The 562,059-nt window shown below is 48.6% G+C and overlaps 22 protein-coding genes across 57 annotated transcripts; 11 read left to right on the forward strand and 11 right to left on the reverse strand.

Moving 5' to 3' along the window:
- The first annotated feature begins 7,405 nt into the window (after positions 1-7,405).
- Positions 7,406-23,534, forward strand: TCTN1 (tectonic family member 1). Its single transcript, XM_068412381.1, has 15 exons — positions 7,406-7,596; positions 9,316-9,436; positions 11,498-11,628; positions 12,318-12,484; positions 12,891-12,978; positions 13,841-13,950; positions 17,421-17,441; positions 17,872-17,997; positions 19,009-19,134; positions 19,521-19,603; positions 19,948-20,088; positions 20,383-20,539; positions 21,530-21,655; positions 21,997-22,141; positions 22,727-23,534. The coding sequence occupies exons 1-14, from the start codon at positions 7,437-7,439 to the stop codon at positions 22,138-22,140; spliced, it is 1,701 nt and encodes a 566-aa protein (XP_068268482.1). The 5' UTR covers positions 7,406-7,436; the 3' UTR covers position 22,141; positions 22,727-23,534.
- On the reverse strand, positions 23,431-29,479 carry HVCN1 (hydrogen voltage gated channel 1). Its single transcript, XM_068412383.1, has 6 exons — positions 29,422-29,479; positions 27,614-27,861; positions 26,971-27,075; positions 26,287-26,518; positions 24,154-24,266; positions 23,431-23,824 (listed from the first exon to the last, which is right to left on the reverse strand). The coding sequence occupies exons 2-6, from the start codon at positions 27,824-27,826 to the stop codon at positions 23,759-23,761; spliced, it is 729 nt and encodes a 242-aa protein (XP_068268484.1). The 5' UTR covers positions 27,827-27,861; positions 29,422-29,479; the 3' UTR covers positions 23,431-23,758.
- Positions 29,480-32,434: 2,955 nt separating this feature from the next.
- Positions 32,435-48,059, reverse strand: PPP1CC (protein phosphatase 1 catalytic subunit gamma). The gene is made up of 7 exons (XM_068412261.1): positions 47,884-48,059; positions 38,603-38,734; positions 37,128-37,358; positions 35,826-35,930; positions 34,627-34,850; positions 34,003-34,137; positions 32,435-33,608 (listed from the first exon to the last, which is right to left on the reverse strand). The coding sequence occupies exons 1-7, from the start codon at positions 47,936-47,938 to the stop codon at positions 33,519-33,521; spliced, it is 972 nt and encodes a 323-aa protein (XP_068268362.1). The 5' UTR covers positions 47,939-48,059; the 3' UTR covers positions 32,435-33,518.
- Positions 48,060-66,188: 18,129 nt separating this feature from the next.
- On the forward strand, positions 66,189-72,627 carry CCDC63 (coiled-coil domain containing 63). Its single transcript, XM_068412943.1, has 11 exons — positions 66,189-66,293; positions 66,918-67,078; positions 67,231-67,420; positions 68,530-68,649; positions 69,136-69,317; positions 69,869-70,050; positions 70,509-70,714; positions 71,188-71,262; positions 71,527-71,719; positions 72,096-72,293; positions 72,485-72,627. Exons 1-11 carry the CDS (start codon positions 66,189-66,191, stop codon positions 72,625-72,627), a joined length of 1,755 nt encoding a protein of 584 aa, XP_068269044.1.
- Positions 72,628-73,282: 655 nt separating this feature from the next.
- Positions 73,283-77,427, reverse strand: MYL2 (myosin light chain 2). Its single transcript, XM_068412630.1, has 7 exons — positions 77,314-77,427; positions 76,344-76,433; positions 75,293-75,368; positions 74,385-74,489; positions 73,786-73,861; positions 73,655-73,703; positions 73,283-73,533 (listed from the first exon to the last, which is right to left on the reverse strand). The coding sequence occupies exons 1-7, from the start codon at positions 77,425-77,427 to the stop codon at positions 73,435-73,437; spliced, it is 609 nt and encodes a 202-aa protein (XP_068268731.1). The 3' UTR covers positions 73,283-73,434.
- Positions 77,428-84,016: 6,589 nt separating this feature from the next.
- On the forward strand, positions 84,017-154,431 carry CUX2 (cut like homeobox 2). The gene is given in 21 exon segments (XM_068412944.1): positions 84,017-84,095; positions 85,058-85,146; positions 85,149-85,274; positions 136,901-136,979; positions 141,183-141,320; positions 141,534-141,660; positions 142,455-142,531; positions 142,619-142,685; positions 142,921-142,969; positions 143,646-143,750; positions 144,506-144,697; positions 145,333-145,391; positions 145,526-145,782; positions 146,028-146,639; positions 147,932-148,033; positions 149,157-149,932; positions 150,368-150,527; positions 151,027-151,296; positions 151,538-151,726; positions 151,835-152,108; positions 153,789-154,431. Coding segments are annotated over 21 exon segments (4,470 nt in total).
- Positions 154,432-158,809: 4,378 nt separating this feature from the next.
- On the reverse strand, positions 158,810-159,589 carry PHETA1 (PH domain containing endocytic trafficking adaptor 1). The gene has a single exon (XM_068412954.1). The coding sequence runs from the start codon at positions 159,587-159,589 to the stop codon at positions 158,810-158,812; it is 780 nt and encodes a 259-aa protein (XP_068269055.1).
- A 6,818-nt stretch (positions 159,590-166,407) lies between these two features.
- SH2B3 (SH2B adaptor protein 3) lies at positions 166,408-192,570 on the forward strand. Of its 4 annotated transcripts, none has more exons than XM_068412774.1 (8): positions 166,408-166,527; positions 173,272-174,060; positions 185,987-186,088; positions 186,348-186,439; positions 186,557-186,642; positions 186,844-187,058; positions 187,388-187,559; positions 187,841-192,570. In XM_068412774.1, exons 2-8 carry the CDS (start codon positions 173,299-173,301, stop codon positions 188,122-188,124), a joined length of 1,713 nt encoding a protein of 570 aa, XP_068268875.1. In that variant the 5' UTR covers positions 166,408-166,527; positions 173,272-173,298; the 3' UTR covers positions 188,125-192,570. The 4 variants fall into 4 exon arrangements, with proteins under 4 accessions (XP_068268875.1, XP_068268873.1, XP_068268874.1 ...); XM_068412772.1 differs by having other exon boundaries at positions 166,443-166,527; positions 186,325-186,439; positions 186,942-187,058; XM_068412771.1 differs by lacking the exon at positions 166,408-166,527 and adding an exon at positions 172,926-172,986.
- A 1,201-nt stretch (positions 192,571-193,771) lies between these two features.
- On the reverse strand, positions 193,772-245,153 carry ATXN2 (ataxin 2). Of its 16 annotated transcripts, XM_068412219.1 has the most exons (26): positions 244,957-245,152; positions 238,104-238,140; positions 236,386-236,445; positions 235,586-235,657; positions 235,200-235,350; positions 229,340-229,354; positions 227,153-227,277; positions 225,795-225,886; positions 222,895-223,092; positions 222,201-222,379; positions 220,468-220,677; positions 218,198-218,380; positions 216,581-216,769; positions 215,745-215,852; positions 215,004-215,074; positions 213,990-214,297; positions 213,456-213,519; positions 213,188-213,340; positions 212,483-212,549; positions 210,304-210,488; positions 209,580-209,712; positions 205,221-205,274; positions 199,874-200,019; positions 198,761-198,988; positions 195,214-195,382; positions 193,772-194,360 (listed from the first exon to the last, which is right to left on the reverse strand). In XM_068412219.1, the coding sequence occupies exons 1-26, from the start codon at positions 245,076-245,078 to the stop codon at positions 194,332-194,334; spliced, it is 3,348 nt and encodes a 1,115-aa protein (XP_068268320.1). In that variant the 5' UTR covers positions 245,079-245,152; the 3' UTR covers positions 193,772-194,331. The 16 variants fall into 16 exon arrangements, with proteins under 16 accessions (XP_068268320.1, XP_068268326.1, XP_068268331.1 ...); XM_068412225.1 differs by having other exon boundaries at positions 193,772-195,382; positions 218,228-218,380; positions 244,957-245,153; XM_068412230.1 differs by having other exon boundaries at positions 193,772-195,382; positions 216,581-216,640; positions 244,957-245,153.
- A 10,599-nt stretch (positions 245,154-255,752) lies between these two features.
- Positions 255,753-270,396, reverse strand: BRAP (BRCA1 associated protein). The gene is made up of 12 exons (XM_068412642.1): positions 270,163-270,396; positions 269,846-270,004; positions 269,065-269,266; positions 268,063-268,252; positions 266,450-266,563; positions 265,821-265,969; positions 263,631-263,706; positions 262,877-263,015; positions 262,274-262,383; positions 260,699-260,788; positions 258,723-258,826; positions 255,753-257,518 (listed from the first exon to the last, which is right to left on the reverse strand). Exons 1-12 carry the CDS (start codon positions 270,242-270,244, stop codon positions 257,158-257,160), a joined length of 1,776 nt encoding a protein of 591 aa, XP_068268743.1. The 5' UTR covers positions 270,245-270,396; the 3' UTR covers positions 255,753-257,157.
- On the forward strand, positions 270,310-284,995 carry ACAD10 (acyl-CoA dehydrogenase family member 10). Of its 5 annotated transcripts, none has more exons than XM_068412638.1 (15): positions 270,311-270,453; positions 271,328-271,494; positions 272,003-272,151; positions 272,981-273,175; positions 274,554-274,712; positions 275,493-275,652; positions 276,098-276,239; positions 277,017-277,085; positions 277,899-278,080; positions 278,658-278,808; positions 279,373-279,518; positions 280,361-280,534; positions 281,412-281,767; positions 283,871-283,939; positions 284,227-284,995. In XM_068412638.1, the coding sequence occupies exons 1-15, from the start codon at positions 270,395-270,397 to the stop codon at positions 284,302-284,304; spliced, it is 2,256 nt and encodes a 751-aa protein (XP_068268739.1). In that variant the 5' UTR covers positions 270,311-270,394; the 3' UTR covers positions 284,305-284,995. The 5 variants fall into 5 exon arrangements, with proteins under 5 accessions (XP_068268738.1, XP_068268739.1, XP_068268741.1 ...); XM_068412640.1 differs by having other exon boundaries at positions 283,875-283,939; positions 284,227-284,312; XM_068412637.1 differs by having other exon boundaries at positions 270,310-270,453; positions 283,871-284,320.
- Positions 284,996-287,137: 2,142 nt separating this feature from the next.
- ALDH2 (aldehyde dehydrogenase 2 family member) lies at positions 287,138-295,431 on the forward strand. Its single transcript, XM_068412585.1, has 13 exons — positions 287,138-287,287; positions 288,640-288,744; positions 289,659-289,799; positions 290,083-290,162; positions 290,653-290,764; positions 291,138-291,266; positions 291,734-291,847; positions 292,225-292,327; positions 293,043-293,227; positions 293,586-293,750; positions 294,055-294,212; positions 294,432-294,546; positions 294,864-295,431. The coding sequence occupies exons 1-13, from the start codon at positions 287,168-287,170 to the stop codon at positions 294,894-294,896; spliced, it is 1,560 nt and encodes a 519-aa protein (XP_068268686.1). The 5' UTR covers positions 287,138-287,167; the 3' UTR covers positions 294,897-295,431.
- A 951-nt stretch (positions 295,432-296,382) lies between these two features.
- On the forward strand, positions 296,383-320,717 carry MAPKAPK5 (MAPK activated protein kinase 5). Of its 2 annotated transcripts, none has more exons than XM_068412605.1 (14): positions 296,383-296,648; positions 301,347-301,420; positions 302,665-302,740; positions 303,925-304,022; positions 305,493-305,601; positions 307,754-307,843; positions 308,451-308,546; positions 309,782-309,862; positions 312,687-312,874; positions 315,161-315,281; positions 315,934-316,064; positions 316,440-316,561; positions 316,920-317,024; positions 317,773-320,717. In XM_068412605.1, exons 1-14 carry the CDS (start codon positions 296,613-296,615, stop codon positions 317,865-317,867), a joined length of 1,422 nt encoding a protein of 473 aa, XP_068268706.1. In that variant the 5' UTR covers positions 296,383-296,612; the 3' UTR covers positions 317,868-320,717. The 2 variants fall into 2 exon arrangements, with proteins under 2 accessions (XP_068268706.1, XP_068268707.1); XM_068412606.1 differs by having other exon boundaries at positions 316,440-316,555.
- Positions 320,718-324,110: 3,393 nt separating this feature from the next.
- Positions 324,111-326,338, forward strand: LOC137670178 (disintegrin and metalloproteinase domain-containing protein 20-like). Its single transcript, XM_068412865.1, has one exon. It carries the CDS (start codon positions 324,128-324,130, stop codon positions 326,324-326,326), a length of 2,199 nt encoding a protein of 732 aa, XP_068268966.1. The 5' UTR covers positions 324,111-324,127; the 3' UTR covers positions 326,327-326,338.
- A 425-nt stretch (positions 326,339-326,763) lies between these two features.
- TMEM116 (transmembrane protein 116) lies at positions 326,764-339,291 on the reverse strand. 2 transcript variants are annotated; one of them, XM_068412826.1, is made up of 11 exons: positions 339,254-339,291; positions 338,594-338,640; positions 338,384-338,447; positions 335,215-335,346; positions 331,169-331,273; positions 329,923-329,972; positions 329,420-329,503; positions 329,198-329,336; positions 328,573-328,717; positions 328,385-328,458; positions 326,764-327,513 (listed from the first exon to the last, which is right to left on the reverse strand). In XM_068412826.1, exons 2-11 carry the CDS (start codon positions 338,605-338,607, stop codon positions 327,313-327,315), a joined length of 1,008 nt encoding a protein of 335 aa, XP_068268927.1. In that variant the 5' UTR covers positions 338,608-338,640; positions 339,254-339,291; the 3' UTR covers positions 326,764-327,312. The 2 variants fall into 2 exon arrangements, with proteins under 2 accessions (XP_068268927.1, XP_068268926.1); XM_068412825.1 differs by lacking the exon at positions 339,254-339,291 and adding an exon at positions 338,895-338,976.
- A 551-nt stretch (positions 339,292-339,842) lies between these two features.
- ERP29 (endoplasmic reticulum protein 29) lies at positions 339,843-345,119 on the reverse strand. Its single transcript, XM_068412700.1, has 3 exons — positions 344,969-345,119; positions 342,879-343,017; positions 339,843-341,738 (listed from the first exon to the last, which is right to left on the reverse strand). Exons 1-3 carry the CDS (start codon positions 345,086-345,088, stop codon positions 341,236-341,238), a joined length of 762 nt encoding a protein of 253 aa, XP_068268801.1. The 5' UTR covers positions 345,089-345,119; the 3' UTR covers positions 339,843-341,235.
- An 833-nt stretch (positions 345,120-345,952) lies between these two features.
- NAA25 (N-alpha-acetyltransferase 25, NatB auxiliary subunit) lies at positions 345,953-376,764 on the reverse strand. 2 transcript variants are annotated; one of them, XM_068412588.1, is made up of 24 exons: positions 376,699-376,764; positions 373,256-373,341; positions 372,168-372,306; positions 370,386-370,504; positions 368,371-368,445; positions 368,041-368,148; positions 367,512-367,590; positions 366,883-366,994; positions 365,646-365,735; positions 365,117-365,286; positions 364,255-364,367; positions 361,357-361,564; positions 360,638-360,724; positions 359,381-359,561; positions 358,654-358,753; positions 354,081-354,232; positions 353,653-353,778; positions 353,113-353,356; positions 352,767-352,890; positions 352,356-352,421; positions 351,763-351,860; positions 351,435-351,545; positions 350,842-350,988; positions 345,953-349,212 (listed from the first exon to the last, which is right to left on the reverse strand). In XM_068412588.1, exons 1-24 carry the CDS (start codon positions 376,754-376,756, stop codon positions 349,090-349,092), a joined length of 2,916 nt encoding a protein of 971 aa, XP_068268689.1. In that variant the 5' UTR covers positions 376,757-376,764; the 3' UTR covers positions 345,953-349,089. The 2 variants fall into 2 exon arrangements, with proteins under 2 accessions (XP_068268689.1, XP_068268690.1); XM_068412589.1 differs by lacking the exons at positions 372,168-372,306; positions 376,699-376,764 and having other exon boundaries at positions 373,256-373,333.
- A 209-nt stretch (positions 376,765-376,973) lies between these two features.
- TRAFD1 (TRAF-type zinc finger domain containing 1) lies at positions 376,974-386,409 on the forward strand. 4 transcript variants are annotated; one of them, XM_068412892.1, is made up of 12 exons: positions 377,052-377,094; positions 377,601-377,653; positions 378,465-378,600; positions 378,674-378,727; positions 379,871-380,144; positions 380,660-380,926; positions 381,668-381,741; positions 381,935-382,150; positions 383,696-383,822; positions 384,131-384,437; positions 385,526-385,592; positions 385,789-386,409. In XM_068412892.1, exons 3-12 carry the CDS (start codon positions 378,568-378,570, stop codon positions 385,840-385,842), a joined length of 1,473 nt encoding a protein of 490 aa, XP_068268993.1. In that variant the 5' UTR covers positions 377,052-377,094; positions 377,601-377,653; positions 378,465-378,567; the 3' UTR covers positions 385,843-386,409. The 4 variants fall into 4 exon arrangements, with proteins under 4 accessions (XP_068268991.1, XP_068268994.1, XP_068268993.1 ...); XM_068412890.1 differs by lacking the exon at positions 377,601-377,653 and having other exon boundaries at positions 376,974-377,094; XM_068412891.1 differs by lacking the exons at positions 377,052-377,094; positions 377,601-377,653 and adding an exon at positions 377,963-377,999.
- Positions 386,410-386,812: 403 nt separating this feature from the next.
- On the reverse strand, positions 386,813-455,331 carry HECTD4 (HECT domain E3 ubiquitin protein ligase 4). 7 transcript variants are annotated; one of them, XM_068412887.1, is made up of 76 exons: positions 454,908-455,331; positions 445,168-445,685; positions 442,654-442,743; positions 442,177-442,307; positions 441,390-441,498; positions 440,611-440,749; positions 439,535-439,705; positions 438,344-438,536; positions 436,828-436,989; positions 436,619-436,732; positions 435,791-435,931; positions 435,224-435,408; positions 434,572-434,717; positions 432,974-433,044; positions 432,186-432,291; positions 431,439-431,559; positions 430,387-430,515; positions 429,060-429,184; positions 427,848-428,001; positions 427,440-427,540; positions 426,588-426,786; positions 425,029-425,175; positions 423,744-423,848; positions 422,768-422,931; positions 422,166-422,399; positions 421,726-421,918; positions 421,459-421,563; positions 421,287-421,375; positions 420,519-420,694; positions 419,915-420,050; positions 419,632-419,773; positions 419,355-419,521; positions 418,630-418,776; positions 417,974-418,158; positions 417,241-417,394; positions 416,647-416,927; positions 416,157-416,346; positions 415,427-415,508; positions 414,586-414,788; positions 414,259-414,394; positions 413,395-413,577; positions 412,980-413,150; positions 412,404-412,573; positions 411,867-411,982; positions 410,834-410,937; positions 410,400-410,561; positions 410,122-410,270; positions 409,778-409,857; positions 409,488-409,651; positions 408,684-408,921; positions 408,103-408,239; positions 407,804-407,930; positions 407,043-407,180; positions 406,774-406,910; positions 406,444-406,604; positions 405,687-405,868; positions 404,090-404,295; positions 403,642-403,772; positions 403,211-403,416; positions 402,849-403,028; positions 401,232-402,535; positions 399,348-399,555; positions 398,280-398,503; positions 398,047-398,198; positions 397,733-397,839; positions 396,724-396,847; positions 395,753-395,943; positions 394,982-395,128; positions 394,337-394,456; positions 394,040-394,195; positions 393,664-393,767; positions 392,248-392,469; positions 391,660-391,826; positions 390,991-391,186; positions 390,576-390,798; positions 386,813-389,601 (listed from the first exon to the last, which is right to left on the reverse strand). In XM_068412887.1, exons 1-76 carry the CDS (start codon positions 455,076-455,078, stop codon positions 389,465-389,467), a joined length of 13,236 nt encoding a protein of 4,411 aa, XP_068268988.1. In that variant the 5' UTR covers positions 455,079-455,331; the 3' UTR covers positions 386,813-389,464. The 7 variants fall into 7 exon arrangements, with proteins under 7 accessions (XP_068268988.1, XP_068268987.1, XP_068268985.1 ...); XM_068412886.1 differs by having other exon boundaries at positions 425,029-425,148; positions 430,393-430,515; positions 435,176-435,408; XM_068412884.1 differs by having other exon boundaries at positions 430,393-430,515; positions 435,176-435,408.
- A 16,316-nt stretch (positions 455,332-471,647) lies between these two features.
- On the reverse strand, positions 471,648-475,446 carry RPL6 (ribosomal protein L6). The gene is made up of 7 exons (XM_068412180.1): positions 475,269-475,446; positions 474,295-474,561; positions 474,109-474,207; positions 473,530-473,673; positions 472,726-472,774; positions 472,331-472,515; positions 471,648-471,843 (listed from the first exon to the last, which is right to left on the reverse strand). The coding sequence occupies exons 2-7, from the start codon at positions 474,559-474,561 to the stop codon at positions 471,691-471,693; spliced, it is 897 nt and encodes a 298-aa protein (XP_068268281.1). The 5' UTR covers positions 475,269-475,446; the 3' UTR covers positions 471,648-471,690.
- A 332-nt stretch (positions 475,447-475,778) lies between these two features.
- Positions 475,779-500,862, forward strand: PTPN11 (protein tyrosine phosphatase non-receptor type 11). Of its 2 annotated transcripts, XM_068412178.1 has the most exons (16): positions 475,779-475,946; positions 480,610-480,732; positions 481,902-482,096; positions 483,260-483,452; positions 484,766-484,882; positions 485,412-485,525; positions 490,662-490,758; positions 491,375-491,454; positions 491,581-491,739; positions 492,925-493,056; positions 493,931-494,085; positions 494,756-494,823; positions 495,466-495,617; positions 499,162-499,274; positions 499,498-499,599; positions 500,650-500,862. In XM_068412178.1, the coding sequence occupies exons 1-15, from the start codon at positions 475,933-475,935 to the stop codon at positions 499,565-499,567; spliced, it is 1,782 nt and encodes a 593-aa protein (XP_068268279.1). In that variant the 5' UTR covers positions 475,779-475,932; the 3' UTR covers positions 499,568-499,599; positions 500,650-500,862. The 2 variants fall into 2 exon arrangements, with proteins under 2 accessions (XP_068268279.1, XP_068268280.1); XM_068412179.1 differs by lacking the exon at positions 499,498-499,599.
- A 31,047-nt stretch (positions 500,863-531,909) lies between these two features.
- Positions 531,910-553,787, forward strand: RPH3A (rabphilin 3A). The gene is made up of 20 exons (XM_068412744.1): positions 531,910-531,986; positions 532,529-532,543; positions 533,296-533,439; positions 541,477-541,606; positions 541,808-541,894; positions 542,406-542,571; positions 543,014-543,055; positions 545,339-545,446; positions 546,161-546,253; positions 546,422-546,481; positions 546,553-546,774; positions 548,179-548,258; positions 548,655-548,729; positions 549,323-549,432; positions 550,175-550,301; positions 550,822-550,878; positions 551,069-551,220; positions 552,575-552,656; positions 553,183-553,279; positions 553,657-553,787. Exons 1-20 carry the CDS (start codon positions 531,910-531,912, stop codon positions 553,785-553,787), a joined length of 2,055 nt encoding a protein of 684 aa, XP_068268845.1.
- Positions 553,788-562,059: the final 8,272 nt, after the last annotated feature.

The following is a 562,059-nucleotide window of genomic DNA, read 5'->3' on the forward strand; positions in this document are numbered from 1 at the left end:
CAGAGTGTCCCGGTCAGAGCCGGCGGTGCCCGCTGCGCCGCCCCCGCACCCCGCCAGCCGCAGCCGCCATCTTCCCCGCGCGTGCTGAGGCACCGGCGCTCGAGCGAGCGGGGCGGGCGGCGAGGTCAACCCCGCCCCGCCCCAGCGCGCTTGCGCACGCAGCCGGCAGCCGCCCCCATTGGCTCCCCGCCGCGCCTCATTTGCATGTTGCGGGACAATAACAGCGGGCGGCTCCCGGCAGCCCCCGCGGCGGCGGCTGCGGCACGGCGGGGCCGAGCGGGACCTCCCCCCGCAGCGCCTCGGTGAGCGGCCTCGGAGCCCCGCGGCCCCCAGACAGAACGGGGGTGTCGGCGGGGGACGACGGTTCCGGGTCTTGCTGCGGTTTTACCCCGTAATTATTCCAATTACGTTTCCAACGCCGGGGCGAGCGAGGCTGCGCCTAACCCAGATACTTGCCCTCCACGCCCATATCAGGCCGCATGTCTCGCGTGCTCCAAATAACTTGAAAGGACTCGGTGGCCGTTTGTACTTTCTGGCTATTAAGGACGGTTATGTGAGTCATAGCACGCAAAAATTTCTTTTTAAAGGACAACTCCTGTTTTCCCCAGCGGGGTGCAGTGAGGGATGGAGCCAGCTCACTGCTGCGTGTGATGTTTGTGTGGTTTCTGTGGAAATCCATGAAAGTGCGGAGCATTAACGCGTTTGGGGTAAGGGAGACGAGATGCCAAACAAAACCCTCATGAGAAGGCTGTAGTATGCAGTCACCACACAAAAACCACTAAAATTATTAATTGCAGGTGAGCGTGATGCAAAGGCAGCGGGCTGCCCTTCAGGTGTCCCCCTGGACAACTTCAAAGCCATCAACAACTTCAAGGCATCAACACCTTAAATCAAAAAGACCCAATTCCTTATTTTTTGCAGCTCAGTTTTTCACGCTGCTTGTGAGTGTGCAAAATAGCTTGTCCCTTTGGAAGCTCCTAGCAGGCAGCTCTGCACAACCTGCACCAATTCATTTAATGCCTCTGCATACGGATGCGTGAAGAGGCTGCTGCTGCATTATATAACCTGAGATATGTAAATAATAAAATAACAGACGGGTGTAAATAAAGCAGAGGTACGTGTGAAACCTGAACCCCAAGCTGGCTCCGGTGAAAGGAAAAGCTGTGCGGCGTACTCCACGGACCCAGCCCACGGGGAACATTATTGAAGCACGTCATTATAATAGCATTAAGAGACGGTTGGCATTTCACTTGCTGTGTATCTTGATGGAGACAATATTCCTCCCCTTTAAACTGCTATGGGCTTAAGCAATGCATGAAAATTTTCTGCCTAAAGCTGAAATTGTATCCAAACTTATTAAAAAATTAATCTGCCCGTTAGAATGAGGAGAAGGAAAGTGCTGGGAACACAAAAGGCAGCCCAGGCCCAGCCTTGGTCAATTAGGAAAGTGCCGCATAGCCAAACTTGCCAATGTGCTGGAGATAAGGGTGTGCTGCTGCCACGGCCCATCGGGGTGTGTGAGATGAAAAACAGTACTTGCAAGGTGTCTTTCCACAGCACCAAACGCTGCCTCAGCCCCTCCTGTATCTCTAGCAGGAAAGGGAAGCACATATTTTCAGAGTTTCCCCCATAGAGTCACTCTTTCACTCCCCTCATTCTTCCTCCTTCTCGTCCAGGTGCCTTCTAGGATCAGTCCAACCTGGCCTAACCCCATTTTCTTTAACGCCGCAGATTTCAGTACCACCTATAGTGCCAGGGTGCCCTGAGCAGCTCTGGTTAGTGCGAGGTGATCTGTCCTGCGCTGGCTGAGAGTCCATTGCTTCTCAACCTGTGATCCCCCACCGCACTTCCCACTAAAGCCGACTTCTCCATGCCTCATCACAGCCTGCTTCCCAGGGCTGGACGGGACGCTCTCCATGCTGCTCTGCCAATCAGCCATGGCTCACGGGTTGAGAAACTCAGTATGAGCACAAGGCTGTCAAATACACTTGGCAGAGCATGACTCCGTGTTTTGGTAAGGGCTCCCAAGCCAGGGCGTACCATGAGCAGTTCACACTCCCTCCATCCCTGGTCACTCACCCAGGTTTGCCCAGACAGCCGAGGAAGACTACATCATTTAGGTGATAATTAGTAACCTTTGCTGAACTCTCTCACTCCTGTGCAATGACGCTGTACCCAGATGAAAAGCTGCTATTGGTTTTCATTCAGAGGATCACTCGGTTCCTGTGAGACAAAGAACAACCATTTTAAATGAAATAGGACAGAATCAATTTTCCCCACTGTTCAGTATCAGTACTGGTAGATCTCCCTGTAAATCCCTCCCAGTACATGCCCTGATACTCAGTATTATTCTTGCACCCTGAAGGTCGATATCCCGCCAAGTGATATTTGTTTAAAATTCTCAAATGCACAAATTTGGCACAAAAAGTGGGGCAAAGGGCATCCCCCTGGTTACTGCAGCTGGGTGGTATCTTCCCACCTCAAAGTCCAAGATCCATTTCCATCAGTTCATTTAAGCTGCAAACCAAAATCAACTCTTCCTGCTATGCTTGTTCAGACAAATAAATGCAATGGGGAAAGCTGAGCAGAAGTGCTGTACAATGTAATCAAGTGCTGAAGGCACAAGCAGTTTTTCAGCTTGTATTAAGACTGATTCACTTGTAGCTGACGTCAATCCTCCCTCCCTACTATCTTAGCCTTGGGATTGGAGTATGATAAATATTACCTGTAATGCCATCTGCCGTGCAGAGACAGCCCAGGCTTCTCACTATTTAAGGGCTAATGTTGTGCTAGACCAGAATGCAGTTTATTTCAGCCTTATTTGACTTTGTTTTGACTCTAATTAAAAAAGCCTGTCCACTTGAATTTTTAAAGTGATCTGTCAGAGAGCAAAACCAATGTTTGCCTTGAAAAGACAAAGAAGTTCAGGCAGCATAGCTAGTATCAAACAGAAAACTAATGTGAAAAGCATGATGATACCAGACTTCTCCCCATGGAAGAGTCAAGAGAAGATGCAGAGTCAGAAGATCACCATCTCAGGACGGGGAACTAGGACCTGCCAAATCCTAGCTGTCTGAACTCCTGGAGAGCTGATTTATTTTGTGTATCAGTTTCTCTCTCAGTTCCTTTAGAACTTCACCCAAGTCATCCAGATTCTCCATAAAATACAAACTATTTTGTAGTTTAATGGGGACTGTGACTTTTGGGCAGCGGTAAAATTGTTTTGAATGGAATCAAGCTGAAAATACATATTTAGATCAAGTAATGCACATACAAAACTGTTTCCTTTTAGGATTTTCTCCTCTTTTTAAAAGCTTGAAGTAACAGGAATTATACCACTTCCTAGAGAAGCTAATTCACTATATTAGTTCTCTTGAGCATTTTTTGTTACTAAAAACTTCCTACCACCAAACCCTGAGTCAGTTAAAAGCCTTGTATATGGTGTGTTCAGAAAGAACAGCACATGTTCAGCCAACAAATAATCTGAACACCTTGTTCATCATAATTTATGAAGACCATGGTTATTACACAGATTCTCCTCTGAGTTAGTTTAAATGTCCAAAAATAAAATTAAACTGTTTAATCAAAAGGATATGTGTCCATGGGCAGAATTTCTCTCATTGTCCTGCTGCAGAGAAACATGTTGACGTTGCCAGTTTACTCACTTAGATTTGCGTATTTGTAGGTAGGTTCAGGACAGACATTGATGCACTACTTTGAAAACTCTAGTGTCTCTTGTTCTGAGGTTTAAATTTGACTGAATTATTAAAATAAGCTTGGAGGAGAGAAACTGAAATATAAGCAGTGCTTTTTGCTTAGTCTTAGCATTTCATAAAAGGCATCTGTGTTAGTTTTATTTGTGTTTATAATCAGTTACTTCCCCTGGTTTTACTGTACTTGATGGGACTTAATCCTGCAACGTTTGGATTGCAAATGCCACACCATAATGCTTAAATGCACATCAAAAATCTTACTGCTTAAAATATAATTAAAACAGTAATACAGTGAATCCCTTAACATGTTTTTTAATAGGGAGCAATCTACTGCATCTTAAACTGCTTGAATTTTCATTTTATCGGACCTCCCACATGAGGATCACAGTGCCCTTTTTAATTATTAATTAAATCATGTTGGTAGGATAAATTAAAATCTCTGTGATGGAGAACATGCATTATTTATTAATGTCCTCATCTTGTCCTACACACTGGAATTTGCCTTTTGGAACCTGCTTCAGAAGTCTAACACAAGGGTGTTTTTTGTGGTGGTGGAATTTCTCAAATGTTTTTTCTTATACTTGGCTTTTGTCTTGCCTTTCTTCTCTGTATGACAAAGGTGGGGATTTTTTCCAATTTTCTTTATGTTTCTTTCTGCAGGGACTTTACTTTCTGCATTCTGTTTGTGCGTACATATTTCTGGAGAGGCTTCATGACTTTATTGAACTATCCCACCCTCCAGTTAAGGAATTCAGAGTTAGTCACTTAAACATCAATAAAGAGGAAACTGAAGTGGCACAACAGCCATGTTTGTCCTGTTGTTCTTTTACAGCAAGTACTGGGGATGAGGTTAGGTGAACAGTTGGTCTGAATAAAGCCCTAACTTCTGAAAAAATAAAAGGTCATGAGAAAAACAGATTCATTACATTATACTTTGCTATTGAACAGGTGCCCAGTTCTATTCTATTTCAATGGTAGATGCAGTAAGAAATAATACCTCCTTATTCATCCAGCTCCTGCCCACATGCATTCAGGGTGCAATCTGTGCTTGGGAAGAGCTCACAGATTTCAGCTTTTCATCGAGGAGTCTGGTCCCCTGTGTGCCATCAGCTTTGCAAAGTAATTCTGGATGCAAAAAGAATGTATTAAATTATATTTTCCCTTGTGCATTGTCAACAGCCCTTTTTGCTCATTTTAAATCCATCAGAAATGTGTAAAGTAACAAGTAGCAGTGCTTCAGTATTAATTATCTCATCTGATAACACTGCAGTTGAACAAGTGATACAGAAGACAATATGACCAATGATAATAAACACTAAACTAAGCACCACTCTCCCTCCAAGCCCACAAACTAAATTCCAAGTTTCAGAATTCGCAGGACTTCTAGGTAGGAGAAACGTCTTCATCCCTGTTAACTGACCAGATGTGGTATATGGGAACAGATTAGTCAAGGAAGTTCAAGGGACTAAGTCAGCTTCACCCGGAGAGATGTCTGATCTGACACATGTCAGCGAAGGAGAGAGCAGCCACATGCTCAAACTGTTCCTCCCTGCAGGCTTGCCTCTCCCAGCCAGGACAAGCACCCGTTTTACTTTCCCTCAAGCAAGAGGATGCGGAAACTTCACTCATTTAATAGTGACAAAAGTAAAGAGCTTTACTCGCCTTTTAACAGGCAGGAAAACAAGCCTCCTTCACTTAGAGACTGTTCCCTGCCTAAGGCCTCTCTTTCTTCTTGAAGGTGCAAGACTTCTAACTCCGCTAGATGCGAACAGGTCCTCGGCTGACTTCTACAACCTGTGCCTACCTGCTTTATTAAGCAGGGCCAAAGACACTAGAGTTTTCAGAATAGTGCACCAATATCTGACCTGAACATAGCTACACATATGCAAATCTAAGTCAGTAAACTGGCAAAGTCAACATTTTTCTCTGCTGCGGGACAATAAATATACTGCTTTTTAAAGATCCCATAACTTCCTCCCAATGAAGGCACATATTCTCCTCTATGGCTGCAGCCAGTCCTGGCACAGCCTTAATGAGAAGCAAAAATGAGGAGTCCTATGATACCACTTTTACAGCCACTTTTCAAAATGGAAGTGTACTTGAAGTTACTGTTATCCTTCAAGCCTGAAGAATACCCCCAACACTAGTAACATCATTTAGGAGACTACTGAAAGGAAATGCACAATGTTTCCAGCTGAATCAAACTAATCTCAGAAACAGCAAAGAAACAGAGACTAAAATACAGTCGCTTTGGGTTATACTTGTTTCAACAGAAGGAATGCAGAATGGAGACCCAGGTAAGACTATTATCACCTGTAAGACACACAGAGGTCTGAGGTACAATAGAGTACACTGGATTCTCACCTTCACATCACCATGTCCTTAGAAGAATGAGGTCTTTCCAAGGGGAAGGATGACTCCAGGATTTTGCCACACAATTTCAAGCTATTTCAAATCCATCCTAAGTTATCAGCTCTTTGATAACATCAAATGACCTTGGTAGCCTTGTACTGCGTGAGGCAGACAATAGCCTGTCTTGCGTAACTCACCAACGCCTTTGTCAATAATTGGCTGTTGTGCAACAGAGGATAGTGTGAAGAAGTGACAAAAATGCTGTATGCACTGTGGAATTATTTCAGTTTTCAATAGAAGAAGCTGGAACATCTCCAACGTAATAAATTTGCATGCCGGCGTGAAATTGTGCTGTTCAGATGTTGTGACTGGCATGGACAGCAGTCAAGTGCATTAAATGTAAAAGAGAACATGCCCTCTTGTGGTCTTAAAGCTTTCGTCGGCTTCCCTTCAAGGCGATAGGAGTCAACCTGGTCACAAAAAGAAACACTGTGTAATGATGTAATTGCCAGTCTGATGCAGGGAAAGTTGCTTTTGATCAGGTAATGCAGAAGACAAACTTCAGCAAATTTAATTGTAAAGAGTCGTTTGTTGGTTGGAACTGAAGCCTGGATGTTAATGTTTATAAGATAACCTTAAGGAACCTTGTTTAGTCACTCTGTAGCTCAGGTTTTCCAAATTAGTATGAAAATACCCATATATATTGCAAGATTACTAACAAGATTAATTAATTAATATGTATACTAAGTATTAAGGCCCCACGGCATTTTCAAAAGGAGAAACAAATTGGTAAGACTTTAAAAATTAGTTTAAGAAAAGCACATTGCAAAAACCAGTTGCAAAAATATGCTAAAAAGAGGATTTTATAGCTCACAAGGGGCCATTCCCCACATTTTTTTGCTTATGGCCTTCTAGTAGCATTTTTGCTCAAACCATGTATGTGGCTTACGGTTAGGTCGCTAAACCTTAACCCTTTTCCTCTTGCCCTCGCCTTGGTACTGCGGGGCCACTGACACCCGGGCTACCGCCGCGCTGGGCTGCTTCTGAAGGGGCGGGGTGGCCTGAGTGGACACCTGAGACCACCGCGATGGCAGCGGTGAGGCGAGCGGGGCGGCCCCACAGGAGGCCATGTCCTGCCGAAGGCCCAGGGTGTAGCCTCGCCCCGAGCCTCCCTGCGCTGAGGGAGGCGGCGGGAGGTGGCGGTGCCTCACCGGGGCCGGGGCGCTGCCTCCCCTCGCCGCCCGCCATGGTGCCCGCACTGCACCACCCCCTTCCCGGCGTGCCCCGCGGCCGCAGACCTCCTGCTTCCCGTGATGCTCCGCGCTGCCTGGTAACCGCGCCGTTGCTAGGGCCGGCCCGGGAGCGGCCGCTATGGCGGCGGCGCTGAAGCTTGTGGCTCTCCTTCTCCTCCTCCTCCTGCTGCCGCTCCGGGCAGCGGAGCCGAGCGCGGAGCCCACGGCCAGCGCGGCGGGCCCCGAGGCGCCACCAGAGACCCGCGCTGCTGCCCAGGCGCCGCCCCCGGTCACGGACGGTGGGTGCCCGGTGGGGCGCTGCGGGGCGGGGTCTGCGGGGCACCGGCGGCTCTTCCCGGGTTACGGGAAGCCCCGCTTAAGGCCTCTCTCGGGCCTCCTGTCGTCGCTGGGCCCTTGGCCCCCTTCCGGCTGCCATTGCTTGTCCCCCAGGCTGGGACAAGCCTCCGCGGCAGCTGCGCTGCTTCTCCCTGGAGCCCCCCGGGGATGTACCGGGGCTGTGCTGCAGCGCGGCTCTGAGCCCCCCTCTCTAGCAGCAGCCCGCTCCAGCCAAGGCTCGGCGTCTCCTCAGAAAGGCTCAGCAAGCCCTACACAGCCCTCGGGTGCCGGGCACGCAGATCCAGCACACACAGTCCCATGAGTCGGCGCTGACCGAAGGCAGGCTCCCTGCCCACCCAGCGCCCTGCTCTGAGCCCCCAGGACAGAGCCCGGCCTCGCAAAGGGGACCCAGGCTCACCCTGGGTGTGCTTGGAGATCTCCACTTGCACACCGAGCTAGATGAGCACACAGTTTGCCCCAAGAGCCATAATTCATCCCCGGTTCTGGGGATATAGAGTGGTGCTGCAGCAATATAGATCACAAATTTTTGTTACTGTGCTATCAGAAGATGTTTCCCCCTGTCTTTTAATTGGCAGGTTATTTTATTTAACTTTTGATTTCTCAGTGTTGTTGCCATCAGTTCAGCTTCCCTGGATTACTTGCCAAATTAAACATGTCCCAGTGCATACCTCTTTAGGGAAAAGAGACTTAAATCCCTGGTCTCAGAGATATAACTGCACAATCTAATCATCTGTGTTTAAACTTCTCTTGTTTACAAGGTGAGCTAAGGATTCCAGTGCTAAACTCAGCTAACAGAACAGTCAGAACTTCAGAGATTCCAGGAAATGCTTGGATACTGTTCAGATGGTCAGAGAGCATCCAGGAGGCCATAGAGAAATGGGCAACAGTCAAGTTGAAATAAAAGAAACAATAGTTATGAAAATGAGTGTTCTTTGAATGCCTTGCCTACAGAGCGCTGATCTTCATTTTCTACATTCTGTGCTATCCTTTTTAGATTTATTATAGAACAGCAACTCTCCTAAACAATTCACTAATGTCTGTTCTTTGATTTTATAAGCTTGAAATCCTAAGAATGTTTTAAGAAGTTGCCAAATGTATTTTATTGAGACAGTTTACAGTACTGCTAGCAATTACTTTATTATTACAATATTTCACAGTATCTAAAGACAAAGAGAAAAAACAATTTCAAAGAAGTCAACTATGGTTATGTTGGCACATCAGGAAAATATATTACTGGACCCTGGGACATGCTCAGTACTTGCAAACATCGCTCTATCAAAATGTTTCTCTCTTTTTTCGCCAATAAGCTGAAACAAGCATATAAGCATACCTTGTTTGTATCTTTTTTTTCCCCTCTGCAGGGCTGAGTGTATTTTCATACCTTCAAAATTCCTGTTAACTCAAGTTGCTTTTTAGGTTTCACAGGGAACACACCAGCAGATTTTAGTACGCCCTTGGTTTTGTTATTCTGTTCCAAATAGATTTGCTAAGTAGCAGAAAAGATGGCTTTAAAAAACGACTTAAAAAAAAAACCACTTGAATTTGGATATAGACTTTTGACCCTTGTCAAAAATAAGGCGAGGTGAAAAATGAAAGTGTTAGAGAACATGCTGTAATATGTAAAGTTCCAGTTCTAATTCTGACTTAAATCTCTCCTCCAGTTGCCAAGCTGTGTGTTTGTGACCTGTTGGTGGCACAGTGTGATGTCAATTGCTGCTGCGACCCTGATTGCAGTGCAGCTGATTTCAGTCTCTTTACTACATGTTCTGTTCCTATTGTCACGTAAGTGGATAAATAGAACAAGCTATTTCATATAGCTATTTGCTGCACGAATTTGTAAGGGCTCTGTCCTCTCCTCTTACCAATTCCTAACCCGTCTCCCCCCTAACTCCTTCCTGCCCTCCTTTCACCAGTCAGTTCTGCACTAGGCCTGTAAACTTTTGGCCCCAACCAGACAGAACAGCACATTGACATCCCACCCCAGTTTCTCATTCACTTATTCCCTCTTTTCCAAACTTATGCTCTTTGCTTTTCTCCTGTTTCATTGTGCTCCTGTCTTTGGGCGCTTAGGTGGTGATGCCTTCTGTTGGGGGAAGAATAATGCAACTTTAGACTTGCATCAGCATAATGCAGTGTCTGGAAGTTAAGAAAGCTGATACCATGGGACCATCTGGCCACCTCCGTAGGTCATCAGCAATTTATCAATAACCTCTTTCATTATGGTTTATCAGCTAGAAACTTGATCAATTCCGAGCCTAACGAAGTAGTGTGAGCATCGTTTTGATGCTAGTTTCACAAGTCAGTGTCCCAGCCTGCTGCCTCACTGCCAGTCTGTCACTTTACAAACAGTAAAATGTAACCTTATATCAATATATTAATGCCAATAGTTGTTTCTTTGCTATTTACAGTTTATCTGAAAACACCCTCACCCAATTTCATCTTCTCAAGAAGGGGTTAAGAAAGCTCACTTCAAAATCATAATGTAATAAATCTCTTGGTGACTTCTCAGAACACTAAGTACAGCTCTTCAGCCCACCTTCTGCATAAATTATACCAATCTGAACACTGGGGTTTATTCTTGGTGCTTTGAAATTTGAATTAGCAGTCATCCCAGACTGTGCTTTCTTATTGTTCTTGCACACAATGACTACTGCTACCCATTTATAGATATTTATATATATCAGAAAGGTCTAATCAACGCCTTCCTGAGTGACAGTTTAATTGTCTCAGGTGACTATTCTGTCTTTGTCAACTAGAAATGCATAAAATGAAGTTGTGTTTCTTTCCCCAAATTCTTTTGTGTAAAATTCTTCATTTTGCATGGAAATCCATGGGAATTTCAATGACTGCAAGCATTGTGGATCTCCTTATTTACATCTAGATTTATATACATTTGCATAATTGTGTTAGTTACTGGAAGGGTTTGATAACAAGAGGCTGTGGGGTCTCTGAAACAGCAGAAAAAGGGTGTTTGATTTATGATGTGATCCTACTAACAAATGGTTCACCTCAGGGAAAAGTTTTAACTCCATGCTTAAAAAGTAATTTCTAAAAGTCATTTCACTTCTTCAGTATTTGTCCTTGACTGGTTTAACTCCACCTAAGTACCAGTTTCACAGGGATCATCATCCTGTATTTCTAGCATGTAGGACACACCAGTACTCTTCAGGGTATGAACTGGCACATTTGCCCTGCAGCCTACTGCAGTTCTGGGCTGTTGCAGATGAACCCGTGGCACATCTACAAACACTCTTCCTAGATTGGATGGGTTATTTCACCTCCCCGTTTCTCACTCTGCTGTTTCTTTCCTGTGCATCTCAAGTAGGACTTTTTCCTCCTCCCCCTCTGCCAAAGTGAATATTATTCCAATATTCATGAAACTGACCTTTTTTCTGGCCTACATGCCATCACATCACCCTAAAGGTCGCACTTCCCATTTATGCTGTAGAAATAAAAGTGCTTCTGAGCTGTGCATAGCCTGTGCTGCACCCTGCATTTGTGATGTCTCACACCATCTGGATCCCATCCAACTTGTCATTTTAGCATTAATATTATTACTGTCAGGCTCTTCCCTCTGGTCTGTCTCTTACCTTCATGTTGCTGCTCACACTGTTTCCTCTGCTAGATAAAACATGTTGGAGAATTCTCTATTATTTATTACTAAGCACACAGTATAAAACAATAAAAGCCTTCTAAGGAAGCACAATTGCTACACAAATTGTGTTAGAGAGAGTAATCTCCTTCATGCTTTTTTTCATGCTGCCTCAATACATGAGAAGAACTTTTAAATATGGTCAATACTAACTTCTAGTAGATCACTTATTTTATTATTATTGTTTGCAGCGGTGACAGCCGTCTGTGTAGTCAGAAAGCTGCTATATATTCACTTGATGTTGAAGCAAATCCACCAGAAAGGATATTTAAATTAATTGACCAAGTCAATCCCAGTGTTTTCTGCATTCATGCTACAAACTGTAAGTAGAGTTGTTGCCAATACTAAGCACTGTGGTGTTATTTTTGTAAGCTCTTTAGGTACCAGAAACAGACTAGAATTAAAAGTAACTAAACCTGTCAGAGAACTGGTTATTCTGTATGCTCACAGTACTTATGTTGTAATCCTTTCACTTGTGAAACTATGGAGTTAAAACATCTCATATTCTAACTCTTAGTCTGCTCTGTTGAAATAAAAAGTAGCTTTTTGTCTTTTTTTTTTTTTTGTGAAGAGTTTATCATCCCCAATAAATCACATTTAAAGTTGTCTCACGGGAAACTGACTCCTTCCTGATCTATCACTGTAACTATGTAATAGCCACTGGTGGCACAAATCCTTTATGGCCAGCTTTGAAGTGACTGGCAGGGAAGTAAGAAGTGATCAGTACTGTGTTCTCTTAATTTAATTAAGACTGTGCAGTAGTTGTCTGAATACTTAGCATGGAAACTGTAGACACTAATTGACATGTCTTTGTTTTGGAACATATGCTGTGAGATACTTTCATGGATATGGGTGAAATGGTGAATTAAGACACTGCCTAGGTTTTCTCTTAAAGAAAAGAGAAAGCAGTCACTGAGTCTTTAACAACTCCAGAAGGAAAAATCATTACTAAATACCATTTCTGTATATTTTATCCTAAAAGTTATCTAATTCTTTAAAATGTTTTGACAGATAAACAAGCGCTCTCCTTCAGTCCTGCTGAAATGCCTACGTCTGAAAACTTTGATCAATTGCTTAAACGGTTTGGAAGTGCTACTTTCAGTGCTGAGCCTGACAGCTGGAATATGAACACAGATGCTCAAAACCCTTCTGATGCAAATGACACTTATAGATATGAGGTAAATAATTATCCAATTCAATTAGTGTTAGATTGCTCCATAAAAGAACAAGTGAGCATTGTTTGCATCTGCTTTTAAAAAAATTGCTGTTCTTCTGGAATAGACAAAGTATTTTGGGCTTTAAATATAGAAATGTAAGAATAAGAAGCGTAGCATTTTGGGTTAGCTTACTTTAAAAATTAACTAGATTTTTTTAAGATCTGTGAAAAATAAGCAGCTGTTTTGCTATTGTAAATATAAAGCCGTTAGCAGTGGCTTAAGGATTGATGCACATAGTATACAGTATTGAAAGATATAGTGGAAATAAGTACTTCTTTTATTCAGATTTATTGTTAATACAAATCTCTCAAAGTTTCCATGGACTGAAACACACCTGTGTACTTGAATATGTTGTTTTGTTTGGCAGTATGGTGTTCCTATACAGACAGTGGATGCATTCCTAAGACTGCCTAGTCCTGTTGTCTCCTCTTGGTGCTCTGATGCTAATCCTGCAGGTTGGAAAATGCATTTGAATTCCAGTTTATTTGCTTTAGAGTGTTCTGCTCTGACTCGGGCTTAGTCAGTCAGTGAATTGGCACACACACAAATGTAAATTCAGATAAAGATTCATGAATAAATATTTGTCAAGTAAATTCTGTTTCTCTGAGGGTTTTTTAACATAGATTGGAAGTTGCGTTGCATCTATATTAAACGTTCAAAGTTAGATATGTAAATCCTTGAGAGTCTTGTTGATCACACAATAAAACATCCTATTTGACATAACTGATTTAATAAAATAGTATGAGGGAGACACAATGAGGGAAGAGGGTATTACACAAAGCAAGACCCAACTGGGCAACCTTTGTAAGATGTCCCTTTCACAGCCTGAAGGCAACTCAAGTCAGACCCGCAGGCTTGAGCTCTATATTTTAACCGTTCACACAGTTCCCTGAAAATCTGTGGGGCAGGGTGAGGGGGGGGGGAAAGGCCACCACCACAGCCAAAACCACACACCTGCATTTTCCAAACCCCACTGTTATTAACTATGGTATCATACCAATCATGATGCTGACCATAGGAAAACTGAAGTCTCTTGTGAAAAAAAAAAAAACCCAAACATTATGAGATTTCAAAAATAAAGTCATAAATCTTCTAGCTTTTATTAAACTTCTACTGTTAAGAAAAAATATTTTGTCTCATAGCATTTCTGGAGAATCCAAGAAAGTATTATTCTTTATAGTTCACATAAAGCCTTATCTGCAACAGAAATTATGTTTACTTTCACTTTTGCTTATGCTTGAGGTTCTTACATTGTTTTTTATTTGTGCTTTTCATAATTACTCTTTAATTGAGCAATACTTTGTGAATTTTTTCCAGGATTTTTAGTAAACCAGGCTACAAAATGCACTAGATCAGTAAGTGTGGAAGAATGTGGCAACATTCAAGCAGTTAGCATGCTGTTCTATATCAACTCCAGCATTTTAGCAGTAAGTATGATTTGAAGCAGTCATATAGCTGACTGTTGATATTATATATCTTTTTACATCTCCAGAATTAAGTAACTTCTATTTACTAAGGGATATGGTGTTTTATTTGGATTTTTTAAATTGTGGGTTAGGAAAAAAATCTCCCTGTGCAACAGGCTTTTATACAGAAAGCCTTTGGAAATGTTTTTACTTCAACAGTAACAAAAAGCATTGACTGTTCTCTGCTTAGCCAACAAAAATAACGGTCTTGAAGAGACAAGCTTGTGTCACTGAGCTGGTGCTTGCTGCAATGGCAGCAGTTTTATGCTTTTGTGCATGTTCAAGCTTTTCCAAGCAGCCTATTACCAGAGTGCATAATTGTAAGAAGTCTGGGTTTTAAAGAGTTGGTAAACCTTTGTACTTAAAGAACCTGTAAGGTTTAATCCTTTGCATATATAACTTTCTTACAAGCCTCAGTTTTTAATAGCGAGGTATTGCACATGCATGCTAAGCCTTCCTCATGCTCCTCAAAGAACATGACCTTTTACCCCACTGAGAGCAAATTTGCTCATATCCAGCCTCATACCAAATCCAGTCTGTGGTTGTTTTTCAAAGCTAAGCTAAGCTTACTTTTTCATTCCTTTTTGAAGTGGAGGATTGTGTCTTATGTATAAATAAATGCCCTTTACAGATATTCAGAAAGACAAAGAAATCATGCATGCAAAAATGAAATTGAAATACATACCTTAACCTGATAGCTCCTTCCAGAAGCTGAAGGTCATCAAGAAACAGCATACTCTCCACCACTAAAACTTTTTTAGTTTATGTAATTATTTAAATTGATTTAATTAGTATTCCATAGTGAGTCACTGCTTAAAGACCCCTTCCAGTCTCCTCACAGATTCCAAAGCTATCAACAGTAAAGGAAAGCCCACTAAGTAGTTCACATTCTCACAGGTGGGATCATTCTCCTGATCATTGAGGACCTCCTTGAAATCAGCAAAGGGTTGCTCACAAATGTTAGCTTTTGATTGTCCAGAGATAGAAAAAACTCTGCCTCAGAAGGGCTTTGAGTGTGTCTGGGTGCAGCCAAAATTAAAGTTCTTGGTGGCTGCAGAACCAGAAAAGAAAAAGCATGCCTCAGGACACACTCCAAGCAGCTGGATGTTTTTGAATTCAAAGATGAATTCCCCTTCCTCACTAGAGCAGTACGTAGCACATTACCCACTTGCTGCTTGCCCATTACAATGCCCTAGCTTAGGAGAGGTCAGATGTCTGTCCAAAGTACATTGGACGTTGAGGAAGGATCAGATGCAAGAACTAGAGAAGGCTGAATAGATGCTAGAGATGGTCTGTAGGAAGTTCCCCTTCCCCAAGGGAGCTAAAGATGGGATGTGACAATAAAAAAAGTGACTGTATTGGGGACAGGGTGGTCACAGGGCAGAGGAGGGAGCTCTGTCAGTGCCAGCAGGTGGAGCTGCTGGCAAAAGAAATGTCAAACCCATCAACCCAGGAAGGCTTGCTGGGAGCCCCCGGGGAGAGGACCAGCACAGCAGCTCCATAAACCCCAGCGTTCTGAGCCCATGCTCACTGCCAGGCTGGGCCACTTGGGTGATATGAAGGTCTTGGTAATTGTTGCAGTTCATCTCTGCTCTCTACCCCAGCCTCTGCAGCAGATCCAAGGAGCACCAGGGATGCTTGTAACTCTCCACCAAGATACTCATAACATGGTGCTTCACACCATGGTTAGCGTGTACTGGGCAGCTGCCCAAGCAACACGCTGCTGCCTGCCCCTGCTTGCCTTCCTGGCTGGTGGGAAGAGGAGGCAGTGGGAGGCAGCAGTGCTGTCTGCCAGTGACCTGCAGAAACATAACCCATCACCCCAGTCACAGATAAATAGAATTTTAGAAGTGGTGTTCAGTCCCTCTACTCCAGTCAGAAGCAGCATGCTTCCCTGAAGGAAGAGTCTAGTCTTTACAAGCACTTTCATTCATACAGCTGATCCTGATGGCTGAGCTCAGGATGTTTATATGAATGTGACAGACTGTCTACCTTTAGCCTGTACCCAGGGCTAAACAATAACCAGTTGTTCTATCACCCAAGATCACTCCCCAGCTGAGAAAGGGAACTGGGAAAAGGAGGGAGACTTATTAAATCTGTTTAAATTTCAACCCATAACGTAAGAGAACTAATATAAATATTAATACAAAAGACACAAAATTATACTTAGCTCATAAAGTTGTGGCAAGGCCCTCCAGGGATAGCAACCATCAAGAAGAAAAGAGAGGAGAGCAGAGCAAAACAACCTCCTCCCATCCCCATAAGCTTTCCCATTTATAGTGAATGTGAGGTTAATGTTACAGGATACACCTGTGGGCCAGCCTGGGGCAGCTGCCACTGCTAATGGCCTTAATCACCATCCCCCAGCTGGCCACAGACTGAAACAAAACATAACAGAAAATGGATCTATAATTTTTATCCCCACAAAACCAGGACACGGACTTTACCTGCATCACCTTCAGGTCTCCAGCTCATAGGAATGTGTTCTCTGCCGTGACATTAGATGAGCAGACTGGTCTCTGTATCCTGTCGTAATTCTTGCTTCATGGCCAGATCCAATTTTTGGTCCCTTCCCAAAGATGTGACTCAAACACTCACTGGGAAGTCACAAAAATAAGACTTTTGACAAAGTGGTGCTCTGTGTGAGTATTTTGCAGGCCTGATTGATGACCTTGGTCTGACACTTCTGCCTTTCCATGAAAATTTGGTGGAAATTTTTCCAGTGGGGCAACTGTGCGTGCCCACATGCTGTATAACAAGAGAGATATTTGCTTCTCATTTCTTTGTTTAGAGACCATGGACTCATTACCATCAGAATGGGACAACAAAAGCTCTTCATTTCTTTGGGTACAAACAGCCTGGCAAGCTTCTGATCTGGGAGTCTGTGAACAGTTACACGTGTTTTTGCACAGATCTGCAACAGGAACGATGTTCTCTGACTCCCTCAATAGGTCAAACCATATGATGCACAATAAGAGTCATGCCCAACTGAGGTGCCTTTCTCGGGTCATCTTTCTGATGCAAGTAAATTATTTCAGTGTTTCTTAGCTCTGAGTTGCAAATAGGGTGTCCAAGGGAAACACTAGATCCATCTACTACTTATGAATGCACTGTATATTTATTGGGAATGTAGTCAGTGCTGGGCCTGATGGAAAAGTGATGGAAGTCACTAAGACATTTTCCAGTTACTGTCAGGGGAAGAAGAGGCTTTGACTATAAGATTTTGCCTACCAGCCACAACAAATAGCAGTTATTTCACACTGCCTGGATACTGTAGTGTATATCCAATCACTTCCACGATGTAAAAGTTATTGTAATGATAGAAAGTTAAATAGGCCAAGCAGTTAAACCTTAACTGCTTCACTTAACTGCTACTTATAGTAGGTCATACCTTTGCTATTGTTTGAATTTGTTCTTTAATTCTCTTCCAGGTGCCCAGATCAAGTCAGATGGTGAGTATCCTTCTCACTTAGCTGGAACAGCTGGGGGCAGAATTCTTACTCAATTACAATCAGTGAGAGTTTTTCACCAGCTTCATCAGAACAAGGACTTTATTCTTAATCTTAAAATTAAAAAAATCTGTCATTTCCTATCAGTAATGACACTTAGCAACTCCAAGATAATATGCTAACTGCAAACATCTAATCCTGATACATCCCTCTCACATAAGCCCCTCTCTTTTTAAGTAACTCTCTCTAGTTGCTTGAAAACAGAACCTTTTGTTGAACTTCAGCAATACATGTAACATAGCAGCTGTTCAGAGGATTATTGAGTGCTGTCTCTGTGGAACCCAACCCGGAAGGGTCACAAATATAATAATACAGAAAAAGCCAAAAAATAATTATATACAATATTCAGAAATGACATGAATTTGTTTTTCAGGTTAATATTCAGGTCCAGTCCATAGTTGTCCAGTCTCTGAATGGAATGCGGACTTTACTTAATGGTAGTGATGTCGTCAGGCTCCCTATGATTTTGGATGAACTGTGCATAAATATAGTTCTTGGGGTACGTATGACAGTTCTTTTCCTCCTCACGTTTGATGGAAAGCATTTATGCATTAAATACTTCCTGATTCACAAATTACAAGATGTGAGAAGGGCTTTGCGCAGTTTCCATATATTGTGACATCTCCAGAGAAAATGTGACAGGAGAAAGATGGACTTTGGGATAAGAATGAGTATTTTGCAACAAAATAATTACTATAGGCAACGTAACAGGGAGACAGGATGAAATCCTTTTCTGTTATTACTGTGTGTATGTAACATAATAGACAATAACATGAGTTTAGGATCTACATTATGCTTGGGAGATGACTTCAGGCACAGTGGTGGCAGAGACAGAGGAATACACAGTGCAAATCATCTCATCTTTTCATCTTAAATAGATGAACATTGGGCTTATGCTTAGAGGAGGTTTATGAAGTCAGTTTTTAAGAGGCTCCAGCCCTAGATCCATTTCCAACCATTGCTAATCAGTGGCTTGATTTGGTAACAGTTATGTCCTTTATATGTAAATCTGCTGACATGGCTACTTTGGGACTGTCATGGGTTTCTCTGTCAGATCAGACCACAGCTTTTTCCGTGCTCTTCTTTACACTCTCTCCCTTTGCAGACAGGAAATGAGTGAAAAACTAGAATAAATAGGCAGTATTTCCAACCCCTGTATCTTAATTTGTAGGAGAAAGCTAGATCAGCATCTGGAGGGAAAGTGTCTCATCAGTCCCTAAGCATCAGTGCTTATAAAAGCACGTGCTACCTTGGATAGAGAGGCAGGTCTTCGTGTTTTTAATGCACAGTCATTGTAAAATGACCAGCCACCTACTGAGCAGTACTTCAGTTCCTCCTGGTTTCGGGGCCCATCCTTACTATAACTGAGGATATAGTATCTCTCTACCATGTAGCTGAGTGTTTCTTAAGCAAAGAAGAAAGAAAACAATACTTAGATAATTTTAAATTCTTTTTTCTAGTTTCATACTCCCATGTATTCTAATTAATATCTAAAATGTTTAATTTTCAGGTGAGTTATCACATTACATACACAGACGCAGGAGAAATAATAGAAGCAGCTGCTGCTTTTGTCTTGGGGGCAATTAACAAAGAAGCACTTTCAATCCAGCAGAGCTTTGAAATCAGCTTTACTCAGGTAACTGCCAGAGGTGTTACGGATGACTTGTTGAAAGACATTTAATTACAAAACTTATTAAACTTGAATCAGAACAATTGTTAGCAGCAAGGTAAAATGTAACTTGCCCTGGATACACAAATAAGGCAGCGTTTCAGAACCGGGTGATAAAGGTCTCCAAAGTTGGTTTTTCACATTTAGAAGAGTCATCTTGAGACTCTTTACAACCATATCCCATGAGAGCAAAGCCTGCCCTGATGTTAGAGAACTGTTAGAATCTCACAGTGCAAGTCTTACTGCTATCATTGTTCAAGGCAGTTAATAATCCTAAAATAAATGAAATATTTCTGTGTTTTCCAACCATTTCAGCACAGGATAAGAACGAATACTGTACGTTTGCATTGCAGGTAAATACAACGCCAGTTCCTCTCAGTGGTAATCCTGGTTATGTTGTTGGACTGCCTCTCAGAGCGGGCTTCTGGCCACAAGGATATCCTTTCCCTGTTGAAATTTTTTTTGCAGCACTTGTTCTGGTCCATCTTCACAAACACTTTCTAGCAGGGATGTCTATAAAATGTCTGTTCTTTAACAAAAGCAAAAGTGTGGGGTTTTTTTTGGCTGTTTTAGAAGTAGCGAATGACTCAGTCCTGACTGCAATCCCCTGGGACATTTTAGTGAGGTAGATGTAGACCTTCATTGTACACTCCAGTGCTTCTTCACAGAGGAGTCTTGAGCTATTATAGCATTTGCAGATATATTTTAAAGATATGATTAAGGATTCTTTTTCTTCATGATATACAACAAGTATTGAATTTCCCTTTAACTGTGTGTTACATCTGGCATCATTCAGAATACTAACAGATACAGTCAACTTACCATTCTGCAAAGTACATCCAACCAGGACTGTCTGGCAGCCCAGGGAGCCAGAACCCCAGTGTTATTTGGTTATAACATGGTATCGGGCTGTAAGTTACGGTAAGAGGACATTGCCCTTTTTTTATTATTATTTAGTGCTTTTAACCTTCTAATAACCCTTTCCCTTATGATCTGTTCAGATCCTGGGACATTCATACAGCTGTAGGAGTATTGGGAATGGAGTATTTAACTATAAGAAATGTCATTTAATTAACAGTGGTCTTTGTCTTGAAAAGATTGTGTACATTAGCAACTGTAGCAAGAAGGCTTGAACAGCACGTGAGAGCAAGGAGAAATTATTACTGTGCCAAACCAAGGGATTTTGCTTTAACTCATCTTTTCTTTTTCTGGAAGAATTACAGCAGCTATGAAATGCCAGCCCTTGACTCAGATCCTCCTAGATTTACTGAAGGGACAAAGCTTTCCTGAATACGTGGCCTCATTTGGAAATTCTCAAGCCCAGGATGTGCTTGACTGGGTGCCGATAACTCACCTCCGCACCTCAGAACAGGTGAAAGTTACACCACTGCCACCACCTCCTTCACTCTTATTGTACCTGTCCTGCAGCATCAGCTTCTCAGACCTCTGGGGAAAAAATTGCAGAAACAAACTGGAGGAAAGTCCTCCTGGAATATTAAAGACCGAGGGGTTTCACTCTTGCTGTAAGGACAGAGTTTACTTTTAATCAAGCTGGTATCCAGGCACCTCAGTTATGGATCAGGGCAACACGTGGGGTACAAACCAACCCAGTTCTAGCCACAATTCAGTCTCTTGCTGTTTAGATGGGATAAAGCATGGAACTGGTGAGGTTGAAAGAGTGAAGTAACAGAATCAGTGTTGCTACTTGGTGCTCTTATACCAGTTAGAGCAAGATAGCAAAAATCCTTTAAAACACAGAAACAATATACTTGAGGGAGCTGAACAACATTTTCTTAACATCTGCTGTCGTAGCCCTTTTCCTCCCAATGTGAGTCCCTGCCAGTGGTGGCAGGCAGTGCTGCTTGGCACGTGCTGGATGACAGCACCCCCTCGATGACAGCTTGTATAGAGGTTTCTTGCACTGCAACTAAGCAGTGAATGATTTCTGCAACCAGAAACTTGACAGTTCAAGAAGAAATACCTAAAAATATTTCAGATTGTAGGCTGCAAAATTCTGCCCTGGCAGAGTTAAGGATTTTCTACTGTCCTGGCAGTACTACTGAAATAAGTGTTCCCACTAAAAGGAGCCAGCTCAGCACTATCAAAGAGCCAAAGTCCTGCCTGAAGTGCAGTGACAGAGCCAGTTTGTCACCTGTGGAGAAGCTGTGGGGACACCACTGTGGCTGCGAGCTCCTCTGCTGCCTGCACAACCAGCAGTCCAGGGCACAGGCACGGTGCAGTTGTGCTGCTAATCTCCCAGAGTGAGCTTTCTGGGGGCATTCTGCCAGTTTAATAAGATGAATAATTAATGTGGTTGCTTCTGTACAAGTCAGACAATGACAGAATTTATAACACATTTCAGAGCTCATGCCAAATACCAGTAGCCCTTGAAATAGAAGTGAAGTGGACTAAATATGGATCCCTAGTCAATCCACAAGCCAAAATAGTGAACGTTACAGCAACAATCACTACCACCACATTGAAGCAGGTATGTAATTATGTTACAGGATTTAAGATAAAAAGAATGGCTTGTTTTGCTTAGGTATCAGCTGTGCGACAGTGACCCAGTTAATCTCTTTATCTAAAGGTAGCACTTCATATTAGAATGTATTACACCCAAGAGTTTCTGTTCCAGCTCAAACACAACTGTGGGCTGCTTGCCAAAACACACTTCAATAAAAATCTATACATCATTCATTAAAAGAAACATGGAACTGTACAGGAAAAAAAGCTTTTTACAAATAACAGCTGAAAATATAACCCAGTCCAAACAAAGCAGTCGTGCAAAGTAAAGACTGAAGCTAATGACCATTTGTGTTTTCATTGCAGCTTCCCTCAGGAAGGGAAAGGACTATTCCTATAACAAGTTCTGTTGTTTTCACTGATATTTCTTCACCTGCAGAGCCAGGCTATAAAGCTTGGCCCACCATTAATGTCAAGTTACCCTTTGATTTTTTCTTTCCATTTGTCTAAGGTAAGTGTGCACCAAAAAAACCCCAAACAAACCATATTTCTGCTTTTTATGATTTTTAGTCCTAAAGAAGCGAGGTTTATCTAGTCACTGTGATGGGCCATCAGTTTCTTCTAAATTGTAGACACACTGGCTTAAAATTGGCCAAGAAAGAAAGGGTGAGCCCTTGTGAGGGTTCTCAGAAGCCTTAGGGCAGAATAAAACCCACATTAATTGGAAAGTTCCCAATTATACCTCTGCTGAGGGGAAAAAAGGTTGCAGTATGAACGTCACGGTGGCTCTCGCTGGCCAGTCAGCACATGTCCAGCCACCAGCCTTCCAGCACGTCGGGTGCTCTGCCAGTCTGAGCCACCTGCCTGGCAGTGTGGAGGCAGGAGGGGAAGGGAGCAGCACAGGGAGACAGTGCAGCTCCCAAGGAAAGTAGGCTTCGTTATTCTGTGAACAGCAGAGCTGAACTGTTAATTAAAGTAATCATGTGCTTTAGATAAGGCCTCTGCTTTATCTGTTTTCATAGATGAATAAGCCACATATTTCGAGCTATTTTTCCCAAGCCACTAATTAATTACCTTTCTTCAAAAATGCCAACAGTTAAGTGATGCTTTCCAAAAAGCCCAACGACCCTTCCAGCTGACTCTGGCTGAAATCAAGTGGAGCCGCCTGCTACAGTCACCACCTTCAAAATTCCCACTTAAATGATTTTTACTCTTCAACTATAAAATACTCTCACCACAGGGACCTTCTAGTACCTGAAAAAGTTCACGTTGTGTTCAACCACCAGCCTGGTCCTTTACAATGTGCTTCCTGATGGCTTTTCTGGAGTCTAACTGTTCCCAGCAGTCCGCTCGCCTACATCTGTTCTTACATATTCTAATTCTTTTAATGCGTTGATTTATGAGCTGTGGAAGCAGAAAGAACTTTGTAGCCCAGCGGGCTGGGAACGAATGCTTAAAATGGGAGAGAATGCAGTATCAGAACTCAGATCTGCTGCTGAGAACAAGGCATTGTTTGACGTAAGAGGGCATGTTTGCCTCTATTTTGGTGCTGATTTGATTGTCAACTAAAGGAGTGGTGTGTTGGTATTTTTGAAACAAATGTTATATAAATAACAAAGCAGCACAAGCAGCAACAGAAGTGAGGAAACTACCAACAACATGAAAAGAATGGCTGGCAAAGAAGTAATGTACTAATTACAGAAGAAATTACCTGAAATTACCTTTTCAGCCTGGACTCTTATCTTTTCTACTACGAGTTTCTACAAGATGTTGCAAACAAAGGACATTATCACAGAAAAAAATCAATTATTTTCAATAAGTGGTGCTTTCATGGATGTATAACTCATAAAGATGTGTCTTTATTAAATTATTTTGCAGTTGGGACTGTACAACTGTACAAGAAAGGTCATATGAAATCACTGTTTACAGGGAGTATGCGCCATTAATTGTCCAGCAAAATGATTTTTGTAATCCCAAGTTCTAATCAAAGTGTGGTCAAATAGAAAATGTTTATAGACAACACTATACAAGAGAAAGCAAAGAGAGGGGAAAACCTTTCAGGTCAAACTGGTAGGTTTCAGCACTGCACTCTCCTGGGCAGACTTCCCCACCTGGGAAAACTGGCCTCCTATTTTTGCTCGCTGATGAGTCCGTGCTGTTTTAATATCTTGTTAAGCCTCTCAATTTCTTGCTCCTGTAGGAGGCAAAAGTAAAATCATTAATACAGCTCTTACCTTAAAAGTTTCCCACGTTCCCACAGATCTGCTGAAATGTGTCTTACGCTGCAGTAAAACAGGACAACCTGGCTAAAGTCAGCAGGACAGAGGCAGCCGTTAGCCCTCTGCAGCTGCGGGAGCGCAGGCAGGACAGGCAGGGCTGTGGCTCTCGGGCCCATCTTACCCCACAACTTTCTGATGAGGAAACCAAGCCGACGGCGGCCACCTTGCACAAGGATCCCAGGCCAGCTTGGCCTGCGGAGCAGCCCGCAGGGAAACCTTGTTCAAATTAAAAGTGTTTTCTTACCTTCTCCGCACAGCTGTGCTCCAGTTGTTCCACCTTTGTTGCAAGTTTCAGGTTCGCTTGCTTTAGCTTGGACACTTGTTGTTCGGAGCGGGTCTTCACCGATAAAATTATTCCTGTGGAACAATTCACAGTGGATTTGTTTTACAGCGTAAACCAGCCAGGAGCAGGTGGTTAATGGTACCCAGGGCCTGTACTCAAGGAGTTAAACGTGTTCTTCTCCAGCTCTAGTTCTGTCATCTTCAAACCACCCTTCCCAAGTGCTTTTCTTAATGAGGAGGGTTTTAAATTAGCCACCTCAGGGATTCAGATACCAACACTCTGCTGGGAAGAGGCAGTCTGGCCTCTGAGCTGAATTAATCACTCGGACTGTCATTCACATCCTGAATTTGAATTCGCTCCCTCGGCAGAGCCTGGGGGGGATGTAACTGGCAGCTTTGTCCTCACGAGGGGCTGCATTTTAGCTGGTTTCACGTAGGTGGGAGCCTTGCTCTAACAGCAGTGCACAGCACAGCTGGGGACAGAGGCTCGTGTCCCTGCCCAGGGCCGATCGCTCCTGCCTGGTGTAATGGGACACAGCACATCATCAGGTCAGGTTATTAGACGTGAACTCAACCCCACAGTAAAGGCGTTTTCTTCCCACCCTTTCCCAAGGGGGAAAACCCCCATATTTTAATAAAAGCAGCAAGAACATCACGTTCTTCCCATCCAGCTTCTGACAGAACCGCGCGCGAAGGCAGGCACTGATGTGTGCCTGTTTCTAGCGCTCCAGGCAGCGGGTTTGGGGGTTCATTCCGCTGAAGACAAAGCAGCGATGCTGCTTATTTGCATTGATAACATCAAACAGTCCCCACCTGCCTGTAACCCGGGTCCCCATCAATCAACAGTGACGGAGGGCAGTGAACCGTGCACAGACACACAACACCCGGAGCTTGGGGCAGGTTTTCTTTGTCCCCTCTGTTGCTCCAAGCGGGCTGGTGTGGCAAGAAGCTTGGGGGTGGGGGGAAAAGCAGAAGCACCCAAGGTTAAGGGGATTTACTGGTAAATGCAATAGTGTTTTTCTGCTGTAAAATGGCGTGTGAAGAGACACCGGGGTTCCTGCGGCTCACGCAGCTGCACACGAAGCTGGTTTCTCTCTGACTTTCACTCCAAACTAAAAACAGCTGCGAGCTGCCCTCACATCCTCCCTCTTCCCAGCCACTGCCGCCCATGGGACACGTTCTCCCCATCAGAAGGGCACCGGGGGCTGCAGGTGACGGCCTCGGCCCCTGCCATCCTTTTACTCCAACTAACAAGACTTAGAGCTGTATCAAGTACAGGGCACTGACCAAAAGTGCACAGGACAGCCCCTGGGCTGAGGGTTCATGCAGGAATTCAGGATAATCTCATTGCCACATTTTTTTAACCCCAAAATCCTTTCCCAGAGAAGGAAGAAAATGTTTCCAGCTGTAGTTGTTTCAGAAGTGTCTGAATTCACATCTATTTGTAACAATTTAGAATAACAATGGCAGTCAGTAAAGTCTGACCTGGGGACATTTTATATTCCTCTTTTTATGGTAAACCCTTGGAATCCAAGTGAGAAAGATCCAGATCGAGATCAGGACGTTCCCTGCAGCATCCCTGGAGGGGATGACGGAGTTGAAGCAGAACATCAGGGCAGTAAAACCTACTCTGCTGCAGAAGTAGATTCAGGAGGTCAGGGTTCTACCCGGCTCCCCTGTTAAAGCATTGCCAAAAGGATCCTACGATGCGAATTTAAGACATGAGCCAACCAGGAGGGAGGGATACCAGAGCAGATTATGGGTTGTTTTTAGGGGAACGTGCCCAATGCTGCCGTGCTAGAGCCAGGCATCTCTGCTAGCCCGGGCCAGCTGCCGTGCCCCCATCACCGAGGCATCGCACCAACACAAGCAGCAGATTATTGCTGCTCCAAAGAAATTACAGCCTAATTAAGGCCACCCTCCAGTGGTGAAAACCATACAGGTGAAACTCTGAGCTCGCTGGGAGAGCAAGACCCCAGGGTCTCGCAGATGGCTTGGAGAAGGGAACAAAGACGCGAGCCCAGATAATTCAGGGAAGGTCGCCCAACCCAGCCCACGCACAAGGGAAAGCTCCCGACCGGGCACGTGCACCCACCGTTGATAATCCTGGCCACCCGCCACAGCCGTAGGAGGATCAGGAGCCCAACAGCTTCAAACTCGTGCTCCCGGAAGATGAGGACGACATCAAGGATGAACGACACGATGACGACGATCCCGTCCAGCACTTCAAACTTGTGGTGGAAAAACTCCCAGCGGTAGACAAAGACTTTAAACCCCACCTCAACCAGGAAGATGGTTAAAATGGAAAGGGAGAGATAGTGGAAAACCTGGGAAAAAAAAGACAGCACAAGTTTAGGACCAGGAGCGCCCCCCCACCATGCATGTGAGTGGGGCTGGTTGGAAAACCTCCACTGCTCAAGGGCACGTCTGATCTGGGAGGAGGAGGGCTGGGGACTCTTCTTCTGCTCGAAAGGACAACCAGAGCGAGCACAGCTGGGCAGTGAAGACGACCAGGAGAAGGGTGGTGAGAGCGATTCAGCTCTACCTCAGCCCGAGGAAACAAAGCTGCTGCACGGACTGGCGTGAGCTGAGCCAGGTCGGCCCCACACGCCGCTGGGCTGTCACACGAGGCTCTGCAAGACCTTCATCCTTGTGCCTGCAGCTGCCGGCTCAGCAAGGCTGAAGGTCCAGGTCCTGCCTGCCCAGTTCTCCTATCTAGCGGGCTTTGAACATCAGAGAGGGAAATCGTGGCTCACATTGACATTTCCTTGCATTTTACCTTTGGGGTTATGTTATATTTGTCCGGATGGATGATTTTCAAGTCCATAAGCAACTCCCCGAGGACCAACAAGGCATCCAGGATGACCAAGCAGACAACCACGATCTGTCGGAGGAGAATCACCAATGTGAACCCTTTCCCGAGGAGCCGACACAGCCTTCAGCTAAACGTGCCCCAGCGCCCTGCATCCCCCATTCAGCTGGTTGCATTTCACGGAGCTTTCTATTGCTCCCACCCAGGACTCCCACTCCTGCAGCCCCAGGGAACCACCTGGATCCCCACCAAACCTGGCCACTTCCCACTGCTCGGCGTGGGGGGTCTCGGGGAGCTTGAGCCGGGGGAGAGCACGTGCCTCCACGCTGCTCAGGAAACATCTGCGCCCGCTGCGGAGTGGCTTGTTTCCGACAGGACGGCCCAGCTCGGAGGCAGCAGCCGCTCTCACAGGCACCGTGAGTGCTCACGAGCTCAGCACAGCTCCCAGCCCGCCCTGAGCTCTATCCCACATCAGCTCAAGCTGGCACAGGTGCCTTTGGCCACATCTCACAGAATCACAGAATCAATCAGGTTGGAAGAGACCTCTGGGATCATCGAGTCCAACCATCTCGCTCTCATCTCCCTTTGGCCTGCGTTTGTTCTGTCTCACCTGAAACCTGTGGGAGCTGAAGAGCTTTTTCATCATGTCCTGGAAGGAGACGCGGCTCCTGGTGGGCTCCAGCTTGATCTCCGAATCTGGCTGCTTCTCCCCATTCTCTCCAGCCACCACCTCCTCCTCCTCCTCCTCCCATTTCTGATAGCTGTTACTCCACTGCACGGGGTCGTCGCCCACCACCGTGAAGTGCTTCAGGTACCTCGACATGGCTCTGGATCAAGCTGGCATCACCCTGCCAGTGTCTGAGGGAGAAGAGCAGAGCGTCACCTCCCCGCTCGGCGCTGACCAAGGATGCCAAACCTCCCTCGTTTCACCACAGCGAGCGTGACAAGAGCGTGATGCTTTGTTCAGACATGACCGGCCAGCCGGGCGGTCTGGACAGGCCCCGCTGATGGGAAGTTGCTTAACGGTGGTGCTGCTTGTTTTGCATCACCTCCCACGGCGCACCGCAGAGCCCCTGCCGCCCTCCCCGGCGCTGTTTGCACCCCATTGTGCTGCTCTACAACAAGGAACTTGCTCGTGAGCTATTTCCAAACATCTCAAACATCGATTACAGGAGAAGAAAACGCCAGCCCTTATCTCGCATCTCGTGATGCCAGAGGAGGCAGCTGCCGATTGCCCGTTGGAAAGAGCCATTGTGTTTCTATTAGACACTGATCGATGGAGGTTTTTGGTCAGAAGCTGGAAGCAGGCGATTTCCTCTCCTTCATTCGCTCTCTCATCCCCTACACGTCGGGGCAGGCTGCTGGTAGCATTGGGCCTGAGATAAACCCTCGGCTGCGCTCCCAGAGCTGCCTTCATCCCTTTGGGTGGCCGTGGTTGCAGCCCAGCTGCCCCTGGGCTAAGTGGAGCCTCCTCACCCTCCAGCCACACCACCAAGCTGAAGAACAGCCGTAATTTCCCTTCACTAACATGAGGGGCCACGTTATTTCAGCCTTTGCAGGCAAAACAAGCAGGTGGTCCCCACATTTCAGCCTGGCCGGCGGGCGATGCTGTCCTCTGCCATCTCCTCTCCCCAACATCCCCCAGAGCCGAGCTCACCCTCGGGCATCCCGGCTTCAGCCCGGCCCTGTGGGCAACCAGCACGGGGCAGGACCAGCCCCAAACCTGCAGACGATCCTGGTTGGAGCTCAGCACCAAAACCAGCTGCAGGAAAGGCTCCATCTGCGTCTGCTCTCGTGTTCCCCTCTCGCAGCCCCACCAGCTCGCCCTTCCTCTTTGGGCAACCCAGCGAGACTGCCTGGCTCACGAGCCCCGCCGAGAACTGCTCCTGCCACCGGCAGACGACCACGTCCCCATCCCCAATGGGGTCTTCGGGCAACCGTCCTCGGCCAGAGCTGGCCGGGAGCTCAGCATGAGCCGCTCTTGGCCCGCCGGGGGTCTGCCCGTGCCCCCCCGGGCTGCTCTCCCTCCCCTCACTCCCTGCCGAGGTCCCCGGGCCGCGGTGGGACCCGCTCAGCGGAGCCCCCCGGACCCCCCCAGCGCCGAGCCCCGGCCCCGTGCGGGACGGCCCCTGGGCTCGCTCGGGCCGCGGGGCCTGGAGCCGTCACCGGCGGATGGAGCGACCGGGGCTGTGCCTGGGGATCCCCAACTTCCCCACGGCCGCGACGCCGGCCCAGAGCCACCATGGCGGCTCCCGGAGCGGGACGGAGCCCCGGGCCCCCGCGGGACCCCCGAGGGGAAGGACGTGGCGGCCCCGCTACAAACCTCCCCCCCGCCCCGGGCCGGCACCCACCGGGCCAAGCCCCGGGAGTGCCGCTCCCCCCGCACCGGCCGTTCCCGCACCCCCCGGGCCCCGGTACCGTGCGCGTCCCGGCTGCGCCCGCCACTGCCCTACACCTCCTCCGCCGCTGCGGGGCCGCCCCCGGCCCTGCCCCGCCTCTCCCGGCCCGGCCCCGCCGCCTCCCTCCCCAGCTCACCCGAAAAGGCTCCCGAAGCCCCCGGGTCCCCATCCGCGGCGGCCGCGCTCCAGCATTTTCCCTTTTCGCAGCTTTTTTCCCCCCCACGGTCGCTGCGACACGTCCCTGGGCGGGAGCTGCCGCAGCCGGACACGCCGGGTGGAGTTTCAACTTTGTTTTGTTTTTAAACTTTTTTTTAAATCAGCCCCCGACAAAGCGAGGGGACCCCCACGATAGGGGTGGAATTAAATCGTGAGCCTCTGCTGAGACCAGAGCTCAGCTGCTGAGCGGGGACACAGATTAGTGCCCCAAAGTAGGTGGAGGTCCAGGGATCGGAAGGATTACAAAACGGTAAAACCTAGAAATTAGGCCTGGATTAACCTGCCTCCATTTTACAGGCTCATGTTTTATCAGGCAGCCCGTTCTTATTGAGGGTTCCCCTCCATTTTTCAAACACAAGCTGGTTTTGGAAGCGCCCTAAGCAATCTCAGCTGCAAAAAGCATCAGAGACCCACCTCTGTTGAACCTCTGCTGGGACAAACCTGAAATATTTCTATTTCTCCTCTAATGAAGAAACATCTCTCCGCTTTTGCACTTCTAAAACCTAAAGGCATTTGCTTCTTGGAAAGGGTTTTCTTCTGGAGAGCGCCTAGAACTTTGCCTAGAAGATGAAAATTTTCTAGCACCTCATCCCAAAGTGCACAGGCCCATCCCCATCCTCCTCCCCGGGGTGATGGGGAATCAGCACAGGCAATGCCCTCCCGGAGCTCCAAAGCTCCCATCCCTCGACCACCTACTTGTGGAGATCAGCTGAGCACCTCGGAGCAGGACAGCAAAGGCACAACCCTGGGGCAGCTGCAGGGAGGAGTTTTATCCGGGGAGTTTCCAGCTAATTGAGGCATTTTGGTCTCAGCTGACTCCAGTAAACACCAACACAATCAGCTGAAGGCACCAGCTCAGGATGGGAACTGCAGGTGGCAGATCTGAGAGCTCAACAGACCACGACCCCCTTTTCGGTAAGGAGTGCGGGTTTTAAGGAGAAAACACAGCTTCTGCTCCCCCACAGGCTGAGTCCTCTCCATACCACGGAGCAGGAGCACAGCTGAGAGCGGAGCTACCCGGCTGGTCACCAACGTGAAGCCTTTGTCAGAACTTAGATAAAATCCCACTAATCAGTATGTGTACGCGGAGCTCCGAGGGGCCGCACGTGAGCCACATCTGCGAGGCGCCTCGGCACTCTGGCAGGAGGAGATGCCACCAGCAGAGCTGCAAAGCTCTGGGTGAGGACCATGCTGGTGCCCGGGGCACGATTTAAAGGTGAATCCAGCGTGACAGGACTGGAGCAGGGGATGCTCAGCTGCCCCAGGGCCTCACCTCAAACCTCTTCCCAGCCTGCCAGCGAGTTAAACTCCCTGTTTCCACACCTCTTTTCATGGTGACAGCGCATTTTTTCACAAGCCAAGTCTGTTAATCTCAGTCTGAGCTCTCTGCTGTGGGATGACGGGGGTCAGGACCCCCTCTGAACTGCAGAGGGTGAAGGCCATGGACTCCCCCAGGCCCTGGGGCAGAGCCCAGCACCCAGTGCCACCCTCAGCACCGCCAGCGGCTGCTGTTCCCCCAGGGCAGGACATCGGTACCAGCCTCAGGGCAGAGCCGGTCCTGATGCTGCTGCGCGCCCAAACGCTATTTTCTAGACCCAGTTTTCACTCAACAATTGATACTGTTCAGAGGTTAAGCTTGGGTCTAAAGTACATCGAACACATCAGGGACTCGTGTGCCTGGAACTCCAGAGATGGTGACTCCACCACCTCCCTGGGCAGCCCCTTCCAATGGCTAACGACCCTTGCTGAGAAGAAATTCTTCCTAATGCCCAACCTGAACCTGATCAGGTCTTCTGTCCTTCCTGCCTCTGCGGCAGAGCAGGAACCTTCCACCTCTGCCACGGTGCCGTGGGACTTCCTTCACGCCGAGCAGCTGGGGAGCCCAGGGTGGGTGAGCCACCCCAGGGGAATGCAGCCGAGCAGAAAGCACAGCCCAGAATAGGCACGTGTCACCAAAACCCCATTTGAGGAGAGAAAAAAAACAAGTCACAGAGGAAGAAGGTGTGACAGGGTGACACGTGGAATGGTTGGCGAGCTAATGGTTGCAGAGCTGGGTTAGTGCAATCCTTTAGATACAAATCAAATAAAAACGGGTTCCATCCGTGCTCTGTTATTCACTAGATCGATAAAAGCCACACAGGTGACTATTTCACAAGGAAGTAGAAAAATTATAGAGCTATAAAGAAAACCACAAACGTGATTTAAAGCGTGAAAGTGAGTTTGCAAGAAAGCCTTTCACAGGCAATCTGTGACACCTCATCTAATGAGCTCATCAGAAGTTACCAGGAGGTGGCTTCATTAATTAGCTTTAGAGGGAGGGGTGGGAAAAGAGTCTTCAGAATAGGGAAAAGGCTGTTTGATTTGGCAGAGGAATACATTAAAAACCAAAATTCATGGCTGGGGACTGGCCAGAGGATGTGTTCTTGTCAAAAAAGCTCAGCTCACTCCAGGAGTGAAGGGGCTCATCTACGCAGGACAGCGGAACAGAGCTGGTGGTTTGTCGTGACAGAAACTCCTTCTTGGTGACCAGGCTCCACCAAGCACCAGCAGCTCCTGGCTGCAGCCCTTCAGACCAGGCTGAGCCTCCTGCCTGCACCCCCCTGCTCCAGAGGGAAGGTGCCAAAGGGGAATATGTCCATTAAAGCTCCAGAGCCACATCTGAATCCAATTCCTCTGTTCAAAACCGTACCTCTAGTGCTTGTAGCTGAGATAAATCCAAACCAAGAACTGGTGGGTTTCCAGAACAATTTATTTATCTAAGGAAGGTCCTCTGATAGCAGTAGTGGCTACGTTGTGATAAAGTGACACCGAGAAGATTTAACAATTTCTTCATTTAATAAGTGATTTTCACTACATGGTATTGTACACTGTTATCTGTTCAAAAAAGAGTAACAGTTTTTAAAAAACAAGATTCTGTGAGAGATTTATATAAACCGGTGACCAAGACCAACGCCTCAGGTTGGCTTATCTATTTTCTAGGCTGTTTGTAGAACAAAGTCTTTAGGCTAAAATGCACAAAACCAGTCAGGCAGATCCAGACCCATTTCCATAACTTCCAGCCGCCGCCGCCTGCCCCAGGCCCGACGCCACAGCCCAGCAGCCCCCTCGGTCGGACGTACGGAAATGGTACAAAAACGTGTTTACAGAATACACAGCACGGCATTTCTACTTGCTATTTCAAGTCAGGACTTCCTTTTATCTCCAAAAGGAAGGGGTGAAGGGAAAGCCCTGCCGACTCAGCGTGGTGGGTCGTGTACCAACAGTGTTCTAAGTGAACTTTGGCTTCAGGAAGGAGACACACACACGTAAAATAATGGCTTTAATCGTCGTTTGAAGGATACGGAGAGGGATGTGTGTCTGAATTAAATATACATCATACCAGTGACGCTGGCAAGGTTCAAGGTTGTTTTCTAATGTTGACAGCAATAAAACTAACGTGTCCATGACGAGACATTAAAAGAAAAGCAATCCCTTTAAAACAAATTTTAACATAAAAAAAGTTCACAGTGGTTTGTAAAAACAGTATGTGATTTCCGACAGTAACAAATCTCTACTCGCACAGCACACTAGTGCCCTCTTTAGATCCTAAAGAAGAAAACAAGCATTTACACTACTCATTGTACAGATTCAGAGTCGGTTGTACAATTACCCATGACGACAGGATCAGAGCTGTGGAGTGTACAGCATAACACCAACGAAAGGAAAGTTTAAAACTCTTTTTCCTGGGAGGGAGAAAAGTCTTTCATTCGCTGTTACAACCAGCAAATGCCATTCATCAAATTAAAAGGAAAACCACGAACACATCATCTATTTTGAGCAAGCTGAACAGTACACGTTACAGTTTTAAAAATGGAGGTTATATACTATGATACAAGTCCCAACAAGGCAGTGCCAAAGTGACTATTTCTTTGCTTGTTTTGTGATCATACCCCGGGGAGGTGTTACGGGTCTGCTGGAATTGGGCTTCTTTTTCTCTGCAGGTTTCAAAATCTGAAAAGACAGTTCAGTCATTTAGCAAAAAAATGTTTTAGCTTTCGTACAATTAATTAATTCACTAGTAAGGGCATTATACAAGTCATACATGTGCCAAGAAATAAATGTGTTTCCTACTCAGAGCAGCTGATCTGAGAGGCCGTGCCAACAGCTATAGCTTTGCTGGGATGATTTAATTCCAGGGTAAAAAAGTTCATCTACTCACACCAGCAAGGGCTTATTGCATTTTTGAAGACATGAGTGCAAACACAGCCCTGTCTACATGTGACATCTGTACAGATCTGTTTGAAACAAGCACTGTAGTTTGTAACAGTAAAGTTATCAATTCAAAATAGAGCAGATTTGAAGTGTGACCACACTAACCAGGAGGTAAAATCCTCAGATACCATACCTGAAAAGAGCACATTAGAGTTTCGTCCACACTCATCATGGCACCTGCATTATCAAATTCTCCACAGTAGTTTGGGGCAGAAAAGAGAGTTACCAATTGCCTCTTCGCAAAAAACTCATATCCATCTTCAACAACCTGCAGAGAGAAAAGCAGAAATATCAGACTGGGTAACTTCTTCCTGCCAAGGTGCAAAGCAGCTTTAACAGAGACAGTGGCTGAAAAACTGGCTACATCTGAGGAGCAGGAGTTCCAAACTTTTAGACCAAAATGGGAAGACTATTGCAGGATCCAGTTCAGCAACAGAGCCCATTAGCAATGAGAAAAAGCAGGATTCTGCTAGGTTCAAGACAATCTTGTTCAGGAATCAGGGCCACGGTTTATATGTATTAAGAAAAAAAAACATTAATTGCAAGGGTTGTTAAACACTGGGACAAGTTGTTCAGAGAGAGCAGAATCTCGATCCTTGCAGATAGTTAAAACTTGGCTGGACGAGATCCTCAGCACCTCAGGCTTACACTGGTTTGGCCTGTGTTGAGTACATGTGTGTAGGGTTGAATCAGATCACCACCTCAGGTCCCTCTGAACCTAAATTAGTCTATGGTTTAATGTACAAAATTAAAATACCTGATGAGCTCTACATATGAGATCCAAATCATGTTTATGGAGAAACTTAGCAACCACTTCAGCACCAAATGTGAAGGACACTCCTCTGTCATTTTCACCCCATCCTAAGACGTCCTTGTCAGGGTCAGACCACAAGAGATCACACAGCAGACCTTGATCCGGCACATCAGTGGGGCGCATAATTCGTCTTATCTGTTCCATTGACTGAAGGTCTGGTGACAAACCTGTTCAGAGTCAAGACACGTGTGGTTCACATTTTAGTCCAACTTTGCTCTGCAGGACTCGAGGTATTAATTCAAGACAAAAGTAACTTGTATTCAAACTGATTCACCATTGCAATTTCACATAGTTCAATGGCAACGTTAACTGACTTTTTTTAAATCCAGCACTTGTTTTAAAGCTTTTGTAACAGAAGAGAAGTCACGTCCTAAAAGACTTACTGGAGGCAAGATAAGCAAAACCATTTCCACATTTTACAGGATTACAATAATCTCACTGTAATATTTTGCAAGTGTCTGTTAAAAGAGCTTTTAAGTAAAAGAGACATTAATACTAGAAATGGCAGGGTATGGTTATTCGAAGGATCAGGCCTAGTAAGATAAAATACAGTATCAAACAGACCTCATACCATTTTTCACTGATCTGTCTCCCTGGGCAACTGTAATTACTTGCAAGAGATAAAACATTTAAGGTGCAATATGTATTTTATTACTTTGGAAAGCTGCATGAAGCAGCTATCACATAGCATACCAGAGCCAATTTCTACAAATGAAACTCCAAACCCGTCAGGTCGGACATGGCTTTGAGCAACCTGATCTAGTGAAAGATGTCCCTGCTCATGGCAGGGGGGATTCTACTAAACAATCTTTAACAGTGTCTTCCAAGCCAAACCATTCTGTGATTCTATGAAAACACGTTTTCAGAATGTACATAAAACTCCTAGTCATGTAAGTCTAAAAAAACCTACAAGGATCCTTTACTCAAAAGGAGAGGCTATTAAATATGCCTTTTGGTATAAAAGGAAAAGCAGATCATTGTGTCTGAAGTTACACTAATCAAGTTCAACCCTACCTCATACATGAGCCAAGGCAGAGAAAAATCCCTCAAGTTTTGAAGCCTCAGCAACATAAACATGAAATTGCCACGATTGATACTAGAGTATTAGTTTCTCAAATACCAGCTAAGGAACCGTAACTTACCCCCGTGACAGCAGAATATTTTCTCATCCACAATAGCTGCAATTGGTAAACAGTTAAAACAGTCTGTGAAGGTTTTCCACAGCTTAATATTGTATCTTCTCTTACCTAGAGGAGATTTTGGGGAAAAAACAGTCAATATGCTTTTCTAACACAACTACACCCAACCTAACATGGCTGCCTTAAGTTTACTAAGACTTGCAAAAAGTTAGCATTAAAGCCAATACACAATTTATCTTCTCTGATACCCACTGACATACTTTATTGCTTATAAGAAAGCTGCAAAGGTCTCTTCCAGGGTGGCAGAGCGCCCTGACGACAGCGCAAGTCTGTTCAACAGAACAACATTCAGTGTTGGCAGCCTGACTCTCCAGTCCCAACCTTGCTCTGGAAGATTATCCCTCGGAGAACTTGTTCAGTTCCAGTTGCCATTTGCTGTTTTCCTCAGGGGAAGACAGCAATTCTTGGAAAGCAGATTTTCTGTAAACTTCTGCTAGTGCTTTACCACATAAAGTCTCTCTAGGCAAGGAAACAGGACCGAAAAGTGAAACTGCTACGGTTTTACTTTCAAAGGGACTCTCGCAACAGATATGAACCCTGAACATATTTGTGATATATGACTAAGCCTGTGATTAATCTCTGAGGCGTCAACTCTGAAATACCATACATCTCTTTCCTCATGGAAGGAGAACAAGACGTGGAGAGTAATCTCGTAAGCTACAAGCCAAGTATGTCCCACAACACAAGTTGTGAGAACGTTTCAGCGCACAGTTGAACAGTTTTATCTGCATTTATTAAGTCATATCCTTTGAAACATGAGCACACACTTCTGCTTCACAGCAAAATTTCTTGTTATGCTAGGGTAAGGTCTACGTATAGTCTCCATCACAACAGACCTTAATGCACTCTGCAGTAACAGAGCTGGTACATCAACTGCACACAGCAACGTTGTGTTTGTTCAAAACATCCCTCAGATGAAAGAAACAGAGGTGAACTTCTGTAAAGCACATCAGTTCCCCCATCTCTCAGTAGATGACCTTATCTTCAGAACTTTAACAGTAAGTACCAGTGAGAACTGTGAGTTAACATAGTGGCCAATAAATAAAATTACCCACTTGCATGCTGCTTTGTACTGTGAGGATCAGATCAGGGAAAGGACACATTTCCCTTCCTAAACCAGGCCAAGGGCCCCCGGGAAGTGTGCAAAGAGAACTGCAAGTTAGGCAAGAATCATCTCACACTCCCACACCAGCACCTCCCACCCTGCTTTCCCAGGCCAAAGACGCACACAGCTGTATGACTTACATTCATCATAAAACCCATAAATTCTATTGATGCTGGCACATTCATGGTTCCCTCTGAGGAGGAAAAAATTCTCTGGGTATTTAATTTTGTAGGCCAATAGAAGACAAATTGTTTCTAAAGATTGTTTTCCTCTGTCAACATAATCACCAAGGAACAGGTAGTTGCTTTCTGGTGGAAAACCTCCATATTCAAAGAGTCGAAGCAAGTCATAGTACTGTCCATGGATGTCACCTGTAAGGAGGATTCAGAAACAACAGCTAAGTGACCCTTTGCTACAGTCTTTGATTCTAGAGAAAGAACAAATGAATGACACTTCAGAAAGTAAAAGCTTGAAGTTAGATACTGCTACAACGTACCTAAAAATTACAGTTTATCTTAACGTATATAAAATGATCACATTCTGAAGTCTGACATCTGTGTAACACAACAGTTAACTGCACTAAGACGAAGTATGTAGCTACTTAAAAATACTCACACACGTGTAAAACAAAAATTAGGATTCCAAGAAACCAACTGTTTGTTCACATGAAAATCTGACATCCAGTTAAATCCTTTACTTGACTAGTGGCTGTGAGATCAGGAACCTTTACCTCATTCTTGGTATTTCCACGCAGCATTAGTAATATTGATGGAAAACTGACCACCTGGGGCATTTGCTTTCCTTTGTACCATCCCTGGTGTTTTCTTGAAACACTCAGTATTTCAAATTCTAGCAGTGAAGTTGTATCAAAAATGAAATTGGTATTTCTGCCTTTGGTTTAAAACATGGTTTTGTTTCTGACAAGCAGAACACTAAATCATAGTTTTAGACTACCAATGTTATAAATATTGAACAAGCTACTTCAATTTGAAGTAAATCCTCAGTGTTAAGAGTAGGATAAAACACTGTTTGCTGGAAGCTGTTTAAAGTGCATTTATTGAGGCCTTTCTTTTGACATTCTTCATTCTTTTAGCATAACTAGACACGTACGTGTGTGCAAAATGAGCACCACTGTGTACAAGTATGGTGAAATCAAGCTAGAAAGTAATTCCAAGAAACAGTAAAGAAATTTAAGTTTCCAGCAGGATTTTACAATTTTGTCAAACCACTGTTCAACTCTGAACAGCAGCTACAATAAACTACGGCACTTCTCCTTCGTTTAGTCATGACTGGGCCAAACATTATTTCATTGATACAAAAACTCCTTTCCAAAACTTCATGTGAATCCTTTCCCCAAGAGACCTGGTAAACTGGACCAGTTACTTTTTGGGTTTGGATTATTTTGGTCCCCACTCCAATTCCCATGTTTGTTACCTCCTCCCCACTCCCCTGCCCTAAGCATCCAGCAGGGTTTTATCTTCCCTTTTGCTACAATCATTTATTAGTTCCACTGTTAATAAGTGAAACTAGCATCTGCCATTTGTCCTCTGCTTAAGGTCTGCATTTACCTGACAGCCCTCCTGCCCCAGCATCAAATCAAAATCACAGTACTCACCACATATTTTCAGTGGAGCTTCAAGTTCTAGTAGAATAGGCTGACTCAGGAAGATTTCTCTGGATTTCAAGCACAGTCCTCTAATTTCATTCTCTTGAAGCTGGACATTTTTGCCCGGTTTTGATCCTCGCACTGTCAGAAGGAGTCACAAGTCAGTTATCAAAATCAGCAACATCCCTGGTGTTATTTTAAGAGCCTGACTAAATGCCACTGTAATACAGAATGAGAAGAAAACAGGGTAATATCAGCCTGCTGAGGCGAAACTGCACTGCTGTGTTACCAGAGAAAGGGCAGTGTGTTCTGCTTCAGTTGTATGTGACTTTCATTTAACAGAATTCATGGCTCAAAACTTCCCCCGTTAAATGTCACATTTTAAATAGCATCACTTTAGTTCAATTTAGTTATAAAACCCATCTTGGACAATGTGACTATATATATATTTGGTCTGCACTTGAGAAAAGGAAGTCTCCCATTTAATCATCAACATCACAGCTCAAATGTGCAAGTTTCCCTAAACTACCATATGACCTTGCCCAAGCCAGTATCTAAACAAACAAGACCACAGCACCAATAAATACTGTACTGCCCCAATTTACACAGCAGGTAGCAAACAGGGAAGACAAAATAAGCACATGACTGGAAGGTCAGACCTATAAGAAAGGAAACATTTTTGGATCACAATACCAAAACAGCTCTCCTTATCGTTGCCTCTGAGCACAGGAAAAGACAAGCTAGCAGGAGATCTATCTCCCAGCCTCAGACCACTTCCCCCTCCGCCCCAATCCTTCCCCCCCGCCTCCATTACTGCTTCAGTCTGCCCCACTGCAACAATTCAGAATAGTTGGTTCCCTTTAACATCCATCAAAGCTGTCTTCCACCAGAACAGCTTTCCTTCCATTTATCTATCTCACCCGACACTTTCTGTTGCCCAGAAATACAAAGGATATTTCCATGGCAGCAATTCCGTGCAACAGCATTTATCAGGGTTAGGATAACACTAAATAAAAAAATGTGATCGTGCCATTACTGGTGAAGCTTATTGTGTTTTTATTTGGTGTCAAAACCAGTGACAACACGGAGCACTGACAAGGCTGAAGCAAAAAAGAAACCTGTAGCAAATTCCAGTAACATTATGGAATAAGAGCAGTCATGTTCTACAACAAAACCCACTGGTTTAGCTGCATCAAAGCCAAATGACCTCACAACTTCAGCCTCAGATGCCTGGAAACACTCTGACAACACCTCGAGACAGAATCACTACACTGGTCATGCTGCCTAGTGAGGTGACTTACTGTGCACAACTCATGGCACTGAGACTGAAGAGTCTATGCTCTTATCCAAAAAGTCTTTAGCTGCCAAAAAGCAATCAACAAGGCACAAACCCTTTCAAATACAAGAATCTAGGCAATATTATCTGCCTGAATTCCTTAATAACCTTTTAGATACCTTTTCAGTCTAATTCCCTTGACATCGTTTAACCTCAGAAGGAGAAATCTGGAAGCTACAGATGACTCCAATCTCTGTACTGTCACTGGGGGCCTTGCACTGTATGTAACCAAGAAGTGAGCACTGCAATAGGAAAGGCCACGGCGGGGCGGGGGGGGGGGGCATGTTTTAGGAAGAGTAAGAACAAGAACGGTTGTATTCCCAAGGGATTACAATTCCTCATTAGCACAGAAGTTTCCTCCTTTTGTGCAAGCCTCTGATCAAGAGTAGAAAACATTGTTCAGTCAGCATGCATCTTACCTAGACCACAAATAAAATAATGATTGTGTATTATCCACCCATAAAACCAAGTGTCACGGGGCGCAATCTCTACCAGCGCTTACAGCGATACCACCAAAACAATTCCACCCTGCACCTGACTCCCAGAGACCCTGGTCATGGTGGCACAGGCTGCCCTACAGAATCATTGACAACACCCTAAAACACAACCTTTCCTCAAACAAGCTTCCAAATTAAACTTTAGTTCAAATTACAATGTCTACAGACAGTGACATTAAGTTAATTGTAGGTCGAAAGTCATGGCTGTAACAATGTTATCTTTCAAGCAATACATGCTCCTCTATTACTCACTGCCTATGTATTATCACTCAACAGGGACATGACATGGCAACACTGGAATTACCACTAAACTTCATGTCTTCCATTAAAACATTCAAAGTAATGAAGCATATAAATGAAAGTTAAATCTTTGTCACAGCCTGTTATCATGCATGAGGCTTTTCATCTGCACAGTAATTTTTTCATCCATACAGTAATTTTGCAAACACTCCTGAGCAATGAGCAAGTTATTCAAAACTCCAGATTTCCAGAAGCAACAAAGAACAGAAATTTATAGAATAAAGTGATCAGCTGGCTGAATTATAAATGTTACATTTCCCCCTACTCTTAGATTTCACAATTCACCTTTGTTTTTCTGATAACACAGTATACTTGTATTTAGTTTTCTGAGAAGCCAAAAATCTAACTTTCCATGATTTGGTCTTGTTAGAAACTGCTAAAACAAAACCCTGTACCCTCACATCCATAAATTAGAAAGTATAAATTATTATACAGTCTATGTAATGCTCTGAGTCACTAAAGCTCATGAATAAAGCATATGCATTCACTTTTGCTGAAGATTAAATGAAAATCTGAAAGCTGACTGTTTCAGACACAAGTTTCCTATGTTTCTCCAATATATTTTCATTGAACCAGTATAATCCTCATGCAGTTTTCGGTGCCTGCTTGTAGAAAACCTTGACAAGATAAAGCAATGCTTTGTTGCAGTTCACAAACTCACTAGCACAGATACCAGAAGGATGAAAGAAGAACAGGACAATTTGATTCAGTTCTGTAGCACGCTGCCTGCCAACAATGTTTTGACCACTTTCGTCCAACGTGGGATCAGCACAGAAGAAACGAGTGTTCAATTTCTTCTAACATTGACCTATATATCCTGAAAAGCTGGAAAAAATATTTTTGGCTTCAGAAGAATCAAATATGCAGAAATGCATGTTGGTTTGAGAAATCTGTTTTTTTTTTTTAGTGCAAGGATTTTCTCATCCACAAGTAAAGAGCTGGCAAGGAAACGCAGGATGTTCAGTCTGAATGACTTCTTAAAAGGTTTCTCTGATTGAGGCTTCGAGTTACTTAGTCCCACTAAGAAATGCAAAAATAATACACTATGAAAAATACATGGTGTTTACAGTTTCTTTTCTCTGCTTTGGACCAAAACAAGGCAGCTTGCAGAGATCAGACAGCATGATACTAATTGGCAGCTTGGTCATAAAGTCAAAAGAGCAGCTCAATAGTACTGTACATGCACATTTGTTCTTTCAGGGCATAAAAATTAACCTCTCTCAGAAATGACAGTCTGGAACTGACAGCAGAACAAGCTAAAGATTAACCAGTTGAGGAAAAAAGACAGCCTATTTCAAATATTTTATTTATGTCTTGTCTCAACATACTGCTGCACTATTTCCAGACAGTTATATATTCCCACCCTCTTTTAGGCAGAGATGCTCCTGTTCTTAAAAATAATTTTTTGAGAGCTTGAATTTCAATGTCCAGTCTGGGCAGTCTTCTAACAAGGAAAATCTCCACTGTACAAGTACGAGACGTTTTGGAAAAATAAGCTCCCCACTGGATAGAAAAGACAACAGGAAAGAGCCCTCCCTGGAGCCTGGATCATCTCCTCAGAGGTACTGACTTGAGCATAGGTCCCAACTATTAAAATTAATGTTGCTTTCCAAGACAAGGAGGAAAACTGCTGGAAAGCAACAACACATACCAACTCTAAACTGAAGGCTCTAAGCAGAGGTGAGTGCAGTATGACAGCTGCCTGGCAGACAGCGAAAAGGAAGGAAAAGGAAAAGGAAGAGCAAGAACTTAACCGCACCCCTGACATCTTGGTGCAAGCAAACAGAGCTAGCACAAAGCATGGCTGCAGCTGCAGGAGTTAAACCACCACCTGACATCCAGGATAACTTTTATATATTCCTTTTTGAAGGATAAATGGGTCAAGAACTGTGGGATCTAGAACGTACAACAGTCAGAAGACCACATGCACGTAGAGTACAACAGACTTCTACACCACATCTCATCACTAGCATTTTCCAATGTTCAGTTTGCTGCCACACAATCCTTTAATGAAGGCAAATGCTATTTTAAAACTGAGTATATTACCTCATTCAAGGTTAGTATGAAAGGGACAGATACTTACAAAAGTATTAAAAAACAGCAGATTATTCAAAAATATTAGAAATTTCAGTGATCCAAACATCTCATTTTCCTTCAGTATTACATTAAAAGAAGCAGCTGAAATGCTGTCAACTGAAGTGCTAGAATCAAGTTCTCAGACAGAAAATGTCCTTAAGAAAACAGTCTATCAGCAGGTCAGTTCATTTTTTGGCTTATTAAACGAGTCTCCCAGTTTTACCGTATTTCACATTAAAATGTCTGCAATGCTAGAGACACTTCCAAAAATACTGCAGGTTGGTTTTAATCTTGCGTTCAGCAGTTCCTGATGACAGTTTCACATTCAGTTTCGCACCACAGGCACAAAGGGAATAAATAACTTGAAAGTGGTTGATGTAAAAAAGGTTTTACTTTACTGCAGGCTCTACCAACTTTGATCAGATCATTTCAAATTCATAATTGAAACTGAAAAGCAACTCCTCAGTGCCCAAGCCCCTAAAAAGAAAAAGTTCTAGTCTACTTTTTAGGATGATGAAAGTTCACAGCAGCGTTATCAAACAAGAGTCTGCCTGACTGCAAAATTTTCATCGTGTAACACGCTTCCACACCGGAGAGAGCTTCGTAGCAACAGGTACTCACACCGATCACGCATACTCATGGGATGACAAATTCCTCCACTTCACTGACTGAGCAACGAACACAGAGTTTAACTGACTTATCTGAATCCACAGCAGTGATAGGAACCTAATCCTTGTCCTCCAAATGCAGAGCTCCTATTTCCCATTATTAGCAACTGCTGCCACACAGCAGGAAACAATTAACATTAAGCTACACAAAGTATGGAAAAATATATGGTTTGAGGTCAACAAGTGCTGCTCGTCTATTAGAAACTTTATCACAGTATCCCAACTCATCAACAAGTGAAATCAGATTAACATTGTGCAAATCAGACAGACACTTCTCTCAGTACATGAAGTTAAACAGCAAGAAGCTTCAGATCCAATCAATGCTGTATTTAGCAGAAAGGCGAAAAAAAAAATCTGAGAACTGCATTTGCAAGAACCAGTCTTCTCTGTTGTCAGCAAAAGTTTATCCATACTCTTTGGCTCAACTATTTTTAATAACTGGATGATCCTCTTTTCCCCATTTAAAGCACATTAGAAAGAATATCTCCTTGACAGCTATACAACAGGCTTTACTGGGAATAGAAATCTGTGGGTGTATAAACAGGAAAGTTTGAGGATTTAGTCTTTTTGCTGATTTTGGTGCACAAACCAGGATTTCAGCTTTCAGAACGGCTACCGCCATTCTAGCCCCGCATGGCTTTATCCAAAGTAGCCTCCATTCATTACTTAGTTTTCCCTTAATAGCGTTTGCCGAGGCTGCAGCACACAAAAAGATCTTCAGAAACATATTTCAACTTGGGTTCCACTCACATATGTTGAAACTGTGTTATTTTACCCCGTTATTTATCGTTACCATGGTAAGACCAGTATGTTTCAATCTTGTTTTCTAGATACGTTACTATAGCTCCATTTTCAAACCAGACCCTCCTGATCTGTGAAAAGCTGCCAATGCATTAGATGAAGGAAACCCATAAGGGGCTCGAGCAATAGGAACATCATCTGACACGGCATGGAAAGGAAGCCATGCTCACGCTCAGGGAACCTCGGGATTTGTTACTCATTCTTTGCCTGGAGCTGAGCAGGAATTCTGCCATTTCCTGGAACCCCTTCCATGACCATACAGATGCCACTGATTTTTCACCTTACAGGGAGCTTATTCCTCCGTAAAGTGAGTTAGTTCCATAACTATTCGAGCCTTTATCCACTATCAAGGACACTTAGGAAACTTTTCAATACTCAGTGCAGGACACTGTCATTTACTGTACTTTAGAAGCCTTATTCAGTTACTAAAAGTGACAAAATTAGACAACCTGTACTCATAAAATGTCCCTATCAGAACACAACCCTCATAAGTAAAGAGGTGACAAATATAAATTCAATTACAGTAAGAACAGATCAGTATGTTCAATGTTTCCAAGGTTGAGAACAATGTTATTGAAAAATGGTTTTTGTGACATTTCAATGCCAAATGGCTCTGTACTATAAACATTCAGAGCAAGAAAGACTCTTCAAATATTTACCTTAGAATGAGAAGCTAAATACACACTTTCAGGCCTTTTAAAGAACATACTAATATTTCAGCTAACTGGCCTCATGTGTGTGGGAAAATATCAACTGTTTGGGGAAAAAGTAAGAATAATGTCATTTGATCAGAGAAGTCAGGATAGAAAGCAAATAAACTGCCTCACAAATACATTATTAATACCTTATATTAAGAACAGAAGTGAGTACTTTATTATTCACCGTTTAACCACTTCCCTTTACCTCGACCATCAGACTAGATTCACGACTGGGGTAGCTCTTTGGTCTCTTCCAACAGTGCAGTGCTAAGGCATATTATAAAACATGAATACCTGCTCAGCTATATTTTCTCACTGATTTGAAATATTTCCTCAAGTATGTCCTTAATACTTGGGTTTGTTACTTTCAAAAAGGAAGGGATAATGCCCCCGTCCATTTTGCATTTTGCAAATCCTTTGCATTTATTAGCAAAATCATCTAAAGTTAACTGTTATAAAAATATGTAAGTATATAGTTTAAAGGCAGCTGTAATAAACCAAATTGCTCTAAAATTTAAAGCTTGCACAAGGATCTGGGCAACTCAGTTTGTAAGTTGATTATTGAAACAGATTTTGCAGTGTTTTCATGCTTGAGTGTGATTTTAAACTGTGCACAACCTTGTCTGAAAAGGGCATCACTTGAAACAGAGTTCTGGTACAGGCACACCAGGCTTTGTACAACTAACATTAGGTGGTTGTTCTACCAGAACCACACTGAAAAATAATTTCTCCTTTGCTCCAAATCTAAATAGGATGGGAATCCTTACACATACTTTAGATATTTTTTCCCCTCCATTTAATATCCTGCAGACCTCCACTTTAGAAGTTCAGTCCTCTCATCTACCTAGCTGGACCTTAACAATTTCAGGGAAAGGCTGAGCCAAGAAAATTTTAAACAACCGAAGAGAATGGCATTTGCACAGTAATTCACACAATTTAGCACTCTCTAAAAAACGCAGCGTTTGCTAAAATGCAGTATCATTTTGCCCTTTCTGGAAAAAAAGGTATACAAATGACAGACTGCCACAAAGGTTCATCACTACTCTGTGTGGAAAACATGTTTATAATAGATATTTAATAAGCAACAAAAAAACCCACTAGCATAGGTTAGGAATTGGCAATTGTTTTAAATATTGAAAGACAATCGTTGCCTCAAGGAATCCAAAATCCCAGCTGAAACGTCAAGACAGGAAAAAAAATTTAATCTCAGTTCTGGTAGCTGATGCAACCTCAGGTAACATCTTTAGCTGCATGAACCATCTCTTAAAAGATCTTGTCAGTAAACCTTCTGAAGCCTGATTTACAAACTGTCATCTTCTCCCAAGGTGTAACACTGATATAAGCTGGGTGAGACCACAACATACTGATGTAGTACATCTGACTACTTTTTGAAACTTTAAACCAGAGAAATCCTTCAAATATCTTTCTAGGATTATCTTACTCCATGGTTTTGATATTAAGAACTTAACACTTTGACAAAATTGCACTAGTTACGCTAAGGGTAATCAAGTAAGAACTGTAACTAATAGCTGCAGTAAAATTGAGCATGTATTAGTATGTCACCAAACATATAACATACAGGACCTGACATCTACAAATCGTACTACTAAAGTTTCAGGAAAACCCTGCTCTAAATTTATGAAGGGAAGCCTTTAAGTAATTTAAACCAGGGCAGTTTAAATTGGTAACAGGCAAAACCCAAAACAGATCACAGGAAAAGCCCTACTTACTTTTACTTATTCTAGTTCAATAATCCCATAATACATTTATAGGATTTTTAACTCCAAATAATTTCTAGAGTAGCACTATTGTTCCTCTGCCTGACCTTTTGCTATCCAAGCCATTACACAAGCAAAATCTTGTAAGAGTGTAATACAGCTGAAAGACATTTCTTCACCATTTGCCTCAGATGACACCGTGCCAAATGGAAAAAAGTTAAACCCCTGACCAAGCTCTTCAAGCTAAGCCGGGGTGAGATGCCTGCCCTGACATATGTGAAATGAGACTGGATCAGGCTATCCTCCTTCCCTGAATAATTATGATTTTCCTTGATGCCTGGAAGAAAATCACTGGCTACTTCTCAGCTTTTTGCCCTAGGAAAGATCATCCAACAATTCTAGTCCGGTGTCGACTCCTGCAACCCAAGGTATGCTGCTGAAGACACCTCCTGCAACTGCCACCTTTTCCTTTGATTTAGAAACTCTCACACAACTCTTTCCAACCCAAAGCACTAATGACACGAGACAATAAGCCCTTCCACACTCTGCCTGAAACACCAACACCCAACCCTCTATTCACACCCAAAAAAGCCACCATATGTTACGAATTAAGAGCCGAAGTCCTATGGCAGCATTAACGCGAGCAGCTACCCAAAGCTAAAACACCCTGAACCCACACAAACCTCCTCCCGACTTTCTCAAAAGCTGCCTCAACACTCTCCAACCACGCTAAGTCTCACTTCCAGAGCCCCACGACTACCCAGCCAAGCACAGACCTCATGTGCGCGTGTAGAAGGCGGGAGGAAAAAAAAAAAAACAGGTTTTTTAAAACACTTTCCTACGAAAATACCACTAAATTAAGCATCTCCGTAGAGCTGCGGGGGAGGAGAAGGGGGGCAGCCGGCTGCTCCCAACGCTGCACCGGGAGCACGGAGGGGACCAGAGGGCAGGAACAGCTCGGGAACACACGGGCTGAGGGGAAAGTCGGGGCTGACGGGCAGAGGCGATTCCCGGGCAGACAAAGCGTCCTCCCGCCCCTCCATTTTGCCGCCTCCCCCCCGAGCCCCCACGGGCGGGCGGGACGCGGTGCAGCACCCGCGGCGCCGGCTGAAGCGGGACCGCGGAGGCGCCGCGCGGTCGAGCCCGGCCGCCACTCGCCCCGCGGCCACCCGCCCCGCGCCTTCCCCGACCCTCACCCTCCAGCAGCCGTTGGATGATGCTGTCGATGTTCAGTTTGTCTATATCCGCCATCGCCTCTCAGCGGCCGGGCGGACCCCTGCCCGCGGCTCCCCTCCCTCCGCTCGCTGCTTGGCCGGCCCAACTCCTCTCCTCGTTCTGTCGCGTTTTTCCCCTTCCCCCTCTCGCCTTCTTCCCTCTCTCTCTTCCCCCCCCGCCCCCCCCTCAGCCGCCGGGCTCAGCTGAGACCCAGCACTGAACAAAATGGCCGCCGTCCCCTCAGCGAGCTCAGCCAGCGCACGGATACTACGAGCGTGACGCGCCTCACCGGAACCCTCTTATAGGCCGGGCGGGAAGAGCGGGGCGGGTGAAGGCAGCGCCGCGTCCCGCGCTTGCGGAATCCTTCCGCTCACGGGAGGTGAAATAGTGCGGTGCTGCCGCCTCCCGGTGCTGGTGCTGCTGCTGCTGCAGGGTCCGGCCTCGGTCCGTCGGAACCTGACCGTGAGCTGGACCGACAGGCCGTTTGGCGTCTGCTGATGGCGGGACGCAGTGGCTGGGGTCGGCTTCTATCAGTGCTGGCTCCTCACGGCACCTGCTCGGAGGCCGCGTTGTCTCCACCCGTGAAGGGGTGTGGGTTGGTGTGGAGCGTGAGGGGTGCGGAATGGCCGCCCCCCTGCCTTAAAACAGGGCGAACACCACCACAGTCACGCCTGCAGCTGCCACCTTCCTCGCGGGGTGCTGCGGCCTGCGGGGAGGAGGCCTGTGGGGTGCGCAGGGCTGTGCCACTGGTGGGGTGACCAGGTGAAGGCGGCGGTGGCCCCTTCCCACTCCCTGCACACCCCGGCCTGGACCCGCAGGGTGCCCATGGCTGACTCTGGGTGCCCATGGCTGGCTCTGGGTGCCCATGGCCGGCTCTCAGTGCCTGCTCACTGCTGGGCTGGAAGCTCCTGTCTCACTTGTTCACAGGAGTTTCTGCAGCCTGAGCAAACCCTTCAGCTCCTGAGCAACCTCAGATACGTGGCTCTCCCCCTGCAAATACTTTCAGTAATAAATGTACACTGCTTTGAAATCCTTACAGGTGGAGAAATTAGCCTACTCTTTCAAGAGCATCTTACTATTTTATCTCACACTTCTGCTCTTATTTTATTCTATATTTAGCTACGGCTTGGCTACAAGCAATTAAACAAGGTTCTGCTTGTAAATTGGATTGTGTTTGCAAGGGAGAGGGGCTGTGCGGGCCTTTCCCACTGTTCAGTTTGCATCTCTGACCGAATATTGTTTAATTGCTTTATTTTCTCCTACTTTAATTTGCAGGGATGGCTGTGTCAACCTCTTTCCTCCTCCCCTCCTCGCGTGAATTGCTCCCACTATGCATGCTGGATTCCTACTGCTGACAGTTACACAATGTTCATAACAGCTTATTACCGTGGTGGGGCCAGAGCAGAGTTCGGGTTCGTGAGGGCGATAAAGCGAAGGACTTGCAGTCTCAGCACACCTTAGATCTGGCGGGAGGAAGGAGATAAGAGGACGCAGACAGAGTCTGCCCCAAACGCAGGTGCCTGCCCATTGCAAAACGTAGCTTCAACACTCGACTTCCCCGAGCAAACGCTTATCGTAACGAGCACGCCCAAGCCAATATGCTAATCTTAGTCACGCTGGTGTAAGCCCAAAGTAACCCTGTTGAAGACAATAGAGGTACTTCAGATTTACGTCAACGTGACAGCATTTGCAGATTTACATCTGTTTTTGCACTGCACCTTCCCGGGAGCTGTCCCCCTGGCTCTTTGGCACCAAATGCTTGCTTTCTTTTTCAAATCCTTTCTAAATCTGTGCGTCAAGTTATTCTCTTGGGCTTAGCTGAATTATTTAAAAAGGGAAATTGGTCCTACGTGTCCAGAGGAACCTTGTTTTCCTTGCTGGAAATCTCTTTATCTTATCTCATCCTTCAGCTGTTACCCCCTCTCCAGGGACAAGTCCTGTGAGGATCTGAGCACCTTTGGTGGGGTGCAGAGTCCCTTTCACTCCTGTTAATTCTCTGGGAAATGGGGTGGAGGGGGAGAGCTCAGCACCTTCCAGGGTGTGACCTGGGAGATGTGCTTGGGAATTCACTGGGAGCACTGTACTTCTGGAAGGAAGGATCCAGCCCTTCAAAAGAGCCCGGTGAGGGCAAAGAATGTCTCTCACTTGCTGAACCACACCAGGCAAGGTCCAAAGCACTGTCAGTTCTTGTTAAAAGAGGCGTAGCCAAAGCGAAGGGAAAGCAGTGACAGATAAAGGTGAATCTGTCGAGGCCCTGTCATCACTTTAATACCCAACACGCCTGGCTACAGCTCTGCATCTCGGCAGCAGCCGCCAACGCTTGGTGTCCTGTTCGGAGGGGGCTGTGTTTTTGCACAGGGTCTTCTTCATTTACATAAAAAATCAGGACCCCGACTTAACAGCAGGAAACTCTGTGATGAGCCAGAGATATTAAAATGCCACTGCAAAATTATCTTTTTAACAAACTAACTTTTCTCTGCTGGAAATAACAAGCCTTGCCCCACACCAGCTTCTCTGATTAGAAAAGGGACCCAGCCAAGGTGTTATAAATAACCTGAAACTATTTTGTTCTCTGGTCTTGTTGACTACAACAACGATTTATTTCTAGAGGGGGAACAATCAGGGAAATCCCTTTGTCCTCAAACTGTGCACACAGGCTTGAAGCATTCCATAATTTTGAAGCTTATGGTTCATATATTCCCCCCTTCTTACTATTTGCCTACAATTTGCATTCTAGTTTGCTAAATACATGATGATATACAGTTTGTTTCACTTGCAGCTCTGAGAGCTTTGTGTCTTTTCCTCCTTCCCCCCCTCCATGAAATTCCACAAATAAATCACTGCTTTGGTAACATTCCTTGGAAGCTTCTGTGTAAAATATCTTTCCCCACTGATTTGTCCTCCCTCTCTCATGCACATGCATCTTCTGTTTATCGTACGGTTGCTCATTGTCTGGCTGTGTTTAAAAATATATATATATTATATATATAATACCCACCCTCATAAAATAAGGAGCATTTCATTATTGTTCTGTACATATATACACATAATATATGCACACACATACATATACTGTGTGTATGATATGTATATACACTATATATATGCACACATAGACGTGTATATATACGCAGATAATAATTAAACGCTCCTTATTTTATCCCTGTACGTAGGTGGATCCTAAGAAATGCGAGTCACCCACACTCCCCCTTGCCTTAGATTACATATTTGCTAAGTCCGTGAAATTCAATGTGTTTGTGTACATTTCAAACAAAGATCTACACGGGCTGTTCAAACACGGTGAAAACAAGAACGGGTGACTTGGGGGTCAAATGTTATTTTTCCTAACACGATACACAGCCACGACTTAAATGTTTTCATAACTCCTACTGTTTGCATCCAGATTTCCTTGTGTTACAATCCAGATAAAGCTTTTATGCACGCTTCTTGCGTCTGATGTCTAAAATATTTTGCTGACCCCCGAATTTCGGATGCTGCAGAGTTTTGGGGGTAGACGGTGCCAATTTGTCAGGCAAAAGAAGAGCAGCTGGAACATGCCGTGAGACTGATCTGAAGATGCAGGGGTCTGTGTCCTGTTTGGAAGGGAGTTGCTGACGCACAGGCAGGTGTTTTCTTAGTGTCATATTTTATTTACAAATCATACAGTGCAATGATCTCCTTCCAGCAGCAAAACCTGCAAACTGCAGCATGCGGGACCTGGCGAGGAGCTCGGGGCTGGCTGCTGCTCCGGAGCCTCTGGCTTCGCCTTGGGGCTCACCAAGGACTCAAACCTCATGCAGAAGCCGAATGAAGCCCCGTTCCCAGACACCCAGCAGCAGGATGTTTGCTGGAGACTTCATTACACTCTCTCTTTTCACTGGGGTACCCTGCACACCGGAGCCAGGCCTTGATTTCTGCTGAGCCAAATGTTTCTCAGTCTCAACAGCTGGTTTCTGTCTGAAATCTCCCACCAACGGAAGCTGTCACTGACGATGGCAAGTCTGCCTCAAGTTCGCTAAAATCACATTTTTGATAAAAAATGTTACAAGATTCTGCTTGAAAAATCTCGAGACAGGCTATTTTGACGTGGGAGAAATGTGATTTGCCACCCCTCCCCTCCTATTTATTTTTTCTTTTTTGTAAAGGCTGAGGTACTTTATGGGTTTCTGATGGGTGTTTTCAGATGGAAAAGTGTTCTGTTGGTGAGTTTTGGAAGGTTCATATTGGCAAAACCACTACCAATAAAATCCTTCTCATATAAAACTGTCCTAAGTCACTTTTTTTTCCTAATATAGCAGTGACCACAATAGGATTTTTCCTGTTATGGCTATTTGCATTAAGAAAGCACAGCATGTTCCACCTTCTCAGTGAGTTTCTTATATGAATCTGAGTTTTAAGGCTAGAGCAGGCACAGGAGCCATTTCTAGTCGATCGATGTGTCCTACCCCTGTCGAGCATCCCTGGGCAAGCGGGGCAGAGGTCTGCTCCATCGCTTAGAAAAAGAGGAGAATGTGCTAAAGGAGGCTTTGTCCTGCTTTAGGTGGAGAACAGCCGTGGCGGATCAGTTGACAGTGCTTTGGCAAAGAGCAGAGCCCAAGTCTTCCCCTCTTTGGTCAGGAATCTCTACGTTCTGCCAAAGCCTGAGTTTCACAACCAGCTAGAAAGCTCTTGCGGGTCTCCACGGGGCTCAGCTGAGCCGTTCATGGAGGGGGAAAGGGAAAAAAGTACGTGGCAACCGGTGCTATACATCCAGCAAAGGGCTTTTCAGCCCTTCTCTTGCTGGTTTATGGTGGCACGAGCATAATTTGCCTTTTCTCTTTGCTGGGCGAGAGGAAAGGCGGTGGGGAGCAGAGTGGCTCCCTGCGTGGCTCACCTCGGTCTGCCTGGGTGTGGTTACAGAGGGATGTGGATTGTCCCACGGTGCGGAGCAGCCCTTGCAAGATGGGGAGAGGCAACTGCTTCTCAGAAAGATTAACGTTTTGTGTAGCTTCAGCTTCACTTGGCTTGAAGGAAGCACTTGGTCGATGTTCCTCATTGCATTGGCCAGCAATGCACGTTAGCAGCCTGGGACACAGCTGGCTTCTTTGCTTCCTCTGATTTTACCCCAGCATAACTCTGCTTCATGGATGAGCTGCTTCTCTAATTAAAACCAAAGAAAAAGGAGGACCAGGAGGGCTGCCAGGGGAGTGGGAAAGTGGAAATAAGATGTTGATTTGCTGTTGGTCAAACAGCTGCTGTGCCTCTGCAGACCCCGGTGGGAGGCACATTGCTGAACACGAGATGCAGAAGCGAGAAAGAGATTTTCCATGCACCCTGGGGATCCCTGACCCCACTGGGGGTTTTGAAATGCAGATGAAATACATGGGAAATCCCACCTGCAAGTACCTGCAGGCTTCCCGAAGGCTGGTGCACCAAAGCCTTCCCAGGCCTGGGACAGGTTACTAGCGTTCAGAGGGCAGTGGCTTTGCTGGTCCGGGTTTTATCTTCCCCTACACTCCTGAAAGTCCAGAACAATCCCACTGATGGCTCTCGGACACCTGGAGTTTCTGCTTACGTGGTCACTGTGGAGGTAGCTGCCACGTGTGCTTATTTATTTGTTTCTGTTCTCACCTCCTCCTTGCTGCTCATGAGCCTGGCAGATTTTCAGGAGCCGCGCTGCTCTTGCGTAATGTTGAGCCAAAATCGGTACGAAAGGATTCGGAGGAATCCATGGCTGGAGTCACCTTTGATCCCTGGATTCCCTTCTGGTTTGTCTGCACAGCTCGGGCACGCCGTTGTGAGCTGCTGCTTTGCCCTGGGGCATCCTCTGCCCCTTGGGATCCTCTGGCATCCCTCGGGACCGGGTGAGGACGAGGTCTCCAGCCTTTGCCGCAGCCGCCTTCGGCTGCCGCGTGACGGCAGGTGGGTCCCGCGCTGGCTTTCCTGGGCACGCAGCCGCTGACAAAAGCAGCGTGTCCCAGGTCCCCGAGAGAGCATGGCCAGAGTTCAAGCCTGTATAATTAATGGTAATTATCCGGTTGACGGAGTGGGTATAAAACTGATTTAACTCATCTGCAATCTTCAGCCTGAGTCACCCTGAGCTGTGTTCTTGGCTCCACAGACCTGCACCTGCATCCAGAGGATGCCTTAAGCCACTCAAGGAAACCACCTTTCTCCTGGGACGGTCTCTCCTCCGTCTTGTGGGCAGCCTCAGCCGGGCAGAGCCCCTGGCACCCCTTGGAGAGGACGCGGGGGGCTCAGCCCAGCAGCGGAGAGAGAGACCGTGTAGGTGCTGCGGGGTGCACCCGATGGAAAGGTGGGCAGGGCTCACTGCAGCACCCATGGGGCTTTGGGTGCTGGTGTGGGCTGGTTTAAAGCAACTGTGCCCCAGGGAGCTGCAATCCCACCGCTGGGTCACAGCGCAGGCAGACCCAAGGCGATGGAGCCGGGCTGTCTCCTCCACCGGCCTCCAGCCGGGTGCCTTTGGTGATAACACGGGAGCGTTTCGGTTCAGGTGTGGTGATAAACCTGAGGGCTGCGAGTGGTGCGTACACAGGAGTGGGTTTTAGCCAATGAATTGGGCTCTTACGTAAATGCTTCCACACACACGTACCCTGTCAGGTGGCAGGTGAGGCAGGACAGCAATCTGCGGAGAAAGGGAGCCTTGGACACTTGCCACTTTTGTTCCAGTCTCTGCGTTCTGGGAACTCGATTTTCTGCTTCTTTCCCTCCGTGTTTTACTTCATGTGATTTTTTTTTGCTTTTTAAAAATAGATGCCTTGTTTGCAGTAGGAACACCCCGAGTGTGTTTGCGCAGCGGGTGAGATTCGGTCCGATGCAAGACTGGGATCACGTGGGACTCCAGCGTTGCATCGGCTCCGGGTCAGCCAGGACTGATGTTGAACTTCTGCCTTGGAGTGAGTGGCTGTGGGCACGGGTGGTCTGTTCCTTCCATTTGCAAAGAAAAAAAAAAGATATTAGATCCCATCCCACCCTCCCATTCTCTTCCAGGCGATGCTCAGTGGGTTTGGGTTTGTTATGAAGGGGGGTTGCAGAAATTACTGTGGTTTGTGGGGAAGGGAGAGGAGTACAAAGGCAAACTGTGGGCAGAGAGTGAAACCAGCCCATCACCGCTGAGCTGGCACGAGCCAGGATGTACCTGGTGACAGTGGCCGTCAGGTCACAGCTGGAGCAGGGAGGAGACACCCCAAGCGAGGCTCTATGGACCTGGCGAGTGAAGTGTGAGTCGGCCTCTTCTCCCGGGCACCTAGCGCTAGGACAAGAGGACACAGCCTCAAGCTTTGCCAGGGGAGGTTCAGGTTGGACATTAGGAAGAATTTCTTTTCATCAAGGGTCATTAGCCATTGGAAGGGTCTGCCCAGGGAGGTGGTGGAGTCACCATCTCTGGAGGGGTTTAAGAAAAGCCTGGCCATGGCACTTAGTGCCCTGGTCTAGTTGCCATGGTGGTGTGAGGGCAACGGTTGGACTCGATGATCCCAGAGGGCTCTTCCAGCCTGGTTGATTCTGTGATTCAGTGATTCTGCGGCGAGGATCAGACCGACCCTTCTCATGGCACCTCCCGACACTCTCATTGATTCAGCACATGCAACTTGCCCAAACCTGCTGCGGGGACAGGTCCCCTCCTATTGTGCACGAGGAGGAAAAGCAGATTTTGAGGCCAAGAGCAGTATTTTAGCAGGAAAGCAGTTTGTGAAAGTTTATGTGTGCCTGAAGGTTTTATCTGATCATAACTTGAACCATCAGAGCTTCTCCTTTGTACCTACCTCCTTATGGGACACTCTTCCCAACACGACTGCCTCTTTCCACGTAGTTCAGCCTGAAACATGAGTGTCTGGAGACAAAGCAGGCCAGGAACATCCCCAGAGATGGAGAAACCCCGTTGGGGGTGGGAGAAGCCCTGTGCACCCGCACAGCCTGCTTCTCTGCAGCCTCCATCCAAGGCGAAAGCCTTGGTGGCCTCCAGCCCTTGGGCTCAACTTCATCACCTTTTCTGATACCGTTTGACTTCTCTGCAAAGGCTTCCCTCCGTGCTAAGCTTGCTGCAAATTTAACTTTTCCAACACAGGGTGAGGAAGGGACCAGCGAGAGCTGCTCCTGGGTAACTCCATGCACCAATGGATTTACACCTCAAGCCCCCCAGGAGAGGGGGTTCGCTCCGGGCAGTGCCTTCATGAGGGAGGCTTCACCCCAGCTCCTGCCTCGGTGACCCCCTTCTGCCAAGCCATCCTACCTTCACCACTTCTCCCAACGCAACCTCAAACAAGTGTTGGGTGTTTTTTTTTCTCAGTAGCAGGTAGGTCACCGCGGAGCCGTAGGGACCTGACAGCTGACGTTCAACCTTGATTTTGAGTCCGTGTGTCAAGCTCGCTGGAGGCGATAGAAGTGCAGTTGCTGGTGAGAGCGACTGCCTTTTGTGTGCCTTCAATTAAATGTCTTTCTTGGCATGGGATAGTTGCCAGAGCTCTTTTTTTTTTAAAATAAAATAAATGATTTTATTTAGATATATATAGAAGAAGTTCCACCTGGCTTTTTGGAAGGGTTTCAGCTGGAATGTAACAGATCCCCTCCTCTTCTATAAAAAGGTGAGCCGTATTTTTCAGCTGAACTTTTCTCCCTTTTATAGCTGTGATTTGGCACACACGAGGCATGAGCAGCGTCAAGGTCACTGCCCTTCCCCAGCCGAGGAAGGAAAGCCGTGGCAAGTGCTGGGACTGGTGATACGGGGGCAGTTGCTGAGGACAAGCCCGGGGTGGGGACGCGAGCTGTGGGCTGGCCCCCAAGACCTGCTTGCTGTTGGGGTTTGTGCAGGAGCCCTGGGGTGGCTCAGAGACCCTGGGAAATGCGAGTCCTGCCAGCACGGTGCCTTCACAGCCATGACCTCCGGAGAGGACCCATGGGGACGGTCATGGTGGAGCACGTGCTGCTTCTCCCAGCTTTGTTTGCTTTGCCTTCACTGCTCTTCAGCCCAGGCTAACACCAGCTCACGCTCTATTGTAACCACAGTGTAAGCATGGGCACCGGGTTAAAACAAGGCAAGCAGCCACCATTGCCTCTGTTTCCTTTCTCCCTGCACCCTTTTAAATTTTTGTTGCTCAGATGACCTTTCCCAGGCCTGGGTGTCCTCCTCCCTTGTGAGCCATGCTTCCTGGTGTCCCCTGCGCTGTGGCCGGGGGCTTTGGTCCCCGCTGCCGTCTGCGTAGGAGAAGGTGGTACAAGCCTGCAGCTTGTGTTATGTTGCTTGACCCCAGACACATTTTAATTAATTTATTTAATTATTTTTTTTATCAAGATCGCACTTATTTTTATCATGCATTTACTTATTATCAAGGGTGCATATTGCAGTCTCTTCCCAGCCCCAGCCAGTGAAGCGACCTGCCCTGTCTCATCCAGACTTGCTCCTTGCAGCAGCGTGGGGCGATGCCAGAGCCGCTCCAGGAGCCGCAGCGCCTCAGCCCAGCCTAACATCTGTGTGAGAAAGCGAGGAGCGGCGAGGAAGTGAAGTTCAAAGGTGTGAGTCACTCAGTGAAACTGCGGTCCCACTGCTGAATTCCCCGGGGCTTAAAATCGGGGCGCAAGGAAGGATTGGAAATCCCAGGGGTGCAAGCAGCCAGGATGATGAGAATACACTCGATCCACGTGTGCCGGGAGCTCAGCCTCGTCCATGGGCTCCTTTCTCTTTGGTGCTTTTTATTGTGCTCTGATTAATATGGGAATTGTCATATATGCCCGTGCTGGGTGACCACACATCCCTGGGCTTTTACTGCTCCTTGCTCTGGAAATGCCTTTTGAGCTGCGGGGTGTCCCTGGCTCCCCTGGGTTGCAGCGGGAGCACGAAGCGATGCTTTAAATCCTCCCCTCGCTCCTCCCAGGTTCTCCCAAGCACAGGCTTTAAGTGCCACCAACTGCTTATTAATTAATGCTCTTCTGTTTCACTTGTTTGATGATATTCAGTGATGTGACTGAAACTCACCTCCCAGGGCCAAGACAGTCTCATGCACTGAAAGGGGCTGGGCGTGTGTTTTTAGTAAAACAGTATTTTCAGCTCAGGATTTGAAGTTTCTGGTTATTTCCTTGTCCCTCTTCCAGTTGCACGCCAAGTCCTTTCTGTTGTTTGTTGCAGATGGTGAAGGTTACAATAATCGAGGAGTTAAGTGCTCAGCTTTTGGAGGGAGAAGGAAATGACAGAAATAATGCATTGGACAAGGCACACGGCAGGATTTAAGGCCACTCCATGTGATTGCTGGGCTCAGCCGAAAGAGGCGAGGGATCAGCCTGGTTGTTCTGGCCTGGAGATGAGCCCAGCAGGGCTATTTGTCCGTCTGTCCATCCGTCTGTCTGCCCCAGGCCCCAGAAGCAGCAGGCTCGTGGCACTTGAGGGTGGGCGAGCCAGGATGCCCTCCTCCACTGAGCCAGGGTGCCCTCCTCCACTGAGCCAGGGTGCCCTCCTCCACCGAGCCAGGGTGCCCTCCTCCACTGAGCCAGGGTGCCCTCCTCCACCCAGCCAGGGTGCCCTCCTTCACCGAGCCAGGGTGCCCTCCTCCACTGCCACTTCAGCAAATATTCCTCAACGTGGCTTCTTGCCTCTGCCTGCAGGCGGGGATTTAAGCCAGAAACGCTGTCGGTCGGGTTTGTCCTGCCAGCCCCAGCTCACCTTGGAGGTGTGAGCCCTGCGACGGTACTTAACCCGCGATGCATCTCCGCAGCCTCCCCAGCTGGATGCTGGCACCAGTCAGGGCTGCATCCTAAAAGCTGGTGCCCTGGCATTTCCCTCCTCACCCCTACACCCCAGATTTCCAAACTCTTCAGCCCTCAATAGACGTTCAGAGCACTGAGAAGCTTCAACACAGGGATGAGACAGGACTCTGCAGGGTGCTGGGCTCGTGCTGCAGTGCCAGAAGGGAGCGATGCGGTTGTGGTCTGGTAGTTGCCGGCTCTGCTCTGTGCTGGGGCAGAGTGGGGTCCCCTGGCAGGACCTGCTGTGTCCGCGGAGGATGCTCGCTGCCCGAGCAGAGCAGCTCCTGGAAAAATCTCACTCCCAAGCCCAGGAGCAGCAGTTTGCTGCGGGTGGAGGGAGCAGGCTGAGCTCTCGCAACGTGCTCTTCCCACTCCCGTGGGTCCGTGCTTAACTCACCATCGGTCAGAGAACAAGGACACATGCAGGGACATGTGGCAACATGGGGCCTTCCTAAAGCATCAGGCTCTCGCGTTGGGCCGGGGCGGCAGAGCCGGAGAGGACCAGGCAGCCTCCTGGGAGCACCGAGCATTAAAGATGCTGTGCAGCCCCTGGAGCTTTAGGGTTGGGTTTCTTCTCTGTGGAGGTGCATCCCAGGGTGTAAAAGCCCCCATTTCTGATGCACGAGGGTCCGCAGCCCTCCTGGCTGCCCGGGGGGTGGGAGCAGCAGAGATACAGGGACCGTACGGCAGCAGGGCCATCCCTGCACGGTGCTGACTGCTGGCTGCATCGTCCCCAGCTTTGGGGACACCAACTTTTGTCAGAGGGATGGGTGGGACTCCCTGCAGAGCCCGGCTGGGCAGGGGTGCCTGGGTGCCCTCCCTCCCCATCTTCCCCTGGGGATTTCAGAGCCTGTTGGACCATTTTGCAACCTGAAAGAGTATTTCCCACTGGCAAGGGCTGTACCTGCCCTCTGAGAGCAGCACGTCCAGCTGCCTCCTTTCCTCCTCTTGCAGGAGCAAAAAATTCAACAACGAAAATGGAGCTGACGACAGCGCTGATTGCTCACGAGATGGCATGGCCGGGGGGATGGCACGCCGCGGGGTTTTAAAACCCAGAGGAGTGCCCAGGGGGATATTTTGCCAGCTCAGAAGGAGATGGGAGAGGGCTCTGCGCTGAGTCGGGGAATACGCTGCGCAGGCGGGTTTCTAGAAGCAGCACAAGTTGAGCTGGTAAATTATAAAATGCCACACTTGAGGTCTGTTATATAACGTCCCTTTACAGAACCCGGGAGCTAAATATAAAAGAGAGTTACATTTTGGGCTGGCGTAAAATGATGCTCCAGAACGGGTTTGTGTGGGAAGGAGCGTTCTGCAATGCTGCGAGAAACGGAAAGGCTTTCAGGACCCTGGGTTCACTCCCAGCCTCCATCACTTGTTTTCTCTGCAACCTTGTGAAAAGCACTTACTCCCTGGGTCTCAGTTTCCCTCTCTTTAAATCAGGAACAATAAAACCTTCATTTCCTTGCAGCTGCACTGTCAAGATTAATTCCTGTTTGCAAAGTGACCTGAGAATCTATAGGAACCCGAACAGTATATCATTATCCTGATCTAAACTTGGCGTATAATATCAGCGGGCCAAATTCCCCTCCCACGCTGGAGGAGAAGGGGTTGTGTCAGTGTAGCCGAGGGGAAAATTCCAGCCAGCATTCCTAACCAAAAAAATCCCGAAGAGAAAAGCCTTTTGGGGCTGAGACCGTTGTTTTCCTTGAGGAAATTCCCCCCTTCATTAGCTCTGAGCAGAAGGACCAGCTCCCACGAAGTGTGGAGGGGGTTAATGGGACTTTTGAATGGCTCATCCTTCCCCTCCCGGGATGGTATTGGTGAAGGTGATGCTGGGCTCCTGCAGGACCTGCTGCCACCCTCACCAGCTCCTGCCCCTCACAGGTGACAAAGCCAGGAGCATCTCCCGTGGGAAATGCAAGCAGCAGAGGAGCAAAGTAGCAATGCAGAGAGATGCTGTGTGTGCTGCGATATGTATGTGACGTGACCCAGCCTGCTTGGCAATGATGTGGGGCCATTTTGCACTCCCTCAGCCCCTGCCCTTTTTCTCTTCAGCTGTATTTCCACCACCAGCGTAGCCCCCAGCGTCCTGCTCTGCTCTGAGGACGCTCCCTCCCGTCTCTGTTCTCCATGAAACGCTGGGAACAGCCTGGCCCGTCTTCCTTCTCCCTCTCCGCAGGCAGGGTGCAGACAGCAGGTGGTGGGTGGTCACAGAAGGGCTAGGGCGATTTTCAGGTCAGCTTTGACCGCTCAATTTTGGGGCTTCAGGAAGGCAGGTACAGACTGAAGGACAGCTGAAGCATGGGATGTCCGAGGAAAGCCTGGCTGGGGCGAGCAGGGGATGGTGCTGCCGCAGCCTTGCTCCCGCAGCGATGGAGGGATGCAAGGATTGAGCTGGGATCAGCCTGGTTCAGCTTCTCTCTCAGCCTAGAGAGAGCAAGGGGCAGCTAACGGAGGGCTCCCCGGCCAGCGGGACCAGGGAGCAGCTCTCCTGGGCTCATGTCGGCAGCTCATTTCCCCCTCGGAGGCAGCTCATGCCCGTTCAGGGGTTGCCTGCAGATGGCAGAGGGGGAGCCCATTGCATCCCCTGTCTTTGCTAGGGTGCGGATGATGCACAGCATCGTGGTCCCTGAGCAGAAGCTGAGATGGGGATGTAGGAGCCCCAGGAAGCCCGGTCACCCCCCTTGCAGCCCTCCCTGCTGTGCAGAGCCCATCAGGAGCCGTGTTTCACAGCCCATGTCTGGCTGCCTGGCTGGGTCCTGGCTGAAGTGGACGCGCAGCCCCTCCAGGTATGGTGCGTGGCTTCTTAAAACCACCTGGTCAGCCAGGCCTGATCCTGCGCCTGCGAAACTCATCCGAATCGCTGGGAAAAACGTTTTCTGACAGGATGGAAATTTGCAGGGGAGTTGCCAAGCAACTGGCGCAGCTCTGCTGCCTCCTGCTCCTCTCCTCCCTCTGAGCAGTGAGCAGGGAGGGGATGGCTGCGTCCCTGCATCCCTCTGCCCCGGCCAGCCCAGAGCTCCCTGGCCCCGGCCGTGGCACCCTGCCTCTGCCTGCCCCTGGTGGGGTACCACTGCGAAAGGCAGGGACCAGTCACGGCTGGTGGGACAGGGTGCTCCTGGGCAGTGGGGATGACCACTCCTGCATGCCCAACCCATGGCAAATCGCCGTCAGCAGCAGGGTTAGATGTGGGCTCTCTCTTCTAACCCATCTCCGAGCTGTGCAGGTTCCTTCTGAACTAGTCCCAGAAAGGCCTGCTGACACACCAAGCGAACCACCCAGGAAAGCTCGTTATAACCCGACTTTGCTTAGCGTCACCTCTGCGTTTCCTTGGGAGTCGATTCAGATTTACACTAAGAGAAATATGCAGCCTAAACCCTTGGGATTTTCTTTTTTAAAGCTTTAATTTAAATCAGCTCTTGAGTAACAACCTCCTGTTACAAAAATCAGCTGCTGTCCCTTGTAAAGCCTTGGACCAGCAGCAAGGGGCATGAAGCAACGGCCGACGGGAGGGGAGGCAACTGATAGCTGCGATCTTGCAAAAGATCAGTTGCTGCGTGAGTGGCAATAAACAGCAAATCCAGCCAGCTCGTAGAAATGGCAAGTGGACCAGACTGTTCAGAACAATCTGTTCCTTCGCTGGAGAAGGGCTGTGGTGCCGGCAGTGGGCTGGGAAAGCGGCTGTTCTCGGCGTGAACTGGTCTGAAATTCTGCTTCAGAAAAATGGCAGGGCCAAGACAGGGTAATTACCAGGAGACGTGTCCTAAATCAAATAAAAAGGCTGCAAGTGGCTTTGCTGGGCTGACTGTGTTCCAGGGAGGTTTGTGCTGAAGGAGCTTTGCCTTGTCAAGGCACTTCAAGAAAGATGTTGAGGTGTTGGAGCGAGTCCAGAGGAGGGCGACCAAGCTGGTGAAGGGTCTGGAGGGTCTGACCTACGAGGAACGGCTGAGGGAGCTGGGGGTGTTTAGCCTGGAGAAGAGGAGGCTCAGAGGTGACCTTAGTGCAGTCTACAACTACCTGAAGGGAGGTTGTAGCGGAGTGGGAGTCGGCCTCTTCTCCCAGGCAACCAGCAATAGGACAAGAGGACACAGCCTCAAGCTTGGCCAGGGGAGGTTCAGGTTGGACGTTAGGAAGCATTTGCTGCAGTCAAAGGCATCTGCAAGCTAACACAGAGGGGTGAACAAATCCATGTTATTAGGCTCCGCTGGAGGGGCTGAGCCTGCAGTGGAAAAGAGTTTTGCTGTCCCAAAGTCAAGGCCTGGGGAACTTGCTCCTAAAATGATCCTTTAAAAAAATACCAAATAATGCTGTGAAGGAGTCAGTTTGCTGCTGGAAATCACTTTTCACTCCGTGTCAGCGATTCAGAAGAAAACCACCTGCAGGGAATTATGGTGACAATTTCCTCTTTGAGTGAAGAGGAATTACAGCTGTAATCGAGGAGGCAGCAACCAGCCTCCTCTCCCCTTACTTAATACCAATTACTCTTAACACTTGGAGCCGTGTGCCCATGCAGGGACACCTCTGCTCCATCCTGCTACTTAAGGCCGTTGCTGCTGCACTCGCAGGCTGGCAGGAAAACATACCCAGAGGTGGAAACCGGCTACTTCTGTGCTATTTTGTCATCTCTGATGACGGATATGCACTTGTTATTTTTACACTGTAAACTTTCAGCGTGAGGAGGGTGTTCTGCTGCACGCTTGTAGAGTATCCGGCATATTTGTCTCTGATTTTGTTGAGATTTTAAGTGTTAAATCAGGAAAATTGCAGATGTTTGCAGTGTTGTTTCAGATGCTGGGCGTGAGAGCCTCCTCTCCCAGAAGGGTTTGTGCCAAGGAAGGGCAGGCAAGAAGAAGTGGTGTGGTGCAGGGAGAGAATGGCTCAGCATTTGAGGACTAGGCCGCGTGTATTTTGAAAGAAACCTTTTCTGTAAGAAACACATGGAGCAAAACTCAGGCCAGTTGCAAAAGGCTGCAGGTCTACAGCTCTCGATGTGTTTGCAATGCTTCTAGGACCAAAACTGGTCTTGTCCATCAAAGGCATGGTTCATGCACATATGAAGGTAACCATTCATCAGAGGAAAGAAAGAAGAACCTGGGTAGAAAATGGGCTCGTGGGAGGCCGTTCACAAGCCAAGTCTTGGTAAGGTGATGCCATGAGGCCAAGGTACTGCTCCAGGTCCACAGGATGACGTTTCAGTGAAGATGGACTCAGCGTGTGTCTGAATTCAGGACCTCTTCTGCAAGGTTTTGCCGTTGGACTGCTGGCTGAGAAGACCTTTCCCCACCACCAGCTGCCTTAGCAGTTGTCAGCATCTTCCCGCTCCTCCCAGCACCGCTGCTGGAGCTGATGGGAGTTTGATTATGATTTAATCCAGGTTTTTATATGAGGGGGAAAAAGAAAGTTTTGACAGGTCCATATATAGTCCCTCTGACTCACAGATTTCATGTGTCAAACACCGAAGACGGGTTAAGTAGAATTAAGTTCTGGATTTGTTATAAATAGGCATTAAGTAACATGAATGTATTACATTTGCATGAAAATATGGGCCTGATTCTCTAGCTTACCCCAGAGATTTTCTTTGACATCGGTGGGACGCTCCCAGGTAGGTGAGCTCAGACCAGAGCCAGCCCAGCTCTGACCATCCCCTGCAGCCACCATTTAACTGGACCTGGTAAAACGGGGAAATCATTGCTGAGATCAGGAAGGATTTACGCTGCTTGCACACATCAGAATTTGGCCCTTAAAATAGTACAAGTAGTTTTAATTAGACCCCAAATCTGCAGCTGAAGGAATAATTTCTCCATGTCAATCAGTGCTAAATGTACCTATTAAATCCGGGAAGATAGGTTAAGAGGAAAATGGCACAGAAAGTCCCTTTTCTTCTGTTTCTCCCAGAAGATGGAGATCCATTGGATTCAGATGTTACAGACGATCTCATCCTGCTCCGATTCCTGTCCTGCTCAGCCACAGCTTAAAGGTCCATCCAGACACTGGAGTCATCCTCACTCAGAGCAAGTCTGACAGTTGAGCATTGTTTGGGTGAAAACAGTCCCCTTTAGTAAAATAAATGCTTCTGCAATGAGTGTGACAGACACAGACTCTACCAAATCAGATCCCTCTTCAGTAGTTTAATTTACTGACTTGTTTGTTGCTAAACAATTGAGAATTGGTCCATGGAGGAGGAGTACAAAAAGCACAGACAATATGGGCTGTATTTTGAGGCTGGACTAGTCCAAGCCAAGGGAAACCAGGCTTTTGAGCCACCCATTGGCATTGTTTCTGGAAAAATAACGTCCCCTCCTGTAGCTCTACCTTTATTCTGAACTGGGGGTTTGGCCCTATTTCTGCTGAGGGTGAAGAGAAGCAAACCAGAGGGAAGGGATCTGCAGTATGACACAGCCAGGGCCACCGAGACAGAGTGACAACCTCATCCCCAGAGAGGTTGTTGTTATTATCCCACGGAGCTGTCGATCATGCAGGAGCAGCATGAAAAGCTCTGGGAGCTTCTCCTGGCCCCGGCGGGACCCTCAGGCTCCGGTGCCTTCCCAGCATCGCTCTGCCCTTGGTTGTGATTTTTCTTATCTAATGCCACATTCTGCTTTCTGCCGTGAAAAGAATTCCCAATTAAATGCGTCCTCAGAGCCTGTCTGGCTGTGAATTAGCCTGGAACTTGACAGCTGCCTTGTTAGCTCATCAAAGTCTCCGGGATAACGGGGAGGTGCAGCCCCAGGAGCGATGCGCTCGTTGGGGATTTTGCTCATCGCCTTGAAGTCGCCGCAGCCCTGCAAACTGGGATGCAGATGTCCTTTGCTCACCTTCAGCACTTCTCTGTTCCCCTTCATCCCAGAGCTGAGTAAGCAACACGAGGGCTACAAAACGCAGCCCTGCGGCAGCCTCCAGCGCTGCCTCGTGCTCCTGCCCTCAGGGATCTCAGGGCTCGCCGGGTGCCTGGGAAGGAGCCGGCCACACGCTCCAGCTAATGGAGCAGGAATGATCGTGGCTCTTGTGACTCAGTCCACTGCTCCTGTGTGCTTGGAAGAGAGAGAAGCAGGTGCCAATCCTCAATTTGTCCCCTATATTGGCTGCCTAAACAGGCTCTGTCCCTGGGGACATCCCCCAGGTTGGCAGTGCCAACTGTTGCTTCTCTGCCGACGGCGGCACCTCGAGGGTGTCTGGATGCCGAGGGCAGTGGCAGCGGTGTGGTCATTGCTGCCTCTCCATGAGCAAAACTGATAGAAACCAGGCAGGAAGGGCATGGAGCCGGCTGGGGGCCGGTGAGGAAGGGGAGGGAAGGGCAGCTCCATGGCCCCGAAGCGCTGCTGGGAATGGCAGAGCCCTGAGTGCTGCTCTCCGGTCAAAGTCCCCGGTTATGGGACGATACAAACATGGCAAAGAGAAGTGGGAGTGGGTAAAATGAGGGTGTCTGCCTGCTGTGGGCATGTGGCCAGGGAGAGAGCGGAGCACATGCTTCAGGGCTGGTTTTGGGGCATGGAAACCCCTTTGGTCCATGTTGTGTGGGCTCCCAGCACTCGAGCACAAGGTGACAGTCCCCATGGAGAACCCGCCCACACTCCACTGTGATGTCACTGTGGTGGCAAACAGGCCAGTGGCTGTTGCGCAGAGCGCGGGGCAGTGCGGGGCACAGGATGGGGTCACTGTGGGGCTCTCACATCTCCTGCGCTTCCCAGTGGAAATAGGGGACGTTCCTTGGGAACACCCGACTGCCACCAGGGTCTTGTCCCTGCCTGAAGAGGAACCGCAGCACCCTGGGGTGGGGTGAGCAGCATCAGGGGGGACAGGGGAGCCCAGGGGCTGCAGCGGGGCTGGGGACAACTGGGATTTTGGGTGAGGGCTGTGGGGTCAGCCCTGGTGCCCTCCCTGGCTGCACTGGGACGGGGGCTGGATCCAGGTGATGTCCCCTGCTCGTGCTCCCCGGGGGTTCTGCCCACCAGCACGGGGGGGTCTGGCCTCGCTGGGATTTCTATGGAAACCCAGGTACCGAACGGGGTGGAATAGCTCAAACCATGTTTTTCCCCTACTTATAAACTGGGTAAGAGGACCGTGTTTCACAATGACATCACTACAAATGCTCTCCTTTTATTCATCGTGCAGCCATCTGTGATGGCTTCCTCATGTGCCAAACACGCAAGGGGGTGCTGAGGGACGGGCAGCCACCCCCTTGCCCGGCTTTCCTTTCTCCCCTTGGAGAGATTCCAGCTCTGCTGCCTACCACTGCTGGTTGTGTTTGCTCAAGTGACCAAACCGTCCCTCTCTGTGGCAGGGGGAAGGGTCCTCTTTGAAGCAGAATGTTTCGGACGTGCCTGTGAAGGACAAAAAGAAGATGGCTGGAGAGATGAGGAGACTGCAGAACAAGCTTCGGGTAGCAGCGGAGAAGAGGAAAACTCACGTTGCCAACGTGAGGCGGCAAATCCAGACTCAGGAGTGAGTGCAGCTTCACTCGGCTGCGTTGTGCTTGGAAAGCTCCTCCACGCCGAGATGTGGGGACCTCGGTGCTGAGATGGAGAGGGGTAAGGACCAGCTGCGGCCTTGCAGGTGGGATGTGCTAACTGTCGCTTGACGTTCCGATTTTACAGAAAAGAAAGAGCGTCGCTGCCTCAGAAGCACAAAGTGGTGTCATCAACGCCGAGCCAGGTCACGCGCACGAGAAACGCGGTGCTGGATGAGAGAGATCGTGTGGAGCTCCAGCGCCTTTTGCAGACCAAACATAAGTGTGATGATCTGCTTAGAGACAGAAAAGCTCCATTAGCTGAGCTGGACAAGCAGGTAGGAGCATCTGGACCGTTCCCTGGCTGAGCATGGTAGAGCAGAGCAGAGTGGCAGAGTGAGCCCTATGGCTGAAACTCCTCGATGTAAGATGCATTTAACTCGGGCCTTGGAATATAATGCTGCCTCCTGGGAAAAGACACATGACAATGACAAACGGAGAGAGCCAGGCTCCCGTTCAGGTCAGCAGCACTGGCTAGAAAAGTAAGGTGTGACTCTCAGCCTTGTTGTGCCCCTGGTCTCTGCAGCTCCTCTTGGATGGCACACGCCTGCCTGGGGTCACGCAGCATCCCTCTGCTTTTCCCTTGGCTTTTCTTTGTCTTGAAAAAGAGGCAAAAATGGAACATTTAGTTGTGCTGCCTGAGGCATGGCAAATAGAGGAGCAGCAACATCTGAGGGATGTCCCATCACTTCTCCGGAGGACAGCCTGGTTGGATTTGGTCAATGGTGGGATGGGAGGCCAAGGGAAACCCAGTGCTACAGAAGTGACAGGTCCCTGCAGCTTTCTGCTCTAAACAAGCCGCCTGTGACAGGGGTCAGGGAACATGCTCGGGTAGTTTCCAGTTGCTAAAGGTGCTGCAGAGCTTTCCATAACAGGGTTAGCTTTCAGCTGGGGGTCTCTTGGCTGTGTCATGCCTCTCCCACCTGCCCCCCACTTCGTTGTTCTCCAACTACTTCATTCTTCTCGTGGATTTATTTCCTCTGGCAGCTCCCCACTTCTGGCAAAAGTTTTCCTCCACACATTCCCAAGGGAGGGCTGCACAGATCCCTGTCTGGCCAGCACAGTACCACTGCCAACACCCATCCTCATGGCCTCTTCCACTCTGCACAGGGTGCTGCTGAGCCTTGCTCAACACCTGCTGAATTTCCCTCCAGAGGCAGCTGCGTTTCCCACATGACATGAAAATAAACCCATTCCTAGTTCCAGTTTATGTTTCTGCGTGTGCAGGATGGGATCGTTTGGGATTAAAGCTGCTGCTATAACTGTGAGCTCATTAATGACACGGCTGCTGTAGTTCAGGTCAACAGAGGGTATTTTCTTTGGCTAAGTGTCCAGAACGTAGGGGTGGAGATAATGCTTTCCTTTTTTTTTTTTTCTCTGTGTGCAGATACTAGAGCTGGAAAAACAGATTCTGAGGCAAAAGCAAAGAACAGCGAAGGTGAAACAAGCAAACTGCAGCAAACGGCTGAAAAAACAGTTGGAGACAGCGGAGATGCGTCTAAACCACGTAAGCACCCATTTTGCAGACCTTTGGAGACCATGTGCGGGGCCACACTGGGGCCTGGGTGCGAAACACTTTTTTGGTGAGGACAATGGATGATGGTGCAAATGCATTTGGTTGACACAAGCTGGACAAAGGACCTGGTTTGTTCCCCTGGCCTGATTGCTCCCAGAATATCTCAAAGGCTCCTTCAAGCTTGGTGACCCAAATGCAGCACTTGTGCCATGCCAAGAATGCTGAAGGTCTGCACCTGCTTAGTGATAAAACCGAGCTGCCTGAAGGCACCTTGCCTTGGACAACGCCAGCTTGAGGTCTCTTCTGTCATCAGCCTGGCCTACTGTTGCCTCCCCTGTCTTGGGGAGGAGGATAGTGCAGGACCAACTGAAAATCTCTTGGGCTGTGTTTGTCCCAGCCCAGGTCAAGGTCTTTCAGCAGAGACCTGAGCCCCTCAGTCCCGCACTGGCTTCAAAGCTTTTGCTTCCCTCTCCCCAGGCCACTGTCTGTTTCGATACCATCATGACCATAAACAACAAGCTGCGAGAAGAGGTTGAGCACATCCGAATGGAGAAGGCCGTTTTGGACAACTTGCACTTCAAGCTCGTTAAGAAGGTGGATCGGCAGCGGAGGAGGATAAACACTGCCGCTGAGCAATTGGAACAAGCCCACGAGCAGCGGTATGTGGCCTTGTGAGCCCTCTGTGGCAAACTCGGCACCGACGGGCGATGCCAGTGACGAGAATCGGTGCAAAGAGAGACCGAAGGCAACTTCAGAGAGAGGATTCACCACTCTTGTCTAGAGCTGGGTGCTAACGGTTAGGTGCCTGGTCAGGGCAGGGGGACTGGTACCTCCAGGGTGATTTACTCCACCTATGCCAGACGTTTCTCAAGATGGAGTGACTTGCCCCATGGAGCAGTCTCTTTGCTCTGAGTCCCACCTGGGCCCACAGAGGGGGATGCAGCAGACCTGGAGCAGAGGCCAGCCAGCTCCGGTCAAAGTGAGCCTGGCTGCCACGGTTGGGTGCTGTGTCCGAGTAGAAAACCCCAGCAAGAGCTGTGTTAGCTTGGTGCTGGCCTTGGGCTAACACAGCTGCATGCGGATGAGAGCTGGGCAACGTGCACAGCATCACGGGGGCTTTACTGGGTCAGGCACAGAAATGCATGGGAATGGCCAGGAATACAAAACCTCATCCCTACGCAGGGTGTAACTTTCTGCTCTCTGTGCGCAGGTCGGAGGCTCTGGCAAGGATTTCAAGAATGAAGGAAAGGCACAACGAAGAGACTGAAAAGTACAATATCGAGATGAAGACTAGAGGGCGTATCCTCGACCAGGAGAACAGCCTGAAAACCTTCATGTTCACCAAACTGGCATCCCGCTCTGAATGGGAGGAACAAGCCAAACTGAGAAAAGGTATCAGATGAGAGAAACCACGTGCAAGTGGGACCGCAAGGCAGGAGCCTGCAGGGTTGGCAAGGGGGCTGCCTATAGTACTGCACCCCAAAGGCAGGACCTCTCCCCTGCCCGCAGGCTCCTTCACCCCCCCTCTGCCCTGCAGAAGAAAAGTGACAACCAAGTGGGGCTACCCAAAACCATGTGTCTTGGGGTGCCCTTGGGGAAGTGGGAGGGATGGGGAGGCAGGGAGCTGCCTCCATGTGCAACCATGGCTCCTTTTATCCTCCCGGGGAGGGACCCCACTGTGTTTGCCCCATTTCCAAGCAGACTGTGAGCTCCTTGCTTAATTTATGAGTGAAATAAAGACACCTTCTGCCCCGAGCACCCCGCCAAACCCACAGCAGCCGCAGGGGAAGGCTCTGCAAAGGGCAGCCCGTGGGGCCATGCACAGCCCAGGCTCTCTGTCTCTCCCTCAGCCTTGAAGGCACAGGCCAAGCGGGGCCAAGGAGAGAGCCAGGAGGTGGCTTACATGCTCCTGCTGGAGCTGGCAGAAGATGGGGACATTGACCGGCTGCTGAACGGCTTCACCGAAAAGGAGAGGAGGAACATGGCCTATGCCACCTACTCCATGGAGCTGAAAGAGAAGGTGCACAAGATGGAGAGGAGGATCAAAGACATCCAGGTCTGTTCCAGGGTCTTCATGTCTCCCGTTTCTTAGCTGGTGCTTTTGGGCTGGGGTGGGTTTTTCCTCTCCCATGTGTCCCAGCATGACTGCCCACAGCAGCTCACAGCCTGCCACATGGGTGGGATTAGGGGAATGCAAAGGGGAAGCCAAAAATATAACTGGGATGATAGATAGAGCGCTGCGTTCTCTGAGCTAAAAGCGTCTCAATGCTGCCACCGTGTACCCAGCAAAAATACTGCAGTGTCCAGGGGGTCCTAGAGCTGCCTTGGCTGTGTGCAGGGCTGGCTGGAGCGAGGAGTGGTGCCTGTGGTGGGGTCATCGCCTGCCCTCCTGGCCTGGGGACAGAGGTCCCCAGAGGGGCCAAGTGGGCTGTCCCTGCTCCCAGGGCGGAGGGGTGGTCCCCAGTCTCTGTGAGGCCCGTCTGGTGGGCATTCAGCCAGCACCCCCTGCGTGTGCTTGTGTTTACACAGAACAAAATTACGGGCCTCGAGATGGAGCGGGAGCAAGGAGAGAGAAGCAGCACTGGTGTCCTGCAGGAGCTGGAGGTATGGCGGCCAGGATTTCCCTCTGCGGGGGCAGCAGAGCCCTCTCTGTCCCAGCATGTGTCCTAGGGATTCCAGTCCTGTCAACGCTGGGGCCTCGTCTGGGGCATGGGAAGCTTGGGATCCCCTTCATAGAGCCTTTCCTCTACAGGGATGGGAGCATCCCACAGCCTCTCCTTGGATGTGTCCAGACTGGAACTGGGCAGCACTGGGGTGGTGGGGAGAGCAGGGGGCTGTTCTGACACCTACCAAATCCTTTGCTGACAGGAAGAACTGTTGGAGAAGACTAAGGAAGCCGACTGCTACCAGGATAGATGCAAAGAGACCAGCACAGTCCTAAACCAGCTCAAATCTGGCCTGGACTCCCTCCTCAAAGACGTCGGCTGCGACGTTATGCAGATAGTGAAGCAGCTCGGAGACGACGGGCAGATCACGAATTCAAACGTGATGCAGGTTTTCGGTGGGTCAGAGCTACCCCTCTTCCCCCGCCACATGGCCCGGACCTTGTACGTCCACCACCTGCTTGCACTGTGTTTTAATTGAGCTGGTTTTTCTCCCCTGCCCCGTCATGCCTGGCTGTCCCTAACGTGAATTTGAGGGTGCCAAATTGCCAGCAAATTCTGGCTGTATAAACATGAGAGTGGAGCCCAAAGGCCTCATCTTGGCTCTGGGTGCAGGACCCAGCCTTGGGCCCTGGCCCCTGGGGAGACAGGCTGCCTGCTGGCACTGCCTCGGGGAGATCCATGGATCCCCTGCTCAGCAAAGAGCCAGGGGTGGGTTTGGGCAGGGGTGCGGTGCGGGGCCCTGCGGGACGGCGTTCCCTCTCTCCCTCCCAGATCTCCTGGGGAAGATAATCGACAAGCTGCTGCTGCAAGAGTCCGTCCAGCGCTACACGGTGGCTGATAAGTGGAATCTGGCAGAGTCCTTCGCCAGCCCGTTCCTTCCCGGCATCCAGCTCCCCCAGGAGAAGGACGGGGCCCAGGTCTGCCTGCTGCAGCCCATCGAGGACGGCACCGCCGACGCCATCTATGGCTGTGAGTGTGGGAGGTGGGAGGGAGGGTCTGGGGCCACGCCGCCAGCCAATCCACGCTTCCCCTCTGTCTGCCTGGCCAATCCCCTGCTGCCACCTGTCCTCCCCAGCCAATCCCAACGCGCCTGTCGCGCCCCACCGGCTGTATGAGGCCCGTGGCTGTGTGCGTGACAGGGCGGCCATTTTCTTGGGCAGCGGAGGCACCGCTGGACCACGACCAGCTGTACCAGATGATTCTTCAGAGACTGGAGAAGGAGCAGGGCACCACCTCCTGCGTGGACGAGGAGGGGGAGGAACAGCATCAAGATTCAGGAGCTCAGCTGGAAGAACTTAAATAAATAGTTTCACTCTTGATAGTCCCCCTGTGCTTTTTCACCCCTGCTGTCGTTCCAGCTCCCTTCCCCTCTGGAAGGAGCCCAACACCTTCTGCACGCTTCGAAAGCTCCCCAGATGATATTTTGGTGTGGCTTTGCCCGGTGCTGACAGCAGCCACGGCCGGGGGTGGGAGTAGCTGCTCTGCGGGGGGTGCCGTCCCCGTTGCACAGCCCAACGTGCTGCCCGCAGCAGGGCATCGCGCGGCTCCTGGGGAGGTGATGGGGACCACGGTCCCAGTCCTGCACCACGCCTGCTCCGGGGGGCCTGGGGAGGGTACGGGGGGATGCAGGGGGGATAAGCGCGCTTGCTGGGTGTTCCCTGCTAAGCTGGGAGAAGCAGGCAACTCTCTGCTGCCTAAAGCAAAGCCGAGCTCAGTGTTGGTCCTGGGCTTGTGGGACCAGGTGGCTGCTAGCCACAGCCTGGCGCGAAACAGGCTGTTTGGGGCTGGGAGCTGGGTCAGGCTGGGAAACAGCGGGACGGAGGGACCCACGAGCACGTGAGGGTGATGTGCAGCGGGGCCGGGAGGCTGGGGGCAGTGGGGTTGGGGAGGGATCCGGGGGTCCCGCTGGGCACAGATGCACCACGCCAGCCCAAGCACCACTCACACCAGCGGCTGGATTTCCTCTCACCAGTTTAATGTGGCTGCCATTCATGTGTTCCCCGTGACAAGCGGGTCTGCAGCACGGAGGGGGTTGTGGGGGGAGGCAAAGGGACCCCCCCCGGTGTGACCTACACAGAGGTGATCTCATGGCGCCAGCGCCGAGCATGGGCTAGTCCTTCTCTTCGCCGTGCGTAATGACGTGGACAAGGTTCTTGTAATCCAGGTTGCCAGACATGTCTGGAGGGAAGGCGGCGAACATCTGATCGACCTGCCGGGAAAGAGTCGGGGTGAAAAGGCGTCATAGAAGGGGTTTGTGGCTGGGGCTGGGAGGGGGGTCTGTCGGGATGGAGGGCACGGGAGGCTGGCAGAGGGTGGGAGGGAGCTTGTACCTCCTCCTTGGAGAACCTCTCGCCCTGCGTCATCAGCATTTCTTTGATGCTGCAAAGAAGAGAGCGTGGTGAGCACCAGGGAGGCTTCGGTGGGGATGCCCGCTCTCCCCCCTGGGCACCCCTGCACTCACTAGGCAGATTTCAGGCCTTTCCCCTCTGGATCGAACACCTTGAACGCGTTCAGGATCGTCTCCTCCGGGTCGGCACCTGAGGGTGACACGGTCACGGCCATTGGAGGCGGCGGGGGAGGAAGCCAGCAGCGGCCTCCTGCTTCCCCAGCCTTCGGGGGGAAGATGAGGGGCAGGCTGGGAAGTGGGGGGCCCTGCAGGAATGCCGACCCCGCAGCTGGGACCTTGAGCGTGGGTGGTGGCATGGAGAGGAGCAGACGTAGGGTCGTGGTGTGCCCACAAAGCAGGCTGTGTGTCACCACCGGCATCTATCTAATCTTTTGGGTGTATTTATAGAGCTCCAGGCACAGGGGGGCCATGTAGCCTCCCGGGGAGGCTGCATGCCTCCGCTTGTGTAAGTGATACAGGGTGCAGCCAGACGGTGCCATCGCCTTTCCTTTAGCAGCTCCCATCTGAGGCCTCCAAGGAGCCTCTGATGGGTCCCACCTGGAAGGGTGACGGAGGACCCTGGAGTTTGGTGGCTTCCCCAGGTGGGACAGGGTATTGGTGGTGGTGTGGGTGCCCACCAACCCACCCCCCCAGCTCCCCGGGTTCTCTCTCACCCTTGAGTTTCTCCCCAAACATGGTGAGGAACACAGTGAAGTTGATGGGGCCGGGTGCCTCCTTTATCATCTCATCGATCTCCTCGTTTTTCACGTTCAGGCGCCCTAGGGGAGAGCAGCGTTGGGTGAATCGTGTGTCCCAAATGTGTGCGGACCTCCGGGCTCTGCTCTATGTGCCAGGGGCTGAAGGACACACCATGGGAGCCTTGCCCAGGAGGATTTTCCCCCACCCGAGGGAGGTGGCACAGCCCTGGGGAGCCACCTCTGACAAGGAACAGCAGTAACAGAAGTGACGAAGGGAGAATCATGTGCTGGCAGAGAAGGGGTGGGCTGGACATCTCCAGCTCTGGTTTCTCAGGCTCCAGGATCACAGAAGAGAGGGCTGCAAAGGACTGAGCTGTGCTGCTTCCTTCCCTTGCCACACTGCCCCATGGATCAGCCCACTTCAGCCCTCCTCGGAAGATGTTTTGGGTCAAAACCACCAGCGCTGTGGTTCCCCCTAGCCCCCGGTGTCAGCAGGGAACAGGACTGAATGCCTACATCCTTTTACCTGAGGTTGGGTTGTCTTTGGGACTCCCCGGCCCCATTGCTGGTTCTTGTTGGCCTCCGTGATGAGAGAGCCAAGCTCACAACTTCACAGCTTCCCACAAACCCCGTAAATCCCCCCTGATGCCCATAAACCCAGGGATGCCGTGGGATGGGCACAGGCGGGTGCTTCTTAGCACGCGAGAAGGCTCACGTGGGATCTCATGGGCTTACAGAAGCGGTTTGGGATCAGGAGGTTTTCAGGAAAACAGGAGACCCAGGTAACTGCTGGGGCTTGGTTAAATGGGGGCTCACAGCTGGTTTCTCACTTAATAGGTCTAACATTGTCAAAGCTGTTGGGGAGGGTCCTAAAAGGGGCTCACCGAGCGCAGCAAACGTGTCTCTCAGATCTGCCTTGTCGATGAAGCCGTCCCGGTTCTGATCCATGATGGTGAACGCCTAGAAGTGCAGGAGAAATGCAGGGAGCACAGGGAGAGCTGTTGGCCTTTGCAAAGGCCTTAGTACCCTCCTCCTCCTCCTCCTCCTCCCTTTGACTTGGATGGGGACAAGGGCACTTTGAGACCTGTCCAAGATGGGGCTTCGGGGGGTCCTCACCCAGTGAGGGAGCAACAGCTTAATCCCGCAGCAATCCTGGCTCCTGTGCCCTTGGGCAGTGTGGGGTGATGGCTTCCTACAGCAGCCCAAACCCTAATGCCCTACAGACCCTCTGTCTTGGACAAAGCCCTCTCGCCCCAGGATGAGACCATCTGGGGAGGACAGCCTAAGCCATCAGCTCCCCCAACTGGGACCAGTTATCCCTTTAACTGGGATCTATACAGGACAGTGTGCCAGCTGTGAAGGGGGTAAGGCAAGTCGTGAAGAGCTCCTGGCAGAGCAGGTAAGAGCTAGCTGGGAGGTGTTGCTCCTGCTCTCCTGCATGCTGCTGGCTCCTCTGCAGGCTGTGGGGTCCTAGGAAGCTTTGAGGTGATGCCATACTTGACGACGTCACCGAGTTGTTATCTGCACTTTTAAAATAAAGCACTCAAAGCCAGGCATGCTGCCTCCTGTTGCAAACCAGCTGTCACCGATCTGAAAGTGCTGAGGAAAGAGCTGAAGGTCACATCGCATCAAGGACCCTCGGTCATTTCTACCGAACCACAGAATCACACAGAATCACAGAATCAATCAGGTTGGAAGAGACCTCTGGGATCACCAAGTCCAACCTTTGCCCTGACAAAAGGACACAGCCTCAAGCTTCGCCAGGGGAGGTTCAGGTTGGACATTAGGAAGCATTTCTTCTCAGCAAGGGTCATTAGCCATTGGAAGGGGCTGCCCAGGGAGGTGGTGGAGTCACCATCTCTGGAGGGGTTTAAGAAAAGCCTGGCCATGGCACTTAGTGCCATGGTCTAGTTGACATGGTGGTATCCCACCTACCTCTTTGAATTCCTGGATCTGGGCCTGCTCGAACATGGAGAAGACGTTGGAATTAGCACCTTCAGTCCTCTTCTTGGCTTTCTTGGGTGCCTGCAGGGGTTCAGGTATGTATCACTAACTCACTGGCTTTTTATGGTGTGGAACAAAAGCATGAAACTACCCTATTCTTAGTCATGAGTCCTTCACAGTAGCTCTGGGCTGGGGCTGCCGCTGCACTTGGGTGCTTGGTGGTTTCCCGTGCACTGCTCAGGAGCTCTGGGCACTTGCGACCCTCCAAGATACTGAGGGACGTTAAGATTCCTGCTTAAATTACAGCTCCACCTTTGCTTTCCTAATGAATTTAGGCAAATAGGTCTGAGGAAAGAGGAGTCGGGAAATAACTTCTTCCCCCAAGGCTACGGCAGGTGAAAGGATCGGCACTGGGGTGAGATCTTCCCCGGTGGAAACCCGGCTTTGGGAGCACTGCTGAGGTTGCACACAAGGGCTGTAGGTGTTAGGTGTTTCCTCACCTTCCCGTGCCTCTCGCTAAGATCACAGCACTTATTAAAATATTTGCATATTAAAAAAATCTGCCTCCTCCTGTACTGAGGCTTGAAACAACCAGAAGTGGCTTGATGCATCTTTTGGGCAGGAGCGGAGGACAGAGTCGCCCACCCTGCCCGTCGTCCCTCGGTCCAGCCACGCTCCGGCAGCCCTTCCCTCTAACCAGGGGGGTCTGGCAGGAGGAGGCAGAGTGGGAGGGTTTTGGGGGACACGACGGGGAAGGGGAAGCAGAAAGATGGCGTTTGGACCCCAGAGTGGTCTGCCCCAGTTAGAAACCTCTGCTAGCGTGGGAGACACCTCCCTGCTCCCCGTGGGATGCTCCCCGGCTTGCTACCCCCTTTCTGGGGCAGGAGGGATCCTCAGCTCATATGTCCCCGTCGCCCCCGTCGCTCCCTGCCCATTAAAGCTTCGGGCTCTCAGTACTCACCATGGCTTCGCGTCGCTGCCGATGGCGCTGGGAGGGGTGTCGTGGAGGCAGTCCCTCACTTCCCCCGGGCTGAAACAATAAATACAGCCCGCCCTGGGTTAAAAATAACTCCATGCCCGCTTTTGGCTGTAATAGGTAAATTCGCCGCCCCCCAGCCCTCTTGTCTCTGACTTTCTCCGTCCCTCTCTCTCTAATCTGGGATAGCAGCTCGTTGTTGTCACCGGCTGATGTGACATGTGAGCCAGAGAGGGTTTCAAGGTTAATGAAGTGCCAGGCGGCCCCGCAGCTCCCACACCGGAGATGCTGACCCGTGGTGGGGACTGCACAGGAGCAAATTCCACCTGCGATTGTCACTTGGGCTGCGGCCAGGCTTTTCCCCTCCACTGGGATGTGCAGGGAGGATTTGGCCTGGGGGAACCCCTGGCTACACCCCCCTAAGCCTTGGGACATGGATGGTTTGCCATGGTCCTACCAGACGTCTTTGAGAGCTGTCGTGCCCCACCGCAGCGTTGGCGTGGCACAGCCGGGTGCTGCTTGGCTGCTGGAGGCGGAGGAGCCCCGCTGTCCTGGGTGCAGCGGGGCCCCATCGCTGGTAACGCTCGAAGATCCCTGGATGAAGGGGACCATCCTGCCGCAGCGCCGGCTCAGGTGCATCACCCCGTCCGAGAGCCCTGGGATGGGGCTGGAGGGGGATGCTGAGCTCCCGCAGACACGCAGGGCTCCTCTCTCGTGTGTCACCCCCCACCGAGGCACCTGTCACCCAGCTCAGCCAAACACTTGCTCGCCCTGGTCCCGGCGAGACACACGCGATTAACTCTCCCCATCCCCGGAGCTAATGGGTGAGCGGGGAGGGCTGGGACAGGGCTGGGAACAAAGGCAGCGTGAAATGGGATCCCCAGAGGTGTGGGCTCTACCCAGACGCTGCCCTCGTTCCCCCAGAGGACACAAACACCGTGTTCAATCCCTGGCACCCACTGCCTGGTTGCACCTCGACGCCCGGCTGCCGCGGCCAAGCCAGCGAGGATGGCATTGCATGTAGGGAAGAGTGCCTGGAGAGGAGAAAACTTCTGATCCAGGAGTGACCACCTCGTCTGGATGGAGCTGCAGCTGCGGGAAGGGATTTCAGGGTGGGCTTTAGGGTCTGTCTGAGCAAAAGAGCAGGTGAGATGCCAAGGGGCAGAGCTGGGGTGAGGACCAGCCCAGGGCATGCGGGCACAGCCGGGGATGAGGGGGATCAGTCTTGGTGTGGATGCTCCCTCCTGCTGCCAAGTTCATCTGGATTCGTCAGCCAGCCGAGCCCAATTACCTTAATTTGTGGCATTAAGGAAAAATCCATAAGCCTCAGGGAAGTGATGTGTAGTGGTTTAATGGGACCGGTCGGCCGTGGAGCTGCTGGCACCGCCCGGGCACTGCCCGTCCCCGGCTCCGTGTCCATGCCGGGGCATGGCTGGTGGCACGGGAGGCAGCCCTGGAGCCACGGAGATGACCCAGAATATATTTTTGGGGAGGGGAAGCACCTTTTCTGCCTGCCCAGCCTGGAAGAAGTCAGATGTCAGTCTCTCCCCGGGGTCACCCATGTTGCAATTGGGGGTGAGATGGTGGCTGGGGGCTTCGAGGGGCTGGTTGGGCACACAGGGGCCAAGCCCGGCACGGAAATCCTGGCCGAGGATGGGGTGTAGATGGCTGCCTGTGTTCCTGCTGTAATTTGTAAGACGGTGCATCTGCTCCGCTGCTCACTTCTCGCTGTCAGACATAATCCTGCGTGCTGCAGGGCCAGATCCTGCCCGCCCCGCTGAGGACCCTGGGGATGCTCCAGCTCCAGCCACATCTTTTCCTTCCCCTGCTGGGGATATTGGGGGACTTACTGGCATCGGGGAAAAAAATGAGTGCTTTAAATATATATGTATGTACATACATGCATATAGGGCTTTGTAGGGAACAAAAGAGCTGCTGGGAAGCGGCTGCAGCCTGTGAATGGACGTCAGGGAACAACACACCTATCTGTGCCGTGGCAAAACCAAGCGCAGTCCCTTCTTATCTGCCAGAGAGCCTGTGTTTTACATGAAAAAGCCTTTCCAGTTAATAGGACAGCCCCTCTTGAGCTCGATAAAAAATGGAGTCAAAAGGATTTGATTAACCCCGGTGTGCTCTGCCGGAGCGAGCCGCGTGCCCGCGCCCCAGCCGGGTCCTGCCCGCGCCCCATAACCGGCTCCCTTCGTCCCAGGGAGCCTGGCAGCACCGTGCCCACAGGTAGCCCCAAGCCTGGACATCGACGGAGCCGATTTGGGGTGTCCTGACCCCAGGGCTGGCCGAGCGTGGCTGCATCGGCGCGCCGGGATGCTCCAGAGCCAGCCTGTGCAGCCGCTCGCTCCACGCTCCTGTGGTTTCCTTACCAATATCTTCTGCTCCAACAGATATTTTTTCTCTGCAATCAGATACATTTGCCTCAACTAATACATATGTATCCACGCCGGTACATTCCCATTCAAACCGATGTAAATTACCTCTGACCAATACATTTTCCTGGGAAATCAATGCATTTTAACACTGGATAATATTTATGAAATTGAATTTTTTATTGAAGCTAATGCAATTCTCTTCTATTTTATGCATTTTTATTAAACTAATGCATTTTAAATTAAACTGTTCTATATTAACTACAATGGCTGTTGGTACTTACAGTAAAATAATATATGTTTGCTGAAATCAATACATATTCCAAACGTAGGAATTCCCAGTTAACAAGGCTATATCAAATATAACAAATGCATGTAGCTACTTAATTTGGTGCTTATATGCACTGGTTGTATATTTGTTTATTGGTAATGATTATTTTTAAAGGGAGAAACCTTATTAAAGGTAGAAAGATGGATTCCTGTGCAGCTCAGAGCTGCAGTTTGAAGGCGGCAGCGGCGGTGGCCACCCCGTCCCTGGTGCTCACACCGAGGGGGGCCATGGGGGTGGCCCGCGTGTCCCGGTGTTGGCTGGTGGCTGAAGCCCATCTCCTCTGCCACGGACGGCCCCTGTGCCCTCGGCCACTGTTCCCGTTGCGTGGGGGTTTGGGGCACCCTTCCCCTTCCTTGGGCTTGCCCTTGCTCATCGCAGCCCCTTTCTGCTGGTGGCATCTTCAGGAGCTTTCAGAGGGTTTTATCCGTCTCCCCTTGGTGTTCAGAAGGTTTCAATGTTTAACAGATCGTTCCAGACACACTGAATTTAGCAGCTTTGCCTGATTCAGCTCCATTTTCACTCGGAAGGAGATATCACCGCAGTGATGTTCAGGAGATTTTGCCCTGCTCAGGGGTCTGGGGAAGAGCTGCCGCCCGCAAAACCGAGCCGGGAGCCAGCTGGCCTGGGGACAGGGCAGGTGATGGGGACGAGGACGGACGATACCCCCGTCCCCAAGCTGCTGGCCTGCCCCGGGGATGTGCCCTGCGCTGTGCACAGGATGCGGCCCCAGGAGGAGGTGGCCATCCTGGCCTCCAGAGCCGCAGCGTTGATGGGGAAAAGCCATAAATAGCAGCGTTATCTGCTGTGCGCGCGCCGAACGGCGCCGCGGTCGAGATAATTTGGGCGAAGCAATAAAAGAGGAAAATTAATTAAAGAGCGTGTGCTAATTTTAGGGGGAATGTGCCTGGAAATAAGTAGCCTTGGCAGAAATGTGGCCAGTGGAGGGGCCCGGACACCCTCCCTGCGCATCCTGGGGTACCCAGGGGGCAGCGAGGGCTGAGGCCGGGCACAGCTCAGCGCACGGTCTGCGGGAGCCGCGTTGGGCACCGAGGGGAGGTGGGGGGGTGCTGTGCCCCCCCCGTGTCTCACTCCTGTGTCCCCCATGTCCCTCCCTGTGTCCTTTAGTGTCCTCCCCGGGGGGTGTCCCCCCGCGATGCCCAGCCGTGCCCCCCCCCCCCCCCAGCTCCTCGGTGTCGCCCCCCGTGTCCCGCCGTGCGCCCCCGGCCCGGCACGCGCTGCAACCGCAGCGGCGGCCGCCAGGTGGCGCCGTTGTAGCGGGCGCGGTGCGGGAGCTGCGCGGTCCCCGGCGGGGGGGGGGGTGTGGGGGGTGCGGGGCGGGGGGAGAGGGGCAGGGGGAGAGGGGAGAGAGGGGCAGGAGGGAGAGGGGCAGAGAAGAGAGGGGCAGGGGGAGAGGAGGGAGAGGGGCAGGGGGAGAGGGGCAGAGAAGAGAGGGGCAGGGGGAGAGGAGAGAGAGGGGCAGGGGGAGAGGGACGCGGGGAGAGGGCAGGCTGCAGAGAGAGGGGAGCTGGCCACGAATGGTAACGGGCTTCCACGCTCTCAAACACTTTAAATCATTTGTGAGAATATGGGGAAGGGCTGGGCACGGCTCCGTGCCCCGCTGCGGGGGTGGCTCCGCTGCCCGGGGCTGGCAGAGCCGGGTGCGGGGCTGGCACGGCCGGGCATTGCTGGCCATCCCTGGCCCCTCCCGCTGGAGGAGGCAGCGACCCTGCAGCGGAGGGACGGGGGAGGCGGTGGGACCCCTGCCAAGGTGTCCCGGACTCCAGGTCCCAGCTCCGCTCGCTGACAGCTGACAGGAGCCACGCCGCCTTCCCCTGCGCCATGGGGACAGAGCTCCGGGAGCGACCGTGGGGGTCTCCACGAGGGTCTTTCTGCCCTGTGCCCAGGGCTAAAGGTGACCCCGAGCTCCTGGCCAGTGCCAGGGCCTGACTCCTCCCTGCTCACCCCGATGGCACTGCTGTCCCTCGGTGTGGCTACTCGTGTCCCCATGCCCATCCTCGGGCCAAGGTGGCCAAGCAAGCCCACCATCACCCATCACCATCGCATCGCCCCTCGGCTGCCCAGTGGGGCCGGGCCACCGCACAAAGGACTTATCCTGTGGATCACAAACGGCAGGAAGGCGAGAATAAATTAACGCCTGGAATGGCAGTGTGCTGAAATCTGACTATTTTTTTTTTTTAAGTACCCAGAAAAGCCCCTTCCCTGTTTTAATTAAAAGCCTTTCAGAAGAGGAGGCGAGGGGCTGCCATTTACAACAGGCTATTGTCAGGCGCACAAAGCAAACCCTTCTGGAGACAAACTGATTTATTAACCTGCGCCTCACAGCGCTCCCCGGGGTGGGTGAGCCCGGGGTGGAGGGGCGGGTGGTGGGACTGGGCTCCCCCTGCTCTCCCCGGGGTGCCCTGGGGCCAGCGGGGCAGAGCCCAAGGGGACGCAGGGGGTCCGCAGCTCTCCATCCCTCTGTGCCGCACGGGGTGCAGCCCCTCTCCTCTTCCTTACGGCTCCCATTGATTTATTAATGATTTGGCCAAACAGAAACATTCCTCCCAAGCCCACAATTTAATTTGCTCACCAAAGACGCCAAGTTAGTTTTATTTCTGATTCATGAGCAGGCCCTTCTGTTCCCTCGGCGGCAGAGCGGGGCAGTGATTTATGGGCGTGAGATCAGCTTTGTGGGCGCAGGGAGAAGGTCCCCTTGCTGGGACCCGTCTCTGATGGTCTCCAGCAGCAAATGCCTGGAGCATCTTGGTCACGAACAGACTGAGCCGTCCCCACCACTGGCACGGAGACGACACCTTGGCATCAAACAGCAGAAACCAACTCTCACCCCAGCAAAGACCATCCATCCCAACTGGGTTTATTTGACCCATCTTATAACCAAACCTCCCCCTGTGCATGGCCCTGAGAGAGGGATGGAAATGAATTCCCATGGAGGGATCCCCCCTTGCACAGCTTGTGCTCTCATCCCTGGCTAATTACAGCCTCATTAAGCCCAAGGTGAAGCACCTGCCTGGCACCACCAGCAGACCCAATCTCATTACAAGTCTCAATCCCTCCCAGGGGGTTGGGCTCTCTGATTTTTGTGGTTGTGGGATTAAAAGAGGAGCTATTTATAGCGCTTGGGTTCCTAGAGCAAAGTTTGGTGTTTGACTTGGGTGTACCCAAGCAGAAGCACCCAATGGTTGGGGTCTCAGAGCATCCATGGAGTTTGCCGTTGATGCCAACGGGGTTGAGGTTTCAGCTCAGCATTTGCATCTGGGGTTCACCAGTTTCAGGCGGATGCTTTTGTTGCAGCACCACGAGGACGATCTGCGGTGGGACCCCCCTTCTCCAGCCGGCTCTGGAGGTTGGGAAGAGGCTGGAGCAGGGCTCGCAGGAGCACCCAGGCTCTCTCTAACACAAACTGCCTTGGCTCTTGCAAATCCTTTCTTTGAACTTTGATTTTCTGTTCACTCGTTCTTCTGCCTGAGGCGTTCTGCAATTGTGGGATTGCGAGCAGCTCTGAGTTTCTCAGAGTGGAAGAGATGAGAAGGATGAAATCATTTCCTAGCTGTTTGTGCTACAGCGTGGTGCCAAGGTCACTTTGGGTGTCTGCCTTATCCTTTTGGACAGTTTTGCTGGCCCAGGTGAACTTCAGACAGCAAGAAGGGAAGGAGCAGACTTGCCCCCGTGACAGTCGGATGCGCCTGTGGAGCAAGGCACAGTTTGAAGGATATTCCTTTTCTCTGGTGTCTTGTGAACTCAAATTGTGCTTTTGAGTGGAATCCTGAGAGTCCTGCAGAATGCAGGTAACGGCAGCAGGATGCCACCTGGGCTGCCAGGTGGGGCCAAGCCCTGGCACAGCTGAGGGGCCGCTTCCTCCTCAGCCACGTGCAGAGAGAGGCTCCAGTGCCGCAAGGTCTGCTGCAGCGAGAGGAGCTGAGAGCTTTGGGGCTGGGACAGTGAAGGACTGCGAGTGATGGCTGCAGGAGCACTTGTCCTGGCTTTGCTGGTGTCCATCCAAGCACGGGGTTCTCCGCAGCGGCAACTGGTGACAGGTAAGACCGGGGGACCAGCGTGCTGATGGAGGAGGGGGCTGCAGTGTGCTGCCCTCGCCCTCTCTGCAGTTTCAGAGGCAAAGCAGTGCCCATGGCTTGTGAGCCAGGGCAACACTTCAAGACTGCGTCCCCCTCGCTGGGGGGGTGGTGGGGGGCCCCCCACGCTGGGTCTTGGGGAGGAGAGCTGGGATGCGGGTTTGTGTCACAGCCTGGCAGGAGCCCTGTGGGCTTTTCCGTGCGCAGAGACACGCACGTGGCTGCACGACAGCTTGGGGTGTTACCTGCGCCTTAACAGGAATATTAAACTGCTGCACTTGCTTGGTCTGCAAATACCTGCTTGCAAAACGTACCCGAAGGGGCAGCTCAGCCTTTCTGCGCTCAAAAGCGAGTCGCAGCCAGCAGCACTGGGGTCCCTCCGGTGCGAAGGCGGCACAGCTCTGCTGGGAGGTTGTTGCTTTCCCGTGGGGAAAGGAAATTAATGCTGGAAGCCCTTTGGATGTTGGTGTGGTCGGTACAGCAGGATATGGGGCAACTTGGGTTGGAAACCATAAAGCTCTTTATTTTTTTTGGTAGGAAAGCAAAGGGGGTATTTCTGGGCAGGTTTTGTTACTGCCCCAGTGCTACTGGCTGTGCCCCGTTCTGGTGTGGAAGTTGTTGGAATTCTACCGCATTAAGTCATTTAAAAATATCAGTCCTAAACCAGTCTGAATTTGGGGATTTTTCTGGCCGTGGTGTGCTGTGAGCCTGTTTGCTGTGGTGGTTCCCACCAGGGTCAAAGGTGCTGGATGTGTCAGGAAAAAATAAACCTGAAAAAGTTTAACCGTCGGCCTCGGGATGGCGATTTTCCACCTTCCCACGGTGGCCGGGGGTCCGTGAAACACCGATTTGCCTTAAAAAAAAAATCAAGGGCACCGAGGCTCAGGGGCGCGGGGGGGTCCCACGCCCCGCGGGTGGACGCGGAGGGGGGGGGGGGGGGGGGGGGCGCCCCTCCCCGTGGAGCGCGGGCGGGGCGAGGCGGCGGCGGCGGGGCCGGCCCCGGCGGTGGAGGCGGCAGCGGGCTCCTGCGCTCCCCTCCGCGCCGCTCCGCGCTCCTCCGCGCCGCCGGTCTCCCGCAAGATGGCCGCCGACGTGGGATCGATGTTTCGATACCGGACGCGGTTTGATGTCCGCCGGCTCCAGGTTGGTGGCGGCGGCGGCGGCCGCGGGGCTGGCGGCGGAGGTGGGGGGGGGGGGGGGATCCGGGCGGCCGCCCCCATCCCTCCCTCTCCCCCCCTCCTCGCTCCCTCCCTCCCTCCGCCCGCCCTTCCCCATCGATAGGTATCAGAAATTGATCCCCGCCGCCGCCGCTCTTTGTTCGGCGCCGCCCGGGAGCATGGAGCAGCGCTAACGGCGATGGAGCCGCGCCGCCCCGGCCCCCGCCCCGCCGCCCCCGAGGTGACAGCGGGGCCGGGGGGCGGCCGCCGCTCCGCCCCGGCGGGAGGGGACGGAGGGGAGGGAGGGAAGTTGCGCGGGATGAAGTTGCGGGGAGCGCGGCCCCCTCCCCGCGCCGCTCCGCCAAGTTTCTGGCGGTCCCCCCCCCCCCCCCGCAGGTGCCCGCGGGCTGCGGAGTGTCCCCGGTGTGTCCCGCGTCCCCCCTCCCGGTAGCGGGGGCGGCTCTGGGATCGCATCCCCTGCTCTCGGCTGAAGCCGGGCAGCGGCTCTGGATTGCGGTGATGGATGCGCGGTAGCGCGGGGGGTGGCGGAGCGGGGCTGCCCGGAGCCCCCGCCGCGCTCCCTTTGTCACTCAGGGCTTTGCGGTGCCGGTGCGGGGGCTCGCTCAGCCCTGGATGTCAGCGCAGGCGATCGGCATCAGCCGGCTGCCGGTGGGTGCTGGGGCCGGCCGGGGTGCGGGACCCGGGACGGCTGCGGTGGGAGAGGGATCCTTTGTGGCTCTGGGCAGGTCACGGACGCCGTATCCCGCCGTGGTGCCCGCGGGCTGGGAAATTAACGGTGAGTCCTTTGTTACCGGGTGCGGGGGAAGGTTTGTCAGGGGCTGCGGACAGTTTGTGACCTTAAACTGGCACCTCTGTAGCGGGGAGGCGGATAATTAACACAATAGCTCTCCCGACATAATGGGATGAAACCCAACCTGGATCTACGACAAAAGCCGAAACGCTCATTTACATGGATATTAAATGGGTTTATCCCGGTAGGATATTGTGGAGTTTAAAATGCAGCATGCTTCATGGAGGGAGTAAACAAACTGAAATGCGATTTACGGGGCTCCGGTACTGTGTCAACAGCTCCAGCGTTTAATACATTTTGGCTTTTAAGCAGATTACGTGCTACATCTGTGCTACGCGACCCTAAAAGTAACGCAGGTACCGCGGCCGGTCGGTTTGCCACGACTGCTCGGTTGTGGCATTGTGGTCGGGAAGGGATTACGGGTCTAAGCGCCTCCGATACAAAAGCATTCCTCGCTACATCGCGCTGGTGACTTTTCCCGGGAGCGTGCAGACCTTTATTTCAAGACAAATATTGGCAGCGACTTTTCTGCGGGTTGGTTGGAGGGCAGGGGGTGGCTTTGGCGGGGGGCGAGGTGGGCTGGGAGGTGGGCAGCTCTGCTTGGCCGGGTGGCTGTGGTTGGGTGCGGAGCTGGAGGGGGAGCGGTGGGGATTGACTTCTGTCCAGGCAGCAGTTCTGCCGCCTCGCCGGGATCACGGTGGGAAAGGTGACCTTGTGCCAGCTTGGCCTGATGCCCTCTATTTAAAGAATAAAAAAAAAAAGGGAAACAATCCATTTATTATTCTTCCAAGAGCTTTTTCCTTTTTTTTTTTTTTCTTCCTTTTCAATGCATGTGTCGGAGCAGCTCTGCTGGCCTGGGGCTGACCGGGAGTTTGAGCAGCCCTGATGGATGGTGGGCATATGTAAAACATGTAGATAACGTGCTACTCGGCAGCGCTTTGATCGAAGCGGCATCGAGCCTTTTTACAGCAAATAGTCTCGGAAATGAGCAGAGATAAAATTCTATCAAAGATAATACCAGACATATTTCACTGGGTTATGAGATTGTTTTATTGTGTACATTACTAATGCAGTATTTTTTTACAGCTTTCTTGTGTATAATAGTCATAGCGGGATTCGTACCTTTATGGGTTTTTTGTGTTTTAATTTGCTGTAGGTTTATTACGTTCTGGTTGGTGTATGGATTACACGCTCCACGTGCCCGACGCCGTTTTCATCTACCCCGTTCCGTGTTAAAACGGCAAAAAATGGGAAGAGTTGTGAGCTGCTGATCTGGGATAATAAATACAACCGCGAGTGAGGGGAGAGAGACTGATTATAGCCATCTTTTATAAACGTCTTCACATCTCATTATGCAGATGAGCTCTGGCTATACGGCTCCAGGGTTTGGTTCGTCAAATAAAATGCTCTTTGGTTTATTTCCTGTGATTCAAATGCTCTCCGTGTGCCAGAGCGGAGTTGGGCAGAAACTTTGGTGGTGGCTCTGCCGGGAGGTGTGTGCCGGGAGCCTCGGAGCGTGGTGAGGTTGATGGAGTGTTTGTGCTGCTCAAAGTTTAGGGGAGGGGAAAAAAAAAAAAAATGTGGATGTGATTAAAATATTATAACCTTATGATATTCTGAAGTGCATAAATTTTACATATCAGCTACAGAGGGAGTTTAGACATCCATTAAATGATATGACAGCTTGACTTATCTAAATGTGCTATCATTTAACAATGTGTCAAAATTCTTCTTTATATAGACGACAGCAGTAAATAAGCTATCAGTCCTCTCGGCTGAAGCTTAATTCCTGGAGCTTGGACTAACAAACGTAACTGCGCTGCTGTGGAGCAGCCTGGGGGGAGGCCAGGGTGCTTTTGGGGCTGTGAACGGGGGAACTTCGCCTCTGCAAATTCCCCGGGTCCCATGTGGTTTTTAGGGCTCTTATGAAGAGACCAGTGGGACCTTCCAGTTTCTTCCAGCACCCCGCACTATCCCTTCCCACCCCTGCTTTGCAGAGGTGGGATCATGTGTGGTTGCTGTGTCCAAGGGGAAGGGGGAAGCCTGAGGGGGCTCTGGGTGCCCCATCTCAGGGGGGTTTCATCTTTCCAAGCTGAAATCTCAGGGTTTATGCAAGTGCAGCCCGTGCCCAGGGCTGGCTGAGGAGCGTTGTGGGGTTGTGACCGTGGTTTGTGCTTTCCAGTGGCTCCAGCTGCTCCCCGTGCGTAGGGACACGGGGGAGCACGGGCTGCAGAATCGTCCTGTTGAAACAATTAATATGAATTTAGGAGCGGTGGCACTAATGAAGCCTGGTTCCCTGCAGATGTCTGTCTCATGGTTGGGTTGTCTGTTGTCTGATAGCTCTGTGTTCCTCTTGAGAGGTTCCCAGTGACCGGGGCATTCATGATGCTGCTCTTCATGTGGATTCTCTGCTGTCTCCTATTGCGGCTGTGCTCTGCAGGCAGGGACACTGGGGACGTTTCTTCCCTTCACCCAGGAGCCCTGTTTCCTTAGAGATCTAGGGCTATGGCAGCTAGAAATCCTCGTCCCTTCCATGTGCCACCAAGGAGGTTCAGCTGAACTGACCACCAAAGCGTAACTGATGCTTCAGCATGACCTGTTAAAAGCTCAGTGACTGGGGGACTCCCGTGTCTCTGGATGTCACCATCATTGACCACTTTGTGGTGTCCCCTCCCTCTGCCGCAGCTCCCTCCTGGGGACAGGCTGAGGTGCAGCATTCATCCCTCATCCCACTATTCCACCCAAATCCTTCATTAGAAGCAAATAGTTGATATTTCTGATAGCTCCAATTTTATATGTGAAGGGGAGAATGAGATGGGCCACGTTCCTGGTCCCACCTACGGTTGAGTCTGTGTTGTGCATCGGCAGAAAGTTGGACCATGAAGCTCCTGAAGTGAAATGTGTTGGGTTTTTTTTTCCTGTGGCTGAATAATTGAGACGCTGCCAGACAAGAAAAGAGCTGCAGAAAATGAGAGTTTATCTTTAGCTCCGCAGCTCTCACTTTAGAAACTGGTGACCCCAATTCCAGCCCAAAGAGTGACTTCTTCCCTAATTAATAAATCCATTAATTAATTGTGCGCGTGCTGTAGCCCATTAGAGACGTACGCGCTGGCCTCCTGATCCAGTTTAGTGGATTGTCTCTGTGGCCTTGGAGGTGGGGGGGGAGGAAAGGGATTGTGACCAAGAGGCGAGTAGGGGACAGGGATGGAAATATAATTTGGTTTTGTGGGACCGAAGGGTATCGGCCCTGCCACCTCCGGGTGGGTTGTCCAGCTTGGGGACAGCGAGCAGAGCACTCGGGGTTGCTGTGCCCACCGAAATGGGGGAGAGCATGGGGGGGGTTCCTGGGTTCTCCAGCTCAGACCAGCCTGGGCGGTGGAGGAGCCTCTTACATCGATGCCCTGCGTGGCTCGAGGGCGAGGGGGGAGCCATTTCCTTGGGGTCCCTGGGCTGCGCCGTCCTCTCCCGCTGCCTCGCGGCCGTGAGCGTGGCAGGGCTCAGCAGGGCTTTTGTGCTGCGGGTGGAGCTGAATGTTAAAGCGTTTGGTGAACCGAATTATTATTTATGACCAGATTAAGCAAACAGTACACTCCCAGCCTGCGAGTCCTTTAGGAGGTACTTGCTTAACTAGATAACCTCAGCGGAGCGTGCAGAACTCGCTATTCATCTCCCTCCATATGCTGGCACAGGAGCTGCTCCCTTCAGTTAATTTTTCTTGCCGTCTGCAGAGACTTCAAATAAAAATGCAGGCATAATTGTTGTGTGCTCCGGTCCCACAGCTCCTGTTTTCTCTGCTGAACAGAAAGTTAACTGTTGGCAAAAGCAGCACCAGCTTTAGATGCAGAAGGCTTTGCCTGCCTGTGGATTTGGGGGTGGAGCAGCGCGTCTGCTCCCCCATTTTCCCCTCCTGTTTTGGCTGGTTGGAGAAGAGCAGTGATTTTGAGTTCCCAGGGGTGGCCGTGTGTCCTGTGGGATGGCGGCGATGCTGCTGCCCTCCTCCCTTGGGTGCTGGTGCGATCACACTGTTGTACATCCCCAGCTGCGGGAATTCCCACGTCTTGAATTTCAGGGGATTATCCCGGGAGCTGCCAACACAACATGGCAAATTGAAAACGCAGGGCTATTGTTTGCGGGGAGGGAGGGCGATGGCAAGCTGCAGCATCCTGCTCCTCAACAGCCTGCTGGGAAATAAAATTAATTTAGGGTTCAAAAACGACAGTGTGTGCCCCCTCCCTTGCCAGACCTCAAGATAGAACCCACACCGCAGCTCGCTATGTTAATGGTGTAGCAGGTTCCCTCTCGGGTTGGAAAAGGCACATTAAAGGCATCCATTCCCCCCCAAAAAGGCTGGGTGAAGTTTCTCAGAACATTTTGTACCATCTTGCTCCTATTACCGAAAGATGTAATTCCCCAACTTGGGAGATAATAAGCAGGTATTGACTTCTACTGGGGTCATTATCAAGATTTATTCAGTCAATATGGCTGCTTGGGTCAATAAATCTCGAGGTTGATAAAGGAGGAATATATACTTGCAGACTTTATTAAAAAGTTTTCCACTTTCGTAACACTTTCTGGTGTGTGTTGCGTTAGGATCTATGACTGAGTTTCCTTTAATTACGTTGTTTGTGGTGCACACTTTCCTGCAGCTTGTGGCGTGTCGTGTGAGGCAGCAAAACCCAGGAAGGAGGATTCAGCCCCGTGGTGGGCCCAGCTCGCTCGGGATCGCTGCCTTGCTGAGATCCCCCTCTCCTGGCTTGGCTTTGGTGATGGGCTGAGGGGCGTGGGGTCTGTGGGTGCTTCACCCCATCATCTCTTATTAGCCATTGGAAGGGGCTGCCCAGGGAGGTGGTGGAGTCACCATCTCTGGAGGGGTTTAAGAAAAGCCTGGCCATGGCACTTAGTGCCCTGGTCTAGTTGCCATGGTGGTGTGAGGGCAATGGTTGGACTCGATGATCCCAGAGGGCTCTTCCAACCTGGTTGATTCTGTGATCTCGGGGCTTGGTGGGTGGGGTGGATGGGGCTGAGCATGGGGTGCTGGGTTTTTCTGTGAGAGGGTTAAACTCAGGATTCCTGTTCCCACCATAAAATAAAGGTATCGCGTCCCCTTCCCCATGGCAGGCTGAGATCTCTGCGGTTTGGGATGGAGTGGAACAGCTATGACACTCTGCACTGGGCTGGGCTCTGTCTCAGCACCCTCTTGCTGCCTTGTGCAGTGGCTTTGTGCCTCAGTTTCCCCACTCCTGGGCCACAAGGGATGGTGTATTCTTGCAAGATGCAATAGCATCCTGGGGCAAATCGCCCCGAAAAGGAGCCTGGCAGCATCGTGGCGCTTGTGCCTGTGCCCTGGGTACGCGGCTGTGCCCTTGTCTGTTGCGAAGGGCCCTCGGAAGGGTTGCGGGTGCCGTTTCGGTGAGGGTCTCGGGGGGGGCACCTCTGTCAAGAGGTCTGGGCTGTACCAGCACAATGGGAACTGGCTCTTGAAGCCAGCAAGACACCAGCCATGGGGCGTCATCAGCAACAGCTCCCCGTAGACTCGGTAGCCTGGAAAGCTGAAGTGCTCGTTACTTCCCGATTTCATGCAGCCCAACACCTCCCTCCAACGTGGTTTCAGTGCTTTTTTTTATCCAGCCTTGCTGTGTAATTATTTTTTTTGACTACTTTGGTGCAGCACTTAATGATTTCCCCAAAGCTGCACCAGGACCCCCGAGCATTGATCTAGCCGCGGTTTAAGCGACTACGCGTGGCTGTTTTAATATTAATTGCTCGGCGTGTGCGTGCTAGCTCGTTCTTTCTGAAAAAAGTAAATAACCAATTTGAACCCCGTGTAAATATTCCTCTGGTGGGAGCCGCGCCGTGCGTCAGCCGCTCCGAGCACGCTGCCGTTGCCTTTGGTAACGCTCCTGCAGTTTTACACCGAAGTCAGGACCTCGGGCATCCTTTGTTTTCTTCCGTCGGGATAACATAATAAAGTATTACCTGGTGCTGGCAGCGGGTCTTGTAATGTGCGGTGGAAGCACAGCCGGCGCCGGGGCCCTGTGTTATTGCTCAGCCTGGCTGCAGAGGACATTTATTCTTTATTAATCACGCTGATGGGGAGAGCTGCCTTCGTCTGCGGCGCTTGGACAGGTTTGCAAACATTGCTTCATCCCTGGGAGCTGGGTAATTATTACCCCTCTCATCCCCCTGGTTTGTTGGCCGAGGGGGGAGCGGTGGGGTCCGGCAGTGCACCCAGGGAGCCGTGAGCTCTCCCGCTGTGGGGACGCCAGTTTTAGCCTGGAGAAGAGGAGGCTCAGAGGTGACCTTAGTGCAGTCTACAACTACCTGGAGGGAGGTTGTAGCGCAGTGGGAGTCGGCCTCTTCTCCCAGGCAACCAGCGCTAGGACAAGAGGACACAGCCTCAAGCTTGGCCAGGGGAGGTTCAGGTTGGACATCAGGAAGAATTTCTTTACAGAAAGGGTCATTAGCCATTGGAAGGGGCTGCCCGGGGAGGTGGTGGAGTCACCATCTCTGGAGGGGTTTAAGAAAAGCCTGGCCATGGCACTTAGTGCCCTGGTCTAGTTGCCATGGTGGTGTGAGGGCAATGGTTGGACTCGATGATCCCAGAGGGCTCTTCCAACCTTATTGGTTCTGTGATACGGTTTTGGGGGGCTAAAAGCCCCCCGTGATGCCCACATGCCATGCAGCAGCGTGTGGCAGCTGGGAGGGGGTGATGGGGAGGACGGTGCCCTCCAGGAGGAAGGCTCTTGGGGACCCCCATGCTGCAGCTGCCCATATCCCCAGGACAGCAGCTCACCACCCTCCCTGTCGGGGCAGAGCATCGCGCTGGGTCCCGTGAGGTCCCCTCAGCAGCACCTTTGGGCCCCGAATTCAGCACCTGAGTCGCTGGTGGAGGCTCCTGCACAGGGTCTCTCCCCCCATGAGCGTTTGCTGATGCCACGTTCATCGCACCGGAGCGGGATGCCCTGGCCATGCCGCTCCGGTTCCCTTCCTCCGGCACCGGAGATGGGCTGCGCTCTGTTGGTCCCGGCCACCTCCGAACTCCCCCCGACCCCAGCCCTGGCAGAGCTGAGGGCTAGCGGGGCTGGCGGGTGCCTGGGGCCATCCAGGACATTGGTGGCCATCCAGGGCAGCAGCTTTGCCCGCTCCACTCTCCGCTCGGCGCACGCCGCAGAGGTAGCGGCGTCTCTTGCCGCTGCACTTTTCTTTCAAATAAAAGCAGCTAATTAACATTATTCTTTAATTATTGCCTTTATCAACAAGGGGTCTGGTTTATACCAGCAGGATAGTCACTTTCCTTTCCACTACCCAAGTGAATGCTTCAATTCCTGTTGCTTTTGAAATGAATTTGATGTCATCTGCCCATTGTCACTTAATGGGGACACTTGGGTAATGATTGCACGCTCCAGCCCTGTTAGCAGCACTGCGAGCGTGTAATTTAGCCCCTTAGGCAATGGTACTTTTGAAATCTCTGGATAGTTTTGAACTCTCTGTTCTTAATTAAATATGCAATTTTTCACGGTAACCAGGTTAATTCTTTTGTGTTGTGTTGTAATACTGTTAGGAATTTTCATAGTTCTTATTAAACATTATTCAGGCATTGTGAATTCCATAATTAAAAAAAATGAAAAGAACAAAGCTTGATTCACTTCTTTCTTTTCCCTGGTTAATTTATCAAATGAATTTTGCAAATTTTTCTTTTTCTCCCCAGACGGCGTGCCAAGTGTTTTAAAGGGGAAGGATTTAATTGCTCTGTAGGGATTGGTTGGTTATGAAGGATTTGGCTGTTTGATTAGTAAACCCTATTGGGAATGGTTTAATGCTCCATGATCTTAAAAATTGTCTGATTGTTAGGCTCTCCAAGGATGTTTTCTCTCTTCCTTCTGTATGGCAACAGCTTTGCACAAGTGTGATTATTAGATAGTGAGGAGGGAGCGGAGGGGTCGATGGCTGGTGCTGGGTGAGCCTGGCAGCACTGAGGGAGGCACTGCAGCCCCCAGAGCTGCGATGATGATGATGGTGAGACAAACCAGCGACCCCGGGACGGGGCTGCTCCTGGGCTGGAGCTGGTGCTCAGTTTCTCTTCCAAGACTCTTTTCCCCCAATATCTACCTTGGAATGTAATGAAATTATACAGAATATCTGATTAACCAAGAGGCAAAACCCTGCTGCCTTCTCTGTGTCTGAATCACTCTGGTATCCCTCTGGGCAGCATCCCTGTAGGATGCTGAAGGGCAGGGGGGGTCTGGTGGGGGCGTCTGGGCGGCCCTGGAGCTGGGTGGGCAGGACTGTGCATGAGGAGGGATGTGGGGTGCAGCCTCCTGGGGTTTGATCCAGGGACCCCATAGTGGGGGTGCTCATAGAGCCCCAGCCCAGGAGTTACGTGGGCGATGAGCCTGCTCCCAGTGGGGAGCCTGGGGATGTCCAGCCAGAAGCCTTTAACCAGGAAGGCTTTAAAAAAGGGGAAAATAACACAAAAATGCTCTGATTGTGTTTTTCTCTGGAGGGGACAGTACCCACTGCCTGATTGCTGGTGCTCCGGGCTGTTTTTAAGGTCAATACCTGGTGGGTTTGACCATCCCATGCCCTCTGGGGTCCCCCAGCTCCCCATCAGGTTGTGGGGTGAAGGACGGTGATGGGCTTGCTATTAAATAGCCAAAAAGCTCTGGTGTGGCCCTGGTACCCAGTGGGTTTTTTGGGGGGACAGGAGGGGTTTCTCCTCCCACCTGACACAGGGAGCATCCCCAGGGTGCTGCACAGCCCAGCCAGGATTGATTGCGGCCGGTCTGGGGGGGTCCCCAGGGGTTGTTCGGGCTTTAAGGAGAGGTCAGAGAGTCATTAAGCTTATAAATATATTATGATTTAAGAGAAGGGCTGACATTATATTCGAGCTGGTTTATGTGGTGCCGATTTTCCCCATTCTGGTTCAAGCCCCTTACGCTGGGTGGATCCACTGGCAGGTGACCAGCCCGGCTGGTGCTGCCTGCGGCCGGGGCAGCGCGGGGTAGGAAATAAAACGTTCAGCAGTGTTGAGCAGGGGGTCTTTGCCAACAGAGAAATGTCACCAGCCCATGATGCAAGATGCAACACGCAGGGTAACATCCAGTGGCGGCATCAACCCGTTGCAACGTCTCCATTGTTGTGTTGAGCAGCGTGGGCAAGGAATGCAAGTGGGGCTTAAAAATAATGATTAAAATAAAAAATAAATCCCAATTGCTCCCACGGTTTTCCTCTGTGGCTGATCCAGCAGGGCTATGGTTAAAGCAGGGATGCAAACGGTTTGCTCTATGAATCCTGCTCAACGGTGGTGACCTGGGCTTGGGCAGAGACCCGCTGTGCCCACGGGGCTGCCTGGGCTCTGCCGGCGTGTGGCTGCTCCCTGCGGTGCCACGCTGAATCCAGAAAGTCATTTAAAAAAACAAAAAAAAATGGGGAAAAAAAAAAAAGGACTAGACATTTGCAAGGCGAAGGCGAGCAGCCGCCGGTAATGTATTCCCAGGCATGACACAGAGTGGCAGCGTGTCGTGAACCGCGTCCCCGGGGACCCCCGGGTCTGTGATATTGGCTTTAACCCCCACCGGCTCCGGTCGGGGCGTAAATTCATCAGGCTTACGGGTATTGCTCTTGGACTACGGAATAATTTACAGTTGCAGAGCCTAGCCAGGTTCAGGTCATCGGGGTTCATGGGTTAATAACAGGTTTGGTTTTTGTTGTCAGCAGCTGCCTTGATAACATATGAAAGAATCCTATTCCGTTGATTAGATTTTGAAATGGATCAATTTTTAATCAGCAGAACATCTGACTCACTCAATAAGAGTAGCGCGGCGGAGACAGGACGAGGGGCTCGTTATTTACAGGAGTGTTTGTTTTCACTAATACGCGAATCCTCGCCGGGGTGGGAGCGTGCCCCCCGCCTTCCCCAGCCCCGGCTCCCCCAAAATACGGCGTCAGGATTATCCGCAGCCTCGTGCCGGCGATTTGATTTGTCTGCTGATTCGGTAGGAAATCCGTGATGGTGTTTAAGAGATCCGAGGGCACGCTGGGGCTTGGATTTAGCTATCTGTTGTTATCGATGGAAAAACATTTCCTTACCGATCACCAAATATTCTATATAAAAGCACCGCGGGGCTGCTTGGCTCACCCCTCCCTGAGGGCCACCAAGAAGCACCTTCAAGATGGGCTTGTGGGTGCTGGGAGAGCGGGGGACAAACCCCAGTGGGGTGCAGAGAGGTCACAGAATCCCAGAATCAACCAGGTTGGAAGAGCCCTCTGGGATCATCGAGTCCAACCATTGCCCTGACACCACCATGGCAACTAGACCAGGGCACTAAGTGCCATGTCCAGGCTTTTCTTAAACCCCTCCAGAGATGGTGACTCCACCACCTCCCTGGGCAGCCCCTTCCAATGGCTAATGACCCTTGCTGAGAAGAAATGCTTCCTGATGTCCAACCTGACCCTCCCCTGGCCAAGCTTGAGGCTATGTCCTCTTGTCCTATCGCTAGTTGCCTGAGAGAAGAGGCCGACTCCCACTCTGCTACAACCTCCTTTCAGGTAGTTGTAGACTGCACTAAGGTCACCTCTGAGCCTCCTCTTCTCCAGGCTAAACACCCCCAAGGTCCTGTGTGCAAGCAGAGTTCCAGAGGGAGTAACTTTGATTTCACCATTAATACTAGAAGAGCTGGATTCCCATTGACAGTTAAATACTGCGTGGGGACCTGGGCAGGTGCTGCTGCTTTTTTTTATTATTATTTTTATTTTCTTTGAGTATTTAGGGTGCAAAAAGCATCCCAAACTTGCCATATTGCATTGCATCTTGCTAACCGCGTGCATTTCTTCTTGTAAAAACACACATAAAATACCTTATTTTTTTTTTCCTAAATGGAATCTGCTGGGTCAAAATTTGCTTTGAAGCAAGTGTTAACAGCCTCTATAACAGGACTCTGGAAATGAAACTCTGTTTTTTAATAACAGCAAAGGTAAAAGTCTCATAAATATAACTTTGGGAAGCGTGTCACTAGCGTACCGATGGCTCTGCGGTGGCTGGCTGGGGACGGTCTGTTGCTGGCAGATATTGGTATAGATAAGGGCTGGGTTGCGACAGTAATTTGCATAGTTTTGCCCTGGGTGCTTTGGGATTTTACTTTTAAAATTTGTGCCTTCTGGCAGCCTCCTTAACCTAAATAAATATTTTTCCCTATTGCTACGGATCAATTAAGCTCATGGCTGTGTGGGGGCTTGCTCCTGGCAGGGTTTTTCCCCTCCATTTTTTTTCTTGGAAGGGTTGCTTCTTATTTAAAATTGGATGTATTTATGAATTTATTTGTATAGTTTTTTAATTGATTTGGTGAGGTAGTGATTTAAGCACCAGGAAAAGCGTGGGGATGCCGGCGGTGGGATGTACGAGCTCCCTGGTCCTGCTGGGTGCTGTAGCCTGTTCCAGCCCCACGTGGGCACCCACGTCCCCCGTGTTTGCTGACCTTTGGCCACAACCAGCCACACGCTGAGGTCTCCTTCGGGAAATTGCAGTGCCCGGTGTTATTACAGTGCCGTAAGCCCAAGGGCTCATTTCTATAACCTGGAAATAACGGCGCAGGTGATGGGAGTTTGCTGATAGCCATGGCAGGAGCTTTGGGGCACGGGCGGTACATCAGTTTCTGCTAAAAACATTAGCAACATCAGAAGGTTAAATCTGCATATTATATCATCCCTGGCGGTTTTATTTTCAGGAGAGCAATGGGTGTCACAAGTTCACGACTTAAAAATTAAGTTTATTTTAGTGATGGAAAATGTGCTCCTCCGTTGAGCATCTGCCGGTTATTTTCTGAGATGAGTTGAAAGAAGAACATTTTTGCAAAGAGTAGAGGGGCAGCTGACCTGGTTTTTATCTAATAACGGGCGCTTAGAAAGCGCCGATGGAGGTGATCGGTCTTCAGTGTCCGCTGTCAGGCAATGGGGAGCTGCCCAGCTCTTCTGCTCGAGAAAGGCAGTGGCTCCTCTGGTAACTTATTAACTCTCCAAACTGCCCTCGTGTTCAGCAACTGAGTAAATGAATCGCTGATGGTCTCTGGGTTTTAGTGTCATTGCTCCGGACAGGATTGACCCAAAATTGCGCCGGGGCTGGTCCTGCCACCACTGTGGGTCCTGGAGACGGTGCTTTGCTGCTTCATTTGTGATTTAAGGGCACGTGAGGGGGTTGTTCCTTTGCAGCTGGGGGTCTGGTTTTGGGTCTGTGAGGTTGTACTCACGGCAGTCCCAAGGCTGGTGGGTACAAGCCCTTGAGTTGCTCGAAGGCTGCGCTGAACAAGTCTGGAGTTACCAAGACCAGCACATAGTCCTGTCCTTTTTCCTCCTTGATTTTTTAAGGTGTTTAGGTAGGTAGGAAGCTCCAACAATTTGGGTGTTTGGGTTTGTTGGGGGTAGCCATAGGGGACATGCGGATTGCCTTTGGCAGCGGTCCTCTCCTTACCCACCCCGTGCTCTCTTGTTGGAGAACCCCCCTCCCTACCAGGATGCCTGACCTGAGCCTGGAAGGGTTTCTGCGTTTCAGGTCTTTTTTTAGGCTAATAATTAAACAAGAACAGAGCCCAGCATCTCTTTATTTGAAGAGCAGATGGAGCATCTTGAAATATTAGCATGGTCCTGGCTCCGACAGCGCTAGCGAGTCCTGGAGCTCGGGGTTGGGATGTGCCCTGCAAGGACCCTGTTATTGGGCAGGCGGCAGCCCCATGGGATACCAGCTCTGCCACCCAAAATAGCAAGGGCATCGTTGGGGGGAGGTGAACCGAGAGGCTTTTCCTGCCCTCCTGTCCCATCCCTGGTGAGCTGCTTCGAAAAGCACTTTTGGGCTCCGATGGGTCGTAACTCCTTCTCACAGAATCAACCAGGTTGGAAGAGCCCTCTGGGATCATTGAGTCCAACCATTGCCCTGACACCACCATGTCAACTACACCAGGGCACTAAGTGCCACGTCCAGTCTTTTCTTAAACCCCTCCAGAGATGGTGACTCCACCACCTCCCTGGGCAGCCCCTTCCAATGGCTAATGACCCTTGCTGAGAAGAAATGCTTCCTAAAAGCATTAGGTTATTAGCCGTGGCTGCCGCGGGCTCGCTGGATGCCGGGCAGCTCACGAGTGACCCGGCTTTTGCTGTTATAGCAGGCGAGGGGGGTTTTTTTTGGTGACAAATAAATACTTTTACAATGGCTGATCCCAGTCTGCTACTTGCAAAAGCTATAAAAGAAAATAGCGCAGGCGCTGGCTGCTGAGCTCGCCCGGAGCTGCTCGCTCCCTCCTCGCCGTGGCTGGCGCAGAGCCGCAGCGATGCGTTCGGGGCCGCAAACGCTGGCGCAGAGGGTCCGGATCAATCACCAGCACAATCCCTGTCTCTCCCCATTTTGTCCCTAACCTTCATCACCATCTAGCAGCCGTGGTGTTTGCCTCTCACGCTGGTTTCTCATTGGAATGCCTTATTTTTATTTTTTTTCTTAAGCAGCTACAATTGATAATTTAGCTCGGGATAAAGCAACCTCAGAGCTTTTTTATTTCTCAGAGGCCAAACATTGACGTTGTGTGAAATGGGAGCTTTGAGGAGGCTTTGTATGGAACTTAGCTTGCTGAAAAATTTATTTCCTGCGACTGTGATCCGCGGGAGCGAATTGATGTTTATCTATAGTAGTTCTTGCCAGGAAAAAAAAAAAGCGTAACTGCACTTTCCTGGGAAGCCTTGAAAGGCCTTTTAAATAAGTGTCTAATAGTAGGCTCTCAATAGCAAACAGCCAGCTTGATAGACAGTATATAGTGTGTTATTAACTATAAGGAGGCTTAATATTTTTCTCATGTTTTAGAGAATGCTTTATAATCTTGTGGCCAAAGAACTCACCATCGCCAGGTATTTGAAGCTAAGCAAAATTATACCGGCTCTTACTGCTGGGAGATCGATACTGCCGGGAAGCGCGCGGGGCCGCGAGCTCCTGCTCACAGCCCGTGTCCTGGCGTCGGGCGGTCCTGGCTGCGGAGCTCGGATTTAGGCGACACATCCGTGATGGGGGGGTTTCCCTGGAGAGGGGTGCTTGGTGGGGGTTATATTTTATTCTCTTTTGCAGCTGTCAGGTGGGAACTGGGGGTCCTGGCATCATGCTGGAGTCGTGCATCGGTCCCAGCACAGCGATGCAACCACATTGGAGGGCAGGATTTGGCCCCGGTGGGATGGAGCCAGCTCACCTGCATCTTTTCTTTGCTGGATGTGGCAAAATGACCCCTTTTGCCCCAGAAAGGGTCATAAGCCATTGGAAGGGGCTGCCCAGGGAGGTGGTGGAGTCACCATCTCTGGAGGTGTTTAAGACAAGACTGGACGTGGCACTTAGTGCCCTGGTCTAGTTGCCATGGTGGTGTGAGGGCAATGGTTCGACTCGATGATCCCAGAGGGCTCTTCCAACCTTGATTGATTCTGATTCTGAAAAAAAACCATAGCAGAACTTTTCTGGCCGTCAGCATTTGCCCCAAGACGAGGGCGCTGGAGTCCCCGGTGAGCCTCTGGCCACCACCGTCGCTTGCGGTCGGGGCGATCTCAGCCGCGCGCTTTATTGCCCTCATTTGCAGTCGTGTTTTTCTGCTTTTCCTGCCCGCGCTCTGTTGGATCCTGGGAGCTCTGGCCAGGAGTCAGGGAATCGATAGATGGTTAAGGTGATAAGTGGCTTTGCTAAAAACCAATTTTGCAAGAGGAGTTTGCAAAGAGGTTAGCGGAGAGGATCTGCATCTGTGTCCCAAACGGCTCGCTCCGGCCGGGAGCTCGCCTCCGACCTGGATTAACCCGAGAAGCATCCTCGGTGCGGGTCGCGGCCGCTCTTCTCCTGCTTCTATAAATCCACGTGGATCCTGTGGGAGGGTGAGCCCAGGGAATGAGTCTCCCTCCTCCAGAGAGAGCATTTGGGCAAAATGGGAGAGATGAATGTGCCTGAAGGCAATATAAAATTAAACAAGCAGAATTAGCTCAGCTGATAACTTCTAGCCAGTCTCGGAGCTGGCAGCTCTGCCAGCATTACAGTGATGGTATTCCCAGGCAACCAGCGCTAGGACAAGAGGACACAACCTCAAGCTTCGCCAGGGGAGGTTCAGGTTGGACATTAGGAAGCATTTCTTCTCAGCAAGGATCCTTAGCCATTGGAAGGGGCTGCCCAGGGAGGTGGTGGAGCCACCATCTCTGGAGGGGTTTAAGCAAAGCCTGGACATGGCACTTAGTGCCCTGGTCTAGTTGCCGTGGTGGTGTGAGGGCAATGGTTGGACTCGATGATCCCAGAGGGCTCTTCCAACCTGATTGATTCTGTGATTCTGTGATTATTTCGAATTTCTGTCCATTCCAAACACAAAAGCACTCTGTGCATGTGATGAGTCCCTTAAGACATGATCCAACTTGCTGCCATCCCCTTTGCTATTATCTAAGGCATCCCAGCTCCCTCCTGTAACTTTGCTGACCTGGTCCTGGTTTCGTAGGTTGTTCCTTGTCCTTGTGGAAGTCCCCGAGCCCTGCCTGCGCCTCGGGGCTGCCCGGTTGGGGTATTTTTGGCGGCACCCCACAGAAGAAGTCGGCTTGGGCTGCAGTTTGTTAGGCTGGTGATTTATTCGAGGGCATTTTAACGTTCCTCTGGTTCATCCCACCCCTTGTGCATCCTCATCTCTGCCGTGCCTGGGCTGTGAGGTGGCAAAGGCGAGGGCTTTCCCACCTACGTGTTTTATTTTCCGTGGGCAGAGAGATGGGTTGTTTTTAGGCTTTCTGGCATGTCTCAGGCTTGACTCATCTTCTCCCACCTGCAAGGCCAGGGATGTCCCCAAAACTCCTGCCTTGAACCTGGGGCACTGGCGCTGACAGCAGGATGAGCCGGCAGCAGTATCCCCCTCCCCTCGGGCAGCGGGTCTTTATTTTCCCTGTTTATCAAGTGGGATTTCCACTTGGCTGGTGACCCCCAGAAGGAGCATCGTGGGATGCTCGTGCATTGCTGTTGGGCTTTGCTTTCGTGCCATTATTTATTACTACGTCGCCTCGTTATGCAACCACAGTTCGAATGCTGTGGCTGAAGCCACCTTATTATTTTATTTTTTTAATCATAGTGGGGATGCTCTTTCTGGACGCTGATTGATGGAAGCATCTTATCTCCTCTAGTCAAAGTGTCTCTGCTTTGCGTGGTAATGAAATAGCTTGACACTTTGACATGAGTGTCAGACACTTTTCTGACGATGCGAACAGCAGAGACTTTGATCTAGGTGCAAACTGGTTTCATTACAACAAACAGACCCCCCTTTCATCTGGAAAAGGAGATAAGGGGTTTCAGTCGGTGCTAACTAGCAGCTGCTCTTAATGATTTTAAAATAAAAATAAGAAAAAATATGATAATAGAATATTTAAGCTATTATGTCATGTTATAAACTAGCCCCAGTGCTGTGGAGTGAAATAAGGTAGGTGTAATACCAACAGGATGAACGATAAACAGGAGAGAATCCTCCTAAAATAAAACCACAGAAATCTTCTCTTTTGGGAGATGTTCAGATTTGTTTTTCTCAGTATTTCAAGCGAGAACATCTTCAGAAATGCCTTTTCTGCAGAAAATGCGGCTTGGTTTTTCATAAAAGTGGCATTTTCAGTGAAAAAGAACCTCTTCTACTATTAACTTTCTTTATAATCTGATTTTCTCCTGGCCAAGTCCTGGTGGGAGGGCTGGAGGGAGGAATCCCCAGCGTACCCTCAAGCTGACAAAATTCTGCTTGATCGTGAGCTTTTCTTGTTGATAGACAATTTTGTGTAGAAATGGGTAAAATCCCTTGCCATTGTAATGCTGTTGGCGTCAGGCTGTCCTGTGCCCCGATTTGGCCTGAGTATGTCCCACTAAACACAGCAGCACCTTTCTCCTCCTTTGAATCACAGAACCACAGAATCAATCAGGTTGGAAGAGCCCTCTGGGATCATCGAGTCCAACCATTGCCCTGACACCACCATGGCAACTAGACCATGGCACTAAGAGCCATGTCCAGTCTTTTCTTAGACCACTCCAGAGATGGTGACTCCACCACCTCCCTGGGCAGCCCCTTCCAATGGCTAATGACCCTTGCTGAGAAGAAATGCTTCCTAATGTCCAACCTGAACCTCCCCTGGCAAAGCTTGAGGCTGTGTCCTCTTGTCCTATCGCTGGTTGCCTGGGAGAAGAGGCCGACCCCCACTCTGCTACAACCTCCCTTCAGGTAGTTGTAGACTGCACTAAGGTCACCTCTGAGCCTCCTCTTCTCCAGGCTAAACACCCCCAGCTCCCTCAGCCGTTCCTCGTAGGTCAGACCCTCCAGACCCTTCACCAGCTTGGTCACCCTCCTCTGGACTCACTCCAAAACCTCAACATCTTTCTTGAAGTTTCTTGAATGTCGGGTTTGTGCACAAATGCCTTGTGAGCAGCTGAAGAGAATTTACGTGGCGTATGGAAATCGTGAGGTTACAGCAAATCCTGAGGTTTACGTGAAGGTTTTCTCTTCCCTCTCCGCTGCACGGTCATGAGCGGTGTCAGCCCCAGCTCTGCCTTCAGGCTTCGCGCTTTGGGAGTTTTGCTTTTAATTGTCGTCTTAAAAAATTGTTTCCCTTTGAATATCTTGGACTAGATGATCATTGCAGGTCCCATCCCATGCCCAGTGTTGGGTTTGTCCCACTGCCCTGCCCTTGGACATTGTTCCCCCTGAGATGTCTCTGCCCAGAGCCATGGGGTGAGGAAGCACGGAGGTGGTCATGCATGGGCAGAACGTTTAATTTAGTGCCTCCTTAATTAGCGCAGCAATTCCTGCCCCTTGCCCTCATCCCTGCCCGCTCCATGCTGGGGGCTGGAGAGCAGCGAAATCCTCCCTGGGAGATGCTGCATTTGGAAATGACAGGGGATTTGGGGCTTAATTTTAGCCAGAACATGTGGCTCGTTTTTAGATGCTTCTCAAGTCAAGTTGCGGTGGCTTTGATACAGTCAAGGAAAGGAAAAAAATCCCCAAAAACTAGAAAGGCGACACGGTTTAGATGGTATCTCTTCACAGATGGAGACAGGGAATTTAATACAAGGAAGCTTTTGCGAGTTGCCTGCTCTGTGTGGGAGCGCGGAGAGGCTGCATTTGAGATTAAAACTCACATTTCATTTTTATACACTGTGCTTAATCCAATAATGATTCCGTGTTACAAACGGCAATAATATCTTTCAGCATAGTTAATCAGAAGAGACTTAATGCTGTCACTGTTTATTAACCTTTGTTGAAAAGCAAGAAGTTTTCTTACTAATCTGTGATTGTTGCTCTTGTCAGGCTCTGTCAAGTGCAAACCAGAGCTGGCAGTCGTTCCAGTGGGAAGGATGCTGCTGCGTCCCTGCCGTCTGCTGCATCCCACCCCTGGGCAGGGATGTGGTCCCATGCGGTGCAGAGCGGGGTGCTTTGGGTGCTGGGGGGGGCCAGGCTGGCTGGTCCCCTGTCTCCCAGCCCCATTCCTGCAGCTCCCAGTTGGGTTCCAGCCTCATCTGCTCCTCCAGCCGCACAGACCCTGGTGCTGGGGTGAAGAGGCAGCTTTACCCCTCTTGGGGTTGGTTTTTGGCTGCCTGACCCGTGGTCCTGCACCCAGGTCCCATCTTCCCCCGGGGGCTGTTTGAGCCAGCGGGCTCCCAGCGTGGGGAGATGCTCTCCTGGCTGGGGAGGTTCAGGTTGGACATTAGGAAGCATTTCTTCTCAGCAAGAGTCATTAGCCATTGGAAGGGGCTGCCCAGGGAGGTGGTGGAGTCACCATCTCTGGAGATGTTTAAGAGAAGACTGGAGATGGCACTTAGTGCCATGGTCTAGTTGCCATGGTGGTGTGAGGGCAATGGTTGGACTAGATGATCCCAGAGAGCTCTTCCAATCTGATTCTGTGATGGTGTCTCGCGTGGCTTCGTGACACCGGCGGCTGAAATGTGGGATCTGGGGAGGGCAGCGGCTGAGGGTGCACGGGTTTGAAGCTCCGTGGTGCTAAAAGGTCAGTGCATGAAGGAATTTCAGCCTTCGATAGTCTGCTGTTGCAGGGAGGCCGTGCTGGAATTGGCTTGTAGGAGCACCTGGAATTAATGAGCCAGCTTGGTGCTGTGCAGAAATCGATGCTTCCTGCATTAATTGCGCTGTGTTCGAGCTTCAGCTTTTTATTCTGAGTTATGTAGTTACAGGGAGAGATGTCTCTCTTCTGCACAGCCCTCAGTCGCGTGGGAAAGGGTCCTTCTCCCTGCGCCCGTCCTGCTAGGGTGCTGGTGGCACGTCCCGCGTTGCTGCTGGCTGTGGGACAGGGATGCCCAGTGCTGGCTGGAGTGGGAACACCAAAAACCACAATAAAAATAAACCCCAAACCTCTGCTCCCTTCCCCTGTAACAAGCCAAACGCAGAGACCACCGTTGATGGGTGGGTTGGGTGTATACCTCAAGGTGGAAAAGCCACTGGTGCCCAGTTCTGGTTTGCAGTGGGAGATGGACAGGCAGGAGCGGGGAGGTCTCTGCAGAAGGTGGGCATCTCCTTGCAAGTGAGTTTGCAGCAGCTTTTGAACTTATTTTCAAATTATTTTGCATTTATTTGCAAATTATTTGTTATTTCCGTAATCAAACATCCACGTGGATGGAAAACAAGGTCCCCCAGCCCCTCAGGGCTCCAGGAGCTATTTTGGAAGAGCAGGCGTTGCCGTTATTCCTTATTTTTAGGGTGGACTAGCATGGAGCACTATTCTGATCTCAGCTTGGGCGCTCGAACAGGTGCAGTTATTTTACGTACAGCCACGAAGACTCCCCCATTGCTAATATTGTTAAAGCCTAAACATGGTATTTATTATTTTTAGCAAATTGTTCTTTATGGTATTGATTTACATGTAATATAGTCCTTGCATGAATAACTACCATAAATCTGGAAGCATTTATCATCCGAAATAGCTGCGAACTCAGTCAAATCCTTTATTTGTTAGACACGATGGAAGAGCTTAAACTGGAAGGTAGAGGGTAAAATGGAAACTGTGGTTTTTTGTGACCAGCTTGGGGTTTCTGCCAGCCAGCCCGCTGATCTGTGGTAAGAGATAAGGGTTAAGATAATTGGGCAAAATGAAAGAGTAGGGTATAAATTACGATAAATGGGATCTTTGATCTGGCCTGTCGATATCGGGGATGGTGTCTGCCTCTGCCTTCCCTGCCTAGCCGGAGAAATTAACTTTTGAACTCAGTGGCTCCAATCTTTTCCTCCTGACTTTCATCCTTCGTGCTGATGGGCAGCGGGGACGGGCGCTTATTTGTTATCCTATTGACACCAAGTCCAGGAGAGCTGGGTGTTATGGACTCAGGGCTTACAAAAATAGTTCAAATCTTGTTGGGTGTTTGTGAAACAGGGATCATATAAAAAACCCCACCAGCTCCCGAGCCCTCGCTGATGCCGTGTGCCAGATGCGGGGGTCTGGCGTTTGGAGGGCTGGAGGGTTCCTTGTTCTAAATGTAGCCATTTAAAAGAAGATTAGGGACTATCCACTTGGGACTTTTAAAAAGGCTTTCACAATAACTCTTGAAAGCCTGATGCCTTTAATCCTGAACTTTAATTTAAAACAAATCTTTTCAACTTGCCCCTTTCCCCTCCTCCATCCCACTGTTCCAGACTGAGGGTCCTTCCAACTTGCTTACAGAGCAAAGATGTGCTAAGCTCTTCTAATTTCTTATGAAGATATTTATTTTTTAATAGAAAGAAACTCAAGTCAACACTCGAGAATATACACAGCAGTTTACTGCGATAGGAGGAATTAATCAGTCTATAAAGTTCAAAATGTACGAAGAGGGAAGAAAAAAACCCCCGACTGATCAAACACGAGGCTCTTCTCTGAGATGCGAAGATAAAAGCCTTTTCCTCCGTGAGCTTCTCCACTATTGGCAGCCAGTGGGGTCAAGATTTTTCTTTTTTTTTTTTTTGTTATGGAAAGCTTGAGATAATGAATGTTGTTGAAAGAGGAGCGTTGGGTTGGCGTCTAGCAGGCTAGCCCCCGAGTCTGGCATCTTGTGAAGCAGCAGCGAGTCGGAGGAGAAGCGGGGGGGGAAGTTCCTCACTGAGGGAACTGCCGATTTAACGGAGCAATAAATAATATTGGGAGATAAAAAGAGCATTTAAGAAGGGACGCGGTGCTGCTGTTGCTGGTTGAGCCTCTGTGCCTCGGCTCAAGCACCCGCACACGATGCTATGAGGATGGTGCCGGTTTGGGAACTCGCAGCATCCACCCGGTGTTCCTCCTCCGGATGCTTTTCCAGGGCCAAATCCTTGCAGACTCCTCCTGAATACTGGGAATTATCAGATGAGGCTGTGTAGACCCACTTGCTGCATGCTTGATCTCTCTCGTCTCCTAAAGCTCGTTTGGAAGCGTCCTATTACCGCGTCCGTGTTCAATCTGCCTGCGCTGATAATCAATAGGCGTGTGGTCACCCAGGCTGGTTTTGTATCTCTTCTATCAAAGCCCTGACAACACGAGATCGAGACGCGAGCAGGCAGGCTCATACATCGAACGCTATTTAAAAAGCGGGATGAATTAATTACCGCCATTAATGACTGGGGAGAGACTTTAGGAAGGTTCAGCTTGATGGTTTGGAGCCTCGAGCGTGAGATAAAGCGAGTAGGTGGTATCTTATGGTGCTTCGGCGCTGATGTTGCAGCTCACGTCCAGGATGCTGTGGTCCATGGTCCCCATCCGTGGGGTGGGATGAGTCCCTGCAGACCTGGCAGGGAAGGGACCTGGGGAAAAGACATATCTAAATGAATGAGGGCATTTAGATATGTCTTTTCCCCAATCCCTTGAGTCCTGTGTCAGCAAACCTCCCTCCAACACCCTGGCCAAGCATCCTCGTGGGATGATGCATGATCGATGGGCTGTGACGGTCCCCAAGTGTCCCACCAGCACACCAGGGCTGCGTCGGCATCGTTATGGTAGAGCTGGATTTGCCTCATCCGGCTGTTTGTTCAAGCTTGTGTTAATTATGGTTATTTTTTTAATTGCTTTGGGGGTCTTGCTGTCCTTTCCTAGCCCCCTGTGAAGGAGCGAGATGGCACAGCTGATTGTCCCATCCTTCACCGCCTTTTCTATTCCAGTTATTTATTATGCAGCATAACCAGAATTGCTCTCAGACAGGACTTGTCAGCTATAAAAGACAGCAGCAAATTTTATTAGTTGACAGAAGGGGTTGGTTATTTTTTTTTCCTCCTGAAAATATTAAAAAGTCATTTTAGTTTAGAAACCTAATTTTAATTTAGTTAGGTTTTAATTTAATTTAGTTTTTAAATTCATTTTCCGGCAGAACTCAATTTTTCAAGTGTAATTTGATGCCGTCAGTGGCTATAATGTTTAATGTCCTACCTATAAATTGTGAGGATGGCTTTGAGATGATTTACAGGATTTGGGGGCATAAAGCCATCGCCTGGCCCCACACGTGGGAGAGGCTGGAGACAAAACTGTTTTATTGTGACAGCTGCAGCGGCCGGTGCTGTTACCTATGGAAAGATGGGAAAAACCTTAATTTTCCTGCTGGCTGGGGATGGATGGGAAGAGAGATGGGATCTGTGCTGGGTGGGGATGAGCCAGCACACGCCCAGGTGGCCAAGAAGGCCGATGGCTTCCTGGCCTCTATTAGGAATAGTGTAGCCAGCCGGTCTGGGGGAGTGATCGTCCCTCTGCTCGGCACTGGTGAGGCCGCACCTTGAATCCTGTGTCCAGTTCTGGGCCCCGCACTTCAAGAAAGATGTTGAGGTGTTGGAGCGAGTCCAGAGGAGGGCGACCAAGGTGGTGAAGGGTCTGGAGGGTCTGACCTGCGAGGAATGGCTGAGGGAGCTGGGGGTGTTTAGCCTGGAGAAGAGGAGGCTCAGAGGTGACCTTAGTGCAGTCTACAACTACCTGAAGGGAGGTTGTAGTGGAGTGGGAGTCGGCCTCTTCTCCCAGGCAACCAGCGCTAGGACAAGAGGACACAGCCTCAAGCTTTGCCAGGGGAGGTTCAGGTTGGACATTAGGAAGCATTTCTTCTCAGCAAGGGTCATTAGCCATTGGAAGGGGCTGCCCAGGGAGGTGGTGGAGTCACCATCTCTGGAGGTGTTTAAGCAAAGCCTGGCCATGGCACTTAGTGCCCTGGTCTAGTTGCCATGGTGGTGTGAGGGCAATGGTTGGACTCGATGATCCCAGAGGGCTCTTCCAACCTGAGTGATTCTGTGATTCTGTGGGATGTGCCAGGGATGTTCCTGGGTATTTGTGCTCTGTCTGTGCTGGGATGAGAGGGGACCCCAACAGAGGCAAAGAGGGTTTGGGATGGTGGCATTACCCCACAAACCCATCTGCTTTCGAAAAAGCGAGCCAAGCCCTTTCTGGGTGAGGGATTCAGGCAAGAGCCAACTGCTCAAGGGGTTAAAAATAGGGGCAGACCCTTAGAAAACGCAGCGCAGTTGTGTAAAACACCCTCCTGATTTCATCCATCTGAGTGTTGCATCTAATTACTGGATTAGAGAAGTCTTCAGACCATGTATCGAACATTATAAATGGGGATAAGATGATTCTGGTAATGGCTTAATAAAACAGGGGAGGTAGTCGCGGCTGTCTGCGTACATCCTTGGGTCGGGGCCAAATTGATTTGGCAGAGGAGGAGAAAACCCTTGGTGCTTTGGAGAGCGTGGCCAGGGGGAGGGTTTGATTTTCCTCTTGGTTTGGACTTCTGAGTAGCAGCGGTTGGGTCCTTCCCTTATCTGGGGGTTGCGCCAGCCCCTGGCAATTCTGGCCTGGTGGAATACGTCGAATTTTTGGGAAAGAAACGGCCAAGTTGTGTGATCACGGGTGGGGAGGGAGCATCTGGGGGCATCTCCCAGTGTGGAGTCTGGGGAGCCCAGCAGTGGGCTGTGCCTGCCCAGGTGTCACCAGGTGATTTTGGCCATGGGTCAGTGCAGCTGTATCTCATCTCATAGCAAACTTCGATGCAGTTGGGGCTTTGCCCTGGTGGGACCTGAGACCTGTGGTCGCTCAGGGAGCAGATGTGATCCTGGCTCACGCTGCAGATGCTGTGCGTGGCTTCAAACCCACCACGGGCTGTGGAAACTCATGGAAGTTGCAGTGTGCTCCCGGAGATGGTCTGTGGGAAGCAGAGGAGGGGTCTGTGTGGGCTGTTCAGACCCCAAATCCATCAGCTCATGCCAAGTGTGCATTTCTCTAAACATACGAGTCCTTGCCCTGAAGACTTGTGCTCCCAGGTCACAGAATCGCAGAATCAATGAGGTTGGAAGAGCCCTCTGGGATCATTGAGTCCAACCATTGCCCTCACACCACCATGGCAACTAGACCAGGGCACTAAGTGCCATGTCCAGGCTTTTCTTAAACCCCTCCAGAGATGGTGACTCCACCACCTCCCTGGGCAGCCCCTTCCAATGGCTAATGACCCTTGCTGAGAAGAAATGCTTCCTAATGTCCAACCTGAACCTTCCCTGGTGAAGCTTGAGGCTGTGTCCTCTTGTCATATCGCTAGCCACAGGTCACTGTGCTGGGCAAGGGTCATCGTCCTGGAGGGTGCGGGTGGAAGGAAAAAGCTCATCCACATGAAGAGGTGCAACCTTGGACCAGAGAGATGTGGGACCTCCATCCTTGGAGGTCTTCAGAGCTCGTTGGGCTGGAGCGCTCCAGCCATCCCTCCTGGCCAGCGGTTGTGTGGAGCGGGATGTCAGAGCACTGCTGGCCTGTTGTGCGTCCAACCGGTGAGCTCCGTGGCCTTCAACCCCACCGGCCCGTGCCACGTGCCATCGGGCAGGGAGCCCCGTCCCCCTGTGCCTGGCTACGTTCAGGGCTGAGGCTTGTCCTCAGTGTCCATCCCCCTCAGTAACATTGGATTCCTTTGGTTGATTTTACCCCAATTACTGGAGATGTAAGTGTTTTAAGAGATACTCTGAAAACTTTCATGGAAATGGACCATCAGGCTGCCAGAGAAAAACAACTTAAACGATTTTCCTCTGTGGAGAAGAGGGGATGTGAGCACAGGTGTTGTATTAGACACTGGAGAATCCCCACGGGAGCTGTCAGCTGTAGCCTGGGCGGTGCCACCATCCTCCAGTGCCACCATCCTCCAGTGCCACCATCCTCCAGTGCCACCATCCTCCAGTGCCACCATCCTCTATGGCTTCTCCTGGTGTCCCCGCACTGCCTTTGGGCTCCTGCATGGTCCAGATGCTGCACGGAGGGCTCTCACCACTCAGGCTCCCCCCATGTTCAATCCCAAGGCTGACGTGCCGGCGCCAGAGGTGAAATCCCCGTGCCCCCGCGGGGTGCCCGTCTCTCCCGGCGAGATGCCATCGCGTCCCCTGGGTTGTCATGGTTACTGACGCATGGGACCCCAGAGACCCGGCTGGGAATTAATGGCAGCCCGGGATAAAGGATTCCTGTCTGGGCCGAGTTGATGGATTACATTGATGTGCCATTTGTCATACCGTAATTGTTCTGGCAAATGTAATACCCACTAGTATAAACATTGTGCTGCTTTGCTAATAAAACTGAAAATAGGAAGAGAAAGGATGATGCAGTGTTATGGTCAGTTAAAGAGACACCGCCTCCGCGCCGGCGCCGGGGGCTTCTGCCTGCAAACCCGCCCCGTCCTGCCCTCCGCAGCCCTGAGAAGCGACCGGCGAGGTCCTCGTGGATGTGCGTGCAGCTGGGCTGGCGTTGGGCATCGCTCTGCCCATCGCTGCGGTGCTGGATCTGCCTTTGGGGGGGGCTGGATGCCTTCCTGGCCCCCCAGAGGGGCAGGCAGGGACCTGGGGGCACCAAGGGTGTCCGTGCCAGGGGCTGAGCAGGTTGTAGCGCAGTGGGAGTCGGCCTCTTCTCCCAGGCAACCAGCGATAGGACAAGAGGACACAGCCTCAAGCTTGGCCAGGGGAGGTTCAGGTTGGACATTAGGAAGAGTTTCTTCTCAGCAAGGGTCATTAGCCATTGGAAGGGGCTGCCCAGGGAGGTGGTGGAGTCACCATCCCTAGAGGTGTTCAAAAAATGTCTAGATGTGGCGCCTCAGGACATGGTTTAGCAGGCATGGTGGCATTGGGTCGATGGTTGGACTTGATGATCTTTTAGGTCTTTTCCAACCTTAACAATTCTATGATTCTATGATCTCCTCCAACCGCCACTGGTCCTCACTGATGGGACCCTCTGTGACCATGGGGTGATCCGAGGCATCATCCCACAACCACAGCTCGGCTGGACGTTGGGTCACAACGCTGTGCCTGTGTTTTAAAGGAGGTGGCTGGAGCAGGACGTCAATGGGACCATCTCATCCCTGTCTTCTCCCATCTTGCTGGCACAAAAAGCTACGGGGATGAGGAGGAGGAGGAAGAACAACCCCCCTCAGTGCAGCCTCTGTAACCACCTCCTAAATGTTGGGGTAGTTCCGAGGCATCGTGGTTTATACAGTGATATCTCCAAATGTTTTTAAAGTTTCTGGTTGACCTGATTCATAGGAAAAAAAAAAAGATAAACACCCTTTCTGTGTTTGCAGTCATATGTAATTTTTATCTCTTGACCTTTAAACGTAAGCAGCAGTAAAATGAAGAACTATGGCAGTCATTTAACACCCTGCCTGTACTAACTGGTTTCTGCCTGTGAGCCGTGGTTTTAAATTGGCTAATGCAGAATACTTGCAGAGCTAATAATAATTCAGATTACTCCTGTCAGCTATTCCGGTTTCATGGGTAATTTAGTAGTTGAATAAATTTTTAAAAAAATTCATTCGTTCCCGTGCGCTGTTATGAATCAGTAGATGGTTTACCATTGGCAGCAGTAACTGTAAGAAGATTTAAATTGCTACTGAAAAGGATTTGAGTGAAGGTAATGTTTTATAATGTTCTAAGCCATATGCACTACTTTCAGGCCTCATCAGTTTTACATTGATTCCTAGTGAAGTGTTTAATTGCATCATGAATGCAATATAATTCAGTTCTTTTTGCTAATATGGTTTATATCTCAAAGTGATATACAGCACTGACAGTGAAGGCTCAGGATTTTCGTAGGGTTTGAAAATATGTGTGTGTTTGCACGCGTGTGCACGCAGCTGCGTGTGGCCGGGAGCTCTTCTCTTGGGGTAACTTCAAGAAAGATGTTGAGGTGTTGGAGCGAGTGCAGAGGAGGGCGACCAAGGTGGGGAAGGGTCTGGAGGGTCTGACCTGTGAGGAACGGCTGAGGGAGCTGGGGGTGTTTAGCCTGGAGAAGAGGAGGCTCAGAGGTGACCTTAGTGCAGTCTACAACTACCTGAAGGGAGGGTGTAGTGGGGTGGGAGTCGGCCTCTTCTCCCAGGCAACCAGCGCTAGGACAAGAGGACACAGCCTCAAGCTTGGCCAGGGGAGGTTCAGGTTGGACATTAGGAAGCATTTCTTCTCAGCAAGGGACATTAGCCATTGGAAGGGGCTGCCCAGGGAGGTGGTGGAGTCCCCATCTCTGGAGGGGTTTAAGAAAAGCCTGGCCATGGCACTTAGTGCCCTGGTCTAGTTGCCATGGTGGTGTCAGGGCAATGGTTGGAGTCGATGATCCCAGAGGGCTCTTCCAACCTCATTGATTCTGTGATTCTGTAACCTCTGGGCTCCAGGTTGGGTGATTGGTGCTGAGAGCTGCCGGCTCTCCTGGGATGGCTGCGTGGGCATCAGCAGGTACGGGATTTTTATATATAAATATATAAATATATAAATATATAAATATATAAATATATAAATATATAAATATATAAATATATAAATATATAAATATATATATATAAAAAAAAGTATATAAAATGTGCTGATCTTACACCATGACTGCTCTGCTCTTGACCGATGCTCCCTGGGCAGCTCTGCTCCAGCCCTGGTGCTGTTGGTGATCAGAGGACTGGAGCATCTCTCCGTTTCGGTCCATCCCAGCGCTGCTCACACGCGCGATGGGCGATGGCATCTGGGTGGGAGGCGCAGGGGTGATGCTGCCAGGGCCTCGTGGGCAGTGGATTAAAAGAAACACGCTTTTATGTTAGCACGAAGACAATTTATTTGAGTCCATAAAAGAGCTAATTAGGGATGCAGCAGCTCGCTACCCGTTACCCGCTCGCTCCACCCCAGCAGCGGGGAGATGTGCGCTGGCAAGGCAGCTTGGGAGCCGCCCGCCCTGACGTAAAGGACATTCCAGCCCCGCTGCCAATATGCTGAGCCATGTGGGATTGGCTCCAGAGCCGCTCCAGCGACAGCCCTGTGCTGGCCCTGGGCCCCTTCCCTCCCTCCCCGATCCCTCCGTGCCCTGCGGGGCAGGGACCTTCTCTCTCCCCGTCCCTATCTCACTGTTTGTGCTTGTTGCAGCTTCATCAGCTAATTAAGGACCGGGGCCACGTGCCCGTACTGGGGCCTGTGGGTGCCCTGCAGAGCCTTCTGTCATCCTGATGGGGAAACTGAGGCAGGCTCAGTGCTGGCTGGGGTTTTCCCATGGGAGGATGCCGGCTCTTGGCTGCATCAGAGCGAGCATCCCCCATCCCTGCTGTAACCCCGATCTGTTCACCTGCATCCCGCTCTCTGCTCAGCTTTTGAATTCCCAAATTGCCGTGGCTTTGCGAAGAGAGGAGCGCCCAGTGCCACGGGGACACGTCCCTGGGGGGTGGGTGCCGTTAGGCTGCTGCTGTGCGGCTGCAGCTTTTGCCTTTGGAAATCTTTAATTTTAGATTAATTAGTTACTCGTTCAGGACGCAGCACCCTTTATTTTGGTTCGCATCTTGCCATCGTGAGCGGAGAAATCCTGCACTGGCCGTGCCCTCAGCAGGCACCTCGGCTCGGGGAGGTTGGTGAGAGCGGGATCCAGCCCCATGTTTGGGGTATTCCTGGTGCAGGCTCCTCCTCGGCCGTGGTGCTGCCCGCCGGGCGCTGCCGGGGCCAGGACACGTGCCAGCGGTAGAGCCTAACGCGATATCAAAGTCACTAACGTGATTATGCTTCTATATCATATTAGGGAAAACGAATACTAATTCAATACAGACTCCTAATTCAGTAGAACAGAAAATTGCCAAGAGAACAGAAAGTTGCTGAGCGTTGCTCGAAGGAGGTGCGCTGGCTGCCGGGGGTCCAGACTTCCTCCTCAGCTTAAGATCTGGATTTCCTCCTCCTCCTCCTCCTCCTCATGGCATTTCTGCCTGGGGACATCCCCTCCTTGGCATTTGGATGTGCTCCCAACACGGGTTGCTGCTGTGAACTGGCTGTGGAGTCTCGTGCTCCTTGAAATAGTTCCTGGCACCACGGCTGCTCCCCCCAGCACCGCCACCGGTTTGTGTTGGGGGCTTGGTGAGAGGCAGCTGCTAACGCCGAAACTACATGACAGGCTCTGTGTTTTAATTTGATTTCTTTTTCAAATGATTATTGCTTGTACAAGTTTTCAGGCCACGGTGTTTCCCAGAGCCGTGGGGGAAGTGGGTGGCTTGGCTCTCCATCCTCAGCTGGGGAAGCCTGTCCCGGTGCAGGGGACCCAAAGTTCACTAATTTACTTCTGAATAAGAAATTTTCATTGCAATTTAATGCATCTACTGTGGGTCATCGGCAGAACAGGGTCCTCGGTGCCTGACTCTGCATGTCCCTACGTGCACCTTTGGTCACGATGAACTGTCTGGTTTTGGCAATGCCGGGTATTCACCCAGTTCAACGAGAGCCCTAACTGGGACACACGATGTTTCTGTACTAATACGGTAGGAGAGTCTTATTGTATTAGCAATTTCCCATCAGATCATGTCATATTAGTATTGTATTGTATTAGTATTTGTTTTCACTAATGTGATGTGAAAGTTGCTAATATGATAAGACTCCTGCATTGTATTAGCGAAAACAAATATTAATATGATAGGATGGAAAATAGCTAATAAGAAACGAAGTTGCTAATCTGACTTGATGGATCTCCTAAAGGAATTGGTTGTAGCTTTCCTGTACTTTTCCAGAACCACCTTCAACCTCCTCGGGGGGAGACGGGAAGGCAGCAGCACTGACGTGCGGCGCTGGTGGGTGTTAAAGGGAAAGTAAGAACATCTCTTCTGGGCTTAAATCCAGAGTTTCGCTGGGTAGGGGGGGAAAAAAAAATCCAATGCTCGTGGGAAAGCCTGTGATGCTGGTGCTTGTGTGCCAGGAGCCCTTCCTGAGCATCCTGGGGAAGCTGGTACCTGGAAATCTAGAGTAAATCTGAATTTAGGGGGAGTGGAGCCGTTATTCCAGCGGGCTGGAGGCTGCCCCGAGCTGTGGTTATGGCATGGTCTAATGCTGATGAGATGTAACCAACAGTTTCCTAATTTTTTTTCCCAGCCACCGGAGCAAAATATCAATTTCTGATACGGAGAGCCAGGGTAGGTGAACCAGAGCTAAATAAAACTAAACATTAAACAATTATTGGAATTTAGGTTTATTTAAAAAATCAGCAGGGTTGAGGGAACGAGCTGCCTATTAGCGGGGAAAAAAAAAAAAGCTACTGGGCTTTTTAACAACATGCTGTTTCTTGGCGGAGGCTGGGATTTGGGCTGCGTGCGCGGTGGCAGCCCTGGATGTTATTGATTAAAGATGATGTAGCAGCAGCGCAATTATATCACAGTTTGCGCTCGCCGCGGTGGTACCGCCGGCCTCTCGTTTGTCTGTCGGAGGTGGGTCTGTTTGCCTTGCCCTTCCCGGGTGTCACCCGCCAGCTCCGGTGGGTCGGGTCCCCTGGCGCCGGCGGAGGATGCTCGGGGCGGACGAGGGCTTGGCGTGGGCTTGGTAGTGAAAATATTTTTAATTGCTTCTTTTTGCGTTTCGTGGTGATTCCAGATTCTGTGCTATGAACTGTATCGATGTGAATAATGAGGGAATATTGTGGTTTGGGAGGAATCGAGCTGCCCGGGGCGGAGGGTCTGGTGTTTCCCCAAGGCTGGGCTGGATCCAGACGATGCTCGGGATGCCATAGCGGGTAAAACCACGGGGAAGGGGGTGATTTTAAAGCGTTTCCAGAAAATTCTGTGCAGGTATTAAGAGGCGATGGGAGCGGGCCGCTCATGAGCGAGCGGATAGCTTGCGGGGAGCGTGCATCTTCGAATCAGTCTATAATGCAATCAATTCTGTATATCCCTAGTGAAAGAGCAACATTTATTTAACGTCTTTTATAGAGCAGCTGAGTTTTATCACAAATCACATTCCATTTCTATTCATCGGGGACCCCTTGAAGGCTAAAACGCACTTACTTTCCTCCGAGGAAGTTTACCAATTCTTCAATGAAGCCCCATTTGCTTCCGTATGTAAAATTGACACATTTATTGAATATTAAACATTTGCTGGTTGCTTGTGTGCTTCTTTCGACTTTATCCGCTGCCCTTAAAAGTCGTTAAGGGAAGGATATATTGAAGTCGCAATAAAGGCGTGTTTATGGACGGAAAGGGGATGCTCGAATCCGCCAGAGGGGCTGGTTCATCCCGTTCAGCGGCTCCATCCTCGGAGCTGTCTCTTGGCAATAACCATTTGGCAGCGGGTTTTCTCTGATTATTATAAAGGATTTTCTGTGTGTAAAAGCTGTTCCGTGTCGGGTGCCAGTCGGGGTTGGGGTGGGTTGCAAGGGATACACTTTTCTGACCTGGAGTCCGTCGAGCTAATTAGCAGAAGGTCCAATAAAACAAGTTTTTCTTTTATCGCTGTTACTAAGTGCTGTTGTAAATCAATTAAAATGTATTCTAGTAATTCTATTTTTCCTTGGCCGCTCGGTTTAAAGAAATACCGAGGCATTAACAGTATTTCGTGTATGTTTGTGTGTGCGTTTATGGGAGAATATTGAGCTATTGCTGTTGAGTTCAGTGCTCGGCGATGAGCGCGGGAGCGTGCCATGCCCCGCTTCCTTCCCGCAAGCCACGCGAGTCTCTGCCCATTCGTTTGGAGAAAGGTGCAGGTTTTTTGAAGGTAATAAGGAGGGAATTTTCTTTTCCTTGAAACGTGGATATTCGTGGCAATGGTTGTCCCAAATAATAATTGCTGAAGATGTAGCTGTGTCCTTTGAGTGCGTTCCCAGAGGTGGGTTTTGGGGAATATTAACTCAGGAGGGTGCGAGAGCGATGTGTGACAGTCCAATCAATCAATCAGGTTGGAAGAGCCCTCTGGGCTCATCGAGTCCAACCATTGCCCTGACACCACCATGGCAACTAGACCAGGGCACTAAGTGCCATGTCCAGGCTTTTCTTAAACCCCTCCAGAGATGGTGACTCCACCACCTCCCTGGGCAGCCCCTTCCAATGGCTAATGACCCTTGCTGAGAAGAAATGCTTCCTGATGTCCAACCTGACCCTCCCCTGGCCAAGCTTGAGGCTGTGTCCTCTTGTCCTATTGCTAGTTGCCTGGGAGAAGAGGCCGACTCCCACTCCACTACAACCTCCCTCCAGGTAGTTGTAGACTGCACTAAGGTCACCTCTGAGCCTCCTCCAGGCTAAACACCTCCAGCTCCCTCAGCCGTTCCTTGTAGGTCAGACCCTCCAGACCCTTCACCAGCTTGGTCGCCCTCCTCTGGACTTGCTCCAACACCTCAACATCTTTCTTGAAGCGTGGGGCCCAGAACTGGTCCAGCACTAAATGGACCTTTAGGTCCAATCCCTAAAGACATCATGGCCTCTGTGTGGTGTGAAAAACCTCAGTGGCCGGAGGAGAAAATGTGCCAGAAGCAAAAAAACTGGAGCTTCACACCCTTTCACATTATTTTAAGGAGAAATTAGAAACTCGGGCCAGCTTGCCCTGCTTTATGGATAATTTATCCCAGCCCACTGGCTAATTGAGGACGCATCGTTAGACAGGGAGGTGGCTGCCTGGTGGCATCACTGGCTCTTGAACATCAGCAGAGCACGAATAGCCATTAAATGATGCCTCACGTCTCAAGTACAGACCTACCCGGAGAGATGGATGGGCTGCTAAATCTCATGTGGAGACACACATCCATCCTGCCGTGGGTTAACTCTTCAGCACCACGTGGGATTTATTTTGGCAGCAGGGTGACCCATGCGAGTGACTTTGTGGGGGGGAAATGTCCCCAACCCGCCCTCGCCCTTGACCGTTCTTACGAAGAACGAACGCGTTAAATTAATACTTCGCTGAGCACCAGGATGGGATCAAACTATCAGGGTGGGGTTTTTTTTTTTTGTCTAATGTGGGAAGTTGCCAGCAGGAATAAGGAGCATTAAATTAGAGATTTAGGGGTTGGTTGGTTGTTTTTAAGGATTTAATTTTGTCCCTCCCTCGGAGCAAGGCGCCCCTCGCACGCCGCAGGGATGCAGTTGGCTGCAGGATGGGGCTGGCTCCCGCTTCGCCGTGCTTGCGGCTCCATCTCTGGCTGCTGAATTATAACGCCAGGTTGGAAAATTAAGCTCTCAAGGCTGAGACCCCCCAGATTGTCCCAAAGGGGTGTGCAGAGGAGCCAGCCCATCTTTGCAGCAGAGGCAGATTTTTGGGGTACTTGTCTGTATTAATTTATAAAAGAAGCTGGCATAATAAATGCCACCTAAACAGAGCTCCAGCTGACGTAGCTCATCTTGAGAGTATAATAAAAATAATACACGGCTGCCTCTCGGCAGCTCCTGTCTCGCTGCCGGCCGGGAGGAGAAGCCCCTTTGCTGGGGAGGTGGTGGAGTCACCATCTTTTTTTCTTCTCAGCAAGGGTCATTAGGCATTGGAAGGGGCTGCCCAGGGAGGTGGTGGAGTCACCATCTCTGGAGGGGTTTAAGAAAAGCCTGGCCATGGCACTTAGTGCCCTGGTCTAGTTGCCATGGTGGTGTGAGGGCAATGGTTGGACTCGATGATCCCAGAGGGCTCTTCCAACCTCATTGATTGATTGATTGATTGGATCCCGCTGCCAGCACGACCCTCGTCCCAAGCAAGAAACGCCCAAAAGCGGCTCTGGGCACAAATAACCTTCCCAGTGCACCGAGAGGCTCTTCTTTATGGGTGAGGGAAAGTGCTTAAAATGCTTAGAGGGAATAAACAGCTTTTAATGAAGTTACATTGCCACATAATGGGTATCATAAAATTGCCTTCATAGTACCGGGTCCCAGGATGGCTTTTATTATCGACTGAGCAGGAATCCTGTCTGTAAAGCTCCGGCAGCTGCAGAGAGGAGAATGCAAAGTCTTCTTAAATTACCTGATTGAAATAACGGGCAAAATATTCTGCTTTGCTGCTTTGTTGAAGGCAAAGCTGCCTTTGGGGTGGTCTGTCAGACCTGGTTTGCAGCTTCTGAAGAACACAGGAGTTTCATTGCAGCAAAACAGATGTTCATCTTGTTTCTCTATCGGCTGTTTGATGAGAAATTTATTGCTCTTCTGCTGGGCTGGAGCTCCTCTGCTGCGGAGTCTATTAGGCAGCCCCGGAGCTGGCGGGGAGCCAGGGAAGCAGCGTTTTGATGAAACCCATGAAAAAGCCTCAGCTTGGAAGGCGCCAGTAATAATGCATCGGCTAGACTCTTCGGATCGGGCGATTGATTGCCCGTGATTTGATTTATTGATCAATACCCTCAAATTTGGCGTCTGAGAAGCTGAACTAATCTTTAACTGCTGTGAACATCTCTGCCTGGTGGAGAATTAGAGCTGATAAGGAATGTATGAAAGGAATCTGAGCTTATCTTAATCACCCAGTGCCCCGGCGCTGCCTGCGCCGGGCGGGAGTGGATGTGTGCAGAACACAATCACCAGGCAGAACAGAGCAGATCTATAAATTGATGGAATTCAAAGCCTCCAGCATCGATTACCATTATAACAAACAGTGGCGCGCTGAATGTCTGATTATTTTTAGACAAAGATTCTGTGCTCTCAGCAGCAATTTTGCTGATGCTGTCACTGTGTCAGATGTCTGTTGTTGATTGCAATTAGATGCGATACAAAAAAAAAAAATAAAAAAAATTTAAAACTATCTCTGCCTGTAGTTTTATTTCCACTTATTAAATCTCCTCCTTTGTTTGCCTCCTCCTAATGTCTGCAGCTGGATGAAATATTGCATTACCAGAAGAGATCTCTTATATGCAGTTGGGTATAATCACTTTACAGATCATTGGATTATATCTGATATGGTTCAGATAATCCTGGGGAAATGTGGGACATTTACTCTGCCTTGCTTAAACGCGCCCTGCTTTAGGGTTTTCAATGCGAATCCACGTAACATTTGGGTTTCTGAAGCAGGTCTGGACCCTCTCGATGATCTAATGCTATTAAAACACTAATCAATTCCCCGTGACGTCAGCCCGCTTCCCTGCCGGTGCCGAGCCTTAGGTCCAACGCGGCTTTATCCTGTCCTTTTTAAACGGCTTTTGGGGCTGCCACGGCATCAGCTTTCGTGGTTGAAGGAGCGACTATCGCGGGGCGCGGTTGGGACCGGTCGGTGCCGCGGGAATGGCTCTGCCATGGGGATGCGGCTGGCAAAGGACAGTTTTGGAGATGGCTTTTACCGATGGGGAAAGCGCTTTGGGAACACTCCCCAAAGCCTAAATCCATGCTGGGGACTGCGGGTCCATGCAGGGATGCAAAGGGTGGGGGTCCCTGGGGAGCCCCATTGCACGGTGCTGGGCTGTCTCTCTGCACCCCACGGTGATGCTGGTGTAAGATATTTGGGGAATTTCACGTTTTTATTTCAACCCGAGGGGGAAGGCGTGTGCTTGGCCACGTGGCGAAGCAATGGCCGTGGCCCTGGCCCTGACCTGGCCACCGGGGGAGCGGGAGGGCACCTCTTGAACGTGACCTCATCTTGCGCAGACACGCGCGGCTCCGGGGCTTGATGGAAAAATGCACCGCGGCGGAGGAGTTATGTGCTGCTGGCAGCTGGTGTTTTCTTTCTTTGGGAAATCTAATATATTGATTAGCTTTCTTCAGAACAGCATCAATAAAGCGGATAATGGCATGGCTGGTGCCTGCGGCGTCTCCTCCCCTGGTCTGAGCCCCCCTGGAGCCGGGAAGGACCTCGGCCCCTCCATGTCCCCCCCGGCTGCTCCTCCGTTTCCTGGCAGCCCTGGGCCCTGCTCTGCAGGGGGGTTGTCCTGAGCAGCCTTTCTCCTCCTCCTCCTCCCATCCCGTGCCTCCACGGTACAGCTGCCACCAACGGCTTTGGCTCAACTGGCTCCAGCATGGAGGCACTTGGCCAAACCCTGGCAAATATCTCCAGTGCCCAGCTATGCCGTGGGGCACGTCCACGATGTGCCACTGTCCTGGTCATCCCTGTCCCCGGGCAGCAAATGTCACCAGCAGAGCCACCATCGCCCGAGGTGGTGGCACCGGTGGTGGCAGACTGGCACCATGCTGGCGGGGGCTCATTGCCCCCCGCGTGGAGCCGAGGGCCCTTCCAGGAGCATGTGGATGCTCTGCCCATGCCGTCGCAGTCCCCGTCGCGGCACAGCCCCTCCTGGCTGCAGCCTGACCCGTGGTCACCGCTGGGGCAGGTGGCAGGAGATATGTTTTCCATCAAAGTGTCTAAGAGATTTTAGTGGGTGGTTTATTGTTGGTTTTGTGGTTGTTTTTTTTTGTAAGCTGATTGATTGCAATAATGAATGGAGCCCAGAAATCGGCTCGAGGCCACCACTGGGTTTAAAGTCCTGCTTGGCTTCGAACCCTCTCAACTATCGCAGCTTTAATGTATAAAACATGCAAAAAGCAAGCGGAATCTTACTTAGGGCTCTCCCAAACGCAGCTCTGCCCTCGGATGCGGTGTCTGCAGGAGCGGGTGCCTCGTGCTTGTCAAGAGCTGTGTTATTTACTGATGGATTATGTATTTGTGGTTCGCTGGAGAGCGAATCCATCCGGGGGGATGGCCCGTTCCATGGGTGAAGGCAGCACCATCCAGGACTGATCCAACTCACGGATGCTTTTATTTTCCTTTCAAGTCCAGTCCATGATAAAAGGGCTGGAGGAGCATCCTGATCCCCTCGCCACCCCAGGATGGGGGTGACTGGGCTGCATCCCACCAGCCACGAGCCAGGAAGGGTTTTCTCTGCTTCCCAAGCATCTTGCTATGAGCTCATTTCAGAGAGAGAGAGATTTTCAGGGCAAATTGACAGCTGATGACTATGGGAAGATGTTTTCAAAAGGAGAAACAATTTACAATAATTAGAAATTTATAAAATGTCTTTAAACATGGTGGTAATAGGGATAAGAAAACAGTTGCTGCAATGTAATCAGTTATTAGCAGCTGATCATTTATCTCGATGGATAGTTGCTGCTGGTACATGAGACGCGTAATAAAAGGACTCTTGATTAACTAATTTGAATATCTTTTGAGAACAAATTCTGAGTTCTCTTTTTTCTCCATTGTAACGGATCCGTACATCTGCGAGATAAACACTGAATGAATATGGTAATGAACGTGATGCTGGAAGCGCAGCCCTCGAACGCTGCTGCCGCCGTCCCAGCCCTGGCCTTGGGAAGCCGCTGGAATGGATGGGATGAAGAAGGGGCTGGGAGGAGAGGAGGCTGCGGGATGCAGGACAAACGTGGCGGGGGGCATGGATGAGGTTCAACAAGAACAAGTGCTGGGTCTTAGACTTGGGCCACAACAGCCCCATGCAGCGCTACAGGCTGGGGGAAGAGTGGTTAGAAAGAGCCCTGGGGGTGCTGATCGACAGCCGGCTGAACATGAGCCAGCAGTGTGCCCAGGTGGCCAAGAAGGCTAATGGCATCCTGGCCTCTATTAGGAATAGTGTAGCCAGCCGGTCTGGGGAAGGGATCGTCCCTCTGTACTGGGCACTGGTGAGGCTGCACCTTGAATCCTGTGTCCAGTTGTGGGCCCCGCACTTCAAGAAAGATGTTGAGGTGTTGGAGTGAGTCCAGAGGAGGGCGACCAAGCTGGGGAAGGGTCTGGAGGGTCTGACCTCCGAGGAACGGCTGAGGGAGCTGGGGGTGTTTAGCCTGGAGAAGAGGAGGCTCAGAGGTGACCTTAGTGCAGTCTACAACTACCTGAAGGGAGGTTGTAGTGGAGTGGGAGTCGGCCTCTTCTCCCGGGCAACCAGCAATAGGACAAGAGGACACAGGCTCAAGCTTGGCCAGGGGAGGGTCAGGTTGGACATTAGGAAGCATTTCTTCTCAGCAAGGGTCATTAGCCATTGGAAGGGGCTGCCCAGGGAGGTGGTGGAGTCCCCATCTCTGGAGGGGTTTAAGACAAGACTGGCCATGGCACTTAGTGCCCTGGTCTAGTTGCCATGGTGGTGTCAGGGCAATGGCTGGGACTCGATGATCCCAGAGGGCTCTTCCAACCTGGTTGATTGATTAAATCCTCAAAGATTTAAATGCGGGGAGCAGGGCCAGGCTCCCCCCCCCTTAGCCCCTCGTTGGCCTCCGCTAAGGAGCAGAATGGCAAAACCCCGGGGCGGTGGAGCTGCCTGCGAGCAGCCAATGCTACTCATGAGATGGCATCCCGTGATAGATGGGTTCTTTAAACCTTTTCCTGTCTCTCCGGGAACAGAAATCTGATGCGTGCCTCAAATCTCTGCCCTCTGCGCGATCCCATTACGGCTCTTTTGATAACGTGCTATAAACCCCGATTCCATTTTAGATGCCAAGACCTCACGGCTCAGCATCTGTGCTGCGGGACTACGGGCCACTGGTGGCCCTGGGACAGGCCCTGGGGTGACTGGTGGCAGCAGCAGGACTGAGCCCCGCTCCCTCTTGGCCCCCATGCCCGCTGGCTTTGTACCCACGTGTGCTGGTGGGGCCGGAGCAGCCGCGAAAGCATCACAAACTTGTATTCCTCCTCCAGGCAAAGGGAGGAGGCGGCTGCTGGGTGGGATCAGCGAGGTCTGGTCCCAGCCCCGGCTGGTTTCCCCGGCAGCTCCCTGCCAGTCGTGCCGGCCATGCGTGACCTCACCAGCGGCTCGGGAGCGGTTCCTGCTGCCTGCGGGTTATTCATCGTCCTCAGCCGCTAATGGACTCCATTCAAACCCTTCTCCCTCGTTGCCCCCCTCCCAAAGGTTGTGATTCACGTCGTGGCTGAAAGCAGATTCTTTTTGGCAGCAAGAGCCCCAGATATTTTGTATTTATGCATCATTTTCTTCCTGGGATCCGAATTTTCCCCTTCTCTCCTCTCCCCCTTCTTCTTTCGGCTCCATACCTGGTCAGATCACCCGCCGTGGCTCCGTCTCCATCACCCACCATCCCCTCCCCGCGTGCCCAGTGATGCTGCTGAGGGACGGGGGGCTTCCGCGGGGACAGGGAGGTGATGCTCAGAGGTGTTGGTGCTGCCTCTCCTCGGTTGTATTCACTGCGGCGAGGAGCAAAGTCCACGTGGCTGTGGGTGCAGTTTACAGGTGATTAAACTCAGCTTGGTGAGGATTTAAACGTTAATATTGATGCTAAAGTTTTTAATAAAATATAGGTAGTGAGAGAGGTATCGATTCCTACAGGCTTTTTATTTTTCCTTTTTTCCCTTTTTTTGTTGTCAAGGGGAAGGGTTGATGTATTGGTGAGCGTGAAATCAGGGTGCCCTGTGCTGGCACGGGGGTCTGCAGATGAGGACAGATACGATCCCAGAAGGACAAGGTGGGGAAAACTGTATTTGGGATTGATCCGTGTGACGAGGCCGTCCCTGACACCCGCTCCTGGGCACCCTCTGCTTAGGGCAGCAGCTGCCTCTTGGGAATGGTGCCGAGCCTCCGAGGTTTCCGTGTCCGCTTCTACGTCCCACGTGTCGCTCTCCATCGCGGTGGGGTCAAGGCACAGCCCCTCGGACCACGCCGTCGTCCCTGTGTCTGGGCTGCGCCGACGGCACCGCTCCCGTTCCCCACGTAGCCCCGGTGGGTCCGGGCTGGGGGTGCCCAGGACCCCCCCTCTCACCGTGCCACTGCGGGCACCAAACCCCCTTTGGTCCCATACGGCGCCAAGGCCGTTACAAAGATGCTGACAGCCGTTTTTCACTCCCTGCTTCTCTGTATACACACAGGACTCGGGTTTATCTGCTTTCTCGCCAATATTTTTTTTATATAACAGTGAAATATTTATATTGTCCAATAAAAGGCAGTAAGCTTTGCAATCTCGCCCAAATTCATTTGAGACCGGCAGCTTCGTTGTATGAATTTTACACCCCGTGGTGACCCCTGGTGATTGGCTCCATAGGTCTGCAGTGGCGCGGGTTTACATGGTAGGGGGTGATGGATGACCGGGGTCACCCCGTCGAGCAGGGGACGGCGGTGGCCGCCCTGCGATGTGGCTGCTCCTGTCCCACCGCAGTGTTTGGGTGATGCCGGTGGGAAGGGGAGGAAGGACCCGGTCCCCCCAAGATTTGGGCTTGAATCCCCCCAGCGCCAGGGTGCAAGGCTGGCTCCATGGTCCTGGTCCTGAGGCTTTGGTGGAACGTGAGGATGGAGCAAAGCGCAGGTCCTGCTGTTGGGATGAGCTGCCAAGCCCGGCAGTGGCAGCTCCTTCCCTTGCAAACCCAGTTTGCCCCAAAAAGTGCCCGTTTTGGGCACCCATCAGCTGGGCAGGGATTCTGGGGGCTGGGATGTGCATCACCAGCTGCTTGGCTGCAGCCGAGCCCCACGCAGGCACCTCCCGACCTCGGCCCCCAATTTATCAAAAAGCAATTAATAACCTCCCCCCTCGCTCAGGCTTTGTGGTTTCCATCTCCTCCCGCCGACGGCAGGGTGGTAATTAGGGTCTGTCTAATGAGGTTTTCACGGTCTCTCGCCATACCTCCCCATCAGACAAAGGCTTTGCCATGCTTTATGGTGCCAGCGTAGATTTTTTCCAGCTGTTTTCACTGGGATACAAACCGGACAGGGACCGGGACATCCCCCGGTGGGATTTACCGGGAGCACCCGAGAGGTCGCTTCGCATCACGTCAACCCCATCTTTTTTTTTTTTTTGATTTTCTTTCCTCACATTCCACTAAAATTAAAAAGCCATCTATATCTTAAAAACCTTATTTATGAACACTTAAGCGTAAGTAAGTCATCGTTGGCCGGCTTCCCTCCCCGCTGATGGATGGAAGCTGGCACCGGGGTGGACCGGGAGGGAAATCTGGCGATACAATATGCTGCGCTTGACTATTTTGACACGCGGAGTGCGATGTTTTTTTTACAGTTACTGATGAGCTTATGGCACTGCTCCTTTTGGAGGAGCGAGGAGGCGGCTGGGGCTGCGAATATTGATTAGCGAGCTCCTGATTATCTCGACAACCCTCTCGCCTCGCCTTTTCTTTTGCGGGGAACACAGAATTTCTTCAATTATTCATACAAACCCCCTCGTCGATATCGCCATCGCGCCGTGGCTGCGCAAAACCAGGCCGGGGGAATTATATTCCTGCAAGCTTAAAAACTCAACGCTCCTAAACCACCTTTATTTTATTTTTTCTTTTTTTTTTTCCCCTCCTTTTGTTTTTGTTTTGTTCCAGAAGGAGCTTAATTCTGTTGCTTCGGCGCTGGCAAAGCGCCTGGTCTCTTTTAATTGGACTCAGTTGGGAATTTTAAGGAATTTAAGGAAAATGTACCTGAGGTGCAGGAGATTTGCTGTTGGAGAATTAACTCAGTGGGATGGAGGGTTTCCCTCCCCGGCAACTAGATTTTTAAGAACTGTAGATGTAAGTGACTAACAAGAAGGGCAGCTAATTAGCCATAAAGACAAATTGTTGCCCCAGACCTTGGGGTATGGGGATCTCTCTGGTAGCTCCTTTGGATGGGCAGAGATGGGTCCCTGTGGGGGGACAGGGGCTTTGCGGGGGGATGCAGTATTCTCCTGGACGCTCCATCCTCCTGGACGCTTCATCCTCCTGGACGCTCCATCCTCCTGGATGCGTCCCGGCAGCGTGGGAGGAAACTTTGCGTTTCGAGGCGTTTATAAAAAGCAAACATCGAGCGTTGGGTGCCGAGATGCTGGCACCCAGCTCGCAGCCCAGATGGGGCGGGGAGATGTGTTGGTTTTCAAAAAAAAAAAATGAAAATAAGATGAGAAGGGAAAAAAAAAGAGCAACTCTAAGATAGGTTTGCTCGGGGCTGTGTGGGGAGGAGTGTCTTCCGCCTGCCTGCGTGGGTGGGAGGAAGAAGTGGCAGCGTTATAGGGGAATGCTCGGAGGAGAGGTGGGCAGGGGAGCGGGCAGGACGTGCCCTCGCCCCTCATGGTCCCGGCTGTGATCCTGGCCCCTTCCCACCCCATCGGCTCTTGGGTGGCTGAAATGGGAAGGGGAGAGCCCTGGGAGGGACAGACTAGACCCGGCTTGGTATATCCAAGGCGCAGGGTCACTGTCCCCAACCCCTGAAGGGTTTCTGTAGCTGATCAAATCCATCTGCTTTGCCTCCCTGGCCGGTGCTGGGTGGTCCTTGTGCCTCGCGTGGGCAGGGGTACAGGCAGGGCGGGCAGGGCTCTGCTGCAGGACACCAGGGATGGTGGCCCTGCCTGGAGAGCTTCCAGGCAGGGGAAGGAGCTGTCACTGCCGGGAGGTGCCGTGGAGTGGCCAGGAGGTACCGTGGAGTGGCCAGGAGATGCCACGATGTGACCAGGAGGTGCCACGATGTGACCAGGAGGTGCCGTGGTGTGGCCAGGAGATGCCACAATGTGACCAGGAGGTGCTGTGGAGTGGCCAGGAAATGCCACGATGTGACCAGGAGGTGCCACGATGTGACCAGGAGGTGCCGTAGTGTGGCCAGGAGGTGCCACGTAGTGACCAGGAAGTGCCGTGGTGTGGCCAGGAGATGCCACGATATGACCAGGAGGTGCTGTGGTGTGGCTGGGAAATGTCCCAACGTGGCCAGGATGCACCAGAGAAAGTTGCAATGGGCGATCTGAGGAGGAGCTGAGCACCAGGGTGGGACGACGTGGTCCCAGCCCACCACATTGCTGCAGAAGGCACCTCACGTCACCCTCCACCCTGACCCCAGTGCCCCCCAGCCCCATGCCCCTACCACATCCCTGGGGGCTCCGCAGATCACAGAATCACAGAATCAATCAGGTTGGAAGAGCCCTCTGGGATCATCGAGTCCAGCCATTGCCCTGACACCACCATGGCAACTAGACCAGGGCACTAAGTGCCATGGCCAGTCTTGTCTTAAACCCCTCCAGAGATGGTGACTCCACCATCTCCCTGGGCAGCCCCTTCCAATGGCTAATGACCCTTGCTGAGAAGAAATGCTTCCTGATGTCCAACCTGACCCTCCCCTGGCAAAGCCTGAGGCTGTGTCCTCTTGTCCTATCGCTAGCTGCCTGGGACAAGAGGCCTTGGCTTTGGTCTCCAATGCCGGTGAGATGCGTTGCACTTCAGGACACCTCTTTCTCCCCGGCTTTTTAATGCTCTCTCTTCGGGAGCTGCTTTCTCTGCTCCTCTAATGTGCTTCGATGGAAACCCCTGGAGAGCTGCCGGCACTCGGAGCTTGCCAGCAGCGACACATTAGGATCTGTCATCTGCTGAGCATTACCTGATTTTTAAATCTGTCTCTTTGGAGCTACGGAACTGCATAAGAAAATATGAAAGTAAACAATAAGTGGATTTACACAAATGCGACTGATTTCCATATTTTTCATCACTTCATTTTATTACTGGGTTTACTGATGCGCTCGTTTATTTATAGGGCAATCCAGTATTGATTCATTCCGATGCACTATGCATAAACACATAAAAGAGAGTGATAACAATAGGAATACATTTTCAGTCTTTTAAATACTGCATTTTTTCCGATAGTCTTCATTAGATCCGCTACGAGAATATGAGCGATGTCCTTCGGGAAGCCCCAGCCCGTCCCTCCGCCCGAGTGGCTCTGGATTTATGGGGGTGGAAGGGAGACCAGGATGCGATTCCCAGCTCGGTGGCAGCTGCCCCTTTCCCTCCCAACAGGGTGTGTTTTTTTTCCCACGGGAGGTTTTGGGGGATTTTATCCCAAAAGGTGGATTCTGCTCCCTTGAGGTCGCGTTTCTGGGCTGCTTCGGTGCCGGGCAGCACAGGAGGGACACCGGAGTGCTGCTGCCTCTCTTGGGGCGAGGCTCGTGGGAGCCCTGGGCACTCTTTTTTCCCCTCTTTTTTCCCCTCTTTTTTCCCCTCTTTTTTCCCCTCTTTTTTCCCCTCTTTTTTCCCCTCTTTTTTCCCCTCTTTTTTCCCCTCTTTTTTCCCCTCTTTTTTCCCCTCTTTTTTCCCCTCTTTTTTCCCCTCTTTTTTCGCCTCTTTTTTCGCCTCTTTTTTCCCCTCTTTTTTCGCCTCTTCTTTCCCCTCTTCTTTCCCCTCTTCTTTCCCCTCTTCTTTCCCCTCTTCTTTCCCCTCTTCTTTCCCCTCTTCTTTCCCCTCTTCTTTCCCCTCTTCTTTCCCCTCTTCTTTCCCCTCTTCTTTCCCCTCTTCTTTCCCCTCTTCTTTCCCCTCTTCTTTCCCCTCTTCTTTGCTTCTTTCTTCGCCTCTTCTTCGCCTCTTCTTCGCCTCTTCTTCGCCTCTTCTTCGCCCTCTTCTTTCCCCTCTTCTCCCCTCTTCTCCCCTCTTCTCCCCTCTTCTCCCCTCTTCTCCCCTCTTCTCCCCTCTTCTCCCCTCTTCTCCCCTCTTCTCCCCTCTTCTCCCCTCTTCTCCCCTCTGTTCCCCTCTTTTTCCTCTTCCCCCCTCTTTTTTCCCCTTTTCCTCTCTCTTTTCCTCTTTTCCCCTCTTTTTCAATTTTAACATACCCTTCTTTACCACCTTTTCCCCCCCCAAATCACACTTCTCAGCACTCTCCATGAATATTAACCGGGGAGAGCAGAGTGCTCCATCACCGGTGTCGTGGGAAGGGGCCCGTGGAGGCGCGGTGACGAGGGGTGAGCGTTCCCCCTCTGCTCCTCCTTGTAAATGGGAAGGGAAAAAAACCCCAATATTTTTCAATATTACCCTGGGTGGGGGCGGACGGGCCTTTGGGGCCGTTTCTCTCTGCCATTCCCAAATCCATCCCATACACATTCAGGCTCCTATATCCTTCCTATATAATTTTTCCCTCCAGGAAGGACGAGCGGGGCCAGGAGGATAAATTGTACCCCCAGAAAATAAACCTGGCTTTTATTTCCCCCCCTCAATTAGCTAAAGGGCAGTTTTTTCTCTCTTCATGATGGCAGTTGAATGGCAACAGCTTGAGACGGGCAAAGTTTGAATATCCTTGCGACGGAGAAAAGAGCAAAGCGAAAGCCCTGCTAATTACAAAAGTTGCTTTATGAAAGATAATTCAAAGCAATAATTTAGCAAACATAATCAAGTAGCGCAGATGGGGATTTTGATGAATAGTTTGCAACATGCAATTAGCAGCTCTTGCAGTTACATATCATTAACCCTCAGAGCACAAAAATTATTTTCTCATTATTAGATGAAAAGGTAAAATTAAGCTGACTAGACAGTAAAGGAACAAACTACAATTAATTACCTTCATTTATTACAGTCATTATTTTAAACTTATATTTTTTTTACTCTGATAGATAGATGAAAACATCTAAATTAAAAGTTTTGTTCTGCTAAATGGGAGGTGAAACTTGGTGATGCTGGGGGTGTGCTCGCGTGCGGGGACCAGCGTGGCTCCATCCCGGACCCGGGGACCCGTGGGAACCCCCTTGTCACCCCGTGGGAACCCCCTTGTCACCCCGCTGCGTCTGTGCCAGGGGTGCAGAGCCCCGCGCATCCCTGCCCAGCTCCTCCGCCGACCTGGACCGCTGCCGCCAGCCACCCAGGGGATTTTAAATAATTTTGGAGGAAAATAATTTTATGGGAAAATAATTTTGCAGGAAAATAATTACGCAGAAAAATAATTTTACAGGAAAATAATTTTGCAGGAAAATTTACAGGAAAATAATTTTTCAGGAAAATAATTTTACAGGGGAATAATTTTGTGGGCTTGCAAGAAATCCAGCCCCGCTGGGCATTAACCCACCTGAGTGGCATCTTCTGATGCCGACGGCTGGGAATCAACCTGCTCCTTTGAGCCGCGCTGGGTTTGATGCTGAAGCCTTTTTTCCGGTGTGTGTGTGCGCCGGTAGCAGATGGTTTGGAGTTGCCAACTGTCAGCAAATGCACTAAAAAAATAAATTAAGGAGAAAAAAAAAAAGGAAAAAAAAAAAGGGAAAAAAACCAACTAAACCAGCCAGTGGGGGGGAAAAAAAATGTATTAAATTATGTTGGTGAGGATGGTAAAATAACTTGAAATATTTTGTGAGTGGAGGCTGTGGCTCAGCTGGGGATGGGCTGGCAGGGGCTGAGCCCCAAAATCCTGCGGTGCGGAGAAAGGGAAGAGCGTGGGCACCTTCTCCCAGAGCCCGTGGGAAAAGAGGGGGATAAAAAAAAAACAACCTACTGAGCTGAATGTTGTGTGACTCTGCTCTGAGGAACTTCGCCAGAGCGTCATTGAACTTGTCAGGAAGTATTACAACAAAATTAAGAACCAGCAGCGATTTTCTTGCGTTTGGGATCCTGTGCTTTATAAAGTAAATTATTAATACGTTTTTTTTCTCCGTTAAGCAGTTATTTGCAGCAGTCTTGGTATATTTCTCATTAGAAATAACATCATCTGAAGAACTTATATCGATTCGTGTTTTTTTTTTTTTAATCTCCGAATCACGAACGTGAACAACATATTTCTATGACGTTCCCTTTAACTAGAATTCTCAGGCTTTATTTTTATGTTATTGATCTTTTTTGACGTGAATTGCTTTTTGGGCTTGTGAAAACAGCGTGAGCTGCTCCTGCCTTCGGAGGAGCGGGCTGGGGGCTGCGGCGGCGGAGGGGGTGGGGAGGGGGTGGGTGTGGGGTTTTGGGTGGGTGTGGGGTTTTGGGTGTGTGATGGGTTTTTGGGTGTGTGATGGGTTTTTGGGTGTGAGATGGGTGTGTGGGTGTGTGATGGGTGCGCGATGGGTCCGTGGGTGTGCGATGGGTGCGCGATGGGTCCGTGGGTGTGCGATGGGTCCGTGGGTGTGTGATGGGTGTGCGATGGGTCCGTGGGTGTGTGATGGGTGTGCAATGGGTTTGTGTGGGTGTGCGATGGGTGTGTGGGTGTGTGATGGGTGTGGGTGTGTGATGGATGTGTGGGGGCGTGATGGGTGTGATGGGGGTGTGGGGGTGTGATGGGTGTGCGATGGGTCTGTGGGTGCGCGATGGGTCCGTGGGTGCGTGATGGGTGTGTGATGGGTGTGTGATGGGTGTGTGATGGGTGTGCGATGGGTGTGCGATGGGTTTGTGTGGGTGTGCGATGGGTGTGGGTATGCGATGGGTGTGGGTGTGCGATGGGTGTGTGGGTGTGTGATGGTCCATGGGTGTGCGATGGGTGTGTGATGGGTGTGCGATGGGTGTGTGTGGGTGTGCACCATGGGTTTGTGTGGGTGTACAGTGGGTTTGTGGGTGTGCAATGGGGGTGTAGGTGTGAGATGATGGGTGTGTAGGTGTGTGATGGGTATGCAATGGGTGTGTGAGTGTGCGATGGGTTTGTGGGTGTGCGATGGGTGTGTGGGTGTGCGATGGGTGTGGGTGTGCGATGGGTTTTTGGGTGTGTGATGGGTCTGTGGGTGCATGATGGGTGTGTGGGTGTCTGCGGTGGGTTTGTGTGGGGGTGTGATGGATCTGTGCGTGTGTGCGATGGGGCTGTGGGTGCGCAACGGATCTGTGCACGTGTGTGATGGGTTTAAGGAGCCAGCGGGACGTGGGGCACTGGGAAGGCAGCGAAGGACCCCAGCACAAGGCGCGTGGCCGGTGCCACGCGGAGGGTCCAGCACCCATCACCCAGAGCCCTCCCAGGGGACAGCGGCTCCCTCCCAGCCTCTCCCCCCTCGCCCCTCCGCAGCCCTCCCGCTCTCCCCGACTTCTTTACACATCAGCAAAAAAAAAAAGCGAGGAAAATAGCGAAGGCTTGCATGAATTTTTTCATAATTTTCTTCAACATTTGGGGTCTCTGCTGCCGCTTTCTCCCCTGACAGCTGTTCCTCTCCGCTGAAAAAAGAGCTCATTTGTGGTTTACTGCCACCAGTATTTAGATGGAAATAACCCACTACTTATCCTGCACTTGATCTCGTGGATATAAGAATAAACCGAGCGCCGGTGCGATGCAAATCCCGCGCCTTCGGAGGGGAGATGCTCAGACGGTCGGTCCTCGCCGCCGTGCCGGGAGGAGGGCTGGCTGCGCCGGGGAGGGAGGTTTACCCTTTTGTCAGTCAATTATAATAATATTTCTGCTTCCAAATGTTTAAAAAGTTGGCTTCGGAAGGTATAATCATGGCACAGAGGCCAGCCTGACAATAGTAATTAATTAGGCTATTACGCATTCTACAGTGATAATTGCTTTGCTGGAAAGTCACCAGCCATGAAAAGGACCCGGCGCGTAAATGTAATTCATCACGCGGCGGCAAGGCCGGGCCTCACCTTGGGCCCGTGCGCGCGGAGGGGGAGGGAGGGAGGGAAATTAATAGGACGTCGATATGTAACACGGAGACGGAGCTCGCCGAGGGCTCTGCGGGCGGCGGCGGGTTTGCTGTGGCCGATGGGCGTCGCGGGGATGGGGGGAGCGGGGATGCCGCCGTCCCGACGCTGTTGAGCTGGGCCTGCTTGCGGGGACGTTCAGCTCCCCCATTTTTAACCATTTTCTCCTCTTTTTATCATAGAATCACAGACTGGTTTGGGTTGGAAGGGACCTTAAAGATCATCCAGTTCCACCCCCCTGCCACAGGCAGGGACACCTTCCACCAGACCTGGTTGCTCCCAGCCCCATCCAACCTGGCCTTGAACACTGCCAGGGAGGGGGCAGCCACAGCTTCTCTGGGCAGCCTGGGCCAGGGTCTCACCACCCTCACACCAAAGAATTTCTTCCTAATATCTCATCTAAATCTCCCCTCTTTCAGTTCAAAACCATTCCCCCTCATCCTGTCACTCCATGCCCTTGTAAAAAGTCCTTCTCCAGCTTTCCTGTAGCCCCTTCAAGTACTGGAAGGTGCTAGAAGGTCTCCCCGGAGTCTTTTCTTCTCCAGGCTGACCAGCCCCAGCTCTCTCAGCCTGTCTCCAGAGCAGAGGGGCTCCAGCCCCCTGAGCATCTTCGTGGCCTCCTCTGGACTCGCTCCAACAGCTCCGTGTCCTTCTGATGTTGGGGCCCCCAGAGCTGGACGCAGCACTGCAGGGGGGTCTCACGAGAGCGGAGCAGAGGGGCAGAATCCCCTCCCTCGACCTGCTGGCCACGCTGCTGGGGATGCAGCCCAGGACACGGTTGGCCTTCAGCTGAAACAGCCCGATTCAGAGGTCTGGGCCAGCTCCTCCCCGCTGGCACAGGTTGGGGGGCAGGCCCGGGTGATGGAGAGGAGATGGAGAACACATTAGGGCCAGCTCTTTGCTCTGCACACTTTGGTTGACACCGTCTCAGGGCAGATGAGGCTCTTTAGAGCAGCTTCAGGTCCAGGCGTCCCCGTCACCCTGGGAGTGCTGCTCGCCGCCTGCTTGCTTCCTCCCCCATCTCTTCCCCACTTTATTATTATTATTTTAAAGCACCCTGAAGCCAAGCTTTTTTGCAGAGCGCTGAAGAAAAGCCCCCAAATTCCTCCTCGGCTGGAAGCACGGCGCCGAGAAAGTAGGTTTGTGTACGAGACGCTATAAAAAGCCCAGCTTATACAATTTTAACAATAGAAAAATGATCTTTGTGCTCCAGTGCCTGCGAGCTTGGAAGGAGAGGGCGGTTTGCTCAGGTGGCTGCTGGATTACAAATGAGCGGTTTGCTTTGGGGTTGAATGCCAAGCGACCGCAGTCCGGGCTGGCGGGACGACCTGGGAGCTCTGCCAGCGCGGAGGAGGGAGAAGATGCTCCGGCACGGGAGATGCCGCCGGGCTGGGGTGTGAAGTTTGGGCTTTGGTTGGTAATTAGTCCGTCGGTGCCTTCAGAGTGGTTTAACCGAGTGGTCTGCTGTGTCCAGTTGTGGGCCCCGCACTTCAAGAAAGATGTTGAGGTGTTGGAGCGAGTCCAGAGGAAGGCGACCAAGCTGGGGAAGGGTTTGGAGGGTCTGACCTACGAGGAACGTCTGAGGGAGCTGGGGGTGTTTAGCCTGGAGAAGAGGAGGCTCAGAGGTGACCTTAGTGCAGTCTACAACTACCTGGAGGGAGGTTGTAGCAGAGTGGGAGTCGGCCTCTTCTCCCAGGCAACCAGCGATAGGACAAGAGGACACAGCCTCAAGCTTTGCCAGGGGAGGGTCAGGTTGGACATTAGGAAGCATTTCTTCTCAGCAAGGGTCATTAGCCATTGGAAGGGGCTGCCCAGGGAGGTGGTGGAGTCACCATCTCTGGAGGGGTTTAAGAAAAGCCTGGACATGGCACTTAGTGCCCTGGTGTAGTTGCCATGGTGGTGTGAGGGCAATGGTTGGACTCGATGATCCCAGAGGGCTCTTCCAGCCTGAGTGATTCTGTGATTCTGTGACATGTTTGGTTATTAGCGACGCAGCGCGCCGTCTCCCCGCCACCCAGCCAGCGTGTCACCGGCACCGCAGCACCCCAGGGGGACGGGGCGTGATGTCCTGGGCCTGGAGCATCGCTCCTGCCCCAGGCATCGCCCCGGCCGTGCCGTACTGGGGAGGGGGTGGCCAGGGAGGGCTGTGTGCCGGCTCCAGCCCAACACCGGGCAGGCTGCTTTATTTCTTATTTAAGCGCCAACATTAAATTATAATTTTCATTTACTCAGAGCGCATCAATGATTTAGGGCGACGTGACGCGGCAGCGGCACGAGGGGTTTAGCCAAAGGCAACGAGCGGCTGCGCGGGGTGCGGAGCGGGCACAGAGCCGTGCTGGGGGGACCCGTGTGCCGGGCACGGGTGGCACCGGTCCCGGGTGGGCCAGCAGAGCTGGTTCCCTCCCCCGAGCCCATCTCTCACCCCCTTTTTCCATCTCCCTGCAGGTGATTGCACTTAGTAAGAGGAGCAAGGAGGCTGAGACGGCGTTCCTCAGCGTTTACAAGCAGTTAATCGAAGCTCCAGGTAAGCAACGCGGTGGCAACCCAGCTGCCTAACGCGTCACGTGCCAGTGCCAACAAGGGGCATCGCCCATGCACGGTGCCCTGGGAGCACCAGCCGGAGAGAGGAGCGGGAGCAGCTTTGGCCATCGCTGCGTTGCAGCCCCTGAGCCAAATGCGTCCCGGCGTTAGGAAAGGGGAAACTGAGGCACGGGGCAGCCCTGAGGCTTGTGGTGGCAAAGTCGGTGCTAGGGCTGGGTGAGGGGCTGGGACCCCCTCCCCGATGCTCCCCACCGTGGGCTCTGCCGTGCTCTGAGCCAGGGGTCGGCTGTGCCGGGCATGGCAGCACGGAGCATCCCGCAGCACGGCGAGGATGGAGAGCTGAAGATGCGCAGAAGGGCTCCTGCAGGGCCACTAATTCATTTTCCAGACGTTTAGGAATAACAAAATGTTTTAATGATTTCTTAGGGGAATTAGGGAGACATATTTTTGTCCTCATTAAATTTTCCTCCTGTGCTACAAGAACCAAATGTCAGCTCCGTTTCCAGAACCCGGTTATCTTCCCTCCCCACCTCACCGCGCCCACCCGCCGTGCTTCTCCTGCTTGCACATGCATGCACATGGATGCACATACATGTACACACGTGCACACCCCAAAACTGCTCCTCTCTGATCTCTGCACCACCCACCTCCTCCTCCCCTCTCTCTGCTCTCCCACAGCATCCATCTCCTGCTCCCCTCTCCCCTCCTGCTCCCCAAATCCCCCCACCCGCCCTTTTGTCCCCGTCTGTCCCCCGTCCGTGTGTCTCTCGACAGACAAACTCTTTGTGCAACACTTTACCCGCGCCACATAAGTCCTGATTCGACGTTTTTTTGCGTTGAATGGCTGCTGTCAACACAAATCTCTGGCAGAGACTGTAACGGAGCCTGATTGCTCAGCAAGTATTTTGATAAGTGAGCTGGCTGCGTGTCTGTAATTACGGGAGAAAACCGTAAATCTTTTGGATATTGTTCACACAGATGTGGCGTGAAGGGAAGGGGGGAAGCAGTAAAATGTGTTAAAAGCATAATTAATGTCATTGTTGTTGGGGATGATTTGATTTAAGGCTGGCTTTGGCTCGTGGAGGGATTCGTAGGGTGCTGGGGGATGTGTTTGAGCAGGTTGGGATGGGGTGGAGGAGGAGGTGCTGCCCCGGTGGGAGAGGTGACGGCACCGTGGATGTGCTGTGGAGGTACCATGGGTGTACCATGGGTGCACCGTGGGTGTAGCGTGGGCATGCCGTGGGTGTAGCGTGGGTGTAGCAAGTGTGTACCATGGGTGCAGCATGGGTGTAGGATGGGTGTACCATGGGTGCACCATAGGTGTACCATGGGTGCACCATGGGTGTAGCATGGTTGTACTGTGGGTGCACCGTGGGTGCCCTGTGCTCCTCTTGGAGCCGGGAAGCAGCATGGAGCAGCCGTCACCCTTCAGCCCCTGGCACAGGGATGAGCTGCTTCTCCCCAGGGACACGGCTGCTCCCTGGAGCTGTGCACGTTCAGGAGAAGGTGACAAGCACCCAGGACACCTCCTGCCCCATCCCACCACCACTGGGCTGCCTTGAGCTGCTCCAGCAGCTGCGTGGTGCTGCGGTGGGGTGTCCAGGAGCGGGTCTGCTGGCGGCCCAGACCCCCTCCAGCATGGGGAAAGGCCCCCGGCCCCTCTGCCCTGTGCTGGGGACACCAGGAGGGACCCCTGCCCACTGCCCAGGCTGCTGCAGCACTGCCGGTGCCACTAAAGGACAGCCAATAACGCCAGCTAGTGGCAGCACTTATTATAGATATAAAATATATATATAAAAAATAAATATCCATGTGTATATTATAGTAGATAAGTCAGCGCCGTCTCCTCTAACCTGTCCCGACATGTTGAGGTGTTGGAGCGAGTCCAGAGGAGGGCGACCAAGCTGGTGAAGGGTCTGGAGGGTCTGACCTACGAGGGACAGCTGAGGGAGCTGGGGGTGTTTAGCCTGGAGAAGAGGAGGCTCAGAGGTGACCTTAGTGCAGTCTACAACTACCTGGAGGGAGGTTGTAGTGAAGTGGGAGTCGGCCTCTTCTCCCAGGCAACCAGCGATAGGACAAGAGGACACAGCCTCAAGCTTGGCCAGGGGAGGGTCAGGTTAGACATCAGGAAGCATTTCTTCTCAGCAAGGGTCATTAGCCATTGGAAGGGGCTGCCCAGGGAGGTGGTGGAGTCACCATCTCTGGAGGGGTTTAAGAAAAGCCTGGCCATGGCACTTAGTGCCCTGGTGTAGTTGCCATGGTGGTGTCAGGGCAATGGTTGGACTCGATGATCCCAAAGGGCTCTTCCAACCTCATTGATTGATTGATTGGTTGCTCCTTTCCCTTCTAAAAGCTCCTCTCCCGACCGGTTCATCCCAGGCTGTCAGCTCCACACGGGGAGCAGCGCACTGGGGCATCGCCCTGGCTGCGTTTCAGCAGGGAAATGCTGACCCAAGGAAAATCCCCGGAGCTTCATCGCTCGGGCCAGTTCCTCCCATATTATTTCCCATCACGGAGGTGAGAGGAGTTGCCGGTGCAGATCGGCCGGGGCCTGCCCCGGCGTTTATCCCTGCGGAGGCGGCTGGCGGGCTGGCACGGAGCCTCCTGCCAACGCCCCTGGGGCTGGGGCAGCGTGGGGGGACACCCAGCCCCCACAACCTGCGAGCTGGGGCGTGGGGTTTAATTAGCCGTGTCGTTATCTCACGTACTTAGGGGTGTTATTAATGGCTGTGGGAGCACCCAGGCCGGTTCGGGGCTGTGACGCCCTTCGCTGGCGTGCGCCTGCATCCGTGGATGGGGAACCAGCCCAAGGGGTGCTGAGCCCCGGCGTGCCGGGAGCCGAGGGGTGCTGAGCCACGGGATGCCGGGAGCAGCCCGGGAGGGTCCCAGCCAGAGCTGAGCCACCGATTCGGTGCCAAAGCCGGCAGCGTGTGGCAGGGCTCAGCGCCCGCCCTGGCTGGGTGCCCACCCGCAGCTCTGGGCACAAACCCCCCATCCTGGCCCCCACGGGCTCTCTGTGAGGTCCCGCGGAAATGAGGGGGGTCGTTCCCCTCCGCTCCGGGGCTTTTGGGGTCTGGCCATCACTGGTCCTGCGGGGAAGCCACGTGGCGGGTGCTGCGGTGGGGCCCTGCTCCCCCCGGCAGCGATGCGGTGAGGTGGGAGGGCAGCGGCGGGACCCCCAAAGCCTGTCTTGGGGGGGGGCGCATGTCTTGGCTTCACTCACGTGCAAGGAGCATCTCTGCTGAGCGTCCCAGGCCAAATCCTGCGTCCTTGGGGCAGGTTCACTCCAAAGACGCCCGGTGCTGCGGTCGGGCCGTGCCGGCGCAGCCCCAGACCACCCCGAGTCCCGCGGCATGGCCACGGCGGTGCTGGGCCCCCCCCATCCTGCACTGCTGCTGTCCCCACTCTGTGTCCCTTTCGGAGCGGACACAGCCGGTTAGTTGATTTTTTTTCCCCATCGTCGTTATTTTTTACCCTCGGATTCACGCCACGCGTCCGTGCCGTACAGTAGCGCGCCTGGCTCCGTCCCACTTCCCTGTCTGCCTAACTTTTTGACCCTGGAGAATTCAAATCTATTTTCTTTCCTCTTCTTTTCTAAAAAAAAAAAAAAACCCCAAACCTATATTAACCTGGCTCAATAGGAGGCATTTTCTTGAACTTATTAAAAAATCCAGACTTGTAAATTAATTTGTTCGTGTTGTACAATGGCAGCGCAGATGGACTCATTAGCATGCACACAACAAATAATTATAGATGAATTTTTAGCTGGCCTGCTTAATGGGCTTGCTGGGTTAATTATGTCAATGTATAATTACATCAGCCCTGGGAGACATAATGGCACACCCCGCTGAGCAGACACTGGCTAATGATGGTGTAATGCTGACAGAGGGAAGACGGACGGCGCTGAAGGCACCTGCTTACCTCGGCACAAACCGCCATTGTCCGCGCCCCACCGGGCCCCGCGGCAACCAGCGCTGCAGGGACGTGATGCCCTGTGGACCCCGTGGTGGTGGAGAGCGTGGGACCGAGGGGGTGGCACCTGGCACCCCACAGCAAAACCCGCTCTGGGTTTCAGCGCAGGGCGGCTGCCCTGGGGTGGGTGGTGAGGAGGGTGGGCAGCGGGTCCCCGGGGGGGTAGGAGAGGGTGGTGGTGGGCATCCCTGCCGCTCACCGCCGTGTCCCGCAGACCCCGCTCCTGTGCTGGAGGCTGCCCGGAGCCTGGAGGACCGGCTGCAGCAGCTCCAGCGCCTCGAGCCCGAACCTGCCCCGCTGAAGGACCTCAGCCGCCCCTGGAAGAAGCACCCGGAGCTTGTCAGCACCAAAGGTACCCCCTGGCGCTGGCCACCCCATGCCACCCCATGCCACTGCCACCGGACAAGGGTGGCAGCAGCGGTCCCCAGCCCAGTCCCACCCCGTGCCTCCGAGCATCCCCGGGATGCAGGGGGTGTCGGGGCCAGGACCTGTCCCCTGGTCCGTGGTCCCCGGCGGCCACCACTGCTGGCCCCAGCGTGGCTGTGTGAAACGTGTCCCCCCGCAGAGCATAGAGAGGGGACGTCACCGGCGGCCGAGCTCGTGGCAGCGGCCGAGGCCCCGCTCTCCGGCATCGACGGCAAAGCACAATGTGCAGAACCCTCGCTGCAGCGGGACGAGGCGGACAGGCAGAAGTACGTGAGTGCCGGGGAGGGGGGGTCATTTCGGGGCTCTGCGGGAACACGTGGCTCTGTCCCCGCTTCTGCACGGGGGTGTCTGTCTGTCCTTCCCTCCCCTCCTTCCCTTTGTGCCTCCTTTGGTGGCCGGGTTGAGAGCGGGTACATCCAGTCCAGAAGCCTGATACACAGTCTGAGGCGCTCCAGGCATCCGTCTGTCCGTCCGTCCCCAATCCCAGGTGGTTTTAGGGCAGCGGTGGGTGCAGGCAGAGCCGGGACAGGTCCCTCGTGCCGGCCTCTCATGCCATCTCCCTGGCACGTGGTGGCTTTGCTCGGGTGGGAGGATGAACCCCGTTACATGCCCTTTTAACAGGGACGCTCCGGCTTTCCCGGTGCCGTTGTTGTTATTCCTTAACACGCTGCGCTGGGAAACAAACGAGGCATCTTCAAACCCTAAATTGCAGATCTCTGCTAGTAAGTTCCTGGCAAGTGCAGGCTATAAATAATGCAGAACAACTTTTCCCTGATTGCTTCCCCTGCTCCCGTTAATTACAGGCGGGGCTGGGCTGCCATCCCCCCCGTCGGAGGGGTTTCAGCCACAGGGACCATTTTCAGCCCAAAGTGAATTTTTTCACATCTGGGGCAATAAACCCGTTAACATCAGGGGGTGACACGGCTTGAACACATCCCGGCGCCCACCGGTCTTGCCCCAGCATCCCAGAGGAGGGGACACAGCGAGGGGGTCTCGGGGGGCTGCGGGGTCGGCACGGCCGTGGTGCTGCCGGCGCGTCGCCGATGCCCGTCTCTCGCAGGGGGCTGCAGGAGGCACAGGTCACTTTGGCTGCTCGGCTCGGGGAGGCAGAGGAGAAGATCAAAGTGCTCCATGCAGGTAGGGGGGGCTGGGGCAAGGGGCTGCTGGCCACGGCGGGGGCCAAGCCCCACACTTCACAACTCACCCTCCTCTTCCTCCTCCCAGCGCTGAAGGCCACCCAGACGGAGCTGCTGGAGCTGCGGTGTAAATACGACGAGGAAGCTGCGTCCAAGTAAGTCACCGGCGATGCCCGGTCGTGCCCGGAGGCCGTTGGCGTGTCCGAGGCTGAGCCAGGCAGTGCCAGGGTGTCCCCGCGGTGCTGCTGGGGGAGCTGAGATGCTTTAAGTGCCCACAGCAGCCCCCCAAGTCAGGGGGGTCCCCAACCCTAAGGCAGGGGCCCTCGCCGCCGTGGGGGGCTGTGTCCCTTGCCTCCGCACCGGCTGACGCCTCTTCCTTTCTTATCGCAGGGCGGACGAAGTAGCCATGATCATGACGAACCTCGAAAAAGCCAACCAGGTGAGCCGGGAGGGGACTTCCCAGCCAGCGCAGGGCACGTACCCCAGGGCTGATGGGGTTCTCCCCGCCGAGCCCAGGCATTGTGCTCACCACAGCACCCCGAGCATCCCCGTGGCCTGGGTGTCTGTCCCTGAAAATGGGACGGGGTGACCAAGCTCCAGGACTGGGCAGCCCTATAAAGGGGGGCTCTGCTTTCCTTTGCCAAGTGGCTCCTCCGAACCAGCCCAGTGGGACCCCCTGACCTGTGTTTTGGGGGTCACTGGTGTGTTGGGGCTTCTGCCAGTCTCCATTCTGGCTGCTGGAGCCGGCGTTTGTCACCTTCAGCCTCTCCCGGGCATGTTGGACATTAGGAAGCATTTCTTCTCAGCAAGGGTCATTAGCCATTGGAAGGGGCTGCCCAGGGAGGTGGTGGAGTCCCCATCTCTGGAGGGGTTTAAGAAAAGCCTGGCCATGGCACTTAGTGCCCTGGTCTAGTTGCCATGGTGGTGTCAGGGCAATGGTTGGACTCGATGATCCCAGAGGGCTCTTCCAACCTGATTGATTCTGTAATATGGGGGGGGGCTTATGGTGGCGGTGGTGGGAGTGGGAGGCGTGGGTCGGTGCAGACCCTGGAGCACCGCGTGGGGTGGGATGCCCTGCGGGTGCCCGGCCTGACGCGCTTTCTGCTCTCTTGCAGCGAGCGGAGGCGGCGCAGAGGGAGGTGGAGAGCCTGCGGGAGCAGCTGGCGGCCGTGAACAGCTCCCTGCGCCTGGCCTGCTGCTCCCCGCCGGGCGCTGCCAGGGTGAGGGCACCCCTCGGGGACGGTGGCACCCGTCACGCCTGGCAGCACCCTGTCATGACCGGGAGCATTGGTTGCAGCCAGGAGCATCCCACTGCACTTGGGAGCACCCCATCATAGCTGGGAGCACCCCATAGCAGCCAGGAGCACCCTGGCATGTTGAGGAGCATCCCATTGCACTTGGGAGCACCCCATCATAGCTAGGAGCACCTCAAAGCACCCACAGCACCCCATAGCAGCCAGGAGCACCCTGTCATGTTGAGGAGCATCCCGTTGCACTTGGGAGCACCCCATCATAGCTAGGAGCACCTCATAGTGCCCACAGCACCCCATAGCAGCCAGGAGCACCCTGGCATGTTCAGGAGCATCCCATTGCACTTGGGAACACCCCGTTGCATTCAGGAGCACCCTTTTGCGTTTGGGAACACCCATCATGTTTGGGAACAAGCCCGAAATGCCCGTGACTGAGGCATTTTTCCACCATGGGGGTGGTAGCGTTGGCCATACCCTACCTGCAGCCCCAGCCTTCTGTGGGGTGGAGGACGTGCACCCCCATAGCACGGAGCAGACGTACCTGGGAGACCTGTAAGGGCAGAGGAAAGGTCTGTCCCTGCCCACGGCTGCGTCACCCGCATCCCCATCCCGTGGGGCTGAGTCCTGGGCTCTCCTGCTCCCTGCGGGGACGCATCTGATGGGGAGGGTGGCCTGTGTCCCCGCGTTAGGTGGCCGGGAGCTGACGGTGTCCCCTCTCCCGGCAGGACAAAGTGAACTATTCCATGTGCTCAGGGTCGAGGCTGGAGGCGGCTCTGGCTGCCAAGGACCGGGAGATCCTGCGGCTCCTGAAGGACGTCCAGCACCTCCAGAGCTCGCTGCAGGAGCTGGAGGAGTCCTCTGCCAACCAGATCGCGGAGCTGGAGGGGCAGCTGGCTGCCAAGAACGAAGCCATCGAGGTGCGTCCACGGGGGCTGGGGACTACACTAGGAATAGTGCAGCCAGCCTGTCTGGGGAAGTGATTGTCCCTCTGTGCTGGGCACTGGTGAGGCCGCACCTTGAATCCTGTGTCCAGTTCTGGGCCCCGCACTTCAAGAGAGATGTTGAGGTGTTGGAGCGAGTCCAGAGGAGGGCGACCAAGCTGGTGAAGGGTCTGGAGGGTCTGACCTACAAGGAATGGCTGAGGGAGCTGGGGTTGTTTAGCCTGGAGAAGAGGAGGCTCAGAGGTGACCTTAGTGCAGTCTACAACTACCTGGAGGGAGGTTGTAGTGGAGTGGGAGTCGGCCTCTTCTCCCAGGCAACCAGCGATAGGACAAGAGGACACAGCCTCAAGCTTGGCCAGGGGAGGTTCAGGTTGGACATGAGGAAGCATTTCTTCTCAGCAAGGGTCATTAGCCATTGCAAGGGGCTGCCAGGGAGGTGGTGGAGTCCCCATCTCTGGATGTGTTTAAGAAAAGCCTGGACATGGCACTTAGTGCCCTGGTCTAGTTGCCATGGTGGTGTCAGGGCAATGGTTGGACTCGATGATCCCAAAGGGCTCTTCCAACCTGATTGATCCTGTGATTCTGTGTGACTCCCCTCCTCTGCTCCACAGAAGCTGGAGGAGAAGCTGCAGGCGCAGGCGGACTACGAGGAGATCAAAACGGAGCTGAGGTACGGCTCGACGGGCGTCCGCACCTGCTGCCCGCCTCTGCCCCGGCCGGCCGGGCGCCGCCTCGGCAGCCGTAACGCTCGGCAGCTGGATGGCAGCGGGATGCCTGAGAGTCACCCCCTTGTCTCCCTCCCAGCATCCTGAAGGCGATGAAGGTGGCCTCGGCCAGCTGCAGCCTTCCCCAGGCAAGTGCCGCGGCGCGCTCCAGCACGCTCGCCGGGCTGGGGTCTGCGTGACTGCCCTGCGGCCGGGGGCTCCGCTGCCCCCTCCCACCTCGGCTTGGCTCCTTGCAGAGCGTGTCGAAGGCGGAGGAGGCCCTGCTGCTGGGGAAGGAGGCTTTCTACCCCTCGCAGAAGTACCTGCTGGAGAAGCCCACTTTGCTGGCCAGCACTGGTAGGGTCCCCGGGTCCTGTGGCGTCCGCGGTCCCACCGGGAGCATCCCCGGGAACGTGAGCGGCGGGGCCGGATCCTGCCCCGGCTGTGGGAGGGAGCCCGGAGCCCAGAGCTGGGCAGGGGGATGGACAAGGGGTGGGATGGCACCTGGGGAAACTGAGGCAGGAGGTGATTTGCTGTGAGGCCGTGCTGGGGCCGCTGGCTGGGGGGACTCCAGTGCGTCTTCCTCTCTCCTCCATCTCTAGAAGAGGATCACTCCGAAGACGAGGCGGGGAAGGATGCGCTGGGCATGGAGCAGCCGTACCCGTCCCCCCAGCACGCCCCGGCAGACGAGCCCGCCTCCCCCACTCCCCTCCCGCCTCTGCCTGGCCCCACCCTGGCTCCTGATGGCCCCCAGACTTTCTCGCTGTCCCCCTTCCCGGGGGGCGAACAGCTTTCGGGGGACCCCAAGACCCCCCACCTCCAGCCGCCCGCCTACAAGAGCGAGAGCGCAGGCGGGGGGCTGCCCTTCCCCTCCGCTTTCTTCGGGGCCAAAAGCGTCACGGTGGCGGCCACTAGCCCACCCGGCGAGCCGGCCGAGGGCAGCGCCGGCGGCTCTGCCGACGAGGAGCAGCTGGACACGGCCGAAATCGCCTTCCAGGTGAAGGAGCAGCTGCTGAAGCACAACATCGGGCAGCGGGTCTTCGGGCATTACGTGCTGGGGCTGTCGCAGGGCTCCGTCAGCGAGATCCTGGCCCGGCCCAAGCCCTGGCGCAAGCTGACGGTGAAGGGCAAGGAGCCGTTCATCAAGATGAAGCAGTTCCTCTCCGACGAGCAGAACGTGCTGGCCCTGAGGACTATCCAGGTGCGCCAGAGAGGTGAGTGGTTGGGGTGGCCCCGGCCGACGGGTCCTGCCCTGGGGTGCTGCGAGCGGTGCCGTGGGATCCCCCTCCCGACGCAGCACCCCAGGGTGCCCCGTGCCGCAGCGGGGATGCCCGCCGGCCTGTGGTGTGTGGGCGAGATGGGTGGTGAAGTGACCTTATTGCAGTCTACAACTACCTGAAGGGAGGTTGTAGCGCAGTGGGAGTCGGCCTCTTCTCCCAGGCAACCAGCGATAGGACAAGAGGACACAGCCTCAAGCTTGGCCAGGGAGGTTCAGGTTGGCCATTAGGAAGCATTTCTTCTCAGCAAGGGTCATTAGCCATTGGAAGGGGCTGCCCAGGGAGGTGGTGGAGTCACCATCTCTGGAGGGGTTTAAGACAAGACTGGACATGGCACTTAGTGCCCTGGTCTAGTTGACGGGGTGGTGTCAGGGCAATTGTTGGACTCGATGATCCCAGAGGGCTCTTCCAACCTGGTTGACTCTGTGATTCTGTGGTGCCACGCGGAGTCACTGGTAGCACCTGGGGATTGTCCCTCATGGTCCCCCTGCTCATCACCGGGTGGGATGGAGCTGGGTGCCGGGATGGAGCCCCGGCAAATGGTAGCAATTAACAACAACCCCTCGTGGAAGCTGCATCCCTGGGTGTGCTTCACTCATTCCTTCTGACAAGTGCCGTTTAATTATTCGTCGGGCTGGTGCGTGGCGTATGGATCAATGTGCTCGGGAATGTTTTGCTACAATAATGAAGTCTCGGTGCTGTGGGACTGTGGCGTGGTGACAGCAACACCTGGCTCTGGGGACAGTGGCTCCTGGCCCCGTCTCAGCAGTGGCAGCTGGTCACTGGGGTCCCCGCGGTGGCACGGGGGACAAAGCGATGCCGGTCCATGCATCTGCTGGTGTTTCAACGCAGAGGGCTCCGATTTACCCCCCTGGATCTGATCCAGCATTAACCCTTTGCCTGCACAGCCAGGAGGGCACAGTGCCAGGGATGGGGGACGTGGTCCCCGTGTCTCTGCTCAGCAACCTGTACCCCGGTGCAGAGTGGGTGCCCTTGGACGGGGCGAGCAACGTGGCTGGGAGACACCGTGCTGGAGGCGAGAGCTGGCAGCAGGGGCTACCGGGGCTCCCTGAGCTCTGGCTAGCGACTAATCGGGAGTGACATTTGTCTTAAAACCAGCATCCCTAAAAATAACCAAACACGAGGAGTGGTAAATGCTTCCTGACGTACAAGCGGAGCTTGTAAACCGCGCGCGGGTGACAGAGCTGTTCTCCTGCCTCTTTGATCAGGGAGCATCACGCCGCGGATCAGGACGCCGGAGACCGGCTCCGACGACGCCATCAAAAGCATCCTGGAGCAGGCAAAGAAGGAGATCGAGTCGCAGAAGGGAGGTGGGTGCTGGCGTGTGGGTGGCCCAGCCCTGGCAGGGCCGAAATGGGCTTTATTCAGCATTTCCCCCGCTGACATCCATAGAGATTTGGGGCACGGTGGGAAGAAATGCTGCTAAATACCGTTAGGGACGGAAGAGTCTCCATGCAGCGGCGTTTGTACCTGGGCTTTTGGAAGCTTTGGATGTACTTTTCCTTCCCCTTGCCCCAAACCAGATGATACCTGGGCCCCACACTTCAAGAAAGATGTTGAGGTGTTGGAGCGAGTCCAGAGGAGGGCGACCAAGCTGGTGAAGGGTCTGGAGGGTCTGACCTGCGAGGAACAGCTGAGGGAGCTGGGGGTGTTTAGCCTGGAGAAGAGGAGGCTCAGAGGTGACCTTAGTGCAGCCTACAACTACCTGGAGGGAGGTTGTAGCGGACAGTCAGCCTCTTCTCCCAGGCAACCAGCGCTAGGACAAGAGGACACAGCCTCAAGCTTTGCCAGGGGAGGGTCAGGTTGGACATTAGGAAGCATTTCTTCTCAGCAAGGGTCATTAGCCGTTGGAAGGGGCTGCCCAGGGAGGTGGTGGAGTCCCCATCTCTGGAGGGGTTTAAGAAAAGCCTGGCCATGGCACTTAGTGCCCTGGTCTAGTTGCCATGGTGGTGTGAGGGCAATGGCTGGCCTCAATGATCCCAGAGGGCTCGTCCAACCTGACTGATTCTGTGATTACATGTGGATGCAGGATCCATCTGGCACGAGGAATCATCCAAGCAGCTGCGCTCGCAGTCAATTACAAGCAATGCAATGCATTAGAACAGGTAGTGTGCTGAGAAAGCAGAATCCCAGAGAATTAAATTAGATGGGAACGGTGGAAAAACAGACAGGGAAAACAAACATGTTTGTCTATTGCCGGTGTTGGTAGTGGCATTTATTTTGCAATCGTCAAAAAAGCAGCTCGCTTTGAGCTGGGGGTGTCACAGCTTTTGCTTTGTGGGCGCTGCTGGTCCCGACCCGCGCCCGCTCCATGCAGAGCACGCCAAACCCCATCGGGATAAAATCCCTTTTCTCCTGCTTTTCGAATTCTGGCTGCGTGGTGAAGCGATGCATGCCGCTCCTCAGGGCTCCCCTCACCCCTTTCCTTCGCAGGGGAACCCAAACCGCCATCGGCGTCGCAGGCGGTGGCCAACGGGGCGGGCGGCGGCGGCTCGGAGGACGCCATCAAGAGCATCCTGGAGCAGGCGCGGCGGGAGATGCAGGCGCAGCAGCGGGCGCTGCTGGAGATGGAGTCGGGGGGCCCCGGGCGCCCCGGGGACACGCCACCCGCCGAGCGCTCCACGCTGGCCGCCGTCAGCCAGAATGTCGTCCCGACCTACGTCAAGCAGGAGGAGGGGAGCGGGGCCAGCCCCGGCACCCCGCAGCCGCCCCTGGCCGTCCTCTCGCCCGCCGCCTTCGTCCAGAGCATCATCCGGAAGGTGAAGTCGGAGATCGGCGATGCCGGCTCCTACTTCGACCAGCACTGGGCGTCGGAGCGGAGCCTGCTCAGCCGACCCTACACCTCCGTCTCGCCTTCGCTCTCCTCCTCCTCCTCGAGCTACTCCAGCATGGCCAACGGCCGGGGCTGGCCGCGGGGCGAGCCCGGCGAGGGCTGCGCTAATGAGGACGAGCTGCCGCCGGCGGACGACGAGCCGCAGCGGCTGACGGAGGTGAAGGCGGAGGGAGGTGGCGCAGAGCCGGCGGCCGGCGGTCGCCTCTCCTACTACCCCGCCTACGTGCCGCGGACCCTGAAGCCCACCGTGCCGCCGCTGACGCCGGAGCAGTACGAGATGTACATGTACAGGGAGGTGGACACGCTGGAGCTGACCCGGCAGGTCAAGGAGAAGTTGGCCAAGAACGGCATCTGCCAGAGGATCTTCGGAGAGAAGGTACCAGCCTGGAGAAGGGGGGTCTGGTGTCCCCTCTGCTCCACGACCCAGAGCCTGGGGCTCATCCGTGGCCTCCGCCAGCTCCTTCCAGGGTCCCTGCTGGATTTCCCCTTGGAGGATGCTGAGTCCTCAGGGTCTGACCCAACCCCGAGCAGTCTCCTGGTGGCCACCACCAACTAGTTGGTGGCACTTCCCACCAGGAACGCCCTGTCCCCTGGGCAGAGCCCTGCGGGGACCATCCTCCCAGCTCACTGGGTATCCCAGGGGGACCCACCATGGTCCCCACACCGGTGGCTGGGGCCAAGGGGGTCTGGATGTGCCGTGGGGCTGTGAGCATGGCAGCACATAGCAACCTGCTTCCCCTCCCTCGACGCGGGGACGGAGGGCAGGCAGCAGCCCCCCGGCCCCAGCGGGTGACGCCTGCGTGGTGCCTAGGTGCTGGGGCTGTCCCAGGGCAGCGTGAGTGACATGCTGTCGCGGCCCAAGCCGTGGAGCAAGCTGACGCAGAAGGGGCGGGAGCCCTTCATCCGCATGCAGCTCTGGCTGACCGACCAGCTGGGCCAAGGCATCAGCCAGCAGCCGACCCCCTCCCAGGGTAAGTGCCACCTCTGCCGTCCCCGCGTGCCATCGGTGTCCCCAGCACATCTGTATCTGCCCTACGCATCCTACCCCCGTCCCAGAGCTGCCCCAGCACCCCTACCTGCACCCTGGTCCTGGGAAGCCCCTTTCACCCCCCACTCCTCTGATGCATCCAGCTCATTTGAACCCCCTTAATGAGTCGCTTGGGCACTTTGGGGCTGTTACACAGATCCTCAAATGTTGTTTTGTCAGAAATGGTTTTTAAAACTCATTGAGTTTTTAAAAAAAAAAGGAAAACCACGACAAAAACCCTTGGCTTTGTGCCTGCCGTGAAGAAGTAACGGGTTTTTTAGACCAGTGGTGTTTTCTCTCCAGTTATCCCACCGGCTCCTCCCGCTTTGCCGTGGCCGCTGGAAAAACTGGGCTGGCATCCCCCCGCTCCAGAGGGCAGAGCCGCGGGCACCCCCAAAATAACCCGCCCTCCCCGCTGACCCCTCTCCCCCGGTGTCGCGCAGCCAGCCCCGCCGAGCCCCAGCCGTCCCCCTCGCCGCCCCCCAGCCCCGCCGAGCACGAGAAGGGCTGCCAGGAGCCCCTCACCCTGGCCTTGGAGAGCAGCAAAGAAAACCAGCAGCCTGAGAGCCGTTCGGTGCCTGCGCTGGGGGGGAAGGCGTACCCCAACAGCCAGGGACCCGTGGGCATCCAGGAGATGGTCGCCATGTCCCCCGAGCTGGACACCTACTCCATCACCAAGAAGGTCAAGGAGGTCTTGACGGACAACAATTTAGGTGCGGACCTTCTCCCCGCCCGGGTTTTCGGGAGCTGCTGGTGAGGCTGCGTGGATGCATCACCCCAATTCCCGTAGCCGCAGACCCCCCCCCCCGGTTTGCTGCAGGTCCTCGGGGGGGATCCCAGCATGCTGGGGAGGGTTCTGGCCGGGAAATGGGGTGCACCCGCTCTGCGGGGGGACTGGAGCGCCCGCCCCGCTCCTCCGCCCGGCTCTAACCACCTCTGCTTCTCCTCCGCCAGGCCAGCGGCTGTTCGGGGAGAGCATCCTGGGCCTGACGCAGGGCTCGGTGTCCGATCTCCTCTCCAGGCCCAAGCCGTGGCACAAGCTGAGCCTGAAGGGGAGGGAGCCCTTCGTCCGCATGCAGCTCTGGCTCAACGACCCCCACAACGTGGAGAAGCTGCGCGACATGAAGAAGCTGGAGAAGAAAGGTGAGGGTCAGGGCGATGCAGCCCCATGGGGTCCAGGGTGCCGGCTGAGTGGGGGGCTCCCTGGGCTGGGGGGGCGAGCGGCGCGCAGCTGGGTCTCCTCTCCTGCAGCCTACCTGAAACGTCGGTACGGGCTGATGAGCGCCGGCTCGGACAGCGAGTCCCCCGGCGCCCGCTCCGAGTGCGCCAGCCCCAGCCTGCAGCCGCAGGACCTCAGCCTCCTCCAGATCAAGAAGCCACGGGTAGTGCTGGCCCCGGAGGAGAAGGAAGCCCTGAAGAAAGCCTATCAGTTGGAGCCCTACCCCTCCCAGCAGACCATCGAGCTGCTCTCCTTCCAGCTCAACCTCAAGACCAACACTGTCATCAACTGGTTCCACAACTACAGGTACGGGCGCTCCCGAGCTACGGACATCTCATGGTGTTGTGCCACCAAGGTGGTGTCACTGTTCCTCTTCCAGCCCTCCCAGTCCCTCTTGCCTAGACGAGGAGGTGCAGACCCACATGTGGTCACTGGAGGTCCCCAAGTGCAGGATTGCAGCTGAAACGAAAACTACCTGAAGGGAGGTTGTAGCACAGTGGGAGTCGGCCTCTTCTCCCAGGCAACTAGCGATAGGACAAGAGGACACAGCCTCAAGCTTGGCCAGGGGAGGTTCAGGTTGGACATTAGGAAGCCTTTCTTCTCAGCAAGGGTCATTAGCCATTGGAAGGGGCTGCCCAGGGAGGTGGTGGAGTCACCATCTCTGGATGTGTTTAAGAAAAGCCTGGACATGGCACTTAGTGCCCTGGTCTAGTTGCCATGGTGGTGTCAGGGCAATGGTTGGACTCGATGATCCCAGAGGGCTCTTCCAACCTCATTGATTCTGTGATTCTGTGTGCCCTGGCTGGCAGGTCAAGTGGCATCAACCACCTTGACCAGGTCATGTTGAGCATCTAAAAAGGTTGCCATGCTCATGTCCACCTGCTCGCTGGTGCGGTACATCACCTGCCACTGAGCAGGAGCTCCATGATGGGTGGGGGAGAGCCTTATGGAGGCTCCTGGAGCACAGGATCCATCCCCACAGCAGCCCGGCCCGGGGAGCAGCACGGGCTTCATCTTCAGGCATTATCTCAGGTGGAGACGTGGCTCCTGAATCCTCCTCAGACCCACATCAAGAGCCGCCCACTCTCAACAATATTTATGGAGCCGGCTGAGGTTTCTCACATGAAGCCATCACGTGGGGAGTGTGGGGGAGAGCTTGAAAAATCAGGCATTTTGGTGAAACATTGACTAACGGGGTTTTTAAACCCACGACCTTTCCCTTCGCGTGGTTCCAGGAAAGCCACTCCTGCTCTCAGCAAACACACCCGCCCTAAGGTAAACCTTTGAGAAGTGTGATGTATTAAACAACAACAACAAAAGGTAGTGGAAAACACTCGCAAAACTGGGTCAGTTTGGCTGGAAACAGCCCGAAGTGTTGCAAAATCCGGTCCATGTGTTCAAGCAGCAGTGATTTTCCCCCCAAAATGTTTTAAAGGTGGGGTTTTACACCTCGGTGTTGTTGCATTTTCTTGGTTGGAGATGCTTTTTCAAGAGCGAGTCCAGAGGAGGCCACACAGAGGCTGGAGCCCCTCTGCTCTGGAGACAGGCTAAGAGAGCTGGGGCTGGTCAGCCTGGAGAAGAGAAGGCTCCAGGGAGACCTTCTAGCACCTTCCAGTACCTGAAGGGGCTACATGAAAGCTGGAGAGGGGCTTTTTACAAGGGCATGGAGTGACACGACAAGGGGGAACGGTTTTAAACTGAAAGAGGGGAGATTGAGATGAGATATTAGAAAGAAATTCTTTGCTGTGAGGGTGGTGAGACCCTGGCCCAGGTTGCCCAGAGAAGCTGTGGCTGCCCCCTCCCTGGCAGTGTTCAAGGCCAGGTTGGATGGGGCTGGGAGCAACCTGGTCTGGTGGAAGGTGTCCCTGCCCGTGGCAGGGGGTTGGAACTGGATGGGCTTTAAGGTCCCTTCCAACCTAAACCAGTCTGTGATTCTAAGACGTGGTGGGTGGCAGACGCCGACCCTCGGCCGTTGTGTCCCGGCAGGTCGCGGATGCGCCGGGAGATGCTGGTGGAGGGCTCGCAGGACAACGACACAGACCCGGAGCAGAGCAGCGGGGCGGCCGTCCCGGGGCGCCGGGCCCCGCACAGCCCTGATTCGGATGCCGAGGACCGTAAACCCGTGTTTGGGGGGGACGAGCACCCCTGCGCCGTGAAGGTGAAGGAAGAGCAGGGGGAGGCGGGCGCCTGGGGCCGCCGGCGGGACTCGCACAGCCCGGCCGAGGGGACCGGCCCTCCCCAGGAGGAGCGGGGGGCAGCCCCCCATGCCGCAGCCCCCAGCGCCGGCAGCCTCCCGCGGCGAGGGGGCCGTGCCGGTGCCGCCACCACCGCGGGACCCCCACCGCTGCCGCACCCTGACAGCTCCCAGTCCTCCGCGGGGTCGTCCCGTTGCAGCTTGGAGGTCTCCCCGACATCGCCCTCGGCAGCCTCCTCGCCCGGCCTCACCGGTTCGGCCTCACCGGGACCGTCCTCTGCCGGGCCGGTTTCACCGGCGCTGCCGCCGGCTCCCGGCCCCCGGCTCAGCACCAGCATCCAGCGGCGCCATGAGAAGATGGCCAACCTCAACAACATCATCCACCGCCTGGAGCGGGCCGCCAACCGCGAGGAGGCCCTCGAGTGGGAGTTCTGAGCACCCTGAATATATATACACACCCCCCATATATATATATATATATATATATTTTGTTAAAAGCAGTGCGCACCGAGAGGCCACAGGCTGCCGGCGCCACGGAGGGGAGCGCCCATGGAAAGGGCCTCCCCCCCACCCAATGAAGCCACCCCTCTCTTTTGTTTTAAATGTGAAAAAAACTGGGAACAATTTTAGAAAAGAAAAGGCAAAAAAAAAAAAGAAAACAAAAAATATTTATAGACCTCTTTTAGATATTTTAATAAAAGGATACTTTGGAATTTATTAACAGCTTAAGCTGCTTTGATATTAAAGATAGCTATAAAAAATCAAGATGATGTAGCAGTCGTGTCATTAAATGTACACTGAAGTCTTGTAGTTTGCCACTGGATGAGATTAAAAATGAACAAACAAACAAAAAACCAACCCTCAGAAGAGACTGCCTGAGCAAAGCCATCGAGAAGCACTATGAGACTGACCAAACCCAAGCAACTTTGGCCGAGCCGTTCCCACCCCCGTCTGTAAGACGCCGCGTCGCTTCTGCCCCCGCCACAGACTGTGCCACAGTCCCCGAAGACTCTAAAGCCAAAACCTTGCTGCCATCGAGGATGTATTTCATTCTGGTGGTTTATGGTTTTTTTTTGGAACCTTTGTAACGCAGAGTGTCCCGTGCGGTTGTGTAGGTTGTAGGAATGTCTCCAATAGCTTCCTGGAACAAGATGTAGCGTGGTCCCAACGCCGGCCCTCGCACTGTCTCCAGCCGGCGGCCGTTGGCAGCCCCGACGTCCCGAAGGAAGAGAAAAAATAATGCAAAAGCAAAAGGAACCAACCCATGTCTGGTGTTTGGGGAGAGGGACCCGGGTGTGATGCTCGGGGACAGCTCCAGCTCGCTGGGGATGGGCATCCGTGGGCTCCCGGTGCCCCACGATGGGCATCCGTGGGCTCCCGGTGCCCCACGATGGGCATCCCATGGGCTCCTGGTGCCCCACGATGGGCATCCGTGGGCTCCTGGTGCCCCACGCTCTGCCCTCGTCTGGTTGGGAAAGAAAAAAGATGGAGCCTCTGAGCTTTGCAGCTGGGCACCAGTCCATGGGGACCAGCACCCAGGGGGGCCGAGCCCTGCTCGGGGCTGCTCCCAGCATCACAGCCAGCTCTTGTGGCTGAAGCACTTTTTTAGGGAGAGCACCCGGGCAGGAGCGTCCCCTCGCCGCGGCCGTGTCCCCAGGCGTGGGTCAGGGAGCCGCGATTGCTGCCGGTGAAGCCAGGATGAGCCCCGGGCCGTCACGCTGGGCTTGGGCAAGCTCAGGCCTGAATTGGGCAAAGCGCCATCCGGCTTTGGCTTGGCCTCGTGCAAAGGCGCAGGAGCTCGGTGGTGGCACCATCCCCGCCACCTCCCTGTCCCCGCTGTTAACAAAATGCCTTTAAACGCCATGGGGTGGGGACCGCGCTGGGCTGCTCTGTGCCCTGCCCGCGTGGCATCAGCCATCGCCCAGCAGGACGGGCAGCGGGAGGGCTCCCTGCCAGGCTCCGGGGCTGTGCATTGACTGATTTTCCACTGTTTTTATCCGAAGAGAAGGTATTTTTATATTTGGGTGGTAGTCGGGGAGCGATGCTCAAAGCGGCTCCGCGAAGGCACGGCTCTCCTCAGCTTGCCAGCCCCAGCCCCAGCTTGCCCCCGGCCGCTCTTTCCCCCCGCCGCCGCGCCACAGAAGGTTGAGGAGCAACCATTGACTGCTCTTCTCCCGCTCTAGTGGAACGGGATTCGAGGAAGCACTTAGGATGGTCTTGAGCACGGCACCCCTATTGTGTTGAAGTTAGCAGGACATCCCCGTCACGGTTTTGTTGGGCTCGTGTACTGTACTTCAAAAGTTTCTATGAGATCGATGAACTTTGTTTTAACAATTTTTGGAAGGAACAAGTTCTGTAAAAGAGCCACTAAATACACAAGTTGGATACGACTCTGGCCTTGGGGTGTGTTTTGTCCGGAGGCAGCTGGGACGGGCACCTGGGTTGATCTTGGCTCCTTCCAAGGAGCACAGGCTCGCTCTGGGTTTATGGCGAGAGCTCTCACTGCTGTAAACACCTCCCAAAAAGAGGGTGTTGAATGGGGTTAGTCCAGCACAGGGTGCGATCCTGCCCCGTGAAATCCCCGGGCTCATCCCTGGTACAGGTTTGCTCCTGCCCCCGGGGTAGCTGAGCATCCTTGGGCGGGAGGTTCAGCCTGGCATGGCTCTGCTCTGGAGCCAGCCATCGCCAGACGAACTCGCAGCTTCCCACGCGAGGTGGGGGTGTTTGTGTCTGATGAATTAATAAATCCATATGTTGCGTATCTGTTTAAGCCTGTTTGTCGGCTAACATGTTGGAAGGATTTATTTCTAATGAATATGTGAACGTCTGGAGAAGCTGGGCCAGCTGCCATGGAACCCGGAGTCTTCCTCTGCAGCCGACTGACGGGCCGGGTTGACCATCTGGGTGCTGTGGGTGTAACTGCACCCAGTGGCACCGCTCCAGACGCCGAAACACATAGCGGGGTCCATGCCCGGCCAGGAGCTGGGCTCCGCGCTCTGCGGCGGCTCCGGGCGAGCGTTCCACCAAGGGTGCAGGGCCACCCAAGCAGGGGGACCCAAACCTGGGTGGGCATCACGTGGTGCTGCCTGTAACCCAGGTTTGGAGGGATGGTTGTAACACCCCACCCAGCCTGTAACGTGCCAGCATCTCACGCCACGGCACCCGGTGCCATTTCCACTGGTGAGACGGTGAGAGGGCCGTGCTCCCGGCTCTTCCTCAGGGTGGCTTTTCCAGTGCCCAAAGCCCTGTGTTGGTCACCTGTGCCCGGTGGTTTGAGCTGTCATGGAGGGCAGGACTGTGCTGTCCCTGCTGTGGGACCACCCTGGCGCTCTGTGTCCCAATGTCCCCCGAGTGGCACCATCCCATCCCATCAATGCCATCCCATCCATTCCATCCCATCCCATCTCTCCCATCCCACCCATCCCGTCTCTCCCATCCCATCCATCCCATCTCATCCATCCCATCCCTCCCATCCCATCCCATCAGGCAGATGTAGGGCTCCAGAGTGCTGCAAGACCCTGGCATCAGCCGTGTCCCACTCAGGTGACACAGTCCCTGCCCAGCCCCACGGACATGGTGGGGACAGGAGGAGCATTAAAACAGAGGAGTAATTCCCACCTGGGCCCTCCTGCCCAGGGCCTTAAAGGCACAAACGAGAACCAGGACCAGGAGGGAATTTCTGAAACAACTTTTGTTGTAGCAAAACCTTGTCCCTGTCCCAAGGGGGCAAAAGGAGCTGGAACCACTGGCCCAAACCCAGGGCACCCCGGCTGCTCGCCCCAGACGTGGGGTAGGTCACCCCACCTCCAGACCAGCAGCTTTAGTGTCAATATAAACCCTTGGGGAAATAAAAGAGAAACGCTGGCATGAGACACCAGCTTCGCTCTGGTTGGGCACATGAATCATTCGACACCCTCCGCCGCTGACACATACGTTCCCATTTGCTGCCACGAGCGATGCTTCCCCTTAGCTGGGGGATGATGCCCTGCCCCGAAATATCTGCCTGGCAAGGTGGTGCCCGCAGCCGCCGCGGTGCCCTCGGGGTCTGCCCGCTGCGGGCTCACCGGCTGGGCTGTGAGCAGCGAGCCCCCTGCGCAAACTGCCCGGTGCCGGGTGTCCCCAGCTCCCCAGGCAGCCGGTGCTGCTCCGTTAAGGAAGGGCTGTGCTCGCTGATATTTTCATTTTCAAACCACATCCTGCTGGAGCAGAGGGATCCGGCGGAGCTCGGCCGCCCTCAGCCAGGCGCTTGGGCCGGGCAGGGAGGGGAAGGTGGTTGCCAGCTCCCCAGCTGTGAAACACCCACGCAAGGACTCAGGCGGGCGAGACCCCATCAAAATCCTCCTCCAAAAGCATTGTCGTTGCGTGACCCCGCTGCAAGAGCATCAAGAGGCCCCAGCAGACCCCGTGCAGTGGTCGATTCCCAGGAGGCATCAGCCAGCAAGCGGTTCGTAGGTCGCTTGCGCTGGGTGGACCACCCTGCACCCACGCCTGGGCATGGCTGGGGGTACACCCCTGCGGGGAGCACCCACTGCCTGGCATGAGATGCCCAAGAGCCCGGAGGTTTCGCACCTGGCTGGCAGCACGCTGAGCCCAGCTGCCATCGGTGCCAGGCTGGCGTTTCACCACCACAGAGCAGCACTAGTGTCCCTCGGCGCTGGGCCCTTGGTGGCACCATCAGCAGGTGTCCATCACTGCCACGGACAGGGCTGCACATCCTGGGGTGAGGAGGGGACCGAGGTGGCACCAAGGACAATCTCTGCACCACGGGTCCTGACGGGACAGGCTGGCTCGGTCCCCAGGGCTTGGCCAGCTCTCAGAGCCGGGGGCCACGCCGCCTCTCCAGCCAGTCCTGCCGCAGCTGGGCCACCTCCCGGCCATACCGCTCGTGGAGCTGGCAGAAGGTGGACGGGCTCTCCGCCATGGCCACCCCGGCACTGCCCGCCTCGCTGCTCGATGCCCGCCTGCGCGGTGGCAGTGGCGGCGGCCGCGGGGTCCCCTCACCGTCGTGCCCGCCGCAGCTGGAGGTTTCAGGCAGCCGATCTGCTCCTGGCACATTATTCCACACCGCGCAGCCGTTCTCCTTCGGCAGGATGGCGGGCAGAGCTGGCAGCCGCTCCGGGGACCGCTCTGGCCCCGAGGGTTTCAGCTTCCAGGAGCCGGGTGGCCCCCGGCAGCCCCCACATCCACCGGCCAGCCCCCAGCGCATCTCCTCCAGCTGCTTCTCCAGCTCCCGCACCACCAGGCGCATGTAGTCGAAGCTGGCCCGCGAGAGCGACTTCACCCACGCCTCCATGGCAGCCTGGCTCTCGGCCGCCAGCACGTAGGTGCGCGACTTGGCACCGCCGAAGCGGATGGCGAAGGTGAATTCCTCAGCCGAATCGCAGAGCTCCACGGTGCAACCCTCCAGCACGATGACGCCCACCGGCTCCCGGCTCTCCCGCTCCTCGAAGTAGAAGAGCATGTTGCCCTTGAGCACGAACCAGCGGCGGTGATACGCCGTGTGCCGCTCGCCGCGCTTGTAGAGGAAGCCGGCGTTGTCGGCCGGCGAGTCGCAGGTGGCATAAAACGCCAGGCTCCGCTCGTTCAGCTTCATGGCTCCGCGCCCTGCGGGGACAGAGGGTGCTCAGCTGCCCGCCGGCACACGGAGGGTGGCATTAATTGCACGGTAATAAGCCGCCAGCATTTTGTTCCCAGTGGCACCGGCCCTGGCACCCAGGAAATGGAGCCGGTGAATAAACAACCGCGTGATCGCAGCTGGGATAACCCTGCTCCCAGCCAAGGTGCCGGGTGGGTTGGGGTGCCCTGGGGCTCCCTGGGGTGGGGTTCCCCCCCCAGCTGAGTGTTTTCCCACAGAGGAGCCCCAGGCAGGGCTCGTCGTGGTGCCCCACGTCACCTGGCGCAGGTGACCTTACCGCCGGCGCCGTGTTTGCCCTGTGTCGCGGCGCTCCTCCCCGCCGCACGCAGGGAGGGTTTATGGCCTGCGCCGCAGATCCGGCTGCCGCTCCGGAGAGCCGTGGCCACGAAACCTGTCACCTGGGCAAGGCCACCTCTCCCCTTGTCCCCTGATCACCGGTGGCCTCGCCGTGCCAGGCTTTCCACCTACCTGGACTGTGCCTCTAGCTCCGGTCTCCAACAGCCGCCAGCATCAGCGATGCGCAGGTGGCCGTGGGGGCCGTGGGAGCGCTGGATCTGGGTTGGACGGTGCGAGGGGGCTGTGGGGACCAGCACCCCGGTGTCCCCACTCCGGCTGCTGGCTCCGGCACCGGGACGGCTGTGGGTTTAGCACGTCGGGACGGCTGTGGGTTTAGCACGTCAGCCCAGCCCGCGGAGCACAAGGCAGACGCGTGCCAGGAATATTATATTCCTATTGAAAGGGTTCGAGGAGATGAGACGGGGGCTCCCGGGGCACCCAGCGGACCCCTTTCCCCCACGCAGCTCGGGGACCTCTTTGGGGTCCCCAAACTCTTGGGGACGTTGGGGAGCGGGACAGCCGCCCTCCCCCGGCCCCGGGCGGCCCCGCTCCGGCTCGGTCCCTGCCCGCTCCGCCCCGCTCCGCTGCGGCCCCCCCGGCCCCGCTCCCCCTCCCGGCCCCGCTCCCGGCCCCGCTCCCGGTCCCGCACGGCCACCTTTGTCCCCGGCTCCTGCCGCCCCGCTGGCCCGGCCCGGCCCCGGCGGGCGGAGCGCGGCTCCCGCCTGGCTCCTCCTCCGCCACCGCCCCTCACCGCGGCCCGGGGCGGCCCGGGGGGGGCCCCTTCGCCCGGCTGAGGAACCGCTCCGGGGTTCGGCCCCGGTGCTGGCAGGTCCCGTCTCGGCCCGAACCCCCGGCGGGACAAACCTCCGGGCACCGGGGCCGAGCTCCGGGCAGCGCCGGGAGGGACGGGAGCACGGACCCGGGGAGTGCAGGGGGGTGCGGACGTCCGGGGGGGTACGCATGGGTGGACGTATGGATGTACACATGGATGGATGTATACATGTGTGGATGTGTGTGTATATATATGCATGGATGTACACATTATACATGGATGTACGCACACATGGATATAAGTGTGGATGTACATGTGGATGTACACATGGATGTATGCATGGATGTACGTGTGGATGTACATGTGGATGTACACATGGATGTATGCACAGATGTACATGTGGTTGTACACATGGATGGATGTACACGTGGATGTACACATGGATGTACGTGTGGATGTACATGTGGATGTACACATGGATGTATGGATGGATGTACACATGAATGTACATGTGGTTGTACACATGGATGTATGGATGGATGTACTCATGGATGTACACATGAATGTACATGTGGATGGATGGATGTACGCATGAATGTACACATGGATGTATGGATGGATATACTCATGGGTGGGCAATCTGGGAGCTTGGTGCTGACAGTGACTGCACAGCCCTGAGTCAGGTTTTTGGGGCAGAGAGTGGCTGCCCAGGAGCGTCTGGTGGGGACCGGGAGAGGTCGATGGATGGGGTGGACACAAAAACAAGCTGAGGCAGGAGCTGAGTGGCCTGGTGTCCTGGTTTTGTGGGGATAAAATTTATAGGATCCATTTTCTGTTACTTTTTGTTTCAGTCTGTGGCCAGCTGTGGGATGGTGATCAAGGCCATTAGCAATTAAATCCAGGGCAGCTGCCCCAGGCTGGCCCACAGGTGTATCCTGTAACATTAACCTCACATCCACTATAAATGGGGGGTTGGATGGGGCTTTTGTTCCCCCTCCTTCCCCCTCCCTTTTCAACAGTTGCTGTCCCTGGAGGAACTTGCCACCACTCTATGGGCTGAGTATAACTTTATGCCTTTTGTATCAGTATTGATATTGGTTTTCTTATTAAATCTGTTTAAATTTCAACCCACGACTCTCCCTCCTTTTCCCAGTTCCCTTTTTCAGCTGGGGAGGGGTCTTGGGTGATAGAACAGCTGGTTGGTTTTTAGCCCTCGGTGTGGGCTAAATGGAGACACCTGGATGGATGCCCGGGGGAAGGTGAGGACTGGCACAAGGAGCTCGAAAGCAGGGGGTGACGAGCTGTTAGCTGGGCATTGTGCAACTGCGTGGGCAGAGATCACGGCCCCCTCGCCCCTTCCTGACCACGGAAGCTGCGTGGCTCTCGAGCTGCTGATGCGCTCTTGGCCGGGTGGCCAGCACTTGCCCCATCTGGGCCAGGGGTGAGTGGGTCCAGCGGTGCCAAGCGCTGGGGCTGGGGCTGGATTTCCCACTGCCAGTACCCACATCCCAGAGCAACCATAAAACCTTTTGGCAGGGAGAAGCCTCCAGGCTGACTTCTGCTCCTGGTTGGCCTTCCGCACTGCAAGGCTCACCAGCCCCAGGACCACCTCGGCAGCACTGCCATCGTCACCGTGTCCCAGTAAATACCAGCATCAAGGATTTCCTCTCCTTATCACAGTCCCTTTCCTCCAGTTTCTCCATTCCCTGTGTATGTTTTAGCAAACACAGTGTTGACGCTCATTTTACAGGCCCTCAACTGGGAAATCCTGCTGTCGGTGACCCACACAGCTGCCCACAGGTCGTGGTCCTCACTGTGCCCCTCTGCCACCGATGCCCCCACCACCCTACACAGCTGCTCTGGGCTTTGCAATCTTCTGCTCATGGCAGTGATTTTCAGTTCATCGAGGGTTTTCCTTATCACCTGCAAGACTTTCTTTTGCAGACTATAAAAAGGGATTTAAACCAGCACTAAAAAAACATCTGGGCTTTATCTTCCCTCCTGAGCAGAGCGGCTCTGTCCAAGGCCACTGGTGGGAAGCGGCGGGTCCCTCGGCACCGCTTATCTCCCTGCCTTGCTGAGAGGTGCCCTTTCACACGGCGAGATGAGGAGAGGGAAGGACTGTGGGAAGAAGCAATATCTCTATTAGACTGGCTGGGGTAAGTGAAAAAAGGTGCCCCACTCCTGGCTCTGCCTTCCTTCTCTGGGGCTCCAAAATCCTGGCCCCTTTAGCAGGGGTTGTTTCCTCCCCAGCAGCCTCTTCCTGGGGAGCCCTTTGGAAGCTGCTTTGGAGAATCGCCACAATTCCTCAAAAACCACCAGCAAAATTCCCCTGCGGGTTTTTGCTTCCTGTTGGGTCTCCCTTGGGACGGTCGCGTGTCGCCGCACGGGCTCCAGCACTTCCCCTTCGGAGCGGCCCCATGATGTTTTCCCTGTTGCACCCCCCGGTGTCCCCTCAGCAAGGAGCCCAGAGCCTGTGCCTCAGTTTCCCTTGCCAGGTCTTGCTGGGAAAGATGGGAAAAGGAATTCCCGTGCTGAGCTTGCCCACCAGCAGTGAAGAGGGAGAAGAAAAGGAGGCGAGGGGCTGCTGGGTGCCTTTTTGGACGTGGGCCGCCCTCGGCCTCCGCTTCCTGCTGCTCCCATGACTGGTGACTTGGTGTGCGGTTACGCAGCGGCGGGTGCTCGGCGGCTCAGCGCGGTGAGCCGGGGAGCTCTGAGTCACTGCGGGTGCTGGCTCGGGGAGGGGGGGGCTGCTTCTGGAAATCAGGGGGGGTACCAAGGGGCTGCTCGATGCCCGGTGCTGTGCACGTCCCCAGGCGGCACACGGCAGAGAAGGGGGGCGGGTCTCCATCATGGCTGGTCCCCAGGGTTCCCAAATGGCCCCAGAAGCTGCGCCCTGGGGTTCAAGGTGAACAAGCTGTGACCATCACAGCATCACCAGTGTGGGGCTAGCACAACCCTCCCCGCTGCATTTTGGGGTGCGGGCACCCCTGTCCCACTCTGGGCCCACGCGGGATTCACCGTCCCACGCAGGTCTCCAGCCTGGCAGCCCGGGGGTCAGGCACCGGCCGGGGCTGCACCGCCCCCGGGCCCCCCCACCACCGCCAGAGCTGGGATGGGAAGGGCTAGGGGCAGCGGTGGGCAGTGCAGCAGGGCTGCGGGGGGCAGCTGGCCTGTGGGGCACCCCCTCCACCCCTACCCTGCCCATCACCATCACCATTCCCTCCACCCCCACCCTGCCCATCACCACCCCCTCCATCCCCACCCTGCCCTCTGAAGGGCACAAAAGCCAGGCTGAGATTTTGGGGGGGGCATCACCAGCTCAGCGCAGACCCCTCCTAGCCAAGCATTTCCAGATGTCACCCTCAGACCCCCGCTCTGGGCAGAGAAGGGGGACCCTCATCTCCCTGCGGGATGGCAGAGGTGACCCGCAGCCCATGACATCCCACCCCGGGAAATGCTGATGTGCCACTTCCAAACCGCCCCACGCATCCCGCAAACCAAGCGGGCCAGAGGGTGGGAATTGAAGAGAGGAGTGGGAAGGAGGGTTGGAAGCTGGTGAAGGCTTTTAGGGGAGAGGAAAGCAGCAATGGTTAAAAGCTGAGCCCGGCGCAGAGCGGAAGGGAAGCAGCGGCATGTGTGTGTGTGTGTGTGCGTGCACAAGGGCATCCGCGCAGCTCTGCACAAACAAACAGAAAAAGCAGAAGTCAGTGGTAGTGAATTAGCAGTGAGGGACTGTAGAAAATCCATACAGGAAGCAAAACAAAAGAGAAATCTCAGGCCACGGGCGCAGAGAAGGCGCTTTGGAAATAGATGAAGCTCGTGAAGAAAAGCGTGCGATAGGTGCGAGCTGGGACAGCCGCCGTGGGAACAGGCACCGGGCTCTGCCATCGCTCCTCCGTGCTCAGAGAAAAGCCAGAAGGTGCAATTATGCATGAAGCAACGGCGGGAGGAATTAAAAAGCAGCTTTTAAGGTAAGATTTTATCACATCAGTCACTCCTGGCCACTTCCCTGAGGGGTTTGGGGAGTGCTGGTTGGTTGCGGTTGCACAGACCCCTGGAGCAGGCGATGCCCACGGGGAGCGTGGGGTTGTAGCTCAGATCGGGTGTGGGGGTGTGGGGGGGCTGGAGGGGGGCAGCAGGGCTGTGCCCACACTGGCGGCAGCCCAGGGCTGTGCTCTGGGGGTGGCCAGCCATGGGGTTCCCATTTCAGCCTTTTCCTTATCGGAAGGGGATGGACTGGGAATGGATGGGGCGAGCGACTCGGGTGTGTTTTAAAGCCTCACCGAGGATGGAGCCCGCTGGCGGTGGCACACAGATGCCTGTTCCCGAAGAGCTCAGCGTGCCTCGGCCCCGCTCTCCAAGGGCAAAACCCCGCAGCTTCCACCTTCCCAACACCCACAGATCGATCACACAGTGTCTGTAAAATCCCACTGCCGCTTCCCTGGGTTTTCCTGGCTTGGTGTGCGGGGCGAGCGCCAGGGCTGCTCTGCCATGGCTCTTGCGTGCCCGGCGTGAGCAGCACAGTGTGGGGGTCTGCAGGGCAAGGAGAGCCCCTCCATCCCCAGCACTGCTGCTGCCTGGGGAGGATGAGGCCCCGGAGGAGCTCTCGGGACAGCTGGTGACGTGCGTGGGAGATGTCCACGGGCCAGATGTGACAGTACAGACCGCAAACCAGCCCTTTCCTGGAACAAGGTGCAGAGAAAGTTCATTTTCCTCCCGTTTCCCGTGCCCCGCAGCTGCTCTATGCCACCCCTGTTCCCCGGGGATGGGATGGCATCAGTACAGCACCGGGATGGCCGTGCCTGGCGCGTGTGCTCCCACACCAGCCCCCAGCCCTGCTCGGCACTGGAGGGACACTGTGACCACTCTGTTGGTCACAGCTGAAGCCCTCACCCACGGTGTGGGGCAACCACGGGCCCTGTGGCCTCATCTGTTCCCGCCGGGTGCGGGCAGTGCCCTGAGGTGCCTTTCACAGCAAGACAATTTCCTCGACCGAAAGGCGGAGGAAAATGATGAGAAATGGGGTTTGAGACGGCGTCTCGCCCACTGCCACCACCGCAGAGGTCCCTCGGGTCCCAGCCTGCAGAGCGTGGGAGGATGCGGCTGGGCAGGGACAGGAAAGCGGGGTGTTTTCCTGCACACACCCCTCCTGAGCCCCCAAACGACCCCGCGCTTGGGCTCCCTCCCGACCCCCGAGGGGCAGGGACCAGGCTGGGGCCGGGGGGGGGCTGCGGTGCCCGGACACCCCCAAAGCCACCGAGAAAACATTGTAAAAGTTATAAAAGCTAAAAAAAAATAAAAAAAATAAATAACACCAACCGCACGAGTGCAGCCGGGCTGTTTATGCCGCTGCCTCCGCGGGCGCGGATGCGATAAGATAAAGGCACCGGCGGGGAGGGGCGGCGCGGAGCGGCGCGCACCCGCGGAGCTGCTGTTGGGGCCGGGCGGACCGACGGACAGTCAGACAGACAGTCAGAGAGACAGTCAGAGAGAGAGACAGTCAGACAGACAGACAGACAGCCGGCACCGCTCCGCTCCGCCCCCGCGCAGCCTCCGCCCTCGGCCGCGCCGCTCCGCTTTACATAACCCGCCCGGGGCCGGGGTCCGCGCCCCGCGGCTCCGCTCGGCGGAAATGCGGAGCCGCCAGCCCCGGTTTCCTGCCTGAGCCGAGCCGTTCCGAGCCGTGCTGAGCCGTACCGAGCCGTGCGCCCCGTCCCGTCCCGTCCCCGGGCGCTCCGCCGCGCTCCACCATGGGCGAGCGGCAGCCGGACGCCTTCTCCTGCAGGTAACCGCGGGCGCGCAGCGGGACCGGGACGGGCTGAGCCGGGCTGTGCCGGACCGGGACGGGCTGAGCCGGGCTGTGCCGAACCGGGACGGGCTGTGCGGATCCGGGCTGGACTGAGCTGGGACGGGCTGTGCCGGGCCGGACTGAGCCGGGCCGGGCTGAGCCGAGCAGGGCGGCCCCGGGCGCTTTGCCAGACCGGGACGGGCCGTGCCGTGCCGTGCCGGACTGTGCCGGGCCGGGCGTCCCCGGGAAGCGGCCGCTGCAAAGCGAAAGTGGCGGCGGCGGCGGGAGGCAGCGCAGCGGCCGCTCCTCCTGCTGCAGCCCCCGGAGCGTTCCCGGGAGCCCCGGGCGCGGAGCCCCTCGCCCCGCGGAGCCCCAGCGCCCCCCGCTCCGGGAGCAGGACCCCCCTCCTCTGCCAGCCCTGAGCCCGCGGACTTCTGCGCACCCCCCCGCACCCCTGTTCTGCGGGGGGACACCCTTATCCCGGGCCCCTTCCCCTGGCTCCCTCTTGCCAGGGGCTGCGGTCACCCTCGGGGACCCCCGTCCTCCCAGCACCCCTATCCCCCGTGGGCACTCCCGGTGCCCTGTTCCCCTGTGGGTCCCCCCAATCCTGAGGACCCCCATCTTTCTAGCACCCCTTTACCCTGGAGCACCCCCTCTTCTGGCATCCCTGTCCCCCTCAGGGTCCCCCATTTCCCAGCACCTCTATCCTGGGGACCCCTGATCCAGGGATGGAGCTAGCCCTGCCCCTCTCCTCCGCCTGCCCCCAGACCCCTGCAGCCCCCACCACGGGAGTGGCCCCTCTTGGAGGGCACAGGACCCTGTGGGGTGATGCCCACCTGCCCCAGCCACCGTTGTGGGGTGCTGTGCTGCCCATGGGGGCTGTGCCCTGCCTGCCCGCCCCACGGCCCCCTTCTCCTCTGCCCCCGTGCCCTCTGCGAGCCCCAGGGGAGGTGCCAGCTGGAGCCTGCCAAGCGGCTCCTCTGGCTTTCTGCTCCCTGCAGACTCCGTTGGCTCCAGGCACTGCCTGGCTTGGCAGGCGCGGGTGCTCGGGGCACGAGGCCGATGCGCCGGCGGGCAGCACCCCAGTGACCTCCCCGTGCCCTGCCAGCGTGCCCAGTCCTGCTCGTGCCAAACCCCAGCGGGGTCACCCGCAGAGAGCCCGGACCCGCTGGCTCCAGCAGCGGCAATAACACAGTCATCGCTTCCCTGGGCTGGGATTTACTGTCAAGGAAACCGGGACGAGTTGTCAAGTTGCGATTTCGATATCGTTGTTGCAAATGGATTCAAGATGTGCTGGAGCAGTGGGCTGGTGTCCCGGGGACTTTTCGGGTTGCTGCGCTTAGGTAGGGGAAGCAGCCGGGGGAAGAGGTGGCTGGCGCGGGGACCTGGCGCTGCCTGCGCTCGCGTGTCCCCGTCTGCCATCGGGCTTCGCTGGTAGGTTACGGGATTGGAGTTTAAAGGCCCGTGAAATTACTGGCAGGTTTCGCTTTGACTTGTTTGGGACTAGATCAACGCCTCGGATTTCTTTTTAACTGGCTTTTGGTGCAGGAGAGCCTTGTCCCTGTGCATTCCTCCCACCTCCGATACTACTTTTATTTTCTTCTTTGCCTTTATGTGTTTATTGCCTCAAAGATCCCTTTTGGTTTCACCAGAGCCCGCGGGGCAGCGGCTCTGCCAGCGCCGTGTACGCACCGGAGAGGTTTGGGTGCGAGCGCTGGTGGCCTTTGAGGGGTCTTACCCCCCCCTCACGCAGAGCGAGCCCTCCCCACGCTGACGCTGGCACCACGAAGACGTGGGGACAAATCCGAGCGGGTGAGATGAAGCGAAAGTGCAAGAGCTCGGCGCTGGCGGGGTTTGTGGTGCCGCCGGCGAGGAGGAAGGGCCAAATCCAACCCTGGGACAGGGGACCGCTGCGGTGGGGAGGGAGAACCAGGTCGGTGCGGGGCTGAGCTGCTGGCTGCTCCCCGCTGTCCCCGTGGGTGAAGCTGGGGACACCCAGCCAGCTGCTCCCCCAGGAGAGCTGCCTGCGCCCAGCTTCTCCCACGCCTACACCACAGCGATTCATTTCATGCAACAAAACAAACCCCGTCGAAAGAGGCCACCCCGCTGCCGGGCTTTTCCCCACAGGCCGTGGGTGTAGGAGAGTGTGATAGGTGCCAAATGCCATGGTGATGGGCGCTCAGGTGAACAGGAAGCCTGTGGGGAGCTGGGCTGGTGGCAGCAGCTCGTCCCGGTGAGCTCTGGCAAGCCAAGCGAGCCTGGAGCTTTTATTTGACCCAAGATGGGTTTGGGATGGGCTGTCTCCGTCCTGACTGTCCTGGTGGAGTGATCAGGGGAAGCCAAACGGGTGGATTTCCCCTGGATTTAAAGTGCTGTGACATCAGCTGCATCCCCGGAGCTCTGCAGCGCTGCTCAGCCCACGCGGAGCCGTAGCTTAAGGCCAGGGCTGGCCTTTCATACAGCAAGCTGTGTAGGGCCGGGTGGGCACATCAGGGGGGTGTGTGACCTGCGAGAAGGTGGGGAGAGGAGAGCAAAATCAGCCCCCCAAACCTCCCGCCTTGTAATGCATTTTCCTAAGAAAACAGCCTCTGTCGGCATGTGGTGGGATCTCTCCGACCTGCTCCTCTGTTGCTTTTGAGTTTGTTGGTTCAGTTCAGCTGAAGGGGAGGGAGGGAAGGTCCTGAGATCCCCCTGGGGTCCTCCAGCTTTCATGGAAACAGCTGGCAGGTCGCAGGGAGCGATGGTGCTGTGCCGTCACCCTCTATGAGACCCCGAGAGTCCACACCGCCACGGGGCTGCTCCCAGAGAGGGGAGCAGGATGGTGCTGGGCAGTTCCTGCTGTGGGTTGTGCTGGCCTGGTGCACAAATGGTCTCAGCTGTTCTGTAGTGATGCTCTAAATATGTGGGTGCTGTTTTGGGGGGGCCCTATAGCCCTCCTTGCCTCCCGTGGAGTCCCCGTGCTGCCCTGGGTGCGTGGGCTGGGGCTTTCTCTTCTGCTCGGGGGTAAATCAGCAATATTTACCCCAGCAGTGGGAGCAGGCTGCTGGAGGGGAGGGCAGGCACGGCCGAAGGGTAGCGGTAAAACTCCATGGGGCTTTCTGTGAGTGGAGCTGGGGCTGCTTTGGGTGGCTGTGCTCGCCCTGCAGCGAGCGTGCCCAGGGCAGGGGACGTGCCATGAACGTGTGTTGTGACCCAGCCTGGAGGAGGGTGAAATCAGGGTGATCTCCTCTGTTCCTTCCCCCTTATCCCGCATTGGGAGCTGCAGCCAGACCCTTTCCCACCTCTTCCCCTGCACCTCCTGCCTCGCTGAGCATCTGCATCTGTGAGGGGGGTGAGACCCTGGCCCAGGTTGCCCAGAGAAGCTGTGGCTGCCCCCTCCCTGGCAGTGTTCAAGGCCAGGTTGGATGGGGCTTGGAGCAACCTGGTCTGGTGGAAGGTGTCCCTGCCCATGGCAGGGGGTTGGAACTGGATGGGCTTTAAGGTCCCTCCCAACCCAAACCATGATTCTATCTCCGTGCCCGTCCCCACATGGCCCCACCGCCCCGCTTGTCCCCCTCTGCGCTCTCATCCCGGGGTCACATCCATCTGGTCCCCGGGGGATCGGGATGCAGAGAGGGGCTGCGGGGCTGCACCGGCACCATCCCAGCGGGATGCTCCCCACCACCCAACCCTTGTGAGCCCACCCCCTGTGGGCTGGCCCCCCTGGGGACCCGCATCCCTCCAGACCCCCCCCGGGGACCCCCGTCCCCCTGAACCCCCCCCACCGGATGCTCTCCCATTGAAAAGTGCCGTTCATTGTAACGGGGCCTTGTCCAGCCGCCTCGCGGGGCCGTGCCAAGGAAGGCTGCTGCGGCTCAGAATAGCTCTTTTCATGGGGGACATCCTGGGAAGGAACAATGTCCCGCTCTTGGGATTGTGGGAACTTTGTATTTCTGCCACTCGGGAAGCCGGGAGCTGCGGGGCCGGCGAGGGCGTCTCCCTCCTGAAAATAGTCCTGGCGGGGGGGTGAATTTTGAACAGTTTGCACTTATAAAAGGGACCCAAAAATGCCACCAGCCGCTTTTCCTCCGGTTGGGGAACGGTTTTTTCTAGGAGAGCTGGGACATAAATCAGATTTCCTATTCAGGCTGCTGGCGTGGAGAGTCGCGGCGAGGAGTCGGGGCCGGTTTCATTTTCGGATCGCGGCACATGCTCCGGGGCTGCCCCTGCACGGGCTCGCTCAGCCCCGGGCACGGCCACACGGTCTCTGCTCCGTAACGTTTCCCTTCGAGGCCAGATTTGCAGCGCTGGGTGCTGGTGGGTGCCCTCCCTGCGCGGCCGCAGCCCCCCGCCACGTGGCTGTTTTGTGGTGGGAAGGCGGCGGGCCGCATCCCGCACCCCTCCGTGGCAAGGGTGGCCAGCTGGCTCCGAGCCGCTCGTCCTCCAGGACGTTGCCCCCGGTGCTGCCGGCTCCTCTGGGTGCAATTAAACAACAAATGCGTTTACTGGGATCTTTGCCACTGCGAAGGCACAAATAAGCCGTTGCCAGATCCAAGCTGCGGCCTCAGGTTGCCGTCCCGGCCAGTGCTGGCACCCGCTGCCACAGCGGCACTTGCCACGTTGGGCAAGAAACCTGCTGGGGGCGGCTCGGCGGCGGGGCCAGATCCTGCACAAGCCAGGGCTCGCCGCCCCAGCCCGCATCAAAGCCAGCCCGTCCCATCCCGCTGTTCCTCAAGCTGCTGGCCCAGCACCCCAAAACAACCCCGGCACCCCAAAACAGCCCTGAGGCAGGCGGGCGGGGTGGCGTACAGCCCTTCCAGCAGGCCGGGGGGATGTTAGCCCCCCATCCCAGCCAGCCCGTGCTGTGTCCCAGGGTGGGCTGGATCCTCCAGGCAGCGTGAATTAAAGCAATTAGTCGTCGTGACAAGTCCTGTGGCTCTGCGGTGACCCGTAGGATGGCTGGGACCCCCTTGTAGGAACCTGTGGGGTATAAGGGATGTGGATATAAACTCTGCCCTGAAGCTGCTGAATTCCGGCACCGTGGAGTGCGATGGGCTGGAGCGGGGAGGAGCCCACCCGGCGCTGGGCACGCGTGTCCCTGCCGAGACCCGGGGCCGGGCGGAGGAGTGGGTGCTGCTGTGGTAGCTCAGGCGTGGATCCAGCCGTGTCCAGGAGCAGGGAGGACGGCATCGCGGGGGTGCATTTCCCATCGTCGCGCCGGTTGCTGCCCGAGGTGGCCGTCGGCTGCTCCACGCCGCATGGCACAGGCGAAGCCCGGCTTTTCCCACGCCGCAAACCTCTCCCGAAGCCGGCGCGGAGGGAGCTGGAAAACTTGGCAAGCAAATTCCCCGTCCTGGGAACATCCCACCCGCCTGAGCAGCCGTCCACGGGGGTGCCTCGCTCCCCTCTGCGTTTTGGGGGAGCGTCCCATCCTGCCGAGCGTGCCGGCGGTGCCGGTGGCCGCGGCGACAATTCCCGGGTGCCGGGAGGAAGCGGGAGCGCAGGCGGAGGATGCTGAGTCACGGGCGGGCTGGCGGCGCTGATAGACGGGGGGCCCCGCCGCGGGGTTCAGCCAAGGGCGCCGGCGGGCGCATGCCCGGCACCGCCGCCACGCCGGCCGGCCCCGAGCCTCTTCTGAGAAGCCGGGCCCCCGGCGAGGCTGGCGGGGGGCAGATAACATCTCCCCTCGCCTCGAAACTTCACGGGACGTGCTAGGAAGGGTGGCGGGTGGGCAGAGATAGAGCTCCGCTTCCCGGCGTTATCACCTCTCCACGCTCCGTATCGCCCCGCTCGCTTCCTCCCGGCCCCTCGAGGGGTTTTTTTTTTTCTTTTTTTTTAATATTTTTCCTCCCCCCGCAACAAATGCAATCACTTTTCCTCCCCTCCCAGCAGCCGGGGCGCCGGCCGGAGTTTCAGGGAGGCGGCGGTGCCCGTGCCGGCATGGCAGGATCCGGGCGGGTTGGCCGATGTTTCCTGCCCCAGCGGAGTGCGCGGCCCCGATAAGTGCCGCGGGCGAGCACGAGGTGTGGGGTAAGCAGCGTGGGGTAGCTGGGCTGGCCGTGGGGATCGCCGCTGCCAGGCCCAGCCGGGGCGGCTGCGTGCCGGCCGTGGGTGCCCTCAGATTGGCCTCGCAGCAAAATCTGCTCGGGGCAGAGATACGGCGTGGTTTGCCGGAGCGCGACGGCCCCTCGGAGCATCCCCCGGGGATGTGCTCATCCCTGGCCATGTCCCCAGGCAGGAGAGGCAGCTCCAGCCCCACGTTTCTGCAGCTTTTCGTGTTGTTTCCTCCTCTCCCGCCCCCACTTCGGTTTTATCAGCTCTGTTGAAATAGGTCCCTGGAGGGAAACCCATCGGCGCTGCGAAGCCTTGGCAGGAGGAGAGCGGATGCGGCTCGGCCGGGCGGCCCCGTGGGGCGGTGGGCGGCTGTGCTGGGGGGAAGCCGTGCAGCCACCCCACTGCCTGTGCCCCACTGCGCAGGTGGGGAAACTGAGGCACGGCCCTGCCAGGTGGGGATGGGGATGCCAGGCGCTGCGGCGGGGCTGGGCGCTCGGTGTTGTGCATGGTCACAAACCGGAGCGGTTGCTTGCGTGTCCGTGCCACTCACCAGCGAGCCGGGTGTCCCCAGGACGGCTGCAGCGCCCTGGCCAGACTAACCACGGCGCGCCCTGGGCCACTTGCCCCATGGGGACACATCCAGAGCAGCATGCGGCCACCCCGGGGTGGGAGGACTGCCCTGACGCCCCGGTGTGCTCTGTCTTGCAGCGCGGCCGCCTCCCTGGAGCCTCGGCAATGAACGGGCACGCTCTGCCGGCCGGCACGCCAGCGCATCCCCGGGGCTGGCATGAGTTCTGCGAGCTGCACGCCATCAGCACCGCCAAGGAGCTGGCGCGGCACTACCTGCGCTTCGCCACCGAGCACCCGCACCATGACCTCCTGGCCGCCGAGAACTTCTCGGTGCGGTTCACCGACCTCTTCCAGCAGTACTTCTGCCACGAGGTGAAGGAGGGCTTCGCCATGAACCAGCTCTGCATCCTGCCCGCCAGCCCGGCGCGGGATTACCGCGAGACGCACCGGCGGCACACGGATGCCACGTTGGGCACGGTGGCCACCAAAGCCGAGCTGGAGCCAAGCGCCCGCCCCGAGCAGCCCAGCCGAGCCCCTGAGGCCACCACGTCGGGGCTGCGCAAGTCCTGGAGCTCGGAGGAGCTGGCGGGGCCGGCACGGCGGCCCTTCTCGCTCAGCCAGCTGCGCAGGAGCTGGCGCAGCCTCTTCCGACGCCGTTCCTCGGATACCCTCCCTGGGGACGGGGATGGGGAGGCGACGCCGGAGGTGGCAGCTCTCAAGCCGGGACTGGGCAAGCGGGTGCTGCCGTGGGGGCTGTCGCGGGAGCAGCCCCCCGAGGTGCGCAAGGAGGGGCTCCTCAAGTACGGGCTGCTGGACGAGACCTTCCTGGACGGCGGGACGCGGTGGCAGCGGTGCCGCCTGGTGCTGCGGCGAGTGGGGATGCCCGACGGCGAGGAGCACGTGCTGGAGCTCTTCGACCCACCCAAGGTAAGGACCTGATGGCTCTTGCCTGTTTCGGCCAGGCGATGCTGCGGGTGCCTCGGCGGTGGGTTGGGGATGGTGCCAGGGTGCCGGCGTGTCCCCTGGGGAGGAGCAGGGCTGTGGTGCACCCCAAGGATCTGTCGCTGTGAGCAACGTCTGGACCCAGACGGGTTTGCTCTGCCACTGCTTTCCCTCTGCTGCAGCATGTTTATTTAAGACCTCTGAGGAGGAGAGCAGAGCCACCGCTGCGGGCTCATGTTTTGGGGGTGAAAGATGCCATAACCATGTGCTGAGGGCGATATGAGCGCTAATTATTGCGATCTGCTGAGGTGCAATTGCATGTCCCCTTGCTGGGACCCCAAACCTGGCTTTTCTGGGACCCCAAACCTGGCTTTTCTGGCTAGAAGCAGAGCGTCTGCCTTGCCCTCGGTGCAGAGCTGAGGTTAGGGGCTGGTGGCCTCCATCCTGCTCATCCCCAGCCCCATGGACCTGTCCCAGCCAGGCGAGGGGGGTCAGTGGGTCTGGTGAATCCCAAGTTCCCCCTGTCCCCGCCGTGCTGTGGCTTCAGCAGCCAGGGCATCTGCTCGCCTTGGCAAGCTGGGAATGGAAAGGGAAGAGAGAAATGAGGCTCCGGGCCTTCCTCTGTTCCCAGTGGGACCCGTAAGGGAGTTTAATTTTATTTTTGATGAGTACTTTTGTGGCTAGAAATTCAGATCCCGGCTACCCGGAGCGGAGATGCTGCAGGATGGGAGTGAGCGGGGAGCGGGGCGGGGGGAGCCGCGGGGTTTAATCTTTAAAAAGCCAGTTCCTCCGCGGGGCCGGGCTCACACAGGCGCGCAGAGCTGGGGGTTTGCTGTCTTTTTCCTTTTTTTTTGTGCTGACTTTGATGACTAACTTGTGCTTTGGAAGGAGGAAGTCTCGGGCTCTGCCTTGTCCGTGCCTTCGGGCTGTGTTTGCCGCTCACCGTGGCACCGGGCCAGGGAGCAGCCGGCTAAATGCCTCCTGTTTCTGGCAAACCACCCCAAGATTCGATATTGGGCACTCGCACCCCGGAGCAGCACCCTTGTCCCGCGGGATGAGCTGCGTCCCGCCTGCCCCCAGGACCTGGCGCTTGCAAACACTGCTTTTGCCCTTTTTTTTCCTTTTTTCTTCATATTTTTTCCTTTTTTTCTTCATATTTTTTCCTTTTTTTCTTCATATTTTTTCCTTTTTTCTTCATATTTTTTCCTTTTTTTCTTCATAGTCTTTCCTTTTTTCTTCATATTTTTTCATTTTTTCTTCATATTTTTTCCTTTTTTCTTCATATTTTTTCCTTTTTTCTTCATATTTTTTCCTTTTTTTCTTCATAGTCTTTCCCTTTTTCTTTATTTTTTCCTTTTTTCTTTATTTTTTCCTTTTTTCTTTATTTTTTCCTTTTTTCTTTATTTTTTTCCTTTTTTCTTATTTTTTCCCTTTTTCTTCATATTTTTCCTTTTTTCATTTTTTCTTCATTTCTTTTTTCTTCTTCATTTCTTTTTTCTTCATTTCTTTCTTTTTTCTTCTTCATTTCTTTCTTTTTTCTTCTTCATTTCTTTCTTTTTTCTTCTTCATTTCTTTCTTTTTTCTTCTTCATTTCTTTCTTTTTTCTTCATTATTTTTTCCTTTCTTCTTCATTATTTTTTCCTTTCCTTTCTTCTTCATTATTTTTCCTTTCTTCTTCATTTTTCTCCCCTCCCACCCCTTGGGGAGCCAGCCCAGCACATTCTTCCTCTCCCCGCAGCCCCTGAGCACCTCTGACCCACGGGCGGGCGGCATTTAAACCCAGCCGTGTAGCAAGTTCGCCCCGTGCTCTGCAGCTTTATTCCTTGCAACAAATCTCCGTCCCACGGAGGTTCCCCGGTGCATCCCCGCAGGGTGGGGGGACCCTGTGGTCCCCCAGGGTTCCCGAGCAGGGGGTTTCTCAGCCAGGTCTGCAGAAGGGGGGATGTTTCTCGCTGGATTTCACGACTCTCCGCAGTAAATTGCTTCCTGTGCAAATATTCTCAGGGCGGGTCCTTCCTTTCTAATGAACTGGGCCGGGGCCAGATCCTGGCTCCTTCCCAGCAGAATCCATCCAGCCCCTTTCCCAGTAACCGCGGTTGAATTCTGGGGGGGGTGGAAAGCCCTGCGCCGTGCTGGCACGTCCCCTTCCCCAAACCCAGCACGGGAACAAACCCCGGCGCGGTGGGAACACAACAGCTTGGTGGTGTTTTATTTTTTTCCTTTAAAATAACTAAATAATAACCAATAACTCCCCGAGGAAGGCTGCAGGGAGCCCCCTCCCCTCCATCCTCCAGCCCTGGGGTGCTCACAGGGCTTTGCCGCTGCCTTTCACCCGTGTCATGGATCTGCTCCTCATTTGAAGATGCTGTTGATGATCATGAAAGATTAATGGTTTTAAATAAGCAACTGTAAAACCAGCCCTTGGGGGCTTGCACCCCCAGCTGGTCTCTGGCCCAGTAGGCTCGGTCGCCCTCGAGCTCTCCCCAGAAGCCCCCTCCTCTTCTCCCTTCCTACCCTTTAAACAATCCGATGTAAATGGTGATCCAGCTCAGCCCCTCGGCTGTAAAGCTTTTGGCACCTTTTATCTCATTTTTCCCCACTATTTCCCCCCCTGGTGTGCTCCAACGGGGCCTCCCAGCCTAATCCCGTAACGTGCCCGGCATCAAAGGGAGCGGGGAGCTTTGAAGAGCCCTAATCCCCATTTACTGCTTGGGTGCGTGTGGGAGCTGCCCAGCGTGGGCATCCCACCCCGCAGGGATGTGCTGGTCCCACAGGAGCTCCAGCTGGATGAGATGGGGTTTCCCATGCTTGCAGCCGCTGTAGGTTGGTTTGGGCATCGCTCCTTTCTCCCTCGAGCGCTGGAAAAGCGATGTTGGGAGGGATCTGGCGATGGTTGGATCCGGAGCTCTCCTGGGAGGGGCAGGAGGCACCTGGACCCCCATCTTGGGGACATGCCGGAGGGTGCTGGTGTACTGGGGAGAGGAGGGGTGAAAGGATGCTGTGCTGCTGAGCGGTGCCAGGGTGAGGGGATGGTGCTGGGTGGCATGAGGCCACCATTTCTTCTCAGCAAGGGTCATTAGCCATTGGAAGGGGCTGCCCAGGGAGGTGGTGGAGTCCCCATCTCTGGAGGGGTTTAAGAAAAGCCTGGCCATGGCACTTAGTGCCCTGGTCTAGTTGCCATGGTGGTGTGAGGGCAATGGTTGGACTCGATGAGCCCAGAGGGCTCTTCCAACCTCATTGATTCTGCCCTGTCCATCAGCTGAGCCCCAGCCCCAAGTCCTAAACGCCGTGAAAACTGTGACTGGCGACGGAAACGTCCCGAGCCGTTTCTGTCGACCAGATGTTTTTACAGGAAGGAGAAGGGAAATGGGATTTGCATTTGCGCCGCTTGCTTTATGGCTTTTTAATGAAATCCAGCGCGTCCCCTGAACCGATGGGCTGGGAAGGCTCGTCCCGGCGAGAACCCGCGGTGCCTGTGTCACGGCTCGTACGTCTGCAGCCGGGGCTGCGGGAGGAGCAGTATTTTTATCTCTGCTCAGCGTGAGACTGCTTTGACTTCCTTTTTTTTTTTTTCTTTGTTTTTTTCCTTTTTCCCCTTCCTTTCACCTGAAGCGGGTTTCTGAGAACTGCCACCTCCTGAGCAAGCAGGTCCCGCGCCGCTGCGCTCCGATTTTCAGCGCCTGGGGCTCTGCCATCCCCAGCCAGGCATGGGGTGGGGGACGTCCCGGCGTTGTGGTCCCCATCCCGGCTCCTTCTGGAGCTGCTTTGTTACCTCCAGGAGCAATTGGGGCGGCTCAACCGTGGCCTTAAGTGACCCAACTGAGGATATAGGGAGAGGCGGTGGCGGAGGGGGAGCTGCTGCTGGCCACTGTAAGCAGAGCACCGGTTGCCCACAGAAGGGTTTTGCCTGTGATGGGAAGTATCTCAACATCCCATCATCGCCCTGGCCCAGGGAAAAGCACATTTGTGTCAATCTGGATCCCGTTTGGTGTCCTCCATCCTGCGAGCTGCAGCGGGCTGGACCACGTGTGCTCCTGCCCTCCCCTCCGTGGTTCGCCCAGGGGTGAGCTGGCTCACGCCACGTTTTTTTTGTTTCCTCTCTTTCATGCAATAATAATGTTAAACAGTCCCAGGCTGGCAGAGGTTGTTGTCTTGATCCTCCAGCCAAGAGTGACCTTGTTGCATCGTCCCTTGGTGGCTGGACAGCATGTGGCCGGAGAGCTGCATCCCTCTCCTGGCATCCTTTGGGGCTGCATCTCTATCCCTGCATCCTCAGGGACCGCATCGCTCTCCTGGCATCCTTCTCCTGGCAACCCCAGGGGCCACATCCTTCTCATGGCATCCTCAGGGACCGCATGCCTCTCCTGGCATCCTTCTCCTGGCATCCCTCTTCCTGCATCCCCAGGGACCTGACCCTTCTCCCAGCATCCCCAGGGACCGTGTTCCTCTTCTGGCATCTCCAGGGGCTGCATCCCTCTCCTGGCATCCTTCTCCTGGCAACCCCAGGGACCACATCCCTCTCATGGCATCTCCAGGAGCTGCATCCCTCTCATGGCATCTGCAGGGACCACATCCCTCTCATGGCATCCTTCTGCTGGCATCCCCAGGGACCGCATCCCTCTCCTGCATCCCTCTCCCACCATCCCCAGGGACCGCATCCTTCTCATGGCATCCTTCTCATGGCATCTTTCTCATGGCATCCTTCTCCTGGCATCTGCAGGGACCGTATCCCTCTCCTGCATTCTTCTCCCAGCATCCCCAGGGACCACATTCCTCTCCTGGCATCTCCAGGGACCATATCCCTCTCTTGGCATCCCGCTCCCAGCATCTCCAGGGACCACATTCCTCTCCTGGCATCTCCAGGGACCATATCCCTCTCCTGGCATCCCTCTCCCAGCATCTCCAGGGACCACATTCCTCTCCTGGCATCCCCAGGGCAGGAGCTGGGAAACCTCCCATGGGGTAAGAGCTGGCGGGGGGTTTGGGTGTGCTGCGATTCCCTTGGGAGAGGCGAAACCCCACCCGAAGGCGCCCAGAGCTGCACCGAAACCCGCCCGCAGACTTTCACCGCCGCCCTCTCGGCGCCGTGCCGCTCTGTTCTTCGAAGGCGCGCGGGGCTGGGCGTCCTTTCGGCTTTTTGAGATTTCGGTGGTGACTTTTTCTATTTTTTTTTCCCCCCCTCTTTTTTTTTTTTTGGTATCGCAGGGTGAGGGCACACGGGGGGAGGGCGATGAGACAAAAGGTTATTTGTCATTTATTAACCACAACTTTTTCCATCCTTGGTCATGCACGGAAAAAAAAAAAAACCAACCACTTTTAGCAGCGTAACCGCAGCCCCGCTGTTAATTGCTGAAGAGCAAAGTTTCTTATTTTGGAAACTGTGTTGCTGGGATGGGCTTCGCTGGGGCTTGATGGGGTTGAGAGGGGAAGGGTGCTGGACGGAGCCCCAGCCTGCCGCTTCCCCGGTGTTGTTGGGGTTTGATGGGGGTTTTTTTTAACCCCATCCTTTAAAATCCACCCGGCTGTGGCTGGGGTGAGGGGGGGTTACCCCACTGCTGTGACCCCCCAGCTCATGGCAGCGATGCGAGGGAGATGGCCCCGAAGCAGGGATGCTGAGGAGCTGCTCGCGTAGGAAAGCACCGTGTGCGAGCCGAGGAGTGAGAAATAAATGGAGATATTAAGAGAATCGCAGGAAAAGGGATTGGGAAAGCACTCGAGGATGGCACCACTTCCCCCTGAGCCTCCCGCAGCTGGGGGTGCGAGGGGCTGGGGGGTGCTGGGTCCCGCTCAGCCCGTGTGAGGTGCCCGGCGGTGGTTTTTGGGTGGTTGTCTTTCATTTTTTTTTGCTTTTTCCTTTTTCTTTTCTTTTTTTTTTCCGGCCCAGGATGTGGTTGTTTCGAGGCTGAGCGCTGCTTCTTTCAACAGTAAATATTTATGAAAGGCTGCACAGGCAGCGCGGGGTCTCGGGGGATTCATCCTGACCCCGCTCCTCCCCGCGGGGCAGCCGGTCCCAGCTCCAACCAGTATCCGTGATGGGCATCATGATGTTTGTCGTTGTCTTGAGATTTAATTAAAACCAAAGAGTTTTGGGCAAATCTGCTTCCTTCAGCTGGGTGAGGGGCAGGTCCTGCTTTGGGACCGAAACACCCACCCAGGGGGGATCGCATGCCCCGGCGTGGGCTCCTGAAGGTCTTGCGTGGTCCTGGGTGATGCAAAGCCCCAGGGTGATGCACAATCCCGGGACGTGCTGGGGACCCCCTGGGGTCCGTGCTGGGCACCCCACATCCCCAGGCTTTGGGGAGCCCCAGTCCCTGGCTGCAGCTGGCTCACGCAGACACCTTGTTTACTTTCCGCCCGCGCTCGTTGTTTATTCCAGGAAATTATTAAAGCTGGAAGCGAGCTTGGCTTAAAATAAAAATAAGGGGGGGGAGGTTGGCGCCCGCTGCCTGTTTGCAGATCCTGTTTATAGCCCCCGTCTTCCCACAGCCCGCTGGGAGCGTGAGCCGCGGGGCTCGCTGCTTTTGGGGTGATTTGGGGTGATTTTGGGGGGGGGTGTTGACTCGTTCGTGCAGATCTGGCGGCGGCTGAGGTTTGTCGGTGCACAAGGAGGGGCAGCCAGCCCTGAGGGCAGGGGGGGTTTCTAGCCAGACCCCCCAAATCCTTCCCCACGGGTACCCCAGCGGCTCTCGGGGTTGTGTTTTTGTGGCACCTTGGGTTTAATTTAATAAGAAATAGGGGTTCGGTGGGTTGTTTTCTCTCCTCGTCGCTCGGCAGCCGCTCGGGATGGGAACAGAAGGAGCTTTGTGCCCCAGCCGCCCCCGAGCCAGCGCTTCAGGCCGGCACAACGGTGCCTCTTGTCACCGCTGAGCCCGGTCCCCTCGGGGACAGCTCTGTCCCCTGCCACGGGCTTTGGGGGTGCTTGGAGACAGGGTGTCTTGGAAACTCTTTTGTCCCTCCAGCGTTGCTGGGGTTTGGGGTGGGCAGAGAGGGGTTTTGGGGGCGGTGATGGTGGGGTCTGGGGGAGGCTCTTGTGTTTCTCTGCTTAACAGAGGCAGGAAACCTCCTACACCCAGTGCCCCAAACCAGAACAGAGAACCCCATGATGGCACTCACTGCTGCTGTCAGTAGGTTTCAGAGTGAACAGCCTCTGCATGCAGGCGGAGAGGCCGGATTGTGCCACCCTGGGGTCCTCTCCAGTGAGCTTTGAGGCAGTGAGCTGGGCTGCAGGGGCCCTGCAGGGGATGTGGGATGCAGGAGGCACGTGAGAGGCCGGGGGTGTGCAGGGAAAGGGCCCGAATCGGTGGGATCCCAGCCCCTGTCCCCACCACCGGCGCTGGCACGGGGCTGCCCAGGGTGGACCTGTCCCCTTGGCATCACCTGTGGCACAAGCACCCGAGGAGGAGTGTTGGGATTAATTGTGCCACCAACGCCCTGGAGCTCTGGGATTACCCGTGGTGCAAATCCCTGAGGGTGAACTCCGGGATTAGCCGCAAGGACATGTGCTGGGATTATCTATGGTGCAAAGTCCTTGGGGCCGAGCACTGGGTTTAACCACGGTGTAAACTCCCGAGGACAAACCCTGGGATTATCTGTGATGTGAAGTCCCCGAGGTCGAACTCTGGCATTCCCCGTGGCACAAACCCTCGGGGGTGATCGCCGGGGCAGCAGACACCTTGCACCCTCCCGTGTGCTCCTCGCCAGCCCCACAGGACCCCCGTTGCCACCCCGCTGCCCTGCGCCGGGGCAATGGGATGTGTTTCCCCTCCGGTTCGCCCGGCATCCCTCGGGACGGGGCTGCGTGTCCCCGTGCTCCTGGGAAACTTCACAAAACTCCCCGGGGCTGTGGGTGCGGGATGTGGTTTCACGCTGGCACAACCCAGCGCTCGCCCCGCTGCCGATCGCAGTGGCCGTCTGTCTGTCCGTCCGTCGGCAGCCTGGTGGGGTGAGCCGTGCCCGGGCGCGCTGCAGCTTGGGCTGGGGTTTGTCCCTTGCGTAAGGGGCACACGGCGGGCTCTGTGATTTACAAGAAGCAACAAATCTCGCCCGTATCCGTCGGGCACCTTGCACAAGCGCGCGGTGTGACTCAGGGTGGAAGCGAAAGAGCCGGCGCAGGGAAAGCCCCGGCGCGTGGAGGGGCCGGCGCCAGCGCCCGCCGCTCTCGAAGGATTTGCTCTCTGCTCCGCACAGTCTCGGACTGTTGGTCCTGCCACCATCGCTGTGCCACTGCCACCATCGCCGTGCCACTGCCACCATCGCCATGCCACTGCCGTCATCGCTGTGCCACCACCATCATTGCCCTGCCACTGCCATCGTGACCATGCCACCACCATCATTACTGTGCCACCACTGTCATCCCCATGCCACCGCCGCCTTTGCCAGCAGGGACTGGGCACTGGCCAAATGCCCTGGGAAGCAAGCTGGCTGCCTGCCTCTTTCCCCCAGCCAAAAAAGCCCCCCCAGCATCTGCAGTGGCCCCGGGGGCATCCGTGCCAGTCGTGCTCCTTACGGCAGCGACTCAGAGCATCACGGCCAGAGCTTGCTCGGCATGTGTAGCCACGCTGGGAGGAGTTTTGCTTCCAAAAATAGAATATAAATGTGAAATATTCTTGTTAGAGAGGTGCAGAGGGACCCGCCGTGCTGAGCCAGCCCTCCTGGGTGGTGGTTTCCCACACGTGAGAGAGTGAAAGGCAGGAGGAAAGGTGAGCTGTGAGGGCTGAGGAGGGAGGATCGCCGCGACAGGAGCTGGTGTCTCATTGGCACGGGCAGCCCCCCGGCCTCGGGACCCCCCTAGGCATCGGGGATGTGGGGACACAGGACGGGGGTGCAGGGGGGGGTGTCCCCTCTGCATTGAGCCTTGGGCTCCAGTGGGATGCTCTGGGCAGGGAGCTGCATCCTGGGGGCATTTTCCTCCATCTTCCAGTTTGTGCCATTTTCCCTGGCGCTGGGGACAGCTCTGGCCTGGCTGAAGGTTCATATTTTTAAACAACTCTAGAAAAATCCCCTGCAAAGCACAAAAATATGAATCCTGGGGTTCAGTTGAGATCTGGTGTGGCTCCTCTGTCCCCAGCCAACAGGACCGTCCCCATCGGTGGCCTGATGTCCCCAGCAGTGTTCAGCCACTGGCAGCCCCTGTGGGAAGAGGATGTTTGGGGGAGCTGGGCTGGATCCTGCTGCTGCTGTGAGCTGGAGTTTACCCATGTTACATCCCAGGACAGCTGGTTTTGTGTGCCAGGAGTCAGGAGCAGGGACGCTGTGGTGATGGCACGGTGGCAGCTGTGTTCTGGGCACTTGGGAGTGCGGCTTTATGGGGCGCCGTGTCCCCGGGTGATTCTGAGGGGTGCTCAGCCTTGTGCTGGGGTTTCCCCATGTGCACAGGATCCTTTGGGGAGTGGGGGGGTGAAGCCTCTGGGGTGGGAGCTGATGCCAGTTGGGCTGGGGGCTGAGCTGGTGCAACATGCTGAGCATCCGGAGTATTGTGTCCTATCCTGAGCACCCCTGAGCACCCCATCCTGAGCATCCTGAGCATCCCATCCCATACTGAGCATCCCATCCCACCCTGAGCACCCTGAGCATCCCGTCCCATCCTGAGCATCCCATCCTGAGCACCCTGAGCATCCCACCCCATCCTGAGCATCCCATCCCACCCTGAGCACCCTGAGCATCCCGTCCCATCCTGAGCATCCCATCCTGAGCACCCTGAGCATCCCGTCCCATCCTGAGCATCCCATCCCACCTTGAGCACCCTGAGCATCCCATCCCATCCTGAGCATCCCGTCCCACCCCGAGCATCCCGAGCCCAGCCGGCGGCAGGGGGTTCCCAGCCCCACCATGCTGCCGTGGCACCTCTCTTGCCGAGAAGGAGCCCGTGGGCGCTGGGCGAACACGCGGCGTGTTGAGTGTGCAGTTTTGGTTACCGAGAACTCCCTTTCCCGGTACGGGCCGCCACCGAAGGGCATCTTGTGGTGAGGTGCGGCGGCTCGGGGGCGGGGGCACCGTGCCTGCGGTAGGCACTTCTCCGAAGCCCGACTGGTTTTTCGGGCGCCGTATCTCTCTGCTGCATCATTTCCTTCTCCCTTCATGCTCTCGACGCAGGGGGCTTCGCCGAACTCCCTTTTCCTGGAATTTCCCTCTTCCTAAGAAAGCGGGAGGCCGATAAAACCTGTCGCGCTGGCAAGCTCGGGGATGTGCCAAGTGGCACAACCCACGCGCAGGAAAACAGCCAGGACGGGCAACCCCTTCGCTTGCTCCTGCAGGACTTTGCACAGGGCATGGTCGTCTTCCAAGGGTGGCAAAAAGAAAAACACTCCTTTGGGATAAAGCACCGGCGCCGCGGCGGGTCGTGGCACCCCCGGCGCCAGTGATTGCAGCACCAGCCCCGGTGCACGATGCCGAGCGACTTCTAAGAACTTTCTTTTCGGCGCAGCCCGGCGCTGATAAGGGCTGATCCCTCTCACGCTGCGTTTCCGGCCCCAGAGTACACCAAGTGCTCAGGCGAGAGGGAGGAAGGAGGGGGGGGATGGAGGGAAAAAAGCACCCAAGCACGGTTTGGTTGGGTGACCGTGGAGAGTGTTGAGTTGCCCTGTGGGGACTACCTGAAGGGTAGGCTACAACTACCTGGAGGGAGGTTGTAGCGCAGTGGGAGTCGGCCTCTTCTCCCAGGCAACCAGTGATAGCACAAGAGGACACAGCCTCAAGCTTGGCCAGGGGAGGTTCAGGTTGGACATCAGGAAGCATTTCTTCTCAGCAAGGGTCATTAGCCATTGGAAGGGGCTGCCCAGGGAGGTGGTGGAGTCACCATCTCTGGAGGGGTTTAAGAAAAGCCTGGCCATGGCACTTAGTGCCCTGGTGTAGTTGCCATGGTGGTGTCAGGGCAATGGTTGGACTCGATGATCCCAGAGGGCTCTTCCAACCTCATTGATTCTGTGATTCTGTGATTGACCTCCTTGGGGTCATGCAGCTGGCTGGGGACATGGCAGGGGTGACTTTGCTGCGAGCATCGCAAGCTCGGAGCAAAATTAATGTGTGTTGGTTGGCAAACACAGCCCAGCATCCTTGCGGGGACGGTGGCCGCGGGTCGGAGGTGACGGCTGGAGCCGGCGCGACTCAGCCCAGGGGACGCTGAAGCCGGTGCATGAATCACGGCCAGGAAAAGTTTTGTCACACCACGCTGACAGGAGCCCAGCGCGGGGGGACGAGCGTGCCCGGCATGTACCAGCACCGGCTGGGCTTTGGGGCTGGCTCCGGCCGTGGGGATGAGTGCGGAGGGGCTGGCTCCATCGCCCAGCACCGGTGCAGGGGTCCCCTGGGGACACCCCTGGGTACAGCCCGGGCTTGTGGCAGTCGGTGGCTTACTTGCGGGTGCGCTGGGCAGCGGAGGAACCGAAAGCTGCTGGGAGGGGTGTCCTTGGCCTTTCTGGAAGTGTTTGCTCAGCGCTTTGTCACGTGCCTGTGTCAGCGCCAAACCGGCCACGGGGAGCTGTGGGCTCCCCGTAACCGGGGTGCTCCCTGCCTGCACCCCCATTTCCCCATCGGTGCGCACACTGCCATGCTGGGAACCCCCTTCTCCACGCTGGAAACCCCATTCTCCCTCCTCTCCTCCACCCATCCCTCTGCTGCCAGGTCCTTGGGGGGCCACCAAGATGGGTCCCCTCTCCTGGCACTGCTCATCCCCCCCAGGGTGCCCCGACAGCAGCCAGGCAGTGCCATGCAGGGTATTTCCTTGCCACAGCGGGTATTTCCTTGCCAGTGGGGTATTTCCGTGCAGAGGTGGGTATTTTCTTGCCAGCTGCCGTGCCTCGGGTGGCTCCTGGCAGGCTCGGCCCCGTCCTGGCAGAGCAGCGGGACGTGGGGCAGCGTTTGGGGGTGTCGGGGGTGTCGGGGCTCCGCTCAGCCGCCGCGCTCCCCTCTGCAGAGCTCCAAGCCGAAGCTGCACGCCGCCTGCTCCGCCGTGCAGGAGGTGCGGAGGTGCACCCGCCTCGAGATGCCCGACAACCTCCACACCTTCGTCCTCAAGGTAGGGCCTGGCCGAGGGGGGGGCCCGCAGCCCACCCCGAGCCCCTTCCCACCCTCCGGGGTGCATGTGGCTGCCAAAAGCTCCCACGTGCCAAATTTCGGTTCCTCTTCCCCGCCGGGGAGGGGGTGCCCGGGGGGATGCGGCGTGCGGGGTGGGGGGATGCTCTGCCCTGGCTGGGGTCACCCCGAGTGCGGGTGGGTGGGAGGGGGAATGCACGTCTCTCTCTCTCTCTGAAGCCCCCTTGTCCGATGTCCCCCAGGTCACCAACGCCACCGATGTCCTGTTCGAGGCGGGGGACGAGCAGCAGCTCAGCTCCTGGATGGCCGAGATCCGGGAGTGCGCGCGCAGGGGGTAAGAGCCCGGTGGGTGTCCCCAGGCCTGGGGATGGCGGCAGCTGCTCCGCGTCCCCCAGCACCGGTCCCGTCCCCCGCCACCGGTGCTCAGCCTGGCTTCTCCCGTCCCCGACAGGTCTGACGTGGGTGACGCCGAGCTCCTGGCGTGCCGGCACCCCGACCCCGCAGCCACCAGCCCCACCACCAGCACCGTCAGCCAAGGTGAGCAGCGGGGACGCCCAGGGGACCCTGGGGACAGGGCAGGGGTGCGGGGGCATCCCTCGCTGCGGGGGGGTCCCTGCCATGGCTGGCCAGGCTGATGGGACATCCCCAAATTGGGGGGCAGAGCCAGAGGGGAGGGGAACAGGGGTGACGGGCAGGGGTCCCCGCGTCCCCGGGGCGTTCATCCCTGTGCCCTGGCAGGGGCGGCAGCGGGGGGCCCGGGGGAGGCGGCGGGGCCGAAGATGGAGCAGTTCCTCTCCTCCTGCCCCTGGTTCCACGGGCCCATCTCCCGCGTGAAGGCGGCTCAGCTGGTGCAGCTCGGGGGGCTGGAGGGCCACGGCGTCTTCCTGGTGCGGCAGAGTGAGACGCGCCGCGGCGAGTACGTGCTCACCTTCAACTTCCAGGGCAGAGCAAAGGTACGGGTGGGAGAGGGGCTGGGGCGGAGGGGGATCTCGCAGGAGACCCTTCCTCGGGCAGCCATGCCACCATGCTGTGGTCCCCATCCCATCCCACCCCATGAAGATGCCCTCCTTGCTGGGTCCCTGCCCCAATGCTCACAGGGGGCTGGTGGCCCCATGCCCAAGGCCCCTGCACCGAGCAGGGTACCACGGGCTGGGGATGCAGGACATCACGCTGGGGCCATTTGTCCCCCCCCCACCCCAAATATCCCCATGTCCCCCATCATCTCCTCCAGCGAGGGAGCTGGTGGAAGGGTAACGGGTCCGTGCTCCCCACCCCTCCCCAGCACCTGCGGCTGGCGCTGACGGAGCGGGGCCAGTGCCGCGTCCAGCACCTCCGCTTCTCCTCCATCGTGGAGATGCTGCACCACTTCCACCGCTACCCCATCCCGCTGGAGTGCGGGGCGGCCTGCGACGTCCGCCTGTCCCGCTACGTCGTCGTCCTGCCCCAGCCGCAAGGTACGCGGGCACGGAGGGACGGGAATGGGGGGGGCAGGGATGGGGGGTCCCAGCAGGAGAGTCCCCAGGGTGGCTGCGGGTGCTCCGGGGCTGGGCAGAGCGGGGGCACACATGGCTGGGGAGGGAAGTGGAAGCATCCGGGCACAAAAGGTGACTCCCAAGCTCCCGGCTTCCTCTTTTGAGAAAGCAGAAGCTGCCCCAAACCGCCGGCCGCGGGATGCACCCGCACCCCAACCCCGCGGGGCAGGAGCATCCCGCCGACCGGCCGTCTCTGCCCGCAGCTCCCGGCTCCGCCAGCACCGTCCCTCTCCCCCTGCCCGCTCCCAGCTGGAGCCCTGAATCCAGCCTCGGCCCCGTCGGCTCCTCCTGCCCCCACGGCCCCGACGAGACCCCCCCAGAGCAGATCTTCCACCTGGTGCCACCGCCAGCCGAGCTGGCCCAGAGCCTGCGCCCCGGCGGGGTGCCCGCAACCCCTGGCCACTGGCACCGCGAGTCGGACTACGAGGTGGAGGCACCGGGCCGGGGCCACGTCCGTGCCATCGACAACCAGTACACGCCGCTGTGACGGGCGCCGTGCCGGCACCGGGACGCACTTTCGGGTGGAGAAATCCCAGAGACTTTCCGGGTATCCCATCGAGAGAAAGAATGTACCTAGTTTCTTCCTTCTGGTTAGGGATGATTATTCTATTTTTGCAAGGAAGGGGGTAATTGTTCACTCCAGTACGGGTGTGCTCCCTCTCTTCGGCCTGTTAAAGGGCCTGATATTTTTTATTTTTTTTGTTGTTATTATCAAAGCTTTCTCGTTACTGTTTACACCCCCCGCTCCTGCCTGCATCTCTGCGTGCCGAGCATCCCTGACACAACCAGAGAAGGAACTGGGGTCTTGCGTTACACCCATATAATTGGAGAAGGGAAAAAAAAAAAGGGGGGAAAAAAAAAGAAAAAAAAGAAAAAAGTGGACTATAAATTCATCAACCAGTTGCTGCTCCGGGATGAGCCCCGTCCTCCCGCCCCGGCACGTGCTGCCGCTGCCAAACCCTCCGGCAAACCCCGACCGGCCGGAGCTGAGCTCCACGATGTCGATCGTGGTCGGAGTTTGGGCTTTATTTTCAGATAAGGAAAAAAAACCTGGCTTTTCTTGCTCTTCTTTTTAACCCAGCGCAGCTGCAGTCCTTCCCTGCACCAGCCATGAATGCTTGCGCCATCAGCCTTGCTAATTAAGAAGTGAACACTAACTACCTGCTCCATCGTTAATAACGTCACTAGCTGAGAACTAACGCTGAGACTGACAGCAGGTAACTCCTGGGATGGAGGAGTTTTATCCTGGTGATTGAGGTGTTTTTATCCCGGTGATGGAGGCGTTTTATCCCGGTAAGTGAGGTATTTCATCCCAGTGATGGAGGTGTTTTTATCCCAGTGATGGAGGCGTTTTACCCCAGTGATGGAGGCTTTTTAGGCACAAATCTAAAGTGAGTTTTCCCCCCCCAAACATTTTTTTTACCTCCCTGCCCACCCCACTCTCGCTTGCCTCTTCCCACCCCCCCAAAACACTGTGTAACCAGGAGTTTGGCGGTATTTGAAGCAACGCAATGGCCTCTGTATCACTGTACCTGCCCGTGCCTGGGGCGGCCAGTGCGGCTGCACCCGGAGAGGAACCACTTCTTAGAAGCTGCCGTTATTTTAAGAATAAGGAAGGGGCTGGAGCTGTTGCGACACGCCGGAGGGGATGTTCACAGCACCCAACTTCCAGATTTCTCAGCGTGGCGCTCCCCGGGATTTCGGATGCAAAACTTGCCTTGGAACAGGAAAGCCTTTTTTTTTTTTTTTTTCCATTTTTTTTTTTTTTTCCCCTTGAGGTGGGAGCATTTAGGAATTAATTGGAAAGCAAGTAAACAAAAAGCCTCATGGGAGTTTTGCAAACACCCAGCCTCGAGGCAGGGCTTTGCTGTTAAGCCAGCGCAGGGTGAGCCTGGTTGGCAGCCCAAGCCTGAGGAACCAAGCTCTGCTCAAGGTCAGGGATGGAAGGGGATGAGCACGGCGCTGGGCTGGGCCAGAAAGGGCAGATGCAGCGTGGGCAGGACTGAAACAGCCGGGGCCAAAGGCAGGCCAGGGAGTGGCCGTGGGAGCAGATCTGGTTTTGTAAGGAGTGGTCAAAGGCTGAGGGCTGGGAGAAGCTGGATACCATCAATTTGAGAAACCACTGAGGATTTGCATCTTGTGCCTCCCCATCTCTTGCCCCAGCCCTCTCCCGGGCTGGCTGTGCTTCCAGAGCAGGCACGGTCTTTTTTGTCCCCATTCCTCTTGTTTAAAATGACTTGAAAATTGACACATCCTGTATTTCAGCGGGGATCAGCATTTCCCAGCACATACTGTCGCATGCTCGGTCTTGAAATCGGAGCAGCAAGAGCAAATTGCACTGGCCGGTCGCACCTCCAGCACTGCCAAACCCAGGGAGGCTGCTGGAGAGCCAAAGCCAGCCCTGACCTCAGCCAGAGCATCCCATTTTCCTCCCCGGACCAGCACGAAGGCTGCACTGAATGATGACAGGACAAGAGCACACAGCCTCAAGCTTGGCCAGGGGAGGGTCAGGTTGGACATTAGGAAGCATTTCTTCTCAGCAAGGGTCATTAGCCATTGGAAGGGGCTGCCCAGGGAGGTGGTGGAGTCACCATCTCTGGAGGGGTTTAAGAAAAGCCTGGACATGGCACTTAGTGCCCTGGTCTAGTTGCCATGGTGGTGTCAGGGCAATGGTTGGACTCGATGATCCCAGAGGGCTCTTCCAACCTGATGATTCTGTGATTCTGTGAACGGCAGGAGCGTACAGCTGGGGCTGTGCCAGGCAAGTCAGGTCCCTTCATTGCTAATAAAAAAACTCCCCCAGTCTTGCATTTGTAGGGATGAAGGAGGGAGATGTTGGCTTCTTTGCATGCTCAGTGCGTGGTTTCACCTTGGAAAACACTTGCACATGCTGCACCTTGCTAAGGCTCAAAGTTTTTAGCCCTGCTGAGCTGCCAGCAGCCACATTTCAAGGGGTCTTTCCCCAAAAGACAAGGTGGTCTCGTGCCAATCACCCTATGGTCAGAGCATCTGCGAGAAAGGGATTCACAGCCCTGGCCAGCTCAGTCAGATGCTGCTGGGACGGGTTGTTTTGGCGTGTCAGGGCTTATTGTTCAAGCGCCAACAACTAGCCGTGCACACACACGTGGTATTTTTAACTTGCAGTTTAATTGCAAGGGGTTTCTCTGTAGTTTAAATGGAAATTGCTGAGCTTGATTAGCAAAATATACATCGTTATCGCCCCCTCAGCCACTTCCCCTGTGCAAACAAACTCCGGGGGATGTGAGTTCCTGTTCGCCCCACTACTGAGCACTGGGAAAGTCGCTGTGATTATTTAATAGAGTTATTTCCTTCTCAGACCTCACCACCAAGGGCTGTTCTGCCACCTCGCCTCTCCTTGCCCAGGGGCTTGTTGGGTTGAAGAGCCTCTAGCCAAGCCCAGAGCTGCTGCTCTCCCTCTCCAGCCACCCCGCTCCACCATCTCCCCGTCTCGGTCCTCCCCACCCAACCTCAGCCGCACAAGGACCCAGTTTGGGGGGGATTTTGGGGCTATTTCCTCAGCTCCTGAAGGGCTGCATTTGAAATCCCGTTTCTCTGAGAAAGCATCTGGCTTGTGCCGCAGGTCAGAACTGGACACGCAGCCCTACCTACACGTTACTCCAGCCGTAAGGTACTCCTCTGGGTTACACCAGTGAGCAAAGAGCATTGAGCCCTTCCACGGAACATAGGATGGAGCATATGGAACATAAGCAACCTGAAGGAATTTTTTTTATATTCTTCTAAACTTAGGAAAAGAGCCTCAGTCTTAGCAGGTTTAGTTCCCCAGCCCACGTGGGCTTTTATCGGCCTTTATGAAGTACCAGTGTTGAGTTTTGGGAGGAGGGGAAGCCATGGGCAGGTCCAGCTGCCTCCCATGGAGGAGAAAAAGTGTTTCCTAGAGCTGGAATAATCAGGTGTGACCGCCGAGGTCTCAGCTTGTGCCTTAGTCTGGAGATGGACATGTGCAACATGAGTTTGGATCCAGTGTAGCAAAGCCCTGACCCAGCCGGCAGCAGCTCTCGGTGCCCCATGGCCACTCACACAGCTTCCCTGAGGAGGGACCCTTAGGGAGGGCAGCCCCATTTCAGCCACCTACTCAGGACAGTTGTTCTTGGCAATAAAGATACAAAACGGGCAGTGCCTTCGCTCTCTGTGACAGCAGGGACCCGCCTTCTAGTGCATAACCTCACGCTTGGGTCCAGCCAGCACTTCTCCCCTCATCTCCATCTTACGCTTCGGAAACCACTTGCTGTTTGCTGACAGACCCTCCCTCACGGGGGGGTTTTGCGTGTCCTGATGGGTGACAGGTTCTGGAGAAGTTCATGTCACGAAGCGTTATTTAATCTCTCCCTCCCTCCCTCCTTGCTCCATCCCCACCCTGAGGACCAGCACCAGCAACCCGGAGTAGGTCCCACACACTGACACCACCGTTGCCTCACCGATGGTTTTTGCATCGCAACTATTTTGGGGCAAAGCTTCGAGGAAGAGCTCCAGGTCCACGGTGAGGCCGAAGCTTCTTGTTTCTGGCAGTCTCCGGCCCCCAGAACACTGCTGTCACCCAACCAACGCAGTTTTACTCTAACAAGCATATAAAGCCTTGAAATCTTGACAAACACGTCTGACTACAGCATCCCAAATGTTAATTTAAGCTTGTTCGACCTGAACAGACCCCAACCTTCACCAGCAACTCCCAGACGGGGGGAGGCGACTGCGCGTTCTCTAACTCCAGCCTTTAACAGGATGATGATTCCAGCCAACATTTTGTTGGATGAAAAGCGTTATCCATTTGAAAGTTCTACTTTTCACCTGCACAGAAGAGTTCTTCTTGGATAGTAGGTTTTTCTATATGTTGTTTCTGTATGTACTGTACAAGTAACTTATTCTTAAATAATGCAATTTTACCATAATATAAAAAAAAAAAATCTGCTCTTAATAAACTGTTTTTAGAACTTGTTTCTCACTTTTAGTCTTTAGTGTGATTCTCTCTAGGTGCCTGGATACTATTTTCAGAGATCCTGGATGCTCAGAAACCTTCCCTTACACGGAAAGAAAACCCACAGCCTGTGGGAGCGAGCTGTTCCTTCTCAGATGACTAGTTCCAGGAGTCCTGCCCCCAGTCCCCATCGCTGTCCGTGTCCACCTCATGCCCCTGCTGCCCACCCCAACAGGAGCTCATGGTTTCACTGCACCTCTCACCTGGAAGGACTCACAGAAGCTGCCGTGGTGTTTGTATCCCCCTGCACGTTTTTCACCAAGCCCCAAGGGGCTGTTGGTAACTGCTGTCCATGAAGGGTTGGATGCACGGCCCCTGACTTGTCCTGCCTCTATAGCACGACAGTAGAATCCAGTTTAACCAGCATCACCTTCTGGTCAGCCAGAAAGGGTCATTAGCCATTGGAAGGGGCTGCCCAGGGAGGTGGTGGAGTCACCATCTCTGGAGGGGTTTAAGAAAAGTCTGGACATGGCACTTAGTGCCCTGGTCTAGTTGCCATGGTGGTGTCAGGGCAATGGTTGGACTCGATGATCCCAGAGGGCTCTTCCAACCTGGTTGATTCTGTGATTCTGCACCGTGCAGAACGGGTAGGAAGACCACAGCCCTGTGCCTTACAGAAGGAGGTGGCAGTCAATCGCTCTCTCCTGTCCTTTCCCCCCTCTTTTCCCAGTCATGGTGCTAAGGAACGCTTACCCCATCTCTTCCGTTCCTCCTCCAGCAGCTCCACTCACTTGCAGTGTTTTATCACCTTCCGCCTCAAGGCCCACTTGTGACACCTCCTGACGCCAGCCACAACAGCGTGAGGCTGAGGCATTAGGGAATCTGAACACAAGAAACCGTTCAAAACCTGAACAGAACTTCTCACCTTGAAACCTTCGACTTATTTTCGCGGTGGCCCCGCACGTCAGATACAACCACACACGACACGGCAGCAGGACACGACAGAAACACACGGCAAAGCTTACCTGACACCAGATAAAACACTCTGATTTGGATCAAAAGCTGGAGGACACATTAGAGAAAGATACTGGTGAAATAAGACACAAACACCAAGTAGGGTCAGTTTTTAAAACTTTTTTTATTTTTTAATTTTTTTTTAAGTTTTTATTTTATATTATCTACAAAGTAAAAGTTTTCTTAACTTAAAAGTTACATCACTGTCTCACGATAGTGATTATCTCATCAAACGTGATTTATAAATAATAATTCATCAGTTTGACGATTAGAATTTTTTTTTTTTTTTTACTGAACCTGTTTCAAGTTTAGTTAGAAGTAAAAGGGATCTCCAAGTCTTGATTTTTAGTGATAATAGCAGCAAGAATCACTCTTGTTACTTCTTTTGCTAGCTGATGAGTTCATAACTTTGAAGGGTCATTAAAAAATAAATAACTTCCAGTTTTCAGCAAGCAGAGTTGGGGCACTTGCAGGACTCAGATACAGTGCATGGAATTATGGAATAGCCCACAAGTTCCTAAATGCCTCTACTCAGTCCGAATCTCTCCCACTGCAAGATGAACTGTTAGCATTCCTAGTGGATGTTACAAGAAATCAATTTTTCTTTTTTTTTTTTAAACAAAATAAAATGAAATTCTAGTTTTCTGTGCTTCCAGTTGGCAGAAGCAGTAGAAGGAGGGTATTTGGCCTACAAAAGGTATCCAGCCTTTCAGTTATTCCAGATGAGCCTTACAACTGCTGTTGGTGGTGGGCTTGTACTGTAAAAAAAAAGTTCAAATGTAAATAATAAATTGGCAAGCCACACAACAGTTTGCTAGTAAAGTGGTCACAGGACAACTACTGAGCTGAACTTTTTTTTTCTTTTATTTTTCCTTTTTTTTTCCTTTTTTTTTTTTTTAATGAACAAAACAAAACCCTGCATATCAAGATGTCCTTTGGATGTTTTTTTTACCCTACCTAAACCCTCAGAAAGCAGCCTTGTTCTGCTCACACATCCCCCAAGAAACAAAATCACGTTATCTAGTTCACTACCAAAGTTTAGAGGCTGTTTGGAAACGAGTAACAATAAAGAAACCTGGGTAAGGTTAAATTTAAAGCAGAAAGAAGTCATACAGCACCTACTTTTCCCACAAAGCTGCAGAATGTTACTCTGAATTAAGGATTAGACTTCAGCTGTCACTTTACTTCAGTCATTAGAAGTCTAACAGCCCTACCCCCAAGCAACATTTTCACTCCTCTCCTCCAGACCGATCACTTTAAATTTAATAAACCCCCACATCATTATAAACAGGCTACACAGTCCATCCCCCACGGCAAAACCACGGCAGAACCCGGACGAACGCAGTCCCACAGTGCCAGTGTCTGCACAGTTATCCAGTTCTCTACTCCAGCGAGAGAGAAGCAAAGTCTTTGCTAAATTAGCTACACCTCGTACGCTTATCTAGGCTCACATTTGGGCTGGCAAAGCAGAAATGCAGCCTGCCACTCTACAAGGACATCTTAATGTTGGTTTTTTTTGTTGTTTTTTTCCCCAAATCTGGTTCATAACAGTTCTCCCTACCACGACCTGGCTCAGTTAAGGTGCAGGTCTCCCGGGCACACACTCCTCACCTGAAGGGTGCGTCATATAGGGGAAATGTGTTGTTGTCGAGACTGGAATGGGCTGTAGTGCACTTTGAGCGATGGCGGCTTGGGGACCACCAGGTGGCTGTGTCGTCATTAGCATCATTGGAGCATGGGCAGTTGGGTGAGAAGGAACCATTCCTGACTGTACATGAGCCTGAAACAAAGAGCTCTTTAGTATAATGGTCACAAGGAGGCATCACTCCTGGCCACATGACTGTCAAGTTTTTCTCCAGCTGTACCAGTAAATCCGGAGATTTACTCCATTTTAACTAGATTAGCTATAGGGATTAAGTCAGAGATCTTAACACAAAAATAATAACTAAAAAAAAATAAAAAGAAAAGGGCTCAAATCCTTACTGCTGGCTCCGAGTCACATTCTCAATTTTAGCCATTTGGACAGAGAGCGCTGGAGAAACTGCCAGCATTAAGGTGGGACACTTAAAAAAAAAAAACCAAACACCTCAGCAACAAATCTTCAAAACATGACTGTTAGTAGCCTAGATCAAAGCATTTCCTATGCAGAGAATGCATCGGGTACAGACAGGAGCTGAGGGTCTGGCATCCCTCCCTCAGCTGCGCGTTACACAACTCCACATTCCTCCATGGCTCCCTGCCCTAGAAACCACCCTCTCCAGTGACCTGTGCCCACACCAGCGTTCATCTAAGCAGTCATCCTAAGATGAGTGATTTCATGCCTTTATACTGTTAGGTCAGCTTGGTTCTGTTTCCAGTGAAGCTCATCACAGTTAAGGTCCTTGTGTAATCTTAGCAATCATAGTTAAGTCTCAGCGGAAAAAGGAGATTAATCTTTGCGATGGCTGATCACCTTCTGGCAAACAAGTCCAGTAACTTGTCAGTTGGCTTCTTGAGCTCCAAGCAGTTCATGACTCTAGAGGTCATCAATTTGTTGGTTTAAAAAGCTAGTAAACACTAGTTTCTTAAAAGCACAAAACATTAAGGAACTCTTAGAGCTCTCAGTGGGCCTCTCTTGGGGGAAAAAAAGGCATTTGGATCAAAGGTTTGCTTTGTCCTCCTACCATATCCCATTAACAGAGCATCACGGTGCAGGAATTGCAGCCTCACGAGTTTCCCATGCCAGTAAAGACACATAGCAGGCAGTGGCTACAATTTTATTTCTTAAAGACAAAAGGGTTACTTGACTCATCACAGACATTCCTCAACCTCTTTATCAGACTTGCACTGTATTAGTAGCACTCGAGAAGCCTTTAAAGGCAGGAACTGCAATTGAAATCTCACTCTTGCTCTAAAAAAAGGAGTAGAAGATAAGGCTGTGAAACAGAAATACCTTTCAGGATCGGGATCATTTTTACTTTGACAAACATGGTATTACAGGAGCCATCCTTATAAAGCAGCTATTCATACAGCAGCTGGATTCAACACACACACCGGAGAAAAACCTTCTGCTGTGGCTCCAGCGCTTTGCAAATTGGCAGCTGACAGTACTCTGTAATGAATTTTAAAGTACTGTTTCTCAAGTGAGATATCTAACAGCTCAAGATCCATCTGATAACCTAAAGGGAAATTCAACTGATCCCCCGTGTCAGCCTAACTGAAATTCCTACTACACGCTATTCCAGAATTGTGTTCAGAAGGTGGAAATGAGGCTGCTAAGAAACTATTAAATCCAGTGATTAGTTTCCCCACCATGGAATAATTACATGCATTTAACATTTCTTACAGAACTGTAGTTATTCCTTCATTAAGAGATTTTTGAGGGAACTACTTCATTTTGAAAAGTTAGTTTGGTATAAATACCAGGGATTACAGATGGTAGTTTTCATCCTAAAAAAATTCCAGCAGAAGAGAGTGCGTAAGTCAAAAATCAAGGGTAAGGCAGGCTTTGCCTGTGCCTGCTAAAAGTCCTGACTAGAAGCTGCATCTGATTTGCTTTAGCGAGGTTTGGTTGTCAGGTGCTTGGCACACAGAAAGGAAGGCAACGGTCGCATCCTACGGCGCAGGCACGGGCCTGGCCGTGACGTGTACAGCACAACTCATGTACAGCTTCACCTCCAAGCTGACCTTGAAACAATCATGTTTCAAAGCACGGCACTGAACGTGCCACTAACCCAGGAGCCTCCCGCAGGACCCTTCTGAAGGGCTGCATGCAAGGCACCCCCACAAGCTCTACAACCTCGGCATTCACACCAGGGCCACCACACCAGAGCGGAGCAAGCAGCTTGGTTTCTGGCAGAAACCAGAGCCTGGGAGGACACGGCAAGATGCCACAGCAGTAGTCAAGTTTGGACATCCTCTCCTTATCCTCCCACAGTATAAAAGCAGAGAAATTAAAAGCCTAATGGAATTAAAAAAGCTAAAAAACTCAACATCAGTAAAACAATTCCTAACTAACTATTAATTAATTGGCTTAACTGACTGTCCCAGGGACCAAAGCAAAGATTTTATGAGAATTCTGCAAGGGACTGGACACCTATTAGTCAGACTAACCTCCCTAATTACGGTTAGTCATGATATGCCAAACTATTGTTAACCTGTATGAGAAGGCATAAGCCAGACACCAAGTACTTGGTCTGCAGAGGAAATTGTGCCAGTAAATTACCGATTAATTGTCCGTTCCTTGACAAAGCACGCTAAATCCATGAGATTTAGTAAACATCAGAAAATCTTTGTAACGCTGCTTTACACAGAGCTCTTGATTAATCAATCATGTGCTTCCCTTCCCAAAATCCATTTTTCAGTGAGTTGACCACAACAGAGCAGTTAAGAGAAGTGGGTTTCTGATCCTGTAGCAAGGACTGTCGTTAAGTTGCCCAACAATCATCAGGGAGCTCCTGCACAGCAGTTCATTTAGAACCACACACAGACACACACACACACACACACACGTTTTTCTTTCAGCAAGGATTGTCTTGCAGTCATCTGAACTGAATCTCACGCAGTATCTCCCATTGCAGTGCCTTGCTACACCCTGGTAATCCTGTGTAGTATCTTTTATTGGATGTACTTGTATAAATTTGACTACAATGCAGAGTCTAAAACTGCCACCAAAAGCAGCAATTCAGCCTTCCTCCACTCAGCTCTCACCTCCAACCTTTCTGTATGCCAGCTCTTCCTGTGATCATGCAGTGAACCTGAGTAGTGAACTGATGTGACTGAGAAATAGCCTAAAATGGGGGTAGGGGAGGCCCACTTCAGCTGAATCATGTCCCCAGTCTGGTTTGCTGCATGGCCAAACAGTTCTGTGAGCAGAATGGTGGGGCAGGACAAGGATGGGAGCTGGGAACGGGGAAGAGAGCTCAATTTCTTTCAGTAGCAGTGCCACCTTAAGATGTCTTCATTAAACTACAGTTGCGGATGCACTGGGTGTTGGAAGCTGAGGTCCAAATATCTTGTAAAATTCTAAATAAAGGCAATGTACAGACAGAAACCTAAATAAAACAACAGGGAGTCTGTGCTGAGAGGTGACAGAATGGCAATCACTTCAGCAGGCCCGACTGTCCTAACTTTGTGGCATTAAGACATTTAGTCTTGAAGGTTGTTAAACTGTGTTTACCTGGGGGACATGGGCCATGTGTGGCGGATTGGTATATGCAGGTTGAACATGGGAGGGATGAATGGTGAAGACTGTTTGTTGTGCTGTAGGAAAACTATTTTGTGGAGACTGCGTATTGGAGCCTGGCGTCATGGAAGGTGGGGTTGGAGCTAGACCTGCGTGGTAAATTGCCGACTGCTGCTGTGGGTTTGCCAGGTGGAGTGCCTGAGCAGCCTGGTGCTGATGATGCTGAAAAATAAAAAAAAAAAGATAAAAGATCATTTAGGTGATGGTCTAGAAGTGAGACATGTTTATTCTGTAAACTAGCATAAGAAAGGTTTGCAAAACTACTCTAAATAGTGATTCTTTTAAGTGGCAAATCTAAGGATCAACACTCTTATGGTCATGAGGAAACTCATTTTCCACCAGGTTCATTTTCTCCTTGCACTAGAAAGTCATGTGAGCAGGAGCCCGCTGGAACCTGGACAGACAGGTAAAAACAAGGAGACCCCACAACCGTGGGGCTGGATATACTTCCCAGTTGCACTTAGCAGCCCACAGTTACTACCAGTAGGTAACTAAGGCATGCAGCACTATCACAAGACCTGTTTTGTTTTCAGCTGCTTGTCTTTAATGAAATACAATCAAATACTTCTCAGCATTTATCTGCTATTTCCAGTGTTAACTCCACTCAAAGCTCTGACAAAATTATGATCCTTCCTTATTCATAACACAGACACAAGCTATACCTCATCCCCCGTGATGAGGGAGAAATAAATGGTTGGAGTCTGATATTGGTCCTTACTAAGGAAAAGGTATTGCCACAAGTTTCTTTGCTAGCTTATCTAACAAACTGTCATGAGCCTACCACCTCTGAGTCCTAGCCACTGCAAGCAGAGAAAAATTAAGTTATACTTAAGTTCTACTTCCTCCCTTCCAGAAAACAGAGGGGAATCTAGACAACTGCTGTATGAGATCTGCCACACACAGTTTGCTGGGGCAACTGCTCCATCTTACCGTTCTTCCTCTCAAAGAAATCAAAATATCAATGACAAGCATCAGACTGATGCAATACCTTCCAGTAGATTGTGTTAAACACAATATAAAGACATTCACTCCCTTGAGTTCTCTTACCTGCACGGGGCTAGGAGCAGGGTGGCTTCCAGCATGTTGGCTTTGCTGCTGGCCAGTTGGTGTGGCAGAAGGCTGAGGGTGCGGAGGATGAGGATGCAGGGTAGCATTAGGGTGGGCATACTGCTGAGCAAGTGAGCCAGTGGAAACTAGGATGAAAAAGAAGAATATTTAACAATAGATACAGAACATGCATCTCATCAAGTCACCATCTGTACTTGAAGACTTCGCTATATCTCAAACATACTGTAAATATATTCCCTCCCCCTTCTAAAAAAAAATATATTTATCTTGCAAATAGCTGAGTATCTTACCTTGCATTTGTGTAGTTTGGTTTTGCAGGAAAGTCTATAAATAACCATAATTAGACAGTTCATCTTCCCTAGTTTGACAATGTAACAGATACTACATAGAAAAAAGCAGTATTTCATCTTTTGTTTTGTCAAACAGACCAGTTTAAAATATCAAATTTATCATTTTCATACAATTTAGTTTTTTCCTGAAATATACTTTTCAAAGGTGTTGTTACAAGCCATTTTTATTTCCACCATCCAAAAAATTCTTTGGCCTTATACCTGGCTAACCTCACCATGCTACTCTTCTGGAACTTGCTCACAGTACAGTCAGTGTAAGTATACACACTGCATGTATGCTTAACAGCTACAGAGACACACAGTATATATGTAACAGCTGAGAAAACTTGAGCATCAAATTTTTGCTGAAGTCAAAAGAAAAAGTTTTTTTTAAGAAAAAACTTAACAACATAAAACTTTCACACCAGTGAAACCACATCTGTTGCTACAGCCATACCAGTCTCCACCAACAAACTAGTATCAACAAGTCCCTCCTTGAGGAGTCCTGCCCTGTTCTGCTTCAAAACAGAGTAAATTGGGGGTTTTTTTTTGACTTCTGAGGGAATCAAAATATGAAAAGCCACGATGACAGCAAATCCTCCTTTAAACACAAAGCATGCAACCAGAAAGCCATTCCCTAAGAAAATGAAGATGCTTTTCCTATTCCCCTATTGCTTTTAGAACTTGGGCAACAACCAGTCCACAGTTTGCAACTAGGCTTCTGCACATGACAATACGCACTACTCTCACCACTACTACAGCTTGCCAAGACTGAGGATAGTTTTGCTGACAATAGCACTAAAAGACAGTCAAAGCAAACTATTAACCTGCTCCTGAATCTGTTCCTTAGGCGATCTGGTACCTTTCTGACAAGTTAATTACTGCTAACTATCTATGGGGTTACAGCTTTTTTTAATGGGGTTTGTACGACATGAGAACCTGATGGCCAGCGAGGTGCCTGTCTGCAGCATGCCTTTAGAAGCGATGGGTTTTCTGGTGGTGTTTTCTTGCCCTAGTAAACAACCATGAAAAGCAGGGCACAGGGAGAACCCTGGAGAGCAACTGCTACGCTGCAACCACCTGCCCCGTGTATTCACGGCTCGTGAGGTGGGTTGCAAGTTAGTTTGCTGCAGCTTCTGAAGAGTTTCCCTGGGCTGGGCTCTAATTTCATGAATACACAGAACTGCTTGAGTGTACATAAGGGATGAAACACAAGATGAGTGGAGAAAATGGACAAAAATGTAGCTGCATCTGAAAGCACACCACCATTCAGCAAAAGCAAGCCTCAAAAGGACAGCAACCCCGCTGTGCTCTGTTAACCAGCCCTGACACGCTACAACCCCGTGCAAGTGCTTGTTTTCCTCCAGTTTGGTTTGCTATAAACCTTACAAATACTAGGTTCTAAAGATTCAAACTCACTAGAATACATACAGACAGTATTTTTTTTGCCTAATTGAGATTTCTCTCCCCTGTACAGGCTACTATGAAGGTCTCTCCTTTATAAAATAACTGCCTACCACATTTAACTTAATCCCACCCTGCTGTCTGGAAAGCTCTACTAAGCAAATGGTCTAACAGTGACGTGCACTACAGTTTCAGGCTATTAATGCAGCTGAACTTCATATACATTTGTAACCCTAAATTCTTGCAGTTTGAGTTGATCCTAACATACTTCAGTGAACTTAAGCACGAGTGTACAAGCATACTCATGCACTATGAGCATTTCTGATTGAGAGGGGTTTTAAAGAGAACCTCGATATTTCCTATGCACACTGGCAAAACTACCAGTATCCTTTCAAATGCAAGTCTTTTTTTTTTTCATATCACTACTAAAATTGATTTTGCAGCAGCATCTCAACCTTGTGTCTGTTTGACTTTCAACCGCCGCTCCTTCTTACAAGGGCTACATGAAAATTATCACTGGAAACACCAATCATTTTTACAGTACCAAGTTTATGGTTTCCTACAGTAGGAAAATTTCTGAACCTCATTATTATCCAACACTCTGAAGAAGGCCAGAAGTTATTATCTCTGTCAAAGTAACAGAAATAAACGCATAGAGGGATTGACTTGTTTGCCAGAGGGCACGCTACCAGAAACCTTCCTCGGCTCTCATCCTCAGCCACAGAGCTGGCAAGCCTGACTACAAATTAACTTCAACTCCACTCAAGAGGTTTTAAAATGTATATGAAAATTAATTCCAAGTGGTAAGGTATTCAAGGCTTCCCACATCCTGCCACATTACTTGTTAAGAGCCCCCAAAATAATGTGGTACTCCCTCAAAGCATTTGTGCAATTCATCTTTCATTTCTTTATAGCCGAGGGAATAATAAACTAAGTTATTCTGAAGCAGACACATTATACAATAAAACTGCACAATGAAGAATTTCTCTCTCAAGAAACCAGTTAAACCGAGGAATAGTACCCTGAAGAACACAGACACAAGCAGGGGGAGGATCAAGTTTTTGTCATAGTAGCAGCTTTTCCATAACCTTCTAATATCTTTTATCCATAGCTTTGCATTTAAAGTACCAGATTTTTTTTATATTGAAGAATTTTTATTTGCCTAGCTTCTCCTCTCCTTCTCCCCACTTTGTCTTTAACAAATTACTCTAATAAGCTCTACAAGTTGGGTTAAAACTAGTTCAGATGCTGCTGCAAATTATGTTTTAGTAGTAATATTAAAAGTGTCTTTCAAAAAATGTTATGTGGACACTTATCTAAATCCTGTACAGATATGCATGCAAAGCAAGAACTGTTCAGGACGAGCGGCAGCAAGCCTGGAATACGTGTATAGATCTTTGTTAGTTCAAACCCAGAGTTCAAACTTCAGCTCCAGAAAGGTAAAAGGTTTCCACGTTTAGCTAATGCAATTAGTAGTTCCTGACAAACCAATGAAATCTATGAGACCAGCAAGCCTGTGAAAGAAATCTTGCAAAACAGTCATGAGAAATTCACCTGCTTAGCCATGCCTAAAGCACTTCCACTGGGACTTTTTGAAAGAATTTTTCCCTGTTCATCAAAACAACTCAAGATAAGACTGGGGGGGTGGGGGGGGGATACCACCAATTATCAAAAACATTTTCCCCCATTGTCAGTATGCAAGAAAGTGCTGAGAAAGCTCCAGGAAGGACAAAACAGCTCTGCCTATCTCCTTGCTGCAAGTAACCTCAGCTCATTCCAGCAGAAATACACTGGTTTTCTCACCCTTGATGCCTTCTGTTCCTCTCTCCAATACACACTCCCTGGGCTGACCTGCTTCACTTCAGCATCTTTTTCATCAAGTTGTTTCCTAACACGACTATTTAACTGCACTAACCTTGCAGAGATTCACAGTGGAGTGAAGCGATTCAGTAATGAAGTGAGCAAAAAATATCAGAGGGAATAAATGACTGAATTCAACTCTACAAAAGTACAACCCGTTTTTCTGAGGGGTGAACAAGCAGTAGTCAGCCACCAAGCCCACAGAAGGAGCTGAAATCAAAAGGTCAGAGCAGCAGAAATTAAGCAGAACTCCCAGCTACAAGGGTACATGCAAAAACCATATATTGCCATTTCCTATTTTCCCTGGTAGGCATTTCAATGCTGCCAATGGTGGTCATCGTCCAGAGATGCACTGAAGAGCCTATTTTCAAGAACTGACCAGTGAACAAACTTCAAAACTATTGCCAGACCCAGTAAGATGGTGAGGATAACTACATTTAAAAGACCTGAATGGTAGGAAGCAAAGAAATAGCAAATGTTTCTTTCATAATACATACATTTAAAGAAGTCATTTTACACAGGTAGAGTGGACTTCACTTAAAAGATTATCCATGAAAGGAACGAGCTTATTAAAGTTATTTCAGTGCACCAAACCAAGACGCATGAAAACAGGACAGGTCAGCACCCTACAACGCTAGTTCACGCAGAACCATTTCTGTACAAGAAACACAGGAAGTCTGCTCCAGAAGTGGTTTTTGGAGAACAAGGGGTATTTCTCACATCCCTCTTGCACGAGCTAACTCAAAAAGCCCCAGAAGAGCGCCCAGTATAGGCTGCGTGGACTTGCAGACAGACACAGCAACAAGTCTCACTGCAGGATAGGAGCATGTTTGAAAATACCCTGAAACTAAATCCTCCTTTCCTATGCCTTGGGCGACAACTACAGTTCATCCTGCCACCACCCCACTTCCCCCCAAAACCAGCTTCCCCCAAGTGCTACGAACACCAACATACAGGGCGGTATTTTTTAGTTATCCACCTTTCCCTGTACACACACACAACTAAAGTCTGTATTAGCTGCTGTGTACTGAGAGTATGGACAACATCAGCCCCTCTCCCATCGCCTACACTGATGGAGGACACCAGCTCGGGCAACACCATGCTGGAGCCAGGTAACACAACTGATAACGTTGACCTGCCAAGGAGGAAGCAGCTGATGCTCTACACCAGCAAGGAGCCCTCAGCTAGTCACTCTCTATATAACACTGACAACTGCACTGAACCAGCTCCAGAGAGAGCTTCCTCCACCTCAGCTACATCTCGAGTTATTTCCTCCCAGGGGCTCAGAACTTGAGTCACAGCTTTTTAAAGAGATGTGGCACAAGATACTTCTCCTTTTAGGAAGCGGATTAACTTGCCAAGTTTTAAAATCCCATTTGGGCCACGAAAAAAAGGGAGTGAGGCAGTTCACCTAGGTTTTAAGCAGAGGCAATCCACGTGCAGCGCTCACTTCTGGTTGCAGATGAAATGACTGGGTAGTAAAGTTAGAGATCATTCAGCATGCAAAACACATTTTAAAAGACTGATCAGCTGACAGATCAGCTTCCTGTGCTCACAGAAATCTCTCCAATAGCTTCATTCCCCTGTCCATGGGAAGGAACCTTCCTGCGTTTTCCACATACTGGTTTGGTGCAAGGAAACTTGTTCCCTCAACACGTCCCATTCCTTTAACATCTGTTCTTTAGAAAGTGCTTTTCTGTACAATCAAAATTAGTACAAAAAACCCAACTCACTGGCAAAGTAGAAAGAAGGGCCTGTCTCCTTGCTGTATGGTATTTTGGGACATGCTGAATTTGGGAAATAGAAAGGTAAATTAGCCTCTTGCCACGTGCATACTTCCCGTCTTCTGGAAAGGTCAGCATCATTTTTTTTTAAATTATTATTTTTTTTTTTTTTTAAGATTGTAGAACCATGCAGATATTTTTATTCACTTAGGTGCTATTAGAGCTGGATATTTAGTTTTACAAATGAGTGGAGATGAAACAACACAAGTGTCAGGTAAGCCTTCCTTCTAAACTGTGACACTGAGGCCTCCAGTTCTTAATCAACACAAAAATAAACTTCATGTCAATTAATGGTCTCTTACAGTGCACTGTAATAAGAAGGTTAAAATGTAATTACATTAAACCAGAAATTGGCCCCTTGCTTTTTCAGCTATATCACTGTCATTCTTAACAGTTCCAAGACACCTTTGGTGACTGGTTCACTCTTAGTCCCTGGAGAATCCTCTGCAGTTTATATTATATCCACCATTGTACTATCAGGGTAATAGAATTTACTCTACTGCTGAGACAGAAACCAGATAAAGTTAGAGACAACACCAGACCAGTAAAACATATGCAGAAGGGAAAAGGGAAGGGAGAACGGGGAGAGGAATGAGAGCACAAAAAACAGGAAATGCATCTGTATAAAACCAAGGTCTGGTTTTACACAAGTTTGGTTTTAAACACAAAAGTAAAGTTTTTCAGAGGACTCCAGTTATCTGAAAACAGGCAATTCAGCTACACGGTAAAACTAACACAAGTTCATTGTCACAGGAATGAATATATCCACCCTCTACTTAACCAGATTTTCTACTAACAGCACAAGACAAGTTTAGCTCTTTGTGCGACACAGACCAAGCAAACTGCAAACCATGGCCAGCAAACTCTGCCAGCCCACCGATATTGGTGTCAGGGGGATCACACAGAACCAACACTTCCAAGACAGATGGCGTGTTCTGAAACCAACGTGTGGTTCAGCGGGGTAAGAGCGACAACTCCGTGTTCAGGGATGTGCGTGCGGCAGTGAAAGGTGCGTTTCAAACTCCCCTCGAGAAGGACATCTAAGTGGCTCACGTCTCCAGGAGTTACGAGCTGAAGTGTGTAACAGACGTTTTTATCGTCTGGCTGGTAGACGGGAAGATAGAGAGTTGCTTGAACACTGTCCTTCCCAATTGTGTTTTGAGGGGAAAACCCCAATGATTTAAACACTCCTCCGTCATATGGTCTAGGTGGGTTTGCTGGTGACCACGCAGCTCAGCTGCTCTGCTTCTCTTGAGCTCTTGCCAACAGCAGGTTGTGACACAGAAGCAGGACACTGTAACGACTGGCAAGGAGATCCCAGAAGCGCAGAAATATCCCATTAAACAGCATTACACAAAAATACTTTTCTTTAAAATGGAAGAGTGCTTATCAACAAGTGTAGGTCACTGTATGTATGTGGGATTCCGCTATCTCTTCACGAGACAGGAAGGAAAACAAAACCCAAACTTTTGGCAGTGGGGGCAGTTCACTTAATGGATCAACTGGCATTTCTCTTCGCTGGCAGGCAGTTACTACTTGCCACAGACTTTTAACTTGTCCCAAACCATTAGTGAAGATGGAGTTTCAGATCTCGCCAGAAAACACTTCACACCTTAAGAATACTTGATAAGCAGTGCCCCCCAACCCCCACATCTCAGTGCGGTTGTCCTTGCAGACATCTTCTCTCTACCACATACGCAGGAAAAAAATTGAGTGAATTTTGCAAGAATTATCTCAAAGAAAGCACCAGTACCTTGAAGGATAAAAGGGCAGTATAGCCCACTGAATCCTGATATCAATGGGGGGGAATTAAAAATAAAGAATAATGTATTTTTTTAAAAAATCAGATAGCAATTTAAAGAGCCAAAAGGACATCTGAGGACTTGTTTGAGCAAGTGCTCCAGAAATCATAAGCAGCAGTGGTTGTTGTTTCTCAGGAAGTTGTTATTTTGTACTTTCAAATTAGTTTTAAGAGAGGACCAGAATCAAAGAGCATTGGTATATTTAGTTCAAAGATACTGTGGGTAAGCTTAAGACTCCCAAAACACAGAACGTAAGTTACAGATACTTTCTTATAGTCACTCAATCAGGCGTGAATGATTCCAGCACGTTGTTCTTTAGCCATGTACTCCATCAGCAGCTTATATTTATCACCTTAAGCATTCCTACATCTTTCCCAAGTGCTCACATATCGATAAAGGGAAGCTGAAGTGAGTATGTTACAGATGGACAGGTTTTGAGGAAACATAGTTTGTCCAGGCACGGTCTTCAAGTACTCAGCACATGGAAGACTTGCAAAAATCTGAGTTGAGACAGTGCTGCACTACATGAGAAGTCATTTCATGTGTAGCTAACTGTAAACTTTGCAGGTTAAGGGTGCATTTGAGCCAAGTCACGTTCACTCAGCAATAAACATGCCTGCACATGGCAAGAACATACTCGTAAAAAAAGTGTCTCTTATGGAGTCCACGATCCAGATGGGTTGAATGGTTTCAGTAACAAGAATTTCAAGCACTTGACCATTTACTGGGAAGGCAGGAGAATATTTAGAAGAGTCACCAAGTAGCTACTTGAAAGAACACATGAGGACATGTAATTTCTGTTAAATTAGGTGCTCTTGGAAAAGTAATATTTAATTACACGGTAGGAAATACCAAAGAATTCTCAAGTTTGACCCAACTTAGTCGTTTGCATTGGTAGGTAGTCGCTTACCTACAACAGACAAGCTGCAAAACCAACACAAAATGAGATCTAACAGTTGTAAGTTAGGATACCAGTGAAAAAGCTATACAGACATCTGATCAAAGCCAACCAAGGGAATAGGCTTCTGCTTCAACGCTGTAGAGCCCACTGGTTACAGAAGATAAGGATGGTGCACAATGGGAAATTGCCAGGAAGTCACATGCAACCATTCTGAATCAAATCTCCGATGATCTCATGTTTGGTTTTATTTTAATTAGGATTTGAGAGGAGAGTTTTCACCAATAAAGCTCTGAAAGCCTTTGATCATTCACTTTATCGGAATTCTATTTAATCTAATGAAAAAGCAAACAGAAGATCTGTTTACATGGACACCTCAAGCACAAGAGTTGAAAAGATCAAAGTAATACAATTAGCAAGGACCTGTGAGAGAAAGACTTAATCTCTACAAGTAACTTCCATTTCAGCTTCAGCACAAATGACCTGAAATGTTCTTCCTCCAAGTGTCGAAAAAGGTTTCCCTCTTGTTATTTTTGTTTCTTAGCTATGTTACCATACCACTGCAGAGATCTGACTGGATGTTTTCAGATGGGTGAGACACAGACTTTGAAAAATCAGAATTAATTTCACACTAAACTTCAGATCCTTAGCCTTGTAAGTTGTCATTACACATCATGGACTTCCATTAAGTAGCAGCGTAAAACTAAGCACCGGAAAACATACAAAGATGTCTAAAGGTACAGAAAATCTTTTATTAGAATCTAAGTCAATAATATACGTGACCCAATAAAAGTCTTCCTCAGATGCTATAACAAGTATTGAAATGCCATGTTTTCAAGAGACCATCTGCTGTTTTGACATTTTATGACAATTTCCAAGCCTTCCAGCAACCTTGATTCTACCGCTTTCAACAGCATATTTTTGCAGTGAGGTTTTTTTTCCTCTGAGCTGGGCAATGATTTATCATACATTTGTAACGCTTTAGAAGTTCGTTCACATTTTACTTTGTAACAAGGTAACCCACATTTTCAGCACTTCACTGTAAGTGAAATATGCCCATCTGATAATGCTGGAGACTAACTGTCAAAGTCAGAGCAATACACGAGCTGTTTCATATACTTATTCTTGACTTACCAAAAAAGAAAGGTAAGCAACACATGTTTTATTTTGCTTAAACAGCAGTGTTCATACTGTTAATAATGCTAGTAGTATCATAAAGACAGCATTTCACTAGTTGTCAGAACTAAAGTCAAGTTTTGAAACTGAGGTCACAGCCTTGTAATAAAACAAGTCCTAATTATAATCAAGAAACAATCAAGGGATGTTGTGTCAAGAGCATCAAGAGAACTTGAACAAACTTCTTTCAGCAGATATTCTTTAGCAGCTCCCAGGTTGAAATCTCATCTTGGTCACTGGCATCCTACCGAAATCAGCATACTTGAGTTTTCATTTTAACCAGGTGGCTCAGTTTTCAATGCTCTGCTCATCATCTTATGAAATATAAACCACATCTACTGAATGATACCCACGTTTGAAGCTTGAGATTAAATACATCCCTGCACAACACAAGAACTTAAAAAGTTACATATAACACAAAACGTTTCCTACCATACATAGCATGCGTCTGTTCATGCGCACCATACTGTGTTGCAGAAGAAGATACTAAACCAGGCTGTGCGTGTGTTGGTGGTGCCATCATTCTGGCGTTGCCCTGTATTACAGGGCTATAAACATGAGGATGCTGCATTCAACAGAAAGAAGAAAACAGACAGTTAATTGGAAGACCATTATACAGAAACTGTCATCTAAACAATAATTATGTACTCAGAAATAGTAATAGCTTGGCCTTACTTGCAGAGCAAACATGATTTCATACTATCACTATTATCCCAACTGTTTCTAAAAATTTAAGGACATTTTCTGCAGTGGGGTGGGCTAGAAACTGACAAAAACCATTGGCATATCTAATTTTTGCCACTCTAATAATGCATTATATATTTATCCAATTACATGCATATACTTAAAAGCCTTTGAAGTAAGAGGAGTACACCAAATAGTTTATTTTTAGGACACATAACTAGGAGATGTCCTGGCCATGACCTGAAAGGAATTCTCCAAAGAGCTAAAAAGGTAGTATCAATAATAAATAACTTCTAAACTGACCTTAAAATCTGTTACAGGCTTTGAAGCACGTAACACCACCACCAAATATGCTCCAGAACACAGAAACTGTTCAGAGGGATTTCTTATGACTGGAGACAATAGGTATTTAGGACTGAGCCACTTAATTATTTCTGGTTTGACTTATCATGTACACTAAAAGGTCTCTTACCTGAGACTGGTAGTGTGGCACATGCTGCACAAGAGGCTGATTAGGAAACTGTTGGGGACTATACGCAACATATTGTGTTGAGTAAGCAGGTGGCGTAGCTACAATTGGAGGGCCTGCTGCCGAGGCAGGATGCATCATGGTGCTCTGATGGTGTTGGTCTTGCCGTTGCTGTGGCATATTTGGTACTACAAAGCAAAGAGTGCCTCACATTAGAAACACAGGACAAGGAACGATGATCTTCCTGAAAGGTTTTACATTACAATGTCACTGTGACCAAGTGAAATATCCTCACCCCGCACCTTTAACCACATATTAGAGCTCTGTCAAAAAGGAACAGCATGAAAAGGAGTTCCTCCAAGAAACATTTGATTTTCAGCACTGCCTTTGAGCCATGTATACGGCCACAAACCCAGGCCTGCTTTTTTGTGAAAAGAAGGAAGAAAGGTGGAGGGAGAGAGACTGAGAAGAATCAGTAATGGAAGAGAAAGGTTATATCAGGACACCTACATTAATCAAATTTGATCCTGTCCCCTTCAAAAGGCTTAATTCACCCTCTATGGGAACTACTCAGCAACTGTTTCATCAACTGCAAAGCTGAGTCTGTTAAAATTACTCGTGCTTATGGCTGAGGAGAGCAGAATAAAGGTCTCTGCGCAGCTGCAATTTGAAGTATTCACATCTTTTAAGCTCTGCACTACCCCTCAGGATAGCAGAAAGCAACTTTTAGGTCACAGTCAACACTGAAGGGGACAAGTCAACCTATAAGAAGAAGAGGAGTAGGAATAATTAGAAGGAAGAAAGATTCAGAGCACGGTAGTGTGGGACTACCTGAGCTATCCTGGTAAGACAACCAACTGAACCACATCAGCAAGGCACTCAGAACAAACTAATTCAGCCTACTAAGCAACAGGGCGTGAGAGTTCAAGGCGAGCTCCAGCTTGCTGCAGTGAGACTGCAACTAATAACTACGCTAACTCAAGCACCTGTAAACTCCACTGCAGTGTGCAATGTAGACAGACCCCTTAGAGAGAGGGAAGGAGGGAAATGTTGGAAGTTGTCAGTAAATTCACTCAATGATGATTGTATTTACACTGCAAATTAACAACAGAAAAAAAGTAAATGCAGGATGCAACCCGAACAGCGTAAAGGCACTGAGCTTTAACCCATGCAGCTCCTTCAGGACTATGCTGCACACAGAAAACAATGAAACTTAAAAAACGACTTCAGAATAGGAGAGCAGCCTCACACAGCAAGTGAGTACACAGCAACATATTACTGATTCAAACAATCAAGTGTTAGAACAACTACAAGATTTCATGGGTCAGGCCACAGTAAAGTTAGTGTGTTTTAAAACAGAAATACATTGCAGGTTTTTGTCTTCTGTACATTCATAAAGGCTACTTGTTTATTTCTAAACAGCAGAACTGCTCTTTTAAACAATTTCCTCCTCCAGTGACTGGAGCTGCAGCACTGGAAGCTATCAGCACGACCCACTGGATAAAACTGCAAGAAAGCATGCACTGTGTAGAATTAAAGCATTATCTAAAACATGACTATAAAAACAAGACTGTCATTTTTCTGCTCCTTCGCTGCACTGCACAGAAGAGTGCATCTCACCACACATGTTCTCGTCTCCACAGTCACAGGTGTCACTTGTTAAAACCATGGTATTGTTAGTCCAGCTGCTCAGTTACTGTTGCAGAAGGAACAAACTGGAACCAGCAGTAAGTTCTTTCCAGAAGAGCAGCATAGCATACTCTTTCTGAAGAAATTGTGATCTTGCTTGTTGACAAAAAAAAACTCTCTATTAAGGCACCATTCAGGGCTCTGCTGTAAACCAGTACAGAAAACCAGTACAGAAAGTTCCCTTTCAACAAACCCACAACATTTACGGAATATAGGAGATGATCAGCGTACCCTAATGTTCCAAGTAACAGAGACATTTTCCTGGTTGTCAAATTAGATTCCAAACCAAGCAACTCCCCATTACTCAAATTTATCATGTTTTGGCTGAATTAGTTTATCTAGAAACGCGTTAGTATTTCCACTTACTTCATTAAAAATAGCATTTACAGTATCAATCGAAAACAAATTAACACAGGTTAGAAAATACACAAACATTGGTAATTTATTCATGCTGCATGCAGACTAAGAACCAAACAGGCAGTATTATTCTCACCTTTACCTGCTCTATATGTCTTGGCTTGGTTCACTGGCATGGGCGTCATGGGAATAGGATACAAAGGCTGAAACAGAAGGAGGAGTTGAAGCTATGATATTCCTTTAAAAAGTGAGTGTGCATCTGGATGTGGGCCCTACTCAGCTTTGATGTGTTTTACTCTGTTACACAGTTTAGTGAACTCTGCCTAACCTATGACATTTTCTTGGACCACCATGTACAAACAACTAAGACCATATGGTTTGCAACAACCAGTCAAGTAACGCTACTACTGCTACTTCAAGCAATGTACTAAATCAGACAGTTTTGTAACAGTTAGATTTGAAATTCTAGTAACCCCTACAACTACTACAAACTAGTAGGACACAGCTGGAAGCTAAGGATGAAGAAACAGTTGCTAAAAACTTGACAGAGTAAGACTGTGCTTGGAGGACAGGGGAGGACGTCTGCACAGATTAACAATAAATGTAACAGCTGCTGGAATTTACAAGTGTTTGAGACTATTAGAACATCTAGGTTGAGGGACCACTGGGAAGAGAGAGTATTTACATAGCTAAACCTTAACAATAATGTAATTGTGCCCATATTTACAAGAGTAACACAAGCTGTACCATTTCACTGCTTCAACTCACATCTCCTAAGTCTCCTCAACTGGTGGACAATCATCTGAAGCATTAACAAGTTTGCAGCATACGCTGCACTTACCTGCACGCCTGGACTCACTGGAACCGGGTACATCATATTTGGTGCAAAACAAACAGGCTGAGTGTACACGGGGGTTGGCTGCTGATGACCCACCATGGAGGGGCTAGGTTGAGCTTGCGGACGAGGGGAGGTTGGTGTAGTAGAAGGTTTCGGCTACAAACAGAGTTCAGCAATGCATATGCAAGGTTAGCTTGATTATCCTCCAAGTAAAAGGTTTGCTTATAAACATCTACTCAAAGGCAATGTTAAACAGTATCAAATAACTTACTTGAGCAAAAGATCGAGGGTTGAACTCTTTAGCATTAGGATTAAGTGTTGATTTTCTGACTTGCCTAAACATAAAGAACAAAAAATCACGTTCAGCATTATTTTTTTACAAGCATAACAGCAGAACTCCCTAACAAAAAAATAAAGAGATAAAATACCTCATTTCCATCTGTGAGTCAGATTTTTGAGAACTCAAACAACACATGGCATGCAAAAAGCCACTCTTACTGTCCATACTCTTATTATACTTATCCATAAAAAAGTTATCCTGCTGTTGATACTACAGCTCACATGAGCCAGGAAAACATTTAAATAAGCATTTAGATATGGATTAGGCATCAACAGGACCAGAGTTCTACAGGCAGCTCTGCCTCTGACTCATTAGATGACTTTCATCTGCTGTTTCCTCTGTGTAACACAGAGAACTTGTTTTGCCATGTAAACAGTAAGATATTACACATTCACAACAGCTTTTTCTACAAATGGCTAAATGCTAATAACAGATGTGCTTATTCTAAAAGGCATAATTACTCACTCTGAAGTATCTTTCTTCTCCTCTTTATCCTCTTTATCTTGTTTACTTCCAGGCCCAGATGTCTGTACACCTTGTGAAGTTACCTCAGGCCCTCGCTTTTGCTCAGAACTATTACTTATTGAAGGAGAAATACTTGGACTATTAGGTTTGCTACTGCCACCGTTAGAGTTAGTATTACTGCCAGTTTCTATGATAGATTCTTTAGAGGTTGATTCTGTCTTTTCTTTAACTACATCTCTTGATTTTTCACCTTCTCGGGTTTTGTTTAGCAGCTGATCCACTGCATCTGAAGAGGAACTCGACTGTAACTGAAAAAAAACCCAAGGAATATATTCAGTAAATTGATACACAGAACTAGGGAGAGACAATCTAATGCTATCACGTACAGAGAGTAAAATACAGTCCCATAGGCCTCAGCCATCTGGAAAGGACCTTTTAAAACATGCATTTTTATTTCTACTAGGAAAGAAATCTATGAACATTGACAATGTTTTAAGCCTACACTGTGGAAGAAGCTATTCAGAGACTCAACTGACATACACGTTGATTAGGAAGTGACAGGAAAGCTTAAGACAACCCTCTGGACTCACTCCTCTGTGTGATTTAACAGTCACACTCGAAAAGCTAACCTGATTTAATAAACATTATAACCAGGAAATAAGTAATATGAATTCATCTTCCATTTTCCTCAGCAAAACCCTTTCATTTTGAAACAGCTCTTCCATATGGAGCGTAAATGTGATAATTATTTGTACCTAACGATCAAAGAGGTTTCAAGTACTATTTTCAGTGTACAGTCAATAGGCACATTTACATGTATTAGGCAATTGTACTAGCAAGAGTCAGCATTGATTTTATAATATCTAGCATGAATTCTTATAGATATTTCCATAAATTAAGCAGGAGTAGTAAGGACGTGTTCTCCTGTTAACACATGCAGAGTATTCAATTCATCAAAATAACCTGGATGCACATGAGAACTATACCTTTAAGTTAACATATAGAGAAACTTACCCTAAAGTCATTCTTAAATTTCTTTAAATCATCAATCTGTTTTCTGTGTTCTGAAACAATGGGAGATACACCTGCCAAATACAATACCAACATTGTCCAAGAATTTCTAATACACAAGTTTTATACACAACCCCTACACTACTAAGTTTGCAAAAAGGTAATGCTTGCATATCTAAAAATGAAATACAGTGATATCACTTCATCTGTAGGGTCTTTCCCAACCTGAATGGTTCTACGATTCTAAGTTCAACAACACGAAAAGATTTTTTTTTGAGAACTGAATGAAAAAGCAATGAAAAAGTCAAATTTAAGGCATAATACGAAGAAGTACAGTTACAAAAAACTACGCTGACCACAATGCTCAGAACTATTGTGAGCACAGCTCTAAGTAGAAACACTCGTTCAGTCCAAAGAGAGCTAAAAAATAGCTTTGTGAGCAGAGAAAAAAAGAAGGGGGTGGGGAAGGGAAGAGAGATGAAAAAAAGAAAAAAAACAAGTGTAAAGAAATCCCACCATCCACACGAGCATCTCTACACGTTCTGCTGACGAAATGAGTCAAGAACATTTAAAATTGTAGGCCTGCCACTTCACAACTGCATGACCAAATTTTTGCTGTAGAACACCCAAGCCAGAGTGCCTCCAAGTCCTCCTTAAAAGGCTAACTAAAGCAGTCAGTACAGCAAGGTTTAGTGCTGGAATTCCTACATTGCTCAGGTATATACGAAGGCTTTTGATACAAACCTTTGTTTTCAGGTTTAGGAAAACTAGGAGAAGTCTCACTTGGCTTTATATTCTCCTTGTTTCCAGTTGCAGAAGTTTGCCTCTGGTCCTGAAGCCTAGTATCTTTAGCTAGAAGAGAAATTGCCAGTTATTCTCTCATACACAACTCAAACTGACCAAAGAGAGGTGGCAAGATAGAAACAGGAGAGAGATTTAATCATGTTTAGCTTACAAAAGAAAAACCCTAAGTTACACATTTTCTGCCACCTAGTTAGGGCCTGGAGGGTTATCCTCCCCCCTTCCCCACCCAACTGTCTGTAAGCCAAATGAGAAAGTCCCAGTCAAACACATCCCTCTCATCATACACAGAACCTTAACTACACTGAAAAAACTGTAAACTAAGAGCAAATTATTTTCAATAGTCCAAGCTCTTCATACAGAATGCTACAAAGACCTGAGAGTTCTTAGACATTTGTCTGTGCTCTTGAACGTTCTGGGTTTTTTTCCCTCTTCCTTTCAAACCAGTGGCCTATTTTTCTTTGAATTTGAAAACATTCAGGAACTCAAGTTTGAAAAAAATCTTCAATTAAGTCAAACACTTATAAAGCCCACTTATAAACACTATAAGCCCATACTCCTTAAAGGGCAGAAGAAATTAAGCATATAGATTTATCAAAAAAGCCTCTCTCCAACCTTAGTTTAAAGCTAGCATCATGAGAAAAGGCAAACTCACTACACAGTAAAAGTAAATGCATCAGAAGTTTTCCCATCATTTAGAAATGAGGCTCTTCTATAGGCATATTCATTGTCAGAGATTAGTGAAAGGGAGCATCTGCAAGCTGGCAAGGGCAACTTACCTTCGCTGGAAGGGGTAACTGCTCTGTTGGATGCAGGGCTGGCAGGTGTAGGAGAGGCAGCTGGAACAGGCATGGCAACAGATTCAGTGGGAATAGTACCAGGCTGAGGAGAAGGCAGAGCTGGTCCCGTGGGAGTGCTGCTCTGCCTTGGAGACCTAGGCCTGTGTGTTTTAGGAGATAATCTCGGAACTAGAAACAAAGAGGAAAAACTAGTTATAGGCTAAGTTTCCTCATCTGCTCAGCAGTTTGCTTATTTTAAAAATGACTAAAAAACATGCTTTAAAATACTTAGTGGAACATTAGATAGTAATTGAAAACCTGTTTACCTTTCAGGTACATCTCCTAGTTCTTAACAACGCAGCATTTCAGATAAGCAGTGTGATTTTTCTGCAGATTGTCCCCTACTATATATCAACTGCCCTGTAGTCCCACCATGAAACTGCAATATGCTCCCCAGCCCCCCAGCAGTACAACTACAACAGCTCACATTAACACAGTTTCAGGCAGAACAGAAAAGGTGGTCAGGTCTCCACACAAACAGCTGTAAAACATTTTTTAAAAGGGCTGAAAAAACACATCCATTTTACAGCGTCCTCTTTTGGAGGTTTGCCAGCTGGAAAAAAAACAACACATCCTATTGAAAGAAGATCATTTGATGTATATTTTTGTTCTGTGTTAAAGCAGCCAGGAAAGCTGTATATTCTTTAAACGGTGTTGTACCTCCTGCTTCCTGCTCATCCCACTGTGGCTTGTTAGAGGGGTGGGAAGATGAATCAGAGATAGTGCCAGAACAGAAGAGTTTAAATCTTTTCCACAAGGCAACAGGTCTATGGGGGTCTAATGTATACCTTCTTTCTGAAAAATGCATTCCCACTGCACTCCTCTAGAATTCTACACTGCCAAAAATATCAGACTCCAAACTCTCGCTCACTTGCCCTTCGATTCAAGAAAGTGCCCAGCTCCTGACAACTCACTAGAACAAGGTCCCAACTACAAAAACTCAAGACTAGGGCCTGTGTCACAAGACTGAGCTTTAAATTTGAAGTCAAATATTAAAAAAAGATGTTAACTGATTCAGAAAAGACGAGACACTGACTATATCTGCTACTACAGTACTTAGAATGACCACTTAAACCTGCATCATTTTTAAAGGAAAAATACATCCAACTTAACTTGAACATCAATTCATCTTCTAACACCAACCTTCCTCTATCCAAACATCTCCTTAATTTGTAAACAACAACCCAGTTATGCTGCCATTAACCAGATTCAGTGATGCAATGGAACATATATAACTCTTCTTGTCTCCTTCAATAACTTTCCTGAAAATTACTTCTTTCCACAAATAATTCCCACATTTTTCCTTCCTTCCTCTTCATACAGCACCTGACTTAACCTCTCTGCAGCTAAGACAATACTGCACTTCAAGGACCGACTCACCAACTATTTTACTAAGCTATCTGGGAACATCCTTCTCCCACCTCACCTAAGCAAGCTAAGTTAGCAGACCAGTGTTTATTCAGAGCCTGAATTGTCTAGAAATGCAGTATTCTGCTTAGCATTCACACTCTAAAGTACCCCTGGCAAGCCATCTGCAATAAGCCAAGCTTTACCTACCCCCACTGACAACTGATGACCACGTCCCACCTGAAGGGCTGCCTCGTGCCACTGCAGTAGTAGATGCTTCCCCTGGTGCATTATGAGATACAAATTCTAAGCCACTTGAAATTGTACCCCTACCAGTAGAGACTCTGTGACCTCGAGGGTGCCGTTGTGCCTTAGGAGACATCCGTGGAGGCCCTGAGAAAAAGAAGACAACCCCACACAATAAGTACTTAATGTCCATCACTATGAGTACCCAAATATACTATCTGTTTTTCAATCCAGATTTAATCTAATCACTCTCGATAATGCAGTAATACAGTCAAGCAATTAACACTGACATCGACTAGAACCGGAGATCCACGAGACTAAGAAGGCCAAGCCATTGGTCCAGCCAGGCTACCAACACACTCATCACTTTGCTAATACAGCTCACGTTCATTGATATTTAGAAGCTTTATCAGAATTGAAACAGGTATGCAAGTCCTGGATGTAAAATATTTGAATTCAAGTATCCAATATTGCTTACCGCAAGGCAAGCCAAAAAGGTTAGTGGCCCAGCTCCCTCTGGATAAGCACAGTTCCAGGCTATCAAACATTTTCCAGAAAAGAAAAGAAATTTCCATTGCTTTTGTCAGGTGGTCAGTGATACCAAACATTTATTTACAGAGTAGTCACCACTGGCTGACCAATGCTCTTGGGGAATTTCAGCAGAGCGTTCTGCACAGAGGCTAAATGGCCTGCAGCAGGTCACAATTCATTTACAAGTCAGCAAAATTGCAACTAAACAAGTTATTGTTATCCCAAGGTTCAAGTCATGCATGTTTAATGCCAGAAGCTAAAGTCATACGTGAATACAGTAATTCTGCACAGCTTATACAGCTGCCCCAGAACAGCTACGCTCAAGCCTAAGCAGCAATACACTTTCTACATCCTAACAAACATTTTCTTCACAAGATCAGACCCAAATGTTGATACTTTGAAAAGAAAAACTGTGCATGAATGGAAGACAATCTGGCTGATTAGAGTTCATTTTTAATTTAGGTCAATAATAGAGAAAAGTTCAGGTAATGGCTTTCTGGTTTCAGGTAAGGTTCTAAAATATCAAGTACCTCTTCTGGTTACATGAATCTTAAATGTCAGCCTCTAACCATGAATCTAAAGTACGCTTCAATCCAAATTATACACAGGCAAGTATTTTAAAGAATATACATTTTCCAGCAATTCTCTTCTAGCAATAGAAATTAAATGTTGCAGTAAGCAGCAGTTCACTGCGTGCCTGACAAATCAATCGCGAGTGATAAAAAAATAACTGAATTTCCATGTGGATTCTCAGTATCTGACCACATAAAAAAGCTCACGTTGATAAACTGACAGCAGCACGCTGCACAGACATGCCCACTGCCATCCACCTTCTGCTTACGGACCATCCTGAGCATTTATCAGGCAAGCTGCAAACAGTGTTACTGGCTCAACTGGTGGGACAACTGCTCTCTCTCCCGTGGCTCCAGTGGAGCCAGCTACAGCAGAGACTGCAGGTTTCCAGTGAGTTTAGTATAACCAGTTTGCATTTTTCCAGGCTTGCTAGACTGTGCTGTGCAGGCTAGTTTTTAAGTGCACTTAAATAAAATAAAATAAACATTTAAAATGTGTTCCTCACCATACCCTCAGAGGACAAATAAATTTAGTTCGGATACTTCTGCATACAGTTACCAAAGACTCGTGGCTAACCCTTCTCTGCATATTATCGACTGCCAGGGAGCTGACTTACTGTTCTGCCTCAGTGCAAACAGATTTAAGGTTTTCTACAGATTTGCCTTTGAAGCAGCTTATCCTATCCCATTCCACAGTGCACTTCTCTAAATATACCATTTTAATTATTATTATTATTGTTGTTTTTTTTACAGAAGGTAATTCGATTATTTAGTTAAATTTAAAACTGCTTTTTGTGAAACAACTGTGTTAAAATAGTTGATATTTTATATAAATTTATATTCCTAAAAATGCTCTCTAAAGTTATCAGGTCCTGCATGTTGCTGTTGGTTAAGACACTGAGCAGCGTTTACAAAGCTGAGTTTATTTCATACCAACTTGGGAAATTTCACAGCTTTATTTTGTTTTTGTAAAGTTCTTCAAATAAAAAGGTTAATAGAAATAGTCTGATAAACTAAAGTTAAACACAAATTATAGGTTAAGTAATGAAGAGGAAAAACAATTTTGTAATTAAACTCACAAAGGAGTTAAACAAAGACAAACAAAAACATGAACAAATCGTGGTATTGTACCTTCTGAAGACATGCGTTTAGGCATAGTAGAGACAGGAGCTGGAGAACCATGAGCAGAGGGGTGAGACGGGGGCCTGGAGGGCCGCGAGGGGGGCCTGGAGGGCGGCCGTGTAGGGGTGGCTGCCCGAGGTGGAAGAGAGTTGGGACCTGACTGGTAGCGAGAAGGTGGGCGAGAGGAAGGAGATGGGCAAGGCGATGGCCAGGGAACACCTGACAGAACAAATGATATGAAGGAAAGTATAAAAACTAAAGAAAAATTATGGGGAAAAAGGTCAACAGAAAAAAAAAAGTAAAATATGACAAAATGATTTCTCATGTTTAACCCTTTGGGGACAGGTTAGTTTATTTCTGCAACTAAGAAAATAGTCTCTGCAAGGTTATTTCCTCCACTTTGGGTCAAATTTAACAGCTGAATGTCACAAACTCCCCAAAGGGTTAATTAGGATCTACAAATACTACTAAGGAATAGACAGTAAAGTTTGATCTGTTAGCCTATCATATATATGTTCTACAGCACGCATCACTCTTGACAAGGTCCTTAAATAGCTACCAGAGGTTCTCAAACAGCGGTTCACATGTACTATTGACTATACAAACTGCTACTTTCAAACCAAATGATGAGTAATATAAATTCTAGGAACTGTATCTTTACAAAAAACAGCGGTGTTCAGTGTCTGAATCCTGACTTTTATGCCTTTATCAGTTATCTGAAGTATTAAGGTAGTATTTTAACCTAGGATATAGGGTTGTTTCCAAAACAAAGGAACTGAATTCACAAGCCATTCTGAATATTTTAGGTATATGATGTTCATTCAGCAGAGTAACAGGATGACAGAAACCACAAATACTATGAACAAATTTCAAGGTTAGCACTGTTTGGGCAAGACTCAGTCATACATCCTTCCCACAGCTAGCTCTGTCTCTGAAAAGGAAGTCTCACTTACCTTTAGATGCTTCTCAGACCTCCTCTCCAGATAGAGGCACTTGAGTATTATACATTTTTCATTTATTCACAGCAATCTCTCATAATAGCTTTTTTAACTTATGAAAATAATGCCTCAAGGACAGGCTACTGCTGAAATCCATCTCAAAAAATGGTGTTTGGTTTAGGAAACACCGATTCCTGCTATACAGTGCCTAGTGATCTCTGGTTATGAATATTACCCATGTGTATAGCAGAAAATACTCAAATAGCTATCTGGAGAGAAGGCTTTTGATTCCTTTTCCCCTAACACTTCTCTTACTTTCCCAACATTGATTTTTTTCCCCCACATCATTATAAAGTTAGTGTGTTGCTTTATTCTTTTTTAATGGGAAACAGAATTGATCCATGCACCAGAAAGGAAGAGTGATGCTTCCTCAGCTGCTACATCCCTTTCACTAGGTGTCAGCATTGCTATTCCTCCACACAGAGCCTAGCAGTAGGAACACATAAAGCAATTTTTAATCTTTAAAACCACAGACTGCACCATTATCTAAGACAAAGGTGTCTGAGAAGGAAAAGAAGTGACATTTCTGCTCCGCAAAGGTACATACGGTGCAGTCAAATGCGTGTTCCATTCTGAGTAAGTTAAACCCAAAGCAAAATCACCACCTCTGTGTTAAGTGATGAATTTCTAACTAACCCAGCTTAGAAATACATACCCTAAGATGACATCATACACAGTTTCAACATAATTAGATAATTGACTTCGATTTTATAAGACACATTAGTTTTGACTTCAGATACTTGCCTCCGTTAACTACTCTTTGATCGGCTCCAGAGTTAGGACTGAATTCTGAAGTATGGGATCCAGACCTTGAAATTGGTGGGCCTGATCCAGACTGGCCCATCCTTGGTGAGTTTTGTCTTCCACTTCCCCAGGACAGGACATCTCTATTCCTCTGTCCAGGTGGAATGTATTTATTTTCTCTGAAACACAGGAAATTTCTATCAGTGTTCAGACAGAACTGAAAGACAATGAAAAGTATCTGATCAAGTGCTGCTGATATGTTCTTTCTCAAATAAAGTTAAAGGAAAATTCAAAATATTATCAGATGTTGACCTAACGTTCACCTCATGAATTGGCTTTTGACACTGACCACACAGTCCACCTTCTATGAGCCCACAGACACTAAATGATTTAGTACTAATGCCTGAAATTCTCCACGACATACCAAAACCACTGCCTTGTCCTGTAATTTGGTATAAATTCACCATAGTGACACATCAGAAGGGGGAAGTCTTTTTCACTACAGAGATGATACAGGACCAGGCAGAGGTGCACAAGTTAGCAGGAGTGCCAAAAACAGCACATGATTGTTTACACAAGGTTCCTAACCCAATCAGCCCTGCTGAAAAAGCACAGTTTCAATGAGTAAATTGCTACTATACCAAAATACCTACATTATTTAAATAAAAATACTGTTCATAGTGTATGCAAGTACCTAGTGTTCACACCATGTCCTTCTCGTTCATTAGCATTTCTCTGAACAGCAGTATATTTTTCTTCTTCTGTTCTTTCATCATTTTCCAAGGCAACCCGAGCTTTGTATTGGGCACTTGATTCAATTTCCTCTGCTAATTGAGTTGCTCTGGCTTCCCGTTTTAAAAACTCTTCTGAATTATCTCTTTCTAATGGCACCCTAAAAGAACAATGGAAAGGAAAAGAATCTCTGAAAGGCATTCAAAAGCACAAAGGAGCTACAAAAATTACATAGCGTTAATTCTAACCAAGTCAGAGTTAAAAACCCTTGCTGTTAAACCAGTAACTTGCTGTCTTTTCTAGTATGTCAATATTCCTGGACTGGTTTGATATTATGTGCAAATTCAGTGTCATTCACCTGCCCAGAGAGCTGAGGTCAGGGTGCAGAGTTTTTCCATATGACTTGCAAAATCCCCAGTCCCTAAAGCTGTGCAAATGCTCCAACTTTTAACACGGTTGAGTACATTAGTAATAAAAAGCCTTAGTCTGTTGTTTAGATAGGAAGCTACCGTAAAAGACCAAATTTGAATTTCTTTAGCTATTTACACATTCACAACAGACACAAGAGTCCCCAATCCTACTGAAATTAGACAGCTACGTGCTTAATCCTTTGATAATTCCAGCCATAGAATTCCAGCTCTCCCTGTTATGAATAACTGCAGAAAAGATGAATACAATACATTAGAGCACGGGACCAGAAACCCATGACTCATTTGCCATGTCCTAGGACCTCAAAACCATTCATCCCGTGTATCTGCACTAGATAATACCATATTGCAAAAAGCATATATAGCTCCCTTCGGGGAGCCACCAAGTATGAATTCAATACCTGGGCAATGAAATACTGAAAGAGCAAACTAGAGATCGTCATCATTCCTGGCACTTCCTTCTGTCCACTCATGGTCTTGGTTTTTACCTTACTTTTGTTCAAGTATCATGTTTTATAAAACAACTTTGCGCTTTGTCTTTGATTCTAATTTGATTTTCCATAAGTTGTTTCATCTCACCTTACTTTAGAGTAAACTACATAAAAACACCGACCACAGTTGAGGCTTGGACCATGCTATGCTGGGCATTATATAATCACTAATTCATATTTGGAATACCATAAAAAAGAAGAACAAAGAAAGTAGATGGAGATACAAGCCAAGTATGAAATAATATATGCAAGATTACTCAAGTGTTGGTGGCAGAACTAGGAAAACAAGTGGCTTTGCCAAATTCCAAGCCAGTGCTTGGCTACTGCATCACAAGTTTTTTCCCCACACACACATTTTTTGGCCAGCCAGGACATCTACTGGCCTTATCAACGGTAACTGCAAGAATATTAAATAAAAACCTTACCCTTCAGCACAGAGCTTTGGCTCAAATAAGATATGCACAAACACAATGCATACAAATCTGAAGTCATGGGCCTCGCTTACCCTATATTCAGTATACAGACAAGAAAGAAGAACACCCAATACATCCTCATTTATTTAAAGTGACTGAAAAAAATAAAGGGATGTATGCAGTAGTACATTTTCTAATGGGGAAAAGGCCACTAAAAATGAAACAAAGGGGATGGGCAAGATGATGTTGTTTAGAACCCCAGTGATCAGAGAAGCTGATCAACATACTAACACAGTACGCTTGCTAGAACACAAAGTTACACCTTTGTGCAGTTCGACAAACTATACCTGCTAACGCTTAGCTCTAGGAAGAGAAAACAAACAATAAATCCTTTACAATCCTTCAGTTGCACATACAAGCATTTAGCTACGCTGCTGCTCATCACATGGAGAATCTGGAGAAGAGTTTCCCAGTTTAGCAGACTGATCTGCAAAGCAAGCTGCTTGACTAGGAAACAGTGGAATCTGTCTCTGGCAATTTAGAGCCACCTTCATGTTTTTAATCTGTTTCCATTAATATCCATAAAGCAGAAAGATGGAAGACTAAAGTTCAAAAGTACAAAAAGTACTTAGGGCAGTGAAGTATACGAAAGAACAGCTTCCCCAGGATTCAAACGTAAGCCGATTAAGACACTTTGATTATCACCATGTTACAGGTCTATCTTAACAAAATAGGAAAAATAAAATTGTTGAACCACAGATCTCTAGACAAGTGTTCCAATTCTACATAAAAAGCAAAATATTCCCTGCAATTCCTGGACATTCAAAAAAAAAAAGTTTATACTTTGGGGGTTAAAAGAGTGGGAAAACATTAAAGCCATTTCACAATGGCTGTTGAACATCTGCAACTGATTTGTTTCGCAGTTGCAGTTAACATTATAGCTGCACACTAGTGGGAATAGGTCCATACTGCCAAAATAGCCAGAGCAGGCTTTATACTACTTCTATATTCAAGTTACTATTATATTGTAACTGAAACTTGAGATCTGGACAAGTCTGCTAAAGAAGTCATCCGCAGCACACAAGCTCCCCTTAAATATCAGCAACATTCCAGTATCAACCAGATCAACTGTTGCAATAAAATTAGGGTTTAGTCAAACTGTTCTGCTAGGTTAAACACAAACTACAGGTATAGCAGCCACATAAAGATGGATTATAGTTTCACAATTTGGTATTTTCCACCCTATTCATAACAGTTTTTGCAAGAAATAAGCATTATTGCATGCCTAAATTCAGAAAATGTTGCAATGGGCATCAACAGTGCCCATTTAAGGGAATATATAATGATTACTACATCTAACTATTCACAGAACACTGGCAAGGTTTCTCAAGCACTATTCATTCATTGCTTTTTCAGTTATTCAATTCCACAACTTTAGAAAGTATGCAAAATGATCTTCAGAACATAGAGTTTGTCAAACCAGGGAGAACATTAAACACAAATCGAATAACAAAATATTTTGGAACTTACGTATAAGAAGATAAACTGCTGTCATAAGTTGATACTACACCATAATTTTCTTCATTGTAACGAAACATGTCATTGGGATCCCATCCATTAGACTGGAAGAAAATGATGCTTGTTTTTCAAAATGACACTGGAAACACATTCCCTTAAAATGAAGGGCTGATAGCAGAAGTTAAACTTTTTGCCCTTTTTCACAGGGCCTTTGAATTCACTGGCCTGATAACAAAGTTACTAAAGCCACAATTTATTTCAGAGAACTTTGTTCATCAGATGCACAGGTTTTACCTTCAAAAGCCAGTTTTTAATTTGTTGTGTATTTGTGTTGTTTTTATGAGGTTTTTTTTAAGTTCCATGCCCACCCTGTACTAGAAGATCACTGGCTAGCAAGAAATACACACATTAATGCCTTTCCCAAAAAGTGCAAATTGACACTTCTGAACATTCGAAGTGTCCCTCGCTGTGGCAAGCGCTGGACGTTTTCAAAAGCACTACTAATGCAATTATCTGAGCCACACACACCACAGGCAGAAGACCCCTGTTGATCTGCACAACTTCCCTGCTTCAGTGAAATTGCTATTACAGTACTCAAGCACAACGATAAATGTTTTGAATGTTTCATAAAAGCACTGACAGTATTAAGCATTTTAATAAGTCTCAGCTGTACAATATGTACACTAAAATTGACAGGATAACTGTTCTACTCAGACAAAGTTAATATGCTCCACAGTAACATGACTAGATTCTCCTCTAATCAGTAATATTATCTTCTTTAACATATTGCAGTTTGAATACCCTACTAAAAAGAACGCATGGTTGAGTAAAAGCTGACTGCTACGATATATAAAGAAACGTCATTTGAGACCATACTCTTCATCTAATGATTCATCATTACTGAGATTGTATCTGTGCTTATTAAGTCATGGGTCAGACTTCCATCAATTTCCTTCATCTGAGCTCAGAGACGGTTAGCTAAGCACAATTTCGCCATCATTTCCAAACGCAATGATAGTCAGACAGGAATGCTCTGATTAAACATAAATCACTTCAGTGTATTGCTGAATTTGGAGTCCTTAATCAAAGGTCCTCTTTCAGCCAGTCCGTGAGTCAAACACGTCCCTCACCACAGCAGCTGTCATTTGTCAATATTTGCCAAAAGTGGCATTTGAAATCCAGCTATTCTTATTCAAATTGTAAAAAAGTACTGTGGCAGCTGCTAGCAAAGACTGAACATACACCCATACAATGCAGGAGAGCAATTTTCATCAAAAGTTCATTACCAGATTAAAATTAAGGAATTGTTGCAAGGCATGTCCAGAGAAATATCTTATTTTCTACAGAGATGATAAAAAAGCATTACTTACAACATCTGTCTCTAATGCCTCAAGCTCCTCGGTAGCGGTGGTCTCTCCTCCATCCCACGGTTCAAGATCCTTTTCCTTGTGTTCACCGTTCACTTTAGCACTGATGGCTGAATCAGTAAAAGCATCTACAACGCAGTGGGGATGGATGGGGGTGAAATCAATTTGATTAAGCACAGGAAAACATTGTACACACTAGTTTACCTGAGGAACAGCCAAATACAGCTGAATTGCAGGCACATTAAACATCATTCACCTCCTCTTGTAGTTGCTGTGCTCAACAGGACTACATTAGAAAGGAGCCTACTTCATACTTAGAATAACTACAAAAGTACAGACTAAATTCTAAAATATTGAAGAATAGCAGTACTTTCAGATACTTCAAAATATTTCACACAAACTACATGTATGTTTTTGTAAAAAAAAAGGACTACCTGAGGATCCCCATTCCTCTAGAAAACCCCAAACTTGTACAATATGCTTTTCCAAACAGCCCACACAACTGCACTCTACCATATTATGCAAATATCAAAAAAGCATGAATGCAACCTAATCCCATTCCCTAAATAAACGGGCAAAATACAAGTTTCCCTTCAAATACCTGAGTTTCTTCTATTTCCACAACTCCTCAACACACCAGCATGCACGCACACACTTCTACTCCCTTTGCAGTGTAACTCAACTATCCGTTAGCTCGGTGCACCCGTTCACTGTGCCAGGAACGGAGGCGTCCTCTTCCCTGCAAGGGCTTGTTCAAGAAGCAGCTCACCCAAATCACACAGCAAGATTCAGAAACTCTCTACCTCTTGTTCTCAACAACGTATGAAAATAAATATACCATTAGATGCACTAAGCAGTAAGGGTCTGCTGTTGTTTACATAAATTATAAAAACACATATTAAAAAAATAAAGATCACGAGCTTTTATTTTCACCTGTTCATGTTTCATTCAAGTCAGACTTAAGAAGGAATAATACTACAATATTAAAGCGCTGTAAAAAAATGTACAAAGCCATTCATCAAGGAAGCCAAGCTTTTATATTTGTAAGCAACTAAATCTCAGAGCTGCCTGCAAATTCTTAAATTACTTAAACAGAAGGAAGTTTAAAAAATAAAATAAGCTTGTTACAAGATTATAAATAAATAATAAGCCTTCAATCTAGAATTTCCTATTATCATTCTACTGATAAAATAAGGGGCAAACATTTCAGACCTTTAGAAAACATGAGATCAAACCACCAGGCAGTGCCACATATAGAAGAATGGGGCTTAAATTAACTTTTGGCAAGATCTGAAATCTTACTAAGAAAAATGAACTTTAAAGCCATCAGGAAAAGAGTTCACAACATATGAAGCTGGCCACTGATGTTACAGCTTTTAAACAATCACTGAGAGAGGCTGCTGACATAGCTTATTATTCCTGTTTTACCCAATTTCACAGTGAAGTTCTGCACATGTACTGGTATGATTTGCCATAAAAGTGAACTGGGCTCAGTCTGTCTAATAACATCCAGCACTATCTCATGAAATGCTAGCTCAACTCACACACAAAGGCCAAAGGAACTCTGGGTAAGCAATTAAGCATTGTTAATAAGCTTATACAAACAAAATGTTATAGAAAATGTATGAATAATAAGAGCTTATTAGCTAAACATCCATTTAAAATACAAAAGAATTAGTAAAACAAGAAAAGAAAGCCAAATGAAAGACACCTAACAAGGCACACCACTGTTAGGGCTCACGTGAAATTGCAAAAACCTGCACCCATCCCCTTGTGAGGTGTCACAGCCTGCCACCCAGAGCTGTGATGGCACCTACGCAGCTGGAGGTTAACACATTTAATTGAGATTATATTTTAGCTCCTCACTGAACGCAATTCCTTTAGCAGGCCCGTTCTGGGATCGCTTGTAAACTGTTCTGAAACTGAGCCATTGTGCCACTGTACTGCCTATGTGCTGATGCAAAACTCCAAGCGTTGCATTTTCAACTGTTCAGGATAGGTAAAAATCAAGGGTGAGAACAGAAGTCATCAGCTAACCGCGAGATACTCTAAATGATTCCGTGAGGTTACGCATGCATGTTTTACAGCGCCGTAAATGTGCGAGCAAAGATATTAAGTTTCCGTTACATATTATGAAAGCATTATGGAAGGCAAGATGCAGAGACATAGAGTGACTGCCAAAAGAGTTACCTGTTTCTGAAGGAACTACAACAGATATGGAGAGAGAAAAAATTGGAAGACATCAGATATAAATACAGGTGGATTTTTTGCACATTATATCGCTGAATTCAGGCAAAGCTCAACTCTTTCAGTCCCTCTCACAGACATATGCAAACTGATTATACATCTCCCACCTTGCAAAGATCATTTCCATAGTAAAACTTCAGGAATGTTCCCACCTGTTAACGGCCCCAAATATTTCCCCATTTTGCTTCACAAAAATCCCCCTCCAAATAGCCTACAGATTTCTAAGGTATACCAACTTGAAAGAAAACATATCTCAGTTTCCCTTCACACAAACAGCTTTTAAAATATACTATAAAAAACAGAAGGTATGTTTAAATGTCATCTGAAACTACATAGTAACACAGTGCGACCTCAATCCACAGTTAAGTAGTAACAAAAGAGCACATTTAAGAGGAGGTACAAGTAAGGCACTTGTATTTGGAACCTCTACATCTGCCTTATCAATACCTGGTAGCCAACACTGCCCTAACCCCGACAGACCAGTGCTGCTTCTGTGCTGAACTTCATTAATTCAATGTTTCATATTTGATCCTCTCAGATTGGACATTTTACACCAAATGCAAGTTGGAGGCTGCTTATGTCAATCAGGAAACTCTGAAATTTGCTTCTACACTACTTCACTGGGGGAAGAGGGAACTCTTCTCCAATGAGATTAGATAAATACGAGTTAGGAGGACTGGTGACAGCACCTGATGGAGGTAATCTGTATTTTAGATGGGTGTTTCCTTAATTTCTATTAAATTACTTCAGACAAACTCCATACACAACTGTGCCATTTTAGATACTATGAATAAAATACTTGCTTAACAAGACTCATCTACTCAACCCACTAATTTTCTTATTTAAAAAGCCACATAAACATTCAGCAGATTGCTGTTAAAAATTATAATGATACAGATAAACTGGGGGGAAAAAAACCCCAAACATGTCAAAACAAAAACTCCACTAACAAATGCTACAGATCTAAGATGTGAACAGTTTCCCAGTAGAATCCAGTACATCATGGGGCACAGGAAGCTTCACTGCTCTTCATTCTCTCTTACTTTAGAATTAAAGTCACAAGTGAGACTGCAACGTCAATTTAACCTCTACAATTCAAAGACAATCCAGTAAGGAGAAATTCAAGCTACAAAGGCAGACTTCTAGACAGACACTATGGTCTCATGAGCATCCAGGCAAAGTTTAAATGTAGCAGAGCAGCACCTCAAGGCACAGATCACTATTTTCCTGGAACAAATAGCTAGGCAGACACACGGGACACCAGAGATTAAAACTGCAGCAAGTCAAACAAGACTTTAGCAAAATTAATGAGCAACAAAATTGAGAACACATGTAAAAAATAAAATTTGACAAATAATTGTTTCCAAAACAAAAATACTGCCCTTAAGATTATTAGTAAAGTAGAAGCTAGAACATGAACTGCTGCTACAAGTGCTGACCGGCAGAGTAGTAACAGACAAGACACTGACTGCACAGGCTCAGCCTCCCCCTGATCTGGTGCCTCCTATCTCTGAGCTGTTGAATGAGCAATTCACATGACACCTCGCCAGGGTCACATTTTTAATCAATTCCTTTTCTACATGCTAAACCCCAAGTTAAAGATCAAATGAAAACTGGTCAAACAAAGAGCCCGAGCTGTAACACTCAATTAGCCCCCACTGCCTCTGTACCTGCTTAATGGGACATCTCCTAAGCAAAGAGGTTTGATATCAAAGACCTCGTGCTTCTTGTTTTAAAGCCTGCTAACCGGAAAAAAATCCCAAGGACAATTCTGTGTAACAGAAATTCACATTAAGCAACAGCAAATTAAATATACACATTCTGAGAAAAACTCAGCTTGGGCAAATTCTTCAAGGATGTGCTATTAAATGAGCTAAAGAAAAAACTGCCAGAATAGAGCAATTAAGAGTCCGGGTTTAATTAATTTCAGTGTTTAACATGCTTGTTTTTGCAAACATATTTTGAGCTACTAATGGTGAAGAGCACAAATGTGCAATTAAGTGCAACTCTGCAGTTCAAATGCTATTAAACCAGTCGGCACTATTCATGCTGGACACTGCAAGATTTGATCAAGTTTAGCATGGCCAAAGTAAACTGAGGCTTCATCTTAAAGGTTTCAACAGTAAACTCTCATTTGTTTTGTAACCACTTACTACTGATTTGAAACATTAAAACCAGTTACCACCAGCTCTGCAGAGCCAACATTTCCTTCCTTTGTTCCTAATATGCCTACTGCTATTCCCCTTGCAACACTGTCTCTGGAAGGATGCCACTTTCAGTGCTAATTCAAGGCAAAACTTAAATAACTGATTCTCTTTTGCCTTTTTTCATTGGATTTGTAATGTTTTTCTCAGAGTGCAGTAACAGTGCCAAAAAACCAATAAAAACATTGCACCAGCCTTTTACTTTAACAGTAGTTATGATCTTGAATTGTCTTGTCTTTAAAGAGAAGCCAAAAAGGCAACTCTGACGCCTTACTCAAATTTGAATCATATGCAAACCAGCACTGTTGAATGATTGGTGTTGAGGACTGCAGGAAACACTGCGAGGAGCTTGTTTGTAGAACACAGGAGAAATATTCCCTCCTACTTCAGTCATGCAGCCCATAATCGAGCAACTACAAGATCCAGGCACTTCACCTTTGCCTCGGAAGGTGAAGCAGAAAGACATTACACACTAATGTACAGCCAAGGATTTCAGCTTGCACATCAGAGTGGATTTTTAGCCGTTGATTTCCACTGCCCCATGCAGAAGACAGTGCCTGTGCCTCTTCAAATGCAGACAGAAGAGTCTGAAAGGGGGATGATGGATATAACCCAGTTTCACCTTGAGTCTTCCAATGCATGTTTCATTCATCAGCCTGCCTGTACTGCAGAAAGCCCTAATTCCACAGTGAGAGACCCTCAGGTGACTCCTCTTCATTCCTTCTGAAGCCTAATGGGAATCTACACGAGCACAAAGGTCTATGCAGACTGACAGAGTTGCAAGTAAGAGCCCAGGAAGCAGGAACAGATTTATTTTTTAAACAAACTAAGAACATCCCTATCCACACAGACCTACTGTTTTTTCTCCCAACCCTTCCAACTTCCACAGTCTGGGCAGGCATCACGCCTTCTCCACTGGTGTGTCTAAAGGTGCAATGCCATGCTTGGCACAAGCAAACCTAAGACTGCTGCTTCCAAACGGGCTGGTTTCACCCACCCCAAGCCTATACTGTCGTCACCTCCCCTGCACTCGCACTACTGAGGTAGCTGCAGGATGAATTATCAGCTCACTGCTCCAAAGCTGCACCAGTACGATGAGCAATGAAAGGTGCTTGGGCAGACTATTTCAGATGGTTCTTTCAGAGACAACTGTATTTTCTGCTCCTCTGAAAGGAGAATCCATCCCATTCCCTTTCTCCCCACTTGCTGCTCTTTTCCAGTACTCTTCCAGTCTCTTCCATCTGACTTGGTCAGACAGGCAGAGAATGCAGCTCAGATCTCTGCTACTCAAGCCTGAGGGTAAGGCAGAAGATCGAGACCCATGGAGTCAGAAGCACCCTTTGCCCACACTCCTTCAGCTCAGCAGAGAAACAAATGCCAGAATAAACATCCACAGAACTGCAGATACCTATACTGAACCAAGAAACCAGAATGCACTAAAATTTCCAAAACAGTATCTTTCGCAGAAATTAAGTTTATTTCAAGGCCTCCTCAGAAGTCTAGTAGTCTCCCAAAGGGTAGGAGAAACTATACACACAGACCCCAACAAACCCTACTCCAGGTAAGCCTCTCCCACGGCTTGTGAAGTGCCCTTTTGTTTGACTACGTTTTTAAAGAAGTGAGAGCAAGCTGCCTTTCCAACCAAATATATCCAAATTGTCTACTAACTTGTCTGTGAAAGCCAAAAAACATTTGAGGGCCAGGCAATTTAAAAATATTTGCTCCTGGATAAGTGCAACACTGTCAAACTTCTCTGGGCACCAGACAGGAACCGTTCCCAACACAAACGCAGCAAGGAGCACCAGCTCCTCACTCAGGCTCAGTTTTTACTGACAGTCACGCAGGCTTATCTGACTCAGTACCATGAAGATTTGGGATTATTTATAAGAACAGAAAGCCAGCGGTTCCTGCATGCATGTTCAGACACTTCCATTCTTTTGAATCCTTGCTTATTTAATTTCCCAAGAAGCAAAAAGCCCTTCATTGCTTTAATTTGCAGGTGTGATCAGAGACTGACTTACACTTCCAAGAGTCATTTCAAGATAAAACATTTTTGAGACAAAATGGAAAGCAGATTAATTTACCCACTACGAGTTACTGAGTTTTGCAGCCTTCCAGTTTATCTTGCTCCAAGTCTCTACAGCTTTATTTCAGCTCTCCTCTCCAGCTACTTAAGAGATTTAGATTCAAAGACTTTCCACCTAATAAAGCGAACTGAGCTACTGTTCAACCTGAAGCAGTCATTTTCTTCTAGAAAACTTCCATTGAGTAATTATTCCTAGAAGTAGTAGTATAGTCTTCATTCCATCTGCTCAAAATGTGTAAAGATTGGGTAATGGAGAGCCCAGTTTGCATTTACATTAAAGTGATGTTCATAGTAGACCCATTATAAAACAGCTCTCCTGTAATTTAAATTCAAAGTCCCATCCAGAACCTGGAACTTATCTGCATTTCAATGCTACGTTTGCTCTAACATTATGCATCTTCTTCTGGGAAAAGCAAATTCCTTGAAACAACAAGCCTCTCATTCTTCAGCTTTAAATCAGGCAAGAACATATGCACGTACAAACACACGATGAAAAGAGAAAGATCTCATTAATGTCCACCAGTCCCTACGCATCTCTAAGTCACTGCTACGTGGGGATAAAGCACATGTGTTACAATAACCACTTGGCTCCCAGTGGCAGTTGTTGATCAACCTGGAAATGTACACAGATGCAACTTCACTCCATGGCACAGAAAGCTATGTCTTTGCCCAGCAAACAAGGAACGTTAAGCATAAAAACTCTTTGAGATTTGCTGCCCCCCCAAAAAATCTGCAAAGGATCTAGAGCTGTCTGACTTACGAACCTCTTAAGTTCCAGAAAAATAACTAGGGTCTTGGAGGTCAGACATCAAAAGAAGTAGTATGAAGACTGCCTGACTGCCTGTAAAATCATTTAATTCTGACAGATTCAAGCCATGTCTTCAAGATTTTAAGACCACTTGCCTGCCACCTCTCTAGGTTCTTCTGTATTTTGGAGAGCCTTGCCTACAGATCTACAAGTAGTAAAGCAGAAATTAAAAACACAAATAGTGGATTTTCTAAGAATTTTTAGCGCCATTTGTAGCAGTATTTTTAGAATATTTATATGAATGCATGTTTAGAGACAAAAGTTACTTAACTAAATATAGACTTTATATATACACCAACTCTGAACAATAATCTTTTAATACAGAATTTGTCTATTCATGGCTTCGTATATAACATTTTATAGACTAATTCAGAAAGACATTTAAAAAAAAAAAAAGTCTCCCATAAAATGTGTAAAATGTTTTGTAACACCACTAAGGATTTGCTTTCCAGACACCTAAAACAGCTGCTCAAAGCAGTGCGCTCTCACAAAGGTTTTGCAATCTTTTTTTTCAAATTTTTATAAATTTCTGGTTTTGGGGAGTGTTGAGCATCTGCTCTTCCCTCTAATGGGATATTTGGATGTTCCCCACTCATTAAGAATTAAGAGTCTAAAGGTGAACTTTAGTTTTTGGATCCTAAAGCACCTTCTCTGAAAAACTTGACTTATGATCTAAGATATAGACAACTTTAAAAACAAGTGTACCTCTTCTCGCATAATTGGTATCCATATCCTTAAAATGCACCATAACAAAATCTGAAGACTTGAACAAAATACTCTCTAGTATGTCTTCACGTTTTGGCCCCAAACTGGATTCTGCAGTTTTCCGATGAGCAGCATCAAGCACTAAATCACACTATTAGAGAGATAAAAAGAATACACTAACTTAATGCACAATAAGCTACTGGGTAACTTCACATACTTGCAAAAAACAGACATTTACAATAGTTTGCAAAAATGAACCTGCTTGTGCAAACCTAAACATGAATATTCAAAATAATTCATAATAAATATCCAAATTTTAATCAAACGTTGATTATTCAGTATTAGGATCGTTTAAAATAGGGAAGAGTCAAAATGAAAAAAATTACCTTAGGACTGTAGGTTTTAAAAACTCCTTCATATATACCACCATTTTTCACCTGTACTTCACATTTGGATCCCTAGAATGCAAGAAAAATGAAAAGAAAGCTTTCTACCAGGCTGATAAATGACATCTGAGTGATCTTCTCCAAGATGTATTTTTTTTACCTAAGTACAATGTGTAAAAATACAGCTCAGTTTTTAGTCAAATCTCCTCATTCAACATTTGCCCACTTACAAATACGCCTCTGTGTTCTGCAGATGCAAACAGCTGGGTGTGGACCAAAACTCGTTCTGAAGGGATTGAAAGATACTCCCAGAAGCATATTTGGTACTCACAAGACTCTTGACCAGCTAATGCACACAAACAAGTTTCTGTGCAATAACAAAATCTGTGCATATGTGTGGGTACAAATAAGGATGAAGGCTTATCCTAGACTCAAGCAGATGTGGGGCAGTCCACCCTACTTAATTTTGGCATGTCAGGACTTCCCTTAAAATGTGGGGAGAAAGGCTTCCATTCTCTGCACAAAGCCTCATTTTATTTATCCATAACCCCTCTAAAGACAGAAAATTCAAAATATGACCAATGCACCTAAGGAATTTGCTGTACCTCTGCAAACTGTATTTGAACCTTTCCAAGCCAAAAATACAGAAAATACTGTGATTCTTTAAAGTTCAATCTTGGCAAAACATGCCTACTGTTGAAGTTTAATATTCACTCCATTGTATTACAATTAGTGGACTAGTTAACAACTCTATGTCACTACAGAAACTGTTTACCCCCCTTTCAAATATGAAAACTTACAACAACTGATGTCAGTATGTGAACCATTCTCATGTTTGCATAGATGCCATCGAAAGAAATCTGAAAAATGAAAAAAAAAGTTGTCATGAATATGGGAAAAACACTTGTAACAATTCAGAAAGCCAGTGTGCCAATGCAGGCTTCCATCAGTACATACTAGTTCCTAGAAACACTGGTCCAACACCTTAATCAGTCAATATACACAGAACTTAGGTCACACGAGATTTCCAGAGGACCCTTACCCCTTTCTCTGATCAAACAAAGAACTGAACACCCTTTCAAACAAGATAAACATTACAGAGTGCCCCTAATGTCACTCAGTAAGGAAATTCTCTTGCTGGTTGGGTGAAGCTTGTATGCCCAGACTCCTACCTGAAAAAGCCCTGTTAACATCCCTCTCTGGTTTAAGAACCATCAACAGGATAAGGTACTTAACTACTGTAGAAGTAAAAAGGTGCTTTCAGGGCCTGCTGAACTACATCTTTTCATCTAACAGACCTGATTATGTGTATTAACAGAAGCTAAAGTAATCAAATCATGGAGTGCCAAAGAGCTACAAAACTCATCATAAAATTAGTCAAAAGTAATTCACTTCAGTATCAGAATGTGAGATCCTACACCAGGAGAGCTGCCCAAGTGTCACCCAGGTTGCTAGATGACACGCTCACACAAGCATCCATGAAGTGGGGAGGATGTCTGTGTTTTGTTGCAACATCTGGTATCTCTCCCTGTCAACTTCATGCTTGTGAAACATGCAAGGACCTCATCAGATTTTGAGCTTTTTAACTGACAACGTATCTTTTAAACTGTCAGCTACTTAATCCCCTCACTCCTGTATGTTAGCCACGCTCCCTGGGCTGAAAAAGACATGTTTAAGGACACTCCTATGCTCAATACTCAGTAGGGAGGACGTAAAGACTAACACTTTTATGATGTTTAGTGTTTGCATATGACCTTTTTCACCACTATTTCTCAAAGCTTCTTTATTTTTACTGAAGAGACTTGTTATCTTCAATAAACATTTATGTAAGCAAACTGTAGTCCTTTTAAACCTTCCTACTTCTGCCTCATTCCCCAAAATCAGTCATTCTTGAAAACCAGGTCAATAACAAATTAGCAAATATTTGATTAGTGCAGATCAAAGATCCGCTCTTTAAATCGAGATACACATCTTTAGCTTTGATAAAATCATGTTCTACAAGTCAAGCCACATCTATACTTCAACAATATACAGCCTCGACAATAACTAAAGCTACACATTCAGGTTACTGATAATACTGGGTTAGCTATTTTATAGTAAAGCTAAACAAAACTGTTATTTTTATTTAACTAATTGCTGTCTTATTGTCATCTGTTTAAGGGAGAGGCCAATGTCAGAGTCTTCAGAGAGGAATTAATTCAAAAGCGTTGCCTTAAGTTAAATGTTATCCATATCTACAACTATTAATTGCAAGAAAATGCAGGAGATTTATATTAGCATAGTCAAAAGTTTAAGTGATCCTTCCCCCCTTCACCCTCCCAGGAGACTTAAATGAATGCAAGATGCTACATCTTTAGAAAAACACATCTCAGTCTAAAATATTCATGAAGGTATCCAAAGGAAAAACTGGAGAGAATATTCCAGTATCTGCTATTCTTACATGGATACTTGGGTTCATTGTATGTAACTTGTTTCATCACATCTAGGAAGTGGTACAATGAGGAAAAAACATACTTACTGTAGGTTGAGGCGGTCCTTTGCCACTGCTGCGACCTCTGAAATTAAATACATACATGGGATACGATTAAAAGAACTGCCAAAACTGGTTAATTTCTTAACAAGTAAGAATTCAAAAACCTATTTTAATGTAATGTTGAGAAAAACAGCACCCCCCTAGAGCAGAACATGACAACGACTGGGCCCACAGCATTTATCCTCCAAACTACTGACCTACAAGCAAGTAACATTGGTTAGCAGGCAAGAGGGTTACCTACAATAAAACTGAGGACAAAATGAAGAAAACACTAAGCCTATGTCATTATAAAAATCCAAAAATATTCTCTCTTAAGTAGAATCCTGTCACTCAAGCAAATTCCAAAACTTACTGGCACACAAAACCAAAAACCACTTTCAGGCCCAATCCCTACTGAGCAGAGAGACCCTTCTTTAAGGACAGAGGCTCATCACATCATCCCTGTCCGAGTCAGGGCCACCCAGGTAACGGACCCATGCTGCAGGCTACCGAGGAGCCCCGACTGCAAGGCCCTACCTACAGACATTGCTCATCACAACCCAGGAAGCGAAACTAATTCTGCCCATCCCCTCAGAAACACTAACTACTTTAATGCCAATCTGTCAATGTGTAGCACTCGGGACACTTCAAAAAGCTTTTAATTAATCTGTCTGCTCTTACTACCCGGCAAACGGAGATGTAACAGTCTGTGCCCTCCACCTCAGACGTTTGGGTCCCAACAGCATCCCTGAAGCTACAATTCTTCAACTTCACTGTGTGCCTTATTTCAAAGTTACTTCCTTGTAGCAATAAGTCCTAGTTTCAAACATTTCTCATAGTGATTTAGATCTGTATTACAAGGCCTTCAGGAGTGCCCACCATAACGTGAGGCAAAATGAAGTCTTCTATTAAAAAAAACTATTTTTTTAAATAGACCCACCTTATAGATGCACAACCATTTAATTAAAGAGACCCAAAGATCATGTCTATGTTTCAAATTATCCAAACAACACTGAAATCTAAATCCAACTGGATGTCAACTGCATTCAATCGCTTTTGCAAACACTATGCTGTGGTTGAATACCTTGCTCTCAAAACAACATGCCCTTATAAACAGGGCTCATGAGTTAGTCAAGAAATCAAAGGAACTTCTCCCACTGAACATAAATATCCCTCCAATAAATTCTGCAGAAATAAGCAAGTCCATCAGAGAACCATGAAAGGCCTTAATGAGGGAAAAATGAAAAACCACTGAACTATCACCTGACTCGTTTAAGAAAACACTTCTGAAACAGAAATGTAGTCTCACACGGCATCACGCACACCAATGACGTTTGCTGATTGGCAGCACTGCAGATTTCGGATGTCTAGCTGACATTTCCAGAATACTTGCAGAGTACTAATCTCATGGAAAAAAAAACCCTAATGCAAACAACCTTTATTTCATTACCTATCAGCCTTAACTTCCCATCAGGCTTGCTCTGGAGACAAGCAAGTCTCACCATTTCTAAGTCTGCCATTTGCCAAATGGACACCTATAGCACGGTGCTGAACCTGGAACATAGTTTTTGCCTAATATTCAGATGAATTATCCTCTTCTTTCTGAAAGTCATTCCACCAGATGTGAAACACCCAAATAAAAGGGAGGTACAGTCCAGTTCTGATTTTTCATTTTACTACAACCAGAAGTGTCAACAACATGGATTTCAAAGAATGTGGTCAAAGTCAAACAATTTCACCAGTTCCCTTTGCTGGTCCCCAAGATTTTAGAAGATACTCCTTCCTACAACAGCTATAGAAATGGTCAAAAGTGAAAGAGTTTGGTGTCTTCGAAGCAGAAAGCTCTCCCCTTTTTAGTGACATGTATTCTTAGAACTTAAATAACTGGGTTGCTAGACTGGTCAGAAAGTTGGAGTATTCCCTTCAAGCACCAACCTAAGTGTTCTAGGTTGATTCTAGATTTTCCATCTCTTACCACACTTCCAAAATTACTGTTCCTACCCACATTTCTTTAAGGAACAATCTGACTGTGCGCATCCACGTTGGCAAGAGGTCCTAGCTTCCACATCAGACCACGAGTTATGCTAATTGCAGAAATTCTACATGTTATTCTGATCTAACAGATGTCTTTACACACCTGACCTCTTGTTTTCCAGCTACAACTGTTAAACCCAAATCATTAAAAAAAAAAAAGGAAAGACATTCACTAAGATCAAAAAAGACATTCACCAATTCTGCCAATGCTACAATTCAATCCAAACTGTGTGTATCTTCCGCTAAAACCAAGGCCATCAACTTGAGGTTTATATTCCAACAGGTGAAGACTCAAGTTCAAACCACCCTCTGACACATCTTCGATGCATCATATGAAAAAAAACCAGGACCTTTACAAAAGCAGAAAGTAGATAGTCTCTGCCAGAAGTTTACCACGATTTAAAACAGGACAGTAACACTAAGAAACATGGGTGGGGGAAACTAGAAGGGTCAGTAGCAATTTGGCACTGCTACCTAAAACCACATCTTGGCTACAGTAAGGATGGTAAACAAAAAAATACATTTTGTATTGCAGAAACGTGGTTAAAGGTAAGCCTGGGACAAGGCACAGCTTGTAAGCCTTTTCCTTTGGGGTAGCAAAGTCACAAAGTCAGAAAAATGCTACACCAGACAGAGTAAGGACCAAGCAATTAAACTTAGTAGCCAACTCACTGCAGGCGAGCAGTTACACCTTAAGAGTGAAAGTCTCCATAAGGGCTCAAGCCCAAATGCTGCACAATAAACATTTTTCCCCAGCAGCAACTTGCAAATTTTTTTCTATTTTTATGAGCATTTACTATCCTATTCCTCAGCATCCCTCACCTCCCACCCTAATGTTTACATGCCAAGTAGAGCGTTTGTATCAGCAAAACAAGGTCACGCATTTATATTTTCCCAGTTAAGTGAAAACTAATGCAAGGGACACGGGTCTTTCCAGGATGTGAAAGAAAGTCTCGGGTTTTCTCTCCAGCAGCATCTTCGAGACAAAGAAACAAATACAACCATACTGCAATTAATGTCTAGAGCCGAGGTGCAACTACAAAGACTGTTGAATTTAACAGAGTGCATAGATGTTTCTGGAGCACTGGCTGACATTACCACAGCTCTGAAAACAAATTTACAGCATACTCTAAAGAACCTCCATTACAAGTGCAGAAAGCTGGTAAAGCTTTCTTCTAAGGGAGAAATCAGAAGTACAAAGTTTTATTTAAGTGCAGTATTTGTCTATATAAGTCAAATGAACCAATGCTGTCAAAATAAGATTATACAAGAAGTCCTGCAGCACTGATTTCTGTAGTTTCCCCAATACTGACATTAATAACATCAACTCCTGTCTTCTTAGAAGACGACAACTTCTGTAGCGTCTGAATACATAAGTAACCTGACTCAAGTCTGACCCAGTGCACATCTGTAACCTGTTGATGGACTTAGTCATCGAAGAACCTTCTTCATATACATTGCCATGAGTCAGTTGTTAAATTAAAACTTACCCAAAAGCAGGTAAATAATATCATACTAAAGTGCATTAACAGCGATAAGGAAAGAGACCTGCAGGTTATCCATTCATTTTGCTCAGCAGTTTAGCACGGTTGCATTAAAACCGACACACACAAAGATGTTAGAACAAACTAGAATGGCACGTGTGATCAGACCTCCAGAACAGTCACTTCCAGCCTCAGCACTCGGTATCCCCGAGTACTTCTGTCTGAACAGAAGGGACACCTCTCTTCTGCCCTTCACTTAAGCCTTTAGTCAGGCTAATAAAAAAGGATGTCAAGGAAAATAAGAGTAGGCAAGAAGCGTTAAGTCTCAAAAGCAAGCTACGCAACATGGGGTCATTTAAGTTTTACTTTCTAATGGTCAAAGCCATGTGTAAAAGATAGTAACTTACAGTATTCTTAAAGAAGTCCCAAGTCCAGATAGGCAAGAAAGTTACCAAAGAAAAAGAAAAAAGACCTTCTGCCACAATTGTAACTAGACACGTAACCATCCAAAACCTGAGTCTGAGGTGTTTTGCCTTCAGACAAAATAACAATGGGGAAAAATTGGTAAGAAAAAAGGATGCAGTGCTGGAAGGACTGCTGGGACAGAGGCAACTTTCAATCACAGGACATCTAACCTTCCTGTGCTTGTATAAGGGCAAAACTGAACTAAACACCAAAAAGCAGATATTAAATAATGTTTTGACTAGCACAGTGGAGCACGCTTGTGGATGAGGTCTCCGTTTTCTTCAATTACAGTTCAACATGCTATCGGCATCCCCCTACAGCCCGATTTCCCATCTGCCATATTGCGCGTGCAGTTGCTATTAAACAAACAAACACAGCATCTCACTCAGCACTTCTTTAAAATAAAAGGTATTAATCCTTCCTGTTTTTCTTGAACACCTTTAAAGATACCTTCGTTTGTGATTTTTCCCCTTATGTAAAAGAAATTAGTAATATCATGAAAACAAATACTGGAATGTCTTATTTGTTCACATGAGATTTTACCTTTTCTAATATGAAATACATATATCCATCATTATGAAACCATGGAAACAAAGGTAGTGAGCAAAGCTGACCCTCCACTCACTACCAGAAACAGAAGGACCAGGTGCTCAGCCCAATTAAGTCTGACAGTAATAAACACCCAGCAGAAAATTAGGTCCAGGACAGTTAACGATCAACGAGCTTTCTACCCAAATCTAAGCCTTTAAGAGCAATTTAGCCATGAAAAGTAACATTCTTTTGCATCTCAAGAAGATAAGAAAGAGAATGCAGGGAAACGAGCTGCAAAACTGCTACTGAGAAAGCTTGGCATAAACTGGTTAAGTTTGTGTTAAATAATATAATGCTTTAAATTGAAATCAAGATGCAGGCCAGCTAAAAAACAATTTCATTTTTTGAACAGAAAAGCACCTTAGCTTTTCATTTACATGAACAGATTCGCAGCATGAACCATCTTTGAATTTGCACTCCCAAAACGACAAGACTTTTCCTTAGGACAGCAATAGGAGAAGCTCTCTGGAGGTGTTCCACGGGGCTCCATTAGCCTGGGAACTGTGATTTTACAGACCCTTCATTCAGAAATAACTTGAAAATTTGATCAACAAAAAAGAGAGTACAAACACCTCTGAGGGAACACATCGGTTGTTCAGCAGCCCCGCTAGAACTTCCTAAGGACTTCTGAAGTGGAATTTATCCAACAAAACTAGAAAGGCAACACTAGTGGGAGAAACCTAGTGGCTTTAATGTTAAAACTTGGGAGAGAAATTGAAGCTTGCATCCCCTAATCTACAGGGACAAGTGCTCACCAGCATACTGATATTTTTTTTTTAAAAAAAAAGCTATAGGTTTTGTTGCCCTTCACGTTAACCTCTACAGTGCCACTGTGTGCTGGCAGGGATAATTGTTTAGCAGAGCACAGTAAACATCATGTTCAATCTAGACAGCCATATGTAAAAACTATTAAATCATTTCAATGAAGTGTTGAGGTATTATTGTTGTTATTTTTTTTTGTCCTTTTCAACCCTACCAAAGCTTTTCCGCTTCCAGTTCCACACACTGGGAACAAAGTAAAACCCTATTTCCAGTGATGTCCAACAATGGGCCCACTGTAAATTCTGTTTTATTGCCAATGCACAAAACTGAGTGAGAATAAAACTCAAGCTGAAGAGCAAGATGAATAAAACTTGAAATGAAACTGCTCTGAGTGACTATGACCTTCAAAACTGTTACTGTCCCACTTTGTTTGTTTCTTATGACCCCCACAGCACTGGAAAAATTCACAACACTAGAAAGTGTATTTTTTTTCCCCTCCTCTCCCTCAAATACGTGTGAATTTGTACAGCTAATGCTCTCCGCTACGGAGCAGGATCAATCTTCCAGAGGCAGTATGAGACAGCAGGGCCTCCGCAGCGTGCGCGGGGAGGGGGGGATGCGAGGAGGGGAATCGGAGCCAAATCGGAGCGATACCCCCACTCCTCGCTCCCCAAATCTCTGAGAAAGTGAAGCCGTGCTTGGAACCACCATCCACCGCCGAGGCCAACGAGCGCTCCCGCGGCCTCCCTTCCCGCGAGAATTTTATTGCGATTTAAATTTTTAAAAAATAATATATAGGTGTGTATATATTAAAATAAATAACAATAAACGCCAGGAAGGTGACGGTGCCCCACCGCAGGCGGGCCTCCGCCGGCTCCCGCAAGGCCGGCACGCTGCCCCCCCCCCCCCCCCCGCCTGGGCCCTCCCCGCCGCCCCCCGGCCCCGAGGCCGCCGCCATCGCGGCCGGCACCTTCCCGCCGCCGTCCCCTCGCGCACGTGCGGCCACCGGCTACGGCGCCTCGCCCCCGCCGCCCCCCGCCGCCTCCTCCTCAGCAGGCGGGTCACGTTGGCCCGGGGGGAAGCGGCGCCCCTCGCCCCCGCCGCAGGCCCCGCCAGGCCGCGGGGGGCTTCGCCCGCCGCCCCGCGTCACCCCGCCGCGGAAAATGGAGGTCCCGCCGTGCCCTCCGCCGTCCCCGGCCGCCTGAAGGGCACCGGCCGCGGCCTGGCCTCGCGGCCTCGCCCCGGCGGCACTGCGGAACCGGCGGGCCCCTCGGCGGGCCTGCGTGCGCCCCGCCCGCCGCCATGCCGGCTCCCGCCCCGCCGGGCGGAGCCCCCCGCGCCGGGCCGCGCCGCGTCCCCCGCCATGCAGCAGGCCCCGCTCCCCCTCCCGGCCGCGCCGCCGCCGCCCATGGAGGCCGGTGCAGGGGGGGCGGGGGGGTGGCGGCGGGGGAGGGGGAGCGGCGCCCGCGCCGGGCTTCTCCGCGGCGGGGCCGGGACCGGGCCCGTCGCCGCCGCGCACCCACCTGCCCATGTTCTGCCTCCCGCCGCCCGCGGCTGACGGGAGGCCGGGGCCGCCGCCGCCGCCGGGGGGCTTGCGGTTGTTGCCGGCGGCCTGCGCCGCCGCTGCCGCTTGCTTGAGGGACATGACGAGATGGGGAGAGGGCCGGGGGTGCGCGCCGGGGCTGGGCGAGCGCCGGTCCGCGGGGCCTCGCTGCGCTGGCGGGGCCGGGGCGCCGCTGGCTCGGCCGGTTGCTCCCAAACAGTGCGAGCGGGGCGGAGGGAGCGGAGCGCGGCGCGGAGGGATCCGCGGAGGGGGGGTGGGGGGGAGGCCGGGCCGGGGAGTGAGGGGAAGAGCGAGGCGGAGGGGCGCGGCGGTGGCTGCCGCCGCCTCTCGGGCACCCCCGCGGCGGCGGCGGGGGGATAGTGGGGCGGGGGGCGGCGAGGCGGTGGCGCGGGAGCGGGCGGCGGGTGCGGACTCTTTACGGGAAGTCGGAGGGCGCCGCGGCGGTGCTTCGGCGGGTGAAGGGGCGGAGGCGGGAGGCGGGGAGGGGAGGGGGACACGTGAGGCGGCGGCGCGGGACGGCGGCAGCTCCCGCCGCAGCCCCGGCCCCACCGAGGGGAGGGGACGGGCCCCGCCGTGCCGTGAGGCTCCGGCGGTGCCGTGAGGCCCCCAAGGGCGCAGCCCCCCGCCCTCACAGCCCGCCCCGCGCCTTCACCCCCCCTCGCCCGCGGTAGCCGCAAGGGCAAACCCGAGCCGGTGCCCGCCGGGCGGACACCCCCGGCGCGGCCGGTGAGGGAGGGCGGCCCGCAGGCCCCGGCCCCTGAGGGGAGCGTTGCCCCTCGCCCGGCGGCGCAGGGCCCTGCGTTGCGGCCTTCGCTGCAGGCCGAGGCCTGGCCGGGGCAGAGGCTGGTGGGACCGGCCCCGCCCGGGCCCGGTGCTGCCCGCCCGGCCCCGTTGAGGGCCCGCTCGCCCCCCCCGCCGAGGCCGCCAGCGAGCAGGAGCGGGAGGGCGGGCTCGGCCCAGCAGCGCATCCTTCAAAAGAAACCAGACGGCGAGAGACACCAAAATTGAGAAAAAATGGCCGAGCCGCCGAGTGGCTGTGAAAGGCGAAATGGAGAACCCCAGCCCCTGCGCCGAGCTGCAGCCCGGCTCCTGCCTGTAACCACAGAGATACCGAACTGTATCCCCAGTAAACACATCCCAGCGCCCTCCTCCTCCTCCTGGAGCCAGCTCCAGGAAAGCAAGATGGGGCCGAACGCATTGCCACGTTCCATGCTGACACCCCCTCAGTATTACAGATATCCGTTTGGTTTTTTTTGTTCACCCTAAATTGCTGCAGTCCAAAGTAATTAAAATTTGCATTGCCCTGACAGAAACACAATATTTGAGCCAGAGATGTCAGTTCACCCATCGCTCCTTGCTGTTACCTATCTGCCATCACCAAGCTTCCTGCAGAAATCTAAGGTGCAGTGGCTGGCTCTGCCATGTTCGTGGTACCTGCTTTACACCGAGCAGTGGTTTCACCAACTCATACCAATACATAAAAATAAAGCCTGGTCTGTCCTGTTAAAAAGAAAAAAAAAAAAAAAAATCTATGTACATACAGGATTAGTAAGAGCAGATGTAACTTGAAAACCAAGAGCTAAATTGATTTATAGCCATGGTTACTCAAAATGCTCAGAGTTTAATCTATTCATAGAAATGCTCTAGAAATCCCACAGGATCCCAATGTAATAAAAAGGAGCGGTGCTCTTAGGCAGGCATTATTTATACACCTTGCTTGTAAAGCAACAGCTTTCCCATGCGGTTGGGAGAGTTGTGGGTGGCAGCACACAATGGTAAAAAGATAACAAATATTTAACAGCTTTCTTAAATTAGCATTTTTCCCCTACACTTTTGACTGTTCAGCTGCTTGTTTTGGTTTACTTTACAGGCCCAAATAACCCTGTGGCTAAGTCATTGTTAGCTCGTGCTACCACCAGCACAAGTTGAGGACCATTTACTGTAGAAGCAGAAATCTGTTTCACTGCACGTGATGGGATAACTAACATTACCAAAGAGAAGCTAAGAAAAGACCTTTTTTAATATATATATACACACACACACACACATATTTATATATATAAAATCCTCTAGCATACAAACCCCTGCATTTAACCAAACTCTTTAGGGTACTGTTTATAAAGTCTTTCATCTTTTGGTTGGTCCTACTGGACCTCAAGTGGAGGGCCTCCAAGTGCTGCCCCAACAGGGGAAATGCAGCAGGAAAGGAACCAAAACATGCCTTGAAACTAACTCGAGTAAGCTGCGGCTAGCAGGGATTACTTACTCAACACTGCGTTTCATCAGTGTGCTTTGCATTTTAAAAGGAAGTCACCAAGAAAAAGCACAAGGAAGTCTGATAAGAGACTGAGTATAACGTATCCAGGTCACTTAATAATTGGGTTTTTTTAAAGGACATTACTTCAGTGCTTTTTCAGCTAGGAATGTTTACAGTGCACAGCAATTAGTCACTATTTATGTGGCTAAAGGTTAAGAACTGTTAAAAGAGCCTGCAGGGTTTTGAAGTGGCAGCCACGCTGTGGGGTCCCGCTGCCGAAGATGGAGCCCTTGATGTTCAAGGATGTCAAAAATACAGAAATAAGTTCCACGGGCAGAGGTGGTTTCTAAGACATGATATGAACAAACTAAACTATATTTTGGGGTAACATTCCGTGCTTGGAAAGCAGCGTGTGAATAAGACTCGTGTTCACATCTGTGGTAGGGACTCAAGAGCGGTTGCAGTTTGACTTGTTTTCTCCTTCAATGTACTCTTTGTTTTGTTAAGCTCTGTTTGGCTTTCATTGTGCCCTCCCTTTTGTGTTTGTCGAGCATCTTTGTAAAAAAAACACATTAAAAGTAAATACAGAAGTGACCAAATGAAAGTATGTCTTCCCGAATCCAGTGGCAGCCAGCTTCTTCAGCGACACTGCTCCTCACCTTCCTGTTGTGAGTGCCCCTCTACCACGGACTACCCAAACTTCCAGCGTAATGGGATTATCCTGCTGTTACAGCACATCAGTCCCTTTACTTCCACCTGCATACAGCTCTTCTTGATAGCCCACTAATCCTAATATTCAGTATTTATTACTTCAGGGTTTGGCTCTATCGGTTTCTGCCTTTTTTGGCTATTCCCTACCATTATACAGAATCACAGAATCAATGAGGTTGGAAGAGCCCTCTTGGATCATCGAGTCCAACCATTGCCCTCACACCACCATGGCAACTAGACCAGGGCACTAAGTGCCATGGCCAGGCTTTTCTTAAACACATCCAGAAATGGTGACTCCACCACCTCCCTGGGCAGCCCCTTCCAATGGCTAATGACACTTGCTGAGAAGAAATGCTTCCTCATGTCCAACCTGAACCTCCCCTGGCGAAGCTTGAGGCTGTGTCCTCTTGTCCTGGGAGAAGAGGCCGACTCCCACTCCACTACAACCTCCCTTCAGGTAGTTGTAGACTGCACTAAGGTCACCTCTGAGCCTCTTCTCCTCCAGGCTAAACACCCCCAGCTCCCTCAGCCGTTCCTCATAGGTCAGACCCTCCAGACCCTTCACCAGCTTGGTCGCCCTCCTCTGCACTCGCTCCAACACCTCAACATCTTTCTTGAAGTGTGGGGAAACTATATATATTATAATATATAATACATATAACTATATAATACTATATAGTATATAGTTACATAGAAACTATATAATATATATAACTATATTATAGCTACTAGTTGGGTTGCAAATGAGGTTGTGACAGAGGACAGCCAACAGTGGATGCAGTAGTCTGGCTAAAGAGATGTTCAGAATTCAAAGAAATCTGTGGTCAAGAGCGAACAACAATTTCTAATGGAGAATCACGTCCCAGTTGGCCCTTTCTGTCCACATTCCAGGTTAGAGCTCCTCTTTTTCAAGAATACTATTTTCATTCAGAGTTGTGACTACATGTGCAGGCTGTATTTGCATACAAAGATGAATGAGGCTGATAATATCATTACTTACCAGGAAGTGCTACGTGATGTAACATTTCCTTGATCTAACCTGCTGTTAGGTGTCGGGCTCTCGTCCTCGAGCTACCCAGGGTGATCCTCAACAGCATTCAACAAGATGAGACACGCGTGCCTGCAGAGGGACGGCTGACACGGACACTCGGCATTTATTTTAAGCCAAATCAGCTGCTAGAGAAGCTCACAGAACTGAGCATTTCTACACACGCATTTTCTCCTCCCTGAAGACTTCTGTTATTTCCTCCCATTATCCCTAACCCTGTTCTTGGAGGCTAAAGCTTTGTGAACAGCGCTATGGGCACAGGGACCTCCAAACACTTGGAAAGACATTAGGCAAACAAATCAGGTCCTCTGACACACAAGAATCACTTCCCAGAGAGATACAACATTAGCTCGTCAGCAAAGCTGCCGCCAGCTTGAACTGACGAACACACTGCTGGCCGAACCAGAGAGAGGTAAGTGCACGACAACGGGCAAAACCAAAGCCCAAGCTCCAACCCGACCAGGCAGGACAACTGCTGCCCCCACCCCAGTCACTGCATAGTGTCTTCTCATTGCCTGCAGCCCCTCGAATTCCCAGCTCGACTCCAAGCAGAGACCAGCTCCCACCAGGTACAGTTTTTGATCCGCACTTGCACTTTTATAGCTATTTCTTCCCAGTTTCTCCCAGCCCACCAGCATCCCCCTCCAGCTCAGCTCAGACAGGGTGCTGATGAGACGTGCCCGCTGAGCCATGCGTGCCAGCTGCTTCTCCTGCAACGAACAGGAGACGAAGGGAAATGCTCATGGCCACAAAGCTCAGGAGAGAGATACAGAAATGCCAGAGCTCATTTTACCGATAACCAACATTTTAATGAGCCTCGCTCTCCGTTTCCATTGGCCACAGACACTAAACAAGGACATTTCCTTCCTCAAGAGGCAAAGCTCCAGGACCAGCACAGCGATGCTGTAGCTCTGTAGCAATTGTTTGGGGAAAGAGCTGCAAATGGAGACACCAACTCTGCACACCAAACTGCCAGTCGATCTTCAACCAAGCACTTCACGCTTTTAGATTTCACATTTTTACAAAAGGGAGAGGGGGAACCCAGCCCAGCTCCCGCTAAGCAGCAGCAGCACACAAAGCAATCGTTATGCCAAGATTTAGCTCTTAAATCCCTCAAGATCTGGTGCTCACAGAGCATAAACAACCTTTGCCTCCCAGCCTCGTTGAGCTGTACCTCCATGTTTCCCAAGCGCAGCTACACAGACTCACCAATACCCATCCTCTCCCAGTCCCTTCGCTGAGGCAGGCACGCCAACAAGAAAGCCAGTTGCCATGGCATTTTTCCCCCTACAGACAGATGTCCATTAAAAACCAAGTCAGCCTCAGGTTTGCTTCACAGAGCAGCTTTCAGTTATTATTACCAGCCCACTGTGCCCCTTCACCTCAGATGTTTCACTGCACTTCGGTATTAATCCCTGGGCATTAGAAGGAAACTCCTACGGAACAGGCACAGGTACATTCAAAGGACAAATTTAGGATTATGATCTTGTTGGATGTTTTTGACAGATGACTGCCATGTGACCACATCGGGAAAGGGTTGGATTTGTGACCTCTGTGCTAAAATCATCAGGCAAATTGGAAGTAAGATGCAGAACTTTTCCCCTCCTCTGACACATTACACCTGGGGCTCAGATCTGGGACTTTGGCTTCAGGAGGAACCTGTCTCCCTCAGCCAGGAGCATCATCTGAGGCTCCATCCGTGGAGAAAGGACCGCCACCCCTCTGCACGGGAACGTCAGGCAGCCTCTGCTAGCAGGGCCGAGCGCTTCCAGCAAACGCACGCATGTCAAGGAGTGATGTCTTCTTCCTTGGCTACACGGCCACGTTTTTGTTTAAGATTGGAAAAACAGCTTAATGGGTTCCATACTCCTCCTCAGCCCATCCTGCCTGCGGTCAGGGCCAAGGGCTCATCGGAGGTGTCCCTTGGGCAGAGAAGAAGAGCTTCGTACTCCAGTGCTGGCAGCACATCACCAGCATCTCTGCAGGGCTGAGCTTCACAGGGAGCAGTCAGGTATTTTTAGCTGGACAGTAACAGCGCTAAATGCGTGAGAACTAGATGCTGAAACTTAACCACACAGTGAAATTAGTTTTCCTTGCTAAAGCACCGCAGGGCTAAGACAACTGTTAAAGAAATCCTCTTAGTGATGTTCAGGGAGGGATCTTCCCTCTCACATCTGGGTCTAAACCTGGCAGGGCTTCTAACGTGTTCTTGGTTTAGGCTTTGGCACTTGGGAGACGCAGACCTTCTGCGTAGGAGCTGACATTTTGGAGACATTATTGCAACTCAGAGCCCTGCCTCCGGGCTGGCTCGCAGGGGGTTTTCCACAGGAGCCTGGGTCTTCGAGGGAGCCAAGCGCCACCACTTCAGCTGTAGGAACAACAGCTCCTCGTGGCTCCGTACAACAGCCGGGGCCGAGCACGTACCCAGATGCGGGGTCCTGAGGGAACCCTCCCTTCCAGGCTCAGAATCACTTCCCAAGACGAAGCATTTGGATTTCTCCTCTCGGTTACAGCTAGTGCAGCTGCAAATATGATCAAAAATATCTAATCCTCTTAACTGCTCCTGCAGTTTGACTCCGATGGCCGCAGAGGAAAATGCCGTGATTTCAGTGTTCCCGCCCAGCTGCCTATAAACCTCGGCTCTTACACAGTTGTTCATTCCTCCCCGTTGTTTTCCTGGAAGGAGGAGTAGGTGTTTGGCTCCTTGCGATGAAGCTGCAGGGCTATGTTAGCGAGGGGTGGAGGCCAGGAGGTCCCGCGTCCCGGGGCTGCGCTCAGCTCGGTGCTCCTTCACGGAGCAGGCAGGATCCAGTTGGGATTTCTTTTTCACTCCAGTGAAGCCAGAGCATGTTTGAAAGCTGCCAAGGAGAAGTGCTTGGAAAAAGTCCTCTTTGCTCCTCGTGCAACCCCTGCACTCGCAGAAGGAAACTCTTGGCATGGCTGTGCTCGGACAAGACTGGCCAGCTCCCCCCCATCGGCGTGGGGCCGCTGGCTGCGGCAGCATCCCTGGCTCTGTGGACATCACCAGCTCACCCATCTCGCTCAGCTGCATCTCCTGCTCGGCTCCTCCAGCCCTCACAGAAGGTTTTTCCAACTGGGACTCCACACAGGCCATGGAGTCAAGCCAACAGCACTAGGAGTTTCTCCAGCCTATGTTAATTCTGCTTGGACTAAGATTACCAGTAGCGTAGAGGAATTGTTCTAGGAGATCTAGTCACGTTTTACATGCTAAACAGATTTACTGTGGTTTTATTTTATGTTTACAGAGCTCAGAAAGTTGAAGTTGCCTTGGAACCTCACTCACACCTGCAGTGGGGGTCTCCCCCACCCCAGAGAGAAGGGCCCACCAAGGTGGGTTTCCTTCACCTGCTCAAAGCCCTCTCTTTTGCAGGGCAAGAGCATACATTTCTTCACCTAACAAACAGCATCGCACATCAGTAGACTAATAAATACCACAAAGTCACATATAAATAGAGACGTGAGGGAAGAGGGAGCCTGGGAGGCAGAGGCAGGTTAATGGGTGTCAAGAACACCAGCTTTGCAGCCAGAAAACACTCGGGTACATCCTCCAAGACCACTGCCACCACATAGGGACACTGATAATAGGCAAGAAAACCAGTTAAGTTGCAACTTGCCTCCAGGAAAAGCCCTCCTTAAAAGCAGGAGGGCAGCCTGGCTGCTTGAGCTGGGGCAGCCAGGTGGGTTTCGTGAATGTTTCACAACCTCCACCAGCATTAGGTGGAGCACCCATAGCTCCCCATCCAGCGCGGCCTCCCAACACCCCACGCGCAGAGACAGGGACTTCACAGCTCAACTTAAGCGCTTTTGAGAGCACAACCCCTTCAGCAGCACACAGGAAAGTGTTGCCACTGAAGTGCTGCCTTCAGATGACAAGAAACATGCAGGGCCCAGCACCAGAGACCAGCACAGCCCCAGGGATCTCAGGTTGGGAGGAAGACACACACTTAACACAGCACAAGCAAGCCAATAGCTCCTCCTCACACCCCCACCCTCAAGCCCACAAACCCAGACAACCTCTACAACCACAAAATCATCATGTTACTAAACCTGCACGCAAAAGCCCAAGTTCTCAGTCTCCTGGTGAGCTCAGGCATGTCCACTCAGAGCACAGCTCCCACCAGCCAGCAGCAAAGCTTCCCACTGCTTCCCAGCATGGTTCAGGAAACCCTCCTCCCAGAGCCCCCACCTACCCCAGCTCCAGCAAGGCAGCAAACCCCCCAGGTGCAGCAGCTTTATAGGAGCTGGTGGCCCTGAAGAAGGTTCAAGAGAGACCAGTTTCCTGGTGGGGAAGCAAACCTTGCTCTCTCCGAGGTGTTTGATGCTTTTAACCAGCTTGGGATGGAAGGAGTTTGACTCTCCAGCTCCCTGCGAGAAGGTGGAAGGAAACCATACGAGTATCTTGGGGTTTGTTGTCTAACTTAATTAACCAATTACTTCCAGGTCGAGAAGGGGCAAAGCTATAACTGCTGCTCGCTGCTATAAATAATGTTTGCTTAAGGGTGGTGCAGCAGCAGGAAGCGTTAGGTGTGGGGTTGTAACTGGGGCTTGAAATGAAAGCAAATAGCACAAATTGCTTCCTGCTTCAAGCAAACCTGTCGCTCTTTTGCTGTTACCCCTGGAAGGCTGAGGTGAACCAGTGCACGGAGCTGGATCTCGCCTTGGGAAACGCGTGCAGGAATTCGGGCTGGAGAATGAATACACAAATGTCCCTCCTGTGCTGCGAAACTCCCCTCCAAATGCTGCTGGTGTAGGACCTGCTGTGGGGAGCTGGACCAGCCGCACGTGTCCGCCTTTCAAATACAGTCACTAAACCAAAATGTCCATTTATGTAAAAAGATGGGGGTGAAAAAAAAAGCCTCGGAGAAACTTATGGGAATTTCTTGGAGCTCAAACGAGAACAGACAAGTCGGTTGGTGCAGATCAAGGCAGGAATTTTCCACGGGGCCTTAAGGGAATCGGGCGCCGGTGGAAAGGTAAAGGGAGAGGAGAGCGGGTGGTGGGACGGCAGCGTGGCCCTGCCGAGGGGCCTGGGCTGGCCACAGGGAGCACGGCGTGGCCCTGGGGTGCTCCAGCTGCTCGGAGGGACGGACAGACACCCACGGAGCTTTGCCTGCGGGGTGACTCCCTCTCCGCTCTGCCAGCGGCACCACACAAGGTTTTTCTAGGGCATAAACCAGACACGTCAGCTCAGCTGGGACCCCAGGTCCTAAAAGAGCAGAACCAGCATCACGGAGGGGATTAATTGGCGTTAAGGGACAGGTTCTTCCCAAGGGGCAAATTAGCTCACCAAAAAATTAATGAGTCCCTGGAACCGTGTGAAACAGAGCGATGTCAGCCAGACGTCGCCCCAGCCAGGCTGCCTGGGGAGGGGCTGCTGCTGGGCTGGCCCCGAAAGGGCTCGTGGAAACCCATCAGCAGGGAGCTGGGTGCTGGAGCTTGGGTGGCCGCAGGTCTCATGGGCGCTGCATTCCCCTCCCACCCCGGAAGATCCTGCTGGGAGCTCACGCATGGACCCTGTGGGTGCTGGCGGGGGCGGGTGGGACGCCCACCTCGCCGTTGAGCCGAGCAGCTCAACCCTACACGTCCCTTCCAAGCAGGGTGACACGGCCCTTTCTGTCCCTGCCGTCCCCCCGGGCTGTGGGTGCTGCTTCTCCCAGCTGAGGAGAAGCCGTGCCAACCCCGCACCCCGTCTAACCGCCTCTCCCCTCCGCTCGCTCAGCAACAGCTGCTGGAGTGAATCATTTCAGCATCCTCGAAGCGCGGAGAGCTCTGCCAAGCTTCACACGACTTCTGGCTGTCGCTCCGCTCCATCTGCGTTTCTCCCCGGCCACGTTAAATCCCGCAGCCTTTCCTGCGGTGCCCAACAGCTGGGTGCTCTCCCCACAGAGGTGCGGGGCTGACCTCGGAGGCTCTCGGGTGGTCACACCGAGCTGCCTCGGGTGTTTTCGCCGTTACTCTCCTGCTCACGTACGCAGAACCACAAGTCGTTTTGCTGCCCTGTTCCCTCTCTGCCAGCCTGTGTCTCGGGGACCTTTTGCAGAGGGGGGACAGCAGGATCCCGTGAAGTTCACGGAAGGTGCTGGCCACCAGCAGCCCTTTGGGGGACAGCAGGGCCCCGGTTCTTGCTCCTGCTGGAACATCTCTCCCTTGCTGCCACGTAGCCTGCACGGCCCGTGCCAAGGCAGGCTTTGCCCTAGAGCTCTCTGATACCACTCCAGCCACCAGCAGAGACAGTAAAACCCCTTTGCTGTTCATCAGGGGGGAAGGGGTGTTTCTTTCATGATTTAAAAAAAAAATAAAATGTCTGTTTTAAGGTTTTTAATCATAGCAGGAGCTTGGCCAATCTCAGCTGTCCAGGGGGAAGTTTTACACTGCTGCAACCTTCTGCTGCGGCTATACTGAGTCATCAGCCACAAAGCTGACCTGTTGTGCGAGTTGCAGATGTCAGTTGACCGCAGGCTGGAGTGGTCCGAGCGCCGCCGCTTTTTCCAGGCACTCGGGTGTCCAGATGATGGGTAAGGAAGAGCCACGGCCCGGCCTTCACTGGGACTTTCCCCTTCACCACGAGCCCCAGCTCGTCTGGACAGTTTTGCCTTTGAGTTAACAAGTAGAAGACTTCGAAAAGAGTTAAGTCACATTCTCCCTGCCCTCTCCTCCCTCCCCTCCCAGGGGAATACACACACACACAACTACTGCACACTTTTAATTTTCAATCGCATTTTTTGAAATTGAATTCCAAGATATACAGCATCGTAGTGTTCTACACAAAGCGAGCTTTCAGCAAAAGGTCAGGGGCATCTTAGATGGTGTAAAAATATATCTTAAATAAAATAGTTTCTATAGGAGAGCAAGCTGTGTTGTACATCTGTCGGTCCTTAGAATAATTTACAGAAGGCAGAGGCCCCGTTGTACAGTTCACACGCTAGAAAAGAGTTAGTGTACTTTCACGCTACAAAGTTAGAAAAGGTGGGAACAGGTGATGGGGGCAGATCTCCAAACCCAAGCAGGGGCTGCAGGAGTGCACAGACACGTGCCCTGGCTTTCAAAGCGAGGGAGTTCAACACCTCCAGTCCGTAAAGTCGGGAAGCAGATTGTAACAACTCACCTGCCCAGAGTCAGCCTATTTACTTCAGCTCGTTCCTTTCAATTGCCCAAAAAGCACAACTTCAGGCAACAAAGGAGGAGCTGCTTTATTTGTTCCAGTTTGGAGCTGGTCGGTCAGAGCTGCGTTTTCAGCGTTACAGACTAAGATCAAGGCTGTTCCTGCAGTTTCAACAGTGGAAAAGGGTCATACTGGGGTCTCAAAGACAAACGGCCGGACTCCCCCAGCCCTTTTTAATAAAGGATTAGCCTTTAAACGCTCGGGACAGTCGCTTCTCCAGCCAGGGTAAAACTCTTCCCACCCCAGAGCATCGAGTCTAAGAGAAAACCAACAAAAACCACCCTGCTTTGTCCACAAATCTCCCTCACGGCATCTGCATACCTCTGGGGCAAAGTTATTTCTGAAGAAACAGATAGTACCAAAGTCCCTCAACACGTTTAACATCCCCAATTACAACCCTTTAGGACTCGTTCCTTTTCTTACACCACTAAGATGGTTCCTTTTCCACACCCCGCTCCTTTTTATTTCCAGACCACAGTGCTACTCCTGCGCTAGCTGTTCTGCAGTGTCAGGACTGCACCTACTGAAAGGAGATGTATATAATCTAATTTACACTGTTTCTTAAATAAAATCATTTAATTGAGAATACTTTTAATGGAGGAGAACTGGAGAAGCCTTACGCACTGGGCCTAGCCTACTCTAGGGCATCCCCTTAGGGAACGTGGTATTTAACGCCCACCTGCCCCAAACCAGGACACTCTCCGAGAAGAAAGTCAAACGCATGACAGGAAGGCAAAATGGTCATTAAGATCTGCCTAAAAATAGCTAAATAGTGCAGTGAAATGCTTTTAAATACCACAGACACCTCCAGTGACTGGCAGCCAGTTTTATGAGCAGCTCTGAAGACAATTTCTAGCTGAGCTTTAGTGGACTGGGTGCTTCCAGCCGGAGTCCCGAGAGGCAAAGCCTGGCCGACCACCAGCACGGCCAGCTTCGGGACAGGAGCAGGGCACTCCGAGTTTCATTTGCCCCTCTTGCCACGGCCTCTCCTGGAAGAAGGTTTGCCCGTGCCCCCCGCAGAGGAGCTGGCAGACGATGCCACTGCAATGTTGATCTGTCCTTCCTGAATCTCCTGTCGGGTCTCAGCTGGGAGGTGATTGATTTTCTGTTGTGTCTCTAAGTAGAACATGACATCCCGCAACTGCTCCTGGACCTCAGAGATCTGCAGGTCCTTCTGTTCGCAGGTTTCCTTTAACACTCTCTCCTCCTCCTTCAGTTTGTTCTGAAGCAAGGCTTGATTCGCTCGCAAACACTTGTTCAGCTCCTGCTCCTCCTTCAGCTCGTTGGAAAGTTTAGCCACTTTGTTATTCAGCTGAGAACACCTTGCAAAGAGAAGCACAGATCAAACACTGCTGCAGCCTTTTTGTTTCCAGTCCTTAGGGTAGCTGAGCCCCAGCTCTCCCCAGCCCCACCAAGACCACCTGGAACCTGGTTTTCTGGCAAAAGATGGGCAAGGGGAGGCAACACACGAGGACTCCGAAACCCCCCCCAGGATTTTTTTACCCCGCTTAAGTCTTGCTAGCACCTGCCTGTCCGGATGGTGTTACCTGCATATGGAATAGGATGTTGTGAAGCAGAATCCCTCCCTTTGTCCCTCCAACTGCATAACCCAGGAGAATCCCTTCCCTTGCAAGTGAGGCAATTCCACCTTGTACCAAATGCCAACAGGCAGGGTGGGGTTGGGAGCAGGGGACTGTAACCTCGAACACGCATCTGCAACTTATGGAATAGGCACTGAAAAGGGCACAGAGATCACACAGGGTCCTTAGAGAGCTCAGGGCAGTCAGGGGCTCCCAGGTGCTGGCTCTGCCACACTCCGAGCACAAGATCCTGAAGATACCACTTCACTCGGAAGCAAGATGCTCCCACAAGGCTCTCAGTAGCCTCATGATTCACAGACAGCGCTTCGCTGCTCCTAACAACTCAGTGCTTTTGCCCTGCAAGTTTGCTGGCATCATACACAGCCTCCTTTCCACGCAGCAAGGTGAGCTGCATGAACCACAGCTCGCTAGCCCAAGCTCCCTGCTCCAACCAGGACAGCGCTGGGGGCCTGGTGGGCTGGGAAGAACAGAGCCCACAGTCCCACCCAGGGAGCTGGAACACACCGATCTGCACAGTCCCCACGCTTGACACCTTTCATCTAGGCACTTCCTAAGATCTACATTTTCCTCCGTGCTGGGTGAGATGCCTCTGTTGAGCTGCCTCTTTGGATGGATCGCCAGTTGGGAAACACACTGGCAGCTCCTTCCGAGCAGGCAGAGGAAGGATTACTGACTGCTAAATATGCAGTCCATGGAAAAGGAGCCGAGAGCCCAAAAGCTGCGCTCCACTCAACAGGCACTTTCAATTTGTGAACACCTACAGAAACGAGAGGTTGGTTTGTTTTTTTTTTTAAAGAAGCTGTGTTCTCAGTCTACCAGTTTAAATAGCTCAAAATTGCCCAGGAATAGCAAGATTCATTCTTTTGGATGTCAGTGCGCAGAGTTTTAATGGCTGCATGGAACTAAACCTGGCAGCGGTACCCACTTCCTTTCCACAGACTGCTTTTCTTTGAGCAAGTCATTCAGCCTCTGTTCCAGACTGTCACACTTCTCAATGGTCTCTTTAAATTTGGTCTTCATGTTGTTAATCTGTAAAAACAAACACACGGGCATTTCAAAGAGATCAAAGTCCTCTGCGCTTTCGTTATGACATTCATTTTTCTGGAGTGGTTTCTAGGCTTTGAGCAATTACTACATCCAGGTAAGCAAAAGCTTTGAGTTAAGAAAAGGCTTAATTTTGACAAAGACCCTCTGCATTGACAGTTCACAGTACCCCAACGAGGGACCACGTTGCCGTGGAAGCTGCTCACACAGGGCAGCAACTCAGGCTGCAGATCTGTGCCAGGCACCCCATTCACACAGGAGCTGCACCAGAGCCTTAACTTCTCATTGACTGCAGTTAAGCATTCGTTTCGCTGTTCTCTCAGACTTTTTCTATCTGTCAGCAGACTTAAATTTCCATCTTAAGGCTTTACAATGTCAGGCTTTTGCTCATTTGAAATGAAACCTCAAATAAGTACGGTCAAAGCCTGAAAATTAACGCGCTCCTTTGCTCAGCACTGACTCAGCAGCCTGCTGTCATAAGGCGGTGACCCACTGACACGAATATCTTACTCAGGCAAAACGCAAACAGAAACACACGTAGATTGGCTTCCTCTTCCCCTCCGCCTCACAACTCCAGGCTGCTACTGCTGGAGAAACCCAAGCTCTCCTTCCCTAGGCACTGCACGTGTCAAAACCTCCAACATGGGACTTACAGGAGATTTAGAAATACTGGTTTCCCCTATATTAGGGTCAAAAGCATGCTGGCATGTAGTGGAGAGAGGAATTCAAAGGAAAAATGCTTTCCTGAAGGAGCAATCTGATAAATGTCAGCGTCAGCACACATGGTGCCTCCACTGATGCCAGAGTCAATGCAGAGCAGGTTTGAAGCCTTCCAGCCTTAATCACTGACTGTTTGTGCAGCTGATGGTTAACTTGGGGCAGTAGCCTGAGCCCTGATAGTGGAATACGCTGCACAGTGGCACTGATCCAGGCAAGGCTTACATGGGGCGAGTGCCATGAAGACAATTGTAAGGACTTTAAACATGAAACCACGTTTAGGGCACACATCGTAGTCGTGTCAGTTTGAAGTTGCTTTGTGGATCATGTTTCCTGGTCGCATGCAAGACCATATTTGCTGTAGCTTTTCCTTTTATAGGGCCCTCCAAAAGGTTTCTGGGATGGTTCTATAGACCAAGGTCAGCGACCACTATTTCAATGGTCATAATTTCTACATTGACAATGCTACTTAACTGCATTAAATGGTTAATTAGAAGTCATGCAGAAAGTTCAGTTAAGGACTCAACCCTAAATCCCGACTCACTTTAAACCTAGCTGAGAGGAGCTATGTAGAGTGAAAAGCATTAAAATATTCTCGCTGGATTTTTGCCCGTGACCTTTTGAAGCAGTCCTGCCTACAGGATGCTTTATAGGAGGAGACTCTGAATTTTTCCCAAAGGGCGATGAGGAGAGATAGGGGATCAAAAAGAAAGGGCAGATCAATATGCATTTGGAGCAGAAAGACTGCTCCCACTTTCTGCAGCCGAGCAAATTAAAGTCATATTGTCTCTGCTACACTAACCTTCCCTAGAGATACACGTCAGCGTGAGACGGATGGCATCGGCAAGCAGGGCTCCTGCAGCAGCACGGACTTGTTTCCACCACTGCTGCAGTTTCCTGAGCAGCACATTTAAATCAACCTTCAATCTAGGTGGCAATCTACCTCCTTCTGCACCACTGAGCAGCAAATTGCTAGATCTGAGCAGCGAGATAAGGGATACGTCTCAGAGCCAATTTTCTCAGCTGGCAGTGAAACGGGCTGTGTGAGGCCACATCACCAACAGCTCCAGCTCCCACTTCACTTCACAGTGTCCAGGGGCCTGTTTCAGCAGTTTCACACATGCCCAGAGCAGAGCTCACCTCTTCAGCCGTATCCTTTTCTATCCGGACAATCTTGTTTTCCCAATAGATCCGCTGCGATTCCAGCTGGCTCGTTAGCAAATATGAGTACTATAAACACAGGAGACACACACACACAACAGTCAGCTTTTCCACCAGGGTGGCTAGTCTGATTAAGAAGCCCAAAGGGCTCCAATATACAAATCAATTTAATCAGATGAAATTGAGCATATAGGACATCCTGAACATACGTGCAAACTGCTGAGCCAGCAGATGTGTTTGAGCAATTTGATTTCAAAATCAAATCACTTGATTTTTTAAAGTCAAGGAAAGCCTTTAGGGCACAACAAGGAGGATCAAGTAAAAGTCCCACCAAACCATATCCAGTATCATGCCAAGAACTTTTCAAAGAGGAGACAGATTTTTTCATTGTAGTAGCAATAAATCTCTACAAGCTTTACACTCGACAGAAAAATGAAGCATCAACCATCCCTGTCACGAGAGTCTGAGATCCCCAGGGCTGAGCTGCTGAGCTCCCCATCCACAGCCCAAAACCCAAGGCAGAAGGGTAGGTGCACATATCCAGCTTCACTGTAAGAACAGCTCTGGGAAAGCACCCTCAGCTGTGTACAACTATTCACAATCATTATTTTCCAACAAGCACGGCCCATTCCAATGTTATTTTGGCATCTGAACAAGGATATATGCGTTACATCCCATCTTTTCCCTCTTGGTTCTGCAAATGAGTTACGAGAAGGTTGGAAAACGTGATTATTTCTTATCATCAGGCTAATAAGCCCCAAATTAGGCATTCACTACAGAACTAAACATGTGCAAAAGGCCTTGAACGCTCTCAGCAATATCTGAGCGCCAAAATACACTGCCAAATTCCTTCTCTCTAGAAGAAACATTTAGATCTCCTAAGACAGAGAGGTCTTACATACTTTAAGCACCAACCTCCTGGAAAAAAAGGGTTAAAAATAGCTGGTTTAGCATCTAAGCATTACTCAGAAAATTTATGGAAAAGCAACCAAACATTTATTTGAGCAGTAACCTTATGAAGTCTGGTCTCTGTGGGCTGTTCCTCCTCAGATACCCTTGTGTCTAATGCGGCTGAAATCATGCTGCAGTATCTGCTCAGTGGAGCAGTAATTTTCTCTCCTTTACCCTTTTAGTTAGGAGAGGAGAAGCTGGCCAACAGGTACAAAATAATCAGTATCTGTTCAAGAGAAGGGAGCGGAACAGGGCTGGTATCAGACAAGCCTGTCAGCTTTCTTTGACAGCCAAGGTTAGCACACAGCTACAGATTCCCACATACGTGCTCAGTTTACCAGCTGAACTCCTCGAACTGACAGTTCCATACACACCCTGGCTCCAAAGCCAAGTCACAGCTCCCCTAGGAAGGGTCTGGTGAGCGAGTCTGGGCATTCAGACCTATTTCTCTCTCCAGTCACCTGAGTGTTTGTAGCAGCATCACCAGCTGATCTGGGAGCAGGTCTGCTGCATAAGCTGTTGTACTTTTCTGTAGTCATATCTGGATTTGAAACACTTCCACACAGCAGCACAACGCAGAGTCCAACAAGCCAAAATATTTACCTCTAATTGTAAGGCATCGATTTTCTCTTCCTGACACATATCTCCCTCGCACTCATACTGAACTATCTTCCCATCGGTTTTACTTGCAACCAGTCGATGGACGTAGTTATCTGGAGAGAGAAAATTCAGCCACAGGGAGTTTTAGCTGAAGAACACCCAGGTTGACACCAGGGGAAACACTTTATGCGGCACAATTAACCATGCAGACTGCTGCGACAGCGTATTAGCAAGGCAGAAAGCCAACACCAGATGTATTTGTTATTTAGCAGACTTCGCACAGACACCTTACAGGATATTTATTACAACAGCCCATTCCCATACCTCAGGGCAAATTGATGGAAAGGGAGTAACAAACACATTCCACAGAGACTACAGGACTGCCCCAGTTCATTACAGAATCATGTTCTCCCTCCTCCATCTGCTACAGACCCAGGAAAACTGCTATTAGAGAGGAGATGGATGTTCCCAAAAGACAAGGGATTAGTACAGATGCAACCCCCTTAATCTCCAAGCAAACTCTATCACAAGCACTCTTACTAAGGGGTCCCAAAAGCCATTTTACAAACAAGGTCACCCTACATGAGGGGAAGACAGAGAGCTCACCTCCAGCATAGTCCCAGACTCTGTGGTTGGTCAACTGCATGGCGTAGGTGTGCTGGGTCTCCTCGAAGTGTTTGTAGGCGTGGCGGCTCACGTACCGGCCGCAGCCGATGTGCCCACATATTAAGCAGATCCAAAGGTTCTGTCGACAGAATGAGAAAGCTCTGTACATACAACACTGGTGCTTTGAGAAATGGGATCTGACACCCGTGGCCTGCTGATGGCGTGTACATCCAGTCACTTCCTTAGAAAGCAAACAGTGTTTGCTTTTCCCCCTCCTTCTTTGAAGCCTTGCTCAGCTGGAAGGCTAAAGAGGAGGAGGTACCTGCTCATTCGAGCCAATGACAAGCCTGCAGGTGCCGAGTTGATAGATTACCACAAGCATGGGTGGAAGAATGGCCTTGACTAATGAACAAGGCACCTCAGCAGGACCACAGAAGCAAGCTCTGAAGAGCACAGGCCAGAAGAGGCCACCAAGTTCAGTGTCAGTTTAGCTGCCTGCTGTCATACTCCTCACACACACTCTGATCAGCTTATGTGCTAATACTTCTAAGAACCAGAAACATCTGTCAGAACAGGAAACCTGGGAGGCAAGATCCTTTCCCAGTACTGATTCCAACTCAAAAGGAAAGCAGATACACCACTGAGTGGTAAAATCAGCCCGAAAGCAGCCACAGAGTTAACCCCAAAAGCAACCAGAGCAGCTGTGCAGTCAGATCTAGTCCAGATCTCATTCACCATCCACCCACCTACTTACTTCTTGAACTCCGCACTCAAAGCACTTGTTCTCTTCCACTGGCTCCGGCGTTTGGCAGTATCTGCAGACAGGACACCTAGAGGGCAATAAGCATCGTGATTAGGCATGAGGAGCTCCAGCTGAATATTAGGGTAATTAAAAAGAGAGCTCAAAGTAAATGCCTTATGCAGTGGGACGCTCCTTATGCGCACGCATCCCTCAGCTCACGTTCACCCCGTTCAGATTTGCCTCTGTTCCACACAAGGCTACTCCTTCTAAGCCAGTAAGTGACAGAAGAACAAAGAACAGCTCTTCCGGAGCCATTTCACAGCCTCAGCTCGATCTGGTTTTGCTGCAGTCCAGGTGTAGAGAACATCTGCAACCAAAAGCCTCAGTGGGGCTGCCAGCAACCTCAGCCTCTGCCAGTAAGCAAAAAAAAAAAAAAAGCCACGACCGAGCTCAAGAAACACGTCCCTGCCTCAGCCATAAACACTGCAAGAAGCGCTTGTACAGATGCGTTACACGTCTCTAAACACTGCTCCTCCTGACTGCTGCCAGCTGACATCTCCAGCTCCCCGTCACCTGCAGGGCTGCACACAGCAGCTACACGCTGTTGTGGAAGGATGCTGTAACTACACACTGCTGAGGACAGGCGAGTCACAGAAGCAGGCACCTACACTTGGCAAATGTACCTTAGTACTTAAAACAACCCTGAGCAGATGAGGAGATGCTTCAATCTCACCCCAACACAACAGATTCAGTCTCAGCCCTTCCAGAAGGCCCAAGACTGGAAGGAACCTTTGTCCAGACTGTAAGCGCTGGAAGCTCACCCAGGCAGCGGGGTAACTGAGGCTGTGTATCCAGTTGCCACGACTGTTTATGTATTTTTCATTAGCTGCTGGATAAGCTACAGAAATATTCAAGGGAGGAGACAACTGGATTGCAGTCAGCTTTCTAGACAGTCAGACACTCACAGCCTCCCTGGCGCCTACGCAAAGTGGACAGGGGTTTTCTTTTATCGTTGTTCTAGATCGGGAGCATAAGTTCTGCTTAAATTGTAGATTAGATATTTAAGTGCTGTGTTGGATCTTGCTCCTACACTGGCTAAGCTCCACTGCCTCAAATTTAAACTGGTTTTGATTGATGGGGCAAAGCAGCCCATAAACCTGAAGAGCTACAAATCTGATTGATCTTACCGAGGTTCTGTTACTTTGGCTTACAAACGATACAGAGAGGGCTAAAATTTTCCTCACACTCCACCAGAGAATCAGGCAATCAGTGGGACCAGTGACAGAGAAGAAAACACAGTGAAGATCGGCAGCCTCCTGCTGCAGTATTTATGGCTGCCTGATGTGCAGTACATCAGCAGTGTCCAGAAGAATGCAAAACACACACAACTGATAGCAGCCGCCGGGTGCCAGGCAGGGGCTCTGCAGTGAGGAGCTCAGACACACCGAAATCCCCATCTACAGGGATATGAAGGATGGTAAGAGCAAGGACAGGAAAGGGTCAGCAGTAGCAAAAAGAAGAGCTGCTTTAAGGACAGGCACAGGTCTGGTCCCCAGCACTGCCCAGTGCCACGGAGGGTCTCCCTGAGCCAGTGTCAGCCTCCCATTGCTCAGCCCATGCCCGCCTGTCTAGAGCAGCTGCCTCCCCTTCCCGATTTACTGAGTGATCTTGTCATCGTCCCTTCCCGCCCTGCCTCCCTTCTGTCTCACTTTCCAGTGCTGTTTCCCTGCACACCCACTCTTGCCCAGCTCTTCTTCCTCCTCTCCCAGCACCCAAGCAAGACAGCAAGGCTGCAGGGCTCCCAAGAGGACTCCCAAGCCCCAGCCAGATGTGCAGATCTGCCTACAGCACAGCCTCAGCCGAGGAAACCAGTGACCAAACACACACACAACTGAGTGAAACAGGGCTGTGTGTGCATCCCACGCTGTTTGCCCCAGTATTTTTATCCTACAATGTTTTAAAATAATCAGCATTACTCTACAACTCCCTTCCTGCCTTGGCAGCGAGGCCCACGGGAAACATTGTTCAATTACTTTTGGTGGGGAGATTTCTCTCTGGGAGTCCCTTAATGGGAAAAGGGAGCACTAGAACTTGCAGCAGTTCCTGCCCCCACGCTCCGATGAGCAGAACCAGTCTTGTCAGCACGTAACCACCACGCTCACACCAGAGTTTCAGATGTGGAAATAAAGAAAAGCCTCTTACGTGGTGTCCTCCCACCGCTGCAGACACTGGCTGTGAAAGCTGTGGTTGCACAGCGTGGTGAGGATCCCGTTCACGGACTCATCCATCCTCTCCAGGCACACCGTGCACTTCGGGAGCTCTGTCAGATCCATCACAGGCAGGCTGGCCCCCTTCAAAAGGACAAGCAGAGACAAATTGCTCGGCACCTTCCAATCACCATAAATTAAGCACCTACATAAGAAAAAGTCTAATTTCTCTCTCATTATTGCTGGCGCTAGGGTACAAACACTACAAAGTAATGCTGTGAGTCTACACAGGGGTTAGAAATTTATTTTAAAAAGCAATAAATCCACAACATTCAATAGGCCACAGCCAGGATCCTCATCACAGCACGGGCTCAGGGCGGCTGCAACCAGCCCCAGTCTGTTTTCTCGATTCACTAGACCCACTGCCCAGGGCAGGTGTCGGCCAGAGGCGCTGTGGTGGTGAGGGAGGAAGCCCCTGAAGTCACCAAACTGTCCCAAGTAGCAACACTGGAATGGGGAAGGGGGTTTGGGTTGAGGCACTTCAGCAGTTCTTGCAGCGTTCTGCCCAGTCCAAATAATCCGGTAAAATTCTCTGCAGCGCAGGGAAAACCAAACCAAACTTACATCTTCTGATTTGAAGACTTCAGCCCTTTCCACGTACACCAGCTGGCAAACATCCTCCTCGATGGAGTTGAACTGCCGGCCGTTGCACGCCATGTAAAAGCTGTCTGCATCAGCCTGTGCACAAAGCGAAGGAAGCCAGTTAAAAAGAGGGAACTCGCAGCTGATACAACCGAGGAAGAGGAGGAGAAACCTGCTGTATTGTCTCTTCTCCTCTCCACCAAGCTCTGTAATACCAGCAGAGGTAGCTCCTGCCAGCAGGCATTGCACCTTGGCACGGGGTTCAGTGTTAGCGAAGTTCAGAGCAGTGACAGCTCCTCTGGTGTCTGAGCATTCAGCAGCAATAACGGATTTCCCTTCAGCTTTGCCCCTTGTCAGCATTTTCAGTGCATTTGCAAAGCAAATTTGGTCTCTGCAAAAATTTAAGAGGGCCACGTTGCAGGATGCTGATACTTGTGTCAGGGAAAGGAGCAAAAAGTTATCTGTGGGAAAGGATCTATTTCACAGGTCACAACTCAGGCACGCTCCGAACCAGGCCTGAGAGTCACCGGCAAAGAGGCAGAACCAAAACATGCCAAATAAGTAATCCATTTTCACTCAGTAACCTCCCCAAAGCCTTCCTCTCACAAACAATCACACCAGATTGAGGTAAATTAGCTGAATGCCACGTTCCCATACTCCTGGGCACTCCAGCCAGAAGCATAAAGGCCCGTGAGATTTGCTTTTGCTGCCTGCAGACACAGCCACGGGGGTCACTGGGGAACCAGGCTTCAGGGAATTCCCTAAGAATCAGGAATTTCAGGGTGAATTGAGTATCTGTTTACAGATTTGCAGCAAGGCTGTTCAGCACTAGGTGTCTGCCCAGGTAATTAGACACAGTGATATACAAAATGCATCTTTGTGACTACTGCAAATAGCACAACACGCACCCAAACACAGCATCTGTGCCACAGGCAGGGGAAATACCTCACGCAGCATTCACGGCTGGGGGAAACCTCTCCCCCAGCCCCAAAACAGGTCATTTGTGGTTGGGAGAAAAGAAGGTACAAGTGAGAGGGTCCACATGGGAACTGGCAGGGGGAAAGCTTAAAGCTACATAGTTCAGGAAGAGCTGTGAGCAGCAAACTTGTCTGGTTATCAATTCATCCCTACCTAGGCTCTCGGCTTTGGGGGCGACTGTCCTTTTCACACTGTACTGGCAGCAGCTGGGAGACCACCCAGCTCCTCAGAAAAGCAGAGCAAGTCTTTCCCAAAACACAAACAAAGCCCCACTGGCTGGGCCCTTTCTGTTCAGCACAGTGCAATGCCCCACTCTCTTTTGGATATGCTCTGAGCCAGCAGAGAACTCTGCATCCTCACTATTTTTTATTAAATATCCTGCCAGCACGAAATAGGATAGCTAGAACACGGCAGACACTTGCCTCCAGGTCAGGGTGTGGGACTAATCTTAGTCAGCAGCCCCAGGAAAGCCCTGGGCAATAGGACAGGACTGTTTCTCTAAGGGTGAAGCACAATCTTGGCTACCAGCTGGCTGGTGAAGCCAGACAGCACTCCCCAACCACAGCTCTGTGTGACAGCGCAGTCCCTTCTACAGCAAAGGGACCTCCAGCTCTTACCTGCGAGCTGAACTTTATCAGCACCATGTACTGGTTGGGAGTGGAATCCCGGATGATTTTCATGTGCTCGATGACTTCGTAGAAGGAAGCCACAAACTTCATCAGGTCGTGGCTGGTCATCGTAGCGGGGACCGTGAGGATACACAGCATGGCGCTGCGCCTCACGTCTTCCTTCAGAGAGGTCATCTTGCTGGTAAGGCAACAGCGACACAACCTCACGTCATTTCAAAGGCAGGGCTGGATACACCACGCTTCCAACAGCCACAGTTCCTACAACAGCTTTGTTGTCAGTCTTAACCCTCTTTTACACATTTGTAGGTATTAATAAAGAGAAGTAAGGGGTTGGGGTAAGTGTCCAGGGTACCCACGTGAAACTATTACTCTTTGGCAAAGGGTGAAACTGGGCGGCTCCAATTAACAATGGTTTTGTCAGGAATAATTTGACATCTGTTTTTCTATAAAAAACAGTTGAAGCTGGCAAGCCACCATGTTCAGAACTATTCCTACAACAAGTGAGCAACGTTTGTTACTATTTCAAATGCCCATTTTGTGTCTCCTGAGAGCTTTCAGCAAGACCTGAAATGGAAGTTCTCAAGCAATTGTAGGGGAACAGCATGGAGTTGTAATCCCTGAGATACAGGATGAAACCTCCCGCTTCAGACAGCTCCTCAGGCCTCCCACCAGGACCCCAGAGATCGCAATTTACTTGTGGGATCCCTTGAGAAGCTGCTTTCAAACACCATTTCTTAGGAACCTGCATTTGTTTTATGCTCTTATAGCCCCTGGCACAAGCCCTGTCCACCTGGAGCAGCATCACCCACAGTTGGGGGACCCGGGCCAGCCTCTGGCTCCACCCATCTGCCCTCCCAGGTGCCAGCCACCCTTCCTGTTTGTCCCAGCTCAGGAGCCACAGCCCCGGGGTGACCGCCTCGCCCTTCCGGGTGGTGGCATTACTCAGGAGCACTGTTCCCACTAGAGCTGCAATGAGTCAGGCATTCTTACTTTGTTTTGTACAGATGCATAATGCCGTGAACAATTTCAACTGAGGGATTCCCGCTGAAGAAGGAAATCTGGTCAGGGAGCTGTTTCGAAGGTGAGTCTGGAGCAGCCTCACGCTCTTTACTTTGATCGTCGTGTTTATTTTTGTCCTCAGCAGATGCAGCCTCTGAAGATTTTCTTCCTTCCATGCCAGCTTTTGTTTCATCTTTTACAAATCAAAAGTTTCCACGTTACTAATGGTACATCAGAAACGTCTGCTGTTCCCTAAGCACAGCCTGCACGTACCAACAGTGCCCCGAGAAGTCAAGTTACAACCTGGAAAGCAGAGTGAGACACCGCTCACCTTTGCTGTTCCAGGGGAAACTCAGTCTTGAAACTTCCCCTCTATCAGGGAATTTAAATGTCCACAGAGCTGAACGGGTCCCGTTCCCACAGACCAGCCCCGCTGGTGAGCAAAACACCAACCAGCTCACGACGTAGCCCACAACTAATTAAACCTTTGCGGAGTGGGAAATGTTTGTCAGCAATAACCAGCTCTCCCACACAGACCCCAACACACATTCCTCAGCTTCTCCACTTGTTTTCCAAACTGTGTGACCGACCCAAGACCCGCAAACCCCGCAGCACCTCCCCCAGCCCCACAGTGCCCAACAGTTGTCACCGGTGTGTCCAGTGCCTGGGAATCGCCATGCTCCCCGCCCCCAGCAAGGGGCCACCACACAAGTGGGGTGGGTGACAACCACAGACCCCCAAAACCAGCATGACCCACCCCCGGGGCTGGTACCTGGCCGCGGCTGGATGGTCTCAATGATCACGTCGGTCATCTCCCTGCGGCCGAGGTGCTGGTGCAGGATGGCCGCCCGCTCCCCGGGGCCTTTCCCCTCCAAACAGGACGGCACAACAGCCAGGGCCGCCCCGGTGCTCTCCGCAGCCATCTCCGGAGCTGCGCACGGAAAAAAAAAAAAAAAAGGAGGTGTTGGGAGCAGAGCTCCGGTACCGGGACCCACCGGCAGCACCGACTTCAGGCGCTTTGAGGGCCGCGGACAGGGCACAGCTCCTTCCCCCTCCGCGGCGGGAGGAAACCGGAGCGTAGAGACTCACCAGCCGCGTTGTAAGCGAAGGCCGCGGGCAGCGACGAGTGCTCGGCCAGCTCCAGCCGGATCACCACCAGGGACACGCTCATGGGCCCGGGCACCGCGGAGCCGCCGCGCTCCGAGGAGGCCGCCGGAGACCTGACACCGCTTCCGCCCCCCTCACCTCTCCCCTTTGACCCCGCCGAGGGTCACGTCGGCGACGCGATGACGTAGAGGCGGCGGCGACGACGCGGCGGCGGATGGTGCTGGGCGGGGGGCTGCGAGGGGCGGCCCGGCTGCTCCCTCGCGAGATTTCCAGGTGTGTTCTCGCGAGACTTGGGGGGGGGGCGGTCAAATGGCACAGTGAAGCCTGCCCTCTTCCTGGCAAGGGCTGGCCTGGACTAGGCCTAGTTGGGGCCGGGGGATGGAGAGCGGGACCCCCCTCTCCGTCCCCGCACCCCACAAAGAGTGACTTGACTGCTGAGACACTGGGGGGGAAGCAAGGGGGGTGACAGTCCCGCCTGGGCAGGCCTGCACCAGAGCCACAGGCCCCGTTACCATGGCAACACAGACCAGGCCTCATCCCCTTAGGCCAAAGCACCCCCCCAAAAAAAGAAGATTAAAATAAAAATAAGTAAAACCTCCTTTCTTTCCCCTCACACCCACCACGCTGGTATCGTGCAGCTCAGGGCTCTCTGCCAGGTGTTGGTATGGTTCATGCGTGGCCAGCAGGTCGAGGGAGGTGATTCCCCCCCCTCTACTCTGCCCTCCAATACTACCTCAGTTAACATTTACAAAGGTTTAGCCTCCGGGAATTATTTAGCACATTATTTAGCATAGAATATTTTTGTTATCACTGTTCAAATTAATACGCTGCATTTTCGAACATTCAGGCCCTAATTCACCATTTGTTTATTGTCAAACATTGGTTGATGAAAACTCACCATGAGCCGGCAATGTGCGCTCGCAGCCCAGAAAGCCACCCGTGTCCTGGGCTGCATCCCCAGCAGCGTGGCCAGCAGGGCGAGGGAGGGGATTCTGCCCCTCTGCTCCGCTCTCGTGAGACCCCCCCTGCAGTGCTGCGTCCACCTCACACACATGAATAAATATTTACTCTTGTAACTCCACACCTTGCATCCTAGCCTCTCTCCTTGGTAGCTGCGAGTTTTCCTAACACGCTCCATGGTTCACAGCATGTACCTGAGGAGCGCTGCCCGTGCCCCTTACCTGCTCCGTGCCGGGATGCGGTGGCACCCGCAGGGGTTATTCTGGCGGAGGCTGTCTGGATGGTGCCGTTATAAAGCTGTGATCTTTGAGGCGAGCGGAGTGCTCCTCCCGTCCCCGTACAAGACAGCTACGGGTGGGTATTCTCATTTCTCGTTTGCTCCTCTTGTTTCTATGCATGGAGGGAAAATAAATTTCAGGTGTCGCTGTCAGCCACCTCTGGTTCTGGTAAGATATTCAAGAACTTGTGATAACAATGATGGTACCCCGTTGTGCCAGCAGAAGTACTAGAACTGACAGCAATCAGGAACTGCATGAACAGCTCCAGGTCAGGGCCTGAACCCATCTGGTAATGAAACTCCTGTAGTGACACTGGCTGATACCACCCAACGTCAGTGCTGTCCTTCAGGACACTTTAAGAACTCAGTGTTTTCACCCCACGGGTACCACACCAGAAGCAGAGGTGAGGTACTTCAGCTGGGGGAATGCCAAAACTTCTGCTCTCCGTGTCTGGGTAAATCTGGGACCCCAGTCCAGCATGTCGGTTCTGATGTGTCAGACCTCAGAGGGATTTCAGGCTAGTTTCTCAGTTCTGATGATGCCATGCGTGCTCTCTCCTGGCTTTCTTACTTTTCTCTCCATAGACTGGGAGGCCCGGAATTGTATTCCAGCTGGCACCATCCAGCAAGCCATACTCTCTGGGGGGGAAAACAGTCCCACTCTGAAGTACACAAGAGGAGAGCTGACAACTGTGGAGTTTTTGCAGGAGCTGGGACAGCAGTGCTTTGAGATTGTAAGCTAACTCCCCACTCCTCTCTTTGTGCTTCCTGACTGCAGGGAGATGGGATCCTGCAATGTGGTGGTTCAGAGAGGAAGGAGGAGCTTTTAATAGAAATCCTTTGATGGAAGGGTCTGGATTTACCATCTAGGAAGCATTGCTGTCTGATCAGGGCAGGCTTCTCACTGCCATCATCATTCTGGTACCCAGGCAGGATGGTCAGCTGAATTTGCCTTTGCTTCCATCAGCCTCTTCCTGCATATTTCATCACTTTTTTTATTTCAAGACACCTCTAGGATTGGCTGAGATGAGAAATCAGAGAGTCAGAGACCAGCTGAAAGGCTTCTGCTGCTAGTTCGTACGTGGGCATGCTCAATGGAAGGAGGCCATGGTCTCCAGGGAGAGTTCTTAAGATCAGTAGAAGCCCCTCCACCACAGCTCCAGGAACACAGTGCAAGAATCCTCTTTTGAATAAAGTCTTCTTGAAACAGCTCAATCTAAAACACAAATTCCTTTCCTGCCTGCTGAATGGTGAAGCAGTATTTATCTCTAACCTGCCTTGACTCCATGGCAGGCACGGTCCTAGTGCGTTTCTCTTTCCCAAATTCAGCCCTTTATCTCTGCTGCTGCTTCTGTAGAATTAGTAATGTGAGAACGTGGGTTTATTTGGTCTGAGCAGTTTAGCTGGGAGATTCACTGACTGCCTTCTGCTGCCAAAGGAAGTAGGACAGCAAGATAAGATGATCAGGCAACCTACCTACCTACCCAACCACACTGATTTCCTCCCTGCTTAAAACCCATTTATGGCTAATTATCATTCTTGGGGGTTTCTCTGGTTTCTTAGGCAAATGTCTGTGTTCCAGTGGACTCTTTTCTCTCGGACTTAATCAGGAATGAGATGATAAAACAGCTCCCCGTAATGGCAGAAGCAGTACAGTGTATCCGTGCCGAAGGTCTTAAGACAGCTCTTCTAAGCGACGACTTCTGTCTGCAGAATGGAGAGAGCTTTCTGCCCCTAGACCGAAAGCACTTTGATGTGGTAAGCCTGGATGGATTCCAAAATGCAGTTCTGTAGCTAGGTCTACAGAAAGCAGCAACTAAAATTCTTTACATGTGTAATTCGTTGTCGTGACTGGGCCTCGAAGAGGGTCTGAGTGAGTGGCAGGTACTTGCGCATTTGAGAATTCATTGCGAAATGCCCACGCGACCACAACTGTACGTGTAGTTAGTGATGTTGTAAAAGGACTTAGAGGCTGGAACACTACACAAGAAATAAATGTTATTACCCAGTGCCCCTGCTTGCTTTATCTTTAGTCCTTCCTCTTTTAAAGCTTGTTTCATCCCTCGAGACTGGTTCGAGTGGCTTCACTTTAACAGGCAGCGATGAGGACTCGCCTCAGCATGACAGAGTATTTGCTTTTTTGTGCGTCCCAACTCACATCGTTGAATTTCAGGAGTTTATTCATGATTTAAATTTGTTTTATAGGCTTGATTGAGAGAAGAAAATATGCAAAGAGTCATCATATTGATACATTTAAACCCTGGGACTCTTTAAAGTAATCTTATCAACATTATGTCATTATCGACTCAGCTTTCTGTGCATTATACTAGTGACACCAGTGCCTATGAAGTTCTCTTAGTGGAGTGATGCTCTGTGGTACCTTTCATCCCAGACTGTTTCAAAGCACTTTAATAACCATGGCCTATCCGGTGTCATCAGTCATGCGATGTGGCTCTTCTGTAACAGCAGGCAACAGCACTGCACAGTAATTAGTGGGAAAAAAAATTGAATTGAATGTGAATTTCCATTAGGATTGGCTTTTATGTCTATCTAATAGATTCATTTCTATTCCTGGAGTGTTTATCAGTGCAGGGGTGAAATACTGCTCGCATTTTTTATGGTTGTGAGGACAATGTGAGCATTCAGAGACTGACTCGAGACTTTTTTGATGCAAATTTGGGCAGATGATTATGGTCAACATCTCTGCTGCTGTGAAGATTGCTCTGGCATGGTTGATAGGTGTAAGGGTCAGGACACCACTTTTCCAGATCCTTTGGAAGGTGGTGCAATCCAAGGCTTTCTTGGACACCATTGAGCAGTTGGTTCAGCATGGTCTGGGACATCCAGTGAGTCTCCCACATCGTGAAATCTCGTTGGATATCTTCCATCCAAGGACTGGCTGATCCTGTCTAGTTTATTTGAGCTGACAGAGCCACAGCCAAGCAATTGGCACCCACGCAGTCACTTGAATCACATCCTAGCCAGCTCTGTCAGCCCTCCGTTCCCCGTGTCCTTTATTTCACATGTTACTTACACTGTCAGTCTCTTTCCCTCCCTCCCATCCTCCATTTCCAACACTGCACAGATGTTTGTGGTCACAGTAGGCTCATGCATAATCCATTTGTTGTTGCCGTAGATGATTGAATCTTGTCGGGAAGGAATGCACAAGCCAGATCATCGTATTTACAAGCTGTGCTTGGAGCGCTTGGGCGTTCAGCCCCAGGAATCCATCTTCCTCGACAACAGCAGCCAGAACCTAAAAGCAGCAGCCCAGCTTGGCATTAAAACGGTGAAGGTACAGAGCAATGCAGCCAGGGCAGGCTTTGGGTACCGTTTCTAAGTCCAGAAGCTGTGTTTGACTTGAATGGCTCAGGATTTTCAATCTCAGTGGCAGGCTCGTGTTGCCAAGCCTTTTGTTGCAGCCTGTCCTTATTGCTACAGGATGTGGCGGGGTTAAAGGGGAGGATTACTGGCAAAGTCTGCACTGGCCTGTTTCATTCACAGCTCTAAACCCTACAGCGAGTGTAACCTCGGAGAAGTCGCTTCTCCTTTATGGACTTCAGTTCTCTATTAGAGAAACAGCCCTAACCATATGGTTGAGACAACCACATCCATCTGATGTGAGAAAATAAGGCATTTTTAATAAATTCCTAGAAGCTCTGAGGCTTCATGGACCTGTCAGCTGGGGACTGGTTAAACCCCAGGCTTCGGAGATAGTGAGCACAGGGGTTTTACTTTGGTGAGAGGGAAGGACAAGCATGGGACTGGTGGGAGGAGTGAACTCTGCTCCCCTGGACTGCACACAGGGAGTTCCAGCTCGTACCCCAGCCCAAGCTCGCAGCGCCAGTGCCACAGTAACAGGCACATCTCTGGGACAGAGACCAAGGCGGGAGGCTCAGCGAGTACTGGTGACGGCACTCTGTGCTGGCAGGGACTGGCCAGCCAATTCCTGTGTGTCTTAGTGCATCAGTGCTGTTGGACTCAGATAAATGCATCACAAGTGTGCAGAGCTTTTTCTTTCCGAGACAATTTTATCTTTGATCATCCAGTGTTTCTCCCTCCCTCCTGCTTTCAGGTCGATGATCCAGAAGTAGCACTTAAGGAGCTGGAAACCTGTCTGGGTTTTCCTTTGCAAGGGTTTGTCCCGTATACTCGTTCAGTGAGACGGAGCATGGAAATCCCAAAAGATCATCTCCAAAAGTACCTTGAAAATGTTCTCTGTGACCACGCAACAGGTATTGCAGCACTTTTTGCTCTTCAGCCTGAAAGCTTGCACATTCTGGAGCCATTGGCTCTTTCCATCATACAACAGATGGATTGAAAACTAATATTAACTAAAAGCTTCTAATATCCAAGCGAACGGTGCAGCCGCTCAGGTTTCAGTGATCCATCACTGTTTCCCAGAAATGGGAAACAACATTTTAGGACTTCCTCAGTTGGGAGGGGTTGAGCACAAGTTGCCAAAGAGATGCCAGGAATATTCCCGGCCTGTGAGCCACCTATGAGCTACTGCCGTGGTCCCCAGGGACGTGGGACACAGGAGCGAAGTGTAGGTTCCTGATTGCGGCAAGTGAGATCTCAGACCCGGGCGCAGGAAGGGGAAGTAAAACCTGGAGAAGTGGTGAGAAACAATCCCAGCTCACGCTTGTGTCTGCTGCCCCTCTGCTCTCGACTCCACAGGCCCACTAGTGTTACGGCAGTTTGGCTACGGACAGTCTACCCGGACCTATTATGTCAAGTTTGGAGAGCGCTCGCTGGTGCTGAAGAAGGAGCCCTCTGACAGCCCTCATCCCTCAGGCCCTGCTGTCAGAAGGGAATACAGGTGAGGAGGAGCTGTGCTCCTCGTGGCAGCTGACCAGGGAAGACTTGTGGGAGATCCCAAACAACCCCATCCTAGGGACAATGCTCTATTCCAGCCTTGGCTTTTCTGTTCCACATCACACACGCGGTTCACCCACCTGCCTCCCCCGTTGTCCTCCCCTGCATTTTCCACAGCTCCAGTCTGTGATCTTTCCATTTGGTACAGCTGGCGTGAGCAGTCCTGGATTGAGAGACAAGGCTGCGCTACTGCCCTGCAGCTGCTGCAATCAGGACCACGTCGCTGTGAAAAACACCCTCCCCATTCCTGCGCTGCGATCGCTCCCATCCACAGAGCTCACCACAGCTCTCCCAGCACGTGTCGGGGGACGCAGGATCTCCCTGCGGCGTCTGGCACCTTGGGTGGGAGAGAAGGTGCAGCACAACACTGCAACTGAGCAGAGAGGAGCCTGGCTAAGGGCAAGCGCCTCTCTAGTGGGGTCCCGCTGCAAACCAGTTTGCTGTGCCAGAAATCCCTGCCTCCACAGCAGCAGAGCAGCAGGACGCTCGTGGGGGGGCTGCTGTGATCTCCCCTTGGTTTTTCAGAGCGTGTTAGTCTCAGGGCCATACAAAGGTTTTGGTGTGCTGCTTTCCCCTACCCCCAGCCATGTTATTTTAGTGTGTTTAAAACAGCACGTGACTCTTTTTTTACACTGTGTGTCTGCCTAGCAACAATGCAGCTCTAGTATCGATTCCCTAATGCCTTTCTGTGCTGACATGGCTCTCGGACTCTCCCTGGCAGGGTACTGAAAGCACTCTCTGAGGCTGGTGTTCCTGTTCCCGCTGTACTTGCTCTCTGCGAGGACAGAAGGTAATCCTGTCCCTCAGCTTTCACTCCGTGCTTGACAACTTCAGCTAGATTCTCCCAAAGATGAGGAGAGGAGAGAAGGAGCCAGACCTCACAAAGTGCACTGGTCTCATTAGTGTTTGCCCAGTCTTGGGCTAGAGGAGCCTCTAGGAGCTCAAAGGACAGTGACACTTTTATTTGGCCTGTTTTAGGTGTGTCCTTATTTTAGCAATTAATCAAAATGCTGTCTTCCTTTGAGAAGCCGCTATAAAACAATGTTGTAGGGCTTCCTGCTGACTCCATCTTCTCAGGTTTGCAGTAAGGAGGTGATTTTTTCTAACTGCCAGTCCTCAGACTTGCCACAAGGTCTACAGCTGCAATAGCTGCTGTGACCAGGACACCCTGTCTAGCCTGCAGTCAGCACAGCTACGCTCAGATCTCTGCTGGCTGCAGTAATAAAGTCTCTGCACTGCAGTTAAATGTGTGTCCACCGTTCGTGGTGTTTGTGTGCAGCCTGACAGCCCGGCTGCAGAGCCCACTGCAGAGGAGGCAGGCAGACAGTTGATGCTGTAGCCCAGCCCCAAGCTCAGCTCCCTGGGGCTGGAGGGACCGGGACGGATCGTGCCACAGCCATGTGCCACCACCTGGCAGCCCGAGTTGGGCTTGAGCCCAGGCCACAGCTGGGTGTGAGCGTTCACGGAGCAGGGATGTTGAGGCTGCTCCTCACCTTGCCATGCAGGTGAGGCCTGGGGGCACGTTCAAAATGCAGTGGAGATCTGAGGGGTGGTAGGCAGCAGGATTAACCTCAGACCCGCTGGTTCCACCTTGCTTCCCCAGCACCCTTGGCACACCTTTCTACCTGATGGAGCACTGTGCTGGCCGTGTCTACAGCGACGTCTCCCTCCCCGCGCTGCAGCCTAGCCAACGGAGGGCTGTTTATGCTGCCATGAGTGACGTCCTCTCCAAGATCCACAGTGTAGACCTCGGAGCAGCCAAGCTGGAGGACCTCGGGGAGCATGGTGAGAGAAGTCTATGTATCCTCTATCACTGTTTCTTTCTCCTGTGTATCAGCATTTCAAGAGATAGGCTCGGGTACAGGGCTTGGGCCGAACTTGAGGGCAGTTGGGAAAGTGAAGACGGGCAGTGGGGTGTCTGAATCCCCAGGCACGGTGGGAGGGTGTGGAGGGCTGCTTCAGACCCTCCAGGGCTGTGTTTACTGTTAGCAGTCCCCAGAGCTCCCTGCCACGAGCGAGAGCTGCACTGTGGGTGCAGGAGGAACTTGTTCACTGCCATCTCTGGCCAATCATCCTCAGCTCCTCCGGTCTCTCTGCAGGGCCACCTCAGCTTCTTGGAGTTGGTGGAGAAGTTATGTTTTTGTCCAGGATCTGATTATTTCCAGCAGAATATCAAATCCAGTGCCAGTTAAGAATGTATGAGACCCCTGGAAATCACAGAGACCCCTGGAGCTTATCTCAGGGTGCTGGACTGAGATCTGCTTGGCTGTTTTATTTTTTCTGCATGCACCTTTTCTGCATCTCTTTTGAAGCCTCTTTGTGCCTGTCCCTTTCCCTGAGAGCCTTCGTTCCCTTTTTACAGGTAATTACATTCAGCAGCAAGTTGAGACCTGGACAAAGCAGTATCGAGCTATGGAAACCCATGTCATCCCAGCCATGGAGAGACTCATCACGTGGCTGCCTCTGCATTTTCCTGAATCTCAGAAGATGACGCTCGTGCACGGGGATTTCAGGTATTGCTTGGCTGACAGCACTGCCCTGGGCCAAGGCTCCTTCCCACGAGGTTTAGCGCACACAGTTCCTGCGTGACTGGAAGCTGGTGAGCTCTCTGCACCCTGGCAGGATGGCTGCCCTCTCTGTTTCCTCCTCAGTAGGCTACTGCCCTCTCCTGGGGCTCAAACTGGGCAAGGCTGTACTGCACATCATCTACAGCACGTGGCAGTGCAGGACCTGGAGTTATTGTGTGCCTTTGAAATGACCAGCAGATCCCCCTGGACAGTGACTTGCCTGCTAGCCTCTCCTGTAACATCTGTTAATGATCTGAGGCCCTGAATAGCTTGGTTTCATTCTTCAAAGCACAGTTCAGTTTGTCATTAACTGTGGAGTTCACTATTGACTAATCTCTGTCCTCCCTGACCTATGATTGCAGAAATGAATGTTTCACTTGTGCAGCCTCCCAAAGGACTTGGCAAATTTTGTACAGAGTGAAGAGCACTGGAAAGCACCTACTGCTGCAGAGCACGGGGATTTTTTCCCCCTCTTGAGTCTTTTCTGATCTCTTTTTCCCTCTGATACAGGATGGACAACCTGGTCTTTCATCCAGACAGGCCAGAAGTCCTTGCTGTCCTTGGCTGGAAGCTTTCAACTCTAGGAGATCCCATCTCTGATTTGGCGAATAACTGCATGGCCTTCTTCCTGCCACCTCACTTCAGTGCACTGAGAGGTACAGAGAGGGGCAAAGTCACGTTTGACACACACAGAGAGGAACCAGAGTTCAGAAACAGATTAGCTTCTGCCCAGAGAGCTCAGCTGGCAGTTGGGCTCATTGCAATTGGAAAGCACTCTGGGTCTCCTATCATACTCCCTGCTCTGCCCTTTCTCCCCTCCCTGAAGAATCCTCCATCCCTGCAGGGCAGAAACACCTTTCTGCATGTACAGTGATCGCTGTGCCATGGTCACCCCATCCCCAGTCTGTCTCGTATCTGCCATCCATTTGGCAGATACCCTGCCATGTTCTCCCTGTCCTGGCTGGTACTGTCACCCTGTTTATGCATGTGGACCTTTGTCAGCAGTCATGTCAGGGATGGCCCCAGAGAGGAGAGCCCTGCTTCACAGCTTGCAAAACTGCATTTAAAAATGAGTTTGGATTACTTTCCCTCTCCCTTCAGCTGTAAAGCTGGGGAGCTGTTTTGGGTGGGAAAGCTGTGAGCCAGGCCAGCCCAGAAGGGGTTTGTCCATGAAGTTATACATTTGTTAAAAAGAATATAGGGGTAAACCAAGAGGGAAATCACTCCATCATTTAGGAGGAAGATCCATCAGTCCCTGCTTTCACAGACTCCCACAATGAAGAAAACTGCCCATGATGCATTTCACCTACATGGGTTGGTGCCAAAACCCCATTGGTATGTATGGGAACAGCATAGCAGCAGTGCAGGTGTTGGGTGGGTGCAGGCATCTCCACTGCTCCCCAGCTGCATGGCTCTGCCACAAGCCTCATGGCATCCCTAGAAAGCTCTGAGCTCCTCACTCTCTGCTGCTTCACTGTTGCCTCTTCACGTCTTCCAGGCCTGAGGAAGTATGATTTGGGGCACCTGGGAGTCCCCACGGCAGAGGAGTATTCCCAGATGTACTGTGAGCACATGGGAGTGGAGCATCCCAAGAACTGGAATTTCTACATGGCCTTTGCCTTTTTCCGACTGGCTGCGATGCTGCAGGGACTCTACAAACGCTCTCTGGCAGGTGAGGAACCCGATGCCACTGGCTGTATTCTGCAGCCAGAGCGCAGACACATGAGCACCGGAGTGGGGAGAGCTCTCACACTGTACTGGGGGAGGTCAGATCACCAGCGGGTGCCAACGCTCCTGGCTGTGAATCCTGAGAGCTCCGAAATCCCAGGTGCTACAGCGAAGCGTGGCTGGCAGTTGTGTGCTTTCAGCAGAGTTCCTGCGGGCTCAAAATGAGAGATCTTGTTTCACCTTCGTGTTTGGAGATGAGTGACCTGGGAGTAATTGTGCAGCGAGTTATTGCTGCATGTAGACAAGAGGGATGGGAATGGAGTATCCTGTAAAGCACAGAGCTCCCTCCCTGCTCCAGCGCAGGCTCTGGAGGGTGCGAGGCTGCTGTAACCTTTTGGTGTGTAGTCAGGATGAGTCCTGCAAACAAAACAAAGGGCCAGAGGGGAGCACACACATGGAGCATTTCCCCAGCAGCTGCTTTTTGCTGGGTGCAATGTCTGGTCTGTTCCTGTTTGTGCTGATAGGAGGTTGCTACGTGGTCACTTTTCTTTCATGGGAGAGCTGAGCAGAGGCCAGAGTTCAGAGCTCAGAGCCGTGTCCTACAGGTGGAGCTCTCAGACCTTCAAACTAAGCACCACCTTCGAAGAGAGGGAGGAAAGCAGGGGGGTGGTGTGAACTCTCAGTGCTGTTTATCTGCATATATCAGGTCTGGCCTGGGAGTCTTTATCAGAGAAACAAGATGTTATTTTTGTATGCCTTAGAGAGGAGTCTCCCGAAGTCCTGCTGGGCGGGCCCAGACAAGGGCACATGGCGCCGTTTGGGATGTGAGTACATAACAAGGGCTCTTTTCAAACAAAGGTGTGCTATTCTCTTGTCCCCAGAGAGGCCAGCCCCGGGTGAAAGCAGCCCAGAGGATGCAGAGTTCGTGGCCGACCTGGCTTGGGAGTTCGCCATAAAAGAAGGATTCCGTGTGTTTGACAGCCTCCCCACCACAAAGCCTCTTGCACGACGTTACAGCACCTGGGCCAGGCAAGGCCCATTCCTCAGCAGGAGCTACGGTACCTGGCCACGTCCTGGGGCAGCTCCTGAGCCCAAAGTCCCCCTGGTCGCTCCCCCCACCAGCCCGTTGGGGATGGCCCAGAGTCTTTGCTGCAAGCTGGAAAAGATCATGGGTGTCTGGTGGAGTTTTCTGGTTTCCCAGCCCAGATGGACTCCATGTCCTCTTCTAGAGCTGAAGGTGAGACATCTTCCTCCCTAAAGCAGCTTTGCTTTGCTGCACCTATACCAGGGTGGGGGACTGGGGACTCTGAGTGTTCTTGCTTAATGATCACATCAGACACTTGGCACTCATAGAGTCCAATGTCTTGGAGAAAGGGGCCAGGTTCCTGTTGCTGGCTGCATTTGGGTAACAGAGTTCATATTCTGGGAAACAGCAGTTTCAGAAGCTGGCACTCCCTTTCAGGATGAGCAGATTAATGCCAGCCCAGCTGTGATCGCTGGTGCCACTCCACCAAGGTCCTGCCACCAATGCTGATGGAGTCCCCAGAGCTTGGCTGGGCTTGGGCTTTTCAACACCTTCCAGTTCAGTGCTTGCTCATTCCCTTCCTCTGGCAGGGGGAAGCCTCGCTGCTGCCTCTGTGTGGGAAAGGCTAAGTTAATTCTCTTTGTTAGAATCGCTCCCGATGCCTCTTTGGGAGGTCCCTCAGGTAGGACAGGGAGCTGCTTGCAAGCTCCACAGCTTCATTTCTTCCTTTGTGCTCTCTTATCGTGCTCTCCTTGGCAGGGGCTGTCCCTGCAGATGTCCCCATCAGCAAACAGTTGCCTGCCCAGTGATAAGCCAAGTGTGATCAGCAGGGCAGGCTCTGGTTGCCACTTGGACTTTGGCCCTGCCACCGTCCTGGCCTCTCCTGCACGGGGCACGTGCTGCTGCAGCCCTGAGCCCTCAGAATGGAGGGATGTTGGTCATTCCTGGTATGGTGGTGAGGAAGCAGAAACCAGCTACCAAAGTGACTTGCCCATGGTCATGTGGTGGGTCAGTGGCAGAGGTGGGGGCAGCGTCAGGTCTCAAACTGTAGAGTTTTAATTACACATCTCTTCCTTCTGCCAGGGCGGGGCAGGGCAGGTCAGTATGCAGGTATCAGGACCCCTGGGTCCCCTGCCCGGGCTCTGCAAACTGGTTTCTCTGTGCTTCCACTTCCCGGTGCTGCTGCTGGCCACGGTGCGGCTCAGTGGCTCTGGGCTGGCTGCTGTTGCAAACAGATTTGCTGGGAGTGGTGTCACAAGTAATCATTCACAGAGCGTGTCAGGAAAGCAAACATCCCTATCCTTGGCTTGCTACCCAGGTTATGGTCTTAATGTATTCTAGGGGTATTATCAGCTCCTCCTGGGTTACTTAACTGCCTTTTAGCTGCCAAAAAAAAAAAATCCCATCTGTTGTTCAGCCCTTCAGAAGCATTTCTTTGTGCTCTGGCAGCAACTGGCAAACCCAGCGTTTCAGGGCGCGTAGCAGCTGATCCACTGAGAAGGTGGAAAAGGAGGGGAAGCAGCAGCTCTGGGGTGTTTGGAAGCGCTGAGATGAGCAGGTCTCCTCGCCCTTCTCCCAAACACTCATCCTCAGAGCTGGGAGAGAGTCGCCAAGTCTCCAAACACCAGCACTGCCACTCTCTCTCTACTCCATGCCTTGGGCTTATGGTAGGGACACTGCTCCTTGGCTGGGGGAGCAGAGAGCCCCTTCACCCTGCCACCTCCCTGTCCATCCCACTGCTCTCTCCCTCAGCACTGTCTCTGCACTGTGAAGCTTTGCTGTGGAAGTGTGTTGTGAAAGCCAGGGGAGGAGTCTTGCTGCCTGCAGCAGAAAGATAATGCAGTGGAGCGTTAAACAGCCAAATAGTCCTGGCCTGGGACTGTCACTGTGTTCATAAGCTGGGCAAGGGCCAAGGGAAAGGGCAAGCCTGCCCCGTGCCAGCTGGCACTGCAGGGGTGGAGGTTCGTCCCAGCGAGCTTGGCAGTGAGATGCCCTTGGCCGAGGGGCTCTCGGACGAACAGGGCAGCGTCTCAGCTGCTCCTGCCACGTCCCGCACGGGGAGCCGGCAGACTTTGCACCCTGGTCCTGAAGGCTGCCCGTCCCCGCGGGTCTCCGGGGGGATCCTCTCCAAAGGAGTGGAGCAACGCTCGGTTTCTCTTTCCAAGCGAGCATGAGCGCGTCTGGCCAAAGCACTGGGCACACAGCTGTGCTCCCAGCGTCCTGCCTGGGAGGGAGCCAGGACTGGCTATCAGAGGGGGCCAGCACTAGGGTGGGGGGATGCAGGAGGATATAATGTGTCTTGTCGTCTTCCATCAGGCAGAGAGTGCCAGGACCAAAGCAGTGGCTCTGACAACGGCTCTCCAGGCCGTGGATCAGGATAGCCAGGTGAACACACCCGTGCACCTAACATCTGACCCTTCTCTGGCCCAAATAAAGCAACACAGGGACACCTCCCTCCGGGGGCCTCCTCCACACCAGGAACATCGCAGTCTGGGGCCCGTGAGCATCAGGGGTGATTTGTCCTGTCTGTTGTGGGATCCCCAGTGAGGACGTTTCCCCAGCACTGCATTCTCCAGGGTGTTTGGAAGGGTCTGGGGCATTTGCTGCCGTCCTTCCCTGGTCCTGCAGCCCCTTACTTGCCCTGCGTGTGCTTTGATCTCACTCTCACACAGGTCTCTGGATCAGAGCATCTCAGCAGTGCAGACCCCAGCCTGGTGCTTCACTTGGACCTGAGCTCTGTGTCTGGCTGAAGGTCCTGCGTGGTTCACAGGACAGCGCTCTCCAAACTGGAGCGGAGCCACTAGCTGCAGTGCTGGGGAGCCTTGGACATGAGACTAAACCAGCCACTCTGTCATGGGAGAGGTCGTGCTGACGGCAGCCTGGGAGCTGCTGAGTTTCAGTGGTGGTTGCTGTTATCTCGTGTCTGGGCTCAGTGCCTTTATTGCCCGGCTCAATAGGTGTGGGGCAAAATCCACCCCTGGATCATGAGGCTGCAGGCAGTCAATACCAGCCTTGGAGGGGGAAGTTGGTCAGGAATGACTGGGTGGGGGTGCAAGACTTGGTTTTGGGAATAAAGAGGGTGGAGCAGGGTGTCTGTTCCTCCTTCACAACACCTCCAGCTACCTTCAGACTCTACAAGGATCTGGCAGTGTTGGGGGAACTGAATCAGGTCCTTGAGGACTCCTGGCCTCAGGGGAAGCTTCAGAGCTGAGGCAGTGCCTGGTCCATGGAACTGGGAGGAACTGGGACGACTCCATTGTCCCATGACTGCTGTGTATCTCTCTGGGTTTCTTTGGGGACCACGGAGGGTGCAGACTGGAGCAATGGGGGCTTTCAGTGCTTCTCAGAGACCAGCAGCAAGGAGAGAACTGTGGGAACAATCATGGTAATTCCTGAGCTCTTTATGTGTAGTATTAATTCAATATTAAAGTGATGGACACACTTCTTTGAATTCTTCTCCAGCTTCTCCAGCGTGGGCGCAGCCTCAGAGCCCACTTTCACAAGGCCACATCCACCTGCCCAGGGTCACCACCACACGCCTGCTCTCAGAGGCACAAGGGGTGCTGCCGAGGAGCCCTGGGGTGGCCATGCTGGCTGCTCAGCACCAGCACCTGTAAGGAATGACCTGAGCTTTGGTTTCTCCCAGGCTCCAGGGTGAAATTCTACCTCTCCCCCAGGCACTTGGCTCTGCTGTGAAGGGGGAAGGAGCCTGTATCTAAGCCTGTATCTGAGCCTGTCTGGCCAGCTGCACCTCCCACCATCTCATCTTTCAGGCAGGCTCAATCCCAGGCAGCTATTGCAGGGCTGAGAGTTTGAAGCTGAGAGCTGGGTCTGCCATGAAGGTGTTTCCTCCATTTGCATGTGGTTTTAGTGCTGCTGGGGTTTGTCTGCTAAGCCCCAGGGAAGGGAAGGGTCCTGCTCAAGAGGAGCAAAAGCATTAACATGGGGTTAATGCTCCGTGTCATCGGTTGTCCATCCAGGTGTCAGCAGAAGACACACACACAGAGGACAGCGTAGCAGGTCTTGGCTGGAGCTTGGCTCTGAGATGTGCCTTGTGGATACACAGCCCAACCTGGTCCCCCGGGGAGATGCAGGGCACACAGGCACATCTCCATGGGTAAAACAGGTCTTGCTGGTACCTCCCAAAAGTGGTTTAACCCATGCAGGTCTGCAACAGGAGGGAGAACATGTTGGACCAAGCGGTCCTCGTGAGTGCCACCTCCTAAAGGGCTGCCCAGGACCCCCTGTCTGGGGCACAGAGGGGAATCAGTCACCCTTCAGCGGATATGGATGAGAGAGGCTGAGATCCAGCACAAGAGGATTTCTTTTCAGCTGATCTAGGAAATACGCAGCCTAATCTGAGTCCCGCTGGATAACCTTGGGCAGTCGCTTTCCCTCTCTGGGCTTCGTGGTTCCTCCCTGCAAAAGAGGGCTGATACTCCCCTCCCGAGGGAAACGCCTGGAGACCTGCAGAGGCACCAACTACCACCGTGCTACCACCAAGACTTTCAGCGACCTGGGTCTTCCAGGACAGTGGGTTAAACTATTTTTGAATTGACTTATTCTACAATTTTTCTGGCCCCTTCAATAAACCAGAGCCACCCCCCCAGTTACCCTTCACAGACCCCTCGCTACGGGAGCTAAAGAGGTGCTGTCAGATGCAGGGTCATTACCCACAGGTTTATTTCGGAGGTTAAAAACTCTTCGTATTTTTGGTCTGTGGCTTCTTTAGTGATGGTGATGATAACTTGAGAACATCTCTGTTCCCTGCACGGAGTTGCACAAGCAGAAAAGGCCTTTAGCCATTGTCGGGACCAGTTTTACGAAGCCTCTCATTGGCATGCACGGAGTAGTGTCCCTGTGGCGAGAGGACTTTGCTGGCTTTGTTCCACTCCCCCTACACACAGGAGTTTCTTTTTTTCATTCCTGTGAGCGTGCTGATGACGGCGTGTCCAGATAACCAGGGGTCCCTCATCACCTCCCCTGCCCCACAAAACTACCCAGGAAAACAGAGGTGCTGCTGGTTTTCTGCTGCCTTTCTCCTTGCTGCCTGCACAAAGGTCCCTGGGCACAGACAGGGACAGGGACAGGAACAGGGACAGGGACAGGGACAGGGACAGGGACAGGGACAGGGACAGGCGGTGCTGGACACCCACGAGGCATCCCTGGTGCACCAGACCAAGCCTTGCCAATGCGATCTGAACTGAGCTGGGCTGAACTGAGCTGTGCCAGGCCAAGCTGATCCAAACGGGGCCTAGTTGAGCCGAGCTGAGCCAAACTGCACTGCCCGAACCCAGCTGAACCGAGCCAATTCGATCCGAACCGAGCCGTGCCAAGCCGGTTCAACTCAGGCTATGCTGATGCGGACAGAACCAAGCCGAGCCGTGCCGGACCGAGCCCAGCTGGGCTCCCATGAGCCGAACCGTGCCGGACCGAGCCTAGTGGGGCTCACCTAAGCCAAGCAGTGCCGGACCGAGCCCAGCTGCCCCCCCCCGCCCCGAGCCGTGCCGAGCCGTGCCGAGGCGGGCGGAGCGGCTCGGGGGCGGAGCGGGGCCGCCCCGGAGCAGCGAGGGGGCAGTGCCCGTCGCCCGGCCCGGCCCGGCGCAGCGCAGCATGTTGCGGGCGGCGGTGCTCGCCTCCCGGCTCTGCCGCGGCCCGGCCCGGCCCTTCTCGGCCGCCGCCGCCTCCCCCCTCCCGGCGCCCAACCCGCGCCCCGACATCGCCTGCAACAAGGTAGGACCGCGGCGGGGCCGGGGCCGGGGCCGGGGCCGGGGCCGGGGAGGCGCGTCCCGGCCGCTGCCTGCGGGCAGCCCCGGCTGGCGGCAGCGGTGGCTGCCCCGGGAGCCAGCGGGAGCGGGGCGGCGGCTCTGGGGCTCCCCGGCTCGGCCGCGGTCCGCCGGGGTGGGGGGTGCGAGCGCGGTGCGGGGCTGGGGACACCCCGGTGTGACGCTGGGCAGGGGCCGGGGCAGGCGGACCCCGGGGCCCGCAGCCTCGCGGTGCGGTGACCCTCGGGAACGGGCAACCCGGGGAGCAGCGGCGGGGCTGGGTGTCCCGCTGCCACCGGGCTTCACCGCGATCCCCGCGGCTGTTCCAGCAAAACCGCTGCCGTCGGGGCGAATAACCGGAGGAGCAAAGTATGGGAGCGGGCGGGGCAGGCGCCTGGCTCGGTGCTGGGTACGGGCATAGGTTAGAGCCTGTGGAGGTTAGAAGAACCCGCACTTCAAGAAAGATGTTGAGGTGTTGGAGCGAGTGCAGAGGAGGGCGACCAAGCTGGGGAAGGGTCTGGAGGGTCTGACCTCCGAGGAACGGCTGAGGGAGCTGGGGGTGTTTAGCCTGGAGAAGAGGAGGCTCAGAGGTGACCTTAGTGCAGTCTACAACTACCTGGAGAGAGGTTGTAGTGGAGTGGGAGTTGGCCTCTTCTCCCAGGCTACCAGCGATAGGACAAGAGGACACAGCCTCAAGCTTGGCCAGGGGAGGGTCAGGTTGGACATTAGGAAGCATTTCTTCTCAGCAAGGGTCATTAGCCATTGGAAGGGGCTGCCCAGGGAGGTGGTGGAGTCACCATCTCTGGAGGGGTTTAAGAAAAGCCTGGACATGGCACTTAGTGCCCTGGTCTAGTTGCCATGGTGGTGTCAGGGCAATGGTTGGACTCGATGATCCCAGAGGGCTCTTCCAGCCTGGTTGATTCTGTGATTCTGTAATCAAGGAAATGCTGCGAAAGCTCTAGTGCCACATACGAAATAAACTGTATCGTCCGTGCCTGGAGCATTTTCCCACTGTTCAGTCTCCTGAGGCTCCCGGTGTCCCTGCAGCCAGCCTTGCAGGGACCTCCTGAGACGGGAACCACTTCCAATTCACATGCTGTTTGCTGAGATGTGAATTCTTTTTGTTAACTTGAGGCTGTTGTCTTTTGTTGTGTCCTTTGAGGCTAAAGTATCTCCTTCATATTGGTGCAGTTTTGGAGCCCGCACAAGTTCCTTTAATTAAACAGCCTGTTAAGATGCTTCCAAACAGCTAAAGCTCTCACTGATTTCACCTAGGTCTGGCTCTGAGGCTTAACACTGCTTTGCTCTTTTTCACTACAGATTTTCATAAATAATGAATGGCATGATGCAGTCAGCAAGAAAACCTTCCCTTCTATCAATCCAGCAACAGGAGAAGTTATCTGCCAGGTTGCTGAGGGCGATAAGGTAAGCGTTCTCCTGACGAGATCGGTTTGTTTTCCACGTGAGCAGGTACACAGGGGTTACAGAGGAAGACACTAACTCATCTCTGGCCAAGGCAGCTCCGCCGAGTGCCGGGTTTGCAGTAGTGAGTGTCTGACCTGCACAAATACCATGTCGAGTGCTGCTCGTGTTCTTCCTTGACTACTGCTTTCAACAAAAACCCTAGGAAGTTAAAAAAAAGAGCGTGATGGTGGGGAATGGAGTCATATAATCATCCCGTGCCTTACGCAAGGCCCTCCTGGGAGTGTGTGGCAGAGCTGAGGTGGTGTTTCCCAGCAATTTTGGGTTCTTCCTACAGTCTGGAAACTTGTTTGGTTTCCCCAAGGGAGGGGTGAGTGAGGGAAACCCTTTGTTGTTTGCTTGTCCGTGGTAGACTGGCTTGTCCTAGCAAGACCATGACAGCAAGCCAGAACAGAGAACCAACTAGAAACCAGGTAATGCCCTGACAGGAGAAAGTGATGGATTAGAGCTATTTGATCAAAGAAAAACCTGGTTTAGACTGTGCTGGCGAAATCAAATCCTGAAAGAGGGTCAAAAGCACACTTCTGGAGCTTTTTCCATGCCTTATTCTAGGATGCAGCTAACCCAGCAGTTGACATTGTGGGTCTGCAGCGCTACTCAGGTCAATGCTCGTGGGGCAAGTGGCCTGGGGGCCGCAGCCCGTGCGCTGCTCTGCCCTGAGACCAAGGAGTGTCTTGAAGTGAGGCCGCTGTCAAGGCTGCAAGTTCTCGCCCCCAAAAGGCAGCACTAGCAGCCACTTGTGCCGTCTGGCTGGAGGCTGTTTTCTCCTGGAGACCAGGGAGGGCTTCAGCTGTATTTTGAGAGCGACTGGGGGCTGGTTACTCCTGTCTCACCCTCTTGCCTGGGCTCCTCTGCAGGCAGATGTGGACAAGGCCGTTAAGGCAGCCAAGGCAGCTTTCCAGCTGGGCTCGCCTTGGAGGAGGATGGATGCTTCTCATCGGGGGAAGCTGCTGAATCGTCTTGCTGACCTGATCGAGAGGGACCGGGCTTACCTGGCGGTGCGTATCGTGCTCTGTGGCTGAGCTCTCTGCTGCGATCCCTAACCTGGGGGAGAGGGAGGCAGAAACGGGTGGTTTGTGCCCGCTGGGTGTGATGGGGACTTCAGCCACAGGTAAAACTGTGAGAGAGCACTACAAAGGATGAGGACGTAGTTTTGGGAAGCTGAAAGCCAAAAGGCCAACGTGCAGAGCTGATCCGAGTCACAAACTGAGAATCGAAGCTAAATCGATCCGCGTGACATTCGCCACCCATCCCTTCAGGCAATCTCGTTGTCTTTCGTAGGCGCTGGAGACTCTGGATAATGGCAAACCGTACTCTGTCTCCTACCTGGTGGATTTGGACATGGTAGTCAAATGTCTCAGGTAGGCACAGGGCTATGGGGACAGCGCAGTAACTCTTCATGCTCCACGCTTGTGCTCAGCTGGCCCGGGGCAGCTGAACCTCTGCTCATGTGGAGACCAGATGCCTCTGATTGAAGCGTTGTGGGTGACAGGGCTGGATCGGACCTGTTGGTCTCGTTCAGCCCATAGCAGGGCATCAGACACCCTGTTTTCCTCTCTTTTTATTTTTTGTTAAGAACGAGGCTGTAATTCCTGTGCCTTTCCAAAGTGATCTGTGTTACAGCACAGGAGTGACACAATGTGGGTTATGCAAAGCGCTGGCAAAGGCAGGAGAGACAAATGTTTGGGTTTACTGCCCATTCTTAAAATCACCTGTTTGGGAAATATCTGTTGGTATGTGTTTTATTGACTAAAGAAGGGAGGAAAGCAAATAGCTGGAGGAAGTCCTTCTTATTTTCTGTTGACAGGAAACTTATTATAAATTCAGTGACCAAAACTTTATTGTTGCTAGATACTTTGCAGGTTGGTCGGATAAATTCCACGGCAAAACCATCCCGTTAGATGGAGACTTCTTCTGTTACACAAGACATGAGCCGGTGGGAGTTTGTGGACAGATAATCCCGGTGAGTAAAATGTATCAGTAGTTCCTGCAGCATTTCAAGAATTCAGTGTTAGCATGAAGAGTTGTCTTAAAATGCAACTTACTTCTTTCAAAACGCCTCAACAGAGCATTTAACGGTTAAACTGACAGTAAAGATCAATTCCAAAAAGGTCAGGGGTTTGCAGTGGTACTGAGAGACCTCACGCTTCAGAGCAGAGTTTTCCTGGACAAGCAGAAGGCAGTGCTTGAAAAGGAGCCAAACGTTGAAGAGCAGCTAGGGAAGGATCAAAGACTGCTTCCATGGGTGCTGCTGATTTGAATGAAACTCACTGCTTACTTACTGATTCATAGGAAACTTTCAAGCTCAGACCAGCAAACACCTCCCTGTTTTTCAGTGGAACTTCCCGCTGTTGATGCAAGCGTGGAAACTGGGGCCTGCCCTGGCTACTGGGAACGTGGTTGTGATGAAAGTGGCGGAGCAAACCCCGCTCAGTGCTCTCTACGTGGCTAATCTAATCAAAGAGGTGAGCAAGAGGCTGGGTTTCCATCTGTGTGATACAGCCAGACTGGGGAGCTGCAGCCAGCATGTGACAGGAACAGAGAAGGGCCCTCTGATCCAGAGAAAGGCTGGATTGTCTTGGGTATCTTAGCGTTTGATTTAGCAAAGAAACCCCTTGTCCTTATAAATGCGTATGCAGAGGATGTAAATCTTGATTAGGGAAGGACTCTTTGAGGTTCAATTAAACAACAAACTTCAGGGTGACTGGAAAGCTAACACATATAGCTCCAAACTATGCTTAGGATATGGGGGACAGGGAGCTGTCCTGGTTCTTGCAAACTGAACATTAAAACTAAAGATGTGGGAAATGGAAGTGGAAAAGGCTCTGTTCTCCGTGGGAGGCCTACAGAAGCATTACTAACAGATGAGGGGAGGTGAAGTCCTTGATTTGTAAAAGGAATAACGTTGCTCTCTCCTGCTGTGAACTGGCAGGCTGGATTCCCACCAGGCGTGGTGAACATCATCCCTGGCTACGGGCCCACTGCGGGGGCTGCCATCTCTTCCCACATGGACGTAGATAAAGTGGCCTTCACCGGCTCCACGGAGGTGAGGGAGTGCCTTAACCTTTAAGCCCTTGGGATACAGGGAATATCTCATTGCTGATATACCTTTTCTGTACAAAACACTGGAGGTGCTTTGAGTGCTACGCTTCTTTTTTGAAAAATACAGCTGACTTCAGGGTGTGACATTTAATTTTACTTTATATAAGACCCTTTTTAGGTGCTGCCTTTAGAATACTTTCTATTGGTTCCCTTGGGCTGCTTCTTACTAGAGGCAAAACTCTGGGCAGACTTCAGTTGTTCCCTTACTGACAATGAAGGGATTGTTATTAAACTGCTGACTGAGATCTGCAACCAGCCGCCCTGCCAGGTGTTGCTGTATGTAGGAGTGAATTCTTAATACTTGTTATTCTCTGGATGCAGGTTGGGCACCTGATCCAGAAGGCTGCAGCAGAGAGTAACCTGAAGAGGGTGACACTGGAGCTTGGAGGAAAGAGTCCAAACATAATCATGTCTGATGCAGACAGTAAGCACCTGCTAGTGTAATACTTGATCTGTACCTTTCACGTTGGCTTGCTGTGAGCAGAGCTGGAGAGGAAAGGAAATGTCTCCTGTGTCATGTGAGTCTCCAGCTCCGACACCGCCTGGCTGTTCTCACCCAGGGAAGTCTCCGTGCCTCCTGCTGTAGCTGCTGTGTTTGTGTACCAGCACTTCTCCACTCCCGCTCCTTTCCCAGTGCTGTGAAGAAGTTCAGTTATCAACAAATGAGAATTGTTTCAGTATCTTCCTTCAGTCTTAGTTCCATTTTTGGTTTCATTTCTTTCTCTTTCTCTCTGTGTGTACCGGTCTTTTCTAGTCTTACGAAGTTCTGCTTCCCTCATCTCTTGCATATAGACTCATTTTTGGTCTTGATGAGCCAACACACATGCTTTTATATGGTAGTAAGGAAGGAAATGCTTCTAGATCTAAAATAACTTGTCCTTAATACCTGATAATTTCAAATGAGAGCTGTAGTCTGCCTCAGATTAGATTTTTTTCACTAGTATGGGGCGCTTTAACAGACTGTCATACTAATTAAATGTGTATGTAACTTCCAAAGCATGGAGAATGCCTGTCAACTGAAAGGGCTTTGTATCACCGATACTGCAGTGGTCTGCATGAGAGTCGTTCACAAGAAGTCACTTCCCGACTCTGGTTGGGTTTGTTTGCTTATTTGTTTTCTCTCCTCTCCCCAATCTTAGTGGACTGGGCTGTGGATCAAGCCCATTTTGCCCTCTTCTTCAACCAAGGGCAGTGCTGCTGTGCTGGATCCCGAACGTATGTCCAGGAAGATATATATCATGAGTTTGTGGAGAGGAGTGTTGAGAAGGCCAAGTCCAGGGTGGTTGGAAACCCATTTGACTTTAAAACTGAACAGGGGCCTCAGGTAAGAGCAGGAAATGTCCTGAACTGTTATCTCATGAGATAGCCCCAATCTTGAGTCACTGTGGATCAGTAGATAAGAAGGAAAGGTGTCCTTCGGCCTCTTGATTCATCTCCTTTGAACTGTGCCCATTATCTCCTTGCTTGTGCAGGAGGGAGACGTTAATTAACCATTCTGATTATTCCAAAGCCTCCACTTGACGCTGGCATTTAAAAATTACCATCTCCCTTTGAAGCTGGCTTGGCAGTCTGTTGAAATGCGGAATTGCTAGAGCACAGTCGCACACACAGCGGGTTGTAGTCGAATCCTTTTTTACCCCTAGTAAAGGTGAAGCTGATCTGTCTGTGCTCGTGGCTCTTAGGTTGATGAAGAGCAGTTTAAGAAGATCCTCGGTTACATTAGTACTGGGAAGCGTGAAGGAGCCAAACTGCTGTGTGGTGGCAACCCCGCTGCGGACAGAGGGTACTTCATCCAGCCCACCGTCTTTGGAGATGTGCAGGACAACATGACGATTGCCAGAGAGGAGGTGAGACCTGCAGCGCCTTTGTCAGCTTCTCACTGCTTCATCATTTTGCCCCCTCTGATGCAAAAAACCACGGGTCTGCAAGAACTGGATGTTCACAAACTGTGAAACTCGATGCTTCTTAGAAAGTTGCCACATTAAACTTCCCTCCAGCTTACATCCTGGGCACTATGTAACATGGGAAGTGATACTTTGAATTTTATGTCCTGTGTGAGTTCTAGCATATATACATAACTGCAGCATCAAGCACAGCCTCCCACGCAGTCAATTTACACAGGTTTTCACATGCTCTGTTTGGATCTTGCAGATATTTGGGCCGGTCATGCAGATTCTGAAATTCAAAACGATTGAGGAAGTCATAGAGAGAGCAAACGACTCCAAGTACGGCCTAGCAGCAGCGGTCTTTACAAAGGATCTTGACAAAGCAAACTATGTGTCACAGAGCCTGCGAGCTGGAACAGTTTGGTGAGCCTCGACACTTCCTTCTCTCTAAGCTGCTGGAAGCTTCTTTGTGTGCTGCTATTTTGCATTAAGCTTGCTCTTTGATAGCCTGTCTCTGCTTTGGATCCAATTTTACGTGTACTTCGCTGACTGTAACGTCAGCTGAGAGGTGTTGCTGCGAAAGGGCTCTTCCATTAAGCAGTTCTGAAACTACACGTGCGTGACTCTTGGTTTCCATTTCAGGATAAACTGCTATGACGTGTTTGGTGCACAAGCCCCGTTTGGTGGCTACAAAGCTTCTGGGAACGGGCGAGAGCTGGGAGAATATGGGCTGGAGCCATATGTAGAGGTGAAGAACGTGAGTATCCCTGTGTCCAAGGACTTCCCAGCCCTCTGCCGTAGCTCCACGTTGTTTGTGCCTGTTACTATAGGCTGGCCTGAGAGGTGCATTTGTCCTTCTAATGCTTGAAGCAAACTCAGACCCAGCCTTCGAGCTTCCCCTTCTCTTCGAGCCTTCCAGACAGGTCTCCAGACCAAGGTGATCCCAGACTGCTGACTGGAATATACTGTCCTCTGGTTCTCTTCTGCAGGATGCTGCAGCCTCTCGGCCTTCAAGTGAATATAACCGAACATTGTCTCCAGGAAAATAACTTGTGACTTTTCTTTTTTTTCTAGGTGACAATCAAAATTCCACAGAAAAACTCCTAAAGTACAGCCGCCTCTCCACACATTTGGAAACACCTATGCAGCTTCATGAGGTACAAAGCAAGGAAACCTCTTCTTAACACAGGCAAAACTTAGGTGGAAAATACATAACTCTGCATTAAGAAATGTTTATTTAGAAGGTGTCTGAAGGAGCTTTTGTTAAAAAACATTATTTGGCTTTATCTTTTTAAAATACCAAATACAGCCAATTGAGTACTAATGCATTCTATGGGTGTACTCTTCTTGCATCTGTATCTGATGAATACGCTTTTTTCCACGAAATCATTTAAATCCTTCTCTAGTCTGCAGTAGGTTTTATAATAATGCTTTGTTGGCTTACGCAGCTAGTGCTCTACTCCTTGTCCTGTACCCCTGACACACACGTCTCTCTTCTGTAAGCAAAGTGAACTGAGACTTGGTTGTGTAACTGGGCAGGGGGGCAACCTCTCGGTGTGAATCTGTGAGGTAAAAGTTTGTTCTGGGTTGCTCCCCTGCTCTCATTGTATCTCCTCTCAATAAACATTCTTGTCTTACTGAAGTTAAGCCTTCTTTGAGGAGCTCGAGTGCATTTTCGTCCACACATCAATTACACCCTGCCTCAAGCAATCCCTAAGGTTCTCACTGACTTTCTCCACTGCCCACTTTCCCCTATTGTCTTAGAGGAAGCCCCTACACCTGAGACCTGTCCCCAGCAAAGCAGGAAGAGCTGGCGGTGCCAGAGCATCGGGAGGGGGGATGAGGGTGGTCTGTGCCTCAGCGAGCGTGTGGGGGCTGCGCTGGGAGACACCTTTATCGTGTAGAAGTACCGAGAGTAAGGCCTGCGCGGGAGGGCGGGTGTGCTGAGGGGGAGACGCTCCCCTTCACGACCGGGGGGGACAAGGCGCAGGCCCCGGGCGGCCCGTTCCCGCCGCCACCAGCCCCCGACCGCCCCCGGCCCCTCACGTTCCCCCTCAGGGCGGCCGCTCCCGCCCCGAGATCTCGCGAGGCTTCGTCCCGCCCCGCCCCCTCTCGCGGCGCTCCCGGCAGGGGGCGGGGCCGGACCGCACCGCTTCGCTCCGCCCCTCCGGGGGTCATCGCCCCCTCCCTGTCATTACGTCATTAGAAGGCAGCCGGCGGCTAGAAGGCCCCGAGGGGACCTTGATGGCGATGTCGCGCTTTTAGGGGTGGCGGCGGCCGCCTGTAAACCGCGCCACCGCAGTGGCGGAGGCTCCTAAAATTCCCCGGTGGGAGCGGGGAGGAGGCGGGGGGCGCGGGCTGGCCTCTCGCGCGGGGCGCGGAGGGGGCGGTGGCGCCGCGGCGGGGCGCGCCGCCCGGCGGGTGTGCCCGGCGCAGGGTACCGGCAATGCCTGGCTCCCGGGCGGCGCGGGCGGCGGCGGCGCCTCGGCGGCGGCGTCTCCCGGGCTGAGCGGCGGCTCCGGGCCCGCCCGCGCCCTCCCCGCGGCGCTCCCCCGCCTCCTCGCGGGGTCCCGGCCCCCCCCCCCGGCCTGCCCGGCCGGGGATGCGGCGGTGCGGCGGTGGCACAAAGGCTCCTCCGGGGCTGCGCGTTGCCTAGCGCGGCCCAGCGCCCCCGGGCCGGCCGCGCCGCCGCCCTCGCCGCCTGCCTCCCTCCCTCCCTGCCTTCTGCCTCGCCGGCCCTCGCCCCCCGCAGCCCCGCTGTCCCTCGCTGGGGACGCCCCGGCGGCTCCCGCCCCCCCCGGCCGCCCGTAGCCCCGCGGGAGGATGTCGGAGGATCACGAGATGGACAAGACGATCAAGGTAGGCAGGAGGCAGCGGCGCTCGGGGTCTCCCCGCCACCGGCCCCCGTTCGTCCCCTGCCCTGCGAGGGGAGGTGGGCAGCCCGGGCAGGGCCCTGCGACCCGACGGGTCCCGGTACCCCCTTCTCTTATGGCTGCGGCTCTGTGCCTCACTGCCCCTCCGCCGGGGCCCGGCTGCCCTCGGGCTCGTCACCTGCAGTGCTCCGGTGTGGAGCGCCAGGCACCGGGCAGGGAAATAGGAGCTGCAGGCAGACGGCTTCCACGGGACCCGGCCTTGGAGGATCGGTGTTGAGACGTTGAGACTGCCGGGAGCAGAACCGGGCTGCTCGGGGTGGCCGGGAGCGGGGTCTGTGCCTCGCAGCAGTCCCCGGCTGTCGAGGCAATGCTGTCGCCTCCGTCCATCTCCGAGTTCCTGTGCGGATGCTGTCGTGAAAACAAATCTGGCGTGTGGGATGTTTGTGTTTCAAGTGGTGGTGGATTCAGGATTTCTTTTTTTACAGCGAGAATCGGTGTGTGAGCTTAGTGCTTCCCGGCGAATCCTTCTGTGACCTGTGTGAGCGGATTTCCTGAAGAAGCTGGGGAAACCCTTTTGAGATGAAGTGACAATAAAACAATGTTTTAAAGACGCTCTGCAGGCTCGTTATCTTGTGCAAAGCATTTGCTGTCACAGGTTCTGGATGCTTTCATAAATGCTTATTTTAATAAGATGAATGAATGCCGTAAGGATGTAGGTAAAAAGACCCCGTGTATCGGCATTTGCCATCTTTCCTTAGCCCTGTTGTCTGCCACGGTGGGGTCTGACTTTACAAAGCTCATTGGGGGCAAAAATCAATGCAAGAGATGTAGCAACAGTGTCTTGTGTTGTTGAAATCTAGATTGATTGATTGATATGTGAGTCTTGCCTTTTGAACTAAAAAAGCCTAAAGCAGAAGGAAATCTAAGCACTGTGTTCAGACAACCCAGGTTGTAATTAAACTACAGGATCAAGTACCAAAATTGTGCACTGTCTCTTCCTGCTTCATTATCAGTCTTGGCATGGTGCAGGTGAAGTAGCTGTCTGGAAGGCTTTCAAAAAGAAGGTTCTTCAAGTATTCCTGTGGTACTTGATGTGAAGTAAAGATCCACATCAGAGCTCTTGGGGGTTAAAAACAAAACAAAAAGAGACGAAGCGGTTGTGTAGGTGTAGGGACAGTTCTGTATCTGCCTCCTGCCCCCCTCGGTTTGGAGGGGTTCTGACCGAGGACAAACAGATTCTGGGCAAATCTTTCGGGTTATAGGCATTGTCTGAATCTAAAATGTAATTTAGTACTTTTATATATTATGCTGATTTCTCTGCTTCTCAAATACTTGGTTATTGTTCAAGCTTGGTTGGTTTTCACCTGCGTCTGCAGGTTTAAGGTCTGTGATTCCAGATAGTGATCGCTGTTTAGGGCAAACTAGCTGAAGTTGGAAGGCTGCGTGTTGGAGCAGCGGAGGTGGAGTTGCACTGGTTGTTGGCATTTCACTTGTTGAATACGTGGAGTTTGTCCAAGCAGCAGTCTGTGGACTTTTAATTGACTGTAGTGAGCGTGCATGATTCTTCAAGTACCTTATTTCAAACCTTTTCCCATTGGTATTCAGTGGAAACCGAGAAGCACGTGAGCTTTCCCCCAAGCAGTCCCAGTGCATGCCTGACCCTGTCTGAGAGCAGCTTGCTGGAGATGGAGCTGGGAGAAATCTCAGTCCTGCCTTTCCAGGCTGTTCGCATCCCAGACTGCTGACTCTGCGTGGGAGGATGCTCACACCGTTGTTTTAGGCACTCGGAGCTTGCTGAAAGGGAGTTGTGCTGTTGAAGAGAGCTCTTAAAGTTTGTGTGAATTTTTTTTGTAACTGAATAAATTTCAGACTAGTTTATTCCCTCTGCCCACTGGAAATTAAGGAGTGATTGGAAGTTTAAAGTTCCTTTAATAGTAGGAGCAAAAAGGTTTACAGGAAGAAATTGCACCACTGCAGATTTTTGTTGAAAGCGCTGTCTCGGGCACTCTCCTGCCTCTGTTCCCAGCCCGGCAGATTAGTTCCAGCTGACCTGTCAGCCCAGTCTACAAGTTCAGTGCTGTGCAGCAGTGCTACCGTAAGGCATTTTAGTCTCCAGATGTGGAGCTAAGTACAGGATACCGTACCCTCTGCTGCCTGCATCCACAGGACATTACTCTAAATGAAGAGGCAAGGCATTGAGGCTTCCCAGTTGAAATAGATTTTGATATTTTCAGAGAGCAGTTTTATATCTGTACATTTTAAATATTTCATGCAATGTTATGAACCCGTGTTGATTTGCAGCTATATAGTCTTGGCACTAGCTGTGGAGCTCCTGTTTCTGAACTAGAAGGAGGTAGAAGTAATTCTGTACGTTGATGGAGATCAAAGTTCTCAAATACTGTATTTCATGTCATTAGGAAATTTTGAATAGTATTTCTTGATCACTAGATTATTCATTTTTATTTCTAAGTTGTAAAGCTGCTTTTCAAGGAAGATTCGAATCCAAATTAAAATGCAGAAAACAAAAATATCAGCTTTTTTTAGTAAAACACTGGAAAAAATAACGAAGAATTGTCACTAAATCACGATGTTGCTCCAGACTTTGGCGTTTGCTTCTCCATTTCAGTGGTTTGACTTCACAAGTTAAACACTTAAGCGTGATCTTGAAAGCATGTGCCGAGGAGGTACTCCCCAGCTCAGAGAAACCCTTTCTCTGCTCATTAATGCTCTTCTAAAATTGTGTTTTCATTCCACCTGTGACACCTTCAATTCTCTGTACCTGAATATCAGGAAAATTAAATCAGCTTTTCCCTAATATGCTTCTTACGAGTGAAATCTATGTTAGTTAAATTGATAAGAAAGTTTATTTGTGCTTCTGTTTGAAAACAAGCAGCCGTGTGTGATCCACTGTGCTCTTCTTCCACTGTCTCTTAAAACCCTTCATAAAATCTCCAGTTAAAAGTTAAAATTAACTTCTTCCTTTACACCTTTCACGCCAGTCATTTATGATTCGTGTGATACCCACTCCAGACTGTGTTAAAAGGCAATTTTTCCTTTCATATCTATCTTTTTCACTCTCTAATCCCTGCAGATCTTGCCTTAAATATCAGCTTTCCTCTCTTGCTTTGTTTTTAATCCGTGTGGCTTGAGGTCTGGCTCCAGCCTGGCAGCAGTGTTCATCCAGGACCGTTGCAGCAGAGCCCACCCATCCCAGGCTGGGCACTGCCATTTTCCATACCTTAGCTGAGAGCACGAGTGTTCTCAGTCTTCTCGTAGTTTGTAGCATGAGCGAATCCTGAAACGCTGCATGTTCTGAATGGAAGTTCACAGAAGGGGAAAATGTGATCGGAATAAAGTTGCTTTGCAAGCAGTGGACTCTTCCTTTTGTTTTCAGTGCATTTGGGAAGTATTTTACCTGCTTGCTTAAGCTTCTCCACTGCTAGCTTTTTTTTTTTTTTACAAACTCCAAGAAAAGCATGGCTTTTTGACAGCTGTTCCTGAACGTAGGTAGCAATGTTCATAAAAAAAACAAAGGCAGGATTTTATGGTGTGTATTACTTAGTAGGTGTGGGCTGGTGATCAGAGGAGGCTCAGAGGTGACCTTAGTGCAGTCTACAACTACCTGAAGGGAGGTTGTAGCGCAGTGGGAGTCGGCCTCTTCTCCCAGGCAACCAGCGCTAGGACAAGAGGACACAGCCTCAAGCTTGGCCAGGGGAGGGTCAGGTTGGACATTAGGAAGCATTTCTTCTCAGCAAGGGTCATTAGCCATTGGAAGGGGCTGCCCAGGGAGGTGGTGGAGTCACCATCTCTGGAGGGGTTTAAGAAAAGCCTGGCCATGGCACTTAGTGCCCTGGTCTAGTTGACATGGTGGTGTCAGGGCAATGGTTGGACTCGATGATCCCAGAGGGCTCTTCCAACCTCATTGATTCTGTGATTCTGTGACTTGAGCTTGCTCCAGCATTCCCACCGCTCAGCCCTGCTCTGTTCGGTCACCGTCTGGGTAACACGGCAGCGGCGTTAATCAAACGCTGTGCACTAAAGCTGCGTTTACGTCCCGCCTTGTGACATGTTTAAGCATGATAGCACCCAAGCTGTGTCATAGCAAAGCCAAACCCTGTTTATATGGATTTGGACAAAAGGATTATAAACATGAGCCTGGTTCATTATCAGACAAGCTAAAACTAGTCATGCACGGTTTGATTTACTGTATAATGATTCCAAAGGTTTGGAAACCCAAAGAAAGCAGGAAAATCATTTTCCATTGTACCATATGACCAAAAAATGCATAATAATGCTGAAATTGGGCCTTTGTGTTCAGTTGTGATTGATCATTTATAGGTAGGAAGCTGGATTCAAGAGTCAGGGGGTGAAGTGCCCTTGGTACGCTTTCTGTTTGAAAGGTGCAAGATCCCATTTACTGTTCTCAATAATCCTGTTTCAAAATGCCAGGGTGAGCGGTCTCAGCTGCACAGAAATAATTTTGAACTGAGATATATTATTATGTGAGCATTTGTATTTATGTTTCATTTTCCTAGGTGAAGCAAAACCCCAAAGCAGGCTCTTTCTCTGCTCAGGTATCTTGCAAAGCAGGTTTGCTGAGCTGGTTTTTTTGGAAGGAATGTAGTAATTTATTATTTTTTTTTTCTTTACTCTCTTTCCCCTCCCCCTGCTCCTTCTTGAATAGGAAACCTCCATTTTAGAGGAGTACAACATTAACTGGACTCAGAAGCTGGGAGCTGGGATCAGTGGTCCTGTTAGGTAAGACAATACCCCTGCGGGTTTGTGTGTAACCTCAGCCTGTTTTATTAGCTGTGGAGAAGTGAGCGGGTATTTTAATTGTGAGGTGATATGTGGAGGACTCTATAAACAAATAAATGTCGCTGTACTCCATGTGGGTCGCAGCTGAGGTATTGTCTTTTATGGGATACATTTGAAGCAAAAACTCTCCTCACCCCTCTGCCTTGTCCCGTCTCACTGCCGTATTCCCGAGGCAAAGCAGGAGTCGGTTGTGAAACGGTGGCAGCAGAAAATCCTGCTCAAACACCTTTGTCCTTTTGACACGAGTGTCAGCGCGGTGCAAAGGTCTCTGCTCCCGTCTACACTATCAGCACTTGGGGCATCAGCTCTGTGCACCCATTAGCTATTTTTACCAGCTATTTTTTCACACCATCATGTGAGGCCAAAGCAGATAGTGCCACGAGCTCTACATCTCATACCAGACTGGCCCCTCGTGAATTCCTAACCCCTGCAGGAACTGGAGGCTTTCTGTAAAGCAAAATATATGTCCCCTTTTCAACAAGAACTCTCCCCTTTGGGAGGGGGGATTTGAACAAGCGCTGGAAAACAAATGTCTGCACCATTCTGTTTCTGGGCGCTTGACAGGGCGATTGTCTTTTGCCACCATTTATCTTCCTGCCCAGGCAATTGGTTTCTCCTCCTTCATTTTCTGTTGCTGCGTTGCCTCTGATCTTTATTAAAATATCCCTTTGTTTTTTATTCTTTTAGCTGCCTGTTAATATGTGGGCCCTTCCCTCTGACGCAGTTCAATTGTTAATGTTAAATGGGGGAAAGAGAGGAAAAAAACCGTGTGTGGCTCACTTGGTTTCCATTCAGAAACACTTTATTTATTGCAGGCTCCTCCCTCCACTGGAGATATTCAGGCTGCCACAGCGTGGTTTGGGTTTTTTCATCAAAAGTATCTCTTCAGGCTGAATGTCTAGAGCGCGTTCTGCTTGCCTGCAGTTACTCGTTGCTCCAAAGTGCTTTTTCTGCATTGCTGAAAATATAACTTTGTGTTAGGTGTTTCTGCATAATGTATGAGATTGTTGTGGAAGGCTGAAAACTGAGGCTTTCAAGCTGGGACGTGGTGACGGGTGCCCTGTATATTCCAGATCGTGGGCACTCCTGTTAATCCCCACGTAGAGAGCAAACTACAGATCAATTGCTTGAAGTGTCTCTTTAACCTTCTTGCTGACTGAATAATTTTATTGCTGTAATACCAGAGTCTGCGTGAAAAAATCCTCTCAAGAGCGCTTTGCACTGAAAATTCTTCTTGATCGTCCAAAAGCTAGAAATGAGGTATAGTTCCTGTTTATACTGTCTGCCTTCTGACACACCACGAAGTCTCACCCTTTTGGTGAATTGTTGCAATGGTTTTAAAAAAAAAAAGTGTTCTGCAGATCTTGCTGTGCAAGATTCCTTGGGTTTGGTCCTCTAGCCTGGCTGTGCTCGGTTCCTAGGGGTGAGGTGGTGGGTGAAACAGGGTCTTTCTAACTCAGTTTGCTGTAGGTGGTAGCTGTGTGTGTGCAAGTGTAATTTATAGAGCTGCATTTTAAAGCTAGCGTTCTCCCTGCGTCCCGTGTCGTGTAACATGAATAGCTTAGAGCTCATTTTGTTTCCATACATCTCACTCTTGGATGTCACTACTCTGAGAACTGCCAAGAATGCTTCAAGTTGCACTCGAACTGGTGTGGGTTTATCTGTGTACGAGAAACCAAATAAGCTCACTGATACTATTTGTGACTTGCTGTGGCTGGCGAGATGTGCCAAGGTGCCAAACAGTCTGTTGAAAATGATGGGCAGTTGTTCAAGGTGTCATGGAAGTGAAAGAAGCGTTAATTGTCCTCAAGGTTTGGGCAACTTACACTTCTTGTTACTGAGCAAATTCTCATTTAAAATTGCCAGGGAAAAATAATCTATGTACAAAGAGCATCAAGCCTTGACTTAATTTAGCAGTCCAGGTAGCTTTAAACTGGAGAAAATTCCTTAGGTGCCTGTTTCAGCAATTTGGAACAGGAGATGAGGTTTCACATGTTGTGAGTGCCAGCTCATCAGGCCATAAAGAAGCCAGATGATGGAATTTCAGATTTTATTCATAAATTTTCGGTTTCAATGGTATCTCTGTTGCTACTTTAAAGCTAGTTCTAGCTTTAGATTTATTTAAAAAACGCAAATAAATAAAATATTGGGCTTTTTCTGGAACTCTGCTGGGTTTGTTTCCATGGTCTGTAACAAATAGTTTGGCAACGTGTGATCTTTTTGTCTTACTTGGTCCAAGTAGTGTAATGGCTGTTGGTCCCTCGTATGAATGCTTGTAGGCACTTCTTATTTTCTGAATAATTTTAACTGAGGTGTGACTGGTGCTGAGCACAGCTGGCAGCGCACGGGCTCGTGTGTGCCATGGTCTTGGGGGCAGAGGGAGGAGCAGAACTGGTCAAGTCCATGTCACCGCGTACAGTAACGTTTCTTCCCTTCTCTTCAAGGTACGTCTGCACATGATGTGTGCAACACATCCAAATATTGTTCAAATTATTGAAGTTTATGCTAACAGTGTGCAGTTCCCACATGAATCCAGCCCAAGGTAAGATTACATAGGGTGATTCATTCCCACAGCTTGCTTGCCATGTTTAGGCCAAGGTATAGTGGAGTTTGCCTTTTTTTTTTTAATCACAATGTGCCCAAAATGAATATTTATAGGGTGTTCCAGATATGATGTTTATACTTCAGACTAAGCAATGCTTGCTTTTTCCCCATCAATGCCCAGACCCTCGCATATTTAAATTAATTGGTGTCCTTCACTACTGGTTTTGAATATATCTTCATTTCTTAGGTTTTTCATTGATTCAGTCTGTGATACTTGCATTGTCTGAGAGAGTAGGTTAACTTCTAGCTTCTGTCCTGCTTTGATGTTGCTTTAGGAGCTTGAATTTAATTGTAACCCTTGAGCTTCCTTCTGCTTTCAAAGCACTGTTAAAGCAGGATTGGAGCTGTGACTCTTGTTGCTACCTAGAATCCTAAGTGAGATCCTTTGACATGATGGTGATGCCTGTGAGCCACTGGGGAACTCAGAGTGCCATTCTTCATGAAAAAAACACAGGGAGAGAGAATTGTTTCTAAAAATACTAGGTTCTGCCCTGTAAACTCTCATTAAAATACATTGTCCTGCTTAAAATGAACACAGCAAAACATGAAGCAGACATTATTTTTCATTGCTTGGGATAAAACATCGTCTTCTAATTGGATATTAGCTGAGGAAAAAAAAATCAGAGCTGGGAGAATTAAAGAGCTGAGACCTGTCGTAGTCTCTGATGTATCTGGTTTTGCTGTGTGGCGAGAAGACCTAGAAGTTAAGTTTCTTGAGGATCTAGCAGTCCTGATCTCCACGCTTCCTCTTCGTTATCCTTCATAATTATGGCAATAAAACTGTGAATTACAGTAATGAGGTACAGTGGAGTATCCAGACTCAAAAGCATCAAAGAGAATTCCTCAACCTTCTGCTTCGAAGTTGCCGTGAACACCTCTAGCGCCTGGGCAGGTCGGCACGTCAGCAAGGATGGGCGCAGGCAGGTGTACGCTGAGCTCTAAGCCAGCTCCAGCCTGGAAGCTGTTTAACCTGTTTAATGCAAGACTTTACACGCTGTAGTAGTCTTTGAGGGCAGAGTTATACGTTGATGAGTCTAAACGGCTTCCAGGTCCAAGCTGGCTTGCTGGTGGAAAGCGTGGGTGGAGCTTGCGTGTATCTGAATGCATCCATGTAGACATGTCCATGGTGTTTGTTCCAGCTGGGTGTGGGAGCCCAACGTGAAGAGCAAACTGTAGATTCCTGGCTGACAATCAGGGAGTCAGATTGTGCTGGGAGCCAGAAAATCCTGCAGTTTACCTGCTTAAAGGCAAAATTAGGAACCCAAATGGCTAGAACAACTGTAGAAGAAGCAAGTATATGTCTCTCTTTTGGCCTGCGTCACTAGATATGAAGTATGCGTTATTAGCTTAGCAATTCTGTTATTTTTTGATTATTTTTAATATAACAAAATGAAATGCTTTTGAACAGGGCTCGGCTCCTAATTGTAATGGAGATGATGGAAGGGGGAGAGCTATTTCACAGAATCAGCCAGCACCGGCACTTTACTGAGAAGCAAGCAAGCCAAGTAACAAAGCAGGCAAGTTAACATCCATGTATAAGCAAATCCATGAATGATGATGGCTAAAGTATTTAACAATTTCTTGGGGTGGGGGGGTGGGAAAAAAGGAAGCTAAAATAATCCTCAGTTATGATCCGATGATCATTGCCTGCTTTGTTATAACCTGACAATGCCGAAGTTTTAATAGAAGCAAAGAGTTTAAAGGTGTGGGCTAGTTCTTCTGGGTTGGGACCCTGCTGTCTCTGCTGTCCTTAGCAATGGTTTTCCTAACCTGGTCTACAGAACACTTCACCAGAGAGAGCTCTCTTCTTGCACCATCGTCCTGCTGCATCCCTCACTGTTGTTCCAAAAGTGTTACATCCAGCAGTCCACAGGCTCTCACCAAACCCCGCGTGGCTCCTGAGCTCCAGTTTGAGAAAGCTTGGGTTAATGGGAGGGTTGTGGGAAAGATGGTATGGCTGTATGTCGTGGTAGCCTTCCTAGGGAGCCACAGCAGAGGACTAGCAGAAGGATCTTGCTGCCGAAATGGCTGAATTCTGCATGGGAATTGGCGCCACGGCATGAAGCCGAGGGCCTGAGTTGCCTTCGTTTGCTCCTTGCAGAGGGTGTATTTGCATTCCAAACAAAAGATGTATGAACCGTAGGTGAGAGGCTGTACTGGAGATACTGAGCAGTAAATGTCCAGCTCCCACACCAGTGATCACTGCAGTGAATAAAGAAAACGTGAGACAAGATGTTACAGCATTTGATGTAAATTAGCATGACTTTATTAATGTATCCATGTCCCAATCACTTGCTTCCCTTTAAGCTGGGGAGAGAGTGTTTGGTACTGAGGCAAAAAAGAGGGTCAAATCGTTTCATCTTACTTTTCTGTCTTGTGCTTTGACTTGTTTCTAAGGAAATGGTGATTGTGCTGTTACCTTTTTGGCTTCATCCAACAAAGAAATTAGGTGGAAGTACAGAATTATTCTTGACAGTTTGTTTTCATGTCTTTTGGTCCGTTTGATTTTGACAATGCAAGGCAGCCTCCAGGATTAACACGTTGGGAAAGTATTTTTAAACTATACCAAAAGACAAGACTTGGAATTGAATTGTGACTGTGTGTACACTTGGGTTACTCATCTCCCACGTAACTCTTCACTTTGATGTTTATACAAATGAAGTTTGAAAGCAACGCTGAAGTCTTACTGTTTCATCTAGTGGTTCTTCATCAGTCTTGAACTACAGGTTCCTTGTACCCAGTAACAGTTAAAACCTTGTCACAAAGCTACCTCGTTTTATTTGGGGATGTGTTTGTGTTTGTTCCTGAGCTAAGTTAACACTCGAGTTCTCTTGTCCCAGTGATTTGCAGTACTCGAAGGACTCAGCGCTTCACCCAGGGTCCTGTGTTTGGGTTTCCTGCAGAAGCCAATAGGGATATTTCCAAAAAGGGTCGTGTGGCTTTGCCTTACTTTTGTTTCAGTGATGCTGTTTAAGTGTTTATGCTTTGTTTTTCTTTAAATGAATTACACTTTCAATTGTGCAGTCTGTAGAGCTTTTGTGACTGGGTTACAGGCTTCTAAACCACAGCAGTGTAAGAAGCTGTCTCTGAAAGAATCAAGTGATGTGTTTCTGTGTAATATCAGATGAAATGAGGAAATTGCAGACAGTACTGCCAAAAGTTAAAAGATGAAACTGCCTGAATGTTGACTCTTAAGTCAGTAACAAATGGAATAAAATATGCATTGAAATATTGAAGCAAGAATTGTTGTTGACTGTTACACAGAATGTAATTGCTGGAGAGCGTGCAAGCAAGTGTAGTGACCTTGTAGGCCTAGCACAGCATATAAAAGGACACTGCCATGATCTGTTTTGCTTCTGGGGGGGGGTAATAATGCCTCAAGTTAAATTGAAATGGTTGGGAAGCCCAGTCCAACTTAGCTTTTATTTTCTGTTTGCTTTGAGTGAATGCAAACTGAAGAGCTTGGTGGGCTTCATCTCCTGAGCATCACGCTGTACTGCACTACTGTGCAGTGTGGCCAGGCTTGTCTTAAGTCAGAATTGTACCCAAGTGGAGTGACAATTCGGGGGTCTAAGCTGTGTTGGCATTGTCCTTTTTAAAGCTGAAATAACTGTCTGGGCTAAAGGAGGAGTTCTGTAATTGTAGTTGATTTATTGTGCCCTTTTTCAGATAGCTTTGGCTTTGCAGCATTGCCACTCACTAAACATTGCACATAGAGACCTCAAGCCTGAGAATCTCCTCTTCAAGGATAACTCTCTGGTAAGATGAAGACTTGGTGTTCTTTGTTTACTGCTGAATTCTGTGAAATGCCTCAGTGGTGATTTTCAGAATAGTTGAAAAATGTAAAGTGACATTAATGCAGTGTTTTGCTGACAAAAATGACCTTTTTTTTGGCTTCCTGCTTTCCCACACACTGATCTGCTCAGAGTACAGCCTGTCCCTGGTGCTGTTGTTAACTATGGGTCGGGTTCTCCACCTCAACATAGAATCCTGCTTTCCTGAGGAGAAGATCCTCTCTGCCCCATTTCCTCCCCATGTTTTAACATGCCGTACAGGTTCTTTGACTGACAAATCCATAGCACTTGCCTGTTTCTTTCTTCTCCTGTTCATAACCACCCTACAATGTGCTTAGTGCTTTCCAAAGCTGAGAGGGGGACTGCTTTTGACCCAGTGCAGCCAGGAAAACAAAAAGGATTGTGTCAAAGATGAACTTGTGACCCCTTTAGGTGCTTTGTGGAATGGTAAGGGTATAAATACAAGAGAGGAGTACGTGTGGCAGAGGTAAGATGAGTACAAGGCAAGAAGGATGTATTAGAAAAGCTGATACAATGAGATTTTGTAACGAAACTTCTTCTCCTTGTTTTAGGATGCACCTGTTAAGTTGTGTGACTTTGGATTTGCCAAAGTAGACCAAGGTGACTTGATGACACCACAGTTCACTCCGTATTACGTAGCACCTCAGGTAACAAATTATTACAGTTCGAGGCTAAAGGGGAATAATGATCTTTACTGCCTGTGCCTCCATAACCATGTCATTTTAAAAGCTTTTGCTGCCCTATTAAGGGCTTCTGGGCGCAGGGATCTTGAGCTGCCTTTCAAGATGGAGTGCCACAGTGATCTGTTGATTACAGCAGGAGATCGTGAGGCAAATTTCCCAGACTGTGTTCTTAGCCCTGACTTATTGCTGATGCCTCCTGACCCTCCCAGGCCTGGCTCCCACCAGGGAGACTGCTCCAGCATTTTGACAATTGGCCTCTATTGTATTAAAGTGGTTGGTTTAGAAAAGTCCCCGCTTTGCAGTCCTACTTTCAGCTGGGGCTCGTACAAGATTACATAAAAAAGGACTGTGCTGACACAAAAAGGTTCTGTAAAGGCAGTTGCTCAAAAAGGGGCAGTGCCAGAGGGTTACCCGTCCACCGTGGCTTGGCCTCCTTGTCAGTGAGCATTAAGACATAATCTATAATTACAGACAGGATGGTTTTTGTAGTGCTGCTTTCCCTGCTCTCTTTTGTGCTTTGTCTTGGAGTCCTGAAGAAAATTAAAAGAAATCTGCAGATGGATGTTTAATTGCAGTACTGGGCATGTCGGCAGCCTTCAATGACTAGGAGGAGCAGCTGCAGAGATCATACCATTCGGTCACAGTCCAGTGCCCTGAAAATACCTCCTCCACTGGAGCCTGCTGGTGAAGGGCCATGTGTACTACAGACAGGGCTTTTTAAAACAAATTAACTACCAAGCCCGTAAAAAACTTTTCCTGAGCATATTTAAACTGAGATTTTGTTTTTTAGAAACTCAGATTTCATCAGTGAGGGACAAATTTGATTTGATTTGTTTACGGAAGAGACAAAAAGGGACATCTCTGGAGCTAGGGTTACCCCCCAAACACATTTTAAGTTCTAGTTCCAAAGCATAGTGATGTCTGTTAGAGTTTTTGAACAAGAGATGTGAGCAATTGCTTTAATTCATGCAAAACTGGAATTTTTATCCAAAGCAGCAAAATATTTTAGCTGAAATTTTCCCATGTAGAAAGTTCCAGTCTTAGGAAGAACGGTTTGAGTTTGGCAGAGTCTTCAGTAGCTGGAATAAGTCCACCTAAAGGAAAAGCATCAGGCATCTTTGGCATAGGCATTACTGTTTGTGGTGCTTGTAAGTGGGATGGATTTTGCATTATTTTTTTTTTTCCTTTCATGGTGACAGGTATTGGAGGCACAAAGACGACATCAGAAAGAAAAATCTGGTATTATCCCCACCTCTCCAACACCTTACACTTACAACAAGGTAAACTATGAAATAGTCCACAAGTCAACATCTCTAAAGCACAGTGTCTTCCCCCCTGCACCCCCTCGATGTATCTGCTGTAGAAGTAGTCTATAGACACAGTTTATCACCTAAGGCAATAAATTTGATTGCCCTGAAATTACACACTTATGGCCAGGAGCAATCAAGTGTTCTGATCTCTGTGACAGGAGTACATCTAACGAGCCAAATATCTCACGCTGACTAGGAAACAGTAGGGAAATGTCCCATTACTTGCTGTTTTGTGTATTTCCAGCTGTAAGGAAGTGGTATCTTTGGGGCTGTATTTCCCAAAAGTGTGGTTTGTTTGACTTTTCTAAGAGGAGTGACCAGGTACACAGTGGTATTTCTCCCCTAAAATGTATTGGGTTCAGACCAGGTTTCATTCAGTTGAACTGGCAGGTTAGAAGATAACGATCTGTGCAGGGAGCTGTTTATCTCAGTTTAGAAATGATATGCTAAAAGGTGCTGCTGGCTCCGTGTTCTTCCTGATGGAGTGAATAATAAAATACACGCTTGGTCCAAACCTAATTAATGATCTTCTAATTAAAGGAAAAATATACAAACGCTGTTAAAGGAGCACTAAATATTCACAAGATTTTGGAGAGAGTGGAATGATTCTGCTGGAGCGTGACCATATGGGAAGTTCTTTCACCTCCACAAGAGGCTGGTTCAAAGGGACCCTCTCTTCTGCTGTCAGAAGTTTCTGGATGTGCAAAGCACTTTTTAGGCCATCTCGTTCAGGCAGCTGTGGTGGTACCTTGTCTGTAGGAAGAATCTTCTGCAAAATGACCAGTAGTGTGTTGTGGTGTCTGTAGCAGTAGCCATGGGCAATAACAACTGCTGCTAGAGTCTTGGCAAAGTCATGACAGAAAGCATCCTGAAAGGTTGTACTCCCTTTTGGTCATTCCAAAACGTTTTCCTCCATATTATCATCACTTGTTCCTGCTGGCTTAGCAGTGCTTGAACCACTGAGTGTTTTTCTTTGAGTGTCAACTTTAAAGTTAGCTGGTTTCTGACTGCAGTGCTGAGTATCGATGGTGATTCCAGCTGGGATTTACAGTATGATACAGTGATTCTGTTTTCATCTTTCATTTAAAGAACTGATCGGTCACTCTGAACTGCTTTCAGTCATGGTGGCACTAACTGGAAGGGCTGCTGAAAGCAGCAGCCTCATCCTTACCTTGTCAAGTGTGACTCTGCAAAAGCAGCATCTGGCATACGCCTGGTTCCCCAGAATAGAGTGTGAGAAACTCCCAGGTCCACTGTCCTTCCACAGCAATTCAGAGCCTGAGTGGAAATGCCTGTGATCCACCCTTGTGATCAGCAGCTCTGTCCCACAGATTTAAATTGGAGGAAAAACCACATCTTTGATTCCCCAAGTATTTTTATTAAGCTGTGTGTGTATGTCATGGCTGGAAGGGGTTGACTCTTGAGAAACAGAATCTTGGAACCATGTCCACAAAGAATTTAGACACCTGTTTCCTACTGACATGCCTAAAGTCCCACTGATTTCATTAGAAATTATTTCCGGTCACTAGAAAAATTATGAGAATTTAGGTACCTAAACAGAAATTTAGACTTCTGGAACCATCTGAGATTGGCTTAAACAACTTGAAGAGGATACATACATGGGGTAAATCCTTGGAGTTTCTTTTGTTATCAGCATCCACGTGTGTTGTAGAAGCCAAAAGCTCAGGGTATGATTCAATGATCAGTATGAGCTGATCTGCTTCCTCCAGAAGAAAACAGTCTCACCTTTGAGGGGCCCTTCCTGGGTTGGTGTTGATCCAGTCAGAAAACAGTTATTGGGGTCAGGGATTCTCTCTTTGCTGAGTTTATCTGTGCAGCTTCATGAATGCTGATGCTGTCCTAGAGTAGGCGGTGGAATATACAGCCTGGGGCAGACAGAGTGGTGCTGAGGTTACTTCAGTTGGCAGCTGCGCTACGATCAGTTTACACAGGGTCAGAGCAGGTCCTACCAGCCCTGGCCTGCACCATGCCATAACCAAGTGATGACAGAGCTGTATCCTTAAGGATATGGTCCAACAGAAGCTTGAATTGAAGTCTAGGCTGTTATGGTCCTCTTCCCTTCTTCTGAGTAGTGTCTATGTTGCCTGAATACACAGAGATCCAGATGGGGAATAGGTCTGGCTCTCAGCTGCTCTGCTGAGCTGGTTTTTGGCTGGATGAGCTCGTTGTGTATCACACAAGCAGTAACACTAGTGCAAGGGCAGGGGAGGGAGCTCTGGGCTGGGGTGGGAGGGCAGGAGGGAGCGCAGCGTGAGCAGCCGTGAAATACCACTCCTGGCTTTCTGAAGCTTCTTCATCTCCGTGGCTTTCAGGACGTGTGTTTTTCATTGCAGACCTCTCTGATTAAGTATCTCTGCCAGCTCGTTTGTTTGGTGTTTCCTTTTTTAGTCTCACCTTCTAAAAAATGACTGTATTCTGGTTTATGTTCTGATATAGAGAGACTAGGATTCAAGTATCCTCAGCGATGTAATAAATGTGCAGCTCACCCCACCCTCTGACACACTGGCTGCTTCCATACCATTTACCATTGCCCAGCACAGGGCTACAGGAGCTCTTCCAGTAAACAAGCTACTTTCGGGTACTGGAAGTAGCTTAGCTCGGCAGCGTGGAGTTATCTTGTGCTTATATTTATCCAGGAAGGTCCTCAGATGCTCCTTCAGGAGGAGCTGAGCTGTGTTTCTGTTTTCTTAGAGACTCACGTAGAACTTTTAACGTAGCTACACCACTGCTTGCTGCAAATTGTGCCCCAAAGTGATCGTTTCCTTGCTTTCAGAGCTGTGACTTGTGGTCCCTGGGTGTCATTATTTACGTGATGCTGTGTGGATACCCTCCGTTTTACTCCAAACACCACAGTCGGACAATTCCAAAGGACATGCGGAAAAAGATCATGACAGGAAGTTTTGAATTTCCCGAGGAAGAGTGGAGCCAGATCTCAGAAATGGCGAAAGACATTGTGCGAAAGTGAGTCAGTTGAGGAAAATGTTGTATTGCTCTTTGCTTATATTAAGAAATTGGAAAATCACTTCAAAGGGCTCATTTTTCCGAAGGCGGGGGGGATTGTCTGCAGCACATACAGCTGAACAATTTTCTATCATATTCAGCACCAATGAAGTCTGGTAAATATTTTTCTTTCCCTCTCTTTTTTTCCTCCACAACTGTTGTGTTCAATTTTGGATGTCTCCTGTCTCTGAAGTTACTAGAGTGCATTGTGCATGTAGTTTGTAAGGGGAGCGAGTACACTACCTTGCTGCAGAACAATCTAGACAACTGGCTGCCACATCTCTAGGCACATACCTCCTGTGGTCATGTCTAAACTCCTGTTTAAAATCAGGGGACGTTTAGATGGAGTAATAGGAACTGGCCAACATCAGTAGATCTGAGCATATAATATGCAGTCTAAAAGGAGTCAAGTGAGGCGTGGAAAAAGAGGTTAAGATCTGTCACAAGGTGTCAGACTATGAGATAAGGTTTTGCATTGGTGTTTTATTCTAAATGCTAATGGAAACTGCTTTTCATGCAAGGCACATCTCTCAATTGCAAATGTTTCAAAGAGTGTGATCCCATGGTCCTGTTTGAAAGCAAGAATGTGGCACTGATTAGGTCTTGACCTCACTTGCTTTTCAAAAATGTGAGAGGGACTTACTGCCTTTGCTTGTATCACCAGAGGAACTGGAAGGATAAAAGCAATGTAAATAGAAAAAAAAAATCAATCCATTAAACAATTTCAAAGTGTCACTGTCTCCTCTGACGTACTGTAAAATCTCCAGGGGCTTCACATTGTTTGGAAAGGGTGCCAGGACCCGTTTATAGCAGTGCGGGAGAGTCCACAGCCTTTCACCAAATAAATTGTAGATTATGTTGCAATGAAACTTCCACTTACACCAAGGTCAACTCTTTATTCTCACTCAGAAGCTCCACAGTCAAAAGGTTTCATTGTCTTTTAAAATGGCCATGAAACTCGGCTCACAGACTGTTGTTACTTGGATTCACTTCACTTAATTTTCTCACTGATGTTATCAGGGACTCCCTTTCCTGCTTGTCTTTTCCAGCCAGTGAGTCTGAATCTGTGTTTATGGTGCAGGAATACATTTAGACTTTACAGAACTCTGCATAAGTTTACATTTTATTTATGTAGACTGTTATTCATATGGGGTCTTGCTTCTGGAGGTCATATTTTGCATTCAAGCAGCTGCTTCCTTTCAAGCATGTCGAGCTCATTTCTGACCTCAAGCTTTATGAGCTGGAGTGCTTGATAATAGGTTAGGACTTTGAAAACCTATGGAAAAGGAATGCATGTGTCTTGGGTCTTGGTATCAAAACTGAACTGATGACCTGTTTGGCAGCATGGCCTTGCAAGTGAAATTTATGAGCTAGCCTGTGGTCCTGCTGGCATTTTGTAAAAGCTATTTCCACTTTCTTGGTACATTAAATAATTCTGCTTTGCAGCCAGGAAGCTGATTTAGAGTATTGTCTAAGAAAGTGTGACAAACTCCTCAAGTCCTTCCGTTTCTCATTGAGACTCTTGGGATAACTTGTCAGCACTCTGTGTGAAACTTTACTTTTTTATTAAACAGTTGTGGTTATCATGAGAACATGAGTTTATCTGCAAAATCTCTTTCCAGGGTTTCATTCTAGTAAAATTTAATTCCATGGAGTTTTCAGAGATCTCAGAATAAAGTTCCTTCTTATTTTGAGGTGCTGTAGCCTGCCAAAGCGTCCATTACTTGAGGCTTTTGCAGGGGGAGAAAAGCTAGGGAATTGCATGGTGAGAGCAGTTAATTCAGCAGACAAGTTTCCAGCTTTGAAACTCTGCCTTACTTCACCATGCCCAGAGCCCTTGGTACGAGTGGAGACTGTTACATGGCTGAGCTCTAGATGTGCATTTCCAGAGAGTGTCGACCTGGATCATTTCCAGTTTATCTGGAAGATAATTTCCCATCTGGGAGGCTGTGAATGTAGAGTTCAGCAGTACACAGGTAGTACTAAAATGGCCTTCAGCACCTTTCTTTTACACTGAGTTGCTGAATAGAACTGAATGAGCTGTTAAATATCAGGGCATTAAGGGTCAGTGAAGCTGGTAGAAAGTCACACTGCTTTTGGGTCAGCTTGGTGTTTTAGTTGCTAGGGAGAGTTTCTTTTTTTGGCCCCTCTGATGTTTAGAGATTGCTGAGTGCTCTGATCCCAGACAGAGCAGCACGTTGTGAATCGACAAAGACCTCTTTATGGACTGATTGATTCCTCTCCCAGGCTGCTGAAGGTCAAACCTGAGGAGCGGCTGACCATTGAAGGTGTGCTGGACCATCCCTGGCTCAACTCCACTGAGGCACTTGATAACATCCTACCCTCTGCCCAGCTGATGATGGACAAGGTCTAACCAACATTTTATTTTATCAAGAATGTTGCATAGTGGAGCTGAGTAGCTCTTTGGTGGTTTGGGTTGTTTCTTTCACGTGGTGTTATGCAAAGAGCTCCCCTTCTGCCTTAACGAGAGCCTGAGAGCTTTGTAAGAAAATGGAAACGGTTCTATTTGAAATCTGGGCTAGGTGAAGGTGCCCCAAGATTGGCAGTAAAGAGCAGCCATGTGCTAACAAGTAGAGAACAGAGTATGGCAGTAAATGTGCCTGAGGACTCTTCTGTAGGTCTTTTCTCCTTTTTCCCATGTTTTATACCTGACTACAGCTCTGACCTCGTTAATTAGCAGCAGATGAATAGCCCTTCGTGCTTCCTTTAAACTCTGCTCAAATAGGAGGTCAGTCAGCACGCTGAAGCTTGTGAACGTGAGATGTAGAGATGATCCTTTGTCTTACTCAGCCCCTGGGAGGTTGGGATATGTTGCCCCACAGTCACTGAGTGTAGTTCTAAGCATAATGCAAACTTGATTTTTGTTATGCATCTCTGAAATAAATAGGATTTTGGTGTATCTTTTTTTTTTTTTGTTCATGGCTAACATTGTCCATCTATTGTTCTTTTAATTAGCTTCTTTGTGAATTAAACATCAAGTGCAACTCTTTTCCTTCCAGGCAATGGTTGCAGGGATACAACAGGCTCACGCGGAACAGCTTGCGAACATGAGAATCCAAGACCTCAAAGTCAGCCTCAAACCCCTTCACTCCGTCAACAACCCAATCCTGCGCAAGAGGAAATTACTGGGGTAACTCTCTAAAGCTGTTCTTGAAAGATCAAAGCGCAGGCAGCCGTGATGCATGGAGAAAGACTTTAATTTCATTCGATTATAACCATGCTCCTGAGTTAATCTCCCTCTCTTTGTTCAAGTTACCTATCTGAAAAATAGCATCATGCATATTAGGATTACCCTTACTTTAATTAATTTAAAGGAATATTTATTTTCCTTCATATTTAAAGTAGTCTCATAATGCAGGACATTGTTGTAATTAATGGTAAATCTAGCTCCCAGCCCCAACTTTCCAGACAGTGAAAGAGAGCATCATACTGGTGCAGTTATGCAACGAGTAACGAACTTGAGTTGCATTCAAATTGTAATTGTTTCCTCCTTGTTCTTCTGCAGCACGAAGCCAAAGGATGGTGTTTATATCCACGACCCTGAGAATGGAAGTAACGATTCCAACGTGGCTCTGGAAAAGCTGAGAGATGTGATTGCTCAGTGCATTCTACCACAGGCTGGTAAAGGTTGCCACTTTTAAGAAAGTTCCATTCCTAAACATGCAAGACACTGAGTTTTGCTGTGCCTCAAGATCAGTCTGTGTCAGTAGTGAGGAAGGATAAACAAAACTCCCGTCATCCTGCTCAGTCTCAAGAGGAAAGCATTGTCTGTGGACTGTAATTTTGGTGCATGCATAATATTAGTGTCAATAGTGACATGCAGAGCTGTTAAAATAACTTCCAAACGGGAGCATCAGCTTTCAAACCGATTTCCTAGGTTGCGTGAGGCGAGGAGGCATAACTGCACACACTGTTTACTGAAGCTCTGGGTGTTGCTGCGAGGCAGAATGACAAACTTCCCGTTTATCTTTGTTCTCCTAAATAGGAGAGAATGAAGATGAGAAGCTGAATGAAGTGATGCAGGAGGCATGGAAGTATAATCGAGAGTGTAAGTTGCTGCGAGACACTCTTCAGAGCTTCAGCTGGAATGGTGAGGAACTCCTTCTCTTCCACGGAGAATGGTGCTAGTGCTGGGTGAAGGAGGGGAGGCAGTGACCTTATATGGAAATAAAACAAATTTCTTGAGTTTGTGTCAGGCTGATTTAGGTTTTGACACTGTTTCTGGTATGGATGTTCTGGAAATGAGGTTGAAAGTTCTTTAAAATTTCTGTTTGAGATTCAGAGTAGAGTTTTCAAAGGCACCAAGTCATGTAGGAACACAACAGCACAGATGGATCATCACTTTAGAAACCGCTTTAGCTGTTTGGAGCTGGTTTCCTTCCAGCTGTTTATTACCCTCTTTCTGCTGAAGGTTGCTGCCCTCATCTATGTCAGCTCAACATCTCTTCTGCTTGGTTTGTGGAGGAAAGAGAATTAAACTAGGCCAGCAGCCTTGGGAGTGTTCAGATGGCTCCGTGACAAAACAGGGTGGCAGAGGTGTCAGCCCCCAGGAGCAGATGCTGACGAATATAAGGGGACCAGGGGCATCAGCCAGGTTCACAAGGGCTTGGTTGTGTCTCTTCTCTCATTCTGTTTTTTCTTGGGTTTTAATTTAGGTGTTTAAGTCCTCAATTTTTTTCAGTGGAACTAGAGATCATAACTCTTTGTTTCCCTTGCCAATGCTGTCCTCAGTTGCTGCGTGAAGGGTTGTTTTGTGTTCGGTCAGTGTGTAGTTCCAGCCGTGATTGCTGTCCTCCTTGTGCCCAGCACCAGCTGACTGCCTGTTCTTTTCCTTTCAGGCAGAGGATTCACAGATAAAGTGGATCGACTAAAACTGGCAGAAATAGTAAAACAAGTTATCGAAGAGCAGACAAACTCCCATGACTCTCAATAGCTGGAGCTTCTTAATCTTATTTTTTTTACCATTTAAGATTTATTCTTTAACTGTAAAAAGTATTTTTATGTAAATTAATAAATCATAATTATTTCATTAAATTTCCATACTGCTTGAAAATGCTGTATAGTTGTAGATACAAAAAAAATCATTGGTACTGTAATATTTTTTTAAAACTCAGTTCCTTGAGGTATATATGATCACTTATGTACTGTTAATCATGAGTCCCCCAGACGGGGCGAATTATATTGTTAAAGACCATTTTTTTTTCTTAATAACCAGTTGCAGAAGCTGCCTTCCATCTGCTATACATACAGCCAGCTGCAATGACTATGTATGTGAACAAGACAGCCACAGTTTCTCAACACCCTGCTCAGTAAGTACTTGAAGCAAGTGCTGTGGAGCACAAACTTCATAGCTACCCTTTGCGCCTAAATTCTGAGCCTTTCTGTAAAGGCAACTAAACAGCCTTCCGTTGTGCTAGATGACCCGAGAGCCACGCTTGGCCCTGCCAAGGGTGCCTGAGTCCATGTGCTTGCTGTAGTTTTCAGTTCTGATCAATAGCTCTTTTTTTTTCTTCTTCCCCATCTTCCTCAGACCTTCTTTAAGGCTGAATTGGCCGTTCAGCATAAGACTCCTCTTTTTACCATATTGTTCAACAGCAGAGTAGAAGAATGTTCTCGTTACTTGTGTACAAGTTATGTTTATTTTCATGGTGGGATCTTCTACGGACAACAGTAAGTGTGGGGTTCATCTGCTTCGTCCCCAGATCAGCAGTGGTGTGTGTTCAGCCATGTACTCCATTCTTCCCTTTCTAGAAGATCCAACACTTGGTTTCAAACTTGTCCTCTTGTTTGAAAGAGATCATCCTGGCAAGGGTCATAGTGCTGCTGTGGGCATCCACCGGTGATCCTTCCTTGTGTCACCTCTGGAGTTCAAGCTCCCCGTCTCTTTGATGCCTTTGAGCTCCTCCCACGGGAGCAACAGATGCAGGGCTGCTCCTTGCCACACGTCCTTGTGCTGCCTGCACCATGAGGCTGCCCAGGGCAGATCTTACACTAGTCTGGAACATTGGCTCCAAAAGCTGCTTTTTTTTTTTAATTTTAAGTAAACAAACAAATGAATCTGTACATATTTCTAGTTTTCTACCTTCTGACGCTTTTCTTTCTTTTGAGACTGGTCGAAGGCTTTTTATAGAGATATTTTGGTACTAAACCCGTGCAGACGTTGAATGAGTTTGGTCTGCAGACTGAAGTGCCAATTCAGGGCTATTAGTAATGACTCTTGAACATTATTGTTATATTTCATAGCTCGTTCATTTTGGGTTTACATTGACAAACCTGAGCCATGAGTCTCCTAATTTACTCTTATGGCAGTCCAGCCTTGTTCTTTTATGTCTTTTTTCTATACCAGGCTTCCTTGCAACCTTTAGCTTGGATGGCAAACCAGTGTCTGACTCTTTCTATAAAATTTTGTAAGCAGTGACTTAGTTTTTCTACATGAAGGAGATATTTCATTTCCCATCCTTCGTCAGCACCTCGTCAGCTTTCTTTCAATCCTGCTGACCGTTTTCCAATGCCTGATTTATTGCAGAGTAAGAACCACAGTCCCTACTTGACCATCACTTTCACTGATGGAAACAGGGAGTTTTTGTGTAAGCCAGAATTGTACCTCTGACACTACGTGGAATATTTGTGCACTGACATGTATCGATGACAACTGTAGAGATTTAGCAAGAGACAAGAGTATTTGTCATTTCTTGGTAGTATCAGCAAGTTTGGAGGCCCTATAGGGATTTCTGTCCTTGCCCTAAATTCTAGGTCATGTCAACATCCACACAATCTCTAAACGTAATAGATAATTTCCTTTTTAACTTGAAATCCATGTGTGTTTCTGGGATATCTCATTGTTTTGGAACTTTTAAGAGTGGCAAATAGAGAAATAAACAAGGAAATCACTTTTGTTCGAATGGGAGTGCAAAAAATTCCCCACAAAGTCAGATTTCTAAGGGCTTTTGTGAATAAGGAACTGCTTTTTATGGATTTACTGTTGATTTTATTGTCTGTGATAAATAAGAATGGCCCGATCTAAAACGGAGGTAGGGAGGGACAGATTAAGAAAACATAATTTGAAGATTCAAGGTCAAATGGTTTTATTTCTATGAGAAAGTTGATTATTTTACTCTTTAAAAAGTTATGGTTTAGATTTCAAAATTAAATACACTTTAATGGATCCATTTACATATTTTAAAGTAGTATTTTACTTTCTCCTTCCTGTGTTTTTTATTTTTCAGTTGACATAAATGCAAGATACCTTGTCTTGATTATGTAAGGTTTTACTTGGTAATAAATCTACTGATCCTTTATAGCAGACTGTGAATATTGTAAATATCTTGAGATGGAAGGGTCGTGTGGGATCAAAGAAGACATTCTTTGTACAAACACTAAAAGGATATGGGAAAGCTCTGTAGGGGATTTTTTTTTAGAATTTTATTTAAGAGAAAAATCTGAAATCATTTGACCTTTCCAAAATTTTATGTATATCTGACTTCTCCTGTGACTTGATTATTTTAAGCTATATATATATATAAAAGTTAGAAGAACTTGACTAGGCAAAAGAGGTTTCGATTGGAAATAGCAACGTGTCAAAATTTTGCTGTCATTTCTTCAGGTTTTTCTTTTGCAAATCTGAGTCTGTCCTCACATGCCACGTTTAACTTCTGTGTATTAAAATGTTCTCATTTCTCCTTTCCAGTGTTACCTGTAACATGTTAGTTTATTTTGGATCAGTATTATATTGTAAATATTACGCATCGGTGTATATAAATGATTTTACTAAACTTAAAAGTTACTGCCTGCTTTTGTTTTTTTCCCAAGTCCATGGAGTACAGAAGGGAGGGCACAGCACCGCGCTTCTCCTGCCAGCCCCAGCCCTGCCCTGCCCTGCTCAGCCCTCCTCTTTACACCTATGAGTAAGCACTTTGCTTTGTATTTTGCAGGAGTGCCTTGAGGCTTTGAGATGAGCGAGTGGCTGACAGGCTGGGCTGGATAAAGCCCTAGAAAATCCTGTGCTCTGCCTGGCAACTTGAAATCGCCTCTTTTAAACGCTGCTTTCCATGAGATGGCAGCAGTACGTGGCCAGTGCTACCAGTTAACCCCCGCCAAGGTCTGTAGGGTTTGGGCAGTCGGGGAAGGGAGGGATGAGTGGTTCTGTGTTCAGTGGCATTTCCCCTGTCAGGTATAACAGCTCCTCCGTTCTGCCAAGCGTGTTCTTTGGGGCAGGAACTAGGAACCAGTTTCTTTAGGACGATGATCTTTGCAGGGTGCCGTCAAGCATGGCACTTGTACACTTACTTCCTGGCTCTTGAAATATTTTTATTATCCTCGAGCATGGTTTGACAGGCTTGCTGACAGCAACCAGACAAACCCTTGTCACATGAGCATTTCAGAACAAAAGTGGCACTGAAAAGAGGCAGTGGGACAGCTGTGAGTGCCCGTGTGCTCCAGGCCACCTGCTTTGTGAGAGTTAACATCCATCTGCTTGGTAAATTTGGGGAGTTAATAGTGTGCTGTCTGTCCGAGCATCCATAGCATCGGGAAGAGGTGTGAGGAAGAGTTCCCAGGCATCCTGGGAGTATTTAAGGCAGCCAAACCAGCTGCAAGTGCTCTATAGGAGTGGAATAAGAAAAGACTCTCCCCTTCCAGCAAGAAAACTTCCCTCAAACAGTTAAAACATTCAGAGATGTGCTCAGCTGAGTGATGAGCCCTGCCAGGGTATCTGTCAACAGCCAGGGAAGGCTCTCAGCGGGGCAGCTGAAGGCCCCATTACCAACCAGTTCATGGTTTCCCTGGTAATCGCTTATTGCTTTCCACTTACGAACGCTTAATCCCCTTTTAAACAAATTGCTGTAGCAGCACTGGCTCATCACGCTCTCGGCAAACGGGGTCAGCCCAAGTAGGGTGCAGCAGGCTCTTAGGGATGAGATATAGGGTGTATTTAATGGGCTGCTTGCTCCTGCCGGTGCCCGGGGCGTGGGCCCCGTCCTCCCCATGGAGTGTTTGCGTTTGAAGCGAGGCCGGACAAACAGTTGCCCCTCGGGCCCTTCTGTTCCAGCCCCAACAGCAGCTCTCCCGTGTCCCACCTCCCCGGGGAACAGGTAGCTGAGGAAGAGCTCACAAAAGGTATGTTGGCTGAGAGGAGCAGGAGGCTCGTGCCTGGCTGCAGGCTGAGTGCGGCAAAGAGCACAGACCCTGAGGGACACTGTCCTGATGGGGAGAAGGGGTCGTTGCTTCTGAGTTAAAGGCAGCTTTTCCAATGTCTCATTATCCACCTTTTCCTCTCTTTCCTCCAGCCTGGGAGGCAGCGACCATGGCTCCAAGCCCGACACAGCCAAGGTGTGCCCCTCCTTGGCCTGGGCCTCTCCTCCTGCTCCGGGGGCTCCTGCTGCCTTGTGCAGACTGCAGCCCCCAGCCCTCTTGGGGCTACACAGCCTACGAGATAGTCATTCCAAGGAAACTTGGCCCCAAGGTAGGCAAAGGCAGCCAGGATGAAGTGTCCTATATCATCAGCATTCAGGGGGTAAATTACACCATCCACCTCAGGCAGAAAGACTTTGTAATAAAAAACTTCCCCGTATTCGCTCGTGACTCCTGAGGGGAAATCGTGGACAGTGGGCCCGCACCCGTCACTAAAAAGGGGCTTTTTAGGTTCACCGTCGGGATTACTGTAACAACCACTGCTGTTCTGGCGCTCACAGCACTTGTCATTGTGCACGTGAGAAAGCTCAGAGTAACCCAAGCATTGAACAGACTTGTCAGATGCTTTTGGGCTGGAGAACAGGGTCCTGAGGAGGATGCGAAGGACCAGGCAGAAGAAGGTGACTCAAAACCAGCTGAGAGTCAAAACTCCCCTGTGTAGGACTTCATGTGGCAGCAGTGGAAAGCTGGCCTTAGTCACTAGATCCAGACTGCAGCTGTAGTTGACTCATTTAAGATTGATCTAGATGCAAATGTAGCATTAGGGGACCAAGTTTCTATTCTATAGAACAGCAAAATGAAATTGTTTCGCTTGACCTCACTCAATAGGAGAAAAAAAAAGTCCTTGACAAAAATGATGGGGTGCTCAGGGTAATTTAAAAATCTGCTGGTTTACACTGACAGACCCGGGCTGAGCAAGGAGGGTGCCGGGGGGCTGAGGCTGAGCTCCAAGGCCTCAGCCCAGGGCATGGGGGTCTGCAGCAGTGGCTGCTGGAAACATCAGGAGGTGTTAAACAGGAGACAGGAGGAGGGAATAAAGGGCTCTGAGGCTTGATTGCAGGAGAAAAAGATATGGAGTATATCTAAAAGGAAATAAGGAAAAAAAAGAGGGGAAAAAAATATTCCTTACTGCTTGTGTCAGTGTCCTCTGTGAAAAGTACAAAGCTGGCGGGATCATTTGGACAGGAGCTCCTAGGAAGGCTGTGAGCAGGTAAAGAAACTGCCAGGCTGAGGTGACACAAAGCCAGGCTGCTGCGGAGGCGGCCGTGCGAGCTGAAAAAAAAAATATATATAAATTATTTCAGCACTTCCCAAAGCAGCAGCTGAACGCTGGGGAGTGGGAGTGCTTCGTGCTGGGAGAGGGGATTTACCCCGCTGGGATGGGCTATGGCTCACCGCCGGGGAGGCCCAAGGAATGAAAAATTCAGAGCTGCAGAGGTTGCTGCCTGCCGGTGCTCGCGTGTGTTCGTGTGAAATGTGGTTTGCTGTGTGTAACAAGCTGTGCCTGGCGTCCAGCAGGATCTGTGCATCATCAAGAAAAACGTCCAGAACCCACCGGTTACAGACGGCAAAGGAGGTGAGGTGGTGGCCAAGGCCATTTGTCGAATTAATTTTCTGGGAGAAGCGTTATTGTGGTTAATTCTCAAATTCACGAGTCACAGGCGATGTTTGGGCCAGGACCACACCTTGGGGAGGAGGAGGAGGGGGCGGTGAGGCTGCGTGGCTCCCCAGATCTCACTGAGGGGCAGGGGAGCAGCTCTGAACATCAACCACAGCTCCCTGGCAACGATGGCCACCATACAGCGCCCTGGTGAGGGAACCATGGCGGGGAGGGGTGCTCTTCATCCCTGTGACCTCACAGGAGCACCCATGGTCCCTGTGCCACGGCCTTGCCTTGTGTCACAGAACGTTCTGAAGGGGCACTGAGGGGCACAGCACCTGAGTGCATCAAGGAAGAGAGGGTCCTCCCCGAGCCGTCCTACTGCCATTTTGAAGGCACTGGCAATGAAGTGGCTGCAGGCACATCATGGCGGCCGGGGGCAAGCGCTGCTCCTCAGGCTGGGGGTGTGGGCAGTGCTGGTGGCATCTCTCCTCCCCAGGGCTGGCAGCTATCATCCACCGCCAGGCTATGCTGTCCACGAGATAGTCCGGCCAAGGAAACTGGCCCCCAGGGAGGGAAAAGCTGCGAGGGGAGAAGTGTCCTACGTCCTCAGGGTGGAGGGGGAGAACCGCATCATCCACCTCACACCGAAGAGAGGGCTTGTGGTGAAAAACCTGCCGGTCGTCACGTACAGACCCAGGGGGACAAGGGTGGTGAAGCAGCCCCACGTCCCCGAGGACTGCTTCTACCTAGGCTACGTGGAGGGCAGCCCCGGCTCCCTCGCCACGCTGAGCACCTGCTCGGGTCTGAGGGGGCTGCTGGAAATGGGGAACCTGAGCTACGGCATCGAACCTGTACCGGGGTCCCTCACCTTCCAGCACCTTCTCTATCGGCACGAGGAGACCCAGAACACGCCCTTGACGAGCGGATTGACGGACGAGGTGATCCAAAACCAACCAGGTGGGATGAGAGCTAAAAAACCCTTAAGAAAGCATAAGTTGTCTCAGAGACTGAAGCGCACCACGTACGTTGAGATATTTGTCGTGGTGGACCACTACCTGTTTTCCTTCCAAGGGAGCAACGAGACCTCCGTGATGCTCCTGGTTATAGATACGATCAATTTATCTGAAACATACTACTATCCTCTGAAGATTCGCATCTGCCTGATCGGGCTGGAGATCTGGACGCACAGCAACTTCATCAGGTACAGCCAGGATATAGAAGAAGTGCTTAGAAATTTTAACGACTGGGGAAATTGGGATCTTTCTCAGAGGATGAAATACGACATTGCATATTTATTTACTTACATGGACTTCGGACTAATGGTTGGGCTGGCGTACGTAGGTAGCATCTGCCAGCCTGGTTATCAGTCAGGTCTTGTCTCACACGTACGGAGCGATTTCATAACCTTTTCAATAGTTTTTACTCATGAGTTGGGTCACAACCTGGGGATGGAGCATGACAAAAAGGAGTGTGTGTGTGGAGAAGGCACCAAGTGCTTCATGACAGGAGACTCGCTCGACGGTGCCAAGGCTTTCAGCAACTGCAGCAGGCAGCGCTACTTAGAGCTGCTCAGCAGAGGGGATGGCGACTGCTTGCGCAACATCCCAGAGCCCCACAGACCAAAACTGCCCTATTTTAAGCATTGTGGCAACAAGGTGATGGATGAGGGAGAGCAGTGTGACTGCGGGGGGCCGCAGGAGTGCCGAGGCAATCCCTGCTGTCACCGAAGCCACAGGCTGAAGCTGGGGGCCGTCCGCTCCGTTGGGCAATGCTGTCAGAACTGCCACTTTGGGGCTGCAGGACACAAGTGCAGGTCGGAGGCGGATGAGTGCGACTTGCCTGAACATTGCAATGGGATTTCCAAGTGGTGCCCAGAGGATCTGCACGTGCACGACGGGACACCGTGCAGCGGTGACGGCTACTGCTACTGCGGGAAATGCACGACCTGTGACAACCTGTGCCGAAAAGTCTTCGGGAAGGAAGCTCGGGGTGCTCCAGAAAGTTGCTTCAAAAAGCAGAACGTGAAAGGGGATCGATTTGGCAACTGTGGCCGCGATGGGAGTGAAGTTGCTTTTGTGGGATGCAAACCCCAAAACGCTCTGTGTGGAAGGCTGCAGTGCGTCAGTGTGAAGAGGATACCCTACCACGCCAGCATCGATACACCTGATATCAGAGAAGGGCTTGATGGCACCAGATGTGGGCCAGAAAAGATCTGTATTAGCAAGACACGCACGGATGCCACGGTGGGGACAAAGTGCGATGGGAAGGTTTTGTGTGGGGGGAAAGGGGTTTGCAACAACCTCGAATGCTGCCACCGCGAAGCTGGCTGGGCTCCTCCGGACTGCCGGTTCCACGGCCTGGGAGGGAGCGTGGACAGCGGCCCTCCACCGCCTCTCACGATGTCCAGGGTGGAGGTTGTCCAAAGCAAGGTGTTTGGGATGGTGATGGGGATCACAGTTCCCATTGCCCTTGTTCTGACCGCTCTCGTTGCTGTAACCACGTACAGAAGGGCCATAGCTGCGTTTTTCAGGACAAGTTTAGCCACAGAGAGAAGCGAGACTCCTGCAGATGAGGAGCAGAGTATGGATGAAGATGTTTAAAAGACCATGAAAGCAGTGGGAAACGCACCAGCTGAGGTTTGGAAAGGACTGCGGGCCCTGCGGGTATGACCCCGAAGCTGGATTTTGCACAAAGTGATTTACACAACTGTGTAAACTGTATGAAAGTTAATTACACAAAACTTGAGTATTTCCTCTTCTTGTATTACCTACTATGTAAGTAAATTTGGGTTGGACCCAGCAAGTGAAGCTGTTAGAAAATAAAGAGTGTAAAAGTTAGAGAGTTGTTTTCAATGCAGCTGAAGATCTGTTTTGTTTTCTATAGAGCAGGGGCACCTTAGTAAATAATTCACTTGAGCATCTAGAAGAGCATAGACAGGTTCATGTGAAGTCCTGCTCACCTGGTTCAGCAGAGATGCTCCACTGGGTCAAAGCAGATTATTTTTGTGAGTGTTGTAGCTGAGCAGGAGTTGGCACAAAGAACAGAAGGGGAAAGTGCAGTCAAGGCATGGAAGTTGTCGCTGTTTTTTTAATGCTACTTTGTAATTTTTCACTCCTTGCAGCTGGCTGTTAGTAAGGCACATGTTCTGATTTTTATAGTGAATTAAAAGTCAGAGATTGAAAAATATTCACCTTTGCTTTACTGTTAATTTGTAATGGCAAATACTTAGAGAAGTAAAACATCCTTTGACCACCTGCCCTCAAAGGAGCTGTACCAGATCTCTGAGCTGTTACATACACTTTGCTGCATTTCTAGAGATATTTCCACGAGGAGGAAGTCTGTACTAAAGATTTACCAAGTTTGAAGATCCATTTACAATCCGTACACATCTGCAAAATAAATAACTATCTTCACTGAAGTGTCTGTGTCCGACAGCTCTGCTCGGGCTGCTCCAGCACTACAGCTAACTTCGCTGCTGGCAAGACAGTTCCCACCAGCCAGCCTGACAGCGGGTCTGGCTGACGTGGCTAAAATGCGCCGAGGTCTCGTTAGGACGCTGCCTGCTCCCCTTCCACGCAGGGCTTCATCAGAGCAGGGTGGACGTGGAGCCCTCCGCGTCGGGCGGGCTGGCGGGGAGCGTGCTGGCGTAGAACTTCTTCTGGGAGCGCAGGAGAGGAGTCTGAGTGTCAACGTCCCGGCAGGCGTTGCGTTTGAGGGAGAGGAAGACGTGCTGCGTCCAGCCGTACACGATGCAGTTCAGAAGCCCCTGGGAAGCTGCTGTCAGAGCCTGGGAGAGACCACAGGGGAGCTCAGGGCTGCCTTGTCAGCCAGCACGGCACAGCGCTCCGCGGCTCCCTGCCAGGCTGTGAGACCTGGCATGTCAGGCCAAGCCTCCCACTTCCAGCCTGATTTTATCTATCTGCATCCTAACGTGACCTTAGTGCAGTCTACAACTACCTGAAGGGAGGTTGTAGTGAAGTGGGAGTCAGCCTCTGCTCCCAGGCAACCAGAGACAGGATAAGAGGACACAGCCTCAAGCTTGGCCAGGGGAGGGTCAGGTTGGCCATTAGGAAGCATTTCTTCTCAGCAAGGGTCATTAGCCATTGGAAGGGGCTGCCCAGGGAGGTGGTGGAGTCACCATCTCTGGATGTGTTTAAGAAAAGCCTGGCCATGGCACTTAGTGCCCTGGTCTAGTTGCCATGGTGGTGTCAGGGCAATGGTTGGACTCGATGATCCCAGAGGGCTCTTCCAACCTCATTGATTCTGTGACAGAGGAATCTCACGGTTATTTTAACAACCTTTGCTAAATGCTGCCTCAGACACATCAAGCAGCTGGACAAGTGTCATGGAGGAATTGTATTTGGAGACTTTCATAGAAATGCAATAAACTAACTGATTTCTGGGGATTCTAGTCCTATTTCCTACCCTTTCCATGGTGCTGTGATTTTGGCTACTGAGGCCTTTTCAAGCCTGTGAAAAAACATAAAGCAACTAACAAAGACCTTTGCCAACCAAAGGCATAAATCAATCAATCAGACTCATGATCTCTGTGGCCACGAACACGCTTTGTCTCGCAGAGATCAGAAACAGGCAAACACTCATTTTCGTGTTCAGGGAGAGAAGGCAAAACAGAGGAGGTTGCATGGGAAGACCTTTACCTGCAGGATCAGAAGAGCCATGTAGATTTTGCTGTTTGTTGACACTGTCAGCTTCAGCACTCCAAGGAGGACAGCTGTGAAAAGAGAAGGACAAGAGGGTATTGCTTTAACCGCGTCTCTTTGGCATTTCATTGCCAGGCACTATGTCTTAGGAGAATGTTGTGAAAATAACGCAGCTCTCTGCTAACCTGGGGCCCAGCAGCAGAAGAATGCGATGGGGTAAAAAACCACTCGTTGTTCCACCATCTTAATCATGGCCCACTGCTGATCCCCCAGGAATCCCGTGGAGTTGACGAACCTTTTGTACAAACCTCGGGCTTGACTGAGTATAACCTAAAAAAGAACGAGCAGACATCGTTTGTACTTCGTGCATGTGCTCTGGTCTGGCTTGTTCATCTAGGACGGAGTATCCCATGGCTTTTTTAGCCAAAACCTCATTTCAATCTATCAAACCTTTTCAGGCAAGGGAGCACAGCTGCTTTGTACGTGATCTTTTCTGAACTCAAGACTCTGAATTGATCTGGGGTCTTGCTGACCCATGCAGTGTGTGATCTCTGCTGCCTTGCTCTGAGCCTTCTCTACCTGCTAAATCCTTTTTGGGATGCGCTGACAGAACATGGGATTCCAGATGGATTTATACGGCAGCACAATGATATTTTCTCTTCCCTATCACCCTTTTGAAAAGGGAAGCAGCACCACACAGCTCTTCCCCCAACATTGCCTGGCCCCTGCTAACACCCAAGCAAAAGATGACAAAGGGCAAATTTTCTCACATTGATCATCTGGCTAGTGTGCAAGGACCGTGTTTCTTACCAGAATGGCTGTGAAGCTGATCAGAAAGGAAATGAGGAAGACCCCAATGCCATAGAAATGCATCGCACGGCAAACAGAGCCGCTGAGGGTTTGCGGCTCGTTGGCGGGCACGGCTATTTCCATGTGCATCAACAGACACCTGTGGGGAGAAAGGGCATGGCCTGAGCTCCTGCCGCCGCTCAGACGCTGCGGGGCTGTTTCAGGGAGATGTGTGAAGCTTACCCGTGCTTCTGGCTGAAGTTCTGGTAGCAATTACTGCTGTTGCCCAGGCAAAACACAGGCACCATGAGAAGGAAAGGGATCAGGCTAAGAGAAGAAAGGACAATGGCACAGTTAGTTGCTGCACTGCAGCGCTCCCAGCCCCAGCCAAACACTACTTGGTTTTTCTCCTGTCACTACAGAGGACTTAAAAATTGTTTTTATTGACACTGCTCTGGAAGAGTATTTTATCAGCTTTACTAACTCTTGCACTTCCATTCATGCCAGCAATACATTGGTAAAGGGAGCACTTTCTGAAAAACTATATAGTTAATATAGTTGTAACTAACTTGGTTAGAGAAAGGCCCTTCCATCCAAAACCTCTTACTCTGAGTTTGTAACTCTGCTGTTACTGATGAGCTTTACAGGTTGTAGTAAAACTTGCTTCAAAATAAGCAGGAAGCAGAGATCAGCACACTACAGTTCACCAAAACCACATCATTCTGCCAGAGAGAATGAAATCTTACCTCGACGAGATCGTTGCTATTCGGCCAATGCAACTGGCGTAACCTACAACCTGCAAAATCCAAAGAGCTTAATTTAATGATCGTTTCTGTACAGCCACTGGTTCACGGGAACTTCATGTTCTGGTGAAGAAATGCAGGCAATTTGGAGTGTCCTGGTCCCTGCTCACCAGGAAATGTACTTTGGCAGCTTGCATCCACACACCAGCTACGACAATACAACGTGGGCACAGCTGTAGTGGTGGGGAATTATGGTAGGTGTTGGGTTTTGAATGGGAGTCCAGCAAGAAGGAACCTGGTCCTACAAGTGGAGCCAAACCCTATGGACGAGAGCCCTTGAAACAGACTGATCTGCCCAGCGTGCTGCTACCGAAGAGACAGATGGAACAGCTGGGACACAAAGATTGCTCCGGGGAAGAGAAAGGCTATATAGGGGCACGGGGCTGATGGGTTCCGTGGGAAGAGCTGCATAAAGAGTCTGTTATCTTGCAGCAACACATCAGGAGCCACACACTGGTCACGGCGACGGTGGTGCCTCGCTGTTTAGCCAGGTGTGAGGAATGAAACAACTGCAAGGAGAGATTTTGGTCACACGGCATGTGAAGTGTTTGTTCAGCCTGCAATGCAGAGAGTATTTTTCTGAGTACTATGTCCTTGTTCCTCGGTTCCCAGCGATTATACAGGCTCCCCAAAGGGCTTTTGTAAAGAGTCAAGTGGTCCTTTTATCACCAGCTCACTTCCGTCACACCTCCCATCTCAAACTCTTACAATACTTACTGACGCTCTCGAACACTACGACACCTGGGAGGGACAGAAATCGTCCGTTCTCAGTCCCAGGCTGTCCAGGCACCCCTTGCTTTCCTGTCCCCTCTGCCGTGCACTGGCAGAAGGGCAGTGACAGCAGCCAACCAGTCACTCAGCTGGTGCAAACTGCTGTTCTTCTAACTGCAGAAGAACCACAGCAATGCCTAGTCCTGAGCTGTATCTGCTCCGAGGTGCACACTGCCATTGGCCTTCGCCTGCTTTGGTCTTGCAAGCCTAATGTCTCACTGAGATCCTACAGCAGACCCAGCTGTAACTCCGCTGACCTCAGTGGGCAAGATATGTCAATTCATACAGCCATGGGGCAGAAGGGCCTTCAGAGTCCCTGTGGTGAGATACACTGTTATGTACTCACCTCCTAAATCCCACCACAATCCCCCAGTTAGACCTTGGTACCCAACGGCTGTTGCATGTCAGTGCTGCTCACCTGGGGGGGCATCCTGTGAAGGTTCTGATTGTATTTCATCTTTAGGTCCACGTACAGATGCCAGGTGTAGTTGACAGTGTATAGAAAAGAGGCCACATAGAATATCTGAGAAATACAAACAGACAGTATTTCAGTCCTACAATAATAGTTCATAACACACTTAATTCATCGCTGATGAACCTGAAGCCCGTGGGCCAGAGGCAGGATGCCAAGCAGCATAGTGGACTGCCAAAGGTGAGGGTCCCTGCACAGCCCCTGTGCTCATCTGGGTTGCAGGGGGGCACCGACTGGGAAGAGCCAGGTAGGGGAGGGGTTCCCACCTTAGATCACACAAAGGCAGCTTCACTTTGGCCCCAAACCAGGGACAGGAGAACTAATGGCAGCAAACTGTCTTAAAAATACAAATCTTTGTGACTTGGCTCATATTTTGGCCCAAATCCTGGCAATAAAAGGTTCAAAAGCACTTTGACCCCTCTCTATGCCACATCCATTAGGAAACACAACACAGATGCAGCACTTTGATTTGCTTCTCACATCATGAGCTAACTACACAGTGAATTCACGGAAACAGAAAACAATAGTATATTTAAAGAGGAAAGTGAGGGCAGAGAATATCTGCACTAAGCCTGAGTTAACATCCCCAGAGCCCTTTTCTCTCCATGAGAAAAAAGGAGGAAAGAAAAGATGCAGAACAGTTTCCCACTGAGAGTTTCACAGCCCTTGATTCCAGCTTGAGATGAGACCAAAATATCTAAAATTTCCTTTAAAAAAACCCCAAATCTTTCTTGCATTTGTTTCTGAAACCATGGTTGGTCCAGGCAGTCCAGTATAAACAGCGTTGCCTAATTGCACTATATATATGTGTGGGCTGTGTTTGTTACAGGAAACACATGCTTCAGCGGCAGAGGCAAAGAGGAAGGGCTGGACAAGTGAATTTTTTTGTGGATTTGTTATCCTCTGCCAAAGAGGCAAGGAGCACAGATTCACCACTCTGGTATCATCTAAGACTGGGCAAGTAGTCACTAAAGAAAGCTGGTGTCCTTCACTGAGGCTGCAAATCCTTTTGGCTGCCTCAAGAGGCTGAGTCCAAGGGGCTGCTGCTTTGCAGCAGGAACATTGCCCTGACTTTCCAGCTCATTAGACAAGGTTTAATGAGAGTTTGTTGCCCTTCAGTTACTTCCAGGGAAGGTCATCAAAACAGTTCACAAAGGTTATTCTCTTGCTCTTCAGAATGCCTTAGAGAGGCTCCCAAAATGTCAGCACTGCCTTGTTTTTTGGAAGAGGGAACCCAAAGCCACTCGTGAAGCTGCCAGCAGAAAGTGAAGGGAGATCTGCTCTCCCGAGCCCCAGCGTCGGGGCTGTGGACAGTCCTGCCATGCTCACCGCGAGGAGATAAAGCAGGAGCTGGGAGACATGAGAGTCCCTCATTATAACGCTTCTGCGGCTCCCCTTTGTGCTCATCAGCGTGAGCGGAGCCTGCCAGGACATTATTAGGCCAATGGAACTGAACTGGAAGAATGTGGGGGGATTGTGCAATTATAACCACAATCTTTATTCTGTGACTTTATTATTGTAATGCAAAGGCAAGGTGAGGAGGAGGAGAGAACAAAGTCAAGGGACAGCAGAAGGGAGCAGTATTTACATTTAATATCAACCAAGGGTCTGGGGCTGAACCAGGGGAAGTCCAAGAAACAAAGCAATCTCCTCCTTTACGACACAGTATGGATGCTGGGGGAGTTCCATCGGCTGCGATGTCAGCCCGTGGTGATAAAGTGATGGCAAACAGGCTGAAAAAGGCAAAATATTGTCCGGCTCCTAAGGCAATCCCTTGAGACAACCACAACCTTGTGAGTCTCTCCAAGGGCTGCCATGTCCAAACACTACTGCTGAGCAGTCCCGAGCCTGTCCTCACCCTTCTCCTTCAGTGCATTTTTTTCTAGGTGTTTGTGTGCAAAGAAGCCATGTGTATTTATGAGACACCCAGGAATGCAACCCTTGCGAGACTTCTCCGCTCAGGACGGGCAGAATGAGGCCAGGAGACATTTACTCACTGCCTTTGGTTACAGATCACTTCTGCTCTGCAGAAGCTGCTGGTTAAACCTGTTACTGGCTCCTGCTTACGCACAAGGTGTTCCCACCACACAAGGGCATTGCTGGGGTGTTTAGTAAGGAGGTGTCCTGCGCTGGGTCACGTGCACCATGCAGGCACGGTTGCTATGGCAAGTGCTCTGCTTGTTTTAATTTCTCCCAGAGCAAACAGCAGCGACAGCTCTTGCCAGACACAAGCTGGCTCTGCCAACCGCGGCAGCCCTCCTGCCAGGGGTGGTCTGCTGGTGGCACGCAGGAGAGAAGCCCGGTGCCCCTGTGGTTGAGTTCGGGATGTGGCAGGCACCCTGCCCACCCCAGCACAGCACCCTGGCTGTCCCCCGTGGGGCTGAGGCAAAGATAAGTCCTGCAAGGACTTGCCCAAGGCCCCGCGCTGCCTTTCCCAGTGTGAAAGTAAAGCTCCCGCCTCGCCCCCATCCCTTGCTGGTGTCCCTGACAAGCACGGCCACGGGCTGGAAAAGCAAGGGCAGGAAGGGGCCAGAAATGCGTGGGAGCACGGCATGCTCTCAGGGTCTCCGCTGAGAGATGATGGTGCATTGTCTGTATCCATCCTACTTCTCCTCTAGCAGTGCAACCTGTCTTCTCCAGGCCAGAAAAAGGTCACACCAGCACGAGGAACTGTCCCCCTGGGCAAAGCTGCAAGGGAAACAGCTCAGGAACACCCTCAGTCCCGCATGCTCCTTCCACCTTCTGGCTCTGAAAAGCCTCTCTCACGCTCTTCTCATTTTCCCCTGTACCATCATCTAAAAACCATCTTTGATACTGTCCTGCATCATTCCCAAGCAGCCGAGTTACCCACACCCCATGAACACATTGCGGTGCTTCCACAGCAGCACAGGGGAGCTCGAGGAACCAGAGATAAGCCAGGAGCGGCACCGCTGCTCTCGCCATCGTGCCTAACACGGTTTTACCCACGAGAACAGCTGCTGAAGCAACCCTGGGCAGCAGGAGCCCATCCCCAGACCCACGCCAGCATGAACACTTCCACACTGCACACACAGCTGCTCCCCTGCCCTCTCTGAGGTGCCCGGGGGGCCTCTCCAGCTCCACACGCTGCCGCTCAGCAACGACCTTTCAGTTCCCATCCACGGGTACCATCACGCGCCCAGGGAGCTGCTCGAGCCCACACGCCACACATCAAGGCTCCCGAAAGCCACTTGCTCTTCCCCAGCCACATTTTTGTGGGCGCTTGAAAAGGAAACTAAGCGCAGAGATCATCGCTCTGGCCCAAGCTTGGCCGTACCCTGCAGAGTTTTTCGAGAGCGGTGATTTGCAAAGCCTAATGCTGAAATGGGAACTCGGTGAGACAAAAGCAAACTGTCAGGAACACGGTATTGCACTCACTCCCCTCCAATTAGTCTCCAGCACACGAAATCAGCTGGAAAGCAGCCGAATCGCTGGGATGTGGGGCTGAGCTTGCGCTGACGGAGCAGCCCCTGAGCATCCTTGGGATTGTTTGAGAGAGGATAGGGCCAGGTCAGCAAGAGCAGGGCTGTTTGTGTGAGTCATGTTGTAAGTCTGAGCTCAAGCGAATCGCAGAATGTGCCTGTTCCTGCCCAGGAGGGAGGAAGCACAAAGAGGAATAGAAAAGCTGCCGTGTGAGAGGCACAGAGATCATCGTCGGCACGGGTCCAACGGGAAATAGATTAAGACCCACCTACTCACTTTACACAAGCAACCCAAACGTGGCAACCACAAATCCCATGCTCTCTCTGCCTTCCTCATTGCCTCTTGCCGCCCAGATGAACCTAAAACCACGCATTGTTATCTCTGTTATACACACAAGGTGAGGAGATCTGATAAATCAAGTTCACACGGGGAGTCTCTGCCAAAGCCTGTCTAGAAACAGCCCCCCCCAGCCACGCTCTGATCACCAGCGAGGCTAATTAAGGCAATGGGTGTAAAGTAACAGCGCGAACGGTGATGCCAAGGCTACTCACCTGTCCTGTCGCTTGCAGGTTGTAGCAGATGAGATCCTGCTTGGAGGTTGGCGTGCTATAGAGAAGGGTCCCAGCGAGCCAGCACATGCCCAGAAATAGGTCGGAGAGGCTCAGGTAGAAGAGAGGACGAACCTGGGAAAAGTTAAAGCGGTCAGCAGGTCTGGGCGGTGGTCACGACGCTCCCACGACCACCTGCAGCAGCAGTTTTACCCCGTCATCTAATCACTCTTTGGTCCCCCAGCTCTGCTGGCAGGGCAGCTCTCCTTTGCTGACTCTTGCTCTCTCGAGCTGTTTGAACGCAGACACCCCGCTCTAACCGCCCTGTCTGACACAAGCAACTCCCCACGACCCAAGAGCAGCATCAACTCTTACAGAAAATATCTCAAAGGTCCAGAATGTCACAACTTTGCAGACTGGGACAGGTTGGCAGGGAGGAGTGATGGTATTTGTTAAATCAACTGATAGAAACATCAAACTTTCGGTGAACACAAACACTACTTCAGTTCTGAAATAACTTGAAACAGACTTTTTTTCCTATGTGTTTCATGTTTTGTGACTAAGGCTGAGTCTATTTTACATGCCAGATTGATTTTCACTACGACTCTCCCTGCTGCACACCGCATCTTGCTGGAACAGAGTCGCGTCTCCTCTAAGGGCACTTTCCAGCCCATTTCCAGTTTGCATGCACTGGCCAAAAGGACCGTAAATCCTGCAGGAAAACATTTGTGCAAAATTCTGGCCAACATTTTCGTTGTTAGTGGGAGAGCAGACACTCTGGAAAAGCAGCCTAATTATCTAGATTCTTAATTGTAGTCTTTGGTACCTAATTTTCAGCATCCTGGAGAGAAAATGATGGCATTTTTTTTTTCCCTACAGGAAATTATAATGCTAAACACAGCATGGAAACATTTCAGGAGACCTTGATATTAAGAAGGTTTTTTTTTCATGGAACTGAGCTTTTGGTGAGATTTGCTTCAGTATTGTCCTTCAAGTAAATGTTCGCCACCCATCACGTTGTGTGATAGTTATTCCTGTGAGCAGCAAGAAAGAGCTTAGTCAGGCTGATGAGGGGTAAGGTAGATCTGATTGAACCAGCTCTGCCCTGATGGCACAGCTTGAGGGAGATCTACCTGGTGTCTTCCTGGCCCCCCCTCCCAGGCTCTTCTCTAGCAACAAGTGTCCTTGGACCAAGGCACTGCTGGTTGGTTGAGGAGCTATTTTGGCACAGACCTAAATAAAGAAGTAGGTGACACAGTGGTAAGTGAAAGGCAGCATGGCTCTTCTTTGTAAAAGGGAAAAGAAAAAAACCCAAATGGTATTTATAAAATAGAGGAAGGGAATGTAAAGATGTAATGATTCAGATGAGCTGCCAGGCTGGAGCACACATGTTGATTTAGCTCTGTCTGGCCATTGCCCAGGGACATCTGCCTGCACAGAACCTGTTGACGTGACAGAGGAAATTCTTTCTTCGCTGCTTGCCATCATCTCTTCTGAATGATTTAGCTCAGGCTGAAGAGTTTTATTGACCCCGTAGAGACAGAAAACAAGCCTCAAGAATGCAGTATGTGATTTCCTAGGCTGGGGGCTGGAGGGGAAGTGTTTATAACATTGTTCTCCTCCCAGCCTCCAGAGCTGTTTATTTTTAAACATTTTATTCTGGAGCCTCATGACTCAGGGAATAAGCTGTTTGTGGCAGCTTTGATATGGATCTCTTCCAGCCCCTTTGTTTACAAATTTCCACTTAAGACCAGAAACATGGGGACAAGGCGATGGGGAAGTTCCTGAAGATTTTGCCGCTTTTGAAACACCAGCGACGGATCTCCCCTGGCAGCAGAACAAGAGTCTGGAAGCCTGATGCAGGCGAGTCACTCCAGCTAGTATCCATCCCTCCTATCTGCATTTGCAGAAATAATCTGAGCAGAAACATCTGGACTCCCTCGAGCAGGAAGGATCCATCTGGGACCTGGAGCCATGTGTGGCTCACAGCTAGAGTGCAGCTCCCAAGCCACAGCCACATCATGTGACTAATAGCACAAGGGCTCCTGAGTAACACAGACTACTAGCCATGGAATTAAACAGGCCGAGGCTGCTGAGTCACGCTGGGACACCTGCCAAACCCAGCTCCATATCATACCAGAGTGGAGAACCCCAGGAGAGAACCACATCTGGAGCTCTCCAGGTGCAGAAGATGTGGTAGATGGAGCCTTTGATATGCACCTTGTGCAGCACAAGCTCAGGCAGGTTTTCCATCCCAGCACTAAGGTGAAGTCCCAGCCTTCCTTCCTTCCTCTTCCTCCCCGGGAACGCATGGAGATCTCCACAGCTCATTCTTGATGTGCTGGGCAGAGCATTTCCAGGAGGCTGCCTGCCTGGGAGCAAGACTGCCCTGCATGTTGTAAGAGGTGCAAATTTGCCCTGCAAACCTGGACACCCATTCTCCTCTCCACTCTGCTTCATCCAACGAGGTGTCAGTTGTTAGCTTGGTTGCATGCCTCCCTTCCCTGGGGATAACTCACTGCATTCCCTGGAAGTCCTGTTCTCTGGGCTGCAGATCAAACCCATGATGTACTTCAGTTGGTGGCTCCTGTGTGTGGCCAGGGTGGATCTTCCAAAACCCCACTGCAGAGTCCAGCACAACAAACGGCTTTTCAGCCTGGTCTCTTTTCGTCTGAACTTTGCAGCATCTTTGAGTTGTATCAGTTTTAGTAGCGCACCTGCCTGGAAAAACCACTCAGACATACCCGAAGACGGACACCTGTAAATACATTTCCTACAGGGGCTTCTCCAATTTGCACTTCAGCAGCTTTGTACACAGCTCCTCAGCCCTCCAGGCGTTTTGCCCCATGGAAGAGGATACACTAATAAATACTCATTCCCAGGAATGACTGGAGGACTTTCCCAGAGCAGCAGAAAGCGCAGGGCTAAGGCACCTGCTTCTCCCTGCGTGAGTGCAGCTCAAGGTTAGTCCCTTCAACTATCACAAAGGGCCAAACTCTTGGCAAGCCCTTTGCCTCCCAGCTGTTAAACGAGGTTTAACCACATAAACCTGAGACCTCCAGCTGCTCCTAGCAGAGTGCCTGACCCACCTGGGTCTTTGCTACACGCACGACCCATCTGCAAGGTACCGACACCTCGACTTAGGGAGGGGAAAAGGAGGCGCAGACCTTACCTCGGGGGACCGCACTGCATTTTGAAAGATGGCGTAGGCAATAATTGAGCTGGAACCTATAACACTGAGAAAAACAAAGCAGAGGTTGGAACAGGAGCACATCTGCCTCGCTGGGAGAAGCGATTTCTCTTTTTTCCCGGAGAAAATCGTCGTTGCAATAGTAACTCCAGCCCGGCATCGCGGGGCCGCGGGTTTAGCAGCGCGCTGTACCTGAGCACGGCCATGGTGAACTGGATCCACTGGAGCGCCGAGAAGACCTGGGGAGAAGGACGGGGACGAGCTCAGCACCCCGCGCTGCGGGCGGGCACGCACCGGGGGGCCGCGGGCCGGGGGCACGTCCCAGCCCCGGAAGGGGGCGGGCAGGGCTGCCGGTGCCGCGGGGTACGGAGCGGGGCGCAGGGCTAGGGAGGGCATGGGGGCGACGGGGCGCGCACGGAGGGGACGGGCAGGGTCCCGGGAGAGGGGACGGGCAGGGTCCCCCGGGGTCCCGGTGCCGGCGGGGCTCGCTCACCTCCTGCCAGCCCCCGTCCAGCCGGGCCGCCTCCGCCGGGAGGGCCATGGGCACCCACCGCCGCCGCCGCACCGCTCCCGGGGCTGCGGGCACCGCCCGCGCTCCGCCCCGGGGCCACCCCGCGCCCGGCCCGCCCCGCGCCCGGCCCCCGCCGTCGGGGCCGGCTGAGGACAGCGCCCGGTCGTAGAGAGGGGCTGATGGGGACCGGAGCCCCGGGGGAACAGCGGGGCCGGTGTCCCGGGGACCCGCGCGTCCGCCGCCGTGCATCCCCGCCGGGCTGCAGAGCCCGACCCAGCCCCGGCTGGAGGGCTCGCGGGGGACCCCCGCACCGAACACCCCGTGGTGGTGTGCCCAGTCACCTTTCCAGGGGCCGGCCCGAAGCGACCCTGCTCGGCTTCCCCCGTTAAGTTGGCACCGGGCTCCACATCTCGTCTTCATAGCACCGCCTCTCGGTGACGTCACGAGCGGCGGGGAGCTGCTTTAAGGCGCGCGCGGGCGGCGGCACCTGTGAGGGGGCGCGCGCGGGCGGCGGCACCTGTGAGGGGGCGCGCGCGGGCGGCGGCACCTGTGAGGGGGCGCGCGCGGGCGGCGGCACCTGTGAGGGGGCGCGCGCGGGCGGCGGCACCTGTGAGGGGGCGCGCGCGGGCGGCGGCACCTGTGAGGGGGCGCGCGCGGGCGGCGGCACCTGTGAGGGGGCGCGCGCGAGGCGGGGGCGCCCAGCGCCGGGGGCTCCCTGAGGCGCCTCCTCTCTCCTCAGGAGCCAAGCGGGAAGCGTCTTCACAGCGGCCTCGTCGAGGCTGCGCCCCAAAAACCATCGTGCTTGGGGTCCTTCCTCCTTCCACACAACCTGCGCCCCTCTCGCATCATCTGGCTGATCAGCCTTTGCCTTCCCTTCCAACCACAAAATCAGCAGCACGTCCTCGAGAAAGCAGTTTTAAGAAGCAGCTATTAACTGGAAGGTTTTTTTTTTATTATAGCATTATTAATACATTTTATCTTGTAGCAATATCTGCTCTTTGTACCCAGCCCAGGATTCAAAAGGCAGCAAAGCTCCCACAGAAATCAGTTTTGCCTGGCTTAAAGCGTAGTCTGAAGGTAAAATGCTCAGGTGTTTCTTTTTTCAACTCTGTAACCCTGATCAGGAGTACAGCATCTTCCAGGGGCCATCTGAATTCATACACCAACACATGCAGTATCAAGTTTTTAGGACCGACCTGATCCCTGGGTCAGGCATCTCCATTAAAATAGCACAGATGGGGCTTCTACAGGCACAAATACTTCTGCTTCCTGTTTCAAGACCTTGTTTTCAAATATTTAAAACTACCAAATGCTGATGAAGCTTTAGTTTGACACTGTCAATTGCTTCTGAAGACAAGGCTGGAGAAAATAGTTTGTTCATGTTAACTATGGCTTGAGACTTTCGGATGTCCTTATTGGTCTCACCCCCCTTATTCTGAACCTGGGAAATGAAGCTTGGATGCGAAGGACAGGCAAAACGCACAGACATGGCATGTGCTCTTCAGCCCTAAGAAAACTCACCCGAATTTGCCTAATCAGCTTCTGAAAAACCATGTTTTTGCAGAAACTGGCGAGTCCGAGTAATAGCACCTCAAGGAGCCTCTGCCCTTGCTCAGAGCTCAAATCTCCGCTCGGTCAGGGTACCACAAAGGATTTCAGTAGAATGTTTGCTGTAACGGCTGCTCCAGCCAGAAGATGAGGGGCAAGTTCTGATACGTGGAGGACTTGTCTTGACTACACCTGCCAGCATTGGCCAACACCCAAGCCAAAGACAGGAGTCACTGAAAGAGAAGGCAGAAAAAGGAAACTCCGGGTCTCTTAGTCAACAACAGGTAAGGAGAACAAGACTCAGAGAAGGAGCCCTATTGGGAAAACAAAAGGTAGGAGGGGTAGACTAAAGAGCGTAAAACCCAAGGACAGTAAGAACAGGGAAAGGTGGGGATGTGAGGGGCACCCGATCTGTACCTTTCACAACACGTAAGATGGAATGTGAGACTGAATTTTGCTATTTGTTTGCCAGGGAACAGCTGTAAAAACCACCAGGAATGTGCTTCAGGCCAATCTAGTGCTTTTTTTTTTTTTGGTCTACTTTAACACTGTTATTGAATATTAATACACAATACTGGTGTCTTGCTTTAAGGTGATTTTTCCAACATTTAGAATACTGTGTTTTTAAGGAATGTCTTCCTCTTGATCTTCTAAACTGAGAATACCCGAAGGAAATCTGCTGCTCTCTTGAAGTCAGGGGAAGTTTGCTTGCATAAGGAGAACTGGTTAGGACTCTTGACAGTGTTTCACAGCTTGTACAAAGTTCTCCAACATATTAGAGCTCATCTTTTTCATTATTCTTCTTCAGGAAAGAAGCAAGGATATTGAGGGTTTTCTGAAGCTCTTCCTTTTTTCCATCACTCATTTTGTTCTTCTCAATCAGTTTTGTGATTCGGACAACTTCATTTGCAGCAAACTCTTCTCCCTGCTCCAGCATCTTGGTCATAATTTTCAAGTATTGCTCAGCTGACTTCTTCTCGGTTTCTTTTGTTTTTTCTAAACCTTCTTGCCCCTTTTTCAGGAGGGACTGGCGTTCTGATTTCTCAGTGGTGCTCACAAACTTGCTGGCCAGCATGTCGTACTCTTTCAGGCAGCCTGGCATCCCCAGGTAGATGCCATTACTCTTCAGCCAGCGCTGAATAGCCCCGGCCTTGATTTGGCCGCTGTAAGGTAAGGGATTGTCAAAGTCACCATTCTGGAACAAGTAAAAAATAGGGAACTTTTCCTTATCCAGCTTGTACTTTTCTCCCAGCTCAGTGTTCAGTTTATCACCATAATCTGTCAACAGAAAATGAAACACAGTATGTTAATCAAAAGAAAAAATGAGTTTAGGATTCTCTCCTACTCAAACTGATAAATATTTGTCTCCAGAGTTTCAACGCTTCCTAATAACCTCTTTGCCAGGAAATGCCATACACTGAAACAAAAACATCCCAGAAAATCATTTGTGTGAGGCAAACCATCATTAGGTTTTCCAAAGAATACAAGATTCTCATGGTGCTTTGCTGTGACCGTGACAGCATAAGACATCAGCAGGACCTCTACATACAAACCCCACCCTCCTTGTGGGAAATTAATAGCCTTTTTTTTCCTTGTTTTGCTCTATCCATTGATTTTATTTTGATTTTACAGTTAAATTGATTTTTTTCCTGATCTATGTGCAGAGAAGGTACACTTACACATTTGAGTTCTGACAGCATGCCAAGCTGCAAGATGTTTTCTCATCTTACATAAATCGCATTTATTCTTGAGGACAGAAAACACAACTTAAAGAGATTTCAATTCTGCTACTTAGCTAAATCCATGTGTGTTTAGAGATGTCAGTGTGGGTTTGACAATTCCTGTAAGCTTAAATTCATAATTCTACCTACAAAGCAAGAGCGAGTAAGGTGACAGTGATCCATTCCTCACTGCTTTTCTCCTAAAGCCAATTACAAGAACATCCAGTTACAGCAGCCACAGGGCAACGACCGCTTTCTGTGCGTTACCAGCAATAAACGGAGGGCTTGCTACAATTAATTAATTATACATTATGTGCTTTGTTTGACCAGGCTTGTGGCTAAAGCATGATTCTTGTAAGGCTTGTGCCCTAGAAACGGATGAAAACGTTTCTCTCAGCAAGGAAAAAAACCAAAAAAGACAAAAAGTGCTCCGAATGAGGAGGGTGGCATCCAGTTTAGCAGCGTGGGCTGACTTGCTTCATTACCCAGCCGCGAGGAGATAAGCAGCACTCCCATGCTGCCGGCGGGAGGCAGAGCTCAGCGCCCAGCCGCAGCAGGTGCTGTGCTCTGCCAGGGCCGGCCCGTCTCATTTCTCACTATCCAAATCACCTCAGAGCCTGTTTTAATCAGAAATTGCAGTGGGGGTTATTGCCTCCACACCAACCCGCGCTGCAGGGATCCGTCCAGAGTTCCTCACCTGATATCCCCACTTCAGCCACCAGAAGATCCTCACTGGAGCCTGAGCTCTCTGCCAGCTTTTTAAACTCATCTTGTTTCTCGCCATAGGGATATTGTGTATCGAATTTCACAAGGACAAACTTATGCTTAGGAACAACCTAAAACAAGAAGAAGGGGGAAAAAAAAAAGACAAAATGTTAGCATTTCGGGTTTGGGTAATCTGTAAGTCACCTAAGGTTGCTCTAGCTTGTTCTTCTTTTCCTGTGACACGAGGAGATGCAGAGGGAGAATGGAAATGTTATAATTATGGCCTTCAAAAGTGACTCACCGCAGTGTGGAGGAAAGACTGAGCTTTGGGTGGGCGTAGTCCTACCCTAGATGATAAAGATGGTACATGGTAGGTTTGGGGGATCTGATAATGCCTTTAATTATACATGATTTGCTTATTGTAAATCTGATTAGCATCTTGGAAGGAAGCCAGCTAAACAATTTCTAATGGGACATTAAGAGGATAGAGGCCAAATCTAATGTCATTCTGAAGTGTCCCAGCATGAGGAGCGCAGCTCTTAGCTGAGAGAGGAGGCGCGGGGAGCACGCGGAGATGCTGGAGGAGCTGTACTGGTTCAGTAAACAGAGAATTTGTGGTTTAATTTATTCCTCTTCGCCTGCACCATTACTTTTGAATTTTGCTCCGCTCGGATGATGCCCTTTCAAGTCTTAAAGGTCCTTTCCAACCAAAACGATTCTATGATTCTATGAAAGAAGCTTGGAAATGGAATCGGTCACCTGGCGTGGGATTTTTGTCTCCCTCCAGGACAAGACCTTACAAAATCTTTTTTTCTAGAGAACAGGGTCAGGTTGCAACACAGGTCCCCACCTACAAAGTGCACTGCAAGCACTGCTCAGGCACTGACATCACAGCTGGCTGCAACAGCTAACAAAAGTCTTCAGTCCTGGGCCTGCTGATCGCTTTATTTACTGTCCCAGTAAGAAGGGAACATGGCAGGTGTCACAGTTTTGATATTTCTGCTGGTCTTTTAAAGTCCCTCTTGCAGCATTCTGCCAATTACTTCAAATTCTTCTCATAGCGGAAGAGCTGGAAGCTCCTACGGGTTGTAGAGTGCTGTAGTGTTTAAACACCAAAAATGGTTTGTCACAGCAGAAATATCAAGTGGGGGGCTGGCATGTGGCAGGAGGCATTTGCTCATGCCTGAGCAGATTGTTTAGGGCAGATACTTTTCAAACAGCTCAGCTGAGCGTTGTCTCTCCAGCTCGTACTGCTGCAGCACACGCTTTAATCCTGCCATACGACGACTCCCTTTCCATGGGCGTCTCGCCATCTGCCCGAAGCTGGGCCTGCGACGCCTGTCGCTGCACCAGGCGCTACTGAAATAAAAATCCTGCCACGCTCTAGGAAGATACCTTCATTTCAAAGTGATTTCGCCCAGAAAAAAACCTGCAACACCTCAGTCTGACAGAAGCCTGTTGCCTTCTCTTTCACGAACACAAAAAGAGGTGAAACCGGCCCAAGCAGAGCGCGCTCACGGCCCCGACTCGCTCCCCTGCACGGTCCTGCCCTGGGTCACGGGCCGAGCAGGAGCCAGCCGACAGCGGCTCCTCTGCTCCCAGCCCGGGGTGGCGGGGAGCCGGCCCGGCGCTGGGCCGAGGAGCCGCGGCGGCAGCCGGACCTCGCCGCGCCGGTGCCGCTGGCCGAGCCGGGCCGGGCCGGGCCCCCCGCGCCCCCGGCCGCAGCGCTGCCCCCGCGGCGCGGCTCCACTTGGACCGCGCCCATTGGCTGGCCGCCGCGGCTGCCGCTCCCCCATTGGCTGCGGCGCGGCGGGCCCGCCGCCTCGGCCATTCCGCGGGCCGCGAGCGCTGCCCCGCGCCGGCGGCGGGTGTAGTGGGGGGGGGCGGCCCCGCGCCCGCGGCCCGCTCCATTGCCCCGGCTCCCCCCCGCTGCCCAGGGCCCCTGCCGCCTCCACGGCGCTCCGAGCCTGCCCGCCTGTTGCTATGGCCGCCGCCACGGTGCACATGGCCGCCGCGCTCCCGGCGCGCCTCCCCCCGCGAGCGTTCCGCCAGAGCCGGCAGCGCCCGCCGGGCGGGCCGTACCTTGTAGAAGGTGATGGCGTCGAGGGGCACGGAGCCCTTGGTGTGCAGCGCGCTGCCGCCGGGCAGCGCCAGGCCGAGCAGGCAGAGGAGCAGGGAGCCGGCGGCGGCCGCCGCAGCCATGGCGGAGCGTGGAGGGAGCGAGGCTGCCGCGGCCACGTGACCGCGCGGAGCGCCGGCCGCCGCCGGGGGCCCGCCCCGCCCCGCCCCGCCCGTCCCGGGGCCGCGCGGGGTCCTCGCCCCGGGCCCTCGGACCACGAGCGCTGATCTCAGGCCGCGCTGCTTCCACGGCGGCCGTGGAACGGGCGGGGCGCCCAGGCAGCCCCTTCCCTCGGCGGGCAGCGCGCGGTGCTGCTGCTGCTGCCAGAAAAATGAGTACAAGCGGGCAGCTTCCAGCAGCGAATGCACAGATAAAGTGGGGCGACAAGGGTAGATCGCAGGATCTGCTCTCGCAGGAGAGCCTGCAGCGCTACGGCTGTGCAGAGATTAACAGGGACAGCTGGAGAGGAGAGAGCAGCTGGTGGTGTGTAATATATTTATACACAACAGCAGGCCAGGCATGATGGCCACTGCCATTGCATTGCCCACAGCCCTCTCAAGCACTTCAGATTCTCTTGTGCTACTAGAGGAGATACAGCTCATGCACTGCAGCACTTCCCTCATCCCTGAAAGCCAGGATGAAGTACAGGCAAGCAATGAAGAAAGCCTCAACAGCAGACTGACAGATGATCATGTCAAAGGACAGACACATCCAAGCTCCCTCCTCCCAGCAGACATCATTCTGAACCCAGGCTGCAGGTGGAAAGCAATGAGCATTTTCCCCCTCTGTTTCCATCCTCCCTCTTTGCAGGTAACTTGATTTTCCGCTTGCCCTACACCAGGATAATCTGCTCCACCAAGGGGCTGACAGAGCTAGACAGTGTAGGAGAGCACTTTGGTTACTTCCAGACCATCTAGAGAGAAAAATGAAAGAGGCAGCAATACTGATTTGTAACGAAACTGACTTTTATATAAATTATAAACCCATCCAGTTTAAAGCAGTTCATTTGCAGTTGTGTCACTTAAGTCCGTAGAAGGCTGAGGCATACATATCTTCTACAGTCATAAATTAACAATGAATAATCAAGGAAGAGAAAGTTCAGATAAGGCTGCAGATACAACAAAAAAACCCTCCTCTAAGATTACTAGCGGTTAAAATAAAGTCATGATTATCAATGACTGCAAAATATAAATGCAATTTTTGAACAGTTAAAAAGTACAAAAATGATGGGCAACACAAACAGGCATTGTACATTTTGTCCTGGATGTAGACAAAGCAGGGTAGGACTGCTGACCTTTATCTACATCAGACACTGATTTTAAGCAAAGAGAAGAGCTGAGGAAATCTGTAAAAGGATCGTGGCTTGTGATCCCAGTAGTATAAAAGCAGTATTTTTTCAGTCTGTAAACAGTAGTCTTGGTAGCTTCTTCTAGGTCTGTTTTTCAATTCACCACCAGAAAAAAAAAAATCCAAAACAAACAAACAAAAAACAAATCCCAGGAGTGGAAAAGGGGGAACAGCAGCAATGGATTATAGCTTGAATTTCTTATCAGGTCCCTGTGGGACATATTCTGGAGGGGAAATGCTCTTTTGTAAGAAATATAGAATATATTTAACTGTACACAATTTATAGGGGGAAGAGAAATTCTCCCTCTCCCTCAACCAAGCCCCCTGTCAGTACATAGTCATTTTTGTACACAGTCTCCTCCTACAGAGAAATTACAGCTTGTGAAGAGATGGCAGCTGGTTTTATAACACTGAGTAATCCAAAAATCGTAGTTGTTTGACAAGCTTATCGTTCACCAGTGGCTGGAACTGGCATGGGACAGCAGCTGACACTGAGCAGCAGTCAGTATTCCCCTGGGCTGGCACGGGGATGGTTTGAGTGACCAGCCAACGCTGTGTGCCAAATGCTGTGACGGGAAGTGAGAGCGAGCCATGGTTTCATCTCTTCTCAGACTTTGCTTCTGATGACACACGTCATCCCCCCAGCAGTTTCAATTCTGCTTTTAAGAGAGCGGACGCAGAAAACCTTTAAAGCAAGTTCTGCTTTGAGGCACATGGGAGGATTTTAAAAGCTTGGTTACATTAACCTTCTACTTCACTTACACTTTCACCATTGCTTATTGATATGACTGGTTGAGTTCAACCTGTTGTAGCAGCAGTGGAAGGAAGCTCCAGCGTAACTCAGCCCCTCGGGCTGAGGGTGCTGTGTCAACTTTGCATTCAGTGCTGGTGTTTGTGCCAAGCCCGCACTGCCCCGGGGGAGGGAGGGGACAGGAACACCAGCAAGGAAAAGGGGCAGCGCAGGTTTCTGGCTCAGTGCTTCTCTGTGAATTGCAGCATCTCAGCAATGGGACTGTTTTCACTTACCCTACCCATTTCAAAGCATCAGTTTCAGTCATCAGTCTTGCTTTAATTTAAGGAGCACACTCTTCTTTCCAAAAAGGTATTTCTATACAACATATAAGAGTTCTTTTTTTTTTTTTTTTTCCAGGAAAAGTATTATTGTAAAACAGACTTAACACATTTTGGTATTCCTCCAGCCCAGAGCATTTACCAGGCATTGCAATTAAACCATCAGGACATCCATTACAATTCAGACAACCTGCAGACATTCTTTCCCTTTTAGGATGGGGCAAAGCAAAACTAAATCCAGCAAGAGCAGCAATGTGATTTTTTTTTTTCTTTTACACAGGGCATTTATTTTAAAAAAATACTCTCATCAACATTCTAGCATTGCTAACAAAACATACTCAGAAGAGATGACAAAGGTAGGATTGTCAGCTCTCTTAAAACTTTAAATAGAGACTTCAGATACTAGCTGCTTTAAATCAGAAGATGAGGAATCTGTAAACTCTGACCTGTCCCTTGTATTGCAGGTAACACGTAATTTTTTTTGCCTACCAATTTTAGGCTGCATTACTCCTTTAAAATGAAAAAACAAACAAACAACCCAGCAGAAATGCAGATTCAGTGGGAGCAGATGATGTGATTGCACTTTCTAAGAGAATGCCTAATGAGCTAGTACTTGAATAATCAAAGATCAACTGCAAAAAGCAAGCACACAGTTACAAAAAGTATTCTCAGCCTCATACTACAGCGGAAGCAAAAGTTACCTCTGCCAACTTAAAACCAAAGCCAATAGGATTTAATTTTAATTTCTATTAAAATATTTAAGTCTTAAAGTTTCAGTAACCTAAATACACTTTTTAAAAGTCGTGATGATTGCTGTTTTACATTAAACTGACATGAAATCAGACCACAGTGTCAGACTTCACTGCAGCTATTATATACAAGGTCTCTGGTTGTGTCTTTTTTGCTGAAACACCGATTCCCATCTCTAAAGCTTAACGGCCAAGTTTGCTCCTCATCAGGTTTGCGACTGTGAAAACAACCTGTGTGTGTACACTGACAGCACCTCTTCCCTCCAGCAGTTCTCCCCTTAGAGGTGCCTGCCTCACCGCCAGGCACAGCTTACTCCCACCCTGCGACCCAGGGCCGGGCTCTGCGGAGGGCTGTACGCAGAGGGTGCTCCTCCACTGCGGCCTCACCTCTCCCTGCTGGACCCCCACACTGAATTCCTTCGGCAGGACCAGGTGGCTTGTGGACAAAACAGCTCCCAAACGGGCTCATTTCATTGGAGGCGGCTGAACGTGGGCATCTACAATTTCTGCATTTCTAAGGCAAAGACCATACAAAAATTACAAACGCTGTATGGTGATGAAAATACAACTCCTTTGAGATATATGCTTTACACTGGATTTCTATTGCTGCTTCTAAAGACCATCTCCAGTTGTTTCTAGAGATCAAAAGGGAAGAAAGTTAATTTTCTCCTGTTGCAATATGCTTATGAACATGTATAAAAAGTGGTCAAACCCCGATAAGGGTCCCTGCTTCTCAGTTATGTACAATAATTTAAATCAGCTCAATACATCTGTAATACCTAAAAAAATTGTTTTATGATTTTAAGTCCTTCATGCATTATGAGGAAGTTCTGGATTAAAGTGATGGTATATTGGATGTTGCTTCTGTCTGGAACTCTGGTGTCACTCCTCTGTGGAGTCTGTCAAGGATGCATTTCTCAAATCTTTAGTTTTTTAATGGTATCAAGTCTCTTTTTCAGCAGCTCTCCAATTTCCTGAACTGAGTGATGGTAACTGCTCTGGACCTTCCCTTGCACAGTCTTTGTAAACTTTTTTTCTTCCTGCAAAATGCAAAAGAAAAACCATTCACTACACAGCAACTGTTTAAATCTTCCCATTGAACTTCCCCCACCTGTTAAGAAACAAACACCTATAAGAAATTAATGAGGAGCACAGTGTAAGTTTACAAAGGGAATGTCATCAGCACAGAATAAGCAGCAGTATCACTCCATTCACACCAGAATTTTCACTAATACCTGAACACAAGGACTTTTCAAAAGCACCTTTTAGCTCTAAACACACAGAGCTGCAAACGTAGCTCCAGGTCTGAGCAGAGCTATACAGACTGTGTTTATCAGGATTTACTGCAACAATGTCAAACAACAAACAGAGCAGCACACATGGAGAACGAACACAGGAAAAGCTGCAGACTCCCACAGACGCTTCTGCTCAAATCCGCGTGAATCTAACGCTTGGGTGTTGCAGATCTGCCTTGGGTAGTAATTTGATGTCTTGCATCAAAGGCAAGATGGGGGGATTTGCTGACTCGGTGAGGAACCAGAAAAGTTACAAAGATCAACAATTATCTGGAGGTTCTTTGATGAAATTAAGAAAATGTTCTTTTTTGGTTTTATTCAAGTTTGCATTAAATACAGTGTAAGGGATTTCCTTGCTTTCTATCAGCTTTTGCAGTTTCTTTTTTTAATATATGTATTTACATCAGCCTCAAGCAGCAACAAGAGAAATTTTAAGTAACATGCTATGCAATAAACAGGACAATTTAATTGAAAAAAATACAAGCTGGCTAACAGCAGCTTAAGTGGACAGAAGTGCAATTCTGAAATACATGGGTGCAGTTTTTCAATCCTCCCCAATTCAAAAGCCTTCAGATCTCCTGCCTAGACAAACATAAATGCCAGTGTCCTGTAGGCCAAATTTCCCTTTTTAGATAAATATATCAGAGACCTGGTTTTGTCTGTAATGCTGATTCCTAACTGACTTTGTGGGGGTCCTGGCTAACACAGCCAAACTTCCTCATCAGGCCCATGCTTCACATGTCTAAATTCGGCACGAGGTTTGGCACGTGTACTGCCTATTACTCCTGCCTTTGCTTTTACCTATATAGCTGGGGGGCGGGGAGGGTGTTGCCACTTGTTTTTCTTTAAGCATCAAGTCATTGTTTCCAGGGAAGTGACTAATCAGCAGTAGGTGAATCTCAAATGTTTCCTGGAATAAGTATTTTGCATCCATTATGGCATGCCAAAATGCAGATAATAGAGTAAGTCATATCACAAACAAAATAATGTTAAAACCTTAAGTTTTTCTTCACTAACATACCACAAAAATGAAAGTACTTTCAAATTCCTGTGTTTAGATCTCATTTTTTTGAGATTTTGTGCAGTGAGCTAGAGCTGATCAGATGAGGCAAAGTCACTGTCACTATTAGAAAACCTAACTCACCACCCTCAAACTCAGCTTTCTAGCAGTCTGGTCCCTACCCTCTGGTTAAGAGCAATCAAGTCAATCATAACAGGTTTTTTTTTGTTTGTTTTCCTTTTTTTTTTTTCCTTTTTGGGGAAAAGAAGCTTTCAACAAAGTTATCACACAGGCACGTACATACAGGTTGTTATCAGTCATGCACAATAGTATAGAGCACATAAATAACGTTGCAAAACGTTGCAGGTTCTTACCTGTAAAAGCAGAGTGTCCTTGAGCGACAGCTCTTCAAGTTTTAGTGCAGTCAGAATTATTTCAAGCCCTTTGATGTGATCTATTACGTTGGAAGTTAATGTCTGTAGTTCAGTTACATAATCCAGAAAATGTGTAAATACAGGTGGCTATAAAAACAAACACATATTTTTAATTTAGAAACACATATTAATGCCTATTCAAATGACTATTCTATATGACAACTCACTTTGTAATGTCTACCATTTTATTCCTCCCTCCAATGCTAAGCTATAATCTACCAAACCAGCTGAACACCACCAGGTCACCATTTACTGCAGTACATTCAAGGCAGGAAGGCCTGTGATACTCTAAACTGTGTTTCCTATTAAAAAGCCTCACGTGATATCAGAGATGTGGCACATCACCACTTGATTTTAAATAGAAAAGGAGTTTTAAAAATTAGTCCTGAGTAATCTCTAACTTATGGCAGCCTCTACAAGGCAAAGTTTATGAAAAACAGTTTATTATCATGTCATCTACCCTGATTTTTCTTTCAGTATAAATATGCTGTTGGATTTGGGGTGGGGGAAGAAAAAAAAGGAATATTTTCTACCATAGCTACACTGCTTTCTTTTTTTTTCTTCTTCTTTTTTTGCAGGTTGGATTTAAAAGGTCGGAGGACACTGTCACAGTAACTTGATACCCACAGGGTAATGGAGATCGTCTGGAAAAAAGGTACAAGTATGTCACAAGTTGCATTTACAGGAGGTTTCTAAACTCATTTTAGTGTTGCTACTGATAAGACTCAGAGTAGTTAGAATATGCAACAAAAACCTCTGCTTTCATGAGTGACTGAGATCAAAGAACTTTCACTGTGTTTTAGTCCCAACAGTTCTACCCTAAAGTACTCCAAAATTTCTAGTTTCCAAAGAAAAATATACCTCAACAAAGAAGACTAGGTTTTCTAAGAGGTTTGGATGAGTTTTCAAGGTGCCATCTCTGACTTCAATCAAATCACCTTTACATTTATTGAACAAGTCTGAAAAGAAAAAAAGAAAAGCCTTATTCAGGACATGCAGATCAACTTAAACAGGTATTTTCTGTACTGTATGTATCTCAGTGCAGTGGGCAAAGCTGACAGAGGACTGACCACTAAGCAGCTAATGATAAATTTGGCCAAAGCCTCTCCAGAAGGCCCAGCTCTGAAGTTTCCTCTGAACTGTATTTCGTTACTAACAGTATCTGCGCACCATTTATTGGCACACCTGGCCCAAGCACCAGGGAGACAACAGTTGCTAAGATTAGGCTGCAAGGTAGTGAAATGACAGGACATAACGACATTCTGTGGCGCGCAACAGCTTCACGATCAGACAAGCCAAGGGGAGTCTCAGCCTTGTTCTCAAGGATCTTTCACAGGGGTCTGCAGATGCATTAACACACTCCCCCACAATTGCAGCACGCTCAGCAGCACATCCTCAGATCACCACGAAGCACTACCTTAGCTACCAGGGTGTATTCTTGAGTTATCATTTACCTGTTAGTCGTTCTACTAAAGACTTGAAACTATTCCCTATCCTCTCCTGGATTTCTGCTGAATCTTCTGAAAGAAAAAGAAGTATTTATAAAACTACAAGTTTGTGTATTTTCTGCTTCCAGAAAACTAAGAGGCATTTAAATGTAATTTAGTGTTAGCAGTCAAAAGCGAATGCAACTGCTTTCAAAGAGGATCCAGTACTACATCAACATACACTGTACAAAAATGAAGACTTGCATAAAACATTAAATTAAGGTGTAGTCTCCCAGATAACTTAGTGTCATTCAAAAAATTAACACGCAAGTAACAGGTTGGGTCCACATCAGCCAACGCCTGGTAGTTCTCAAACTACATGCAGACACATCTTGCTCCCTCCCACCACACACCATGACAATCTGGTTAAACACTTACCTAAGCCATTGGTATCTAGTTCATAAATATCACTAACAAGATAAAACAAGCTAGTCTGGCATTCACAGCTGCCATTACTGAAGAAGCCAGCCATTCGGGTAGGAGGAGGGCCAAGGACAGGATACTAGGCAAGAAGCAAAGAAAAAGATAAAGGTGTTGCAGCTTTTCCTTATCCAGAACACAGTGTTTGTCTCTGGCACATCTCTCAGTCAGATCCATACACTACAAACTCAGGGTCAGTTAAGTGCATTCTGCAGCCTGCTGGACGTTACAAGATGCATTCAGTTTCTCTGCTTGCATTCACATTCATTTAATATTTGGGGATAGTTTTTTCCTTAACGGGTACCTGAATTTTTTGTTCTAGAAACTTCTTCCCTGAATCCACTGCCGCTTCCAGCTGCTGAAGCAGGGATCGAATTGCATCAATCTTGGATGAGACGCCGTTCTCTGCAGTCTTTTCAGAGTTCTTTGGTTGAATAGTGTGACTAAGAGTTGGGAGTCCGCTTACTAGCCTTAAAGTTAAAGACCGGATTCGCAACCACATGGTTTCTTCCTCCAGTGAGAGCTTCCTATGTTCTTCAGAAATGTCCCTAGAGAAAGGCACCAAATGCTTTCAGGCCAACGCTTCAATTTGGCAAAGCAGCAAGCTTCACTCAGGTACAAAAGTTATCGAATAGTGTATGAAGGAGGAGCGGTCAGAAATTCAGAAAGTTGTATTAATATGTAAAAAGGCAGCACTGCTAGAAGCGAGGGGTGATTCTTGCTAAGTTTGCAGTTGCCAGCCTAGAGAACATTTAGATATGGCAGCTGCCCTGAAAGGATTTTCTTTGCCATGTGTGCTGTGAGGAAAAGGTGTGACTCTATAGTGGAGGATATTTCCACTCACCTGTCTTTTGGATCCCAGTTAAACAAGACTGTCAGGTCTCTGTTGTCACGCAGATCTTTCCACGGAATGTCATCCTCCTCCGGGCTCAGACTCATGGACTTTATACTTTCTTCTAAACTGGTTGATCTGTACGTAACAATAAGCACCATTAAATCAAACATATCACTGAAAACAGAAAACACAGCTCACTAACAGACCACATCCCTCCACTGTTCACCTCTTCTGATGTCAGACATGTTACACACGCACGATACTGACAAGGATGCTGAAGGGGAGAGCAAATTAGAAGCAGAGAGAAGCAGCTCATGGGTTTTTGCCGAAGAGCTGCAAGTGCAACTCACTAAGGTCTCACTTGGCCAGTGTTTTCTATGCACACATCTCCAATTTTTTCACGTGCGAGGTGCTGCACTTATTGCTGCTGTACTTACATATTTGCTTCAAGTAAGAGGTCCAACAACATCCGCTCTGTGCGAACTTGCGCAAAGTGAAGGGAAGAGTTCAGCCTATTTCTAAAGGCAATGAATTCTGGGATCTTCTCAAATGCACCGTACTTGTAGGCTTGAATGATATATTCTGAGGTCTGGAAGAAAACACACACCGCCTCTGTATTAGTTACTTCCATAAATTCAGAATAACTGGAGTTTAACAAGGTCACTGCCAAGAAACTGCATTTCTGTGGTTTTCAGGAACCCACAGGTACAGAATCCGGCAGGTGCTCAGTCCCTAGGAGAAGCTTGCACTTTTGCTTGTCCAAGTCACCCCAGCCATTTTGCTACTTGAATTTGAGAATGCCCAGATGCTCCTCCGGGCAGTGAGATTTAATAACCAAACCAACACTAAGAAACATCGTGTTGCTGTCGCCACCGAGACTGAAAAATACTTAGAGGGGAGAGATGATTTTGGAAGGCTGCTTTTCTTTTTTTGAGATGCATTATTCAAATTATTGTTTCATAGTGAGAACTACTTTCAGGCAAAATAAATATATCCCAGATTTTCTGGAACTGACTTGGATGTGCATCACATACTACCGCAACATTGATTAAAAAAAAATTACTCACGCATTTTTTTTATTTCTTTTTTTTTTTATTAGGTTTTTGAATACAGTATCACAAGATATCACGCAGTGTATACACATTACAATACAATCTAAACACCAAAGGGAACTGTGAGGGTCCGTGGGATAGTTTGCTTCCCCTCTGATGAAGTACAGCAATACAAGGCACACAACTAACATTTCACATCAATCCCAGTAATCTCCAGAAGGAGACTCATATGACAAAGGAGCCCCGAACAAGCACTGTATTTTAATGAAAATTTCTAACTGTAGAGACAGAATGAACAATTCATGCTCCCAGTCAAGACAGATGGCTGTATTTTTTACATCAGAATTACTCCACAAGCGAGAAACTCTGGCAAATCAAATATTTTCTTCTGAACAAGATTATGAAATGCACTGAAGATGAGGAGCACCAAAAATGGCCTCTGGTTAACTGAACTTCCTACGGTCCTAACAGACTCCACCTGTCTGGAAGGCTCTGAGAGACTAGAAGCTAGCACTCACAGATGACAGCCACCTTTTTTTCTTTTCCCCTCTAAAATCAGAAGTGTCCTCTAGGTAACTCTGTCTTTTTTCATAAGAAATTTGGTTATTTGCACCGATTGAAAGAAAATATGCCAAATATTGAACAACATACCCTCTGATAAACAGCCTTGCAGGGTTCATTGTCAGGCTGCGGGACTGCGCTATGGGCGCTAATTCAACTGCATCGGCGTGGTTTTTAAATCCCCAAAGGACACGTTGGTGTTCTGTTTGCCTGCAGTATCTGGAGAAATTAAAGACGGACGGACACAAGAAAATTAGAGAGATTACTTGTGATTCTGCATATTTAAAGGAGGATTATCTTGAGAAGGATAAAGTTGCCTTTTTAGTTTTGGCCCAATATAGCAATACTGCCTTCTCTCTCCTCCCTGTCCTTGGAATCCTCTCCTAAAGCAGAAATATTACGTCAGGACTGCACAGCATCCTAGGTGGCTGTTACTCATGGGACACTCTTAAACAGGATTCACTTCAGGCTGTTAAATTCAGCATGTCAGAAAGAAAACTTATTTATCCAAAGCAATCAGTTTGAATCAGTAGCTGTTATTTTTATGCCAGACCATTTATATCCCACGCTTCCTGTTCTAGGCAGAGTCCCACACAGCGTGCCACAGGACACGTCCTCTGTGCTGCAGCAGACATTCCAGCTATCTTTAACATCAACCTAGAGAGCAGCAGGCAGTATCTGACATCAGGTAAAAAGGTAACTTTTAAAGGATAGTCCTCCTTTAACATTGCAGTTAGATGCTGTTATGGGACTTGAATGTGAAGCTGGTATCAGGACCCTGAATATGAAGGGGCAACCCGAGCAGAACCACAGCAGCAGAGAAACTGGTAGCAGATTCTGACCTTGTGATACTTGGGGCATGTCTTATGGTAAGAAACATCTTATTTCCTCTCCATTCTTGACATGCCATCATCTTAGATGAACAGTACCCTGAACTGAGCCTGCACCTCCTGCAATTTGCACCTTACGGTCAGTTTAAAGGACACTTGCTATTTTGCAAATTAGTACAGCTTCTGATGCATTCCCAACTAAAGGGATCTTAAGGTGATAACCACTGGAAGTGTCCAGAACACACGAGAGATTTGGCTAGCCAAGATCAACAATGGTCCTTTGGTGGCAATACTCTGTCTCCAAGACAAGACATGATGCGAGTGGGTTCCAGAGTCACATCCTTCTCTTGTAGCATGAAGAATTATATAATGTTGATTGCATCACTTTCGCCCCTCTTACAATTCCAACCTTTTAAGGTGTGATAGTGAGGCAGGTTGAACCATCCAGGCACTGGTTTCAGGATTTCTGCAACATGAGTTGAGTAGCATTTTCCTGGCAACAGCACTTGGAGCGTGGCCGTCCTCCTCTGCGTACAGATGTTGAGCTACTGGAGAGAATCAGCTCTTCTCTGCTGCAAGCACCTTTATCATTTATGCCAAAGAGAATAATCTTCTTCCAAGACAACCACACCTGAAGTTACTTCAGATTGTTTTCCAGGGAAAGATGATTTCTTCATGGTTTACAAGCAGTGTTCCGAAGCAGACAAATGACATCCGACAGTTTTTTCAGTTCACTTTTTTCCCCTGGCACCCAGCAGTCAAACGTTTTATTCAGACCGTTGGTTCCAGGTCTGCTTTTCATTAACATCCACCAAGTGACTTTTAAACAAGACTGAACAAGTTACCCCTTATCAAAAAAAAAAAAAAATAGCCACCACTACCAACAACAGGCATGTAGGAGAAAGCTGTCTGGATCTAGGGCTTCACCCCAGCACAAAAACACTGCACCCAGGAACCCAAAGACTCTTAGCAAGTAGAATCAGTGCTTAAACAATGAGCAAATGAGGGAAGCAGACAAGAGCGAGCTCCCATCATACGATCCACATGCTTCTCTGTGCACCCCACTCCCTACAGCGAAGTTTCTGTGTCAGACACAGGTCACAGTAACTCAGCATCTACCTTCCAGGCACAGGTAAATGGCAACTGGTATCTTGTACACAGGAATAACCTGGGCTGCCAACAGAGCAAGGGTACTCTTCTGAGGGACTGCTGTGTGAGCATCTTTACTATTCAGTACAGACATGTCTTGTGTTTTTATCCTGTCCTGGGATGGTGGGAAAGCAAGTTGTATGACTGCAGAGCCTTTGGAGCCAACTTAGCCAGCGGCTGACCGGAAGAGTTACAACTGGATCACACCTTTGTTTCTTATGAAGTAAAGCAAAAAGAATTTTCTTCACCTATCTCTCAACAGTGATCAAACTGTAAAATATAAATAAACAGGATATATTCCCACTCCTCACAATGGGACTGCCTTGCAAGTTCTAGGGAGATGGGACTGACATACATATACTTCCCTGCCGCAATTCTGGACTATTTCTGTTTCTATTTGCCCAGTATATTTCCACCAAGACTTCAAAAATGTGGTGTTCCACTGTTCTCCTATCTAACCCATTTTTTATGACTCCATGGGAATTCTGAAACAGAATTAACATTTTCCCTATGAATGCACGAGAATGTACATCAGAGTGTATTTTCCAAGTAAGATTATTGACAAGTACACTTACTAACCAGCAAACCACGCTAGATGCCTAAGATATGGCATGCAGTTTAGGAAGCACCTCATCTCTTTGGAGAAATTCAGCTACTCTCCCCTCACTATCTCCTCCATTCCAGTCCCAAGACTCTCATTCAAGACAAACTTCTCATTCACACCACTTACTGGGGTGAATTGAACAAAACAGGTAGTGCCTGTTAGCACAAGACCAGGTATTGCAATTTGATCCTATCACTTCAAAATAATGCAGTTAGTCATTGGCTCTGCTCTGCCTTCAGTGGAGCTGACACTTCAAGACTCAGTTTTTCCCCTCTGAAATCCTCCCACCTTGTTCCTTGCACTTTCCCTACCTTTTAAAGGGACGTGCATTCCTCACTGTCCCTGTGTGCCCAGGGCAGCCATCGCTAAAACGTGCTGCTTCAATATAAAGGATCCTTAAGTATGGCAGCACCATCTTGACCCACCATCCCTGGCTGCTGTGTGACTTTCCAAAATGCTAGAAGTTACATGACACTAGGACTTACTTGCCACATGACACTTCACTTAAATTCTTGCATAAAATCACAATCCATTCATTTAAAAGTAATCACACCTTTTTTTTGAGGAGCATTAAAACTGGCTTTTATAAATAGAAAACTAAAGCAAAACCCCACGTAACAGTAAGTTACAAACTCTTGTAACGAAAAACACATGTGAGGAAACCTTTACTATAAACACAAAGTTGCACATATTATTCCTTTGTGTTATCAACCACTACCTTTCTGTAAGCCCTTACACAGCGCACAGACACTCCTGTAAGGCACCTTGACATAACTGCTCTGTTACAAGGACACAGAGGTTTCTTTCAACTTACATCTTTCTGGTTGGAGTGGAAAAACCTGAGTGCAAAATTGCAGGATTGGGATGCAGCAGCGTAATGGCCCAGTGCCTCTGCATAGCGCGTCAGAAGATAGCTGCAACACAACAGAGCACAAGTCAAACATCAGCACACAGCTCTGGGGAATCCTGAATTTCAACCACAGCTCTGAACAGAACTGCAGCACAGTTCAGCTTTAATGAAAAGTCTGGAGATTTAACAGGTGGCAATCACAACATTAAAATTTAACCTTCTAACAGTAATGGAAGGAATTCTTCATTTTTTTAAAGAAAGTATGTTGGGGCTTGGAGTTCCTCCATCCACCTTGTTAAGTGTGCAAGAGCTTTATGTAGTTAGATACCCACAAACACACTAACCAAGGTAAGGCCATTTGGTATGTTTGTTTACCTCGCGCTCCTAAGCTTTGCTGAGCAATGACACAAGCCAGAACACCAAGCTATAACTGGAATCAAGACACACATTTCACAGAGTTGTTTCAGATTCCATTTAGTTAATACTCCAGAAATCCAAAACTGATCAAAACCACACAAGAAGTGGAGCTTACTACAGTAGATGTTATCTCACATAATTCCAAAACACTTTTACACACCACCATATAAAAATCCAATAATTGCTAACTTTCAGCAGCAAAGACAACTGAAGATCTCAGGACTAATTACTGGAGGGTCATCATCACCAATTATTCTCAGTATATACTACCCACCCGATGGTGTCGTGCTGTATGTGCTTCGCATCAAGGCTGGAATAGAGCTCTGCGACGGGTTCGAATGCACCAAGCCTGCAGTAGATTCGAATGAGCAGCAATTTAAACTGAGCATTAGAAGGACTACGAGATAACCCTTCTTCTAAGAGAGTGAGGCACTGCCACACAGCCATCTCTTCACCTGGGGACAAAGACAAAACACAGAGGCGTGATCAGAGAGGCACTGAACACTGACAGCACAATTCACTCTGGCATTGAAGCTTCCGTCCTCAAGTTACACACCTCTCAAAATGGTCCCAGGTATTTAAACACACAGATGGCATTCACGAGCCACGTTGCTGCCCTTAAAACATAACACCCACCCCAGCATTACAGCTGCTCTCTGAGGGAGAGGTGGAGGAATAATTCTTCACAGGGAATATGTAGCTCACATTTGTCCAGAGCACAGACTCACACGTGGGCCCACTGCAAAAGAAGGGAGCTTCCCTGACGAGTCCTGGAGCGTTCAGGATTTCTAGCTTACACGTACAGAGCACTCCCAAGCATTATGCAAGAGAGCAGCTCAGAGTCAGGAATTCAAGAGCCCACACTCCACCAGTGACCTGCCAGGAACCTGACAACGGATTTACTCAGGTCAAAGACTAAATCTTCCTTGGGAAAGACAAAGGCGTAACTGACAGCTACCCTTCCTGAAGGAGAGGAATATAAACAGTGCCCACAAACAGCCACCACGGGAGACTGACTCTGTGGGATTAGGAGACTAAGAGACAGAGCAGATGTGGAGTAGAGCAATACTCAAGACAGCACAACCAGTCTCAGCAGAAGGTCTAGAAGCAGGGGATCCAAAAGTCAAAGTATGTCAGGGAGGGAAAGAAATAATCTCAAAACACTTCTGATATCAGAAGGGAATTGTCAGCAGGCCTTGTGCAAAGGGAGAGAAAACATTACCTACATGGGAAACTCAGAACAAGCTTCTGAAGACAGCCAGCACTGAGCTGCAAGTTATCAGCAAAGCTCTGCCAGGACTTACAGGAATTAATCAGAAAAATTACATCCCTTTAGAGGTCAGTGAGGTTCATATCAAACACCAACTGAATAGAGGGACTCCTGAAATGCCTCATACTGAGGAAAAAAGAAACAAACAGAAAGCTATGGGCCTAACAAGCCAGGACAGGTCCACATCGGCCACAGAGACACAGCCTCCCTACCACAACCATCCAGGGCGGTATTAAGCAAGACAAAATTTTAGGAACATACCTTCTAGCCACAGATCGAGCAGCAGGTGAACCGCAAGCAGGCAGTAATAATCTGAAAACTGCAATTCAGTTTTCAAACAAGACTTCCCTAAAATGAAAAAAAAAAAATTACCCTTGAATTACTACAGTGCTGCCAGCTGTTTCTCACATCGCCAGCATTATCAAGTGGCACAGCTATCTGGCAGATGATAACCACAGCTTAATTTATAAAATCCAGAGTTGTCTTAAAACCTGAAACAACTGTATATATGCTGCATTTGTTCATCACACAAGTGGGACTTTTGGCTACTTCATATGCCAACATCTGCTGGAAGAAGAAAGACTCCCCTACGACTGCAAGAGTTACAAATTAATATTATTGCCCATGCATTTGTCCTATGTAAACCAGAGATAAAGCTTGGCTCTGCTTAAAGGCACAGGCAAGTGTGCACAGATACAAATGTACCATCGAAACTACCCAGGAATGTCTCATTTATCTTGAAGATACACAACTGAAAAGAAAAAAAAATTAAAAGGAAATGGATAATTCAGGTCTGCCCACGGATATCATCATAAAGGAGGAAGGAAAGGTATTATCTAGCGGCACGATGGATGCTGTGCACGAACAGTGATATTTGCCATCGGAGTTTGTGTTGTTCTGCCCCCCCCGAAGAAGCTCTGAACTTTTGCTCATAAAAAGCTGCAAGTGAACTGCAACACTAGTTTCTAGATTTTTCTCACCAAACTCCAATCCATGGCGGTATCTTAACATCAACTCCCGGATCACGGTCAGCTTTTGCTTCTTATCCATGGCGTGATAGATACCGAGCAATCTTGAGAGCTGCACCACACACAAGTGTTGTTGCAGGGCTTTGATATCGGCTGGCAGCGCGATTTCACTCTCTGCTGTTGCCGACAGAGGGATTACTTCCAGCAATTGGCTGATGAACTGAAAGAGAAACACTGGTGTTAAATTCTGCAGGGCATTTGGGGCTGCACGAACGGAAAGCATCATTTCCTCCCTCAAATCAAGCAAAAAAGGCAAGGTGGAAATGTCAGTATCAACCCTGATGTCACACTGCAGTCAGTGGTTAAAGAGCTACCTTCAATATATATATTTATTTTTTCTTTGAAAGGTGCTGAGCAGACAGCTCTGCTTGCACTCAATAGCTTTTAGTAAGTTTCAAACAGATGGAGGAAGAAAATAAATCACAGGCAAGTTTCCAGTACATTGACACACAAGGGAGTTCAAGCACCTGTTAACACTCACTGTAATAACATATGCAACTAAAATAATTAGTTACTGAAAGGCTTCACAGCACACTTCCAGGAAACAGTGGTTTTGTACTAGTTATTACATTTTCTCTCAACTCTGAAGTAATGCGCTGTACTCAGTGAGGTCATCATCTTTGATTAATGACTTATTTTTTGAATTAAGTTGTAAGAAAAGCAGCCTCTCATTGTTTACAATTTTAATAGGAGACAGCAGACTCCTCACAACATGCAGTCATGCTGGACAGTGGTTCTTTTGTTGCTCTAAAATCCAACAGTGTTTACAAACTTAAAACTGAGTTAAAGCCAATGAATTCAGCTTTAGTACATTTGGTCTTGAAACACAAGAACTACATCAAATGCATGCCCAAGGAAAAAGGCATGACAGCTCGACAGGAGGAACCCACAGCACCACGCACACAAATTCCAGTTTTCCCACAGACTCTGACAAAGACTGTGCTGACAAATCTTTTCAGTTTGAGATTTTGCCAAGCTGGGCAAGGTCAACCGAATTGCTAGGCTGCATACTCCAATCTGCACCTCTAGGAAGTCAAGATTGGTGTTGTGATGATTATTTCTGGAATATCTTGTGTGTCTAGTGGCCCAGCAAGATCGCCACATTCTCAGCTACTGAACTGTGACACTATCCAGAACTCATTAAAAAAAAAAAGTCCCCCTAGCTGTGTATAGCCTCAGTGTGACCCTGCTGCTTCACCTAGGATACAGCAACCTTCAGCATCTTTTGCTATGAAACAAGAATACATCTAAGAATACATCCAAAATATCTATAAATATTTTCTGTAAGTAACTTAAACTTTCAGATTTCAAAACTGCATCAGCACTTCAGCATCACTAACCCTCCGCAGCTACACGACTCCTTGACTGAGTTAAACTGCTGCAGATGCGTGCTTTGGAGGCGACAGCCAGCAGCCAGCCATACACTGGGAAGACCTTTGAATATGTCAGTATGACACAATGATACATGCACTAAATCAGCAGCAGTTTTAAGATTAATCAGAAAATTTTAAAGAATTTATTCAAAGTCATGGTTTTACAAGCAGCCTACACTATTATTTTTAAACACCATTCCCCCCAGCTCTGGGTTTAGAATTCGTTTCCTGGTAGGTTAGGATTAAACCTGTTCAGTGCTCCAGGACTTCAGGGTTACCTTACAATGGTATCACCATTTCCAGAACTATGAGTTAAATATCCTACTAACCGTACCTCTTGCCAGTGGAGAAAAACACACATTTTAACATAAAACATCAGCAGCAACCCATACATGCCAGAGCCACTGGTCTCCTTATTAGTGAGGCTGTGGGAAGAGCTTGCATTAGAAGTCAAAAAATATTTGAATAAACTAAGAAAACACCACCACTATCTACACTTTGTTTACAAACACTTTATCAACAGCCTCTGGCTGATCCAGGATTCTCCGTCTAGCCCTTCCCGGCTCTGATAATTTTACACAATGGCTTAGAAAAACAACGGGGTGAGTGACAGGATTCCCAGCTGCTGAAGTCATTCAACGAGCTGCTCATGACTCTGCACAAACAGTCTTTTCAGTGAAAGAGAGCTTGTTTCAGAAAGAGATTCTGGAAAAGCTGCCATAGGTCTCTCTGTCACCCCTTGATCAGTATCAACGTGTCCATTCTCCAGTACTGCAGCAGAGCCAAGCAAAACATCTATGGGACACCCTGCCTGCATCGGATGAGGGAGCAGATTTTCCCCATTAAACATGTAACTTTAATGGGAAAAAACAAGTGATGAGTGGGAAGGGAAAGAGGAGGATGTCTCTGTAAAAGAAAAGTTACAGTACACAGCAATAAGAACTGCAAATGAAGGAACAGGGTGGTGTTTCTCTTTACTGTTGTCGCATTACTCCATTGTGTAAGCTGGGATCTATAAACAAAAGTGATGAGAGGTTACTCACTGGGTAGTTTATGAATTGAACTACAACTCCTAGGGAGCTTTTCATTACAAGATATGAGCTTGTATCTTGTAATTTTCATCAGCATTATGAGCTTTCATTTTCGATACAAGAATTTAACCAAGACCATCTCAAAGCACCCCGACACCTTGAAATGGTAATAAAAAAAACAAATGAATACTATATCTAGGCCTGAGACCCTGCAGGATCAAGCTTAGTTTTTATTCTCCAGTAAAAATTCTCTGAATTAAATTGCTCAGTGTATTCAAATGCTCATTATATTTTCTGCAGAACAAAGAGTTTTCTGAATTTCAAACAGAAGGTAAAAATTTGATATTTCCAGTCTTTTAATATGATCCACGGGTATTTTAAGATAAAGGGACCAGAGTGCAAACAAGCGCTGCAGTTCCTGCCACCACTTCTTTATCTTTCCTTACCTTTGTGTATTGGCTGGATGGGAGGAGATCCACAAATACTTTGAGATCAGTAAAACAACAGGGTTTGTCCCCAAATTTTTTGAAGTATTGGAACATTAGTTCTTCTGGATCACCTAGGAAAAAGGCCAGTTCATCTCTGTAACACGCTCTATTTGAAGTTGAATCTGTGAAATCACTATGAGAAATCTTTGTTAATGCTTCCCTCCCTCCCCTCTTCAAGACTACGTAGTAATTTAGAAAACAGATACCTGTACTACTGCAGATTTTAACAGAGGCTCAATGTCTTTGGTAACCAAGGACACATAAAAAAAACTCCAAGAGCTTCATTGAAGCACTTTGGCAGATAAGAGCTCAGCATAACAGGCATGCATACCCAGCCTCTGCTTATCTAACTTATTTTTGGATGGAAATACAAAAGGAACTAGTAAGTAGCACAGATGTTGCTCTAATCACGTTCTTTCCTTCACTGATTCCCTAAATACAATTTTTAAATGCAAGTTTTTAACCAGCAAAACCTGGTACTACTGCCAAAAAACTTAATGGAAAAACCACCCAGAGATTACAGCGTAACAGCAGGACTTTCTACAAAAGCAGTGCATCAGAAACGCACTTCTCATTACCATGCCAGTGACTGTATGCTCCTAGATCCCACAGGTCCTTTGGAGAGTTTTTACAAGCCCTGGAGCAGTCTGGAACTACCTGCCTTTCTTCAAGGCTCATCTTCTAATGCTTCCAAAATGCTTTACATACAGACAACAGCATGTATATTTTCATAACAGACATTGTATTTTACTCAGTGATTTAGCAAATAGCTTGTTCCAAGTTTGTGTTCTCTCTAAATCACCCCGTTAGTGGCTCTTACCTAGTTTATATTCATCGTTACAACCTCTGCATCGCAAACGCCTGATCAGCTCCAGTTTAGCTAAATATGGTCCCCGAAGTGGCCGAGAGCTCTTAGATTCTTCCGTTATCCTCTCTTCTATAAATTTCACAGCTTGCTCTACAGAACAGTGTACCTCTCCTTCCGAAGAGCTGTGCAATTAAAGAGACAAAAGGTTCTTTGATTTTTCCCACTGCTAGGGCATCGATAACACATGCTCAGCACACTCCTGGGATACCCTTAAGGAAATCTGGCACGATGCATTCTCTAACTCAATGACCATTAAAAATACGAACTGGAAGAGTTCTGCAGTGCACAAACCACTACTTATACAGCTGTTTCCAATAAACTATTGCCAGCCTCCAAAACAAAGCAGGGAGAACATGTCACTTGGGGTCTGATGTCAAGAAGCCACCCAAAGACACAGACAGTACTGTACTGAACATACGAATGCAAATAATTTGCTGTAGCACAAAGGAAAAACAAATCCATGGACAAACTGTTAACTTACTGCTCATCTTCTGCTGGAGGTGTCCAGGATTCATCAATGAGTTGAAACAATGAATCAAAGTAAGTTATATAAAACTGCCAATCATCTGAGCTGAAACAAAAATCAGACACAGAACAAAGTTTAGGGAATTGCCAAAACAGTAACTCGCTTCTAAAACTGCACTCCTTGCAAAAGCTGAATTTAAGGAATCACAAATATTCATATTATGGAAAAAAAAAACTGTAATAAGAATCATTTTTCCTTGAAAAGGTCTCACATCTCAAGAATACTATCATCCTGAACTTCTTGAAACGTATTAAAGAAAACAATTTCAATAAAGAATTGAAGCAAGCTACAAATTCTCCTCTTCACATTTACATTCCAGTCAGAGCTCATGAATATCCTCACAAAATGCTAAGGCAAAAGTTTCTCCTGCCCACCTTCAGAATAATTTAAGAGTATAGAACAGGAGACACCAAATACAAAGAGGTAAAGCTCAAAATGTCCTTATATTAGTTCTACATGTTGTCAGTGTTGTGTTCAAGTGTCCTGTAAAGCTGATGCTTATTTTCTCCAGTTTTTCCCTCTGCAAATATATTTAACAAATATTAAACACCAGGAACAACTTCTCTAGAGAAGAAACATTTTGCTGTCCCTTGGACAGTGGATGTAGACAGAACCTTCTCATCTTCAAACCTCTGTATTTAACTTATACTTAAGATTAGGGTACAGCTAAATACAAAAAGCAAACAACAAATCCCTCTTGACAGTTCCAAGAGACAGATTTGATCACACTAGTGTGCTCTCTCCTGATGCATCTGTTCAAAGCATTACGTGCATTTCCCAGTATGAAGTCTGGCCAAGTGAGAGAAATGAGGTTCCAGAAAATTAAATGTAAATGCAGTTCTCCTCCTCTCCCATCATGAAAGTTAGAGCTGGACAACCAGCACAGCCTTTAGAAATAAGGAGGTAAACAAAATTTTATTGCATTAATGTGTCGCTAAACTCAGCCTTCAAAAAGAAGGGACTATAGTCCTGACGCTGACTCTCCCTGTGACCTTCACCACGTCCCTTTAATGTTCCATTCTGCTGCCCTTTTCCTCAGGCTTTGGAGTGTAAACGTTTGGAAATGCTTTGAGGTCCTCTGAGGTTCTTCTATTTTAACCACCATTTACAAAAGCCACTAAACAAGGCAATTCACAACCAGCCCAGAATTTTTCTTCAGTTTTTCAGCAGGACTGCAGAAATACCATCTCACTTTTTCAGCAGCAGCCTTCTCGACAGCGCGTTGCACTCTGGCCACCTACACAGCTTCTTGTACATTGCCATACACTTGTTCTCGCGGCTTTGGAGCTCACTTGTCAGCTTCTCTACATTAAAAACAGAAGGGCAAGTTTATTTAATCAATGCATTTCCTTCTCTGCTTTCTGCACAAAGCTTCTTATTATAGCCAAGGACAGCAAGTGTAAGAGACCAGAAGAGAGGCCCTTGAAGGACAGATCTGCTATGGAAACCTTCATATCCCAATTCCTTAAAACTGCAAGTGCATTTTAACCACCAGAAAGAGTCCACAAACATGTAAGATATTAGGAATGTTTATTTTTTTTTTCAAGATGGCAGCTACAACAAACCAACATACTATCAATTTACTACTGCTAAGCATACTGCTGTGAAGTTCATCACTGAATATCACTTAAAGACCACAAACAGTTGGGTAAAACCAACTTGCACCAGAGCACCTCCAGAGTTTGCATCAATGTTTGAAACTGGTGCTAAGAGTCAGGCTTCCGACAGCCTTTTGTTTGGTAACCACTAGGTAAGTCTGAAGCAAAGAACAACTGCTGTTCCTCCACACAGCTGTGATTACTAATTGAGAGAGTAAGTTACCTCCTAGTTTTCCTCTCACGACATCCAAGGCTTCTTTATACTTCTCCAGACGTTCCAGAATCATGTAGTACAGTTCGACCTTAAAAGAAAGATCAGACTGCAATGAAATTTGCTAGTAAAAGAATATACAGGTGTGCCAAGAAATAAAACGACTTGTGTTACTGTCATTAGAAATCGGACATAGCCAGGACTGCAAAGCTATCTTTAGCATCCCAGAGGGTGGAACATTCAGGAATTTAGGTCTTTTTCCATTCTCAGTCCTGAAGTTTCTCTTGGGGCCTCCCAGGGAGCAAACCCAAGTACTTCATCAGTCAAATCAAATGCCAAAAAGTTTCCTTGGCCACACTCTGCCAAATCCCTCTCAACCCTCTGCTCCTGGTTTTCCTTCTGTCCTGCTACATTCACATTTACTTCCAGAACACTACTGATTGTTATCTTTGAAAACTGTTAAAATAACCAACTTCCTTTAACAGTGCATTCCTTATCTCAATGACGTTCAAATCAAGCTGAAAGTATCTCCAAGCCTTACTTCAGCCTCAGCTTCAATCTTATCTTCTTTCACCATTTTTTCCACCATTCTCTCAGCTAGTGGCAAAAACATCGTCTTTGAGAGGTTTTCATCCTGTGCTGAAATGGACTAAGGAAGAGAAGAATTATTGTAACACCTCAAACTTCTGTGTTGTCCCACCCACCACTTTTTTCCACATTAGAAGAGGAAAAAAAACCCAGGTGCTTGAATCTCCCCAAACCCACACAGTCAGAGCTGCCATCTGTCAAGTGCAGAGAGCAACTTGGAACATTTCTATGTTTGCACTGTACCTGCAGCGAAAGTCAAACTCATTTGCAACACTGTACACACCTGCATAATCAGGCTCATCACAGACCAAAAATAGTAAGGATTTTTGGGTACAATCTTATAAAGTGCCATTCCAGCCTGAAAAATATAAGACACAGTTTCATCATTCCTGAAACATCTCTGTTTATGAGCTCTCATGACAGACAACGCAAGCCAAGCAGCAATGATGGCAGCAGACAACACAGAATTAGCAACTAGATGGGAGGATTTTTATCAACCATGAGCTCTTCCATCCTAACACACATTCTGAAGAAGAAAACAGAGGGTGAAAATGTCTCAAAGATCAAGTATTTTGTGTAGGTCTGACCAGGAACAGCAATGAGCAGGTGCATGTATGATTGCCTAAACAGACGACAGCTTTAATTACAAGTGGTAACTACATCAGGAAGCAGAAAAGTTATTCTTTAGGAGTGAGGGGGATATTTCCAGTGCTGATTTTCACTCGTGTGCTCAGTGCCAAAAGGCACACCAAACCACAAGCCTCCCTCATGTAAGTAACTGCCCTTCAACACTCACTTCATACACACACAGACCCAGATATCCGAAACATGAGGTCACCTACACGTGCAAAGTAGTGGTTAAGCAAAGGCCGAGCTGAAAGCTTGGCTGTACCAAAGCAGAGCCAAAGTATTCAAGATTCTCCAGCCTAACACAGAAATAGTTATTCACATATTTCTCTCACAGATTTTCAGTGTCTGTATATAATGAAGGACAACACTTTCACTCATACAAAATCTGTAATTAATTTTAAGAAACTACATATAATATGGTCTACTACCACAGATGGACTTTTGGGCCCATTTCCTGACTGCAGTCTCAGTTTGTATTTTCTAGTACTTTCAGCTGAAATACCCCAGAACACGGGACGCTGAGGTTTGTTCTCCCTCTCTAATCAGTTACCATCCATGCACTCTTTGCATCTCTCAGTCCTTAGGTCAAATGCACAGCCCAATTTGGAACACCCTCCTCTCTGACAATGTCTGGATAACTTAACTAGATACATGTTTGTATGACACTTTAAACATACAAAAGGTCAGATAAATGTTAAATATCATTATCTGTGCAAGACTGGCATTTTTTCCACTTATGGTTGTAGACAGGAGGACAATTAACATCCAATCACGTCTCTGCAGTTTAGATTGTCTTATGAGGCTTGTAATTTCATGTACATTAATAACTTAGCCCCTGTCTGCAGCTTGAACTCAAACAGCATACACGTTGGGCTACAAAGGAGAATAACACTTCTGCTCAACATATTCTTTTAGTGATTTAAACCAAACTTGTACAAAAATTCAAGTCACCTTAACACAGTGGGAACGAGAGGGAGTTTAGGACTCATTTACTTGGCTCTCTGTGCTTTTTTATACAGAAGGGTGAACACGCATGCTTTGAAAGGAATCTTCCATTTATAGGCATTCTCCAGGCACCTAATTTGGAAGGGATGAAAACAAAACTAACCAGCATGACACTGTTCTGCCAACTGAGAAGCAAGATATACTTAAAGAAAGTGCTTTTTAGCTTTTCTTCACTGAATTACAACCACTACAAGCCTAGTTATATGTTAGACTCCAGAGGTAAGAGCACGGGCAAGACTATTTTTCCCAAAGATAACAAACTAAGGAGTAAATCAAGTCTGAAAACATGGATCAGAAGATCTTGCTAGATCTTCTTGTATCTATTCCAGAATTCCTTTATACATCTTATGTAACCACCGTACTGTTCAAGACAGACTGATAAAAACCTCCCAAAATAACCAACATATTCTATCAGACCAGATACACACAGAAAAGGCACAGTTGTCCTATCCCATGTAAGGAAAAGAAAGCATCTGTCTTCAGATAACTCACCCCCTAAATAACGATCTTCTAAGCCTTTCTGTAAGAACTAACATACAGTTTAACTTCTGCATTAACCCAGCTTAGCTTTCTGGGAGAGTACTATAATATGAGAAGGCATTAACAGTTATACATATAGAAAAAGACACCTTAAATGACCAGAACACAAATAGCTGATTGTACCTGTTGCATCTTCTTGTATTCTCCAACCCTGGCATAGGCCATGAAGAGATGAGAGTGATACTCTTCACTGTTGGGAACCTTCTTTACAGCTGCCTCATAAAGTTTAGTTACCAGTTCCGCTAAACCAAAACCAGATACTGGAGTTAATATAAATTTGGGAATAATTTTAAAGCACAGCTACCTAAAGATAGTGTCAGTGATACTCTGAACAGTAATCTAGTTACACCCATCAACCACAGAAATGGTACTCTCTCCCCCAGGACCCCCAGCAGTACAAACAGTAGCCAAAGGAGGAAAGTGCTTAAAAACCAAACCAACCAACCTCAAAACAGAGTTAACAGCAACAACTGAACTGCTCAGTAGCACTTAAGTCTTTTTCTTAAGAAAGTTTATCCATTTTGGAGCATTAAACTGAATGAAGATTTCTACTCCTGGCAAAATGACTGCTCCACATGAACGATGTATCAAAACACAACATTTTCAAAGCCAAATATCAAATTAGTTACTCTTATTGCAGGTTTACTTATGTTAGTCACATCCTGTTGTTTCCCAATTGCTTATTTTAGTATTCTTAACAAGTAAAATATTTCACGCTATACTTTTTAATAGGTCATGACTAAATACTTATTATAATATGCAAAACTTTCTTACATTTTCATCCTTCCAGATTTTTTTCCTTATACTTACAATCACATCTCAGTGTAGTATTAGAAAACTAAATACAATTTGTCTTTCACATAGTTTACATATCCTCAACACACATACATAAAACATCTAATTACAATTTTCTTGCAGGACCAAAAGTGGAAGTGCCTAACACTTACTATTTCCTCTCTGAGTTACAAACCTAGAAGTTAGAAACCTGAGCTTAGCGCTCATACAAGTTGTTCAGAATCACAGAAAGGCTTTTGACATTTTCAGGGGTTTGTTTATGTTGAAGTCACATATACACACAAAAACTTAAAGAAACAATGTTTTAACTCCACCTAGACATACACACATGCATATAGAAAGAAATTAACTAGGAGAGCACAAGCAATTGCTACATTGCAGACTGATACCAAATACTTATTTCTACAGAAGCTGTTTCACCGCATTGTCATTGCTCCAGCAGTTCAACAGTAAACGCTGGTACCACCACCAAGAACCACGACAAGCTGCCAGAAACAACAACTGTTTAGAGCTGTAGATAAGCTGTATATAAGGTCTGGCTTCCTTCAGAAAAGCACATGTGGTTCTACTCTGTCACTCAAACATTCACGATTTAGTATTTTTAAGATACTGTATCACCACAAGGAATCGCACTGACAAAGCTAACGTGGTCAAATTGAGGGGCCAGGATTTCCCTTCTGTCACACAGCTTCTGGAGGCCTGAACCCCTCAACAACAGTCTCACAGCACTAAGCACACTCCAAACCACAGCCCATGCGATCTGTCATCTCTACCACATACACTGACAACAAATTCCAGAAGCTTTCATTAAAAAAAAAGCGAACCCAGGCTGATTGTGATGGATGATTATTAGCATGCCATTCATTTAGCAACTGTGTACAAAATAATGTTAATGAGAGAAGCCTAAACAAGGTTCTTTGCTTTATGGTGATCACCAGAGCCTTAAAGGCATTTACAACAGGCGTCATTTACATTCTTTGAGTCTCTCAATAACACGCCTATACGTGAACCCTGGACTTTGCACATTTCCCATGAAACTGTGGGTCCCGTATACTCCTGGAAGAACCAAAATAATTATGATTTTTAAGAGAGGCAAAGGAAAAAGCTTACGTCTATGCATTTCCCGGTAAAGAATTGTTAGTGCTTGCAAGGAATTATCATCTGTAGGTTCAAGTGCTGCTACTTCTTGTGCCAGAGCATACGCTTCATCTTGCTTGCCAGTTCTCTGCAAGCCAATTGCCTTTAGAACCTATTGACACAACACAGAGGCAGCTGTTAGAAACACAGTTGGCAGTTAGCAGGGAAAATCGTCTCATTCCTGGTGAGGAGAGGCTTTGCTCAACCACCTCGTTACTTCTACAGAACTTCACATTTTATTAAGCTTCTAATTCATAGGGCTGTAGAGGAAAACTTCCAAATGCAAGCTGCATCAAACAGTGTGGCTTTGCATTTCTCAACAAACACGCAGGCCACTCTAAGGCATCAGCTGCCACTCAGTTTTCTCCACCTGCAGACTGAAAACTGAGCACTCCTGCCAATTTTAATTTTTTTCTTTCAATAACTGGCCAGAGAGAAGTGACATAAATGAGATTCAGGTCAATGACATGCGCTTCAGCTTGGGAAGCTTTCAAAATGTAGAAGCAGTATGAACTGTAGAGGAAAACCCACAGGGAAAACAGAAAAGTAGAAAGACAATCACATGTTCAGAAAACCGAGGAACAGAACTCCTTTCCCTTCAACAGGGGCACAGCAAGGAGGGAGCAAACAAGAGGCAGAAGAGCAAATGCCTCCAAAATCACCTTGTTATGCTTTACACTAAGGACTACACCGCCCAAGTAAAGGCTTCTGTCCAAACTACTACAGATTGGCATCTCAACCTGAGGTCTAAAATAGAGGCATTTTAGGCACAGCCCATGTGCCAAGGTTGCTTGCAGTGGCTCTGACAGGGAGCCAGGCAATTAGCTCAGGCGTAACCAATCACACTCTAGTCATTAGAGGCACCTCACCAAGAGGATCTGATCACGTTTGCCTGAAAACTTGTAACTGTGTGAATTAGAACAGTCCGAGATGTTCCAGAGGGTTCAGAAACCACCGTGGTCTCTGGAAGATGATGGACGCTGCTCGGAAGCACAGCACAACTCCCCAAGTCTCAGAGCTTCACTCACCAAACAAGGTCAGTGCTCTGCAATCACACTTACCTTTGCACAATGAAGATCCTTGTGTTTTTTGAGCAGTTTATCCGCTTGCTGGATTGCCATTTTATTATTGCCATTATCGAGATAATCTGCATAGGAACAACATATATAGAATTATACCAGAAGACCATTCTGGAAAGCTATCTCTAATTTTACCATGCTGTATGTGCTTAGGCCAGTAGTGCAAACTGCATTTTCCTTGTACAATTACTACTAAGCCAAACGTTCAGGCAACATGTCATTTTGTAGATGAAGTATTCATCTCGCTGTACTAGTTTTAGTCATTCAAACAAACAAGCTTTTGTAATTACTCCGCATAGATCATTACAGCAACAAAAGAGGTGTATAATAGAGCGGGTTCTGCAGCAACAGCTCTTTGCTGGCAACGGAGCTCAGGCTCTTTGCTTCGGTAAAAGTAGAAATTAGTTTGGTGTGCCTCTGGAAGGCTTTCAATGACTTCTAACAGGCAGCAGGTTAGAAACTAAGCACTCACAATCTACCAAAGTATTAAGTGAGAAGAGCTACTTGTCCACACGATCCATACTTCAGGCAGAGCAAACCTGTCCCCTAGCAGAGTATCACTATGCTTTCACCAGAGTGGTTTTAAAGACAAAAAGCAAAGCTCACAGGGGGAGCTTCACTACCTCCTAGGGCGATATCCCACTATCTAGTAAAACTCCAGCTGTACAAAACCCCTGTCTCAAGACCATTTTCTCCCTTTTTCAGCTTGGTATTGCAATTTTCAGCTTCACTTACAGTGCATCGTCATGTTATTAGACAATTACAAACAAGCAATTTAGGTCAGAACATGACCCCTATTCGCCTCCCCTTCCTCAAAAATTAATACTTACTGACCCAAGCCCAGCAGAAAAGCTCAGCTGCACCTGACGTGCTAACAGGGAAGGGGCTCCTCACACTGTTCAGGCCTCTCCCCTACCAAACTCCAACAGTTAATGCCACTTAATCGAAATTACAGCACACATTTTTTTCTCGTCAAGACCGTAGTTATGAGAACTCTTTTACCAAGCAGAGAGGTGACCTTTAATAATTCCTTGGTATATGGTACAAAGTGTGCATCTATACTAATGAGATTTATATTCAGCAGCTTTAACATTTGCTTCCATGGCCAAGTGCGTGCTGCAGATTTAAAGTAGAGCTAATTGGGCTCCTGAGACCACACAGACAAAACCTCAAACGAGGCAGCCTGCCCACACTAACCAAAACAAAATATTGCTGCATAAAATATAGTTTGAAACTGTAACACATTGTCTTTACGTGGGTCAGATGGTGATTTTAACTTACAAAAAGCTGGGCAGCACCTTTAACATTAAAACTTAAGCAGGGATTTCTCAGTGGTTTCAAAACTATGGAACAGAACATCCTGGTGATCTCTTCATACACCAGCAGAGACTTCTTGATTTAAGGATCTGCTCTGCTCAGTTCACTTACACACAAATTATCTGCCACGCTGCACTGCCTGTCTTGGATTGTTTAACAGCTGTGCCGATAACATCTCCACTTTAGGTCTCCTAAAGTAAATCAAATAAACCACAAACCTCTCTAAACTGCAGCAGAATAAAAAGATTGTATTTTGCTAACAACAAGTAAGCCTGTTGGAAGCCAAAGGAGCTGGCAGCTTCCAAAGGAATTCAAGCTAAAGGAAAATAAACTTAAGCCTCTATTAGTTGCAAGTCTGTAGGTGGAGATGTTCAGTGGCTGGAAATGCAACACGTGAACCTTGAGGTGAAAGGAGAACAAACTGAGATGAAAGATAAGCAGAGCTGTCAAGGAACCTCCAGTAACCCAGGCACACGGTGCAAACTGAAAAGCACCGTTTTATGTGAAGAATCAGACCCCCGACCTCACGCTGAACGTCTCCAGTTTATGACTTTTGTGAAGTTGTGTATTTACCTCTTCAAGGACATACCCTTTATTTCGGGTTCTGCAGCACCAAAGCCTGAATTCAAACCTTACACTGCAGATAATCCTTCCTAGAACTAGCAGAAAGCAATTTTAAATCTCTCTCCCTAATACCTATGCTCTCTGAAATGAATACAGTGCAATACAACTCAACATCATCTGCTTTAATATCAGTTCCATTTACCAAGCTCTTTAAGAACATTTAAGACATTACACAGGTTATAACACAAATAATTGCACGCTAATAAAAATGGCAATCACAGCATGTAAAGAGAACTAAGGAAAAAACATTGTTATATAAAGAGAAACAGCACAGCTACACTCATAATTATGCAATGAACTTTAAGACACGTGTGTTTGCACTTTTAATCAAACCAAACTGCCTCCCTCCATTTCACAGGAGCCCATCATGGATGCAAGCCTATATCACACCGTCCTTCATTCCTGGAGCAGTAAAGGACATTCCCAAAGCACGCTCATCCCCACAGGAGGGCAGCTCTCCGTGTGTTGGTAGGGAGAGATTTTTTTTTCTGGTGTTGAAAAAAGTTGAGAACATGTTCTGAAACCTCTATCCAATCTTCAGTTTCAGGGACAAAACGATACAGTAGCCTGGGGAAGTGTTTTTCCTTTCTCTTTCTCTATATTTGCATAAACAGAGACAAGCTTGTCTACAATTGCTTAAGCAAGCCCAACTGCATGTAACAGCCTTGGAAATATCTGGGGACAGCTTAATACAAGAGGTTTCTTCACAAGATCGTCTCCTCCTAACTACTTCACTCTTGTCTCCCAATTAATTTCCTTAACACCGTAATTAGTCTGTGCCACAACACCTCAACGCCCAACTTCAAGGTTTCCGTGGCTGCTCTTGTTCCTTTTACGAATGAATCCGTTTTTAACTTCTCTGCAGCACAAAACAAACGCCGACCAGTTACCTTGACCGAGAGGAAGCGTCACAGAAACCGCCACCGCCCGCCAGAGAGCGGTACCGCCCGGGAGGAGCGGCTGGATCGCCCTCCGCTCCCGACCGCGGGTGGGGGGCTCCCACCGGGGGGAGCGCAGGGGAAAGCGCCGCTGCCCACGGGAAGAGGCGCGGAGGGGATGGAGCCCGGGTCCCCCCCGGCCCGGACGAACTCCCGCTTCCAGCCCCGGGCGGGCGGCCCGGGGGGGAGCCGGGTCCGAGCTTCGCCGGCCGCCGCGGCAGCTCCCCGCATACACACACACACACACCCCGCGGCAACGGCGCCCGGCGGGAGGAAGGACGGGGCGGCGGGAGGCGAGAGCCTCCCCCGAGGGGGCGGCAGGGCCGGGGCCGCGCTCCCGGAGGGGGCTGCCCCGGCGGCTGCCCGCCGAGCGCAGCGCGGGGCTCCCCCGGCGCCGGGGCGGGAGCGGCGGGCGGAGGGCCCCGCCGGAGGAACAAGCCGCCCGGTGGGCCCCTCGGAGCGGGCCGGGGCAACCCCGCGAGGCCGCAGCGGCGGGGCGGTCCGCCGGGCCGGGGGAGCGGGGCCGGGGGGCCGCGGGGTTCGTACCGTAGATGGGCCGCAGGCGCCGGTCGTTGGGGTCCTGCACATGGCCCCGCGCCGCCATGATGAGAGCGCAGAACCGCAGTGCGCAGCCGCCGGCCGGGCCGGCCCGGGGGCGGGGGTGAAGGGGCCGGTCGGCAGCGCGGGGCGGAGCTGGGCCCGGTACTGGTGCTTCCCTCGCGGGGCTGGAACGGTCGCCCGGCCCGCGAGGCGCGGGTGCCCCAGCCCTCCGCCCTCCGCGCCGGCTGAGGGGAGGCAGCGGCCGCCGCCGGCGCTGCCCCAGGCCCCGCGCTGCGGGAGCGGGGGTGGCTCTCCGCCGCTGGCGGGCCGCGCTCAGCCCCCGGCCGAAGCCATGGCCATCGCGGCGGTGAGCGGGGCGGAAACCCGGCTGTGCGGCAACTGGTGAGAAACGAAACCGAGCGCTGGGCGGGGGCCTGGGGCCGGGCCGGGGGGCAGAGGGATCCGCGAGCCGGCTGTGTTCCCTTAAATGCTGTGAAATACCAGAAGGTGCAAGCTAATAACGAACGGGCTGTCTTTTTAGAAACATTTAGGGTTTGTTTGTGCCTTGTCCAGCATTAACGTCTTACAAGGCAATTTTCCCAACCGTTACTCAAGTTTCTGACTTAACAGGCAACTAGACAAAAACTAAAGTACTAAAATAGAAGCAAAGACTTGATTTTCTATGAGGTAGACATGAAGTACACGATTCCCAGTTTAACGGTTACGGGGCTCGGAAGCAGAGATGTAAAACAGGATCAATAGACACATACTGTTGTGGTTGTTTCTCTTTGATAACAGTTCTCTTTCTTTAGAAGCTCTGTAATACATTTACTGACTCTGATGTAATCTCAGAAGCTGCATCTTAAATACAAGGAACTAAAGAAATGAACTTTTTTTTTTCCTCAAAGAGACACTGAAATTCAAAGTTTCTTGCAACATCAGTCTGGTTTGTTTGCAAGCAGTGAGTATGGGCAGTTTAGACACCGCTGTTGGACTTTGTTGCTTTGCCAGGCTCTTGGCTGCTTGGCATCTGGCAAGGGAGAAAGCTGAACAGCTGTCGTGTTTCTCCCTGGTGGCATGGAAGGCACTAAGCAATCGGTTATAAAGTGAATTGTGGTGTTTTGAAGGCTGATTTCTTGTGTGCAAGGGGGAATGATACATCCATCTGATAGAAATGATGCTACCTGCTCGAGGCAGGAATAAGGGCTGAGCTCCTCGTGCCTCAGATCTTTTTGCACCTTTTGTGTTTGTAAGCCTTGCGTCCTCCTCAAGAGAATGAGAAGGAAAATGAGGATCGTAGAACTGAGGTGAGTCGGGGAATTTTGGCTACAGAGTACTCTGGTTACTGCTGTCATGCCCCGAACAGATCTGCCCTAACAGGATCTGGTATTTATTTTTTCCAAGCAGAGCACTGTTTGACCTCTCATAGCGAAGTTTTTTACAGGAGGAAACTTTTATCTTCTCAGATTAGTTTATTAACTTGAACCTGGTGATAACTTGTTTATGCTGCAAAATTTGTCTTTCACATAAGGAAATAAATCCACCTTGATTTTATCTTAATGCAGTGTGAAAACTGACTTTTGCATGCTATATACATTAATATCCCAACTATAAAGGAGCATGGAGTTTGGTTGGGCTTGCCTTTTTCTGTAGTTACTCAGTTCTCTAAGATATGAATTAATAGAAAGCTTTCTTAGAATTTTTTTTTATGAAAAACTGCTTGAAATTGTCCGTGTATTTTCTGAAAAGTAACCTCTGTGACTTTCTCATAGCAAAAAGGATATTCCTGTTGCTAATTTCATCACGCACGAAATCCACTGCAGCAGAAATATTGAAGTATGTTGCTACTGCAGTGAATCAATCCCAAAGTCAGAAATGAAGAACCATATCGAGTCGGAACACGTGGAGGTGAGAAACAAATTTCTCCTCTAAAACTGCTGACTTCTATGGCAATTAATCTAACGAGGTCTGTTTATTGTAGGTTACCTGCAAGTGTCAAGTGAAGATAGAAAAAAGTCTCTTGAAGGATCATGAGGTGGGTGGACTTTATATTATTAGACACTGATTCTAGAGCCTTTCTGTCAGCCAAGACCTGGATCCCAGCCTGTGATTTATGCTTCCTTTTTATTGAACCATGCTTTCTAAATTCACACCCTCTGAGAGAAGGTGGTTGGAAACTGCCTTAAAGTGGTGGAGCCTACTCAAATCTTCATATCAAAGGGATATCTGTGATAATCAGTGATTTTGTCCTCATTAGTGATGAAGATGAAAAATGGTACACTTTGTCAAAAGTACAGAGTATGATTAACTTGACTTTTTTCATTCCATTAACGTTACGCATTTCTGACTCTGCTGCAGTTATTATGTGAATTTTAATAACTCATTGTGTCCAAACAGACTTTAAAAATAGCTTGTAAAATCAGCTAAAATAGGACACAGTGGGATTTTCTGAGTTTCTGAATCCACTTGGCTGCTGTCACAGGCAATCTTGTTATAAATGTCAGTACCTTCCCTTCCTATGGGCTCATATAAAGGCAGCTCGAAGTGCCACACAAGTCTGTGAGGGAAAAAGGATTTTCTTTGAAGGTATGTCCAGTTCAAAACACTGGCAGTAGTTTATCCTGCACGTTTGTTTAGAGTGCTTTTATTTTTGTTTATAAAGCAAACAATGTATTATTGCAGCACCTGCAATTATATCATGTAATTCATCTATGTTTAACCCCTTTGAAGGGCAACTTACCTGTCATTCAGTGTGGGGGAAAGAACATACGCAAGCAATTCTTGTTGAGTAGTAAATGTGCTGTAAATCTGTTCCCTAATATAACACACAGTAACGTGTTTTTTAGCGGTACTTAATGAAATGTGATTAGTACTGGGTGTCAAGACTGTATCTAAAAGCCAACTTCGAAAAGCTCTGCGTGAATCTGCTGTCCAAGTGTTACAGATTTAAAAAGAATGTTCTGAGTATTCGGAGTGCTTCAGCTGGTGTGTTTATGACTACCCAGGTTATACAACATGCTGTGCTTATATTTCTCCCATAGTATCTTATTTCAGGCTATTCTTTAGTGTTGGATCTGGCTAAAGAAACAATAGACTGCTCTTAAGCAAACCAAGAACCTCCCTCCTCCTTTGCCTCAGTCTTCCATATGTGAAGAATAACCCCTCTTGCTTTTGCCAGGCGTCAGCGTGCCCTCTGCGCCCCGCCGTCTGCCAGTACTGTGACATACAGCTCGCTTCCAACAAGCTCCAGGACCATGAAATCTACTGCGGAGCTAGGACTGAGAGCTGTGGTGGCTGCGGTCGTAACGTCCTGGTGAAAGATCTCAAAGAGCATCCTCGAGTCTGTGGGCAAGAGGAGAAACAAGGAAGAGGAAGCAGAACAGTGCCTTGCTTTGAGCATGAGGATGCAGATTTGTACGCCCTTCGAGGCATCAGGAACCGACTAAGATCAGGTAACTGTGCTGGGCCTTTGTGGAGAGGTGCCAGGGTGCTAGAAAAGCAGATTTATAGCAGCTGTGTAGGAGAAAAAACACTTTGGGACATTAGCAGAAGAAATGTTTCAGCAGTACAAAGAAATCAAAGGTGACTTAAGGTGTAGAGAAGAGTAATAAGTGGCTTCTAATTTGGCATTTGGCAGCTGATCCAAATATAAGGTGGTGTGGTTGCTTTCTGTGAAAATACTGAATAATGGGAGCTCCAGAGGCACTGTGAGTGGGACTGTTTCACCGTGGAATGGAACTTTTGGAGTAAGAGGAATGACTTTCTCCTTTTTTACTTCTTAAAAAATAGGATGACTGTTTTACTTCTTCCTCCTGAAGCTGATAGAGGTGTCCTTCTAGGCTTTGAAATGCTGACCTCCATGAGTGTCCACATGTGCACGTGTGAGACCCTCATGGCTGAGCCAGTGTGAAGTGACCTGCTTGTTGCAGATCTAATGTTCTCTCAAATTTATATTTATCTTTTGAAGAGGATGAACTGGAGCAGTCGGAGAGAAATGGAAACCCTCGTTCTTCACTTCATGAGGAGTGGAACGCCGATTTAGACTACGTGTTGGCTCTTAGCCTACAGAATGAGAATAATCCTCACAACAATGCTGCGGCTGAAATTCCCAGTGGCTTCTGGGAAAAATACTACACCAAAGAGTCGGGGCCATCGGCCTGTCCTCGTGAACCAGACAAGTCAAATATCTTCTGCGACTCTGCAGGGTTTTTGAGCATGTCAAACCACATAAAAAGTAAGTATAAATGCTGTTTCGGTGTTTTTCTTTTCCTTGAAGTTTGAGAGAATGGAGAAGGAAAGAGAGGATTCTTGGGCTGGGAATGTCAAAGATTATAAAGGTATTTTAAAATGTCAAAATGAATCTCTTTGAGACTCCCTCTAAATTATCTTTAGATAATTAATACACAGGAGATTAGACTCTCTGTGAGTACCATTTTGCCTTCCTTTCTTAAATTTTATCTTCTGCTTCCTCAAAACTTAGCAATATTAGTGTTTAAAATAGTTTCTATCAAAGAGGTATTACTAAAGCAAGACAGCGAGGGAGGGAGAAATAAAAGCTATAGTGAATCTCTGACCTTGATATGTGGCGAGAGTTTCATAACAACTGAGTAGGTGACAGCTTTGCTGTTGAAGAAAATATGATGGGAAGGGGAGGATCAGGGGGAGACCTGAAGCACCAGCTTATTTTGGAAGGAGAAATGGTACTAAAGGATTTATTGAAGGCAGTAATAGGCATTTTTACCAGACCATTCAATGTATCTTTGACCCCAAAACATCGTTCTCACTCTGGCTGATGTGAATTTGCTTATTGAAATTCAGCAAGTGGGCCTAGAGTAACTATTGCCTTAGTATTTGCTCTGGGTGCCGTCCCACGGCACAGAACAGGAGCCTGTTGCTTAGGAATTTTGAAGATAAGTCGATCCAACTGCATCAGACTCCTCTATGGTAGAGTACATAACTGTTACTTGCTTTGCAGACGACAAGATCATCATGTTGCCTTGTGAATTTTGTGAGGAGCTCTACCCTGCCGAAGATCTGATTCTTCACCAGGTTTAGTACTTTCTTGTATCTAGGGGTTTGCAGTAAAGACTTTATTTGGTTACCGTGACTGAACAGGGGTGCAGTCTTCACTCAGTGATACTGTGAGAGCTCTAGCAATTTGGTCTTTGCAAAGACCTTTGATTTTTAGAGTCCATCTGTGCTCAACAGGAGAGCTAACTTTTCCATGTTGCTTGCATAACAGACAGGTTGTAACCCAGCAAGTGCCTTTGCTTCGTTCAGTAAAAGAAGTTCTTCTTTAAAGCTACGAGAATATGATGGTCTGCGTGATACTGGGTCCAAAAGCTGGACGTCTCTGTTATTATCCCAGCCCCAAGCTGTCCAGGCAGAAGAAAACATTATGATTCCATGTGAATTTTGTGGCATCCAACTCGAAGAGGAGACAGTCTTTCATCATCAGGTACTAAATAGAGCTTGATCTGTTGTACCACATCCCGTTGTTCAAGAGCTATGCCAAGTCTTGCAGCCTCTTGTTGTGGCACATCTCAGGAATCCAAGTAACTGTCCCCTGTGGCAGATCCTCCTCACAAAGCCTCTTGGGTCCCGTCTAAAGTGTTGTGGTATGCTGAGCCTCTCACTGAAAAATGACGGTTATTTTTGAAAGCCCTTATAAGGAAAGCTAAACAGAAGGCCCTGAAATTGCACAATATACGTTTGACTTGACTTATACATCATAGTTATGTTGAAAGCAGGATGTATGAATCAGAGCTGAGGCGGGAGAGGAGCAGGAGCGTATGGCCTGTGGAGGTGAGAGAAGAAGTAGGCAACACAGATTACAAATCTAGGCAATGGAGGAGCGTCTCAGAGGGTAGGGACAGTCCTTGGGAACTTCCTGCTGTTACAGACAAGTTATGGAAGTGCTGAACTTGCTGCTTTTCTGTTTCATGGCTGAAAGAATTGGGAAGTTAACGGCTCTGACAGTCCTAACTAACAAACTAGTGAAGCTGTATTTTGTTTGTTTATCTGGGCCTTTCCTTTCCTCGTGCCAGTAAATTTGGTATTAAAGAAGTGAGATGTGATAAAATTTCATAGCTTATCCTTTGCTAAATAGTTGTACTTGACGTTAAGTCCCATCCCGTTCCTATCACAGTTGGCTGTTGGAAGAGTTTGGGTTTTTTCCCTCCCCCTACCTACCTATTTTGGAAATGCAGAACGCAAAGGCTGCTTTATCTGCCAGCTTCTAATATTTCTGGTGACGTTTGTGTATGATAATCAGGACTTGTTAAGAGTTAGTGACAGAAGCTGAGTTGCAACAGTATAGTTTGTTTCCAACCCCGAAACGGACACCCTGTATTTAAAGTTTTGTGTTCCATGTCATGTTCCTGATATCTAACAGAGGTAACAAATGTTTTCCTTTCCAGTTCATATCTTTGTTTTGTGGCCAATGGGTTTCTGTCTTCTTGTTTTGTTGTTCCTTGCTGTAATTAACCTGGAGACAAACACAACTTTACAACAAGGATAGCCAACAGGGGCACTTCTGTGGGCAGCAGGACTTGGAAATCACTTTTAACTTGATTTTTGTCCTTGGATTTGGGTTTTATGATGCCCCCGATACCAGGCTGATATCGGGAACTTGATCAGAATTATGACAGTGCTTCAGGGCTGCTTTCCCCGTGCTTGGGCCTGGCTTTGCAGGGTCGCGTTTAGGTGTGAGAGGCTGAAGGCTGAATAAGAGAGTGTGTGGTTGTTGGCTGGCTGGCTGGTTCTGTTCTGCAGGACTGGCTCAGGCTGCCAGCCCCACTTTTGCTTCAGTCCTGCGAGAGCCAGTGATTATTCCTAAGCTCTGGGTAAGAACACGTGGGTGTCGACGAGCAATATCTGCCTCTTCTTAAAAACAGCTCCCTGCTAACCCGAATCTCTCAGGGGGGTGATGCTCTGCAGTGTTTTTACAGGAATAAGTCGGAATGAGCCGTCATTTAAACACTCACGTGTGTGTTTCCTTTAGCGCCACTGTGCCCTGCGCCCAGCCAGCCCCGCAGCCAGCGTCCCAGCTCAGCAGCTCCTGGCACTGCGAGACAACAGAGAGAGAAGCAAAGCACCGGAGCTGGCTCGGAGACAACTCAGGCATCAAGGTGTGGGCAAAGCACAGACTGAGGCACACTCTTTTCCTTTACTTTTGCAGGAACACTGTGCATGTTCCAGGCTGAATAGATGTTGTTACCCTGTTCTCTCTCCAAAATTTGTCTTCAATCCCCTACTATTGGTCTAGTTTTACGCAAGAAAGATTAAGTCACTGAAACTTGGTGTCCTCAAAGATCTTGGCTATGAAGCCCTGTGCTGCTGGAAGGGAAATTAGGTCTGGTTTTGTCATCTGAATGGTCTCTGGTGTCTCATGCTGCATTTACTATTCCTATTAAGTGCTGTATTCTTGTCCTCTCAGGAGCCGTTTCTCCTCGGTGCACAGAAGGCTTTGGGCAGCAGAGGCTCAACTGTCCTGCACGAGGGACCAAGTCACTGAGTAACGTGGCAAACGCCAGGAATGCACCACTGTCCTCTTCAGCCAGAGCTAGCGCTGCTCCTGCCTCGGGGGGGAAGCCCGGGAAGGTGGCTGGCAGCGAGGGAAGGCCAAAGAACCGAGGGGCCAGTGAATCTGCGGGTGGGACAACGCCATGTGTGAGACCCATTTGGAACTTCCAGTCAGCAGCTTTCACCTCCAGCATCTCGAGAACTTCTTCAACCCAACCAAGGTAACGCCTTTCTCTTCCATTTCAAGCAGCCCCCCGGGGCCTGCCCCAGAGGGTGAGGGATCAGTGGCACTGTAGGAGCAAGTTTTGCTCTGCTGAAAGCGGGGACACGGCCTTAGGCCTGGTGCGTTCTGATCTTGAGATGGCAGCAGCCCAACAGCAGCAGCGACAAATCCATTCCAGGGCTCTGTCTCGTTTCCTCGTGGTGCAAAGCTGGATTCCCCCGTGGCTGAAGGGGTGTCACTCCGCTTAATTTGGCTGCTGCTTATCTGAGTTTCAACCAGCAAACTTAGGCTTTTATATCAGGATGGACAAAATGGTCACTGGGAGACAAAGCAGGATCATGCCTTGTTACCTGTCCCTTGTAGCGCTCTCAGCTTTGCTCTTTGAATAGGACCTGGTTCTTCTGCTGCAAAATGGCTCAGGAGAATGAAGGTCTAGGAAGACCTTCTGTCCTGGTTTCAGCTGGGATAGAGCTTTGTTCTTAATAACTAGAATAGCGCTGGGGTTTGGATTTAGTGTGGGATTTGGTATGAGAAGAATGCTGACAATACAGGGATGTGTTTGGGGTTGCTAAGAAAGCAAGGACTTTTCACCTCCCCGTGCTGTGCTAGTGTGCAGGTACACAGGGAGCTGGGAGGGAGCAGAGCCCAAGCCACTGATCCAGACTGGCCAGTGGGATATTCCATCTCCTGCACCGCCACGCTCAGGGTGGAGGGGGGTGCCGGGAAGTTGCTCTCTCCTGCCAGGATTGTAGTTTGAGGGTTTCTCTCCTCCTGGGACGGGCTGGGCCGTGGGCAGAGGGTGGCAAGCAGTTGCACTGTGCATTGCTTGTTTGAAATAAAATAAGAATAAATAGAATATACAATTATTAAGTTGTTTTTATCTCAACCCTTGAGTTTTACTTACCCACCCTCCCCAGTTCTCTCTCCCATCCCACTGTGGAGGGGGTTGGTGCTTAATTGCCAGCTGGGTTAAGCCACACCACCATCCAGAGCGTCCTGAGTGTGAAGGACCCGTGTCTGTCCAGCAGTGCGAGCAGGGGAAGGGGTGGGCTTGTCTCCTCTGAAAGTGTCCCTGTTCTTCTGCAGCACCAGCAACAAGGGAGGAAGGAACCCGGGGACATCGCAGGGTGCTGTCAGGCGCAGGAGCACAGAGGTGAGGCAGCCAGCGCGCAGCGGGACACGGCCCTTTGCTGTCAGCCCGGGTCGGTGCCGCGGTCACAGGTGTCCTTTACCAGGACACTGACCTGCTTTTACAGCCCTTCCTGCTTCAGGGAGGTTTTTAGCAATTGCTTGTTACTAAGTACTCTTTGAAAACAGCATTTTTACTTTGTTTTTCCCCTTCCCTTTAGGCAAAAGCCCAGACCCGAGCACCTGATCATCCAGAGAAGGGATCCACCACTTAGAAAACACAGTTAGCGCTCCACACCCCGTTATCACACGCTCTAGTGTTTATCTGAGCGCACGTTATTGAAGATTTCCTATGAGTTTAAATTTTTATAGGCAATAATTTTATATATATATATATATAAGTATTTTTAATTTGTGAGAATATACTACAGGTTTTTACTTCTGTGATCTTTACTAGCAGCATCCCAAGGCAGCAGACAAACACACTTCTGCCTTGGGCCCCATGGGGGTTGTTTCTGTTCTTTGTGGCACCCAGCAAAGGAGGATTTTTGACGTGCTGCTCTTCAAGCACGTGCCCTGCTGCTCTCACGCTCGTTAGCCTGAAAACACCACCAGCACCAGCAGCAAGGTGCCAGCCAGGCCCATGCTGGGGGAGAGGGGGCCTGGGAGCACTCCCGGCAGCTGGGGGAAGCCCCGTGTGCTGCCAGGGTTGGAGGGGTCTGTGCCTCCAGCCGCAGGAGAAGCTCCGAGCCCAGGGCTGGCTTGTAAAACGCCTTTTAATGCTGTATTAGTCCACGCTCGTTAAATTCCTTCTAATAAACTTTATCTAATGATATCCCAAACCCTCGTGCAGTAAAAATCTACTACATGAAGTGACGTGGGATCATAAATGCTATTTGAGGGTGAGTTTATCATCACCCCACAGCGGTGATGGCCGGTGCCACCTCACGGGCTGCTCCGTGTTGTGCTGCTCTGACCTGCACGAGGCCGCTGTGAATGTGCTTTGGGAGCCCTGTCAGGGGCCCTTGGGCATCAGGTCTTGGGTAATGACTGTGGGCATCAGCCTAATTAGCTGGGCACAGCAGCTGGCATTAGCGGGGCTAATTAGCCACCATTCTAGGGCAGGGCTGGGGGCCTGCACACTTACATCCCTGATCCAAGTGACTACAAATTACAGCATATTAACCCAGGATTTTTTTTTTTTAATTATTTCCAGCCCCAAATAAGGACACGATACATCTAAGGGGATGTTAAGAATCTCCTTTATGCAAGTGTACACTGTACGGGCAAGAGCACTGGACAGGTTAATGCCGTGTACGGTACCGAGATGGACACACACCGCGCTAGAACTAATACCCAGCTCCAGAGTTTTTCCATTGTTTAGTGTAATTTTACATTCTGAATGAATATAGATTAAAAAAAAAAAAAAAATCACAAACCAATCTCTGCTTTGACAAACAAGCCTATTACAGACAATGTCAAGTTCATTTAAAGCACAAGGAAGGAATGATGATTAGAAAAGCTTTAATTAAAAGGCCATTTGAGCTACAGCCAAACCGCTGCAGCGCTTCCTTCCTAGAAATGTGTGAAATAAAAAAAAAAGCCAACCTCCCCCGCAGAGCTCAGGCCCTTGCAGGGCTCGTTCCCTTCCTCGGGACAACCCAAAGGCGACGGAGGTTATTTCTCGGTGTGACATTGTTCCTGTCTAAGCAGCTTCATTTACACAGCGAGGTGTAAACAGCATCGACTAAAAGTTCGTTATTTGTCATCATAAATAATTAATTGTAATAAATACGTCTCAAGTCGCTTTACAGCACACTTCCCAGGGCCAAGGCGCAGACACGTTCCACTCAGACGCGCTCTCTGGAAGGAGCAGACACGAGCAGCAGCTCCTTACTCCCAGCTGTAACCACAGCCTTGGAAAAGGGGGTGTGCCGAGCTCCGGACCCCCGCCCGGGGGGGACGTGACTGCGCCGTGAGCCCCCCCAGGGCACTGAGGTCTCAAAACAGCGATTTGAACCCAATACATGGAACAAACCCCACCCCTCTCGCTGGCAGCACCACCAGCTCTGCCGTGAAACGCAGCTGATGATCTTCATGCCACCTCATGGGGCCCGTTGGGGAACAACCCCGCTCCCAGCGTCCCTTCTGCTGAGTTTCCCCTGGGTCCTTGCCAACTCCACGCACGTTTGCGCTCCCTCCCAGTGACTCTCAGCTACAGCCTCAGCCTCTACCAGGAAACGGACAAGATTCAAGAGCAAACGTCGTGCCTGCGCGTCTCTGTTCCTCGGAACACCCTTCCCTAAGCGCAGGACGCGGCAGCTCGGGGCGCCAACGACTACACCTGCTGCACACACGCTTCTCCACTCGCTCACAAAACAACAAGAATATACACACGGGTTCAGGCTTTTCTCTCTTACTCACATTTTTATCTCCCAGGTACCACACACTCGTCATTCCCCAATATTCACAATAATATACAATAAATACAGCGTTTTCAATTCCCATTACCACTGACAAGCCAAATTAGCATATGCCATCTTCTAAAGAGACATAAATACCAACCCTAAAGTACAGTTACACGCACCCTTTGTGGGGCAGACGGGCGCTGAGCGCAGTGGAAGGACGATAACGAGTTGTAGCTCAGTGCTGGCACTTCACTTACTGCAGCGATCTCCGCGCGGGCGCTTCGCTCCTTCAGCACGCGGGGAATTCTGCTCGTGCCAAGGGATTCACGCGCCGTTAAACGCACCCGGCGCGGGGCAGCTGCTTTTGGAGGAGTAAAGGAAGATTCGTGTGGTGACGTGTTGTTCTGAAACCACCCAGAACGTGTTTCACAACGTACAGAAGTCAAGCTCCGAGAGCTGTTCTCCTCCGGAGCCTGTTCTCTTCCTATCGAAAATAGAAGCTTTAGCTTCAACGGCGGCACTTTGTGCCTCCCCCCCACCTTTTGGGTGTCACATTTCTCGGGTAATTTGCTCTTAAAGATCCTTTTTTGAGTACAAAGAGGAATTACAGGTGTTTAACCACACGGAAACAGGGTAAAGTCCCAGATTATAAACTTGCCCTGTGGTATCTTACACCATCCAGAAAGAAGCCACTTTGTTTCTGCTAATATTTTAATTACAATAAACTATTTCGTTACTAAGCGAAGCAGACATTCAAGAACATCTAGGGCAAGAACCCGACCAAATTATGGCCCCTTCACTGTTCTTTCAATCCTAAATCTTCCTAGAGTGTCTGGCTGAAAGCCCCAATGAATGGTGGCGGCTCCCCCTGTGCTTGCTGATAGTGTAAATAAAGTGACAAGAAAATGGTGGAAACGTAAACATGCAGCTTGGCAGCAATTTCCTGCTCTAAAACTCAAGCAAGTGCTACAAGTTCTGCCCAATCTCTGCCTGCGACGAGGCACCGTGCAGGGCCCAGCAGTGATTCCCTCCCCGCACCTGATTCTTTCCATTTTTGTACTCAAAAATCTCTCAGGAGAGAGCGATCTCCGAGCCTTCACCTCCGAGCGCTCCCGAGCTCAGCACGCCCTCCCCGGTGTCGTGTCTCCATGGGTAACATCGTTCTAAATTACAAAATTAGAAATGTACATGTTTCAAGGTTTTTTTTTCAAAATTAAATTATACACAAACTGGTCTTTACTGAACTATCCTACAAATATTCCACAAACAAGGCAGCAAAATAACCAGTCCACCACAAAGTCTACAAATACAAAATGTTAAAGTCTTCCAGTAATTATTGTAACGGGAACCAAAGTTCAGAAAATAAATTAACCTCCAGCTCGTCACACAGTGGTACAGGAGGTATTTGTGTGTGGATTGAAGGGTTTCCCACGTCAGCAGAGTCACGAAACAACCCAGAGAGTCACCTGGCGGCGGCCGCTCCTCCCGCTCAGCCGCTGAGCGGATCCTCCCGGTAGTGGATGGCGTAGCGGAGCTTCTCCAGCATGACGTCCAGCGAGGAGTACTGCGGGAGCTTGATCATGAACATGCACGTCTCGACGCGGATGTACCGAGAGTCCGGGGAACCTGCGGGGAGGAAGCACCAGAAGGGGCTGAACACACCCGCCACCGCTCACCTCAGCTCCAACAGCATCACAGAATCAATGAGGTTGGAAGAGCCCTCTGGGATCATCGAGTCCAACCATTGCCCTCACACCACCATGGCAACTAGACCAGGGCACTAAGTGCCATGGCCAGTCTTTTCTTAAACCCCTCCAGAGATGGTGACTCCCTGGGCAGCCCCTTCCAATGGCTAATGACCCTTGCTGAGAAGAAATGCTTCCTAATGTCCAACCTGACCCTCCCCTGGCCAAGCTTGAGGCTGTGTCCTCTTGTCCTATCGCTGGTTGCCTGGGAGAAGAGGCCGACTCCCATCCCGCTACAGCCTCCCTTCAGGTAGTTGTAGACTGCACTAAGGTCACCTCTGAGCCTCCTCTTCTCCAGGCTAAACACCCCCAGCTCCCTCAGCCGTTCCTCGGAGGTCAGACCCTCCAGACCCTTCACCAGCTTGGTCGCCCTCCTCTGGACTCGCTCCAACACCTCAACTTCTTTCTTGAAGTGCGAGGCCCAGAACTGGACACAGGATTCAAGGTGTGTTGGGTCCTTCCCCCACGCCCCTTACTAACGAGTATCAAAATAGTAAAACTCCTGCCCGTAATGTCCCTTGAACCTTAAACACCGCTGTCCTTCCCACTCAGTCCTCAGGCTGATGTTTTCTGATAGTCCAATCATTTTAAAAGCATACGAGAGAACTATTACACAAAGTCTCTCCTTATCTCTAGAGGGCAACGTTTTAAGTAGTTAATTTTAAATTTTATTTTTACATGGTTTAAAACCAAGTTCTCTCTCTTCTGATTTACAGCCATAACTCCCTGCCTCTCTTTTGTCTTTCTTTGCGCTTTAAGCACACGTGTAAATTAAACCAAGGGGAACCAGAAGCCCGGAGCACGGTGTGAGCAGAACCGCTTTTCTTTGCCTGGGGAGAGCGAGTGCAAACGCACCTGCGGCGCCGTCGGGGGGGGCGATTTTCATGGGGTACGGCGGGACGTGGGCGGTGTCGGGGCCTCCGTCTTTGCAAGGACAGGTGAAGGGGATCCGCTCCTGGTTACAGGCGAACTTGATGAACTTGCAGAGCTCCTCCTGAGTGAACATCTCCAACGCGCTCCAGAAGAACTCGATGTGCTGATCGGTTTCCATCAAGCCCACCTGGTACATGGTGTGTGCCTGGGAGGACAGAAAGCGACATGTCCACTGCTGCCTCCTTCTCCCTGGTAACATTCTTATGATAACTAAATAGAAACATTTAGGACCAGACGTTGTCTGCTACAGGTTTATTTTAGGTTCTCAGAAACTATTTGCAATTCAAAATAGGGGCAATGGGTGAAGTTTTCCCAAAGCAGCTGCAGTTCTTCACACCTTGAGGAACTCCAGGTTAATGTACGGCAGCCCACACGTCCTCAGCTCCATCTCCAGCGGGGTCAGCGTGGTCAGAAGCTGCAGGGGGATGATGGACCCAAGCCCAGCACGCACCGCGGTCATGCACTCGGGGGTCTGCAGCTCGCGCATCCTCAAGCTCCGGATCGCTGTCGCATACACGTCCTTGTTCTCCCACCTGCAGGGAGAGAGATTCAGGACAAGGAACACGTACAAGAACCCCCTGCCCTACCCCAGACCGTGACATACAGGAGGGTTTCATGGGGAGATTCCCCTTTTGAATACCCAAGAGTAAGCATTAAGCTATTTGCATTCTGATGCTTCCCAATTTAACTCCACTTTCCTCAGCTCCCTCCTCTCCTCTCATGCTTGCCCATTTCTCACAAGCCTCCTACCTGTGGGTGTTTGAAGCCAGCAAACAGCTGATGAGCACTGCTCCTCACCTCTCTGTTTCTCACCAAGCAAAAGGCAGTGACTAGCACCAGGGATCCCAAGTACCTGCCAGCACATGTAAAGCTTTCCCAGATCGTTCCATCCTTCAGCTTGTTACCAAAGCATCTCTGGAGAGCCTGGCGCTTGGAAAATGATTCCAGAGATGCTTCTTCCTCACGTAACCCAGTGCAACACCCTGCCAAGCAAGCTGTTACTCACGCCACCGGGATGTGCCTGCCTCTGGGGCACAGCTCCACCTCCTCCCCCGTCATGGTCAGGTAGGTGAATTTGCAGCACGGCTTGTTAGGACAGTCAGGGCTCTCTGTTGCTAGATGCTGAGAGGCAATTTCTGCACACAGAGCTTCCAGTTCTGTCTCATCATTTATCTGTCACAAAACACAACACCAGTTGATGCCCAGCAGGTCGTAGTATGTTATTCTTGGGACTCATTGAAGGTATCACCACAATGTACAACGCGCACTCATTGTGTCACCTGGACACACCACGGACAGTGAAAGGCAGGAACTGCTTCAGTGGGTTATTTTCTTTAGCACTGCCAAGTTCCAGCAAACATTTCAGAAGCCTTAATTCCCCTGTGCCTGGCAGCAGAGGAGACTGAGCAGCTTTTCCAAGCCATTGAGATGTAAAATCCTGCACCCGAGATGAGTCAAAACCCTTCAGGACCCTGCTCACACGAAAAACCTGCCCACCACTACCCCTCAGAGCAGGCAGTCAGCTGCTATAGAATGTGTTTGGGGGGCAAACCCTGAAAAAAAGGAGGGAAGAGGAAAAAAAAAAGTTCCTTACATTTTCAAATTTTTTGACGTAGTTGTAGGTGAGGATGTCAGCTTCCTGGAGATCAACGTCAGGATCCAGCGGCTCTCCCACCAGGGCCTTCCAGAAGGAGGGCAGGAGGTCAAGTGGCAGAGGAACGTCTGCTCGAATTGCAATACCCAAGAGCTGCCCGAAGAAATGGAACAGCTGCTCCTCGGCGTAGGTGATGGGGCTGGGTGTCAGGATGTACTTCCCCTTTGGGAAAAAACCCAGAACAGAGCACACAAACCAGCATGTAACAACTGATGCTGACCCTGCAGGTCCACAAGTTAACAGGCTTGTGAAAACACTGATTTGAGCATGATGGATACTGTTTAGTTGGCTACAAAAGGACCAAAAGCAAAACCATCAAGAGTTTCCTTTTCCAGGCTCTGTTAATCACAAGACTTTTCTGTATTTGTGCTGTCAGTTCTATAAGTCTTTCAGTTGTGGGATGTTTCTGAGATACAGTCTGGATACACAAAGCCAGGCTGGCTACATAGTTGGTCTTCTGCAAAATGAGCTGTCTTCCTGCCTTGTGACTACGCCTAGGAAGGAACTACACCTCACCTACTGTAAATTCTTTGGGCCATGAGCTTTATCTTGTTTCTATAATATATCTACTGCACAAGATAGGAGGACACTAAATATGCATTAAATAGCATGGATGAAGCGTCTTATAGCACTAGCAATGTGACTGACCTTCCTGGTGACATCCCTGGAGTAACACCAGCAGAACACGACTTCACTAGTTTGGGATGGACAATCTCTAAATCAGACAACCAAATGTTGACGAGGAGTCTTAATTCTGCTACATTTTGCAGTTTGACTACTTGGCTACTCCTTTAAGTGCCTGCAGTACACATGAAGTGCAACAGGGGATTCATCAACAGTCATCTGCAGCTCTATCAGGCACGTGAGACCTATCTGGGTAGGTGTGACTGGTAATCAGAGGTGGCTCAGAGGTGACCTTAGTGCAGTCTACAACTACCTGAAGGGAGGTTGTAGCGCAGTGGGAGTCGGCCTCTTCTCCCAGGCAACCAGCGATAGGACAAGAGGACACAGCCTCAAGCTTGGCCAGGGGAGGTTCAGGTTGGACATTAGGAAGCATTTCTTCTCAGCAAGGGTCATTAGCCATTGGAAGGGGCTGCCCAGGGAGGTGGTGGAGTCACCATCCCTGGAGGGGTTTAAGAAAAGCCTGGACATGGCACTTAGTGCCCTGGTCTAGTTGACAGGGTGGTGTCAGGGCAATGGTTGGACTCGATGATCCCAAAGGGCTCTTCCAACCTGAGTGATTCTGTGATTCTGTGATTCTCTCTGTATTGCTAACTGAACATGTTCTGCTCCTGTTCAAACACATGCATTGAAAAATAGAAAAGCAACTCCATGTCTTGCATTGAGATATCACACCTTATTCTTATTGACTGCAGAGCTCGGGCACAGCAGGAGAAGGGAGAGCGAGGAGCTCTGTAGCTCTTTACAAACTTGCCAAAGGAAGTGACGGAAAGATCCACCTGAAAAAGAGAGGGGCAAAGCAATGAAATGCCCTCGAGGCTTGTTACTGCTGCTCTATTAGCTAAAATATGACAATTAACCATCTGGCTTGTTTAATTCCTGGAAGCTTCATTCCTTCCCATCTGCAGGACTACAAACACCACAGAGGTAACGCTGCTCCTTAAAGTTAACATATGCCACGTGCTGGTGAGAACTTGGGTTCCACCTGGAGTAAGTTCTCACGACTGTACCCGATGCCACCCGTGCTGGTACCTCTGTAATCCCGACTTACTTGTTCCATGAACCTCCTCCCCTGTGAAGCGGATGTTGAAAGCGTACGTGGGGTCCCCACCACTGGCCAGTTTAACGCAGAGCTGCGAGGATGGCACGCAGGCGAGCTGTCTGGCTGCCTGACAGAAGTAGGAATTCTCTGAAGAACGGATCTCCCCTAGTTAAAAACAACAGAAAAAAATGAAATCCCCACACTCGGAGTATTTTGTATTAATGAGCATCTGAGCTTGGTTAAAACAGATCTGACTTGTTGCAATGGATTAAAAGGCATGTTGAAAAGCAGAAGTGTTTCCCATACCTCCAACGATTTCCAAGGGATCCAGGGTGATTTCTGGGGCTGCATGATCAGCAGTTCTTTGGACAGTGGCATTCAGCACTCTGTTCATTACAGTTACTTTTGTGTCATAAAAGATTAAACCTAAACAAAGAAACACATTTCAGTATAGTTAATCTATCCTCCTACAATCTTATTTTCTGAAATTCTCTATTGGACAATGGCAGAGTAATTATTTCACCTTCATTAGGTAAGATATGGCTAATCCACATCTCTTCTTTTTTAAAAAAAAAGTATTTGTTACTAATGCCTGCTGGAAGAAGTGCACTGGGTTAGAACACTGATGAACACAATTCCAACGTTATATAAATAGATCCTAGCAACCCCACCACAATCTCGGTAAATCAGAAACACTTTGCCAAAGAGCTTTCAGAAATCTGAGATGTTTTGACAGCAATGCTAGAGGCAAGGAAACACGATAAAAAATAGGGCTGTCACACGGCACCATAAATATGGGCTCTATAAAGACCAATCTCTGAACGTTCCTCACTTCCCATATTGGGTTTATGAGTTTTTGGGGTCTGTGGTTGTCGCCCCTTGCTGTCTGATGAAGGCTATACAACCTTAAAATCTTCTTCAAACCACACGTGCCTTCCCCGAGCAGCTGACCTTTGGCCTCCTGCAGCAGCGCAGCAATGCTGTTTGCGTACATCTCCGTCGGCCGAAGCTCCACCAGAGGCAAGAAGAACGTCTCCAACGTTGTATTGAGAGACTGGAGCAGTGCAAATCGTAGGCGTAGACTTTCAACGGGAACATCTGAGGTGGGAAACATCCAGTCAGAGAGACAAAGAGATCCCTTACCTACTGCAAAGTCCATCTTCCCAGCAGGTTCAGTCCAGGAGCCACACAAGCTTCCTTCTAAAGCAGCCCCCTCCTGATCCCTGCACATCAACAAGAGGAGTGAAGATGCAAGAACAGCCCTGATCTGTGATACTCCTTCTGGATCTCGAGTCTCTGGGTGTCCAATCCAGTATCTTTCATCTTCACTGAATCTGCATTATCTGGAGACCCTCTTAAAGGAACTTAGTGCTTAGAACAGGATTTAGGTGACTAAAGCCTGCCTAGGTCCAGAACTGAAATCCAACCTTCCTTCCCCCTGCAAGCTGAACTCACCAGAGACCTTCCTGCTCCAGCCTGATCTAGGAGGTACCCTCAGGGAGCAGAGAACAGTTGCAGTGCATTTCCAACAATGCTGCCAAAGGCACCGTGGTGCCCAAGGAGAGAGAAGACTTAGACTCAGTGCTCCCCTTGGCCCACAGAGGCTCCAATCTGCAGCCTCCAAAGGCATGTCCCAATGACCTGGGTGACAGCCAGGTCATTCAGGAGCACTACTCAGCTCTTCCATTGAAGAAAGCCTCTACATAAACAATCTATACATACTCAATAGACAGGAAATTCTGGGATCTGCTGCATCAGCTGGATCCAAATAAACCTCATGGGGATGAAGTCGTGCTGGTGTGATGGCAAGGTGACGACAAAGCCTGTTAATATACTGGACGAGGGCTACATCCATCTCCAGTGTCCATTTCCGGGATGCTTTCTGAGCATGTCTTGCATCAATGCAGGCACACCTGAAATGTAGAAGGCATCAGACCTGCTGAAACACAAGTGCAATACTGCTCACACTAAGAGCACTGTGAGCACACCACCAGGCACCTTGTTCTACTTGTCTCCCCTTTTCTTAAGCAGAGCTGTTTCATTACAAAAATTCCAATTTGAGAATAAGAATTGATTTATCACCTACCTTGTCTCACTGTTATTAAGTAGTAAGAAAAAAAAGGAACTGCCTATTAAGCTTACTACACTATCTTCTTTATGCTCTGAAGTGGATACAGGGGAAGGGGACGTGGCAATTCACTTGTGGTTGACACAGGGAGATCAGGGGAATTCATTTAAGGGACTTTCTTCCTGCACAATATCAACAAGGATGTAACTGCTCCCTCTTCTACACTACTACTGGCCCAGTAACAACACGGCCAGTTCAAACAATCACCCAGTGCACAGAATAGAAAGCTGTTGTGGAAGGAAACCAGAGACAGCCAGATGGATCTACAGCTCTCATCAGGCCAATTTATGATACAGTTTGGAACCTACAAAGGACAGTTTGGCGTATGATTTTGTTAGCTCTGCTGTGTACAAGAAAGTCAGGAACCTGCATTTTGACAGCACAGTGACTCTTTTATAGCACGTTTTAAGAAAATAACCAACAATTTTCTCTACAGGCCTTGCAGCCATGGGTAGAAGTTTGCATGTTACTGACACACTTGGAGTAGGAACACTTGGGATGAAGTTTTTTTGAAGTGAGCACAATTAATCAGTATCACCTTTGCAAAAAGATTTGCAAAATGTACCTTTCAAAATGCAGATCGTATCCACAGGACAGAATAGCTCTCCACACACTACGGATATCCTGCTTAGATCGGTCAACCACAAATCTGTGAAACCCATCCAGTGTCAAATACTTCTCCTCAGGAACTGAGAGCAAAGATACAACCATCAAATAGTTAGTGACTTACTATAAGGTGTACACACCACACAGAAAAAGGGTCGGTGTATGAGGTGGCTGTGTCAGCTGTCTCCTGGTTCTACCCTCCCACCACGGCTCGTTTCTCAAGTAGGTCTAACCATCGTGCTACTCAGGTCCAACCTGGCCTTCAGCAAACAGCACTCATTCTTTCCTCTCAAGGACACCAATCCCCCAGCTGCCCTCTGGAATAGCTCCACCAATCTGACCACGTGTCACGGATCCACACTCGGCTGAATGCTGAATTCCCCTCTTCTGAGCTAACCTGGCATTTCCTGCAGTGAGGAGCAGAGTCCAAGCTCATGTCTATTTACTCTTCCACCTGACTAGAGAAAGAAAATCAAGCAAGACTGGAACTAACCCCTGTCAGGGCATGGCTGTGCTGTCTCCTCCATGGATAGACTAGTTATGAGGCATCTGAAGCTTCTCTTTCATCCAGTTTTCCTCTTGCAACTTAATAATTTTCCGATATAAGTTGAGAATGCCACTTAAAACCACCTAGTTCAACCCCATGTTTCAACCCCTAGTTCAACCCCTAACCCTCCACTGTACAAAAAAAAGCCTTGGAGCTGTACCTCTTGGGAGTCAGTTCTCCACCCAGTGTACTCACATGGCCTACACCTACTGTTGTATGAATTGCATGAGCGTGGTTTGCTCTCACTTACGTTGATGAGTCCAGATTTACAAATATACAAATAAAAGCTGCATTTTAAATCACTATTTTTAAAAAATTAAATTAAAAACAAAGACAAACCAAATCTATAATGACATCATACAAAAAAATGCATTTCTTTTCTATGATGTAATACTTTAGAAAAATTCTATACAACTACTACCTTCCTGTTTCTTTGTGGGAGACTTTTCAGGGTCCTTCTCTTCAGGTTTGCTCTTCTCAGGAGATTTTGGCTTTACAGTAGGTTTCTTCTCACTTAAGGCTGTTCGGCTAAGGGGCAAAGGGAACGTTAGGATGAAAGTTTTCTTTCATCTGTTCAAGAAACCAAAACATTCCTTGAAGGTCTTTTATAATCTCAAAATCACATTTCCCTCTTCCAATCCGTACATGGAAACACAGAGGGAGGGGGAATAAAAATCTGGATTCCTAAAGAGAGATCAAATGTTTCGCAGCTGTCAGAAGGCTGAAGACACCAACCTGACACTGTTGAGCATGGACTTTTCCTTTGCAGGTGGTTTAGTAACTGGGCGCTTGGTGCTCACAACCTTCACTGGATGCTGTTCTTTGCCTGCCTTGTTGTACTTGCTCTTGTCGAATTTCGGCTTGGGCACACCGTATTTCCTTAAAATCTTCCAAAACAGAAAGTGAATAATTACCCAGTGCTTTCAAGCAACACAAAAAGATGCTGACAATAGTTTTCAAAGCACTACCTGAGTAAGCTGGTCCTCTAGCACTTTCTTTGGAGGGCGGACGTTTGTGAAGAACACATGAAGGAGGTTTCCAGGAGTCTGAGAATTTATCTGCTCTTTACTAAGATAGATATCAGCAACCTTGATGGGTTTGGCTGGAGTTAAGCTCAGCATTTGCTCAGAATGGATGCAGCTTTTAAATATTTCTGTGAGGACTTCCCGAGCACCTGGGACCAATTTCTCACCTAATTAAAAGACAAAAAAAAAAAAAGCAATATGGTACAAAATACCACGACAACTGTTTAGAATTTGAAACGTGAAAAAACATTTTGCATTCAGCTGAAATATTGTCTCACCTGCCACTTGCTCCAAGAGAGGCAGATCACCTAGAAAAATTCCACTAGCAGACTTGACCTTTCTGCACTCTAATTTATGATAGAGAACTGAACGCCTTCTCCTGTTTTGGCCACATGCTGTAATTATTATTTGAGTGATCACGGTGGTAATGAAAAAGTAGATTATTTATGATGCCAATGTAAAAATTATGTTGTGTAGGTACACACCAACACCCATCAGTTGAACTAGAAGTCAACTGAACTTCCTCCAAGTATTATCCTCCCCTGTTCCCTGATTCAGGCTTCTGGCCCATTCCAGGTATATTAGGGTCTGTATGTTGTTAGAGAATATAAATTAGTAGCTGTTCTACTTCAACAGTTTCTACTCTAAAATTATGCTGGGCCTAACAGGGGTAAATCAGTACAGTGGCTATTTTCTCAAAAAGGTTACTAAACAACTCAGTAGTTTTTTGGGGTTGGTGGGGAGGTTTTTCTGGGGTTTTGTTGGTTGGTTGGTTGTTTTTTTACTGTTTGATTAGTTGTGAGGACAGCTGAGCAATGTTCAGATTGCAAATAGCTGCTTGTCAAGTGATGAGAGGGAAGAAACTTGCTCTGAAATTACTCCCTGGCTCCCCCTCATTGTCACCCATCAATGAGTGAGTCACACTGAATTTACACCAGCAAGGAGAATCTGACCTCTGTATGTCCCAAAAAAATGCACAAGTGAGGTATTTGCAATATGAAACCCACATACCTTTTATTGACTTATCATTGAAATAATCTTCTAGCGCTGGGCTCCCTTGTGTGTCAAATAAACTCTGATTTACAGTAGAAACAGTTAAAATCTCTTCAGTTGACATTTCCATCAGTTCATCTTCTCCATCCAGGCTTGACAAACCAATGAGATCACTGCTATTAAAGAGGCTGGCTCGGATTTTCTCTATTTTAGCTCTTGACCTTATCTGTACAAATAATGAAAATAGTTAACAGGAATTCTGACAAAACAAATTAACTTCCATATATTAATCTGGGTTTTAAGCTTTCTCCCCTCCCCATGTGGATAATCACTATCACATCTCTTCTACATTCTTCTACATCAATAATTTGATCCCAGAATTCAGGTTCAGCCAAGAAAACATCCTTTCTAACAGCACTGAAATCACCATGCTGCCAGTTTACCAGGCACAGCTCTGAACCAGCTATTACATTTCTTAGTCTGGAGACAGCACTTAGAAATATGAGATAAGAAGCTGAAAGCTTCAGATGGGTAAGCTGTCATTATTTGCTACTCTGCTGTCCTTGCTTCAATTCGTTTAGAAAAATAGATCTAAAATTAGCACAGGCCTTGAAGTCTTAGCTACACAAACTGGGAACAGGAACAACAACTTCCTTTGATTCCAAGAATAACCACCATGCACCATCATCAGAGCAGCTACAGACTTGGAGTAGGTTTCACTGTGAAGACGCTGACAGCTTCTGTACACACTTCATGGTTTATTTCAACTCTGGTCTCTTCATGTCACTTAATAGCTTAAGAATAACAACTGAAGATTTTCTATCTAAATAAGCTGATTTTCTTCTACAAGGGAAACTGATACAATCCCAGACTATGCAAAAATGTCTCTCTGCATTCACAAGCTATCAGAAATGGTTGTGCTTTTGCAAGCCTCTGATAAACCTGCAGCATGTTAGTGTAACAACAGCGGGGAAGGGCTCTTGTGCACAGCTGAAAGCCTGGAGTGATCTGGCGTCAATGACAATCACCCACAATGCTTTTAAAAATTAATTTGGATCCAGACATCAGCAAAATTTATCATCTCTTCTGAAGTAACTTTATAGAGGAATCTGTAGATGGTGTAAAATATGTGAAAACATAGTCATTAAACATTAAATAATTGCCTTGTGGGTCAAACCAAAGGGCCACCTATCTCTAAATTAATCTCCAGCAGTGGCCAGTAGCAAATCTTTGAAGAAATTTACATGAAAGAGGAAATGAATAGATCTTTTCCTTTATGTATTTGCTCAGCCTCCCGAAATCAGCAGTTCAAACATTTCCTAAGTTGAAGGCTGCAATGACTGCTGTGCTTAATAGCTACCAGTTTGCACATCCTCCAGGAACTTAATCTGTTATGAATGAATTCATTTATCCTCTTGGCTTCTGCAACACCTTGTGGCCATGAGCTCTACAACTTGGAACATGCAAGAGTACTTCCTTCTGTTTTCAAATTGCTACTTGGTAACTCCACTACTAGGTCCCCTCTGTCCTTTGAGGGACAGTGAATGCTTCTAAGACTGTGAATGGTACAAGAAAGCCAATGGAGAATAAAGTTCTGTGTTCCTCAGCCACCCTGTCCAAGCTGAGAACTCCTAGTCTCCTTAGTCTGAACTACAGTTTGCCAACAGTACCTTTCACTCTCCATCATTCAAGTGGCCTCAGTGAAGCAGAAGAATCTTTACAGAAGAAAACATACAGCACACTGTTTTCCTTAACAGTCAGATCAGGGTGTTACGCACAAACCACCAAAAGCACAGTATTTCTTAAAGCCAGAGGTTAAAAAAAGAAGTTCCTAGAATCAGATCTCCTCCTTTCAGAAGAAACTGACCCCAAAGGCACCCTCTCCTGATTGAAGGCTATTACCTCCACTACAGCAAACCCTTTGATGGGCCGTGACAGAAGCGGCTGGTTGTCCAGAGATGTGACTGTGTACATTGATCCAACATCAGACACAGACGCTGTTTCTACGTTGTCGAGTGGTTCCCCGAGGCTGCCCAGGCTGCCCAGGCTGCCCGTACTGCAGTGCGAAAGGTCCAGACTCTCCTGGCTGGAAACGACATGCGGTTCTAGCAATCCTGGTGGGATGGCCAGTTCCAGTCCCGCTTGAAACTGGTCAACTGAGATATCACTAACGGTCCGAGATATCCCCTGCGAGCTGCAGAGGGAAGCCTGGCTCGTGGACGCTGAGGCACTAACACTCATGGCAGGTGTGACACTGCTGGAGCTGCTGACATCCAAACTGTCCGCACTGCTTGACACAGTTGGTTTCTCCAGTTCAGTCCTGCATTCTCCTCCTTCCGCTTTGTCCTTGATTTTTTTGGGATCCTCTTCCTGCAAAGGGATGTAGATCTCATCTTTGAAGACTCCACCGTGTGCATTACACGCCTTTCTGATGGCACTTCTGACAGTGCTCTCCTCCAAGTGGGTTGGTATTCCAGAAATGACAAGCAAGCGGCTGTGAGCTGTGGGACCTACTAGTGCTTGACACGCATCTGCTACAGCATCATTTGTCACACCCAGCCCTTGGGGATCCTTTTTAGTCAGGTGTCTGAGAATTATAAGCAGAGTCAATGCTCTGTGAAACCACAACATATCCTCAGGCTTGCTTCCTCCTATACTCAGGATTGCAGCATCCGTATCAGCTGCTCTGGATGAAGACCGTTTGCCTGAAGACGATGTCTTTTCCCGCTTCATTTTGACTTTTTTCCTCTTTGACAGCAAGCTTGGACTCTGTGGTGTCTGTCCAGGAGAAGATGAAGACGAGGACGAAGAGTCACTAAGATTTGGGGCACTTGTTGAAGACATCACATTAGCTGTTACGCTCATGTTGATAGGTAAGGTTACTTCTGCTACAGCGAGGCAGACTTCCATCAGAGCATGGAAGTAGGTTGAAAATCTCCCTTGGTCAGCCACTCCCACACCAGAACCACCGCACGCATTTCCAGACACCCAGTTTTGCGTTTCTTCATCATACAACTTGTGAAGTTCTGACTGCAGGGCCATAAGCATAGCTAGACAGGGGTTTAGCTGCAGGGCAATAGAAGATGACAATCCTGCTGGATTTTTTTTCTGCTCCAGATTGTGAATTTTGCGAAGCAACTCAGCCAGGAGATGAAATATTAATTCCTTCACACACGCCGCCATGTCAGTTGTCCAGAGAAAGTTCCCTGTGTGCAGAAGGCAAGACATGGGAGTCAGCATTTCATTGTTAGGAGCTTTATTACATGAGTTGAAAGAGTAACATTAAAAAAAAAGCACAAGAAAAGGCTGTTTCGACGGCTGTATGTCAGCAGTAAGAAAGACAGGAAGGCTATTTCAAGAAATGCATATCAACAGAAAATTTCTGGAGTTTGAAGAAAATTTCAATACAATGGGAGAGCTCAGAAATGCTGTGACTGGAATTTTTCTTTTTTTCCTAAACTCTCCACCTGAGCCAGTGCATTACTGGTGCTCATTACTAGGTAAATACCACATTCTCACCTAAAAATTCCACTACTTGCAAGAGAATCGAAGCAGGAATAGTATCCAGTTCATCTTCTGATCTTCCATCCCCATCTTCCAATTTCCAAGTTAACAGCTGTTCTGTGAATGCCATTGCCAGGGGGAATTCAAGGGGAAGAGAATGCAAGACCAACACAGCTCCGGGAGGAGGAGATACTCCTAAGGGAAAAGGTCAAAGAAAATACTTATCACAACTCTAGGCATTTGTAAACTAAAAGTAGTAACACACCTTTTAGGATTTTTTTGAGGCTAAATTTATGCTAAGATGCTGCTTGTCTCACTTCTGAGAATACAGTCAAAAAGGTTTCTTTAATCTTTAAAATTTTTTTTCTTATTTTTACCCAGTTTGATGTGGACCTTGTCCGTAGGGGTGATCACCGAAGGGTACTGGTTGGTTGTTGGGGGAGGTGTCAGGCCCGTGTTGGTTGGAGAGGCATCTCGAGGATAGCACACTGCTTCAATTAGGTTTAACTGACCGTTCCTTTTAACTTTATGCCCGAGCCCGTAGACAAGCACTCGAGCCCAAGGAGCTTTATAGAGGGATGAACTAAAAAAAGAGCAAGAACAGTTTGGTTAGACTGTAACCAGCTACTAAAAATCCCAACCCAGTCACAGAAAGATGAAACACGCTGCAGTATTTATCCCACCACCCAGAAAATGAGCCTCTGAGAAGAGAAAAATCTGAAAAAATGAGCAACTACATACTCAGGGTTCACAGAGGCCCAGCAGCCCATCTTTAATCTTTGCCATTCTTGGTCCCTCCGTTACTTACTCTTTGCGGAATCCAGACTGACTTTCCTTACAGGACACAATTACAAATGCAGCCCCAGGAAAATTAACATCCATATTCACTTTGGATTCCGAAATTGGGAATTCTTCAGCAGGAAACTGTTCTGGTGCCGTCTGTAACACAACAGTTCATAATGAAAGCCTCCACGCAGCAGCAACCAACCTCCCTCTTCTTTTTTCAAATAAAATATAACATTGTCAGTAATGACATGTGTGAGGCTACTTCATTTTAATATGGTCCAGAGTATTGCTATTGCTTGTGTTTTCAGTGTGCCCACTGCGATCAGAGCAGGAATATTGTTATAGAAATTTAATCCACCCAGAGAAACAATTCAGTGTGAGGGACAGTATTATGGAAGATAGAATCACACATAAAGCAAGGGCTCCTTAGAAAGAAAAAAAGACACTGCTCATAAAATGTTATATTTTACCTGCAAAAAGGAGCAGATCTGTTTAGTGAGGTCTAACAGACTCTCCTCTCCTTGATGCAGTGTCCGAGTGATGGCAACAGTAAGCCACTCTCTGATGGCTTGTGAATTGCCCTGGTAGAAGAGGTCTGTGGCAGCACAGTTCTGGGAATGGATGCAGTGTTGCAGGGACTGAGCCAAAAGAATAGAGCTTGAACTGATTGTTCCATCTGTAATAACAAGTAAGATATGACAAATGTGGAGATCACTTCAACTTGTTTGTGTAGCCTGTGAAACAGACAGTGGAAAGAAGTCTTTTAAAACTTGGAAGATTACAAGCCTCTAACCTCACTGCTGAGCAAACCTCTTCCGAAGGGTCAGCGGTAGAAAGGATCCACCCAAGACCAGACCTGCCCCCCTGACAGAGCTGGTTGCAGATGGGGTGGCCCTCTAAATGCCAGCTGTGTTCTTCACCTGCCTTATGCCAACCCTGAGGGCAGCCTGCCAGACATACAGAGCTCTGGATTCACAGCTGCCTCGTTCTGTCCCGTGTATGAAGGCAGGAATATTTCAATTTACTGCATAAGTACAAGGAGCAGAAGTGACCAGAAGCACTCTCTTCCCCGCTCATTCCAGACGAGGTGAAAGCAGCTTTATCTGTTCTCAAGCCTCCCCCATATACAAACAAGACAGCTTCTGGATGGCCCCGAGTGGGTCACAAGTCCCAACATCTCACGGCTGTCATTCCAGAGCTGATGGGAGAAGTCAAAGACAGACAAAGCGCAGTGCACAAGGGAGTGGGCAATTCACCAAAACGCCAGTTTGGAAACAGTATGTATGAGCAGGACTTGAATTAGATATATTTTAAAGAGGAAAAACTAAATAAAAGCTTGTAAAAATTATTGTCAAAGCCATGCAAAGTAGTGCTGTACTCTGCAAGAGGATCTTTTACGATGCTGCATCTGTTAGAGGTAGCCAAGTTCAAAGTAAGTGGAGGAGGGAACAGGACTCTTTCCAATGGTAAATAATAACTTTCAGTTATTAATAGCCTCTATTTAGCACTTCCTACTTCCTCCTTATGCTCCAACCACATTACACACATTTCTTTGCATGCAGAATAGCTTTGTCACGATAATTGTCTTCGTTAACACTCACTTGAATTAGCCAAAGATTCTTTTCCATGAGTCAGCACATACATTCTCTAATCAGATCTGTGATTCCAGTAGGAAAAGGACAAACCACTTTGTGAAATGAAGAAGAGTTGAATTTTGAAAACTGAGACCCCCGACTGGCATTTAGTTTTACTACCCTGGATTCAAACTATAAAACATTCTCAATTTCTTACAAGGATCCCACGTGGACACTTCCCCCCGCCCATAAACAGAAGACCACTGATGACATCTTGGGAGGGACTCTAAACTCTCTTAAACACTTTTAATTAGATCATTAGCAAGAATTTAAGTTTAGTACCCTATCTTTAAGGTCAGGAGTCCATTGAGACAATTTTTCAAATACCATCATTCTTAACTAATTAACCAATAAATGCCAAACTCATTAGATATTTTTGTCCCCAGAAAACTGTTGTACCAAAAAAAGAGCTGTGATAAAAATCAGTGTTTACCAGGAAGAGGTGGTGCAAGAAGCTGGTTGGATAGCAACTGCAGGTGCTCCAGAGTGATATCACGGATCGCAGGAATATGGAACAGACGAGTAAACATATGGGGAGATTTGGGGGCAAAAATATTGAGGAGAGCCATGCGGCAGTACAGCCTGGCCAGAGCAGCTTCACTTCGCAAAAGCTCTCTAGAAAACAAACATCAAAACATAAAATTGCTTCAATCACACTTAAAATAAGCCATATCCAGCAGCCTGCCCCTGAACCCAAACATATATCCCTAATTATTTTAAAAGGTTCAGGTAGACTCAAAACTTTCTTATTCACTTAAGATAGCACTCAGCCCATCTATCTGGTACCAAACTAAGGCACCTGAATTAGAAGCCAACTCTCCACAAAGTCAGTCAAGAGTTCTCGAGCTTTTAGATAGCAACTGACTGACAGTACAAGAAACCCAGCTTCAAGGAAGGTACCTGTTAGACCAGCATGTATAAAAACATTTTCACATGACTAAGCGAAATTCTTCCAACAAAACAATTATAATAAATTTTCTTTATTACGAAAAAAAAACAATCAAAACTCCAGTATCCATTAAAACATGAAGATTTAATGAGTCATTGTCAGCTTTAATCCAACAACTACAATAAGATTCAGAAGTTTACTGCTCCTCAAAATAAGGTTGCACTAGGTAACTGTACTATAGGAAATGCTGCAGATCAAGTCAGATAACACAAATGCCTTCTAACCACATTTCTTTTTTTACCTGTGAATTTGGATATTGGTGTTGTCCAGGGTAACCAATCCATTTGTTGCAGTCCTCCTATAACCAGCGGGTGGCCTTTCTAACATGTCAATAGGATACCAGTATCTTACCAGAACTCCTTCACTTCTGAGATATGTCTCGACTTGTACCAATTCATTTACCTGGAACACCAAAACCAACACTGTCAATAAACACAGTAATGATAACATTATTTTCCTTCAAAAAGAGCATCAAATCAGCATTCTGGGCAGCTTAGTACACTTAACCATATTGACTCACAGATGTGTGATGCTGACACATCAAAAGCCCTCCCAATGTATCCTTACTCACTGAATCAACATCCAGAACAACACCATGAAGACCGAATGTCTTCAGCATCCCACGAATAGCAAACTTGGGTAAAGCTGTTCCAACAGCACTGCTGGTAACGTTGTTACTGTCAGGAGAGCGAGTCACCACCGTGAGACCTGGTCAGAAAGGGACAACACGATTTTTAAGACACTGCATTCTCCTCAGACTGACAATTTACGCAGTAGATCCCAAGTACTAGAGCCCCTTAGCTTTTACTTGCCCCTCAAGATACTTTTTGCTGATCTCACCTTTTCGTACTTTATCAATTGTAAATTTGTTCGCTTCATCTTTGATGTCCTCGATAGTAGGGAGGTAGAGGTCTCTCGGGATGCCACCGTTTTCCTCATAGAGGAATTCCACAGTTTGTCGTGCTATATCAACCATTCCTGGTAGACAGAAGGGAGTGCTAGTTATTCTCCTCAGTCACTTGAAACAAGTTCTTATTCTCATTAACATCATAAGTTATCTAATTACACAAATATTCTTTCAGTATGTTCTGAACATTCTTTAAAATGTTCTCTCAGTTCCTGAGAGACACTCGTATGCTTCTCATTAGGGCTCAGAATTCTTACTTTGCTCTTACTGTGACTTTCCCACAAACAGGTTGTCTTGCCAGAACTGTATTAGTTTACAAATCTCCCTTTATCAAAGTGTTCCTCAAAAGCTTTGCCTTGATATAGTCAGAGACAGAAAATGCATGTAGGTAATTTCATCCCAAACTATTATTCCAATGTATTTCTGTATCCACAGCACAATAGCACAACAAATTCTGACACTATTCCTAAAGCCATTTTCCCTATTTAAATCATCCAAATTAAGTAAAAGTGTTAAAGAAAAATAACGACCCCAAAGTAAATTCTAAGCACTTGATAAAAAGTGCAAGTGAATTTTTTTTTCTTTAAATTTTCCACCCCTGAATACAGTAAAACATAAAAGAAACACAGGTGTTAACTCCACACTTATTGAACATCACATAAAACAACGTGCATGGAAATAAACATAGCCCTACCTAACTGTAAAGCTCCTTTAATCTGATCCAACCCGGATTTCCTCTCAGCCTCATTACGGAATCTTCTCCTAATTGTAGGGAAAACTTTAGTTTCCCAGGCTTTAACCAACAGGGCATAGTGATCCTCCTACAAAAACAAAGGTTATTTAGAACACCAAGAAGACAGACAAGTTAACAGCAGCTATATTTTCCTTAAGGAAGCAGGGAAAACCCTTGTGTGGCAAAACTTAAAAATCTGAATTACAAGATCTGTACTTAGACCACAAGTTACAGCAGGCAGAGCTCGCCATGCTCCTCACCCAGGGAATATCATCGTCGTCATCATCATCACTTTCATCATCTGCAAAAGGAGGGGGATGAGGATCAGGGCCCGATGTGATGAAGTTCTCGTAGCTTAGCTCCATTTTATAGTGGCAAGATGTGTCACTGTCATATTCTGCAAAACACATGTGGAAACAGTGAGATCATAATGCTCTAGAAGGCATGAAAAAATATCCCGTGAAGTTTTTGAGATCTATTGCACTCCATGGTCTCCAATCAGCCTGTGAAATGCATTTTGACATAGCGTAACCAATTGGCTGACTCAATCAACTATAACATCTTATTGTATCCAAAGCCCTAATAAGATAATTTCTCATTGCAGTTGCATTAATTGAGAGTAATTTGTGCATCCATATAAAGGAAGACCAAAAGTAAGATTTTTTTGGTTTAGTTGCCTTGTCTAAAACCAACTAAGCATGTATTTCACAATGCTTGTTGTACTGCTTTACCTAAATAGGCAGTACCTAACGCCTGCACCCAGATGTGCTTAAATCCTATTTAATTGATTGTAATTTCTCCTGAAAGAGATTTAAAAAAAAATGTTAAATCATCACTTTACGTTGTTGAGCCGTAGCAACAGCAGCAATTCTACAGGGAGGTCCATGGGTGCCAGGATCAGAAGCTGTGCTGGTGCCAGCATCGTTATCACTGTCAGAAGCCATGGCAAAAGGCAATGCTTCGAAGTTGGCGCTTATTTCTTCAGCCAGGTCAATGCAGAGGTCAGCAGCGTTCCTGTGAGCCTGCCCTTCAGCGTAGGCAAACTGGCGACATCCAAAGTTAGCACGGACCTTCGTGTTCTGGAAGAAGATGCACATAAAAGCATTAAGATGAGCTGTGGACTGCTTTGATCCTTCTCTCTGGCTGAGTTTTTTAAGAAGAGCAAAGGGCTAAGCTGATCACATCTCCATGCCATATGGTTTTCCCAGCATCACTAGCTATAAAACTGGATGCAGCAGAGAAAGTGAGATTTAGGTTTAGACAGTAAGCTTCTAAACACAAACTTTGAACTTGCCTTTTTTCTAGCTTCAAGACACAGCCTACTTAGCTTGTATACTTCGAAGCAAAGTCACTGCTGGGAAGGAATACTAATAGAAGGGCTACTAGCACAGAATGATGCCATCTCATCAAGCCAGCTGCACATTAGTGTCCTAATGGGCAGAGAAAGTTCCAAATAATGACAAAATATTTGTCATTATTATTTTGCACCTGGGAAGGGTAGTGGAATATCTCAACCTAACTCCATAAAAGTAAAAACTATCACACTACTTTTTTATAGGTAAGCAGGCTCAATACTTTCTATAGAATGTTTTTAACATTTCTGAAAGAATATACATCAAGCAACATATTTCTGTTAAAAACTTGCCTTTTTCTGAATGTGGACAACTGGCCACATTCCACCAGAGACATCTTCTAGGTACGGCCCAAGCCGCTGCCCACAATATGTAAAATAAACTCTGCCTTTAGCTGGCTGTCCTGGAGGGGGTGGAGTTCCTTCTGTTCTTTCCCATCCAATTCCTGCTACATCACCTGCAGAAAAATATGATCATCAAAAGAAGAACATGGATTTAATCCATTTTCTCATCCACTGTTTCCCTTACATTTAGGGGATTTTATGGTTTACCAGATAAGCAAATTATCTGTACTCTTACATACCAGGACAAAGAGTCACATCCAATCTAACACTCTTCCACTGCAGCAAGCTGGAGCCGTTGTAATGCACTGCTCGCCCATTGCTGAGAAGTAACACAAGAAGAAAATGAAAGAGAGCACTGAAACAAATAAGGATTACAATCCACTACCAGCTGAAGTCTGTGTGGTACCGACAAAAGGCAAGTCAGCTCTCCTCACTTTGATAAGGAGATATTCTAGTTCATCATTTTAATATTTCAATTAAAACGTATGGTTGCCTAGTACAATGTGCTCACAACACTCCTCCCTAAGGAGTGTACAAATGTACTGAGCAAGACCATGGTTTTTGATGTACATCTCCAACATACTTGTGAAAAAGACAGGTGCCCACTGGGTTTGTCCAAGCACCATCCCGTTTTTCTGCTTCTGTAGCAAATCCAAATGAAACTATTGGTCCGGTGTCATCATCTGTGTCTCCATAGGAAACTACTTCAATTTCCCAGTAGAACGATGGTGCCTAGGAATAAAAATTATAATAATTTAAAAAAAATTATTTACAAAAGGTAAAATATGAAATATTCTTTTTCTTTCCATGCATTACTGAATATTAAATGACACAAATTGTTGCACAGTTGTGAGTGCTTACCTGTACTGGAACTGGTGAAGTGGCATAGATAAATGTGCCCCGAGGAAGTCCCCCACCTGCACTAGGATCAGCCAAAAAGGTCACAGCTGTGAGATGCGATGAAAACATGCACGCTCGCACAGGGGGAAACACTCTTGATGGGCTCCAAGTGATTTCTTTGGGCTACAAACAGGAACAGAGCATTTTATTCTACCAGTTACAGTTGAAGTCATCTACTGAAGTCCAATGACACATTCTCATGAAGTGCACACTTAATACAACACACACAACTACCACAACTGCCATCACAACAAAACACATCCCATCACAGAAATTCACATTAAATGCAATGTTTAAATAAGAATCCAACTATTTTGGCTCCAACACCACCTCTGCACTCAGTGGCTGGCTTCATGTTCAAGGGACAGAAGACTCAGCGCTGTTTCTGTGCTCACCTGTCTTCTGTCTGCTTGGAGTGGAGGAGGGGGAGGTCGAGCACAGTCACGATACAACATCCGTAACCTTTCACACTGCATTTCTACAACAAGGAGCCTCTCCCCTGTAACAACAAACCAAACCAAGTCATGAGGTTCCAAGCAAATCTAGTTACTCGAGTCCAACAATGCAACCTTAATACTGGTAAATAAAACCAAACATGGCATTTGTATTTTAAGAGATCTATTCAAATAGCCTCACTTACCTAATCAACAAAATTAAAGACCAAATCTAAGGTACACAAGCAATTGTTTTCCTCATGTTTAATTTATATTTGGTTAGCAAAGACATTATTATGTTAATTAAGATATCAAGTTCATTTTAGCGAGCAAGTTTATGACCCAGCAAAACCAGGAAGTCAAAAGAAAAAGCATTTATGCCTACTGTCAAAAAATCAGTACGCTCCCTTTCACACTGGAGCTCATACTGAAATGCACTTGGTTCCTACCCTAACATCCTTCACTTCAGCCCCTCTTCCTCCAATGAAAGGCTCTGACATGTTCCTAAAACTTGCCCTTGAACTAAGACTTCTGCTGGGCTCACTGCTTATCCTTAAACAAGAGGGAAGGAAATCAAGAGCTCGATGACAAGGAATATAAGAAAGAGTGTAAAAACCAGCAAAAAGGTCATAAAAAGAAAACATATAAATGATGATGTCAACAGATACAGATCAGGTTACACGGAAAGGCAAGAAAAATGGAGAGGGTTCAGAAGGACAGCAGTAGAGAGCTAGTCCCAGACCTTGCATCTTCTCTGCTGCACAGGATAATCATGTTCTGGTCTAAACTTTATGCCTAATGTTTAAATGATTTAGTCTGATCATTAGCTACTCCTACGTTAACAGCTCTGCAACTATGACAAGACATGCTGTACTGTGCTAGCTATCATAAACTCTAAGTAGCTGGTGGACAAAACATTGAAATGATCTTAAGAGCTGTTATGTCTCTGAACCAAATACAACAGCGAAGCTGCAAGAATGTGTTGAACACCTACCAGGGCTGCACTCCTGTGCTACCAAATTAAGAACTTCTACAGCAGCTGGGCACTGTTGAATGAATTCTTCACAGAACGAGCTGTCTTCTAACAGCTGAGCCATCACCAGGCATGCTCTTAATGGAAAAATAGTATGTTTAAAGCATTACAAAAGTGTACGCTGAGCTCAAAGTTGTCTTTACATGTACTGAATTCAAGACTATTTCAAAAGACAGCATGCTGACTGCTCTATTTCTTTGTCTGGTTGCTCAGCTATCCATTGGAACTTGCACAATGACAGCTCTACCCTGCTCCACAGCATTACTTATAGGAAGCATTCGCTCAATGTGTTGCCAGTGTTAGAAGGGGCACTTTGGTGCTCATTTTAACAACATCCAGACACTAAATGTACTTAAGGAAGCAAACAAAAATTTTTGCGTTGTCCGCTGCTGTCATATGTCAATATCAACAGAGAAGGACAACAAGAACCCATGCAATTCCCTTGAACATTTGCATACAGTATCAGCCTGGGGTGCTGCACAAAAACCAACGACTCACCTAGTTCTTATTTCAGCGAGAAGCCGGACCACTGCCATTACTGGAGTTGAGCCATCTCCTGTTGCAGGAAGTGAGGTGTGAATAGATAGACTTCCCTCCTGAGGAAGCAACATGGACTGGACTGCCTGTACTACCTTCTCAGTAATGGACAGTTTATGAAGAGGCAATGCCTGATGGTGGGGGGGCACGGTAAAAAGTTAAATTCAAGTAGTTAGTTTCTAAGAAATGAGGGCGTTTTATTACCTGGAGTTAATTCTCATTTTGTACTATCACAAAACCAGCACCAAACACCAGTCAAAAAAAAGAAAAAACAGAAACAAAACCAAAAAAAAACAACACAGTATGCAATGGAACATCTTTAAGTGCCAAAAGATGAATAACCATGTTACTTGAATGAGAACTTAAAAATAGATACTGTTAAGATATGTTTAAAATAGCGAGGCAAACTTTACAGATACTCTTTTAATCAAAGATGAAACAGACTTTTTACATGCTGTAGATTAATTGCCAGTATGCTGTGACAAAAAAAAAATAATTGACATTATACTTAATGTTAGATTCTTAAAACTACCGTACCTCAGATCTTGGAACACAGAGTCTAGATAATGGAATAGTTAATGTGTCTGATGCTTGTGAGGTCTTTCTACTGTCTATACTGGTAGGTGGAAATTTGACCGTTGCTATACCTTCTTGTTCATTAATAGATGCCACAACTCCAATGCTTCCTGCTATTCCTTTCCCTAAAACCTACAACCAAAGGAGGTCTGCATAAGATTTAAGGCTTTACAAGCAAGAAACACTGAGTGTTTAATACCACACACCAATTCAACGCACAATTAGAGCTGGGTATTTTAGGAAACAGGAATAACACACAAGAGCAGGCTCCACAAGTGTTATTGCAACTGCTTCACAAGGATGACAACGCAGGTAAAACATCGTCAAAAGCATCAATTCTCATTTAAGATATAAAATGTGAATGGTGCTGAATTACCTGAACTTCAGAACCTATTTTAATCGTCTCCTTAAAGCCACCCAGAGCACAAAGGGCAGCTACTGCCTGCCGAGCAATTCTTTGAAGTTTAGCAAGTTTCCTTCCACTGCTACTCCCGTTCTCCAAAATACTCTCTGCATATTTCCCAAGTTGTGGAATGTACATCAGAGCCCGAGACAGAACCTGAAGACAGAAGCAAAAATACCAGAGAATGACTTCAAAGCACAATTCAAACAAAAAACACCACCCTAAGCCTCCAGCCCACACAGAGTCTCAGAAGAATTATTTTTATTCGAGAAAAGAATTACATAACTCAGAATATTCTAAGTTCTCTGAAGTGTGAACACAATCAAAGCTGGCTCCATTCCCTAATAACTTTTAGAATCACAGAGTTACATATATAATCTTAGCAAAAGTCTTCGCTCAAGGATTTAGCCTAAGCAACAGATTAGGTGCTACAGGATTCAGAGGAACATAAGAGCAATGTTATACTTTCCAGCCAACACGTTAGACCCTCAGAGGTCATGGCAAAGAGGACTGAACAGCAAAGGTAAAATAACTACCTGGCCAAGGCAAGATAATTAATAATGCTGTTTGTTTAGGGAGTTACCAAAAAAGAGTGATAGGTGAATTACAGAATGACAACACATTCTCTAATGCTGGGTAATTTTTGATTATTTATTCCACCCTAAGACATCAGATAGATACCACCTACCAGAAAGGGCTGCTCCTATGCAGTTACACATCCTGAAGTAGTAGTAAATCGGAAAGGAGTAGCTTAGGAAATTGCTATTAATTAAGTTCTCTTAACAACTCAATACACGCTTGGTGTAGAATTTCAGACTTAATCTTCTGCTTGCTTACTTTTTCAGCAGTTGTTGTCCATATCTGAGCTGCATTTGATTCTGGTGCCATCAACAAGCTATGCAGCAAAGCGATCACCTCTGCTGCCATGCTGTTTGCAACGTGACCACTAATGAATGGCCTCACGGGGTCCGTCCTACACACAAGAATAAAGCAAGTTGCCTGTTAATTTCGAAACAAGAGAAGGAAAAGAAGCTTCAGTTGTCAACAACAATACACAGCACAAAGAAGGGAAGTTTATGAATACTCAGATTATTTTCTAGAGCACAACAAATACTGGCATACAGAAAAGCAGAATCCAGACTAACTACAGAACCAGTGACCTACCTGGCGAGCTCAGAATTCCTCTCTCTGCAAATAGATGTTTGTGCAGTCTTCTTTTTGTCCCCAGTGGACAACCCACTAGTAGCTTCTGCATTTACGGTTTCTATGGGTGGCCCAACACTAACTATTAGACCAGACTGTGCCCACTTAGTTGCCTTTCGAAGAGCTGCAGCAGCTTCTTCTGTAATAACTTCACAGCAGCCACTCTGAAAATAAAATTGCCATGTAAGACAAATACTAATGTTAGCTCTACTTGGTCACACCATGGGATGCATTTAACTCTCCTCCCTCTGCATATGTTAAAGTACTGAGAACACATCAAAATATCCTCCTGTGTACATGTTAGTCACAGACAAATCCTTTCTGTTGCTTTGTCTCATCTCCAGAGATCAGCCATCAATGTGGATTCATTGCTTTTAACACTCCGTTCTTAGCTTAACAGTATAGTTTCACTTCTCTGATCAAAAAGCCACACATGAGTATTTCTGGTGCAAATACTCAAGAACACGTCTGAAAATATACATGAATAATTTAAATATGTGGTTTAAAATTCATACTATCAATGTACGTTAAACACTTCAGGAAAGAGAATATTAAAGGGGCTTAAACATGACCTACAATACTTGGAGGAAGCATTAGCTGAAGTTCTTTTTCATCATTTACCCCTGTATTTACACCAACAACTATATAATACTAACATTACATATAAAGTTATCTTTCTGAACAGTTCAGTAAATTAAACAGTATTTAACAAAGGGGACTTAACACCAGTAAAAACCAAGAATTCTGACTGGCCACCGATTTTTATGATGTTGGATAATTCATTAGTTATTCCTTTTCTTACTTTTGTCATGTCCCGATCCATTTTCACCACTTTCTCCATATTGGCTCCAGTTCCTAGTCGGAATGGACGGCCTTCTGAGCTACTATCGAAGTGAAAACAAAACACATTAGCTTGAATGAAATTGGCTCTTACTGAACACAAATGCCTGACGGCTCTGAGTTAACCTTTCCCCTAAGCACACCCAACAGCTGTGTACCTTTTAGTATCATTTTAGGGCACAAGTTCAAACCCAACTTGGAGCAGGGGAAGATAAGACAAATAGTACAAAATGCAAGAGGTGATAACGGTGGCTGTTTCACACGCAGCGATCTCAAAACCCAGGGGGGTACTAAGAATACTAAGGAAGCTGTAATAGCAAATTATTATCCAGCAGATGCATTATTAAAAGCTTTTAAAACCATTTTGCTTTGATAGTTCTATTTGTTAGTCCTACATAGTCTGAAATAGAACATAAGTTCAACTTTTCTGATTGAGTTGCTGCCTCACACAATTTCAGTATAGTGGAATGCATTTTTATCCAGGTAACAGTATGCTAAGCATCAGCCCTATAAACCATTTTTGCATTATCTTATTATTTTGCCAGTAAACACAACAAATTGGGAATGTATTTTGCTTTCCCATTTACTATTATGTCTAGAATGCATTTTTCTACAGCTGTAGCACTAAAAAAAGAAGAGAAATGGAACTGGCCAAACTGGTTGTTAATGCCAAACCAGTGAGTTAAGATTACCTTAGTAATGGCTGAAGGACTTCATGGGATGACTGGTCTTCCCGTTTATGAATAAAAATAGAAAGTTTACCATCCACTGCCTCGCTTTCTTCTCCAGGATCTTTATCACCTTTTATGGAATTTTTAGGGCTGGCTTTTGTCAAAGCAGTATCTGGCTCAGAGGCAGTTGGAGAAAGAACCGTCTGGCATCCTTGAAGCAGAAAGAGAAAAACCAAAACAAAGAAAAGCACACAACCGTAAGCTCCATCAACAAACTTGCTTGCCCTTGAAACTAATGCTAACACACTCGAGATGCATCTAAAAATTCACTGTGATACACACATTAGTCTGAAAACGGTTAAATTAAAGTCAGAGATATCCTGTCTTTCAACACTGACATATCATATACCTTTTCCTACTTGAGCCTTCTGTCAGTACAAAAGCTCCTTGCAGAAACATGACTTGCTTGGCAGTTTCTCAAATTAGCATGACACCAAAAAGATGCTGGTACCTGGTACTACATAATCCGCCAGCTTTGCCAACAGCAGAGAAGCAATCTTGGAGGCTGGGTCACTGGGATCATCCTGTTCACTGTTCAGAGAGGGTACTGAGTAACTCCAGGGAGGCAATTCCACGTTTCCACAGTCCTCAACACTCATGAGAGGTAGTGCAGCACGACACAGCTGGAGGATTATAAGGACCAGCTTCGGAGAAGGCCGCTGATCCAAGAGAAGTGACAGAAGCTTGGACACACAGGCTGGCTGGCTCAGGATTGCTTTACCTATGTGACTCCTGAAAGGGAATAAAAACAGGTAACTGCTGTTTGAAAACAAAAATTATTTAATGATGCTCTTGGAATTAAAAACAAATGAATTTATGATTTACAACATGTAACTAAAACAAATTTCAGCGTCTGACCAAACCCTAGCTGCAATAATTCTTACATAACCTCACAGCACTGATTAAACACTGTCAGTTTACAATCAAGTTTTAGAATGGTTTTGAAAGTTATCTTACCTTCACTACTGTAAAAAAAATCCCCAAAAGAACATCCACCTGCTCTCATACATAGAGAAAAAGCACTCCAGAGACAAAGGCCTAGTACCTTGACAGGTCATTAAGAAGACTGAGAACATCTTGAAGTGCATCATTTCCTGCAGCTTGATTACCACAACACTCCGTAGCTCGTGCGAGGTGGTTGGTAAGAAGGCTGGAGACCTGACGAGCCAGGCCAGAGTGAACAGCTTCTGTTGAACCACCTTTAAAAGTAATGAAGGAATACACAACTGTAATTAACAAAAACGAACGTACACATCCACAAATTCCTTACCCATAAACTGAAAATAGTAAAAAATATTTTTGTTTTGCTATAGCAGAACATTTGTATGTAAAATGTCTTTAATTAAAAATAAAATCTGATACAACAACTGTGTTCCATTAGCCAATAGCCACGTGACTATAAGTTTATGTATGTTATGGGCGAATCCTAACACAGGAGAAATGCGTAAGTCATCACTCAGGGTCTCCTGGTTCTATGGTTATGTCTAGGGAGAACCAAGTGGCAGACTTGAGATTATCCACAACACAAACACTCCCATGAGGAGGAAAAGCTAGAATTTAAAAAAAAAAGAAGAGAGAGAAAAGAAAAAACAACCAACAAAAACCAAAAATCAAGACGAAAATAAACTTATTTTTGTATCTACTTGTGTGTTCTAAAGAACCCATACAGTTCTGAAGTCATGGTGAGTGAATGTCCTGTTTTAAATACATTTACACCTCTTCTCAGCACTTGGGCAACCCTGAAGCACGCAATAGAAATACAGTTGCAGTGTTCCTACCTTCTTCTTTCTCCCATTCAACACACCGATTGGCTAGCACCTGGAAGGCAGCCCAAGCCATGGTGGCCACCTTCTGTTTCTTAGTCTGTTTTTCATTCGAACTGGATTCTGTCTGGCTGCTCAAACTGCAAAGCCGGTCCATAAGTTGTACCAGGCCACTACGTACCAAACACTTCTCTTCGCTCCTGTGTGAGAAGAGAAATTCAGATTTTACTTAAGTAACTTTTCAGTCACTAACAACAGACATAATGAAAATCCAGGACTTGCTGCTAACTCGGCAATTAATTACTTTACTCTGCAGAAAGATGGTTGTGTTTCTCCCTTGTCCTCCCCAGATGAAACTCTGTATTCTGAGAAAATTTAACAGGATGCTCCGATATTCCTCATTATGAAGAAAGGGAGTATATTTATGCTATATAATGTTTCTCCTTAAGGCAAAACCTCATATGGATAGTGGTCATCATCTAATATGGATAGTTGTCACCATCTCTGGAGGTGTTTAAGACAAGACTGGACATGGCACTTAGTGCCATGGTCTAGTTGACATGGTGGTGTCAAGGCAATGGTTGGACTCGATGATCCCAGAGGGCTCTTCCAACCTAGTTGATTCTGTGGTGGATGCCCTCCTTCCCTTTCCAAAAGAAATACTTCCATACCTTGTATAAGGTATAGTGCACAGGAGGCCAATGCTATTTGCACAAGCAATGGGGTAGCGAGCACACAGCGAGACCACAGACGTCATAGTCTCTCCAAAAGCTTCCTGGACTTGTTCCACCATCCCGCCACACGTGAGCTCTTCAATTCTGTTGGTAGATATTTGAAATGGTAGGCTTTCTAGGTTAAATAAAATGAACAAACTTCCAAATATAGCTTTTAAAAAAAAAAAATAATCAGCACATATTAAGAATTACTCAAGGAAGATTTAGAAGCAAAACTGCAAGTCACTGTTTTAACATGAAATGTGTAAACAAGATAGTATGATAGTTTTACCTCAGACATGATTGAAATTTGACTACAAACAAAATACTTACAAAATACTTATCAAATTTAGACAAAAGTATTATTATCAGCTAAATCTACCACTAATACCTAATTAACACAAATTCAGAATTAAGTCAGGAGACTAAGATACCTTATATACATATCTGTGGACATGTCATCCCAGTATGAAGGGAAAGATCATCTACTGCCAAATAAAGCATTTCTGAGAAGTTTCTGCCTTTTTACCCCACAAGGGCCAATAAAAGTGGTTGTTCCAAGCTTAGTTCTGCAAACTTGAGCCCTCACAGCTAGTCACTTCTCAGTTTTTCTTTGCACAATGCGATTTACTATCTCCTACCAAGACTGAAACATTTAATTATTTTCAGAGAAATAAACCAACCTTGGTCCTCCCTGAAGTACCATGGTCACTGGGCCGACAAGGTGCGTCACACCACCAACCCGCACAGCTGCTGTCAGCAGCTCTCTCATATGCACCAGGGCTTGCTTCCTTGTGTTCCCACGCCGCCACCTTGTCTGAGCAGCGAGCAGAAAACTACTGCTGGATACCTAGGAGAGTTTGTTTGGTTTTGTTAATGAGACACAAGCAAGACACCTCCCTTCTTTGTGAAAGTCTTAATTTAAAAACATAATGATTTAGCTCATTTAAAACGACATACCGCTTGGTCGGGATTTGTTCCGATGAAAGCAAACAGTTGCCCCAGTAAGACACTGTACGTGGGTTTATCTCTGCTGTCCTCAATGGCCAGTGACTGGAGAAGAGTGAAAGAGCTACTTCTGTGGCTGGTGACATGGCGGCGCCTGTGAGAACAGAGGATAATTACACCTGGCAGCAGGAAATTGATCCAATAAAAAAAACGTGCTATGCTTGCAAAGTTTATGATGATTTTAACACAGGCCACATTACTGTAAAGCAGCTCAATGGAATAAACAGTTGTGTACCTTTGGCTTGATCTGGCAAACTCGATATCTTCGTTACCAATCATTTCCAAGTCAGATGGTGCTGACATACTGCGAAGGAAGACGGGCTGGCGGACGGCGTGAGAGATCACTTTGGTTTCAGATGCTGATTTACAGGCTGCAATATTATAGAATATGAAAGAAGGTCACTCCTGGCGCAGGAGTTTATTTACAAAGTGTTTTTGAAGACACTGTGGACATTCCAGTGAAAGCTACACCACAGGATGGGGAAGACACGGTCTAAGCAAGAACTTGCAACTCAGTTCTGAGGACTTTCCTGTTTTCAGGTATTGTTTCAAGTTCATTTTGATTTGGTTGCATTAAGCATTTTTTCCCAATAATTCAGGAGACCAAAGTTTAAATTCCACATATTATTACTCAGACCTTAATTTACCATCATTATGACAATCAAAAAACAAAGACTCAATGTCATTTACTGTAAAAGAATTTACTTAATTTGAAAAAAGAAAGAAGAGGTTTAATTTTCATTAAGTGAAAGAGGGAAAATAAGAGAAAAGGAATAAATTGTATCTTTAAAAAAAAAAAGAGAAAAAAAAAAGTACAATGCTGGTAATTAGATATATACCTGGAGTCTCTGCAGGGGTACCAGATATACTCCTTGTGATACCAGACTGTGCTGCAATAGTGACATGTAGTAACAGCTCTGCTCTGTTCATCAAGCTCTTCACTAACATTTTTGTTTTTGCTAGGGGATGAGAGGTCTTGTGTATCAGTGAATTCACCTCTTGAAAAAACTTCTCCCTACAATTACGAAGGAAAAATAAAAGAAGGAAACTCAATTATGTTTTAATGCCTTCTGAAGCAAAGCGTTACTGTGAGAAGGTTATTTTAAAGAAGACATATAGCATCAATTATATGCCAACAAAGTAGAAAGCAGAAAAAAATAAAGAAGTAAACAAGTGATTGGTTAGTAAGTACTCGTAGCTGTAGGTACTAATAATATATTTAGCACAAATGGTTCTAACAATTTAGTCAGATATTGCTAGACAGACAGGAAAATTAAGTTTTAAAGTATTTGCATTCCTGGTTAGAAGTTCATCTGAATGCTCCTCCTCCTAAATATTTTGTTTTCTTTCTACAGGTCTACCAGCCTTTAATGGAATTACACATAAAATGCTTTCGAAACATTTAGTGCCAGCTTCTGTTTCATGTTATTAAGTGTCACAGGGTACAATGAGATTCAAGTACCTACTTCAGTAAGTGTTCAAAAAGTGTATGCAACTTGAACCTTGCACGTCTACTTTTGGAACTCACCAAAATTCCACAGCTGCTTAACGCTGCCCATCTTTTAAGTACCTCACCTAAATGGTACACTCCACAGCCAGCTACTAACCTTAATGCCAGGACCACGTTCTCAAGATCACTTCCGTCAAAAGAAACTTCCTTCATTGAACACAGAAGTTCTAGTTCTTTCATCTTGCTCTAAAGAAAGTGGAGGAAAAGGATGAGCGTGTATTGAGAGAGCAGCATGAAGCATGAGCACACCCAACAGCCACAGTGCTCACCTCATTGAAGTGATAATCGTAAAAGAATGGGACATTGTTCTCCAGCTTCCCATGCATGGCGTCATCTACCTCATTCTGCCATTTCTGCTCCAGCTCGGCCACACTCTAATAAAGAGACAAAAATAACACTGCAGTTGTTCATCTTAAGGAGTAGAAGAGATCTTAAAAGACAAAGTCTAAGTACATTTTGTCTTCTATCTCTAAAATGCTGTTAATACAACTTTATTCTCCAAAAAAGCCTTCTTTTTAATGTAATTTTATTGTTACCTGCAATTGTCTCTCCATGGCATTCAGCTTCTTAAAGGTTTCTCCCATAATTTTACAAAGTAAGTCGTATTCTTCAGCATGTTCTTCCTGATACTGGAAATTTATCAGGGACTGGAGTGCATCAACCAAATTCAGATGTTTAATCACACATGAAACTACCATCTCCTCCATTACTTCTGGCTGAATCACTTCCCTAGGGTTACAGGTAAAGTCAAACTGATTAAGCAAGAATAACAGACAACCTCTGACAACTCATATTTACAATTCACTAGATGCTGCATTCACAAACAAGTATTTACAGAATATTAAATGCACACCATCATACATGACAGGCATGCTGCATCCTCACCATTGCTTTTTTAGCTCACTTACTTTGGCACCAAACATTTCAAACAAGAAAAGTCAAGTTAGAAAAACAGAGTGAAACAACAACTACTTACTTTATACTAGGTCTAAATTGAGGCCGAGCACGTCCAGAAATTTCCCTGAGTTTTATCATGATTCCTGGAGGCAGCCTAATTCTAGGCAGATCAAAATAGTGTCCAACAGGAGGCACTAGAACATCAGAAGGATATGTAAATTCTCTATCTTCATCTATAGTAAGAGGCAATGGAGAAGGACTTGGTGTAAGGGCAGGAGATATTACACCATTAGCTTCCACCTGCCACTGGCACCTGGAAAGATAAACACAGATGAAAAGGATTTTTTAAATTCTTTTTTTTCCTAACTATCCCCCCTCATTCAGACAGACACATCAGTCAACACCACATTACAAAGACAAGACGATATAGTAACATATTAAGTGTGGCTTGTACCAAGCGTAGCCCAATCCTCCTCTACTTACTCTAAAGAAAACTTCTATTCTATAGAATATTTTCTTAGTTTTAGGCAACACAGAACTGCTGAACAAACTGCGCAGGAAAAATTATCAAAACAATCACCTTAGAACCAGAGACTTGAGCACAACTACAAAAGTCACCTTCCCTCAGAAAAAAAACCCATATGGGAACTCAGATCACATTTTTTATTTTTTTTTTTTTACCTTTGTAATAGTTTAGATCTTAAGAGCTCTTGACACGTTTCTTCATCTTTGGTAATTTCTGGTCCATTGTATAATATTCGCAGCATAGAACAAGCTAACACAGAAAGGCCAAGTGCCAGGTCAACTAAGAACGGCAAGCCTCCTGACACGTCCTCTGAAGACTCCTGTAGTAGGAACAGTGATAAGTTGAACTAATTAATGAACCATGAAGTCCTTCCCCAATATATTTCAAGATAGGAGATTTTATAGATATTTATATATAATCTTATATAAGAGAGATATCTATCATATGTCGCTTACACAGAGGTATACTGAAAAAATGCTTTAACAATTTAAAGCCATATATAAGAACGACTCAAGACAAGAAACAAAGGATTTAAACATTATTTTCCTGAACCAAGAGAGAAAATAAAAGGTAAACTTATTTTTGGTTCAGTCATTTTTTGGCCTGCAGATCTGTTATCTCACAGATCTAGTCTTAGCTTCCCAGTTTTGGGATTCAAGTTTCCTTTTGTCTGATCCCAGCATCCCTCCCCTCTCTTCTTTATAGGCTGGAATCATCATTCCCTCATTAAATCTCCACTTTCCAGGTTGTTACAAGATAACCCGTCTCTCCTACGAAATCCTGATCTATAAGCAGCAAGAGATACTAAAGTGACTTTATCCAAGTCCAGTGCCACTGACAAGAGAGAGATAAGACATATTTGATAATAACTATCTTCATAAAACCCTAAGCATGCTACAGACCACGCCACAGGGTATCTCTAGCTGGGAAAGCCAAATGTCTAAAACTCAGGTCCTTTATACTGGAAAAGATTTTGGCAAGAAGACAAATAATAAGTAAGCTATTACTGTTTTAAATTTCAAACGCTAACTTACGACTTTGAGTACATTTCTATTTCATCTGAAGGGCGTTAACAGACAGAAGATAAACTGAAGCTGAACCTATCCCGTGGAAAGGGTCATGTTTGAGTACCTGTGCTCGAACAGTGCAAGCAAAGCCCCACATAGCTTTGTCTGGAGTGTTGTGCTCACGGCCACTCCGCATTTCAAAGGAGAAGGTGACTGTATCTCCTTCCACCTTCAAATTTTGATGGGGAGGAGGAGGGGAAAAAAAAAGAAGATACATTTAAGAATTGAGGCAAACAAATAGGTTTTGCATAAAAGTGGCTTATTTTATGGATTAATGTTTTTGACGATAGTTAGCTAAGTATTATTTTCATCTCCAATTATATACTCTGATAGAAGAGTCTTCCCTTTTTATAAGGATATCTTTTAGCAGACAGTTTGATTTTAATTTTGCTCCTGGCTAACTATAGTAAAACAAACAAAAAAACCCCCCACAGTAGTTGTAGAATCAAAAGTAGAATTTATCAGCCTGTGTTACTCAGCCTTGATTTTCATCTAAACGCTTTCATTATTTGTCTGCAAGAAACCATGCAATAATCAACAGTTTTCTTCCTGAAGGAAGACAGACAAGCTCTTCAAGGAGAAGAATGTCAACACATTAACAGAAGAGTTTGCTAAAAGAGAAGTACAAAAATCTATGTCTGAAAAATAAATTAAATTCCATTAATTGTGAACAACGGAGCGCTTGTCTGAAATTGCTTTACAGTTTATTACCTCTTGGTTTCTTTTTGAAATTATTGTTATGTATATAAGCCCACTTTTAGTGTGGGACAATGTAGCAGCACAAACACATAAGAAAAAAATCATACTGCATATAGTCTAAGGGAACATACTGCAAAACTCTTGAAATACTGAAGTTTCAAGAAGTTTCAGGGGTTTTTCTGACTTAACTTTATTGCCAGAAGCATCCAATGTAATTTTAAAACCCAACACAAACGGCTGGAAAGTTGCTACATTTACTACTTGCCATATTTGGGGGTTACTGTGAAAAAAAAATGTGGTCATGCCAACAGACTTTAAGAAAATATGCACAGCACAAGAATTTCTCCTAGGAAGATATACTTATGAGAACAGTAGTGCCATTAGAGACCCCAGGACTGAAACACACCAATAATGAACTCCAGTACGACATAACAAAACAAGATAAGCCCTAAGAGAAGCATCACATATAACATAGAGCTGAATATAGTTACTCCCCAAGGACATAACAACCCACTTAAGTAGTGATCTCATCATGGATAACCATACACTTAAAAGCTTGGATTTCATTGCTATAAGGGTTCAAAATGGACACAACATGGTTTCCAAAGGGATTTTTCTATGTGAAATATTGTTGGATTATAATACTGTACCTTTACTAAGTCTTTCGGCCAACCAGTTCCTAAGACACTACGGCTGCCATATCCCAGTGTATTGCCTCCATACTCAGCAACCTTCCTACTGTTTGTGTTAGGACCAGCATAGATCACCAACTTCAAAACATAAAATACACTGTTAGACTGTAAGAGAAAAACAAGAAAATCTAATAATAATAATAATACTTAGCACTTACACCGCGCTTTATATTTTCAAAGCGCTTTATCAACATTAACAAATCCTCACAACAGCCCTGTGAGGTGAGCAGGCAAGTATTATTATCCCCATTTTACAGATGGGGAAACTGAGGCAGAGAGGAAATTGAGTGACTTGCCCTCGAGGTCACACAGCAAGTCAGCAGCAGAACTGGGAGTAGAAATGAGGAGAAATCCTAACTTCCAGTCCTCATGCTGAGCTAACTAGAACATACTGCCTCTCTACCAATAAATGGATTGATCCTGCTCCCATCAAAGTTAATATTTTGTCAGTGACTTCAGTGGGAACATGACGAGACCCAAAGTTTTCTAGAGAAGTTTAACCAGTAATGGGTGACATTAATATTAAAGACGCTTATAAATAAATAATAGGAGTGAGTATCACAGGACTTGCTCTATGTCGAAGGATATATGGCAACAATCAGTAAGCAGCACAAGCAGCTCTCTGATTATACAAAGTAAATAAGTGCTATTAGTTGTGTTCTTTAAATTGAAAATACTTGTTCATATTAATCCATGTAAACAAGCCATTTATCATCAAGGAAAAAAAGTAACCTTTCCAGTTGTGCCCAGTTTAAACAAACTGTGCTGATCTACAAAGTAGGCAGATTAAAATTTGAGAAATATGGAATACTAAACAACAGCAAAAATGAGAAGAAAGTCAAACTTTGACAAATCTGAGCCATCATGAAACAAACTTAAAAAGATGGAAGAGTTGGTATGAATTTCTGAGGGGGAAAAAAACAAAACACACCCCCCCAACGCCATACCTCTGGAGCCTACTATATTTCTCCTATTTCCTAACTACTTTTGACATCTTTTAAGGAAACTTCCTCATTACAGAGCTTATCTCTTAACAAAAGATCCTCATAACTAATCAAGTTTTAAACACTGAAACAATCGTGGGATATTGTGTTCTGAAACAATACACAAGAAGAATTAAAGCATATATTCTTTTTGGATTGTTTCTTCAAGAGTAATAGAAATTAAACACAATAATTTATCTTCATCTTCCTGCCTTTTCATGGCAACAACTCTTTGTACATTTTCTATCATCTAGTCTTAAGAAGAAACTCAAGAATTCTTTTGGAAAGTTATTTATACTTGTGCCATACAAGAAATAACCTCTCTGCACCCCTGTACTTTACAGTCTTGAAGTAAGTAGACTGTGACATTACAGTGTACACTAATAAGCTCCTATCAATAAAAAACTCCTGCATTATCCTGATCACCAGAAATAAGGTGCCATGACAGACATGGGGCAGAAAAAACGACCAGGGGAAGTGCTGCTGATGGAAGTATATATGAAAGAAAGGATTTCTGAATTGGCCCTTGCTTACCTTATCGTAATCATATTGTGAAGAACATCTGTTGTCAAATCTAAGATATAAACAGCGGGCTCCTGGGATATGTACAGTTTCTTTAAATTTATAGTTATCCCTGACGGGATGAACTGTTTCTACAGTCTTCCCAGCAGCCCAGGGAGCAGGGATCTTCAAACCAGTAAGAAAACCTGGCTCTTCTTTCTCTTCCAGCATTCTGAAATTAAGAGTGAAAAATTAGTCCTAAAATTCAACACACAGATTTCTACTACACATGCAGACATCAAACTATAAAGTACCTAAAATCACCTCTCAGTATTAATACATAGTGACACAAAGTACTGACTCCTCACTTAGCTGCGTGTTTCTGCTTCTAAGCAGGAGCTGTGTAACTCTGAGCTGAGTCACAGGATTTAAATGCAGGACTTAAAATTGTTATATTTCTTCATGTAAATGAAACCATTTACTATTTTTCCAGTGTTTTTAATACAGTATCTCATGCTGCCAGAGCAATTTACATTTTCTCATTAAGGTCTTCCTTAGCCTAATTTATTGCAAGAGGAACATTTAGAACTAATTCCTATTGCTTGAAGTGGGGGAAAAAAACAAAACAAGCCATATCCTGTGCAAACAACCTGAAGATATTAATCATTTAATTCTATATGCAAAAAAAATTTATAACAAATTGCCTCTTATAAAGGCTTATATATCTCTAAGACAGCCTTACAAACCATTACAGCTTTGCCTTTGGGGAAAAAATAAAAAAGGAGAGACTGCTGCTTTAAGATTTATCCACAGCTATCGTCAAATGAACATTACAGGTAAGATATTTTATCCCATGAAAAGACCCAAAATGTAAAGAAAAATCACCTCTCATCAGGTAACAGCTTCCCCTTCTGTTCTGATGCACCACTGGGGGAACTGTTCAGTTCTGAGAAAACTGGAGACTGAGTCTTAAGCAGCAGTGCAGTCTGTGGCACAAAACATACAGCGTTAGAAACGTGCAAACAGTAAATAATTTTAAGATTTCACTATTGAAATACATATATTAACAATCACCCTGTATGTTGTTATTGACAATAAATCATTACTTAGTAGCTGTTGTACCAAGTCAAATTTAGTATTCAGCATTATCAGCTTTTGTAGCTGTCGAGCAATTCTTAAACTATGCTCTGTGGATCACCTCCTGCAGGAAGCTGACCAAGACCCACAGCACTGTAGGACACACATGCCACATGTTTTTTCCTTTGTGGACAACTGCTGACACAAAGACCATACCTGACTTGTGTAAAGAACCAGCTGCACCAGCTGAGGCATCAAGGCATCAGCCATGGTTAAAGTTTGCAAATTTGGATGCATGAGAGATGTCAGCAGGACGGGAAGCAGATGACCAAGCATAGTAGCCTTTGTAATTTGCTCCAGGCCTTTTAATCTGTAAGGAGAGTTGAGGTTTACATAGTAACAACTATATTCAGAGTATCACTACTATTTTTAGTCATCTGTTTAATCTTGTAACAGACTAGGTAAGCAGGCAACTCAAAATTTAGCAGAGAACATTTGCATTATATTTAAAAAAAAAAAACACATAAAAAACTTAGTATCTTGAAAACATTACAATTTCTCCAAAGTGCTACTGTCCCAGTCTTTGCTGTCAATTCTTCCTAAGCAACGACAGTCCAGAAGACATAAATCAAAAGTTTAATAATTACTTAGAAAATTACAAGCTCCCATGGGCATGGGATGAAAGTCCACATCAAACACAAATGTATTTGTTCAGTATGTATCAGGCTCCTAGCACACATAGCTCAAAGGACTTAGAGTCTGTAGCTACAAAAATACATTTGAGCATGAAACCCAGCTGAAAATATCTCAAAGGAATTGTGTATTGTCAATAAACAAAACTAATCTTGCAGGCACAGAAAAGCATAGGAACTGAAACCTGAAACACAGCTGGGAAAGGGAGGTGGTTGTTAAACTAGAGAAAAGGTTCACAGCTTTTGTTTACATCTCATTCCCAACACATATTTTTAAGCAGAGGGGAGACAGGGAAGGGAAAGGTGACGCTCTCTGATGAAACATGCAGGATACCACAACAACATCCAAGACTTGTCGTGGGTAAAATATCTAGCCCAGCTACTAGAGATGCAATAGTCAGGAATTTAAAAATAAAAAAAATTGCCCTATCTTACAGGAATATTCCCAGCTGGCTAACTACAGTTTGTGTCCAGTTACCGTGCTCATAAACGCCATCGTAACTGAGTACAACCTTACCAATCTGAAGTTTCTGTAGATTGTCAAGCTAGGAGTACTGACATGGAGAGTCTGATTCTAAATCCTTCAAAAGGTAAGTGCTAAGCAAAGGCAATAGTAAGAAACAGTTCCTACACACCCAAAGCTCAAGCATGAAGTTTTAAAGAACAAGTAATGCTACCTGTGCTTTTACAACAAGCCACAAAAAGCAACAGTTTATTGTTTTCATACGTGTCCTACCTTTGCTCTCTATCAGCAATGTCACTGTTTATTAGTGCTGTAGTGACTTGTTGCAGCATTTCTAAGACTTCATCACATCCTGTCAGAATTTGTGTAGCGAGAGACAAAATGCTGGTCTTTAGCTCCTAGGTACAAAAAGAATTATAGGATACTTAAATTCTTAGAGAATACAAAAAAGGACAACAGAACAAAACGATGGATTTCCAAATTAAAATAATGATAATGTGACCTGGCAGGCCTGCAGCAGTAGATTCATCCAAGACTTAAATTTGATTAATGCTAAGCCCCAAAGTGCTGGGAGAAACTAGGTGCATATTTTACAGGATGCACATCCAGTTTCTAGAGGGAAGGAATCCCCAAGTCCAGCACAGAAGAGAGAGCTGTTAGCCAGCCAAGGTACAGCACTGGTGACAGAATGTCCTAGCAGGTATGAGGATCACTGTAGAGAGAGAAACTGAACAATGAAAACATGGATGAATAGTGAGACAAGAAAAGTACTACAATATTTAGCATTTACTCAATGAACCTGAACAAGTAACTTTCAACTGCAGCAGATTACAAGCACAGAAAGTCTCAAAGAGCAGCAGACAAAACCAGCTTAACAAACAATACCACAAATTCAGAAGTCAATACTATTATAGAAGAATAGTTATTGTTACAAAAACTATGACAAGACAGTCTGCATGCTAGGACAAAGCCTGGCTTCTACAAGTTCATTCAAGACTATTCCAGCATTAATATGAAATTACACCATTTTAATAAACCTGATATCAACAAAACAACCACTGGCTGTGAACCTTGTCCTCTAACAGTTTCCTTGCTACAAACATTAGTCACACTATTTCAGACAACAGATGTAGGTGGCTCTACATGAGCTTTGTAAGTTAAAACTGAAAAAAAGCAGAAGCCAGGTAAGGCAAACGAGAAAACCCTTCCCTATTTAAATCTGAAAAACATTTTTTTCAAGGACCATCTAAGTGATTTGGAGAAGAGAAAGCGGGGGGGTAGTGTGTCCAGAAATAACTCCTGGCATACGAGTTTTCTTACTAGCACACATTAATTAAAACACATTTTAAACTTCATTATATGTATATTTAGGAAGGGAAGTGTCTGCTCTCACTGACAATAGAGAACCCAAGCTGGAATACTGAACACAGAACAACTGCAGACTTCAGCTGGAGAACACAAAAAACCTGTCTGCAGTAATTTAACTATATCCAGATGAAAAGAACCAACAAAACAGCGTAAGTAGAATGCACTGCAGAAACAAGGTGCCACAGGAACACTGACTGTAGAGAGCCATACTAGAATAAAACTTGGTGTTTACCTGTACCTTCAATGTCTCTCCCTGCAAGGAGCTGTCACTGTCATCATTTTCATCAGGTTTAATCAAAATAGTGTTACTGAGGAGGTGGTTCTGTACAGCCATCAGGTACCGCAAACACGAAGATGCAGCCTTTAACATAAATAAGTACACTTCACATTATCTAAATCCTTTCAACAACCTTGATTCAGGCAATCCTTGTACTTTGAAATATAAAAGAGGAAAAAAGTTGAGGGAGAGGACAAGCAAAAGCAAAAAATAATTTCCCTTGAACAGAAATTTTTTTTTTGCTGATTTAACTCAAGCTTGTTAATTCATATTTAAGAGAAGAAACTGGTTGCAAAATACTGAACTTTGTGAAACAACTTGCAAAACATAAAAAAGCAGTATCATTTTATTCAAGTATGTAACATTAGGGTAATATTCAAGTACTGTAACATTAATTAATTCTTCAAAGATAATGCCACCACAGAGCTAAATTTAATTCACATTCCTGAAGATGATGGTTCTGTGCTACTACTCCTTTCCCATCCTCCTGCAGGCCATGACTTTGTCCCCTCCCCAGTGTTTGCATGCACGCTCACTTGCCTTTGCCATCAATCAGATCAGGGAGCTGATCCTGCTGAAAACATCTATGCACACTGTCATGATTAAATAATGTCAACTTTCACTCATTTTTGTCTGTAAATGACAATCCTTTCTGCTTGTATGAATCATTATACACAACTGTGGAAGGAGTTTAGTTTGGTTTTAAGTCGTTGTAATGCTTCGAAGATGAGATACACAAACTTCCTTTAAATTGAAACAGCTACCAGAGCAATTGGAAAATATATCCACACATAAACCTGTTTTAGCACTGCTGTATGATTTACTTTGCTGTAAGAAATTGTTTCTTCCTTCCCTGCACAGCACAAACAAAAGACATTCTTTTCCTGTATTTGTTCAGACACACAACTACAAAAGTTTCACCTCTATACACTCAGTGAAGATGATAGATTTAATGGGGAAAAGACGACAAAGGCAAATACACTTTTATCAAAATACATTTTACTTACAGGCACAGTTGAAAGAAGCCTTTGAAAATCATCTTTAGATACAGTTTGGCACTTGGTGATTAAGACACAAGATTCTCGGACAACAATCTTGAGAATGTAGTGCAACAGCTCATCATTTAGTCTTCAAAAAATGCAGGAAAGATGCAAAATTTTAATAGTCTAATTAGGGTGTACTTTGTATAGCTCATCTCAAAAGTCTCTGAAGCTGTATCACAAATTATGTGAAACCAAAACAAATATCTGTTCAACTTCAGAAATTCAGACACAAAGCAAACCAGGCCTGAAATGTTTAAACAATCAATACAGCAGATGACCAGGGATCTCCTGCACTGCGCTGATACCCATCTATGACTTCTAATGACTCCTAGAAAAGGACTCCTCCCAACTTGAACACATACTTGAGGCTGACAGTTTTACAGCTGAAAAGTCACTTAACATAGTGATATGGAGAGCAATGTCATAATATCGTACTTTTATCACCCGCATTTACCCTATGTGTGGTAAGTAGCAGTGAACCCAAACCTCAGTTTGTGTACAGAAGTCTCCAAAATTTCCCCTAAAATGTCAAGCCTCTCCCTCCCTCGTCCTAATGAAATTCTACCCACTATGGACACAAAGATAATATTTCAGTTCACACTGCCAGTAAGATAACAAGCAATTTCAGCAGAATTTTATGCAACTTTACCTAAAGTAACAAAAACATACTTTATAAATGGGGAGGAGGGGGAGCGTATTGTTGCATTTTACCTATAATGATCATCATCTTCACTTCCAAATCTGTTGTTCTGAAGCTGTTCAGCTAAATTAGTCAGGATAACGTCACGAAGTTGAGACAGACCACTATTTCTCTCTCCTAAAATGGAATGCAAAAATTTTTGCAAAACAGCATTTTACAGAATTAATTTATTTTTATTTCCTCAAATATCTTGCTTAATATATGCTGCTTCTCAGACATTATTGTATTTACAGTGTAACCCAATTCCCTGTTGATATTAGACTGTTAAAACTTACTCTACACGTAGCACTGTTTTAAATTCCAAAGGCTCTGACGCATGAGCACATTCCTACGAAGTAACAAATTACTGTACATCAGCTGCTTCCAAGTCCAGTCTCCCATTTCATGGTGAATGCAAGCAGATTATTACTCTTTCACTAAGCACTAAAAGTGCCTCTGGTTACTGTGTAACTGCCATGCGTAATGCTAACTGCTAACCAGGTGTTCTAAAACACAACCTGGACAAGAAAACGGTACTATTAGTGACAAAAGAGAACTTTAATCCTTTTTCAATTTCAAACAGCTGCCTGATTAAGACAAATTTTCCTTTTCTACACCTGCCATATGCTTGACCATGCAGCCATTCAGAAAGCAGCTTCAGAATCTGAAGCATTCCGTAATTTCCTAGAACAGGATGGGTTTAAAGTAGACGAGTGCTCAATATTCTGAACTGTTCTCCCTCCAGAGACTGAGAAATATTTTCACTTTTTGTTTCAATTAGGAAAAAAAACACTCTCACATGTCAATAAGACATTCTCACCTTCAGTTAAGACCAATTTCAATAAATTATTGATTTCTGCTTCTCCAGGATACAGGATATTTAAACCAGAGCTAAAGAAAAAATAAAACCATGTATTACTTAACTTATTTAAAAGTGAACAAAATAATTTCAACAGACATGTGGAAATGGCATCACAGAGTCTCAGCTTAGTATCTGATGTAACATTTAGAATGACTATGTAATAGCTTCTTCCAACTTAAAAAGGCATTCTCCATATTTTAACATTTTTTATTATTCATAAAATAAGCAGCGCCTTTCTCCAGAAGTCTCTTTTAATCAACTATATTTTATTGTTTAGGTCTCAATGCTTCTTCAAGAGCTATTTGCCTCCCTCTGAGAAACTCCACATTAATCACTTGTATACATGACAGCACAACCATTTTTTCAAGAAACAGATGTCAGAAAAAAATGGATGATGGTCTAGAGAACAACTCAAACAACTCTGGTGATGGGGTAAGAGCTGTGGTTTATTTGTGATAAGCACAGAGGAAAACGCAAGAGACTGTAATCAAGAAGTCACTAGTGTTGCAGTTTTATACTTATTAAAGACTGGCTCCTTATAGAAGTCTTAGTTTAAATTAAGCAGAAGATTCTAGAAGTAGCCCTTTGGAAACAACACAGCTACACATAAATACCCTTGGGGAGGCGTTTTTCCCTCTAACTGGTGATGAACTTTGTCCTTTCTACATGAATTACCACATCAAGATACAAGATCACAATCACTTAAAGGAGTACTTCGTGACGGTCTGAAGCGTTGAAACTATTCTGCAGACTTTTTCTTCTCTTCCCCTTTTCTTTTTCTACAACACTCTCATAGAAAAGAAAACTGGTATGTTCTTCAGCTTCACACTGAGAGCAGAGATTATTGCAGCTTCCCTCCCTCTGGCTCATGCTGACCAACTTGCGACACAAACATCAGGAAAAGTTATTACACCTTGCAAGCTAAGTCTGAGGTTTCCATTGGTATCAGAATCCCTCAATGAAAAAACAGGAGGAAGGAGATATTACCTAATCCCCACCCCTGATTTTTTTTACAAGTCATTGGAGGATAGCGAGCTAAACAAGGGGAAAAGGCAGCAGCTGTCCATACAGTTGACAGGACACGCTTTTCCCCATCAAAAAGCAAGACCCTGAAATGCTAGATAATTGTACTAAAGATAGGCTGTTCTTCTTCACTCACAGAATGCATAAAGCCACTGAAATTTGGAATGTTGTGATTCACACAAGAAAAATGCAGGTTGATCTTCAGAAGGTTTTGTTCTCAACCTTTGGAGCACCTCCCACTTGAAAGCAGATTATATTTGTACTCAGGACGCTTGAGACAGCGTTCCTTGTCCTTGAGATGTACGTTACCTCGTTTTCATGATACACAATCACACTTGATACATCAAGACATACTGTATTCCCCTTATTCCACAGATATAAATCATAATAATTTTAAACATACTATGTCAACCTAGATTTTATATTAATTTAAAATTAAATCGCTGAATACAATTCGAATGTTCATTTGTTACAACACTTTCAAATAACCTAAAAATCTAAGTTAAGTTTAATTTGACAAAACAGATACTTACCTAATAGCTAGGCAAACCTCCTTCTGAATTTCAGAGCAGATCTGATCCCTTGGTGCCATCAGTAACTGCCAAAGCAGCAGGCCAGACCTTCTAACAATATCCCTGTTTCTTTCGGTTTGTGGGCTGAAGAAAAATTTAAAAACCACCTAAGAAAAATTAAACACAACAACATTAAAAACTTAAACACTGTTCACATTAACTCTTTTCCTGCAGTCAGTTTCTCAAACTATTTGTCTAGGTCACTAGAAATCTCAGAGTCAGAAACTGACTTTGGATTTCCAAAATTTGGGCTAGCACTTGAGCACCAAGAGAAACGCTCTTTCTTTTTCCATCCCCTTGGGGGGGAAAAAGAAAGAAAAAAAGAAAGAAATAAGGAAGAAACCTCTCTGGATTTTATTTTATTCTGTAAAGGTGGCAATTACATTTAAATTAGGACTCAAATGGGTGTATAAGATGCTACAAAGCCACTGCTAGGTCAGTCTCCATTAAATTGAATGCAATGGAGAAAAAATTAAAAACTAATAAAACCAAGTGGTTGCCTGTATTCTAAAACAACTTTTTTTTTTAGTGTTTATTGTGAAGTACATTTAGGATGCCCTTGTACCTGAAAGACAACAAGGATGCAGCGTATTATACAAGTATCTCCATTCACCATAGCTTTTTCCATAATATCACAAATACTGCTGAGATGATGTGCTTCAATTGGATGTTGCTTGCCCAAAAAATTTGTTATGGGAAGATTGTTGCTGGCTGCGAGCAGGTTGAGTTGGTGGATACACATGGCACCAACATGGTGCAGTAACTGGTTAATCACCTCATTTGTGGTTATTGCATCCCCTAGAAGGAGAAAAGCAGTTCAAGTGCTGTCTACAAACACAGACTACAGCTTAGCATTTGCTTCTAAAATGCAATATATCATCATCATCGTCATCTCCTCTAAGTTCAGGACACATGCCCACATGATAAACAAAACTACCCACATCACTTTTTAATGGGCTAAAGGTAACAAGAATCTGGAAGCTTCCAAACACGTCTCGCTTTTTGCGTTCTCCTTTCTTAAAGCAAAGATAAACCATGACCAGTATTTACAAACAACTTCAAGAATGAACTCAGCTTTTAATATAAAATTTCAGAAGGTGGTTTCTGTATATTTATTCTATGATGGTTGCACATTTCACTTTCACTTTGTATAAAATGCTGACTCGTGGGTTTACCTCACCTTTGGGCTCTGCGATGACGTGACTCACTCCCAGTCTCTGACACACACAATGGAACGCCTGGTTCCCAGGATTACACCACTGATCAATATAATCATTAGAGCACGTCCATATCATGTTATTCATAGTATCATAACAGGCACCTAAGAAAAGGAAAATATTTTGCACATCAAATTTTAGAATGTTTGTTAGAAAACCAGACTGAAGTATTTTTATAGCAGATATAAATCCGAATTATCTGCTTTAAAAGTTCTCTGTCATGTGACAGCACTTTAATAACAATGCACTGGAATGAAAACCAAGGAATGAAGTGAATGTACATCCCTTTTAATATTTCAAGTAAATATACAACAGCATCCATTTCAGTTAAATACTTCAGTTCAAAATACACCATTCAAAAAAGTCCTGAAAAAAGCACTCATGAAGTTTCAGTCATAAAGCAATAAGGAAATCAGAAATACCTCCAAGTTCTTTCCACCTAACATGCACTTATGTATTTTCAAATCTAGAGCTAAGACACAACTTTGTAGCACCTTACAGCATGAGCAGGGTATAAAAATCAGACTTCTTTCAAGATTGTTTTCTGCTACAGACAACACTTTTCTTGAGCTTATGTGCAGCTGAAACTGCAAAAGCAAGATATTGGAAATTCCTTCAGGGAATTCTGAACTTCCAAAATGTTAAATTTACAACATTTCACCACAGACATGAAATTCCACCAGCTGCAGAGTTCCTTACTACAAATTAAAATCCATGTAGATTATTTAGAACCTAAGGGCTGGATACATCTAGTTCTGAAAATATTCCCAGAAAACAGATCAACTTCTTACCGAGTCCTGGAACTAGAGCACCACGTCCAAGGGAGCTTCCCGCAGCATCAATGAGATCTGCTCTGCTTGTGAACTGCCCATCCGAGATATTGAACACCAAGCTTGAAGCAAGAACTAGAGAGAAAAAAATCCCCAATAAATTTCTGAGAAGTTTATTGTATTTCAGAAAACCAAGGACTTCAAATCTGCCACAAATGTATCCAACTTACTTTTTAAAGATGTCAAAGCACTCGTTCCTCCAAAAAGCGAGCGTGTGGCAGAACTGCCTGATCCACCCGGGGGTGGCACCAACATCACCAAGTACGTTCCACACGTGTATATCGGAGTCTTCCTCAACATTTTCAGGGGCAGCCCGCAGCTAGTGTTTGCAGCTGAAATATTAAACAGAAAAATACAACACAAACACTTATTTCTTCATTACATGAAAAACTCATAATAACAGGCAGCAAATAAGGCAGATTCCTATTTAAGGCTGCAAAGAAATCAGTGTGGAAAGTCATTTAAGCTACATTTTGCAGCACTCAGAAGTTGCTTTAGGAAGTTGTATATAGGGGTGGCCTCATAATCTCACACGCTCAGCATCAATCCCCAAAAGGACACAGAGTTTCACAGGTAATTTAACAAAAGAGAACATAAAAATTAAAAAAAAAAAAAAAAAAAAAAAAAAGGCAATCTCTAATTTCCAAACCAGGAAAATTGGAGCCTAAAATTTAAGTACAAAACTGTTTTAAGAATTGTATTCTGATAAACATATTGAAAGCAGTATCTTAGAACCAAATAACCTTATAACATAGATATCATTTGAGATTCACTATGCATTTGCTATTTTAAGTTCTCCTGCTCCACATGAAACACACACAGCCATAATGATCTAGCTCCTGCCACAGTTAATCAACACTTTTCTGAGCCCTGACTAAAGAATTATCCAAGAATAACCACTTATTCTTCTTCTTCTGTAGCACTCTAGTTGTTAAGTGGCAAAACACAGCCTTTAAAATAGCTCTTCAGGCTAACTCTGACAATTTCCCTGTAAGCATATCTATTTCCTGTATACTTCATTTTTATGGAAACACCTTTAGTTGTTTAAAATTGAAGAAAGAAAACTCATGTGCGTATGAAGGAAGAAGCGAAGTAATTCAGGATAAACTGAATAAAATCTTAAGACAAATCTTACAAAACTCCAGATCATCCTGAAAACCACCAACGCTGTTCATTGAAGATTCTCTAATTAACTTGGGTAGTTTCAGAAAGCCCATAAAAGAATACTCAATTGTGCAAATTACCTCAAAAAAGTAAAATTACCTCCAATTCATAATATCCAATTTATTTGTGAAACAATAGTTGCATTTTCTAAACTACAGTCCACTTTTACATGACAATTAGAAGTTCAGTTGAACTGACAGCAGAGAAATGCAATTATCAGTTTGATCAAAGGTGGCATAAACCAGTCCTATAATGGAATACATGGGGAAAAAAGGGTGCTACAAGTATTCTTCCCATTTTTCATTACACTTTTCTCACAATCAATGCCTACTTTAGCAAAGGAACTTGTAATTCAAGCATTAAGCAAACACTGCATATCTACTTCAAACACTTATTTAGGAAAAAAATTGCATACTTTTTTTTTACATGTCCTAAGAGGTTAGTAAGTACTAGAACTGATACCATATGTGCTAAGAAACAAACCATGAAAAATTACTGAGAGTCAGTAAAACCTCTTCTGACCTGCTTGATCCTCTTTCAATGTATTGGAGATGGTAGAGCCAGTGAGAGCAGCCAGTGTTGCTGACGGGGAGGCTCGATACCGAGACAGCCTGCTCAGAAGCATCTCATTTATACTCTTTGCAGATTCACCCTCTTTTCTCATTAATATAATTCGTTCCTGTAGAGGATTTGCTACACATACACCATTTTCTACCTATTAAAATGGAGAGGGGGAAAAAAAAATACTTTTAGATACTGAAATCCATGGGAGACAGATTACCTTAACTCAACAAGACAACATATCAGGTAGGGATACAAACTTAAACTGTCAGAATTTCTGCAAAAAAAGTGTTATAAAAGCTAGACAGATGAGTATGTGTTTTCTTTGTGACTTTGTGGTTCAATAGAGTATCTTATATTGGGTCTGTCCTTAAAGACACAACTGCTTGTCATAATCTTAGGTTTATTTATGGAAGTCTACTTAAAAATATGCAGCCTTCCTGTATTCTTAATGGTGTTTCACTGGCAAGTTTTGTAAAAAGAGGCCTTTAAATCATCTGCCAGCCAAAAAGTGCAAGCAATGATTTCCTTAGACCATAATCTTCAGGGGACGTGTTATTAAAGAATGTATCTCTTAATGAAGAGAAGATCTGATTTACAGCATTAGGCATTTTCCAGAAGTTGTACTGCTACAGCCCTACCCCTTCTAGCTCCATCATCCCACTAAGTACAGCTGTTGTGCAGCTTAATATTTTGAAATACATTTGTTTTTACACAAAAAATGATGACTGTCATACAACATAAAAAGCATTTCAAGCTAGAAAATGCAGTGTAGACAAAACCACTGTATTTGTAACTTGAGGGACCTGATTGGCTTTTAACACAATGAAGCAGATCCCCAGTAAACAATGCTTTAAATCCTAATACATTGATTACTGTCCCAGCATAAAACTTAATTGCTAATTATAATAAAATACGTTTTACATTACAATTCCTGCTGCTGGGGTATAATAGTCGTATGTCCTCAGAAGACAGAATTGAACAATATACCTTCTGTTCTGTTAAAAGTTATTTCATAAACACATTACAAACAGCTATTCAGATTACACATATCAATATTCAAACTAATATGTTGATTTGAAAATGCTGATATTTAATTAAGCAGTAGTCATGCTACCAACTCCAGAGTCAGAAAACGCATAATTTGCTTACTATAAGTTCAAAAATATCCATAAAGACAGAGTGGCCTTTTGGTGTTTTTTCGTTGAGGCTTGCAGGAGACCAAATCCAGTAGAAATATGTACCATCTGAAGAAAGATGCACGGTAGTCATCGTGCTGCCAACTGGGAAGTGATTTACTGGCATTGGGATTATTTGACATACCTACAAGAAGGAGAACATCTTAACAGTTCTTATTATGAGTATTAACAGTGTACTTAAAAATAAATAAAGATCAAGTGAAGTTAGTCCATAAAAGGCTTATTATTGGACATAGTATTACATTTATATGTTATAAAGAGCTAATCTATAATGTTTGGCAAACATATCTACTGCATACAAAACAGCTTATATATCTAAACATTTAACACATCTAAAAATAAAAGGATCATCTCCTCTCTAATGACTGAGAGCATACCCACAGTGCCATGAAGAAAATACACTTGCTAAAGAGTTATCTACTTTCTGCAACCTCTCTGAAACATTACTTGAAACTTTGGAAGAAAAAGGGAATCCAAACGTTCTCAGTTTCAGGAAACACAGTGGACATAAATGTGCACATCCATCCTAAAAACCATGGCAGGAAAAACCCCACAGTTTACAAAGGATGACAGTTTTATCGACAAAACACAACTAGATCAGAAGCAATACCTGAATTTTGTTGCAGCAGAAGAATAAGGAGCTGTTCAGAAAGATTATGTTTTCAGTTTAAGTCAAAGTCCATTTTGCTATTGTTTGATTGTTTTATAATGTGACTATGCTATATTCTAGCTCTTACAATAGTATCATAATATAGCACAGTGTAAGTCTGTATATACACATACATACATGTGTATATGCACACATACCTGTACATGCATATATACACACACACGAAAACAGAGTAATATCTATAACATAACTCAGAAGTTCTATCATGCAACGCTTTCAGTGGGGGTTTATAAAAACAGTTTCACAAAGTAAAAAGAAGAAACTTCAAGGACAAAACTAATTAAGGCTAGAAATTATTGTGATTAATTAAGAACGTTTCCTTACTCTACTACAACTCTGCAACGAACTGCTCCTTTTACCTGAAGGGTATGCTGATCCACAACCTGGAAAAGGGAGTGAGGCTTATTATCAAACGAGACGGGCCGATGAAGAAGTTTGCTGTTGCCAAAAGCAACCCAGCCAGCCTCCAGCTCCTCATTACGGCAGTACACAAAACCTCTGGCAAAAAAAAAGCAGTATATTAAATCTCTCCAAAACCCTGCGCCATTTTTTTGTTTTTCTAAAAACAACTCACAACCACATTCTTGAACCTTGACTGAACTTAAATTCGAGTCAGTGTAAGGCAGCAATTTCTGTTGTAGAAGACTTAAAGCATAAGAAGCCTCATGACTTCCAAGCAATAAAGAAGCAAGAAGGTACAGCGAGTCACATCTGCACTAATCATTTATATAATGAATGACATAATTAGAAAACAAATACTTACAATTCAGCAATTGTACAACTATAAAAAGGTCATAAAACTAGTCTATAGTATATCCCTCTCAGCAAAGAATAAACCAGCCTACTATACATGAAAATCTAAAGTTCTAGCTCTTCTGCTAGTATACCTCTTTGCAGGATGGTGGACTAAAGGGCCTCCAGAGGTCCCTTTTGACCTAAATTATTCTGCAATTCTAAAGAAAACACACTCAAGAAGAATTTCAGATGAGAAAACCAAAGCATTAAAACAGTATTTAGTGAAAATGCATAATATGCTCCAGTCTTGGTACACCTAACATCTGAGAGAGGTTTACCAAAACAATAACTTTTTTGTTAAAAAACAGATCTGCAGAATAGCAAATATTTAACTGTCACTTACCGCAAAGTACCATGTAATCCAGATCCTAGTTTGCTTATTCCTCTGCCCACTGAATTAGTTGTGTAAAGATAGAGCCCATCTGCTGCAAGACAGCGCCCTAAGTCTGCATCTAAATCGGGAAGAAAGAAGAGAGCAGAGGCCTCCTCTGTGACACACAGAACTGGAAATTCTCCATGGTCATCACACTTCTGCTGTAGCTACCACAGCAACTGAAAACCAACAGATGCTCATGACACGTCACTACTGATGGGTCAGAACCATTTTTTTAATACTGAATTTATTATTTGGTGTTCTAAGAGCTCCTGTAACAAAGTCCATTCTTAATTTTAATATAAAACAGCATAATTTTTTCTATCTGATCCTCAAATTAACTTTAAAAAAAAGGAAACAAATAATTTACATATCTACTTAGATTAACTTAAGAATAGGCATGACAAGCCAAACAATGTAAACAATTTAGTACTCCTATAAATTAAGTCCATGTTTTCAAAACTTCAGTTTTGAATGTACAGACTAAGACAACAAAGTGCCCAGACAGTTGCTGCCCTCCCCCTCTCATTGTATATCAGGCTTCAAGACACTCCTGTGATGCCCAGTTCTCTCTCCAGATGGTCCTTCTGAACCTTTCAGCTATTTGATATGTGCTGTACTTGCCTTTACATTACTTCCAACAGAAAATGAGAAATCTTTTCCAACTCTAAAGCTTTACATTAATTTTTAAACAATTATCACCACTAGAAGTATCCTGTCCTCCCCTGCTAATATTGACAGTGATGAAATAATTCACCTTTATTTTCACTGCTGGAACTACTGTTGGCATCAGGTGCAGGTAACATGTCTTCAAAGCCCCAAGACACTATATGCTTTCCTCCAAGCAAACAAGAGGGTGATCCAGGTCCTCCCTCCAAAAGCAACAACCTTTAAGCACGAAATAAAATAAGATGCATAGATAACAGTGATAGCCACAACTAGCTAAATCAAAAGTTAAGATGAAGATGTATTTTAAGTAATTATTCACTGTCAGAGTTCATCAGCCACTTAAAGGAATCATGAATATTTAATTAAAAAAAATAAAAATTTAATACACAAAAAATTAGTAGATTCATTTAGACTTGACTTTCTAATGTCTTCTGCAATTGACTACATTTCGATCTTTCCTAGAGCTTTCAATAACACTAAAGCCTTTTAATCACATTTAAAGACATTTATCTCACATTTTCAGAGCTGGTGTAAAAGTGCTACTATTAGAAAAGTCACTACAAACCTGTATAATACATCAGCCACAGGCAAGGATCCTAGATCAGTCTGTTTCTGTAATAGATGCACCGTATGAACAAAGGTTTTCAGCGACCCTCTACAAGGACAAGAAAAACATGAATTAAAGATGTCTACTGAAACAAGACTGAACACACCCAGGCAGCATCTATGTAGAATATAATATCCAGTACCATAAAGAGAGAATATCCAACTGCCGGTCTAAATCACCCTATCTTTTTGGAAGAGGATGAAGCACCGTGCAGGCAGGGAGATCAGCAACCACGGGCTGTGTCACCACGAATATGTACAGTAAAGGCAATCTCAGCACGTGATAAAACGCCTCAATCTTGCAACTATCACAAACAGCTACTTGCAATATTTCTTGTAGATGATTAATCATGTTTAGATCTTCAAATACAATCTGTGGCTCTTCCTGGGGCTGAGCCAAAGTATTAGTAAGAGCTGCCGCAGACATAGCTAGAGATGGCTTTCTTGACTAAAATAGAAAAGACCAAACTAATTAATTATCAAGAGTCTGATTACTTTTGCTGCCAAACACAAATTTGGAAGTTTTTCCCCTTCTGAAGTGATGCATTTAAATGTATATAAGGACTAGATACTTCTGAAAATAAAATTAAACCTGAAAATAAAATTAAGTAGAAGTTGTTTCTAATCTTGCCTAAAAGTGTGCTGCTTTAGAATTTTATTGTGATATTTACACCAGATGGAGTTTGTAACTCTAATTCTTGTTAATTCATAAGTTTAATATTTTTTGGAGAACCTATGAAATCTGAATGTTAATATAGTAGAAAACAGCCGTTTTCTGCAGAAATAAAAGAGATATAGAAGTCTTGTAAAATATATTTTACAGTTTCTGTTTTAAAGGTCAGGGTATTAGGAAGAAGTCATTTTCTAAAGACGTGGTGGCTTTATTTCTGGGCATAACAGCCTGGTTAAATATGAGAATCTTGACTGCGTCTTAGACACGATAATAGTCAGTTATGAATTGATTTCTTCAGAAGCATGACTGATCAATTGAAGAGATCCTTTCCATGCACTTTTGGTTTCTGTCACACACGGTCAGCCTTAGCTCCTTAATTTCCTAACAGCATCTCCTCCTCCATGCTCCAAACCTGTTTTCCCCACTGTCATTTTCAGCTTTCACTGATAAACCTCAGCTCGGAGAAAATTGACACGGAATACGTCACAGCACCTCAATTAATTATTTACAGCAATATTCATCCTGTTGTTTTATTCTTAGTAATATGAAGCACCCAAGATTGCAACTAGGAATCTCAGCCATAGCCTCATTTTGAAGGCTTTTTCTTCATAATGGTACCCTACACAACTTACATATTTAAAGGAAAAATGCAAGGCTTTCACAGGTGAACAAAGAATGTCAGGATATTACAACTCTGTAAGCAATGCAAGGCAGATTTGCAAAGAAAATAGAAGATCAACTTCCATTTCAAAAGCTGTATTTGAAATTTAGCTCTTTTACAAATTCAGCTGCAAAAGAGCATCCCATACTTTCTGAAAACTGGCATCTGGAAAAAAAATAAATGAGATTGTGTTTATCAAATCCAATTTATCTGAGCTATGTTCAAGTACACTGCCTTTTAGATAAGGCAGTTGGCAGTGCAGAAGAGTTTGCCACATACAGTAGATCTCTCATTGACTTCATTAGAACAAGTACACTAGAAATTAAGTGGTTTTCATTTGAATAAACTTTTTTCTAAAGCAAATCATTACATCTCCTAAGAGCTTCAACATCTGAAATCAGAGTTAAACTTGACAGACAAGGCTGCAGTATGAGAAACATTAAAGCCAAGATTTTCAAAAGGCAACTAGTAGCTTTAGACCCACGTTCATACGGCTTTGCAGGAGCTAAGTTTTGTATACACCCCCCTCCTCTCCTCAAGCCCCTTCCCCCCAAAAGAGTAAGTTTTTATTAAAAGCTGTTACAGCCATTTCATCCCCAATCACCTGATGCTGTGCTAAACCCACGCAGGGCACGGGATAGTTCAGCCTACACTGGTTGAACTCTTCACTGGCAATGGAATGAAAAAATGCCTCCAGATGTTTCACAGGCAACACTGAAAGCTGAAATGAATTGCCCTGAAGCTTGGCAGTAATGCCTTCTACAGCCAAATGAAGGTGTGTAAGCTCCAGGATTAAAGGGGATGTACAAAGGGAAAAGTGAGACAATGTTCCTCCACGACAGAAACATTTGGAACCATTCCTAGAACAGATCACTGCAGTAGAAGCAGCAGTATGCACAAGAGGCATTTCGAACCTGGACTCTTCTGGTTTTATATATGCTAAGCATATGCAAAAAATAAATGCTTAGCTTATCAGTTTCACCCTTTCCAAACCAACATTTAAATATTAGAAAGAAAAAGACAAGCATAAACCAAAAATTAGTAGCAACAGTGTGGTTACGTCGTTTTTGATTCTTATGTTTAAATACCAACACTTACTACCAGTATCAACCACAAGGTCATCTCAGTAGTTTCCTTACCTTGCACAAGCCAAGGCAACTAGGGCAGCAGCAGCATTTTCTTTTTGCTTATATGGAATCTGTTGGCCCGAAGCAGAAGTGTCTTCCAGCCAGGAGCACAGCAAAGACTCTATCCCATTAAGACAGTCAGCTGGTTCCTTAGTCAAACTCAAAGGCTGGCAGTCTCGAAGGCAATTCAATAGCACCTCAGCAGTTATGTTACAGAGAGAAGGGTCTGTTCTACTTTGAGACTGAATGAGGGGAAAGACCAACAGAAGCCCCATGCGTGAAGTAAACGGTGCCTGCTCAGGCTGCTGTAACAAGCCTTGACGCTTGAGCAAGGCCAGTGCTTCCTCGTCCCCCGAGCTCTCCCGGTCATGCTGCTCCTCCAAGGCCAGCTGGCGCTGGGCATTCCAGAGTCCACGCAAGGCGTTGAGGCGGTACTCCAGCAGGCGAGCGTAAGCATTGCTCTGGTTTCCACACACGGATCGCAAGCGCTCAGCCAGCTCTGTCGGATTCTTGGTCTCAAACGTCAGTATCTGTAAGGAGGGAAAAAGTTGGTATTTATATAGGTTTTTTTCCCTTAAGAAAAAGAAAAAAGAGTAACATATGCCTGTAGTATGATTTCTAGCCCAGCTGTCCTCTACAACAGATTGTGGGATTTTTTCTTTAAATGCCTGGGCATGAACAAAGATACATTGGAGGCCAAAGAGCATGCAAGTGGTATGGAGTCTGTTATTGCTGAGTCAGCATTGTCACTGGAGCCTGGGCTTGGGGGTTGCTGACAGAGATTTTTAATCTTTCAGTCGTGATGCTAAAACAACAATAATATAGGTTGTAAAGAAAAACACATACAAAATAATATCTTTGAAAATAAAGACTCGCCTCCCCTGGAGCATTTTTTTTTTGGAATCGAGGCAGTTTTGCTGAGAACTTCAAAAGGACTGATGGGGTGGAGGGTCCCAGGGGCTGAGTTTAGAGCCCTTCTATGGAAACTAAGAAGTCAACAGTATTTTGCAATAAGAACGTGTATGTTCTAGTTTCACAGCTTTTCAAACCAACCAACCAGTTCTCTAAAATGAACCAAGAGGTTTGTTATATGTTCTCCCTTCCCTGTTTTTTCCCCCCTCCTCAATTTTATCGCATTGCACTTAGCTACATCTTTCTCAAAATATTTCCAGTTGCTGCCATAGTTTAAAAACCTAAAAGTCTCATCAGCATCATTTCAGACAGAAGACACATGCCTTTTTGGCACTTCTCAGTAAAACTGGAGACAAAGCTGGAACAACAGAAAACAAGTAAACCGTGACAGAAAGAAACATATTTATGGGTTAGTACCCAGCCCGGTACTTGAAAGAACTCATAATTTTAAGTAATTTACAGACAATTTTTCTTTGTACAGCATAAAACAACAGCTGAGATCAGCAAAGTCCCTTAAGCTACAGCAACCTCAAGGAAAGCAACGAGCCAAACCTTTTCTGATACTTTGGATCCAGTGGCCAAAGGGCTTCTGCCTGCATGCCACACTGCCTCATCCCACCCGCCCCCAAACACGCTCTCTTTGGCTGAGCTTTATGCTGTGAAGCTGTCCTCCCCTCATTTAATTAAAAAAAAAAATAAGGGAAGGAGAATGGGCGAGATTAAGAGATGCAATGGGTAATTTCACACAGGGTTGGTTGGCTTGGGGTTTTTTTTAATTGTAGGCAGCAGTCATACAGAATATGAAATAGATGTTTATGTGTAATTGTAGATTTTGAACAGCTTGATAAAACGCTTCAGGACAAATCACATCTGCCGTTTCTAGAGCCACCCTTAGTAAAGTCAACGAAACAGCTTTTCAATGGAACAGTTATCATTAGAGTCAGGAAAAGTTACTTTAAAGTAATCCACATAGTAATTACACTTGAATAGATGTTAGTATTGAGCTTCTTAAAACTAATGAACCTCTTTTAATTAATTTCTTCAAAGAGATTAAGAATATTAATCCGTAAACCACATATTATATACATTTAAAATAACTACCTCGTGTTAATTTGTGTGTCCTATTGTCTCAAAAATAAGTTTAATTGTTTCCTGTTATAGATGCAATCACTTTCTAAAACAGTTTGCTTTTGACTTTCTTGAACTAAACTAAATACGTGATGGCTCCTCAAATAAACGATAACAAGCTGCAGAAATGGAGGAAAAAGAGAATTAACGTTTTCATCTTGAGCGTTAAATGCTGAAGAAAATAGGTTTATGGTCTTTGGCTACGCTAATAACAAAGATCCCACAAAAGACAAGTTGTGGTACGCTTTGGGGGCTCTCCCTTTCAGATTAGACTTCCAGGGGGCAGGGGGGAGCTGCCTATAGTCTTGTCCCCTTCCCATAAACATCTCTGAGTCGGAAAGGATGTAACAATCCCACTGCTTTGCCATAAAACAAGTTACCCAGGAATCTCCTTACATCTCAAAAGACAATCTCTAACAGAAATAGCAGCTTAACAGTAACACCATCAAGCTAAAAACACAAACAAACATATGCGTAAAGGAAGAATACTACACAAAATCTGAAACTACAGATTATATTCAGAATTAGCAAAAGATAACTAGCCAAGCTACAAAAATAATGCAGATAAATATACTACGAAGACAAGGACATGAAAAAGATGCTCAGGAGCAGTTAAAATAACATAGTCATTTAATACAGACAAATGTAAAGAGAATTGAGAGAAAATTTAAAGTCTGACTACCTTATGTACATTGGTAGCGTTATAATAGTCTATTTTCTGCTTTTAGATACAATATATTAACATTTTCCTTAGGAACAATCAGTAATATTAACAAAAAAAACCTTTATAATAGAAATGTAAAGTTTTAAAGAATAACTTCTAACGAACAACAAACATATGCAGTGTCAGTGCCAGAAGTGTAATTCTAATGTAACCAAGTAATTCTAGTACAAATTCTAGTGCAACCAAGACACCAGAATTAGGGGAAGAAATAAAACATCGCTTTTTAAAAAGACCTTTTTCTAGATCTGATTTTGTAAGCAGGGTAAACATCACATGGACCCTTTTTGCAAACGAGAAACCTAAACTTCAGACACTTTGAAATTACAGTTCATACACTGTGACTGTGATCACTACCTATTTTCCAACTGTCTACTTCTAGTTAGCAAAGACTACCTTTGAAAAGCTTTGATTTTTAAAGTCTCAAGCTTAACAGCCTGAAGTTACATATAATTAAAAACTGTGTCAGTAAAAAGTTTAATTGTCACTATTGGGGTTGGAACTAGATGATCTTTAAGGTCCCTTCCAACCCAAACCATTCTATGATTCTATGATTTTAATTTTGCACTATTTTGTCCTTAAATATTACTTCCTTGTTTAATATTTTAAATCAATTTGAATAAATAGTTTAATTAGAAAATGGTTGATCCAAAGTTCAATCACTCTAATTGGTCCTTGACATCATCTTCAACACTGAGAGGCACAAAAGGTATCAGGTATCTAATTTTAGATCATCAGCTATGGGGAGGATGTCACCTTTCCTGCTGTATCCAATTTTTGTCCTGTTTCATCCTATTAAACAATACTTTTGCCAATACTGCTCCAGAAAGTGGCTGAACCTCACACATGAGGAGAACAACTTCTTGAAGACAGTGGTACTTTTACCAATCTCAATTAAATGCGTAATACCCTCCCGAGCATTAACTATTATTCCCATCTCACAAGAGGAACAAACCATACAGAAAACCAGAAACAACCTTAAAATCATATAATATCTTTAACAGCAGCATGAAAAAAATGAACTATGTTACTTTCAACACCACATTACAGCTGTAAGGTCACTCCTCTTGTATCACAGAGGTAACATATAGGAAGCATCACCTGCTTACTTGGTTCTTTTGTCTCTAGAAATATAAATAAAATAACGTAAAAAAAGACTGAATTACAAGATTTATAGATTATTCTATAAGAGAAATACCAGAATTGACAGTTCTAAAGGTACTGTGAAAATTGAAATACACATCAAAATTTAAACTGCTCCCATAAAAAAACATAGTACACATACTCCTAGTCCTCCACTTTGGGTTGCTCTGCTGGGTAATAGCATTTCTGCTTACGGCAATTTCTGAAGACACACAGTAGGAAGCTGTCTTAGTGCAAACACTGGCTTGATTTCTTTTAAAACATTTTTGTAAACCCTCCATAAGGCTTTTTGTTTGATACGCCTGTGTGTTTGTAAAATATATAAATACGTGCAAACATTTCCATCCTGAAATTTTACAGGTTCTCAGCAGCTGCTGCATACTTTACATTACGCTTTTAGTGTTGCAGTTGAAAACTACAAGTTTCAAGATTGTTCTGATTTTTTCTGCTCCAACCGTATCACCTTGTTCAAAGCCTCTGCTGATTCACAATCCTGTATATAGCAGCACAGCTTTTTAACAACTCAGCTAAAAGCACGAACTATTTTTCCTTGTGAAAGCATTAGAAACCTAATTACTTGCTCAGAAATTCGCACTAAGAAACCTGTCTCTTTTCCTGCATATACAATGTTGTACCAAACAATTTTTTTTGTAACTGTACAAATTTACCAAATAACCTTGATACCTGAGACAAATTACAGAGTACAGGCAAGCTGTAAACACACACAAAAAATGCCATAAAGGAAGTGTAGTTTCTTTATTTGTTCTCATTAAAATATTTCTTCGTCTCTTATTTAAGTAGCAGATGGAAATGTTTGCAAAAGGTAAAGAAAAATCGTTGTCATTTAATCATCTGAGAGTGCAGATCACTGAACGAATCAGCTGCAATTGGTACTAAGAACTCCATTTGAAAAACATGTTTGCAAAATCATCCTTTAGAAGAAGTTTTCTAATATTTGTCTACTAGGATAACTTAAATCATGACTTTAAAAATAAAAGCCAAGAGGCACGGTAGTCCATATTATAGAAGTTTAATAAATTCAAACAGGTCATTTTATGACAACTGATGATAACAGCAGCAACTCTGCTGGAGATTAAATCACACAATATTGGTGGTTTACACAGATGATCTAATAAAAGTGAGCTGAAAAGGAAAGCGATCAAGATTCCAGAGTCCTCTCAGAAGGCAAGTGAGAGACTTACAGCGATGGCTGAAAGAATGCCATCAAGTCCTGTGCAAAAGTAACAGCCAAGGCTCACGTTTGTAACGTTATTTTCCTGGGCAAAACCAACTTCAAGAACCAGCTTCATCTGGTGTTACTCTGAAAGCTCTGAATGCTCTCAAAGAGGAACGCTGGAGTATGTGAAGTGGCAGGGGATGCAAAGGGCAGGATGAGGAAGGTTACAAGCCTGACATACACGCCTGGATCAGCAGTTCCCAAGCTAGAGGTCGTAACCCCCAGAGGGGTCATCCGCTTAGCAAAAAGTCAATTGTTTATGCTGGCATTTGGGATTTTAATCTTGACAGAGGTGAAGCTTGTAGATGGAACTAAGGTCACGACCAGAAAGACTTGGGAAGCACTGACCTAGATAATTACAGAGAACTCTCTCCTTCAGCAATTAGGGAAGAGTGACAAGATGTTTCTGCCAGTCCCTGAGGAAACTGGGTGAAAGTTTCAAGTTTAGCAGATACCTTCAAGTCTAAATCATTTTAACAGAAAACACAAGTTAGTCACCAGATTGGCACATCCTGTTAAAACAGCACTGGGCTTCAGCTGTTCAGCTTCTCCCTGGAGGGCCAGCCCAGACCATACTGGGGTAACAGGAAAGGACAGTGCCCTTTTTTTTTTTAAATTTTTTTTTACACTTACATTTGATTAAAAATACACATCTGCAGTGCAGAGTGACAGCTGCCCAACGGCATCTCATGCTCTGTCCTACAATAACAGAGTTTGACAAGAGTCAAAGCATCAGATGAGGACAGATACACACATGACCCCGACAACTACTGATGTAGGAGCTACACTTCTAGCTGCATCTTAAAAATATATTAAAGAAAAAAAAAAGAAAGAAAAAAATCAGGTATTTAGAACTCTTCCAAGCTATGCTGGAGAGCAGCAAGAACAGATATCCAAATGACTATTATTTCTGTTAGGCTGCTACATAAAACATAAGAGTGCTTATGAGTTACGTGGAGTGACACATAAGGTTGTTCTACTTTATACTGTGACTATATATTGAAGATTTGCCTTTCTTCCCTCTTATTTCCTTGTGGAAAAAAAAGAACTGAGCCTATCACTAGTTAGCTGAAAAATCGCCGATACTGCAAATTTAATGTTAATGAAAATACTGGCTACAAATCTGAAGATCAGAAAGAAGGCCTCCTCAAACGGAAGGATTCCAAGGGTAATGTATGTCAACCAAACTAAACTGCCCAGATACAAGCGAATGCTTTTTTGCCATCCGATGGCTATGTCGTAGCCTATGTGAACACCCGCTGTTCGTAGTGTCCTTATCAAGTTTCCAAGGGTTAGCACATCAATTTATACTGCTGCCACTCCCATAAGTCTCAGCATGTTGACTCCGGCGCACCAGCAGGTTAAAACTCCATGGTTTCAGGGATCTCTGCCTTCAGACATACCTCTTGCCCCGCTCCCAGGGGTTATTGTCTCTGTGAAAGATGTTTGGGAGGATTCTGGAAGTGCTGCAGTTTCTGTTGTGGCACACTGAAGAACAGCTCATCTTCCATTAAGCTGTCCCTCCTGTGCAGGCACTGACATCCAGGGCAGAGACCGGACAAAATGTCATGGCAACATCTTCAGTTGTTAGTCACGTAAGGTTGTCCCCAAGAAGCAGAAGACTTTGCACTTTGAAAGTCATTTCTCTGTACGAAAGGCTTTGAAATTAGGGTGCAAAGGCTTGAATAATTGCTAACTAATCTAGGTCTCTTTTGACTTGAAAATTTCATTGCAAAACCCATACCAGGAGCAGTATTTGTATGCACATCATTACAAAATTCTATCAAATAAAGAAAAAAAAAGTGCCCTCTTTCTTTTTGGTAACACATATTGTTTGTAAATATGCTGACAGACAGTCTAAGAAGTTGGCATACATCATTTACATCACATAAAAAAATAAATTAAAAAAAACAATCCCCCCCCCATACTGTCTAAACCTAGATACTCCTAGAACAAGTTACCTTCACATGAAAGAAAATGTTAACACTTTCATAACCTACCATTAAGGAAAAAAAAAAATATACACACACATAAAAATAATAAGTAAAAGTTGTATGAGAGTCAAAATGACGAAATAATACATTTTCATAAGCCTTTCTTGGCATAACACCAGTACTGTAACATTTTTTCCTCTGCTTTTTTTTATAAATAGACAAAACCTTTGAACAGAAGGACAAAGGAAACACATCCAAATATATTGACATTATTCACCAATAAGCTCTTTAAAGGCATAGTTAAGCAAAACAGACCAGAAAGATACTTTCCCCCCCCTCAAAATATCCATTTAAGTGTACTACATTTAAGCATATCATATCAGAAATTCAGTCAGGGCTCTCATCACCATTGATGAAGCACAAGAAGTGTATTAAAGAAGTTTACTAATTAAAGCAGCAGCCGCAGCATCTCCTACCTTTGTTCAATAACATATCCCAAGAGATTTCTATTTGGACCATTTTCAAATATATTTATGACATTGCAAGTAGGAGTAGAAACAGTGCAGATGAGCTATTCAGGGTACTAGTCGATTGTATGGCCACACTTCAATAAGATGCATGCACCTATTTCCACAAAATGGCTCCTCAAAGCCATTCCAGTTCACCAAGGTAGCCCTTTATTTAAAAAAATGCACATTTTAAAAAAGGCAGAGAAAAGTTATGAGCTAAGTAAGTTACATTTACACCACTTGAAATTTCACTTTTTTTTAAAAACCTCTCAGTACGAAAAACTATAAACCATTTTATAAACAAGATCTGAAAAAATAAGTTACTTGTGGTCATCAATTCTTTCGGTGGGAGGAAATAAAATGCTTTAATATTCTGTGACTTGAGACTACAGATCAAAACGAGTACCACAGCAAAAAGTCTTATTTATTTATTTATTTTAAAGTTTCACACTGTGAACATGCACAACAGGGGGGAAAAAAAAAAAAATCGCTAGAACAGGAAAAATTATGTGAATCAGTGGCACTGGATTGCTGAGACACTCATTATAAAAGTGTCATAAAGGGTAAGACATAGTAACACTAATTCCATCCCTATCTCCCCCAAACAATTATAGTTTCATAGACATTCCCAGCACTAACAAAAAATTCTCCAGAGCTGAAGTGTTTGTCGAGTGAAGCTGTGTGTCAAGTTTCACGCTGGAACATACTTCTGGCCTAGTTCACCAGATCTTAAAAATAACGTTGGTTTTGGTTTTGTTGTTTCGTTTTTTTAAAGGATATTCTCCTTTATCACGATATGACATGAATAACGCTGTGGGTATGTGTATTTTTCTAACACAGTTATTAGACCCGATGCTGCTTCTAGAACGATGTAATGGAATCGAAATATTTTCTTGAATACAAGCTGCAGTGAATGCCAGAGCAGACTCTGCTCAGAAGGGAGAATCAATCTCTGTGTGTATAAACATAGAAAAGTCATCCACCTTAAAAGTCTCTCTTTTCCTGTCTCTGTGATCCTTGCCAACATCCATTTCATGGGAGCAGCTCATGTTCCCATCCCAATCCCCAGTGTCACATCACGCAGAGAAGAAAACGCACGTTCAGCAAAAAATATCTTTCCTTAGATAAGGCTGTGGGAAGTTTTTATAAACACCATAAAGACTTCACGTCACAAGGTGAACAATGATGTTGTCAGAACTGCGAGCCTGGCTCACGGGTTCTTCTTAGCAACACCCCAGGCAGCAGCCAAAGCCTCACTAAAGGGTTTTGCGGCCTAAACGCTTGTGACCTAACGCAGCGCACAGATAAAGCTCCTGCTGAACCATCCCCTCTCAGCTCACACCACTCAGCTCCTCTGACAAAGACCCTGTGTCATTGCAAGCCACATTGCTGGAGAAGAGGGCGGGGTGAAAGAAGAGAAGGGAGGCACACAGGGGAAAAAAAAAAATGCGGTCTACAAAATAGATGCAATCTACAATCCGTGACATTCAGTGCTTCACCCTCTTCTTGTAAGATAAAGCAGCTAAACCATCTGCCTGCAGCCAAACCCACCAGCAGTTCTGAGAAGGTAAAAAAAGGTGGAATGAAAAATCTCAGCTGCCCTCCTGGCTCTTTAATAATGCTCCCTGTCAACAGCCTAAATAAAACACCCAGCCACCCCTGTACCCTGAGCATCTTCTTGTAAGGCTGATTAATTACAAACCGTCTAAAAGTAACAGCAAAAAGATACAAAACCATAAATAAGAATAAACGAACCAAAGGCCACCTTGTAATACACGAGCGTGGTTTGGATTTCCTAACCCTACTGATTCAAAACAAGGAGGAAGCACCAACACTTCACCCTCCATCTTCACTAGCGCCTCACCACCCTCCAGCCCAGCTCCACTTTCATCATTATTTGAAATAAATCAGATTGACTTAAAACAAGTAGTCTGCCTCGATACCAGTTGACTCCACACCCCAAATCTTTCACCCTTCATCCGCATCCACCGTTCTCCATCGCGGCCCCCCCATCCTCTCCGCACCCCCCCTAACACCATCCTCCTCCTCGCCTCAGGCCCCCACTGCCCCTGTCCCCCCGCCCCCGAGGGCATCCTCCTCCCCCTCACCACCCCCTCGCCCTACCCCCGTCCCTCCCCTCAGCGCGGGGGGCCGCGGGCCCGGCTCACCTCCAGCTCGGTGTCGCCGGGCTCTGCCACCCCAATGATCTCGCTGGGCAGCTCGGCCAGGTCGGTGACCCGGATCAGCCCGTCGTGCAGGAAGATGGTCTCCTCCTTCACCGACAGCCACTGGGCCGAGTCGGTGGCCGCCGCCGCCGAGGCGCCCGCCGGGGACCCCATGGCGCGGAGGGCGGGGGGGCTCCGCAGGGCTGAGGCGAGGCGGGTCCCGCTACCCCCCCATGGCGGGGGCAGGGCGGGGGCAGGGGGGTCCCCAGCGGCCTGGGCGCCGGACAGCCGGAGCGCGGTGGGGAGCAGCGAGGAGCGGCGCGTTGCCACCGCAACGCCGGTAGAGCGGGGACCTCCGGGAGCCGCCGTGCCCGCCCGCAGCCGCCGCGTCCCGCTCCCTCCTCACACACACAGGTGACAGCGCGACGCCATGTTGGGGGCTGAGGCGCGCCCGGCATGCACCGCGCGAGGAACAATACACCCTCCCCCCGCCCAGCCCGGCGGGGCCCCGCCCCCCGCCGCGCCCCTCCCCTCCCCCGCCGGGCCCCGCCCCCCCGGCGCCCCTCGGTGCCGCCCCACGGGCGCGGGCGACGCCCCCCGACACCCCGCCCCCGAGGGCGCCTCCTGCCGGGCCGCGCCTCGCCCTGCGCCGAGGGGCGCGCTCAGCCCCTCGCTCCCGCTTCCCCCGGGGCTGATCCCCTCAGCGCGTCGCCCCGCACCGAGGGCCGATCCCCTCAGTGCCTTGTCCCCTCATGCAATGGCTGCCCCCCTCAGCGCCTTGCCCCCTCACGCAATGGCTTCCCCCCTCAGCGCCTCACCTGCACCCAAAGGCCCCTTACCTCAGCCACTCGCTCCCTCAGTGCCTCACCCTGAGGGTGAGCCCATTCCCCTCAGTTTCCCGCCTCATCCTCACCTTCTTGGCTAGTCAAGGCCCCTCTGAAACTATCCTTTTCCCTTAACGACTGATCTCTCTTGGTGCCTCATGTTCCCTACAGGGTAGTTTCACCCCTCCTGGCACCTCTGGTCACCCCTTTTTTGTCTGCCCTCCTCTCCTTCCAGAATGACCTCCCTTTCTCCTTTCCCCTCCCTTCTCTGCCCCTCCGTCACCTCCTCGAAGGAATCCTGTCACCTCTCAGGGAGCCTTTTCCCAAAGGACTTCTGAGCAACCAGGTACGTCCTTTAAAATCCATACCTCCACGTTTATCTACATAATGAGGATGCCAGAGAGTGTGAAGCAAAAGGTTTGGAACACCACAGTATGTGTGGAAAAAAAGGAGATCCAAAGAAAAATTGACTCTTCTTCTCTCTCTTGGTCTCTCTCTTCTGGGCACCATTCCCATCAGTAACATTCCCCATTTCCCATCAGTCTAATTTCACACTCAGTTGCCTCAGCCCTCAGCCCAAGCCTCTTCAGAGAGGTACAAAGTGTCACAGGCAGCTGTACCTGACTGTTCAGCAAAGCACGTGCTTGTGAGACAAATCATGTTAATGAGAAAGACGTGATGATAAATGTTAAATATTTTTAGTGTATAATTACCGTGGGGATTCCCATTGAGAGTGGTTGCTTTTCATGAAACAGGGACTATGCGCAACAGAAGGGAGATGGAGCGCTGCCGATTTATGTACCTGTTTGATCAGATTAAATTATTTAATATATTAGTGCATTAGAACAAATACGCTGTGGTATTGGAGTGAAAATATATTCAAAGCTGTAGTAAAATGAGATCTACCACCAATGCTTTATATTCTATTAAATCTGGTTGGGAAGGAGCATTTTTTCCATGTAAGGGACCACCACTCAACGCAAAGCATCTTCATATCACTGATTCAGCAGCATGAGCATTCACACAGTGGCGTAGTTTGTCTTTGAGGCCAGTTCAGACCACACAGGGTTCAGGTAAGTTCATATGAGCAGTTGTTTATGTGCAATATGTTATATTTGGTAGGATATCACTGCCATTCATGTATGGGAGAGCAGAAGAGTCTCTCCAGGCTTGGTTTTATCATAGAAATAGATATTATTTGCCTCTGTGCTAGAGGGTGTAATTTTTGAACAGGAAGATTATGGAGAGTTGGTATCAAAGGTTCTTGTAAGGGAGAGATCGTTCATGGGTGTCTGTTATTTTTGTTCAAGACATGAGACAGAGAACAACGGCTGCAGATGGACATATCCATAGATATGGAACCCACCTTGATCCTCCTGCGGGAGCCCTCCTAGTGCTCAGGAGAGAGAGAATGCTGAGATTTCCAGATGTTATGGCAGGTAGGATGTGGCAGCGGAGTTCTGGCAGTTGAGATAAGCTGTGCTCTCAAGGTCTCCTGGGAGGAATGGGAAGGCTGCTGAGGTTAGATTAGTCACAATATTTCATTGCAAGATAGTGACTGGTGTTATTGTTTTGTTACCAGAGTAGGAGTTTTACATTGTTTTCATTCATTCACATGAGACAGAGGAAGAGAAACACAAAGTGTGTATACATTTTAGTGGGAGTAACACTGAAAAAAATTCTGTCTTTAGATTTTGTAATACCATCATGGTACTAGTTGAATATCTTCCACAAAATCGATACAAATAGCAGAGCTGGGAGTAAAACTGGATGTTCACTTCACAAGCAACACTCCTGCCAGGAAGGCTTGTCAACAGCAAGAATTTGCAGTGTTTTCTAGAGGTGGCAGAGTCTTGGGCATAGCTGTTGTTCTCCAAAGGACTGTTTCACAGGCTGGGTAACCCCCAGGCTGAAAATTCGGTCTCCAGCTCTCACGTGCTCTTTCCAGGGCCTTCAGGGCTGCCTTATCCCAGAGGAATATGGTTGCCACAGTAGCTCCTAGATGGAGAATCAGGGTTTGATATAGCTGTTGATTCCATCCACTAATTGCTTTGAAATACCAACCAAGGCCTTGTATTTGAATGAGGAGCTGACTCAGAGCTAGAAGAGAGGTATGTGTAACTCTGGGTGCATTCATGCCAGGCTACACACAGAAAGAGGCGAGTGCCTAAATTATACACTGGCCAGAGGCTGTGCTTTGTCATTTGGCTGGGGGGTGGCGAACAATTCTCACAGTGAGGATCCTGATACATGTGTTTTTGTGTGGTAAGTAACCTGAGCTGCCCCTGAGTGAAAAGCAGGCCACTTAACTGTGAACTGGAGATGGTGCAGACAGTTTAGAAATCCCTTTTAGCCGTATTTGTGTGAAAACATGCTAAGCTGAACAGAGTCCCCTCTGCCATTTTATAGTTATTTATTTGCTTTTTTGGAGTTCTTCTGAATTGTACTGGTTTGACAATTCAAAGTTAAAAATCAGTTATTGAATTAATCCAATGCCATAAACCTGAGAAATGTGTCCTGTCCTGCCTCAGTGCAGGTAAATAAAATAATTACTAGTAAATGTAAGATTTACTAAATTATTTTAGGTGCCCGCCATTCAGGAATTAACAGTATGTTATACAATCTATAAGCTTACACTGCATGGAATGCTGACATAGCTTTCTACATGAAATTTTCAATATTAGGGCCCTGTAATGAATTCAGCAAACATAATGCAGTTTGTCTGGCATCTGCTGCAGAAGATGTTGTATAATATAATGAAAAAATAATATTATTTTTGTTCTGTGTGTCACCAGCAAATGTCAGCCACTGTAACTTCAGTGTAGCCGTCAGAGGTGTACTGCAGTAACTACAAAGAAGTCTTGCACTACGTTATGGGAAATGGTGTGACTTAAAAAACAAACTAGAGTAACTTTGTGAGACAAATCATCAGGCAGAAGAAATAAACCCCTTAACTTGTAAAGAGGCTTGTACAGAAAATCAGTCTTTTGCTTTACTTGTTTTTGAGCAGATGGGTCAGCTGCCTGCAGCTGCGTGTCTGCTGCTGTGGCTGTGGTGGCCTCTGCCTCTGGTGGCCAGATCCTGGAGGGAGCTTAGTTGTGTGCAGGTCCTGCAGTGGAATGTGCCCTTGTGCTTCTCTGTGCATCACGGTTACTGAGATTTAGCAGAAGACGCTGATAGTCTGTGGGCAAAAATTCAGTTCTGTGAGCTGAGAATGGAAACTCACCATTCTTGTCTCAAAATGACTATTTGCCTGTTACGTAATGGAATTTGAAGGAACATTGTCTCACCCTCCAGTTTAATTTTATATTAACAGCTGTAACGTAAGGTGGAAGTTCTTTTCATCGTAAGGCTTTGCTGTACATCTTTCTGTTAGTTTAGAAATGGCAGTTTCAGTTTTAATGACCATTGTGGCACTGAGAAATGTGTGAAACAGAAGAAATAGTTGCTATTTTTATGTGGTCTGCAATAACCAGATTTCATAGAATCGTATACCCTGAATCCTGGCTCCTTTGCCTGGTACATGTTATTTAGAGAGCCCGAATGCCATCATTAATAAAGCCACTGTGCAAGGAATACTGGCATTTCTTGGCACACTAACTGTGATTAAAAAATACAGTTTCTTCTTTTTTTTCCTCCAAGTAAAACTTAGAAAGGACTGAAGTGGAAAAAAACAGTATTTGACAGAGGAGAAAGAACAAACTAGACAGTGAAATAAATTTCAAAGTTCAGAAATGTTATTTCAAAGGCAAAAGAAAAATATTCACATTTTTTCTCATTTTGATAAACTAGCAACAATCTCTGAAGAAGGCTGTGACTGATAGCAAGGTAGGCTTGAGGAAGAACCAATAAAAAGATTTTTATTAAAATGAATAAGGACAATTTTATTATAGGAAACACGAGTATGAATCACCTCGCAAACATAGCCGTAGTTAAATTGGACATGAAACAAATGTAAATTATAGAATCATAACAAAAATGCTGGAATGTTTTCTTAGAGGCATTCTAGTCCAATGCTGTGAGCCCAGCTGTAACTACACTGCTTGTGGCACGTACTTGTCCCATCTAGAGTGCTGGAGACTCCACCTGCAATCTCTTCCATTGTTGAATTGTCATTCAGTTAGGGAGTTTCTTAAGGCTTAACTGAACTTGGGTTACTGTAATTTAAGCCTTTTATTTTTTTTCAGCTTTTGTAGGCACAGAGAACAGTTTATTTCCTTCATCATTCTTCTGCTCTTTGGGATTTCCTCCAACTTGTCCACATCTCTCTTGAGCTGCTGGTACTTTAGATGAAGCCTTACCAGTGTGAAATGGTTTGGATGGATTCCTGTGTCTTCTCTGCAATACTCCTGTTCAGTGTCTCAGTATCATCTTTGCTTTCTCTGCAGCTGTATGATATCGTTGACTCATACGGGGCTTGTAAATGAAATACCAACTTATGCTTAAATTCTATTTGCAGTATTTCACATGCAGAAACAAAGCAAGCTGGCATTTAGCATTACTCTCGGTGATCTCATGTCTCATTTTCTTACTCAAGGATTTAACACAAGTAGCGTTTCATGGAGGGAAGTATTTAAATGCTGCCCATCAGTGAGGAAGAGTGGTTGGGAGCTGAACAGATCCCTTAGTAGTTGTCCTGAATTTCTGAATCTCTAATGTCTCAGAAGACTCATTATTAATATCCAAAAATAGGTAGGTTTTAAATACATCTATTCAGTACTGGTTTAAAATTCAGTCTCCCTGAAAACTGGTGCAGTAAAACGAGGAAAAAAATAAACGAAAAAAACTCTCTGCTACGGTATTCTGCTTAATATTGTAAAAATAGAAATGTAACAAGGTGGATTTATATAATTCATACAAATTATGACAAGGTCCACTTTATAAAGTGTTTCTCAGGGTTTGTAATGTTAAATTGACATAAATCCCTAACAGCTTGGCTGAGGTCTGAGGATTTTAAAATTAGTTCTGGAGAATGAGTAACAAAAATGCTACTTTTTTTGATCAATGTATGCTGCAAGACCTGCACTGTTTTCTTCCTCTTCAAGAGGAGGACTGCTTGGCAATGTTATTGTAATGCTGCAAATGGTCAGCACAGAGATGGGGCTGACACTTAGACACACCCCCAAAATAAATCTTTCATCAAAACTATCTCTAGCTTCATATTTACCCCATATTTTACAGAAAGTTTTATTTAAAACTCTTGGAAAGGAAAAGTGACATAAGCTGATTTCCTATTAGACTATCAAGAAACAGTTTGAGTTTCTACATCTGTATTTCAATAATTTTCTATAATTTTCCAAGTAAATTGGTTGAAATACTAATCCTGCAAATCTCTGTGTTTGAGAGCTATTCACTGATAACAAGAAAGAGTTCCAGTTACTGACACAGAACGCACAGACTTTTGTTTTTTGTTTTAGGAGCATCGTCTTGTTACTCAAAGATGTCCTTTGTTCCAAGGCAGACATCTAAAATGTCCATTTTTTATTGTTATTTTGTGCTAAAAGACCTCAGCTTTAATTTTAGTAAAATCAGTGTAAGTTCCACTTGGAGTCACAGCCCTATATCATAATTTCAAAATGGATCAGTTAAACATGTTGAAGCCCTCTCATCTTTAAATTAAATGTATTTTCCTCCTTTAAGTTAAATAGTATGAACGCTTCACGCTTGTATTTTAAGGGGAATTTCGACGTGACGTTATCCTCAGTACATCATACAGTAAAGCAGATGCATTAACCTCTGGATCACGCTGCTGTCCCCGCGCAGGGCCCCTGTGCACCAGGAGGCAAACAGGGTGTGAACTCCGACAGGAGATGGGTGCGGTGATGTGCCAGCGGTTGCCTCTGATTCATGAGACTCCCCGAAGTGTTCATTCAGTGCTGATTGAAGCTTGTTGTCAAACCTGCCATCACACTTCGCGGGGGAGGATGAGGATGTTCACATCACCCAAGGCTGCGTGGGGATAGCAGCTGCAGCTGCACGGCGAGGCGGGGAAGCGTCATACCTGGTACCTGCAGGTGCTGAGGAGGGGAAGAGCTCCCTGTGGCCAGGCCACCAACACTCTGACGTGGGAAATCTGCCCCTGGTTAACTAACCAGCTGGTTAACTAGCTGGCTAACTTCACGGTGTGGGTGGGGAGGCTGAGTTCACGTTCCTTTAGATTGAACAAGAGCTGTAATGAACAAGATCTGTGCTTTACAAAACTTACATCCCTGGGAGAAATGAGTTCTCTCTCCCCATCAGGGTGGCCCTACACAGACATTGTTGTAAAGCTGACTGAGAACTGGGCAGAGATTTATGGAATATTTATCAAAAATATTTAATCCCAGTCAGAATAAAAAGCTGAAATTTTGACATTTGCAATGTAACATTTCAGGGGGGAAATTACATTTCAGGACAATTAACTTCTTTCAGTTTTCCTTTCACTCCAATTTTACTTTACATTATGTCAGATTTTTATTTAATCCATATGTTGTTTTAATTTATTTTTGTTTGATATAATTTCCTCATAATTTTGATGCTGGATAAAATTAATATTGAAATGAAAACTCCAAAATCTATTCTAACGTTATTTTTTTCAAAATGAAATTTTGTTACATATGACTCATTCACAGGATGAGTTGATTTCAATTATTGGCAAATTTTCTGCCAGCTGTACATTTTCTTAAAATCTCCCATATCATTAAAACTGGCTTAGGGACAGTCTGTATAGTGTTGCAGAAAAATATTGTTGTGACCTCTACAGGAGCTTATATTTTATTTATAATTTATTTATCCTTATTTATATCATTGCTGGCAACAAAGGAGATTTTTAAATTATAGCACATACATTCTAGTACCTTTTTACATCCTTTTTACATCCCAGTCACCCCATCAGAACCACAAATAAAAATTCCTGGGAGAAGCTTCCCAGTACAGCGTTTCTCTTTCACTCTCACCTTGGGATGGATGGTCTGCACTGGCACAAAGCCATGGATATGGGGAGGATTGTATCAGCAATGCCTCACTGACCTGACCTGAACTGGTAATTAGAAGTAAATAAAAAGGCAGAAGAAAGGATAGGTAGGGCAGGGTGCTCGTGTCCTTTGTGTGCTAGTAGAAAGATATATTTCTTGTTGATAAAAGTCTTGATTTGTTACAGAAAACAATTTAGGAGTAACATAAATTATAAGTTTCTGTGGCTTTTTAGAGTACCAGAAAGTCAAACTATCTAGGAAAACTTGTACATATTAAGCTAGTTCTATTTAATTCATAGTTCTCAGCCTAAAGCCATCATATGGTAAGGTTAGGAATATTTTGACATTGAGAGTTTAAAATACATATAATAAATACAGTAAAATGAAATGTATGAATAGGTAAGTGGGTGGAAAGCAGGGATTATTGTGACTGTTAAAGGAGGGCTTCGGCAACGCACTAGGCAAGTATCTGTTGGGCCTGATGGGGACTTAGCTGATCTCATGGTGCAGGATTAGATGGTTTTCATATTCCATTGCTATTATCTAGATTCTGTTCAAAGTAGTTTCCATACCAATGGCAGGGAGAAAGCAGAAGGACCCATAGGAAGGTAAAAGACAAAAAAAAAGCAGCTTTGGGAATGTCATGTAATCGCTTGTCCACAGAGAGAAGTAGTGATGGAAGGAATGATGGAGGAATTACTCAAAGATGGCAAGAAGCAGAATTTTGCCGGCTTGCTTCCATCAGCCGTGTTTTTTAGGTGTCATCCAGAATGAAAGGCAGCTGTTTGCTACGAAAGGCTAAAGCTGGGTCTTTATATACATTTTAGGAAGATAAGACAATCATGACAAAAAAATCTATTCAGTCGTCCGTACCAAGCTAGTGATATTGGGAATAAACCCCACAACTCATTACATGTTTTTCATCCAAAAATGACTTGCCAAGGCATCTCTAAGTAAGGATAACTTGTGAGGGTGTTATCAAAGAGATGACGGTGGCTAGAGAGTCTGAAACAACAGGACACCAAAGAAAAGAGTCAAAGCAGGATTTTAAATGAGGTGGCTTTTGAACTTTTATTATCTTTGACTTTAACTTGAAATTCACAAATCAGTTCCAAGATCCTGTGAAGTCTTAATTAGCGGGTTTTTACAGGTATTGCAGCACTAACTACCCTTTTTCCTGAGAAAACAAAGCCAGGTCAGTGAATCCCTGGCCTGAGAAAATGCTATGGTCTGTACTGATTTTCTCTTCAGGGGTGACAGGCATTCAAAACAAACTTAAAACTGAAAGCCACTAATTGAGAACTGAAACCATGCAGCGCAAATTGGAATGCCTTTTCCTCAGGAGAGAACAATTTTGCTCTCTGTGTGGTGGTGTTTTGCAGCTATAAATGCCCACATCTCCAAAGGTGCTCTTCCATAGTGCCTACCTCCCCTTCCTTTCTTTCTTGATGCATTTCTCCTGTTCTTTCCAGTATCTCTTTCCTATAATTTCCAGCCAATAATCTACTTTTAAAGGAAGAATAAGAACTATTATACAATAAAATCACAGCGAGTAAACAACTTGGTGGGATATAAAGATGAGGGAGACAAACAAAAAAGGATATAGATGTCTGCTGTGGGTTTGTTAGTGAAGGGATGTTGCTGATTTCTGAGAGAGGTGCAGTCTTCCTGTGCTCATTATGACTCACCTGTTTTTCCCTCTGTTCCTTACAGCCAGATGGCATAAACCAGTAAAGGCCAAATAATTCATCATTCCACAGACCTGTGATGGACTGGCCCTCAGAGGATGGTTGAAAATCTTTTCATGCTGCTACAGGTAGGAGAGTTTCTTCATTTGTAATATCGTAGAGTTGAGTTTATGAATGCTGCAGTGGAATGTCAAGTGCTAATAAAATCCTGGTCTTGACGGGTAGAAGTCAGTCTGTTCTGGAATTGTTTTATAAACCCTTGACTTTATGCTTAACAACATAGCAGTGTTTCTTTAAAAAGAACAACATCACAAGTAGCCTACAGATAAACCATGAAGAACATTTAACTGCCATTCAACGAAAATAACTCCATGAGCAATCGATCACAGAAGAACTGAGAGCAGCGCTAGCTGTCAGTCATCCAAGGCCAACTGACTAGAGGACTATCCCAGCATCACCACCTTCATTAGATTATCTGTTCACAGATAGCATCAGCCCAGCCTTCCACGTGCAACGCAGTGACCGTATGACGTGTATTGTAATTCCTCCGTTCTTCCAGATTGTTGTCATATGGCTCTGGATTGTGCATGACAAACACATAAAAAAGTGACATTGCTGAGGCTTGATTGTCCAGTCTCCCCAGGCTTGGCGCAGTGGCCAGTTGAATGACATGAAAAATTGCAGCTTGGGGTGGCAGGATGGGAACAATGACAGAAATGCTAATGGGTGTTCTCCTCCTAAATCCCCAGGAGGCAGCTGTGCTGACTGGTTCATGCTGTGACACCCTTCTCGGGTACTTGTGAAATCAGCTGTTTTTCAAGTAAGCCCAAGCCACACAATTTGTGATGTTATTTGTGTTATTTTCATTTTTTTGGTTCAAGCAGTTAGCCAGTTTGGAGGTTAATGGGTTGCCTGTGTTAGAAGACAGTTACATGATGATGCTAGAGATTGCCTTGATGAAATCCTGTTTATTTACAGAGCATGAAAAAGTCTTCTTTCCTGGAGTGTTGGATTAAGTAAACCACAGTTTTGTTCACAGTGCTTTGACCCAAGCCAGTATTTTGACCAAAAAAAGTTCTTTTGTATCAGCAGTCTCAAAATGTGGTTTTCCTTTTCCTCCCTCTGTGTCCCTAGTACGTGCACGTGTTTGGTTTTTTTTTTCTCTCACACAAAGCTCCAGATTTCAAATGCCCTTTTTGCACTTTCTGTGTCAGTCCAGGGGGAAGCCATGCGGATAATGTGCAATGTACAGAAGCTTTGCCATGTGTCTGTCATTTGAGAAATAATTGCTGCTGTTTCATTTCTCTAATTCTAGAGGGGCTTTTGTGTGGGTTTTTTTTGTGCTTATTTTAAGGAACAGTTATGGTTACCCACCAATGTCTATGAAATTTTATGAAACAGATCTTAATTTCAGCTCAGCAGGACATTCACACCAATAATTTGAATACTGATTTTACGTAAACATCTCCAGTGAAACATTTTGAGAGTGCATCATTCTTTTTAGGGCCTTCATACTTCCTTGCTCTGAAAAGTAACTTTCCTCCCTTGTATGTCAAGGACTTAAGCTTGTTGCCTAGGACTGCTTTCATACATTTTATATTTGTATTTTATTTCCTCATGTGAAAATGGGCATTTTGAACAACAGGATACCATGTATAGCACATGGTGATACCTGAAAGCCTTAATTTTAAAAACAATTACATCCTAAGTGCATCTGTCAAGTGAGTGAAAAACCTCTAGATCAAGCAGGACTGACAAAATATATCAAGATGTAATTGCTTCTGGTTTAGTCTCCTATTTATTGTTTATTATGATCATTAAAAAACTCTGCAGGCAAAGTGCTAGGAACTGCTATTTAGGCAAAATGCAGAAACACAGAACGTCACCAGAGACTAAATCTTTTAGCTGTACTGTCCTGTACAAATATAATGGACTAAAAGTTCTGCAAAAAATTACAACTGATAAATAGGACTATGAAAACATTTATTCCTCATGCCACCTGTGCCAGTCTTCAGCATCACACAATGTTTTTATTTTTTAGTATTAAATGTTGATACGATCTCAGTAGGGGAATTGTCATTGTCATAAGCATTGTCATAAATTGTATGTCTGCAGAAGTTTAAAACACTTCTTGAGACCCGCTATGAGATTGTATTACTGCTATTCTGCACGTAGGTGAACACTCACCTGACTGAAATTAAGTTACTTGCTCAGGATCACACAGAAAATCAATAGAGCTGAGAAAAAACTTGAATTTCTTTAATCTCAAGTAATATTTTGACTACCATGCTTCCTCTCTCCTTATCATTATTACTACTAATAAGTATTTATGTCTGGTATAGTGTGAACCATGGTTAGGTCATAGAAGTTGCTGGCTGTGTGTACGATCTATCATGTAAAGAAATTTCCACTGAGAAAGATAAACATTGAAATAATGGGGAGAAAAACAGGATAAAATGAGCCAAAAAAGGCAGTCAGCTGACAAAAATGTTTTTTGACTTCATCTGCGAGAGGGTCAAAACTGGCCTGATCTAAAAAAAAACACCAAACAACAAATAAACTATGAAAAAGCAACAAAACAAGTAAGAAATTTCATGGTTGCTTATTGGCAAGCATGTTAAATTCCACATACAGCCATCACAGACCAACCCTCTTGCATGACTCAGTGCAGATGTTGACAGCAGCCAGTGGGACTGGCTCGCTTTGTTCAATTAGTGGCTTCCTGAACAATGAGGAAAAAATATAGTGAGGACTATTATGAATAAGATCCTTATAAAAATACGGATTTAATTGTTCTAATTGCTCAAACAGTGAGGTGTCAAGTGCTCAGTGCAGACTGTAATGCAGGAGAACTGGAGAAATCAAATTAACAGGTAAATAGTTCCCCTTTTCCTGCATCCTCACATCCCACACAAGTCACTGGGAACTTCCGATGCTGTCTCCAAACCAGAATAAGAGCAGGATCTCTTATATTCGACCCATGTTTATGTCATTTATGTGACCTGCTACTTCAGGACAATAACAACAGAAGTGTAGTGGAGCTTACATGACTCTCCTGTGTGGTTCTAGATCTCTTAGACTAAGCTGTCCATGTGTCCGTCTTCTAACAGAGTAAGAGCTGATAAAATCATAGGAGCCACTGCTATTTGCAGATAGATACGGTGCTTCATCCCCCGAACAGCACAGGGAAATGGTGTGATCTCTTATCCTAATGGAACCTTAAGAGACCTCAGTAATAGGGCCTTCACAGTGAGCCAGGGCCAGGGCAGAACTCTGCTGTCCAGTTTCAAACTGAGCAGGGTAATTGCTCGCCTGGAGTTTTAAGCGCTGGTTAGAAATCCGTAAAAAACAGTTTTGACATTAAAAACCAGTTGATTTTACTAAGGAGAGACCAGGAAGCCCTCTTCACTGAAAGACAAGCAACAAAATATACTGAAAGAAGAATATACAGAGAATCTGGAACAAATTCTGTTAGTAAAAGCCATTTGGATGGGGTTTCTAATGCTTGAATCATTTAAAGTGTAATGGGAATCAGCATTTGGAGAAGAGTGGAAGGAGTTACCTGGCACTCGCTAGAAGGAGGCTGCCTAGGCCAGCTCTCCTCTATGAATGCTTTCTCAGCTGATCTTGCCTACATTTTCTGTGAGGCTAAAGCAGAGTGTCTTCCAGGTGGTGAAGACAAAGAAACTGTCCCCAAATTCTATTTATTCTTCATTAAGCTTGTGGGGAGATCCAGAATGACTTTTTGCAGAAGTGGGGCAGGGTACACCAGTGGCAACAGTTCTGTGAACTACGAGGAGAGGAAGGGCAGGGATGAGGTGGAAATACGCTGGGGGAAAAAGGGTCAGCTGCCCCTGCGTGACAAGGCACATCCTATAGGTATCCCATAGCATAGGTGAACTGAGTAGCTGACCACTGGACATCTGGCATATTTTCCTCAACATCTGGCCAAAATGGTACGTGTGGTAGTCCTGTAAAGCACCTTCACACTCCAGCCATAGCATCTTCTCTTAATTAAAATTAAAACCAAGTATGTCGCACCTGAAATGCCAAAGGTAACGTTCTCCACAAAACTGACACTGGAAAGTACTTTGTCTTGCAAATAAGCCTCAGTTTCTCCTAAGGCTCCTAGTCCCAGAAGCAAAGCTAGTGTCTGCCTCCCTGAGACCGCCGGCCAACACGGCAGCTGGGACACAGCCTCTTTGGGCTGGACTGAAACTGCCAGGTCATTTCACAGAGGCAGCTAACAGGTAAAAACAGGTGCCTGAAGATAATAAGGCATTGCATCTTACTACCAATTCCCTGAGAAAGCCAACATCCCTCTCTCTTTCCTCTCAAAAGGATGCTTTATTATAATTACATATCACTTTATTAGGCAGCTGAAGCAAAGAGCACATTTGATGCTAATGAAGTGCTGCTGGGGTTGAGTCTGTCACTATTTTTGGACCTGCACATCTCCAGCACTTTTGATTGGGTGACTGAGGCTTTGGATGTCTCTAGCTTCTTCTGTGGGGGATGCTGGGTGAAAAGCAATGACTCAGCTAGCCAGGACTGCAGAACTGTTTACATGCTCAGAATGAGAAAAGCTGCGGGACAGCGAGAACACACACAAAAGCTCTTTATGTGTGGTGGAAGTATTTTTCAGGTAGTGGACAGTATTATCTACATTGAAAAATCCTTCTGAATATTCACTTTGTTTCTGTGTTGGTCATCTGTACAATCCTTGTTTTCTTTCTTTTCCATCCCCCACCCCAGAGCATTTCAGAAAAAAGCCAGATTTCACAGAACTCAAGGAAAATATTTTAGAGGTTAAGAGAGAGACAAATCACAGCTGTCCGCTGGCTGCCTTTCCTTGTGAAAGACAAGGGTTTTGCCGTCTCCATTTTCTGCAGCAAAGCCTGAGGAGCTGCTCGGCACGAAGACATGATTTGGTGTTAAAATTTGCCTTCCCAGCTAGCGCCCCCAGAAGCAGGCCTGCTCCCCCGCCCCGTCCCACAGTGACTCAGTTCAGGCATCTAAACCAGCACCAAAATATTCCTCCCTCCCTCCCTGTCTCTCCCCACCTTGCAGGTGCTGTTGGTCACCACCTAGTCAGACAAGTGACAGGACTGGGGCAAGGGAGGTGATGGCAGCACGTGACACTGTTTCTCTGTACCAGGCCCTCTTAGGACAGCGGAGCTGTGTTACCACATTGCTTCCTGACAGCACACTGGGAGACAAAGCCTCCCCGTGCAGTGAACAAGGTTAATGGTTCCAAGTATCAATTCATCTGATACACAAATGAGGAATGTGTCAGAGTAATCAATAATTACAGAAAACACCATTGTATCTAAATGCCTGGTTATTCTTAGACTAGCTCTGTTTTGCTACAACTTCCCCATCCCCAGAGGGGAAGGGACTGACTGAAGCACTAGTACCTCTGAAGTGTTCTCTTAGACTGCAACTGCGTGACCGAATCTGTTTGCAGACTGTGACACCACATGCTGCTACAAACTATTTTGATCAAGAGGTCTGCTTCCCCTTTTTGGACTTTTCCCATTTAAGTGTTGCCATGTACAATTCTTTCTTTAACTCAGCTTTCTAAGCATATTGGGTTAAGATCTTTCTTTGGTAGTATCAGTAAACTTACCTTAGTGCTGGCAGTGAGATGCGTGCCACACTTTTATCTTTTCAGAGTTGATTTACTGTAACAGGCCAGTCCCAGCACTGCGGTAAAATCTCATATCCATGTAAGAAACCTCTGACTATGCCCTTTATCCACCAAACCACATATAAAAGATGTAACTCATCACAGGTAGTTCTGATGACAGGGAAAAATAACAAACATTTTCCTAACGTACCCCAGGGCAGAACAAGTTCAGCATTTGGCTAAAGCTCGCTCGCTGGCTCCCTCTGCTGAAGCACTAACACTTCCATACCCTGTAACACCAGCCACCATCAGCCCTGAAGATGACCACAGGGTGCAAGAATTCACTGAGGCAGGTATTCTGCAGGTGTTTTGAGTTTTTTCATCAGCTCTGGAGCTTCTCCCATGAACATGACACGTTGCAGGCTTCCACCTTGGCGAGGGCTGCGTTACTCCCTTTTCTGTCCCCTTTTCCTGAAGCTTGTATGAATTTGATGAAATCTCTACTCCCCATCAAGTTTGACCCCACTGGCTACTTTCAGCTAAGAACTAATGGGAAGACAGATGGTGCAGTTATATAAGCCTCGTTTCCTGCCTAAGTCTGGCTAAGAAAGAGCTCAAGCGTGCCAGATTTGTTAGCGTGTACATCCTCGGGTTTTGTAAGAGCAGAGCTATCACTACCCAAGCATCCTCTTCCTGGTAACTGACCTCAGCAGAGAGAGAAAACAGACACAGGACTAACTTTGTCAACTCTCTGCCTGTTTCTGAGACAGGAAGAATTGCTGAGACTCTGGAAGTCTCCCAGGATAGAAACATACTTGCCTTTCACAGAAATGTTTCTGCTTTCTAACTCATTTCTGAGCCTACAGAATTAAGAATCATGCTTTTGCTTTTTGATCTAAGCAGGTATTCTTCTTCTTCCCAACTAAAAGCATTACATCCGACATAGATAAACAAAGAACAGGAAAAAAATATGGGATCTGGGAAGGGACATAGATTCCAAATTTTGTTATGGTTCCAGGGATGATAAATTACTTTGCGGAACTCTAAAAAATGCAAGACGCAGCTCCTGAAATGCCTCTAAAAAGTCGCTGTATTTGCTGACGTTTATGTGGTGGCTGATGGATCAAAGCTGTTGTCAAAAACCCCACCTCAACAAAGCTGTACACAAGCTTTAAGATGCTGGTGAGTTCCCTAGAAGTGGTTCCTTGCTAAGACCTGGTTTTTCACAAAATATAACCTCAAGCTTTGGTTTCAGCACATCCGGGTGCAGAGAAATACGCAGTGCAGACACTGGGCTGGATGTTTATTCTGGAACGTGTCCTGATGGGCAGTCAATCCACGAGGTATATCCCCTTTCCCAAAAGAAAATCTGTTTTTTTTCCCCTCCCACTCATCCATAGTTAAGAAAGCTGCAAGTGCTAATTTCTTTCTAGTTATATGAATAGGGGGGGGAAAAAAAAACCACCCCCAAAAAATCCCAACTAACCCCCAACACCCAAACCCTTATGCACTCAAAACTCTATAGTCATCTACGTACAGTCCCTCAGAATTTCATGCCACGAGCAGTTCCCCTAACCATTAAGTAACATGCATTGCAAGATGTGTGCAACACGTTCTATTACGGATTGCAATGAAGACACCAGAAATCCTTACTTTTTTGCCTTCAAATTTAATGTGGAGCTTTCGGAACAGTTAGAACACCAACTTGTGAGGATAGACTCCATTTGACAAACAGAATGTAGAACGCAGGTACCCACGGAGCTGAGGCACCTTCTTGATTTGTGCAAGGATCTGTGAATCCACTGCCTTCTGGTCGGACTTGCGCTGCTCTGTTATCTCGTATTTCTAGAAAGTACACAGAATAATGTTAAAATCCTGCAGAGACTTCAGACCCTTCTATTGAGATGAGAAAATTCAGGGCAAACCCCGAGTTCTGGCATTTTCAGGAAATCTTTTCTCTATTTGTTCTAAATATGGGAGAGGTGGCAGGAGACCGGAGGTGGCAGAGAGAACTGAAGCCACCATTTGGCTTACGCTGCAGGTACTGGAGCCAGCAGCATGCTGTTGGCACTATCAAAACAGTAGTTTCTCAGACAAAAAAAAGACATTTAACTGGAATAACCATTGCTGCTGTTCTGCTAAGGTAAAGAATCCCCAAATTTAAAAGGGGTTTATCTCAATGCTGCTGTATTAATTCATTTTAATGGCATTACCTCACTATTGAGGACCACTTAAAATTCAATTGTTCATTCGTTTCATGGTGTTTCCCCCTTTCCAGCCTGGCTCTAAGTAACAAGGACATTCAGAAAGGATGCACAATCATGGTCCTTACTTCTTTTTCAGTGTCAAAGATCTCGCCTTCCTGGTGCTTGGGCTTACGCAGCCTCTTCTTCTTAAAGTATGCATCAGTGAGATGCTTGGGAATTTTCACTCCAGAGATATCCACCTTTGTAGAAGTAGCAATAACAAATTTCTGATGGGCCCTACGCAGAGGGACACGATTGATAACCAAGGGTCCTACAGGCAGAGGAAAGACACAAGAGAGAACAAGGTTACCTTTCCTGGCAACAACCACTGCTTTTAAGTTTAATTTTTGTAGTCCAGGAGATGACTAGTTTGTTCAGCAATGCCTACAGCTAGGAAAAAAAAACCCAACCAAACCCCAAACCCTACCTCCCCCCTAAACAAAACGACAAAAACCATCACACTTAAGTGCAAGTTTTTTACCTGTAACAAGCAAAAGGCCAGTGGCAAGCTGCTTCAAGAAGACGACGCGCTGAAAAGAGATGAGATGTGATGTAAGTCCCCAGGTCCCAGCACTGTGAAATACTGCAACCAGCCCAGGACTGTGCCAGTACTCAGCCCATATCATTGGTACACACATTGACACAGCATCCAGCCCTGGGCTCAACTGTCACAAAAAATGCATTTTTTTCCTTCTGGCCAAGTTTTCCTTCCCTGAACAGCATTCTTCTAAATATTGTGACATTGAAGCCAAAGAATTCAAGAAAATAAAGGATGTCAGTTAAGACCTGTTAGTAAACATCATTAAGACCAATAACCCAGCTTAATGTAACAATCAAGTGTTATCTTGATAATTAGAACAAGAATGAAAATGTAATTTTTCCTTTGCAACAGCTAGTCTAAGACAAAGGTTTGGCCTTGTTGCAACAGCAACAGAAAGAGGCGCTGGGTCTGCCATTCTGCAGTGCAGATCTGCACATTTCTCTGCACTGCAGGAAGACTCCCTTCATTTTCCCTGAGCAACTGGAGTAGCCTGTTTTACTTCCAGCTCTGTGTAGAAGAACATTAAATTACAGACTGTTTCCCCTAAAGGCAGGACGGGAGAAAGCATCTAGACAGAATTCACAGAAAAGCAGCTTTGCAGATTCGCATCTGAGCAGCGTCCTGTGACATCAGCTGGTAAATTCAGGACACCTCTGTTCTGTCAAAACATTTTCAGCACAGAATTGCTGCAAAGCCACTGCAAAAGTCTGTGTGGGGAAGAGCTCAGGAAGGAGTTCCCATTACCTTGCCTCTGTGACGACCGGTCAGAAGGATCAGAACAGTTCCTGGAGTAATAGAGGCCCGCAGCCTCCTCTTGTGCTCGCAAAAGGGCTTTTTGCCATGACTCAAAAGCTTGCGAGGAACATCTTCAGTGGGATAGTATCTGGGCTAGAAAAAGAGGAGCAGAACGTCACACCACCCTGTATTCCACGAGACAGAAACCTTTCACTACAGTTTAGATTCTTCCTTTCTTAAGAGACACCATTTCCCTCAAGGTGGCCTTTCTGAAATATTTTTTTTCTGTACAACTACGCCACAGCAGACGTTGAGACCAGCTCTGTATTTCTAAGCATGCTTCCAGTTCAGCACAACAACACAAATAGCAGAGCAGAACCCACTCCTGCCTTCTCACGGTTCTCTAAATCACCAGCATCTCCCCGAGAACGACAACCACTGGGTCCGTCTTGAGGAGATAACGGCCAACAGCTCAGGGAAGCAGAGCATGGGCTGAGGCTGCTGTGTTGCCCCAGCCACGAGGCACATCATCTAGGCAAAAGTTACACGAACAGCCTTAAACTGCCACGTCCATGTTCTTTTTCTTACCATTTTGCGGATTTTAACCACGCGGCTGCCCCCATTCTTATCTCCACCAACTGGCTTGGTGATGGTTGCGCGTGGCTTTTCTTTCTTTTTCTTTTCTATCTGTAAGGAAAGGGAAAATGTATGAAATTTCAAACCAAAGTCACCATGAAAAACATGATTATTTAACCACAGTAGGTGTCGGCCTACCTTTGTCTCTGGAGCAGTGTACTTGCGCTTGTACAGTGCTTTCCTGGCATACATGGCTGACCGGGAATATCTCCCGATTCCCCGGGCCAGGACAGGGTTACGGCTGCAATGATACTTCTTAACCTTCTTCTTCTTCTCACCTGCTTCCTTCTGGCTTGCCTTCTGCTCAGCCGGCTTCTTCTCCCCTGTCTTTTTCTTGCTCCGCTTTTTCTCACTGGGCGCCTTCTCGCCTGGCTTCTTCTCACCGGGTGCCTTCTCACCCGCCATCTGTGGATCCAAATAGAAATTACGACTTATTACAAGGGATGCAGAGAAGCATCTATCTAAGTCGCAGAAACAAAATAGAAGCATCAGAACTCGATCCTTTACACCATCCTAACAGCTGTCAGACACCTCTTACAGCCGTGGCAAAGCAAGACACTGCAGAGTCAAAAGCCATTCTGCTTGCTGCACGCCCATCGGCCACACAGAATGCTCCTCCACGCTAGTTAGAACAGCCACAAGTTCACCGAAGGCATCCAAGCCCTCAGCAGGAGGCCCAAGAAAACGCAACAGTCGCCCCGCTGTCCCCGGGGGCGGCCACAGCCACCCTGCGCTCGGACTCCCCCCCGGCCCGGTGCAGCTGCTGGGCCCCGCCACACTGCGGGGCTACGCCGGCGCTCCCCGGCCTACCGCTCAGCTCTGCGGGAGCCTCCAGCTCCGGGCCCAGCCGAGTCCGGTTCCCGCTTCTCAACTGGGCCCCGGCCGGTCACGGCCCTGCACGGCCTCCGCTACCAGCCGCGGCCTGGCTCGGACGGAGGCGGCTCAACCTCCCGCTCCACTCCCGCCCACACATCCGTCCCCGCGCCTCATCGCCGTCTCCCCGAGGGCTGCGGGCAGGGCCCGTGAGCCCAGCGCAGCCTCCCGAGGGCAGATGGCGGCGGATACCACCCGCCTATCCCCAGCCCTGCCCGCCGCCACTCCGCCATTCTTACCTTCCGGGGAGGGAAAGGGCCCTACATCCGGGTACCAGTGGCCTAAAGAGAGAGCGGCGTCTGACGTCACCGCGCCGGCCGCGGGGCACGCTGGGACTTGTGGTCCGGGCGGGTCCGGCACGGCCCGGGGCAGTCCCGGGTCACCCGAGCAGGGGGACGGCGGGAGGGTCGCGGCGGGCGCGGGCACCGGACACCCGCACCCCGCCCCGGAGCGGGCTGTGTGGTGACCTGCGGCTCCGGGAGCGGGGCTCGCGGTCCTGCCGCTGCCTGACTCCCTGCAGCCCGGGGCACGGCTGAGGTAAGGCTCCGCGCCGACCCCCGCCCCGCCCGGCTTGGCGGGACGAGGCTCCGCTACTCCCGTGGCGGGTGCCACTGGGACCGGACCGAGCCTACCCTGGGGCCCGCGGCCCTACACCCCCGCCGCCCCCACGGGTCCCGTTTGAGGCGGGGGCGGGGCGCCGTCGCGGGGCGATGACGCAGCGCGGGTGACGCAGGGCGGGCCGCGCCGCGCTCCGTGCGCCTGCGGGGCCTGAGGCGGCCGTTGTTCACGCTCCCCTCAGGGCGCCCGTAGGCCGCGGCCCGCGCCGGGGGGGCCCCCATGTGAGAGGCGGCCGTCGAGGGGGGCGGCCGGGCGCACCGCGACCCGCCGGCGCCACGGGAGAAAATGACATCGCGGAGGTGAGGCGGGAGCGAGAGGTGCCGGGCCCGGCGGGGGAGGGGGGGCGGCGGGCAGGGGGCCGCCCGCCTCCGGGGCGCGCAGGGCCCGGGCCCCTCAGCGCCCGCTCGTGGGGGGCTGCCGGGCCGCGCCGCCTCCCCTCGACCGGCCTGGCCGGGCAGGGCCTCCCGCGCCCCGTGGCTGCGGCGCAGGGGCAGCCCCCACCCCGCTGCCTGCAGCCGCGTCCCAGCCCCTCTTCCCGCCCGTTCCTGGGGCGGGATGTCCCCGCTCCTGCCGTCGCGGGGCTGGGGCCGCCGCCTCGGCTCGGCGTGGGGCCTGGCTCGCTCTGCTCCCCGCGCCTCGCTTACCCTGGCGAGCGGCCCCTCAGCCCGCCGGGGCGGTACGGCGGGGGGACGACCTCCCCGGTGTGGCTGGGGGCTCCGTGGGGCGAGGGGGCCGGCTGGCCTCGGGGTCCGCCGACCCCCGTGCAGAGGCCAGAGCCGCCACAGTAACGTTGGCTTCGTTGGGGGTTTCAGGCGAGTCCCCCCGCGCCCGTAGGTGCGTTCAAACCGGAGCTGAGGGATTAATTTTATTCGTGTGGCAGCCCACTCGGTTCTCAGTCCAGAATCCGAGGCCAGGGGAGGGTCGTGTTGCTCTCAGTAGTCCAGCACTCGGGAGGTTACAGAAGCGAAAATGTGAGCCAACTTTAAAATGAGTGTTTGTAACCTGACCTGATGTGGGCTCGCAGTTTATTAGCAGCGTTTGGTCTAATTTCAAAACCTTGTGGCATTGCAAAATCAGGATGATAAACAGTTGAATCTGTTTTCTTTGTTATAGCTTCTCACTGTCTTTAACATCTTTTGATGTTTGTCTTATTTCAGAAGTCCTCTTTGGCTGAGAGGTTAAGGTAAATGTTAGACTTAAGAGGAATTACTGTCATAAAAAGGAAAAAAGTGTTTATATTCTTATCTAACACACCTATTCTGAAATTTGATACATCTCTAATATCCATTAAAGTATAACTTCAACATTGGGTTGTCCTCTTTCTTGTTCTGCTTAAGATGTTTGAAACTAGATGGGTTGGTTTTCAGTCTGTGGCCATTTGTAGTTGAATTTGGGGTCTTCTGAAGTCTGTGGAGGATCTCTAGTGTGCGTTGGGTTTTCTGAATGTCCCTGCTCACACATCAGAACAAATACACAAGTTACCTTTTCGAAACCCTCGCAGACTTCCTTGTCGACAGGCGTAATTCTCTTATTCTACCCAGAAGTTTTAAATTATAACTTGTGAGGGAGACTGAAAAAAGATGAGAATTATCAACTGATGAGCCTATAAATAGGAGTAATTAAACTACCAGTCACCGCCTCCCTGAATGCTATGGTTGTGACAGCTGAGACTCAGAACTGATTTCATCTCTCCTGCTCTTGAAAAGGTGATTAGAAAAGCCCAATTACAGCATGGAAAAATGTATTGATTTTTTGCTTGTCTCTTTTCAATTTGGTAAGAGAGAAATATGCTGGCTATGTATGACTTACAAAACAGATCCTGCTGATCTTTTCTGGACTATGCTAACAAAAAAAGGGGAGAATTGTAGCAAGGCTGTTTCCTACCTTGTGTTAGTTTTCAACAAAAGGTTTCCTGCTTAGCTGATATCCCCTTAGTTTTGTAAACGAGACCCCCGCTATTTCACTCGTTGCTTTTCTACCAACATTTTCATCTTGCTGTAAACTACTAAGGGAGTTGGAATGGCATGCTGCTGAACCCCCAAAGCAGAACTGCTGTGAGGAGTATTCCACGCATAGTGAGGACAGCCAGTTTAATTAGAGCGTGGGTTTATGTGTGCGTGTGTTACTTTCTTGATTGTAATTATTGGCTGTGCTGTCCTTCGCTTGGGATAGCCTCTGCACCTGCTCATAATAGAGGATGAAGAAGGAAAGTAGAAAAAAGTGTAAAATGCATTCCATCCCTATAAAAGGAGGTGTAGGAGAAAGTCCTCTACGGGGCTTATGTTACTGGTATCTGTGTCTGCAGCCCCCTGTGCTCTCCCCTCCAGTTTTGGAAGGGATGGAGCCACCAAGGTTCAAAAGCACGCCTGCCATGGCACGACTTCAAATGAAGCGATCTTGATCACCGGTCCGGAACCTTCTGACAGAGATCACTGTCACCCCCATTTTTCTATTTGGGGTGGCTGACAAATGCATCTTCCTACTCAAAGCCAAAAATATAGAGGAGAGAGAGCAGGAGTGCAAGTTACCATTAGAACAGAAGTTATGTAAAGTGCAACAGACTCCATCCATCTCCCAGGTGCAGCTTTGCTTTTGCTACACTTTCTGTCATCTTCAGTAGGAGTGTGTGCATATGTGGGGGGGAGATTTTTGTTTTTAGACAACCTATGATCTTTTTAACCTCTCTTTTAAGCACAATTATTTGTAATCCCTTCCGTTCATTAAATTTATCATGTTTCTGTTATTTTACATCTTTTTAACAACTGGTGTACAGTTACTTCCAGATGCATTAGGGTTTAGGGTAAGGTACAGAAGATATATCAATTAAAGTTTATGTAATGACACCATATAATAAATCTGTAGGGCTGATTTCAATAATTTCTCCTTTGTGTGTTTATACATTTTTGGATATAAAATTAAAAACTTGCAAAGAGGTTTCTTGAATCCAGTGCATATTTAAAAAGCTTATAAACCATTCAAAATATTGCTGCGCTTTTTTGTTGTTTGTTTTTTGTTTTCTCCTAATGGAAATAAAATTTTAGAGGTGGAAGTGTGGTAAATATATTATCAACTTCTGCAGACCAACCTGTCATATGCTGAAATAGATTATTTAATGTTCAGTTCATCCCAGGTACTGATGCTTATGCAGTTTCTTTTGTGAGACTACATCAAAACAGAACCTGTCTTGATGTTTGAGTAGTCATGAGATAAATGTAGCATTATTTATTAATTCATTCCCATTTGCTGTAATAACTTGGAAGTATTTTTTAATATATTTTTTTCATGACCTGTGCTGCATAGGTTTGATTTTTTTTGTTGTTGTTCTTCAGTTAAAGGTATGGTAGTGTTCACTAGATTTTCTTGGTGCAAGCAGAATATCCTTACCTAGGAAAAAAGCAAGATTAAGGAGAAGAATCGTTTACTTCTGAAATGGAATTGGTGCATAGGTAATCCTGATGCCCATTTGAATGACTTGCTAGAGGTTTGGATATTCTAGAGTGTCTAAAACTCTCCGGAACATTTCCATGAGAATCTGTGCCTGAAGAGAATAGGCTGGATAAGGCCTTGGTAGGAGGAATATTGTCAATTTTTCAGTATAGAAGGAATTGCTGGAACAATTGAAGTAACAACCCTAAATTTAGCCACGTACTTGCGTATTTTATGCAATTTAGCATGAAATGCTGACTGTGTCAGGAACGATCAGAAATGCTGTTCAATTTCTTTTAGATAGAGCACTCATATCTGTCATGAGATTGGTTGCAGAGTCTTTTGCTTTAATGTTTTACTTTACTTTGGAGAAACTAAGAACCTCGTGTACAAAGAGAAGTAGCCTGTGTTCTTTCTGCAGTTACGGACATGCATTTTCACTTGTGCCCTGCACAGCATCTGGTCTGTGGCAACCCTGAAAAATAAAGACAAGCTTTTAATTGATGAATACAAGTCTGACAAAGCCACTAGAACAGTTCTTAGTTGCTGTGTTCCCATCTCTGTCCCTGGGCTCTGTGGTGGTTTGTTTTTTTTGGGTTTTCTTTTAAGTTTGTCTTCTGAAATCGTGCCTCATTAAGAACTCCTTTCATCCAGAACACACAGATGTAGTTTAGTGCTGCAAGAGTGCAATAAAAATCCTCCATTATAGATAAGAGAAAGCGCAGATGCGTTAACGGAATGGCTAAGAATAAGTCTCTCAAAAGTTAACGCCATAGGTGGGGGACACTGAGCTGCTTAGATATAGACCATATACAGCTCTGCTTTGGCAGGGCGCTACATTAGTCATTCAGAAGGCTGTTTGTGGGTGGTGAATATCAATATGAGATTCCTCGGCGCTTGTATTTAAGTGGGATATATTCAGACCGGGGAAATTGCCATGGTAGTTTGAAGCCAGAGCGGTGCTTTTGTGTCTGGCAGAGGTCAGCACCACGTCCTCGCGAGGAAGGTGGAAGAAGGCCGGGCAACTGAATAGGTTGTCCACAAGTGAAGTTCCTTCTTGACCCCTGGCAGCTGGTGGTCAGCCTGTGCCCTAAAGCATGAGGTTTTGTTTAATTTTTAACCTTTAAAGTGTTGTCAAGGGTCACTTTGGATGTTTTGTTTTATTTTTAAGTATTTTTCCTCATTGTATTTCAGTTTCTTTGTGTGTTCTGTCTTCCAGGAGCAATGAAAATGCATGACTTGTGGGCTGCACTTATATTGTAGACCTTTCTTTGATATCATTTTAATCCAAGCAGTCTGAATATCTATAGATATATCTGGTTCGCTTACAAAGCATCTCTTACCAATATGAAAAATTGAAATGTAACATGAAATGAATAATTTATACTTTCTGCTAAGATTGATATTAATTTAGGAACAAAATTCACTACTTCCTGGTTTTTAAGCTGTTGGATTGTTCTGTTTAGTCTTGTCATGGAAGTTAACTCTGAAGATCTTCTATTTATTTATTAACACTTTATTTTTAACCTCTTATAGATGGTTTCATCCAAATATTACTGGGGTGGAGGCAGAAAACCTACTGCTAACAAGAGGAGTCGATGGCAGTTTTTTGGCACGGCCCAGCAAAAGTAACCCAGGAGACTTCACGCTCTCTGTTAGGTAAGTTTCAATCATTTTTGTCTTTCTCCCCAAATTAGTAAGGGTCTTCATTTGATGCTGTTCTGTGGGGAAAGAGTCATAAATGAACTGCTTGTAAGAGGTGAAAGAATGCATGGATTGCTTTTTAGTCTGTTATTCCCTTTTTTATATATATTTTTTTTTTTTAACTCTCGTTTTCTGTGGAGAGGTTCCCAAATACTTTCACCTGACTTGAGGAAACTATAGGTTGGAGAGTGGTGAATTCTGATTCTGCAGAGAGACAGAAAAAGTTAAGGGGAGGCAGAAGTAGATTCATAATAGCATTACTTTTAGCCCTTTAAAAATCTATTTGATAACCATCTGAAAGTAGCAGAGATGATCTGAATTACTGATCAAGCACACGCAAGGAAGTGCTATCCAGATTGTCTTCTTACAGGAAAAGTGGGCAAGTTTTTAAGGGCAACTGCGTTGCTATTTCAGCTTCCAAAACAGGCCTTTTGTAACACTTGTCCCCTGACACTGTGTGTAGTGGTAGGGAGGGGGAAAGGACGGCAAGAGGAAGTAGATAAAGGAAAAAGGAAAAGTGGGATTGGTGATAAGAATAATGCTGCTTGGGTACCTTTGAGATAATGGGCCCTGTTGAACAGAAGGGTACTCAGAGAGCTGTTCTTCGTTAATACTAGGGACTGTGGGAGCAAATGACTGAGCAGGCAAAGGCAACTGTTTACTGAAGGAGAGATCTTAGCAGTTAGTGTGACATTCTAGGGAAAGGAGCAAACAAGCTCTGATGCGTGTCTTGAGAACGCTGAATTCTTCTGACCCCTCCACCCCTTGTGCTTGTGTGTGTGCAATTCCTGGGGTTCTGAGGGATTTCTGTTGGAGATTGTGAGGCTGCAGAGCTTACACTGGCTTCAAGGATCCCTTCATTACAGAATTAAGTTGGTTTTTTTTTTTCCCCTATTCTTCCTGACTGTTGGACAGCCACTTCCCCTTCTTGCAAGCCACTGAAGTGTGGCTGAAGCACACTTCAGAGGTGCATTAGCTTAGCTATTCTGCAATATTTCAGTTGGAAAGTGATGCAAATGTAAGTATGGATTTCTCTAACTCAGACAACAGGACACTAAATATAAAAGCGATTGATTGGAAATCAGCTGATTTGTATGGGTTTTTTCCTCTGTTTCAACTATTAGACGAACTGGAGCTGTCACCCACATCAAGATCCAGAACACAGGAGACTACTATGACCTCTATGGAGGAGAAAAGTTTGCTACGTTGGCTGAGTTAGTCCAGTATTATATGGAACATCATGGACAGCTCAAGGAAAAGAATGGAGATGTTATAGAGTTGAAATACCCGCTGAACTGTGCTGATCCTACATCTGAAAGGTCAGAGAAATAGTGGTGAAAACCTCAGTGTCCATGCACTTAATAAATGTCTGTGTTTATCCCTGTTAGCACTACAGTCAGCTTCCATTTGGTGAAAGGGTGGCCACTGTGTTGTACTAAAAGTGGTCCCAGTGATTTCAGTGAGGTTACTTGCAAGGTAGAGTAATAAACATGATTAAAGGTAAACCAATCTAAGCCCCAGAACCTATTTTCATCAGCATTCTTCCTGGTGTGATACAATACTAAAAAAGAGGGTATAGTTCCCTTTATTTTTACTGGGAGAATGTTTTATTGTAGAAGTTCTCCCAGAGCTTCCTGAAGCTGTTATTACTGCAAGAAATTCCCAGGTGTCTTTCTGGACATAACTTCATACAGTTTTTCCAGTGGTGGGCCTGTGTGTAAGAAAGTGAATGACATGGAAATCCTCAGATTGCTCAAGCTCATGTTTTTAGGAGTGTGGCCAATAAGGAGAATCTGAGACTTTAGACTCGACATATACTGAGGAAGTATGTGCATGTCAGAAATAAACCTTTATGGCCAGTAAATATCAGTTTATTCTCAGAAGTGAAAAAACAAGGAAAAATATTAAAACAAGTTCTCTCACTCCTCAGAATGGTTGTATTTAACAGTCGTGGGGAGGATTATTGCATTTTTGGCCATGTTTCTTGAAGAAATGAGATTGGTGTCATTATCCTGTCCAGCTCCTAATGTGATGGAAGGGTAAGGTCTCAAGGATGCTAAGTTCCCACAGGTTTATCAGGAAAATGCATCCTCGTGAAGGAAACAAAAGAAGAATAAATGCCTCGGTGGAGGAAAAGGTTGCAGTGTAAGCTCGTGTTTACTGGACACCAGGGAATCCTTTTGGGCTGTTGTTAAAGACCCAAATCAGAGCTTCATTTGAAGCTTGCATGAAATGCAGATTTCAGTGCTTGTAGAAGTGCTTGCTTAGAAGCGTTTCTGTAATCACTCGTGTGTATGTACATGTTCACTTCCAAGGTTTATTTTGTTTTTTATTTTTATAAACTGAGGCTTTCTGTAGACCTGGGCATTGTTGTTTAGTGTATAAAAGTGTTTTACTTTATAATAAATATTTAGAACAAGTGGACTCAGCCATGGCTGGAATGACAAGTAGGGTACCTGTCTATATCTTACTTTATTTAAAGGTGGTTTCACGGGCATCTCTCTGGAAGAGAAGCTGAAAAACTGTTAACAGAAAAAGGAAAACACGGAAGCTTTCTTGTGCGTGAGAGTCAAAGCCATCCTGGGGACTTTGTTCTTTCTGTCCGGACAGGAGATGATAAAGGAGAGAGTAATGATGGGAAATCTAAAGTGACACATGTCATGATTCACTGCCAGGTATGACGGAGCATGAGCTGCTTTAACAGGGCTACTTCCATGGGCAGTGGGTTTGTTGTAACAGGAGGGCCAGCTTACCCTTCGCTACGGAGAGCTGAACACATTTCCCCGTTCCCTCTGGTACTCTGGTGTGCTATATATCATCTGTTTGATCAAATGGACTAATTGGATAGCATCAAAATTCTATTAGTGTTTTATTTTTTTTGACTGCTTGCCTGACTGAATCATGTCACACTATCCTGTGCTGTCAAGTACCTTGTAACAGATTTGGTTTTGATTGCATCAGAAGTCTGTCTCAAATCCTCTGCTGATGCATGTTCATGAATCTTCTCAAGCGAGTTGCAGTCTCCTGGATAAATTCTATAAAAATATGAATAACTGGACAAATAGAGATCCATCTGAGTATATCTGTTTCTCCTGACAGTTTATAAAGTTGCACCTGGTAAATGATCAACATTCTGTGAAAATGTTGAGTGTTGAATCCAAGGAACAGTTTTAAATCTAAAGTTTGAATTTAATATAGGGTAGTTCTTCACTGAAGTATTATTATAGTCTTTTGATATTTTCATATATGCCCATGGGTTGCTACTTAAAAAAAATCACAGATTTTGTAATTTTCTTTTTCTTCTATTATCCTAAAAGACAGTGCAACATCTTAAATGTTTAAAAACAACTAAAATGCAATAACAGAAGTAGTTTGGAGATAGAAATGGCCTACCAAGACTGTAAAAGCTAAACTACTAGGATTGTGTTTTTTTTTTGAGGAAAACCTCTTTGATTTGCAGTTCACTACTAGTAGCATTTATGCCATTGAGGAAAAGAACTTAGTATTGCTTCCTTAAACAGGGATGGTGGCAGCCAATACCAGCCTTTCAGGGCCCAATGGTACTCTCTTAGGAATTTGAATTGATTTCCAAGGCTATCTTCTGGATTCTAATCATGGATTCTAATCATTGCCTGGATTCTAATCATGGATTCTAATCATGGATTCTAATCATTGCCTGGATTCTAATCATGTAGCTCAGGTAGCCTGCTTGAGCTGACTGAACCTCAGTTCAGAAGGAATCAGCTCTCCTGAAAAGGCAGATAAAATGATTTTCAGTTAGGTGACAAAAATGATAATGTCCTCCACAGTGTGTGTGGTGTTTCTTTTTATTAAGGTTCTACCATCCCTTGGCAGAAGAATTTTACTAGATTCTTCTACATACGGTTTTAAAGAGAATTTCTCATATGTTGCATAGCCTAAAGATGATACTAGAGTAGACTTCATTGTATGAAGTGCATTTATTTTGATGGGCATCTTGTCTTTCAAGGATCTGAAATACGATGTTGGTGGAGGGGAGAAATTTGACTCTCTGACAGATCTAGTGGAACATTACAAGAAGAACCCTATGGTAGAAACTTTGGGCACAGTATTGCAACTCAAGCAGGTGAGTGAATGGAGAAGACACCACGAAGCTTCGTTACCTTCAGCATATGTTGTTGAGGTGTGGGCTTTTCCATGTGTTCAGGGAGACATCATTATTTTTTCCTTTCCTAATGCAAACATGAAGAATTAAACTTAGTGAAACTGGATGATGAAATCAGTCATTTAAATGGGAACAATTTTTTATATGCTTGTGAAGGATAGACTCTTGTGTTTGATGCATGCAGAACTTCTCTTGGTTTCATTGTGGTCCACGGGGATTGCAGGACTAGTCCAGAAATGAGACAATGTATTGAAGAACACCCATGAGACTTTATCTAAAAGCAATTGTTCCCTGCCCTGTTCCTCTCTACCTCACTGCCCTTTATTGTATGAATTGTAAAGTTTGGAAATCCAGATAGATGCCTGGATCCTAGAATTGCCTGTATAAAATATAATATAAAATATACTACTTAGTGTAGGGGATTTGTTTTAACTGTCTTCTCACAGCTGTCACTTGTTAAACCTTTTTTTAATATTTGTATCTTTCTTAGCCTCTGAATACTACCCGTATTAATGCTGCAGAGATTGAAAGCAGAGTGCGAGAGCTGAGCAAGCTAGCAGAGACTACAGATAAAGTCAAGCAGGGCTTCTGGGAAGAATTTGAGGTACTTCATTACATTCCAAGTGTTATGGTATTAAATCTCTACACTACTGAAGAGTTAGGTTTGTTACTGCCTTCCTGACATTTTCTCATCTCCCCCTCTGTCGCTTCAGATCCCTGTTCTTCCTCCCATCTCCTGTGTCAGATACAGCATGAGTTAAAGTGTTACCAGTTCCACTCTTGTGTCTGCTAGTAAAATGATTAAAATATTTGCCTTTTTTCCTGATTCTGAGAGCTAATTATGTTCTTCAACCTAGCACAGTCCCTCCTGAGCATGCTCCCCATCATGAGGGAGCCTTCTGTACAACTGTACCTGGCCCACCAGGACAGTGTCATCCTATCTGGACCACCAGGACAATTAATCAGGTTCATTCCTGTGTTCCTTTTCTTCACGTGGACAGGAAGAGGTCTGGAGGCTGGATTAATGTTTCTGGAGGCAAAGGGCTAATTCCTAGCCTACGTTACTCTTGGTGACCTGAGTACTGATGCAGTTGGAATATGTCAGATGTGTTGTGCATGTGAAGGGGATTGCACTGGGCTTTCTGTTGCATGGTCTCAGTGTAGGGGATGTTTCGTTTTGCACTGTGCTGTGTTTGGGAGGTTGGGTACCACTGCTTTAAGGAAACTTCATCGTGATTTCTCAGTCAATATATGCTCTTGCCCTTGAGTTTGTGGTTTTTTGATAGCTGTTTTTTAAAACTATTGTGAAGCAGTAGCGGTAGCAAGCTCTGAGATGAAGCAACATTGATTATACATATTCCTTGAACTCCTGGAGATTTATTTTTGTTTTGTTTGGGTGTTTCATTTCTGCCTGCAGCCAAAATTCCATTTCCCTCCCAGAAAATAGCTTTGCCTTTCCTTCTGTCTTATCTGCGTACCTCTTGTGTTTGTAACACAGCTGTGCTGGCCCAGCTCTCACCTTCTTTGAAGTCCTAATTATTTCAGGGAGCTACTTATGTTTGAAAGAAAATAGAGCTGAAACTGTTCATTTTTCAAGCAGAGCAAATTAAGTATGAGCATTAACCAACACTTTCCAAACCACTTGAGTCTAGCCTGGGCCCTAACCCTTCTGTGACAACGGGAGTCACTTCACAGCTGCACGCATGTGGTGGCCATAGCCAAAAGCTTGAGAAGTGTCTGAAATATAAAGAACTGGTTTATAGCACGCACACATGTAGGAAAACCACAGTGGAGCCTGGAACTCCACCAGCAGGTGGCAACAGGAAACTGGGAAGTCCTGGTCTTTGACAGAGAGGCTGGGTTTGGCTGTGTAATGCTGTTTGGAGAAACTTCTTGAATAGTGGTGGATTTGCAAAGCAAACGTTCTTGAGGAAACTCTTTTTTGATCAGACGTGTTCATTAGCTGAATGTACTGTCCAGTCTGCTCTGAGATTGTTGTAAGGAGGAGAAAAATAAATCCATGAAAAGCAAAAGACTTTTAGCAAAGAGGTAACACATTTCGCTACAAATGTAGATGGAATATAAGAAGGGGAGGTCGTGACAGTGGGGAAATAATAAAATGAGGATTAAGCTTTCTCCTCCCTTCTAAAGTGCCCAATGTGGGGGATCAGTCCTTGGCCCAGGGCTGCTGCATGGTCAGAATCCCACCTGGAGGGGGAAGCAAGCCAGCAGAGGCTACTCCGGCCATTGCTGAGGACTTGGGATGCTGTTTTACCCTAATAGTAGAGTGGTGGATCCCCTGGGGAGCAGTTCTCAGCCATTGCTTGTGAACCTTGCCTGGAGGTAAACTGGCCTCAACCTTTGAATTGCTTCTCTTGCAGAGTCCAACCTGTGAACTTTGATATGGGGCCTGAAGGGTCAGGAAGGTTAGCCACACCTCCTCTAATGGCTAAAACTTGCATATGGGAGTTAACTGCTTTACAAAGACTGGTTAGTGGTGTGCTTTGTCATACCATGATACAGTCGTGTAGAATGTGCTTGTGATCACTGTGTGGTTTAGCCTGAACATGCATTTGCAAGTTAGCCAAGCAAAGGGTGTCTGATAGCTTTCCTGGAGACTCTAAGCATACCTTCCTCTCATTCAGAGGGCATAAAAAGGAAAACGTGTGCCCTGTTGGCTTGCCCTTCTTGTAATTGGTTCTGGCTTACTAGAAGCCACATGAATTAATGGAGTATTTTTGTTTGTTTGTTTTCTTGAGGGAAGTGTTTCTGTGTGGTGCTTTTAGGAATGGATTGTTGATTTGTCAAAATATGACTGAACTATTGCTTGGCACTTGTGACTTCTTTTCTGACCTCTGGTCTTTGTTGAATAAATTTGTCTTGAAAGGGATTTATCAGTTGGTCCTTAGAAGCAAGGTGTTTTCCTGTCTTCTGACTTTCCTGAAGAGTATTTTCTAGCAAGCCTGAAATCTTACAGAAAAAGTAAATGTAAGAAATGAATGATTTTAACCTGTGAGACATTCCACTTCTCTTTCCCCTTCGCTGCTGTTAGTGAGGTCAGCACTAAACCTTATTTTTTTTCCACTGTGTTTTGGAAATGAAGCAATCTCGTAGCAGTTTCAGTGTCATGCTTTTTCATTTACCTCAGGTAAGCTGTAGCTGTCAACTTTGGTGGCAGGAGGCAGGGGGGCAAACTCCAGGTTGTCCATGGATCTCTGCCTGTGCTCTTTATGATTTGGCAGTCCAGATGGTAGTTATAAATTACCTGTCTTCAGGCATATTTAAGAATGTACCTCCTGTCCTGTGAACCACTAGACAGAATTGTTGACAGTCCTTGTAATGTTTTTGCTTCTGAAAAATGGCTGTTTGGTGAGCTTAATGCTTGGATGTCGTCGTGAAATTGAGGACTATTTCAGATTTATTGTTGCATTGTGTACATCTCTTAATGGGCTTGTTAGAAGTTGTTGCTCACGGATCTCTCCTCAGGGGTGCTCAAAGCAATAATAATTAACTGTATGAAGGGAAGAAGTGTTTGAAGCTATGGTTTCCACACTCTTAATTGTTTCCATTTTTTAACCTGCTAGTGAAATTTAGCTTTTGGTTCTTTTGCTTGGCGTGTCACTTGGCTGAGACTCAAAAGTGTTAATATTATATAAAGGTGCTCTGTGATAATGGCACTTGAAAGGCTCTTGCAGTGTGGCAAGAGGTGAGCTTACTGCAAAGTGCTGTTTCACCCGTCGCTAGTAGTAGCAAGCAGTGCTTTATGCAGATATGTTTTCTGTCTTTTGCTTCACAAGCATGAAACCTCACAGCTCTCTTATATTGCTTTTGTTCTTTGGTTTCCCTGTCTTTAGGATGAGCCTAATTGTCCAAGGTCACTAAGTGAGGCAGTAACAATAACAGAGACTGAAATAGAAGTGAGCAAATGTGCCTGACGTGCCCAAGCTTTAAAGTAAAAGCAATCTCTGCAAGAGCATTAAGGGTGGTGATAACAAGGGGAGCAGCTTCCAAAGCCTGAGTGTTGCTTTTAGTCAGGCCAGTACTGCTTTTGGGATTAAAACTTGGAACAAAGGCATCGAGATTCTGGTCCCTCCAGCTTCATTGCAAGTAGGGAGATTTGCTACTAAGCAACATGGCTGTGAAGTATGGAATTGCTGTTGTCCCTGTCATACTAATTGTGAACAAGGCACTGAGAAATTAGCTCCCTGCCAACAGGAGAAATCCCCATGCAGATTTATTGTTTCTGCACTAGGGTGATTTATGGATAACCCTGTTTGTAGTCACCTAATGCCCCCCCTCCTCCCCCAACAGGGTGATGCGAGAAAGTCTACGTAAATTTTTGTACAGGTTTAGTGAAATGGCAGGAGAGAATAATTAGAGCATTTAACAAGTGGTTTGTGGCTGTGGTGGTGGGTTGTACACTGGCATTTCACCTGTCTCATCCATACCTTTGAACATACTGCAGCATTCCCATGTGGGCTTTTGTTTAGGGGGAAGAGACAAGAATATCATCCTAATATTCTGCTTCTAACTGCTGAAGGACTTTTTGCTGTGCTTGAAGTTTAAATACAGTTGCTTGTGTTGATGTGCTTTGGGTTTTCTGTATGCTCCTTCCTCCTCTTTGGCTGTCTAGAGGTGGTCTGGCTGCAGCCTGCAAGGATCCTCTCTCGTGGCGTTGCTGTAACACGTAACAGCCTTCGTGATCTCAGGGACTTGTTTTGGGGGCTTTCCAGCAGTGTTACTGCAGACTGGCTGTAGCTGAAGGAGCAGAGGGCTGGTAAGGCCCAGAGGAATCCAGTACAGCTCAGGTGGAGAAGCCCTGGATCACACAGTGCCTCACTCCTTTGCAGGCTGGCGATGTTTTGAGTGCGATAGTTACTAATCTTTATCGGTACTAAAGCTAATGCCAGTTCAGTGGAAATTTTTTAACTCTTTACCTGCCTGATCTGGCAAAAAGGAGAAATGCAATAGTGCTCCTAACTTTTATGCTTGGTGAGAAAGACCTAGTGATAAATATGTTTGTTTGGACCTGCTCTGTAGAATGCTGCTTGTGTTGTTGGGTTTATTTAGTGTGCCTTTAGTGAACCAGGGGAGGTTCAGGTTGGACATTAGGAAGCATTTCTTTTCAAAAAGGGTTATTAGCCATTGGAAGGGGCTGCCCAGGGAGGTGGTGGAGTCACCATCTCTGGAGGGGTTTAAGAAAAGCCTGGCCATGGCACTTAGTGCCCTGGTCTAGTTGATATGGTGGTGTCAGGGCAATGGTTGGACTCAATGATCCCAGAGGGCTCTTCCAACCTGATTGATTCTGTGATTCTGTGATTTTCAGATGGCCAGATTTCCCCAGGCAAAATTTTGTTGTGGTCCTTTATAACCAGTTATGTTTTCCTTGCACAGTGTTTTACAGCTAAAAGCTTTAAGGCGCCAATTTGTGTCTGCTTGGTCAGAACAATATCCTGAGGACTTGCTGGTTATAGTTTGTGGTTTAAAGAAGCTTTGAATTCATAGGTATTTAAAATTATCAGGTGGAAAATAGCTTGTCTTATCACTCGTGCTCCTGTGTTTCTTATATACCTTGGAAGCAATGCTGTACTAAGTCTGAATGGAGAAATCCAGCACCCACCCCTCTGCCTAACATTATAATCCAGTATTATCTTTGTTGTGAGAAAGGATCGCTACAATGATGGTGAAACAGTCTATACTGCTTTTATTAAAACCAGGTATTTGTGCTGTTTTCATTTAGACTTTACAGCAGCAAGAATGCAAGCTTCTCTATAGTCGCAAAGAAGGCCAGCGTCAAGAAAACAAAAACAAAAATAGATACAAAAACATTTTGCCCTGTAAGTATCGATTTCTTTCATTATCACATAAGCCTGCTACTTCTGTGCTTTAGTTTCTTAGCTCATAAATACAGGGTTAATTAAGCACCACTGTGCTTTTTCTTCTCTTCAGCGATAATTTCCTCTCTCATGTTGTCAGTGTTAGCCCGTGCAATTTCCAATTTGTACTCAAACATTTGCACTTTGTAGATACTGATATTTCAATTCCCAAATACTGTTTTTATCTTCAGCTTTCATTTAAAAGCGTCACATCCTATAACTGTTATTCAGCAAACTGGAATGCTTAAATTTAAGAAGATTAATTTGTGGTTCAAAACTGCACGGTGCAAATCCAGCAGCCATTTGCCTTGACTTAGTGCTTGACTGTCCATGTACTCAAGAGTTACTAGGGGGCATGAGCAGTTATTTTGATCTAACTTGCTATGAATTGGCCACTTTTTTTAAGAAATGTCAAAAGAGGGAAGGTTCAATATTCTAGCTACTAATTGGCTGAGTTTGATAACTTAATAGCTTCTGACAGCAGTAAGAAATGTACCTGTCTGTGGGATATTTAAAACCAGCTGTGTGTTCACAACTGTAGGATGCAAGTGCTTAACATACATATATGTTCTTCCAGTTGATCATACCAGAGTTGTTCTACATGATGGTGATCCAAATGAACCTGTTTCAGACTATATCAATGCTAATATTATTATGGTAAGTATACTCCTACCTCCAGGAGCCTTGTTGGCACAGCCCACGTCTGCTTTCTAACATACACACCTAAATGCAAGTCAGTCTTGTAACCATTTGTCCCCATTTGTTAAATTGTTTTTTCTCTAGCCCGAGTTTGAAACCAAGTGCAACAACTCAAAGCCAAAAAAAAGCTACATTGCTACTCAAGGTTGCCTACAGAATACAGTGAATGATTTTTGGAGGATGGTGTTCCAGGAGAATTCTCGAGTTATTGTTATGACAACAAAAGAAGTTGAAAGAGGAAAGGTAAAAACAGGCTCTCAGGCTGGCCTTGGGAAAGGTCATGACATTTGAATGCAAGTAAGGACTAAACTGACTTGGTTATATTGATTTATATGCTGAAGTCTGATGTGCCACCGCTGTCTTTGGAGACCTGGAAGGTGCTGAGTGTCCTTTTTTTATTGGTGTCTGTGGGAATTGAGGGTACACTGCTATCATACCGTCAGGCCTCCTTTTTTTAAGGGTTGACTGATTAAATTTTAGCTACTGGATGTGAATATATGTATTTTAAAATTATTCAGGGAATGAGGCACTGGAATGCAAGCTGTAACCAAACAGGCATTCTATGTACTTGAAGGGGTGAACTCCCTGTTCCTGTAAGAAAAGTGTTGCCATTTATTTTAGCTTACCAAGCTTGTACAGATTTCACTAGAAAAGCAGAATTGTGGGACTTTATTACTATAAGAATGAATTTAGATGATATTGCTTCTTACCCAAAAACTACAATATAATGTGGAAGTTATTGCCCTGGATTCACCTCATTCAAGTTACATTTACTAGACTCTGCTAGAATGCTCTTCTCTCTTCTGGTTTTACTTTCTGTGCTTGAATTTGATAACATTCTTATTATGTGCTGAGCTAGTGATTACGCCTGAAACTAGACCTGGTAAGGAATCCCTCAGCCAGGTGTAATTTAGCACTTTTATTCCTAAAGTCAGGTCCTTTGCCTGCCCTGTTCTGCATGAAGACAGCTGCCTGTTCTGCCTCAGGGACCTGTGAGCCCCTTGCAAATGGCTCTGAAAGAGGAAATTTTCCTGCAATGGTGTATCCTGAGAACCTCCATTTTACCTTTAAAGTACAGAGATCTGATCTTATCCATATAATCCATAGTTGGATGGGAATACAACTAACAGTATTTTAATCGATGGGTTTTGAAACTATCGAGGCAAAGCAGGTACTGAGATGATCACAAAAGCTGCTAAAAGGAGAGATTGTCTGTGCCTGTTTGTCTGAAATCATCTGGTGTTTGTTATAGGGAAGAGAAACTTCCCCCTAAAATATACTTTAACGTGTCAGCCAGCTGTTCAGTTGGTGCTAGTAATTCTCTGTGTATTCAGAAATGAAAGCTTCGGAAATGTGTTTGTCAACCAGTTTATGAACCAGCCTTTCTTCTTACTGGTTACTACTTTCTTTTTTTTTTTAATCTTGCAGAGTAAGTGCGTCAAGTACTGGCCTGATGAATATTCCCTGAAGGAGTACGGTGTTATGCGTGTGAGGAATGTTAAGGAGAGTGCAGCACACGATTACACACTAAGGGAACTTAAGCTTTCTAAAGTTGGGCAAGTAAGTATGCTGGTAACTCTGTCCTTTTAATTTAGGCTGCAGATCACACAAAAAATTTTGCAGAAATAGACTGTTTCCTTGGAATCAATAAAAGCACTAAGAGATTAATAAATTGAGCCCTGTCTCTTCCTTTGAAGCTCCAAGTTTAGTTCCGTACATATTTCTCTTTGTCCTTGGGATAATTGATGATTGTTACACCTAAGCACTTTTTGGCAGAAGATGCATGGCTGCAGAGCTTGAAGGAAATCTGGAAAGAGGGACAATGCTTTTAACTAATCACACTTCAGTCTAGCTAGGCGTCTACTCCCTTTCATGGGCACGGTTGCACTGGAAGGAAATGCTTGTGTGTGGGTCCAGTGTGTAGAAAGGAACACTTCGGGGAAGGAAACAGTGAACTAGTGTGGAAATAGCACTTCCTTGTTAAGGAACAATTTAGATCAGGGTGCAAAACGAATTGTGTAATAAGCAAATAAGCAGGATGTGTTAGATTGGTGTGTCCATGGGATGGAACTGAGTGGGAAGTGCATAAGTGCTGCTGGGTATGAATGATGAGTATGACAGATGAAGGTCTCCCTTGCTGTTGGTCACCCTCAGACAGAGCTTTGCCATGACTTCTAAAGGCAAGGATGGAAATGTTGTTGGAAACTACTGCATGAGAAAGAGGGAGGTGAGGAAGCAGGTGGTGTGGTTGACTTGTCAGGCCAGGAAGAACTCTGGCTTGTTCCCTCCTTTAAAGGAGTTGTGGTGCTGTGGACACGGAGCAGGAGGTTGGATGTGCCACCTTCCAATCTGACTGAACTTTGCCACATAAATGCTTTTAGCTGGATTTTGTTCTGAAGGATTTTGATTTCATGTGTTGGTGTCTTCCTTCCAGGGGAACACAGAGAGAACAGTCTGGCAATATCACTTCCGAACTTGGCCTGATCATGGAGTCCCAAGCGACCCTGGTGGTGTACTAGACTTTCTAGAGGAGGTGCACCATAAGCAGGAGAGCATTTCTGATGCAGGACCTGTTGTGGTCCACTGCAGGTACAGTGATGCACTACACCTCTCCTCCTCCTACTCTTTATGCCTGTGGAGTTCTGTTGGATACCTTTTTTTTTCTGATGGGGAGAGCTGAGAACTTTAAAAGAAGACAACTTTCCCCAAGAGCTACTCAGACTTTCATCTGTCAAGGTGTTTGTGCTTTCTGTTCTGCAAAATTGTATGTTCTAGATAGATGTCAAATGGTTACCTTCGAAGCAGGCTGTCTTTCAGAGTGTGCATGTCTGTATGAATAAGAATTTCTGATGTTGGATGAGAAGGTGGTATCAGTCTTGGCTAAATATATTTCAGGTGCAGGATCATGGCAATTCCAGTATCCTGTCCCACCTCCTGTGAGTGCTCTCTCCTCAGTCTTAGCTTATAAATGAGATACTTTTTGTAAGGCAAGGAAATGTTAGATCTGACCTTGTATTTTTTTCTGATCCAAGGATGTTAATAAACACTGCGGTATAGGAGTGCTGTTAGGACTCTGTCTCTTCCACATTAAGTTGATTAGGTCTCTGGTTACTTTTGGCTGGGTGGCTTGGTTTGACTCTGGCTGTAATTTGGAAGTCTGATGTCTCTTAACGTTAGTCTCTTACTTGGACTAGTGTTTTGGTGTCTGTTCAGAAAGAGCAATACAATTAAATTTTGTTTCCCCCTTCTCTTTTTACAGTGCCGGGATTGGGCGAACGGGAACTTTCATTGTGATTGATATTCTTATTGACATAATCAGAGAGAAAGGTAGGTTCCCCCCCACTTTTATTTTCCTGTAGGATGTTGCCAGATACATCAGAGTAAAACAACAGGAGTGTTGATAGAATAGAGGGTTCTAGTGATACTACAAAGTAGGTGCTTGTATTTGTTGTAGAAGGGACTTGCTTAGCTGGAGTCAGAGTGCTGAAACCCTGCTCCAGTTCAGCGTAATGAAAACTTTCACTTGGGGATTAACCAGCAGCCTGATTATGTTTTTCTTATTATTTTTATTATTTATTTTTCTTCTAAAATGATTCATGAGTGTGTGGCTGTCAGCGTACTCACGCACACTGAACTTGAGTAACTTCTTTTCAGAGAACGGTGTCGTATTTCTGTATAAACTGCCATAAACACTAACTCGGCGTGTGTGTTGAGCTAGGTTGCATTTAAAGTCGTCTTGGAACAGTGTGAAGTGATGCAGTTTTCTCCCCCAGGACAGCTTTCCACATTATGCTGCAGTTCTACAGGTCTGTGTTAATAGTCAAGGACGAATCCTCTGTTAAATGTTAGCAATCTTGCTTGTTGCAAGGTCGTTCAGCTGTGCTGTGTTCTGCTGGAGGATGAGGCCAATCTCTCCTCCAAAGACAAAGTTCATTTCATTGTGCTTAACATTACGATGATTTTCCCTAGGTGTGGACTGTGATATTGATGTTCCAAAGACCATTCAGATGGTGAGGTCACAGCGGTCAGGGATGGTTCAGACAGAAGCACAGTACAGGTTTATTTACATGGCAGTACAGCACTACATCGAGACGCTACAGCGCAGGATTGAAGAGGAGCAGGTATGTTTGTCCTGAGTATAAAATGTTACGTAGGAACCTGTTAGCATTGGAACACAGAGCAGAGTTGCTTGTTTGCTGCCTATGACTGCTGACTGCATTGTGAAAAGGCTGGGTCTGTAACCCATTAACCCTGTTAAGAGAAGTTAGTGTATATTTTAATTCATCATGCGTAAGAATTACTTAAACTATTAGGTGGTATTAGGAAACCGTAACATAAAAACGGTGTGTTTGGCCACTTGCAGAGGAACAAAATCATCAGTCTGAGAAGGCTTCTCCATATGACTGCAGCTAGTGCTGCTTTACCTTCCATGAAAATGCTTGCATGTATGGGATCCTGTCCCCCAGATCTCAAATTCCCTTAATATTGTCTAGTTTTCTGTGCAAGAGAAATAAAAGATAAGGCTCTGTTAATTAATACAGAACCTTGTTTTCTGTTGAGCTCTAAAGAGATTTCCAACCTGTTAACTGTATTTCTAAAGTATGATAATCAAATTCAAATGGTAGTAGCTCTAATATGTATTTTGGAGTCTTAAATTACATGTTTATTAGTAAGAGGTAAGTATATTGGACTGAAAGATTAAAGAATGAGCGTGGTGATCTTGCAGTACAGTGTCCAACAAAAAGCAGTTAGAGGAGTGATTTGGTGTGGTAAGATGAGAAGAGTTTTGGAATATTTGGTGACAACCTCAAGACCTTCACCTCACTCTTTCTGTTTAACTACTTCATTGCACTCAAATTCTGCAGTCTTTTACAGAAGTTATCCTCGTTTTGTAATAAAGAACTGACATTCTACCCACGTTGCTTTCACTCTCTATCCTAACTCTGGTCATCTGGGATTTTTATCTTTGTTTCAGAATTTCAGTATCTTTCCTTCTGCAGCTGGCTTCCTGCTCAGGAGGAGATAAACCCCCACAACCGATCAGGCAGATGTGGGCAGCTGCGTGGTTAGCGCGGTGCCAGCTGTGAGATGTGATCCTCATTTAGAGATGGAGTGTGCCAGCTCGGGCTTGGCACTCTTGGGTGGCTTCTGGCTGCTTTGGAGTGTGGCAGAGCTTATTTTATATTTGCCTACATGATGTAGATGCGCTGTTCAGCAGAGAGGATGGAGACTTTATTCCTCTCCCCGGGACAGCTGTGGTGTGCTCTGATGGTGATTAGACACAAAGTGAAGAACAAGAAATCCCTCAGGTGTACTTTTTTCCCTGGCTTTGTTGTCTCACTTCGCCTTAGAGCTCCCTCACATCTCTGTGTGTGTAATTATGCAAGCCTTGTATCCTCAGCTTTTTGAATATGGTCTCTTTCTGCTGTTGCCATTTACAAAGTAGATCTGTAACTCTCTCTTGTTGTAACGGGTTTTGAATGGTATTTTGATCTTGAGTGGAGCAGCGTATTTCTCCTATAGTGATGAGACTCAGTTTGTTGTGTTTCCTCCTCTATTCCATTACTAGCTCAGAAGGCACAGGAATAAAAGTTTAAGAAACTGGAAATATAGTGGCAGCTATAGGGATAAAACAATATAGAACTTCTCAGACAAAAGCAAAGCTTTGTGGTGACTGTAGGAACTAGTGTCCTGAAAAAGTCATGGTGAATTGGGAGTGCTCCAAAGCGTGTTTTGATAGAGTAGGAAAAGAATCGGCTGAGTGGTAGAATGCTTGAATTTCACCCCAAAAAGATAGTTTGGGAATGAAATGCTGTGTTTTGAGAAACTTTAACTTCTGGAACCTTCTTCTCTAAGCTTGCTTTAATTGCTGTTGCAAACACTGAAAGCTGGAAAAAAACCTGGTGAAGTCAATTAGGGCACCTTCATAGGAAAGAATATGAGGTCATGCTCCCTGTCTGCTTTTCAGTCTGGATGAACGCACGCCAGCTCTGATAAGAAATTAGGTACTTCCATTAGCTGCCCTCTTGTCGTGCAGGGCTTACAGCCAGCTGGGCTGAAGAAATGAATATGTGAATAGCTGCATCGTTCACATGGATATGCCTGATTTTTGTTTATATTTGGGAAAAATTTCCCTCCTCTGCTAGCACTCCCTCTTGCATTGCAATGCTGAGAGCCTCAAGGTTTCATAAAGTTAAGTGTTGTGTTAAATATTGCCTGTCTTCTTAACAAGTGCAGAAGAAAAGCAAAATGGATTTGTTTTTTTTTTTGTTTTTGTTTTTTCCCCTGTGGAAACGTGTATATCTTTACATCTAGGAAACAAGTAGTTCTTACCACACTTCTGTTATTCTGAATTAGAAAGGATAACTACAGTGAATTAAGTGGAAGGAGGAGAAGCCAGATATCTACTTTTTCTTGGCTTGTTCTGTTTCAGGCAGCTTAAGTAATAGAAGAACTGACTGATCCTTTTTAAATTGCTTTTACTGTACAGTACATCTGTAACTTTACCTGCCATCCATCATGCAGTTGTGGTGGTGGTGGAAATCAAGCCCTAGTTATGGGCTTCAGAATATTATTGGCGGGTGAGAGGTTTGTACCCGTAACGCTGTAGAATGCAGCAGAGTTTGAACCTTTGCATTTCATTTAAATCTTATTTTTTAGCATTAACCTTCCAGGTAGTTGATCTGGACTGGTGGTCTGTTTGAAAGTGATTTGTCAGGAGTAAGCAGGAGGCTGAAAGGGGAGAAGTTCAGTAAAACAACAGAACAAGTTGAGCAAGTTTTGAGCAAGTCTCAGAAGAGCATCTTGGAAAAACTTCAACCTGCATTACTACACGGAGCGTTCTTAGTGGAAACTCAGCAGCCAGCTCTCCCCAGTGGCTTGTGAGATTGATTCAGGCCAGATATTTAGTACTTGTTTGAGCATTTAAAAAAAACCAACCCAACCACCCAAAAAATAAATGCCCAAAAACCCCAGTGCCCTGTCAAGTTTTGAAGTGAGGCTTTAATTTATATGTAGGTTTTAGTGTACGTGTGTGTTGTGAATGTTTGTCTTGAAAACGAAGCGAGCCATATCCCCTTTCTTTCCTAGTGTAGCTTTGCTTGCTGGAGCCTTCAGTCTCTTCAGATGAATGCCAGCCCAATTGGCTGCAGCTTGTAACATATGCTGCAGAATCCAAATAACAGCTTGGGTTCTTTTTATATCAAACCTAATGGGCTAAGATGTTATTTTATTAGAGATCTTGCAAACAACGTTGTTACTCATTTGGCCACATCTCGAAGCTGGAAATAAGGTCAGTGGGAAGCCCGCTGCCTGGGACTGTCTATTAAAGAATGAAGTGTGGTTTCTTCTGCCAAGTAAGATGAAGATTGTGCACGAGTGCTCGTTCATCAGGTTGGTACATTCTGCTGGAGATGGTTGTGGAGAGAGGAATATTGAAAAGTGAGGCTTTTCAGGTCTTGTAACAAATAGCTAAAGCCAACCTTCAGGTCCTATCCATGTTGTGTGTGTTATCTACAGAGCTGAGCTCTCTTCTGTTCCTGGACAAACCTTTCTTCTAATGAGCATATGTGGTTAGTTATACATGATGTAATTTCTGCACTACTTCAATGACTGGTTTCTATTAGTAATTCAAAACCTGGCTTTTTGTTGTGTTTTGCTTCACAGAAGAGTAAGAGAAAAGGTCACGAATACACAAACATTAAATATTCTTTATCGGACCAGACAAGTGGGGATCAGAGCCCTCTTCCACCCTGTACCCCAACGCCAACGTGTCCAGAGTAAGTTCGCTTCTGTTGTTAGTAAGTTTTGAACTGTACTAACTAATGTTCAGGGACCTCAAATGAGAATGAGTTATCACAGAATCTGCCCTAGACTCTTGCCCTGTGCTTTGCTCTTAGACTAAATTGAGCAAAAGAAATTGTCACTGAATTACATTGATGTGTACAAATGCGATTTTCTCCACCTAGGTTCTTTGGACTGTAAGTATTTGTTTCATTTCAGAATGAGAGAAGATAGTGCTAGAGTATATGAAAATGTGGGGCTGATGCAACAGCAGAAAAGTTTCAGATGAGAAGATGTACAGAGACTTCCATGCAAAGGCAGGTCTGTATGTTCAGGAGGGAGTGTGCATATCCAGGCTGGAGTTGTGGGGTTTGGAGAAAACGTACACAAAACTGAACTATGAGAAGAGCTATAGGAAGGACTTTCTAATGCCTGAAATGCATATACTCTAGCCCCCTTAGGGCATTTCTGTTCCAGAAGCTAATTTTGATTGAGTTGCATCTATGTCTACCCTTCCAAAACAATGTGGAATATTAGCTTGGTAGTTTGGCCTTTGTTCTCGAGCCCTGACTCACCAGTGACAGAAGTTGGAAGTCTTTATTATTCAGGAGACTGAAATTCTGCATGCTAGCAAAAGATTAGTAGCAACTACAGTCTGAATTTTCCATGTCTTTTATAAGTGATCTTTGCTCCTGGTCAGTGCTGAGGATTTGTGTGCATCTGAAGAGATTCCAAGAACACTTAATCTCACGCTCAGCCTCATAAAAGATGCAGTGAGCAGCATTACTGCTGGGCCTGTGTGCTGTGAGCAGTCGGTGCAGCATTATTGTCATACTAGTAAGAATTAAATCCTTGCTTTTGCTGGGAGAGAAATCTGTAGATTCTCTTTGTTATGTTTTAAATATCTGTTATTATTTGGTTCTTGGAATCAGACATCTGAATATATATATTATTATATATATATATGGCTATTAACCAATATCTGATACTCAGTTAATGGGCTGTGAGTACAGCAAAGGAATACCTTTGAATTTGAGGTGTCTTTAGTCATTAACTTCTTTTGGATTCTAATCTAAAGCCATTTGTCACCTTCCCCCTGTGTTTTCAGAGACCTCAGAAATCCTATTTTCCCTTTCCCATTTGGTAGCTGTGTATTTCATCCATTTAGTCCAGGGATCTTCTCCAAGTCTATACACAGTCTCATCTACTGCCAGAGTACCACGCAGTTTGTGAGCAAGGTTTGAGACTTTTGGTTGAGTTTAAGGCTTTCTTGAGTCAAAATAGAGCACTTCTGTATAGCGTCAGAATAAGAAATAACTGCTGTTTTTTTCTCCTAAAGAATTTTTATTTTCTTCTCCCTTCCTTTCCCAGAAATGAATATGGTTTTTAAAAAGGTCAAGAAAGAGATGGAAGAAGCTTCACATGAACGGTGAACTCTGAGGGCTTGGTACCTTTTTATTTACGGTTTTAATCCTTCAACAGTAGGCAAAACTTAAGACCATCTAAAGATTGTTTATATCTCTTCTCTCCAATACCTGATTTACAATTGCTCATTTTCCAAATAAAAGGAAATCCTTTCTACAATGTAGACGACTACTTTGTAGAGTCAGTTTTGAATCCAGCAAACGGACTGTCATACATTTGTTTTTTAAATAGTATTTTTGTTTCACAGTATGGCTATTAGTTGGGGTTTTTTCCTTATTTGAGCAGTTGTGGGATTATTTTTTTGGGGGGGGGAAGGGGGTGGTGGGAGAGCAATGATATAGATGAATCCATTACACTAATGTAAAATACTGATGGGAACAATACTTGGTTGTTTGAAAACAGTGGATCACCAGCGTGAATAGAATCAGCTGCATGATAAAATTAGTCCTAATACATTTCAAACTCAGACTGAGTTTCATGGGGTGGGCAGTTGTTGGTATGAAGGTGCTTTTTGTGATAACTGATGGCTTTGATTACGACTTAGCTGAGTGGCTGGATGGGCTATTTTTGAATAGGTATGCAAGGTAGCCTTTACATCCAACAAAATTTCTTCTACGTGATCTCTACCCAACACAGAAATTTATTGTATCTCTCAAAAGACACAGTGGCCGAGCGGTTTGTGAGGACACTGTCTATGTTAGTTTGCCCGTGCTCATCTGTTAAGCAAGAGGTTCAACTTGTAGAGTTAAGGTATTTTAAAAAGTTGCATGATGACACCTTGACAACAGTGAAACAAGTGACCCACTGCGCAGGCTGTGACCTTAGTATGAGGTAACCCTCTTCCCCTTCTGCTGGGGAAGCTGTCGAGCCTTCTGGTTTTTAGTAAGGCCTTATGCTAGTGTAAGTGGTTAAGTTAAGGTTGTGTGGGGAAAGCAGGTCATGGAAGCTCGCTATCCCCTGAAATTGCCTTAGGTGGGAAGGGCAGCACGGCAGCAAGGCCAGCAGGCGCGTTCTGGTTCCTTGCACCAGGCAGGAGTTTGTTGCCGTTCTACCTGAAGTGCCTTTCAGAGCTGCGTTGGATTTGCTGTCCCTGTTCGATTTAAAAAAATCACCTGAAACCACTTCTGATTGTTGTCAATGAGACAAAGTCCTCTTCTAGAGACTCTAGAACGAAGAACTGCTGTTAAGCTGCCGGTTAATTGGGGTTTCTTTGCTTGATTGCCTGGACCAGCAGCTCCCCTCGAAGCCACGAGCAGCTGCGTGTGTGCATTACTGGCAGAACCGGTCCCCAGGCGTGGGGACTGGTGGTGTCTTACCAATGTCTTTCCCCACGTTTCTGGGGAAGTTCTGTGACTTAAATGGTGTTAGGAAATTACTGCCCTTTTCATACAGCAGGTGCAGATGGTGAACACTGCATTAAATGGCTGTATGCAAGGGCACAGGGCCAGTGGAGCTGCGTTGTTGGCCTTACTGGTGAAATTATGCTAAAGCCTGGAATGTAATTAATGCAGCTTTGTGAAAGGTGAAGTGGGAGATTACATTACCTTTTCCTGAGAGTGCTTTGCAAAATCAAATATTTGAACACTTTGTTTGAACTGAATGAAGGTGCTTCTTTAATGTTAAGCAGAATTTTCTTTCTTTGCCTATTGTCCTTTTTGTCTTTTGAGGCTTTGGGATGTTGGTTTTTTTTTTGGAACTCCTGTCACCAGCATACCATAATATGTGTTTTAACGGCATAGCCTTATACTCTAGTCATAAATACTTGTGCCCTTTCAAGATCTAAAATTTCTAGTCATGATGAGAGAGAAATCTAGTCATTTGGTGGTGAGATACCTGTTCTACATCGCCTGCTCCCTCTCCTGTCCCTGTTTACAGCTTCATCCTGCTGAACAGGGATCAGTTGTGAGTGTTGGTGTTTGTACAGAGCAATTGACAGCAATTAAATATTTGTCTAAAACTTTGTGCAGAGTTAGACAAATTCTTCATACATTATGGCAAGGTGGAACATGCGTTCAGGTTTGGAGTTATTCTGCACCAAACTGAAAGGTCAGGGGGAAAGTCAAAAGAGAGGGATCCTGAATGAACCTGAGCTCCGTTGTGAACTCAGTTAACATGATGTGTCTTAAAGCATTGACCTGGATCAGCAGCAATCGGTTACATGGCCAATAAAGTTGCCTCTCATGACCTCATTTTAGCTGTTTAGAACCTGCCGCTGTAGTTGTTTGTTTTTTCTTCTTGGAACCAGGGAATTCTTCCTGCAGAACGTGTGTTAATCCTGGGGAGCATCTGGTGGGAGAGTGTCAGTGAGGGGGGAAGGTTGTGGGTAAGTGCTCCTCTCAGCTGGAGCGTCAGGCCCTGCCCAGTGCCAGAGGGGAGACCTTGTGAAATAAAATCTTTCAAGAGAGGGGTGATTCTTAAAGCATTTTTAAAAATTAATTTAAACAATCTCTGGGGTTTACGACAGATGAAGCAAGAAAGAGAAATGTCCTTTGGTCCGGGGGAGATAAGTGAATGGGGGTTTCATGTATTTCTAGGGAGTTTTTAGAGAATAAATTTTCAGCATTGATTTACAGGTTTTTGCTGTATCAATGGAATGGAAAAGGGATGCGGTTCTCAAGTGTTCTGTTGTAGAAGACTTTATACCACAAGGGAAACTTTAACCCAGCTCCTAAGGCACAATCATTTATGCCAGCATGAATTTGCTGCAGACTTCATTTACTGAATGCATACACTTTAATTTCAGCTAACTGTTGTTAGGACTGATTGGTTCTCCTATTAATCCTGACCAAACTTTAATTTTTTCCTCTTAAGATATGTGTTTGAAACACGATTAACTAGGATACAGCTAACGAAGTTATAAAACCTGTTTCCTTTTTTTATGTTGTAGGGATGGGAAAAAATCACAGCTGGTACTAGGATGTGTTGTCAGGTTTTGATTTTCTACCCATAACTTCATTATTTCAAATTAATTTTTAATTTCTCCCTTTTAAATAGTGAAACGTAATTAATAATTTCAAGCCTGTTTATTTATGACATTATTGTGATTTTTTTTTTTTATTACAGTACTAAAGACTAATGAAAAAGGATCCTCTTATTAGGTGGAGTAGACCTTGCATTTATTTTTTTTTCCTGCAATGTATGAAGTATTGTACCGGAGTATTAAATGAAATGTAATATTTTATTGAAAAAAATCTCTATCCTTTAAAAGGAATACATTTAGGATGTCATCAATTTGATGTGAATCATGTAAATGTTGATAAATGCGCTGTTTATTATACATCGAGTGTTTCAAAAGACTCACTTCTTGCCTTTTGCCCACATACATTCTGTAGACCATTTGCAATTGTCAAAATGTGACATTAAAATGATAGTTCCTGTATAGAAATATTGGTGGTTGTCCATTGTTTTCTGTGCTGGTATTTATGGGTCTTAGTTCAGCTGCTCTGCTGGCTGCATTGTGATTTTTATTGCTATATTATCAGAAATAAAAGCATATCTGTAAACATCAGAGCTTCAAAAAAAAGGGAAAAAAGAAATTAAGAAAAAAAAAAAGAAATAAAAATCATTTTCTTACGCTGGTTTGTCAGTTCCTCTGTTCTCCAGCTCGCAGTCACAAGAGGTGGTGGTGCACGGGATCTCCCAGCCCCGATCGCCGTGTTTCCGTGCCGAGCCCCCGCGGCAGAGGATGCTGTTGCAGAGAGCAGCTGTCCTTCCTGAGAGCCGCTGGAGCAAAACTCTGGTTAAAGATGATGCAGACGAGCTCCTAGCTCTGTGTTCCCACCAGCTGGCTGCCCCGTGGGAGGTTCTCCGTGCTGTCCAGGTACTGCCTCTGCACTGAGCCCTCCGTGGCTCGTGTCCTGGGAGCCCTGTCCCTGCGATGGCCGGGTGTCCCTGCCGCCTCCGCCTTGCCCTCCCTGCTCCGCCTCCAGGTGACTGACCCTCATTCTTTCTTTCCTGATTTTTGAACTTGGTGTGGAACTTCCTTAAAACTGGGATGAGGATTAGCCTCTTTTTTTTCGTGAGTATTAGCGTGTAATCAATCACTTCTAATTGGGGAAAGGAAGGACAATCCTGTTCTCTCTCCGTCCACATCCCGCTTAACTGCAACCCTTTCTTCTGGGCTGAGCGAGAAAGAAGCTGTTGCTCTCACTCCTGCTGCTCCTTCCTTCCCAATCCTTCGTCTCTTGCACCATTTGTCTTTTGAGGCTCTGCTGTTTCCTGAGATCCTTTGATGCCAGCACCATGCGGTGACTCAGAAGAGGGACTGGTGCTTTGAAAAGGAGCTGTTACGCCCCAGGCTCCTTTCTGCCAGCTGCTGCTACCAGACGTCAAAAGCGATCAAAATTCCCGACTCTCTGTAGCACTTGGAGCTACACACTGCCAAAAATGCCATGTCCTACCTGTTCTCTAGGCTGGAGCAGAAGAGTGGACGCGTGCCCTTAAGTATTGCCTATCAGTTTAATTAATGCTGCCTTTCCTTTCTTACAGCCTCTGGGAATTTTCCCACCAGGCATGTCAGCGCTGTTGCTGATCCCCAGGAGCTGGGCAGTCCGAGGGGCTTCGCTAACCTAGGAAGGGTTTTTAATTCAAGGAAAGCTGCTGCTAAGCATTAGCTCTCCCCTTGATCCTGCTTTTGGGGATGGGTGGTAAAAATGATGCTGAGCCATCCTGCAGCTTTTTAGGAAATAAGTGCTGTATGTTGTAACACAGACAACATGAGCAGTGCTGAACACAGAGCAAATGTCAGCTGAATTTGTAGTAAAACGAGCTTTATCTCAAGGGGATGGCAAAGCACGGAGGTGATCTGCTGAAATGCCAGGGAGGAGGCAGAGCCCTGTGGTCGAGGCCTCTGCGGATTCACACACAAGCTGAATTCAAACGAGGGCAGTAGCTGTGTAGAGCAGCTCAGTTTCAAGGCGATTATCCTGCAGGGGTTTTTATTTTTTTTATGAATGCGTCTCACAGTTTGCCTCCATCTCTGTGTGTAGCAATGGTTTTATAACCTGTTTCAGGGCTGGGGAGGGAGAGAGAACTTTGAAAGCAATAGCGATGTGGTGACACTCACAGCACCTCCTGCCTTCTCCCAGGCAGCCAATTTGCATTTTTGCTTGCCCCGTGTAGGTAAGTATGAACAGAATTTATTCTCCCCGTGTTTATACAAGCCCAGATGATCGGATATTGCTGAAGGACAAGTTTATTATCGCCATAAAACCTTGAAACTTTGGCTGACTTTTCTTCAGTGTGAATTCTGATGCAGTTGATGTTCAGGTCAGGTAAATTCTGAACGTGCCTCCTGTTACCCAGCAGGACGTGTCTATCCCACCGCTCCTCTCACCCTGTAACAAGGAGAGCTGCGTGGGGCAGGGAAGATGAAGGTGTCCTTCAATGAACCCCTCTGCTGTTTGCAAAGGAAATGTTTTTGCAGCGTATCTCTCTTGGCAGAGCTGGTGCACATCAGGTTCTGTTTACGGGGCAGCAATTCTTGTTTCGTGTCCCCACGTATCACACCTGGTTTTGCTTTTTAAGCCTTCACCTGCTCGTCCCTTCGCTTGGGACTGCCCCTGAGCCAGTGGCACGGCGCTTGTGCTTCACGGCTCTGCAATCTTCCTCTGCCATGAGCTGGGATCCAAGGCTTAAATGTGGATCTATATTTTTTTTTCCCTTTTTCTTTTATAATGGTTAGGAAAGACACCTTCAAAGGATTCTTAATATGCTGGTTGCTTCCTGTATTCCCCACAGAGCAAGACTCAGCATAACAATTCAGAGATCAAAACTGATTTGAAAAAGAAACCCCAGCTCTGCCAGTGAATGCCTCCAAGTGTCAGAGGGGCTGCGACATTTGGAGTGTGCATCATCCTGACAGCTCACTGTGTTCGTGTTTGCTCCTAATGGAGGAAAGATCTTTGGATTCTTACGCTGGTGCTTTTCTCAGGTTCCTTATTTGTGTCACTGGATGCGAAATGGGAGGGGGAGGAACTCCTTAGTCTGTCTTGTGCTGGAAATCAGGCTGGAAGATGCTGTGATTCCTTCTGGTCTTTTTATTTAGCAGTCCTATGTCTGAGCTTGGTTTGTGGTTGTTTTTTCTGGCCGCAATCTTTAATTTTACAGCTCTGTGAAAGTCTGATGTATATTTACAGCTACGAACGATAGCGGAAGGGTTATAAAGTGCTGTGTGAGAAACAGGAGAGAGAACTGACGTGCAAGTGGTGGCTTTTTCAAACTGCTCGATCTCACTTTATCTTGTGCGTTTAAGGTTTGGTACTTGTAGAGCAGGTGAGTGTCCTTTCGAAGGGAGTCCTAATTTAGCGTAGCAGAAAGCTGCTTTAATTGGGGTATTCTTTGTGTGAGCTTTTGTGCAGGCAGCAAACCTCCGCGGGACTCCTCAGCCCTGCGAGCTCCGAGCTCTGCAAGTCTCTTCCCCCAGCAGTGCCAAGAGCTGAGTTTTGATGCTCACCCACCTCGGCTGCGGCACTCGGTGCGTGGTGTCGGCGGGCGCTCTGCTCCCTTCCCCCAGTCTCCTGGATCCTCTCGCGGATCGCAGCTGCGTGCGGTGATTTGCATTATTGTAATTAACGGCCTTTCTGCACGCTGCAGCCCGTCCTCGTGGCTCAGGAGCTCAGGGAAATGCTGTGCTTCAGAGCAGCTCTGCCAGATTGCTCCACGCCGCTGTCCCTCCGTGCAGCCTCCAGCCTTCTCCTTCCTGCAGCACGGAGCCTGCTGGTGGCCCCTAAGAAAGAGATTTGACTAAATACTGTGAGAAACTGGAAATCAATCTCTAAGGGTTCTTCCACAAGGACCTGTCTGAAAGTTAACCTTTTGATTCACAGCAGCTCCTAATTGTACAAATCATCAGTGGCTGCACTGCATTTCTATTAGCTTTGGTCCGTTTCCCAGGCCTGGATCTGCATAGCAACGTCAGCGTCTGGACAAGCTGCTCCTAAAATCCACCTGAATCCATCAAAAGGCTTTGAGTGGTGACTTCCATCACGGAGACGTGTTGCTGCGTGACGTGGAAAAGCAGTGGGCTCTGTTATCAAGTTGCTCTTCCCAGGCACGGGTCGCTGGGTGGACTCAGACTGGAGCACGATGCTTTCATCAGAGGTGTGAGAAAAATACGAAGCCGCTCTCCCAAACCCTCGGTGTCTGTGGTGATGGAGCCAGCGTGGTGGTGTCACCCTGCAGCACGAGTGAGTGTGTCCCCGGGGTGGATGGCTGTGACGGCATGTCCTTCCCGAAGGACCTGCTGGCATCCCGCTCCCCGGGGCTGTGTGTTGCCCTTCAAGCGTGAAACTCTTTTAGATGAAATACACAGACTTAATAGTAACGCAGCTTGGGAAGAGAAATGGAACGGGCTGGGTGCTGGGGCGTGAGAGCCCGGAGACTCTCGCACGGGAGCGCTTGGAGTCTCTTTGTGCTGAACGCGTTGGGCTCCCCTGTGCTTTGGGGCAACGGGGTGAGTTAATTCACCGGCAGCTCTGTCTCTCCACAGTTAGACCCTTGGAGATGCAGGGAATAATAGACTGTGCTGACTTGTCAGGTGTACTGTGAAAATAAACACCGTGGAGATCTCGGGCCTCTCGACTATTGCCCCAGCGGGCACCATCAGTACCTCGCGTGAGACGTTTATGTGTGGTTCAACCGCCTGGATTGCCCACGCCGCTCCCCTGGAAGCCCTTTGTTGGAGCAAGGAGGTAATTTCATACTCTGGTGCTGTCAGCGCTGTCCAGGGCTCACTGCGAGCCCCCAGCATCGAGGAGGCTGCGAGCAGCGTTTGCTAGAGCATCCCTGTGCCGCCGCAGCAGCGCGGGTACCCCAGGCCCATCGCAGCACTGAGCCTCGCTCTTACGGGCTCTGGTGTTAATTATTTGTACTTTAAAGGTGCAAAAAAAAAAGGTGTGTGTTTGTGTTTTCCTTTTCTGGGCCTTACCCACCCTGCCTGCCTTCCCTTTTACTGGAGGCTGCGCTCTGTGTCGTCCTCGGTGTCCAGCAGTGACGTGCAGGCACAAAACGTGCCCCGTGTACCCTCGGTCTGGGGCTCATACGCGCTGTAGCTGGTTTATCTCTATCAATAGTTATTTCCTCACCGAGGATTTTTATGCTTCCGTGCACTTAGGGAAGGTTGCTTTCAAATTCTCTGCCTTTCACTCACGATAAATGGTGTGTCAGATCCAGGATAAATCGGCAGGCTGGGGAAGGCGTTGCCATGGTAACGGAGGGATTTCGGTGGTGGGTATCCATGGCGATTGTTGCTAAATTCTGAGAGATTTTAAAAACGCTTTATTTAAAACTTAACGAGCGTGCTGGTGTGTGTACACACACGTGCGTGGCCAGGCACACGTGCTTTCGGGAGGAAGCTTAATCGTGCGTGAGAAAGGAGGGGAAGTTTATTTTAAGGCCACTTGGATGCTGTGTCATGGCAGCAGGACAGCGTCAACGGTCCTACGACCCCTGCGCCAGGTCCTCGGGGGCTCCTTTGGTGCTGGGGGTGACCCTGGAGGCCAGCCAGCCCCTGGGAGTGGTGTTTGGGAGGGTGCTGGAGGATGCCCAGGTCCATCTCTGTGATGACGGGAGCATCTCTGGAGGTCTGTGATGGCCAAAAGGCTGCGCTACAGGGCTAAAACCTGCTGAGAGACCTGGCCGATGACCCGTGGGTGCCTGTCCCGGTGGTCAGGTTGGACACTAGGAAGCATTTCTTCTCAGCAAGGGTCATTAGCCATTGGAAGGGGCTGCCCGGGGAGGTGGTGGAGTCACCATCTCTGGAGGGGTTTAAGAAAAGCCTGGCCATGGCACTTAGTGCCCTGGTCTAGTTGCCATGGTGGTGTCAGGGCAATGGTTGGACTCGATGATCCCAGAGGGCTCTTCCAACCTCACTGATTCTGTGATCCTGTGTCACAGCCTGGCCCGGAGGCTGCGTGGGCTTTCTGCTGCTCTCTCCGGGTTGGTCCCAGCGCGGGGGCTTCCCATCAGGCTGACGTCTGCTCCGCTCCGCCGGCTGATGAGACACCGGGGGAAATGTTGTGTATAAACAAAATAACTTCAGCCTCGATGGGCTGTATTAGTGCCGCTTCACCTGCTGCTGCCTCTGCCCATGGCGCCTGGCCGACCCGCCGCTGCGTCACCGGTGTGATTTTGGGGGCAGCCATCACCACGGGCAACATTTTGTACCTGGTTGAGGTATTAAATTCCTTCATATTTCTGCTGGAAATATAACCTTAGTTTTATGTTTCGGTGCCCAAAGCATGTCAGCTGCTGAAAATGAAAAGATCCGGCGTGTTTGCAGGATGGATGGCTGAGCCCTGCTGCGCTGCTGGGAGAAGGAGAGCTCTCGAGCATGGGAGCGGATGGGGCACCTGGAGCAAAGCTGCTTTTCCTTGGGAATACATCAGCTCTGGCACACGCCGGGTGACGGGAGTTTCTTCTTTTTGTCATTTGGTGCTGAAAAATGAAGCGTGCGCTGGCGATCGTTACAGCGTCCGCCAAGTTTGTTAAAGGATCTTTTCATGAGCCCGTTTGCACAAGTCCCTTTCCAGGCTGCCAGGCATGATAAAATACCGCCGTTCGGCCTGTCACGGCGATAATTGGTTGGCATTATGAATCATAAAAGCACGTTCCCCCCCTGGAATTTTATCCTGACGTTTGATTTAATTTTTCTTGACATCGCATCCATTATGTTGCGTTGCTTTGCCCTCGGTAGCTGGATTCACACGCTGGGTGTACGGACCAACAGGTGACGAAGAGCAAAGCGGGTGATATTAGTGCAGTCTGCAACGACCTGGAGGGAGGTTGTAGCGGAGTGGGAGTCGGCCTCTTCTCCCAGACAACCAGCGACAGGACAAGAGGACACAGCCTCAGGCTTGGCCAGGGGAGGGTCAGGTTGGACATTAGGAAGAATTTCTTCTCAGCAAGGGTCATTAGCCATTGGAAGGGGCTGCCCAGGGAGGTGGTGGAGTCACCATCTCTGGAGGGGTTTAAGAAAAGCCTGAACATGGCCCTTAGTGCCCTGGTCTAGTTGCCATGGTGGTGTGAGGGCAATGGTTGGACTCGATGATCCCAGAGGGCTCTTCCAACCTCATTGATTCTGTGATTACCCCGCCTGTAAAACTGCTCTCCCTGCATCATTATGAGCCCTCGTTATTCAGCGACTCGTCACCTGGCAGAGCATCGCTGTCAGTGGCGATTCCTGCCTCCGCCTGACATTTGGGCAGCTGTGTCTCAACCAGCTGGTTGGAGATTTAGCAGGTTCTGTGGTGGATTTTTTGTGTTGTTCCAGCTTCTTCATCAAAATGTCACCCGCGGCTGAGGCGAACGCCCTGGCGTGTTGGTTAAACTCATTTTGGAATCTCATAAAAACCTCAGGTCGGTTTAATGAAATCCGCTTTTCATAAGCGCGTGCTGATTGGCACTAATTAAATTTCACTTCTTCATTAAGTGAGTCCTGTTTTCACATCTTCCTTTGTTTCGCCCGGCTTCAATGTCAGCCCAATGATTTGGAAGATGACGTGGATTGTTTTAACGTACAAGGGAACAAATAATGCTGCTGCGATTTGAAGTAGACTTTTAAAAATTACTTAAAAAGCAAAAAAAAAAAAAAAATCTAGAAATATCTCCTTGGGCAGCTCTTTAAAACCTCTTTGATTCAATTGCTCCAGATCTTGCTGATTTTTAAGAAGTTTGGCATTAATAATCTCTATTTATTGGTTTATTCCAGTTCGTGTTGCAATACAAAGCGTCCCATCGTAGTGTCAGGAATCCATCATCTCATTCTTCCAGATGGAGACTTTCGGTCCTTCTGTCTTTGGGGCTTTGCAGAATTCCACAAGCAGGCTTTTTCTTTTTGGGGTCTTAAATCCTTTTGAGCGGGGGAAGCTTCGATGAATTTTAAATAAGCTCTCGAAGCTGTGCATTAAAACCTAATGAGCTCGTATATCAATTGTGCTGATGTAAATGAGGAGTAGCTCCAGGGAGTAAGCGGTGGCTTTGGGTTGGTGTTGGTGGCGAGAGATCAGGACCTGGCTGAGTGACGGGGGCAGCATTAAACCCACTTTCTTCTCCTGATCATCGGGGTCATGGCTGCGCAGAGGGAGCCTTAACAGTTAAACCCTGAAGGTGAAGAGAGGAGCTGGCAGTTCAGAGGAGGCTTTAAAAACTGGGGTGGCTGGAGCAGGAGGTCTCTGGTCTCCTGGGCCAGGGATGTCATGCACGGAGCATCGTCCTGCTCCGGGGCACAGGCAGAGCCGTCATCTGCTCGGACCTTCGTTGCTCAGTCCTTGCAGGGACCGTCGTGCTCTCTAGCTTCTCTCTCTGCTTCATCTTCGGGCACCTCCGTCTGTGCCAGTCTCTAGCTGAGAAGGTTGGATCTGGCTGGGTCTCTGTCCTGCAGGCTAATGCACCAAAGTCCTGATCTTCCCTGCAAAGTCCCCGTCTCCTCTGGCTCGTTCCCACCAACTCTGATTAGAAAAAAGGAGCCACCAATATTCTTTGCAAGAATCCTGCCTCTTGCCAACGCGATGGAGGTTATTAATGTTATATTTGTCCTGGCCTATCCCCTCCACGTTGTTTGAGCTTGATTTTCTCTCTATTAAGTTCACCAGAGCTTGCTGGTGTCTTTCATGTAGCAATTAAACCCCCTAAATGCAAATGTAGGTGCAGGCTGGCCAAAAGCTGCCCCAAGCACCGTGGCAGACCTCTGCTTTGGGGTCACTGGTCACTGTTTTAATGAATTTTTGATAGTTCTTGAAAGGAAACCTCTTCTAAGCCAGCTTTGATAGCACAGAGCTAAATCGCTGGAAGAGATTGAATCTGGTGGCTGATGAGTTTGTGTTTGACCTCTTGGCTCGGCTCCGCCAGCAGCGGGGTGGGCTGTGCTGTGTGGTACCCACCATCATGGGATGGTGTCAAGGCCACCTCTGGTTCAGCTGAGCTTCTCGGTCCTTCTTTGGTGCTGGATCCCTCTGGGCTCTGTTCAGTGGGTGCAGGGCACGAAGCAGGAGTCATCACCGGGGCGTGGTGCTGATGCAAACCCTCTGTGTCCCCAAACCCATCCCCGCTTTCCGCTGCTTCGAGGAGCGGAGCAGAGCGTCTCTGTCATGGGAAAAGCCCTCGGGAACAGCTTTGGCACTTCACAGCAGCACCTGCCCTGGGTGTCATCATGCTTTTGGCTTTCCACTTGCCAAGTGAGCTGGATGAGCATCCTTCAGAGCTGTCCTCCGGGGAGATGTCCCGGCGTGCTCCTGCCACCCTCTCCAGGGGACTACAGGGATGAGGACCATGTGTGCCAGCACCTTAAAGCCTTTCCCACGGGGTCTTGCTGCACCTGGAGCCCGCTGTGACGTGGGCTGCATCTCGCCTCGGTGATGTTCCTCTGAAAATCCTGATGCTGCGAGGAAGCCACCGAGACACGTCGTGTGTGTCGGCTGGGGAGAGCACTGCGGGGACGAGCAGAGAGAGAATCCCGCAGAGAAAACCCGGGAGGAGGGAGAAGGCCTAAATAACCAGCACTAATCCCGAGGCTGACACGCAACGTGCGTCTGTGTTAGAGAGGAACACGCTGAACCCAGGGAGGAGGTGGAAGTTTTTATCTTCTCCATGTAAACGTCCTCCCTTGCACACTCTCCAGGTGTGCAAGAATTTTCCCCACCTGCCCAACTTGGCGAGTGCAGGGCTGGGTTTTGACTTTGGGATGAGACTCTGAGGAGCCCAGAAAATCCCCTTTTTTTGGTTGAAATCCCCTGGTTATTGGTGTTGGGCAGATGGTAACTCTGCATCAGCCCCTCGGCAGGTGGGTTGGGAGTGTTCCTGGGGAAGGATGGCCAAAGCGTGCTGGCAATGGGCTGGGCTCCATGGAGAGAGCTGGGTCATGGTGGCACTGAAAAGCATTGCTGGGGGCTCCTGGGGTGATCCCGGGGTGGTGGGATGTGGGGTGAGCCAGCACTGCTCACCGTGGCCTTGCTGGATGCAGTCAACCCCAGGCAGCTGCAGAGCATCTCTCCTGAGCTGGCTTTCCCCAAAAACCCAGGCTCATGTGACGGCTCTGCTGCCTTGTCCCCATCCTCCAGCACGAGGTGAACTGTTGGGTTTCAAAGGTAATTAAATTCCTACAAGTTGGTGCGTTTAAACAGGAAAGCAAAGGAAAAACGCATCCGCTGGAGAGATGCAGGAGTAGGTGCTCAGTCTGTATTAGATGCCCGAGGATCTACTCAGGACCCCACAGAAATGGCCTGTTGGGGGGGGAAGTGTGGTGCCACGTGCTCCCAGGGGAACCCCAAGATCAGGGAAGGAGGAAAGAAAATAAAATGTGTATTTGAGCCATTTTGGGGAAAACCAAAGCCAACCAATGCTCTAAGGAGGAATGAATCAAGGCAGGAGCCGCGGGGTGTGGGTGGGAGAGGGCGGCTGCTCATCTTGGGGGTTATAAAATTGCTGTTCCTAACATGTCCCCAACTTTTGTATTTGTTAATTTAGTGGCCAACGCTGCAGCAGATAAATCCAGGGCAGGTTTGTAAATGCTGCATTGCTGGCAGCCAAAACACAAATACGACCTGAACGGCTGCCAAACAGTAAAAAGAAGGAGAAAAAAATAATTAAAAAAAAAAAAAAAGGCTCTGTGTCAGGATTTACAGCCCTGGAAAAGGCTCCAGCAGCGTGCTGGGTGGGCTGGGACGGGGCTGCCCCCCTGCTCCCCTCCTGGGGCAGCTACTGGGAGGAGAGAGAAGCTGGTTTCAGGCTACCTGCAGCCCCGGGGGGCTCCTGGAGAGGGATGTGGGTGTTTCTCAGGGCTCTGGGATGCTGTAGGCTCAGAGAAAGCCAGGTATGGGAAAGTGGATGGGGCAAAAAATGTGTAAAAAATCTGTTTGTGGTTGCAGGTTTGGTGGTTCCCATCCTGGCTGGAGCATCGCCGCTGCCTGCCCGGCCCTGGGCATCCCGCTCACCGCCCTCGGCGGCCCTCGAGGGGTCGGGGCTGGTTGTGCTGCTCCTTGCTCGAGCTGCCTGTCCTTTCCCATGGTAGGGCCTCGGTTTTCAGCTGTTTGTCACTTTTTTTTTTGCCGAAAATAGTGAGGCTGAAATCGTAGAGCTCTTTCCAAGAACAAAGGGGAAGAGGAAGGCGAGCGCTCGCCTCGCAGCTCGTCGCCAACAGGCAGGAGTTGGCAGCGCCAGCCGCTGCCTCGCCTTCCCCTTCCGCAGGAACGGGAAAACGAGCTCGTGTTTAATTAATGCTGCGCATTGTGAAACAGCTCTGCTCAGCTGTGCCACCCTCCCTGCTCGGCTGGGCCACCCTCCCTGCTCGCAGCCGGGGTAACACAGAAACACGGTGCTGCTGCTGCAGCGGCTCTTTGCCCATGGTCGTGCAATTCTTCCTTCTCTCTTTCCCCTTCTCTCTTTCCCCTTCTCTCTTTCCCCTTCTCTCTTTCCCCTTCTCTCTTTCCCCTTCTCTCTTTCCCCTTCTCTCTTTCCCCTTCTCTCTTTCCCCTTCTCTCTTTCCTCCTTCTTTCCTCCTTCTTTCCTCCTTCTTTCCTCCTTCTTTCCTCCTTCTTTCCTCCTTCTTTCCTCCTTCTTTCCTCCTTCTTTCCTCCTTCTTTCCTCCTTCTTTCCTCCTTCTTTCCTCCTTCTTTCCTCCTTCTTTCCTCCTTCTTTCCTCCTTCTTTCCTCCTTCTTTCCTCCTTCTTTCCCTCCTTTTTTCTTTTTTTTTTCCCTTCCACGTTTTCCCAGCAGGCAGGTTTTACACTCCTTGAGCAGCTGCTGTCTCACCAGAGCAGTGATCTGCCCGGTGCCTCCCACCTGTCTCCAACAGCTCGGGGTGACCCCGTGGGTTCCTTATCCCTGCGTCAACGTCCGAGGACGGGCTGGGGAGGACCTTCCCCCAACCAGCAGCAGGACGGGGTTTCTCCGTCTGCCGCATGGGGAAAGCTCCCCTGGCACATTTCACAGGGGGGTCCAGAAGTCAGGGAAAGCAAAGGATACAAAGACATCCAGAAAAAAGCAGAGGACTGTGCAGGACGGGGGCTGACTTCAGTTCTGGGCGTGCGTCATCTTCTGCCGTCTTGGATTTGCGCCTCGACCTGTTGGGGTGGGTGAGGACGTGTTGTGTCCCACGGCGCGAGGCTCGACGCTGGCTGGTTCCTGTCCCGCACATCTAATTTATTTCACTGCAAAGGCACATAATGATGCAGATAAAAGTTATTGATCCGGCCGTGCTGGCAGCAGCCGCTGGGCGCAGCCGCACGGCTCGGTCCTGCCTGTCCCCGGTGCCACCCCGGGGTGCTGGGACGCGGTGACGGGAAGGGGCACCGGGTGCTGCGGGGGGTGCACGGCCCCGCTGAGCCCACAGGAGAGGGCCAGGAAAAGAGATGCTGCCAGAGCAAAGGGCGAATTCACCAAAACACCCACATCTGAGTCCAGTAACAGCATTTTCTCTTCAGCAGGAGCCCTCGGAGCTATAGATCTCCACTAACCGACCGCAGTTTGCCCAGCGGTGGGTAACTCGTATTTATTGGTCTGCGCTGGGTGACTTTCTCTGACCTTCTGCACCTTCCTCCTGGAAGAGGAATTGTGCAGGTGCCCTCCTGTGAGGATGCTCGGGGGGAAACACAGGGTTTTTCACCAGGGCCCTCTTTATCCAGGCTAACAGAATCAAGGGTGAACACACGTTAACTACTAGGGAGCATTTCTCAGCCTGCTGTTTCCTCCGAGTGTTTGTGTATTCAAGAATATCAAAGCCCTCGGAGGTTGTTTTTCCTTTAAGCAGCAGCAATAAGACTCCACAGCACTAAAGATCAAAGCAGCTCGTTCTGGCGTATCTCAAAACCTCTCCTCTCCCTTCCCTGCGGATGACACGCAGGTGTTGGCGAGAACCTTCACGCAGCGAGACTCCAGGTTTGACCCTTCCCAGGGGCTGGGACATTCGCAGAGGCTCCGGTTTGCTCTGTGGGCGGCTGCGAGGAGCTGCTCATCCTCGTTGGGCGAGTGGAGTGTCCCAGCAGAGTCTGCTGCCCGGCTTGTGTGTGGGCCGAGGGACGTCTGCTGGGTTCCCTCCCAAAGCCAGGCACGGTGGTAGCGAGGGCACCTGTAAATGCACCATCCACATGTCCTGGGAGCTCTGACCAGCCCATTCTTGACCAGCTCTTCTCCCAGGCAACCAGCGCTAGGACAAGAGGACACAGCCTCAAGCTTGGCCAGGGGAGGGTCAGGTTGGACATTAGGAAGCATTTCTTCTCAGCAAGGGTCATTAGCCATTGGAAGGGGCTGCCCAGGGAGGTGGTGGAGTCACCATCTCTGGAGGTGTTTAAGAAAAGCCTGGACATGGCACTTAGTGCCCTGGTCTAGTTGCCATGGTGGTGTCAGGGCAATGGTTGGACTCGAAGATCCCAGAGGGCTCTTCCAACCTGAGTGATTGATTGATTTTCACCTCCCCAGTTAAAGCCTTGTTCTACTGGCCGAGCAACCTTTCCCCTCGCAGCCCCGTTTCCGCGTTGCGTGAGAAACTCAGCCGCTGCCACTTTTATTTTCCAAAGCAAATCATTACCCTCGAGGCAGCGAGCAGCGATCGATACCCCGCAGGCTTTGCTGGGAAATAAAACAAGCTGGAAACCAGCCCTTCGTATGGGGCGGGTGCTGGTGGCTTTGGGCTGAGCGTGCCCCGGGGGCGCGGGGGGATGCTGGGCTGGTGCTTCCCAGGACCCACGTGGTGGTCCCTGGACCCTCTGCCTGCCCCGGGGCTCCCCATCCAGGCTGGGGTTTGCCCCTGGGACTGGCCCTGGCAAATCACTCCGTGCTGGGACGACTCCTGCTGTCCTTTGGGTAGGACTTGGTGACGGTATCGATTTCTGCGCTTGTTAAACAAGCTGCGCTTGCTGCAAAAGGTCCCCTCTTGCTCCATCCCCGCACGATAACGTGTGCTGATTTAACCTCTTAGTCACCACATGAAAAATAGAGATTTTGGGGTCGTTCAGACTTGTCAAGGTTTTTGCTGTGCGTTAATATGGAAAAGGGAGCACGTATGGCACGGAGACGGGTCCCCCCCAAAACCTGCTGTCCTGCAGCCCTGCACAGCCACGTCCCCAGGGCCAGCACTGGGAAGGGACCTCAGCGCCCGGGCACGGCGGGTCCGTCCTGGATGGACCATAGGAATGCCTCCACGAGGCTCCTTGGGGGTTTAAATATTGTTGTGGGGGTTTAAAATATTATTGTGGGGGTTTTAAATATTATTGTGGGGGTTTTAAATATTATTGTTTTCCTTTCTTGAAAGAGGGAACCTTCTGCCTGGGTTGAAATCTTGAAGCAAGGGGCTGGGCAGCGTACCTAGGGTGCGGGGAAAGGAGCATCCTAAAAATCAAAGGGAAGAGAAATAATAACAAATAACCCCCCAGGCTGAGCTGGGGGCTGGTATCCATCGTGTCTTTATATAGAGTCTGGTGTGGGGCAGTTGTCCTCAGTCACCAGCTGGGGCATGGACATGAGACCCAGTGCCACGGGGATGGGCTGGGCACCGGGGCCCTGTGGGTCCCTGTTCAGGCTCCCCGACCCGCCTTGCCGGTGTCCCCACGCACGGGCACATCTTGCTGCACCCACCCCCGAGCCCCTTATTCCGGGGGTGCAGCGTTGCCCCCCCAGCACGGGTGCCCGGAGGAGCGGGTACGGGGCGCGCGCAGGTGCTGGGCTCGCAGCCGCCCTCTCGCACCCCGTCCCCTCCGGCTGGCGGCTGCGGCAGCCCGGGCACCTCAGCCCACGGCCGTGGGAAATGGGAAGTGGCGAGACTCTATTTTAATGCACCGCTGTGGGTTGGTGACCTAGAAAAGCAGCTCGGAGAGCAAGAGTGTGAAGTCCAACCTCCCCCGCTGCCAGCGCGGCTGCCGTGCCACCGAGCACAGGGTGACCTATATAAAGCGATGGAAGAGGTGGCAGGGGGTGCTGGTCCCCTAGCCCCAGGGCTGCAGCTCAGGACCCCTCCATGGGCATCCTGTGCCCCCCCAGCACCACTGCCCTGGGCTGCAGAGGGGATGGGAGATGGGTAAATGAATAAATCTCCTTGTCTGGCGAGGATGTGGGCACACGGGGATGCGGTGGGGTGGGTGCAGGCAGGTCCCTCCGATAGCTGCGGGATGGAGCGGGTCTGTCCTGGTGCTGGAGGGTGTCACCACCACCATCAACTGCTGTTATTGAATATACATCAGCAATGCTGATGCGCCGTGTTCATGGGTTGAAGGGGAGATAAAGCTCCTTCCTCTCTTCTTTTTCACGTGCCCTATTGGAAATAACTTAAATAATTTAAAGCTTACAGGTACGTGCTCTTCACAGCCTCTAAAATGAAATGAAGCCCAGTTATTCTCAACCAAAAACCAGCAAGTTTCTGAAATGCTGTATTTGGCTGAGTGGAAGACATGCCAATTAATTAAATCAGTAAATAAATTATACTAATCCCATTAACAAAAGAGGAGCTGGAGATTAAATCTTTTATGGCACTTACTGAAAAATTAATGCAGGGAGTCTTTTAGGAAATGTGTTCTTCCCCTCACCTCGCCAAGGATAACACTGCTGTTATATAGGACAGAACGTTATCAGAAATGAAAAATGAATGTAAAACTAGCACATATCTTATTAAAAGAGTGTAATGAGCTGCCTACATGATTGAGCTGGGCCTGCTGAGCTCGGGGCTGTGCGTCTCTGCCGGGACCGCGGGCACAGTCCCCGCCCTGGGCTGGGGGACCAGGTCCTGCCCGTGCCACTGCAGGGGCTGTGGGAAGGGGAGACGAGGGTGCTGGTGAGGGATTCGGGGTGCCCGTGGGTATCCTTGGGCTGTGGTGGCTCCGGGCTGGGGCGGCACGTGGGCTGGGAAAGGAGGACTTTCTCCTGGGTGGGATGCTGACATCCCCTCGCTGCAGATGCCTTCCTGCATCTCTGGCAGAGATGGTGCCAGGATGGGGCTGGCACGCTGCGGAGAGGTGTAGGGGGTGGGTAAAAATATCCTGGCATCCTCACAAGGTGCTTTTCCTCCTCTATTTCTCCAGCCACTGCTTCTGCAGAAGAGCAAATCCCATCCCCAGCTCTTGGAGCAGCTGGGTGTCCCTGTGACAGCCCGGCACCCCAATCAAGTGACAAGGGGGAAAGCTGACGTACCTTTCCTTTCCTTTTTAACGCCTGTTTTTTTTTTATTCCAGCACTTTAATCGAGGGGATTCATCGAGGATGTCTGCTCTGGCTTGTGCCTTGCTCATTATCTTCTGCGCTGGCAGGAGCTTGGGCTGGAGGGGGACAAGGTGTTAATTAAACAGCGTGGGTCCGGCTGCATCCCGCGCGGGTCCCGAGGGAGAGCCCGAGGGATGGTTTTCTCCTGCTCTGCCCTAAATCTTGGCTTGGCCTTTTGTCCTCTTGAAAAAGTAGGTGCAAACTCTGGTCCCCTGGGGGTGTCCGGTGGGACCCGTGGCCAGGCGGGATGGGGGTGGACAGCTCGGCTTTCCTCGTGATTTACAGAAGTGAAAAACGCTCTCTTGGGTGCCCGAGCTGCCATTAATCATTTTAATTTAACTCATGCAGCCAGGCTTAGAGTAGTGGCTGTGAGCGGAGGGCTTGACGTGCTCCTGGGTTATTTTTCCCAGTATTGGGAGTCAGGACAGGAGCTGTTATTCAGCCCTGAGCTTTCGTGTGCTCGAGCTCTGAGAGTTTATAGATTTCCACTGGAACGCTTTTAAACCAATTAAAAACACCGAAGAAAAAATGTTTTATAAAGCTCATAATCCTTTCTCCACGGGACTGCCCGACTCTGCAGACATCGGAGGGACAACCCCAGCCTGGCGCTGGCTGACTGCTCCCTATATCCTGTCCAGCACTTCAATTAGATGCAACTAATTGGGCTGTAAAACAAGGAGAGAGGTTTCCTCCCGGAGCATCCGAGCAGCGGTTCAAGGGTGGCAATAGCTGAGTCAGCAGCAGGGCACGTGCCGCGCTTTTGGTGCTTTAATGTGCTGGTGCAGCCGTGTGTTCAGTGCCTGGCTGTCAGGCTGTGCTGGTGTGGCCGTGCTGCCCTGCGGGAAAGGGCCCCATCCCCAGCTCCATCCCCAGCTGCATCCCTGGCCCCATCCCCAGCTCCATCCCCAGCTCTATCCCCGGCTCCATCCCCAGCTCCATCCCCGGCTCCATCCCCAGCTCCATCCCCAGCTCCATCGCTGGCTCCATCCCCAGCTCCATCCCCAGCTCCATCCCCGGCTCCATCCCCAGCTCCATCCCCAGCTCCATCGCTGGCTCCATCCCCAGCTCCATCCCCGGCTCCATCCCCATCTCCATCGCCGTCTCCATCCCCTGCTCCATCCCCTGCTCCATCCCCGGCTCCATCCCCGGCTCCATCCCCGTCTCCATCCCCGTCTCCATCGCCGTCTCCATCCCCGGCTCCATCCCCAGCTCCATCCCCACCTCCATCCCCGCCTCCATCCTTGCCTCCATCCCCAGCTCCATCCCCACCTCCATCCTTGCCTCCATCCCCACCTCCATCCCCACCTCCATCCCCAGCTCCATCCCCAGCTCCATCCCTGGCACTGGCTGCAGCCGAGGATGGAGTTGGCTGGAGGTGAAGCAGAGCCCGGGTCCGCCGCCTCCAGGTCTGGTTCTGGTGCTGATTCAATGCCTGGGGCTGGCTGTAGCCTTGCACTCAGTTTTATTCCTCAGTTATTCCCACTGAAATCAGGGGGGTCACCAATGGCAGCAAACCCAAGTCCGTAGGCACAACAGGATGGAGGCTCGCTCGATGCAGCGGTGCCCTGGCTGTGCCCAGCCCCAGCTGCTGCCACCTCGAGCAGGGAAACGCTGCGCTGCTCTAACAACCTCCGGGAGTTTTGCCTCTGCACTTCAACCTGAGCGTGTGGGCAGGAGCTGCCGGTGCACAACGCTCCATCCGAGCCTCTGGGCAGCGCTGGGGTTGAACGGAGCGTTTTGCTGCGTGCTGAGCCGGATCACAAGGGGAAATGTAACGAATCGTTGAGAATTAGACATAAAAATAAACCCGAGAGGAAATAAATAAATAAACCTCCCGTGCTTTGATCTGCTGCAGGAGACGCCAGACTGCCAAAATGTATTTATAATTCAACAAAAATCAAACTGGCCCTTTTATTTTTAGAAGATGGGCTAAAAAGGGGAGTGAAAGTGCCAGGTATTCAGACCAGGGAATTGCAGTTGTTGCTTTTTTCCTTTCTGGAAAGTGGGTTTTAGATCTGATTTTCCCATTTCTGCACATGCTGCTGTTTTTTGTGAGTCTCCAAGGAAGGTGTCAAGACATATCAGCTTGGAAGTACTGTGCTCATCTCCCCGACTGCTTTGCATAAGCAAGGCATTCTTTCACCAAATAAAAGTGCATAGTTGAGCCTGGAAGAGAAGACGACGTCCATCAAGCATCTAGATGAACGCCAATCAAGACTGAACCTTGAGTGGTGGAATACTTTCCTTGCCGAAGGCAGGAACATGCTCCATCCTTCAAGGATTTCTGCCTCTTCAGGGATTTCTTTTTAAATCCAGATAAAAGCAGGATTTTCTTGAAAGCCTTACTTGCAACTGGTTAAAAATATTATATAAAAGTGGTGAAATCCAGCTATGGGAACGAGAACCTTTCCTTCCCCCCCCCTCACTCGCATCCTTGGCAGTGGCTGAGCGTTGCTCAAAGCCTGCTGGTCTCCTGCTCGCGGAGGCAGCCCGGAGCCGTGTCTCACCCCCTTGGCTTCATCTTGCAGCATCCTTTTATCAAACTTTTTAATTAACTTTCCCTCCTCTTGAACTTGGCAGGAAAACATGTTGGTGAGCTGGGCTCCATCCCAGCCCGGCTCCAGCTCGCTGCCGGCTGTGAGCAGAGTCCCCCCACCCTCCGCAGGGGGACAGAGCTTGGAGGTCTCCAGCAGAGGGGTGCGAGGTGGTGCCTGGGGGTGGGTTGAGGCTGTTTCCCCTTTTGTTTTTTGAAGCCATGGGTGCCTCAGCTCGGGAATGGGGTTCCCTCTGTGCTCTAAACCCCCAGCTTTCCCCGTTCCCTGCAGTAACCGTCCCCGCAGGCAGGATCCCTGCTCTCCTGAAGGTCCCAGCAGAGCCTGGTGACTGCGAGAGTGCCCGAGCCCTGGCACAGGCTGCCCAGGGAGGGGGGGAGGCTCCTTCTCTGGGGATATTCAAACCCAACTGGACGTGACCCTGTGCAACGAGCTCTGGGTGACCCTGCTTGGGCAGGGGTTGGACTGGGTGATCTCCAGAGGTGCTTTCCCACCCCAGCCAGGCTGCGAGTCTGTTAATGTTAATAAATTAGGAAGGGACAACGATGGCATCTCGCAATGACCGCAACCATCGTGACACTGTCACGTACAACCGACTGTGGCTGGGGGCGGCCGGGCCCGGGGCGGGGGCGGCTCCCCGGGGCGGAGCGGGGCCGGCCCCGGCCGTGTCCCCTCCCCGTGTCCCCTCCCCGGTCCCCTCCCCGCTCCGCAGTGCTGCCGGCGGAGCCGCTGCGCCCAGCCCGGCGCTGCCCTGCGCGGGGGGCACCCCGGGACCCCGCACCCCCGCCCAGGTAAGGGGTGGTGGGGGGCGTCGGGGCCCCGCCCGGGGCGCTGGAGCCGGGTGGGGGAGCGGGGGGAGCGGCAGCCGGGGGGGGGGGGTCTCGCCGCTGCTCTCCCCCGGGGCGGGCAGGGGGGAGCCGGCCCTGGGGGTCCCCGCTCCGGACGGGCGGGGGTCGGGATGCTCGGCCCAAGGCAGATCGCCCCGCAGCCCGCTCGCCTGCCCGCGGGGAGCCGCCGGCCGGGGCAGGCTGCGGCGTGCGGAGCCGTGCGGAGCCGTGCGGGCGGTGGGTGAGCTCCCCACGGCCACATCTCCCGGGGGCAGCGGCCGGGGCTGGCACTGTTCTTATCCCCGGGGCTGGCACCGTTCTTGTCCCCGGGGCTGGCACCGTCCTCGTCCCCGGGGCTGGCATCGCCCCTCCGCGCGGTGCTGCGGGGCGGGGGTTGCTCCGGGCGCTGCTTTAGGACTTTGCCGTGTGCGGGGCAACTTCTGAGCACGGGGGGCGTTTGGGGGGTTTGAGCCCCTGAAGTTGCCCCTTGGCCCTTTACCCCGGAGCGGGGAGTGGGCTGCGAGGGGGCTTTGGGTGCTCTGCGCCCTGTTGGGGCTCACAAGGGGCCTGGGCTGGCGCAAGGGCTTCGGCAGGTGCCTCCTCTGCTCCTTTCCCAGGACAGGCAGAAGTGTGGCAAATGGCATTAAAAGGTGTTTGGAGTCATAGCCTGAAACCTCCTGGAGGCAAACCCGGCCACCTCGGCGAGCAGGCTGAGGCTGCTGGCGCTGCCCTGCCCAGGGTTTCAGAGAGGGGACCTGGTGTCTAGCTGGTGTTAGTAATTCTGGTTTCAGGTATACACTGGAGCAGCAATTTGTCTTTGAGCAGTTAACATTTCTTCATTTCACTGCTAAAAACCTCTGAGCGAGGTGGCTGCACTGAGTGTGGCTCTGCTTTGGGCTTGGTCCACGCTCCGCCGCTCCTGGGATCTCAAAAATGTGTGTGGATCAGCCTGATCCCCCCTTCCCGGGAGGCTGCAATAAAGAAAAGATAATACAGGGCTTCAAAACACGGCCAGTTGGCTCCAGGGATGCAAAGATGATAACAGATGAACCATTTGCCTTAATTACTGGTATCAAAAGCCCAGGCTGCAGCTTAGCCTGAAAATAAATATTGTTAATGTGATGATCCTGGGCTTTACTTGATGATGCATCATTCAGCTGGTGGGGATTTAGCGAGCTGCTCGCTTTCGCCGTGGGGGCTGGCTCAGATCTGCTCTCAGCCCTTCTGTGGGGCTCAGCCCGGGGTACGTGGGGCCACGGGTCTGAGCTGGGGGCTGCCGGAGCATCCCGTGGGCGCTTTGCTGGGCATCCCCCCGGGGAGCAGTGCCGGGTGGGCGATGCTCATCCGCAGCAGCCACAGAGTGCCAGCCGCCTCCGGCAGAGCCGTGCCAGCTCCGCGCCGGGCCGTGGGAGCTGTTTGCCATCACCTGTGTGCGTGGTCTGTGGGATGGGCTTCCAGCAAAGTCCCCCTGCATCAGCCCCACAACCCCGTTAGGAGCAACCTCCCTGGGTGCAAATACCGTCCCCTGCTTGGCACTGGCTCCAGCCTGCTGATCTGCTTTTATTCCTTCTCAATCTTGCTTTCGCGCTGCCCCGGGCTCCTGAGGAGAGCCAAGAAGCGTGTTGAATGTGGAGAAAGCACATTTTATTTGTGGCAGCACCCTCTGCAGTGAGGGTGAAACCCAGGAGCCCATTGCAGGGCTGCGCTGCGCCTCCGTGGGTACGTGTGTGCTGGCGTTAAACGCTGCTCCAGTCCCTCCCTGGTTTTGGAAAGGGCAAGGGGAGGAAAGCTGCTGAGGAAGGGCGAGGGGACTCACAGCTCCAGAGTCTCCTTTTGTGCTTAAGTTTTGAGGGACTTTCTCTGGGACCTGAAAATGAGATTGTCCTTAGTGCCCGCTGCAGGTCCCAGGGGCTGTGCTGGTAGTGGAAACCCTCTGCCTGTTCGCCAGCACTGCTGGTGGCCCCGGCCCCGAGCCCTCCTCCTGCCCACAGATGGATGACATGTCACTGCAGTCATTACCAATTAGTGGTAACAGCTAATGAATTGCTCCAGGTGGTCCCAGCCAAGCACTCAAGGTGTGGGTGAGGAGGAGAGCTCTGCTCCCCCGGGCAGTGCCCCCAAGGTGAGCCTGATTGATGCCCCCATCCTCGTTAAGCTGGAGACTGGGGAGTGGCTGGGACTAACGACCGTGGTGCTTTATAAGGTTCCTGTGCTGGAAGATGCCCTGGCTCCATTCCTGTGGCTACCTGTGTGGCTCTGAGCAGCACCTCTCTCCTCCAGCCCTGGGAGGTGGGTATGGGCTCTCCTGTTTGTAGCTCAGTGATGGGGGGCACGTCTGGCTGCGTGAAACCAGATGCTGAATGAGGGGGTGTGGGGAGGGAACGGAGATGGATTTAGTGTCTGGGGAAGTTGGGAGCCCAGCATCTCTTGGGGTGGTGCAGATGCCAAGCCCGCTGGCTGCGAGCTCCTCTCTGCTGCTGGCTGGACTCCCTGTGGCTCTTAGGGAGGGTCGGGCTGTGGTGCTGGGGGGGACATCTCTGTACAAGCTTCTCGTGGGGTGCTTGGCTCTGCGTGGCTCCTCTGCCCCAGCCCTGGCAGGGCAACCCCGCTGCCCCCGAGGAGGGTTTGCAGCCCTGAGCATCCTCCACCCAGGGTTGTGGTCTAGGAATGGGGCATGCACCCACCCCAGCTATGGCTCCTGCGGCGTGGGGTGGTGCCGTGGTCCTTGGCCACCGTGGGGGCATCTTGGGGGGGGACTGTCACTGCCTGTGGGAAACCAGCCCTGGCAGCCAGCAGGACCCGCCGCCTCCGAGCACGCTTTGCATCGCTGGGCTCACGGGAGCTTCCCAGCCTTTTCCCATCGCTGAACTTCCTTCAGCTGCCGTCGTGCGTGGGGGTCCCTGCGCCACCCTCCTGCCAGCAGCCCTGGTGGGGCCGGGTCATCCTGGCCCCTGTCCTCGGCGGTGCCCGAATCGAGGGCGGTGTGCCGGAGCGGTGCAGCGATCTGTTGCTAAGCAGCCTTCGGAGCAGCTCTGCCGCGGTGAGAGGCGATGGCATCGCTGCAGCTGCGTTTAATAGCCCCGTGTAGGCTTGGGGTGTGCTCGGGCATCACCTGGCCGGAGACCCCCACCTCCAGCAGCCACGGTAAGTCGTATAAACCCAGAAGTGATGTGGTTTGTTTTTTTTTTTTACCATTGTCTTTCCTGCAATTAATCAACGGGAGTAAATCCTCGTGACAGCATCATAACAGTGTTTGGTTTGTGAAGGAGCTGCTGGAGAAAATGTCAACGTGCTGCTTAAATAAAATTGACTGTGCACTGCTGCTCAGCTGCCTTGGGATGGATCTTTGTCTGGAGGATGACAGGGAGCTGGGAATTAAGGGGGAGTGAAAAAAAGGCATCGCTCAGCACCTTATGTGAATTTAAAGGCAGCAGAGGCAAAGGTGTTGGCATTTGGGAGGGCTCCTGGCTCTGTTGGGCTGGGCTGTGGGTTTAGCTGGAGGGTAGCGGGGCAGGAGCAGCCCAGGGGGTCCTCTGTGCCATCGAGCAGTGTGCTGGGTTGTGGTGGTCCCATCCTGGCGTGCCATGGGGCTGGGGCTGGGTGGGCAGGGTGCTGCCGGGTGGGCTGGCGAGGGGCAGCCATGGGATTGGGGCACCAGAGGATGGCCAGGACTTTTGTTGCTTTGCATTTCTTGTACGCTCTGACCTGTGGGTGGCTGGCACCTGTGGGTGGCTGGCACCTGTGGGTAACCCACAGGTTACCACTTTTAGCCTTAATTACCAACTGGTGCCAAGCTGGCTGGGGAAGTTGTGGGGCATGGGTTCCCTGTGAGGGTCTGGCGTGGGGTGAAGGACGCGATGGCCCCTTGTTCAGGACTCTGGTCTTTCCCAAAAGCCAAATTTCCAGGACCCCCAGCCCTCGCCTTGCCGCAGCGCGGTCGGAGGGCTCGGTGCCCTGGGGTCTGATCCCACCTCGCGCCGGAGCCGCGTTGCCGGGTGGTTGGGGCATGTCGGTCCCTGTGGGAGCCCACAGCTGTGGGTCGCTCGGTGCTTCGCCTGGCGTCACGGGGCCACTGTCCTGCTGTCCCGTGCCCTGATGCCAGACCCATCGGGGTGTCTGCGGGTGGCTTCAGGCCAAGCAGCTTCAGTTTGCTGCTTCCACACGTTTGTGCCAGCTGAGATCTGCCTCCCTCCTTCCCCTTTTGAAAGGAAAAAGTCCTGAATGTGGGCTGTTTCCTGGAGCACCATCCACAAAGCAGCTTGCCCAACTTGGCCTGAAATTTCTAAAGCGATTTGCATCTGAGATGAGCTGAAGCTCGACGCCGGCTGCCCAGGGATGGTGGGATTCGAGGGAGTTTCAGTGTGTGAGACCCCCCCGGGGCTGGGCTGCCCTCCTGCCCCTCCATCTGCTCTGCTCCTTATCCTGCAGCATGACACAGCTGCTTCAGCAGCTCTTTTGGGGCTATTTACACCTTTTTTTTTCCCTTCTGCAGGTAAATCTGGTAGCACCAAATCCCATCTGGCCTTGAAGGGGAGGGAGCACCCCATGGCTGCTTGGGCAGCTCTCGGTGGCCCCGATAGCCCCACACACATGCCGTAGAGGATGCTGTGGGGTGTGCATGGCTCCTGCACTGGGCAAACTCCTTTTCCTGGGAAAGGAGGAGCCTGGGTGTTGCGATGTGCTCGGGGCAGAGCCGGGCACGGCGTGCACAGGGTCCGTACCAGGTCTCCGGCTGGGACCTGAGGTCCTCTGCGGCTTGCATGGCTCTCCTGGGCGCCAAGCGCCGGTGCTGGGGCATGGAGGGGGGGGCAGGATCCAGCCCTGATGGACTGATGAGATGGTGGCAAATGTCCCAGCTAGCTGGGAGAGAGTGCCAGCTAAAAACGGTGTCTGGGGACACGTGTGCCCGCTGAGCAGTGGGGAGGCATGGTTCTTTTCCTGGGGCTGCTGGTGCATCCTGGCACCTGTGTTTTCTCACAGCTCAGCTTGGGGGGTTCCCACTGCATCCCTGTCACCCCAAAATACGCACCCCTTCTCCCTGGGCATGGGGCTGGGGAGCCCCACCAGGCAATTGCACGCTCATACCCTATTTTTCCCTCCCCAGCTCCACCATCCAGCTGGGGAGTGTAAATCAGCTCCCGTGCCCGGGCTGGCCTCGGAGCTGGCGTGAAAACCCCATCGGTCTGGTGTTTGGATCCATTCAAGTTCAAAACCTCCCGTTTGGTGACGACACGCAGGAATAATCTCTCCCTTGGCATCCGAGCAGCAGTTTGGGTTATTTGTTTGGGGTCTGGCTGCTGGCGGTGAATAAGAAGCTGCCACCGATGCTGTGTCTGCAGGTGTGTTCCACCGGGTGAATGGACGGGCTCAAAAACCTGCTCTTCCAAACCAGATTAATGGCATTAGGCTTTGTCAATGCAAAAATTACCTCATCATTGGCACTGGCAGGTGGTGTGGAGCAGCAGACTTATTCAATATTTAAGAAAGCTGCATTGCAGAGCTGAGAAGGCTGGAGAAATAGGTTGCCTGTGTCAGTGTCTTTGCTGGTGGAGACGATCTCTGCAGGCACCGCCAAGTGTGAAATGTTGAGCTCACCGTAAAAAACCTCGTTATTGCACTGGGAGTCTTTAAAACACTGAATTTTCTGTTTTCTACCCCGGTATGTTATTTCCAGATGGCTAAACCAGTGCGTTTGGGCAGCCTGGTGATGGTTTCTCTTTGCAGATGCCTGGTCTGTGGTGGCAGTGGGGGTTCCTCCGGTGGCTTTGGGTCCTGCCTGAGGCACACGCTGCCCCATGACCCTCCTGGCACCTGTGGGGCTCCCGCTGCCTTTCCCTGCCCGCCCAGGGCTGCTGGAGCCGCATCCATCTGATTTCAGGTGCTGGTGATGGGCCAGTGAATTGGTACCTCTTGGCTCGGAGCGAGCGGTGTCTGCGTGCGGGACGGCAGCGCCGGCAGCTCGCAGAGAGGCAGAGTGATTCACGGGAGGCGTCCGATCCCTTTTTATTAAGGCACGATCAAATTCGCGGGCTCCGTCATACAGAAGTAATGGAGCGGCGTGATGAGAGTCACGTGGCTCTTCCTTAAGGCCAGAAATTAAGACCTCGCTTCTATTCCTGGCGCTGCCCGGGACGTGCCGCGTTCACGCCGGCGGGAGCTGCCGCCTCGCTCCTCCCGACCTCCCCTTGCAGTCGGGGAACATCGGGCACTTGGCACCGTGTGGGGACCAGAGGGACCTGGAGCAGTGGGTCTGGGACACTTTGGGGACAGCCAACACTTGGGAAGGTCTTGGCATCCTCCCAGGGTGGGATATTTCCATTTCATTAACTAAATGCTGCCGCATCCCATCGATCACAACTTGGATTGCCGCATCATTTTGCTCGTGAGCAAGAATTTAGTGGGGAGGATAAGGCCACTCTAAGCTGTTATTTTGTTCTTTACTGTGCGCTAAAAATGCAGAACCAAGCGTTAGACAAGCAAGAGTAGTTGCTGGAAGTAATGCAAAGTAGATCTTCAAAATCTATTATTTATAGGCAGAGGGAAAGGCTTGTGTATTCCTCCAGGAGCTGTCCCCGGGCTCTTCTCCATCCGCAACAAAGCGAAACACCCGCGACCTCTTTGTTATCAGCAGAAAGTTCTAGTTGGGGGAAGGAGGTTTCCTCCAACTGGCTGAAGTGCCGGTTCTCCCTTGACCCTCTTTGCTAGGAAAAAACAGTGATTTTCCCCTGTTTGAGGGGCTGGGGTGGCTGCTTTGGCTCCGTGTGACCTTGGGCAAGTCTTTATCCACCCACATCCCCCCCAAAACGGGTGCTGGTGGCAGGGCACTGCCCTTCGTCCTGGGGCACCCTGTTAAATCTGCTTCCAGCCCAGCGAGACCCCCCGCTCCCGGCCACGGCGGGACCCTGGATCCCCAGGCAGGGTTTGCTGCTGCAGTGCAGGTTGTGGAGGTGGCACTGGGGATGTAAATGAACAATTTGCTTATTTAACTGCCCTTGTCAGTCAGAGCTTCTGGTTTGGCACAGGAACAGTCTCTGTATGAAACCAGCGGAGCATTAATTACCCCACGTGCTTCACTTCTTGTGTTTTTTTTTTTTTTTATATCTATTTATCTGTATTTTTGGAAGTTATCAGTGAAGCAAAGGGGATCCTCAAATCTCTGCTGCCTCGTCAGGGACTGATGGAGAAACCCCTGCAATATTGCAGAGCAGAAAGTGGAGGATGGGGATTATCTTTTTCCCCCCTTTCAGGGACTGTTGCACACTTTTTCGTGGCTCGGACTTTGGGATTTCAGTGGGGTGGTTTTACAAGCTCCCCTTTTCCATCCTCTACTCAGGACAACCTCCCAGTGCTCCTGTTGGAGTTTTGCTGAGAGCTGGAGTCGCTTTTTGCCCTGCAAAGGTGCATTTGTCGGGTTTGGGCTGAGGTGCGGTCCTGTTGGGACCCGCTGGCAGCTCTGAGGTGCTGGCACCCAGTGGGACGTGGGCAGCTGAGCGGTCCCTTCCAGGCGGGGGGGGAATCTGGGGCAGCATCTTCGGGAGGATGAACGGCCCCCGGCCTGAGAGCAGTCCCTGTGCCCATGGGCTGGGCTCTGCAGAGGGGTTTGGGGCTTTCTGGGGTTTATTTGAGTCCTGCTGCAGGCAGGAGAAAGCCATTCAAATGCAGGTCTGCGAGCGATGCAGGTGGGAGGCTGCTGCTGCGGGGGGATCCCAGCGGGTGCCCCGTCCTGCGGAGGAGATGGATGGGGGGGAAAACCTGCGGGTGGGGAAGAGGTGAGCTCACAAAAACTGCCCCTGTCATCGGGAGCCCTAACAAAGGGGTGATTTGTGTTCTCCTTGGTGCTGCAGCAAAGCCAGCCCCTTCGTGGATGGATCACCTTTTCTCTTTTATTTCCACCCCAATGAACTGGGTGGAGGGGGAACACACCCACAGAAAGTGGGGATAAACAAGTGGTCAGGTTCTGGATTTTGCATAAATTTGTTTTTTAATGAAAACTGTCAGTTTTGCTGAAGGGAGAGGGGTTTGGAGAGATCCCTTTCTCGATGAATCTTTTGGAGGTGAGCAGACAACACCATGTTCAGGTCCCATTGCCACATCCTCATCCAGCTCCTTGCTAGGTCTCATTTTACAAAAACTTCAGTAAACCAAAACGAAGTAGGAAGAGTTTTGTTCCAGAGGGAACGAGGTTTGGGAGAGGACAGCGAGACGTGCTGGGTTTGGGGGGGGAAGTTTCATGGTTTGTAGATTTTTTTGTTGAAATGGCAACATCCTCTTCCCTCCCAGCTCTGAAGCATCATAATTAATGTGAGGTTGGGTATCTCATTAATTACATCTGCGCCAAGCACGGCTGCATTGCCCTCCTGGGAGGGCGGCGGTTGTAGGCTCCTGTGTCTCATGCGTGATACCCAGACAGTGACTAAAGTGACGTTTCTGTCCCTCTCCCTGCTCCCACTCCTCTTAATGCCAAAAACAAAGCCCTACCTGGTGTGATTTTGTGGGTTTTGGGTTTTTTTCCCTATAGCACCAGGTTACCTTCATCGGCATCGCTGCCATCTGAGAGCAAAGTGACTGCCTTCCCTGGCGTACCCGTCGGCGGAGCACCGGTGTGCCCAGACTCGTGCTACACATCCCCTGTCCCCTCGGCGGCCAGCAATGACTGACGCAGTGGTGGGTGGCAGCTCGGACCGGTGGATGTGTCCCGGCGACAGGACCATGTCAGTCCGGGCCAGGTGAGAGGAGAGGGCTGCGGGATACTGCTGGTGTGGGAGGGAGCAGAGTCCCTGGGGGTGGGAGCCGATGTGGGCGCAGCCACCCCGGTTCCTCCTCTGGGGACACTGGGAATTGGGTTTGCATCGGTTGGACGGAGACATTTTGCCATGTTGTCTCCTAAACGCCCTGAGAAAGGCTGGTGGGGACAGACCCATGGGTGGCCATGCACCCCAGTGCCGATGAGGAGCCCCGTCCATCTGTCCTGACGCCCTCCAGCATGGTGCAGGGTGATGCTGCATCCCACGGCGTGGCAGATCTCCATCCCGGCTGGATGGGTGGTGGCAGCACCCATGGGTGGGTGCTGGTTTTGGGTGCCTGGGTGATGCAGGGGCTGGGCGAAGCTCATGCTCGGAGCTTGTGACTCTGTGCTGCTTTGGAGGAGCAGAGGGGATCCATGGAGAGGGACACGCCGTCGGGGACCGTCACCCCGAGGCAGGGCTGAGCTGTCCTCGTCCCTTCTCTCGCCTAATCCTTGTTCCCTCTCTTTCCCTGTGCCTCCCAGCAGCGAGAAGGAGCAGTAAGTATCTCATTTGCTTTTTCTTTGGCCTATTGCTCTTTACCTGCTACGCTGGCGGTCTTGGGAGGGCAGGAGAAACCTTGCCCTGGCTGCAAGAAAAAAGCAATTAATTCTGGGAAGTGTTGCACAGGGTTTTAATGAATTTCAAGGTTTAAGATGGTGCAGGTCTGCTCAGCCCAGGGGGAAAAGACCCAGGAAAGGTCTTTAGATGAGGGGCAGAGGGGCGTTTGCCTTTTGCCTCCTTCATTAGCGTTGCCCCTCTGCTGCCTGCTAATTTGCAGGGCTCAGTGGCAGACGTTACAGTGTCACCAGGCTAAAGCTGCCTGACGCCCAGGCTGTGCGAAAGCATCTTTGGGAGTGATGTTAGGAGAGGAAAAACTCCCATGTTTGATGAAATGTACCCAAAACCCGCCCGCTCCTGCAACCATCGCCCCGGCACTGCAGCTTGATGGCAAACCCGGCATTACACGGCAGAGAGACGGGTGCCAAACTAATGGAATAATGAGAATAATGAGAATATTTTTGAAAAGGAAATTGGTTTTCTCCCTATGAAACAGGTGTTTTCATATGAAACCCCCTAAAAATGGAAATAAGAGTGAGGGGGGACCATTTGCAGGCTAGAAGAGGGCTTGGAGGGTGGATGGGCGTCATACCCCTTCTCCCCTGGGCTTGGGAATCAGTGCACGGCTGTTGCCCGCACACGTGTGTGCCCGCACACACGTGTGGTCTGTGGATGCCCCCTCTCCCCGCAGGCTCCCCGCCGGCTGGGCAGCGCGGGGCGGCCAGCCCGAGCGGCAGCGCAAGGGCGAGGAGCTGACAGACGAGGAGAAGGAGATCATCAACCGCGTCATCGCCCGGGCCGAGAAGATGGAGGAGATGGAGCAGGAGCGCATCGGGTAAGGCCGTGGGACGGGAGGGACCCCGCGCCCAGCTGGTGCCCACGGTGTTTATGGGATGGGGTTAGCTTGGCTGCTCTCCTGGGCAGCAGCTGCTGCACTGCGGTGTTGCTCCTGGTGGGAGCTGCAGGATCCTCCTGAGCTGGCGCTGCTCCTCGTAAGGAGGAACCTGTGAGCAGGGGAGGGAGATGCTTGGTGTGCTGCTGTGATCTGGAGTAAGAATTGATACTCTCAACCTTTTTTTGTCTGTGTTTTTTTGTGTGGTCCAGAAGGGATCGTTAATAACATCCCATTTTGTGAAGCTGCTTGCCCCGTCTGGAGCTTGAGTGCCCGTGAGCGTGGGCAAAGCCACAGCTCACCAAAAGGTGTTTTGTCTTGTTTTGGGAAGGCGGATGGACCCATCGCCCCCTCCAGCCACCTGTCCTGGTGGTTAATCCCTCCTGCCTCCCAGAAAGAGCTGTCTGTGGAGCTGAACAGGTCTAAGTGATGCCCAGTCATGTTGGGACCAGCTCTTGGAGGGGCTGGTGCTACCCCAACTGCATCCGTGGTGGGGTACCCACTATCACTGGTGGGTGCTGGGCTCATCCCTGGTGCCGATGAACCCAGCATGGAGCAGAGGGTGAGAAGTGCCCGTGTTTGCTTTTCCTGCATCTCTGCCCTGCCTGGGCAAAGGTGCCAGGCAGAGAGATGCTAATAATTAGGTACTGACTTGCTCTGCTGGGGATGGTTTATTGGAGGGCATCTCTGTAATGCCATGTGTCAGATGTCACTCCTCTTTTCCTTACAGAGGAGCATTTTATTCTTGCTGAGCTTAAGCATCAACTGTGTTTTTTTCCCCTGCCCCGCAGGGGAAGCAGCAGGGTCTGGGCAGGAGCCGTGCCCTCTGCTCTTTCTCGGTGGCTGCAGCCCATTGCCTTCTAAGTGATGGATTTATTTACTCATTTTTAGGAATATTTTGTCAGGAGCGGGTCAGGGAGCAGCTCAGGCAGGTATCGCCTCGGCAGTGGCTGCTCGTGCGTGCGTGCCCCGTGGATGTGCTGCTCCCCGGGCTCGGGGCGGCTGCCCGGCTGGCATCGCCTCGTGACAGCGTGCACCGCTTTCCTTTCTGGCAGGAACCGGGGGGAATTAGCTATGAATGGTGTGATTCATCCTGGAAAAGTGCTTACAAACAGCAGCTCCCCAGCTTTGCACATTTGCAGCGCAGTAAGAATTACTCTCAAACGTGGTGCTCTTTGGATTACGCTTAAACCAACTTTAGCAGTGAGGGAGAGATGGTGGGGCGGTGGTTTGGTTTTTTTTTTTTGCAGCGGGAGCCTTGCCAGCTCCTTTGTGTTCCTTGGCTGGCACAACCAGAGCTGTAGGATGTGCAGCTACAGAAATAGGGGCTGGTGTCTGTGTCGGTCTCGTACAGAATCACCCGTTCAGGAGCGGCTCGGACGGTATCCAGAGCTCCTTATGTTACAGGATAATCCGGGTTTGCCAGGCTGGCCCCTGGCAGGGCTGCAGCGGCTGGGGCTGTGTCCCTGCTCTGCGCAGGGGCTCTGGGACAGCCAGATTTTCATAGAATCATAGAAAGTTAGGGGTTGGAAGGGACCTCTGGAGATAGAGTCCAACCCCCCTGCCAGAGCAGGACCAATCTAGGGCAGGTCACACAGGAACGCATCCAGATGGGGCTTGAAAGTCTCCAGAGAAGGAGACTCCACACCCTCTCTGGGGAGCCTGTGCCAGTGCTCTGTAACCCTCACAGTAAAGAAGTTCTTCCTCATGTTGAGGTTGAACTTCCCGTGCTCTCACTTGCATCCATTGCCCCTTGTGCTATCGCAGGGCACAAGTGACAAGAGGTTACCCCTTTCCTCTTGACACCCAGCCCTCATCTATTTATACACATTAATCAGTTCCCCTCTCAGTCTTCTCTTCTCCAGACTAAAAAGCCCCAGGTCTCTCAACCTTTCCTCATAAGGCAGGTGTTCCAGTCCCTTCATCATCCTCGTAGCCCTCCGTTGGACTCTCTCCAGTAGATCTCTGTCCCTCTTGAACTGGGGAGCCCAGAACTGAACACAACACTCCAGGTGAGGTCTCACCAGGGTAGAGTAGAGGGGGAGGAGGACCTCCCTCGATCTGCTGGACACACTCTTCTTAATGCACCCCAGGATCCCATTGGCCTTCTTGGCCCCAAGGGCACATTGCTGTCCCATGGATAACTTGTTGTCCACCAGGACTCCAAGGTCCTTCTCCATGGAGCTGCTCTCTAGCAGATCGCCTCCTAACCTGTGTTTTCTGTTCCTGTAAGGAGAAAAAAGGAAAATCTGTTAAAAACCTGGTTGTGGTTAATATAAGGAATAGCTTACAGGAATGAGTGCACCTTCCAAAGGGGGAACATGGGGTAAATGCTTGGAGTTGTCTTCGTGAGTGGATGTGTTTGAGGGGGTGCATTGGAGCTTTACATATCATACCTGAGCACCCATGAAGTCTACAGCTGGGTGCTGGCTGCGAATGGACCTCCTCATGCCTTGAAGTCCCTCCTGATTCAGCGCCCATCTCCTGCCCTCTTGTGTCCCCTGTCCCACGAGCCCCTTCCCTCATCCAGCCGGGGCAGGGGGGAACAAACTTGGTGCTGCTTGTTGAGGAGATGTTTGTGGAGTCGCACTGCATGTCAAACCCAGCTCAAATTAATCTGGCGAAAGAGTATTTTTAGCAGCAGCGGTGGATGGTGGCCCGTGGGATACGTGGTCTGGATGCTGATGAGGATTGTAGGACACGGACACTTTGGTGATGGGTTTTTTTTTTTTTTTGGCTGGGTCGTTGTCTCATAGCACAGAGAAGGGTAATAGGAGCTGAAATCATCTTAAACAGTGATCGAGCGAGAGCGCCTCGGGCGTGAGTTGATGAAGGACTTCACAACTGCCTGGGGATCAGGGTAATCCTTTGGGCCAGTTTAGAGGCACAGGAGGGCAAAGCAGACCTGTGGAGGGGATGGGTCCATTCTCATCCCTGCTCCCTCCCTGCTTGGCCTGGGCTCATGCCTGGGTGTCCCTGGGGTGGCCATGGTGATGCTCCAGCCGCAGCCCCTGGGGAACCTGTTCCCCCGAGGTGATGCGGGAGCACCTGCAGGCACTAACTGGCTCCATTATGCACCGATAATTGGGTGCCATCAATAACTCTCTGAGTCTGTTCTGCTGCCTAATGAGGTCCGTCGTGCTCTCGGCATCGAAGAAAATATCTTAAAGCATCCCAAGTTAGAAATTGCTGTTTTTGGAGGGCGCCTTGCGGCACGGAGCCGGTTCTCCTGGGGGTGACGTGACACATCGCTCCTGGATCCGAAGTGCAGCTATTCCCTTCCCTCAGGTCCCCTCCGAAAGTGCAAGGGTCTGGCTGTCCCCCCGTGGGTCACAGCCCCTCACCTTTCCTCTGAGAGGACCAGCTCTCGAGCAGGATTGCCTTTTAATTTGGCTGTTTATTGCCGGGCTGACACATGCATAATGCTGGAGCAGATGGCTGAAGTCACAGGGGATTAAGTCATTAACCTCGGTGGCCGGCAGCAGAGATGCTCTCTGGGGACCACAGCCTCATATTTTCTTCCTCGTGTTCAGACAACACAAAAATAAAAATAGGGGCTGGGAAGGGCAGGGTGGATGCTGGAGGCAGACGGAAATGTCTCCTGAGATGCTGGCTTCTAGAGGAGACGAGGTTAATTCATGGCCAGAAGACAGCTCACATGCTGCTTGAATTTTTGTGGGGTTTTGGTTTTTTTTCCTAAAAAAACCCTCCTCCTCTCTCATTTCTGAGACTGGGATGAACCTGCAAAATAACAGCCCTCCTGTAACACGTCACAGGAGGCAGCAGGAACCTGGAGTGAGGCACCAGCACAAACGGGACGCTTTGAAATGCACGAACCCCTTGGCCTCTTTGGACATCTCCCCCCATAGCGAGGGCTCTCAGCCAAGAGTGAGCTTTGAAAGTTGACCTGTAAAAGCTCAAATGATGCTTTACCTTTAGTTACCTGAGCGCTCGTAAGGGAAGAAAATTGCTTCTAATTTTTCATCCTGATTTTAATTATATTTTCATTAATCTGTAGCTTGACTTCTTTTCTTCTCTCTTTTATACCATTAAAATTAGCCTTAATTTAATATTCAGCCCTTTAAGGCACATGATTTCCCCACGGAGGCAAGTCAGTGCTTAATTCTGGAGGCAGTTTGTGACCTCCTTTGTGTTTTACTTTAATTTCTTTCTGTCACGTAAGTGGTGGCTGAGTCCGTTCCCGTGTGGGGCTCAGGGGCACCCGGCTTGCCATGCCCCGGATCGGGTCCCTCCTCACAGATCAGGTCCCTCCTCACAGATCAGGTCCTTCTCCCACCCCTGGGCAGCAGTTTGAATGTCCTCCCTGACATGGTTTAAAACCCATTAGGCACAGCTTCAGCCATTCATCTCTGCAGAGTGGCGATGAATATTTAAACACAACAAATTCGCGCGCCGGCCCCGCTGTTAAGTCCTCTTTCCCAAGACCATCAGCACTTAACGCCGGTGACTCTGTCCCACTCTGGGCTGCTCTGGTCCCAGCATGAGAGCAACCGCTGATGCTGTAGCACTGCAGGTCTCTGTCCTCTCTGGGATCCAGCCCAGCCTGAGATGGTCCCTCCGTCCTTTGCTGCATCCACACTTCAAGAAAGGTGTTGAGGTGTTGGAGCGAGTGCAGAGGAGGGCGACCAAGCTGGGGAAGGGTCTGGAGTGTCTGACCTACGAGGAACTGCTGAGGGAGCTGGGGGTGTTTAGCCTGGAGAAGAGGAGGCTCAGAGGTGACCTTAGTGCAGCCTACAACTACCTGAAGGGAGGTTGTAGTGCAGTGGGAGTCGGCCTCTTCTCCCAGGCAACCAGCGCTAGGACAAGAGGACACAGCCTCAAGCTTGGCCAGGGGAGGGTCAGGTTGGACATTAGGAAGCATTTCTTCTCAGCAAGGGTCATTAGCCATTGGAAGGGGCTGCCCAGGGAGGTGGTGGAGTCCCCATCTCTGGAGGGGTTTAAGCAAAGCCTGGCCATGGCACTTAGTGCCCTGGTCTAGTTGCCATGGTGGTGTCAGGGCAATGGTTGGACTCGATGATCCCAGAGGGCTCTTCCATCCTCATTGATTCTGTGATCCCTGAGGGACCCTCCGCCTGCCCGAAGTCATGGCAGGTGTTTGCAGGGCTCCCCCCCTGCGCGAGCCTGTCCCAGGGGAGGTGGCAGGGCAGGGCTCCCACCAGCCCTTGCTGTCCTGGAGCCGCTCGCCTTCCACTTCCAAACCATATTTATGGGGCCAGGCAGGTATTATATCATCAGGGGACTGTTTTATTGCTGTTATCACCTCGGGTGCGTGTTGAGCATTTCAGATACAGCTTATCGCCCGGTTCTCGTGTCGTGCTGCCGTCGGTGACTGAGCCGTGTTGCTGCAGCAGACGCCGGCTGCTCTCCTTCCCGCAGGGCTCTCTCCAGGAGCAGTGATGCTCCAGGTGCTGGGCTTAGCCAGCTCCTTGTCGTTGGCTTCAATTACTCCTCTCTTGGCTTTTTTTTTTTTTGCTATTTTAACAATTTGAAGCATATTTACTGCTCTTTGAAGTTAGTCTTGCAGAGGGACGGACACTTGGAAGTGCGCGTAATGGTAAGGAAGATGTACCCCCTTTCCCAGGTCCTGGCCTCTTTCTGCCAGGTTTATGCCAGGACTTAAAATGTAACTTTTTATAGAGTCCTCTCACAGCAGCGTTTGAATTGAGGGGGGAAAAAAAGCCCAATTTCTCTGGCTTGAATGGGTGTTTTAATTAGGCAAATGTTCTTCATTTGAAACTGGTGCCACAGGTGTGTGTACTGGCTGCTGAAGCTCTTCCCCTGGTTAGAAAAAAACCCTCTTAAGGAGCTGCTTCTGGTAAATGAGAGACTGGGAAAGATTTTGCAGCTAAATAATGAATCTCTTGAAATGCAAAGGCTTTTTTTTTTTTTTTTTTTCTCCCTTTGATTGTGCCATTTGTTCTAGTTTCTATAATAAGTTTGTTTGGGCTTGCAGATTTCCAACTGGAAGCTGCTTCTCTTGGAGCAGAGCTCTTGCAGCACAGCGGGGGGAGATTGCAGAAAATACGGGGCTTTTACGTGTGCTTTGCTGCTAGGAAAATAAAGGGTTTGCCCCTAAAATACTTCCCCTGTCGGGGTGGGAGCAGTGTGCTGTGACAGAAGCTGGACGTTGGTGGTTATTTGCTGTTGGGGGCTCTTCCTGGGGACCCTGCGTTGCATGTTCCTCATTATAAGCAAAGTGGAAAGGCGTTAAAGCACTGCGCTGCCCTCCGAGGATGTTATTTTTTGACAAAAACTGTTTTGTTCAGGAAACAAACTAGCTCAGGTTGGCACCCAGAATTGCTGTATTTAGAGAGCTCGCGGTCACGTCGCTGCCGAAACTTCAGGTGATGGAGATTGAGGGAACTTGCAAGCTCGCCCATCTGCTGTCTGGTGACGCCGTGGCTGTGAATATAGTGATTTGTCCTGACTGCTGGCTCCGTCTGGCTCCGCTGGCAGCCCCAGGCCCAGCCCCAGGCCCAGCCCCAGGCCCAGCCCCAGGCCCAGCCCCAGGCCCAGCCCCAGGCCGGCTTTCCTCTCTCCCCGCTGGGAATGGGCTGCACGTTCATTAATAACTTTCCGGAGGCACCTCCACATCGTCAGCCCAAGGGATCAGCCCCTACGTGGGGAGGAGAGGGAAATTCGCTGGTGGGTTTTAGCCCAGCCATCATCTTCCACCTAAATGAGATGTTGTAACATGGCTTTGGTCAGACAACGTACGCTGAGTTGTGGAGCCGCGTCCCCCCTTTGGGCTTGACTCGGTGGCTTCGCAATGCTCCTGTTGGCTGCAGTGAAATTCCAGTGTGGCATTTTATACGCTGCAATAAACCACTGTGGAACACACAATGTTGGGGTTTTTTCCCCCTCTCTTGCTGCCATTCCTTCATCAAGCACCCACATGCAGCAACGTGGTGCCCGCAGGACTCAGCCATCCTCTGCGCGGCTGGAGACTGACCACAGAGGCACCATATGTCGAGGGGAGCTCAGATGTTTATGAGCCGTTCCAAGGTGCTGGCAGCCAAGTTGTCATAAATCCGAAGCTGTCAGCAGGCACGTGGGAAAATGTCTGTTAAACGTTGGGTGTGTTTTGCAGCTCGCTGTGTTAGCGGCTGTGTCAGGTTTGGGTCGGGCTGCTGCGGGGTGGGCTTGGGTCTCCTCCGCCCTTTCTTCATTCCTTCTCTTTCCTCGCTGAATGGCATAAATAACACATCCTTTTTTCCCTTCCAGTGCCATTTTTAGGGCCAGGATTCTGGGTTAACTGAGCGTACACCTCGCTGCCAGCTCTCGGGTGCTCGGCAGGCAGCTCGCTCCTGCTTTGCAAACTGCTTTTGCCAGTGCTGGGTTTTTTTTCAGAAGCTACTTAACTGGTTTTTTTTTACTTCTGCAGGAAACAGGTGTGTTTTCGTAGCCTGCTCTCTGGTGGGCTTTTTGTATTTCCCTCAAAGGGCTAAGAATTTCCATAAAGTAAACGATATGCAATATTTTTTCCTTAGAAAATGAAACAAACAATTAATTCATTCAGTCCTTGCACCAGAGCTCTTCGAAGATCTCCTCTCACAGCTCTTCCACGGGTGGTCACTGGGACTGGGTGGAAAGTTTTCCATTTGAGGGGGGGAAAAAGCAGCTTCACTGACGCCAAACCTCTTTGTGCAAAGGTGCTGATTTGGATGGATTTTATGCACGTAGGAGCTGGGGCTGGTATCTGCTCTCTGGCAGTGTCGGTGGAAGTTAATATTCATGCAGTATAAAGCTCTAGTGGGGTATAATACTCCGACATGTCCCCTGGGATGTGTCTTTTCCCCTGGCTGCATTCCCATAGCTGGAAGAGAAGAGGCTCTGCTGGAAACGGCACCAGGAAAAGGAGCAGCTGGACCAAAGGCAGGAGCTGCCCCTCGGGAGCGGGACCCCCGCATCCTGGCTGTGCCATGCCGTTCCTGACAGCCCCTGTCCCCTCTCTGCCAGGCGGCTCATGACCCGGCTGGAGGACATGCGTCGGAGCGTGCTGGGGGACGGCGTGAACCGCTGCATCCTCTGCGGGGAGCAGCTGGGGCCGCGGGGATCCGCCTGCGTCGTCTGCGAGGACTGCAAGAAGGTGAGGCATGTCCCTGCGGTCGGGCACAGTACCCAGAGCCACGCGTGGCGGGAGGGCACATCACCGACGGTCGTGCCGGGAGAGCTCTCGTTAACCACCTCTCATTAATCTCCTGCTCCCGAGGGGTTGGTGCTGGCGCGGTGGGACCTGTCGGTGGCCGTGGTGTCCCCGCTGCCACCCGGCGCTTTGCTTTCCCCGCAGAACGTCTGCACCAAGTGCGGGGTGGAGACCACCAACAGCAGGCCCCACGCCATCTGGCTCTGCAAGATCTGCAGCGAGCAGCGGGAGGTGAGCGGGGCAGCCCAGGCACTTCCCTGAGCCCACCACAGCAGGGACGTGGGCCCTGCCCTTGGTGTCACCCTGAGCACTGTCCCCATCCCAGACCTCCAAAATGGGACCAGCTCCAGATGGGGGGATGCTCCCAGGGACTGTCCCCCAGCACCGTTAAACCTCACCCAGCTGCTTGAGTCTGGTTCTTATAGGATGATCTTGTTTTCTGTATAAAATGCCATTTCTTTTTCTTTAAACAAAGTCTTGAGGTTGAAGAGGCTGTTGTGGCCAGACATCACCTCCCTGCCAGCTACAGCGTGCAAAAGCCAAAGAGTTAATTAACAAAGAGTTAATTAATTAGCAGGACGGGCTGTGGGGTTGCTGCGGGGTGGGGGGGTACAGGGGTGCACGTCCTCAGTGTTGCGTGCTGGCGGCAGACCCTGGTGATGTGGGGTGGGGTGAAGGCTGCCACCTCTGCACCCAGCATCCCCCCGAGACGTGGGTGCCACCCCGCTGCCTGCACCCCCAGGTGTGGAAGCGTTCCGGCGCCTGGTTCTTCAAGGGTTTGCCCAAGCAAGTGCTGCCCCAGCCGATGCCCGTCAGCAAGAACAAGGGACCCCAAGCCCCAAGCGAGCCTAGTCCTGCAGAGCCACCCTCCCAGGACCCGAAACTCCTCTCCCACGCGCCTGCCCGAGGTAGGTGACAGCGGGGTGCTGACCCCCTCCATCCATGCACGGGGCAGGGCTCCTGCCAGCGAGGCGCTGAGTCTCCTCCCCATCGCTTGCGAGGCCGAGCCCTAGCAAAAAGCATCCAGAGCAGTCGTGTACCTGCTGCCTGTTTTCTGAAGGGCACAGAAGCGGCCCCGCTGCCTGCCGAGGCTCTCTCCAGGCTGTCCAAGTCAGGGTGGCTGCATTTGTGGGGACATCCTCGAGTTAATCAGCCCTGGGCGGGGAGCTGGGGTGCCCGGCGGGGGGTTCGGGCAGTGCCTGGGTATGAGCACGGTGATGCAGAAGCACAGAAAAAAATAAGAATAAGGAAGGAAACATGGGGAAGGAGCAGCAGCCCAGCCTGGGCTGGCCTTGGCAGGGCGGGTGGGCTGCGGCTTCACCACTTCTCGCTCTGTTTGTGCCCCCCAAGGCCAGGTGGACGCAGGGCCCCCGGCCGAGCAAGACTCTGACGGTAAGCACTGGTGTTTGCCCCCTCCCCTGCACCGCTGCCCCGGTGCCGCCTGTGCTGAGCCCCCCGCTCTCCCACCCTCCTTTCCCTGCCGTGTTTTCCCACGGGGGCTGCAGCCACAGGACCTCTCCTTGCTGCCGCCGTCCTCCCCCGCGGGGACCGAGCTATCCTGGGGCTTGCCCACCTCCTGTGCGTGCTGGGGCTGGATGCTGTGGTTCAGACTGACGCTGATTGACGGGTGGTTTTCTGGTTGTTTAATGGCAGTCCTGAGAAAACCTCCCGTGGAGGCTTTAGGAGGCTGGTGGGGGGCTCACAAGCGATGGAGCAGCCAAGCTGCTCTGCTCTCTGCTCTGGTCACGTTGGGTTTCCCCCACCGGTGCTCCCGGTGCCCTGCGCCCAGGCTTGTGCCGTGCATGGGTGCCAGAGCAAGGCGAGGGTACAGTGGGCTTTATGGTTATACCTTGTCTGCCCCCCCGGCACTCGCAGCTCTGCCTGCATTGTTGTGTTTAAGAGGCTGCAGCCAGTGTCCTGCTCCCAGGGGTGAAGCTGTGTCCTCCTCCAGGGCTCACCCATGTCTGACCTCCCATACGCCCTGCGCTGCTCTGGACCCACAGCCCCTGGGTGCTGCTGCCGGCACTGGCAGGAGCCGGGGTCGGGGCTCCTGCTGCTCCCGGACCGGCCGTGCTGCTGGGAGTTAATTTTGAATAATAGCCCCAATTTTCATGGTCCAGCATCAGAGTGCTGAGGTGACCTCCCTTCCTCCCTTCCTCCCTTCCTCCCTTCCTCCCTTCCTCCCTTCCTCCCTTCCTCCCTTCCTCCCTTCCTCCCTTCCTCCCTTCCTCCCTTCCTCCCTTCCTCCCTTCCTCCCACTCCTGGCTGGGCGATGACTAAGGCTGGGAGCAGCCCAGCGGCTGCAAACCCTCCTCTTCCTCTCCCCTTCCTCTGCTGCGTGGAGGAGGCAGCGGGGGGCTGAGGACACAACCCCCCCAGAGCGGTCCCCTCCGTCCCACCCTTCCTTCATCCCGGGGGCCACTGTGGCAGCGATAGCCCAGCTGGCAGCGCCGCTTGCGCTGGGGCTGCATCCTTCGTGCCCAGGGGACGGTGTCGGGGTGAGCCCCAGGCTGGGCTACCCACGGGGGGTCCCTGGGCTCAGCCGCAGCCTGTGTGCTGGCCCCCGTCTCCGCTGAGCCTTGGCAGGGCTGTGCCGAGCCTGGTTGTGCCGAGTGATGATCTTCCTCTTCCCACACAGCAGCAGTTGGGAAAACCACTTAATTAAGACTATTTAATCGCGACAGTAGCTGGTGCTGTTAAGCTTCCCGGCCCCACAACAGACTGCTTTTATTAAGCCGCTGGCTCAGCCTTCGAGGCAGAGAGGGTTTGTGAGGCTCCACAGGTCCCTCCTGGCGATCAGCATGCTCGTGACGCACCCGTGATTTTCCTAAAGCTCCTTTGGAAAATTATTTATTGCATCGCTCTTTCTGCACCACGGGGCTCCTGGTTGTGGATGCTCGTTTCCCCTCCTCCCTCCCCTTCAGCATCGCGGCATTTTTACCTGCCTCCTCTCCTCCCCCCCCAGCAATCTGTTGCGTTTTGCTTTCTCCTTGTGCCCGCTGACCCTGAGAGCCCAGCCAAGGATAAACATCCCATTTATGTCACAGCAAAGATTTATACCCGGCGTCTCCGGCACGAGCCAGGTGAGCGCCGAGACCTTTTGCATCACGTCCGTGGGCTGCAATTTATCACCGGTGAAGCAGTCTCGGCACCCTGGCGTGTGCGGCCGGGATTTATCGGCTGGGACGGGCGCTGCTGGGTGGATGGAGGCGAGAGGCGAAGGCAGCTGTCGCTGTTGTCTCGCTAATAAATGGAAGATGATCAGCAAAAAGAAAATATGATCCCCCTGCGCCGGGGACCGTGGAGCTGGAATGGCATTAGGGGTCTGACGGGTGCTGAGAACTCGGGTGATGGATGCCGCTGTCCTTGTTTTCCTGTCTCCTGGTGTCCCCATGGTTTGCCGTGTCCTTCAGGGCGTCCTTGGGGCTTTCCTGGCCACAGCGTGCAGGTTTGATGGTGCAGAGCCCTCCTGTTGCCCCGCAGGTGCCAGATGGCTTGTGGACCCCAGTGCTCTGGGAGTGATGCTGCAGTGGCCGTACCTCTCCTTCTCCTTCTCCTCCTCCTCCTCCTCCTCCCGCTGACACCCATGCTGGGCATCACCCCGGTGGCTCCTCTCACGGCCGGCTTTGGGGGCGGACGGGGGGCTCACGGCTGCCTTTCTCACTCTCCCCGCAGGCAGCGACGCGACGGCGGCTGCCCGGGGGAGCCACGCGGCGCCCGCCCGCGACCGGGATGCTGATGGCCGCGACCCCGCTGCCGAGAGCGGGGTCAGCAGGAGCCCCGGTGAGAGCTGTGCTTGGAGGGAGAGGGCTGGGGGGCACGAAGCTGGCAGCCATGCGAGGGTTGGCTCTGCTTGGAGAGATGCTGAGGGATGTCACGCCGCAGAGCGCCGGCGCCTGCTGCCCGCGCCGCTCCCCGGCTGTTCTGCACCGCTCCGTGGGGTTTGCCAACGGGGAGGGCTGGGGTGATGGTGGGATCGGGGGGAGGCACGGAGGAGGGTCCCTGTCCCTTCCTCTGCGTGCAGGGGGGAGAGGCAGGGTCATTTCTTGTGTCATGAGAATTTGATGTGCTCCAAGCCACGACTGGGGGCTGGCAGCGTTCAGCAGTGCCTGCCGGGGCTGGATCCTCCCCGGGTGCCTCCAGGAGGGCAAAGGCACTTGCAGAGCCCACTTTTCATCTAGGAGCTGAGCTTGCAAATTTAATTAGCGAAGCTAAAACTGGCTGGAAAGTGTCCAAATCCTCTTTAATTCATTGGGGAAGAAAGGAATATTCAATGGCAGGGGAGTTGGGTAACAGCTGGAAGGGGGCGTTCAGGGCTGTTTGAACGCGTGTTTGGGTGGGTAAACCCTGTGCACCCGTGCCCCACTGCTGCCTCGGGGGGTGTGGGCACCCTGGGGGGACATGGCCATGGTCCTGGGGCATTGTGACCCCCTCCTCAACCCAGGCAAAGCCCCCAGGGCCCAGAACGCTGTTGCTGATTCTCCCCTCTCCTTGCAGGTGTGAAGAGGACCAACTCCCTGCAAGCACCACGGCCACCCCCGCCAGCAGCTGCTGGCCCCGCTCCTGGTCCCAGTCCGGCAGCACCCCCAGGTAGGATGTGATGGGGATGTGACCAGGATGCTCGGTCCCCGGGGGGGACACACCGATGCCCTGCCATGGGCACAGACCCCCTGCTCGGGGCAGTGCTGGTGCTGGGGTGGGAGAGGGATGGAGAGCATCATTCAGGTGATGCCCCAGTAACGCTGTGTCTGTCCCCAGTGCCACCAGCAGCGGGCAGGCTGGGTCCTGGGGTGGCTGGCCGGTTCCCGGAGAGACAAGGTAAAACTTGGCTGCCTGTGAGGGGCTGGGGGGGCAGAGCGTGCCAGGGGCTAACGGGGTCCCTCTTGCAGCGAGCCCACCGCTGGGACCCCCGGAGCCGGCCCGCGCTGCCACCAGGGAGGAGCGAGGAGGGGGCTATGCAGGGCCCCTCGCCAGAGAGGAGAGGCCAGCTCGGCAGCCCCCCGCCATCCCGCAGCCCCCCGCCATCCCGCCGGCACCTGCTGCCCTGCCACGGCAGCCACCCCCGGAGGAGGAGGAGGAGGATGCCAACAGCTACGACTCTGACGAAGGCAGTGCGTACCCGGGGTGCCCAGCCGGAGGGGAGGGAGCGGTTTCTTTGGGAATTTTGAGGAGGTGGTTGCTGCGGGGCTGCTGCGAAGATGCTCAGAGGGCTGGAGCCCCTCTGCTCTGGAGACAGGCTGAGAGAGCTGGGGCTGGTCAGCCTGGAGAAGAGAAGACTCCGAGGAGACCTTCTAGCACCTTCCAGTACCTGAAGGAGCTACAGGAAAGTGGGAGAAGAGGGGCTTTTTACAAGGGCATGGAGTGACAGGACGAGGGGGAACGGTTTTAAACTGAAAGAGGGGAGATTTAGATGAGATATTAGAAAGAAATTCTTTGCTGTGAGGGTGGTGAGACCCTGGCCCAGGTTGCCCAGAGAAGCTGTGGCTGCCCCCTCCCTGGCAGTGTTCAAGGCCAGGTTGGATGGGGCTTGGAGCAACCTGGTCTAGTGGAAGGTGTCCCTGCCTGTGGCAGGGGGTTGGAACTGGATGGGCTTTAAGGTCCCTTTCAACCCAAACCAGTCTGTGATTCTATGACTCGCACCATGGGATCGTGGGTCCCTGGCAGGGAGCATCCTCGGGGAACGCTGCTCCCTGGCGGGGCTCAGACCGGGGCAGGGTCTCACAGGCTGTCGCTGCTCAGTCAGTTCAGTGCAGCTCGTGGGATCTCCAGTCGGTATTGCACCAAATTACTGAGCTCTGACGCGTGGTAGTTTAGGCTCTGTGCTCACACAACCTTTCTGGTTCCAAACGCGAGTCCTGGAGGCGGCTGCCTGGTCCCATCAGAGCATCCTTGGCCTCAGGCAATGTCTGCAGGAAGGGCTTGGTGGCTTCAGTACCTTCTACGCCATGAGATCTCGGTGTTCAGTTATTTGCTCTCCTGATGAGGAAGTTTGCTGCATGAGGATGAGCACCTGTGGCAGGGCATTGCTTCGCCTGTCCAGCCTGTTCCCACCAGGATGGGAAGAGCTGCTCCGGGCCAGGAGCGGGTGCAGGAATCATGGTCAGATAGAAGCAGATGGACCCAGCTGAGGTTCTGTGCTAACTCTTCACCCCGGGATCTTTTCCTGGTGAAGACAAGCGTGAACTGGTTTCCAGCAAGTCAAAACAGGGGCCAAACGCCGAGCCCTGAGCCTTGGGAGGAGACGCTGGCCACCCGAGCTGAAACGCCTTCTCAGGGTGGTCGTGGGGTGGCATTGCCTCCCCGAGCTGTGCCCAGAGAGGGGTTTGTACTGCTTCATCCTCCTTTGCCTGGTGAATATTAAAATCAGCTCAAAGCCCTGAGCTGCCCTCCCTGTTCCCTGGGCGGTTCCAGCTGTGTGAAGCTTTGCTAATTACTAATCAGGGCTGATTAAGCAGTTATTGTCTGGGGTTTTAATGAAGTCCTATTTCCAACCCCTCTCCCTGCTCCGCTGTCAGCTACGCTGGGAGCGCTGGAGTTCAGCCTGCTCTACGACCAGGAGAACAGCTCCCTGCACTGCACCCTCATCAAGGCCAAAGTAAGTGCTCCCCTTTTTCCTTTTCTTTCACCGATTTAAGTCCGTCTGGTTCCCAGCTCCCCCGGTGGGATGGGATGGAAGCAGCATGGCCCCTAGCAGGGGCTGCTCCCCCAGCGGACCCAGCCCAGCCTTCTGGCACTGCTGCTCCTGCCTGGGAAGGAGAGATCTGGGGGGCTTTTCTTTGAGTGGATCTGAGAGGTCTTGGGGGGCTTTTCCTCGAGTGGGTCTGATTTTTCAGCACATCGTGGCACCCGCGATGCTCAGAGCAGAGGATGAGGCTGTTGGCTTGCTGAGTGCATGTTCTCGTTACTGAGTTGCTTCATGGATGGCTTTTTCTCTTCCCTGGCTCTGCTGAAGGAGGATTCATGGCTCCATGTTTTCTTCATTATCTTTTAGGGCTTAAAGCCAATGGACTCCAACGGCCTGGCAGATCCCTATGTCAAACTGCACCTCTTGCCTGGAGCCAGCAAGGTGAGGCTTCTCCTGGTTCTGGGTGTGTTTTGGGTTGGGTTGGAGCAGAGGTTTCTCAAAGCCCCCTGAGGTCCCTTCTTCGTGTCAGACTTTCTCCCCTTGATTCCCCCACACAGCTGCTCGCTGCTGCTGTTTTAGGGTCATTAGCCATTGGAAGGGGCTGCCCAGGGAGGTGGTGGAGTCACCATCTCTGGAGGGGTTGAAGAAAAGCCTGGACATGGCCCTTAGTGCCCTGGTCTAGTTGCCATGGTGGTGTCAGGGCAATGGTTGGACTTGATGATCCCAGAGGTCTCTTCCAACCCGATTGATCCTGGGATTCTGCGATTCTGTATCTCTGAAAAGCGATGCTGCTTGCAGATGCTCTCCAATACGCAGGGCACAGCTCATCCTGCAGACAAGGATCTGCTGAGGGGTGGAGGGGAGCTCCGGAGGAGGTGACACTGTTAATGCATCACATTAGACCCTTCCAATGTCTAATGACCCTTGCTGAGAAGAAATGCTTCCTAAAATGATGTAGCGTCTAGTTCACACTCCTAAATTTAGATTAGGAGTTCAGGGGTGTGATGATGCCGTGTTTTGTTTTGATGCTGTAGTCAAATAAGCTGAGGACGAAGACGCTGCGCAACACCCGTAACCCCGTGTGGAATGAGACCCTGGTGTACCACGGCATCACAGACGAGGACATGCAAAGGAAGACCCTCAGGCAAGCAGAGGAGCTGGGGTGTCCTGCGGTGCGGTGGGATGGGGGCCGTGGGTCTCCTCGCACAGCAAGGCAGCCTTCCTCAGGAGGGCACTGGTGGCCAAGTGCCGGTGTTGGTAGAGCACCTGGAAATGCCAGAGGTGTTGGTCAAACTCAACGTTTCACGCAAACACGCTGTTTTTCTCAGTCCTTTTTAAAAAGAGAAAGGAAGGCGTTGTGACCCTGTCATTTAATATTAAATTATTGGCATTATTATTATTCTTATCAGTACAGAGATTTGTATTTGTATAAGAAAAGCCTGGACATAGCACTTAGTGCCATGGTCTAGTTGATGTGGTGGTGTCAGGGCGGTGTCAGGGCAATGGTTGGACTCGATGATCCCAGAGGGCTCTTCCAACCTGATTGATTCTGTGATATTGCATGTCTGTGCAGGATCTGACAGCATCCCAGAAAATGTTTAGATGTCTCTGAAAAGGTTTGACGTTTCCTCCCTACGGGAAGTTTCTACCTTTTGATTTTTTGGCCCCATCGCAGAGCACATATTAAAAATGTTGATTTTTTTCTGGCAAAACAGAAGTTCTGTTTTCAGACTGCTGTTGGTCAGAGGAGAGCCAGAGGGGTGGAGGCTTTGATGGTGCTTTGCTTTGTCTGCTGCCTGAGCAGTGCCCTCGTGGGAGTGGTTATGTGCTCCAGAGTTGGGTACTGCTCCAGCCTGGCCGGTGTCCACCTCTCCTGTTCCCTTCAGGATCTCCGTGTGTGATGAAGACAAATTCGGCCACAATGAGTTTATTGGAGAAACTAGAGTTTCCTTGAAAAAACTCAAAGCCAATCAGAAGAAGAACTTCAACATCTGCTTGGAGAGAGTAATACCAGTGAGTTTCTGTGACATCTCTTTGTGCTGACGTTGATGTTGAGGCTACTAACAAGTGGCATGTGAGAGAGCTAGTGCTGAGCTTGGAGCTGGAACCAGCCAAGAGCTGTAGGTGCGTGACTTCACCAGCATCTTTAGGAGCTGGATTTCCACCCGTGTCTGGGCTGATGTGACACGTCAAGGCCAGGAGATGAAAATGTGGTGGGAATCCAGGGGAAGTGACTCCAGGGACCAATCTGGTGGCTGAAGATCTGCTGGCGTTGTCTATGCTGATCTATGTCACTGTGGAGGAGAGGGCAGGTTGCTGTGTCCCTGAGGTCTAATCCCCAGTGCTGCGGGCGAGGTGCTGAGTCTGCTGAGGTGGAGGTTGGTGGAGCAGATGAATGTACCTGAGCTCCCCTCCACTCTCAAGTCCAGCAAAAGAGCTGGGCTGGGCACCTGGGGGTGTTTTGCCATAGGACGGTGCCTCTCCCCGCTGCGGTCACTCACGACAGTCTCTCTTTGTCCCTTCCCCACCCAAGATGAAGCGTGCTGGAACGACTGGCTCATCCCGTGGGATGGCACTGTACGAAGAGGAGGTAAGAGTCCTTGGAGGACAACATGCTCCATGCACATTTCTCCAATAATCTCTCATGTACGAGCCCCACTTTCATCCTCCTCACAGGGATACAAGGTTCCCTTGTGTACACCTTGTCTCATCTGCTCTGCAGTTGACAATCTTCATCACTCAGCCCCTGTGTACCCATCTCTGGTCGCTTCCTCTTGCAGGTAGATCGTGGCGGGGATGTGGAGGAGCGTGGGAAGATCCTCGTGTCCCTCATGTACAGCACCCAGCAGGGCGGCTTGATTGTGGGCATCGTACGCTGCGTGCACTTAGCAGCCATGGATGCCAACGGATACTCAGACCCTTTCGTTAAACTGTAAGTGGGAGCTGGGGATGGCTTAGAGTGGTCATGCGTGGCCATGGAGCCACCCACTGTCCTTGGGCAGTAGCTGATGGGCTCCCAGCTGCGGAAGCAGGGGATGGGGGAGCGGTGCTTGTCGAGTGGCTCCTGCAAACATGGGGGAATAATTGTAACTCAAACCTCAGATACTGTGACATAGAGAGGACCCTGCAGGCACACCTGGTTGTGGTTTTCATTGCTGTTTTCCCTGTGCCTTCAGAAAAAAACCCTGTTCTCCCTAAAACTCATTCAATAACTCTTGTGTTGAACATGACCTACAGGGAACGGCTGAGGGAGCTGGGGTGGTTTAGCCTGGAGAAGAGGAGGCTCAGAGGTGACCTTAGTGCAGTCTACAACTACCTGAAGGGAGGTTGGAGCGGGGTGGGAGTTGGCCTCTTCTCCCAGGCAATTAGTGCTAGGACAAGAGGACACAGCCTCAAGCTTCGCCAGGGGAGGTTCAGGCTGGACATTAGGAAGCATTTCTTCTCAGCAAGGGTCATTAGCCATTGGAAGGGGCTGCCCAGGGAGGTGGTGGAGTCACCATCTCTGGAGGGGTTTAAGAAAAGCCTGGACATGGCACTTAGTGCCATGGTCTAGTTGCCATGGTGGTGTCAGGGCAATGGTTGGACTCGATGATCCCAGAGGGCTCTTCCAACCTGATTGGTTCTGTGCTCTTGCACACCTTTTTGTAGCTGAGTGGAACTGAGTAGTTTTCCTTCTAGGTCTCTCTCTTATTTTTTGTTTTCCATTCCCACAAACAGAGAGATGGTGGCTTTCCGTTTTTAAATCAACTTCCAACATAGATCTAATTAATGCCAACTGCACGGTTTAGTTCTGGGTGTACAGCCAGGCTGCGAAGCCCAAGCCCCTCATTTTTCCTACATTCTCTAGGTGAACCTACCTTGGCTGAGAATACTATTCTGCATGGTATAATTTGGGGAAAAAAGACTTGGGACCAAAGCATGGTTTGGAAGGACATTGTGTGCGTGTGCAGGCTCTGGTGTCTGAATGTTACCCCGCTGCTCTGAGCAAGAGGTGCTCCCCCAGAAAGGTTTCTGCTGAGCTCTGCGCCAAGCAGGTCTTTATGGTTTCCCATGTCTTGTATGGCAATCCAGGAAAAAAAAAATTAAAAAGAGGAGTATTCAGGATTTTACTCATTTTACTTAATTTAGGTAATTTTTAGAAAGTGGGAAGGGAGACTGGCTAACCCATTTTTTTGCCTTAAATATCTTCATTCGTTTTTTTCTAGTCCCCAAACTCACTTTTTTTTGGCTTATAAACTCAGACTGTTCTTGCACTTGGGTTTTGAGCTGTTTTCTGTTGCCCCCAGTTGGCTGAAACCTGACATGGGAAAGAAGGCCAAGCACAAGACGCAGATTAAGAAGAAAACATTGAATCCTGAGTTTAACGAGGTGAGGACGGATCTCATTTTTATATCATTAAATCAACTTAGCCAATTACTACGTTGTGCAGAGGAGGTGGAAGACAAGCTCCCCAAGGTTTGGTTCCTCGCTCAGGCTCCTCTTCCCCGTCTGCACCCAGGAATATTTTAGGAATGACTTTGCCATGGGAGATCTCACCAGTTCAGTGCCGGGCAGCACCGTACGCACCAAAACCTCCCTGCGGCCGGTGCTGCCGTCACCCTGCTGGGGGTGTGGGTGGGACGAGCATCCCTGGGGGGTCCCATGACTGGTGCTGCTTTGATGGGACACCTGCAAAGTGCTTGGGTGAGCTCAGCTTATGGGTTTGTGCAGCATGCTGGGAGGAGAGGTGCCACAGGGAGGGAACCTTTGCTCTTCATTAGTGTATTTTGAATATCCTCTCGTTGGATTTTGAATTCAGGCTGTACAGAGAAATCACCTGTGATTCCTTAACTGCAGCTTTTGGGGTATATTTTCCTGGGATGCTTGGTGTGATGTGGGTGTTCTCCTTCTGCAGGAGTTCTTCTATGATATAAAACACAGCGATCTGGCCAAGAAGTCCCTGGACATTTCTGTCTGGGATTATGACATCGGGAAATCAAATGATTACATCGGTGAGCTGAAAGTCTCTGCGCCCTGGGGTGTGGTTTTGGTGCCCGATACAGCGCTCGCTGTACGGGAGGGATGTGTAGGTCACCTGCCCTGTGAGGAACCCCAGGCTGAGCTTTGAGGTGGGACCATGCAGGTTGGTTGGACACTTGTATGAGGCCATCAAATGGCTGATCCAGCATTGGGACCCTCTGCAGTGCCCCGTCTCCAGCATCCCATGGTGTCTTCTCTGCGGGCAGAGCAGCTCTAGTTGTTTCCATGGGATTTTAAACTCAGGAGGTGGAGAGAAATGCCCCAAACATGGGCTCTGTCCCCATGCAAGTGGTTTCCTGGAACATCAGCATCGTCTGAACAGGTTGTCTCTTCCTCTCCCTTTCTCCAGGTGGTTGTCAGCTCGGCATTACGGCTAAGGGGGAGCGCTTGAAACACTGGTATGAGTGTTTGAAGAACAAGGACAAGAAGATTGAACGCTGGCACACCCTCCAAAACGAGAACCACGTTGCCAGCGACTAAAGGGAGCCGCTGCCCGAGCCTCCCCAAGCGGCCCCTCCTCTGCCAAACCCCTGTAGATCTCTGATGTCCGTCTTCCAGCTCAGTCACGCCTTGCCACACGCCTCTGGTCCCAGGGCAGCAACGCTCTCCTGCCTCCTCCAAGCATCCTCTGTGCCCTGTCCTCACCTCCACCTCAAAACTAACCCACGTCTTTTTGTATTCACTTCCTTTGGTTTATTGGGGGGGGTCATTGAATTCTCCTGGTGTGTAAGTTTGTCAAGCAATAGTTACCCTCTGACTGCTCCTCTTTCTCACTAGTCCCACGCACGCCGTGGTCGCCTTCCTGTTGTGTGTGTGATGCTCTGTGCTCCTCCAGCCTCCGCTCGCGTGCCTCGTCCCGGCACCACCAGCTCGCGGCTCCTTGTCCAGCGTGGTGGGTGGGGGGTGAGCGCTGGTGTCGGGGCATCGGCCCCTTCTGCTTGTGCGATATCGATACCTCAGTTGCAATAACGAACAAGCTGTTTGGCTTTGGTGTGGGTCGTAACCGTAGCCTGGTTATCCGTGTTGTCGTGGTTAGGCTAAAGCCCGTGTCACCGATGTAATCCTGTGAGTCCTGCTTGAGCTTTAGTTCCGATTTGGTACCTTTTGAGCAATATTGCGGTACGTCCTTTGCTGAGAAGATCCACCAATAATACAATAACGATAAGGGGAAATAGGGAGTTCTGTGCTCGCAGGGAAACAGAGATTTGGGTTGGCTCGTGTTCGTTTCCAGCCGCCACGTGTGGTTTCTTTTGCCCGAGGAACCCGCACACTCCGCTGCTGTCGGAGCACACCCGTGTTTCAAGCTTGTGACTACCTCCTCTTCCCATCCTAGCTGCGCGGTAGTGACCAGCTGAACCCCGAGGGCCATCCCAGAGCCTCCCCCCCCACTACCCTTTCTGCTGCCAACCGTTTTCCGTACCACGTGCCGGAGGGAAGCCAAGGGACAAGATACTTCCCACCAACTAGCTGATGTGTGCAAGGATTTTTGCTTTGAAATACCACAAATACTGAAATTAGCTGGAACAGTTAGAGGTCTTCCAACTCTTTTTTTTTTTTGGCAAATCTGCACGAGAACCGTTGACTTTATAACCTCAAGCTTGGCCAGGGCAGGTTCAGGTTGGACATCAGGAAGCATTTCTTCTCAGCAAGGGTCATTAGCCATTGGAAGGGGCTGCCCAGGGAGGTGGTGGAGTCACCATCTCTGGAGGGGTTTAAGAAAAGACTGGACATGGCCCTTAGTGCCCTGGTCTAGTTGCCATGGTGGTGTGAGGGCCATGGTTGGACTCGATGATCCCAGAGGGCTCTTCCAACCTGATTGATTCTGTGATTCTGTGACTTCAACTGGCACTTTAATGATTGTCTGGAGGTGTTTTATTTGTTGTTGATAGCAGGAGAGTCACGACACACTCAGACTGATGCTGATGGGGTTTGGTTGCATTCGCTGTCTCTGGACCACCTCAAGCATAGCGATGGCGGTAGGAGCACGATAAGCACTACCAGAATATGTTGGTGGTTCCCCCAGCAGAATTTGCTCTGAGTGTTGGCTTGTGATGAGCATCTCTGCAGGGCTGGGATTTCTGCAGCTGGTGGGGGCTGCGTGCTGAGCGATGCGAACCTCTCTGTGCGATGCTCTCCCCTCTGCACCATCCTGACCTCTCTGCGGGCCGAGCGATGCTGCAGGTCTTGCACGTCCCAGGAGCTCTGCTTTCCCCCCGGGTGCCACCAGCTCGTAGTCAACTCTCCACCAGGAGCCACCCTTGGACCACGGCTGGGGAAAGCAAACCTACACCAGCGTGGGCATCCTCTGCTCCGGGCCGCTCTGTCCTGGGGCATGGCCACTGAGATGGGAGCTGCCCAGGGCATGATAAGCATGGACAAGTGTAATGGGAGAGGACACCCCAAAAAAAAAGGCTTTCCCCTCTCTTTCATGCAGTCCTCATCTCTGCACCAGTAAGTGCAGCATCCCTGAGCCACGCTGCCCTCTGTGCGGGCTCTGCGGAGGACCCAGACTGAAATGACCAAGTTCTTTTGGGTTGTTTCCCTCTGTGTCCTGTGCTGCCCCGTGCAGCCGTACCAGGGCACTTGCCCCTCTGGGCAGAGGTGGTTTGGCTGTAGGATGCTGCCGTCATCCCTTCCAGGGTGATGGACCTGCCCAAACCCTTTGCATGGCCCTTGCCTACACCTCTCGCAGCAGCAGTTGGGCACTTCTGAGCTATGCTGGGGAAATGTGTGACTGGGGGTAAAATTATCTTTAAAAAAAGAAGGAAAATAAATAAATCTGAGCAATTCCTTAATTTATTCCAGACCTGCAGCAGCCGAGCCTCCTTTGTGTGTGCAGAGCAATTAAATTAAGATCGTCTTCACCCATGTCCTGTATCGACGTCCTCTGCTCAGCCTGCTTTCCCTTCAGACAAACAATACTCAAACCATCTCTTTGCACCCACAAAAATCAAGTGCAACTTGCCAGTCTCCCTCTTGCTATTGTGCAAATCACAGTCCTCCTCTCCCACCCTCTTCTGAGTTTTTCTGATGGTAATTTCTGCCCTGAATGATTTCTGTCCGTTGTAAATAGAGCATGCACATATGGATTGGGAATGGTGCAAAAAAAAAAAAGCCTCTTCTATTGCTGTTTGCATTCAAACTTGCATGCAGTGATTTTACAGCAAAACATCAGTTTACAACTGTTAAGAGAAAAAGAAAACGTTACACAGGAACTAGAACTACTCCAGTCTTCCGCTGCATGCAGCACAACGTCCTCTCTTGATGTGGTATCTAATAAAGTGAGACTATTGGAAAAGAAAGAAAAAAAAAAACCCAACCGTGGTGTTTTTGGCTTCTTTAATTCCCTGTGGGACTCCAAACCTCGGCATGGGCTGGTCGGGGTGGGTGGCTGTCCTGGGTGTGGTGGGCTTGGGAGTGCTGGAGAGTTGGGTTGTGTTCAAGAGGTTGGGGTGGTGGGTGCAGCCCCTTCTTTGCAGGGAGAGCACCCAGGCCTGCCCACCTTGGCTCTCCTGCACCCCTGGGGTTAAGGGGGGTGATGTGGGTGCTGGGGAACAGTCTGGGTTAAAAGCCAGGGTGCGCCAGGGGAGTTGATTCTTTGTACACCCGTGGGCTCCTGCTCGCTTCGTGCCTCATTGGGTGCGGACGCGATGGGTGCACACTGCTGGGAAGGCTGCGGTGCATGTGGTGGTGGTGGCTGCTTTGCTCTGGGTGCCCTTGAAAAGCAAAGCCGCCCCCTGAGAAGTGAACCTCCCTCCTGGTGCCCTTCCTCACGCCCCAGCCCTCCTTCCCGTTCACCAGGTACATGCAGGTCCTGTTGAACCACTGCAGGAGAACCACCCCCCCTCCAGCCGCTGCACCACCCAAGCAACATCGTTCTCCTTTTTTAAAAAAATTTTGGCATTTTTAGGCTCAATTTCGAGCAGATCGTTGGCCCCAGGGAAGGGCACGCCAGGGTGGTGGGAGCCCCTGGGACGGCAGCGGGCGGTGGTACCAAGGAGGCCATGGCCCAGCCCTGGGCAGGGGGACACTGGTGGTGGCCTCGCCTCTCCGAGGACACCCGCACCCTCCGTGTGCCGAGCCGTGGAGGGTGGCTGCGTGGTGGGGCCGGCGCCGATGCCCACGGACAGCAGCAGATGGCACCGGTGCTCCAGGCAAGGCACGGGCAGAGCGGGCAGGAGGGGCCCAAGGGTGCCCACGACCAGGTTTCCCTTCAGCACCTGCCATCCTGGCGGTGGGACCCCCTCAGCGTCACCCATCCCGGTGGTGGGACCCCCCACCCCATCAGTAGCACCCATTGTGGTGGTGGCCCCCCAAATGCAGTCTTCACACAAGCTGTTGCTGAGCTTTGATGGGTGACAGCCTTGTCGGGGTGGTGGAGCTGCCCCATCCCCATGGCTGCTCCCACACGCTGGGGGTTTAACCTGTGGTTTCCCCAAGGCCAGGCCAGTAGTGGTTCTTCAAGAGAGGTCTGTGGGCAGTTGAAGCTTCCTGAGGTGTCTACACTGATGAGATGTCATCACTGCATTGCAGGTGGCTTGGAAATAATTACCCAGGAGAGACCTGCAGGCCAGGGTCCACCTTCCTACCCTGAGCAATTTAAAGTTGTCGTATAGTGCTGTCTGTAATGCTCTTAATGAAGACCTCGAGCTCTCCCTCTGGCCAGAAGACCTCATGTTCTCACACATGCTGGCAGAAAAATAACCAGAGGTTTAACACACACAGCAGTGACTGAATTGCCTGAGGTGATCTCCTCTTTGGGGTGAAACTCTGAGGAAAAGGGGACAAATGACGCTAGCTCCCAGTGAGCTGCAGGATGTGTTGTCTTGTCTTCGGAGGACAAGGAGAGGGATGGTTTGGGAGGACGATGAGTGCAAAGCTCTTCGGTTATGTCATGCTGGATGCTGAGAGGCTTGAGCAAAGAAAACAGGTAATTTTCCAGCAATGGTGAAGCTGTACGTGTGCTCACTCCCAGTGACTGCCAGTGGTGGTATTTTAGGTGGGGTGGGCAGAAGAAAGAGCAAACACCATCCCCGTAATTACCAGGTGCGCTGAGAACAGCGGGGCCAATTGCATCCTCCTTTTTCTGCTGCTAAAGCTTGTTCTCTCCCAAAGCTTTAGCGGCAGGAACTAGTTGGGTCTTTGTCCCCTGAAAAAGCAGTTCCCAGAGATGTCTCGCAGCCTTAAAATTGAGCTTTAACTTCCTTTTATTAGAGTTTTTCAGCATGAGAGCTTCCCATCGAGTTTTCCTCTCTGCTGCTGCCTGGCATTGGTGCAGCGAGTGGCCAGCAGAGAGGTCCCAGCAGAGAGGTCCCAGAGCATTGGCCACCCAGCTCCAACCCAGCACCAGAGCAAGCATCCCCTGTATCCCCTGCAATTATGATGCTGCCTTAATTAATTGTGGGCGAGGCAGTGCCAGCTGTGGTCGGCTGTGAAGTCCTCAATGGAAAGTACTTCAAAAGAGAGAAAGAGGCGTTTTGAGCGAGCCCATGGGGATAAGAGAGGGTGCTTTGTTCCCCCTGATTGATATTTCTGCTCCCATTTTCTTCTCAGCCTCTCTGAAAAGGAAGCCCTTGGATTGCAAATTGCGCTTGATCAGGACCATTATTTGCATGTTCTGCTTTTGTAGGTAGCTTTACAGTTTTAATTGCATCTCAGAACATCTGAATCATTCTGCTGTTCCAACCAGTTTCTTTGCGTGCTAATTTGTTTTAGACCTTTGGTGCAATCAATAGATTCTCATCTGGCCAAGCCAGTCATGACCAGTAATTTACAGCTCTAGTTGTTCTGAAATCAATAGAGATTTGCTCTTCGTTGAGAGGGCTGTAAAACACGGGTGACAGGAGGCACGCTGAGCAGTTGACATGGAAGAAGGTCCCTTGCTGGTCTTGGAGAGTTGCCAGTACAATCAGGGAGGAAAAGCTGCAGGACCGGCAAGCGGAGCAGACCTCTCCGGCTGAATGAGCACCAGGCTGAAGACGTTGACAAAGTGTTGGGCTCTTGCTCCTCTCCTGGAGCGGGAGATGCAAAATAGAGCGTATGGGCAAACGGCTGCTCTCCAAGATGCACGTTGCTCCAGAAGGTCATGGCAGCACCCCGTGACCCAACCCGTGCCAGCATCCTATAGTGCCCTCTTCTAACCTATCTCCTGGTGGTATCACTCATAAAAAGAACATGTTGTGGAGCTCTCATAACGTCCTGCATGATCCCAGGGCATCAGGAGCACACTGAGGCTCTACTGAGCAGGAGAGAACAATTCCATGGCTTTCCATCTTCTGGAGGAAAATGAAAATAAACAAAAGCAAACTTGTATTATTTAACATTTCACTTAAAAAATAGAGAAGCTCAACTAAATAAATCCCTCTTCTATCCGCTTTCAAGCCCAGCTTTTCAAAAAGCCTGCAGCTAGAAATCTCTTTATGTCGTAGCGCACAGATAACGATGTAATTATGAGCTCAGATCAATGGCTTTCATCCCGGTCTGTGCTCAGCCTAAAAATAAACTGTTATTCTTTCACTCAGATGCACAGAACTGGGGCTAGCATCTCCTCTGGGCTGCTGGCCCAATGCAGAACCATTTACTGACAGCCATGGGGCTGGAGACAGTCTGTGGTGGGGATTGGAGAGTCCACGAAGCCTTTCCCTGGGGTCAACTGAGGATTCAGCTTGTCTCATTTCTGCAGGGTAATGTTGGGTCCCGAGCAGGAGAGGCCAGTGAAGACACCTGGGTGATGCTCATCTCCTCCCAGCCACTGCATGGAGCTGCTGTCACATTCCCACCGCGCTGGTGGCTGCGGTGACATCGCCTGTGAAATAGGGAGCCACGTTTTAGCGGTTGTGTGAGTTTCGGCGACTTTCTTGGGAAAGAAAAATCCAAAGAATAAATATCAGCCTTTTTTATTGCGTGCTGCACAATGGGAATATAACTTATTGCTGCTGGAGAGCGGAGTGGTTGGCAGGGACCATAAATCCCCGATTCCAATAGACTCTGCTCACGCTTCAACAAAAGTAACGGATGTACAGGCAAAGAGCGAGCGGGGTTGGAACAGGGAGTGGAGTGTTTTGATTAATCACAGCTTGAATATTAACAGGGCATAATGCTGATTTTTTTTGTATAGGCAGAGGTCCCCGAGGGTGTACCTGCCTCCAGCGCTGGAATAATGAGTGCGCTGAATGTTGCGGGAGGGATCCTTGAATCCTGTGTCCAGTTCTGGGCCCCGCACTTCAAGAAAGATGTTGAGGTGCTGGAGCGAGTTTAGGGGAGGGCGACCAAGCTGGTGAAGGGTCTGGAGGGTCTGACCTGCGAGGAACGGCTGAGGGAGCTGGGGGTGTTTAGCCTGGAGAAGAGGAGGCTCAGAGGTGACCTTAGTGCAGTCTCCAACTACCTGAAGGGAGGTTGTAGCACAGTGGGAGTCAGCCTCTTCTCGCAGGCTACTAGCGATAGGACAAGAGGACACAGCCTCAAGCTTCACCAGGGGAGGTTCAGGTTGGACATTAGGAAGCATTTCTTCTCAGCAAGGGTCATTAGGCATTGGAAGGGGCTGCCCAGGGAGGTGGTGGAGTCCCCATCTCTGGAGGGGTTTAAGAAAAGCCTGGACATGGCACTTAGTGCCCTGGTCTAGTTGCCATGGTGGTGTGAGGGCAATGGTTGGACTCGATGATCCCAGAGGGCTCTTCCAACCCCATTGATTCTATGATTCTGTGGTTCTGTGGGTGGGATGCAGCCCAGTGGGGTGGCCGGGTGTTGGAAAGAGGGTGCTGGGTACCAGTACTGGGCTGTGACAGCCCCTGCAGTGATACTGGGAATGAGGCCACAGCTTTCAGCTCATCCTTCCTAAAAGCGCCTGTCTCAAAGGTTGAGCTGGGCTGTCCTTACTTGGTCTTTGCCTTGGGGACACCTTCATTAATCTAATCAGTCCAGATTAATTATATTACAGCTCATCTTAAAAGCTCTCAAAACTGGGACCAGGTTGGGATTAAAACGCATGATTGCAAGTGGGCCTGGCTTGGTAGGAAGCAAGCGAATAAATAAGGGGAAATTCTGACTGAGAAGCCTTTGCAAGATCCAGCAGCGGGAGCCTGGCGCCTGCCTTAGAGCTGGATTAAATAGCTGGAGTCAAGATGGAAATTGCAGTTATCTGCTTTTGGAGAGCTGAGCAGGTTTTCTGAATGCATTAGGGCTGCAGAGAGAACTGTTTTCTCAGGTTTTCTCACAGCGTCGTGAAAAAATCTCCACAAATTAGCTCCTTCCAAAAACTGTCAAAGCATAAAAGACTCATCTTGGTCAGGTCAAGACTGGAAAAGAAAAGCTCTGGCCAAGGAAAAGCCAAACAAAAAAAATAAAATAGAAGAATAGCTGTTGGGTCGAAGGGAATTGAGGGGAAGCATTCAGGGTGTGTTTCTAAACAGGCTGGGCTGAATTTGGGGGAGAAGGAGCGTGAGGAGTTCATGGGTGTCTGTGTCACTCCGCTTTGTTCCCGGGATGAGGGGCAGCATTATTAATTAAGGGCCAGACAAGCAGAGCTGAAGAGCTGATCGTTATCTACCTGATAAGAGCCCTGCCATGGAAACCCTGAGCGGTACAGCCAAGATCTCAGCGAATTAGGGTTTTATTCAGCTTCTAACAAAGAGCCATTTTCCTTTTAAAATCCAAGTGATTCAGATACCCGTGAGTCCTCCGCAGGTGTGGAAGGCAGGTGGGGTCTCCAGGGGCTGAACTCAGCAGGTCCCAGCCATGGGATGTGCCTTAGCAT

The sequence above is a fragment of the Nyctibius grandis genome, chromosome 14 (assembly GCF_013368605.1).
Source record: "Nyctibius grandis isolate bNycGra1 chromosome 14, bNycGra1.pri, whole genome shotgun sequence".
NCBI classification, from domain to species: domain Eukaryota; kingdom Metazoa; phylum Chordata; class Aves; order Nyctibiiformes; family Nyctibiidae; genus Nyctibius; species Nyctibius grandis.

Coding starts and splice junctions, on each gene's coding strand:
- TCTN1 (XM_068412381.1), top strand. CDS start 7,437: ATGGCGGCGGCGCTGAAGCTTGTGGCTCTCCTTCTCCTCCTCCTCCTG. Junction 17,998..19,008: donor GCATAAATATAGTTCTTGGG/GTACGTATGACA, acceptor TTTAATTTTCAG/GTGAGTTATCACATTACATA. Junction 19,604..19,947: donor GCGGGCTTCTGGCCACAAGG/ATATCCTTTCCC, acceptor ACTGTGTGTTAC/ATCTGGCATCATTCAGAATA.
- HVCN1 (XM_068412383.1), bottom strand. CDS start 27,826: ATGTCGAGGTACCTGAAGCACTTCACGGTGGTGGGCGACGACCCCGTG. Junction 27,076..27,613: donor TCAGCTCCCACAGGTTTCAG/GTGAGACAGAAC, acceptor CTCCTCCGACAG/ATCGTGGTTGTCTGCTTGGT. Junction 26,519..26,970: donor AATATAACATAACCCCAAAG/GTAAAATGCAAG, acceptor TTTTTTTCCCAG/GTTTTCCACTATCTCTCCCT.
- PPP1CC (XM_068412261.1), bottom strand. CDS start 47,938: ATGGCGGATATAGACAAACTGAACATCGACAGCATCATCCAACGGCTG. Junction 34,851..35,825: donor AATATTCTGCTGTCACGGGG/GTAAGTTACGGT, acceptor GACTCTGAACAG/GTTTGTCACCAGACCTTCAG. Junction 34,138..34,626: donor TCATATGTAGAGCTCATCAG/GTATTTTAATTT, acceptor TTCTCTCTGCAG/GTTGTTGAAGATGGATATGA.
- CCDC63 (XM_068412943.1), top strand. CDS start 66,189: ATGGAGAACCCGCCCACACTCCACTGTGATGTCACTGTGGTGGCAAAC. Junction 68,650..69,135: donor CGGAGATGCGTCTAAACCAC/GTAAGCACCCAT, acceptor CCCTCTCCCCAG/GCCACTGTCTGTTTCGATAC. Junction 70,051..70,508: donor ACAAGCCAAACTGAGAAAAG/GTATCAGATGAG, acceptor TCTCTCCCTCAG/CCTTGAAGGCACAGGCCAAG.
- MYL2 (XM_068412630.1), bottom strand. CDS start 77,427: ATGGAGTTATTTTTAACCCAGGGCGGGCTGTATTTATTGTTTCAGCCC. Junction 75,369..76,343: donor AGATCCAGGAATTCAAAGAG/GTAGGTGGGATA, acceptor CTGCACTTCTAG/GCGTTCACCATCATGGATCA. Junction 73,534..73,654: donor AGAGGTTCTCCAAGGAGGAG/GTACAAGCTCCC, acceptor CTTTCCCGGCAG/GTCGATCAGATGTTCGCCGC.
- PHETA1 (XM_068412954.1), bottom strand. CDS start 159,589: ATGAAGCTGAACGAGCGGAGCCTGGCGTTTTATGCCACCTGCGACTCG.
- SH2B3 (XM_068412774.1), top strand. CDS start 173,299: ATGAACGGGCACGCTCTGCCGGCCGGCACGCCAGCGCATCCCCGGGGC. Junction 186,440..186,556: donor CGGGAGTGCGCGCGCAGGGG/GTAAGAGCCCGG, acceptor CGTCCCCGACAG/GTCTGACGTGGGTGACGCCG. Junction 186,643..186,843: donor CACCAGCACCGTCAGCCAAG/GTGAGCAGCGGG, acceptor GTGCCCTGGCAG/GGGCGGCAGCGGGGGGCCCG.
- ATXN2 (XM_068412218.1), bottom strand. CDS start 245,078: ATGTCCCTCAAGCAAGCGGCAGCGGCGGCGCAGGCCGCCGGCAACAAC. Junction 223,093..225,794: donor AGCAGTTTATCTTCTTATAC/GTAAGTTCCAAA, acceptor TTGTTCTTTTAG/GGTGCCATTAGAAAGAGATA. Junction 214,298..215,003: donor AATTTAAGAATGACTTTAGG/GTAAGTTTCTCT, acceptor GTTTTTTTTCAG/TTACAGTCGAGTTCCTCTTC.
- BRAP (XM_068412642.1), bottom strand. CDS start 270,244: ATGAGCGTGTCCCTGGTGGTGATCCGGCTGGAGCTGGCCGAGCACTCG. Junction 265,970..266,449: donor AAGTCTTCAAATCAGAAGAT/GTAAGTTTGGTT, acceptor GTCCTTTTGAAG/GGGGCCAGCCTGCCTGTGAT. Junction 260,789..262,273: donor TCGATGCCTTACAATTAGAG/GTAAATATTTTG, acceptor CTGTGTTTATAG/TACTCATATTTGCTAACGAG.
- ACAD10 (XM_068412637.1), top strand. CDS start 270,395: ATGGTGCTGGGCGGGGGGCTGCGAGGGGCGGCCCGGCTGCTCCCTCGC. Junction 274,713..275,492: donor TTGGCATTAAAACGGTGAAG/GTACAGAGCAAT, acceptor TCCTGCTTTCAG/GTCGATGATCCAGAAGTAGC. Junction 277,086..277,898: donor GCTCTCTGCGAGGACAGAAG/GTAATCCTGTCC, acceptor TTGCTTCCCCAG/CACCCTTGGCACACCTTTCT.
- ALDH2 (XM_068412585.1), top strand. CDS start 287,168: ATGTTGCGGGCGGCGGTGCTCGCCTCCCGGCTCTGCCGCGGCCCGGCC. Junction 287,288..288,639: donor CCGACATCGCCTGCAACAAG/GTAGGACCGCGG, acceptor TTTTCACTACAG/ATTTTCATAAATAATGAATG. Junction 290,765..291,137: donor TTTGTGGACAGATAATCCCG/GTGAGTAAAATG, acceptor CCTGTTTTTCAG/TGGAACTTCCCGCTGTTGAT.
- MAPKAPK5 (XM_068412605.1), top strand. CDS start 296,613: ATGTCGGAGGATCACGAGATGGACAAGACGATCAAG. Junction 305,602..307,753: donor CAAGCCAAGTAACAAAGCAG/GCAAGTTAACAT, acceptor GCCCTTTTTCAG/ATAGCTTTGGCTTTGCAGCA. Junction 307,844..308,450: donor TCTTCAAGGATAACTCTCTG/GTAAGATGAAGA, acceptor TCCTTGTTTTAG/GATGCACCTGTTAAGTTGTG.
- LOC137670178 (XM_068412865.1), top strand. CDS start 324,128: ATGAAGTGGCTGCAGGCACATCATGGCGGCCGGGGGCAAGCGCTGCTC.
- TMEM116 (XM_068412825.1), bottom strand. CDS start 338,942: ATGGCCCTCCCGGCGGAGGCGGCCCGGCTGGACGGGGGCTGGCAGGAG. Junction 329,973..331,168: donor TTCACAGGATGCCCCCCCAG/GTGAGCAGCACT, acceptor TGGATTTTGCAG/GTTGTAGGTTACGCCAGTTG. Junction 328,459..328,572: donor CTTCTGCTGCTGGGCCCCAG/GTTAGCAGAGAG, acceptor CTCTTTTCACAG/CTGTCCTCCTTGGAGTGCTG.
- ERP29 (XM_068412700.1), bottom strand. CDS start 345,088: ATGGCTGCGGCGGCCGCCGCCGGCTCCCTGCTCCTCTGCCTGCTCGGC. Junction 343,018..344,968: donor ACGCCATCACCTTCTACAAG/GTACGGCCCGCC, acceptor TTCTTGTTTTAG/GTTGTTCCTAAGCATAAGTT. Junction 341,739..342,878: donor GGCTGAAGTGGGGATATCAG/GTGAGGAACTCT, acceptor TTCTGTTGACAG/ATTATGGTGATAAACTGAAC.
- NAA25 (XM_068412588.1), bottom strand. CDS start 376,756: ATGGCGGCGCGGGGCCATGTGCAGGACCCCAACGACCGGCGCCTGCGG. Junction 367,591..368,040: donor AGATTGAAGCTGAGGCTGAA/GTAAGGCTTGGA, acceptor CTTTCTTTTAAG/GTCGAACTGTACTACATGAT. Junction 354,233..358,653: donor TCCACTCCAACCAGAAAGAT/GTAAGTTGAAAG, acceptor GTTTTCTTCCAG/ACCTCAGAATATATCATTCA.
- TRAFD1 (XM_068412890.1), top strand. CDS start 377,045: ATGGCCATCGCGGCGGTGAGCGGGGCGGAAACCCGGCTGTGCGGCAAC. Junction 378,728..379,870: donor GTCTCTTGAAGGATCATGAG/GTGGGTGGACTT, acceptor TGCTTTTGCCAG/GCGTCAGCGTGCCCTCTGCG. Junction 383,823..384,130: donor GAGACAACTCAGGCATCAAG/GTGTGGGCAAAG, acceptor TTGTCCTCTCAG/GAGCCGTTTCTCCTCGGTGC.
- HECTD4 (XM_068412883.1), bottom strand. CDS start 455,078: ATGGGGTCCCCGGCGGGCGCCTCGGCGGCGGCGGCCACCGACTCGGCC. Junction 421,919..422,165: donor CAATTTAGACCTAGTATAAA/GTAAGTAGTTGT, acceptor CTGTAACCCTAG/GGAAGTGATTCAGCCAGAAG. Junction 417,395..417,973: donor TGAATGGGAGAAAGAAGAAG/GTAGGAACACTG, acceptor TTACTTTTAAAG/GTGGTTCAACAGAAGCTGTT.
- RPL6 (XM_068412180.1), bottom strand. CDS start 474,561: ATGGCGGGTGAGAAGGCACCCGGTGAGAAGAAGCCAGGCGAGAAGGCG. Junction 472,775..473,529: donor CCGGTCGTCACAGAGGCAAG/GTAATGGGAACT, acceptor ATCTCTTTTCAG/CGCGTCGTCTTCTTGAAGCA. Junction 472,516..472,725: donor TGGCCTTTTGCTTGTTACAG/GTAAAAAACTTG, acceptor CTCTGCCTGTAG/GACCCTTGGTTATCAATCGT.
- PTPN11 (XM_068412178.1), top strand. Junction 491,455..491,580: donor TCAATGCTAATATTATTATG/GTAAGTATACTC, acceptor TTTTTTCTCTAG/CCCGAGTTTGAAACCAAGTG. Junction 491,740..492,924: donor AAGAAGTTGAAAGAGGAAAG/GTAAAAACAGGC, acceptor TTAATCTTGCAG/AGTAAGTGCGTCAAGTACTG.
- RPH3A (XM_068412744.1), top strand. CDS start 531,910: ATGACTGACGCAGTGGTGGGTGGCAGCTCGGACCGGTGGATGTGTCCC. Junction 546,254..546,421: donor CAGTCCGGCAGCACCCCCAG/GTAGGATGTGAT, acceptor GTCTGTCCCCAG/TGCCACCAGCAGCGGGCAGG. Junction 546,482..546,552: donor CCGGTTCCCGGAGAGACAAG/GTAAAACTTGGC, acceptor TCCCTCTTGCAG/CGAGCCCACCGCTGGGACCC.